The following is a 576,716-nucleotide window of genomic DNA, read 5'->3' as shown; positions in this document are numbered from 1 at the left end:
GAAGTCTGATCCCCTGCTATCCTCCTATACTGACTTTGTAGCTACATTCAGGCGCATCTTCGACGAGCCAGGCCGGATAACATCTGCTTCATCTGAGATTCTCCGTTTACGCCAGGGAACACGTACTGTGGGACAGTATCTTATACAGTTTAAAATCCTGGCATCCGAACTGGCATGGAACGACGAGGCCCTGTATGCTGCATTCTGGCATGGCTTATCAGAACGCATCAAGGATGAGTTAGCTACCAGAGACTTGCCCTCTAAGTTGGATGAGCTAATTTCTCTTTGCACGAAGGTTGATCTACGTTTCAGAGAGAGAGCAACCGAGCGAGGAAGATCATCTACTCCTAAATCTTCTGCTCCTCCTCCTCGTCAACCATCTCCATCCAAGGATGAGCCTATGCAAATTAGTCGTTCCCGTCTATCTCCCGCTGAGCGCCGAAGACGTCTCTCTGAGTCTCTATGTCTCTACTGTGCAGCTCCGTCGCACACTATCAATGTCTGTCCCAAACGTCCGGGAAACTCCAGATCCTAGCTCGCCAAGGAGAGGGCCGGCTAGGAGTAATGATCTCCTCTCCATCTCCTCATGACTGTAACCTCCCAGTGTCGCTCCAAATTGCTCAACGTTACAGGAACGTCATTGCCCTCCTTGATTCCGGAGCAGCTGGGAATTTCATAACCGAAGCTTATGTTAAACGGTGGTCCCTACCCACCGAGAGACTGTCCTCGTCCATCTCTTTGACTGCCGTGGATGGCAGCAAGATTTTTGACGCAGTCATTTCCTTAAGGACTCTTCCAGTTCGTCTGAGAGTGGGAGTTCTTCATTCTGAGTATATTTCTTTTTTAGTGATTCCAAGAGCCACACATCCAGTGGTTTTAGGCCTTCCATGGCTCCGTCTCCACAACCCATCAATTGACTGGACGACTACGCAAATACTGGCATGGGGTCCCTCCTGTGCTGAGACTTGTTTAGCCAAAGTTCTTCCTGTTTGTTCTTCCTTCCCCAGGTCATCTGATGTTCCGCCTCCTCCATATCAAGACTTCACGGACGTGTTCAGTAAAGCCTCTGCTGATATCCTTCCTCCTCATAGAGAATGGGACTGCCCAATCGACCTCATTCCAGGGAAGGTTCCACCGCGAGGCCGAACTTATCCGTTGTCTCTGCCTGAGACACACTCCATGGAAGAGTACATCAAAGAGAACCTGGCAAAGGGTTTCATCCGACCATCTTCTTCTCCAGCCGGCGCAGGCTTCTTCTTCGTTAAGAAGAAAGACGGTGGTCTGCGTCCGTGCATCGACTACAGAGGTCTGAACGACATTACCGTCAAGAACCGATACCCTTTACCCCTGATTACCGAGCTCTTTGATAGAGTTAGTGGTGCAACTATTTTCACAAAGCTGGACTTGAGGGGTGCCTACAATCTCATCCGAATCCGTGAGGGTGACCAGTGGAAGACCGCCTTTAACACCCGTGACGGACATTATGAGTACCTCGTCATGCCCTTCGGATTGAGTAACGCTCCAGCAGTCTTCCAGCACTTCGTGAATGAGATTTTCAGGGACATCTTGTACCGCCATGTCGTGGTTTATCTAGACAACATCCTCATCTTTGCTAATAATCTCGAAGATCATCGTTTCTGGGTAAAAGAGGTTCTTTCCCGTCTCCGTGTCAATCACCTCTATTGTAAATTGGAGAAGTGTGTGTTTGAAGTTAAAACCATTCCGTTTTTAGGTTACATTGTGTCCGGTTCCGGACTAGAGATGGATCCTGAGAAACTCCAAGCAATCCAGAATTGGCCTATACCCTTAAGCCTCAAAGGGGTCCAGAGGTTCTTAGGGTTCGCCAATTATTATAGAAAATTTATACGAGACTTTTCCACCATCGTGGCGCCTATAACCGCATTAACCAAGAAAGGTGCTAATCCGTCCAAGTGGTCCGAGGAAGCTACACAGGCCTTTCACCTTCTGAAGCAACGGTTCATCTCTGCACCAGTTCTGAAACAGCCCGACACCGACTCTCCTTTTATCTTAGAGGTAGATGCCTCCTCCGTTGGAGTAGGAGCAGTGTTATCCCAGAGGGCCAAAGATGGACATCTACATCCTTGCAGTTTCTTCTCCCGGAAGTTCTCCCCAGCTGAGCGCAACTATGCCATTGGCGATCAGGAGTTGCTAGCCATCAAGCTCGCTCTGGAGGAGTGGAGATACCTGTTGGAGGGAGCTTCCCACTCAATCACCATACTTACCGACCACAAAAATCTTTTATATCTCAAAGGCGCACAATGTCTGAATCCTCGTCAGGCCAGATGGGCACTTTTCTTCTCTAGGTTTGACTTTAAACTCCAGTTCTGTCCGGGTTCTCAGAATCGTAAGGCCGATGCCCTTTCCCGCTCATGGGAGCAAGAAAATGAGTCCGAGTCTGCAGACAAGCATCCTATTATTAATCCGTTGGCATTCTCCACGGTAGGGATGGACTCTACGCCTCCACCAGGGAAAAGTTTTGTTAAGCCAGTTCTAAGGAAGAAGCTCATGCATTGGGCCCATGCTTCCCGTTTTGCTGGACATACAGGCATTCAGAAAACCCTTGAATTTATTTCTAGGTCCTACTGGTGGCCAACTCTGAAGAAGGACGTTATGGAATTTATTGCCTCCTGCCCAAAGTGTGCCCAACACAAAGTCTCCCGCCAGTCGCCTGCGGGGCAACTGGTTCCATTATCTGTTCCCCGTCGACCTTGGACCCATTTGTCGATGGACTTTGTTTCCGATCTACCTATCTGCAACAAGTTTAATACCATCTGGGTGGTAGTTGACCGGTTCACCAAGATGGCACATTTCATCCCTCTCACCGGTCTTCCGTCAGCTTCCAAGTTGGCTCAAGTGTTTATACAAGAGATCTTCCGACTTCACGGTCTTCCTGAAGAGATCATCTCGGATCGTGGAGTACAATTTGTAGCCAAATTTTGGCGAAGTTTGTGTCAAGCCCTCCAAGTCAAGTTAAAGTTTTCCACGGCTTACCATCCTCAGACCAATGGTCAAACCGAGAGGGTGAATCAGGACTTGGAGGCCTTCCTCCGTATATATGTGTCTTCCTCTCAAGATGACTGGGTTCAACTCCTTCCTTGGGCCGAGTTCAGCCACAACAATCAATACCATTCCTCATCTTCTTCTACACCATTCTTCATTAATTATGGATTCCACCCTAAAGTCCCAGAATTCCAACCGCTTCCCGCAACTTCTGTTCCAGCAGTGGATGTCACCTTGCGTCAGTTTTCAAATAACTGGAGGAACGTCCGCGCAGCCCTGCTTAAAGCCTCATTCAGGTATAAGAAGTTTGCCGATAGGAAGCGTAGAGCGGTTCCTGCTCTCAAGGTGGGTGATCGTGTGTGGCTGTCCACGAAGAATTTGAGGTTGAGAGTTCCCAGCATGAAATTTGCACCTCGCTACATCGGACCCTTCAAGATTGAACAAGTCATCAATCCTGTTGCCTACAGGTTACAGTTACCATCCTTCTTGAAAATACCCAGGACATTTCATGTTTCTTTGTTGAAACCGCTGATCCTGAATCGGTTTCATTCCGCACTTCCTCCAGCTCCCAAAGTTCAGACTCAACGGGGAGTCGAGTACGAGGTGGCCAAGATTTTGGACTCACGTTTCCGTTACGGTCAGTTACAATACCTCATTGACTGGAAGGGCTATGGTCCTGAAGAACGCTCTTGGACCAATGCCTCAGACGTCCATGCTCCTGCCTTGGTCCGAAATTTCCACGCAAAGTTTCCATTAAAGCCTAAGAAGTGTCCTGGGGCCACTCCTAAAGGGGGGGGTGCTGTCACGATCCGGGTATCTGGACGCCATTACTTACCCTTCAGATGCCTCCTAAGGCTGGCTCAGCGTTCCAGGACCGGATCCCGCTGTTCCTGAGTTTCCACATGCAGAATGTCAGAGTGGTGATTTCATCAGCCGCGGCCTCCGCTGTGCCCGCGTGGTTAAATGTGCGCTTGTCAGTCTGGCGTCTCCTGTCTCCTGTGGCCGGCGTCGCCATTACTGTTTCAATTCTCAAATGGATTACAAACCAAACTTCCCTCCAAGTGTCTGCATGGGCGCAGCCATCTTGGATTTTGTCATCTGATTATTTCCACCAATCTGCTGTCTGTATTGTTGATTTGCATAATTGCCTAGCCAACCCCTTCCTTGCTGCAGGTATAAGTATGCTGTGCCTGAGCAAGGAAGGCGTCAGTGCTTTGGTTGTCTAACCTAGTTCCAGTTTGTCTCTCTCCTGTGGTTGTCTTCCAGGTTCCAGCTCCTGTCTCCAGACTTCTGCTATAGAGACCCGCACCAGCATTCCATCTGCGGTGTAGCCTGACTCTCCAATCCATTCTGGACTCACCTGTTTCCAGCTACAACAATCACCTGCTTCCAGCCCAGCTTCCAGCAGTGTACAGCTTCTCTTAAAGGGCCGGTGTCCTTTCTGCAGTTTACCACTCTCCACCGGTATTATTATTTCACCGCTCTCAAACAATCACCTGCTTCCAGCCCAGCTTCCAGCAGTGTATAGCTTCTCTTAAAGGGCCGGTGTCCTTTTCTGCAGTTTACCACTCTCCACCGGTATTATTATTTCACCGCTCTCAAACTCCAAACTTCATTATTATTTCATCGCTCTCAAGTTCGTTTATTATTTAACTGGTTCCAGCCAGTATTCACTCCGTACCAACAACAGTCTGGTTCCAGCCAGTATCCACAGCAGCCGTTTTACCTTCAGCAGCCCAGCCGTTCCTGGAACATCAGCTGGTACGATCCTGGGTTCTCTCCATTGCTACAGTCAGGCCTGGTAAGGACTTTCCAACTAGAAGATTATAAGAACTGTCTCACACTACCAGTGCCTGTGGCCCTTGCCACCCTGTAGTACCCAGGAATTGTATTTATCCTCTGTTGACTTTTATGTTTCCTTTTACTGCTGCTGTGTTACGGAGTTTGTCATAATAAACATCATTGACTTTTATCCTGGTTGTCGTGGTCACGCCTTCGGGCAGTTATTCTACATGTTACTTACATGTCTAGGGGTCTGATACAACCTCCCAGGTTCCGTTACATCTCAGCCCCTACAACTGAGGCTGCCTCCCGTCAGCTCAGGCCCTCAGTTGTGACAGAGGGTTAGTGTTCAGCTGTGGGAGGTTAGGGTTAGGCACTAGGGGAAAAGTTAGAATTAGGCTGCGGGATGGGAAGTTAGGGTTAGGCACTAAGGGAAGGGTAGGGTTCAGCTGTGGAAGGGAAGTGTTAGGGTTAGGCACCAGGGGGAGGGTTAGGGTTCAGCTGTTGGAGGGAAGTGTTATGGTTAGGCACCAGGGGAAGGGTTAGGGTTCAGCTGTGGGAGGGAAGTGTTAGGGTTAGGCCCTAGTGGAAGGGTTAGGGTTCAGTTGTGGGAGGGAAGTGTTAGGGTTAGGCACTAGTGGAAGAGTTAGGGTTCAGCTGTGGGAGGGAAGTGTTAGGATTAGGCACTAGTGGAAGGGTTAGGGTTCAGCTGTGGGAGGGAAGTGTTAGGGTTAGGCACTAGTGGAAGGGTTAGGGTTCAGCTGTGGGAGGGAAGTGTTAGGGTTAGGCACTAGTGGAAGGGTTAGGGTTCAGCTGTGGGAGGGAAGTGTTAGGGTTAGGCACTAGTGGAAGGGTTAGGGTTCAGCTGTGGGAGGGAAGTGTTAGGGTTAGGCACTAGTGGAAGGGTTAGGGTTCAGCTGTGGGGGGGAAGTGTTAGGGTTAGGCACCAGGGGAAGGGTTAGGGTTCAGCTGTGGGAGGGAAGTGTTAGTGTTAGGCACCAGGGGGAGGGTTAGGGTTCAGCTGTGGGAGGGAAGTGTTAGGGTTAGGCACCAGGGGAAGGGTTAGGGTTCAGCTGTGGGAGGGAAGTGTTAGGGTTAGGCACTAGTGGAAGGGTTAGGGTTCAGCTGTGGGAGGGAAGTGTTAGTGTTAGGCACCAGGGGAAGGGTTAGGGTTCAGCTGTGGGAGGGAAGTGTTAGGGTTAGGCACCAGGGGAAGGGTTAGGGTTCAGCTGTGGGAGGGAAGAGTTAGGGTTAGGTACCAGGGGAAGGGTTAGGGTTCAGCTGTGGGAGGGAAGTGTTAGGGTTAGGCACCAGGGGAAGGGTTAGGGTTCAGCTGTGGGAGGGAAGTGTTAGGGTTAGGCACCAGGGGAAGGGTTAGGGTTCAGCTGTGGGAGGGAAGTGTTAGTGTTAGGCACCAGGGGAAGGGTTAGGGTTCAGCTGTGGGAGGGAAGTGTTAGGGTTAGGCACTAGGGAGAGAATTAGGATTAGGCTGTGGCAGTGGAGGGTTAGACACCAGGGGAAGAGTTAGGGTTAGGCTGCAGGAAGGGGTGGTTAGGGGAGGTTAGGGTTAGGCACTAGGAGAAGAGTTAGGGGTTAGCGATACTCACTGCTGTTACCACTACATTAACACATGGAAGTCACCGTCACCATCAGACTGCCACATCCAAAAGACACCATTAGGGTTAGGGCTAACTCCGCTACTGTCAGACCTTCCAAACCAGGTAAATAACCTGATCATGTTGACATTTCATCTGTGTCATACCAAGGACTGCCAAGAGGGTCCCTGATCTGATGCCACCCCACTTTCCAGCAGCAGTATCCTTTCTCCCAGTACACAAGACTGTGAGCTCGGCTGCAGTGGGACCATGGAGACTGCCACCCCATCTTTTTAAGTGTGCAGCACTGCAAAGTTTTTTTTTAAATGTTTTAAGGGGGCATGGCCACATCTCTTGCAATTAGGACACTGCCCCACAAAAATGCTGGCGCTCTGGACAGCTCTCTACAGCCCTGGTCATCCCAAACCCCCTGGATTTACCAGCATTCCTCTATAAAAAGTACAATTGTGACACTTTACATTTTTAATACTACACTATGGAGAGTCCTATATATTTTCTTGACCTTGTTTTCATATATAGTTTTAATTAAATGGTATTAAAATGCAATGCAATCAAAATTTTGCTGGAGTAACTACTAGTACTGCTGTGCTGTTGTCTTTAGTGTGCATATCTCTATTATTAACGGACATTCACTTAGTATAAATCACATTAAAGAAGACACAGCATCATTAAAGCATATTAAACCTTAGCACATCCTGGCTGCTAGCTGCAATATATATAGCATCTTAGCTGTGTTTAGTGAATCGGTGCTTCTGTGAGCTACAGGAGTGACATGGAAATACCATATTAGTTTCTTCCACTGGTTTTATACCCTCATTACTTTCATGAATGTTGTATCTGTGTCTTTTCTGTATAATAAATCAGTAAGAGCTTCTTACATTTTTAACTGAAGCTTTTACTCTAAGCATGAAAGTAAATTGTGATAACACAATGCAAAATGAGAGAGCTCGATGTAGAATCCAAATATAGTGAAGGATTTTTGATTTTATGCAAACTGTCAGGTTTTGGCAAGAAATGTATTTTGACATTTGAGGAAAATGACTGAATTACACAATATCTTTTAGCAATTTCATTGATGCATATGCATAGTTTGAAAATTAGTTGTTGCACTTTTGAGGTTTGTGCACTTACCATTCTATTTATTTACTTTACGTTTAAGCATAAAATATGTATATATCAATGACTACAATTCTATCTATCTATCTATCTATCTATCTATCTATCTATCTATCTATCTATCTATCTATCTATCTATCCATTCATCCATCCAAATACCCATCCAGCGGCACACACAGGGGGTTTAGGAGTATCTTCTACCCCCGCCCCCCCCCTTCCCCGTCTGACCACAATCGGAGCCCCACCCCTTCATGATGTAATGCCGGGATTCAGGATGTCTTTTTTTTTTTGTTCCACCCACTCCTGTACACCTGCAAATCGAGGCATAGGATCTAATAATTCAAATGACCAAGCCTCACTCCATACAAGAGCTTCTGCATTGTATCTGAAGGTGTGATGTGTATATATATATATATATATATATATATAGATATATATATACACACACACAATATAGATAGATACAGTGGCGTCACAGGGTGGGTGCGGGGGGTGCGGCCCGCACCCGGGTGTCATCCGCTGAGGGTGACACCAAAGTGCCGGCTCCTGCTCAGTGAAAGGAGCCGGGTGCTGCATTGTAACATTACGAGCAGCAACCCGGCTCCTGTCACCATGTAGGAGCTGGCACTGCAGACACGCCAGTCTCCGGGGGCAGGCCACAGCTCCCGGACCTCAGGAGTGACGAAAATGCGGGACGGGGCGATTAGCCACGCTCCCTCCCATGAAGCCACGCCCCCTCCACGGGTCGCCTCGCAAAGCCACACCCTCTACTGCACCTGGTTTAAAAGAGGTCAGTGACGCCTCTGCATAGATAGATAGATAGATAGATAGATACATACATACATACATACATAGAAGTTGACGGAAGATAAAAACCACTTGGCCCATCTAGTCTGTCCCTTTTTTTAACCCTATTTGAGGCTTATTTCTTTGTAAGGCTATTCATACTGTATGCCTATCCCAAGCATGTTTAATTTCCTCTACTGTCTTAGCTTCTACCACCTCTGATGGAAGGCTATTCCACTTGTCCACTATCCTTTCTGTGAAGTAATTCTTCCTTAAACTTCCACTGAACCTGCCTCCCTCCAGTTTCAGTACATGTCCTCGTGTTCTGATACTTCTTTTCCTTTGAAGAATGTTTCTTTCCTGGACCTTGTTTAAATCCCTTGGTATATTTGAAAGCTTCTATCATGTCCCCCCTTTTCCCTTCTCCAGGGCCGAAACTAGGATTTTTGTCACCCGGGGCAAGGTAGTCATTTGACACCCCCCCCCCCCCCCCCCGCAAAAAAAGCTAATATATTTTACAATAAATAAATGAAAATAATAAAATAAAAAATAAAAAAAAAATGAATAAAAATATTATATATATATATATATATATATATATATATATCTTTCAGAACTTTTTTACCTGAAAAACTGCCTTTTCTAACATAAATTTCATATCCAGGAAAAAGTGTCCCCATTTTACACAGTACGCTGGCAAGTGTCCCCATTTTACACATTGCGGCAGGCACAGGTCCCCATTTTACACATTGCGGCAGGCACAGGTCCCCATTTTACACAGTACGCTGGCAAGTGTCCCCATTTTACACATAGCGGCAGGCACAGGTCCCCATTTTACACAGTACGCTGGCAAGTGTCCCCATTTTACACATTGCGGCAGGCACAGGTCCCCATTTTACACAGTACGCTGGCAAGTGTCCCCATTTTACACATAGCGGAAGGCACAGGTCCCCATTTTACACAGTACGCTGGCAAGTGTCCCCATTTTACACATTGCTGCAGGCACAGGTCCCCATTTTACACAGTACGCTGGCAAGTGTCCCCATTTTACACATTGCGGCAGGCACAGGTCCCCATTTTACACAGTACGCTGGCAAGTGTCCCCATTTTACACATAGCGGCAGGCACAGGTCCCCATTTTACACAGTACGCTGGCAAGTGTCCCCATTTTACACATAGCGGCAGGCACAGGTCCCCATTTTACACATAGCGGCAGGCTCAGGTCCCCATTTTACACATAGCGGCAGGCACAGGTCCCCATTTTACACATAGCGGCAGGCACAGGTCCCCATTTTACACATAGCGGCAGGCACAGGTCCCCATTTTACACATTGCGGCAGGTGGTGGAGGGAGAGAGAGAGAGAGGAAGGGAGAGGGGCTGACTTACATTTGAAGCGGTTCTCGACGCTCTTCAGCCGCCTCTCCCTCCTCGTCTGCGCGGCTCCGGGCTCCCCCTTCTCCCTCCTCCGGCGGGGTTTCGTGGAATGACGCGTTTGCGCCGTGACGTCACGACGCAATCGCGTCATTCCACGAAACCCCGCCCCCCGAGCTGGGCACTCGGGAGAAGGGGGTTTAAAAGTAAGTGCCGCGGCGGGTGTTAGGGGGTCTCGGCGCCCCCTCCAATCTGGCGCCCAGGTCGCCTGCCCCCCTAGCCCCCCCCCCTAGTTTCGGCCCTGCCTTCTCTGTTCCAAACTATACCTGTTAAGATCTTTTAGCCTTTCCAGGTAAGTTTTGTGCTGTAGGCCATGCACCATAGATATCATATAGAACCCCACTCAGTACAAATCCTGTGCACTATCTATCTATCTATCTATCTATCTATCTATCTATCTATCTGTCTGTCTGTCTATCTGGGTGTGGATCATTAGCTCGACAGTGTCTAGGTCGACAATGTTTAGGTGAACCACTATAGGTCGACAGTCACTAGGTCGACAGGGATGGAAGGTCGACAGGTCAAAAGGTCGACATGAGTTGTTGTTGTTTTGTGTAGTTTTCTTCATAGAGTGCCCGGGAACACCAATTAGTGCACAGTGTCCCCTTGCATGGCTCGCGAGCTTCGGGCAAGGTGCCTCGCTCTGCTACCACTTCGCTCGGCACAAATTACAGGTACAGCCGTAGTCCACGTGGATCGTTAAGTATGAAAAAGTCGAAAAAAAGAAAAAAATTTGAAAAACTCATGTCGACCTTTTGACCTGTCAACCTAGCACATGTCGACCTAGAAACCCTGTCGACCTTCCAACCCTGTCGACCTAGTGACTGTCGACCTATAGTGGATCTCAAGAAGATTGACAGGAAGAAGGCGTTTATGGGTGACTGTCAACTGGCCGTTTTCTGGGAGTGGTTGGAAAAACGCAGGCGTGTCCAAGCGTTTGCAGGGCAGGTGTCTGACGTCAATTCCGGGACCGGACAGGCTGAAGTGGTCGCAGCGGCTGAGTAAGTTCAGACCTACTCAGAAACTGCACAAACTGTTTTTGTACTGCTCGGCTGCACAAGCATTCGCACACTTGCACAGCTAAAATACACTCCCCTGTGGGCGGCGACTATGTGTTTGCACGGCTGCAAAAAGTAGCTAGCGAGCAATCAACTCGGAATGACCCCCTATGTGCCTTGCTGTTGAGTTTGTTTGGATGCTCTGGTAACCTGATGAAACGCATAGGAAATCTCTTGTGCTTGATGACTTTAACACTGATCGGGCAGTAGACACATTCATGTTCCCTACATCAAAAAGTATCAATAGCTGTAGTCCTGACTCTAGGGAAAAGCAAGGATGAATAGAAGGTAGACTCCCAGTGTGTGAACAGACTCACCAGCGAGGCACATGGCGTGATAGAACAGGAAAATACAGTGCCGGACTGGGACATTATGGGCCCACTGGAGGAATGTACAGTAGAGGTTGGAGCCCATGTTTAGGGGTGTGGCCAGTCTCAACCACTACAGAGGCTTGGTAAACCATTTAGAGAGTGCATTGTCTGGGCCCCTTATAATTATATATAGTAAATATTGCTAGTGCATGCATGATAATATACCAAATTAACAGAAATGCACTATGGAGAATACACTATAGTCCTGTACTGTATAAGGTAACATATGTATATAATTCAAATGCAATGCAATGTCTGGAACCTGATCCCTAGAGGACGAGGTGGGGCCCATAGGGGGTTGCCCCTGTCCCCCTGTGGGCCAGTCCACCCTGCCTGTAAATTTAGATATGCATTTGCCATTTAAAAAAAGACAGTCTAAAAAGAACAAAGGAATAACACAGGGAAATTAGTTTTGGTTAGCATTTTCCATTCATAATTTTATATATGTGCCACAGCGTTTTAACTAAAGATGTGTGCCGGACCATTTTTGCTGGATTTGGAATGGCTCTGATTCATCGTCCAGCTTTGGATTTGGTTTTGCCAAACTGTCGCGACTGGTTTTGGATAATTTTTTTAGATTGACAAAAAAGTTAAAATCACTTAATTTGTTTTTGTTTTTTTGTTCCTAGAGTATTATCAACCAGTGTGGGGTACAATGTGGGTTGGATACAGTGCAGGTTGGATAATTTGTGGGTTGGATACAGTGTGGGTCGGATAAGGTGCGGGATATATTACTGGTTGGAAACAGTTAGATACAGTGCAGAATACACTGCAGGTCACATACAGTGTGGCATACACTGCGGGTTAGATACAGTGTGGAATACACTGTAGGCCGCATACAGTGTGGGTTGGATACTGTGTGGGTCGGATACAGTTCTGGTCGAATACAGTGCTGGATACATTACTGGTGGGATACAGTACAGGATACAGTGCTGGATACATTGCTGGCTGGATACAGTACGGATCGGATACAGTGTGTGATACAGTGCAGGTCGGATACATTGCTGGTTGGATACAGTGCGGGTTGTATACAGTATGGGTTGGATACAATGCAGGCTACAGTGGAGAGAGGATATACCAATAGTGCACTTACTGTGACAGAAGATACCAGTGGTGTCCTCAGTGCGGGAGTGTCAGCAGTGCAGGGATGCTGGCAGAGTCCTTGGTAGTGTCGGCACTGCTGGGGTGCTGGCGGTGTTGGCAGTGACGGTGGTGTCCTCAATGCAGGGGTGCCGGCAGTGTCTTCGGTGCTGAGTTGCTGGCGGAGTCTGTATTGCTTGCTGTGTCCTCAGTGTTGGGGTACCAGGGGTGTCCTCGCTGCAGGGGGTGCCAACAGTGTCTGCAGTGCTGTCGGTGTCCTCAGTGCGGGGTTGCTGGTGGTGTCGGTATCCTCAATGCGGGGTGCCTGCAGTGTCGGCAATGTGGGAGTGCCAGCGGTGTCCTCAGTGTGGGTGTGTCGGCAGTGTTGGGGTGCCGGCTGAGTCAGCAGTGCAGGGGTGCCGGTTGTGTCGACGGTGCAGTAGTACCGGCAATGTCCTCAGTGTGGGGGTGCCAGCAGTGTAGGAGTGTCAGCAGTGTCCTCAGTGCGGGATTACCAGTGGCATCCCAAGTGTGGGTATGTCGGTGGTGCGAGGTTGCAGGCAGTGTGGTGGTGTCGGCAGTGCAGACGGCAGCATCATTAGTGCAGTGGGGACTGTCATTTTGCCCCATTGTAGTCTAAAGGAACACGTTAATTGGCTAAGAGCCATGACAGATGGCTCTCTCAGCCAATAAGCATTCAGCCCATTGATTTGTATAGGATTTTGAAATTGGTGTCCTAGCCAAAACCACAAGATACGACAGCTCAAATAGGGATTCGAGGCAGCCGGGCAGCTCCGGCTCAATTGCCTCGGATACCAGAAGTTAAGAGCGGTTCGGATTTCTTAAAATTCAAACCGCTCAGCTCTAGTTAACTACATATTTTGAGGGTAGTTTGACCAGAAAATGTAATGACGTTTGAGTATGAAGACAAATTAAGGGAGAGATTTATCAAAGCTTGGAGAGAGGTAAAGTACTATCCAATCCTACCCTTTATGTTACAGGCTGTTTTTGAGAAATTACAGTCATAAGCTAATTCTTTGGTACCTTATCCCTCTCCACTTTATCTCTCCAATGCTTAGTCAGGGCCGAAACTAGGGGGGGGCTAGGGGGTCACGTGCCCCGGGTGCTGGGCTGTAGGGGGCGCTAATGAGCCCAGTTCGTCTGTATGAATACTAGCTTCCGCTTGCTCCCCGACAGCTACTGACCTGCTGTAGGGAGCCAGCAGCACTAGACACGGCTCTCTGTGCTTCCGGGATGCGGGCGCAGGCACATCGCGCGTGTGACGTCATGACGTCGCACGCGCACGTGCATGTGGCGTGACGCGCGCACCCGGCTAGAGAGAGCACGGAGCTGGAGGCGGGAGTCTCTGGCGCCGGCGGCCGCGGCTAAAATAGCAAATCCTGGCTGCATGGTATGCGCACAAAGGTAAGTGCTGCGGGCGGCTACCTGCACTGTTGGCTGCAGAGTACAAAGCACTGGGGACTTAGTTAATACACTGACTGGCTCACTGACATGTAAAAAAAAATTTAAACCAGTATCCCACATTAATATATATATATATATATATATATATATATATGTGTGTGTGTGTATATATATATATTTATATATGTAAAAAAGAGATAGTGTAGCGCCACTTGTGAGGTTATAATCTCAGTAAAATCTATACGATTGTATTTAAAAACTTCAGTTATAAAAGCTTTTAAGCCCACGTAACCTTAGAAATGGTGTCAGCCCACCCCTAAAAATACAAAACTGGTATGGTAATGTTAAAAGGTATAAAACTGGGGGGATAGGGGTACTGGCGACGAGTGTGGCTAAAAAGTATGTTTTTAAAGCTTAAAATTAGGAGCCAAAAAATGTTTTTTTTAAATTTATAAAAAAAATTAATATATATGAGAGTAAAAACAGTTTCCAAGAATGGTTAAAAAAACAAGCATAAAAAACTTTTTGTCCATAAATAAGCAATAAAAATACACTTAAACGGATAGGAATTCAAAAAACTTAGCTTGTAAATAGTGGGTGGTCAGTATAGGTCCAACGCGTTTCGTCTCAACAGACTGTTGTAAAAGGGCCCTAGGCTGATAGCGGAGGGTCCGCTCTTTCCAGGGGTACCAGATTTTTGAAAATCGGCCCTGGGGAACCAGAGATATCCGACTTCAAATCAATGGTCCCCATCCAAACCTGTTAATTGCTCTTCCCAGCCAGATATCTTGGGTTCTGTCTGACTTAGAGTTTTTCTGATGGGTATACTCCAAAAGCTGGGACTCTCCCCTTTCAGTACAACTGGCAGCTTGTGTCTACTATGCCCAGAACCAGAGATATCAGCCTTCAAGCAGCTGGTCCCTGCTCCAGCTCCACACGCCTAATATGCAGTTTTATATTTTTGTTGGTGGATTACTCTGGCTCCTGAAGTCTGATCCCCAAGTCCCCAGTACCTCCTGAAAGATGGGACTCTCTAAAGCTAAGTAATCTATTTCCAGGAACTGGAGATATCTGCAGTAAAGCAAGCTGCCCTGACCCCCGGGAAATGATGACTATTAAGCCCATTCCACTATCCACCCCTCCCCTGTGTATTAAACACCCCCTACCACCCTGGAAGTCATGTACCAGGGCCCCTTCATTCAGCACAATGTCCCCTTCTACAGTTTAGTGTTCTCCCTCTTGCCCCATTTGTGCAGTAAAGGAGTAATTAGCAGAAATTATTTCTCCAGGTCCTACATGCTGAGCGAAAGATAGAACCCCAATACCCCCCCCCCCCCCCCCCCGCGGAACATCAAAGCTGCCGCTGATAGCACCCCCCCACCCCTACCGCTGATGGGTGGTTAGGGGCCCCAGTGCATTGCTGTGCCCAGGGGCCTACACTGCTGTTAAGACAGCTCTGCACTGGGCATGTACTAAATGTGAATGCCTTGGTGCCATGGTGTAGAACAGCAATCAGCGATCTCCATTCCGCAGACTTTTGATTGATAGATGACACATATCCATATGTATATCACACTGCAGTCTTAAGGAATTTTTAAAGTTAATGTTCACTTACCGCAACTGTTTTGAAATGAGCTCATGGATAATATCCGCTTTAATGTCAGATCCACGTCTGTGTGACACATAATAAGACAGAGGTACTAGCTTTGCTAAATTCATGTACTAAACACATTTCTTGGGAAAGGAAGTTTACTTTTAAAGATTACAGCTACTGCCATTGGGACATACTGTCAGCGGCATATGAAAACAGTGCAACCACTGAATGTAGAGGGAAGCCCATAGTTGTGAAACACATCTCTCCAAGCATAATGCCATCTGGTCACGTTCTTTTGGCCTCCAGCTCCCAACTGTCTATTGTAAAATGAAAGCCTGAGCTAGTGTCACCTGTTGTACAGAACTTTAGGCAGCAGAACAAGGGACGGTACGACTCTTTCATGTCTGTTTAGCTTGACTCTAGCTAGTTCTGCTCAAATCTATTTTCAAGAGAGATCAAACACTTGCTGAGAACATAGGTCCCCAAACTTCTGAGATTAAAGCTCTCCCATCGGCCCATGGATATATCCCTCATTTCAAACCTTCAAAATTAATTCCATTGCAACACAGCTTGATACCTACCAGTCATGACATATTTGATTATATATTATTCTGCAAATACCTCAAAGACATAAGGAGAGAATTGGGACTAGTTTATGTCAGTTCTTTAAAAGTACAAGCAACATAGAAAGTTTGGACTGTTTCTTGTAGTATTCTAAGGCTTCGTTGTAACATTTAATTGGTCAGACAACTAACTTAGGGCCTAATTCAGAGATTCCCATAAACCTGATGTTTACGTCCATCTAAGATTGTTTTTAGATCTGTGCATGTGCAGATCCGGGCTGCATGTCGCTTGCAGTGCCCAAAATGCTGCAGCGTGATTGACATGCTGCTGACCTTTGGCGATGGGGCGGTGACAGGCAACAACATGTGCATACCCTCCAACACAACCCATTCCATTAGGTACAAAATGCTCTGTTCCTGGACTTCCTTTCCAGAGGCGGGTCCAGAGGAGGGGCTGCATCTTAGTCCAAAATTCAGATAGGGTAGCTACACCAACTACCACCCCAAACTGCCAAACATTGCCTGCCGGGACTTATTGGCAGTTGGTGTGGCTCCCCTATTTGAATTTGGACTGTGTTGCAGCCTCACTTCTGCAACCGCCACTGGCATGGAAATCCAGGAACAGAGCATTTTGTACATAATGGAATGGGTCGTGTTGGAGGGTATGCATTCGGTATGCAGTAGGCATCAGCTGAACCTAATTGACCAGCATTTGCATAGCTTTTCATCTCATAGAGAACATTGATTAGTAAAATATTAATAGTGGGTGTCATAACCAACTGCCTTGAGACAGGAGCTAGTAAATTGACTGTAATCACCAGTTGTCCAGAGCCAGGAATGGGTGCTGCGACTGATATGGCCAACAGACTGGATCCTGTATCTAAGACAGTACCTGTGATCAATAGCTTCCCAGATCCAAGTACTCGCTCCATCTTTCATCAACTGGCTGAAGCCAGGAACTAGCAAAGTGACTGTAATTGCCAACTGCCCAGAGCCAGGAATGGGTGATATGATTGTATTTTGGATATGTTCCTTAGATGTATGTAACATGATTTTGAGACAGATTGAATGTGGGGAACAAAGGACAGTTCAGAGCCAAGAATGACTAATAGGCAGCGAGCTTGTGGGGTAGGGTTGATTGTTGAGTTATCAACAGTGATAGAGATATGAGGTTGGTAACTATTATTGGCCAGTGGAAATATAATTAATTCTGTGTTGGAAATAATAAGTTTGAGGTGGTGAGAGGACATCCAAGAGGAAATGTCAGAAAGGCATTCAGTGACACGGCCCAATACAGATGGTGACAAATCTGGAAAGGATAGGTAGATTTGGGTATCATCCTCATACAGATAATACTGAAATCCGAAAGACCTGATTAGTTTTCCAACAGATGTGTTATAGAATGAGAAAAGCAGAGATGATGTAAGACTGAGCCTTGCAGTACTCCAACTGATAGAGGTAGCAAAGAGGAAGTGGATTCAGAGAAACAAGCACTGAAAGAGTGATTAGATAGGTAGGTTGAGAACCCAGAGAGGGTTGTTGCCTTGGAGACCTAGGGATTGTACTGTGATCAATAGCTTCCCAGATCCAGGTACTAGCTCAATCTCTCATCAACTGGCTGAAGCCAGGAATTAGCACAGTGCATGTAATCACCATATTTCTAAAGCCTGCCTACCAGCCTGCAGTTTATAAACTGTACCCTGAGAACACACCTGTTCATCAAAGTCTATCAACACTGCTCACATTGTTATCTCTCAACCTTCTGCCCTCCTGCCTCATTTCTTCACAGTTCACCTTCCAGTCGTTCCATGTCTTCCAATTTTTCTCTGGTGCATAGTGGGACGCTTACGTGCTCCCAAAATTAGTGGATGTGGACCTGCAACAAGAAGACATAGCCTTCAGGGAATGTCGTGCCTATGATCCACCCCCCATAATAGAAGGTGGTGCTCCCCCAGTGGTTTCAGCTTGCACATGTGCTGATGTCCCAGTGACTTGCCAATGGTACATCTGGGGGAATAAAGATTCCTTATTGCAGCTAATAGTGGCGATAAGGAATCTTTTTATTTTCAAGTGCTGACTGCAAATGATAATAAATAGAGCCCTGAGGAGGAGTTTTATCAAAGCTCAGAGAGAGATAAAATTGTGAGAGATAAAGTACCAGGCAGTCAGCTTCTGCCTTACATTTACAGGCTGTGTTTGAAAAATGACAGGAGCAGATTGGTTGGTACTTTATCTCTCACAATTTTATCTCTCTAAGCTCTGAGAAATACCCCCCTTAAAAGTTTTATTATAATAATTAGAGCATTTTCTTAAAAACCAACTTCTGCTTTCCTTTCTTTCGTCATATAAGACACAGCAGCAGAGCTGTAGCTTATTGAACAGACTTTGACTCTTCAGCTGAAGGGGTCTTCAAAGGAGGTTTCTGCACTTGGACAGTAGTCAGCAGTGATTGCAGCAAGTCGCTATGAAATGAGTGGAGAGAGATCTTTTCTAGTTCAGAAGCCCCCTCTGTCTTTCTTTCTTAGGGCCCCTCTGACAGCTGGAGCCCGGTGGCAAATGTCTACGTTGTGCCTGGTAGTTACGCCACTGGCTGGTGCCATGCTCCAAAAGCTGCTGGGCCTGCTCCCTATTCCTGTCTCCTGTGAATGGATGACTCGCACATGCGCTTGTCATCTATTCACCAGAGTAGCAGATGAGAAGGGGCTTCCTAGCATCCCATATAAACAGAGGTTGCGGCCGCTCTGTGCACGATGAGGCTTTTGTATGTTGGCTAGCATAGAACACAAACCCCTTCAATGCAAACTGGTTTCTTTCAGTAGATAATTTTTTTCCAAAGATTTTTGAGTGTCACTAATCAGTCACAGCAATACAAATTACTACAAATGTATCTACATGTCTTACAGTAGTATGGCACTGTGTGTGATTGAGTTTGGACACACCCGTCCCAAATCTAAATCTCTCTGCACGTTACATCTGCTCCACCTACTGTGTGTGCAACATTGCAACATGGTTTTGCCCAGGTGCATAGTTACTTGCTCTTTCTAACTTTGGGCCCAATTCAGACCTGATCAGTGTTGTGTGAAATCGCACAGCGGCTGATTATCGAATTATTGTGCAGGCGTATGTACCTCAATGTGCAGGTGCAACGCCAAACAGCGACAGGATGGTTGGAAAATTTCGATCACAAGGAGTTTGCAAGGTGATTGACAGGAAGAGGACATTTGTGGGTAGTAACGGCCCGTTTTCTGGGAGTGTCATGAAAAACACAGGCGTTCCCAAATGTTTTCTGGGAGGGTGTGTGACATCAGCTCCGGCCCCGATCAACCTGTTTCTAGCGCACTGTAGGAGTAAGTCCTGGACTACGCACATTTTGCACAGTATGGAAAAATCATTTGATGGTGAGTGAGTTGCAAATGGATTTGCAGATGTTCGCTGCCTGGCAAAGTTTTTGCACAGCGTACACATGCATTCGCACACTTGTACGGGGCGGGTTCAGGGGCAAACGCAGGATTTAGTAAGGGGGGTTTCCACGTGTAGTGTGTGCATATATATATATATATATATATAAATATATATTAAGTTGCCCGGAGCCTTCCGCTGTAAATTTAAAGTAGTTTGCAATGAAGATGGCACTCAAGGTCATACAAGAAACGTGATATTAAATGTTTCTACGTTTTGGTTTTATTAAAAAACTATCTTCAGGAATCCAAAAAATAAAAAGGTTTTACTTTAAATGTGAATGTAGCATTTAAAATTACGTTTCTTGTATGACTGTGAGTGCCGCTGCCATTGCAATCTACTATATACCGTATATACTCGAGTATAAGTCGACCCGAATATAAGCCGAGGCACCTAATTCTACCACAAAAACCTGGGAAAACTTATTGACTCGAGTATAAGCCTAGGGTGGGAAATGCAGCTCTAGCCGTACACAGCCCTCAGTGCCAGATATGCCCTCATACTGCCAGATATGCCCTCATACTGCCAGATATGCCCCCACAGTGCCAGATATGCCCCCACACTGCCAGATATGCCCCCACACTGCCAGATATGCCCCCACACTGCCAGATATGCCCCCCACACTGCCAGATATGCCCCCACACTGCCAGATATGCCCCACAGTGCCTGATGTGCCAGATATGCCCTCATGCTGCCACATATGTCCCTCATGCTGCCACATATGACCCTCATGCTGCCACATATGCCCCTCATGCTGCCACATATGCCCCTCATGCTGCCACATATGCCCCTCATGCTGCCACATATGCCCCTCATGCTGCCAGATATGCCCCCTCATGCTGCCAGATACGCCCCCTCATGCTGCCAGATACGTCCCCTCATGCTGCCAGATATGTCCCCTCATGATGCCACATATGCCCCCTCATGCTGCCAGATATGCCCCCTCATGCTGCCAGATATGCCCCCTCATGCTGCCAGATATGTCCCCTCATGCTGCCAGATATGTCCCCTCATGCTGCCAGATATGTCCCCTCATGATGCCACATATGCCCCCTCATGCTGCCAGATATGTCCCCTCATGCTGCCAGATACGTCCCCTCATGCTGCCACATATACCCCCTCATGCTGCCAGATATGCTCCCTCCCCAAGTGCCAGGTATGCCCCACAGTGTTGTTACTTACCCCTCCGTCGATCCCGCGCTGTCTTCTGGAGGGACACGAAGCGCACAGCACGCGCCTCTCCTGTGTCCCTCCTGCATCTTCGGCGGCCGCGGCAGGTCTATTAAAGGAAGTGCCGGTTCGTGATCAGAGGTCACGAACGGGTACTTCCTGTAATAGAACCGCCGCTGCTGCCGTCGGAGATGCAGGAGGGACACAGGAGAGCCGCGCGCTGTGCGCTTCGTGTCCCTCCTTCACACTGCTCTGCCTCTGCCTGTCACTGACTCGAGTATAAGCCGAGGTGGCTTTTTCAGCACAAAAAAAAGTGCTGAAAAAGTCGGCTTATACTCGAGTATATACGGTATATATATATATATATATATATATATACACACTGCTCAAAAAAATAAAGAGAACACTAAAATAACACATCCTAGATCTGAATGAATGAAATATTCTTATTAAATACTTTGTTCTTTACATAGTTGAATGTGTTGACAACAAAATCACACAAAAATTATCAATGGAAATCAAATTTATTAACCCATGGAGGTCTGGATTTGGAGTCACACTCAAAATTAAAGTGGAAAAACACACTACAGGCTGATCCAACTTTGATGTAATGTCCTTAAAACAAGTCAAAATGAGGTTCAGTAGTGTGTGTGGCCTCCACGTGCCTGTATGACCTCCCTACAACGCCTGGGAATGCTCCTGATGAGGTGGCGGATGGTCTCCTGAGGGATCTCCTCCCAGACCTGGACTAAAGCATCCGCCAACTCCTGGACAGTCTGTGGTGCAACGTGGCGTTGGTGGATGGAGCGAGACATGATATCCCAGATGTGCTCAATTGGATTCAGGTCTGGGGAACGGACGGGCCAGTCCATAGCATCAATGCCTTCTTCTTGCAGGAACTGCTGACACACTCCAGCCCCATGAGGTCTAGCATTGTCTTGCATTAGGAGGAACCCAGGGCAAACCACACCAGCATATGGTCTCAAAAGGGGTCTGAGGATCTCATCTCGGTACCTAACGGCAGTCAGGCTACCTCTGGTGAGCACATGGAGGGCTGTGCGGCCCCCCAAAGAAATGCCACCCCACACCATTACTGACTTACTGCCAAACCGGTCATGCTGGAGGATGTTGCAGGTAGCAGAACGTTCTCCTTGGCGTCTCCACATGTGCTCAGTGAGAACCTGCTTTCATCTGTGAAGAGCACAGGGCACCAGTGGCGAATTTGCCAATCTTGGTGTTCTCTGGCAAATGCAAAACGTCCTGCACGGTGTTGGGCTGTAAGCACAACCCCCACCTGTGGACGTCGGGCCCTCATACCACCCTCATGGAGTCTGTTTCTGATCGTTTGAGTAGACACATGCACATTTGTGGCTTGCTGGAGGTCATTTTGCAGGGCTCTGGCAGTGCTCCTCCTGTTCCTCCTTGCACAAAGGCGGAGGTAGCGGTCCTGCTGCTGGGTTGTTGCCCTCCTACGGCCTCCTCCACGTCTCCTGATGTACTGGCCTGTCTCCTGGTAGCGCCTCCATGCTCTGGACACTACGCTGACAGACACAGCAAACCTTCTTGCCACAGCTCGCATTGATGTGCCATCCTGGATGAGCTGCACTACCTGAGCCACTTGTGTGGGTTGTAGACTCCGTCTCATGCTACCACTAGAATGAAAGCACCACCAGCTTTCAAAAGTGACCAAAACATCAGCCAGAAAGCATAGGAGCTGAGAAGTGGTCTGTGGTCACCACCTGCAGAACAACTCCTTTATTGGGGGTATCTTGCTAATTGCCTATAATTTCCACCTGTTGTCTATTCCATTTGCACAACAGCATGTGAAATTGATTGCCAATCAGTGTTGCTTCCTAAGTGGACAGTTTGATTTCACAGAAGTGTGATTGACTTGGAGTTACATTGTGTTGTTTAAGTGTTCCCTTTATTTTTTTGAGCAATATATATATATATATATATATATATATATATATATATATATATTTACTGAGTATATATACTTACATAGAGCACACATATTAATTTATACATACAAGCACACATACATACACCCATACATACACACAAACACACACACACACACACACACACACACACACACACACTTCATATACAGCACATACAGTACTGTATATGTTATACATACCAGGGGCTGGGACTAGGAGGTGGGAGAAGATGGACGGCAGTGTGTGTGAGGACGGAGGGAGCTGCTGTGGCTAAGCATGTACAGCCAGTAGCTCCCCCCCGGACACTCACGGTTCTCTGCTCTATGCTGCTGCAGCAGCTACAGTAAGCGGTCGCGATCGCGCCTTTTACTGAGACAGAGACACTGCTATCTCCGTCTCAAAAATAAAAAAATTCTCATCAGTGGGGGTTTCCAGGTACTCGGAAACCCCACCCTGCGTGCGCCACTGAGGTTTTCACTCTCCCTGGGCGGTGACTATCTGATCGCAGCCCTCTACGAATTTGAGGCACAGCTATCAGGTCTGAATTAGGTCCATTATTCCCAAATCAGAATCAGGCACAGTGTACTTAAGAGCTGGAACGTTCTCATCCAAATTATTTGCTGTTCAGGGTCAGATTTCCTCCGAATGCAGTGACAATAGGTGGTCAAGTCCGGGTGTAGATCATTAGATCTGCACTAAAAAGGTCTACAGTCAATATGTCGAACACTAATGGGTGACATGCTTGAGGTGGACAGAGTCAAAAGGTCGATATGGTATATGTAGACATTAGAAAAGGTCAGAAGGGTCAAAAGGTTGACATAGAAATGAACGACACAAAAACGATCAACACAATTTTTTGTGGGGGCATTTTTGTCACTTTTCTGCCACAAAAACCCCCCAGTAGTATACCACGTCCCCTTGCTTGCCATGCTTCAGGTAAGGTGCCGCACTCTGCTACCGCTGCACTCAGCACAGGTTACTACTCCCAATCGGTATCCGTTCGCATGGTCGACCATGTTATGGTCGACAGTCATTAGGTCGACCACTATTGGCCGACATTGGCATGGTCGACATGGACACATGGTCGACGCATGAAAATGGTCGACACATGAAAAGGTCGACATGCATTTTTTTTACTTTTTTTCCCTTTTGGGGAACTTTTCCATACTTTACGATCCACGTGGACTACGATTGGAACGGTAATCTGTGCCGAGCGAAGGCACCATGCCCGAAGCATGGCGAGCGAAGCGAGCCATGCGAGGGGACGCGGTGCACTAATTGGGGTTCCCAGTCACTTTACGCAAAAAACAACACCCAAAAAAGTTAAAAAACTCATGTTGACCTTTTCATGTGTCGACCATTTTCATGTGTCGACCATGTGTCCATGTCGACCATGTCAATGTCGACCAATAGTGGTCGACCTAATGACTGTCAACCATAACATGGTCGACCATTCATACCGGAACCCTCCCAATCATAGTCCACGTGGATTGTAAAGTATGAAAGCGTTGAAAAACAAAACTTGTGTCGACCATATGTGTGTCGACCATTGTCATGTCAACCTTTTGAACTGTCTACCTTGTACATGTCAACCTTTTGGCCATGTCGACCTTTTGATCCTGTGGACCTAATGCATGACAACCATTAGTGGTCGAACTTTTGACTGTAGACCTTTTTAATGTAGCTCTATAGATCGGATACCGTCAAGTCCTAATCTCTGAACCGTGTTTTTTTCAATATTCTAAGCTCTGCTTCCCACTGACACCCCGGTGACTTTGCTGAAAGTCTCTGTCACTCTGTAATAGGAATGGTTATCGGACATCAATCATGGTTAGAAACCATTGCTGGCAGATGGTTTTACCAGTGGTGGATTTCCCACTCGTCACATATTTTATACTATAGGGATAGGAGGCAGATTATATTCTATACTATGGGGGTATATTACATTCTGTATTATGGGGGTCACATTATATACCATGGGGAAGAGTCACATTACATTCTATACAATGGGGGCAAGCACATTATATCGTATACTGTGGAGAAGAGGGATATAGTATGGATATTTATTTATTTTATTTATTAACCGTTTCTTATATAGCGCAGCATATTCTGTTGCGCTTTACAATTAGAACAACAGTAATAGAACAAAACTGGGTAAAAACAGACAGACATAGAGGTAGGAAGGCCCTGCTCGCAAGCTTACAATCTATAGGATGGGGAGGGGGTAAAAACTATTTTGTGTGGCCAATAGCTTGTGCCCAAGGGCTGCCAGTCCCCTAATTCCACCTCTGGGTTTTACCATCAATGCAGAGATTCACAAGGTTTCAATGGACTTGCAGACAAAGCGGTCTATTCATAAAGCAGAGAAAAGGCCTGTTTAACACAAAACAGGGCTTTTCTCTGCTTCCTGCTACTCAAGGAGCAGGTAACTGTGGAGATGTCCCTGACTTCTCCAGCGGCACCCCAGCTCCGCGGCTGAATCGCATCACCATACTTTAGTGCGATTCATGAAGGAGCGAAAAGCTCTGTTTTCTGCTTCTCCATTGAGTTCAGGTTCCCCATCTCAGGCTTCAAAGCTCAATGACTTCCTTCTCTGTCAGGCACTCAATGGTAGCTCCACCCCTTGACCTCCTAGGAGCCACTATGCCCTGCCGAGAGCACAGAGTTCGGCACATGCGTAAACGGGACGCACCATCTTCAATGATGGGAGCACTGGACAAAACTGCATCGCTGGACCCCTGAATTCCACAGTGCATCGTCGGAGAGGTGGGTATACATTAATAGCTACTTATCTAAGCTATGCATTGCATCTAACCGATTCGATGTATAGCGATAAGTAACAATTCAGTTTACACGTTGTACATGAATAGACCCCAAAGTGCTGCAGCTGCGGCACAGGGCTACAAGGCTGTCAGCTGGCTGCACTGCCCACAGCTCCAGGTTACACACACATACAGCTGTCAGTCAGCAGACCAGCCCCGCCCCAGCTCACATAAAGCAGTGAGTGCGCCTTCCAGGATGGATGGCCCGCCTTGTCCTCTTTCCTTTGGTGGCCTCCATTGATCTCTCTGGTTAACTTGACAGGCTCAGCGGTCAGTCAACAACCAAGCCTCACCCCTGGTTCATATAGTTTGATGGTATGTATATGCACCTCATCTGCGCAGGTGCTAACCGGAGACCAGACTGATGGCCATCCACCTGTAAAGGTTTTCTGCACAGACTACTTCACTCAGCCCTGATGTATACACCTCACATGGCCACCACGCAAGCCAACTGGGCTGGTGGACAGGATGCCATCTTCCACCCTGACCCAGTGTTTGGCGAGCCATGGCTGCCTACCCCCAAAGTGTTCTGTGCTATAATATGTGAAACCCACTGGCTGCCTGATAGGAGAGATTGAGCTGAGCAGCAGGGGCTAACAAAAAATGGCTGCCCCTATATTAGGCTTCTACAAGATGACCACCACTGACCAATAGGGAGACAGTTTTTCTTTCCCAGGAACCCAAGGGGCAGGATAAGAGAAAAAAGGGGCAGGTCTTATTAGAGAAGTTGGGATTCCTGCATTCCTCAGTTAGATTGCAGCTGCTGTTAATGACAGTAAATGGAGAGGGATGTTTCATCCTGCTGGGTTCACTCTCAGCAGCTTCTGCACACAGCTGGGCCAGGCTACCAGCAGTATAGGCTGCCACCTGCTCTTAGCAGCCCATGAGGAGTAAAGAGGTCCACTGGCAGCAGGTAAGATTCAGCAATGGGCACACCATGGTATTGTGCGGCACACCACCATACCAACTGCTTGGGAGTCCAGTGGCTGGTGGGCTGTGACTCCTACTGAAATGTCCCCCTCTGAGGCCTTCACTATATACCACTATCTAGGTCAGGCATTCCCAACCTCGGTCCTCAAGTCACTCTAAAGGGCCCCATACACTAGAACGATATGTCTGAGGCTGAAGTCGGGGCGATTTCCCTTTTACTCTCTCGGGAGCTTCCTGGGAGTGGTTCCATACGATTCCATACGATTTGGCACACATTGCATGCGATATATATCGTATGCGATCCCAGCCATGCCTGCGGGAACCGACATATGACGAGTGTAGCACTAACGATCTAGGGGAGCCGATCCGACCCTCATGGGAACGCACATCGGATCGGATCAGAAACACATCCAAATGCCCGATTTCACCGATATATCGGCCTGAATGCCCTAAATTGGCTGAATCGGGCATTATCGTTCTAGTGTATGTGGCCCTTAACAGTGCAGGTTTTAGTGATATCCAGCCTTCAGCACAGATGGTTAAATCAAAATAACTGAGGTACTAATTAAGTCACCTGTGCTTAAGCATGGATATTACTAAAACCTGGGCTCTCAGTGTGCCCTGCGGACTGAGGTTGGGAATGCATGATTTTTTAGAGATAGGCCCGTACAACATGGCATTCAACAAACAAAGCATGCAACGGCATGATCAACAACAGTCACAGACTGACTGAACTCAACGCAACATGAGCGTAACTAAAACCAAACTGCAGATACATCCTGCACTGGGACGGGCGCCCAGCATCCTCTACGGACTAAGAGAAAAGGATTTACCGGTAGGTATTAAAATCCTATTTTCTCATACATCCTAGAGGATGCTGGGGATGCTTCTGAACCATGGGGTTTATACCAAAGCTCTAGAACGGGCGGGAGAGTGCGGATGACTCTGCAGCACCGATTGACCAAACAAGAGGTCCTCCTCAGCCAGGGTATCAAACTTGTAAAACTTTGCAAAGGTGTTTGAACCCGACCAAGTAGCAGCTCGGCAAAGCTGTAATACCGAGACTTCCCGGGCAGCCGCCCAAGAAGAGCCCACCTTTCTGGTAGAATGGGTTTTCACCGATTTCGGTAACGGCAATCCTTGCGTAGAATAAGCCTGTTGAATCGTATTACAGATCCAGCGTGCAATAGTCTGCTTGGAAGAAGGAGCCCCAATCTTATTGGGAGCCCAGAGGACAAACAGAGACTCAGTTTTCCTAATCTGCGCCATTCTGGCGACATAGATTTTCAAAGCTCTAACCACATAGAGAGATTTCGATTCCGCCAAGGCCACTGGCACCACAATAGGCTGGTTTACGTGAAATGATGAAACCACTTTTGGCAGAAATTGTTGACGAGTTCTCAACTCTGCTCTATCAGCATGGAAAATCAAATAGGGGCTTTTGTGAGACAAAGCCGCCAACTCAGACACTCGCCTTGCAGACGCCAAGGCCAACAACATGACCACTTTTGAACTCAACCTTGCGCAAAGGTTCAAACCAATGCGATTGCAAGAATTGCAACACCACATTAAGAGCCCACGGTGCCACAGGAGTCACAAATGGAGGTTATATGTGCAGCATGCCTTTTACGAAGGTCTGAACTTCTGGAAGAGAAGCCAATTCTTTCTGAAAAAAGATTGACAAGGCCGAAATCTATACTTTAATAGAGCCTAACTTTAGGCCCGCATCCACACCTGCTTGTAGGAAATGGAGCAAACGCCCCAGGTGCAAGTCTTCCGTAGGAACCTTCTTGGATTCACACTAAGACACATATTTTCTCCAAATACGGTGGTAATGCTTTGCCGTTACTTCTTTTCTAGCCTGAAGAAGTGTGGGAATGATTTCACTGGGAATACCCTTTCGGGCTAGGATTTGGCGTTCAACTGCCACACCGTCAAGCGCAGCTGCGGTAAGTCCTGATACACGCACGGCCCCTGTTGTAACAGGTCCTCCCGAAGAGGAAGAGGCCAGGGATCTTCCATGAGCAACTCCTGAAGATCTGGATACCAGGCCCTTTTTGTCCAATCCGGAACAATGAGGATCGCCTGAACCCCTGTTCTTCTTATAATTTTTATCACCTTTGGAATGAGTGGAAGTGGAGGGAACACATATACCGACGGAAACATCCATGGTGTCACTAGGACGTCCACCGCTATCGCTTGAGGGTCCCTTGACCTGGAACAATATCTCTGAAGTTTCTTGTTGAGGCGGTACGCCATCATGTCTACTTGAGGAACTCCCCAACGACTTGTCACTTCTGCAAAGACCTCTTGATGAAGACCCCACTCTCCTGGATGGAGATCGTGTCTGCTGAGGAAGTCTGCTTCCCAGTTGTCCACCCCTGGAATGAAGACTGCTGACAGAGCGCTGGCATGTCTTTCCGCCAAGTGAAGAATCTTCGTGGCCTCGGCCATTGCCGCTCTGCTCCTCGTTTCGCCCTGGCGGTTTATGTACGCCACCGCTGTCACGTTGTCTGACTGAATCAAGACAGGCAGACCGCAAAGAAGATGTTCTGCTTGCAGTATGCCTTTGTAAATGGCCCTTAATTCCAGAATGTTTATGTGTAGACAAGCTTCCTGGTTTGACCACTTTCCCTGAAAGTTTCTTCCCTGTGACTGCTCCCCAGCCTCGGAGGATTGCATCTGTGGTCACCAGGATCCAATCCTGAATCCCGAACCTGCGTCCCTCCAGAAGGTGAGAACTGTGCAGCCACCACAAAAGGAAGATTCTGAACCTGGGAGATAGAATTATTTTCCAGTGCATGTCCAGGTGAGACCCGGACCACTGGTCCAACAGGTTTTACTGAAACACCCTAGCATGGAACCTGTCATATGGAAGGGCCTCGTAGGCCACCACCATCTTCCCCAGCAACCGAGTGCATTGAAGAACTGACACCTTTGCTAGTTTCAGAATCTGTTTTACCATGTTCTGTATTTCCAGAGCTTTTTCCACTGGAAGAAAAACGCTCTGCAATTCTGTATCCAGAATCATACCCAGGAACGACAGCCGTGTCGTCGGATCCAACTGTGATTTGGGCAAATTTAGGAGCCAACCATATTGTTGCAGAATCGTCAGTGAAAGGGCAACATTCTTCAGCAATTGCTCCTTGGACCTCGCCTTTATGAGGAGATCGTCCAAGTACAGGATAATTGTGATTCCCTGCTTGCGCAGGAGAACCATAATTTCCGCCATTACTTTGGTGAAAATCCTCTGAGCCGTGGACAGACCAAACGGCAACGTCTGAAATTGGTAATGACAATCCTGCACAGCAAATCTCAGGTAAGCCTGATGTGGAGGATATATGGGGACATGCAAGTAGGCATCTTTTATGTTGACCGACACCATAAAATCCCCCTCTTCCAGACTGGAGATCACTGCTCGGAGAGATTCCATCTTGAATTTGAATCTTATTAGAAAAAAATTGAGGGATTTTAGGCTCAGAATCGGCCTGACTGAGCCATCCGGCTTCGGGACCACGAACAGGCTCGAATAAAAGCCTTCACCCTGTTGTGACGGGGGCACTGTGACAATTACTTGATTTTGACACAACATTAGTATTGCAGCTGGCAAGGCCGATTTGAAAAATCAGTGAGGGGGCACGTCTTGAAACTCTAACCTGTATACTTGGGTTACTATTTCTATTTTCCAAGGATCCAGGTCCGAGTGCACCTAGACCTGACTGAACAGTTGGAGATGTGCCCAAACCGGTGCGGACTCCCGCAGAGGAGCCCCAGCGTCATGCTGTGGATTTGGTAGAAGCCGGAGAGGACTTCTGCTTTTGAGAACTTGCCACAGCCTGTGATCTTTTTCCCCATCCTCTCCCCCTCGCAGCAAGGAAGCAGGACCCAAGTCCTTTTTTGAATTTATTGGGCCGAAAGTACTGCATCTGATAGTGAGGCGATTTCTTCTGTTGTGCAGGAACATAAGGCAAAAATGAAGACTTACCCGCGGTAGCCATAGACACCAGGTCAGTGAGGCCGTCACCAAACAAGACCCTACCGTTAAACGGTAGAGACTCCATCACCTTCTTAGAGTCAGCGCCAGCATTCCATTGATGAATCCACAATGCTCTCCTTGCTGAGACAGCCATGGCATTGGCCCTTGATCCCAAAAGGCCAATATTCCTTACAGCTTCTTTTAAATATGCTGCAGCGTCCCTGATGTGACCCAGAGTCAAAAGCACACTATCCCTGTCTAGGGTATCTACCTCAGATGACAAGTTATTTGCCCACTTTTCAATAGCGCTACTCACCCATGCCGAAGCAACGGCAGGCCTGAGTAGTGACCCTGTAGTGACATAAATGGATTTTAGGGTGTTTTCCTGCTTACGATCTGCAGGATCCTTTAGGGCTGCCATGTCAGGGCACGGAAGCGCCACCTTTTTGGATAGACGCTATAAAGCTTTGTCTACCGTGGGGATTGACTCCCACCTTTCCCTGTCCCCAGAGGGGAACGGATATGCCACTGGAATTCTTTTGGGAACCTGTATCTTCTTATCAGGATTTTCCCAAGCCTTTTCAAAAAGTGCGTTCAGTTCATGAGAGGGAGGAAACGTTACCTCAGGCTTCTTTCCTTTAAACATACAGACCCTCGTATCAGGAACCGCAGGGTCCTCCGTGATATGTAATACGTCTTTTATCACCACAATCATGTACTGAATACTCTTAGTCAGTTTTGGATGTAATCTGGCATCACTATAGTCGACACTGGAATCAGAGTCCGTGTCTGTATCACTATCTGTATCTGCTATCTGGGTAAATGCACGTTTCTGTGACCCCCGAAGGGGTCTGGGCTTGTGACAAAGTATCCTCCATGGATTTCCTCCATGTCTGGTTCTTAGACTCAGATTTATCAAATCTCTTAGTAAACCTAGTCACATTTGCGTTTAAAACACTCAACATATGCACCCAATCATTCGTCGGCGGTGCCGACACGGTCACTCTCACAGTATTTTCTGTCCCCACTCCAGCCTCTTCCTGGGAAGAGCATTCGACCTAAGACATGTCGACACACATGTAAAGACACCCACAACCACACTGGGGATATAGGAGACAGACCCACAACAAAGCCTGTAAGAGAGACACAGAGGGAGCTCTGCCAGCTCACACCCAGCGCCTATCCCGGTACTGAAGCAAGTAAAAAGATTGCCCAGACCTGTTAGCGCTTTCTATATATATAATTTAGCACCAAATCACTTGTGCCCCCCCCCCCGTTTTGCACCCTGTTACTTGTACAGCAGTGTGGAGGTCAGGGCCAGCGTCTCTGCAGCTCCTGTGAAGAGAAAATGGCACTGGTCAGAGCTGTGTGGGCTAAGCCCCGCCCACTACATGGCTTGTTTCAGTCCCGCTCAAATTTATCTTTATACTGGCGGGGGTCCCTTAACTAGTGCCTAGGCACTGTTATCACTTATGCCAGTGGCGTTTGTGGTGTTCATGCTGCCCAGGGCGCCCTGCAGTGCCGGGTCACGTGTGGGAGCATGGCGCGCAGCGCGGCCGCTGCGCGATACCTCAAACGCATCTTCTGCCGCCACTGAAGTCTTCTGATCTTCTCATACTCACCCGGCTTCTGTCTTCTGGCTTTGTGAGGGGTGTGATGGCGCGGCTCCGGGAACAAGCAGCTAGGCATACCAAGTTATCGAACCCTCTGGAGCTAATGGTGTCCAGTAGCCTAAGAAACAGAGCCCTTGAACTCAGAGGAAGTAGGTCTGCCCCTCACTCCCACGATGCAGGGAGCCTGTTGCCAGCAGGTCTCCCTGAAAATAATAAACCTAATAAAAGTATTTTTCTGAGAAACTCTGGAGAGCTCTTCAGTGTGTGTCCAGTCTCACTGGGCACAGAATCTAACTGGAGTCTGGAGGAGGGGAATAGAGGGAGGAGCCAGTTCACACCCATTCAAAGTCTTATAGTGTGCACATGTCTCCTGTGGATCCCGTCTATATCCCCCCCCCTCCATGGTTCTTGAAGCATCCCCAGCATGCTCTAGGACGTATGAGAAATATATGCCTTCTAAATACTTACCTGACATCTTATTTTTATTTTTATTTTTCTTATAAAAATGATGCAGCAATAACTATTTATATATGGAGTGCAATATATATATTTTATTTATATACCAGGGGCCCCAGTGGCGTAACATGTGAGTGGTGAGCCCAGGTGCAAAAATGTAATTTGAGCCCCTCCTCCTCCAGCCCAACCCAAGTTCACAATATGCAATATAGCAGTGGATAACAGTGAGAGGCAGGTGGGGGCAGAAGGTGACAAGTTCCCAATATGCAATACGGCAGTGGATGACAGGGAGAGGCAGGTGGGGGCAGAGGGTGACAAGGTGACAGCAGAAATCAGGGGAGGCATAGGGTGACAGACAGGGGCGGATTGGGAACAAAAAGCGGCCCTGGAAAAATTTGTACTAGTGGCCCCACATGGGCAGCACCAGAGGTGTAAGGTCTAGCCATGGGCCATGGCAGCAGCACCCTCCCCCCAAGACTTTCCAGATAGTGGGCATGTCCAGCATCAAGGGGGAAGTTAAAAAAAAAAAGTAAATTAAATATTATGAGCACATTATATGATACACCTTCAGAATTTAGGAAACTATATCATTCTTTAGAAAGATATATTTTCTTGCTTATTACACCAACCGTATCCCAATCACTATTCACTCAATCTTATATGTCAGCCAAGCAGGCAGACAGAGCATACACTAGATCATCTGCAATCACAGGCTAAGTGGCAAAGTAATTTTCATATATGCAAATTATTTTGCATCTTATTAATTATGTCTTTAAAAAGGACCACATGTCCTTAAACAAAACAGGCCCCGCGGGTGCGTCGGCCCACCGGGAATCTTCCCTGTGAACTCTATGGCCAATCCGCCTCTGGTGACAGAGGGAGGTAGGGGTACAGGGGAGTGTGGTGTGGAGAACAGGGGACATGCACCTAATGCTTTTAATGTTACTCACATCATCATTTTATTATATCACTGTTTATTTTTTCCCCTTGTACAATGTGTTTGTACATTTTTATATTGAATTGGTTGTGTTATAAATAATTAGTGATGTGCACCGGACATTTTTCGGATTTTGTGTTTTGGTTTTGGATTCGGTTCCGCGGCCGTGTTTTGGATTCGGACGTGTTTTGGCAAAACCTCCCTGAAATTTTTTTGTCAGATTCGGGTGTGTTTTGGATTCGTTTTCTTTTTACAAAAAACCCTCAAAAACAGCTTAAATCATAGAATTTGGGGGTCATTTTGATCCCATAGTATTATTAACCTCAATAACCATAATTTCCACTCATTTCCAGTCTATTCTGAACACCTCACACCTCACAATATTATTTTTAGTCCTAAAATTTGCACCGAGGTCGCTGGATGATTAAGCTAAGCGACCCAAGTGGCCGACACAAACACCTGGCCCATCTAGGAGTGGCACTGCAGTGTCAGACAGGATGGCAGATTTAAAAAATAGTCCCCAAACAGCACATGATGTAAAGAAAAAAAGAGGTGCACCAAGGTCGCTGGATGGCTAAGCTAAGCGACCCAAGTGGCCGACACAAACACCTGGCCCATCTAGGAGTGGCACTGCAGTGTCAGACAGGATGGCCGATTTAAAAAATAGTCCCCAAACAGCACATGATGCAAAGAAAAAAAGAGGTGCACCGAGGTCGCTGGATGGCTAAGCTAAGCGACCCAAGTGGCCGACTTAAACACCTGGCCCATCTAGGAGTGGCACTGCAGTGTCAGACAGGATTGCACTTCAAAAAATTGTCCCTAAACAGCACATGATGCAAAGAAAAAAAGAGGTGAACCAAGGTCGCTGGATGACTAAGCTAAGCGACCCAAGTGGCCGACACAAACACCTGGCCCATCTAGGAGTGGCACTGCAGTGTCAGACAGGATGGCCGATTTAAAAAATAGTCCCCAAACAGCACATGATGCAAAGAAATAAAGAGGTGCACCAAGGTCGCTGGATGGCTAAGCTAAGCAACCCAAGTGGCCGACACAAACACCTAGGAGTGGCACTGCAGTTTTCTAGCGAGAGGATGAGTGCTTCCATCCTCATGTGAATCTGAACCACTAGCCATGAACATAGGCCAGGGCCTCAGCCGTTCCTTGCCACTCCGTGTCGTAAATGGCATATTGGCAAGTTTACGCTTCTCATCAGATGCTTTTAATTTAGATTTTTGGGTCATTTTACTGAACTATTGTAGTATACTTGACGACACAGAGGTAGAGCAATGGACTACTGTACCGTACTGCTATATATATACTGGTGGTCAGCAAAATTCTGCACTGTCCTCCTACTATATAATACTGCGCACAACTAAAATGCACCACAGGTATGGATGGATAATATACTTGATGACACAGATGTAGGTAGAGCAGTGGCCTACTGTACCGTACTGCTATATATTATATACTGGTGGTCAGCAAAATTCTGCACTGTCCTCCTACTATATATACTGCGCACAACTAAAATGCACCACAGGTATGGATGGATAGTATACTTGATGACACAGAGGTAGGTAGAGCAGTGGCCTACTGTACCGTACTGCTATATATTATATACTGGTGGTCAGCAAAATTCTGCACTGTCCTCCTACTATACTGCGCACAACTAAAATGCACCACAGGTATTGAAGGATAGTATACTTGACGACACAGAGGTAGGTAGAGCAGTGGACTACTGTACCGTACTGCTATATATTATATACTGGTGGTCAGCAAAATTCTGCACTGTCCTCCTACTATATATACTGCGCACAACTAAAATGCACCACAGGTATGGATGGATAGTATACTTGACGACACAGAGGTAGGTAGAGCAGTGGACTACTGTAACGTACTGCTATATAATACTGGTGGTCACTGGTCAGCAAAATTCTGCACTGTCCTCCTACTATATACTACAATGCAGCACAGATATGGAGCATTTTTCAGGCAGAGAACGTAGATATTTTCAGCACACTGAGCACAGATATTTGCAAGCACACTGAGCACAGATATTTGCAGCACACTGAGCACAGATATTTGCAGCACACTGAGCACAGATATTTGCAGCACACTGAACACAGAAACTGAGAGAACGCTGCACGTCCTCTCCCTATCATCTCCAATGCACGAGTGAAAATGGCGGCGACGCGCGGCTCCTTATATAGAATATGAATCTCACGAGAATCCGACAGCGGATGATGACGTTCGGGCGCGCTTGGGTTAATCGAGCAAGGCGGGAGGATCCGAGTCTGTCTCAGAACCGTGTAAAATGGGTGAAGTTCGGGGGGGGGTTCGGATTCCGAGGAACCGAACCCGCTCATCACTAGTTTTAATGTGTTTTTTTTCTGTATGACACTACAGACACCAACCAGCCTTTTAGATTGTAAGCTCATTTAGGGTCCCATTTATCCAGATCGCATATGCAATGCAATCTGGGTGCGACATTAGTGCCCAGGATCGCATTGCAATATGCGATCACTTTGACTGAATGTATGACCCACCCCCATTTTTGCCATCCCGCCTCTGCAATGCCGAGTCACCACCCGCGAACGTCTCTGCCTGTCAATCAGTTCGAATTACTGAGATGTGATCGCATCTGTTTGTATGCGCAGGGCAGGCCCTGAGTGTGCGCACTGGGCCTAAAACAGGGAGAATGCGATCGCATCTCAGTAGCGTCTGCTACTGAATTAGGCCCAAAGTCATGTTGTTTTTGCAATCCAAACCAAATACAAAACCTGAAATTTAATTTAAAATCCAAATTCCGAACCGGGTTTTGGTTCGGTTCAGATATCTGGAGAACCGAACCGCACATCTCTAGTCCTGAGGAGTACTTATCTGTTTCACAGAACACGACGAGAGTGGGCTCAGCCAGTACAAACGCTATAGGAGCTGTCCAAAATGATTGATGGATGAAGGGTGAACTTATTTTATATTTAACCATATTTACGCAAGTAACTTAAGTAGACCTGTCACCTGACGGGTCTACTTTTGTTAAGTGCAAGTTATTTTAAGCATGCAGCAGAAAAGCATTTCTTTCCTAATCACAAATGTGCTTGCTGAGAAGGGGGCATGTGGCAAATATCACTCTAAGGAGTAGATGTATTAAGCCTTGGAGTGTGATAAAGTGGATAGAAATAAAGTACCAACCAATCAGCTCCTGTTTTTTCAAACACAGTCAGCAACAAGGTAGTTAGGAGCTGGATGGTACTTTATCTCTTTCTACTTTATCACTCTCCAAGGCTTAGTACATCTGCCAGTTAGTTTAATAACAGCATACTCATAATAGCATCATTACCCACAGGGCCACAACAAGGCATGTGCAACCGGGCCGCTGGCTAGTGCACAAGCCCTGAGGGCACACCACCACATTGAAAGGTGCATCAACCTGCTCACCTGACGCTTGTGAGATATCATGAAGGCACCATGGTTGGGAGTAATGTGCCAGCGGAAGGGCCCCTTTGAGTGATAAAACCCTGCTCAACTATCGGCATCCTGTTCCATAGTCAGCCCCACTGCTTCTCAGAGGCGTAACTAGGGTTTTCGGAGCCCAGGGCAAGATGAAGAGTGGCGCCCCCCCCAACAAAAAAAAACACACACACAAAAAGAAGTATGGGCGCGTGCTGTAAAATGGGCGTGGCCACTGAAAATGGGGCGTGCCAACATGACTAATGGGGTGTGCCAACATGACTAATGGGGCGTGCCTGTGTCGCCTTTCAGCACACTATCACCTACCCCTTGTGTCGTCTCTCAGCACACCTTCATTCAATTTTTGCACAGTACACAAGCAGAGTCCCCTTTTTGCACAGTGCCAGATACACAATTGCCCCACAGTGCCAGATACACAGTGCCCCACAGTGCCAGATACACAGTGCCCCACAGTGTCAGATCCACATTGACAGATACAGCGCCCCACAGTGCCAGATACAATGCCCCACAGTGCCAGATACAATGCCCCACAGTGCCAGATGCATGCCCCACAGTGCCAGATACAATGCCCCACAGTGCCAGATACACAGTGCCCCACAGTGCCAGATACACAGTGCCCCACAGTGCCAGATACACAGTGCCCCACAGTGTCAGACCTACAGTGCCAGATACAATGCCCCACAGCGCCAGATACAATGCCCCACAGTGCCAGTTACAATGCCCAACAGTACCAGATACATGCCCCACAGAGTACCAGATACATGCCCCACAGTGTCAGATACAATGCCCCACAGTGCCAGTTACAATGCCCCACAGTGCAAGATACATGCCCCACAGTGCCAGATACAATGCCCCACAGTGCCAGATACATGCCCCACAGTGCCAGTTACAATGCCCCACAGTGCAAGATACATGCCCCACAGTGCCAGTTACAATGCCCCACAGTGCAAGATACATGCCCCACAGTGCCAGATACAATGCCCCACAGTGCCAGTTACATGCCCCACAGTGCCAGTTACAATGCCCCACAGTGCAAGATACATGCCCCACAGTGCCATATACAATGCCCCACAGTGCCAGTTACATGCCCCACAGTGCCAGTTACAATGCCTCACAGTGCCAGATACAAGACTCCCCCCCCCCCCGCCGCTTACTTCAGTCAGGATCCCGACGGCCCGTCAGTCACCGCTGCCCTCTGCTATGTGAGGGGAGGAGAGCGCAGCGACTCTCCTGCCCCTCAACGCTCCAGGTCTCCGGCAGCGGCTATCTTAAATGTGGCGCCGGTTCATTAGCCAATCAGAGCTCGCGGACCGGCAGCCAATCAGGAGCCGGTCCGCAAGCTCTGATTGGCTAACGCCGCCGGAGACCGGACAGACACACAGCGCCGCTGGCAGCGCGGCAGTGAGCACATTGAGGGGCAGGAGAGACGCTGCGCTCTCCTCCCCTCACATTGCAGTGGGACGGGGAGGGTGGGCATGATGCCCTGGCCGGCGGTGGCGCCCCCCTCTGCTGGGTCTGCCAAGGCGCCCAGGGCATGTGCCCCACTCGCCCTACCTTAGTTACGCCTCTGCTGCTTCTCATTGGTATAGAGAATATGCAGCCAGGGGACAGCATTGGCCATTACTCCCATGCTGACCAGGCTGTTTAGCATGCACGCCAAACTGATTATCGTACTGAATATACTGATTAGCATGCTAATCGTGCAAGCAATGTATTCAGACGCAAAGGGATGGGGACGGCGGTTGCTGAGACAAATTCCCAAATTAAGGAGCAATTGTAGATGTGGTATGTCGACAGCGACCACGTCGATTTTCATAATTTCCGACACCAGCATGCTGACCTTTGTGATGTTGACATAGTTCAAATGTCAACATCTGAAAAATGTTGACAGAATGTCGGCATATGACATGTTAACATTGTCAAAATGCTGACATTAGCCTTACGGTTAGTGTTTGGTTTAGGGACTAGAGTTAGCATTGATTTACCGAAAACCACAGTGTCTATCTTCTCAGAGGCAGAACTCTGGGAGGCAACGGAGTCATCTGCCGCCGGGCTCCTGCTCTGAAGGGGCCACCTCTCCTCCCATTCTGTGACACCAGTGAATTAAGTTAATTGATAGCTGCCGCTATCTTTTCAGTGGCTGACTTCCTCACTGGTCCCTGCAACTTACAAATCACACCCTCTCTATTATACACATTTTACAAGTGTCACACCCAGGATTAGAAACCACGACCTATTACACTGGAAGCAGACGCCTTACTGATGAAGCTGTTTGCGCCTGTATAGGAAATATGAGAACTTTAACTATATGAAGATACTTCTCTGACAATTACTCGTAACTTCATATAGTTAGCATTCTCATGCTTCCTCTACAGGAGCAAATAACTCCATCAGTAAAGTGTCTGCTGTTACACACACACACACACACACACGCACACACACTTATCTTAATATAGGAAATAGGGGGGCACCAATATTTATCTTGCCTCCGGGCAACTGGGACGAACTTACGCCACTGTATCTTCTCACCATGTCGGCATGATGAATGTCGGCCTAGTCTATATTGAATCCCAGGTGTAATTATATTTTTGTTGTGTGTCTCAAATTATCCATTTTGACTTACAGTACTTTATAATTTATTATGGGCATCATTTTTCAATGCCGTCAGTTTACAGTAGAGATGAGCGGGTTCGGTTCCTCGGAATCCGAACCCCCCCGAACTTCACCCATTTTACACGGGTCCGAGGCATACTCGGATTCTCCCGTATGGCTCGGTTAACCCGAGCACGCCCGAACGTCATCATCCCGCTGTCGGATTCTCGCGAGATTCGGATTCTATATAAGGAGCCGCGCGTCGCCGCCATTTTTCACTCGTGCATTGGAAATGATAGTGAGAGGACGTGGCTGGCGTCCTCCCACTTTGTTTCAGGGGGCTGCATATCTTTATTCTGGGGACCAGCAGTATTATAGGAGGAGTACAGTGCAGAGTTTTGCTGACCAGTGACCACCAGTATTATACGTTGTCTGCCTGAAAAACGCTCCATATCTGTGCTCAGTGTGCTGCATATATCTGTGCTCACACTGCTTTATTGTGGGGACTGGGGACCAGCAGTATTATATAGGAGGATTACAGTGCAGAGTTTTGCTGACCAGTGACCACCAGTATACGTTGTCTGCCTGAAAAACGCTCCATATCTGTGCTCAGTGTGCTGCATATATCTGTGCTCACACTGCTTTATTGTGGGGACTGGGGACCAGCAGTATTATATAGGAGGAGTACAGTGCAGAGTTTTGCTGACCAGTGACCACCAGTATTATACGTTGTCTGCCTGAAAAACGCTCCATATCTGTGCTCAGTGTGCTGCATATATCTGTGCTCACACTGCTTTATTGTGGGGGCTGGGGACCAGCAGTATTATATAGGAGGAGTACAGTGCAGAGTTTTGCTGGCCAGTGATCACCAGTATTATACGTTCTCTGCCTGAAAAACGCTCCATATCTGTGCTCACACTGCTTTATTGTGGGGACTGGGGACCAGCAGTATTATATAGGAGGAGTACAGTGCAGAGTTTTGCTGACCAGTGACCACCAGTATTATACGTTCTCTGCCTGAAAAACGCTCCATATCTGTGCTCAGTGTGCTGCATATATCTGTGCTCACACTGCTTTATTGTGGGGGCTGGGGACCAGCAGTATTATATAGGAGGAGTACAGTGCAGAGTTTTGCTGACCAGTGATCACCAGTATTATACGTTCTTTGCCTGAAAAACGCTCCATATCTGTGCTGCATTGTAGTATATAGTAGGAGTACAGTGCATCATTTTGCTGACCACCAGTATATAATATATAGCAGTACGGTATAGAAGGCCACTGCTCTACTTACCTCTGTGTCGTCAAGTATACTATCCATCCATACCTGTGGTGCATTTCAGTTTTGCACAATTTGCTGACCACCAGTATATAATATATAGCAGTACGGTACAGTAGGCCACTGCTGTACCTACCTCTGTGTCGTCAAGTATGCTATCCATCCATACCTGTGGTGCATTTCAGTTTTGCACAATTTGCTGACCACCAGTATATAATATATAGCAGTACGGTACAGTAGGACACTGCTCTGAGGCGTCACCGGGTGTGGTGACACCCCGGTGCGCGCCCCTGATCTCCTGCCGCGATCGCGGCAAAAAGGGGGCGTGGTCTTGCACTTAGGGGGCGTGGGATCCCGGAATCGTCACTCTGGGGGCGTGCCCAGCATCTCCGGAGATGCTGGGCTTCCCCCAGAGCCAGTCTCCGTCCACTGTCGGCTCCTCTTCTGTGACAGGAGCCGGGTGCTGTAGGAGATTTTCTCACTGCAGCACCTGGTTCCTGTCAGTGCGGAGGAGCTGACATTTGGTGTCACCCTCCTCCAGGCATCACACCCGGGTGCGGGCCGCACCCCCCGCACCCGCCTTGTGACGCCACTGCCACTGCTCTACCTACCTTTGTGTCTTCAAGTATACTATCCATCCATACCTGTGGTGCATTTCAGTTTTGCACAGTTTGATGACCACCAGTATATACTATATAGCAGTACGGTACAGTAGGCCACTGCTCTACCTACCTCTGTGTCGTCAAGTATACTATCCATCCATACCTGTGGTGCATTTCAGTTTTGCACAGTTTGCTGACCACCAGTATATAATATATAGCAGTACGGTACAGTAGGCCACTGCTCTACCTACCTCTGTGTCGTCAAGTATACTATCCATCCATACCTGTGGTGCATTTAAGTTTTGCACAGTTTGCTGACCACCAGTATATAATATATAGCATTACGGTACAGTAGGCCACTGCTCTACCTACCTCTGTGTCGTCAAGTATACTATCCATCCATACCTGTGGTGCATTTCAGTTGTGCGCAGTATATATAGTAGTAGGCCATTGCTATTGATACTGGCATATAATTCCACACATTAAAAAATGGAGAACAAAAATGTGGAGGGTAAAATAGGGAAAGAGCAAGATCCACTTCCACCTCGTGCTGAAGCTGCTGCCACTAGTCATGGCCGAGATGATGAAATGCCATCAACGTCATCTGCCAAGGCCGATGCCCAATGTCATAGTAGAGAGCATGTAAAATCCAAAAAACAAAAGTTCAGTAAAATGACCCAAAAATCAAAATTAAAAGCGTCTGAGGAGAAGCGTAAACTTGCCAATGTGCCATTTACGACACGAAGTGGCAAGGAACGACTGAGGCCCTGGCCTATGTTCATGGCTAGTGGTTCAGCTTAACATGAGGATGGAAGCTCTCATCCTCTCGCTAGAAAACTGCAGTGCCACTCCTAGATGGGCCAGGTGTTTGTGTCGGCCACTTGGGTCGCTTAGCTTAGTCACACAGCTACCTCATTGCGCCTCTTTTTTTCTTTGCTTCATGTGCTGTTTGGGGACTATTTTTTTGAAGTGCCATCCTGCCTGACACTGCAGTGCCACTCCTAGATGGGCCAGGTGTTTGTGTCGGCCACTTGTGTCGCTTAGCTTAGCCATCCAGCGACCCTGGTGCACCTCTTTTTTTCTTTGCTTCATGTGCTGTTTGGGGACTATTTTTTAAATCTGCCATCCTGTCTGACACTGCAGTGCCACTCCTAGATGGGCCAGGTGTTTGTGTCGGCCACTTGGGTCGCTTAGCTTAGTCACACAGCTACCTCATTGCGCCTCTTTTTTTCTTTGCATCATGTGCTGTTTGGGGAATATTTTTTTGAAGTGCCATCATGTCTGACACTGCAGTGCCACTCCTAGATGGGCCACGTGTTTATGTCGGCCACTTGGGTCGCTTAGCTTAGTCATCCAGCGACCTCGGTGCAAATTTTAGGACTAAAAATAATATTGTGAGGTGTGAGGTGTTCAGAATAGACTGAAAATGAGTGGAAATTATGGTTATTGAGGTTAATAATACTATGGGATCAAAATGACCCCCAAATTCTATGATTTAAGCTTTTTTTGAGGGTTTTTTTAAAAAAAATACCCGAATCCAAAACACACCCGAATCCGGCAAAAAAATTTCAGGGAGGTTTAGCCAAAACGCGTCCGAATCCAAAACACGGCCGCTGAACCGAATCCAAAACCAAAACACAAAACCCGAAAAATTTCCGGTGCACATCACTAGTTTACAGGGGTTGGATATGAAATCCCAGCAGTCGGGAGCCTGATGCTGAGAATGCCAACGGCTTCCAGGTAAGTATTTTACCCCTAGCCCTGACGGTCTCTTCCCTCAACCTAACCCTGACTGCCTCCTCCTTCAGCCTAACCCTGACTGTCTCCTCCCTCAGCCTAACCCTGACTGTCTCCTACTTCAGCCTAACCCTGACGGTCTCCTCCTTCAGCCTAACCCTGACGGTCTCCTCCCTCAGCCTAACCCTGATGGTGTCCTCCCTCAGCCTAACCCTGACTGTCTCCTACTTCAGCCTAACCCTGTCTCTTCCTTCAGCCTAACCCTGACTGTCTCTTCCTTCAGCCTAACCCTGACTGTCTCTTCCTTCAGCCTAACCCAGACGGTCTCCTCCCTCAGCCTAACCCTGACTGTCTCCTTCAGCCTAACCCTGACTGTCTCCTCCTTCAGCCTAACCCTGACTGTTTCCTCCCTCAGCCTAACCCTGACTGTCTCCTCCTTCAGCCTAACCCTGACTGTCTCCTCCTTTAGCCTCACCCTGACTGTCTCCTGCCTCATCCTAACCCTGACGGTCTCCTCCCTCAGCCTAACCCTGACTGTCTCCTCCTTCAGCCTAACCCTGACGGTCTCCTCCCTCAGCCTAACCCTGACGGTCTCCTCCCTCAGCTTAACCCTGACTGTCTCTTCCTTCAGGCTAACCCTGACTGTCTCTTCCTTCAGCCTAACCCTGACTGTCTCTTCCTTCAGCCTAACCCTGACTGTCTCTTCCTTCAGCCTAACCGTGACGGTCTCCTCCCTCAGCCTAACCCTGACGGTCTCCTCCCTCAGCCTAACCCTGACGGTCTCCTCCCTCAGCCTAACCCTGACGGTCTCCTCCCTCAGCTTAACCCTGACTGTCTCTTCCTTCAGGCTAACCCTGACTGTCTCTTCCTTCAGCCTAACCCTGACTGTCTCTTCCTTCAGCCTAACCCTGACTGTCTCTTCCTTCAGCCTAACCGTGACTGTCTCCTCCCTCAGCCTAACCCTGACGGTCTCCTCCCTCAGCCTAACCCTGACGGTCTCCTCCCTCAGCCTAACCCTGACGGTCTCCTCCCTCAGCCTAACCCTGACGGTCTCCTCCCTCAGCCTAACCCTGACTGTCTCCTCCCTCAGCCTAACCCTGACGGTCTCCTCCCTCAGCCTAACCCTGACGGTCTCCTCCCTCAGCCTAACAATAACTGCCTCTTAATCCCTAGTGCCTAACCCAAACCCTCATACTCAGCTCATATGTCAGCATTCTCAGCAAGCAGATTCCAGTGTCTGGATCCTGACCATCGGGATCCTGACCGCATTCCGTTTGCAGTTGGCATAAACTTCATTTTAGAACAATGGGAGTGCGGTGACCTATCCCAACTGATTGGTTGTACAGAAGACAGATGTACAAAGTATGCACCTATAAATTTACTCTAAACGCAGCACTGTGTAAAGGAAACTGACACCAAAAACTTTACCAACTTCTCCAGACAGTTACATCGTAACCTCTTCATGCGTAGCAGAACATCCCCATGGGTAAGAGGACATTTCATACTGCTCGTATACCTCTCTTCATGACCCTTTACAATCTAACATCAAAATACCACAGACCTTTTTTTTTATTTCTGAACGAGTGTTTTGTTACGGTTAATGAATTACTTTTCATATCCGCTAAGATAAATAGAACATAAGAGAGAGACAGAAGCACACAGGGGACCTTTGGCAGTGTAGCACAGCCTGCTGCCTCATTACAGAACTAGCAGTCTACAGGAGGCCTGACATTAAAAGGTACATCACGTCCCCAAACGGCCTCCTCTAACTGAGATGATTGTAGCTTCCTTCTAAAAGTGATGGTTAGGGAGAGGGAAAAGCAAAACTGAATGTGGGCTGAATATTTCATGTAAATGCAAGCAGCCACTTACTGGTTGTTCCTCTCTGATTGATGCTGAAGATTCTCTAACGTCTCAGCAATGAAGAGCTTTCACTGCACTCCTAGTCAATGATTGTATGAAGAGATGTGGCTATTAGAAGAATATAGCTGTGTTTAGCTGGAGAGCTCTTGATTACCACTGATGTTAAACTAAACCATGAGAGCGGGGGCACAAAGGGGTTCTTCTGAGGAGGGTGAAATTCAAAGCCAAAGAGAGCGATTGGTATTTACTCCATGCAGATGGAAGTTGTTACATAACTTATTGTCGCCAGAAGGCACCTTTAACGTAAAGGGGGGGTATTTATTTATTACAGCTTGTAGAGAGATACAGTAGTACCAACCAATCAAATCCTAACTGTCATTGTCAAACACAGCCTGTAAAATGTAAGGCAGAAGTTTATTGGCTTCTTTCGAGAGATCTATATCCCAGGAACAACCTCTCTTCCATCAATAAAAAGTATTTTAACCCATGTGTATTCATTTTACTCATTTTCTGATGACATGAAACCTATGTCAGTATAAGAAGTGTGGGTGCTGTTAGCACAATGATGTAGGAGCAGATACACGGTTTATTAATATTTTGAAAGAATGGGACAATAATTATCACTGAGCATTTCATATTAAAAGCACCAGTTGCCATAGATGTGCAAGCTGTTAGGTTACATACAGATAGGGCATATTGCTCATTGTAGGACTGGTTATGTCACTAATTGAAAAGTTAAATATCGGCACTCATTTCTTACTGGAAATATTGGCAGTCCATGGTGTAATGCTGGCATTGTATAGTGCTACTCCAAAACAAACACACTACACCTCTACATCACTACATACTACCTAGAGCAAATGTTCCAAGATGCTTTTATGCACATTGAGGCTTCTTTACTCATTGGATTGTAGGAGTGTATGCTTACAGGTAGGGATGGGTGTTGGGTTAACCCTGAGGGCATGAAACCAAGCAGTAAACCTACATGCTGCCCATGCAGAAGCACATACATCTTGAGATAGGGCGCCATTGGGGAGGGGGCTATGAAAGGGGGTTAATTAGTATGGGGACCACCCAGTCCAGGGGCTCGGGATAAATATTACCAGCGCCCTGACTGCTACTGCCATTTGCTGACTCGACTAGCTTTGTTGTGACATTGTGGGTTGTGTACATGCCGGACACCATCCAGGAGGTACATATGTGTCCTCTTACATCTTTGCGCTGTACGCTACAAGTCGCGTTACACATAACACATGAGTGCTGTGCGACTTGGTAGTGCCGAGTGTGTCTTTTTAGCGTGGGGGGGGGGTTTCACGAAAATGCGTCTTAGACGCAAAGTAATGTGCGTCCTATTAATTACTTTGCGTCTAAGATGCATCTTCATGGAAAACACGCAAAAAAGAGGCTCAGCGTTACTGAGTCCCGTCACGGCATGGCGTGACCTCAAGGGCTGTATAGCGTGACCGCAGCAAGGATGTAAGAGGACACATCTGTACACAGGAGCATGAGGGGGTCATATTAGAATACAGCCCTGTGTGGAAGCACCTTCTGCAGAGGTCCCCTGGCAGGGTCTGGCTATGCTCCTAAGCTCGGACACACCCTCTCTTTAGACTGGGCACAACCGACCCCTTGGTGGCCCTGTAAGTGTGTTAGATCCTCCATGCCAGTGGTTGCCAACTTATAAGCTAAAACATCCCTGAATAAGACTTATGTAATCAGGGCTGTAAGTAGGTGTGGGCAAGTACTCTGTTATTCAGCTGTACCATCATGTCTAACATCGGTGAAACTGAAATATATATGTGTGTGTGTGTGTGTGTGTGTGTGTGTGTGTGTGTGTGTGTGTATAATGTATATATATATATATACACACAATTGCGTACCGGCACTCAAGAAGTCCACCCAAGGACCTTACTTGCTCTGGTGCCCTCCACAGAAGACAAGCTCCTCATGTAGACAAGAAGACGAGGCAGCACTCAGAGACGGTGTAAATAGGTATAATGTGTATTCACAGCAAATGTCAATGTTTCGGGTCCTGAAGACGGGGAGTTGGTTCCTGAAACGTTGACCTTTGCTGTGAATTCACATTATACCTGTTTACACCGTCTCTGAGTGCCGCCTCGTCTTCTTGTCTATATATATATTTATATATTTATTCAAAACTTCTCATGTATTATGTTCCACAGACAAAAATTTAGTAGGAGTGCCAAATATTGGGTGAAGGATAATTAAAAGATGAGGGGAGTGAATTTGTAATGGGCTCAGCAATTTCTGGTGGCAGCCCTTTGTCAGCCCATTTTTTAAAAATAGCTCACGTAGCAAACAGGAAAGAGCACACAGGACAGCACAAGTGGTGCAGATCAATTGTCTTGCATGGATATTGTATGGAAATTGGCACTCCAGGGACAGGGCAATACATGGGCACAGTTGGTAGCTGTTACCTCTTTTATATAGTATGTGACTTGTGCTTAGGTTTACAGTGTCTTAACGCAGAGGTTCCCAAACTCTGCCATTACAGTCCAGGTTTTAAGGAAATCCATGCTTGAGCCCAGAGGGTTCAATCAAATTGATTGAGGTACTAATTAAGTCACCTGTGCTCATGCATGGATATCCTTAAAACATAGACTGTAATAGCGGAGTTTGGGAACTTCTGTCTAAACATATTGACAACAGTCCCTCATTGTGCACAGTCAAATAATTCTTGCAGACTCATTGGGCAAGATTCAATTCTTCTTTACGCAGGCAGCCACTAGATGGCACCGAATGGAGAAATTCAAATGTAGCTCCATTCGGGCGCGACCAGCTGCCGACGTCTACATTTTAGCTCAAACCCGCTTGGTTCGGCTAAACCCGACACAAATAGGCACAATAGGGGGCATCAAATGAATATCGCCCCCTGTGATCTCCCTTCACTTTAGATGGGAGATCGTTGGTGACAACATTTGAATTCCCCCCCATAGGCTGTGTACACACCACTCAAGTTGACAGCGAACCTTGATATTGCGCCAACAGAGAGGTTGATCCAGGTAAACGTATACACTGAACGATGGCCACTCAATGTATTGGTCTCACATCACAGGAAGGCAGGAATTAGAATTTCTTCCTCCAGCTGTGATGTCAGTCCCTGTAGCAGGTGTATGGCCAGTCGGCGGACCGCCTGTACACAAAGCCAGAGGCGCCGATATACCTGAAGATATGTCTGTCATCTGCTGTACTGCACAGCTGACGCTATACTGTATGTCTGTGAATAACATCGTTCACAGACATATCGTTTACCTACACCTGCTGACCCGCTAGCGATATATTGTCCATTGGCCGATATATCGCCTGGTGCGTACCCAGCATTGCTGTACCTTCAGAAAGACCCATTCTACCTTGAGGCAATGGTCTACTGCTGTTTTCAATTACTCGCACAAATTTTTTTTTACATTTGTAATAACCTGGTCAGAATTAGACAAAACATGAATTTAATTGATACAAAATAACATCTAAGGATATTGCAATTGGCATATAAGTATAGAAGTGCAGAATACAGAAGCAGGCCACTGTATCACTGGAAAGCGTCTTGTGTCAGATGGTATGCAGCATAGACATTGGTACTTCTGTCTCATTACTTGTTCGGACTGTGTATAAACCCATAATCCTGGAAGACATTAATTCTCCAGTTCTAAAATAAATTTCTTTATAATTATTGAAGTTATTTTGTACGCGGGGTGGATGAAGTCGCTCATGTTGTACAGATCATGAACCGTTTCTCCCTAAGCTTATGTATAAGGACACACTATGTACCTATGTATCAGGCCTAATATTTCTCATGGTGAACGGAGAGAGATACGAGAGAATCGCTGAGGTTTTTATCTCTGCTGTATAGATCAATTTTCAAATACGGTATTCACTGACTGAGTACAGAACCAATTTTATCTGCTGCATTGATGTGTGAACTTTATCAAAGGGGAGAACATTTCTTTTCTCTGCTGCCTGGTCTTCAGTGGTGATCATTTAGGCGTGATCCTGTAAATATACATATTTAGAGCTCTTTAAACCATGCTTTTCAGGCGACCTTGAAGTGGCAGCAGTTGATTCTTCCAGGATATTTAACAGCAAAGTGTGTCTTGGTAATGATTGGTGGGTGGGAGATGCCAATCATGGAAGAAGAAATGATCGGCCCGATGCGCCATTTAATAGCACAGATCTTTAATGGTGCAGCACCTAGCATTCCATTCCCAGTCTCTGACATCCAGGCTTTAACCCTTCTGTTGCATAAGGATGTTGGCAGCTGAAGATATCAGTATTCTGAAATTCCTTCAGGTCAGCAAGGGGTAAAATGGGAATAAGAAAGGAAAACAGCAAAATCTATTGCATATATTATTATGCAGCCTGTCTAACCCTGAATCAGAAGTGGGACTCTGTCTGCCTTTATCTATATGGCCCATCACAAAGGGGAGGATTATAGAAGCTTGTAATGTTGGAAATCTGTATAATGTCATTATTATATATTATATACTATTAGATATGATGTCAAATGTAATGTGTTCTCAAATAGGTGGTTCTTATTGGTGTATTCCATCTTTAAATACTATATTTAATGAATTTTTACCTACAAAATGGCCATGCTTTTGTTTTATTATTGTAACCCAGGAAATATCTTTTATTTGGAGCTTATGTAAATCCCAATTGCGGCTCTCATAGTGGGGCAGATGTATTAAGCCTGGAGGAGGCATAAGGAAGTGATAAACCAGTGATAAATGCAAGGTGATAACGCACCAGCCAATCAGCTCCTAACTGTTAATTTACATATTGGAGCTGATTGGCTGGTGCATTATCACCTTGCATTTATCATTGGTTTATCACTGCCTTATGCCTTCTCCAGGTTAATACATCTGCTTCAGTGTACCTAGCATGTGGCATGTAGCATGTGGAGAGCAGTCTGCAGTTGCAACAGAACTCTGGGCTTCATTTCCAGGTGAAAGCCGGTTACCGCTACCCAAAAATATACAGTATAATGCAGGCTGCAAAGTAGGATTCTTACCAGAGTATTTTGGATTACACATAACTTAAGATACAGGCGCTTTAAAGCACTGTGGCCACATCAAGATCTGCTCAAAAAACGTGCCACGAAAGATCACTTTAAGCATATTTTTATGCGACTACTGAATACTAAGTACACAGGCCAGCATCACTGACTTGATGATGATGATGATTGAAAGTAATTTAAAGATGTAAATAATGGAAAGAAACCCCCCACCAAAAATGATCCAAACACTTGCTAGTTACAACTAATGTGGAGGACAAAGCAGCACAAGGATAATCTATGCTGGGATGGCCCCGCAGAGACCCGCAGCATGATGTCTCCCTATAATACTGCGGAACAGTCCTAGTCTAATCAGCATGTGTATGAATTACTTATAGGATCGTAATGGCAGAACAAACACAGCTCCCCTGCATGCCCACCGAGAGAAAACCATCACCATGCTGATACAACTGGGACACCTCCAGTGTCGGGCTGGGGAATGAAGGGCCTAGCGGGGGAATGCAGTGGAAGGGGCCCTTGTTTAGGGGTGTGGCTATTCTCCAAAGGGGTAATGACCATCCCCCCACAAAGGTTTGGATAATATTAAAGAGTGCATAGGCTGGGCCCCTTGCTAAATATATAGATTGTAAATACTGCTAGTGCACCATGATAATGTACAAGATTAATAACACCAATGCACTGCAGAAAATACACCGTAGTCGTATGCAGTATAAGGTAACATATGTATATGTAATACCTCCACATATATATATAAAAAAAAATATTTACACAAGTGATCCCTGGTTAAATTGTACCCCATGTACAGCCCATAGAACAATACAGTCTGAACTATAAGTGACCCTGCCAGCCCTGTCAGGGAGGTTTTGGCGCCACTAGACTTGTTCTGTTCCCTTTCTGCCCAGCAACAACTAAACCCGGGAAACTGGACCCTAGTTGATTGGGTCCACGGGTCGCAAGGCATAATGGCCTGGGGGAGGGCTGTTGCTGAGGCCCAGGGAGCCAGTGATCAACCAGGACAGAGGAGCACCCGTTGCCGATAAGCATGTATAAGGAGGGCCGCAGCACGGGAGGAGGAGTCACTGTGGGGAAGAGAAGAAGTCCACCTGGACAGCTTACCGGATCAGAGAACTGAGGACCCTTGGAGCCTGGGGATCAGTTGCCCAGCTGTGTGCCCTGCTACCTGGCCGTCTGGAAGTGGAGCCATCTGCGGTGCAGGAACGTAGAAGTGGAGCTGTCTGCGATGCTGCCAGAAGGAGCGGAGGACGGGTGCTGAAGACTGGAGCCCCACTGGAGAGTAGCAGCCGCCACCGAGGACCATCATGACAAGAGCCTGTGGTGAGCGCAGAGCGCAGCCAAGGACGAGAAGAAGACCGGAGAGGGAGGATGCAGTCACCACCATGGACACCCCGCCCACCTGGAAGGAAGACCTCCTGAGGACCCTTTGGGATGTCCAAGGACGGTGTGTCTGGAGACCGGAAAAGACCCCAGCAGATCCCGGTGAAAGGGTGCATCCCTGGTGCAGTGCCCAGCATCCCGGGTGGCGCTGAAGACCCAGGAGCTGGTCGGAGGTGGCAGAAGAGCCGCAACAAGACACATTTTAACCCTACCTCTGCAACACTCTACCTAACTGGAGTGAAGAATTAAGGGGGTAGGCTCCCCTCTCCCGAGGGCCCCAACATTATAGGTTAGAAAGGGGGTAGGCTCTCCTCACCCTGATGCCCCACCATTTTAGGTTAAAAAAGGGGTAGACTCCCTTCTCCCTGTTGTCTCACAGTATAGAATAGGGGGTTAGCTTGTTGGTGCACCCCTGCATGAACATAAACGAGGTTAGGCACCCCTCCATACTGCACCCCTGCATAGTCGATAGAAAAAAAGGGTAGGCATCCTGCTTACAACATTACACAGATGTGTTTTCTAAGGGTGATGGAGAATATTTAATGCAAATGTATTTTGTCCACTGCTTATGTGGTTATGCTGAAGTGAATCTCCTGCTGTTGGACATTTGTTGATGAAAATGTATGCTATGCAATGTTAATGTGATTAATAGTGACTGAGAGTCTAAACGCCAAAGCCAGCCTGCTTCATTACTTCACCTGTTTGCTTCTCAACTGCTAATGCTGGTTACCTGTGATGTGTTATATAACCAAAGCCAGCCTGCTCACCTGTCTTAATATATCGCTTATCTGCTTACAAATTGTAACTGTTCTAGGGATGAAACTGTATGTATGACTTTGTTGTTTTGATAACCGCAACCATATTCTGTCACTAAGACAATACAATTGTGTTATACTGTTTTAACGTGTCGGCCCGTGTCTGCTTAATAAGGGGAAGAAATACGCTTGCCTATTTGTCACATTGTGCTTGCAGCTGTAGTGAACCTGAAGGAAGTCGGTGGCAACGAAGACTCAAGCACACCTCTGTACCTGGGTAGTACATATAATTCAAGTGTACAGGCTGGAACCTGATCCCTAGAGGAGAAGGTGGGCCGCCAGGTACTAGGGCCCACTGGGGGTTTCCTCTGTACCCCTGTGGGCCAGTCCAACCCTGGGCTCTTCTCAAAATCCCTGATGCCCATTTGAAGTATAGTTAATGTAAGGCCTGGCAGTTACTACCTGCTTAAGGGCTGTTAACTCCACTACCGCAAGACAGTTTCACTTCCTCAAGGCTCTCTCAATGTAAGCTACCTTAGGTCACAATTACACTAGCCATCTTACCACACCTTCTATATAAGCCACCTTATGGGCCCCATTGCATCAGCCACCTTAGGGAATCTTCCACCCAAGCTATCTTATAACCATCTAGTCACAGCCACCAGAGGGCACCTTCCACTTTGTGTGTTTTGTGGGGGCATAGCATATTTTCCACTAATTTATTCTTTCTGTATGCTCCACTCCTTACCATGACTCACCTACTGCTTGCCCCTTTCCATTGCTCTCTCCTACCATTCATGTCTTAGACCAGATGGGGTCTTACATACAATAATGGCCCCCATACATCACAGATGTACTGGGGCAATGTCCTAGTCTCCCGATGGCCAAATCGGAGAATTGGGAATATTAAGTATGTAAAAAAAACAAAAAACCTGTTGTCCAGTTGGCAGATCGCAGTGGCTGATGTATGGGGCCCTTAACTCCTAAAGCTGATAGGAGTTCTGTCTCCAATTCTCATCATCATGTAATCACTTAGCCCCCAGAATATGTTGCTGCACCAACCCTGCATGAGTAAGATCTATAATCTCTCTAATTTTCCACCAGGCAAATCTGACATTCTTTACAAATAGCTAAATCTGGAAGCAAGTCTGTTTTGGATACCAGTAATGATAATAGGTGCAATGCCTTTCCCCTATTCTGTGTGTCACACCACATCAGACCAGCATTTCTGGCATTAAATGCCAGTCATGTAAGTGATGATTTACTAAAGAAAGTGCCATCCTCTTGGCAAACATATGTCCTAAATACTAAATAAGTAAACCTAAGCACTCCTGATCCCTGGTGTAGTCACCTGTCCCACCCAACTTGTCAATCCTCCCATACTGTGCTATACAGCGTATGCTACCCATGTACTGCCTAGCAGCTATTTTCCTATTGCAGATTTTATTTCCCATCTGTGAAACAAACCCCCAGTACTTGTTACCGTGATCGCCTACCTTTGGCACCAGCATATGGAACGTCTCCATCTGGAAATGATGAGATAGGGCATAACCTACCCTGTTACCCACCCCTTGCATAAAAATAATTATCACACTAACACCAACTGTCTCAGTAAATTAGTGAGCTTGGGTGTTGATAACTATAAGTTAACAATAAATAAAACCAAAACATTATTGTTGTTGTGAAACCTGAGTCAGCCCAGCAGAAAATTTATTTGAGCCAATAAGTCACTGATATAACAGATGACTTATCTACAATAACAACAAAACACTACCTACCAGAGTACTGAGCTCATTAAGCCAAGACCAAATTATACTGTTTAGCAGGTTTAGCTAGCAGGATACCTTGTCACAATATACTTTCTCCTTAAGTCATCTTATATGAGTCAACTGTACTTACTTATACTGGAAAACATAAGGAACTACATTAGAAGATGGTAGAAACCGATTAGATATACAATGTGTTGGGTTTATAATTAATAGGTCAGGTATACCAGTGAATTAATAAAAGCTCTGTATATTGTAGGCCCCGGGGCAAAAGTTTGTAAGCGCACCTATGCACCACCCAATGATCAAAAATGTATATAACACATGTAACCAGTGGCGCCGAGAGAGGGGGGGAGAGGGTACAAATTACCTGGTCCCAGGTCTGATGGAGGGGCCCAGGTCCCCCACCCCCTTACCTGGAAGCAGCAGATGCAGCTTCTTTTCTGGGCTGCAGTGGGGCCAAGTGCTTAAAATACAAATAAAAAAATCTATATTTTTTTTCTAAGGGTGCATGGCCACGCCTCCTGTGATTAGGCCATGCCCACTGAAAAGTACCCAGGCCCAGCGTGGCTCTCTACTGCCCTGGCAGGGAGGCATGCCATGCTCCTGTGAGTGGGTGTTTCTCATGTTCTAGAAACGCCACCAAAGGGATGTGGCCATGCCCCAAGCATGCCGTGGTCACACGCCCTCTGGGGGGGGGGGGGGTAGCATGGGGGCCCAGAAAGTTGTTGTACCGTGGCCCAGGATTACTCTTGGCAGCCCTGCATGTAACTGATAGGGAAGTTGGTCCTCTCTCAGCTGCACTCCTATGATAGCTACGCCCAGGGCAGATGTCATAGGGATATCAGGGAAGATCCCCGGTGGGCTGATCTACATGTGGGGCACTTGTAGCTAGGCACTACCACTTAGTCAGGATATGAGGCTACCCATCATATAATAGCTAGGGCTTATATAGACTAGACTGGGTGTAGTCTTCTCCCAAGATATGTTTCTGTATAACACATACAGTATTGTAGCCTATATGGTGACAAGTAGGTCTGGCTAAGCAGTGGTTTCAGTGCACATTAATGTCTGATGCACAGTATAGGAAATCAGTCACAAGTAAGAATTTAAGCCTTACTGTCACAATGCTTTGCCTGAAAGAGTTTCTAAATATAATGGTGTCTTGCTAGTCCCATTTAGCTGCCTAGCGGTCAGCAGGACCATGTCAGTTTAATTGCTTAGACCGGGTACACACTAGGACGACCGGCAATCATGCTGATGGTGGGGCGATGGTCGGAGAGGATCACCGACACATCCCGGACAGACAGAGTACATAGGCCAAGTTATATCCCTTTTCCACTTACAACCTGGGAAAATGCCGGGTCTCAGCCTGACCCTGGTAAAAAGCAGGGTCAGGGACCTGGCACGAAGTCCCGGGTAGTCTGCTTTTACACTGACCAAAATCCCAGGTTGATGCGCATTCACCGCCAATAACCCAGGATATTGAAGTCAGAGGGCAAAGGAGTACATGGTATAGGAATGCAAGTAATACCCCTTTCACACTGCCTCAGGTGCCCTTCCGCGCTGTCTGCAACCCGCAATATTGCCAGGTTGGTGACATCAGCAGTGACTCGGCGGGGGCGGCGCTTGGAGATCACATGATCTCCAAGCGCTGCCTGTACACACACACACACACACTGAACGGGAAATGGGTCACATCCTGGCTCCTGTTCATAGAAACTTAGAATTTGACGGCAGATAAGAACCACTTGGCCCATCTAGTCTGCCCCCTTTTTTTACAATATTTTTATCTCAAACCTTATTTGACCCTTATTTCTTTGTAAGGATATCCTTATGTCTATCCCATGCATGTTTAAATTGCTCTACTGTCTTAGCCTCTACCACCTCTGATAGGAGGCCATTCAACTTGTCTACTACCCTTTTTGTGAAGTAATTTTTCCTCAAATTTCCACTGAACCTCCCCCCTCCAGTCTCAGTGCATGTCCTCGTGTCCTATTGCTTCTCCTCATTTGGAGAATGTTTCCCTCCTGGACCTTGTTAAAACCGTTGATATATTTGTACGTTTCTATCATGTCCCCCCTTTCCCTTCTCTGCTCCAAACTATATATATTGAGATTTAGCCATAAGGTTTGTGATGTAGGCCATGCACCATTTTAGTTGCCCTTCTTTGTACAGTCTCTAATGTATTAATATCCTTTTGAAGCTATGGCCTCGAGAATTGAACACAGTATTCTAGATGAGGCCGCACCAGTGACCTATACAGTGGCATTATTACGTCTTTCTTTCTGCTGCTGATTCCTCTCCCAATGCAGCCAAGCATCTGACTTGCCGTCGTCATTGCTTTGTTACATTGCTTACCTGCCTTTAAGTTCACACCGCACAGCGAGCTGGGTTGAATACGAGTTCTCACCTGCATTTCTGCAATTATTCTGCTCTGATTCCCTTACAGTCTCCACTCCTACTTCCACTCAACCTATTTACCTACTTAACACTATGTCAAGGCTTTCTTATACTCCCCACATCACTCAGTGTCTACCTAATAATGTATCCTTATCCTTCCACCCGAGTCTCCTACACCTCCTCCTCTGTCTTCCCTCCATCCCTGTTTCCTTCCCCCTCCTTTCCTGTTACCCCACTTTCATTTACCTCTGCCCCATGGCCCTGCTACCCCACAACTCAGCCCTGCTCCCTCTCTCCCTTCCCTGTCACCTCCCCATACCCCCATCCACATCACACTGACCTCCCTCTCTGCCCACCTCCTGCAGTTTCCCCTCCATCTCAGCACCCGTACCATCACTACTCTCTCATCATCCCTGCCCTCAAAGTTAATCTCACCTCATCGCTACAGCAACCCTGATAATCTCATTCACATCTCTCCCACAAACTCATACCCCCTATCCTGTGCCCTCTGGAATGCCAGATCTGTTTGTAACAAACTGGTCCCCACTCATGACCTTTTCATTTCCAACTCCCTACACCTTCTAGCCATTACTGAAACTTGGATTACGCCCTCTGACACTACTTCTCCTGCTGCTCTCTCTGTTGGGGGCCTCACATTCACACACACACCCCGACATGGGGGTCGCCATGGGGGTGGTGTTGGGGTCCTTTTACCTTCTTATTACTGCTACCAACTCATACCACCAGAACCGTCCCTTACATTCTCTTCATTTGAGATCCATGCCATACGCCTCTTCCAACCAGTCCATCTTAGAGTAGCTGTCATTTACCTCCCCCCTGGCACTGCTTCCAAATTCATCGACAACTTTGCTTCCTGGCTTCCTCACTTCTGACATTCCCTCCATTATCCTAGGTGATTTCAACATCCCTATTGACATCCCCACACAATCCCCTGCCTCTAAACTCATTAACCTCACCTCTTCACTTGGTCTCTCCCAGTGGACCTCCTCACCCTCCCATCTTAACGGGAGCTCACTGGATCTGGTCTTCACTCACCGCTGTGATATTTCTGATTTTTCCAACTCCCCATTTCCCCTCTCTGACCATCACCTGCTCTCCTTTAACCTATCTCTCTCAACTTCCCCATCTCTACCTCCTAAGGCTACCATCACTAAGTGTAACATTGAAGCTATTGACACCACATTCCTTTCCTCCCTGTTTGATTCACTTCTCTCTCCTATTCTCTCTCTCTCATGCCCTGAACAAGCCACTTCCACATACAATGCATCCCTTACTTCTGCTCTTGACTCTGTTGCTCCACCAACCACTATTCACCCTCGCAAATTAACACCTCAACCCTGGCACACCAAATGCACCAGATATCTGCAAAAATTCTCACGTACTGCTGAGCGACACTGGAGGAAATCACGCTCCAAGGCAGACTTCCTCCATTTCAAACTTATGCTCTCATCCTTCAGTGCTGCCCTTTCTCTTGCTAAACAGTCATACTTCAAGAACCTCATCTCCTTCCAGTCTTCCAACCCCCGGCGCCTCTTTGCCACTCTCAACTCACTCCGCTGCCCACCTCCACCTCGTCTCCCTTCCTCACTCTCTGCTCTTGACTTTGCCACTTACTTCACATTCAAAATTTACTCCATACGTCAGGACATCACACCACACCAACCCATCAGTAACCAGCTTTCTCCCATCCCTTACCAACCCTCCCCATCCCTCGCACCTACTCTGACATCTTTCTCCCATGCATCTGGAGAGGAAGTCATGGCCCTCATTCGTTCCTGTCCCCTCACCACCTCCCCACTTGACCCTATCCCCTCCCGCCTCCTCCGCTACCTCTCTCCTTCTGCTTGTTCCCATCTTTCCCACCTTCTCAATCTATCCCTCTCATCAGGCACTGTCCCCTCTGCCTTCAAGCATGCACTCATCTCTCCTATTCTTAAAAAACCTACACTTAATCCAAACACTCTCTCCAACTACCGACCCATCTCTCTCCTCCCTTTTGCCTCCAAACTCCTTGAGCGTATTGTCTACAACCGCCTTACTTCCTTTCTTTCCTCACACTCACTGCTTGACCCATTCCAGTCTGGCTTCCGTCCTCTCCACTCCACTGAAACTGCCCTTACAAAAGTATGCAATAACCTCCATGCTGCTAAATCTAAGGGACACTACTCTATACTTATTCTACTTGATCTCTCTGCTGCTTTTGACACTGTGGACCATCCTCTCCTACTGCAAATTCTTCACTCCATTGGTCTGCGTGACACTGCCCTCTTTTGGCTGTCCTCCTACCTTTCTGACCGTTCTTTCTCTGTCTCCTCTCATGACTCCACCTCCCCCTCACTTCCACTAACTGTAGGGGTACCCCAAGGTTCTGTCCTTGATCCTCTTCTCTTCTCTCTATACGTCCTCACTAGGTAAGCTCATTAGTTCTTTTGGTTTCCAATATCATCTCTATGCTGATGACACCCAAATCTATCTTTCCTCTCCAGACCTCTCCCCTGCTCTCCTCACTCGTATCTCCATCTGTCTCTCTGCTACCTCTTCCTGGATGTCCCAGTGCTTTCTTAAACTTAACATGTCTACGACCGAGCTGATCATCTTCCCTCCCTCCCGCATAACCTCACCTCCTACAATCTCATTATCTATTGATGGCACTACTATCTCCTCTAGCCCCCAAGTGCGCTGTCTTGGAGTAATCCTTGACTCCTCCCTCTCCTTCAAACCACACATTCAGCACCTCTCACAAACCTGCCATTTTCATCTAAAAAATATTTCCAAGATCAGACCCTTTCTGACCCAGGATGCTACTAAGACTCTTATCCACTCACTGGTCATCTCCAGACTGGACTACTGTAATCTGCTCCTGACTGGCATTCCTGACAAATACCTCTCTCCACTCCAATCTATCCTCAATGCTGCTGCCCGGCTCATTTTCCTCACCAAACGCACTACGCCCACCTCTACTCTTCACTTCCCTTTCAGAATCCATTTCAAGCTTCTCACACTCACTTACAAAGCCCTCACCCACTCCTCTCCCATCTACATCTCTGACCTTATCTCCCTTTACACTCCCACCCGTCCTCTTCGCTCTGCTAATGCATGCCGACTCTCCTGCCTACGGATTACTTCCTCCCACTCCTACCTCCAAGATTTTTCATGTGCTGCACCACTTCTTTGGAATTCCCTACCTCTCCCCCTCAGACTCTCCACCTCTCTACAAAACTTCAAACGGGCTCTCAAGACCCACTTCTTCACCAAACCCAGCCAAATCTCATCCTAACCCTCTGTTCTACGCTCTCTATGTACCCCATCTGTGTCACCCCTGTCTGTTTACCCCTCCCCTTTAGAATGTAAGCTCTCACGAGCAGGGACCTCTTCCCTCATGTGCTTATCCTTTCTTACTTTAATAATCTTCAACTGCACCAAATCCATCAGTCTTCTGCCACCTGATACTTATTCCAGTGTCATCTGCTGATGTAACTATGTTTATTTACCCTGTACTCGTCCTATACTGTCATCAACTGTAAGTTGCTGTTTTCCTGTTTGATTATTTGTTTATGTACTCTGTAATTGGGCGCTGCGGAACCCTTGTGGCGCCATATAAATAAAGGATAATAATAATAATAATAATAATAATAAACCTCACACACTACTTTAGGTAGCTATCTAATGTACATGTCTTATAAAAGGGATATAGAGCTTGCAATCTACAAATACCTGCAGCTTTCTTGCCTTCCTCAAATCCCAGCTGTTCTCTCCAATTCACGGTATTCCAGGTGGAGGTTTCACTCAATATTAACAGCAATTTGTTTTGTTTTTAATGTATAATTCATCAATTACATGTCAGACATCAAACACATCAGCTCTTCTGTTGTCTAATACAAAAAATGCATGAAATTTACCTCTGGTGGATATAATACAGGATATTGTCTTACATAATAAATAGAATTAAGTGAAATAATGGCAACCAGTACAGCATGCAAAGTGAAATGGGATGTTCAGTGCAAAGGATATAAATCTGAATTATATCAACTGCATATTAAATGTAATAAAAAACAAATCATGAATACGAAAACAGCGGCATGTCTGAGTGTATTTATGGAGATGGATATAAGAAACACAAATATATAAATAAATATATAATAAAAAGCATGTATGCGAATGCATGCTTAGATTTATGTTCTCGAATATATATGTACAGATTTATTTATTGTATATAAAACTCATTTTTTTGCATGGTTAATAAATCTGTGGGTGACCTCCATCAAATCATTGTCCCTTGGTGTACTTGTAGATGAGGGCCACCGAGGATCTTGTCCGTATCACCGGCTAAGCTAAGTTGCACACAATTAGACAGCTTTATATAAAGTCAAAGAAAATAATTCCTCACTTGGAGTTTTTCCTTAAATGTGGTCATTGGCCATTACAAAGATCAAAAAAGAGAAGCGGACTAGTAACATTCACAATTACTTATGTAAAAGTGTAAGGAGCTCATCAGAACTGAGGATATGTGAAAAATGTGAATGGGGTGAAATCTGGTATTTTGCTGGCTGTATAGTATTGATATGGATTTCTTGACTGTTTAAGAGAATCTATTGCATCGAGACAACACAATTGCATAATGACAAATTTGCATTGGTGGAACTAACAACATACAGAATATCCTTGTATTTTATTTATCCTACAGTTTTGATTGCTCCGTGTCCAACCAGACACCTACTGATGGCCACTTTATTGGATTACATATTTATGGAGCAGGTAATAGGGCTCCACAATTCCAGGGTATGGGAGAACCCCAAAGCCAGCAGTAGCATTTATTATCCTGGTTTCAGGACACACGTTATACATCCATAGACATTTACTACATGTAATAAGGAGGCAGAAACTGTGTGTGTGAAGGTGGAGAGTTGTTATGAGTAATAATTTAGAACACATTTAGAATACAAATAAAATGCTAAAAAAAAAAAAAATGACCCCCCCCCCCCCCCTCCTACAATTTGCTTTTTAAAGATTTTTTTTTATTGAATGATTTCAGTCACAACAAGCCGTCAGCAATATACAAAAGTAAATAAAATGTTCTGGATTAATCTGCTGTTATAAACAATTACCTACAGTATACCAGTGCTTCCCAAACTTTTTGAATCACGGTGCTCTAGAGTATCAGAATTTATTTCACTCCACCTCTAGGCCAAAAGTTTCTTATTGAGAAATTCAGAAAAAAATATTTTTAAAACATATTAAATTAACTAAATTGTGTTTATATGTCATCCTTAGGTTCAGTTATATTAAATGGACAGAATTGACGTCTGTTTGTCCACTTAGGTTATGATTATAAGCCACGGCATCCAGTTTATAAGCCACGGCATCCAGTTATGATTATAATCCACGGCATCCAGTTTGGAAACCAGTTTGGAAACCATACGATTGACAAACTATAATTAACATGAAATGATACAAATTACCTAGGATTTTATTTAGTTTATCTGCTACATATTACCTGTTTATTGGCTTGTTTTTAAGCTATGTATCTTGGCTGGATAGGGTGTTATATAAAAGGTTAATATCATTTATGTTGACACCTGCAAAATGACAAAGGAGCTTATTCAGAAATGAACGCAGATCGCTGTATACGCGGCAAGATCTGTGAACGGCCACCGTTGTCAATCACATTGCAGATGCATCCTTCTAGAATGCGGGCGCAATTTTTGAGTCTCCGCAGGTGCAATGCGCTGCTGCATGTGCGCAGTTTGCCGACATAGGAGTCATAAGACTTTATTCAAACCCAAAGCTATGCAATTCAGCACGATCTTATGTCGGAGGAATGCTGGTTCTCGCGCCTTAAACATAGTGTTTAGTTGCGAGAGCCCGCACTTTCCGACGCAGTGCCTGGCACCATGCTGTTTCTGCTGCGCTAAGGCCAGAAAACAGCATTGCGCAAGTAGTTTTGTCGGTTTTCTGCTCGCACCCCTCTGGTCGAGCATAACATTACCCTAAATTGAATAGCTCCTGGAGTTCCTTCTCGGCACTATCGAGCATAACTTTATGCTAAATTGAATAGCTCCGGTAGTTCCTTCTTGGTGCTATTAATTTCACGCTGAATTGAATCAAGCCCATAATGTCACTATTTCCACTAAGGTTATGATAAGGGTTACCATAATGAAGAGACTTATGTAAAAAAAGACATCTGCAGTTTAACAATGTCAAGATCACCTCATGCTGAATGTTGACACAGTTAATGTCAACTTGGACATGTCGACACATTCAACATCGATGTTACAACTATGGTGATTTTCTCATGTCGATTTAAATAGTGTTGACATTGTCAATACCAACATATCATACACCTTTTTAGAAAACTGGCAGATCTGGCCACATGTCACAATTTGCATTTCAGTTGTTTTGCCCTCACCTAATGCATGGATATGACACTGCCGCCTATTGCGGATGATCATTTGACCTCTGATTTCCATGCTAATGTCAGTCAGTTCATCTGGCTTGGTCCATGAAGCTCCTTCCAGACATGCCATAACGATCTCTGTCTCATTTTACAGCCATGTTAACTAACAATAATTATAGGCAACCATGGAAGCCCAGCAAATGTATACATGACCCTGAATATAGTGGTTCCGGTATGAATGGTCGACCATGTTATGGTCGACAGTCATTAGTTCAACCACTATTGATCAACATTGACATGGTCGACATTGACACATGGTCGACACATGAAAATGGTCGACACATGAAAGGTCGACATATGAAAAGGTCGACATGAGGTTTTTAACTTTTTTGGGTGTCGTTTTTTGCGTAAAGTGACTGGGAACCCCAATTAGTGCATCGCGTCCCCTCGCATGGCTCGCTTCGCTCGCCATGCTTCGGGCATGGTGCCTTCGCTCCGCTACCGCTTCGCTTGGCACACTTTACCGTTCCATGTGGATCGTAAAGTATGGAAAAGTTCCCCAAAAGAAAAAAAACTCATGTCGACCTTTTCATGTGTCGACCAATTTCACGTGTCGACCATGTGTCCATGTCGACCATGTCAATGTCGACCAATAGTGGTCGAACTAATGACTGTCGACCATAACATGGTCGACCATGTGAACGGATACCGAATATAGTACATGTATAAGCTTGAATCATGCATGAGCCCCCACATACCTGGTGTCCTACCCAAACCAAATATACTAAGAAATCAAAGAGAATCTGCACTCTTGGAAGACTAAGGGGTCTATTTACTAAGCCTTGGATGAAGATAAAGTGGACGTTGATAAATGACCAGCCAATCAGCTCCTAACTGCCATGTCACAGACTGGGTTTGAAAAATGACAGTTAGGAGCTGATGGGCTGGTACTTTATCTCCGTCCACTTTATCTCCATCCAAGGCTTAGTAAATAGACCCTTATGGCGTTTACAGACCAGTGTTCATGGACCTGATAGATTTTGACAGTAAAAGTACCGAAATAGGGATCACTGGGGCAGATGTATTAACCTGGAGAAGGCATAAGGAAGTGATAAACCAGTGATATGTGCAAGGTGATAAAGGCACCAGCCAATCAGCTCCTAACTGTTCATTTACATATTGGAGCTGATTGGCTGGTTCATTTATCACCTTGCACACATCACTGGTTTATCACTTCCTTATGCCTTCTCCAGGTTAATACATCTGCCCCAGTGATCCCTATTTTATCAAATATATTCATTGTACACTGTTGAAAAACAATAGTTATGGTAAATTTGGATGCACTGCGCCCATGATTGATTATCTATTTGTAACATCAGCAGCAGTTGTCATATATGAATTAACGAAAATACAAGGTCCTGGGGTGTTAAATGATGCACTACATTCCTGTTTAGAGCACATCATTGGGTCTCCTGAAAAAATCCAAGGAGTCTTAATGAAATGCAATTTTATCTTGTTTGTTTTAATTATTAAGCATATCTGTATATGTAAATGTACTGTAAGTATAGTAGTATATTCTGTTAAATATCCTCTTGTCATCTGTAAAAAGAAGGCAGACTTGAATATTGCAAAGTTTTAGGCTGCGGAAGAGGAGGCTGCTTGCTGGCCAGTGCAGAACAGAGACACACTTACATTCAGTTAGTGGGGCCTAATTTTATTCTAATAGAGGCTGTATAATGGAGCGGTGACTAATAGAGACGCGGATGGAGGGGAGGGAGTGGGTGAGTGAGTGGGGAGACACAGGCAGGGCTAATGTGAATAAAAAATTCAGCTGTCACATCCTCACTTTTCTAATTCAGTAGTCTAAATAATTTATTTGACACTTTAGCACAAAATGACCTTTCTCTGGGAAAAAAAAAAGGGAAAAAAAATTGCAGTTTTAAACTTTTAGCAACTGCTACCCACCAGGATGATTGCTACAGAAATCCTGCATTTTGCCCTAATGTCAAGGTTAATTTTGCAGCTTACTAAAATAGTTTTAAGCATATTTTTCACTGCTTTTAAAACTTCATACATTTAAATTCACATACAAGACAAAGTATCTCAGCATGTTAGATGGCAGGCTAAGTAGCTGTAGATTTTCTCTCCACAATTTGGTAAATCTAGCAAAATCTCAGAAATGTGCTTGCATTCTATTTGTAAAATAAAAGGTAAAAAAATGTACAAAAACAAACATGACACATTTTAATACACCCGAGATGCAGTAACTTATATATGGTTTACTGGTCCACCAATACCTCTTTCAGACTAGCAAAAATTTCCCGGGTTATTGCTTGTGAACGCGCCTCAACCTGGGATTTTGCTCAGTCCAAAAGAAATATCCGAGCGTCCTGGCATTTCATCCCAGGTTGCGACCTGGGTTGAAGCCAGAATTGACCTGGGATGCAAGGCGACCCTGCAGCCGTTCTCTGCATAGCAGGAGGCGGTGCTTAGAGATGATCATCTCCAAGCACCGCCTCCTGTAGCGTTAGTGGTGACGTCAACAACCTGGCAATATGCCGGGTCGGGCCGCAAGTCTGAAAGGAGTCTCATCCGGGAAGCACCCGTGTACAAATTCGGGCCGCAAGTCTGAAAGGGATATTAGTAGGTGCAGTGGACGTTAGTTCTGTCTGTGTACATAAACTGACAGGACCTCCGCACATGATTATGAGAAACATTCTGATTTATGTTAATCTGTCTTTAGACAAAATGGCAAAGAAACAAAATAATACACTGCCAGCGAGAAAAGTAGGGCTATATAGATGGTCACTATCAGGGCTACCATCAGAAATCTCAGGGCCTGGGACTAACAAAGTAAGCAGCCCCACACACACACACACACACACACACATTTTATTATTCTTTGGCTGGTCTATATATATATATATATATATATATATATATATTAGTGATGAGCGGGTTCGGTTCCTCGGGATCCGAACCCCCCCGAACTTCACCCATTTTACACGGTTCCGAGGCAGCCTCGGATCTTTCCTCCTTGCTCGGTTAACCCGAGCGCGCCCGAACGTCATCATCCTGCTGTCGTATTCTCGCGAGATTCGTATTCTATATAAGGAGCCGCGCATCGCCGCCATTTTCACTTGTGCTTTGGAGATGATAGCGAGAGGACGTGGCTGCGTTCTCTCAGTTTCTGTGTTCAGTGTGCTGCAAATATCTGTGCTTAGTGTGCAGAAAATATCTGTGCTCAGTGTGCTGAAAATATCTACGTTCTCTGCCTGAAAAATGCTCCATATCTGTGCTGCATTGTAGTATATAGTAGGAGGACAGTGCAGAATTTTGCTGTGACCACCAGTATATATATATATATATATATATATATATATATATATAGCAGTACGGTACAGTAGTCCATAGCTCTACCTCTGTGTCGTCAAGTATACTATGCATCCATACCTGTGCTGCATTTTAGTTGTGCGCAGTATAAAGTAGGAGGACAGTGCAGAATTTTTCTGACCACCAGTATATATATAGCAGTACGGTACAGTAGTCCACTGATCTACCTCTGTGTCGTCAAGTATACTATCCATCCATACCTGTGCTACATTTTAGTTGTGCGCAGTATATAATAGGACAGCGCAGAATTTTGTTGACCACCAGTATATATATAGCAGTACGGTACAGTAGTCCACTGCTCTACCTCTGTGTCGTCAAGTATACTATGCATCCATACCTGTGCTGCATTTTAGTTGTGCGCAGTATATAGTAGGAGGACAGTGCAGAATTTTGCTGACCACCAGTATATATATAGCAGTACGGTACAGTAGTCCACTGCTCTACCTCTGTGTCGTCAAGTATACTATGCATCCATACCTGTGCTGCATTTTAGTTGTGCGCAGTATATAGTAGGAGGACAGTGCAGAATTTTGCTGACCACCAGTATATATATAGCAGTATGGTACAGTAGTCCACTGCTCTACCTCTGTGTCATCAAGTATACTATGCATCCATACCTGTGCTGCATTTTAGTTGTGCGCAGTATATAGTAGGAGGACACTGCAGAATTTTTCTGACCACCAGTATATATATAGCAGTACGGTACAGTAGTCCACTGCTCTACCTCTGTGTCATCAAGTATACTATGCATCCATACCTGTGCTGCATTTTAGTTGTGCGCAGTATATAGTAGGAGGACAGTGCAGAATTTTGCTGACCACCAGTATATATATAGCAGTACGGTACAGTAGTCCACTGCTCTACCTCTGTGTCGTCAAGTATACTATGCATCCATACCTGTGCTGCATTTTAGTTGTGCGCAGTATATAGTAGGAGGACAGTGCAGAATTTTGCTGACCACCAATATATATATAGCAGTACGGTACAGTAGTCCACTGCTCTACCTCTGTGTCGTCAAGTATACTATGCATCCATACCTGTGCTGCATTTTAGTTGTGCGCAGTATATAGTAGGACAGTGCAGAATTTTGCTGACCACCAGTATATATATAGCAGTACGGTACAGTAGTCCACTGCTCTACCTCTGTGTCGTCAAGTATACTATGCATCCATACCTGTGCTGCATTTTAGTTGTGCGCAGTATATAGTAGGAGGACAGTGCAGAATTTTGCTGACCACCAGTATATATATATAGCAGTACGGTACAATAGTCCACTGCTCTACCTCTGTGCCGTCAAGTATACTATGCATCCATACCTGTGCTGCATTTTAGTTGTGCGCAGTATAAAGTAGGAGGACAGTGCAGAATTTTGCTGACCACCAGAATATATATAGCAGTACGGTACAGTAGTCCACTGCTCTAACTCTGTGTCATCAAGTATACTATGCATCCATACCTGTGCTGCATTTTAGTTGTGCGCAGTATATAGTAGGAGGACAGTGCAGAATTTTGCTGACCACCAGTATATATATAGCAGTACGGTACAGTAGTCCACTGCTCTACCTCTGTGTCGTCAAGTATACTATGCATCCATACCTGTGCTGCATTTTAGTTGTGCGCAGTATATAGTAGGAGGACAGTGCAGAATTTTGCTGACCACCAGTATATATATAGCAGTACGGTACAGTAGTCCACTGCTCTACCTCTGTGTCGTCAAGTATACTATGCATCCATACCTGTGCTGCATTTTAGTTGTGCGCAGTATATAGTAGGAGGACAGTGCAGAATTTTGCTGACCACTGGTATATATATAGCAGTACGGTACAGTAGTCCACTGCTCTACCTCTGTGTCGTCAAGTATACTACAAAAGTTCAGTAAAATGACCCAAAAATCAAAATTAAAAGCGTCTGATGAGAAGCGTAAACTTGCCAATATGCCATTTACGACACGGAGTGGCAAGGAATGGCTGAGGCCCTGGCCTATGTCCATGGCTAGTGGTTCAGATTCACATGAGGATGGAAGCACTCATCCTCTCGCTAGAAAACTGCAGTGCCACTCCTAGACGGGCCAGGTGTTTGTGTCGGCCACTTGGGTCGCTTAGCTTAGCCATCCAGCGACCTTGTTTCACCTCTTTTTTTCTTTGCATCATGTGCTGTTTGGGGACTATTTTTTAAATCTGCCATCCTGTCTGACACTGCAGTGCCACTCCTAGATGGGCCAGGTGTTTGTGTCGGCCACTTGGGTCGCTTAGCTTAGTCACACAGCTACCTCATTGCACCTCTTTTTTTCTTTGCATCATGTGCTGTTTGGGGACTATTTTTTAAATCGGCCATCCTGTCTGACACTGCAGTGCCACTCCTAGATGGGCCAGGTGTTTGTGTCGGCCACTTGGGTCACTTAGCTTAACCATCCAGCGACCTTGGTGCACCTTTTTTTCTTTGCATCATGTGCTGTTTGGGGACTATTTTTTAAATCTGCCATCCTGTCTCACACTGCAGTGCCACTCGTAGATGGGCCAGGTGTTTGTGTCGGCCACTTGGGTCGCTTAGCTTAGTCACACAGCTACCTCATTGCACCTCTTTTTTTCTTTGCATCATGTGCTGTTTGGGGACTATTTTTTAAATCTGCCATCCAGTCTGTCACTGCAGTGCCACTACTAGATGGGCCAGGTGTTTGTGTCGGCCACTTGGGTCGTTTAGCTTAGTCACACAGCGACCTCATTGCACCTCTTTTTTTCTTTGCATCATGTGCTGTTTGGGGACTATTTTTTAAATCTGCCATCCTGTCTGACACTGCAGTGCCACTCCTAGATGGGCCAGGTGTTTGTGTCGGCCACTTGGGTCGCTTAGCTTAGCCATCCAGTGACCTCGGTGCAAATTTTAAGACTAAAAATAATATTGTGTGGTGTGAGGTGTTCAGAATAGACTGGAAATGAGTGGAAATTATGGTTATTGAGGTTAATAATACTATGGGATCAAAATGACCCCCAAATTCTATGATTTAAGCTGTTTTTGAGGGGTTTTTGTAAAAAAAACACTTGAATCCAAAACACATCCGAATCCGACAAAAAAATTTCAGGGAGGTTTTGCCAAAACGCGTCCGAATCCAAAACACGGCCGCGGAACCGAATCCAAAACCAAAACCCGAAAAATTTCCGGTGTACATCACTTATATATATATAATTATTATTTTTTTGCCACTATACATATCACACACACTTTCCACGTACGTACGTACGTACGTACGTACGTACGTACGTACGTACGTACGTACAAACATGCTTAATATTCTGCATACATACTATAAATATCATACAATACAAACATACATACATACATAAGCAGACATACCCAGGGATGTAAAGAGGAGACTGGTCTGATGGCCACGGTAATGTAAAAAGCCGATGGAGCTCAGTCCCATGCGCAGCGAGCTCAGCTGATGAAAACTCCCTGCAGTAGCACGATTAGCTGTGATCGCGATCGCGGTTTGTGTTGAGACGGAGACAAAGCTGTCTCCGTCTCTAAAAAAAACTATTTGGCCCGTCAGGGGGGGGTTTCTGGGTAACCAGAAACCCTCCCCTGAGTGCGCTATTGCTAGAGCACGGTATTCCACTGTGCTACTCCATCCCTTTGTGATGTCACATGTTGTTGGAGCGCCGCGGACCTGCAGGAATGATTTACAGAAGGCCAATGTACAGGGAAGACTTGTTTTTAAGAAGTCCTCCCTGCTCATAGGCCCAACTGTTTTTGCACAGCCTAGTGCAGCTCTCCAGGTATTGATGGTAGGAGCAAGGGGCGGACCCCCCACTCTGTCCGGGCACAAGACTCCATGGGCACATATGTCCATAGGCGTGCGCAGCACATGTTATTAGGGGGTGCACCGTCGGAATGGTGTGCATAGCACCGCCTTTTGGGTATGTCTAGCACCATCTATTAACGGTCAACACAATATAAATATCCACCCTTGTACCAATCCTAATAATGCACATACATTGTCAGATGTTGTGGTGTGCACCAAACAAACACCCCTGATGGCACTCACTGCAATTACACTGCTCCTCCTCAGCCTGGTCTGGCTCCCCCCTCTCTTTCCGTGTGACGGGTGGGCGTGCGAGCAGCATGACATCATCACGTCACATCACGCTGTTTTTGTACATGGAAGTGGAGCCGGAAATTTGAAAGCCGGTGTCAGTGGCACCCTTGATTAACCCAGGCATCTGGTCAGTAATGCAGTCCTGACAGGGTGCAGCGCAGAGGGGACAGTGATCAGCCTGCTTGGCAATCGCTGCATCAGGCATGTGAGATTGGGGTGCCAGACATTAGGGGGTGCCTGTGCGCACCAGGCACCCCTCCTGCGCACGCCTATGCATATGTCATAGTGACACTTGTGATGGTATTTTAGTAAACATCCTGATCGTTTTTCTTATGGAGCATTTCACTGGAAAATAACTAATAGGAAGGTAGTTTCAGCACTTCCTGGTCATTTTTTTCCGGCTTCCTGAGCCTGTCCCTTATAACCAGAGAACTTGGAATTCATAGTAGAGATGTGCACTTGAAATTTTTCGGGTTTTGTGTTTTGGTTTTGGGTTCGGTTCCGCGGCCGTGTTTTGGGTTCGACCGCTTTTTGGCAAAACCTCATCGAATTTTTTTTGTCGGATTCGGGTGTGTTTTGGATTCGGGTGTTTTTTTCAAAAAACACTAAAAAACAGCTTAAATCATAGAATTTGGGGGTCATTTTGATCCCAAAGTATTATTAACCTCAAAAACCATAATTTCCACTCATTTTCAGTCTATTCTGAATACCTCACACCTCACAATATTATTTTTAGTCCTAAAATTTGCACCGAGGTCGCTGGATGACTAAGCTAAGCGACCCTAGTGGCCGACACAAACACCTGGCCCATCTAGGAGTGGCACTGCAGTGTCACGCAGGATGGCCCTTCCAAAAAACACTCCCCAAACAGCACATGACGCAAAGAAGAAAAAAAGAGGCGCAATGAGGTAGCTGTGTGAGTAAGCTAAGCGACCCTAGTGGCCGACACAAACACCTGGCCCATCTAGGAGTGGCACTGCAGTGTCACGCAGGATGGCCCTTCCAAAAAACACTCCCCAAACAGCACATGACGCAAAGAAGAAAAAAAGAGGCGCAATGAGGTAGCTGTGTGAGTAAGATAAGCGACCCTAGTGGCCGACACAAACACCTGGCCCATCTAGGAGTGGCACTGCAGTGTCACGCAGGATGGCCCTTCCAAAAAACACTCCCCAAACAGCACATGACGCAAAGAAGAAAAAAAGAGGCGCAATGAGGTAGCTGTGTGAGTAAGCTAAGCGACCCTAGTGGCCGACACAAACACCTGGCCCATCTAGGAGTGGCACTGCAGTGTCACGCAGGATGGCCCTTCCAAAAAACACTCCCCAAACAGCACATGACGCAAAGAAGAAAAAAAGAGGCGCAATGAGGTAGCTGTGTGAGTAAGATAAGCGACCCTAGTGGCCGACACAAACACCTGGCCCATCTAGGAGTGGCACTGCAGTGTCACGCAGGATGGCCCTTCCAAAAAACACTCCCCAAACAGCACATGACGCAAATAAAAATGAAAGAAAAAAGAGGTGCAAGATGGAATTGTCCTTGGGCCCTCCCACCCACCCTTATGTTGTATAAACAGGACATGCACACTTTAACCAACCCATGATTTCAGTGACAGGGTCTGCCACACGACTGTGACTGAAATGACGGGTTGGTTTGGACCCCCACCGAAAAAGAAGCAATTAATCTCTCCTTGCACAAACTGGCTCTACAGAGGCAAGATGTCCACCTCATCATCATCCTCCGATATATCACCGTGTACATCCCGCTCCTCACAGATTATCAATTCGTCCCCACTGGAATCCACCATCTCAGCTCCCTGTGTGCTTTGTGGAGGCAATTGCTGCTGGTCAATGTCTCCACGGAGGAATTGATTATAATTCATTTTAATGAACATCATCTTCTCCACATTTTCTGGAAGTAACCTCGTACGCCGATTGCTGACAAGGTGAGCGGCGGCACTAAACACTCTTTCGGAGTACACACTTGTGGGAGGGCAACTTAGGTAGAATAAAATAAGAATTTACTTACCGATAATTCTATTTCTCGGAGTCCGTAGTGGATGCTGGGGTTCCTGAAAGGACCATGGGGAATAGCGGCTCCGCAGGAGACAGGGCACAAAAGTAAAGCTTTTACAGGTCAGGTGGTGTGTACTGGCTCCTCCCCCTATGACCCTCCTCCAGACTCCAGTTAGGTACTGTGCCCGGACGAGCGTACACAATAAGGGAGGATTTTGAATCCCGGGTAAGACTCATACCAGCCACACCAATCACACCGTACAACTTGTGATCTAAACCCAGTTAACAGTATGATAACAGAGGAGCCTCTGAAAGATGGCTTCCTAAACAATAACCCGAATTAGTTAACAATAACTATGTACAAGTATTGCAGATAATCCGCACTTGGGATGGGCGCCCAGCATCCACTACGGACTCCGAGAAATAGAATTATCGGTAAGTAAATTCTTATTTTCTCTATCGTCCTAAGTGGATGCTGGGGTTCCTGAAAGGACCATGGGGATTATACCAAAGCTCCCAAACGGGCGGGAGAGTGCGGATGACTCTGCAGCACCGAATGAGAGAACTCCAGGTCCTCCTTTGCCAGGGTATCAAATTTGTAAAAATTTACAAACGTGTTCTCCCCTGACCACGTAGCTGCTCGGCAGAGTTGTAATGCCGAGACCCCTCAGGCAGCCGCCCAAGATGAGCCCACCTTCCTTGCGGAATGGGCCTTAACAGATTTAGGCTGTGGCAGGCCTGCCACAGAATGTACAAGTTGAATTTTGTTACAAATCCAACGAGCAATCGACTGCTTAGAAGCAGGTGCACCCAACTTGTTGGGTGCATACAGTATAAACAGCGAGTCAGATTTTCTGACTCCAGCCGTCCTTTAAATGTATATTTTTAAGGCTCTGACAACGTCCAACAACTTGGAGTCCTTCAAGTCGTCTGTAGCCGCAGGCACTACAATAGGCTGGTTCAGGTGAAACGCTGATACCACCTTAGGGAGAAAATGCGGACGCGTCCGCAGCTCTGCCCTATGTCGAATGGAAAATTAAATAAGGGCTTTTATAAGACAAAGCCGCCAGTTCAGATACTCTCCCGGCCGAAGCCAGGGCCAGTAACATAGTCACTTTCCATGTGAGATATTTCAAATCCACATTCTTTAGTGGTTCAAACCAATTGGATTTGAGGAAATCTAAAACTACATTTAGATCCCACGGTGCCACCTTAGGCACCACAGGAGGCTGTATATGCAGTACTCCTTTGATAAAAATCTGGACCTCAGGGACTGAGGCCAATTCTTTTTGGAAGAATATTGATAGGGCCGAAATTTGAACCTTAATAGATCCCAATTTGAGACCCATAGACAATCCTGATTGCAGGAAATGTAGGAAAACGACCCAGTTGAAATTCCTCCATCGGAGCACTCCGCTGCTCGCACCACGCAACATATTTTCGCCAAATACGGCGATAATGCTTCGCGGTGACTTCCTTCCTTGCCTTTATCAAGGTAGGAATGACTTCTTCTGGAATGCCTTTTCCTTTTAGGATCTGGCATTCAAACGCCATGCCTTCAAACGCAGCCGCGGTAAGTCTTGAAAAAGACAAGGACCCTGCTGAAGCAGGTCCCTTCTCAGAAGTAGAGGCCACGGATCGTCCGTGACCATCTCTTGAAGTTCCGGGTACCAAGTCCTTCTTGGCCAATCCGGAGCCACTAGTCTTACTCCTCTTTGCCGTATAATCCTCAATACCTTTGGTATGAGAGGCAGAGGAGGAAACACATATACCGACTGGTACACCCAAGGTGTTACCAGCGCGTCCACAGCTATTGCCTGCGGATCTCTTGACCTGGCGCAATACCTGTCCAGTGTTTTGTTGAGGCGAGACGCCATCATGTCCACCATTGGTTTTACCCAACGGTTTAATAGCATGTGGAAAACTTCTGGATGAAGTCCCCACTCTCCCGGGTGAAGGTCGTGTCTGCTGAGGAAGTCTGCTTCCCAGTTGTCCACGCCCGGGATGAATACTGCTGACAGTGCTATCACGTGATTCTCCGCCCAGCGAAGGATCCTGGCAGCTTCTGCCATTGCCCTCCTGCTTCTTGTGCCGCCCTGTCTGTTTACATGGGCGACTGCCGTGATGTTGTCCGACTGGATCAACACCGGTCTTCCTTGAAGCAGAGGTTCCGCCTGGCTTAGAGCATTGTAGATTGCTCTTAGTTCCAGAATGCTTATGTGAAGAGACTTTTTCAGGCTCGACCACACTCCCTGGAAATTTCTTCCCTGTGTGACTGCTCCCCAGCCTCTCAGGCTGGCATCCGTGGTCACCAGGATCCAATCCTGCATGCCGAATCTGCGGCCCTCCAATAGATGAGCCTCCTGCAACCACCACAGAAGGGATACCCTTGTCCTCGGCGACAGGGTTATCCGCAGGTGCATCTGAAGATGCGACCCTGACCATTTGTCCAACAGATCCCTTTGCATGGAATCTGCCGAAAGGGATTGCTTCGTAAGAAGCTACCATTTTTTCCCAGGACTCTTGTGCATTGATGTACAGACACCTTTCCTGGTTTTAGGAGGTTCCTGACCAGGTCAGATAACTCCTTGGCTTTTTCTTCGGGAAGAAAAACCTTTTTCTGAACTGTGTCCAGAATCATCCCCAGGAACAGCAGACGAGTTGTCGGCATTAATTGGGATTTTGGAATATTCAGAATCCATCCGTGCTGCTTTAGCACCTCTTGAGATAGTGCTAAACCCATCTCTAGCTGTTCTCTGGACCTTGCCCTTATTAGGAGATCGTCCAAGTATGGGATAATTAATACGCCTTTTCTTCGAAGAAGAAATATTATCTCGGCCATTACCTTTGTAAAGACCCGAGGTGCCGTGGACAAACCAAACGGCAGCGTCTGAAACTGATAGTGACAGTTTTGTACAACGAACCTGAGGTACCCCTGGTGTGAGGGGTAATTGGAACGTGGAGATACGCATCCTTGATGTCCAAGGATACCATAAAGTCCCCTTCTTCCAGGTTCGCTATCACTGCTCTGAGTGACTCCATCTTGAACTTGAACTTCTTTATGTACAGGTTCAAGGACTTCAGATTTAGAATAGGCCTTACCGAGCCATCCGGCTTCGGTACCACAAATAGAGTGGAATAATACCCCTTCCCTTGTTGTAGAAGAGGTACCTTGACTATCACCTGCTGAGAATACAGCTTGTGAATGGCTTCCAAAACCGTCTCCCTTTCTGAGGGGGACGTTGGTAAAGCAGACTTCAGGAAACGGCGAGGTGGCTCTGTCTCTAATTTCAACCTGTACCCCTGAGATATTATCTGCAGGATCCAGGGATTTACCTGCGAGTGAGCCCACTGCGCGCTGTAATTCTTGAGACGACCGCCTACCGCCCCCGAGTCCGCTTGCGAAGCCCCAGCGTCATGCTGAGGCTTTTGTAGAAGCCGGGGAGGGCTTCTGTTCCTGGGAAGGAGCTGCCTGTTGCTGTCTCTTCCCTCGTCCTCTGCCTCGTGGCAGATATGAGTAGCCCTTTGCTCTCTTATTTTTAAAGGAACGAAAGGGCTGCGGTTGAAAGGTCGGTGCCTTTTTCTGTTGGGGAGTGACTTGAGGTAGAAAGGTGGATTTCCCGGCCGTAGCCGTGGCCACCAAATCCGATAGACCGACCTCAAATAACTCCTCTACGCATCGCCTGTCCACTGTCGTGTCCATAAAGCTCTTCTGGCCGAAATGGACATAGCACTTACCCGTGATGCCAGTGTGCAGATATCTCTCTGTGCATCACGCATATAAAGAAATGCATCCTTTATTTGTTCTAACGACAGTAAAATATTGTCCCTGTCCAGGGTATCAATATTTTCGATCAGGGACTCTGACCAAACTACCCCAGCACTGCACATCCAGGCAGTCGCAATAGCTGGTCGTAGTATAACACCTGCATGTGTGTATATACCTTTTTGGATATTTTCCATCCTCCTATCTGATGGATCTTTAAGTGCGTCCATCTCAGGAGAGGGTAACGCCACTTGTTTTGATAAGCGTGTTAGCGCTTTGTCCACCCTAGGAGGTGTTTCCCAGCGCTCCCTAACCTCTGGCGGGAAAGGGTATAAAGCCAATAACTTCTTTGAAATTAGCAGTTTTTTATCGGGGCACCCCACGCTTCATCACACACGTCATTTAATTCTTCTGATTCGGTAAAAACTACTGGTAGTTTTTTTCACACCCCACATAATACCCTGTTTAGTGGTACCTGTAGTATCAGCTAAATGTAACATCTCCTTTATTGCCAAAATCATATAACGTGTGGCCCTACTGGAAAATACGGTTGATTCGTCACCTTCACCACCGGAATCAGTGCCTGTGTCTGGGTCTGTGTCGACCGACTGAGGCAAGGGGCGTTTTACAGCCCCTGACGGTGTTTGAGGCGCCTGGACAGGCACTAATTGAGTGTCCGGCCGCCTCATGTCGGCAAACGACTGCTTAAGCGAGTTGACGCTATCCCGTAATTCCACAAATAAAGGCATCCATTCTGGTGTCGACCCCCTAGGAGGTGACATCCTCATATTTGGCAATTGCTCCGCCTCCACACCAATAACGTCCTCATACATGTCGACACACACGTACCGACACACAGCAGACACACAGGGATTGCTCTATACGAAGACAGGACCCACTAGCCCTTTGGGGAGACAGAGGGAGAGTCTGCCAGCACACACCAAAAAGCGCTATATATGACAGGGATAGCCTTATGATTAAGTGCTCCCTTATAGCTGCTTTTATATTAATATATTGCCATTTATTCTGCCCCCCCTCTCTGTTATACCCTGTTTCTGTAGTGCAGTGCAGGGGAGAGACCTGGGAGCCTTCCTGACCAGCGGAGCTGTGACAGAAAATGGCGCCGTGTGCTGAGGAGATAGGCCCCGCCCCTTTTTCGGCGGGCTCGTCTCCCGCTATTTAGTACATTTAGGCAGGGGTAAATATCTCCATATAGCCTCTGGGGCTATATGTGAGGTATTTTTAGCCTTTTTAAAGGTTTTCATTTGCCTCCCAGGGCGCCCCCCCCCCAGCGCCCTGCACCCTCAGTGACTGCCGTGTGAAGTGTGCTGAGAGGAAAATGGCGCACAGCTGCAGTGCTGTGCGCTACCTTAAGAAGACTGCAGGAGTCTTCAGCCGCCGATTCTGGACCTCTTCTTGCTTCAGCATCTGTGAGGGGGCCGGCGGCGTGGCTCCGGTGACCATCCAGGCTGTACCTGTGATCGTCCCTCTGGAGCTTCATGTCCAGTAGCCAAGAAGCCAATCCATCCTGCACGCAGGTGAGTTCACTTCTTCTCCCCTCTGTCCCTCGTTGCAGTGATCCTGTTGCCAGCAGGAATCACTGTAAAATAAAAACCTAAGCTAAACTCTCTAAGCAGCTCTTTATGAGAGCCACCTAGAATTGCACCCTTCTCGGCCGGGCACAAAAATCTAACTGGAGTCTGGAGGAGGGTCATAGGGGGAGGAGCCAGTACACACCACCTGACCTGTAAAAGCTTTACTTTTGTGCCCTGTCTCCTGCGGAGCCGCTATTCCCCATGGTCCTTTCAGGAACCCCAGCATCCACTTAGGACGATAGAGAAAGCCAGTTTGTGCAAGGACCTCCAAATTGCCTCTTTTTCCTGCCAGTATAAGTACGGACTGTCTGACGTGCCTACTTGGATGCGGTCACTCATATAATCCTCCACCATTCTTTCAATGGTGACAGAATCATATGCAGTGACAGTAGACGACATGTCCGTAATCGTTGTCAGGTCCTTCAGTCCGGACCAGATGTCAGCATCAGCAGTCGCTCCAGACTGCCCTGCATCACCGCCAGCGGGTGGGCTCGGAATTCTGAGCCTTTTCCTCGCACCCCCAGTTGCGGGAGAATGTGAAGGAGGAGATGTTGACAGGTCGCGTTCCGCTTGACTTGACAATTTTGTCACCAGCAGGTCTTTGAACCCCAGCAGACTTGTGTCTGCCGGAAAGAGAGATCCAAGGTAGGTTTTAAATCTAGGATCGAGCACGGTGGCCAAAATGTAGTGCTCTGATTTCAACAGATTGACCACCCGTGAATCCTTGTTAAGCGAATTAAGGGCTCCATCCACAAGTCCCACATGCCTAGCGGAATCGCTCCCTTTTAGCTCCTCCTTCAATGCCTCCAGCTTCTTCTGCAAAAGCCTGATGAGGGGAATGACCTGACTCAGGCTGGCAGTGTCTGAACTGACTTCACGTGTGGCAAGTTCAAAAGGTTGCAGAACCTTGCACAACGTTGAAATCATTCTCCACTGCGCTTGAGACAGGTACATTCCACCTCCTATATCGTGCTCAATTGTATAGGCTTGAATGGCCTTTTGCTGCTCCTCCAACCTCTGAAGCATATACAGGGTTGAATTCCACCTCGTTACCACTTCTTGCTTCAGATGATGGCAGGGCAGGTTTAGGCGTTTTTGGTGGTGCTCCAGTCTTCTGTACGTGGTGCCTGTACGCCGAAAGTGTCCCGCAATTCTTCTGGCCACCGACAGCATCTCTTGCACGCCCCTGTCGTTTTTTAAAAAATTCTGCACCACCAAATTCAAGGTATGTGCAAAACATGGGACATGCTGGAATTTGCCCATATTTAATGCACACACAATATTGCTGGCGTTGTCCGATGCCACAAATCCACAGGAGAGTCCAATTTGGGTAAGCCATTCCGCGATGATCTTCCTCAGTTGCCGTAAGAGGTTTTCAGCTGTGTGCGTATTCTGGAAACCGGTGATACAAAGCGTAGCCTGCCTAGGAAAGAGTTGGCGTTTGCGAGATGCTGCTACTGGTGCCGCCGCTGCTGTTCTTGCGGCGGGAGTCCATACATCTACCCAGTGGGCTGTCACAGTCATATAGTCCTGACCCTGCCCTGCTCCACTTGTCCAAATGTCCGTGGTTAAGTGGACATTGGGTACAACTGCATTTTTTAGGACACTGGTGAGTCTTTTTCTGACGTCCGTGTACATTCTCGGTATCGCCTGCCTAGAGAAGTGGAACCTAGATGGTATTTGGTAACGGGGGCACACTACCTCAAGAAATTGTCTAGTTCCCTGTGAACTAACGGCGGATACCGGACGCACGTCTAACACCAACATAGTTGTCAAGGCCTCAGTTATCGGCTTTGCAACAGGATGACTGCTGTAATATTTCATCTTCCTCGCAAAGGACTGTTGGACAGTCAATTGCTTGGTGGAAGTAGTAAAAGTGGGCTTACGACTTCCCCTCTGGGATGACCATCGACTCCCAGCAGCAACAACAGCAGCGCCAGCAGCAGTAGGCGTTACACGCAAGGATACATCGGAGGAATCCCAGGCAGGAGAGGACTCATCAGAATTGCCAGTGACATGGCCTGCAGGACTATTGGCATTCCTGGGGAAGGAGGAAATTGACACTGAGGGAGTTGGTGGGGTGGTTTGCGTGAGCTTGGTTACAAGAGGAAGGGATTTACTGGTCAGTGGACTGCTTCCGCTGTCGCCCAAAGTTTTTGAACTTGTCACTGACTTATTATGAATGCGCTGCAGGTGACGTATAAGGGAGGATGTTCCGAGGTGGTTAACGTCCTTACCCCTACTTATTACAGCTTGACAAAGGCAACACACGGCTTGACAAATGTTGTCCGCATTTCTGTTGAAATACTTCTACACCGAAGAGCTGATTTTTTTGGTATTTTCACCAGGTATGTCAACGGCCCTATTCCTCCCACGGACAACAGGTGTCTCCCCGGGTGCCTGACTTAAACAAACCACCTCACCATCAGAATCCTCCTTGTCAATTTCCTCCCCAGCGCCAGCAACACCCATATCCTCCTCATCCTGGTGTACTTCAACACTGACATCTTCAATCTGACTATCAGGAACTGGACTGCGGGTGCTCCTTCCAGCACTTGCAGGGAGCGTGCAAATGGTGGAAGGCGCATGCTCTTCACGTCCAGTGTTGGGAAGGTCAGGCATCGCAACCGACACAATTGGACTCTCCTTGTGGATTTGGGATTTGGAAGAACACACAGTTCTTTGCGGTGCTTTTGCCAGCTTGAGTCTTTTCATTTTTCTAGCGAGAGGCTGAGTGCTTCCATCCTCATGTGAAGCTGAACCACTAGCCATGAACATAGGCCAGGGCCTCAGCCGTTCCTTGCCACTCAGTGTGGTAAATGGCATATTGGCAAGTTTACGCTTCTCCTCCGACAATTTTATTTTAGATTTTGGAGTCCTTTTTTTACTGATATTTGGTGTTTTGGATTTTACATGCTCTGTACTATGACATTGGGCATCGGCCTTGGCAGACGACGTTGCTGGCATTTCATCGTCTCGGCCATGACTAGTGGCAGCAGCTTCAGCACGAGGTGGAAGTGGATCTTGATCTTTCCCTAATTTTGGAACCTCAACATTTTTGTTCTCCATATTTTAATAGGCACAACTAAAAGGCACCTCAGGTAAACAATGGAGATGGATGGATACTAGTATACTTATGGATGGACCAGCGACTGCCGACACAGAGGTAGCTACAGCCGTGGACTACCGTACTGTGTCTGCTGCTAATATAGACTGGATGATAATGAGATGAAATTAATATATATATATATATAATATCACTAGTACTGCAGCCGGACAGGTATATATATTTATTATGTAATGACTGATGACGGACCTGCTGGACACTGTCAGCTCAGCAGCACCGCAGACTGCTACAGTAAGCTACTATAGTAGTATGTATCAAGAAGAAAGAGAAAAAAAAAACCACGGGTAGGTGGTATACAATTATGGATGGACCAGCGACTGCCGACACAGAGGTAGCTACAGCCGTGGACTACCGTACTGTGTCTGCTGCTAATATAGACTGGATGATAATGAGATGAAATTAATATATATATATATATATATATAATATCACTAGTACTGCAGCCGGACAGGTATATATATTTATTATGTAATGACTGATGACGGACCTGCTGGACACTGTCAGCTCAGCAGCACCGCAGACTGCTACAGTAAGCTACTATAGTAGTATGTATCAAGAAGAAAGAGAAAAAAAAAAAACACGGGTAGGTGGTATACAATTATGGATGGACCAGCGACTGCCGACACAGAGGTAGCTACAGCCGTGGACTACCGTACTGTGTCTGCTGCTAATATAGACTGGATGATAATGAGATGAAATTAATATATATATATATATATATATCACTAGTACTGCAGCCGGACAGGTATATATATTTATTATGTAATGACTGATGACGGACCTGCTGGACACTGTCAGCTCAGCAGCACCGCAGACTGCTACAGTAAGCTACTATAGTAGTATGTATCAAGAAGAAAGAGAAAAAAAAACCACGGGTAGGTGGTATACAATTATGGATGGACCAGCGACTGCCGACACAGAGGTAGCTACAGCCGTGGACTACCGTACTGTGTCTGCTGCTAATATAGACTGGATGATAATGAGATGAAATTAATATATATATATATATATATATATATATAATATCACTAGTACTGCAGCCGGACAGGTATATATATTTATTATGTAATGACTGATGACGGACCTGCTGGACACTGTCAGCTCAGCAGCACCGCAGACTGCTACAGTAAGCTACTATAGTAGTATGTATCAAGAAGAAAGAGAAAAAAAAACCACGGGTAGGTGGTATACAATTATGGATGGACCAGCGACTGCCGACACAGAGGTAGCTACAGCCGTGGACTACCGTACTGTGTCTGCTGCTAATATAGACTGGATGATAATGAGATGAAATTAATATATATATATATATATATATATATATATAATATCACTAGTACTGCAGCCGGACAGGTATATATATTTATTATGTAATGACTGATGACGGACCTGCTGGACACTGTCAGCTCAGCAGCACCGCAGACTGCTACAGTAAGCTACTATAGTAGTATGTATCAAGAAGAAAAGAAAAAAAAACACGGGTAGGTGGTATACATATACAATTATATATATATTATATACAATTATATATATATATATATATATATTAAACTGGTGGTGATTAATTAAACTGGTGGTCAGGTCACTGGTCACACTATCAGCAACTTGCAAGTAGTACTCCTAAGCAGACAATCACAATATATACTGGTGGTCAGTGTGGTCACAATGGCAGTGTGGCACTCTGGCAGCAGAGTGCCAGCAAAAGTGTGCACTGTACGTTAATATGTACTCCTGCTCTCAGACTCTAGCTGCTCCCCACTGTCTCCCCCACAAGTCAGATATACAGTCACACTATCACTTCAGCAAGTAGTAGTACTCCTCCTAATGCTCCCCAAAATTACTAAAGTAAATAATACTGTGTCTCTCTTTACTCTAGTAGTCTCACTCTCTATAAACGGAGAGGACGCCAGCCACGTCCTCTCCCTATCAATCTCAATGCACGTGTGAAAATGGCGGCGACGCGCGGCTCCTTATATAGAATCCGAGTCTCGCGATAGAATCCGAGCCTCGCGAGAATCCGACAGCGGGATGATGACGTTCGGGCGCGCTCGGGTTAACCGAGCAAGGCGGGAAGATCCGAGTCGCTCGGACCCGTGTAAAAAAAACTGAAGTTCGGGCGGGTTCGGTTTCCGAGGAACCGAACCCGCCCATCTCTAATTCATAGTATGTTAGAGCTCCATTATTTTTAGAGAAAGTTACTACATGCTGTACTGAGCAAATACACTAAGCTAAGAAAACTATTACACACCTTAATGAGCTGTGCTGTCTGTTATTATTTTCTTTTACTTTCTCAGAGCTGTCCCAAAAATGATTACGTTTCAATGAGAGCTGTATCAAACCTTCCAGAGAGATAGTGGACAAGTTGACCATAGCAACAATATATTGGTTGAGATGGGCAACTTCTCAACTTTATACCTCTCAAAAGTTTGATACATCTCCCGCTTTATCTTTTAGCGTATCTTCCAACTGTACTGATTATATCGGGGCAGTCTCGTTTTTTTTTCCAGGCACTGTCCTGCTGTCCCACGGTGGAGGGGTGGGGTTTGACAGTTGGGAGGCCCCTCTGTCACTCACTGCTCTGCTTGGTGAATGGTCTACTCATGGGAGAGAGGGACTCGGGGCATGTCCATCAGCTCACAGAGCGCTGGGCATGCCTCACTGTGACAAAAATGAGAGGCGTGACTCACGATCGCAGTATTTGCCATGAGGCGTCGCCCTCTAACCATTAGGAGACTCTCCCTAATTTCAGCCGCACACCTGCGGCGCACACAGGTGCCCCTCTTCTGTGGCGTCAGAAGTTGGGAGATATGTTTTAGGCATAATGAGCTACATATACTCTGGGCCACAGAGAGCACCGCCAGGCTAAGCTACTGTAGGAGGTATGGCCTAATCAAGGGCGAGAGATAATCATGGGGTTGTCACTATGTCCCCTACAAAAAAACAAATCTATCCCCAAAAACATAATTGCGCTAAGCAGATCTTGGGGGGAACCTCCAACAAGCCCAGGTAATAAGTTCCTTCCCAGCCCTCTCTGTGCCATGGCATGTACTAAAATCATGCCTCCCAACTTTTGTTAGTAAATATCCGGGACCCTCACGCGTGACCTATGACGGGACGTGGCCTCGGTGGGAGGGGGCATGGCTTCAGCCGGCACAGGTCCATTTTCTGCCATTTTGGGGGCATGCCCAGAGCTCCCCGAGCAGCTGTGCAGCCCCCTGCTCACCTCCCCGCACTGAATAGATGCTGTGAGCATGTGTGCGGCATCTATTCAGAGATCACTCACTGATTTGCATAGTAGCACAGCAGGTGATCCCCAACTGCCCCCAGGGACAGTGTCCGAATAGCGGGACTGTCCCGCTGTATTCGGGACAGTTGGGAGGTATGCTAAAATTCCACTTACACTGGAAAAAATACAATTTCTGCTTGGCCTGTTATGGTGGTGAAGCAGAAAGTAGTTGCCATGCTGCTTACTAAGAAGTGTTGTGCTGAAGAGGGTAAAAGAAAGGTCACCCCCTCAGCGATTTCAGCAGAGACACATAGGGCCTCCTGAATGGTGCCTCCACAGTTGTGGTATGTATAGGCTTCAGGAGACTCACCTATGTCTCTCATGCTGTATGGGGATTTTTCTATTGGTACAATCTTTATTAAACGGACAAACCGACAGATCTCACTTCCTTTTCCCTCTTTTCGGGTGAGGAGAAGCATATATCGCTCTAGCTGGTGAAATTGGTGCTGGAGAAGATGCACAGTGGTTAGCAGGGGTTAAAGTGGGGGGAGAACGAGGTGGAACTGAGTTCCACCACCTGTAATGGTAGGGGGAACTAGTTCCACCTCTTCCATTACCCTGCACAGTAATTCCAACAGAAAAGCCCGCCCCATCACCTACATCAATAGATGATGCGGGCAGCGCTGTTACTGATGAGCTGCAGCCTCCCCCTTCCTAAGGTCCTGGTGACTCCATTGTACTCCTCCATCTACAACCCACCTCTCCTGGTACTCACCCACGCTGTGTCTGTTGTTTAGCATTCATCCCCTCCTCAGGTTCCAGTGGCTTCCTTTTCCGGCACAGTGTATGTGATGCTGTCACCGCTGATGAAGTGAAGAAGAGCCATGAAGAGGAGCAGTCTCTGTCTATCTTGAAGACAAGATGAGAGTGGGCTGGAGGGACAAGTAAGGTGGGGAAGCTGCTGAAGGGATACAGGGCATGGAGCTGCTGGAGGGACACAAACAGTGAACTGCTGGAGTGACAGAGATGTGTGAAAGGAGCACTACTATTGTGGGCATTATATGTAAGGGGCACTACTACTGTGGGCATTAGAATATAACTGGCACTACTACTTTGGGCATTTTGTAAATAAGCGGCACTACTGCGTTCATTATGTGTAAGGGGCACTACAGCTGTGGACATTATGTCTAAGGGGCACTACTACTGTGGGATTGTGTATAAGGCTCACTACTGTGTGGCATAACGTGTATAGAGGGCACCATTGTATAGCACAATGTGAATAATGGTCACTACTGAGTGATGTAACCTGAATAAGGGGCATTACTATGTGGTGTATATGAATCAGGGGCACTACGTGCGGTAATTAGAATGTGCTACTGTGTGGTGTCATTTAAAATGGGGGTACTATTGCGTGACCACGCTGCTTCTTTGTGAGATCAATGTTCCTTTATAAAGTTTGGGAAGTAGGGCACTAATTTATAGTTTGCAGTTAGTGGTGGGGCTGAAGACACTAACACTGGCACTGACTCCGCTAAATATGAGGAGAGGGGGGTTAAATGAGTTCCACCACCCCTCCAGGACCACTTTAAGCCCTGGTGGTAAGTGACATTTACTATGGTATTACTATGGTATTTACTATAGTACATTGGGGCAGTTGGCGTGTGCTGGCCTAGGAAATCCTGTTCCCTGTACTTGAACCTTAGTTTTAGGGAGCCACCAGATGAGGTCACCTGGTCGAAGTTGGTGGGCCCATATGTTTGGCCAAAATTATGCTAAACACCTCAAATTTACTCTTTTGTATTGCAGAGTTCATTATAGCTTTTCTGATTAGCAGGGCTTAGTATTTAGAGTGTGTGTCTGCATTTCTCTTGTTTTCTGTGTGAAACTACAAGTCTCAGCATTGTAGCACCTCTCATTATGTTTAGAAAGAAGGACCCTCACCATGACTTCTAGCTATCACCAACTCTTCAGAAATATTCTACAATAGATAGCTTGATATTTAAATCTCAATACTAGTGCACAGTTTCATGATGCCTATCTTGTGTTTTCTCTTACAGATGACTCCGGCCGTTAAAAGGGTTAATTGAGATTGACCAGCAGATTGCTAATTATTTCTGTATTTTGCTCAGACTAAATGCTGCCCCTTGCCTTTATCCACGACCTCAGCAGAAAAGGGGTGGAATCTCATCCTAAAATGTACACTGTCCACATAGCAACAAATCCCCGGGTGAAAGGGAGCCACATTATATTTCTGTTCCTCTTGTTAATCAGCCAGGAAATCCACTCTTTCATTGACAAAAACGTCAGATGGAAGACAGCAAGATTGGCAAGAGAAAGAGGGAAATCTACTGTGGGTTGATACGCACTGTCATCTAGAATTTGGGTGAAGAGAGGCTTTCTTTCCCCCCTTTTACTTTCATTATGAGTAAAGGAAGACGGAGAGGTGAAAATTTGCCATTTTTTCCCAGTCTTATAATTGAAGCAGCTTTTTCCGCTATTGTTTCAGTTGCTTAGAAATGTGAAATATTCATGTTAACATCACAGCTTTGTTTTTTATATCCTGAAAATAAAGTGGCTTCAGAGCTCCAAAACAGAGGAGGGGGCAATTCCTCATAAAGGTGGAACCCATCAGAGAGGATTAATAGAATGCTGATGAACTGACCACATTCCCATAACGTGGTGAGAAGCCGCTTTGAATTTCCCCCCTATTATTCACCTCCTGATAACAAAAAAAAAAGACTCTCTATATTTAATGCAGGTTCAGCCCTGGGACACTTAATAGGATTAGGAATAATTTCTACAAATTTCCAAAAACACAGATCACATGGGAGGACTTAGAATCTGCTGATCATTTCTCCGTAGCAGGGAGATCAAAGGGCGGTAGTCAAGATACCAGAACTCTAATTTGACCCCAGCCTAGCTTTTATTTTAATGAAAGGGTTAAGCTTCTCTAAGGTCACGAAAAAGGAGCAAATAGTGTGACTAAAGGCAGCTTTGGGATCTATGGGGAAGACAAAGAAGGATCTACGTATGGTAATGATCATTTACATAGAAAAAATGCGCAGTTACAATTTAACTTTTTCACCTCCAAAGACTACAGTATACTTTTACTTTTCATCTGTTTTATGGTCTATAGTTAAGGTAAATCACAAAAATATTTTCAATTTTTTTCTAAAATAAAACATTTATAAAGTACACAAATATATACAGTAAACATTTCCATATGTTTTCAGAAGACTCGATATTAATAAAAAGAACAATGAGTCTTTCCGTGCGTCACTTTCTATTGTTGCTATTGCTATTTATGAAGGTTTTTTTTTTAGTTGATTGGAACTTTTTACCAGATTGATAGCTCTCACCAAGCACTTCTTTTAATATAACTAACCCCTAGAATTAACTTTGCACATCTATCACAATAATGTATATAATGGAAAGTAGTAAGTGTTTATGTTTTGTTATTGTAATGGACTCTAAAAGAATTAAGCTTCATGCTAAGACCCATAAATTCTACCTTAATGCCATAATGTCAGCTGCTGACATGGATTGGCGTTTCTAAATGTCAATCAGGATCTATCATCTTCTCCGCACACTAGCACATGTGTATTGGTAAAGGAGACACCACAAACGATACCACTGTGTGTGATGTTTATGTTCTATACAGTTGTTTACTGTTACTGCATATTTTTACATTGGTGAATATCTTTTTCTACCAATTCACAGAGAATCATCCTAATTTATATAATTATACCTACTGTATATCTTTTCCGTGCACAGGGACAGCAAGGTACTTTATCCAGGTCCAATTTACCTAATGTTATTGTAATCCCTATAATCCAGCCAATACTCCTTGTCTGTGGGGATTCTAACACCTATCCCAGCAAGAGAAGAGAGAAATCTTTTCCCCATGACTATATGCATGACTGGCCAGAGTTAGACGATGCTTACGTTAGTTTGTTATATCCAAGTGGTATATACTTTCATATCATTCACTTCTATTCTTCCAAACTTTATACTCCCTAATTCCAGACCTAGAAAGAATTGTTGCTTTTTATGCTGGCTTTTTATGAACTAATTTCATATTTTCCACGACTGATTTCCCTGCACACATGTTTATCATTTCTTGGAATCTTCTCAATGATTTAATGTTGCTCAACACCTATTCTAAAGATGCTAAAAACATATAAGGAAGTAGGATTCAATAGATTTCCACAGAATTTTAATTAAATTATTAGTTACAATCAGGGATGGCTGTGGCTGTGTAGCGCCGGCGCGTCACTATGTGCACTCGCCTGACAAGGGTGTGTGGCCACAGCTCAAAGGGGCGTGTCACAAGTCAGGGGGGGCCTGGCCTTACAGCATGCCCCCATCTATCTGTATACCTGCCACAGGTGGGAGGGAGAGAGGGCGGGCAAAACAGGTGGCGGAGCATAGAGAGCCGGTAGGCTGCGCTGCTCATCCAGCCCTATTCTCTGTGTGGCCAGACTGGCCCATTCAGCCATCTGCTTTTCTGGCATTTGCCAGAAGTTCCAGATGTCCAGTCCGGCCCTGGTTACAATCAAAACAATGTACTACAATCACACAGGTATTGGGTATGATTTGTCAATGTCGATAGTCATGATGGCGACACGTTAGAATGTTGACATATCCATGGGGGCCCAGCGGTCACTTACCTTCTCCTGGCAGTTGCAGGGGCCTCTTCTAGGTCCTCTTGCTCATGTGACTGCCACTCCCGAGTCCCCGGGTCACACCTCCAAACCTCAGGCGTGTCAGGAAGTGTTTTCTCACTATCCCTAACTGTAATCCCTACCTTTTAACCCTAACCTTCCCTCTAGTGCCTAACACTAACTCCCCCCCCATATCCTAACCCAACCCTCCTGCTTGCAGCCAAACCCTAACGTCAACGTTCTGACAATATCGACAGTTCACCTGTTGATATAACTGTTAAAATTGTTGTGTCGACATAATTGTCAGTATTGTTACTGTCCACCTTTTGACTACAACCCCAAATACACTGGCTACTCATCATCAAAGAGAAAGTACTGTAGTTGTATTCTGGATATAAGGGAAGATCCACAAACGTACAGCATGCGTATTCATTTCATTTGTCCGATTTACTATTCTCTCTGTACGGAATACTGCAGTGAAAGTTTGTGATCTTTAAGATGGCCACAGACATCTTTTCACATTTTAGAAAAAACAATTGGCCTTACATACAAGTGGATATATTTTCATTTCCCTGCAAACATTGTGATTTAAATTTTATAAACATTTATATTTTATATAAAATGATCATATTAACAATGTATGATCACATCAGAGAATCTAGAATTAAAATACGCGCTTCAAAGAAATTCTATTCAGCAATTTCAGATTAGAACTTTCTACCACTTCCAAACGTATTATTGATCATTCATACATTTACATCTGATTGTATGCAATCCATTGTCAAACACACGTCTTTAGTTTCTTAAAAAATTATTAGAATATGAAAAGGGTAAAATGTTTTAAACATGATGATCCAACATGCAACGGGGCTTATGTAGTAACAACGTGCCAAAATGCATATATACAGTAACCCTTAGCAACCATCCGGAAATAGTTATGATCCTGTGCAGGTTAGACAATTAAAGCATATTTCACCCAGATCTGCATGGTCATCATACAGTGTTCTATATGTGACTAGTTTGCAACAAGTCATCATCAGTCATGCATATGCCCTGTAACAGGTACAAAAGATACACCTCAAAGGGGGTTAAGGTTAGTCTGGGGTGGGATGGTACGGGGGATGGGGGAGGTTAGGGATGGAAGAAGGGTTAGGGTAAGGCACCACCGGGGGAAGCCATAGGCAAATGCAGGGGGGGGTTCTGGTTGCCTGGAAACCCCCCTCCTCTTGGTAAGTGGCTCAAATTAAAACAATAGCAATGGTATATAATATGAAGGAAGCTGACAGGAAGAAGAGACAGGAGCCTTTCCATGAGATGGGAGAATGTGTGCCTAGAAAGTGCACTTCTGTCTACTACTGGTTCTATTATGTTTGTTTGTTTGTTTGTTTGTTTGTTTATTTATTTAGTTTGGCATGTTTAACCTTTTCCTGACCACTTATCTTATTTATATTGTTTAAATATGTTTGATATATATACTATAGACAATCTATAGCGTTAAATATTAATACTGTATTCCATACAGTATCAAATGTATAAAAAGTACCAATGTTCAGGGTCATTACTAGGTTCTTCTACCGCTCCCCCAGACTCCTGCACTTGCTCCGCAGAGTGGGAGATTATGGATTGCATTTGGAAACCCCCCTCTAGAAATCCTGTGTTTGCCACTGGAAGCATAGGTTTAGGCACTAATGGGGAGAGTTAGGGTTAGTCTTCAGGAAGGGGGGGTTAGATGTAGGCACCACCAGGGGGAGCTTAGGGTTAGGCTGTGGGAAGGGTGGGTTAGAAGGTAGGGGACAGAGGGGAACATACTTACCTCTCCCCTGTTGGGATTTTAAACATTGGGATGCCGGCGTCGGTATTGCGACTGCCGGCATCCCATCCGCCAGTCACACATATCGAACCTGTATGAAAACTCCCAATCTACTACTCTGGTTGTAAGGAGCAATGTGTTCATAATATGTCACAATTGGAAACTGCGCGTTTGCATGCATTCGCTTTCTGGGCATGCGCAGTGCTACTCCAGCTGGCATAGTGCTTACCTAGCTCCAGGGCCATCTTAACGTATAGGCACACTGGGCAGATGCCTGGATCCCACATTTCTAAGGACCTCCAAATAGGGGCCGGAGGTGGTCACACAATAAGGGTGGTGAGGCAGCATTCCCTACATTCCTCCCTGCCTGCAGCCAGACAGTGAATGGCTGTCAGCATGCTGATTGGTGGATGGCTGGAACTATCCACCAATCAGAGTGATGATGCCATTTACTGTATAGAAGCATGTGGAGAGATGGCGCAGCAGGGACGTTATCATTTTCTTTTTATTGGTTCCTGTTAATGGGTGGGTATGAGGCCCCAGTGCTTTGCTTTACCCAGGGTCTTCAATGCTGTTAAGACCGCCCTGCTTAGCTCCTAAATATTACTGTTTAAATAGGCATGAGTTCTCATTACTTGTGTGCACAAGGCCTTAGATTCTACTCTTCATGATCTTTTTTTTTGCGTAAGCCAAGGTAAAAGGAGATTGTAGCAGAGCTCATACAATGAGCAATTGTCTATCACTATACTATATACACTATTGCAACAGTCGCACTAAAACCACCCTTCCTGGCTCTTCAGTTTCCGTGCGACTCAGTCGTTTTTACTTAACGAGACTGCACTGATTAATTCGATATGCAAATGAGTCTAAATCTGTATATAAAGTGGAACGTTGCAATTGCCGGAGCTTTTTCTCATGCCCAGTTCTGTTGTGGTTTTGTACAGTGTGAGGTTAAAGTCGTAGCCTGGCATCTCTGGTACAGACTGAGTGGTGTTTTGCTGCATCTGGGGTGAAAATAAGATGCAACTTTAAAGAAAAAGTCGCTATGCTACACCGCTCGGCGCGTCTTGCGCTATATTGCGTATTGCAGCTTGGTGTATGAGAATCGACCTGTACTGTACAAATGGCAATAACAGTGACCCACGCTACTACTTCATTAATGCAAGTACACCTACACACCTACTGTACACTTTTAAAATCGATTTGCAGGTACGAACGAGGACTGTTGGATATTATGGAAAATTTGCATAATGGTAATGCCACAACAAAGTCCAAGTTAAGAGCACCTCCTTCTTTAATCTCAATGTTTTCATATTTATCCTAAATTATGATTCAGTTTGGCCCTGTTTATAGATTCAATCAGTCATGAAAGTTTTGACAAATGTCTGCTTAAGCTGTTTATTTCATTGATTATAATTTGCCTAGAAATGCACTTTTTCTGGAAGGTTCAGAAATACACCCCACTAGAAGAACAGGAATGAGGTTGGGTTTCCAGCACCCTTGATAATTCAAATCCTCACAGACTGTGCCTCCTAAACCTACATCAGCCCATTAAAATAATCCTATCCCCAAATGAAATCTTGTTTTTACAGTACAGTTATGTTCACCGCTACTTGTACTCAAGCAAGGAATGTCTGTGGTGAATTTCCAATTCCAGAGTGTAAACGGCTGCACACCAAGCGGCAACATGTTGGTTGCAAAGTGTACACACTAATCCAAAAGAAATGCTTTTGCGCAAAAGTACGTCATGTCACATAAAGGACCATTCGCACTGTGATATTGGACTTTTGCATATTCCAAAATAACTCCAAAAATAAGTGTTAAGTTATGTGGATGTGATTTGTGAATGAAATAATACCAAGACATCTCTATTCTCCTTAAAGAAGCAAACCTTGTGTTACCTGACTCATGTATTTTACAAACACCTGGAGGAATCAGAAGGCAATGAAAAAAAAATCTATGAACAAAAATATGGAGGAAGTATTATAATAATTAGTAGATGGTGTAATGCAGCATTTTATTCAGAGAATTCTTCTGATGGCATTTATCAATGCACAAAAGAATATTTTCTCCCTCTGTGAGACATTGGCAACTCCTTGTGGTATCTGGATGATATCGTAGCACTGTCTAGTTAGATAGTTTATAGGTTGACACCATATGGTTGACACGCATTAGGTCAACAGGAACAAAAGCTCGACAGATAAAAGGTCAACAGTTACAAAAAATCGACAGGTTCAAAAAGTTGACATGACTGGTCAATACACAAATGGTCAACACGTTTTTTCTAAAGGGCAGTGCACACTAGAGAGATGTGTGCTGAGCGATCTGTCACAGACCGCTCAGCACACATCTCTCCCCCCGCTCAGCACAGAGCGATGTGTGCTTTGTCAAGCTGTAATAAGTAGGGGTAAGGACGTTAACCACCTCGGAACATCCTCCCTTATACGTCATCTGGAGCGCATTCATCAGAAGTCATTGACAAGTTAAAAAACTTTAGGTGACAGCGGAAGCAGTCCACTGACAACTAAATCCCTTCCTCTTGTAACCAAGCTCCTGCAAACCACACCACCAACTCCCTCAGTGTCAATTTCCTCCTTACACAGGAAAGCCAATAGTCCTGCAGGCCATGTCACTGTCAAGTCTGACGAGTCCTCTCCTGCCTGGGATTCCTCCGATGCATCCTTGAGTGTAACGCCTACTGCTGCTGGCGCTGCTGTTGTTGCTGCTGGGAGTCAATCGTCATCCCAGAGGGGAAGTCGGAAGACCACTTGTACTACTTCCAGTAAGCAATTGACTGTCCAACAGTCCTTTGCGAGGAAGATGAAATATCACAGCAGTCATCCTGCTGCAAAGCGGATAACTCAGGCCTTGGCAGCCTGGGCGGCGAGAAACGTGTTTCCGGTATCCACCGTTAATTCACAGGCAACTACAGACTTGATTGAGGTACTGTGTCCCCGGTACAAAATACCATCTAGGTTCCATTTCTCTAGGCAGGTGATACCGAAAATGTACACAGACCTCAGAAAAAGAGTCACCAGTGTCCTAAAAAATGCAGTTGTACCCAATGTCCACTTAACCACGTGGACAAGTGGAGCAGGGCAGACGCAGGATTATATGACTGTGACAGCCCACTGGGTAGATGTATTGCCTCCCGCAGCAAGAACAGCAGTGGCGGCACCAGTAGCAGCATCTCGCAAATGCCAGCTCGTTCCTAGGCAGGCTACGCTTTGTATCACCGCTTTCCATAAGAGGCACACAGCTGACAACCTCTTACGGAAACTGAGGAACATCATCGCAGAATGGCTTACCCCAATTGGACTCTCCTGAGGATTTGTGACATCGGACAACGCCAGCAATATTGTGCGTGCATTACATCTGGGCAAATTCCAGCACGTCCCATGTTTTGCACATACATTGAATTTGGGGCTGCAGAATTATTTAAAAAACGACAGGGGCGTGCAAGAGATGCTGTCGGTGGCCAAAGAATTGCGGGCCACTTTCGGCATTCAGCCACCGCGTGCCGAAGACTGGAGCACTAGCAAACAGTCCTGAATCTGCCCTGCCATCATCTGAAGCAAGAGGTGGTAACGAGGTGGAATTCAACCCTCTATATGCTTCAGAGGATGGAGGAGCAGCAAAAGGCCATTCAAGCCTATACATCTGCCTACGATATAGACAAAGGAGGGGGAATGCACCTGACTCAAGCGCAGTGGAGAATGATTTCAACGTTGTGCAAGGTTCTGCAACCCTTTGAACTTGCCACACGTGAAGTCAGATCAGACACTGCCAGCCTGAGTCAGGTCATTCCCCTCATCAGGCTTTTGCAGAAGAAGCTGAAGACATTGAAGGAGGAGCTAAAACAGAGCAATTCCGCTAGGCATGTTGGACTTGTGGATGGAGCCCTTAATTCGCTTAACCAGGATTCACGGGTGGTCAATCTGTTGAAATCAGAGCACTACATTTTGGCCACCGTGCTCGATCCTAGATTTAAAACCTACGTTGGATCTCTCTTTCCGGCAGACACAAGTCTGCAGAGGTTCAAAGACCTGCTGGTGAGAAAATTGTCAAGTCAAGCGGAACGTGACCCGTCAACAGCTCCTCCTTCACATTCTCCCGCAACTGGGGGTGCGAGGAAAAGGCTAAGAATTCCGAGCCCACCCTCTGGCGGTGATGCAGGGCAGTCTGGAGCGAGTGCTGACATCTGGTCCGGACTGAAGGACCTGCCAACGATTACTGACATGTCGTCTACTGCCACTGCATATGATTCTGTCACCATTGAAAGAATGGTGGAGGATTATATGAGTGACCGCATCCAAGTAGGCACGTCAGACAGTCCGTACGTATACTGGCAGGAAAAAGAGGCAATTTGGAGGCCCTTGCACAAACTGGCTTTATTTTACCTAAGTTGCCCCCCCTCCAGTGTGTACTCCGAAAGAGTGTTTAGTGCAGCCGCTCACCTTGTCAGCAATCGGCGTACGAGGTTACTTCCAGAAAATGTGGAGAAGATGATGTTCATCAAAATGAATTATAATCAATTCCTCCGTGGAGACATTCACCAGCAATTGCCTCCAGAAAGTACACAGGTAGCTGAGATGGTGGATTCCAGTGGGGACGAATTAATAATCTGTGAGGAGGGGGATGTACACAATGAAAGGGGTGAGGAATCGGACGATGAGGAGGAGGTGGACATCTTGCCTCTGTAGAGCCAGTTTGTGCAAGGAGAGATTGATTGCTTCTTTTTTGGTGGGGGCCCAAACCAACCAGTCATTTCAGTCACAGTTGTGTGGCAGACCCTGTCGCTGAAATGATGGGTTTGTTAAAGTGTGCATGTCCTGTTTATACAACATAAGGGTGGGAGGGCCCAAGGACAATTCCATCTTGCACCTATTTTTTCTTTCATTTTTCTTTGCATCATGTGCTGTTTGGGGACTATTTTTTTGAAGTGCCATCCTGCCTGACACTGCAGTGCCACTCCTAGATGGGCCAGGTGTTTGTGTCGGCCACTTGGGTCGCTTAGCTTAGTCATCCAGCGTCCTCGGTGCAAAATTTAGGACTAAAAATAATATTGTGAGGTGTGAGGTGTTCAGAATAGACTGAAAATGAGTGGAAATTATGGTTATTGAGGTTAATAATACTATGGGATCAAAATGACCCCCAAATTCCATGATTTAAGCTGTTTTTGAGGGGTTATTGTAAAAAAAACACCTGAATCCAAAACACACCCGAATCCGACAAAAAAATTTCAGGGAGGTTTTGCCAAAACGCGTCCGAATCCAAAACACGGCCGCGGAACCGAATCCAAAACCAAAACACAAAAAAATTTCGGTGCACATCACTGCTGCCTGTGCTGTGTCCACCACCGGAGAAGAGGAAAGGAGCAGCGTCAGGGCAGGACCCAGAGGAGGAGGAGGGAGGGGGACTGGAGCCGCAGCAGCACTATTTACTTGGTAGCTGCGCCACTGCAGCAGTCCCTCTCCTTCCGCATTGGCTGGCCGGCGCTGCTGTGATTGCTGGTATGCGCTTCCCTCATCCCAGAATTCACAGCGGCGACGGGCAGCCAATGCGGAAGCAGAGGGACAGCTGCAGTGGCGCCTCTTCCAATTACATTGCACTGCTGTGGCTCCAGTCCCTCTCCCTCCTCCTTCTCCCCTGCCCGGGATCTGCCAGCACCGAGGAGCCTGACTGCCTGAGCCAGCGGAGAGAGATTGTAAGTATCTATCTATCTATCTATCTATCTGTCTGTCTATCTATCTATCTCTTTCTATCTATCTCTCTAACTATCTATTATGTCTGCCGTATTGTGTAAAAAGGGGGACGCTGTCTGCCGTAATGTGTAAAAAGGGGTACGCTGTCTGCTGTAATGTGTAAAAATGGGGACGCTGTCTGCCGTAATATGTAAAAAGGGGATGCTGTCTGCCGTAATGTGTAAAAAGGGGGACACTGTCTGTCGTAATGTGTAACAAGGGGGACGCTGTCTGCCGTAATGTGTAAAAAGGGGGATGTTGTCTGCCGTAATGTGCAAAAAGGGGACGCTGTCTGCCGTATGTTACGATCCTGATGCTCAGGACAGGGGAGATCTTATGTAGTGAGTCCTGAGCACCAAGACGGAATGCTGGGATTGGGAAATGGGAAGGAAATAGCCCCTAGCACCCTACCTCCGTTGTCTTACCCGTGTTATCAATTCATGCCTGAACGACTATGGTTTCTTGGGCCCATGGCAGCCGCGTTTGAAGGGCGGATTAGGTCTGCCCAACTCCGATGCCCCCTCAGGTCTTAAAGAGAGACAAGGCGTGAACTGAGACAGGGTAATAACAATGGGACCTCTAACTGAAACAACCACGCTAGGGGCTATAAACTACCTAAAAAACTAAACGTATGTGCGGCACGCCGCCAAAGGGAAAAGAACTACAAAGAAACCACTGTCCACTCCCCTACATGGCACCGCCGAGTTCCGGGGAGGACAGTGAAAGCGGAAACCTCCGCAAATGCACCAATTCACAGTACAGTAAACACTAAGCGGCATAGGCCGCAACACGCGGCAGAAGCCGCTACTCACGAAACCGGGCGAGAACCCCAGATGACAAACAGGTTCGCAAGGACAAGAAGGATTCCCAGGAACGGCTTCGGACCTCCAAAGTACCAAAGGGCAGGGAGCAAGATCCACCAAACACGGCTGACAGGAACAGAGTTCTGCAAGGCAGGAACAGCATACAAGAAGCTATCACCGGCGGGGCTGCAGTGTGCTGGCTCACATAAAAAGGCCCTGCTGGCCAATAACAGGAGGGCCAGCAGGACCAGCCCCCAGACCCTAATTACTAGTTGCCGTGCAGCTGCCCTGCTGCACGAGCAACCTAATTAACTATTCTTAGCAACGGGGAACGCGGTCCACCTGTGGCGTCCCCGTTGCTATGCACCCGGCGGCCCTGCACGCACGGCGTCCTGTATTGCCAGGGACCCGGCGGCTATCGTGCGCACGGCGTCCTGGCGTTGCTAGGCGCCGTGCGGGGAACAGGGAAGGAGAGAGGCGCGGCGTCCGTGACCGCTGCTCAGTCAGGGCATGGCCGAAGACCGCCGCGCCTAACAGAACCCCCCCCCTTGAGGAGGGGTTAAAGAACCCCTAGAGCCAGGTTTCTGAGGAAACTCCTCAAAGAAAATCCTCTTCAGCTTGGGAGCATGTAAATCTTTATCCAACACCCAAGATCTTTCTTCAGGGCCCTAACCTTTCCAGTAGACCAAAAAATAGAGCCGACCCCGAGAAAGCTTAGAATCTAAAACCTTCTCCACCAAGAACTCTTGTTGCCCCTGAACATCCACCGGAGACCTACCCTGGGAAGTCCTCCGAGGAAATCTCCTGGAAGAAAAATACTGTTTCAAAAGAGAACAGTGAAAAGTATTGCCAATTTTGAGAGATCTCGGCAAGCGTAGCCGAAAAGCAACTGGGTTGACCTTCTTAATGATAAGGAATGGTCCAATAAATTTGGGTCCCAATCTAGACGAAGGTTGTCGGAGCTTGATGTTGCGAGTTGACAACCATACCTTATCTCCCACCTTAAAAGTGCAAGGACGTCGGAGCCTATAAGAAAATTTATTTTCTCGGAAGGCAACTTTTCTCAAGGCAAGGTGCACCTTTCTCCAAATTGTTCTGAGATGGGAGGTTAAGGTCAACGAGGAGACTGGAGAATGAGGGGAAAAAAAGAGTTGGCTCTAGGATGAAAGCCAAAGACTGAAAAGAATGGGGACTCCTTGGTGGAAGAATGACAAGAGTTATTATAAGCAAATTCGGCTAACGGAAGAAATTCAGACCAATCATTCTGGAGTTTGGCCGAATACAACCGTAAATACTGTTTTAATGACTGGTTAACTCGTTCGGTTTGTCCGTTAGATTGTGGATGGTACCCAGATAAAAGAGAGTTTCGGTTTGTCCGTTAGATTGTGGATGGTACCCAGATAAAAGAGAGTTTCATATTTAATGAGGCACAAAAACGTTTCCAAAAACGAGCAATGAATTGCGGACCCCGATCAGAGACAATATCCCTGGGCAACCCATGGAGCCTGAACACATGACGGAGAAACAAGACTGCCAACCCTTGAGCAGAGGGTAATCGGGGAAGAGCAATGAAATGAGCCATCTTACTAAAACGATCTACTACCACCCAAATGACTCGAAATCCGGCTGAAAGAGGAAGGTCCACCACGAAATCCATGGATATATGTGACTATGGCCTGAGAGGAACGGCTAAAGGTACGGGTTGCCCGATCGGCAATGAACGAGGAACCTTATGCCGTGCACAAACCTGACAGGAATGGACAAATTCCCTTACATCTTTAGAAAGACTAGGCCACCACACCGAGCGAGAGACTAACTCCAAGGTCTTAGTGATACCTGGATGACCAGAGACTTTGTTGTCATGAAAGTCAGCTAAAACAATGCCTCTCAGAAATTCAGGGACAAAGAGACGATCAGCAGGAGTCGGTTTAGGAGCCTGCTGTTGAAGCTGGACTAACTGAGTAAATAAATCCTGTGTGAGGCCTGCCCGGATGACCGATGATGGAACTATGGGGGTAGTAGCAGGATGGTTATTGTGAACCGGAAGAAAACAACGTGACAGGGCATCAGCTTTAGTATTTTTGGAACTGGGCCTGAAGGTGATAATAAACCTGAAACGAGTAAAAAACAATGCCCAACGTGCCTGCCGAGCATTAAGCCGTTTAGCTGACTCAATATACTGCAGGTTCTTATGGTCAGTAAACACTGTAATAGTATGCCTAGCTCGCTCCAGCCAATGCCTCCACTCCTCGAAAGCCCATTTAACTGCCAGCAATTCTCGATTACCAACGTCATAGTTGGATTCTGCGGAGGAGAATTTCCTGGACATGAAGGCACAAGGGTGTAATTCCTGAGACTCCGGATCTTCCTGAGATAGGATAGCCCCCACTCCAACCTCTGAGGCATCTACCTCGACTATAAAGGGGAGCTCCAGGTTAGGGTGCCTGAGAACAGGAGCCGAGACAAAGGCCTGCTTTAAGGCCCGAAAGGCAGACTCGGCTGCAGGCGACCAATTGGAAGGGTCCGCTCCTTTTTTAGTCAATGCTACTATAGGAGCGACCAAATCAGAAAAGGTATGAATGAACCGCCTATAATAGTTTGCAAACCCTAAAAAGCGCTGAATTGCTTTTAAATTTGTGGGTTGCGCCCAATTAAGGATGGCCTGGAGTTTTTTCGGTTCCATGAAAAATCCCTGGGGAGAAATAATATACCCCAAGAAGGACACTTCCGTGATGTGAAAATCACATTTCTCTAGTTTTGCGTATAAATGATTCTCCCGTAGTTTTTGAAGAACCAGATGTACATGGGTAATATGTTGTTCCATAGACTCAGAATAAATCAAAATTTCGTCTAAATAAACGACAACGAACTTTCCAAGAAAGTCACGAAGAACATCATTGATGAGGTCTTGAAATACCGCAGGAGCATTTGACAGCCCAAAGGGCATCACCAGGTATTCATAGTGACCCGACTGTGTGCTGAAAGCCGTCTTCCACTCATCCCCAGATCTTATTCGGATGAGATTGTAAGCTCCTCTAAGATCGATTTTTGAGAAGATAACGGCAGAGCGTAACTGATCAAAAAGTACTGAAATCAAAGGCAAAGGGTAGGTGTTTTTAACAGAAATTTTATTCAGAGCCCGAAAATCAATACATGGTCTGAGCGACCCATCTTTTTTCTCAACAAAAAAGAATCCTGCACTCAAAGGAGATTTCGAAGGCCTAATGAAGCCTTTTTTCAGGCTTTCCTGGATATAATTATCCATAGCCGTGGTTTCTGGCCCGGAGAGAGCATATAATCTCCCCTTAGGTAAAGTGGCCCCGGGAACTAAATCTATAGCGCAGTCATAGGACCGATGGGGAGGCAGAACGTCCGCATTACCCTTGGAGAACACATCAGCAAAATCCTGATATTCCAGAGGAATAAATTCTGGGGTAACTGCCGCAACCCGGACAGGATGGGAAATACACTTCTTAACACAAAAAGGACCCCATTGGGAAATCTCCCCAGACCGCCAATCTATGGTGGGATTATGAAAGGCAAGCCAGGGGTGACCCAAAACTACTGGAACTGCCGGACAATGTGTAAGGTAAAATTCTATTTCTTCTGAATGTAGGGCCCCCACTGTCAGCAATACTGGAGGTGTGCGGTGAGTAATAACCCCATTGGAAAGTGGACCCCCATCCAAGCCGTGCATGGTGATACGTCTATCTAAGGGTATCAGTGGAACGCCTAAAGCCTTAGCCCAAGCTAAATCCATAAAATTTCCTGCAGCTCCACTGTCGACGAAGGCAGACACCAACGAACTGAGGCTGCCAAAGGAAATATTTACCGGAACTAATAGAGAATTATTAGAGGAGATTAACTGCAGACCCAAGTAAACCCCCTCACAATTCACTTGGTCAGAGCGTTTCCCGGCTTGTTCGGGCAGTTACGTGCGATATGTCCCTTAACACCACAATACAAACAAAGACCAGAACTTAACCTTCTGGTTCTTTCCTCTGGGGACAGCCGGGAGAGACCCATTTGTATGGGCTCCTCGACGTCCTCAGGAAAAGTATGTACACATGGATTAGGCCTAAAAGTTGTTCCTCTTTCAGCCCTCCGCTCTCGGAGACGACGATCAATTTTAATAGCGAGCTCCATGAGTTTGTCTAGAGTCTCAGGAGCGGGGTACTGAAGGAGACTGTCTTTAATCACTTCCGACAGTCCGAGGCGAAACTGACTGCGCAGGGCCGGGTCATTCCAGCCACAGTCGTTCGACCAACGGCGAAATTCGGTACAATACACCTCTGCTGGATGTTTGCCTTGCTTAAGGGCACGCAGGTGACTCTCAGCTGATGCTTCTCTATCTGGGTCGTCATATAAGAGGCCTAAGGATTTAAAAAAGGCGTCTACTGATAACAAAGCAGCATCATCCGTTCTTAGCCCAAACGCCCAGGTCTGTGGATCACCCTGAAGTAGAGACATCACAATCCCGACCCGCTGAGACTCAGTACCAGAGGAACGGGGCCTTAAACGAAAATAAAGCTTACAAGCTTCCTTAAAATTAAAAAAAATCCTTTCGGTTACCCGAAAAACGGTCAGGTAAATGCATCTTTGGTTCTGGAACCATACTCGGGGAGGCTCGCAAAAGATCTTCCTGCGATCTCACCCGAAGAGTAAGGTCCTGAACCATCTGAGTTAATTCCTGTATTTGGTTAACCAAAAGCTGACTGGGGTTTGGCCCTAAACCTGCCGGATTCATGAGGCCGAATTTGTAGGCCCACCAATACAACGGAAAAAATTAAACCCCTTTTTTTTTTTATGTGGGCCGGTGATAATGTTACGATCCTGATGCTCAGGACAGGGGAGATCTTATGTAGTGAGTCCTGAGCACCAAGACGGAATGCTGGGATTGGGAAATGGGAAGGAAATAGCCCCTAGCACCCTACCTCCGTTGTCTTACCCGTGTTATCAATTCACGCCTGAACGACTATGGTTTCTTGGGCCCATGGCAGCCGCGTTTTAAGGGCGGATTAGGTCTGCCCAACTCTGATGCCCCCTCAGGTCTTAAAGAGAGACAAGGCGTGAACTGAGACAGGGTAATAACAAGGGGACCTCTAACTGAAACAACCATGCTAGGGGCTATAAACTACCTAAAAAACTAAACGTATGTGCGGCACGCCGCCAAAGGGAAAAGAACTACAAAGAAACCACTGTCCACTCCCCTACACGGCACCGCCGAGTTCCGGGGAGGACAGTGAAAGCGGAAACCTCCGCAAATGCACCAATTCACAGTAAAGTAAACACTAAGCGGCATAGGCCGCAACACGCGGCAGAAGCCGCTACTCACGAAACCGGGCAAGAACCCCAGATGACAAACAGGTTCGCAAGGACAAGAAGGATTCCCAGGACCGGCTTCGGACCTCCAAAGTACCAAAGGGCAGGGAGCAAGATCCACCAAACACGGCTGACAGGAACAGAGTTCTGCAAGGCAGGAACAGCATACAAGAAGCTATCACCGGCGGGGCTGCAGTGTGCTGGCTCACATAAAAAGGCCCTGCTGGCCAATAACAGGAGGGCCAGCAGGACCAGCCCCCAGACCCTAATTACTAGTTGCCGTGCAGCTGCCCTGCTGCACGAGCAACCTAATTAACTATTCTTAGCAACAGGGAACGCGGTCCACCTGTGGCGTCTCCGTTGCTATGCACCCGGCGGCCCTGCGCGCACGGCGTCCTGCGTTGCCAGGGACCCAGCGGCTATCGTGCGCATGGCGTCCTGGCGTTGCTAGGCGCCGTGCGGGGGACAGGGAAGGAGAGAGGCGCGGCGGCCGTGACCGCTGCTCAGTCAGGGCACGGCCGAAGACCGCCGCGCCTAACACCGTAATGTGTAAAAAGCGGGACACTGTCTGCCGTAATGTGTAAAAAGGGGACGCTGTCTGCCGTAATATGTAAAAAGGGGACGCTGTCTGCCGTAATGTGTAAAAAGGGGACGCTGTCTGCCATAACATGTAAAAAGGGGATGCTGTCTGCCGTAATGTATAAAAAGGGGGACGCTGTCTGCTGTAATGTATAAAAAGGGGGGCGCTGTCTGCCGTATTGTGTAAAAAGGGGGACTGTCTGCCATAATGTGTAAAAGGGGCCCTTCCTGGTGTAGTGGCGCTACTGTATGGAGTAATTTGAATAATGGAGACTGCTGTGCACCGTAGTATGAGTTGGTATTATGTTGTGGCCACACCCCTTCCCCATGAGCCACGCCCCTAACTTTTTTGTGCGCGCCGTAGGTGCACACTGCCCGTATTTTACATAAGGGGGGCGCCAATGCCGTTTCTTGCATACAGCGCTAAAATACCTAGCACTGACACAGGGCCGCGCATCGCTATCGCTGTGGGGCATACACACGGAGAGATCCATTCTTAAAATCTAGTCAGACTGCTTAGATTTTAAGAACGGATCTCTCTGTGTGTACCCCCCTTAAGATTTAAATATGTTTTCCCAACATTTGGCTAATCAACTATCCATGTGGACTACAAATGGGAATAGTACCTGTCGACTTAATGCATGTTGACCATATGGTGTCGACCTTTTGACTGTTGATCTAGACAGTGTGGATCTTCTATGCCACACCCCTCCTTGCTGGAGTTTAATTTTGTCTTTTGTAACATCACAATGAATTTAGAAAAGATTAAACCTCATGGAATTCTCACTTGCTATACAATGCTTAATGAAATTAGAAACATTATATATTTGAAAAAAGTACAATGCACATTCCAACAAATAATTACAACCCACCAGATTTGCCTCGGTCATAGTCTCATGAATGGAGAGTACATTGAAACTGGATGGCTCATAGTAAGTGACGGAACAGCAGATTATACCAATAAAGTTTACATGAGTCTCAAGTTAATCATTATTGAGCTAAATTTAACAGATAGTGGACAATGCAGCATAGCAATTGGAGCAACAATTGAATCGCTCTGTCGGATGGAAATTAGTTGAGGCGCCCTAATAAAATAATTGAATTGCCCCCTTAATATGGTTGACTGCTGTAGTTCTACATCTAAAGTACATCTAAGTAAAATATACTCCAATATCGTGGAACTGTGTCACTGATATAATGGAACGAACTTTGCAGTAATCCACAGACTCGTTATCTTTCAGCAGAGTTGTATTACCACTGAATAGGCCAGGTAGATTTGTAACAGTAGTTACTAGCATTAAACAATTTTAAGTCCCCTACTTCAGCGCAATTTTTTTCTCTACTACTAATACCTAATTTTTGTATTAATATAAAGATAACGACTGAACTTCCAAACCAGCTAAAGATGACTGTGATATTTAGTTTGAAGGTAGAACACATTATCTTGCCTCTTTATTTTGATTTGTCTGATTGTTAGCTGGATATTTTTAATGGATTGTTCTACCATGGCTCATCTAAGGGATGGGTTCCTGTGGAGGGGGTAAGGTTTGTGGAAGATGAGGGCCCAATTATTTCTACCTACTTTTCTCTGATGTTGCGCTGGGTGTGTTCCAATATATTCTAGGGAGTAAATTTACTATTTTTTTTAGAACTGGTGATGTTGCTCATAGCAACCAATCAGATTCTACTTAACATTTATCTAGCTGCTTCTAGAAGATAATAGAATCTGATTAATTGCTAAGGGCAACATCATCAGTTCTAAAAAAAACAACCCTCCTACCATAGTAAATTTACCCCTAGATGTTGAAAAGTGATTACTGTATTAGTTACCTTAATAGGGAATGTAGTGTTCTGTAATTTTGAGTATGTTGACATACCTCAAGAAGATCTGTGACTAATAGATAATTTGGTTCAAGAAGACTTCCAGGTTCTCTGCTCCATCAGAACCCTTATTTCTGCACTGCAGTTTCCTGAATACCCAGATTCTGGACCATTCATAACTGAGATTTTTGGGCTGCTGTCGTATATATTTCTGACTCATTTGATTGACATGTCCTGTTTGCTTTACCTGTGGAAAGTCCAGACCATTGATAACTGAGATCTTTGGGCTGCTGTCGTATCTATTTCTGACTCATTGGATTAACATGTCCTGTTTGCTTTACCTGTGGATAGTCCAGACTTTGAATTCAGTTAGACCATTGACACTGACCTGCTTTTCCATTCTAAATATTGGGAGGATCAGTCCATCTCTCCTGCTAAATGTTCTTTTCGTTATTAAGACATCCTTGCCAGATGTTCTGTCTGTTATTCAGACATCCTTGCCAGATGTTATGTCTTTTGTGGCTTAGAAGACAAAACCTCAATAAGCTTCTGGGTATGCCTGCATATGGATTCTATCGGGAGAATTATTTTTTTTTTTTATCGTGGATGAAGCTCCTGTCATGCTATTCAATTGTTTGTGCCCAGTCTATTTGACTGCGAAATGCTCATTAAGTAAAGGGTGCCTAGTAACTCGTTCTCAACGGCACAAGCAATTGAATATTGCACAACACTTTAGACGGGAGCTGCAGGCGCAAGAAAAGATTTGAATCCCCCTATGAACCATAGGAGACACTATTACTCTTCTTGGTGTATCTGGAGGAGCTAAGGCAGTGTTTACCAGCTCCAGTCGTCAGAGATCCCTCACAGTGCATGTTTTACAGATCTCATAGGTAGAGTACAGGTGCATTATTACTGGCTGACATATTTTAAAAGATCCACAGTTGGTGCTAATTAGTTCCATTGTAAAACTGAGATCTGTACAAAATGCACTAAGAGTCCCTGAAGACTGGAGCTGGGAAACACTGACCTAAAGAGTAATGCTGTGTTATTGAAATTGACAATGGTGGGCATCAGGGACGGACTGGGGTCCGAATTCAGCCCTGGCACGTGCGTGCACGCGCACCTTCGTGCCAGGGGTCGCGCACGCTGTGCACGGGGGAGCGTGGGCACTTAAGTCAGGGGCGTGCCGCAAGTCAGGGGGGCGTGGACTCGTGGCATGCCCCCGTTTCCATGGAGATGGGTGGAGGCAGGGGCATGCTGCGAGTCATGGGGGCGGGAGGGGAGTCGGGGGAGCGGCCAGAGCAGAGAGACCAAGAGGCTGCGCGCAGCCTTCCCGGCTCTCTGCCTTACAGGACCGGCCCACCAGCCCTTCTGGCATTTGCCAGATGGGCAGTCCGGCCTTGGTGGGCATATATTTGTGATCCGAACCTGGTGGACTCCTCTTTGTGACTGTAGTAGGAATCCCTAATCCAAGACCTCCTTAATGGCCTGAAGTCACTACTGCATGGAACTCAGTTACTTATTTGGAGATTCTGTGGTGTTTTTATACCAGACCTGCGGCTTTACCCAACCTCTAAAGCATAGGTCTGCAAACTCGGTCCTCATTACCCCACACAGTGCATGTTTTGCAGGTCTCCTCACAGAATCACAAGTGAAATAATTAACTCCACCTGCGGACCTTTTAAAATGTGTCTGTGAGTAATTAATACACCTGTGCACCTGGCTGGGTTACCTGCAAAACATGCACTGTGTGGGGTAATGAGGACCGAGTTTGCAGACCTATGCTCTAAAGGGTATCACTGGCCTATGCCCCCTGACTGAGAGTTACAGTACAGACCACTGATCCACTCTTTGAGCCAAACTACTTGACGTGTCTCATTTTCCATCAATGCCATCTTATCAGCTTCCGGATAATGGTCAATTGACACCACTTGCCTTATCTTCTGCTTCTTCCATCATGCCACATGACATATATCCAAACCTGCTTGTTACTCCAATCTCTGCTTCACATCAACCAACTTTTTCTTCAGTTCTGTTATTGCAGCTCCATACACTGACTCTGATTTACATCTGCACCAGGCTCATGATTCTCACCTGATTCAGTGCCTGACTTGCTTTTTCCTTCCTTCAGTTTCATCAGTGCCACTTACAGGAACAGCAGACATACTTCCATTCCAGAGCAAATAGAGACAGCCTGATTCACACCCTGCTCCAGATTCATATGGCCTCCTCTAATTAGGTCTTAATTTACCATTTGCTCCAATGCCATTTGACCCAGCCTCTCACTTGTCTCCTTTCTGAAGTCTTGAAAAACAAAATTTGAAAACATCTGAAGGCTACTTTGAAGGTTGGAGTCTGCTGCTATCTACTGGTCTGAGTTTGGGTGGGGTCTGGGACTGAGGGTCGACAGCACAAAGGTCGACACACCTTAGGTCGACGCCAATTGGTCGACACACCTTAGGTCGACATGGACAAAAGGTCGACAGGGACAAGGTCGACATGGAAAAAGGTCGACATGAGTTTTTAATGTTTTTTTGGTGTCGTTTTCTTCGTAGAGTGACCGGGAACCCCAATTAGTGCACCGCGTCCCCTCGCATGGTGCCTTCGCTCCGCTACTGCTTCGCTCGGCACACTTTACCGTTCCAATCGTAGTCCACGTGGATCGTTAAGTATGAAAAGGTTCAAAAAAAGAAAAAATCGTGAAAAACTCATGTCGACCTTTTTCCATGTCGACCTTGTTCCTGTCGACCTAAGGTGTGTCGACCAATTGGCGTCAACCTAAGGTGTGTCGACCTTTGTGCTGTCGACCTGGAGTCCGGATACCGTTTGGGTGTGGTATACAAGTTAGACATTTAAAAGATAGACAGCCATTAGGTAGACACCATATGGTTGACAGTCAAAGGTCGACAGTCAAAAGTCTGACAGAGTCAAAAGTCCGACAGTCAAAAGTTCAACATGGTCTAAAGGTCAACACAATTTTTTTGGGGGGGGTTATTCTGTTTTGGGTTTTTTTAAATCCCCAAATTGTTGAAATTTGTTTCCTCGTGAAGAGCTTGCATGTTAGCAGGGGGGGGGGGGGGGACCAGTGTGTGGGGTGTACTTGCCCTGAGCTGAGCATCCCCCCGCATGCTAGTGAAGTGAGTTGTAGTTTTGCAAATTTCCGCTGAATCATCCCTGTTTGTGTGCAGAGATTATCTTGCCAGGTATACATCTGTGTTCTCATGTACAGTATGCTTCAGTGCCGTAACTAGGCATTTTAGCGCTGTGTGCAAGAAACGACAGTGGCGCCCCCCCATGTTAAATAGGGGCAGTGCGCGCCGCAGGCGCGCAAAAAGAATATAGGGGCGTGGCTTCACGGGGAAGGGGCGTGGCCACAAAATAATAGCAATTCATAGTACGGTGCACAGTAGTCTACATTATTCAAATTACGCTGCACAGTAGCGCCACTACACCAGGTAGAGCCCCTTTTATACATTACAGCAGACAGTGTCCCCCTTTTTACACATTACGGCAGCCAGTCCCCCTTTTAACACATTGCGGCAGCCAGTCTCCCTTTTTACACATTGCGGCAGCCAGGACCCCTTCTTACACATTGCAGCAGCCAGGCCCCCTTTTTACACATTGCGGCAGCCAGGACCCCTTTTTACACATTGCAGCAGCCAGGCCCCCTTTTTACACATTGCAGCAGCCAGGCCCCCTTTTTACACATTGCAGCAGCCAGGCCCCCTTTTTACACATTGCGGCAGCCAGTCCCCCTAGTTTTTACACATTGCAGCAGCCATGCCCCCTTTTTACACATTGCGGCAGCCAGTCCCCCTTTTTACACATTGCAGCAGCCAGGACCCCTTTTTACACTTTGCGGCAGCCAGTCCCATTTTTTACACATTGCGGCAGCCAGTCCCATTTTTTACACATTGCGGCAGCCAGTCCCATTTTACACATTGCAGCAGCCAGTCCCATTTTTTACACTTTGCGGCAGCCAGTCCCATTTTACACATTGCGGCAGCCAGTCCCATTTTACACATTGCGGCAGCCAGTCCCATTTTTTACACTTTGCGGCTGCCAGTCCAGTTTTTTACACTTTGCGGCAGCCAGTCCCATTTTTTACACTTTGTGGCAGCCAGTCCCATTTTTTACACATTGCGGCAGCCAGTCCCATTTTTTACACATTGCGGCAGCCAGTCCCATTTTACACATTACGGCAGCCAGTCCCATTTTTTACACATTGCGGCAGCCAGTCCCATTTTACACATTGCGGCAGGCGGTGTCCAGAGAGAGAGAGAGAGAGAGAGAGAGAGGGATATACTTACCTTCTCCCCGCTGACAGTCACGGGCTCCTCGTGCCGCTCCCTCGGTGCACGCAGTGAGGTGAGAAGAAGGAGGAGGGAGGGGGAGCAGGGAGCCGCAGCAGCGCTATGTTATTGGTAGTAAGCGCCGCTGCAGCATCCCCCTCTCCTTCCATATTGGCTGCCCGGCAGCCAATACGGAAGGAGAGGGGGATGCTGCAGCGGCGCTTACTACCAATAACATAGCGCTGCTGCGGCTCCCTGCTCCCCTCCCTCCTCCTTCTCCGCTGCCCGGCGCAGATGTCTTCTATCCTCACAGCGCGGCGCACGGCGCAGAGACTTCAGAGGCGGCATGTAATGAGTCAATTTGACTCATTACATGCCGCTGGCCGTTGCGCCCTCAGGGCAACTGCGCTGTGTGCCAAGCCCACTTGGCACACACGTAGTTACGGCTCTGGTATGCTTACTTTGTGTTACTGAGACTTTTCTGTAGTGCTCCAATGGTCCATATATTTGCCATTTGCTCAGATGGTTAGGCCTTGTAATCTGCAGATATTTTGTGCGTTGGGTTACAAAGGTAATATATGTCTACTTGCACATTTGGGTATCACCTTTTCAAGTGGAATTTTACACTGAATAGGCACACATGCCGTAAAATACGTGTAAATTGTGTAAAAGATGGTACGCAGACTATATTAGCATTCTATCAGCTTTTATTTACATAATTAGCCATGCACAATGGGGGTCATTCCGAATTGTTCGCTCGTGGACGATTTTCGTTATGCTGCGATTTGTTGCTAACTGCGCATGCGCATGGTACGCAGAGCGCATGCGCTAAGTTATTTTACACAAAACTTTGGTGATTTGCTGGTGTTCGAACGACGATTTTCAGTCGCACTGCTGATCGGTGAATGATTGAAAGGAAAGGGGCGTTTCTGGGTGGTAACTGAGCGTTTTCCGGGAGTGTGCTAAAAAACACACAGGCGTGTCAGGGAAAAACGCGAGAGTGTCTGGAGAAACGTGGAAGTGGCTGGCCGAACGCAGGGCGTGTTTGTGACGTCAAACCAATAACTAAACGGACTGAGCTGATCGCAATCTAGGAGTAGGTCTGGAGCTACTCAGAAACTGCAAAGAATTATTTAGTAGCAATTCTGCTAATCTTTCGTTCGCTATTCTGCTATGCTAAGATACACTCACAGAGGGTGGCGGCCTAGCGTGTGCCATGCTGCTAAAAGCAGCTAGCGAGCTAACAACTCGGAATGAGGGCCAGTAGCACTTTTATTAAGATGCACATATGATCTGCTTCCTACACGAGAGATCAGAGCCGGCCATAGGCATAGGCAAACTAGGCAATTGCCTAGGGCATTTGATATGCCTAGGGGCATCAGCAGCTTCTGCTGATTAAAATGATGTGCGGCATGCCTATATTCTGTATGTAGCATTTCATATGCAGATACAGCCACAGTCTCTCACAGTATATAGGCAAACTAGGCAATTGCCTAGGGCATTTGATATGCCTAGGGGCATCAGCAGCTTCTGCTGATTAAAATGATATGCAGCATGCCTATATTCTGTGTGTAGCATTTCATATGCAGATACAGCCACAGTCTCACACAGTATATAGGCATGCTGCATATCATTTTAATCAGCGGAAGCTGCTTGTGCATCCTAGCCACATAGCAATGCAAATAAGATGCATTTTCATAAAAAAAGGTGCCCGACGTTAGCATTGAGGCAAGATTTATGAGGACACATCTGTATCCAAGCAGAGGCAGAGGTCACAGTGTTAGTTGCAGTGTGAGTGCTGTGTGCATGTGAGTGGGTTGGTTGTGCAGTAGTGTTCGGAATATGTGTAAGGAGCATTATGTGTGTCATGTAAAAATGCATTAATAATGTGCAACATATGTGTAGGGGGCACTATGTGTGTCATTATGTGTATAAGGGCATTAATAATGTGCGGCATATATGTAACAGGGTACTACTGTATGTGTGTCATTATGTGTATAGGGGCACTAATAATGTGGAGCAAATGTGTAGGGGGCACTATGTGTGTCATTATGTGTATAAGGCCATTAATAATGTACGGCATATGTGTAAGGGACATTATGTGTAAAAGGGCATTAATAAAGGTTGACATAATGTGTAAGGCGCATTATGTTTATAAGGACATTAATAATTTGTCTCATATGTGTAAGGTGCATTACTGTGTGGAATTATGTGTATAAATGCATTACTAATGTGTGGCATTTTGTGTATAAGGTGCTCTACTATGTGGCGTTGCATATAGAAAGGGCACTACTGTGTCATCTAATGTGAATAAAGAACAATTGGGTGTGGTGTAATGTGAATAAGGAGCAATTCAGTGTGATGTAATGTGAATAAGGGGCTCTACTGTGAGGAGTAACGTTTAAGGTAAAGTGATACTACTGTGGGATGTAATATGAATTATAAACACTATCACATGATCAAATGTGAATAAAGTTGCAGTACAGTGTGGCGTAATTGGAATTGGGGTTACTATTGTGTGGCCATGCCTCTTGCCAGCAAAAACACACCCCTTTTTGGGCCAAATGTGCGAACTGTTCCTATTTAAAATATAGGGGGTACAAACACCAAAATAAGGATTGCTATGGGTGAGGGGTGATGGTGCTGGGAAAGAGGTGCAAGGTCAGAGGCGGAACCAGTGCTGGTGCTAGGGGGCACCAGCTAAAATCTTGCCTAGGGCATCATATTGGTTAGGGCCGGCTCTGCGAGAGATGATTCTGTTGAATCACTTCATGTATAAGGGTTTCCTTATTCATGGCTGATTCAGCTTTAGTTTTGATGTTCTGTCTGGTATACAGTAAGAATAAGATTTATTTATTTATTTACTTCTTTTTTTTCTAAAGTTGATTAAATAGACAAAATTATGGGAAAAACTTATGTTTTCATCATTCTGTATTGTATGACACAATCAGCACAAAGCCATTCATTTACTTAAAAATGTATTTGTTTGTAATAACTTTTAAACTTAATTCACTGATAAATGGTGCACTGGATCTAATAGTTCTCCTCCTATTGGATACGCTTTATATAGATCAAACAGTGAAGACATCCCTCAGTTCCTTGGGACCAGAGACGAATTTAGACCTCATTGAATTTACACACCAATTTGGGGCCCCCCTTCCTCAAACAGTCTATAACACTACATTTTTGTCGCCCCCCCCCTCACACTACTGAAACCCCAAACCTGTCACTGGTGGATGTTGGTGTCTGAGTTCTATTACTTAAAACAGTAAAGGCGCTGGCAGGCACCTCACCTCCAATACCCCCATCCACCCACCGACACCCCCTCACACACACTGATTGTGAAGGCGGATGTTGGTGCCTGAGGCAAGCTCTATTGCTCCAAACTGTAAAGGCAGCACTGGCAGGCACCTCACCTCCCATATGTCCCGCTCGCCATCACAATCGCCACCCCCAACCCCCCCCCCCTTCAGACTTGACACCCCCCCCCCCTGATTATGGAGCTCTATTGTTCCAAACTGCAAAGGCAGCACTGGCAGACACCTCACCTCCCATATGTCCCGCTCGCCATCATTGGTGTCTGAGGCAAACTCATTTGATCCAAACTGTAAAGGCAGCAATAGCAGGCACCTCTCCTTCCATATGTTCCCCCTGCACCCGCTATCAGGTGCAATGGGGGATGCTGCTCTATGGCTGACTGTATGTGGCCACAGCTCACTCCCCTGCCCGTAGTTGCAGACTTTGAGCTGTAGGTGGCTGTGTGTTACTAGCGGCAATTTCACCATTCTGTGCTCTGAGAACTGGTATTTTATTCACTTGACATATTGGTAGAACTTATTCATCATTAGCAGGGGCCAAATGTAATAGAGTGAGAGTTTCAAAAAGTGTGAGATTTGGTAAGGTTTTGCAGGTTTTTTTTTTTAAAGTGGCAATCATTTACACAGCAAGATCAACCTGGTTTTGCAGTGTAAATGATTGCCACTTTAAAAAAAAAAACTTACCAAATCTCTCACTTTTTGAATCTCTCACTTTTTGAAGACTCCCATGTGTCCGGAAGAGCCACAGCACTTTTCAGTGCAGGGTTTGTTGCCCCTGTTATGGTAGAAATCAGTCCAGGCTGTCTGCTCACTTTAACCGGTTAAATACTTAAAAAGGAGGGTATGCTGACTGAGTTCTAATTTTTTATTTTTTACATTTTATCAGTTCAGCGTTCCCATTTATTTCAGTAGGGTTTTTGTAGTGCATCTAATGGAAACGCCACATAATTCTAGAAATTAATATTTAGTAGATTCCTCCTGAAGGATCTAAACCATAAACTACTGATTCTTGTACCAAACTCCATGTTTATGGATTCCTTGGCTTTTCATCACAAGTGTTGCCTGCATCTACGTATATTAGTCAATGTTAATATTTGCCCGCCCCACTTTGTGTCCTCTACGCATACACCAGTGTGCAGAACTCGTTCTTACATGCCTTCTAGTGCAATTTTCTCACCTATAGAATGATGCATAATCCTTAGAATGATGTAGTGTCTGCAGTGGACACTTTCCTGCAAAACATGTTTACAGAGAAAGGGGTTAACCTTAAAGGACAACGTTACAGAAATGCAGGGTACTGTAGCTATGTTTAAGATAAAGAACATGATTAGTGCTGTTGTACCTGGCAGAAGGGTATTTTGCAGGCCCCACTACAGCACATAAATAAGCCATTAGTCAACACACACAATTCCTGGCAACAAAAAGGTATTTACTTAAGTGCAATAAACGCTTTAGAAAAATAGTGGTTTTCAGCGCTGCCACCTTTTGCATTGCTGCTATCGGAATTACCAGCTCTTGCGGGGAACAAGTGTAATCTAGAACTTAGAAGTCCTGCAGTTTAAAGGAAATGATTGAACTATGCATTAGTAGCAATGGCATACCACTTCTGCTTTAACCATGTAATTTCTGCAAAAAGGTGTTACTTTATCTGACAGCAAGGTATTGTTGGCAAGTGCGGCAAGCAATGGGTTAAGGATAAAAGCGTCGAAACTCAGCATTTTACCCAGAACAAAATGCCTGTCAGAGATTAAGGAGAATATGGAGCTCTTAGCCTAATAGTGTACATTTCAGAACGTAATAGTGCAGGCAGAAAGCAGAAGGTATATATTCTGAATTACAGCACTTCCAAGGTGTTTTTAGGCATTTTAATTTTTGTTGCATTTGTGTCTAGTTCTTGTGCCAAGCTTGTTATGTGATTTGTGTGTGTGTGTATATATATATATATATATATAAAACAAAAAATCAACCCTAATATCTTGCGCTATACCTCTAGTCTCAAACCAACAAGAAATACCCTCTGTCAGATAAGGTATTAAAAGTAGATTACAAATAGAAATGGATTCTCGTGGGAGCCAATATGCCTTTTGTATGACAATAATTAAAAGTTTTTATTGTACAGAAACAAACGATATTTATCCTAAGCGTTCGTTATTGACACAACCTTCTAAAAATTCATATAAAACAATATTACAATCTTATACATAAATTACAGTTGGATGTGAGGATTTTACAGCCAGGTGATCACAGTCAGAACTCGAAATGGATGTATCTCCAACCAGATGTTTGTGATAAGGACTTTGTTAACCAGACGTTGCAAAACCCTATATATATATATATATATCAAAGCTTATAGCACGGCACTCCCTGAGTCCTCAGCTGGGGTTGAAACAAGATGAAAATGGCCGGTGCCTTCCAGTGGTTACAGCAGACGCTGTGTCCAATAATAGATCCGTCAGATCCTGACGAAAATGTTTTACTAAACATTGAAACGTTGATATCAGACTTGCGTCTGCCTCTTTATTTTATGCCGTGAGTGCCGCCGTTATTCCGGATCTATATATATATATATATATATATATATATATAATTTAAAAAAAGATTTACATTTTTTTTAATCATATATTGAAACATATTTTTAAATGTAATGACCCTAAAATATTTTTCCATGGCCACCAGTCAAAAATATTTGTTTTTTTGAAGAATATGCTGAATTAGATGAGTGACAGTTTAGCACAACAGGCTTTCATGTCCTTGCTGACTCTTAATTATTACCACGCTTTCAGTGGAATATACAAATGTAGCAAACTATAATGTGACAACAGGCACAATTGAGCACCATTCATAAGGCGCATCAGGTGCATGTTCATGCTTGGTTCTGTTTCACTAACATTGGAGATCACCAATTGTCCCATTATATCCATCTTCTGTAGATGACATTAATTCTACTCTGGTAGCCAGCTCAGAGTATACATTTGTATACAGGGCCAGGCTTGGACTGGCCCACGTGGGTACAGGGGAAACCACCAGTAGGCCCCACTGCCTGGGGGCCCACCTCCTGCTCTAAGGATCAGGTTCCAGACTGTGCACTTGAATTATACATTATACATTATACATATGTTAACTTATACTGGACTGTAGTGTATTTTCTAGAGTGCATTGCTGATACGTTATCTGGTACATTATAATGCATGCAGCAGCTGAATTTACTGTATATATTTATGAAAGGGCCCAGACGTTGCACTCTCTAATCATTGGTCAAACCAATGAGGTGGCAGGCCACACCCCCTCTGCAGACTGGCCACACCTGAAACATGGGCCCCTACCACTGCATTCCCCCGGTGGGCCCTACATGCCCCAGTCCGACACTGTGCAGAGCTATGACTGTGCAGGACTATTGAGCATTAACAGAAAGTTTATGTTCCTTAATTATTAAATGTAGTTACCACAAAATATCCAGTCTTATTAACTAGGCAAAAGTAACATTTACTGTGTTACTTGTAAAAACAGTAATATGGAAGGCTGCTCAATAAAGCTAGGCTATAGGTCTACCCCCTCAGTTCAGTTCCCACAAACATTTACAGTAACTGACCACACACATGCAGATCTGGTCAGTACCTTTGTCTCGGACAATACTGTCTCAATGTGGTATTAAGCATAGCACCCAAAATAATGGCCCATCTAGCTATTTGCTTGAGGAGGGACATTGGTTACAGTTCAAGGGGAAAGAGCCCCTATGCGATCTGGCTTGTGAGCAAATTGGTCCCTGTTATTTGTGTAATGCTAATAAAGTATATTATTGTTAAAAAAATATATTTGCTGAAAATTTTTGGGTTCATACAGTATGTCCATGGTCTACTGTTATTTCTATTTCTGTCAATAATAGTCAAATAGGGATGCACTCACCAGGCTTCTCAATAATCAAGGGGATTTATTCATATTACAGCCTTTAATCTAACATCAACATTTCGGCCCTGCTTGGATCTTTCTCAAGTTGATCTTGAAAAAGGCCCAAGCAAGGACCAAAACATTGAGATTGACTTAATAGCTGTAATATGAATAAATCACACTGATTATTGAGGTCTGGTGAGTACATATATATATATATATATATATATATATAGATAGATAGATAGATAGATAGATAGATAGATAGATAGATAGATACACACACAGTATATACACACAGTGTCAACATTTTAGGCAGGCATGGAAAAAATTCTGCAAAGTTAAGGGCCCTACACATTTGGCGATCCGCCGCTGAGCTGCCTGACGGATACGGCCAAAGGGCGACCCGGAGGCGGGGGGGGCAGTGACGGGGGGAGTGAAGTTTCTTCACTCCCCCCGTCACCCGGCTCTATAGAAGTGCAGGCAAATATGGATGAGATCGTCCATATTGGCCTGCATGCACAGCCGATGGGGCACCAGCGATGCACGAGCACAGGGCCGCGCATCGTTCATCGCTTGTGCCTCCACACTGCACGATATGAACGTTATCTCGTTCATTAATGAATGAGATCGTTCATATCTTGCAGTCAGATCGCCCAGTGTGTAGGGCCTATAAGAATGCTTTCACAAATAGAAGTGTTCAGTAGCGTCACAAGAGGGGTGCGGGTGGTGCGGCCCTTACCCGGGTTCCACCCACCGAGGGGTGACACCAAAATGCCGGCTCCTGCTTAGTGACAGGAGCCGGCTGCTGCACTATAACATTATGTGCAGCACTCGGCACTTGTTACTTTGTAGGAGCTGGCAGTGCAGCCATAGCACTTCCAAACCCCCGGTGTCACTGGAGTTAGTGACGGCTCTGGAAGTGTTAATAGTTTTTTTTTATCAATTAATGCACCCTTATTGGTTTGGTAATCCATGCTTTGGTTCTTGACCAATTAAGAATTGATATTCTAAATTATCTGAATAATTGCTGTGAAATTTTGGTAATCATACATAACCCATACAGATCAGATGCCTTAGGCAAATAAAGGAGCGCTGTTTGTAAAGGCTATTCAATAGTGAATTGTTACCAGTGGAAGGATGAGGGGCAAGCTTCCCTGTAACTTGTATCTCTAGAATTCAGGGGAATCTTAAGGGTCCAAGTGACAGATTTGTGTTAAGATGATGAACCAATTTATTTATTGTCATTAACGAACAATATCTGTATTAAGGATATCATTTTCACAAAATGTATTATCCAGGGCACTTTAAGAGAGGATGGTGGCCGTGTGCATTCTCTGTGCGAGTCCCCTCGCCGAGTCTACTGGAACATAGCGCCCAATCTCTACTGCACACAGGGAAAATGGAGCCACTCCATTTTGGGGGTGTTTTCTGCTGCAGCCCTGGCACATGACTCCTGAGAGGTAAGTAGGTAAACCTGGGTGCAGGGTGTTTAGTGTGGGCCCCCCTGAACCCAGGGTCCAGTGTACATTATACACAGTGCACCCATTATACCCATATTATTGGGCAGTACGGATGGTGTAATGATTAGCATTACTGCCTCACAGCACTGAGGTCAAGGGTCCAATTCCCACCATGGCCCTAACTGTGTGGAGTTTGTATATTCTCCCCGTACTTGCGTGGGATTCCTCCGGGTGCTCCGGTTTCCTCCCACAATCCAAAAATATACTGGTAGGTTAATTGGCTCCCAACAAAATTAACCCTAGCGTGAATGTGTCTGTGTGTACATGTGATAGGGAATATAGGGGCAGATGTATTAACCTGGAGGAAGTGATAAACCAGTGATATGTGCAAGGTGATACACACACCAGCCAATCACCTCCTAACTGTTAATTTACATATTGGAGCTGATTGGCTGGTGTGTTTATCACCTTGCACATATCACTGGTTTATCACTTCCTTATGCCTTTTCCAGGTTAATACATCTGCCCCTCTGATTGTAAGCTCCACTGGGGCAGGGACTGATGTGAATGGCCAATTCTCTGTAAAGCGCTGCGGAATATGTGTGCGCTATATAAATAACTGGTAGTAATAATAATAATAATAATAATAATACCAAACGGCATTTTTTTGCTATAGAAATATGTTTGTAATATTTTTTTCTAATAATCATATATATTGTTTATGCTGTAGTGAAATATTCACATAACCATCTACCAACCCCAAATAGATTGATGTGTACTTGGCGGGAGAGGTGAATGAGATTAGTAGTCTCCCAGAATAGCAGAATATGAGCAAGGTGCAATGTTGGTATCCTCTCTGGCCACTGAGCTCTCAGCATCCTCTCACTCTTATTGTTTTAGTGCGAAATCATTTCCTCAGGAAATAATTAGAGCTGCTCCACTTATTGCGTTAATAGATTAGTATGTACTCCCAATGATTCCCTCTATTTTGCTTTATTGCTAATGATTTTTAAATATGAGTCTTATGTGCTTTAAAGGCTTAGTGCCCCTTTCCAACATTTGACTGACTATCAATGGGGACAGCACTCAGCCATTTAACACCACGCTCACTATTAATTAAAGGTCACTAATAAATCTCAATGACTGCTATATAAGCATAGTGTTTGCAAGAGGAAAGCAAAACTATATAGTGTGTCTAAGCCCAATGAATCTTACATTTGCTCTCGCTGACAAAGTGATAATACAATATAAGTGCAATGCTTTGGTAGTATTTTCAATACCTATGCTTTAGAGCTACTATTACATTACTGGATAATTATTCTAATTTATGATGAATTGAAAAGCCATCCTGAAATGCTGTTTGATACAGAATGTGTCCTTGTCACCTAAAACATTGTATTGCCAATTACATATGAAATGATATTATATAGTTGTTAAATCAATTAGGTGCTCTCCTGCTGTCTTATATATAGCTGTACATTTGGAGTATTGATGCATTCTTTTGAAAATGGTATGTACTTGATTTTGAGGTTACTATATGTTTTTGTAAATACACATTATATTTATAGATAATTTCCTTTTAAGCTAAGTATTTTATGTAATGTTTTACAGGTTCACATTCTCCAATTCAGTCGACTATACAGTAGCATGAAAAGGTAGATTTTAGGAGTACTCATCTATGAATGATACGGTAAGTGAGCAGCGGTATAAAGTCTAACAACCATCTCTATCCATGAATTAGGGGAGGGATTCCAATCAGGGTGATATTGATTGACAGTGGATGTTACAAACCAGTCATTCAGACAGATAAAGGATCAATAAACTTGGTTAATGTTATCAACCCGTACATTTCCCTCAAGCAGATCAGCTTAATGTATGGGTCAGATCTTACAGCGTATTATGAGTAAATAATGGGTAAAGAGATAATATTATATGTAATATTTTGCTGTCATTGGAGCAATATTGCTCCCGCACTTATAATATATAAATTAAATGATACGTGTTGCCTAGTAATTGTGAAAAGTCATATTTGTCTACTTTAGACCAGGAATAAAAATTATTAGAATTGATCCTATTTTATTCTCAAACAAGCTCAAGTCTACATTATCGGTGAAAGCCCACATTCATTTTGATGATAGGAATTTTTCTTGTTACCAGCCATGGTGCTCGGAAAGGTTGCCAATATGCCTACATTCATCCATACCAAAAATGCCAAGGCTCTCCCTACACCCTGGAAAACATCATGAACATAAACCAGATATGGATATTTGAACTGTCTATAAGCTCTCATGCTTGTTCTATCCTTGAGAATAACAAATAATAACAGTCTTGTTTGTGCATTATTCCATCAACTCCGACTCTGTCTGGCTCTGGAAAACAATATTCCAATGCTGAGATATCACGATTAGTAACATTTTAAAAGCCTGGATATAACATATATATTATAAAAGTAAATTCAAATGAATTTCTGCATATTCAAGGGAGAAATCAGACAAACACGAATACAATTCAAGCTTCACAGTTATTGTTGAATTACCAGCATATTGTCACATGGCATTATACCCAAAATAATGTGTCATCCACAAATACTGTACAGCAAATAATACTGTTTGGATGATATAGGAAAATAAGATATTCTCAGATCACCACTGTTTATTAACTAATTGCTCTAGGATGATTTACTCAGCTTGGCAGATCAATGTATGCACCTAACAGCCAATCAGAATTGAAAGTTAATATAAAATGCACACAGTTAATACAGGGAAAAAAAAATACATTTTTAAAAATGTCTCATGTGATTGGCTGTAGGATGCTGGCACAAAAACATCAAACTAGTTGTTAACCGAGATATACGTTAGCAAGTAGATAAGATCTATTACATCTAACCATTTGTTTTTTTAAAGTGTCCATGTTCTAATGAGTCCACCATGTTAATTCCACGCTAGGCTTCTCCCGCCATTGTTTTGACTCTAGCCTTGCAACCAGAAGGCTGACAAATACACTGTTATTTTATAATTAGGATTTTCGGTTTTAATTAACCTGTGTAATAATCCTCATTAAATGACTTCAAAGAATGCTGTGACAATCGGAACACAACTTAACTCCTTCATCTGCCACCCAGAGGTGATGTACCACTGACGGATGTACCGACTGCTGTCCCCGTCATTGCTGTCTATGCTGAGTCTGAAATTGTAACCATATTAGTCCACCTGTGACCAGGATTTACACACAGACATATTAGCACATCTGCTGCCACTTATACATATTATCTAGTGCCAGACTCAGCTGCCTTATTCTCCATCTGCATAAGAAACTGTTTTACAAAGTCAAATTATATATAAATATACATAAGTTGTTTAAAATAAATACACATATATATATATATATATATATATATATATCTATCAAGAACCGCTCCTTAACATTTCATTAGTTTTAAATTAAATAATTTTGCAGCTCATCTCTGACGATGTGTAAATATTTGCAAATTAGCAAGAGGTAAGACAGGCAAAAAAAATTCCTTAATTACCACTTTCAAAGCAGTGTATTGATTTCAGCTGCAGATTTCAAGTAGGACTGAATAGCCCCTAATGAAGTGAATTGTTTAATGCAAGGTGCTATTCTGCAAAGGAAGACAGTTTCCTGCTTTTCATTAATAGCAATTCAACCCAAGTGCTTGAAAGCTGTCTGTATTATAAATAAAATACAGCTACGGTGATAATACACTGTAACCGCTTCCCTAAACTAAATTATGTCCACTTGTATTGTCAGATCATTCCATTAAGCGATGCCACAGTTTAATCTAAGGGACATATCATGTGGATTATTATCTGAATGATGAAGAATAATACCCAGATGAGATTTCTCACTTTTATTTAAAAGACAATATTTGGTGATTTATGTCAGGATTGGGCAGGTCATACACACTTACAAACACAGAGATATTTTAATTATCTATTTATTTAAAACAACATATTTTTTTCGACCATTGACATTTATTATTTAATTATTTCAGTTGTAGAGTAACCCCCAATGATCTCCCATGAAGTCATGTAAAGGATATGTGCTTCGAATGCATACAAATCTATTGTTCTAATAAAAAATATAATCACAGATTAAAAGAAACCTTGTATTATAATCCTATAAGACTTTTAGTCCTTGAATAAATATAGTGGGCTCAAGTTTAGTTTGAGGAGGATTTCCTGGCAATAATAAATAATCAGAAAATTGGATTTTATTTATTTCTGTTTTTACAATTGTTGCAAAAAAAAAAAAAAAAAGGACAATCCCTGCAACCCGTTGTATATCTGTGATCCTTGGCGCAATAGATGTATAACTTCGCTTTTCTGACAAATCCTGGTTAAGTAAAAGTAAAGGGGAGTGTTCCAGTTGTTTTGGTAATATTTATATTCAGACAGGCAGATACATAACTGGAAATCTTCATTGATTTTCCAATTGTTTCCTTTATTTTTCATTTGGTGTCTGAAGATGACCCATTCTGCACCAGCTGGGAATACATTACCCTGGAGGGTGACAATCAGACAATGGTGGCAGGTTAAGGGCACCAACAACAATTTGCCAGTGTGTGCTAAATAAATAATAATAAGGCTGTATTTCACGCAGAGAATTTCGGACAAGTATTTTTTTTTATGATCAGAGATTAGCGCTCATCCAGAACAAGCAAACAATTTGTTTTCGGCTGAGAAGTGCACAGGAATAAACCGTACCTGCCTTCAGTGGAATTTAGCATTCGGCACTAAGCACAAGGTTTTTCCCTGTGGAAAAAAGCTTGACCAGGGTATTCTCATTTACAAAGAGGCAGGTTAAACAGTTAAACGCTAGCAAATCCTTCATAGCCCTGTGGGAAATTCCACTTTAATCCTGAACTTATAGGAGGACAATCAAAAGCCAAAAGCCTGGGTAACAAATCTGATCCGTGGTTACAAGTATGTTCTCCTGGGATGGCAGGAGATGCTCCCTGCACAAGCCCAAGAAGGATAAATACCTTAATGATGAGACAGATAGTGGATGCAGAAGCAGAGCCTGGCTACAGACATTCGCTTCCAATTTAACGTTGCATCATAAAAAGGCAATTGTGCTGGAACTGAGGGTGAGCCAGTCCTGATTACTGAAACTTGAAGTGTGGCTTTAAGGAATGATTAATGACAACAATGTCAGAGTTAAAACAGTGGCACAATGAGAGTTATCTCTAATCCACCTGCTTGCAGACTGTGATTGTAAAACCAGGATGCAAACAGACCCCTCAATCCCCTTCCCCCGCACAACCTGATAACGAAAAAAGGAAAAAAAGCTGTAATACAGGGGCAGGGAATTCATGATACAAAGGTGCAGAGCTGCAGATAGGTGTTAATGTCATGGGTAAGAAGGTGTGTATGCGAGAGACAGATATTAAAACGTGCTGTATATTGCCTTGTCCAGCGATAGCATATATTTCTGTTTCATCTACGAGAGCGCTACTATGTGACACCAAGTTTCAGAAGAACCTTTTAACATTTCTTCTTACGTTTTCTGTAATGAGGTTTCCTGTAGCGATATCTGCTTATATTTCTCAGGCTTTTTAACTGGTTTTAAAAACATCAATACCTCTGGCACAAGAATGCTTCTTACAGGCCTTATTCCTGAAGTGCCTAATGTGTTATTCCTTGAGGCTACAAGTTAGACACATAAAGGCACTATTTTCTAGTACACGGCTGGAGGGGGCAGTATAATCCCTATTGTTGTCATAAACTCGACAAGAAACCCCATCTACTAATTATAAATATTTAAGAAATATGGCTGGAACGCTGTGAGAGAAATAAATGTCTTTTCTACAGCATTTCTTTATTTAAAGCTGAATTATTTACTACAGTTTATATTCATTTCCCTTTGGTTGGAAAATGTAGCGTCCTTTTCTGCTTCAAACACCAGCTTTTATTATTATATATTATTATTGTGTTTATTGCTTGTGCACTGTAGAAAATAATATTTGCAGAGGTGCTTAATTGTCTTGAGTTTTCCCCTAAATGGATCTTGAAGAAGCCGCCAGGCATCATTTAACCGACGGGGTCCCTTCCTAAACCTGTTTAACTACAGACAAAAGATATCTGTGGTGTGAAGCTTCCAGTACTGTATGTAAGAAACACAAATCTGTCGCTGACCTCCATAGAAGCTATGGAGAGAGTATTGCTATAGTCTTTTCCATCAGAAATATATTTAATACATACCTTTATCCCTATAATGCTTTAACGTTGTGCAATAGCCTATCTACATCCCCGAATTGAGTACAATGTGTGAATATAATATATTGATACTGGAAAACTTGTGGGTTTTGAAGCGTATTTTGTAAGTCTCAGGATATTAAACAAAACCTCTCTTATGTTGCGCATTGTTTGCCCTGAAGAAATGACAATACTGCCACACTGAGGATTATCTATGCTATGACACTTTGTGTGTCTGTTTATTCTAGTCTGTCCATTAATATTGTATTACAAGGTCGTTTGTAATAATTGGCATATACTTAGATTTTCAAATAACTAATACATTACATCAACGTACTAATAATGTCTTAAGTCGTCATTTCCAAAATGTGTTCAGCTAAGCAGTGTAATATATAGTGCTTTCCGGATGAGCACTGCCTTAGGCACTGAGAATATGCCTAAATTAGTGATATTGCACATTCTACTTATAACTTAATTTTTCAGAGAAAAGTAGGGAATATGGAAGACATACACAGTAGCGGGGGGGGGGGGGGGGAAGAAAGGTAGATGGAAGTTAAACATTAATATAAAATCTTATTTTATTCACTGACCGTAAATTGTGTTGCCCTTGGCATGCCACTGATATGCCTTTATGGTAAATATAGCCCTGCAGCCTAGCCAGTATTTATAATTCATTATAATGTATTAATTGTCCAGACAGACAACAATAATGACAGTATACAAAGTAAAACAAGTGCTTGGAAACTAAAGTTAGAGTAGATGCAGCTTGTTATTATCTTAGGTCTTGTTGTCTAGAGAATTTCCAACTAGCCAAGGAGGCAGCTTGTAGTTCCGCAGTACAAATAGGGTAAACATGGTGTATGTCAAGCCAATGCCTCGGGACCAACATTGAAATATGTTCACAAACAGTATATACTGTAACTCAACAAAGTGTAAAAAAATAAAAATAAATCACTTGTATTCACTAAAATATAGGAGACATGTCAAACCAATATACTACATGTTATATCAGTATTATCATAGATATATCATTTATTCATTTATTTACTCTGCATACATATTTAGGTATATTTCTTAGTGTGTTTTACATATTCATTACTTCTAGTTTATTCTCTTGTGGAGTTTGGCATTGCATAGGTTAACAATAAATTAATCAGATAGAAATTGATGAGGGATAGTGATAAACTCACAAGCATATGAAAGCCAGGCTGCATCAGCCTCTGGCGATATCTAATCCCCATCTATTAGTTCGTTGGACTTATATATATATATATAGAGAGAGAGAGAGATAGAGATAGAGATAGATAGATAGATAGATAGATAGATAGATAGATAGATAGATAGATAGATAGATAGATAGATAGATAGATAGATATAGAGGTACATACTGTATATAATTTTTTTTCTCTCTCTTTTTTTTTTTTTTTTTTTAAGACCAAAGCTGAGAGAGTTTCAGCTTTGTAAATAGCGCAGAGATGACGTGCTGTCAGAGTTATGTATGAATGATATGAGATATATAAATAATGCGGCATTCATGAAGTCTCTGGTTTGCTAATTACCAAGATTCTCTGTGCAAGCACAGCCCTGAAAGGCTGAGGATAAGAAAGATGCTTTTATACCTGTCTGTCACACCAGGAATCTCAGCTGTAGACTGTCACTAAACTCCTCATGTCAAAGTCTGCAGGAGAGAAAAGCAGGAAGGTTGGTGAGGGGTTTTTTCTATTTGCTTTTTTTTTCTTCTTTTTTTAAATAAAAAAACCAGGGAGACGCATTTTAATGAAAGCCTCTGCATGTGAAACGTTTGAATTGACATGGAGATATGACCAGACCCAGAGCTGAAAGCAGACACAAGATTTTACTTGTAATTACAAACTGGAAGCGGCAAATCTCATTCACCCTCTTTTTTTGCTATGAAACCAACAGCCTTCAGGGGTTAACCAGTACTTTCTATATGGATGGTGCCTGGCTATTCTGCTGCAACTTTTTAATGAAGGGAATGGAAGACAGGTATAAACCATTGTACATGCGTATAGTTGCTTCCCTGCCAGCGAAGTGCTGAAGGAACACGCTAATTGCTTATTCTGGCTAGTTGTGTGTACACTGCCTTTATTTATCTCTATAGCACAAACATACCTGTATGTATAGAGACTTTACACTGCGTCACATTGGTCCCTGCCACAACAGAGCTTACAATCTAAAACATACATTAGGGCCAGTTCAGTCAGAAGCTAATTACTGTTCCTTTGTGTTCATGTATTATGGGATGAAATACTTGTCATCCCTGATCATATTCAACAACCCGCTTACACTTGCGAATAATCCATATGGGGTAACCGACTCATATACTTTTTACAATAATAAATTAGGGAGTATAACAAATTAGTTTACATAAATCCCATTGACATCAAAAATGTCAACAGTATAATAAATAAATAAATATATATATATATATATATATATATATATACACATAATACACACACACACATAGATTACTATAGGCACAGAGTTGTACTGTGTGTGTGTGTGTGTGTGTGTGTGTGTGTGTGTGTGTGTGTGTGTGTGTGTGTGTGTGTATATATATATATATATATATATATATATATATATATACAGGTTGAGTATCCCTTATCCAAAATGCTTGGGACCAAAGGTAATTTGGATATCGGATTTTTCCGTATTTTGGAATAATTGCATACCATAATGAGATATCATGGTGATGGGACCTAAGTCTAAGCACAGAATGCATTTATGTTACATATACACCTTATACACACAGCCTGAAGGTCATTTTAGCCAATATTTTTTTATAACTTTGTGCATTGAACAAAGTGTGTGTACATTCACACAATTCATTTATGTTTCATATACACCTTATACACACAGCCTGAAGGTCATTTAATGCAATATTTTTATAACTTTGTGTATTAAGCAAAGTTTGTGTACATTGAGCCATCAAAAAACAAAGGTTTCAATATCTCACTCTCACTCAAGAAAGTCCGTATTTTGGAATACCCCGTATTTCGGAATATTTGGATATGGGATACACAGGTTGAGTATCCCATATCCAAATATTCCGAAATACGGAATATTCCGAAATACGGACTATTTTGAGTGAGATAGTGAAACCTTTGTTTTTTGATGGCTCAATGTACATAAACTTTGTTTAATACACAAAGTTATTAAAAATATTGTATTAAATGACTTTCAGGCTGTGTGTATAAGGTGTATATGAAACATAAATGAATTGTGTGAATGTAGACACACTTTATTTAATGCACAAAGTTATAAAAAATATTGGCTAAAATTACCCTCAGGCTGTGTGTATAAGGTGTATATGATACATAAATGCATTCTGTGCTTAGATTTAGGTCCTATCACCATGATATCTCATTATGGTATGCAATTATTCCAAAATACGGAAAAATCCCATATCCAAAATACCTCTGGTCCCAAGCATTTTGGATAAGGGATACTCAACCTGTATTTATCTTGATAACATAAAAAAAATTAATTTCTAGTAACATTTACATATTTCAGTAGCATTGTAGTTTCTTGAAAATGCCTAAATTGTAATTACTTTGCTAATGTAAGTGTTTGAATTAATTTTTGCAGCACTCACAAAATGCAGGAGTGGATTAATTTATCTTTTGCATTGGTGTTCTCACCTGTAAAGTGCATATGTACATCCATCATTTGTTCCCTAAGATGGTTGCTGACGTTGGTGGAAAGGGACACTGCCTGAAGAAACTGAATGATCAGTTTATGTGGTATATGTGTTTTCTTATTTTGGTCAACATTATATGGAAAAGTTGTTTCATTGTGAACTTATAGATCACTAAGGTCCTCTCCCAGCTTTCATTTTGGATAAAGATTGTATTATAAAATGTGTTCATTTCACAATTATTTTGTTACATGTATTAACACGATTTTCTGTTGTTGTTTTTTTTGTTTATTTTTTTAAGACAATTTGAAGAGCCATTAATCAAGTGGAAACTCTTACAAGGATATATTTTATCTTCTAATTGTAGTCTTTCAGAAGTCTTGTTTAACTTAATACAAGAAATTAAATATATGTTGTGGAAATTATATTTTGTCCTGAGGGTCCTTCTACTTTACAAATAATTAAAATTTAAGTTGTGTAGTCTTAACTCTAAAGTCTTAACCTTAAATGTACCAGGTTGGTCAGTACTTACAGCTAGGCTGAAGAGCTTGCCATTTATACAAATTAAACTTCCTTGAGATGCATAACTGTCCAAACAAATACAAACTCCCCCATGTCTTATCTGTACAAACAGAATACATACAGTATATTCTACAAGGTTGAAAACTTTTTTTGTGTACCAAAACATCTTTTCCACTTCTTGTTGGCAAAGTATATACAGTGTAATACAAGGGAAAATTAATATTTTAAAGAAATGTTAATACAGGAACTCTAGGGTAGTTCAGTAAACATATAAGAAGGTAATATGATGATTAGACAAGGAGGGATACCACTTTCTACTTAGCCAAAACCAGTGTGGTCTTATCACACAAATCCAGGCCTTTATTCCTATGAATGGCATCAGCACAGTTGAGATCCCATTGAGTAGACAGCTGAGATTCCATTGTATGGATCAGTATAAACCTAACTATGAAATTGCAGTTGTACTGGCCCTATAGTCACCATACAGACAGTAGTATGAAAGGTTACCCCAAACAAGGAGGTGCTTAGAACTACAAAGAAACTTTTTTAGATAGTTACATAGTTTGTGAGGTTGAAAAAAGACAATCCGTCCATCGAGTTCAACCTATTTGTGTTCTCCTACTCTGTTTTATTTTCAGGAGTAATTTTATCTGTTGATAAAGTCGCCATTGTGTTGTATTTCCTAATTTTATTATAACTAGGGTACGTGATCTATCCACCATAACCCTGTACATCCTTATCCATTAGGAATTTATTTAGGCCATTCTTAAAAGAATTGAACGAGTCTGCCATTACTACTTTCTCAGGCAGGGAATTCCAAACTCGTATTGTCCTTACTGTGAAAAAACCTTTCCGCCTCTGTGTGCGGCATCTCCTCTCCTCTAACCTAAGTGGGTGTCCACGTGTTTTCTGTGCTGGTCTTAACAAAAACAGACCCCCCGAAAGCTCTGTGTATTGTCCCCTTAAATATTTATAAATGTTGATCATGTCCCCTCTTAATCTCCTCTTTTCTAGTTGTGAACATGGCAAGCCTTGAAAGTCTTTCCTGGCATTCCAGCATCTTCATCCCCTTAATTAGTTTGGTCGCCCGCCTCTGAACCTTTTCTAGTTCCAGGATATTCTTTTTGTAGTAGGGTGCCCAAAATTGCGCGCAGTATTCCAGATGTGGCCTCACTATGGCTTTATATAATGGGAGTATAACACTCTCATCCCTTGCATCAATTCCCATCTTTATGCATGCTAATACCTTGTTTGCCTTTTTTGCAGCTATCCTACATTGCTAAGTTTGTTATCTATATGAACACCTAAATCTTTTTCCAGTACGGAGTTCCCTAAAATCACCCCATTAAGTATGTAGGTGTTATTTTTGTTCTTGCTACCAAGGTGCATTACCTTACACTTGTCTGTATTAAACCTCATTCTCCATTTTGCTGCCCATGATTCCAGTTTAAATAAATCGTTCTGGAGAGACTCAGCATCTCCCTCCAAATTTATAACCTTACATAGTTTGGTATCAACTGCAAAAATTGACACCATGCTCTCTAGACCTTCCGCTAGGTCAGGCATTCCCAACCACGGTCCTCAAGGCACACTAACAATGCAGGTTTTAGTGATATCCAGGCTTCAGCACAGGTGACTTAATTAGTACCTCAGTTATTTTGATTTAACCATCTGTGCTGCAGCCTGGATATCACTAAAACCTGCACTGTTAGTGTGCCTTGAGGACCATGGTTGGGAATACCTGCGCTAGATCGTTAATGAAAATGTTGAACAATAGCAGTCCGAGAACAGACCCTTGTGGCACACCACTTAGAACGTCAGTCTAATTTGAAAAAGTTCCATTTACCACAACGTGCTGTTCCCTATTATCTAACCAGTTACTAACCCACGTTCATATTGTGCTCTCTAGCACTAGTTCATGTAACTTATAGATAAGTCTCATGTGTGGCACTGTGTCGAAAGCTTTAGCAAAGTCTAAAAAGATTACATCCACCGCCTTACCCTGATCAAGGTTCGCACTAACTGATTCATAAAAGCCTAGTAAGTTTGTTTGACATGATCTATCCTTCACAAATCCATGTTGGTTCCTAATAATCATCTTTTTGGCTTCTAGGATCTTCTGTACACTATCCCTCAGAATGCTTTCTAGGACTTTCCCCACTATAGATGTAAGACTAACTGGTCTATAATTGCCTGGTTCAGCTTTACTTCCCTTTTTGAAGATTGGCACTACTTCCGCTATACGCCAGTCTTTGGGAACTATGCCTGATGTAAGTGAATCATTGAAGATTAAAAATAGAGGTCTTGCTAATTCGGAGTGTAGCTCCATGAGAACCCTTGGATGAATACCGTCTGGACCAGGTGACTTATTAATCTTAATTTTTTTCAATTGGTCACAGACTTCCTCCTCACTTAAATAAGCACTAAGCAGTGGAACATTGGCCCTCATTCCGAGTTGATCGGTCGCAAGGCGAATTTAGCAGAGTTACACACGCTAAGCCGCCGCCTACTGGGAGTGAATCTTAGCTTCTTAAAATTGCGACCGATGTATTCGCAATAATGCGATTACTAACTACTTAGCAGTTTCAGAGTAGCTCCAGACTTACTCTGCCTGTGCGATCAGTTCAGTGCTTGTCGTTCCTGGTTGACGTCACAAACACACCCAGCGTTCGCCCAGGCACTCCCACCGTTTCTCCGGCCACTCCTGCGTTTTTTCCGGAAACGGTAGCGTTTTCAGCCACACGCCCCTGAAACGCCGTGTTTCCGCCCAGTAACACCCATTTCCTGTCAATCACATTACGATCGCCGGAGCGAAGAAAAAGCCGTGAGTAAAATTACTTTCTTCATAGTAAAGTTACTTGGCGCAGTCGCAGTGCGAACATTGCGCATGCGTACTAAGCGGATTTTCACTGCGATGCGATGAAAAATACCGAGCGAACAACTCGGAATGAGGGCCATTGTCCTTATTTGGGTTGAGTGTTAGTTCATTCATCTGGTCCTCTATTGTAAATACTGATGAGAAAAACTTGTTTCATGTATCCGCTATGTTGTTATCATTTTTTATTAAGTTTCCCAGTTTGTCCTTTAAAGGGCCTATACTCTCCTTCTTTAATCTTTTGCTGTTGATATATTTAAATAATTTTTTGGAGTTTGATTTACTTTACTTTGCTACTAGCTTTTCAGTTTCTACTTTAGCCGTTCTTTTTTCTTTTTTGCATATCTTGTTGCAAACCTTATAGTAGTCGAATGACTCCGCCTTCCCGTCAGATTTGTATTTTCTGAATGCTCGCATTTTTCTGCCCAGTAATTCCTTAACATTTTTATTAACCCACATGAGTTTGGAGTTTTTAGTCCTTTGTTTGCTGCCCATGGGAATAAATTTACGAGTAATCTCATCGAGCATTGATTTTAATGCCTCCCATTTCTCCGTAGATGGCAGTTTCATTCGTCCATTCCTCTTCTCATTTACACTGCCATCAGGAAAGAGGCATCAGCAAAGGCAAGGCTATAGTAAATAACTAAAGAAAAATATGGGTGCATAAAATTAGCTGGATTGTTGCCATGATAGTAGTGTATACAGTGAAAAACATATACAGTGCATCCAGAAAGTATTCACAGCGCTTCACTTTTTCCACATTTTGTTATGTTACAGTCTTAATTCAAAATGGAATACATTTATTTTTTCCCTCAAAATTCTGCACACAATTCACCATAATGACAACATGAAAAAAAACATTCTTGAGATTTTTGCAAATTTAATAAAAATAAAAAACTAAGAAATCACATTTACATAAGTATTCACAACCTTTGCTCAATACTTTGTTGATGCACCTTTGGCAGCAATTACAGCCTCAAGTCTTTTTGAATATGATGCCACAAGCTTGGCACACCTATCTTTGGCCAGTTTCACCCATTCCTCTTTGCAGCACCTCTCAAGCTCCTTCAGGTTGGATGGGAAGCGTCGGTGCACAGCCATTTTCAGATCTCTCCTGAGCTGTTCAATCGGATTCAAGTCTGGGCTCTGGCTGGGCCACTCAAGGACATTCACAGAGTTGCCCTGAAACCATTCCTTTGATATCTTGGCTGTGTGCTTAGAGTCGTCCTGCAAGATGAACAGTCGCCCCAGTCTCAGGTCAAGAGCGCTCTGAAGCAGGTTTTCATCCAGGATGTCTCTGTACATTGTTGCATTCATCTTTCCCTCTGTCCTGACTAGCCTCCCAGTTCCTGCCGCTGAAAAACATCCCCACAGCATGATGCTGCCACCACCATGCTTTACTGTAGGGATGGTATTGGCCTGGTGATGAGCAGTGCCTGGTTTCCTCCAAACATGATGCCTGGCATTCACGCCAAAGAGTTCAATCTTTGTCTCATCAGACCAGAGAATTTTGTTTTTCATGGTCTGAGAGTCCTTCGGGTGCATTTTGGAAAACTCCAGGCAGGCTGCTATGTGCTTTTTTTTACTAAGGAGTAGCTTCCGTCTGGCCACTCTACCATACAGGCCTGATTGGTAGATTGCTGCAGTGATGGTTGTACTTCTGGAAGGTTCTCCTCTCTCCACAGAGGAATGCTGTAGCTCTGACAGAGTGGCCATTGAGTTCATGGTCACCTCCCTGACTTGGGCCCTTCTCCCCCGATAGCTCAGTTTAGACGGCCAGCCAACTCTAGGAAGAGCCCTGGTGGTTCCAAACTTCTTTCATTTATGGATGATGGAGGCCACTGTGCTCATTGGGACCTTCGAAACAGTAGATATTTCTGCAGCAGGGTTCCACAGGGAATACATCGGGGTGTAGAGATGGATCTTGGTCCGGTCACCAACAGGTTAAAGCTTTAGCTGCCCCAGGATGCATTGGGGCCTCCTCTATAACCCGCCTCCAGGCACTGTGAGCTCTTTTTCGGGTTGATGCCTGAGCAGGTTAGTCAACAGGGGGGCTGCGCTGGGCAGCCCTGAAAAAAAGCTTTCTTAGAAGACTTCAAGCGCAGCAGCACTGTTATATGTCAGAGTGACATTCAGCGATGCGGCTCCATCACATCCCAAGCGGTGTCACATACTCCCGCGGCTCAGTTCCCGGGTACTTGCGGCGGAGATGCTCCGGCTCTAGGCATACGGACGTAGACGCTCTCCTGGTTCGTGTGGCAGCTACGGGGAGAGGTAGTTCTGTTTGCAGTCTGGGGAGACGGACTGCGACGCTGGCGTGGACACTGTTGCGCACAGGGACCCCACTATATCTGCCAGGGCATAGGAGTACAGGTCGGGTGTACTAACACCCAGTTTAATAGGACTCCGTAGGACCAGGCGGGGAGGATCAGCATAGGGGAGCCGGCGGTTGACTTGTAGCCCCTCCCCAGTCGAGGGCGCCATCTCTAAGCAGATTTTCCCACCCTGGAGCTGCTTTCCACTCTCGCCCACTGAGAGGCTGGGCGCCATATCAGGTATAGCTGCAGCTGGTCTCCGGGACTGCAGGGCAAGGTCTCCCTTGTAAAGCTACCTGTCTACAGCGCTGTGTTTTTACAAACACTTAAGTATTCTACATGCCTTTAAGCGTTATTTAAGAACAGGTGTACCTGTTACAGAATATATTGTACGAGTATTCTGATATATACCTCCGGTCTAGGACCGCGCTGTGTTTATATATATATATATATATATATATATATATACACACACACACTGACATACTATTGTATACTAGTCCAGTGCAGTTTTATTGTCATAACTAATAATTATCTGCAGTGTCCCTGTGACTGTGTGTGCCTGTATCTGTTGTGTGGATTTCACTTTTAGTGTTTCCCAGATATATCTATCACTATATTCTGTACCCTAAGGGACTTGATGCGTCAGGGTCAATTATATAGTGCATCATAGTATTTACCGATTACACATATTATACTGTGTACTCAGTCACCTAATACCGGATTTATTCACAGGTGTTGTGTACTGGGTACTCAGTCACATACTAAAGAATTTATTCGCAGGTATTGCACTCTGTCTGGCATTATTGTACTTATATGCTCTATTGTTGCATTTACTGAAATGTCTAACAAAAAGGGCAGTAACTCCAGGGACGCTCCCACATCATGCAGGGCATGCACCAAGGATTTACTTGAGGGGGAAGTGTTATATGATCGTCTGTGTAATGTGTGCCGTACATCTCCCAGTCAGTCCGCAGCTCCTGCAACCAATCAGGAGCCACCCTGGGCTAAGTTCTCAACCCTGTTGGGTACTCTGGTGGACCGCCTTATGCCTACTATGGGATCACCTGTGCCACTACAGCCAAAAATTGTCCCTATGGTTAATCCGCCTGGTGGATAATTTATGGTGGATAATTTGTCTAACCAGTTGCAGCAATTAAACCAATCTTTGGTTAGACATAAATCTGCTATAGGTCACACTCGTGTCCCTGGGTCATTTAAGTATCTGCTACCTCCTCACAATCCACGCATCTCTCAGCAGTTTTTTCTGATGAGGATGGGGAACTAACTGTCCTGTCAGACACTGAATCAGATGCTTCTGATGAGGAATCTTCTTTACAGGTTGATGTCCCTGACTTGGGGGTTGCTATTAGACAGATCCTCCAAATCTCTGATGATGAGGAGGATTCCACTACGGTGTCTAAGAAACCTGACAAGTTTAAACGTCAGAAGGTAGCTAAAACTCTATTACCACATTCTGATCATTTAGTGGACATACACCGAGAACCCTGGTCTGAGCCAGGCTCATTTCCGTCACCAGGAAATCAGGATCCTACTGTATCTGGACAACTTGCTGATCCTGGCAAACTTCCACGATGTCCTTCTCAGTCAACTACAATTGACAGTAATCTTCCTTCAAGCCCACAGGTGGCTCATCAATTGGAAGAAGTCCACGCTGGTCCCAGCTCAGAGCACGGTGCACCTGTGGGCACTGGTGGACACGCACAGTCAACGGCTGTTTCTGTCTCCAGAGAAGGTCCTGAAGCTTCAGGACATGATAAGATGCTTCCTTTGTCGTCCCAGAGTGTCGATACACTCGGTGATGCAAGTATTTGGTCTGATGGTGTCGGCATTCGACACGGTAGAGTACGCTCAATTTCATTTCCGCCCTCTACAGTGGTTAATCCTTTCCAAATGGGACTGCCTACCTCATCGGATCAGGTCTCATATGATCACTTTGACTCCGGAGGTTAGTCTGTCGATGACCTGGTGGCTTCAGGACTAGCAATTAAGCAGGGGCTGTCCCTTCTGGATCCACGACTGGATCATGCTGACAATGGACGCCAGTCTGAGGGGATGGGCTTGGTGTTGGAGCAACACTCTTTTCAGGGTTGGTGGACCAAGGAGGAATCACTCCTCCCGATAAACATTCTGGAGTTGCGAGCAATGTTCAGTGCATTGTCTCTTGCCCTGCCCCTAGTACAGAACAGGCCTGTTAAAGTACAGTTAGACAACGCCACCACGGTGGCATACATTAACCATCAAGGTGGTACTAGAAGCCGTGGAGTGGAGTCTTCATCCGGAAGTCTATCAACTCCTAGTGGACACGTGGGGCCTACCAGATGTAGACCTGATGGCATCTCGACACAATCACAAAGTTCTGATCTTCAGGTAAAGGACCAGGGATCCTCAAGCAGCGTTTGTGGATGCACTAGCCTTTCCATGGAACTTTCGGCTGCCTTATGTGTTCCCTCCAGTGTCACTCCTGTCCAGGGTATTGCGGAAGTTCAAGCAAGAAGGAGGAATACTACTTCTAGTCGCTCCAGCGTGGCCCAGACGACATTGGTTCTCAGACCTGCAGGGTCTATCGATAGAGCGTCCTCTTCTACTTCCTCAATGACCAGACCTCCTCGACAGGGCCCTTGTCTCTACCCAGACCTGGCCAGGCTGGCTTTGATGGCATGGCTCTTGAAGCTTCACTGCTAAGGGCAAAAGGATTTTCTGAGGCGGTCATCCAAACTATGTTGAAGGCCCGTAAACCAGCATCTGCCGGATCTATTACAGAGTCTGGAATTCTTATTTCACCTGGTGTGCTGATAAGAACTATAGGATGTTCACATATTCAAGTAATCCAGAATCCTGGCTTTCCTGCAACAAGGCCTGGACTTAGGCCTTCGTCTGGCCTCCCTCAAGGTTCACATATCTGCCTTGTCGGTGTGGTTTCAGAGAAAAATTGCATCTATACTTGACGTCTATATTCACTCAGGGTGTATTGTGGATTCAACCTCCCTATGTCCCTCCTGTGGCTCCATGGGATTTGTCTGTTGTCATGAATGCCCTGCAGGAGTCTCCATTTGAACCTCTTTAGTCAGTGGACCTTAAATGGCTTATGTCTAAGGTCCTGTTCTTACTGGCTATTGCCTCTGCCAGCAGGGTGTCGGACCTAGGCGCTTTTTCCTGTTGTCCACCCTTTCTGATATTTCATTGTGACCGAGCAGTTCTTCGAACTTGCCCGGGTTATTTGCCTAAGGTGGTGTCATCATTTCACCTTAATCAAGATATTCCAGCCTTCATCTCTTGTGAATTGTCCTCCAAAGAACGGTCTTTGGAGGTGGTACGGGCTCTCTGCATATACTATATGTGGAGAGAACTGCCTCTGTTAGGAGGTCAGATACCCTTTTTGTACTGTTTGGTTTCCACAAACGTGGCTGGCCTGCGAATAAGCAAACCTTGGCCAGATGGATTAGAATGGTGATTGCACAAGCTTATGCAGAGGCTGGTCTTCCAGCTCCTGCTGCTATTACAGCCCATTCTACTCGGTCTGTTTGACCTTCTTGGGCCCGCCGGGGTGCGCCCAAAGGACAATTGTGCTAGGCAGCTACGTGGTCCTCTGAACACGTTCATTAGGTTTTATGCCTTTGATACTTCCACCTCCCAGGATGCTTCCTTTGGATGCCAGGTTCTCATACCCGCTAAGGTGCATCCCCTCCCTTGAGGAACTGCTTTAGGACATCCCCGATGTATTCCCTGTGGAACATTTATGGTAGACTTACCATTGTTAAATCTCTTTCTGCGAGGTACACTGGGTTCCACAGGGCGCCCACCCTGACGCACTAGCTTCTATGGGTTTGTATGTCATTAGCCGCTGGTCCTTTCTCCTGTCATGAGAATGTGGTTCTATGTGACTAATATCTGCCTTATCTTTTACCTGCTCTTGCATTGGACTAGTTAACAAAACTGAGCTCACAGTGCCTGGAGGCAGGGTTATAGAGGAGGCCCCAATGCATCCTGGGACAGCTAAAGCTTTAACATGTTGGTGCCTGGATCAAGATCCATCTCTACACCCCGATGTATTCCCTGTGGAACCCAGTGTACCTCGCAGAAAGAGATTTAACAATGGTAAGTCTACCATAAATCTCCTTTTTTCTGTACCATTCCCCAGATTTGTGCCTCGAGACAATCCTGTCTCGAAGGTCTACAGACAATTCCTTTGACTTCATGATTGGTTTGTGCTCAGACATGCACTGTCAAGTGTGGGACCTTATATAGACAGGTGCGTGCCTTTCCAAATCATGTCCAATCAACTGAATTTACCACAGGTGGACTCCAATTAAGCTGTAGGAACATCTCAAGGATGATCAGTGGAAACAGGATGCACCTGAGCTAAATTTTGAGCTTCATGGCAAAGACTGTGAATACTTATGTACATGTGATTTCTTAGTGTTTTATTTTTAATACATTTGCAAAAATCTCAAAACTCTTCATGTTGTCATTATGTCATTATTGTGTGTAGAATTTTGAGGGAAAAAATTAATTTATTTCATTTTGGAATAAGGCTGAAACATAACAAGATGTGGAAAAAGTAAAGTGCTGTGAAAACTTTCCGGGTGCACTGTAAATGTTACTACTTAATTAAGATAGTGTATTTTTTTTCTACTAATATACTGTTTCTTGGAAAACATTTTATATATATGTTAGGGGTGTGCACCAGCCAATTTTCGTGTTTTGTGTTTTGGATATGGATCTTTCTTCGTGTTTTGGACCCTTGCGGGTTTTGGTTTTGGATCTGTATTTTTTTGGAAAAAAGCATAAAAACAGCTAAAATTACAGAATGTGGGATTTTTTTTGTTCCTATGCTATTATTAACCTCAGTAACATTCGTTTCCAGTCTATTCTGAACACCTCACAATATTGTTTTTAGGCCAAAAGGTTGCACTGAGGTAGCTGGATGATTATGCTAAGCAACACAAGTGGGCGGTACAAACACGTGGCCCATCTAGGAGTGGCACTGCAGTGGCAGACAGGATGGCAGTTTGAAAAACTAAGCCATAAAGTTCATAATGCAAAGAAGAAAAAGAGGTGCAAGATGGAATTGTCCTCCCACCCACCCACCCTTATGTTGTATAAACAGGACACGCACAACAACAAACCAATTAATTTCAGCGCCAGGGTCTACCACACGACTGTGGCTGAATATTTGGTTCATTTGGACCCCCACAAAACAAGCTGGCAATGCTCCAAAGAGCGTATAATTCAAAGAAAAGAGGTAAAAGCTGGAATTGTCATTGGGCCCTCCCACCCTCATGTTGTATAAACAGGACACACACACTTTAACAAACCAATCATTTCAGCGCCAGGGTCTGTCACACGACTGTGGCTGAAATGATTTTTTCGTTTGGGTGCCCACAAAACAAGCTGGCAATTAATCTGTCCCTGCACAAACTGGCTCTACGGAGGCAAGATGTCGTCCTCATCCTCATCAACCGATTCCTCACCCCTTCAGTATTGTGTACATTCTCATCCTCACAGAGTATTAATTCGTCCCCACTGGAATCTACCACCACATGTCCCTCTGTACTTTCTGGAGGCTGGTCTTCCCGGAAGAATTGATCATTCATTTTGATGAACACCATCTTCTCCACATTGTGTGGAAGTAACCTCTTACGCTTATCGCTAACAAGGTTACCGGCTGCACTAAAAACTCTTTCAGAGTACACACTGGAGGGGGGGCAACTTAGGTAAAATAGAGCCAGTTTGTACAGGGGCCTCCAAATTGCCTCTTTTTCCTGACAGTACAGGTACGGACTGTCTGACATGTCTACTTGGATGCTGTCACCGATGTAATCCTCCACCATTCTTTCAATGGTGACAGCATCATATTCAGTGACAGTAGACATGTCAGAAATTGTTGGCAGGTCCTTCAGTCCGGACCAGATGTCCAAAGTTGGTCCTGCCTGCCCTGCATCATCGCCAGCGGGTTGGTTAGGAATCGGATATCTAAGTTGCTTCCTGGCAGCCCCAGTTGCGGGAGAAAATGAAGAAGGCGCTGTTGCCGTGTCACGTTCCGCTTCAGCTGACAGTGTTTTCACCAGCAGGTCTTTGCACCTCTGCGGGCTTGTGTCCGCTGGAAAAAGAGATACCACGTAGGCTTTAAACCTAGGATTGAGCACGGTTGCCAAAAATTAGTGCTCTGATTTCAACAGATTGATCACCCTCGGATCCTGGCAAAGCGAATGAAGGCTTCATCCACAAGTCCCACAAACTGAGTGGAATCGCTCTGTCTTAGCTCCTCCTTCACTTTCTCCAGCTGTTTAGGCAAAAGCCTGATGAGGGGAATGACCTGACTCAAGCTGGCAGTGCCTGAACTGACTTCACATGTGGCAAGTTCGAAGGGTTGGAGAACCTTGCATAACACGGAAATCAATCTCCACTGCACTTGAGTCAGGTGCATACCCCCTCCTTTGCCTATGTCATAGGTGGATGTCTAGGCTTGAATGGCCTTTTGCTGCTCCTCCATCCTCTGAAGCATATAGAGGGTTGAGTTCCACTGCGTTACAACCTCTTGCTTCAGGTGATGGAAGGGCAGGTTCAAGAGCCTTTGCTGGCGCTCCAGTCTTCGGCATGCAGTCACTGAATGGCGAAAGTGTCCCAACATTTTTCGGGCCACCGAAAGCGTCTCCTGCACGGCCCTGCCGTTTCTCAAAAAATGCTGCACACCAAATTTATTGTGTGAGCAAATCATGGGACATGCTGGAATTTGCCCTGATTTAATGCCCGCACAATATTGATGGCGTTGTCTGATATCGCAAATCCCCAGGAGAGTCTAAGTGAGGTAAGCAATTGGGCGCTGATTTTCATCAGTTTCTCTAAGTGGTTGTCGGCGGTGTGCCTCTTACTGAAACCAATGATACACAGCATAACCTGCCTTCGAACGAGCTGGCGTTTCTAAGATGCTGCTACTGGTGCCGCTGCTGTTGTTGCTGCGCAAGGCGATACATCTACCCAGTGGGCTGTCACAGTCATATAGTCCTTAGTCTGCCCTGTTCCACTTGTCCACATGGTTAAGTCGACAGTGGGTACAACCGCATTGTTTAGGACACTAAGGACACTTTTCTGACGTCTCTGTACATATTCGGTATTGCCTGCCTAGTGTAGTGGAATCTAGAGAGGATTTGGTACCGGGAACACACTACCTCTATCAATTGTCTCAATCCCACTGCCCTAATGGAAGATACCGGACGCACATCTAACACCAACATAGCTGTCAAGGCCTCAGTTATCCGCTTTGCAACAGGATGGCTGCTGTCGTACTTCATCCTCCTTGCAAAGGACTGTTGGACGGTCAATTGCTTAGTGAAAGAAGTAGTGGTGTTCCAACTTCATCTCCGGGATGATGAACGACTCCCAGCAGCAACAGCAGCAGCGGCAGCAGTAGGCTCAGAAATGCATGATTCTCCGAAGGAATTCCGAATAGGAGGTGAGTCAGTCATTCCAGTGACATGGCCTGCAAGACTACTTCCGATCCTGATTGAGGAGGAAATTGATGAGGAGGGAGTTGCTGGTGTGGTTTGCAGGCGCTTGGATACAACAGGACAAAGGGATTTAGGTGTCCCTGGACTGCTTACGGTCTTAGCCACAGTTTCTGACCTCGACAGTGACTTTTTATGAACGCGCTGCAGGTGACGTATAGGGGAGGATGTTTCTACAGTAGGTGGTTAACGTCCTTACCCCTACTTATTACACCTTTACATAAGGTACATATGGCAAGACAGTAGTTGTCCGTGTTTGGATAGAAATAATTCCAGACCGAAGAAGTGGATTTTTTTGTCTTCTGCCCAGACATGATGATGGGCTGTATTTATCCTACGGACAACAACTGTCTCCCCCAGTGCCTGATTTAAACAAACCACATCACCATCAGAATCTACCTCGTCGACTTCCTCCTCCGCACCAGCTACACCCATATCCTCATCCTGGTGTACTTCAACAGTGACATCTTCAATTTGAATAACAGAAACTGGACTGTGGGTGCTCCTTCCAGCATTTGCAGAGGGCGTGCAAATGGTGGAAGGAGCCACCTCTTACCGTCCAGTGGTGGGATGGTCAGGCATCACAACCGCCAACACATTTGGACTCTCCTTGGGCTTGGGGATTTGTGATACCATCTTAGAACGCAGTTCTTTGCTGTGCTTTTGCCAGCTTAACTCTTTTCATTTTTCTAGCGGGAGGATGTCATGTGAAGCTGAACCTCTAGTCATGAACATAGGTCAGGGCCTCAGCCGTTCCTTGCCACTCCGTGTTGTAAATGGCATATTAGCAAGTTTACGTTTCTCCTCAGACGATTTAAATTTATTGTTTTGGATCATTTTACTGAACTTTGGCTTTTTGTATTTTACATGCCCTCTACTATGACATTGGGCATTGGCCTTGGCAGACGACGTTGATGGCATTTCATCGTCAATGTTATGACTAGTGGCAGCAGCTTTGGCACTAGGAGGAAATGGTTCTTTAACTTTCCCTATTTTATCCTCCAAATTTTTGTTCTCCATTATTTTTATGGAGTTATATAAAACAATGGGGGTAATTCTGAGTTGATCGCAGCAGGAATTTTGTTAGCAGTTGGGCAAAACCATGTGCACTGCAGGGGAGGCAGATATAACATGTGCAGAGAGAGTTAGATTTGGGTGTGGTGTGTTCAATCTGCAATCTAAATTGCAGTGTAAAAATAAAGCAGTCAGTATTTACCCTGCACAGAAACAAAATAACCCACCAAAATCTAAATCTCTCTGCACATGTTATATCTGCCTCCCCTGCAGTGCACATGGTTTTGCCCAACTGCTAACAAAGTTCCTGCTGCAATCAACTCAGAATTACCCCCAATATGCGGCACAGGAGAGCGTACCCCTAAACCACACACACATGGCAAAGCCTGTATAAAATTTTTGGATAATAACCCTTTTATTTGGAATTATTATAATAATATGCAGCATAGGAGAGCGAACCCCTATACCACGCAGGGCAAACCCTGTAAAAATTATTTGGATTAAATATTAATAACCCCTTTATTTGGAGTAAATAACATACAGCACAGGACAGCACCACTGGACTTATACAGCTGTACTGCTGGACTTATTCGGCTGTACTGCTGGACTGGACTTATACAGCAGCACCACTGGACTTATGGCAGCACAGGACACCACAACTGGACTGATGCAGCACAAGACACCACCACTGGACTGATGCAGCACAAGACACCACCACTGGACTGATGCAGCACAAGACACCACCACTGGACTGATGCAGCACAAGACAGCACCACTGAACTGGAGTTATACAGCAGCACCACTGGACTTATGGCAGCCCAGGACACCACCACTGTGACTGGACTGATGCAGCACAAGAAACCATCACTGGACTGATGCAGCACAAGACAGCACCACTGGAATGATACAAAAGAGCAGGTCACCACCCTCCACGCGCCACGCCACTTTCCCGCACAGACACTGAGGAGACACATTCTCTCGCTACACTCTCCAGGAGTGAAGTGAAGCTGGCGGGGCGGGAGGCGTGAAATATACAAAGTCCGGATCTCGCGAGAATCCGACACCAGGATGATGACGTTTTGCCTCGTTCTGGGAACCGAGTCTGGCAGGAAACCTGAGCCGGATTCGGTTCCCGACTCGGATCGGGGGTGTTCTGTGGGGCTCATCCCTAATAGATATATAGATATCTATCATATGTCTTAAAATCATATATGTCTTAAATGCTCTTAGAGTAATTGGTCTTAGCTGAATGTATGGCCGTGATGCACAGTGGTGCAGAGAGGAGGGGAAGCGGTACTAATTGTCTGAGCCTGATGATTGGGTTGGGGGCCACTGCAACCTTATCCTCCACCCCATCCCCTCTTACCTGGCAGCAGCAGCTGTCCTCAGCCCAGCACACGCTGCTGTCTATGGAGCTGCAGTGTGTCCAGGAAGACTGTTACTACTGAGCAGCAGCAGTCTCCTCTGCCTGTGCAAGTAGTGATCACACAGGGACCAGCACGGAGCTCCACAATGGCACTTAAAGTACTGTTTTTTCTGTATTTTTTCTAATTGGATTGACCGTGCTTCCTGCATATAGGCCACACCCCCAGAAAAGTACCTAGACCTGGCCAGGCTCTCTACATCCCTGGTGATGCAGTCCATTGACTAAATTCCGTAACTGGCTCACGTGGTGCTCTTAGAAAGGCAGTGTGCAGTAACGGCATGTCAATGGAAATGCACGCTATGAGGAGTTGTCAGGAAGTGTAAACATGCCGGTTTCCAGGCGTATCTTAAACAACAAACACAGGGCTGTTGCGGTGTGCCTGGATAACGATGACAGGCATCAAACCAAGCATACAGATATGGTGCCATTGTGCACCCCATCCAGGAGCATGTCAGGTGGGGGACGTAATCAGTGCAATTGCTACTCCTCCTCCACCCCCCCCCGCCGCACAATCAGAGGAGGCCGCTGCTGCTGCTTTGCTGGCAGCAGCCTCCCCACACTCATTGCGGCCCTGGGGTCACATAAAAGGGAGCTGATGTGTGTATGTGTTGGGGGGAAGGGGGAGTGAGTGGTGGACCCGGGCTCCCCCGAGTCCCCCCATCAGTCCTGGGTAATTAGTACCCACTCACCCTCCTCGGCGCCACAGTGGGGGAGCAATTAATACCAACTTGTGTTCAGCGCTGTGTAAAAGCCCCCGGGATTGCTTATTACCTATATAATATTTGTACACTTTATTTATTATTTATTACCAGTTATTTATATAACGCACACATATTCCGCAGCGCTTTACAGAGAATGTTTGCCCATTCACATCAGTCCCTGCCCCAGTGGAGCTTACAATCTATATTCCCTATCACATGTACACACACATTCACGCCAGGGTTAATTTTAGTTGGGAGCCAATTAACCTACCAGTATATTTTTGGAATGTGGGAGGAAACCGGAGTACCCGGAGGAAACCCACGCAAGTACGGGGAGAATATACAAACTCCACACAGTTAGGGCCATGGTGGGAATCGAACCCATGACCTCAGTGCTGTGATAATGTTATCTACATTATTTTATGAGAGCATATAAATGTCTCATCTCAAACGCACCTGCATAGCCCAAATGATGCCATTCTAACTGTGCCCTTCCTAAGAGGATGTTTCAAATTGGACTTATTTGCCGGGATGAAAAAAATCTCTGGTTATTCAGTTTTGCAGTGATGCCATCTTCACATCTTGAAGTAGTACAGTAACATCTCACCCGTTAGAAAGAAATCAAATTTTTGCATTTTGAAACAGTGTAAGACACATTACTACAGCGTACAGCTACAGTACTTCACATTTATCAAGGAACCCCCTGATCCATGTAGCTCCCCCCATCAGGAGAATAAAGAAATGGTACCCTCATAGGAGCTGTCATCTTGGCATGCTAAGTTATGCATTTACCCATGAAAGTTGGTGTAATGGCACAGAATAATAGCTCATTACAAAAGAAAGAAAAAAAACTGAGGGTTGTGGACGTACAATTTTTTCTGGTTCATTAATAAAACTTAATGTGTCTGATGACACATACTGTACACACAAATACATGTATAGATGCCTACAGTATGATAACAAGTATTTGTAAGTGTAATTTATTTAATGTTTGACACAAATGATTGGGTTGGTATGAAAACATGACTATAGCTTCTCAGTACTGTTCCATCAGAGACAGAAATGCAACTAAACAACTGGAAAATCCTATAGAAAAGAAGGCTAAGGTTGCTACTCACCTCTGTTATGTGCGCCGGTGGCCACTAGAGGCCGCCACACTGACCAAATGACTCACAGCTAAAAATGAAAGTGATACTGTAGGGAGATGTTACAGACTCCTCCTACCCTGCTGCTCCTAATATTAATAATGCTGATTTCACTGTTTCACATTTGCTGCATACGGAGAGAGGAGACTGGGGAGAGACAGAGTATGGGTAGGGGCAGATAGGGATTGGGGGAGAAAGAGAGAGGTTGAAAGGATTGGGGCAGATAGGGACTGGGGAGAGAGTAGAGTGGTAGGGGTAGATAGGGACAGTAGAGAGAGAGTCAAGCTCTTTGGAGCTGCCAACGGCCACTGGAGGGCAACCGATGAAGTTCTGTCCAGAACACAGACAAGGATACACCCCCCCCCCCATGTACACTTGACCCCCCAACATATACTGCCCCTATATACACAGCACACCCATCCTCTTCCATATTCTACACCCCTCACCCTATACTGCCTTTATATATACACTGCACCCCAAACCCCTCCATATAGTGCCCCCTATATACAGGGCACCCCCTCCCCTATACTGCTCCCACCATATACCGCATACTCTGCACCCCATTGTCCATATACTATGCTGCAACGCCAGGTTTCTTGCCATCCCGGGACTAAGCAACAAGAAGCAGTAGTAACCAGGAAACGGATGCAGGAACCACCAGACTGTCCCGCAGTGCTCAGAGCGGAGGCACTGGGACACGTGTGCCCACTTACCAGCGGAGTGAGAAGGTGAATCAGTCTGGCAGGAAGGAGTGAAACCCTGTGTGGGGTGAGCTGTGCGGTGACCGGGAGGAGAAAGGGTCGATCCTGGAGCTGCAGATGATGTAAGTAAGGAGGAGGCAGATAACCGGCTCAGCTGCTTTATATACACTGAGCGCGGGTGGAGGGGCAGGGTCCTGTGCTCGGCCTTCCCACACCGAGCTTTGTATACAAAAAATGTTGGAAGTTGATATATTGTGCGTATACATATATGAATAGTTTCCACGGTTATCAATGGTCCAATTGTTTTGTTCAGGACAAAAAAACCTCAAACCACAATTATTCTTTGATGAAAGTGATGTATATGGGCCTGATTTAGAGGTGGATGCTGATGCATCTGCAAGAGTGGTTGCCATGGGATAACATACAAATGCTAATGTCAGCCCTCCTCCCCTTGTGCACCAGTGTGTGACGGACAGTACAAATGCTAAAAATGCCCATTTTCATTGTCCATGGACAGAGCAAGTGCAGGGTCAGACTGGCCCACAGGGGAACAGGGGAAACCACTAGTGGGCCCCACTGCCTGTGGGCCCTCCTCCTACTTTGGGGATCAGGTTCCAAACTGTATCCAGGTACACTTGAGTTATGCATTATACATATGTTGCATTGCACTTCACAAGAATATGGTTTATTATATATTTATCAAGGGCCACAGAATATGTACTCTGTAATGGTTAGCCAAACCTCTGTGGTGGCTGGCCACGCCCCAGTGGAGCCTGGCCACACCCTTAAGTAAGGGCCCCTACAACAGCATTCCCCCGGTGGGCCCTTCATGCCCCAGTCCGACACTGAGCAAGTGTGTCGGGGGTTCTGAGGACTCCACGATTGGCGCTGCATTGTTAGACCCATCTACATTTGTGACCCTATGGGCTGCTCAGTGGTTTCAGCTCAAATTCGCCTAAGCATGACCTCTGTGGCTGTGGATCTGCGTTTGGGAATGCAGCCGTTTTTCATTGACACGCCTGTGACACTCTCATAACAAGTCTATGAGACAGCTTTTTCATTATTTCTGTCTTCATTAAAAAAATAGGATTTTAATACCTACCGGTAAATCCTTTTCTCTTAGTCCATAGAGGATGCTGGGGATGCTTCAAGAACCATGGGGGGGGTATAGACGGGATCCGCAAGAGACATGGGCACACTATAAGACTTTGAATGGGTGTGAACTGGCTCCTCCCTCTATGCCCCTCCTCCAGACTCCAGTTATAGGAACTGTGCCCAGGGAGACGGACATTTCGAGGAAAGAATTTATTTAATTATTTTAAACTAAGGTGAGATACATACCAGCTCACACCTCCAACACGCCGAACAACATGGCATTCAACAAACAAAGCATGCAACGGCATGACCCACAACAGTCACAGACTGACTGAACTCGCAACATGAGCGTAACTAAAACCAAACTGCAGATACAGCTTGCACTGGAACGGGCGCCCAGCATCCTCTACGGACTAAGAGAAAAGGATTTACCGGTAGGTATTAAAATCCTATTTTCTCATACGTTTTAGAGGATGCTGGGGATGCTTCAAGAACCATGGGATTTATACCACAGCTCTAGAACGGGCGGGAGAGTGCGGATGACTCTGCAGCACCGATTGACCAAACAAGAGGTCCTCCTCAGCCAGGGTATCAAACTTGTAAAACTTTGCAAAGGTGTTTGAACCCGACCAAGTAGCAGCTCGGCAAAGCTGTAATGCCGAGACTCCCCGGGCAGCCGCCCAAGAAGAGCCCACCTTTCTGGTAGAATGGGTTTTCACCGATTTCGGTAACGGCAATCCTTGCGTAGAATGAGCCTGTTGAATCGTATTACAGATCCAGCGCGCAATAGTCTGCTTGGAAGAAGGAGCCCCAATCTTATTGGGAGCCCAGAGGACAAACAGAGACTCAGTTTTCCTAATCTGCGCCATTCTGGCGACATAGATTTTCAAAGCTCTAACCACATAGAGAGATTTCGATTCCGCCAAGGCCACTGGCACCACAATAGGCTGGTTTACGTGAAATGATGAAACCACTTTTGGCAGAAATTGTTGACGAGTTCTCAACTCCGCTCTATCAGCATGGAAAATCAAATAGGGGCTTTTGTGAGACAAAGGCGCCAACTCAGACACTCGCCTTGCAGACGCCAAGGCCAACAACATGACCATTTTCCAAGTAAGGAATTTTAACTCAACCTTGCGCAAAGGTTCAAACCAATGCGATTGCAAGAATTGCAACACCACATTAAGAGCCCATGGTGCCACAGGAGGCACAAATGGAGGTTGTATGTGCAGCATGCCTTTTACGAAGGTCTGAACTTCTGGAAGAGAAGACAATTTTTTCTAAAAAAAAGATCGACAAGGTCGAAATCTATACTTTAATAGAGCCTATCTTTAGGCCCGCATCCACACCTGCTTGTAGGAAATGGAGCAAACGCCCCAGGTGAAATTCTTCCATAGAAGCCTTCTTGGATTCACACTAAGACACATATTTTCTCCAAATACGGTGGTAATGCTTCGCCGTTACTTCTTTTCTAGCCTGAAGAAGTGTGGGAATGATTTCACTGGGAATACCCTTTCGGGCTAGAATTTGGAGTTCAACTGCCACGCCGTCAAGCGCAGCTGCGGTAAGTCCTGATACACGCACGGCCCCTGTTGTAATAGGTTCTCCTGAAGAGGAAGAGGCCAGGGATCTTCCATGAGCAACTCCTGAAGATCTGGATACCAGGCCCTTTTTGTCCAATCCGGAACAATGAGGATCGCCTGAACCCCTGTTCTTCTTATAATTTTTATCACCTTTGGAATGAGTGGAAGTGGAGGGAACACATATATCGACGGAAACACCCACGGTGTCACTAGGGCGTCCACCGCTATCGTTTGAGGGTCCCTTGACCTGGAACAATATCTCTGAAGTTTCTTGTTGAGGCGGGATACCATCATGTCTACTTGAGGAACTCCCCAACGACTTGTCACTTCTGCAAAGACCTCTTGATGAAGACCCCACTCTCCTGGATGGAGATCGTGTCTGCTGAGGAAGTCTGCTTCCCAGATGTACACTCCTGGAATGAAGACTGCTGACAGAGCGCTGGCATGTCTTTCCGCCCAGTGAAGAATCTTCGTGGCCTCGGCCATTGCCGCTCTGCTCCTCATTTCGCCCTGGCGGTTTATGTACGCCACCGCTGTCATGTTGTCTGACTGAATCAAGACAGGCAGACCTCGAAGAAGATGTTCTGCTTGCAGTATGCCATTGTAAATGACCCTTAATTCCAGAATGTTTATGTGTAGACAAGCTTCCTGGTTTGACCACTTTCCCTGAAAGTTTCTTCCCTGTGACTGCTCCCCAGCCTCGGAGGCTTGCATCTGTGGTCACCAGGATCCAATCCTGAATCCCGAACCGGCGTCTCTCCAGAAGGTGAGAACTGTGCAGCCACCACAAAAGGGAGATTCTGAACCTGGGAGATAGAATTATTTTCCAGTGCATGTCCAGGTGAGACCCGGACCACTGGTCCAACAGGTTTCACTGAAACACCCTAGCATGGAACCTGCCATATGGAAGGGCCTCGTAGGCCGCCACCATCTTCCCCAGCAACCGAGTGCATTGAAGAACTGACACCTTTGCTGGTTTCAGAATCTGTTTTACCATGTTCTGTATTTCCAGAGCTTTTTCCACTGGAAGAAAAACGCTCTGCAATTCTGTATCCAGAATCATACCCAGGAACGACAGCCGTGTCGTCGGATCCAACTGTGATTTGGGCAAATTTAGGAGCCAACCATATTGTTGCAGAATCGTCAGTGAAAGGGCAACATTCTTCAGAAATTGCTCCTTGGACCTCGCCTTTATGAGGAGATCGTCCAAGTACAGGATAATTGTGATTCCCTGCTTGCGTAGGAGAACCATAATTTCCGCCATTACTTTGGTGAAAATCCTCGGAGCCGTGGACAGACCAAACGGCAACGTCTGAAATTGGTAATGACAATCCTGCACAGCAAATCTCAGGTAAGCCTGATGTGGAGGATATATGGGGACATGCAAGTAGGCATCTTTTATGTCGACCGACACCATAAAATCCCCCTCTTCCAGACTGGAGATCACTGCTCAGAGAGATTCCATCTTGAATTTGAATATTTTTAGAAAGAAATTGAGGGATTTTAAGTTCAGAATCGGCCTGACTGAGCCATCCGGCTTCGGGACCACGAACAGGCTCGAATAAAAGCCTTCACCCTGTTGTGACGGGGGCACTGTGACAATTACTTGATTTTGACACAACATTAGTATCGCAGCTGGCAAGGCCGATTTGAAAAATCGGTGAGGGGGCACGTCTTGAAACTGTAACCTGTATACTTGGGTTACTATTTCTATTATCCAAGGATCCACGTCCGAGTGCACCTAGAGCTGACTGAAGAGTTGGAGATGTGCCCAAACCGGTGCGGACTCCCGCAGAGGAGCCCCAGCGTCATGCTGTGGATTTGGCAGAAGCCAGAGAGGACTTCTGCTTTTGGGAACTTGCCACAGCCTGTGATCTTTTTCCCCATCCTCTTCCACTCGCAGCAAGGAAGCAGGACCCAAGTCCTTTTTTGAATTTATTGGGCCGAAAGGACTGCATCTGATAGTGAGGCGATTTCTTCTGTTGTGCAGGAACATAAGGCAAAAATGAAGACTTACCCGCGGTAGCCGTAGACACCAGGTCAGTGAGGCCGTCACCAAACAAGACCCTATCGTTAAACAGTAGAGACTCCATCGCCTTCTTAGAGTCAGCGTCAGCATTCCATTGATGAATCCACAATGCTCTCCTCGCTGAGACTGCCATGGCATTGGCCCTTGATCCCAAAAGGCCAATATCCTTTACAGCTTCTTTTAAATATGCTGCAGCGTCCCTGATGTGACTCAGAGTCAAAAGCACACTATCCCTGTCTAGGGTATCTACCTCAGATGACAAGTTATCTGCCCACTTTTCAATAGCGCTACTCATCCATGCCGAAGCAACGGCAGGCCTGAGTAGTGACATAAATGGATTGTAGGGTATTTTCCTGCTTACGATCCGCAGGATCTTTTAGGGCTGCCATGTCAGGGGACGGAAGCGCCACCTTTTTGGATTGACGCGATAAAGCTTTGTCTACCGTGGGGATTGACTCCCACCTTTCCCTGTCCCCAGAGGGGAACGGATATGCCACTGGAATTCTTTTGGGAACCTGTATCTTCTTGTCAGGATTTTCCCAAGCCTTTTCAAAAAGTGCGTTCAGTTCATGAGAGGGAGGAAACGTTACCTCAGGCTTCTTTCCTTTAAACATACAGACCCTCGTCTTAGGTAGCGCAGGGTCCTCCGTGATATGTAATACGTCTTTTATCACCACAATCATGTACTGAATACTCTTAGTCAGTTTTGGATGTAATCTGGCATCACTATAGTCGACACTGAGGAATCAGAGTCCGTGTCGGTATCTGTATCTGCTATCTGGGTAAATGCATGTTTCTGTGACCCCGAAGGGGTCTGGGCTTGTGACAAAGCATCCTCCATGGATTTCCTCCATGTCTGGTTCTTAAGGTGTGTAGACATGGTGAGATCTTTTCTTCCGATTCTGACTATATAGTCAGAATCGGAAGAAAAGATAGTGCAGATCGCAAGGTGACAGTCACCTTGCGATCCCGATCCGATGCGCGGCCCGGCGTGGTCGGCGTCGGCAGAAAAAATAGACTGTGCAGGCAAGTCAATCTTGACTATCTCTATAGAAGAGATAGTCAAGATTGACACTTAGCCAAAATCGCACAGTACCAGGATCGCAAGCACACTCATTATGTGCTTGCGATACTGGCTAAGTGCCGACCCGGCCCCCCGTCGCACAGTGAGAATCGGTTAAGTCCGAATCTCACCGTGTGTACACACCCTTAGACTCAGATTTATCAACTCTGTCAACCTAGTCACATTTGCGTTTAAAACACTCAACATATTCACCCAATCATTCGTCGGCGGTGGCGACACGGTCACTCTCACAATATTTTCTGACCCCACTCCAGCCTCTTCCTGGGAAGAGCATTCAGCCTAAGACATGTCGACACACATGTACCGACACCCACAACCACACTGGGGATATAGGAGACAGACCCACAACAGAGCCTGTAAGAGAGACACAGAGGGAGCTCTGCCAGCTCACACCCAGCGCCTATCCCGGTACTGAAGCAAGTAAAAAGATTGCCCAGACCTGTTAGCCCTTTCTATACATATAATTTAGCACCAAATCACTTGTCCCCCCCCCCCGTTTTGCACCCTGTTACTTGTACAGCAGTGTGGAGGTCAAGGCCAGCGTCTCTGTAGCTCCTGTGAAGAGAAAATGGCACTGGTCAGAGCTGTGTGGGCTAAGCCCCGCCCACTACATGGCGCGTTTCAGTCCCGCTTAAATTTATCTTTATACTGGCGGGGGTACCTTAACTAGTGCCTAGGCACTGTTATCACTTATGCCAGTGGCGTTTGTGGTGTTCATGCTGCCCAGGGCGCTACCCCTGCGCCCTGCAGTGCCGAGTTATGTGTGGGAGCATGGCGCGCAGCGCGGCCGCTGCGCGATACCTCAAACGCATCTTCTGCCGCCACTGAAGTCTTCTGATCTTCTCATACTCATCCGGCTTCTGTCTTCTGGCTTTGTGAGGGGGGTGACGGCTCTGGGAACAAGCAGCTAGGCTTGAACTCAGAAGAAGTAGGTCTGCCCCTCACTCCCACGATGCAGGGAGCCTGTTGCCAGCAGGTCTCCCTGAAAATAATAAACCTAATAAAAGTCTTTTTCTGAGAAACTCTGGAGAGCTCCTCAGTGTGTGTCCAGTCTCACTGGGCACAGAATCTAACTAGAGTCTGAAGGAGGGGCATAGAGGGAGGAGCCGGTTCACACCCATTCAAAGTCTTATAGTGTGCACATGTCTCCTGTGGATCCCGTCTATATTCCCCCCCCCCCCCCCCCTCCATGGTTCTTGAATCATCCCCAGCATCCTCTAGGACGTATGAGAAATATATGCCTTCTAAATACTTACCTGACATCATTTTTTTCTTATAAAAATGCAGCAATAACTATTCATATATGGAGTGCAATATATATATTTTATTTATATACCAGAGGGCCCAGTGGCGTAACATGTGAGTGGTGAGCCCAGGTGCAAAAATGTAATTTGGGCCCCTCCTCCTCCAGCCCAACCCAAGTTTACAATATGCAATACAGCAGTGGATGACAGTGAGAGGCAGGTGGGGGCAGAGGGTGACAAGTTCCCAATATGCAATACGGCAGTGGATGACAGTGAGAGGCAGAGGGTGACAAGTTCACAATATGCAATACGGCAGTGGATGACAGGGAGAGGCAGATGAGGGCAGAGGGTGACAAGGTGACAGCAGAAATCAGGGGAGGCATAGGGAGGTAGGGGTACAGGGGAGTGTGGTGTGGAGAACAGGGGACATGCACCTGGGTGCACTGGCGTGCGCAGCACATTTTATTAGGGGGTGCACCGTTGTAGGGGTGTGTCTAGCACCGCCTTTTGGGCGTGTCTAGCACCATCTATTGATGGTCAACGCATATAAAATATCCCCCTTTGTACCAATCCTAATAAAGCAGATACATTGTCAGTGGCTGGCGTTGGCATAGCATAGAAGGAGAGAGGTGGGCATGTGGCGGGTGGGCATGCGAGCAGCATGACGTAATAACGTCACATCACACTGTTTTTGTACATGGAGGTGGCTGTGAATTTTAAAGCCGGTGTCAGTGGCACCCTTGATTAACCCAGGCGTCCGGTCGGTAATGCAGTCCTGACAGGGTGCAGCGCAGAGGGGACAGTAATCAGCCTGCTCGGCGATCGCTGCATCAGGCATGCGAGATCGGTGTGCCAGACATTAGGGGGTGCATGTGCGCACCAGGCATACCCCCTGCGCACACCTATGCCTGGGTGGGAGCAAGAACACAGAAGCCTCTGCTCTGGGCCCCAGCCCCTTATGCTTTCCTCAGTTTGGCACTCGGTCAGGCAGATGGTACCAGTTACACCAGTTGTGAGATGCCTTTAAATCACCGACAGCAGTGAATCAGAAATTTTTTTACAGCTGTCTGTTAATTAGAGGCAGTAAGTGGCTGTGATCATCAGCGCTGATAGGTGGCAGGATTCCTTTATCAGTCTGGCACACACAAGGCAAGGGACAGGTCCCCCAGGCAAGGGGGCCCATCCTGTTCTCTGCACTGTGCATTCATCTGACATTTCTCATAGTGGCAGTGGCGGAACTAGCGAGCGGTGGGCCCAGGTGCGACAAAATGCTTTGCCCCCCCCCCCCCGTCCATCCCATCCAAGTCCACCCCCTCACCCCTGGAGAGGATCTGGTGAGGGGGACCTGCTCAGGGCCAGAGCAATGGATACCTAGCAACAGTGCCGTAACTAGACATTTTAGCACTGTGTGCAAGAAACGGCATCGGAGCCCCACCCCTGCATGCAAAACAGGGGCAGTGCGCGCCGTAGGCGCGCGCAAAAATACATAGTGGCATGGCTTCGAGGGGAAGGGGTGTGGCCACAAAATAATACCAATTCATAAAACGGTGCACAGTAGTCTCCATTATTCAAATTACGCCGCACAGTAGCACCACTACACCAGGTAGAGACCCTTTTACACCTTACGGCGGACAGATTCCTCTTTTTACACATTACGGCAGACAGCGTCCCCTTTTTACACATTACGGCAGACAGCGTCCCCTTTTTACACATAACGGCAGCCAGCGTGCCCTTGTTACACATAGCGGCAGACAGCGTACACTTTTTACACATAGCGGCAGACAGCGTACACTTTTTACACATAACGGCAGACAGCGTCCCCCTTTTTACACATTACGGCAGACAGCGTCCCCTTTTTACACATTACGGCAGACAGCGTGTCCTTGTTACACATTACGGCAGGCAGATTCCCCCTTTTTACACATTGCGTCAGGCAGATTCCCCCTTTTTACACATTGCGGCAGGCAGATTCCCCATTTTTACACATTGCGGCAGGCAATAGAAAGAAAGAAAGAAAGAAAGAAAGAAAGAAAGAAAGAAAGAAAGAAAGGATTATACTTACCCTCTCCGCTGGCTCAGGCTCCTCGGTGCAGCTTCTGACGATTCCCGGGCAGGAGAGAAGGAGGAGGAGGGAGGTGGAGGAGGAAGCCGCAGCAGCGCTGTGTTATTGGTGGAGGCGCTGCTGCTGCTGCCCCTCTGCTTCACTATAGGCTGTTCTCGGAAGACAGCCTATAGTGAAGCAGAGAGGCAGCAGCAGCAGCGCCTCCACCAGTAACAAAGTGCTGCTGCGGCTCCCTCCTCCACCTCTCTCCTCCTCCTTACCCCCGTGCCGCTGCGCTCCTCTACTCTCCAGGTGGCTGTGTGCTGCGGGCAGCGGTTGCCCACAGCACACAGCGGCATGTAATAAGTCAGTTTGACTCATTACATGCTTTGGGCCCCTGGACAGAGGCGGGCACCAGTGCAACGCACTGGTTGCACTGTCGGTAGTTCCGCCTCTGCATAGTGGTCTCTGTGGGGATGGGGGCAGGGGATAACTCATTGTAGGGATGGCCATTGACCATCGATTGTTTGTGGCCGATGTAGAATACTTTTGCTATTGATGGGGGAGAACCAAACGGTTTCCCTCCATCGATGGCATTGCATAACCAAATATTTTTTCTCTTACGTCCTAGGGGATACTGGGAATCCAGTTAGTACCATGGGGTATTGACAGGTCCACTTGGAGCCATGGGCACTATAGAAGTTTGATAACGTGTGCTGGCTCCTCCCTCTATGCCCCCCCTAACAAACTCAGTTTAGAAAATGTGCCCAACGGAGTCGGTCAAATCTCTGGAAGATCACGAAGAGTTTTCTGCATTTATTTTAACAGTTTGTTATTTTCAGACAGAACTGGATGGCACCAGCCTTCCTACTTCGTGGAACTTAGGGGGGTGGGGGACGGCCCAACCCCACTAAGGGTTAATGGTCCCTTTCCCCGCTGACAGGGCGCTAGCTCCTGAGGGAACTATTCGCAAGGCCAACCACGGCGAGCGTACATTCCCGCAGCACGCCACCACCCCTAACAGAGCCAGAAGACAGAAGAGTGGTGAGTACTAAGCCGGCATCCCGGTTAGCGGATCGCCAGTTATTATGGCGTCATCAGGATACAGAGACGCACGGCTTCTAACGGAGCAGACTGAGGGCCTAATTCAGACCTGATCACTGCTGATCAGGCCTGGACTGCGCAAGCGCCAGCGCCGAAGTGTGGCGGTGCATACCAGATGGCCATCTCAGCCCTGCGATCGCCTCTGCCTGATTGATAGGCAGAGGCGGTCGCTGGGCAGGAGGCGGTAGGCCGGTTGCTTTTTAGGGGCGTGGTCCGGGCAACGCAGGCGTTCCCGGACCGTGCGCGCGGGGGGGGGCCACGGTGGCTGCGTGACGTCACACGCAGCCACTGTGACCCGAAGAGCGATGAGTACCTCCCTGCCAGCGCACAGGAGCTGCGCTGGTAGGGAGCTACTCTTCAAGTACGAAAGCATTGCTGCTGTGTGATGCTCTTGTACTTGTGCGGTGGGGTAAGGCCTGACAGGCGGAGCGGACTAGCCCTGCTAAAATTTAGCACATCTACAATCAGGTCTGAATTAGGCCCTGAGTCTCCAGACTTAGTACACAGTTTGTGTAACACAGTACCCAGACTGGCATTGCAGCTTAAAAGGGGACTTACTCCATTTTATGCACTAAGACACAATAAAGCCAGTATAAAGAAGAGCAGCGGGAAGATCGCGCGCCATTGAAGGGGTGGGGCTTCACTATGAGCGGATCCAGCAGCTCACAGACACCATTTTACCCTACTGCAGCTAACACAGACGCTGACTGCAGGGACGCGCAGCTCCTTCGGAGAGCCTCCAGATTACCTCAGTGGTACCAGGGGTCTTAGCAGGGGGGAGCTTTATACTTGTGTACTAAATCCCTAATCTAGGTACTTAGTCTGCGACCCGGCTAAACTTGGCTTTAGCGATAAGGGTGCAGAGTGTGCTGGTTCTATCCTCTCTCTGTGTCTCTCAGGAAGGGCTCTTCGTGGATTAATTGTGCTTTTAACCTTTTCCTGTGTGTGTGCTGTTACTACTGCAGTATGTTAGGCAAAGAGTGTGTATCTACAGAGGGTTCACTAGGGTGTACTCACTGTAGTATTCCTTCTTAGGCTAATGGGTGATTTTCACCATCTCTACTAAATTATCTCGTAATGAGAAGGAGATTCTACTTATGTTATCTATATTCTTGTTTGTGAATGTGGCCTCAAATATGTGGGACGCACAACAAGAAAATTAAAAGTCGTTCCTTGAACATCGCAGAACATTACTAAGAGGCTTGAGTCACATAGTGCCTCTCAGTACTTTCATACTACCCACAATGGCAATCCTCAAAACCTTAGAATTATTGAGGTGGAACATATCCCACTGACAAGTAGAGGGGGTGATAGATATAAGAAACTCTGCCAACAAGAAGCCTATTGGATGTTTAAGATGGGTACAATTTACCCGGGAGGCCTAAATGAGGCTGTTGAACTGAATACTATAATTTAATAAATTATTTTCTTGATGCCATATCCTTCTTCCCTTCCTCTTCCCCTTTTTTTTTCTTTCTACATATTAATTTAGAATTGTAAGATAATCGCCCTAGTTAAAGAATATCTGTTTATGATTATTGAATATACTGCTAATATCTGATCTAGATTCACATTTAATATAGAGTATTGTTACCATCACAATGTACTGCATTTATTATGTGTTTCTATGTTGTTCTATAATGCTGGCCATATAGATCTTCTATCCTTTTCCCTATTTAATATAGGAAGTACTATATATTTCCCTAATGTGATTCTCTTGGTTAAAGTATGGTCTTATTTTGAACTCCCAAACCAATCTTATGTATCACCGCAGTTAGATGCGGTTAGGTGATCCTCCTTTTTACTTATTATACATTGACCACACAGTGCTGGGCCCAGGCAACCGGAGTCCTGGCAGTGAGGGCGGAAGCGCTACGGTAACACCGCCCCCAGCTCTCCTATTCTTAGATGACTGCTGATGGCGGAAGTGACGCTGCATTGAGGGCGGAAGTGATCTCCCCGGCGGCTCCCCCTCGATACAATGAAGAACACTGTTGGAGTCCCGATCACATGATGTGACGAAGGTCACGTGATCGGGTCCCCCGGCATCCTTGCACTATTGGTGGATGTGGTCTGAGCTCCAGCCGCGTGGAATGATGGCGGTCACGTGACCGGGTCTCTGGACACATACCATCCATATGAAAAACCATGTGTCTCCCCAAATCCTGTCCCCATCCAATGAGAGTATATATAGAAGTGTTTCTATTAGAGATGAGCGAGTTCGGTTTCTCTGAATCCGAACCCGCACGAACTTCATGTTTTTTTCACGGGTCCGAGCAGACTCGGATCCTCCCGCCTTGCTCGGTTAACCCGAGCGCGCCCGAACGTCATCATGACGCTGTCGGATTCTCGCGAGACTCGGATTCTATATAAGGAGCCGCGCGTCGCCGCCATTTTCACACGTGCATTGAGATTGATAGGGAGAGGACGTGGCTGGCGTCCTCTCCATTTAGATTAGGGTTGAGAGAGAGAGAGAGAGATTGACCTGAGGCTGTGATACTGTAGAAGAGAGTGCAGAGTTTAGTGACTGACGACCACAGTGACCACCAGACAGTGCAGTTGTTTGTTTTATTTAATATATCCGTTCTCTGCCTGAAAAAAACGATACACACAGTGACTCAGTCACATACCATATCTGTGTGCACTGCTCAGCCCAGTGTGCTGCATCAATGTATATATATATCTGACTGTGCTCAGCTCACACAGCTTATAATTGTGGGGGAGACTGGGGAGCACTGCAGTGCCAGTTATAGGTTATAGCAGGAGCCAGGAGTACATAATATTATATTAAAATTAAACAGTGCACACTTTTGCTGCAGGAGTGCCACTGCCAGTGTGACTAGTGACCAGTGACCTGACCACCAGTATATATAATATTAGTAGTATACTATCTCTTTATCAACCAGTCTATATTAGCAGCAGACACAGTACAGTGCGGTAGTTCACGGCTGTGGCTACCTCTGTGTCGGCACTCGGCAGCCCGTCCATAATTGTATATACCACCTAACCGTGGTTTTTTTTTCTTTCTTTATAGTCATACTAGTTACGAGTATACTATCTCTTTATCAACCAGTCTATATTAGCAGCAGACACAGTACAGTGCGGTAGTTCACGGCTGTGGCTACCTCTGTGTCGGCACTCGGCAGCCCGTCCATAATTGTATATACCACCTAACCGTGGTTTTTTTTTCTTTCTTTATACATACATACTAGTTACGAGTATACTATCTCTTTATCAACCAGTCTATATTAGCAGCAGACACAGTACAGTGCGGTAGTTCACGGCTGTGGCTACCTCTGTGTCGGCACTCGGCAGCCCGTCCATAATTGTATATACCACCTAACCGTGGTTTTTTTTTCTTTCTTTATACATACATACTAGTTACGAGTATACTATCTCTTTATCAACCAGTCTATATATTAGCAGCAGACACAGTACAGTGCGGTAGTTCACGGCTGTGGCTACCTCTGTGTCGGCACTCGGCAGCCCGTCCATAATTGTATATACCACCTAACCGTGGTTTTTTTTTCTTTCTTTATACATACATACTAGTTACGAGTATACTATCTCTTTATCAACCAGTCTATATATTAGCAGCAGACACAGTACAGTGCGGTAGTTCACGGCTGTGGCTACCTCTGTGTCGGCACTCGGCAGCCCGTCCATAATTGTATATACCACCTAACCGTGGTTTTTTTTTTCTTTCTTTATACATACATACTAGTTACGAGTATACTATCTCTTTATCAACCAGTCTATATTAGCAGCAGACACAGTACAGTGCGGTAGTTCACGGCTGTGGCTACCTCTGTGTCGGCACTCGGCAGCCCGTCCATAATTGTATATACCACCTAACCGTGGTTTTTTTTTCTTTCTTTATACATACATACTAGTTACGAGTATACTATCTCTTTATCAACCAGTCTATATATTAGCAGCAGACACAGTACAGTGCGGTAGTTCACGGCTGTGGCTACCTCTGTGTCGGCACTCGGCAGCCCGTCCATAATTGTATATACCACCTAACCGTGGTTTTTTTTTCTTTCTTTATAGTCATACTAGTTACGAGTATACTATCTCTTTATCAACCAGTCTATATTAGCAGCAGACACAGTACAGAGCGGTAGTTCACGGCTGTGGCTACCTCTGTGTCGGCACTCGGCAGCCCGTCCATAATTGTATATACCACCTAACCGTGGTTTTTTTTTCTTTCTTTATACATACATACTAGTTACGAGTATACTATCTCTTTATCAACCAGTCTATATATTAGCAGCGGACACAGTACAGTGCGGTAGTTCACGGCTGTGGCTACCTCTGTGTCGGCACTCGGCAGCCCGTCCATAATTGTATATACCACCTAACCGTGGTTTTTTTTTCTTTCTTTATAGTCATACTAGTTACGAGTATACTATCTCTTTATCAACCAGTCTATATTAGCAGCAGACACAGTACAGTGCGGTAGTTCACGGCTGTGGCTACCTCTGTGTCGGCACTCGGCAGCCCGTCCATAATTGTATATACCACCTAACCGTGGTTTTTTTTTCTTTCTTTATACATACATACTAGTTACGAGTATACTATCTCTTTATCAACCAGTCTATATTAGCAGCAGACACAGTACAGTGCGGTAGTTCACGGCTGTGGCTACCTCTGTGTCGGCACTCGGCAGCCCGTCCATAATTGTATATACCACCTAACCGTGGTTTTTTTTTCTTTCTTTATACATACATACTAGTTACGAGTATACTATCTCTTTATCAACCAGTCTATATATTAGCAGCAGACACAGTACAGTGCGGTAGTTCACGGCTGTGGCTACCTCTGTGTCGGCACTCGGCAGCCCGTCCATAATTGTATATACCACCTAACCGTGGTTTTTTTTTCTTTCTTTATACATACATACTAGTTACGAGTATACTATCTCTTTATCAACCAGTCTATATATTAGCAGCAGACACAGTACAGTGCGGTAGTTCACGGCTGTGGCTACCTCTGTGTCGGCACTCGGCAGCCCGTCCATAATTGTATATACCACCTAACCGTGGTTTTTTTTCTTTCTTTATACATACATACTAGTTACGAGTATACTATCTCTTTATCAACCAGTCTATATATTAGCAGCAGACACAGTACAGTGCGGTAGTTCACGGCTGTGGCTACCTCTGTGTCGGCACTCGGCAGCCCGTCCATAATTGTATATACCACCTAACCGTGGTTTTTTTTTCTTTCTTTATACATACATACTAGTTACGAGTATACTATCTCTTTATCAACCAGTCTATATATTAGCAGCAGACACAGTACAGTGCGGTAGTTCACGGCTGTGGCTACCTCTGTGTCGGCACTCGGCAGCCCGTCCATAATTGTATACTAGTATCCAATCCATCCATCTCCATTGTTTACCTGAGGTGCCTTTTAGTTGTGCCTATTAAAATATGGAGAACAAAAATGTTGAGGTTCCAAAATTAGGGAAAGATCAAGATCCACTTCCACCTCGTGCTGAAGCTGCTGCCACTAGTCATGGCCGAGACGATGAAATGCCAGCAACGTCGTCTGCCAAGGCCGATGCCCAATGTCATAGTACAGAGCATGTCAAATCCAAAACACCAAATATCAGTAAAAAAAGGACTCCAAAACCTAAAATAAAATTGTCGGAGGAGAAGCGTAAACTTGCCAATATGCCATTTACCACACGGAGTGGCAAGGAACGGCTGAGGCCCTGGCCTATGTTCATGGCTAGTGGTTCAGCTTCACATGAGGATGGAAGCACTCAGCCTCTCGCTAGAAAAATGAAAAGACTAAAGCTGGCAAAAGCAGTAGCACCGCAAAGAACTGTGCGTTCTTCGAAATCCCAAATCCACAAGGAGAGTCCGACTCCAATTGTGTCGGTTGCGATGCCTGACCTTCCCAACACTGGACGTGAAGAGCATGCGCCTTCCACCATTTGCACGCCCCCTGCAAGTGATGGAAGGAGCACCCGCAGTCCAGTTCCTGATAGTCAGATTGAAGATGTCAGTGTTGAAGTACACCAGGATGAGGAGGATATGGGTGTTGCTGGCGCTGGGGAGGAAATTGACCAGGAGGATTCTGATGGTGAGGTGGTTTGTTTAAGTCAGGCACCCGGGGAGACACCTGTTGTCCGTGGTAGGAATATGGCCGTTGACATGCCTGGTGAAAATACCAAAAAAAATCAGCTCTTCGGTGTGGAAGTATTTCACCAGAAATGCGGACAACAGGTGTCAAGCCGTGTGTTCCCTTTGTCAAGCTGTAATAAGTAGGGGTAAGGACGTTAACCACCTCGGAACATCCTCCCTTATACGTCACCTGCAGCGCATTCATAATAAGTCAGTGACAAGTTCAAAAACTTGGGCCGACAGCGGAAGCAGTCCACTGACCAGTAAATCCCTTCCTCTTGTAACCAAGCTCACGCAAACCACCCCACCAACTCCCTCAGTGTCAATTTCCTCCTTCCCCAGGAATGCCAATAGTCCTGCAGGCCATGTCACTGGCAATTCTGACGATTCCTCTCCTGCCTGGGATTCCTCCGATGCATCCTTGCGTGTAACGCCTACTGCTGCTGGCGCTGCTGTTGTTGCTGCTGGGAGTCGATGGTCATCCCAGAGGGGAAGTCGTAAGACCACTTTTACTACTTCCACCAAGCAATTGACTGTCCAACAGTCCTTTGCGAGGAAGATGAAATATCACAGCAGTCATCCTACTGCAAAGCGGATAACTGAGGCCTTGACATCCTGGGTGGTGAGAAACGTGGTTCCGGTATCCATCATTACTGCAGAGCCAACTAGAGACTTGTTGGAGGTACTGTGTCCCCGGTACCAAATACCATCTAGGTTCCATTTCTCTAGGCAGGCGATACCGAAAATGTACACAGACCTCAGAAAAAGAGTCACCAGTGTCCTAAAAAATGCAGCTGTACCCAATGTCCACTTAACCACGGACATGTGGACAAGTGGAGCAGGGCAGGGTCAGGACTATATGACTGTGACAGCCCACTGGGTAGATGTATGGACTCCCGCCGCAAGAACAGCAGCGGCGGCACCAGTAGCAGCATCTCGCAAACGCCAACTCTTTCCTAGGCAGGCTACGCTTTGTATCACCGGTTTCCAGAATACGCACACAGCTGAAAACCTCTTACGGCAACTGAGGAAGATCATCGCGGAATGGCTTACCCCAATTGGACTCTCCTGTGGATTTGTGGCATCGGACAACGCCAGCAATATTGTGTGTGCATTAAATCTGGGCCAATTCCAGCACGTCCCATGTTTTGCACATACCTTGAATTTGGTGGTGCAGAATTTTTAAAAAAACGACAGGGGCGTGCAAGAGATGCTGTCGGTGGCCAGAAGAATTGCGGGACACTTTCGGCGTACAGGCACCACGTACAGAAAACTGGAGCACCACCAAAAACTACTGAACCTGCCCTGCCATCATCTGAAGCAAGAAGTGGTAACGAGGTGGAATTCAACCCTGTATATGCTTCAGAGGTTGGAGGAGCAGCAAAAGGCCATTCAAGCCTATACAATTGAGCACGATATAGGAGGTGGGATGCACCTGTCTCAAGCGCAGTGGAGAATGATTTCAACGTTGTGCAAGGTTCTGATGCCCTTTGAACTTGCCACACGTGAAGTCAGTTCAGACACTGCCAGCCTGAGTCAGGTCATTCCCCTCATCAGGCTTTTGCAGAAGAAGCTGGAGACATTGAAGGAGGAGCTAACACGGAGCGATTCCGCTAGGCATGTGGGACTTGTGGATGGAGCCCTTAATTCGCTTAGCAAGGATTCACGGGTGGTCAATCTGTTGAAATCAGAGCACTACATTTTGGCCACCGTGCTCGATCCTAGATTTAAAGCCTACCTTGGATCTCTCTTTCCGGCAGACACAAGTCTGCTGGGGTTCAAACACCTGCTGGTGAGTAAATTGTCAAGTCAAGCGGAACGCGACCTGTCAACAACATCTCCTCCTTCACATTCTCCCGCAACTGGGGGTGCGAGGAAAAGGCTCAGAATTCCGAGCCCACCCGCTGGCGGTGATGCAGGGCAGTCTGGAGCGACTGCTGATGCTGACATCTGGTCCGGACTGAAGGACCTGACAACGATTACGGACATGTCGTCTACTGTCACTGCATATGATTCTCTCCCCATTGAAAGAATGGTGGAGGATTATATGAGTGACCGCATCCAAGTAGGCACGTCACACAGTCCGTACTTATACTGGCAGGAAAAAGAGGCAATTTGGAGGCCCTTGCACAAACTGGCTTTATTCTACCTAAGTTGCCCTCCCACAAGTGTGTACTCCGAAAGAGTGTTTAGTGCCGCCGCTCACCTTGTCAGCAATCGGCGTACGAGGTTACATCCAGAAAATGTGGAGAAGATGATGTTCATTAAAATGAATTATAATCAATTCCTCCGTGGAGACATTGACCAGCAGCAATTGCCTCCACAAAGTACACAGGGAGCTGAGATGGTGGATTCCAGTGGGGACGAATTGATAATCTGTGAGGAGGGGGATGTACACGGTGATATATCGGAGGATGATGATGAGGTGGACATCTTGCCTCTGTAGAGCCAGTTTGTGCAAGGAGAGATTAATTGCTTCTTTTTTGGTGGGGGTCCAAACCAACCCGTCATATCAGTCACAGTCGTGTGGCAGACCCTGTCACTGAAATGATGGGTTGGTTAAAGTGTGCATGTCCTGTTTATACAACATAAGGGTGGGTGGGAGGGCCCAAGGACAATTCCATCTTGCACCTCTTTTTTCTTTTCTTTTTCTTTGCGTCATGTGCTGTTTGGGGAGGGTTTTTTGGAAGGGACATCCTGCGTGACACTGCAGTGCCACTCCTAGATGGGCCCGGTGTTTGTGTCGGCCACTAGGGTCGCTTATCTTACTCACACAGCTACCTCATTGCGCCTCTTTTTTTCTTTGCGTCATGTGCTGTTTGGGGAGGGTTTTTTGGAAGGGACATCCTGCGTGACACTGCAGTGCCACTCCTAGATGGGCCCGGTGTTTGTGTCGGCCACTAGGGTCGCTTATCTTACTCACACAGCTACCTCATTGCGCCTCTTTTTTTCTTTGCGTCATGTGCTGTTTGGGGAGGGTTTTTTGGAAGGGACATCCTGCGTGACACTGCAGTGCCACTCCTAGATGGGCCCGGTGTTTGTGTCGGCCACTAGGGTCGCTTATCTTACTCACACAGCTACCTCATTGCGCCTCTTTTTTTCTTTGCGTCATGTGCTGTTTGGGGAGGGTTTTTTGGAAGGGACATCCTGCGTGACACTGCAGTGCCACTCCTAGATGGGCCCGGTGTTTGTGTCGGCCACTAGGGTCGCTAATCTTACTCACACAGCTACCTCATTGCGCCTCTTTTTTTCTTTGCGTAATGTGCTGTTTGGGGAGGGTTTTTTGGAAGGGACATCCTGCGTGACACTGCAGTGCCACTCCTAGATGGGCCCGGTGTTTGTGTCGGCCACTAGGGTCGCTAATCTTACTCACACAGCTACCTCATTGCACCTCTTTTTTTCTTTGCGTCATGTGCTGTTTGGGGAGGGTTTTTTGGAAGGGCCATCCTGCGTGACACTGCAGTGCCACTCCTAGATGGGCCCGGTGTTTGTGTCGGCCACTAGGGTCGCTTATCTTACTCACACAGCGACCTCGGTGCAAATTTTAGGACTAAAAATAATATTGTGAGGTGTGAGGTATTCAGAATAGACTGAAAATGAGTGGAAATTATGGTTTTTGAGGTTAATAATACTTTGGGATCAAAATGACCGCCAAATTCTATGATTTAAGCTGTTTTTTAGTTTTTTTGGAAAAAAACACCCAAATCCAAAACACACCCGAATCCGACAAAAAAAATTCGGTGAGGTTTTGCCAAAACGCGGTCGAACCCAAAACACGGCCGCGGAACCGAACCCAAAACCAAAACACAAAACCCGAAAAATTTCCGGCGCTCATCTCTAGTTTCTATATCAACATGAGCCACAACAAACTCCCTGATTGGCTGCTAACTTACTCATACTTCCTGGTTCCTCCAGCTGTTGTAATCTGATATATTTTATACATTTACACACTGTGATTAAAAATGCAATTATGTCCACACCTTTCCCATCACAAGAGAAGTAGGTCTGTCTTCTACATAAACATATTTGTTTATTTGTCTATTGTCTGGTAATTATGCAACACCAGTTCCAGGTGGTAATTAGCCACCATATTGAAATGGGTATATAAACTCCACATGCTCTATTCATGGATACCTTTGAAAAAGCTGCTACCTTAGTGCAGTGAAACGCGTCAGGTTACAGGGACCCATGCCAGCAATCTTCATCTGAAAGTCCGGACCATCCCCTATTGCAATCCAGAACAATATCCATTTGGAGGACTTTATATATAAGCTGAATTGATGAACTTTGTCCACCGCACTGCATGAGGAGCTAACCATCTACTATCTTGGAGCAACATACCCTCTAGCGGTAAAGTTACATTACTGGACACTTGCATACCTCCTATAAATCTGTTTATGCTGGACTTATCTACTACTGGGGGGGAAAAAAATTTGGAACGGACTTCCTTATCCATTAATATCTCCACTTCAGGCATATTGGGTAACCCTGGTTTTATCCACTGTACTATGTGTACCTTTTAACGTTTTATTACTGGTGCATGCTATTTATGGTGTATATATTTCTATACTCTAGTGCATTTATTTTTAACATTAAATTTTGAATTACCAGATATCATTGTTGTCATATGTAACAGTTTAGCGCAGCCTCATTCTGCTTTTTGCAATACTTAAGACAGTCTATGACTGAGTTTATTCAAAAGGACTCAGTACTCATACCAGCGTCTCCGTCCTCTACCATTTGTCCGCAAAAGCGTACTTTGGTTCATATACTCCTGCATTATGACTCTGATAACACAGAAATGGAGGAAGGTGAGGTGGACATAGAGGTAGGGGAGGGTACTCTGTCGCAAGGTGTTGAGGCTCTCATAGACTCTATAAAGGAAGTCCTAAATATTCCTGATAAGGTGACAGAGGTGAGTGAGAAATCTTTCTTTAATGTGAAGAAAAAATCCTCAGCCATTTTCCTGTGTCCAAGGTACTAAATACCCTGTTTGAAGAACCGTGGGTTAATACAGATAAGAAATTTAAAATTCCTAGCCGGTTATTGTCAGCTTTTCCTTTTCCTCCTGAGGATAGGAAAAAATGGGAAAATCCACAGATACTGGATGCGTCAGTCTCCAGGCTCTCATGTAAAATAGTATTATCTGTTCCTGGTGCAGCCTCCCTAAAGGATGCAGCTGATCGTAAGATTGAGACTTCACTCAAATCTTTGTATACAGCTGCTGGGGTGACCCAGAGACCCACTATAGCAGGCCTGGCCAACCTGTGGCTCTCCAGCTGTTGTAAAACTACAAGTCCCATCATGCTTTGCCACAGTTTTGCTATTAAGGCATGCTAAAACCATGGCAGGGCATGCTGGGATGTGTAGTTTCACAACATCTGGAGAGCCACAGGTTGGCCAGGCCTGCACTATAGCATGTGGGTGGATTACGCGAGCCATTGCTAAATGGTCTGATAATTTAATTAAGGGGTTAGACATCTTACCTCAAGAGGAAATTGTTTTACTCCAACACATACAAGACTCTGCAAACTTTATGGTGGAAGCTATTAAGGAGATAATTGCTTAATGCACGTACCACTGCTATGGCAGTGTCGGGAGCAGGGGATTGTGGCTACGTCAGTGGACTGGTGACGTGGACTCCAAAAAAGGTGTGGAGGGCCTGCCTTTCACAGTTGAGGCCTTATTTGGCAATGAACTCGACAAGTGGATTTCACGAGCTACTGCGGGTAAATCCACCTATCTGCCTTCTGCAGCTCCGCCAGCTAGGAAGGCCTACTCAGGACCCAATTTACAGTCCTTTCGGACTGCAAAGTTTTGGGGCAAGGCCAGAGGTTCTTCTACCGCCGCCAGAGGTGCTAGAAATAAACCACGCAAACCAGTGGCTGCTGGTTCACAGGAACAGAGCTCCGGCTCTGCCTCCTCAAAGATCTCCGCATGACGGTGGAGCGCAATGCCTGGGAGACAGGCAGGTGGGAGCCCGGCTAAAATTCTTCAGTCACACCTGGAAAAAATCTTGCCAGGATTCCTGGGTCATAGACCTTATATCCCAGGGCTACAGACTGGAGTTCCAGGATCTCCCACCTCACAGATTCTTTAAATCGGGCTTACCAGTTTCACAAGAGGCAAGAATAACCTTACAAGACGCCATTCAAAAACTGTTACAGACCCAGGTCATTGTTTCAGTTCCACCTCATTTACAAAACAAGGGTTACTGTACTTTTCCAGCTTGTTTGTAGTACCGAATCCAGATGGTTCGGTAAGACCGATTATGAACCTCAAATCATTGAACCCATACTTACGAGTGTTCAAGTTCTAGATGGAGTCTCTGAGAGCTGTGATCTCAGGTCTGGAAGACAGGGAATTCCTAGTGTCTCTGGATATCAAGGATGCGTACCTTCATATTCCTATCTGGGCGCTTCATCAGGCTTATCTACGGTTTGCACTGCAGGACTATCACTATCAGTTCCAGGCCCTGCCATTTGGTCTCTCCATGGCACCAAGGGTGTTCACCAAAGTGATGGCAGAGATGATGATGATCCGTTCACTCCTTGTTTGCGGAGTAGTAATTCCTTATCTGGATGATCTTCTGATAAAGGCTGCGTCCAGGGAGCAGTTGTTGGAGAACACTGGTCCAACAACCAGATTACTCTTGGATCATGGGTGGATTCTGAACCTACCAAAATCTCACCTAGAACCAACGTAGAAGCTTCATTTCCTGGGAATGATACTGGACACAGCGTCTCAGAGAGTGTTCCTTCCCTTGGAAAAGGCAATGGTAATCCAGTCGATGGTTTGGGCCGTCTTGAAGCTGACCTGAATCTCAATACATCTGTGCATCCGCCTTCTGGGGAAAATGGCTTCTTACAAAGCAATTCAGTATGGAAGGTTTCATACAAGGACCTTCCAGCTGGATCTGTTGGACAAACAGTCGGATCGCATCTTCACATGCATCAGAGGATTTGTTTTTTGCCAAAAGCCAGAATCTCCCTCCTGTGGTGGCTACAAACTTCTCACCTAGTGATGGGTCGAAGGTTCGGGATTCAGAATTGGATTCTTCTAACCACAGACGCAAGCCTCAGAGGTTGGGGTGCAGATTCAAGTAAGATGGTCAAGTCAGGAAATCGTTCTTCCAATAAACATCATGGAACTCAGGGCCATCTACAATGCTCCTTTGCAGGCCTCATCTCTCCTTCAGAATCAGGCAATTTAAGTTCAGTCAGACAATGTGACGGCAGTGACGTACATAAACCGACAGTGAGGAACAAAAAGCAGGGCTGCAATGTCAGAGGTGTCAAGAATTCTCCTCTGGGCGGAAAAACACACTGGCATTGTCGGCGATCTTCATTCTGGGAGTAGACAGCTAGGAAGCAGATTTCCTCAGCAGACACGACCTGCACCCGGGGGAATGGGGCCTCCACCCGGAGGTGTTCCAGTGGCTGACGCATTGGTGGGGTTATCCACAAATCGACATGATGGCCTCTCGACTCAACAAGAAGCTCAAGCGGTATTGTTCCAGGTCGAGGGACCCACAAGCTGTAGCGGTCGACACCCTGACAACTCCATGGGTCTGCCGGCTGGTGTACTTGTTTCCTCCCATTCCACTGATCCCAAGAATTCCCAAAAGAATAGAAAGGGAAAGAGTTCAAGCAATTCTCATTGCTCCAAACTGGCCGCGAAGGGCCTGGTATGCGGATCTTCTTGAGATGCTAAGCGAAGATCCGTGGCCTCTGTCTCTTCAAGAGGATCTTCTGCAAAAGACTTACCACTTTTATCTTTGACCACATGGAAGTTGAACGGCTGATTCTAGTCAGGAGAGGGATTCCTGACAAGGTCATCCCGACTATGATCCAAGCCAGGAATGGGGTAATGTCAAAACATTACCATCGTAACTCGAAGAAATATGTCTCTAAGTGTGAGAGCAGACAATATTCTACGGTGAAATTTCATCTGGGACATTTCCTGCTTTTTATGCAGTCGGGAGTTGATGTGGCCCTACCCCTAGGCTCCATAAAAGTTCAGATTTCGGCCTTGTCTATTTTCTTTCAGAAACAATTGGCTTATCTCTCTGAGGTCCAGAAGTTCTTGAAAGGTGTTCTTAATATCCAACCTCCCTTTGTGCCTCCCACGGCACCTTGGGATCTCAATTTGGTTCTGTAATTCCTCCAATCGGACTGGTTTGAACCATTACAGGAGGTAGATGTAAAGTATCTTACGTGGAAGACCGTCACGCTGTTGGCCTTGGCAAGGCACGTGTCGGAGCTGGGGGCGTTGTCTCACAAGAGCCCCTACTTGATTTTCCATGAGGACAGAGCTGAACTGAGGACTCGTCAGCAATTCCTTCCTAAGGTGGTGTCTGCGTTTCATATCAACCAGCCTATTGTGGTTCTAGTTGTTACTGGCGCCTCTGCTACTTCAAAGTCTTTGGACGTTGTAAGAGCTTTGAAGGTATAAGTGAAGCGAACTGCTCGTCACAGGAAATTGGACTTGCTGTTTGTTCTTTATGATGCCAATAAGATTGGGTGTCCTGCTTCAAAGTAGTCAATTGCACGCTGGATCAGGCTCACTATCCAGCATGCTTATTCCATGGCAGGTTTGCCAATTCCGAAATCTGTACAGGCCCACTCTACTAGGCCAGTGGGTTCCTCTTGGGCGGCTGCCCAAGGTGTCTCGGCATTACAGCTCTGCCGAGCAGCTACTTGGTCGGGTTCGAACAATTTTTACAAATTCGAGACCTTGGCCTCTGAAGACCTTCAGTTTGGTCAATATGTTCTGCAGGAACCTCAGCACTCTCCCACCTGGTTTGGGAGCTTTATTTCTTCCCTATGGTACTAACTGGATTCCCAGTATCCCCTAGGATGTAAGAGAAAATAGGATTTTAATTACCTACCGCTAAATCCTTTTCTCGTAGTCCGTAGGGTATACTGGGCGCTCGCCCGGTGCTTTGTTTTTCCTGCACGGTTGCTTGTTTAAGTACTGTTGTTTGGTTCAGCTGTTGCTGTTCTTGTTTTCAAGTTTGGTTAGAATGGCTTTCCTATTGTTCTGATTGTGCTGGTTCGAAATCTCACCACTTTATTTCCTTAGTATGACCGTCTCCTCGGGCAGATTCCTAGACTGAGTCTGGTAGGAGGGGCATAGAGGGAGGAGCCAACACACTTTATCAAACTTCTATAGTGGCCATGGCTCCAAGTGGACCCGTCTATACCTCATGGTACTAACTGGATTCCCAGTAACCCCTACGGACTACAAGAAAAAAAATTATCGGCAGGCAATTAAAATCCTATTTTTTTTATTTTTAACTAGGTGCCGGGACATAGCTACATACATAGCATAGCTCTGCCCCCCGGCATCTTCAAAGCCCCGCCCCATGTTCTGATTGGCTCATGGGCCAGTCGGTAAAAGATATGGGATGACCATTGGTTGTGAAAACCATCAATGGTCATCCATTACATAGTTAGCAGCCATCGATGGTTACTTTCCATATCGCCATCAATACCAACCATCGATAGTTACCACACTGATGGCCATCCCTAACTCATTGCTGGTCTGGGCAGCAGTGGGCCTCCATAGTCCCCAGGTACCCCGGTGCAATGCACCTGCTGCACCAATGGTAGTACCGCCTCTGAGGGGGGCGGGGGCCAATACTTGTAGTGCCATATCCATGGGTATGAGCCTCACTGTCAGTGCCCAATCATTTTTGATCACCCTCAGGATAATCAGACTGATGCTGAGTCTGATCCTTTAGCAAACTGAAGAGAAGGGGGATTTTTTTTTTTTTTACATGTTCTGACAGCAAAAATAGCTGCTATTCCACCTATCTGAGCCATTTCTAAAAGATTCTTTTTTTGGGGGGAGGGGGGAGGGTCCTCTGGCATTTTAAGGGATTAATTTACTAAAATGGGAGTTCTATTTAAGATGGGATGTTGCCCATAGCAACCAATCAGATTCTACTTCTCATTTATCTAGCACCTTCTAGAAGTAAAACCTGGAATCTGATTGGTTGCTATGGGCAACATCTCATCTTAAATAGAACTCCCATCTTAGTAAATTTACCCCTCAGTGTCATTTTGCACCAACAGCTTTATAAATCACATAACTTGCATACTTGCTATTTAAAAACAAATTCAGGATGGTGGTTTCCAATTATGTGGTTTGCAAATCTCCCCCTTTGTTTAAGTAAACACTCTGGGGACATCCTACCCTTCGCGACAGCTCTGGCCACACCACCATCCTAAAGGCTCTGTTGTTAAGTATGGAGAGAGCACTAGTGCACTTTGATTTGCAGAGCAGTGTCAAAAAAAAAAAAAAAAAAAAAAAGATTTAAAAAATGAAATGAGATAGAGAGGTGTAGAGGGCAGGGCCGTCTTTCCGTATGGGCTCAATGGGCTCTTGCCCAAGGGCCCCAGGAGTTTAAGGGCCCTAGGCTGATGGCTGAGGGTCCCCTCTTTCCATGGGTACCAGATTTTTTAAAATCGGCCTTGGGGAACCGGAGATATCTAACGTGAAAGCAGTGGTTCCCATCCGAGCCTGTTAATTGCTCTTCCCAGCCAGATATCTCAGGTTCTGTCTGACTTAGAGTTTTTCTGAGGGTATAATCCAAAAACTGGGACTCTCCCCTTTTGCTGGACGCTGGCAGCTTGTCTCTACTGTGCCCAGAACCAGAGATATCAGCCTTCCAGCAGCTGGTCCCTGCTCCAGCTCCACGCGCCTAGTATACAGTTTTATATATTCATTGGAGGATTGCTCTGGCTCCTGAAATCTGATCCCCAAGTACCCAAAACCTTCTGAAAGGTGGGAATCTCTAGTTTTTTATCCCATTTAAAACAAAGAAATATATTTTCAGGAGCTTGAGATATCTGCAGTCAAGCAAGCTGCCCTCCCACCAGAAAATGATGAATATTAGGCCCACTCCACTATCCATCCCTCCCCTGTGTATTAAACACCCCCTACCACCCTGGAAGTCATGTACCGGGGCCCCTTCATTCATCCCAATGCCCCTTTCTACAGTTTAGTGTTCTCCCTCCCGCCCCATCTGTGCAGTAAAGGAGCAATTAGCAGAAATTACTGCTCCAGGTCCTACATGCTGAGCGGAAGATAGAACACCCCCTACCACCCACGGGACATCAAAGCTGCCACTGATAGCACCCCTCACCCCTACCGCTGGAGGATGGGTAGGGGGCCCAATGCATTGCTGTGCCCAGGGGCCTACACTGCCGTTAAGACGGCCCTGGTAGAGGGCACATATTCAAGAAGAGCCATTTACACTCAGAGCTGGTAGCATTTGGGTCTCATCGATTCTTTTAGTTGGGCCCGTTTTTGCACATCCATGTGTGATATCTCCTGTAATAATTGATCTGGTAAAATAAATGTGAATTATTTAAGCGGATAATTCTTTGAGCATTAATTTCAGGGAAAAGAAGATTGATAAATAGCCCCCATAGGCAAAACTGTAGTTTGCTGTTGCATAGATCTTCCAGGACAGTAGGCATGGACCTTGAAGTGCACAGTACTGACCACCAAGACGCACAAACACATTTTGCAGTGTGCGTTAAGTATACTTTGTAAATAACTTAAGTTGTAAAAAATACACTGGCAGATTTTCCAATGTGTAATTGTATTTGCATACACTTATATAGTTGCTAATAAAAATACCATAAACAATGGTGGTTTGTGTCAATCGGTGTGTAAAATAATAAACTGGTTGTATATTCCTACACTTAGATAGATAACATCATTGATGACTAGTACAGAAGACAATTGTGCTTTGCAGTACTAGTTTTCAGAAAAATATGTGTGTGTGTGTGTGTGTGTGTGTGTGTGTGTGTGTGTGTGTGTGTGTGTGTGTGTAAACTTTCCTCTAAGAAAATGCAGGAAGTACAAGGGACTTTACAGCACTTTTAAACAGTTATTGTCACGATCCGGGTATCTGGACGCCATTTCTTACCTATCAGATGCCTTCTAAGGCTGGCTCAGCGCTCCAGGACCGGATCCCATCTGTCATCCTGATGTGCACATTCCCGCATCCTCTCCTGTCTCTCTGGACGCAGTCACAGTAACGCCTTATACATCTGGCATGGCGTCTCCCGCGGCCTCCGCCGCCGTCCCTGAGCTTCTGCATTCAGAGTGGCGATTACGTCAGCCGCGGCCTCCGCTGTGTCCGCGTGGTCGGATGTGCATCTGTCAGCCTGACGTCTCCTGTCTCCGGTGGCCGGCGCCGCCATTACTGTATTACAGACCACATGGATTACAATCCAAACTCCCCTCCAAGTGTCTGCATGGGCGCAGCCATCTTGGATTCTGTCAGCTGATCTTTCCTACCAATCCGTTGTCAGTATTATTAATTTGCATAATTGCCTAGCCAATGCCTTCCTTGCTGCAGGTATAAATAGGTTGTGCCTGAGCAAGGAAGGCGTCAGTGCTTTGGTTGTCAAACCTAGTTCCAGTTTGTCTCTTTACTGTGATTGTCTTCCAGGTTCCAGCTCCTGTCTCCAGACTTCTGCTATAGAGACCAGCACCAGCATTCCATCTGCGGTGTAGCCTGACTCTCCGATCCATTCTGGACTCACCTGTTTCCAGCTACAACATCACCTGCTTCCAGCTCAGCTTCCAGCAGTGTACAGCTTCTCTTAAAGGGCCGGTGTCCTTTCTGCAGTTTACCACTCTCCATCGGTATTATTATTTCTCCGCTCTCAAATTCTACATTTCATCTATATTGCATCGCTCTCAAGCTTTATTTATTATTTAACTGGTTCCAGCCAGTATCCACTCCGTGCCAACACCTGTCTGGTTCTAACCAGTACCCACAGCAGCATTTTATCTACAGCAGTCCAGCTTTCCCTGGAACACCAGCTGGTACGACCCTGGGCTTTCCTCATTGCTACAGTTGAGCCTGGTAAGGACTTTCCAACTTGCAGATAATAAGAACTGTCTCATACCACCAGAGCTCTGTGGCCCCTGCCACCCTGTAGTACCCAGGAACTGTATTATTATTTCTCTGCTGATTTTTATGTTACTTTTTACTGCTACTGTGATGCATGGAGTTTGTCATAAATAAATATCATTGACTTTTACTCAAGTTGTCGTGGTCACGCCTTCGGGCGGTTTCTCTTCATGTTACTTACATGTCCAGGGGTCTGATACAACCTCCCAGGTTCCGGTACATCTCAGCCCCTACAACTGAGGCTGCCTTCCGTCAGCTCAGGCCCTCAGTTGTGACAGTAAGCACTGACCTAATGAATCCAGCCGGAGACCAGGATCAAGCGGCCAGGCCGATGCAAGAACTGGCAGCCCGACTAGAACATCAGGAGGCTGCACAGGGCCACATCATCCGCTGTCTCCAGGATCTCTCTATTCGGCTGGATGGGATTCAGACAACTCTCCGTGGATCAGGCGCATCTGGGGCGTCAACCACAGTGACTCCAACTATAACCCCACCCACCTTACCCGTTTCTGCTCCACGTCTTCATCTTCCAACGCCAGCAAAATTTGACGGATCTCCAAGATTCTGCAGGGGATTTCTCAACCAGTGTGAGATTCAGTTTGAGCTACAACCTGGCAATTTTCCCAGTGACCGTACAAAAATTGCCTACATCATCTCACTTCTCAGTGGCTCAGCCCTTGACTGGGCATCACCGTTATGGGAGAGGTCCGACACCCTGCTATCTTCTTACACTGCATTCGTGTCAACATTCAGGCGCATCTTCGACGAGCCAGGCCGGGTAACTTCAGCTTCGTCTGAGATTCTCCGTTTACGCCAGGGATCACATACTGTAGGACAATATCTTATACAGTTCCAGATCCTGGCATCTGAACTGGCATGGAACGACGAGGCCCTGTATGCTGCATTCTGGCATGGTTTATCCGAGCGTATTAAAGATGAGTTAGCTACCAGAGACTTAGCCTCCAAGTTAGATGAGCTAATCTCACTTTGTACAAAAGTTGACTTACGTTTCAGAGAGAGAGCAACTGAGCGTGGAAGATCATCTGCTCCAAAATCTTCTGCTCCTCCTCCTCGCCAACTGTCACCAACTAAAGATGAACCCATGCAAATTGGCCGTTCCCGTTTAACTCCTGCTGAGCGCCGAAGACGTCTCTCTGAGTCTCTCTGTCTGTATTGTGCAGCTCCGTCTCACACTATTAATGCCTGTCCCAAACGCCCGGGAAAACTCCAAATCCTAGCTCGCCAAGGAGAGGGCCGGCTAGGAGTAATGATCTCCTCTCCATCTCCCCAAGATTGTAATCTCCCAGGCTTCAAGTTGCACAACGTTATCAGAACGTCATTGCCCTCCTGGATTCCGGAGCAGCTGGGAACTTTATTACCGAAGCCTATGTTAAACGGTGGTCCCTACCCACCGAGAGACTTCCTTCCTCCTTTTCCTTAACTGCCGTGGATGGCAGTAAAATTTTTGATACAGTTATTGCTCTAAGGACTCTACCAGTTCGTCTGAGAGTGGGAGTTCTTCACAATCCTACAATTGATTGGACGACTACGCAAATTCTGGCATGGGGTCCCTCCTGTGCTGAGACATGTTTGTTTAAAGTGTTGCCTGTCTGTTCTTCCTCCCCCAGGTCGTCTGATGTTCCACCTCCTCCATATCAAGATTTCACGGATGTGTTCAGTAAAGCTTCTGCTGATATCCTTCCTCCTCATAGAGAATGGGACTGCCCGATTGATCTCGTTCCAGGGAAGGTTCCACCTCGAGGCCGAACTTATCCGTTGTCTCTGCCTGAGACGCATTCTATGGAGGAATACATTAAAGAGAACCTAGCAAAGGGGTTCATTCGACCTTCTTCTTCTCCAGCCGGCGCAGGCTTCTTTTTTGTGAAAAAGAAAGATGGTGGTCTGCGGCCGTGCATCGACTACAGAGGTTTGAACGACATTACCATTAAGAACCGCTATCCTTTACCCCTGATTACTGAGCTCTTTGACAGAGTTAGCGGAGCTACCATCTTTACAAAGCTGGACCTGAGAGGTGCATACAATCTCATCCGGATCCGTGAGGGTGACGAGTGGAAGACCGCATTTAACACCCGTGACGGACATTATGAGTACCTCGTCATGCCCTTCGGATTGAGCAATGCTCCAGCTGTCTTCCAGCATTTCGTCAATGAAATTTTCAGAGACATTCTATACCGTCATGTCGTGGTCTATCTAGATGATATCCTCATTTTTGCCAACAATTTAGAGGAACATCGTTTTTGGGTAAAGGAGGTTCTGTCCCGTCTCCGTGTCAATCATCTCTATTGCAAATTAGAGAAATGCGTCTTTGAAGTCAAGTCCATTCCGTTTCTAGGGTACATTGTGTCCGGTTCCGGACTAGAGATGGATCCTGAGAAACTGCAAGCAATCCAGAATTGGCCGGTACCCTTAACCCTCAAAGGGGTCCAGAGGTTCTTAGGGTTCGCCAATTATTACCGAAAGTTTATACGAGACTTTTCCACCATTGTGGCGCCTATTACTGCTTTCACCAAGAAGGGTGCTAACCCGTCCAAGTGGTCTGAAGAAGCCATGCAAGCTTTTCATCTTTTAAAACAGAGGTTCATCTCTGCGCCTGTCCTGAAACAGCCTGACATCGACTCTCCTTTCACCCTAGAGGTGGATGCCTCCTCCGTTGGAGTAGGAGCGGTGTTATCTCAGAGGGCTAAAGATGGCCATTTACATCCTTGCAGTTTCTTCTCACGGAAGTTCTCCCCAGCGGAGCGCAACTATGCCATTGCGACCAGGAGTTGCTAGCCATCAAGCTCGCTCTAGAGGAGTGGAGATATCTGTTGGAGGGAGCTTCTCATTCAATCACCATCCTTACAGACCACAAGAACCTTCTATATCTGAAAGGCGCACAATGTCTCAACCCTCGTCAGGCCAGATGGGCACTTTTCTTTTCCAGGTTCGACTTTAAACTCCAGTTCTGTCCGGGCTCTCAGAATCGCAAGGCCGATGCCCTTTTCCGCTCATGGGAGCAAGAAAATGAGTCAGAGTCTTCAGACAAGCATCCTATTATAAATCCGTTGGCATTCTCCACGGTAGGGATGGACTCTACGCCCCCATCAGGGAAAAGTTTTGTGAAGCCGACACTAAGGAAGAAGCTCATGCATTGGGCCCATGCTTCCCGCTTTGCCGGACATACAGGTATCCAAAAAACCCTTGAGTTTATCTCTAGGTCCTATTGGTGGCCAACTCTGAAAAAGGACGTTTTGGAGTTTATTGCATCTTGCCCAAAGTGTGCTCAACATAAAGTATCCCGCCAGTCGCCTGCGGGGCAACTGGTTCCACTATCTGTTCCCCGTCGACCATGGACCCATTTGTCGATGGATTTTATTACAGATTTGCCCATGTGCAACAAGTTTAATACCATCTGGGTGGTAGTTGACCGGTTCACCAAGATGGCACACTTCATTCCTCTCACCGGTCTTCCGTCAGCTTCCAAGTTGGCTAAAATATTCATACAAGAGATCTTCCGACTCCACGGTCTTCCTGAAGAAATCATCTCAGATCGAGGAGTTCAATTCACAGCCAAATTCTGGCGAAGTTTATGTCAAGTCCTCCAAGTCAAGCTAAAGTTTTCCACGGCTTACCATCCTCAGACCAATGGTCAAACTGAGAGGGTGAATCAGGACTTGGAGGCCTTCCTCCGCATCTATGTGTCCTCCTCTCAAGATGACTGGGTTCAATTACTTCCCTGGGCCGAGTTCTGTCATAACAACCAGTATCATTCTTCATCTTCTTCAACACCATTCTTCACCAACTTTGGATTCCACCCTAAAGTCCCTGAGTTCCAACCGCTTCCAGCAACTTCTGTTCCCGCAGTGGATATCACCTTGCATCAGTTTGCCAATATCTGGAAAAGCGTACGATCAGCTCTGCTCAAGGCATCGTTCAGGTACAAGAAGTTTGCGGATAAGAAGCGTCGAGCAGTTCCTGCTCTCAAGGTGGGTGATCGGGTATGGTTATCCACGAAGAATTTGAGGTTAAGAGTTCCCAGTATGAAGTTTGCACCTCGCTACATCGGTCCTTTTAAAATTGATCAAGTCATCAATCCTGTTGCTTACAGACTCCAGTTGCCTCCCTTCTTAAAAATACCCAGGACATTCCATGTTTCCCTGTTGAAACCGCTAATCTTGAATCGGTTTCATTCCTCACTTCCTCCAACTCCGAAAGTCCAAACTCAACGAGGCGTTGAGTATGAAGTAGCCAAGATCCTGGACTCACGTCACCGTTACGGTCAACTTCAGTATCTTATTGACTGGAAGGGTTATGGCCCTGAGGAACGTTCTTGGACCAATGCTTCTGATGTCCATGCTCCTGCCTTGGTCCGGAGATTCCATTCCAAGTTTCCTCAAAAGCCAAAGAAGTGTCCTGGGGCCACTCCTAAAGGGGGGGGTGCTGTCACGATCCGGGTATCTGGACGCCATTTCTTACCTATCAGATGCCTTCTAAGGCTGGCTCAGCGCTCCAGGACCGGATCCCATCTGTCATCCTGATGTGCACATTCCCGCATCCTCTCCTGTCTCTCTGGACGCAGTCACAGTAACGCCTTATACATCTGGCATGGCGTCTCCCGCGGCCTCCGCCGCCGTCCCTGAGCTTCTGCATTCAGAGTGGCGATTACGTCAGCCGCGGCCTCCGCTGTGTCCGCGTGGTCGGATGTGCATCTGTCAGCCTGACGTCTCCTGTCTCCGGTGGCCGGCGCCGCCATTACTGTTTTCCAGACCACATGGATTACAATCCAAACTTCCCTCCAAGTGTCTGCATGGGCGCAGCCATCTTGGATTCTGTCAGCTGATCTTTCCTACCAATCCGTTGTCAGTATTATTAATTTGCATAATTGCCTAGCCAATGCCTTCCTTGCTGCAGGTATAAATAGGTTGTGCCTGAGCAAGGAAGGCGTCAGTGCTTTGGTTGTCAAACCTAGTTCCAGTTTGTCTCTTTACTGTGATTGTCTTCCAGGTTCCAGCTCCTGTCTCCAGACTTCTGCTATAGAGACCAGCACCAGCATTCCATCTGCGGTGTAGCCTGACTCTCCGATCCATTCTGGACTCACCTGTTTCCAGCTACAACATCACCTGCTTCCAGCTCAGCTTCCAGCAGTGTACAGCTTCTCTTAAAGGGCCGGTGTCCTTTCTGCAGTTTACCACTCTCCATCGGTATTATTATTTCTCCGCTCTCAAATTCTACATTTCATCTATATTGCATCGCTCTCAAGCTTTATTTATTATTTAACTGGTTCCAGCCAGTATCCACTCCGTGCCAACACCTGTCTGGTTCTAACCAGTACCCACAGCAGCATTTTATCTACAGCAGTCCAGCTTTCCCTGGAACACCAGCTGGTACGACCCTGGGCTTTCCTCATTGCTACAGTTGAGCCTGGTAAGGACTTTCCAACTTGCAGATAATAAGAACTGTCTCATACCACCAGAGCTCTGTGGCCCCTGCCACCCTGTAGTACCCAGGAACTGTATTATTATTTCTCTGCTGATTTTTATGTTACTTTTTACTGCTACTGTGATGCATGGAGTTTGTCATAAATAAATATCATTGACTTTTACTCAAGTTGTCGTGGTCACGCCTTCGGGCGGTTTCTCTTCATGTTACTTACATGTCCAGGGGTCTGATACAACCTCCCAGGTTCCGGTACATCTCAGCCCCTACAACTGAGGCTGCCTTCCGTCAGCTCAGGCCCTCAGTTGTGACAGTTATAGACATGTGACATTTGTTGATGCTACCTGATTGGTACATTCTATGCATTGTGATTGCCCTGAGTCTCCCATGGAAGTCAACTAATGGCCACATTTTGGTGAATCGTTCATTTTTAATGAATGACAATAATTACAAAATTTGATTTTAGAGAATGTGTGAAATTCACATGTATTTCAGAATCCACCAAATCACTTCACCCATTTCCAGTAGCAATGTCCATAAGATTATGTAGTAAGGAAAAAGATTTTAAATGCTCTGACTGCCATCATGTGGCAAACCTGGGCACTACAGTAATACAAGTAGATGTTTTGTGATTTTTAGGGGCATAGTTATTAAAGACTATTAGCAGGATATCTGGTGTTTTCAGAGGCTACCCATAAATTGTAAGGGTCCCCAGGATTTAAGGAGGGTCCGCAGAAGATGTCTCTGACTGCTGCTAACTTGTGGGGTTTAGCAATCTCCAAAACGCTACCTGTAAATCCAGTAAGGCCATAGTAGCCTATAAGCTACTCTATTGCCAGTTTTATACTGTCCTCTGCACATACGCCAACAGACGTCAGCTCATGCGCAGTAGCGTAGCAGGGGTCCAAAGCAGGAAGTAAAGTGATCACACATGACATCACTGTACTTGTTACTGAATGCCGAGACGCTCTGTTCCAGGGACTCAGTCAAAATACATTTAGGCGAATAAAGATGCTTAGTTGCTATGAATTCGAGGGCAGATCGCAAATATTAATAATTATGCACCTTTATTGGTTAAACGTGCAGAGCAACAATGCTAGCATTCTAGACTACTTAGATTTCTTCATCAAATGTAAGAATAAACAGAGATGTGCATTTGTTCATAATATAATAATTGTTTAAGGACTGTCCCAAGTCAGATTAGCGCAGTGGGAGCTTGTCTGACTTGGGACAGACTTGCGCACTGCACTGAAGTGAATACTCATTGTCTAAAAAGTATGTTTCATTTTGTATTAAAGAAGGCAATCACTGAAGTAAAAAAAACAAAACTTTGTGTCTAGTTTTTTTAACATTTCAGATGCTCCGAGCCACTTGGGTACTTATGTACATTTTATGGCCTTTTAATTAGAGATGAGCGGGTTCGGTTCCCAGAGAACCGAACCGTACCGAACTTAAAAATTTGAGTCCGGTTCCGAGTCAGGCTCGGGTTTTCCCGCCTGACTCGGAAACAAGAATGAGGCAAAACGTCATCATCCCGCTGTCGGATTCTCGCGGGGTTTGGATTCCATATAAGGAGCCGTGCGTCGCGGCCATTTTCACTCCAGTCTCGGAGAGTGTAGTGAGAGGACATGTCTCCGTCCTCAGTGTCTGTGTGGGGGTGGGAAAGTGGGGTGGCGAGTCTAGTGCTGTGTTGTGCTGCTCAGTCCAGTCCAGTGTAGTCAGTGTATTGTGCTGCATCAGTCCAGCCAGTCACAGTATTGGTGTCCTCTGCTGCTATATGTCCCCAGTGCTGCTGGCTGCTGTATAAGTCCCTTGCATTTTTGCTGTGTTGTCTTGCATCAGACCAGGGGTAGTGTCTTGTGCAGAATCAGTCCAGTGACCAGTCACAGTGGTGGTGTCCTCTGCTGCCATATATCCAGTGTAGCTGTATAAATCCCTTTCAGTGGTGCTGTGTTGTCCTGCATTAGACCAGGGGAAGTGTCTTGTGCAGCATCAGCCCAGTGACCAGTCACAGTGGTGGTGTCCTCTGCTGCCATATATCCAGTGTTACTGCCGTATAATTCCCGTGAGACTGGCGTATAATTCCTGTGATATTGCCGTATAATTCCCGTGATACTGGCATATAATTCCAGTGATATTGCCGTATAATTCCCGTGATACTGGCGTGTAATTCCTGTGATATTGCTGTATAATTCTCGGAATACTGATTTATAATTCCTATGATATTTCCGTATAATTCCTGTGATATTGCCGTATAATTCTCGGAATACTGGCGTATAATTCCTGTGATACTGCCATATAATTCCCGTGATACTGGCGTATAATTCCTATGATACTGCCATATAATTACTGTGATACTGGCGTATAATTCCTGTGACGTTGCCGTATAATTCTCAGAATACTGCCATATAATTCCTGTGATACTGCCATATAATTCCCTTGATACTGGCATATAATTCCTGTGACATTGCCATATAATTCCTGTGATATTGCCATATAATTATCGGAATTCTTGCATATAATTCCCGTGATACTGGCGTATAATTCCTGTGATATTGCCGTATAATTCCTGTGATATTGCCGTATAATTCTTGGAATACTGGCATATAATTCCTTTGATATTGCCATATAATTCCCGTGATACTGGCGTATAATTCCTGTGATACTGCCATAAAATTCCTGTGATACTGTTAGGGTCTCCTGCCCTGTGCTGCCACGTCGTCATGGCAACCGGGAGACAAGTGCTAGCGGAGTGACCTGAGCGCAGCTGATACTCCGGTTCGGGTCTTTTGCTGTGCAGTGGTTATAGGCTCTGTGCATGGCAGGGGATCCGGTGCTGGTTTTTGTGCTCACAGTCTGTGAGGTCTGAGTGGGGCGTGGACAGCACCTGCTTTATAAGGCCTCTTCTCAGGGTAAGCAGATGCTGCTGAATCTTTGTTGGTTAGTCAGTTTCTGAAAGTTAGCCAGTACTGTGTAGCTTTGTATTTGTTTGTTGCTTACTGCAAATAGGCCTGGGGATTTGGTATTACACTCTGCCAATCCAGACCTAGCAGTAAGACTGGAGTCAGTCGTTTAGCTTGCTGGGGTTCTGTTACTACTCTGTGAACTTAGCAAGTTTGCGGCTGTATTCTAAGACTTGCCTGTCTAATCCTGTCTCACTGTGCTAGGTGTCAGGGGTCAGTTTAGTGGCAGTAAGCTGAACCTGTGCACTGCAAGTGAGAATTAGGATTGTGGAGACTCTCGTTGTGTCTATCATTCCATCTCTGACCAAGGAGTTTACTGCCACACCCGTTGGTAACCCTTTAGGGTTTTGCTGTTGCCCTTAGCAACAGCATTTCGGGTTCTCTACGTATTAAAACACAACATCTTGCTTTTTCCATCTGAGCAAATCTAATACAAGGGAGATACCCAGTTCCTTAGCCTCTGGGCTTCTCTGTTCACTTTGTGTGTATTTTGTTAACCTATCACCTTCTGTGTACGTTATGTCATATTCCCCAGTCTGTCTGTAAGTCCATTTGTTTTGCATAACAGTTCAAACACCAGTACATTCCTGCAGGCACTGGTGTGCATAACATATTCAGCAGCCTAATACTCCTGTTGAAATTTTGTGGGAATATGGAGCATACCCCTCAAAATACGTTGCAACAGGTGGTCGATCAGGTGCAGGTCCTGACTCGACAATTTAATGATTTGTCCATTAAAATGCACACCTCCCAGGCTGCTGGCGGAGCTCCCGCAGCAGCAGCACCTGCAGGGGTTAAGGAGCCGAAAGTAAATCTCCCGGATCGTTTTTCTGGAGATCGCTCGCAGTTCTTTTGTTTCAAGGAGAGCTGCAAGCTATACTTCCGGCTTAGGCCTCAGTCTTCTGGGTCGGAGATTCAGCGGGTGGGCATAGTGATTTCCTTGCTACAAGGAGACCCACAGGTCTGGGCATATGGGTTGCAGCCTGACTGTCCGTCGCTTAAAAGTGTTGATGCTTTTTTTACGGCACTGGGCATGTTGTATGATGACCCTGACAAGACGGCCTCAGCCGAGGCTCAGATTTCGATCCTTAAGCAAGGGCGAAGGCCAGTTGAGGTTTACTGTACGGAGTTTCGGAGGTTGGCCCATGATACCCAGTGGAATGACCCAGCCCTGAGACACCAGTACCGAAGAGGTCTTTCTAACCAGATAAAGGACCAACTGGTACAATATCCCTTGCCTGATAGCTTGGATCAGCTCATGCAGTTATCCATCCGGGTGGATAGACGGCTGAGAGAGCGTAGGCTTGAAAGGGAGACTGAGATTTCCTTCCTTCCCAAGGGAACCTCAGACTCTGAGGAATTTTCAGAGGAGCCTATGCAGATTGGGGCTACCCGCCTCTCCTCGCGTGAGAAGACGCGGAGGAGACAGCAGGGGTTGTGTTTGTACTGTGGGAATAAAGGTCATGTGGTAGTATCATGCCCAGAAAAGCCGGAAAACTTCAGGGCCTGAGGGTGATGGGAAATATCCTGTCAGGCCAGAAGTCAGAATTTCCCAAGAAGACTTTTATCATTCCGGTGACCTTGAAGATCCTCGGTCAAACTGTCAAGACTGAGGCATTTGTGGACAGTGGGGCCGACGGGGTTTTTATGGACCGCCAATTCGCCCTGAAACACTCTGTTCCCTTAGTACCCTTGGCATCGGAAATTGAGATTTGTGGGTTAAACGGGGAACCATTATCCCAAGGTAAAATTACCTCTTGCACTAGCCAGATTTCTTTGTTTATTGGAGCCACACACTCTGAAAAATTGTCCTTTTATGTGACTGTCTGTACTTTTGCCCCATTGGTGTTGGGGTTACCCTGGTTAAGGGCCCACAATCCTCAATTTGACTGGGTCTCTGGGGAGATTCTTAGTTGGGGTACTGATTGTTTCAGGAGTTGCTTGAGCCTTCCAGTCAGGCTCTCGCAGCTAAGTTTGCCAGGATTGCCAGGGTGTTATGCAGATTTTGCGGACGTGTTCTCCAAAAAAGTTGCAGAGGTACTACCTCCCCATCGCCCCTATGACTGTGCCATTGATTTGTTGCCAAATGCTAAGCTTCCCAAGAGCAGGTTGTACTCCCTGTCACGTCCTGAGACTCAGGCTATGGCAGAGTACATTCAGGAGAACTTGGCTAAGGGATTTATCAGACCTTCACAGTCTCCAGTTGGGTCGGGGTTCTTCTTCGTGGGTAAAAAGGACGGTTCGTTGCGACCCTGCATCGACTTCAGGGAATTGAACCGTATCACGATTAAAAACTCATACCCACTGCCTCTCATTTCGGTCTTGTTTGACCAGCTTCGTACTGCCACCATTTTTTCTAAGATTGACCTACGCGGTGCGTACAATCTAATCCGAATAAGAGAGGGGGATGAATGGAAGACTGCCTTTAATACCCACTCAGGGCATTATGAATATTTGGTGATGCCTTTTGGGCTCTGTAATGCCCCGGCAGTCTTCCAGGATTTCATGAATGATGTGCTCAGGGAATATTTGGATAGATTCTTAGTTGTATACTTAGATGACATCCTAATCTTCTCCCATTCCCTGGAGGAACATCGGAAGCATGTACGCTTAGTCCTCCAGAAACTCAGAGACCACCGGCTTGGGGCGAAGCTGGAGAAGTGCGAATTTGAAGTTCAGCAAATCGCATTTCTAGGATATATTATCTCCCCAGAAGGTTTCCAAATGGAGGGTTCCAAGGTACAGGCAGTCCTGGATTGGGTGCAGCCCACTAGTTTGAAGGCGCTTCAGCGTTTCCTGGGCTTTGCGAATTTTTATAGACGACTTATCGCTGGATTTTCGTCTATAGTGGCGCCCTTGGTGGCACTCACTAAGAAAGGGGCGGATGTTGCTCACTGGTCTTGTGAGGCTAAAGCGGCTTTTGCCCGTCTCAAAAGGGCATTTGTTTCGGCCAAGGTGCTGCGACACCCAGATCCAGAGCGTCCTTTTGTGGTGGAGGTGGATGCCTCTGAGATGGGTATTGGGGCAGTGCTTTCTCAGATGGGAGTGTCTGATAATCGCCTTCATCCCTGTGCTTACTTTTCCCGTAAATTTTCGCCTGCCGAGATGAATTATGATGTGGGTAACCGGGAATTGTTGGCTATTAAGGATGCACTCGAGGAGTGGAGACACTGGCTTGAGGGGGCTAAGTTTGTGGTCTCAATTCTCACTGACCATAAGAATCTGGCATATTTAGAGTCAGCGAAGCGTCTCAATGCCAGGCAGGCACGATGGGCTTTGTTTTTTGCTCGCTTTAATTTTTTGATAACATATCGCCCTGGGTCAAAAAACATCAAGGCTGATGCGCTCTCGCGGAGTTTTGCTCCAATCCAGGAGACCACCGAGGAGCCGTTGCCCATTGTTTCCCCATCATGTATTAAAGTGGGCATTACCCAGGACCTCTTATCATTAGTCCTTAGAGCACAGGAGCAGGCTCCTCCAGACCTTCCAGTAGGTCTTTTGTTTGTGCCTCCTAGGTTAAGACAGCGAGTGTTCCTGGAATTCCATGCCAAGAAGTCTGCAGGTCACCCGGGTATTGCCAGAACTCGGGAGTTGCTATCTAGGGTGGTGTGGTGGCCCTCGGTGGCTAAGGATGTGGATCAGTGGGTTCGGGCATGTGACATCTGTGCCCGAAATAAGACTCCTAGAGGGGTTCCGGTTGGCCCATTACATCCAATCTCTATACCATCTAAGCCATGGACCCACAATTCAATGGATTTTGTGGTGGACTTGCCCAAATCCTCGGGGATGACAGCCATCTGGGTTGTCGTTGACAGGTTTTCGAAGATGGCGCACTTCGTTCCACTGGTTGGGCTGCCATCGGCCAGACGCCTGTCTGAATTATTTATGCTGCATGTTGTGCGTCTCCACGGGTTGCCACTTGATGTGGTCTCTGACCGCGGATCCCAGTTTGTGGCCAAATTCTGGAGGGCATTTTGTTCCGATCTCCAGATTTCTGTCAGCTTGTCGTCGGGCTACCATCCGCAGTCTAATGGGCAGACTGAAAGGGTGAACCAGTCCTTGGAGCAGTTCCTCAGGTGTTATGTCTCCAAGTGTCAGACTGACTGGGTTGCTCATCTGTCCATGGCGGAGTTTGCCTATAACAACGCGGCTCACTCTGCTACAGGGATCTCTCCATTCCTTTGTGTGTATGGGCATCATCCTAAGGCCAATTCTTTTGACCCCCTGGACTCCACGCCTGGTGGTTCCTCTGTGGTTTCGGTCCTTAGAGGTATTTGGCGGAAAGTGAAGAAAGCCCTTGTGTCTGTGTCATTAGTGACCAAAAGGGTTTTTGATAAGCGGAAAAGACCCTGCAGCTTCAAATTAGGAGACTTCGTCTGGTTGTCTACCAAGAATTTGAAGTTGAGACAGCCATCTCATAAGTTAGGCCCCCGGTTCATCGGCCCTTATAAGATCACCAGGGTTATCAATCCGGTGGCATTTCAGTTAGATCTGCCCCGTTCTTTGGGTATCAATAAAACCTTTCATTGTTCCCTTTTAAAACGGGCGATTAGTAATCCTTCTTTCAGTGGAAGACCTTCCCCTCTTCTGATACGTGGCCAGAGGGAGTTTGTTGTTGAAAGGATTCTTGACTCCAAGGTGGTTCGGGGTCGGCTGTCATTTTTGGTGCACTGGAAGGGGTATGGCCCGGAGGAGCGGTCGTGGGTGCGCAGTTGTGATCTTCATGCCCCCAGACTGATACGCTCTTTCTTCTCGCAGTTCCCCGATAAACCCGGTGGTAGGGGTTCTTTGACCCCTCGTCAGAGGGGGGGTACTGTTAGGGTCTCCTGCCCTGTGCTGCCACGTCGTCATGGCAACCGGGAGACAAGTGCTAGCGGAGTGACCTGAGCGCAGCTGATACTCCGGTTCGGGTCTTTTGCTGTGCAGTGGTTATAGGCTCTGTGCATGGCAGGGGATCCGGTGCTGGTTTTTGTGCTCACAGTCTGTGAGGTCTGAGTGGGGCGTGGACAGCACCTGCTTTATAAGGCCTCTTCTCAGGGTAAGCAGATGCTGCTGAATCTTTGTTGGTTAGTCAGTTTCTGAAAGTTAGCCAGTACTGTGTAGCTTTGTATTTGTTTGTTGCTTACTGCAAATAGGCCTGGGGATTTGGTATTACACTCTGCCAATCCAGACCTAGCAGTAAGACTGGAGTCAGTCGTTTAGCTTGCTGGGGTTCTGTTACTACTCTGTGAACTTAGCAAGTTTGCGGCTGTATTCTAAGACTTGCCTGTCTAATCCTGTCTCACTGTGCTAGGTGTCAGGGGTCAGTTTAGTGGCAGTAAGCTGAACCTGTGCACTGCAAGTGAGAATTAGGATTGTGGAGACTCTCCTTGTGTCTATCATTCCATCTCTGACCAAGGAGTTTACTGCCACACCCGTTGGTAACCCTTTAGGGTTTTGCTGTTGCCCTTAGCAACAGCATTTCGGGTTCTCTACGTATTAAAACACAACATCTTGCTTTTTCCATCTGAGCAGTTCTAATACAAGGGAGATACCCAGTTCCTTAGCCTCTGGGCTTCTCTGTTCACTTTGTGTGTATTTTGTTAACCTATCACCTTCTGTGTACGTTATGTCATATTCCCCAGTCTGTCTGTAAGTCCATTTGTTTTGCATAACAGTTCAAACACCAGTACATTCCTGCAGGCACTGGTGTGCATAACAGATACTGGCGTATAATTCCTGTGACGTTGCTGTATAATTCTCAGAATACTGGCGTATAATTCCTGTGATACTGCCATATAATTCCCGTGATACTGGCGTATAATTCTCAGAATACTGGCGTATAATTCCTGTGATACTGCCATATAATTCCCGTGATACTGGCGTATAATTCCTGTGATACTGCCATATAATTCCCGTGATACTGGCGTATAATTCTCAGAATACTGGCGTATAATTCCTGTGATACTGCCATATAATTCCCGTGCTACTGCCGTATAGTTCCAGTTATCCTGCCGTATAATTCCATATAAATCCATATAATTCGGTATAAATCCAGTCCAGTGGTGCTGCCATATAAGTTCAGTGGTGCTGTCCTGTGCTGTATATTATTTACTCCAAATAAAGAAGTTATTAATATTTAATCCAAATAATTTTTAGTGTTTGCCCTGTGAGGTGTAGGGGTACGCTCGCTTGTGCCGCATATTGTGTTATATAACTCCAGAAAAATAATGGAGAACAAAAATTTGGAGGATAAAATAGGGAAAGATCAAGAACCATTTCCCCCTAGTGCTGAAGCTGCTGCCACTAGCCATGACATAGACGATGAAATGCCATCAACGTCGTCTGCCAAGGCCGATGCCCATTGTGATAGTAGAGGGCATGTAAAATACAAAAAGCCAAAGTTCAGTAAAAAGACCCAAAAAAAGAAATTTAAATGGTCTGAGGAGAAACGTAAACTTGCCAATATGCCATTTACGACACGGAGTGGCAAGGAACGGCTGAGGCCCTGACCTACAGTATGTTCGTGACTAGTGGTTCAGCTTCACATGACGATGGAAGCCCTCATAACTGATGCCTTGACACTTATGTTGGTGTGTTAGACATGCGTCCGGTATCCGCCATTAGTGCAGTGGGATTTAGACAATTGATGGAGGTATTGTGTCCCCGGTACCAAATCCCATTTAGATTCCACTTCACTATGCAGGCGATAGCGAGATTTTGCCATTGGGCCTAGATGGGCCAATTGTTTGTGTCGCTTGGCTTAGTCATACAACTACCTCATTGCAATTCTTTTTCTTCTTTGCATGATGTGCTGTTTGGGGCCTTTTTTTTTATATCTGCCTTCCTGTCTGACACTGCAGTGCCACTCCTAGATGGGCCAGGTGTTTGTGTTGTCCACTTGTGTCGTTTAGCTTAGTCATCCAGTAACCTCGGCACAACCTTTTGGCCTAAAAACAATATTGTGAGGTGTTCAGAATAGACTGGAAATTAGTGGAAATGATTGTTATTGAGGTTAATAATACAGTAGGAGCAAAATTACCCCCAAATTCTGTGATTTTAGCTGTTTTAATGTTTTTTTTCCAAAAATCATCCAGATCCAAAACCAAAACACGAAAGGGTGGTTTTGACAAAACCAAGCCAAAACCAAAACACAAAAGTGGAATTAGAACCAAACACAAAACACGAAAAGTGCCAGCCGCACATCTCTACTTTTAATCATACTTGCCTACTCTCCAGAAAATCCGGAAGAATGGGCAAGTCTCCCAGAGCCACTCACTGTCTGAGTGAAGTGGGCGGTACAGGCAGCCGATGGTGCAATTCGCTTTTAATCATGTCACTGTGGCCCCACCCCCACTTTACAATGCCAGTATTATCTAGCGAGAGCAGGGCCCGGATGATGTAATTGCATCACCATGGCCCCAACAACCTCCTACTTCTGCTGCACCACGCCCACTGCAGTGACGACCAGGCTGCCCCCACTCGGAGGGGCAAACCAAAGGTTGACAAGCAGTACAGATAGTGTAATGGTTAGCATTACCGCCTCACAGAATTGAGTTCATGGGTTCGTTTTCCACCAAGGCCCTACCTGTGTGGAGTTTGTATATTCTCCCCGTACTTGCGTGGGTGCTCTGGTTTCATGACACAATCTTCTTCCAATAAAAAATTTTTGGCTTTCAATAAAAATTAGCCCAAGTGTGTAAGTGTGTGTATGTACATGGGCAGCCTAGATGGGCCAAGTGGTTCTTATCTGCCATCAAAGTCTATAAAAGTCTAATTCTAAAAAAGGTCGCCAGTCAGTAGATTGACCAGTAATACTCGACATGCATTAGGTCGACATTGTCATTAGGTTGACATGTAAAATGTCGACAGTGCTTATGGTTGACAGGTACAAAAGGTTGATAGCTTCAATGGTTGACACAACTTTTTGAGGATTCTTGCATTTCTTTTTCTTTCAACTTTATCATACTCAGAGGCGTAGCTAGGGTTTTTGGAGCCCAGGGCAAGATGAAAAATGCCCCCCCCCCCCCCCCCCCCCCCCCAAAAAAAAACCCCACCAAAAGTAGCATGGGCTACCTCCAGAAGGGGTGTGGCCACTGAAAATGGCCCACAGTGCCAGTTACATTGCCCCACAGTGCCAGATACAATGTCCCACAGTGCCGGATACATGCCCCACAGTGCCAGATACATTGCCCCACAGTGCCAGATACATTGCCCCACAGTGCCAGATACAATGCCCCACAGTGCCAGTTACATTGCCCCACAGTGCCTGTTACATTGCCCCACAGTGCCAGTTACATTGCCCACAGTGCCAGATACATTGCCCCACAGTGCCAGATACATTGCCCCACAGTGCCAGATACAATGCTCCACAGTGTCGGTTACATGCCCCACAGTGCCGGTTACATTGCCCCACAGTGCCAGTTACATGCCCCACAGTGCCAGTTACATTGCCCCACAGTGCCAGATACAATGCCCCACAGTACCAGTTACATGCCCCACAGTGCCAGTTACATGCCCCACAGTGCCAGATACAATGCCCCACAGTGCCAGTTACATTGCCCCACAGTGCCAGTTACATGCCCCACAGTGCCAGTTACATTGCCCCACAGTGCCAGATACAATGCCCCACAGTGCCAGATACAATGCCCCACAGTGCCAGTTACATTCCCCACAGTGCCAAATACAATGCCCCACAGTGCCAGTTACATTGCCCCACAGTGCCAGTTACATGCCCCACAGTGCCAGATACAATGCCCCACAGTGCCAGTTACATGCCCCACAGTGCCAGTTACAATGCCCCACAGTGCCAGTTACATTGCCCCACAGTGCCAGTTACATGCCCCACAGTGCCAGTTACATTGCCCCACAGTGCCAGTTACATGCCTCACAGTGCCAGATACATTGCCCCACAGTGCCAGATACATGCCCCACAGTGCCAGATACATTGCCCCACAGTGCCAGATACATTGCCCCACAGTGCCAGATACAATGCCCCACAGTGCCAGTTACATGCCCCACAGTGCCAGATACATGCCCCATAGTGCCAGTTACATTGCCCCACAGTGCCAGTTACATGCCCCACAGTGCCAAATACAATGCCCCACAGTGCCAGTTACATGCCCCACAGTGCCAGATACATTGCCCCACAGTGCCAGATACATGCCCCACAGTGCCAGATACATTGCCCCACTGTGCCAGATACATTGCCCCACAGTGCCAGATACATTGCCCCACAGTGCCAGATACATGCCCCACAGTGCCAGTTACATTGCCCCACATACACCACACTAGCCCCAGACACACACACACACCACACTAGCCCCAGACACACACAGTAAATTACACACACACACACACACACACACACACACACACACACACAGTTTAGCCTGCCCTGCTATCCTCCTGCACCTCCCTCCGAGGCCACACGCGCACCTCCAAAGTCGCGCACACCCGTACCTCCTCCCACAGTGCCAGATACAATGCCCCACAGTGCCGGATACATGCCCCACAGTGCCAGATACATTGCCCCACAGTGCCAGATACAATTCCCCACAGTGCCAGTTACATTGCCCCACAGTGCCAGTTACATTGCCCCACAGTGCCAGATACATTGCCCCACAGTGCCAGATACATTTCCCCACAGTGCCAGATACAATGCCCCACAGTGTCGGTTACATGCCCCACAGTGCCGGTTACATTGCCCCACAGTGCCAGTTACATGCCCCACAGTGCCAGTTACATTGCCCCACAGTGCCAGATACATGCCCCACAGTGCCAGTTACATGCCCCACAGTGCCAGATACAATGCCCCACAATGCCCCACAGTGCCAGTTACATGCCCCACAGTGCCAGATACATGCCCCACAGTGCCAGATACATTGCCCCACTGTGCCAGATACATTGCCCCACAGTGCCAGATACATTGCCCCACAGTGCCAGATACATTGCCCCACAGTGCCAGTTACATTGCCCCACATACACCACGCTAGCCCCAGACACACACACACCACACTAGCCCCAGACACACACAGTAAATTACACACACACACACACACACACACACACAGTTTAGCCTGCCCTGCTATCCTCCTGCACCTCCCTCCGAGGCCACACGCGCACCTCCAAAGTCGCGCACGCGCGTACCTCCTCCCACAGTGCCAGATACAATGCCCCACAGTGCCGGATACATGCCCCACACTGCCAGATACATTGCCCCACAGTGCCAGATACAATTCCCCACAGTGCCAGTTACATTGCCCCACAGTGCCAGTTACATTGCCCCACAGTGCCAGATACATTGCCCCACAGTGCCAGATACATTGCCCCACAGTGCCAGATACAATGCCCCACAGTGTCGGTTACATGCCCCACAGTGCCGGTTACATTGCCCCACAGTGCCAGTTACATGCCCCACAGTGCCAGTTACATTGCCCCACAGTGCCAGATACATGCCCCACAGTGCCAGTTACATGCCCCACAGTGCCAGATACAATGCCCCACAATGCCCCACAGTGCCAGATACATGACCCACAGTGCCAGTTACATGCCCCACAGTGCCAGATACATTGCCCCACAGTGCCAGTTACATGCCCCACAGTGCCAGTTACATGCCCCACAGTGCCAGATACATTGCCCCACAGTGCCAGATACATGCCCCACAGTGCCAGATACATGCCCCACAGTGCCAGTTACATTGCCCAACAGTGCCAGATACATGCCCCACAGTGCCAGTTACATTGCCCCAGTGCCAGATACATCCCCCACAGTGCCAGTTACATGCCCCACAGTGCCAGATACAATGCCCCACAATGCCCCACAGTGCCAGATACATGCCCCACAGTGCCAGATACATGCCCCACAGTGCCAGTTACATTGCCCAACAGTGCCAGATACATGCCCCACAGTGCCAGTTACATTGCCCCAGTGCCAGATACATCCCCCACAGTGCCAGTTACAATGCCCCACAGTGCCAGTACTTTTTCATGTTTACCTGCAGCGTTGAGGAGAAAGAGAGGGGACAGGCAGCAGTGTACACTGCTAGAGCCCGCCCTCACTCTCTGAAAGCACTCGCGGCTCCCCGTTCTGCTCCCACATGTGCTTCATGTGGTGACCTTTCTTCCTTTTGCATTTGCGCCGCGGTCGCGTACGCGCAATGTAGATTTTGCGGAGGGGGGGGACGAGGCTCCTGGCTGCCGCTGCCTGTACTGTGTGACAGGCACAGCAGCCGGGGAGACAGGGAGAGCGCCGCGGGTAGCGCCGGCGGATTCCCTGTCGCATGGGGTGAGCGGGCCGTGCAGGTGCCGGTGGCGCCCCCCTCTGCTGGGGCTGCCACGGCGCCCAGGGCACGTGCCCTGCTCGCCCTGTGCTAGATACACCTCTGGCGGTACGTAATGTGTTAGGTGTGTTTACCTTGAGATCCGCTTCGGTTACTTCACTCTGGTGCAGAGAGGTGAGAATTGTGGGAACACTTGAAGACACACTGAGTCTGGTCTCGTCTCTAAGGAATGAGTTTTTATTAGAGGGTCGTCAGAAGTTCATGATATACGTATAAAGTATGCAGTAAATTAGCAAAGAGCATTACCCTGTGTAAGTGACTATGGCAAATCACAATATAATACAGGATAACTTTTACCAAGGCAATATACAAATCTGATACTCACTGTTGCAATCAACAATTACTAAACAGCATGCACTGACTATATCTCTGCTTTCCTAAGCATGTGCGCCACATGACAATGCGCTTTTCATCTCATTAGCATTTGCGACCATAATGGACCATAACACATTCAGGGCTAGATGCATCATCGCTTGGAAAGTGATAAAATGGAGAGTGAGAAAGTACCAGCCAATCAGCTCCTAACTACCATGTCACAGGCTGTGTTTGAAAAATGTCAGTTAGGAGCTGATTGGCTGGTACTTTTTAACTCTCCATTTTATCACTTTCCAAGCGATGATGCATCTAGCCCTCAATATCATAAATGCATCAAAACACATCAATAATACGCATCAGCAATATTATAACATTCAGTAAATCAAACCACATACATGGATATGTGTCGGGTACCCGTTATGAAACTAGCGTCCTCACGTGCGGTGGGGTGAGGCAGGTGAGGCAGAGCCTTTCCTGTCACACTAACGTTTGTGCCAGAGTTTTTACTGTATAAAGTATATGAAAAATACAAAGAATGTGTTTGAAATATCTTCTTTGCATTATTCTAATCATTTTTATAGCCACAACTGTGGAGTAAAAAGTCAATGGCAGGTGAGGCAGTGCCTCACCTGTGTATCTTTTCATTATATCTCTAATCAAAACTCACAAAATTTTCAGGAGTGTATACTGCTGCACCTGTGTATAATGCCCACATGTACCCTTTGGCTCATATATTGCATGTAAATATGGCTCTGGTGCTAGCCAGTTCCTCCTGAGCAATTTAGCTCACGGCACGTCCCAGCGTCCTGCAAAAGTGTTCCTCCTCTAGCTGTGCACAGGGTTTTTGGCAAAGGGTCACTACATGCAGGGCCGGTGCTAGGGTGTTCGGCGCCCCCCTGCAAACTATAAAATTGCGCCCTCCCATATTCCGTTGGCGTGCGCTGGGAAAAGGGGTGTGGTCTCACAACTAAGGGGCATGGCCACACAATAGTACCCCCATTTAAAATTACGCCACAATGTAGCACAATCTTATTAATCTTATACGTAATGCCCCACCCGTAGTAGTAGCGTCCTTATATGTAATGCACCCCAGTAGTAGTAGCATCCTTATACATAATGCACTCACAGTAGTAGTAGCATCCTTATACATAATGCCCCCCAGTAGTAGTAGCATCCTTATACGTAGTGCCCCCCCAGTAGTAGTAGCATCCTTATACGTAATGCCCCCCCAGTAGTAGTAGCATCCTTATACATAATGCACCCAGAGTAGTAGTAGCATCCTTATACGTAGTGCACCCCCAGTAGTAGACGCGTCCTTATATACGTAATGCCCCCCCCAGTAGTAGAAGCGTCCTTATACGTAGTGCACCCCCAGCAGTAGACGCGTCCTTATATACGTAATGCCCCCCCAGTAGTAGAAGCGTCCTTATACGTAGTGCACCCCCAGTAGAAGCGTCCTTGTACGTAATTCCCCCCTAGTAGTAGTAGCGTCCTTATACGTAATGCCCCCCCCCCCCCCCCACAGTACTAGTAGCGTCCTTATACGTAATGGCCCCCCCAGTAGTAGCATCTTTACATGTAATGCCCCCCCCCCCTGTAGTAGTAGCGTCCTTATGCATAATGCCCCCCCAGTAGTAGCATCCTTATACGTAATGCCCCTCTAGTAGTGGTAGCATTGTTATACGTAATGCCCCCCGAGTAATAGTAGCGTCCTTATATATAATGCCCCCAAGTAGTAGTAGCGTTCTTATACGTAATGCTCCCCCCAGCAGTAGTAGCGTCCTTATACGTAGTGCACCCCCAGTAGTAAAAGCGTCCTTATACGTAATTCCCCATAATAGTAGTATCGTCCATATACGTAATGCCCCACAGTAGTAGTAGCGTCCTTATACATAATGCACCCCCAGTAGAAGCCTCCTTATATGCAATTCTCCCGTAGTACTAGTAGCGTCCTTATAAGTAATGCCCCCCCCAGCAGTAGTAGCGTTGTTACGCATAATGCCCCCCCTGTAGTAGCGTCCTTATACGTAATGCACCCTCCCAGTAGTAGTAGCGTCCTTGCATGTAATGGCCTCCCCCAGTAGTAGCGTCATTATACGTAATGCCCCCCCAGTACTAGCGTCCATAAAGTGCGCGTATGCAGACATACCTCACACACACAATTCACACATATATACACACACATACACACCCACCCACCATATGCACACACACACACACACACACACACACACACACACACACACACACACACACACACACCACTTACCTAAGCCAGTCTCCCTCAGCCTGGTCAGTGTAGCTCCGCCCCTTCTGTCCCGTTTAGCCCCGCCCCTTTCGGTCCGTTTAGCTCCGCCCCCTTCTGTCCCGTACTCAGCCGCTGTCACACGGGGAGGGGAGGCAGGAGGTTTTTGATTCTGCAGGTGCTGCTGCCAGTGACTGTCATACAGTGACAGACACAGCAGCAGCAGCAGCAGGGGGGACAGGACGGCGCAGCAGTGAAGGGATTCAGAGCAGGGAAAGCGCCTCTCTGTCCCAGCGCCTCCCTGCACTGCATCCCTTCGCTGAGCGGGTAGCGCCGGGCCTGACTACATGAGCAATTAAAGTTAGGCGGTGTCACTCTGCAATGGCAAAGGGGAAATAGCAGGAATGTTCCTTTTCCGGGAATATGCAAATAAGGAGAAGTGGCAGAATAGCATGAAGTAACACGCTGTACAATGGACCCTTGGATAGCAACGTAAATGTGGGTGTATAAATGCGCAATGTATATTGTCTCCCACTATGGGCAAAGACGGGAGGACTCCGTTAAATAAAGAGGATAAGTTATACCGGCTAATGGCGTTCCCTTAAATGTACCAAGGTACGGGGCATATCGGTTACTCACGGCTGAAGAATGCTGTCTTCCACTTACGCCCGGTCTCGATCTGGCATACTTCGGCGGTCACTGAGCAGTTGCCCGGACCTCTGCTGCACTGTGGTCCACAGGGCTACTCTCTTCGGACACCTGAGCAGTTGGCTGGACCTCCGCTTTGCTGTGAGTCACGTGGCTGCTCTCTTCTTCATGAGGCTGTGACTTTCACTGCAACTGTGTCTTTAAGTGCAATAATGTCTTTAAGGCAGACAGCATTCTTAATACAGGGCTGGTTCCCTATGCAGGATTACTTCTCTGCTAGCATGCAGGCTGGCTCTTGCAGAACTGTGTTTTAACTGTAGGCTATGTGTGCTATGCGGCTGCTGGGCTCTTCCCTCTGGGTTACAGGGCTGATGCTGGTACTGGGCTCACAGATGCTGTAACACATATACGGGCATACTTACCTACTTTGCTGCCTCCTCCTCCGGCAGGAGGCAGCGTTGTAGGTGCATAGGGGCGTGGCCGGCAGTAGGACGGGTGGTTCGGGGGCGTGGCCGGCAGCAGGATGGGCGGTCCAGGGGCGTTGCATCAGGGTCGCGTCATCGTGACTCCACCCCCCGCTGTGCTGTGCCGAGAAACGAGGCGCTGCATAGTGGGGGGCGGAGCTACGATGCCGCGATTCAGCGCGAATCGCGTCATCGTACCCCCTCGGGCCGCCCACTTGTTCTCTGCTGCGGGCGGCTGAGGGGGAAAGCGGGAGGCTTGCCCACCTTTCCGGGGGGCCGGGAGGGTCACCCGATTTTCGGGAGCCTCCCGGCCATTCCGGGAGGGTAGGCAAGTATGATATTGGGGATAACTGCTTCACAAAATGGGACCTCCCTTGGCTGCCATGAACTCTCTTCCCTGCAGGGCTTCCCTTGTTATATCAGCCTGTGCTGCTGAACTCTATTAGCTGTTTCACAGGGCGGGATGTACTAAGCAAAAAATGCGGTAAACCCCCTGTTTACCGCATTTTCCTGATGTACTAAGTCCCGTCCGGCAGGTCAGCGCCGCAGCGGGGTTCGCCAGCTTTAGCTTTAGTCCATAGAAGCCTATGGGCTTCTCTCCGCGGCGCTGTGTGAGGGATCCGATCGGATCCCTCCCAGCATGCCTTGCGGCCACCCCCGTCACCCCACGCATGCGCAGACTGACTCCTGGGGCCGAATCCCGGAAGTCAGGCTGCCGCTGTGCATCGCGGAGGACAGCTCTTATCGGAAGAGCTGTCCTCCGCAATGCTGATCGCATATGTTAGTACATATGCGATCAGCATCGTGGCGCAGGGAGGCGATGTACATTAGTACATCCCGCCCACAGTGAGGTTTTCTCATGCTGCTGCTGCAGTCTCACTCTTTCCCCTGGTATTCCTCTCTGGTGGCTGTGGGGGCTAGTAATATGGCCGCTCACCTCTTAGTACCAGTTGCTCTTTTCTCCTCACAGTGTCCCACTTGCACACACTTCAGCACACTTTTTCCTACCCAAGCAGGAGCTCCTCTCCTCCCCCTGTCCTGTCTAGGGCAAGGTTCCATTCTCTCCCTGCAGGCAGCCAATCAGGTAGGAGACCACAGGCTACCTGGATACATTGTTTCAGATGTGGGCTGCATTACCCCTCTGTTAAACTCTTTAGCTGTGGCCTGCAGATCTGTCTCAATATCAAAGGGCAGGCTGGGATCTGTAGTGCCACAGGTCTATTCTGCATGCCTCTATATTTACACAGGGGCATGCTGGCACTTGTGGTGCCACAATCCACTTTCAGGGTGCCACGGAATAGTTTGTAGATTAGCACTGCAGCTTGGTTCCCTTTTCACCTTTTGAGACTATTTATTAATGCATACCTCCCAACTGTCCCGTTTTTTGGGGACTGTCCCGCTGTCCCACCCGCGGGCCGCAGTGTCCCGTGGGGGGGGGGGGCAGTTGGGAGTCTCTGTGTCTCGCTGCCCTGTGTCTCGCTGCCCTGCCCTGGGCAGCGGTGAATAGACGCTGTGCGCATGCGCACAGCGTCTATTCACTGGATTCAGAGGGAGAGGGGGCATGCCAGCGGCTCACAGAGCGCTGGGCATGCCCCCTCAGTGACGAAAACGGGGGCGTGAAGCCACGCCCCCTTTTCTTAGGCCACGTCCCTTTTCGGGAGCGCCAGTGATTGGATTTATTGCAGCCTAAACCTGATACTCACTACTAAAGCTCCACTCACAAGTTATTTGCAAAGTGCAAAATTGCCCCTCTAGCACAGTACCTTTGGACCCATTGTGTGATTAGATTTCCAATTTATGGAGCAAGATTATTTACATGGGTGGTGGAAAGAACTCATTTTTAGGCACATTTAATGCCTTTCAGAGATTTGCCCGCTATTTCCAGTTGGGTCAGAAACCCACCCACTGCGTCACATTGTACTTTAATAGATAAAAACAATTTCACACAACACTGCTGTTAATAAACTCTGTTCCTATAACCCCTCAATCTCTCGATTAGTATAAGCCTTATATCCATCCTTGCCTACTTTGATGTTATCCTCTCCGGGGGAGGAGATGCAGGTGGGCGGGGCTGTCAATAAAGCCCCTTCCTTGCGGGAAAATTGCTGCAATTGGTTTACATTTGTATAGGGGCGTGCCCAAAATTAGACAGTTTCATAAAAGCATGTCACTAGGCCCCCATCCCCTGCTCGAGGAGCCCCAGGATTCCCTATATTTAACTCCCCATTCTGCCTACTTCACTAGGAAGCGGGAAGGATGTGGAAGGGGCGCCCACTCTTCCGGAGCTGCTGAGGACTACCCATTGGCGTTTCTATAATGGGTGCAATGGGTGCGGTGCACACGGGCCCCTGGGTCCAGGGGGGCCCAGACCTCACCCATAGCATCCATTTTAACACTTACCTTTCCGGAGTCCAGCGCCGGGACCTGCAATCGCGGTGAAAATCGCCGCCAAAATGGGCGCCGCGCATGTGCGGTAGCCAAATTGGTCTCCGGATCATGGTAGGCGCCATGTTTCCGGAGACCTGCGCATGCGCAGTAGACTCCGGCACAATGCCGGAGTCTACAGCACCGTACAGAGGAGGGGGCCTACCCGGAGGTGCACACGGGCCCCCGCCTCGGTAGAAACGCCCCTGGGACTACCACAAAAATGGTGTGTCTCCTGCAGGATTCGGGAGTGTAGGCAAGTATGCTGATATCATATTTTCCTACTTTTGATAAAGATTTTCAGGGAGATTGTGAAAGAATCACCTATGAGTGCGGTGGGAAAGTGTACATGCATTATTGCTCAGTAAGATCTACTTGTTGAGGAAAAGACACTGATACGTTCCAGGGCTTGTTCATGTATTGTGTTCTACTCACATGTGGTTCCATATAACTAGTCACAAGGATCTTTGGGGCAGATGTATTAACCTGGAGAAGGCATAAGGAAGTGATAAACCAGTGATATGTGCAAGGTGATACATGCACCAGCCAATCAGCTCCAATATGTAAATTAACAGTTAGGATCTGATTGGCTGGTGTCTTTATCACCTTGCACATATCACTGGTTTATCACTTCCTTATGCCTTCTCCAGGTTAATACATCTGCCCCATTTGAAGATGCATTTTGCCATGGGAATGTTCCTTATTACCAGTGCAGGGAAATGGCACTGGTGATATTACTTCAATGGTTATATTTATGATGTATTTTTTTTCTGAGTATATAACCGCTACACAAAGGGGGTCATTCCGAGTTGATCACTAGCTACATTCATGCGCTGTGCAGCGATAAGACAAAAAAACGGCACTTCTGCGCATGCGTATGTGGCGCAATGCGTACGCGGGATGTGCTATTACAACGAACGATGTAGTTTCACACAAGGTCTAGCGAAGCATTTCAGTCGCACTGCTGGCCGCAGAGTGATTGACATGAAGTGGGCGTTTGTGGGTGTCAACTGACCGTTTTCAGGGAGTGTTCGGAAAAACGCAGGCGTGCCAGAAAAAACGCAGGCATGGCTGGGCGAACGCATGGCGTGTTCGTGACGTCAAAACAGGAACTGAATAGTCTGAAGTGATCACAAGCGCTGAGTAGGTCTGAAGCTACTCTGAAGCTGCACAAAATTATTTTGTAGCCGCTCTGCGATCCTTTCGTTCGCACTTCTGCTAAGCTAAAATACACTCCCAGTGGGAGGCGGCATAGCGTTTGCACGGCTGCTAAAAACTGCTAGCGAGCGATCAACTCGGAATGACCACCAATGTGAGTAAGGTTTAATCAGAAAGATTGCTAGATTGTATAATGAGTCAAGGAGATTGCTGCTATTTCTGGCGAGTATGCATTATATGAGGTAAAACCAAACGCTGTTTAGTAAATAAGCTAAACGTTTATTTGACTGCAAGTGGCGACACTAATGAAATACATCTACATTAACAAGGTAAAGTTTTGACCATAATGTATCTCACCAGGGAAGCTCCATATTATGTGACTGACCAATGAATCAGGGGGTATCCGGACTCCAGGACGACACCAATTAGGTCGACACCACTTACAGTTGGTCGACACCAATTTGTCGACACACCTTATGTCGACACCAAAAATAGGTCGACATGAACATAATGTCGACATGGAAAAAGATCAACATGAGTTTTTAAAATAAAATTTCCTTTTTAGAACTTTTTCATGCTTTACGATGCACGTGGACTACGATTGGGAATAGTAACCTGTGCCGAGTGCAGCGGTAGCAGAACGAGGCACCTTGCCCGAAGCACTGCGAGCAAAGCGAGCCATGAGAGGGGACACGGTGCACTAATTGTGGTTCCCGGTCACATTACGAAGAAAACAACACCTGGGGACACGGTGCACTAATTGTGGTTCCCGGTCACATTACGAAGAAAACAACACCAAAAAAACATTGAAAAACTCATGTCGACCTTTTTCCATGTTGACCTTGTTCATGTCAACCTTTTGTCCATGTCGAACTATTTATGGTGTCGACCTAAGGTGTGTCGACCAATTGGTGTCGACATAATTGGTGTCGAACTTGAGTCCCAGACCTGAGTCAGGCTACCCATAAGAATTATTTGGCCTCAGACAACTTTTGATTATGGGGCCCCCTTTCCGAGAGACGAGTGAAAATGTTATATATCACAAACTAATTAATAAAAAAAAGTTTAAAACAATTGTATTATGTTTTGGAGCACTGTGCACATGCACCAATTGTGTAGCGGATGCAGATGCACAGAGTATTATTGGCAAAGTGAGTCACCAGAAGTGAGCGTTTGGGTACCTTTGGTGGGACAGCATAGGGTTGCTCTGAGGTCAGATAATGCAACTAATCAGGGCCCTAACTAGGTGTGTGCCAGTGGTGCGTTGCACGCTTTGCATCTGCACTGTGGGCACATCCGCTGGCACACACATGTGACATAGGGCCGTGCTACACAAGTATTGCAGTACCCACAAGCCTTGTTAGCATGTCACATAGATTGGTAGCCAGGCTCTGTAGCTTGTCTGCTGCACGTTCAGTTTCTGCTTGTCTGCCCCGCTGTGGCACTCCGTCAGCGTGTTCCCCCACTGAGGTGCCGGGCTACTGCATCGTGAAGAGTGGGGCTCTCCCGCTGTGATGCTCTGAGCTCTCCCCTTTCTTTGTGATGCTCTGAGCTCTCCCTGCAAGGTAATTAGTAATCCCAGGATTCTTAGGTTCTAGAACTTCTAACCTACTCTAATCCTTTCCCATTGCACTCAAAATTTCAGTTTCCTTTTATGTTTTATGTACCAGGGAGTAACACACATAGGGGTCTATTTACTAATCCTTGGATGGAGATAAAGTCACTGGAGATAAAGTATCAGCCAATCGGCTCCTAACTGTCAATTTTCAAACACAGTCTGTGGCATGGAAGTTAGGAGCAGAGAATGTTCTAGTTGGAAATCTCACAGCATAGTGATAATAGGGCTCTTCAATCGCTCAATCAGCGGCTTCCTCAGACATAAAAACTTAGAAGACATAAGATCTAACAATAAGTTTTTATGTCTGAGGAAGCCGCTGATTGAGTGATTGAAAGTGGGGAAACGCGTTACATTACGGCCCCTACAGTGTCTGGACTACTGACAGAGAGCCGACCTGCATGTGCAGGAAATCATCTCTGCCCTTCGTTTCTATCTGGATGCCCAAGCCAGAGCTGTGCTTAAATGATTCAACCAGCAGCCAGGAGCATCCTAATAAGGAGAGGTATATGTGTAGTACCTATGGACACTGCAAGATAAAGAGCCCTATTATCACTGTGCTGTGCGATTTCCAGCTAGAACATTCTCTCTGTGCATAGAGTTATAAAACTGCAGCGCTGTAGTTGCAAGTGAACCATCATAATCAGCATTAAAGTGATTAATATTGGCTGCTATATGGACAAATCCTTGAATTAGCATCCTAGGGAGTGGTGTTATATACAAAAGCTCATACTATATAGCATTTTATATGTTGTGGGTTTTTAATATGTTTTCTGTCCAGTCGACCGTGGAGTATATGATATTAATATTTTAATAAATAGAATTTTTGTTTTTTAATACTTTACAAGCGCATGTGTCATTGAGTTCTAGCATCACTCTGTGTGATTTAATTTCTGATTTGGATGTATTGAACCTACTGTCCACCATGGTGGCACTGTCACATATGTTTGTGTGTGTGGTCAGACTCATAAGGCAGGATGTACTAAAGGTAAAATGCAATTAAACACCCCATTTTCAGGGGTTTTATCGCATTTTCATATGTACTATCACCCGACCTCCGCGTTTTTCGCCCATGAGGGTATCGCCATCTCTGGATGATGATACCCTATATAAGCCTACGGGCTTCTTTTTGCCGGCCGCTTCAACCCACCGCATCCGCCACCCCCTGCCTCAGATGCCTCCCCCGTGGCATACCTTCCTCCAGGAAGCCTGGACCCAGAAAGTAATCTCCTCCTCCCCCTAGCAACGCAGCCGAAGGTCCTTCCGGCTGCAGGGGGGAGGAGGAGGTGCCGGGGACACCCTGCTGCCTGCTTCCCAGCAGAGGAGCAGGTGAATAGCCCAGGGAGGTGACGGAGACCCCCCGCACACATATGCGATCAACATCACTGCGATAGGCGGCGAGGGCGGCGATGTATGTTTATACATCCCGTCCATAGTGTACTGTGCTTTTACTTGCTTGTTGCTTACTACTTGTGTGTTTGAAGGCTTTCCACCCTTGCATGCTCTATGTCACCTGTCTAGCGCATGGCCGCCACCGGGTAGCTGAAGCAATTCGGGAGCAGACTTCTGAAGTCAACAAGATAATTTCTTCAGTGAAGATGATTTTTGTGAAAGCACAGAGTCGAGTTGTTATATTCAGGGAGAAGCTCCCAACAACACCTCTCCCTCCACAACCTGCGGTGACACGATGGGGGACCTGCAGAGCTGTCTTAACAGCAGTGTAGGCCCCTGGGCACAGCAATGCACTGGGGCCCTTACCCACCCATCAGCGGTAGGGGTGGGGGGTGCTATCAGCGGCAGCTTTGATGTCCCGCGGGCGGTAGGGGGGTTCTATCTTTCGCTCAGCATGTAGGACCTGGAGAAATAATTTCTGCTAATTACTCCTTTACTGCACAAATGGGGCAGGAGGGAGAACACTAAACTGTAGGGGACATTGTGCTGAATGAAGGGGCTAAGGTACATGACTTCCAGGGTGGTAGGGGGTATTTAAAACATAGGGGAGGGGTGGATAGTGTAGTGGGCTTAATATTCATCATTTTCCGGGGGTCAGGGCAGCTTGCTTTACTGCAGATATTTCCAGTTCCTGGAAATAGACTTCTTAGCTTTAATGGGATTAAAAAAACTAGAGAGTCCCACCTTTCACGAGGTACTGGGGACTTGGGGAACAGACTTTAGGAGCCAGAGCAATCCACCAACAAAAATATAAAACTGCATATTAAGCGTGTGGAGCTGAAGCAGGGACCAGCTGCTTGAAGGCTGATATCTCTGGTTCTGGGCATAGTAAAGACCAGTGTCCACTGAAAGGGGAGAGTTCCAGCTTTTGGAATATACCCTCAGAAAAACTCTAAGTCAGACAGAACCCAAGATATCTGCCTGGGAAGAACAATTAACAGGCTTGGATGGGGACCAGTCCTTTCAAGTCGGATATCTCCGGTTCCCCAGGGCCGATTTTCAAAAATCTGGTACCCCTGGAAAGAGGGGACCCTCAGCTATCAGCCTGGGGCCTTTTTATTCCTGGGGCCCTTGGGCAAGAGCCCATTGAGCCCATACGAAAAGACGGCCCTGGATAAGATAGACCTGTCATAGACTTTTTACTCCAGAGTTTTGACTATGAAAATGATTAGAATAATACAAAGAAATTATTTCTAACATATTCTTTGTATTTTTCAGATACTTTATACAGTTAAAACTCTGGTGCAAACGTTAGTATGACAGGAAAGAATCTGCCTCACACCACCGCACGTCACTGTGTTCTAACATGGGGTTTTAAATGAGTAGTTTTCATATATAGCACTGCCTTTCACAGATACAGATGTGTCCTTGTATATCTATGCGGCATAGCGTATTAAAGCAGGAGCGTGTGCACGCATGCTCCCTGTAGCAGCTCAGGACAACAAGTGGGGGGGGGGGGGGGGCAGAAAAGGTTTTGGGCAGCGGTGCTCCTGCTACCCATTCATAGAGGGAACCGGCGCAGATTACACAGCAGGGGTAGCGGGAGCACGAGATAACATAATGATATGTTGCGTGGTTTTGCTTTATTTCATACAACTTATACATTCCTAAACTGAAATTCTTAAAACATATAAAATCCTAAAACATGGATTGAAAAAACCTAATTTCAGTTTTTTAGAGCCTAAAAAAGATTTTTTTTAGATTTTAGATTTTTTTTCATTTTTTTAGATCCTAAAAATCCTGGGCCCAGTAATTAGACACAGACACACCCACCCTCCCTCCCTCCCTCCCTCCCTCTGTCTGTCTCTCTCTCTCTCTCTCTCTCTCTCTCTCTCTATCATTCACACTCTCTCTCTCTCTCTCTCTCTGTACCTGATGCAGTGTGTCTAAAAGGGCTAAAAGGGCTACCTGGTGCAAATTTGCTAAGTGGCTATACATGGTGCAATGTGTACAAGTAGCACTACTGTGTGATGTAGTGTGGCCATGCCCAGTGTCGGACTAGGGCATGTAGGGCCCACCGGGGGAATGCAGTGGTAGAGGCCCATGTCAGGGGTGTGGCCAGTCCGCAGAGGAGGTGTGGCCTGCTATCTCATTGGTCTGACTAACCATTAGAGAGTACAACGTCTGGGCCCCTTCATAAATATATACAGTAAATTCAGCTGCTGCATGATAATGTACTAGATTAATAACAGAAATGCACTGTAGAAAATACACCATAGTCCAGTATAAGGTAACATATGTATAATTCAAGTGCACAGTCTGGAACCTGATCCTTAGAGCAAGAGGTGGGCCCCCATGTGGGCCAGTCCAAGCCTGGCCATGCCCCTAAATTTTTGATGCGCGCCTTCATAGTGCACTCTCCCTGTTTTGAGTATGGGGGAGTGTGATGTTAGTGTATTAGAAGGCTTAATATTTGTAGACACTACCTTACTAATCTGTGTAAGCCTGAATCTTCAGTGATGGTCCCTGGGATCAGGGGGATGCTGGGAAGTGGGTGGTCCAGTGTGCAGTGTGTCGGGAGTTGGTGATGGAATAAACAGCACAGCAGTGAACTCACATGTCTCTGTGTCCTGATGACTGGATTTACAAACAAATGAACAAAACATGGTGTCAGAAGTAGTTTAACTTGGACTGCTAGTGCTCTCAGAGTGTGAAAGAATCCTGCAGCACTCTGTAAAGCTGTGATAGTGTCTGCAAAGCCTGCCATGTGCTCCTCTCTTCAAACAGTGAGTAACCATGGATAAACTGGCTCCTCCAACCGGCATGCTGATGTCTGGTAACTTGTCTGAAAACTGGAAAAGATTTAAGCAAAGGTTTAATATATATCTTGCTGCATGTGGAGCTGATACAGAGGCTCACAAAACGAAGGCATCCATTTTCCTCCATGTGATAGGAGAGGATGTGCTGGACATTTATAATAGTTTTCAGTTTGATGAGGGGCAGAATATGGTGCTATCTTCTATAATGCAAAAGTTTGAAGATTACTTTGTGCCAAGGAAAAATGTGACATATGATAGACATGTTTTTCACATGTGATCAGAAGTCTGGAGATGGATTTGATCAGTATGTTACAGAGCTGCAATCACTCAGTAAAACCTGTGAGTTGGGTGTAGTATGGTATGCCGGCGCTCGGGCTCCCGGCGACCAGCATACCGGTGCTGGGAGCCCGACCGCCGGCATACCGACAGCGTGGCAAGCGCAAATGAGCCCCTTGCGGGCTCGCTGTGCTACGGGCACGGTGGCGCGCTACGCGCGCCACACTATTTTATTCTCCCTCCAGGGGGGTCGTGGACCCCCACGAGGGAGAATAGTTGTCGGTATGCCGGGTGTCGGGATTCCGGCGCCGGTATACTGTGCGCCGGGATCCCGACATTCGGCATACAGAAGACCACCCCTGTGAGTTTGGTGATTTAAAGGATTCACTGATTAGAGATCGTATTGTCTGTGGAATACCTGATAATGGACTCAGAGAGAGATTGCTGAAAGAGCAAGACCTAACACTAGACAAGGCAGTGACTATGTGCAGATCTGCAGAAATAACTAGATTTCAAGCCAAAACGTTACACAAGGAAGTTGATGCTGCTGTCCATGTAGTGCAGAACACAGAGCCAAGCAAACCTCCATTCTCAAGAATGAAGCAGTCTAAGCCACCGTCTAATAAGGAAATGTGTAGTTGATGTGGAAATGCTCACAATCATAAAATGTGCCCGGCTTATGGTAAAACCTGCATGAAATGTGGTAGACTTAATCACTTTGCCAAATGCTGTAAAATGAAAAGTAAAACAACCACAGTGCATGCTGTTAAACAAACAGAGGAATTCTTTGTGGATTGCATTGAACTTTGCAGTGCAGATAAGAAGAATGGATTGTCCCTTTAACTGTGAACGAGATTGTCATTCCCTTTAAGCTTGATACTGGCGCGCAGGTGAATTTAATATCGTTTCAAGACTATAAGACTTTTAGAGTAAAACCTAAAATTCATCCAGCCAAAGTGAAAGTTACAGGGTACACTGGGGAGGAAATTCCTGTGAAAGGTACATGCTTAGTGACACTGAAATATAAGGGACAACAGTTTAAAACATCTCTACTCATGATTTTTGAACATATTCCAGGTGTTGACATTAGGTGTAGACATTATTGTCTGGGGATCTACAAAGGAACAACATGATTCTAGATTGAGACAAGTAATGTAACTTGTCAAGAAAGTGAATCTAAAGCTAAACAAGGACAAATGTGAATTTGGTGTGAATACACTTACCTTTATGGGCGACGTGGTCTCGGATGAAGGTGTAAAACCAGACCCAAGGAAAATATCAGCCATAGTGAACATGGAACGTCCTAACAACAAAGACGATGTCAGAAGATTCCTAGGAATGATTACTTACTTAGGAAAGTTTATTTCTCAACTCTCTGAACGAACAGCCTCTCTTAGATGATTGTTGGAAAAAGATAACGAGTGGATGTGGTCACATGAACAAGAAGAAAGTTGGCAAAACTTGAAACAGATCATTACAGAGCAACCAGTGCTAAAATTCTTTGATCCGGCGAAAAGAATAAGAATTTCAGCAGATGCTTCACAATTTGGCCTAGGCTCAGTGCTGTTACAAGAACATGAGGATACATGGCAACAATTAATCTATGCATCAGGAGCACTGACAAGGGCTGAAACAAGGTATGCTCAGATAGAAAAAGAACTTCTAGCGATCACATATGCATGTGAGCGATTTCATCAGTTTGTGTATGGTCACACATTTCCAGTGGAAACTGACCACAAGCCATTGGTAGCTATCATGACTAAATCATTACATGACTGTCCCATGAGAATTCAACGAATGCTTATCAGACTACAGAAATATGATGTACACTTGCTGTACTGTCCCAGCAAATACATGTACATTGCTGATACACTTTCCCGTTCTGTGGACAAAAGTGAAGGTTCCAAAAGTCTGATGGATGAAGAGATAGAAGCCTATGTTAATTTGATCGTAGCTTCTCTACCAGTGTCTCTTGCAAGACGAGAACAGATTAGGAAAGAAACTGAGACAGATGACACAATGAAAGTGTTGAAAGATATCATTCTGAAAGGTTGGCCAGCAGAAAAACATGCATGCCCGCTGCCTATCCATGATTATTGGATGTACCGCAGTGACCTTACAGTTGTCGATGGTATTATTTACAAAGGCAATAGGTTTTTCATACCTGCACGACTAAGAAAAACTATGCTGTGCAAGATACATGAAGGCCACTTAGGAGAAGAAAAATGTAAGCGGAGAGCGCGTGAAGTTATGTATTGGCCAAGAATGAACCAAGACATAGCACAGACTACAGCTACATGTGAATTATGTCTTACGTATAGATCAAAACAAGTCGAGCCACTGAGTCCTCACACAGTGCCAGAGAGACCGTACTAGAAAGTTGGCACAGATTTGTTTGATTGTAATGTGAAAATGTACATTGTTGTGACTGATTATTACTCTAACTACCCTGAGGTGAAGACACTACATACAACTACTAGTAAAGCCGTAATCAATTGCATGAAGTCAATCTTTGCAAGGCATGGTGTTCCTATGGAAGTGTTCAGTGACAATGGTCCTCAGTTTTCCAGTGCTGAATTCAGACAATTTGCTGATGAGTGGGAATTTGTCCATACTACGTCAAGTCCCCACTATCCACGCTCAAATGGGTTGGTGGAAAGTGCAGTAAAAACTGTAAAGAGTCTCATGAAAAAAGCTCAAGAAGGTAAAGAAGATTTCTACAAAAGTCTTTTAATCTACCGTAGTACACCTTTACAGTATGGACTTTCTACTGCACAAATGCTGATGAGAAGGAGGATTAGAGCAAATCTCCCGATACATGATGAACTGCTTAATACACATAACTCAGCGTTGGTCAGACTGAGTAAAAAACGTCAACAGGCGAAACAGAAACTGTTCCATGACAGGCGAGCAAAAAGCTTATCTGATCTAAAATCGGTTGACCAAGTCCGTCTCAGAGATCACGAGAAAGGTATTTGGGTGCAGAAAGATATTGTGCAAGCACAAGTAGCACCAAGATCTTATACTACACGTACAGAGCATGGAACGGAAGTAAGAAGAAATCAGGTGGATTTAAGATCTCAACCTAACCATAATGAAGACAACATGACGGAAGAATACCCTTCATCTGACATGTATGATGATCCTCATAATGGTGAACAAACCACGATTCTAGAAAGGTCCAACATGGTAGATGAAACACAGACTGTGTATGAAAGACCCAAAAGGGAAATACGCAGACCTGAGAGACTCATTGAAACGTGTTAGATGCTGTTCTTAATATGACGTTGTTAATTGTTGCATTGAAGCGTACAGGGCTTATCTTTAAAGAAAAGAGGATGTGATGTTAGTGTATTAGAATGCTTAATATTTGTAGACACTCCCTTACTAATCTGTGTAAACCTGAATCTTCAGTGATGGTCCCTGGGACCAGGGGGATGCTGGGAAGTGGGTGGTCCAGTGTGCAGTGTGTCGGGAGTTGGTGATGGAATAAACAGCACAGCAGTGAACTCACATGTCTCTGTGTCCTGATGACTGGATTTACAAACATGAACAAAACAGGGAGGGTCACCAATTCCCTTTCTGGCCTAGGGCACCATAATATCTAGTTACGGCTCTGCGATCAGTGTTCCCATTTTTGTTCATAAGCGGCGGCAGTCCCTGTGCACAAGATGATGGCTGTGTCATTAGCATAAACGAGCCACAGAGTAAATTCCCAGTGGAGGTAGAGGCAAAAGCAAAGAGAGAAATACAGCAATAAGACAGGAACCATTACAGTTTGCCAGACCGTTATCCCGAGTCACACACAACCGAAGGAGAGACATCCAGTGACAAGAGAGCTAAAAGTCTATAAAATACCACTGACAGTAAAGGCCCGTACACACTGGTCGATGTATCGGCCGTTCTCTTGAACGGCCGATACATCGCGGGACCGTCGGCCAGTGTGTACGGGCGATACGTCTGTGAACTCCGTCGTTCACAGACGTATCGCGTCGGCCGCGCAGCACAGCCGACAGCCAATATATCTAACGATATATTGGCCCGTCGCTGTGTGTGTACGGGGCGGTCGTCCGACCGCCCGTACACATGCTGCGGCGGCCGGCGGTGATTGACAGGTGCACTGGGCGGGCGCGAGCGCCCGCCCAGTTCATGACGTCAGTCCCCCGACGGATCGGGCTGTGTGTATGCACAGCACACTGCCCGATCCGTACATAGATATATCTGCAGATCAATTGATCTGCAGATATATCTAATAGTGTGTACCCACCTTAAACTACTCCAGGGGAGTTCCCTTGCTGTTGCAGCATTCTATTATCACTATATACCTATAACCTCCCCTATTGTATAGGACAATATTCCTATCCTGAATCTGCACTATATGGTCAATTATAGAGCACATAAAGATAATATTTTAAAGGCCACTAATATCATTTTAAAAGCACTGCAATGTTTTATTAATGTGGAAAGAAACTTCCTACTTTTTGGTGTATCCAATTGCCTTTGATGCATTTTCGGTAAACATGGCTAGATATCGCGATTTATGACCGATGGTCATTATTACTGGCTCCAATTAGAGGCAAAATTAACGGCCGAAAATGGACCCGTGATCACACAAAAACACATGGGATCGTGGGATACCTTCTAGATTCCATGTGTTATTGCGAACTCCGGCAGCTTCTTATAGATGATTATGCCCTGATAAGTGCAGGTATTGGGGCATAAGGACGCCGGCATCAGGGCTAAGTGGATAGCCCCCGGCGCACCTATTAGCAGTGGTACACAACTTTTTCCCTGGAATATATACTTACCTACCTAGCCATGAGCATATCACACGTTGCGGAATAAACACTCCTTTATTTATATTCTGCTCTGTGATTATATATATATATATATATATATATATATACACATATATATATATATACTGTATATATATATATATATATATATATATATATACACACTGTAGTTGTAAACAATGGGATGCTCCAATAGGGAGAGTTAGTCCAAAATATAGAATTAATTTTTATTTAGGAACTCACCAATAAAAGCAGGCTGTTTTAATAAAGTTCCTTAAAGTGCAAAAAAGACATGTCTTATTTGCACTTTAAGGAACTTTATTAAAACAGCCTGCTTTTATTGGTGAGTGCCTAAATGGAATATTTTTATTCTAAAAATTAATTTTATATATATATATATATATATATATATATATATATAATCTGTTTGGGGGAATTCTTGCCTCTCTGCCAGGGAGAGGTACAGTAAAGGACTCGTGCTAAAAAAAAATTACTGCAATGGGGGAGGAGGAGAGACTTGTCATTATTTTTAAAGCTGCTCTGTGCCACCTATCTATCTATCTAGTCTGTGCAAAAATCTTGTGGATGGACTGGACAACTACTGCTTGGACATAAAAAGGTACATGAAACACCAAGAATATAAGAACATGTAATCTGCAGTAAGTCTCTACGCCACTAAGCACTAATATATTTGTACAGACAAAGATAGAAATGCAGATGAAAAATGAATTGGAGCATGAACAAGAATTTAGAGGTAAACCTTTAAAATCAAGCAACAGCTCTTTCAGCACAGCTATCAGTGTCCGAAATACATCACATCCTCCTGACAGTGGCATTTTGTACCCTAAAGCAAAGTGTTATGAGAATGTGCAACATGTCAAAACCTGTACCTCAAAATGTACATCAATCAACACTTAGTGGACAGCTCATATTTCTGTTATGTGCATTAGACAATTGCAACTATTAGTAATGCTAGAGGGATATGGAATCTATACATCAAAGGACTCAATAGAGTCCAGAATTGCAAAGTTTTGTTCTATGACAAAATGTCTTGTCCTGAGTCTCAGAGCTGAAAAGTTTACGACTAATGAAGGGACGTTACATACTACTGAAAGCATAGAAGACAATTAGAAAATAAATACAATTTCTAGAGAATAAAAATTATGTAGAAGTTGTACAAGTGTCTTCTTTTTTTCTGTTGTTTCTTTAAAATTCATTCAGAATAAGCAATATATATCGGGGAATTCAATTCCGGGTGAAGGGTACAAATCAAATTGCTGTTGCCATGACATTTAAGAGCCAGCAACAGCACCCCATCTCGCACCCTTTGCCCGGCCGGCTGAATGCCAAATTTGTGCAAAAAGGCAGCAAACACTGCTGTGAGATTGGGCTGCTATTAGTTTCTAGGCTGCAGACTGTTCATATATCCATATTAATAGAGTACTGGAGTGTTACATTATTGTGTATATTATCCTGAATATATAGACTCAATCAAGACAGTCTTGTGCATCTAATGAACAAGCTAAATATCAGCTCCATACCAGTATCATTGTCAACTGCACTAGAATGTATGTCTTTCACCAGGCAAGTTTTATTAGCAGGGATGCAGGCTATTTGGAGTTGTTCATAGTATACCTCTCAAGTGCGCACTTAGAGGAGGGACCAGTTGGCCAGAAAAACCCTGGAGTACAGTGGTCCTAGGGCACTCTATGATCCCATGGGTTCCAGCCACTTTAATGCATCCTACCTGTGTGCAAGCACATGCATACCCCTTCACACTATCTCCCCTGCTGACGCATATCTCATGGCAGACACACATGACATGTCATGAATGCCACTCCATGTATGCAGACAATACGAGAGACAGACAGAAGAGTCTGCTTCTACAAAATACAGCTCTCTACAAATGTAGTAAATCCCAATCCGGGATCGGTATTGGTGGGATCCTGAGATTCTGGCCCAAAAATGCCGGGACTTGAATTCCGTGATTAGAACCTCCAATCCCGGGTTTCACAGGATTAAGTTGCGCATGCGCAGTTTTGCCGGGCAGCACTGAGCGCTATAGCAGCGGGGTATTTAAAGCTTATGCGGGCAGCCATGGACACACATTTCAAACGTAGAACTGGCCACCAGCCAATCGGAGCTGGTGGACCGGCAGCCAATCAGGGAAGCGGCCGCAGCATCGGCTCCTTGTTGGCTGCCGGATGGCCAGTTCTGACTGGCTGGCAGCCAGCCCTACATTTGAAATGCCGCCGGCGCAGTCAATGTGTGCCCATGGCTGCCCGCCTAATAGTATGTATTGCTCCCTACACCCACTCTCCTTCACTGCTCCCTACATCCTCCCGTGCTGCTCCCTACATTCTCCATGCTCTCTACACTAATCCTTACTGCAGTCCCGGGAATCCTGGGATTGAGCGTTTTTCGGGATTAAAAAAAAAATGGCCTGGGATTGGCCTCCCTAGTAGTAAGTATAGGAGGAGGGAAGCTCTTAATGTAATGTATAGTAAGAAAAGGGTCAGCTAGGGCGAGCTAAATTTATCTGTGGGTTGATGGTGAGAGCTGTTTAATTTAGTGATCATGGTGGGTCCCATTAATTTAATGTTGGTTGATGAGACCTTTCATTTAATACTGGGGAGGTTTGAGGGCTACTTACTGGATATAGTTTTGAGTTTTGGAGAGAACGAGAGAATGATGGCTATTTATTAAATATGAACACTAATTAATGTCGGTATTACAGTAGTTGTGGGAAATAGGTCTATTTATTAAATGTAAATGTTATTCATTAATTATCATGTAACAAAATCAAAAAGTAAAATAACAGCACAGCAATATGGTACTAATTAGAAGATGTCCAGCAGTGCCATCAGCTCCGAACCGGCAGAAACCAGTGGGATCCAGGTACACCCATCTACTGTTCAGAGAAGTCTATCCAGAAGTGGTCTTCTTGGAAGAATTGTGGCCTAAGAGCCATACCTGCGATGTGTAAACAAGCCCAAGCGACTCAACTAAGGACGAAACATAGGAACTGAGGGTGCTGAAAAATGGCAGCAGGTGCTCTGGACTGATGAGTCAAAGGGGGATATCCTATTAGGCCCAGTAAAACATCGGTTGCGAAAAACATATGTTTTTTCGATTTTCCTGATGTTTCACATATTTTTTTTACAGGCTGTCCAGATTGGTCGCCTGTAAAAAAAAATGCCCTTTCTCCGGAAAACACTCAGGTTCAGTGAAACCTGTGTGTTGTTGGTAGAAACAGCGCAGTTTTTGCACGGAAACAGGCTGTTTCTGGGGATGTAGTCTCGCCTGCCTCAGAATCCCTGATGAGTGGGACAACCTGCAGCGTCCCATGCCTGCTGCAGCAGGTTGGGACTGCAGGCACACGGAAGCTGTCCTCAGTGCGGTGACCCCCGGCGAAGAAGCCGGGGCAACACCGTGACCGCATCCCCCCTCTCCTCCGCCCGTGGCAATGGTCACATGACGGGGTAGCGGCCATGTGACCGGGGGAGCAGGAGGAGCAGCGCTGCACCGGGCGCTGTCAGGAGCCGGCACCCGGTGCAGCTTCAGGTAACCCCTAAATAAGCCACCACTCGTGGCTAATTGGATATCCCCCAAAATGTGAAATATTTGGCTGTAACAGAAGGCAATTTGTTCACCAAAGGGCTAGAGAGCGATATGATAATGAGTGTATTCAGGCAACAGTGGAGGATGTTGGAGGTTCCTTGCAAGTTTGGGGCTGCATTTCAGCAAATGAAGTTGTGGATTTGGATAGGATTAATGGTGAGAAATACAGGCAGGTACTTATCCACCGTGCAACACCATCAGGCAGGGCTGTTTCTAGCAAATTTGACTCCCAGTGCGAACACCAAAAAATGCGTGAGAGAAAAAGAATTGTGTGCGCCCACCCTGGGGAAAGAGGCGGGGTCAAGTATAAAATGGGCATGGCCTTGCTGAATTGGGCGTGGTTTTGTAGAAAAATAGTACCTTACACCATATTATGCCCCAAACAGTAATGCCCCTAGCTCCATATTATGCCCAGAACAGTAATGCCCCAGCACTAAATTATGTCCCACACAGTAATGCCCCTTGTACCCTATTAAGCCCCACACAGCAATGCCCCTTGCCCTATATTAAGGCCCACACATTATTGCCCTTTGCACCTTTTTATGTCCCACACATAATAACACACTAAGTTGGTGGTGCAGGGTCAAGAAAGAGTTAAATATAGGCACTCATTTTTCCCAGCATACAGAAAAAGAAAAAAAGACAGCACTCACGTTTTGATGAAAAAAAGAGGATCTTCAAAGCCCATGAATAAAACCACTGTGCTGTGGTTGAAACAGCTGTCGGGCTGCAGCTGGCAAATGGACTTCTATGGATCTGCAAGAATAAAAAGAACCTCTCTTTTCATTAAAACGTGAGTGCTGTTTTTTACTTTTTCTGTGTGCTGTAATAAGTGAGTGCATATCTATCTATATATATATGGGTGTAGTATGGTATGCCGGCGGCCAGCATACCGGCGCCAGGATCCCAACCACCGGCATACTGACAGCTGGGCGAGCGCGAATAAGCCCCTTGCGGGCTCGCTGCATTGCCACGCCACGCTGCAGGCATGGTGGCGCGCTACGCGCACCACGTATTTATTCTCCCTCCAGGGGGGTCGTGGGTCCCCAAGAGGGAGAATAGTTGTTGGTATGCCGGGTGTCAGGATTCCAGCACTGGTATACTGAGCGGCAGGATCCCAACAGCCGGCATACTAAATACCATCCTATATATATATATATATATAACAGAACCCATGTTGCATGTTGTAGCGGGGGCAAGTCCCAATACACCTGGAGCCGCTGAATTGCTGGACTATATATATATATATATATATATATATATATGAGATGTGCGGCGGGCACTTTTCGTGTTTTAGTTTTGTATCTGCCAAGACCACCCTTTCAGGTTTTGGTTTTGGATCTGGATGATTTTTGAAAAAACACAAAAACAGCTAAAATCACAGAATTGGGGGGTAATTTTGATTCTACGGCATTTTTAACCTCAATGACATTCCTTTCCACTTATTTCCAGTCTATTCTGAATACCTCACACCTCACAATATTGTTTTTAGGCCAAAAGGTTGAACTGAGGTAGCTGGATGACTTTGCTAAGCGACACAAGTGTGCGGCACAAATACCTGACCCATCTAGGAGTGGCACGCACTGGATGAATGTCAAAAGTGGCCAACAATTTTTCGGACCACCGACAGCATCTCCTGCAGGCCCCTGTCATTTTTCAAGAAATTCTGCACCACCAAATTAATTGCATGTGCAAAATATGGGACGTGCTGGAATTTTCCCAGATCTAATGAACGCACAATATTGGTGGACTTATACAGCAGTACTCCTGAACTTATACGTAAGTACCCCTGGACTTATACAGCTGCACCACTGGACTGGACTTATACGGCAGTATCCCTGAACTTATACGGCTGCACCACTGGACTGGACTTATACGGCAGTACCCCATGACTCAGACAGCAGTACCCCTGAACTTATACGGCAGTACCCCTGAACTTATACGGCTGCACCACTGGACGGGACTTATACGGCAATACCCCTGGACTTATACGACAGTGCCCCTAAACTTATACGGCAGTACCACTGGACTTATACGTCTGCACCACTGGACTGGACTTATACAGCAGTAGCACTGGACTTATATAGCAGTACCCCTGGACTTATATGGCAGTACCCCTGGACTTATACGGCAGTACCCCTGAACTTATATGGTTGCACCACTGGACTGGACTTGTATGGCAGTACCCCTGGACTTATACAGCAGTACCCCTGGACTTATACTGCAGTACCCCATGACTTATATAGCAGTACCCCTGAATTTATATGGCTGCACCACTGGACTTATGCAGCAGTACCCCTGGACTTATACGGCAGTACCCTTGGACTTATACGGCAGTACCACTGGACTTATACTGCAGTACCCCATGACTTATATAGCAGTAACCCTTACTTATACGGCTGCACCACTGGACTGGACTTATACGGCAGTACCCCTGGACTTATACAGCAGTATCCCTGGACTTATATAGCAGTACCACTGGACTTATATGGCAGTACCCCTGGACTTTTATGGCAGTACACCTGGACTTATACGGCTGCACCACTGGACTGGACTTGTATGGCAGTACCCCTGGACTTATACGGCAGTACCCCTGGACTTATATGGCAGTACCCTTGGACTTATACGGCAGTACCCCTGGACTTATACGGCAGTACCCCTGGACTTATACGGCAGTACCCCTGGACTTATACGGCAGTATCCCTGGACTTATATGGCAGCACCACTGGACTGGACTTATACGGCAGTACCCCTGGACTTATACGGCAGTACTCCTGGACTTATACGGCTGCACCACTGGACTGGACTTATATGGCAGTACCACTGGACTTATATGGCAGTCAGTAGCGGATCTTGCCACGGGCAAGCAGGACTTTTGACCGAGGCGCCACCTTCCGGAGGGCGCCGCACCATGGCAAGATCCGCCACTGTGCCCCCCGCAGTGCCCCCCACAGTGCCCCTGCTGCGAAGGGGACCAGACGCAATGCGTCTATTTTCCCTTTGTGGAGAGGACCTTAGCTGTGCGGTGCGCGATGATGTCATCACGCACCGCACAGCATTGTGGCACAGACGCTAGGGGTCATAATTGACCTCTAGTGTCTATGCTGTGCTATGGGAGAGACGTCATGACTGACGTCTCTCCCATAGATCCGAGGAAAGGAGAGGAGAAGAGCGGCGCCAGCGGAGGTCTGCAGCGGTCTGGAATCAGGAGCGAGGATTGTAAGTACACATTTTTCTTTTTTTTCCTTTCAGCAAGGCTTCAAGGGGGAAAAATGGGGCGTAATTGACCACGCCCCCATATGAAGCCACGCCCTTATATTTTTGCCCGGCGCCACAAGGGCAAGAACCGGCCCTGACGGCAGTACCACTGGACTTATATGGCAGTAGCCCTGAACTTATACAGCTGCACCACTGGACTGGACTTATACGGCAGTACCCCTGGACTTATACGGCAATGCCCCTAAACTTATACGGCAGTACCACTGGACTTATACGTCTGCACCACTGGACTGGACTTATACAGCAGTAGCACTGGACTTATATAGCAGTACCCCTGGACTTATATGGCAGTACCCCTGGACTTATACGTCTGCACCACTGGACTGGACTTATACAGCAGTAGCACTGGACTTATATAGCAGTACCACTGGACTTATATGACAGTACCCCTGGACTTATACGGCAGTACCCCTGAACTTATACGGCTGCACCACTGGACTGGACTTGTATGGCAGTACCCCTGGACTAATACAGCAGTACCCCTGGACTTATACGGAAGTACCCCATGACTTATATAGCAGTACCCCTGAATTTATATGGCTGCACCACTAGACTTATGCAGCAGTGCACCTGGACTTATACGGCAATGCCCCTAGACTTTTACGGCAGTACCCCTGAACTTATACGGCTGCACCACTGGACTGGACTTGTATGGCAGTACCCCTGGACTAATACAGCAGTACCCCTGGACTTATACGGAAGTACTCCATGACTTATATAGCAGTACCCCTCAATTTATATGGCTGCACCACTAGACTTATGCAGCAGTGCACCTGGACTTATACGGCAATGCCCCTAAACTTATACGGCAGTACCACTGGACTTATACGTCTGCACCACTGGACTGGACTTATACAGCAGTAGCACTGGACTTATATAGCAATACCCCTGGACTTATATGGCAGTACCCCTGGACTTATACGTCTGCACCACTGGACTGGACTTATACAGCAGTAGCACTGGACTTATATAGCAGTACCACTGGACTTATATGACAGTACCCCTGGACTTATACGGCAGTACCCCTGAACTTATACGGCTGCACCACTGGACTGGACTTGTATGGCAGTACCCCTGGACTAATACAGCAGTACCCCTGGACTTATACGGCTGCACCACTGGACTGGACTTGTATGGCAGTACCCCTGGACTTATACGGCAGTACCCCTGGACTTATACGGCAGTACCCCTGGACTTATACGGCAGTACCCTTGGACTTATACGGCAGTACCCCTGGACTTATACGGCAGTGCCCCTGGACTTATACGGCAGTACCCCTGGACTTATACGGCAGTACTCCTGGACTTATACGGCTGCACCACTGGACTGGACTTATATGGCAGTACCACTGGACTTATATGGCAGTCAGTAGCGGATCTTGCCACGGGCAAGCAGGACTTTTGACCGAGGCGCCGCCATCCGGAGGGCGCCGCACCATGGCAAGATCCGCCACTGTGCCCCCCGCAGTGCCCCCCACAGTGCCCCTGCTGCGAAGGGGACCAGACGCAATGCGTCTATTTTCCCTTTGTGGAGAGGACCTTAGCTGTGCGGTGCGCGATGATGTCATCACGCACCGCACAGCATTGTGGCACGTGTGTCATAATTGACCTCTAGTGTCTATGCTGTGCTATGGGAGAGACGTCATGACTGACGTCTCTCCCATAGATCCGAGGAAAGGAGAGGAGAAGAGCGGCGCCAGCGGAGGTCTGCAGCGGTCTGGAATCAGGAGCGAGGATTGTAAGTACACATTTTTCTTTTTTTTCCTTTCAGCAAGGCTTCAAGGGGGAAAAATGGGGCGTAACTGACCACGCCCCCATATGAAGCCACGCCCTTATATTTTTGCCCGGCGCCACAAGGGCAAGAACCGGCCCTGACGGCAGTACCACTGGACTTATATGGCAGTAGCCCTGAACTTATACAGCTGCACCACTGGACTGGACTTATACGGCAGTACCCCTGGACTTATACGGCAATGCCCCTAAACTTATACGGCAGTACCACTGGACTTATACGTCTGCATTTTCACTGGACTGGACTTATACAGCAGTAGCACTGGACTTATATAGCAGTACCCCTGGACTTATACGTCTGCACCACTGGACTGGACTTATACAGCAGTAGCACTGGACTTATATAGCAGTACCACTGGACTTATATGACAGTACCCCTGGACTTATACGGCAGTACCCCTGAACTTATACGGCTGCACCACTGGACTGGACTTGTATGGCAGTACCCCTGGACTAATACAGCAGTACCCCTGGACTTATACGGAAGTACCCCATGACTTATATAGCAGTACCCCTGAATTTATATGGCTGCACCACTAGACTTATGCAGCAGTGCACCTGGACTTATACGGCAATGCCCCTAAACTTATACGGCAGTACCACTGGACTTATACGTCTGCACCACTGGACTGGACTTATACAGCAGTAGCACTGGACTTATATAGCAGTACCCCTGGACTTATATGGCAGTACCCCTGGACTTATACGTCTGCACCACTGGACTGGACTTATACAGCAGTAGCACTGGACTTATATAGCAGTACCACTGGACTTATATGACAGTACCCCTGGACTTATACGACAGTACCCCTGAACTTATACGGCTGCACCACTGGACTGGACTTGTATGGCAGTACCCCTGGACTAATACAGCAGTACCCCTGGACTTATACGGAAGTACCCCATGACTTATATAGCAGTACCCCTGAATTTATATGGCTGCACCACTAGACTTATGCAGCAGTACACCTGGACTTATACGGCAGTACCCTTGGACTTATACGGCAGAACCACTGGACTTATACGGCAGTACCCCATGACTTATATAGCAGTACCCCTGAACTTATATGGCTGCACCACTGGACTGGACTTATACGGCAGTACCACTGAACTTATACAGCTGCACCACTGGACTGGACTTATATGGCAGTACCACTGGACTTCTGCGGCAGTACTCCTGGACTTATATGACAGCACCCCTGAACTTATATGGCTGCACCACTGGACTGGATTTATACGGCAGTACCCCTGGACTTATACAGCAGTACCCCTGGACTTATATGGCAGTACCACTGGACTTATATGGCAGTACCCCTGGACTTATACGGCAGTACCCCTGGACTTATATGGCAGTACCCCTGGACTTATACAGCAGTACCCCTGGACTTATATAGCAGTACCACTGGACTTATATGGCAGTACCCCTGGACTTATATGGCAGTACCCCTGGACTTATATGGCAGTACCCCTGGACTTATACGGCAGTACCCCTGGACTTATACGGCAGTACCCCTGAACTTATACGGCTGCACCACTGGACTGGACTTGTATGGCAGTACCCCTGGACTAATACAGCAGTACCCCTGGACTTATACGGAAGTACCCCATGACTTATATAGCAGTACCCCTGAATTTATATGGCTGCACCACTAGACTTATGCAGCAGTACACCTGGACTTATACGGCAATGCCCCTAAACTTATACGGCAGTACCACTGGACTTATACGTCTGCACCACTGGACTGGACTTATACAGCAGTAGCACTGGACTTATATAGCAGTACCCCTGGACTTATATGGCAGTACCCCTGGACTTATACGGCAGTACCCCTGGACTTATACGGCAGTACCCCTGGACTTATACGGCAGTACCCCTGGACTTATACGGCAGTACCCCTGGACTTATAGGGCAGTACCACTGGACTTATACGGCAGTATCCCTGGACTTATATGGCAGCACCACTGGACTGGACTTATACGGCAGTACCCCTGGACTTATACGGCTGCACCACTGGACTGGACTTATATGGCAGTACCACTGGACTTATATGGCAGTCAGTAGCGGATCTTGCCACGGGCAAGCAGGACTTTTGACCGAGGCGCCGCCTTCCGGAGGGCGCCGCACCATGGCAAGATCCGCCACTGTGCCCCCCGCAGTGCCCCCCACAGTGCCCCCGCTGCGAAGGGGACCAGACGCAATGCGTCTATTTTCCCTTTGTGGAGAGGACCTTAGCTGTGCAGTGCGCGATGATGTCATCACGCACCGCACAGCATTGTGGCACAGACGCTAGGGGTCATAATTGACCTCTAGTGTCGTTGCTGTGCTATGGGAGAGACGTCATGACTGACGTCTCTCCCATAGATCCGAGGAAAGGAGAGGAGAAGAGCGGCGCCAGCGGAGGTCTGCAGCGGTCTGGAATCAGGAGCGAGGATTGTAAGTACACATTTTTCTTTTTTTTCCTTTCAGCAAGGCTTCAAGGGGGGAAAATGGGGCGTAACTGACCACGCCCCCATATGAAGCCACGCCCTTATATTTTTGCCCGGCGCCACAAGAGCAAGAACCGGCCCTGACGGCAGTACCACTGGACTTATATGGCAGTAGCCCTGAACTTATACAGCTGCACCACTGGACTGGACTTATACGGCAGTACCCCTGGACTTATACGGCAATGGCCCTAAACTTATACGGCAGTACCACTGGACTTATATGTCTGCACCACTGGACTGGACTTATACAGCAGTAGCACTGGACTTATATAGCAGTACCCCTGGACTTATGTGGCAGTACCCCTGGACTTATACGTCTGCACCACTGGACTGGACTTATACAGCAGTAGCACTGGACTTATATAGCAGTACCACTGGACTTATATGACAGTACCCCTGGACTTATACGGCAGTACCCCTGAACTTATACGGCTGCACCACTGGACTGGACTTGTATGGCAGTACCCCTGGACTAATACAGCAGTACCCCTGGACTTATACGGAAGTAAACCATGACTTATATAGCAGTACCCCTGAATTTATATGGCTGCACCACTAGACTTATGCAGCAGTGCACCTGGACTTATACGGCAATGCCACTAAACTTATACGGCAGTACCACTGGACTTATACGTCTGCACCACTGGACTGGACTTATACAGCAGTAGCACTGGACTTATATAGCAGTACCCCTGGACTTATATGGCAGTACCCCTGGACTTATACGTCTGCACCACTGGACTGGACTTATACAGCAGTAGCACTGGACTTATATAGCAGTACCACTGGACTTATATGACAGTACCCCTGGACTTATACGGCAGTACCCCTGAACTTATACGGCTGCACCACTGGACTGGACTTATATGACAGTACCCCTGGACTTATACGGAAGTACCCCATGACTTATATAGCAGTACCCCTGAATTTATATGGCTGCACCACTAGACTTATGCAGCAGTACACCTGGACTTATATGGCAGTACCCTTGGACTTATACGGCAGAACCACTGGACTTATACGGCAGTACCCCATGACTTATATAGCAGTACCCCTGAACTTATATGGCTGCACCACTGGACTGGACTTATACGGCAGTACCACTGAACTTATACAGCTGCACCACTGGACTGGACTTATATGGCAGTACCCCTGTACTTATATGGCAGTACCACTGGACTTCTGCGGCAGTACTCCTGGACTTATATGACAGCACCCCTGAACTTATATGGCTGCACCACTGGACTGGATTTATACGACAGTACCCCTGGACTTATACAGCAGTACCCCTGGACTTATATAGCAGTACCACTGGACTTATATAGCAGTACCACTGGACTTATATGGCAGAACCCCTGAACTTATACGGCTGCACCACTGGACTGGACTTGTATGGCAGTACCCCTGGACTTATATGGCAGTACCCCTGGACTTATATGGCAGTACCCCTGGACTTATACGGCAGTACCCCTGAACTTATACGGCTGCACCACTGGACTGGACTTGTATGGCAGTACCCCTGGACTAATACAGCAGTACCCCTGGACTTATACGGAAGTACCCCATGACTTATATAGCAGTACCCCTGAATTTATATGGCTGCACCACTAGACTTATGCAGCAGTACACCTGGACTTATACGGCAATGCCCCTAAACTTATACGGCAGTACCACTTGACTTATACGTCTGCACCACTGGACTGGACTTATATAGCAGTAGCGCTGGACTTATATAGCAGTACCCCTGGACTTATATGGCAGTACCCCTGGACTTATACGTCTGCACCACTGGACTGGACTTATACAGCAGTAGCACTGGACTTATATAGCAGTACCCCTGGACTTATATGGCAGTACCCCTGGACTTATACGTCTGCACCACTGGACTGGACTTATACAGCAGTAGCACTGGACTTATATAGCAGTACCACTGGACTTATATGACAGTACCCCTGGACTTATACGGCAGTACCCCTGAACTTATACGGCTGCACCACTGGACTAGACTTGTATGGCAGTACCCCTGGACTAATACAGCAGTACCCCTGGACTTATACGGAAGTACCCCATGACTTATATAGCAGTACCCCTGAATTTATATGGCTGCACCACTAGACTTATGCAGCAGTACACCTGGACTTATACGGCAGTACCCTTGGACTTATACGGCAGAACCACTGGACTTATACGGCAGTACCCCATGACTTATATAGCAGTACCCCTGAACTTATATGGCTGCACCACTGGACTGGACTTATACGGCAGTACCACTGAACTTATACAGCTGCACCACTGGACTGGACTTATATGGCAGTATCCCTGGACTTATATGGCAGTACCACTGGACTTCTGCGGCAGTACTCCTGGACTTATATGACAGCACCCCTGAACTTATATGGCTGCACCACTGGACTGGATTTATACGGCAGTACCCCTGGACTTATACAGCAGTACCCCTGGACTTATATAGCAGTACCACTGGACATATATAGCAGTACCACTGGACTTATATGGCAGTACCCCTGGACTTATATGGCAGTACCCCTGGACTTATATGGCAGTACCCCTGGACTTATACGGCTGCACCACTGGACTGGACTTGTATGGCAGTACCCCTGGACTTATACGGCAGTACCACTGGACTTATACAGCAGTACCCCTGGACTTATATGGCAGTACCCCTGGACTTATATGGCAGTACCCCTGGACTTATATGGCAGTACCCCTGGACTTATATGGCAGTACCCCTGGACTTATACGGCTGCATTACTGGACTGGACTTGTATGGCAGTACCCCTGGACTTATACGGCAGTACCACTGGACTTATACGGCAGTACCCCATGACTTATATAGCAGTACCCCTGAACTTATACAGCTGCACCACTGGACTGGACTTATATGGCAGTATCCCTGGACTTATATGGCAGTACCACTGGACTTCTGCGGCAGTACTCCTGGACTTATATGACAGCACCCCTGAACTTATATGGCTGCACCACTGGACTGGATTTATACGGCAGTACCCCTGGACTTATACAGCAGTACCCCTGGACTTATATAGCAGTACCACTGGACATATATAGCAGTACCACTGGACTTATATGGCAGTACCCCTGGACTTATATGGCAGTACCCCTGGACTTATATGGCAGTACCCCTGGACTTATACGGCTGCACCACTGGACTGGACTTGTATGGCAGTACCCCTGGACTTATACGGCAGTACCACTGGACTTATACAGCAGTACCCCTGGACTTATATGGCAGTACCCCTGGACTTATATGGCAGTACCCCTGGACTTATATGGCAGTACCCCTGGACTTATATGGCAGTACCCCTGGACTTATACGGCTGCATTACTGGACTGGACTTGTATGGCAGTACCCCTGGACTTATACGGCAGTACCACTGGACTTATACGGCAGTACCCCATGACTTATATAGCAGTACCCCTGAATTTATATGGCTGCACCACTGGACTGGACTTATACAGCAGTACCCCTGGACTTATACAGCAGTACCCCTGGACTTATACGGCAGTACCCCTGGACTTATACGGCAGTACCCTTGGACTTATACGGCTGTACCACTGGACTTATACGGCAGTACCACTGGACTTATACGGCAGTATCCCTGGACTTATATGGCTGCACCACTGGACTGGACTTATACGGCAGTACCCCTGGACTTATATGGCAGTACTCCTGGACTTATATGGCAGTACCACTGGACTTATATGGCAGTAGCCCTGAACTTATACAACCGCACCACTGGACTGGACTTATACGGCAGTACCCCTGAACTTATACGACAGTACCACTGGACTTATACGGCAGTACCACTGAACTTATACGGCTGCACCACTGGACTGGACTTATATGGCAGTACCCCATGACTTATACGACAGTACCACTGGACTTATATGACAGTACCCCTGGACTTATATGGCAGTACCCATGGATTTATATAGCAGTACCTCTGAACTTATATGGCTGCACCACTGGACTGGACTTATACGGCAGTACCACTGAACTTAAACGGCTGCACCACTGGACCTGACTTATATGGCAGTACCCCTGGACTTATATGGCAGTACCACTGGACTTATACGGCAGTACTCCTGGACTTATATGACAGCACCCCTGAACTTATATGGCTGCACCACTGGACTGGACTTATACGGCAGTACCCCTGGACTTATACAGCAGTACCCCTGGACATATATAGCAGTACCACTGGACTTATATGGCAGTACCCCTGGACTTATATGGCAGACCCCCTGAACTTATACGGCTGCACCACTGGACTGGACTTGTATGGCAGTACCCCTGGACTTATATGGCAGTACCCCTGGACTTATACGGCTGCACCACTGGACTGGACTTGTATGGCAGTACCCCTGGACTTATACGGCAGTACCCAACATGGACAGTTTATGTCCAAATATCACAGGAAAAAGCAGATACCCAGGGGCTTTAGGGTCAATAATATCACCACATTAGGTAGAAATAACCCTGTTTTTCACAGCTGCTGGTGTAGAGTTTTTAACAAATGTTCACTTGATTTGATGCTTCTGGTTGTTGAGAAAGTTGGTTCCAAACTACATAAGGTTAAAACACAAATAGATGCCTTTACTATCCTACACTTGGCGATCATTAGGAATGATAAAACCTGCAATCTGATTGAAAAACTAATAGCACAGATTGACTCCTACAAAAAGTAGCTTAAAGCCTTCAAACGCAACAAATTGTCCACTGTTGCCTCCGATTATCAAAATCTCACAGTTTATAGGTGGCTGTTAGGAGATTCCAGACAAAATAGACCCCAGAGACCATACAGGCAACGTCGACAAGGGCGGGGACAATTCCATACAGTCAACACTGGCTCCTTGGCCTCCGCCTCTGATACTGACTATTCTGACACCCGGCCACCCCAAAGTTCTTTTTTATGCCAGTCAACTACCGCAGATTTACCCCCGTCTGCAGGTCACGCAGACCGCGCCCAAGGAAGGGGAGACACATGGCGAAGGTGTCAAAACAAAACACAGACCTAGTCTTTAATCTGTCCAGTAGACAGCTTGATGAGGCCTCTATTAAACTATTTATCTAGGGGACTCTCTTTTGTCCCCACTTGTCTACATAAACTGTTTAACAATGCTGTAAACATGTACAAGTTTGTCCGTAAACTTAGATTACGAGAACACTTTGCTACTGACGTTGGTACTACGACAGCATCTTCCCGCAAGCCATCCACATTTGACCCAACTTCCTCCAACCCAAGCATCAAAACCTTTGTCCGCTTAGTCAAGCACGATATCAACTCAGCCATACCCAACAAACGCTTTGACAATCTGAAAGGCAGGCACTGACTACTTTGAAACAAGACACTAACATTGTCATCAGACCCGCTGATAAAGGGGGTGCAATCGTGGTACAGAATTGGTCAGACTACCATGATGAGATTCTTAGACAACTCTCAGATGACATGACCTGCACTTGTCAAAACACTAACCCCATCCCAAACTTTAAAACCCTAGTTGATCATGTGCTGTAAAAGGGCTTCAGATCCACCTGGATAGATAAGAACACCCTTGATTTTCTCACTGTGGAATACCCAGTTTGCCCCATCATATACACCCATCCCAGGATTTACAAACCCTCTCTCACCCACCTGGCAGGCCGATTATTTCGGTAAGGAACTCATTGTTACAACCGCTAGCAATATATGTTGATTACTTCCTACATCCCATAGTACACCAGAGTGATAGCTACATACGGGACATGTCTGATTTTTTTACAAAAACTCTCTCATCTCCACCTGACAATGGACAATTCCCTGTTAGCCACTATGGACGTTGGCTCCCTTTACACCATAATTCCTCATGAACAAGGTTTGCAAGCATTTGAAAGAGCACTAAACCGACAACCACCCAGTGGTCCACCCATTGGATTTATACTTATATATATTTTTAAATATAGACTCTGATATTGAATTTCAGCCGGCGCCAGTACATTTTTCTTTATCTATATATCTATAATTTTAAGGGAACTGACCTTCCCTGTACAGGCTGCCGTTGACAGCGCACTCTATTTGTATATCTATTTATGGATTTATACTTGAGTTGGCAAGACTTGTCCTGAAATATAACCACTTTGAATACTAGGAGAAGTACTATATACAACACTCAGGGACATCGATGGGGTAAAATTTGGCACCCGCATATGCAAACATTTTTATGACGGCTTACGAACAGGTGCATACTGTCAGCATCCAGAGTCTTAGTTCCAGTTCTGGTCCCTGCAGCCTTCCTGTTAGGTGGCTGCAGCAGATAGGAGCTGCGGCAGCAAGGCCCTCCAGTGCGGCTGCCTTGCATCTGGAGGCCGGGGTCCGGGTACTGGGGAGCATGGCAGCTGGAGGTGTCAGTTTCCAAGTGTCCTGTTGCTGGAGTGTGGTGTCTGTGGAGGCTGAGGCCTGAGGTAGTGGCTGTGTGCTGGTTCCACATGTGTCCTCTGCGTTCTTCAGCATCATTTACAACTCACAAGTCATCTCTTCATTCCGTGTTCTTCAGCAGCGTTTACAAATCATGAACATTTCTCTTACGTCCTAGAGGATGCTGGGGTTCCATTTAGTACCATGTGGTATAGATGGGTCCACTAAGAGCCATGGGCACATTAAGAGTTTAATAGTGTGGGAAACTGTGCCCGGATGAGCTCCTAGTGTCACGATCCGGGTATCTGGACGCCATTTCTTACCCATCAGATGCCTCCTAAGGCTGGCTCAGCGCTCCAGGACCGGATCCCATCTGTTATCCTAATGTTCACATTCCTGCATCCTCTCCTGTCTCTCTGAGACGCTGTCACAGTAACGCCTTATTACATCTGGCATGGCGTCTCCCGCGGCCTCCGCCGCCGTCCCTGAGCTTCTGCATGCAGAGTGTCAGAGTGGCGATTACGTCAGCCGCGGCCTCCGCTGTGTCCGCGTGGTTGGATGTGCACTTGTCAGCCTGGCGTCTCCTGTCTCCAGTGGCCGGCGCCGCCATTACTGTTTTCATTACCACATGGATTACAAACCAAACTTCCCTCCAAGTGTCTGCATGGGCGCAGCCATCTTGGATTCTGTCAGCTGATCATTTCCTCCAATCTGTTGTCAGTATTGTTAATCTGCATAATTGCCTAGCCAATCCCTTCCTTGCTGCAGGTATAAATACACTGTGCCTGAGCAAGGAAGGCGTCAGTGCTTTGGTTGTCAAACCTAGTTCCTGTTTGTCTCTCTCCTGTGATTGTCTTCCAGGTTCCAGCTCCTGTCTCAAGACTTCCACCATAGAGACCCGCACCAGCATTCCACCTGCGGTGTAGCCTGACTCTCCAATCCATTGTGGATTCATCTGTTTCCAGCTACAACATTACCTGCTTCCAGCTCAGCTTTCAGCAGAGTACAGCTTCCCTTAAAGGGCCGGTGTCCTTTCTACACTTTACCACTCTCCACCGGTATTATTATTTCTCCGCTCTCAAGTTCTACATTTCAGTTCATATTTCATCGCTCCCAAGTTCATCTATTATTTAACTGGTTCCAGCCAGTATCCACTCCGTGCTAACAACAGTCTGGTTCCAGCCAGTATCCACAGCAGCTGTTTTACCTTCAGCAACCCAGCTTTTCCTGGAACACCAGCTGGCACAATCCTGGGTTATCTCCATTGCTACAGTCGGGCCTGGTAAGGACTTTCCATCTAGAAGATCATAAGAACTATCTCACACTACCAGTGCCCTGTGGCTCCTGCCATCCTGTAGTACCCAGGAACTGTATTTATTATTTGCTGACTTTTACGTTTTCTTTTACTGCTGCTGTGTTGCGGAGTTGTCATAATAAACATCATTGACTTTTATCCAAGTTGTCGTGGTCACGCCTTCGGGCAGTTATTATTCATGTTACTTACATGTCCAGGGGTCTGATACAACCTCCCAGGTTCCGGTACATCTCAGCCCCTACAACTGAGGCTGCCTCCCGTCAGCTCAGGCCCTCAGTTGTGACAGTAAGCACTGACCTAATGAATCCAGCCGGAGACCAGGATCAAGCGGCCAGGCCGATGCAAGAACTGGCAGCCCGACTAGAACATCAGGAGGCTGCACAGGGCCACATCATCCGCTGTCTCCAGGATCTCTCTACTCGGCTGGATGGGATTCAGACAACTCTCCGTGGATCAGGCGCATCTGGTGCGTCAACCACAGTGACTCCAGCTATAACCCCACCCACCTTACCCATTTCTGCTCCACGTCTTCATCTTCCAACGCCAGCAAAATTTGACGGATCTCCAAGATTCTGCAGGGGATTTCTCAACCAGTGTGAGATTCAGTTTGAGCTACAACCTGGCAATTTTCCCAGTGACCGTACAAAAATTGCCTACATTATCTCTCTTCTCAGTGGCTCCGCCCTTGACTGGGCATCACCATTATGGGAGAGGTCCGACACCCTGCTATCTTCTTACACTGCATTCGTGTCAACATTCAGGCGCATCTTCGACGAGCCAGGCCGGGTAACCTCAGCTTCATCCGAGATTCTCCGTTTACGCCAGGGGTCACGTACTGTAGGACAATATCTGATACAGTTCCAGATCCTGGCATCCGAACTGGCATGGAACGACGAGGCCCTGTATGCTGCATTCTGGCATGGCTTATCTGAGCTTATTAAAGATGAGTTAGCTACCAGAGACTTACCTTCTAAGTTAGATGAGCTAATCTCACTCTGCACGAAAGTTGATTTACGTTTCAGAGAGAGAGCAACTGAGCGTGGAAGATCATCTGCTCCAAAATCTTCTGCTCCTCCTCCTCGTCAACTGTCACCATCTAAAGATGAGCCCATGCAAATTGGCCGTTCCCGTTTAACTCCTGCTGAGCGCCGAAGACGCCTCTCTGAGTCTCTTTGTCTTTACTGTGCAGCTCCGTCTCACACCATCAATGCCTGTCCCGAACGTCCGGGAAAACTCCAAACCCTAGCTCGCCCAGGAGAGGGCCGGCTAGGAGTAATGATCTCCTCTCCATCTCCTCATGATTGTAATCTCCCAGTCTCGCTTCAAGTTGCTCAACGTTATCGGAACGTCATTGCCCTCCTTGATTCCGGAGCAGCTGGGAACTTTATTACTGAAGCCTATGTTAAACGGTGGTCCCTACCCACCGAGAGACTTCCTTCCTCCTTTTCCTTAACTGCCGTGGATGGCAGTAACATTTTTGATACTGTTATTGCTCTAAGGACTCTACCAGTTCGTCTGAGAGTGGGAGTTCTTCATTCCGAACTTATTTCACTTTTAGTGATTCCAAGAGCCACACATCCTGTGGTCCTGGGCCTTCCATGGCTCCGTCTTCACAATCCTACAATTGATTGGACGACTACGCAAATCCTGGCATGGGGTTCCTCCTGTGCAGAGACATGTTTGTTTAAAGTATTGCCTGTCTGTTCTTCCTCCCCCAGGTCGTCTGATGTTCCACCTCCTCCATATCAAGATTTCACGGATGTGTTCAGTAAAGCTTCTGCTGATATCCTTCCTCCTCATAGAGAATGGGACTGCCCGATTGATCTCGTTCCAGGGAAGGTTCCACCTCGAGGCCGAACTTATCCGTTGTCTCTGCCTGAGACGCATTCTATGGAGGAATACATTAAAGAGAACCTAGCAAAGGGGTTCATTCGACCTTCTTCTTCCCCAGCCGGCGCAGGCTTCTTTTTTGTAAAAAAGAAAGATGGTGGTCTGCGGCCGTGCATCGACTACAGAGGTTTGAACGACATTACCATCAAGAACCGTTATCCTTTACCCCTGATTACTGAGCTCTTTGACAGAGTTAGCGGAGCTACCATCTTTACAAAGCTGGACTTGCGAGGTGCATACAATCTCATCCGGATCCGTGAGGGTGACGAGTGGAAGACCGCCTTTAACACCCGTGACGGACATTATGAGTACCTCGTCATGCCCTTCGGATTGAGCAATGCTCCAGCTGTCTTCCAGCATTTTGTCAATGAGATCTTCAGAGACATTCTATACCGTCATGTCGTGGTCTATCTAGACGATATCCTCATTTTTGCCAACGATTTAGAGGAACATCGTTTTTGGGTTAAAGAGGTTCTGTCCCGTCTCCGTGTCAATCATCTCTATTGCAAATTAGAAAAATGCGTCTTTGAAGTCAAGTCCATTCCGTTTCTAGGGTACATTGTGTCCGGTTCCGGACTAGAGATGGATCCTGAGAAACTACAAGCAATTCAGAATTGGCCGGTACCCTTAACCCTCAAAGGGGTCCAGAGGTTCTTAGGGTTCGCCAATTATTACCGAAAGTTTATACGAGACTTTTCCACCATTGTGGCGCCTATTACTGCTTTCACCAAGAAGGGTGCTAACCCGTCCAAGTGGTCTGAAGAAGCCATGCAAGCTTTTCATCTTTTAAAACAGAGGTTCATCTCTGCGCCTGTCCTGAAACAGCCTGACATCGACTCTCCTTTCATCCTAGAGGTGGATGCCTCCTCCGTTGGAGTAGGAGCGGTGTTATCTCAGAGGGCTAAAGATGGCCATTTACATCCTTGCAGTTTCTTCTCCCGGAAGTTCTCCCCAGCTGAGCGCAACTATGCCATTGGCGACCAGGAGTTGCTAGCCATCAAGCTCGCTCTAGAAGAGTGGAGGTATCTGTTGGAGGGAGCTTCTCATTTAATCACCATACTTACAGACCACAAGAACCTTTTATACCTGAAGGGCGCACAATGTCTTAACCCTCGTCAGGCCAGATGGGCACTTTTCTTTTCCAGGTTCGACTTTAAACTCCAGTTCTGTCCGGGCTCTCAGAATCGCAAGGCCGATGCCCTTTCCCGCTCATGGGAGCAAGAAAATGAGTCAGAGTCTTCAGACAAGCATCCTATTATAAATCCGTTGGCATTCTCCACGGTAGGGATGGACTCTACGCCCCCATCAGGGAAAAGTTTTGTGAAGCCGATGCTAAGGAAGAAGCTCATGCATTGGGCCCATGCTTCCCGTTTTGCCGGACATACAGGTATCCAAAAAACCCTGGAGTTTATCTCTAGGTCCTATTGGTGGCCAACTCTGAAAAAAGACGTCTTGGAGTTTATTGCATCTTGCCCAAAGTGTGCCCAACATAAAGTATCCCGCCAGTCGCCTGCGGGGCAACTGGTTCCACTATCCGTTCCCCGTCGACCATGGACCCACTTGTCGATGGATTTCATTACAGACTTACCCATGTGCAACAAGTTCAATACCATCTGGGTGGTAGTTGACCGGTTCACCAAGATGGCACACTTCATTCCTCTCACCGGTCTTCCGTCAGCTTCCAAGTTGGCTCAAGTATTCATACAAGAGATCTTCCGACTCCACGGTCTTCCTGAAGAAATTATCTCAGATCGAGGAGTTCAATTCACAGCCAAATTCTGGCGAAGTTTATGTCAAGTCCTCCAAGTCAAGCTAAAGTTTTCCACGGCTTACCATCCTCAGACCAATGGTCAAACCGAGAGGGTGAATCAGGACTTGGAGGCCTTCCTCCGCATCTATGTGTCCTCCTCTCAAGATGACTGGGTTCAATTACTTCCCTGGGCCGAGTTCTGTCATAACAACCAGTATCATTCTTCATCTGCTTCAACACCATTCTTCACTAACTTTGGATTCCACCCTAAAGTCCCTGAGTTCCAACCGCTTCCAGCAACTTCTGTTCCCGCAGTGGATATCACCTTGCATCAGTTTGCCAATATCTGGAAGAGCGTACGATCAGCTCTGCTCAAGGCATCGTTCAGGTACAAGAAGTTTGCGGATAAGAAGCGTCGAGCAGTTCCTGCTGTCAAGGTGGGTGATCGGGTATGGTTATCCACGAAGAATTTGAGGTTAAGAGTTCCCAGTATGAAGTTTGCACCTCGCTATATCGGTCCTTTCAAGATTGAACAAGTCATCAATCCTGTTGCTTACAGACTCCAGTTGCCTCCCTTCTTAAAAATACCCAGGACATTCCATGTTTCCCTGTTGAAACCGCTGATCTTGAATCGGTTTCATTCCTCACTCCAACTCCGAAAGTCCAAACTCAACGAGGCGTTGAGTATGAAGTGGCCAAGATCCTGGACTCACGTCACCGTTACGGTCAACTACAGTATCTTATTGACTGGAAGGGTTACGGCCCTGAGGAACGTTCATGGACCAATGCTTCTGATGTCCATGCTCCTGCCTTGGTCCGGAGATTCCATTCCAAGTTTCCTCAAAAGCCAAAGAAGTGTCCTGGGGCCACTCCTAAAGGGGGGGGTGCTGTCACGATCCGGGTATCTGGACGCCATTTCTTACCCATCAGATGCCTCCTAAGGCTGGCTCAGCGCTCCAGGACCGGATCCCATCTGTTATCCTAATGTTCACATTCCTGCATCCTCTCCTGTCTCTCTGAGACGCTGTCACAGTAACGCCTTATTACATCTGGCATGGCGTCTCCCGCGGCCTCCGCCGCCGTCCCTGAGCTTCTGCATGCAGAGTGTCAGAGTGGCGATTACGTCATCCGCGGCCTCCGCTGTGTCCGCGTGGTTGGATGTGCACTTGTCAGCCTGGCGTCTCCTGTCTCCAGTGGCCGGCGCCGCCATTACTGTTTTCATTACCACATGGATTACAAACCAAACTTCCCTCCAAGTGTCTGCATGGGCGCAGCCATCTTGGATTCTGTCAGCTGATCATTTCCTCCAATCTGTTGTCAGTATTGTTAATCTGCATAATTGCCTAGCCAATCCCTTCCTTGCTGCAGGTATAAATACACTGTGCCTGAGCAAGGAAGGCGTCAGTGCTTTGGTTGTCAAACCTAGTTCCTGTTTGTCTCTCTCCTGTGATTGTCTTCCAGGTTCCAGCTCCTGTCTCAAGACTTCCACCATAGAGACCCGCACCAGCATTCCACCTGCGGTGTAGCCTGACTCTCCAATCCATTGTGGATTCATCTGTTTCCAGCTACAACATTACCTGCTTCCAGCTCAGCTTTCAGCAGAGTACAGCTTCCCTTAAAGGGCCGGTGTCCTTTCTACACTTTACCACTCTCCACCGGTATTATTATTTCTCCGCTCTCAAGTTCTACATTTCAGTTCATATTTCATCGCTCCCAAGTTCATCTATTATTTAACTGGTTCCAGCCAGTATCCACTCCGTGCTAACAACAGTCTGGTTCCAGCCAGTATCCACAGCAGCTGTTTTACCTTCAGCAACCCAGCTTTTCCTGGAACACCAGCTGGCACAATCCTGGGTTATCTCCATTGCTACAGTCGGGCCTGGTAAGGACTTTCCATCTAGAAGATCATAAGAACTATCTCACACTACCAGTGCCCTGTGGCTCCTGCCATCCTGTAGTACCCAGGAACTGTATTTATTATTTGCTGACTTTTACGTTTTCTTTTACTGCTGCTGTGTTGCGGAGTTGTCATAATAAACATCATTGACTTTTATCCAAGTTGTCGTGGTCACGCCTTCGGGCAGTTATTATTCATGTTACTTACATGTCCAGGGGTCTGATACAACCTCCCAGGTTCCGGTACATCTCAGCCCCTACAACTGAGGCTGCCTCCCGTCAGCTCAGGCCCTCAGTTGTGACACCTAGGAGTTTTCTTAGTTTTGTTGTTTTCTAGAGTAAATTAGGTTTCAGGAAGGCTTCTGGCAACAGCCTTCCTGCTTCGTGGGACTTAGGGGGGGGAGTAGGAACCAACTCTTGAAGTTAATGGTTCTCTATCTCCGCTGAAAGGACACTGAGCTCCTGAGGGTGCGGATCGCAAGCCCATGAGGCGACCACTCACTCCCGCAGCACGGCCCCCACCCCCTAACAGAGCCAGAAGAAGGAAGAGTGGTGAGTACTGCACCGGCGGCCCGGTTATCGGGTCACCGGCAGGAATGGCGGCACAAGGGTGGGAGCGCTCCGGGAAGGCTCAGCAGCACACAGTGTAGGTGCTTTGAGGGGCGTCCTGAGCCAGCGCTAATCCCACTGTTAGCGACAAAATCCTCAGGCCAGTATAATACAATTTGTGCGGGAAGCCGCGCGCCATTACAGGGGGTGGGGCTTCTCCTCAGAGCGGATCCAGCACTCACCAGCACCATTTTCTCCCTGCAGATCATACAGACAGAGACGCTGCCCTCCACATAACTCCAGCATACCTTTGCGGTACCAGGGTGTTATAGACAGGGGGGAGTGTGATTATAGTACTGATTACCTTATTAAGATTAATTAGTCAGCGCTGGGCTTTTATCATAATAACTGCCTACTGGGGCACTGTGTGGCTGGCTCCTTATACTCTGTGACTCTCTGAAGGTACTCTGGGGGAACTGTGTATGACATTTTCCTGTGCATGTGTGTAATGACCTTAAGTGTGTACAGCTCATGTTACTATATCTAAGGACTCTGTGTCCTGTGCTGCAGAGTGGTTCTCGCCTCCTGAGGAGTCTATTCCATGTACTCAGGACTGCAATATACTTTCTCAGCCTTCCGAATCTGAACCTGCATGAGTGGATTCTTTAAATGGAATGATATCCCAGATTTCTTCCAGGATGTTACATAATGAGAAAGAGACGCAGTTTTTGAGGAAATCTGTGGAGGGTTTACAATATTCGACCCCCACTACTTCATCAAAAGACCCATCTACATACCCTCAAATGCGTACACTTGCCCAGATAATGCAAGCGGACACTGATACCGACTCTGATACAGGGGACAGTGATGGGGATATGCACAGGGGGGATGCATCCCTTGCTAAGGGGTGCAACTAATGATTGAAGCAATTAGGGCTGTTTTGCACATTACTGAAAAAGTACCTGAGCAGGAAGAGGAATCTTATTTCTCTTACATCCTAGAGGATGCTGGGGACTCCGTAAGGACCATGGGGATAGACGGGCTCCGCAGGAGACAATGGGCACTAAAAAGAACTTTAGGTATGGGTGTGCACTGGCTCCTCCCTCTATGCCCCTCCTCCAGACCTCAGTTTGATACTGTGCGCAGAGGAGACTGGGTGCATTACAGGAAGCTCTCCTGAGTTTCCTGAAAGAAAGTCATTTTGTTAGGTTTTTTATTTTCAGGGAGCCTGCTGGCAACAGACTCCCTGTATCGAGGGACTGAGGGGAGAGAAGCAGACCTACTTTAATGCTAGGCTCTGCTTCTTAGGCTACTGAACACCATTAGCTCCAGAGGGAGTCGGGACGCAGGTCTCACCCTCGCCGTTCGTCCCGGAGCCGCGCCGCCGTCCTCCTCACAGAGCCGGAAGGTAGAAGCCGGGTGAGTATGAGAAGAAAGAAAACTTCAGAGGCGGCAGAAGACTTCGGATCGTCACTGAGGTAACGCGCAGCGGTAACGCTGCGCGCCATTGCTCCCACACAACACACACACGGCAGGCACTGTAAGGGTGCAGGGCGCTGAGGGGGCGCCCTGGTCAGCAATTTAAACCTCCGATCTGGCTAAAATGCATATATACAGGCTCTGCACTGTATGTGGAGATCCCCCGCGAGTTTTTTAAAAGATTTCAGCGGGACCGAAGCCCGCCGCTGAGGGGGCGGAGCTTGATCCTCAGCACTCACCAGCGCCATTTTCTCCACAGCACACCGCTGAGAGGAAGCTCCCCGGACTCTCCCCTGCTGAACACGGTGAAAGAGGGTTTGAAAGAAGGGGGGAGCACATAATTTGGCGCAGTGTTATATAATAGCGCTATCTGGGTAAAAATATTGTTTTTTCCCTGGGTCATTGGCGCTGGGTGTGTGCTGGCATACTCTCTCTCTGTCTCTCCAAAGGGCCTTGTGAGGGAACGGTCTTCAGATAAGAGAATTCCCTGAGTGTGTGGTGTGTCGGTACGCGTGTGTCGGCATGTCTGAGGTAGAAGGCTCTCCTAGGGAGGAGGTGGAGCAAATGAGTGTGGTGTCTCCGTCGGCAACACCGACACCTGACTGGTTGGATATGTGGAATGTTTTACGTGCTAATGTGAATTTATTGCACAAAAAGTTGGACAAAGCTGAGTCCAGGGAGTGTACAGGGAGTCAAGCCCTGCCTGCCACTATGTCGCAGGGACCTTCTGGGTCTCAAAAGCGCCCACTATCCCAAATAGTAGACACTAATACCGACACGGATTCTGACTCCAGTGTCGACTACGATGATGCAAAGTTACAGCCAAAATTGGCTAAAAGTATTCAATATATGATTATTGCAATAAAGGATGTACTGCATATCACTGATGACCCCTCTGTCCCTGACACGAGGGTGCGCATGTATAAGGAAAAGAAACCTGAGGTAACCTTTCCCCCATCTCATGAACTGCACAAGTTATTTGAAAAGGCTTGAGAATCTCCAGACAAGAAACTGCAGATTCCCAAAAGGATTCCTATAGCGTATCCTTTCCCGACTAAGGACAGGATACGGTGGGAATCCTCCCCAAGGGTGGACAAAGCGTTGACACGCTTATCCAAAAAGGTAGCGCTGCCATCCCAAGATACGGCAACCCTCAGGGATCCTGCTGATCGCAAGCAGGAGACTACCTTGAAGTCCATTTACACACATTCTGGTACCTTACTCAGACCGGCGATGGCGTCGGCTTGGGTTTGTAGCACTGTAGCAGCATGGACAGATACCTTATCGGCGGAAATTGATACCCTGGATAAGGATACCATTTTATTGACCCTGGGTCATATTAAAGATGCTGTCTTATATATGAGAGATGCTCAAAGAGACATTGGCCTACTGGGTTCTAGGGTCAACGCTATGGCGATTTCTGCTAGACGAGTCCTATGGACCAGACAATGGACGGGTGATGCCGACTCAAAGAGGCATATGGAAGTTTTACCTTACAAGGGTGAGGAATTGTTTGGGGAAGGTCTCTCGGACCTAGTTTCCACAGCCACGGCAGGTAAATCTACTTTTTTGCCTTATGTTTCCTCACAGCCTAAGAAAGCGCCACATTATCAGATGCAGTCCTTTCGGTCACATAGAAACAAGAGAGTACGGGGATCGTCATTTCTTGCAAGAGGTAAGGGCAGGGGGAAAAAGCTGCTAACCACAGCTAGTTCCCAGGAGCAGAAGTCCTCCCCGGTCTCTACAAAATCCACCGCATGACGCTGGGGCTCCGCTGAGGGAGTCCGCCCCAGTGGGGGCACGTCTTCGACTTTTCAGCCACATCTGGGTTCATTCACAGGTGGATCCCTGGGCAATAGAAATTGTTTCCCAGGGTTACAAGCTGGAATTCGAAGAGGTGCCTCCTCGCCGGTTTTTCAAATCGGCCTACCAGCTTCTCCCCCAGAGAGGGAGATAGTTTTAAATGCAATTCAAAAATTGTGTCTTCAACAAGTGGTGGTCAAAGTTCCCCTGCTTCAACAAGGGATGGGGTATTACTCAACCCTGTTTGTAGTCCCAAAACCGGACGGTTCGGTCAGACCCATTTTAAATTTTAAATCCTTAAACCTATACTTAAAAAGGTTCAAGTTCAAGATGGAATCGCTCAGAGCGGTCATCGCCAGCCTGGAAGGGGGGGACTTTATGGTGTCCCTGGACATAAAGGATGCATACCTTCATGTTCCCATACAGTATATCCACCTCATCAGGCATACCTGAGATTTGCGGTACAGGATTGTCATTACCAATTTCAGACGTTGCCGTTTGGGCTTTCCACGGCCCCGAGGATTTTCACCAAGGTAATGGCGGAAATGATGGTGCTCCTGCGCAAGCAGGGTGTCACAATTATTCCGTACTTGGACGATCTCCTGATAAAAGCGAGGTCACGAGAGCAGTTGTTGAACAGCGTATCACTTTCACTGAAGGTGTTACAACAACACGGCTGGATTCTCAATATCCCGAAGTCACAGTTGGTCCCTACGACTCGTTTGACCTTCTTAGGCATGATTCTGGATACGGACCAAAAAAGGGTTTATCTTCCGATAGAAAAGGCCCAGGAACTCATGACTCTGGTCAGGGACCTATTGAAGCAAAAAAGGGCGTCAGTGCATCACTGCACTCGAGTCCTGGGAAAGATGGTGGCATCTTATGAGGCCATTCCCTTCGGCAGGTTCCATTCGAGGACTTTCCAATGGGACCTACTAGACAAGTGGTCCGGGTCACATCTACAGATTCATCAGATGATCACCCTGTCCCCCAGGGCAAGGGTATCTCTCCTGTGGTGGCTGCAGAGTGCTCACCTTCTAGAGGGTCGCAGGTTCGGCATTCAGGACTGGATTCTGGTAACCACGGACGCGAGCCTCCGAGGTTGGGGAGCAGTCACACAGGGAAGAAACTTCCAAGGTCTCTGGTCAAGCCAGGAGGCTTGTCTTCACATCAACATCCTGGAATTGAGGGCCATATACAACGCCCTTCGTCAAGCGGAGAATTTGCTTTGCGACCTACCAGTTCTGATTCAGTCAGACAACATCACCGCAGTGGCTCATGTAAACCGCCAAGGCGGAACAAAGAGCAGAGTGGCAATGGCGGAAGCCACCAGGATTCTTCGTTGGGCGGAAAATTATGTAAGCGCACTGACTGCAGTGTTCATTCCGGGAGTAGACAACTGGGAAGCAGACTTCCTCAGCAGACACGATCTACATCCAGGAGAGTGGAGACTTCATCAGGAAGTCTTCGCACAGATTGCAAGTCAGTGGAGCCTGCCCCAGATAGACATGATGGCGTCCCGCCTCAACAAGAAACTACAGAGGTATTGCGCCAGGTCAAGAGACCCTCAGGCGGTGGCAGTGGACGCCCTGGTGACACCGTGGGTGTTCCAGTCGGTCTATGTGTTTCCTCCTCTTCCTCTCATCCCCAAGGTATTGAGAATCATAAGAAGAAGAGGAGTACAGACAATTCTCATTGTTCCAGATTGGCCGCGAAGGGCCTGGTATCCGGATCTGCAGGAAATGCTCACAGAAGATCCGTGGCCTCTTCCTCTAAGACAGGACCTGTTGCCACAGGGGCCCTGTCTGTTCCAAGACTTACCGCGGCTGCGTTTGACGGCATGGCGGTTGAACGCCGGATCCTAGCGGAAAAGGGCATTCCGGATGAGGTCATTCCTTCTCTGATAAAGGCTAGGAAGGACGTGACAGCTAAACATTATCACCGTATATGGCGGAAGTATGTTTCTTGGTGTGAGTCCAGGAATGCTCCTCCAGAAGAATTCCATCTGGGCCGTTTCCTTCACTTCCTACAGACTGGAGTGAATTTGGGCCTAAAATTAGGCTCCATTAAGGTTCAGATTTCGGCCCTATCCATCTTTCAGAAGGAATTGGCTTCTCTCCCAGAAGTACAGACTTTTGTGAAAGGAGTGCTGCATATTCAGCCTCCTTTTCTACCTCCAGTGGCACCTTGGGACCTTAACGTGGTATTACAGTTCCTTAAGTCTCACTGGTTTGAACCACATAAAATGGTGGAATTAAAATATCTCACTTGGAAAGTGGTCATGTTGTTAGCCTTGGCATCGGCTAGGCGAGTGTCGGAGTTGGCGGCTTTGTCTCACAAAAGCCCCTATCTGGTTTTCCATGTGGATAGAGCAGAATTGCGGACTCGTCCTCAATTCTTGCCCAAGGTGGTTTCATCTTTTCATATGAACCAACCTATTGTGGTGCCTGTGGCTACGTGAGACTTGGAGGATTCAGAGTTCCTTGATGTGGTCAGGGCTTTGAAAATTTACGTGGCCAGAACAGCTCGGGTCAGAAAAACAGAGGCACTGTTTGTCCTGTATGCAGCCGACAAGGTTGGCGCTCCTGCTTCGAAGCAAACTATTGCTCGCTGGATCTGTAACACGATTCAGCAGGCTCATTCTACGGCTGGATTGCCGTTACCAAAATCGGTAAAGGCCCATTCCACTAGGAAGGTGGGCTCTTCTTGGGCGGCTGCCCGAGGGGTCTCGGCATTACAGCTGTGCCGAGCTGCTACTTTGCAAACACCTTTGCAAAGTTCTACAAGTTTGATACCCTGGCTGAGGAGGACCTCATGTTTGCTCAATCAGTGCTGCAGAGTCATCCGCACTCTCCCGCCCGTTTGGGAGCTTTGGTATAATCCCCATGGTCCTTACGGAGTCCCCAGCATCCTCTAGGACGTAAGAGAAAATAAGATTTTAAACCTACCGGTAAATCTTTTTCTCCTAGTCCGTAGAGGATGCTGGGCGCCCGTCCCAGTGCGGACTACATCTGCAAGACTTGTATATAGTTTTTGCTTACATAAGGGTTATGTAACAGTTTTGGTCAGTCTCGGACTGATGCTGTGTTGTTTCATACTGTTAACTGGTTCGTATATCCCAGGCTATACGGTGTGGATGGTGTGGGCTGGTATGAATCTTGTCCTTAGATTAACAAAAATCCTTTCCTCGTACTGTCCGTCTCCTCTGGGCACAGTTTCTCTAACTGAGGTCTAGAGGAGGGGCATAGAGGGAGCAGTCAGTGCACACCCATACCTAAAGTTCTTTTTTAGTGCCCATGTCTCCTGCGGAGCCCGTCTATCCCCGTGGTCCTTACGGAGTCCCCAGCATCCTCTACGGACTAGGAGAAAAAGATTTACCGGTAGGTTTAAAATCTTATTTTTACTGTACATAAGAAATCCTCAATTACCTTCCCTGCTTCTAAGGAGTTAAATTCCTTGTTTGAGAAATTCTGGGAAATTACAGATTCCTAAAAAAATTCTCATTGCTTTTCCTTTCCCGAAAGAGGACAGAAAAAAAGTGAGAAAATCTGCCTATAGTAGACACTTCTGTATCTAGGTTGTCAAAAAAGGTGGTTTTACCTGTCCCTGGTTCAACCGCTTTAAAAGAGCCGGCTGACCGCAAGATTGAGACTATGCTCAAATCACTATACACCGTTACTGGCGTAGCTTTAAGGCCCACTATTGCTTGTGCATGGATTTCTAAAGCCATAGTAAAGTGGTCAGGCACATTAGTAGAGGACTTAGATACTATGGCTAGGAGTGACATTGAATTGTTTTTGCATCACATACAGGATTCGGCAGGTTTCATGGTTGAGGCCATGAAGGACCTTGGCATGCTGAATGCAAGGGCTACTTCCATGGCAGTCTCAGCATGACTAACAAAGTTAAAAGATCCAAACCCCCTTCCACTTTCTTTAGAGGAGGTCGGTGAAAATCCAGAATATCTGCACCAACAGGTTCTCAGGAACAGAAACCAGGTTCTGCTTCCTCAAAGTCTTCAGCATGACGGTGGACCTTCCAGCCTGAAGTTAGGGCAGGTGGGAGCGAGACTAAAAGGTTTCAGTCACATCTGGGTGTCATCATGCCTAGACCCCAGGGTAAAAGATATTGTTGCCCAGGGGTACAGACTGGAGTTTCAAGTGCTCCCACCTCACAGATTTTTCAAATCAGGCTTACCAGCTTCGCTGACAGAAAGTGCTATCCTACAGGAAACCATTCAAAAATGGTTCAAACAAATGTCATTGTTCCAGTTCCACCTCACCTACAACACAAGGGTTATTACTCAAACCTGTTTGTGGTGCCGAAACCGGACGGTTCCGTAAGGCCGATATTAAACCTAAAGTCATTGAATCCCTACTTGAGGGAATTCAAATTGAACATGGGGGGTAATTCCAAGTTGATCGCAGCAGGAATTTAGTTAGCAGTTGGGCAAAACCATGTGCACTGCAGGGGAGGCAGATATAACATGTGCAGAAAGAGTTAAATTTGGGTGGGTTATTTTGTTTCTGTGCAGGGTAAATACTGGCTGCTCTAATTTTACACTGCAAATTAGATTGCAGATTGAACACACCACACCCAAATCTAACTCTCTCTGCACATGTTATATCTGCCTCCCCTGCAGTGCACATGGTTTTGCCCAATTGCTATCAAAAATCCTGCTGCGATCAACTTGGAATTACCCCCATGGAGTCTCTGAGAGCAGTGATCTCAGGTCTGGAGAAGGGAGAATTCCTGGTGTCCCTGGATATCAAGGATTCGTACCATTACATTCCGATCTGGCCGCCTCACCAGGCTTATCTAAGATTTGCACTGCTGGACTGTCACTATCAGTTCCAGGCACTGCCATTTGGCCTCTCCACAGCACCGAGGGTGTTCACCAAGGTCATGGCGGAAATGATGCTACTCCTCCGCAAGCAGGGAGTGTACATAATTCCATATCTGGATGAGCTACTGATAAAAGCATCTTCCAGGGAGAAACTGTTACAGAACATTGCTCTCTCACCTCGACTACTCCAGGATCATGGGTGGATAACGAACCTTCCGAAGTCACATTTGGAGCCGACAAGGAGACTGCCCTTCCTGGGGATGATACTCGACACAGAAGTGCAGAGGGTGTTTCTACCGGTGGAGAAAGCGTTGGTAATCCAATCAATGGTATGGGATGTCCTGAAGCCAGCCCGGGTATTGGTTCATCAGTGCATTCGCCTTCTGGGGAAGATGGTAACCTCCTACGAGGCCCTACAGTACGGAAGATTCCATGCACGGTCCTTCCAGCTGGATCTCCTGGACAAATGGTCAGGATCACATCTTCACATGCACCAGCGGATACGCCTGTTGCCGAAAGCCAGAATTTCACTCCTCTGGTGGCTGCAAACTTCTCACCTTGTCGAGGGCTGCAGGTTCGGGATTCAGAATTGGATCCTTCTAACCATGGATGCAAGTCTCAGAGGTTGGGGAGCAGTCACCCAAGGGGAAAATGTCCAAGAAAAGTGGTCAAGTCTGGAGTCCATCCTTCCGATAAACATTCTGGAACTAAGGGCCATATACAACGGGCTTCTACAAGCAGCACATCTTCTCCAAGAACAGGCCATTCAGGTTCAGTAGGACAATGTCACAGCAGGGTCCTACATAAACCGACAGGGCGGAACGAAGAGCAGAGCGGTAATGTCAGAGGTAACAAGAATCCTCCTCTGGGCAGAAAAGCACGCGGTGGCTCTGTCAACAATCTTCATTCCGCGAGTGAACAACTGGGAAGCGGACTTCCTCAGCAGACACGATCTCCATCCAGGAGAATGGGGCCTCCACCCGGAGGTGTTCGCAGAGGTGACAAGCCGATGGGGTGTACCTCAGATAGACATGATGGCCTCTCGCCTCAACAAGAAACTTCGAAGGTACTGTTCCAGGTCAAGAGACCCACAAGCAGTGGCGGTGGACGCACTCATCACTCCGTGAGTGTTCCAATCAGTGTATGTGTTGCATCCACTTCCACTCATCCCAAGGATCCTCAAACTAATAAAAAGAACAAGAGTTCAGGCGATCCTCATTGCTCCGGACTGGCCAAGAAGGGCTTGGTACGTGGATCTTCTGGAATTACTGCTGTAGGATCTGAGGGATCTTCCTCTTCGCGAGGACCTTCTTCAACAGGGGCCGTTCACTTATCAAGACTTACCATGGCTACGTTTGATGGCATGGAGGTTGAACGCCAGATCTTAGCTCGGAAGGGCATTCTGAAAAAGGTAATTTCATTCCTACCCTGATCCAGGCTACGAAGGGAGTACCGTCTAAAGATTACCATTGGATTTGGAAAATGTATGTGTCTTGGTGTGAATCCAAGAAATTTCCTACGATGGAGTTTCAACTGGGACGTTTTCTCCTCTTTCTGCAAGCAGGTGTGGATGTGGGCCTTCGCTTGGGCTCTATAAAGGTCCAGATTTCAGCCTTGTCCATTTTCTTCCAGAAACAATTGGCTGCTCTCCCTGAGGTTCAAACATTCTTGAAAAGGGTTCTGCACATCCAACCACCCTTTGTGCCTCCTATGGCACCTTGGGATCTTAATGTGGTGCTGCAGTTCCTGCAATCGGGAAGGTTCGAGCCTTTACAGGAGGTGGACATCAAGTTTCTTACTTGGAAGGCCGTCACACTGTTGGCATCTGCTAGACGTATGTCCGAATTGGGGGCATTGTCCTGCAAGAGCTCCTACTTGATTTTCCACGATTATAGAGCTGAACTCAGAACACATCAGCAATTTCTTTCAAAGGTTGTGTCAGCTTTTCATATCAACCAACCTATTGTGGTGCCAGTGGCTACTGACTCCTCAATTACCTCAAAGTCCTTGGATATGGTGAGGGCTTTGAAGATTTATGTGAAGGGAACTTCTCTTCACAGGAAGTCGGACGCTCTGTTTGTCCTTTATGATCCCAACAAGGTTGGGTGTCCTGCTTCTAAGCAGACGATTTCTCGCTGGATCAGGTTTACTATCCAACTTGCTTATTCTATGGCAGGCTTGTCGTGTCCAAAATCGGTTAAGGCCCACTCTAATCTTAAAATGGGTTCCTATTGGGCGGCTGCTCGGTGTGTCTCGGCTTTGCAGCTTTGCCGAGCAGCTACTTGGTCAGGGTCGAACACGTTTGCTAGGTTCTACAAGTTCGATACTTTGGCCTCTGAGGACCTAAAGTTTGGTCAATCTGTTCTGCAAGAACCTCAGCACTCTCCCTCCCATACTGGGAGCTTTGGTACATCCCCATGGTACAAAATGGAACCCCAGCATCCAACTAGGACATAAGAGAAAATAGGATTTTAATTACCTACCGGTAAATCCTTTTCTCGTAGTCAGTAGAGGATGCTGTGCGCCCATCCAGTGCTTCGTATTCCTGCATTGTTACTTGGTTAAGTATTGTTGGTTCAGTCGTTGCTGAATCGTTTCAAGTTGGTTAGCTTGGCTTTCCTTTTGTTATGTGTGAGCTGGTGTGAATCTCACCACTATCTGTGTATTTCCTTCTCTCGAAGTATGTCCGTCTCCTCGGGCACAGTTTCTAAACTAGAGTCTGGTAGGAGGGGCATAGAGGGAGGAGCCAGCCCACACTATTCAACTCTTGAAGTGCCCATGGCTCCTAGTGGACCCGTCTATACCCCATGATACTAAATGGAACCCCAGCATCCTCTACGGCATAGGTCTGCAAACTCAGTCCTCATTACCCCACACAGTGCATGTTTTGCAGGTCTCCTCACAGAATCACAAGTGAAATAATTAACTCCACCTGTGGACCTTTTAAAATGTGTCTGTGAGAAATGGATACACCTGTGCACCTGCTGGGTTACCTGCAAAACATGCACTGTGTGGGGTAATGAGGACCGAGTTTGCAGACCTATGCTCTACGGACTACGAGAAAAGGATTTACCGGTAGGTAATTAAAATCCTACTGTATTTTCGTCTTTCAGAGTTCACTCAGACTAACATACCTCCCAACATGACCCTCTCCAGGAGGGACAGAATGCTCTGATCCTGGACTTCCCTCTTAATCTATGATTGCTATCACCTGTAGTGAAACACCTTTCTTATCCATTAACCTGTTCACCACAGGTGCCAGTAATCATACATTAAGAGAAAAGTCCAGAAGCAGAGCATTGTGTCCCTCCTGGAAAGGGTCATGTTGGGAGGTATGGACTAATCTCCTAGTCGTTGTATATGATTGAAGTTTCAGTAAAGCTGAATTAACCTCTCAGTGTATCGTTCTCATTCATTGTCCTCATTGCCTACCCTCCTGCATTTTCGGGCCTAAATCCATGAGTAGGAACTACATTCAGCCATCCCATTGCCTTCCTTTGCCGACAACTGCTCCCTCAGTCCATTATCAGTCATCAGATCCCCAACTCAAGCCAAGCGTGACAGTGAGCACTGGCCCGATGGATCCGACGAGTGATCATTCTTCTGGGGGTGACGCAGCCTCTGACAACCTGTCACGTTTAAATAAGCAGGAAACCACGCAAACTCAAATCGTGCAGTTTATGCAAATTATGTCGTCTCGGCTCGACTCTCTCCATGCAGTCTTATCCGTACCTCAAGTGCCAGCTCCCGTTCCTGCCACTCCAGTTCTTGCAGCTCCCGTGCCAGTTCCACTCCCACGGTTGCAATTACCTTCACCTAGTAAGTTTGACTGTACTCCAAAGCAATGCCGCGGTTTTCTCAACCAATGCGAGATTCAGTTTGAGTTAGTCGGTGAATTTCCCAACCGCCCGGTCTAGGATCACTTATATTATTTCTCTGCTGACAGGTCAGGCGTTGGAATAAGCATCCCCTCTGTGGGAGAGAGCTGATCCCATTCTTTCAAATTACTCTGAATTTGTATCAACTTTCCGAAAGATTTTCGACGAACCGGGCAGGACTTCTTCAGCTTCTTTGGAGATTCTGTGTTTGCGACAGGGAACTCGAACCGTCAGTCAATACGTTATCCAGTTTTATACCCTCTCTTCCAAACTTGGTTGGAATGACGAGGCTCTCATAGCAGTTTTCTGGACTGGTCTTTCAGACAGAATTAAGGACAATCTGTTATGAACCACAAGCAGTGGTTCATTCCTGTTTTGCTTTCTGTTCATGAATTTTATGTTATAGTTCTGTTTGCATGCCAGGATTTCTCTTGTACTTGTTAAGAAGACTCTTGTTGGCTGCCGGTGGTGAGTCTGTGTAACTGCAGAATGTTTTCTATGTGTTAAGCCTCACCTGTCAGATATTTGGTCATTATGTGGTGAGTATGTGTACTGCAGTCTGGCGCTTGTCTGTGTAACCTCAGCTGCCAGTATTTTGGCCATTACCTTGTGCCTGGCTTGAAGCCATCCTGATTGGGGCGTGCTTTCCTTATTACCCAGCTAGCCCTGCAGTCCAGCGACGGTAATAGAAGTTTGTTGGTACCTGTATGTTCCAGCTCTTGGTTAGCTTCCTGCAAGCTTGTTCCTGGTCCCTGTTAGCAGCTTCCAGTGGAGCCTGTCTTCCTGCCTCTGGTGTGTTCCTGCATCCAGCTTGTGTACTCCAGTGTCCTGTGTCCAGTTTCCAGAGTACGGTCTGAGGGATTGTTTCCTGCTGTCATCCGAGTTTGTCTTCCAGTGTGGAGTGGTCTGTTGTCCGAAGCCTTGGTGTTCCGGTCGTTTCCTGTGCGCACCTTCCATGTTGTCGTGAGCCGCACCTTATGGCTGAATCCGTATTATTCTAATGATCTTGCTGTTGTGTTTTCTGTGGAGGTTCCGCCACTGTTCTTGCCGAACTACGACGGATTCGTATTTGGCATTTGGGCAGCGTTACTTTTTTTACGGTTTTTCTTAGCGGCCATGCCGCACATAAGTTAATTATTTTCTGTGGTTTCCCCTCTCGCTTTTGTGTCTGTCTTAGTTAGTTTTCCCCTTGTTCTCTCTCTGTCTCGGTTAACGCCTTGTCACCAACTAAGACCAGGGGGCATCGGAGTTTGGGCAGACCTAATTCGCCCGTTCAAATGCGGCTGCCGTGGGCCAAAGAAACCATAGTCTCGCAGGCATTAACCGACCACTAGGGAAGGACAACGGAGTCAGGGTTTTCGTTAGATATTGCTGCGTACCCCAGTTCTGTCGCAGCTTCACGCATCTGTACTTGGAACTCTTCTGCTGCCACCCTTTATCCTGGGTTCCAAGTACAGAGAACATAACAGTATCACTGGCCATACAACAAAAAACAAAACTAAACAGAGTAGTTTTCTTTTTTGGCAGAATCCAGTCCAGCCTTGTTTTGTCTAGTTCAGAATCCAGTCCAGCCTTGTCTAGTCCAGTCTTGTCTGTCTAGACTGAAATCCTCCTGTGCCAACTATGCAAGCTCTGCAGGCATCTCTCTCAGCCCTGAACTCTGCTTTCAGTGCCTTGAAACCGAAGCGGCTGGAAGTTTTGCAGCAATCCTTAAAGCAACTGCAAAACCTTCTGACCAAAATTTTGCTTAACCTGCCCGAATTTGTTGAGAGTTCATCTATCTCTAAAGAGACTCTTGCTCACAATATTGTGACAAAAGAATCCTCAGATTTGGTTGGAGAGAAAAGGTTTAAAAGTTTCCTGCGGCCCAGGCTCTTGGAGGAGGAGCATCAGCGTCACAGAAACTTGAATTTATGCCTATATTGTGGGGGTTTAGGCCACTATCTGCAGCCCTGTGAGTTGTGCAAGCCAAAATGTGGTGACAAGTCCTGCCCTCTGGCCAAGTTGAGTCAGGATTCAAGACCTACTCCTGTGTCTACTGTGGCAGAGGTACTTGTCAGGAAACCCACACTAAAAAGCACTCTGTCCTATAATTGGGGTCCTTGGGCTAGGGAGCCCCATTATAGATTCAGGAATCAAAAGAGAATGTTTCTCTCATCTTTTGACTTTCCTGTTGAATCAGAGTTGCAAACCCCAGTAGTGTAATATCAGGGTCGTGAAGCGCGGTGCCCAATGCTCAGGGTCTAGGAGCGGTGCCCGATGCTCAGGACCTAGAATGGGTGCCTGATGCTCAGGGTCCTGGAGCGGTGCCCAATGCTCAGGGTCTAGGAGCGGTGCCTGATGCTCAGGGTATAGGAGCGGTGCCCGATGCTCAGGGTCTAGGAGCGGTGCCCGCTGCCCAGGGTCCAGGAGCGGTGCCCGATGCTCAGGGTCCTGGAGCGGTGCCCGATGCTCAGGGTCCTGGAGCGGTGCCCGATGCTCAGGGTCCTGGAGCGGTGCCCGATGCTCAGGGTCCAAGAGGGGCATCGGATGTAATGGTTCAGGTGTCAATCCCAGAAGAGGTCTCAGAAGCTGTTACCCCAGGTAGGGACTTGAAAGGTGCAACCCCAGAAAGGGTATCTAAAGCCATAGCACCAGAAGGGAACTCAAGAAGCACAACCCCAGAAGGGATCTTTGAAGCAATATCCCCAGGTGGGGTCTCGAGAGGCACAGCCCCAGGAGGAGTTCTAGAGGTCGCTTCCCCAGGAAAGGACTCAAGAGGCATAGCTTTAGTGAAGGTTCTGAAGGTCATAGCTTCAGCAAAAGTCCCGGAGGCCATAACCCCAGGAGAAGTCTCGATAATTATTGACCCAGAGAGGGAGTCCGATGGTCCGGTCCCAGTGAGGGAGTCCGATGGTCTGGTCCCAGAGAGGGAATCCGATGGTCTGGTCCCAGAGAGGGAGTCGGATGGTCCGGTACCAGAGAGTGAGTCCGATGGTCCAGTCCCAGAGAGGGAGTCCGATGGTCTGGTCCCAGAGAGGGAGTCCGATGGTCCAGTCTCTGTGAGAAAGTCCGACGTTCCGGTCTCTGTGAGAAAGTCCAACATTCCGGTCCCAGCGAGAGAGTCCGACGATCCGGTCCCAGCGAGAGAGTCCGACAATCTGGTTCCAGTGAGAGAGTCCGACGATCCAGTCCCAGCGAGAGAGTCGAAGGCCACTGCCCCAGAGGAAGTTCCGTCACAGTGACATGCGGTGGGGTGAGGCAGAGCCTTTCCTGTCATACGTACGCTTGTACCAGAGTTTTGACTGTATAAAGTATATGAAAAATACGAAGAATATGTTTGAAATATCTTCTTTGCATTATTCTAATAATTTTTATAGACAAATCTCTGGAGTAAAAAGTCTATGGCAGGGGAGTCAGTGCCTCACCTGCTTATCTTTTCTGCACATCTCTGATCAAAACTCACCAAATTTCCAGGAGTTTATACTTTTGCACCTGTATATAATGCCCAGATGCACCCTTTGGCTCATATTTTATGTGTAAATCTGGTTCTGGTGCTAACTAGTGCCTCCTTAGCTTTTTAGCTCACCGCACATCCCTGTGTTCCAAAGGCCACTGCCCCAGAGGGGGTTCCGAAGGCCACTACCCCAGAGGGGGTTCCGAAGGCCACTGCCCCAGGGGGGGTTCCGAAGGCCCCTGCCCCAGGGGGGGTTCCGAAGGCCCCTGCCCCAGAGGGGTTCCCATAGGCCACTGCCCCAGAGGGGTTCCTGAAGGCCACTGCCCCAAAGAGGCCAGCCTCGAGTAAGGTCGGTAGTGACCTGTTCCCAGCAATGCACTCCAGTCAGCCAGATGGGAATGAAGCGGATCCTGACGCTTTTTATGATATTTCTACATCTATAGTCTTTAATGGGGACTTAGCCCAATATCTTGCGCTCACCAAACACTATGTTACCATTATGCTGTCTAGACCATCTTTGGGCATCACTTCGGAGAACTTTGTGCTCTATCTTATTTACTCCTTTAGAGGAGAGCCTTTTGAATGGGCGTCCAACTTAATTAAAACCGAAGATCCCATTCTTCAGGATGCCCGGGCATTCAGTGATGCTGTCATTAAAAAATATGGTCCCAAAGAGATTAGTTCAGGTTCCTCTAAGTCACCTGTCTTATCTGCTGAGAGTTCACCGAATATTATAAAATTGGCACAAAAATCTCAGCCTATTGTATTGACTGTGGGATGTGCTTTTCTGTCGTCTTCTTCTTGCAGTACTTCTGAAAGTTCAGCCCCCAAGGTTAGAAAACCAATCTCGGGATTGAACTCAGCCTTGCTGGAATGTACCATCAGTTCAGACAATGTTTGGGGAATTACCTTGGTCAGACCTCAAGAACCATGTTAAAAGAAGAAAAATAAATAATTGCTGACTCTTGCCTTGTTGTTTATTAAAAAATATTTGTCTTGTGTCCAGTGGCCACCATCAAGGGGGGGGGGGGGGCACTGTTACAAGCTGTTGCCACAGCTTATTTCTGTTTTCTTGCCATTGTCTGTTCATACCAGTGTGTCAGGTTTTTTTTTTTTTATCCCTTGTTTTGAGTACCTGGATTTTGGGGTCCTTTGACCCCTCCTCAAGGGGAAAGGGGGGGGGGGGGTACTGTTATGAGCCACGGTAGTGGCTCATTCCTGTTTTGCATTTTGGTTATGTCAACAGCCACCTGCACTCAAGGACAATTTACCCTGAAGGTGATGCAGAATAATTCCAAAAATGAGACAATCGAAGAACAACTCAAGGAGATGACACTCCATTTCCACGAATAAGGTTACAACATGAAAACTATCCAGCAATGTTTCCGGAAGGCTAGAATAAAATTTCACTCCTTGACATCTTGTCCAAATCCACCCGCGGGACCAGATCGTATGGTATTCATTACCACAGTAAAGTTAGCGCCTCACTCCGTAAAAACTGGCCAATCATTGCCACTGACGCACAACCCAAGTTGAAAAAAGTCATCCACCTATGATGGCTTACCGTAAAGCTCCTAACCTTAAACAACTCCTGCTTAGACCTATGCGGTGGAGCAAGTATGCGGGTACGCTCGGGTATGGAGTACCTGCCACACACTTTGCCATTGCCACAATTATAATGTGCCACAAAGCAACAAGACCATAGTGCTTGGCAGTATGACTGCTCCTCCCACTTTGTCAGGGTTACTGGGAGTGCGACAGTGGCTGTATTTTCCTGTTATAAGGGAGGCATTACTATATATTATACCCTTTGAAGAAGTCATATGTGACGAAACGCGTTGGGTTCCCTGTACTGACCCCCTGCCTACTTTTTAAGCTAAGTCTTATCTCCTACCTTATATTTATATTTATTCCTATATATTTTTATACTTTTTTAACTGTTGAAAATTTGTACTTTCATCTATTAAGTTTTATATCTTAATAAATTTGAATATTTTTATATATTTATTTTTTGGCTGATAAATTTAAGGATTTTTTAATATACATTTTTTAAACAACACAAGTCGCCGGTACCCCTATCTCCCACTTCTTCCACAATTTTTAGCACTGCTTCACCAGCGTTGCATATTTAGGGGGTGGCAGACACCTTTAAAAAAGGTTATGTGTGTTTTCTAAATGATTTTAAAGCTTTTCTCTTTTTAAAAAATATTTTAAAAATATTTTAACGTAGTTTTGGAATCTATCCCACAAGTGGCGCTGTATATATATATTTTTTTCAACATTACTATATATTGTTATAAATTGGGGGCATTACTATATATTTCTATTATACTGGAGGTATTACTATATATTTCTATTATACTGGAGGCATTACTATAGATTTTTAGCCTTGCCTCCAGAATCCCCCAAAAAAGGGGCTGTGTCATGTGGCCATGCTGCTAGTGTCATGGTGCCACTCCCACTAGCAGCATGTGTCCACGCCCCATCACAACACATGACCACGCCCATTTTTCATCACTCAGTACCCATAAGAAAATATTTCTACTTGCACCTCTGGACCTATGGCTAGTCCCAGCAGGACTAGTACTACTACTTGGTTAAATGAGCGAAAACCTGGTTGTTTCAAATGTACTGGATGTGTCACTTGTAGAAGCATGTTGACAGGCCCTACTTTTTCACATCCACATTCTAGGTGGCCCAATATTATTAGTTTCAAACTACACTGCACCATGGACCATGTAATCTATATATTGACTTGTCCCTGTGGTCTCTAGTACGTGGGTATGACAACGAGGCGATTCCGAGACCGGATGGCGAATCACCGGACTTCTATACATCAGGCGTTAGAATCTGGGACAGCGGAACAACCTCTTCCATGGCGCATTTATAACTCATCGACATTAAGTCTCCAACTTGCACTGTAAACTTATTGACTGGATCCCCCACCCGCGGTGGTGATCGAGCTCTTCTACTGCGCAAGAAGGAAAGCTATTGGATTTATCGACAAGATACAATCCACCCCCCAGGGGCATGAATGAGCACAATCCATTATCTATTTTTCTTAAGTAGTGGCATCTCAGAACTACCAAATGGAATATTCCTTCTGTTTGATTACTATGATATATACTGTTTATTCTGCACTGCAATATTTTCACTTCATTCATCCCCCTTATTGTACTTTACCCTTTATCTGCATTTTCCTGACACTTGGTGCCTATATTTAGTTACACTGGCACGAGTCCAGAAAAACAGTACTATACTGTAGGTTGATCTCTCTGGCTATTCAATACATTCTTTCTTTTTTCAACCTTATGTCTTGGTACTTCCTGTGAGTCCACACACCTTACCTGCATCTGATTGACTTAATATGGGTGTCATTAGTCCCCTCTATTTAATATTTATGCCCTTCTAGGCAGCCATATGCACTGTACTCTCTTACTCTGGTTGATATATCTCATACCTTCCAACTGTCCGGATTTTTGCGGGACAGTCCCGTTTTTCTCTTACGTCCTAGAGAACACTGGGGTCCGTTTAGTACCATGGAGTATAGACGGTCCACTAGGAGCCAAGGGCACTTTAAGAATTTGATAGTGTGGGCTGGCTCCTCCCTCTATGCCCCTCCTACCAGACTCAGTTTAAAAAATGTGCCCAGAGGAGCCGGTCACGCTGAAGGAAGCTCCTGAATAGTTTTCTGCATTTATTTTCTATGTTTGTTATTTTCAGGCAGGGCTGGATGGCACCTGCTTCGTGGGACTTAGGAGGGGGGACGGCCCAACCTCTTGAAGGTTTAATGGTCCAGTTCCCCGCTGACAGGACACTGAGCTCCTGAGGGAACTATTTGCAAGACCCACCACGGCAAGCGTACATTCCCGCAACACACCGCCACCCCTAACAGAGCCAGAAGAATGAAGAGTCGTGAGTACTGAGCCAGCGTCCTGGCTAGCGGGGCGCCGACCATTATGGCGGCATGAGGGTATGGATGCACACGGCTTCTACATGGGGCGGAATGCGTACACTGTACACAGTACCCATACTGGCACAACAGCCTTAAAACAGTTTTCTCCATTTTAAGCACAAGATTCCTCAGCCAGTATAAAAAATCGGGTAGACCGCGCGCCATTGAAGGGGCGGGACTTCACTATGTGAGGATCCATCAGCTCACCAGCGCCATTTTCCCTCTGCAGTGGACATAGACGCTGACAGGGACGCGCAGATCCTCCAGTGTGACTCCAAATTACCTCAGCGGTACCAGGGGGTCATAGCAAGGGGGTAGCAACTATTAGTGTACTAAGTCCCCTATAAGGGTACTTAGTCTGCGACTGGCTAAGCTTGGCATTAGCGATAAGGGCGTGGTGGGGGCTGGCTCCAAACAACTCTGTGTCTCCCTGAAGGGCTCATTGTGGGTTAAATATGCTTAAATATGCTCCTATAGAGGCTATCACAGATGTTCTGCATATTCCTGATAAGGTGTCAGAGGAGTGTGAGGAATCTTATTTTAATGTAAAAAAGAAGTCCTCAGTTACTTTTGCTGTTTCAAAGGAATTGAATACCCTGTTTGAAGAACCATGGGTTAATCCTTACAAGAAGTTTCAGATCCCTAAAAGGTTACCCTCATCTTTTACTTTTCCTCTGGAGGATAGGAAAACATGGGAAAATCCACCGATAGTGGACGCATCAGTCTCTAGGCTGTCACGTAAAATTGTATTGCCTGTTCCTGGTGTAGCCTCCCTGAAAGACACGGCTGATCGTAAAATTGAGACTACACTCAAATCATTGTACACAGCTGCTGGAGTGGCCGAAAGACCCACTATTGCATGTGCGTGGATCACTAAAGCTATTGTTAAATGGTCAGGTAACCTAATTGAGGGGTTAGATTCCTTATCTAGGGGGGATGTTGTCTTACTCCTGCAGCATATACGGGACTCTGCGAACTTTATGGTGGAAGCCATAAAGGAAATAGGCGTGCTTAACGCACGCACCACCGCTATGGCAATGTCGACACGCATGGGGCTTGTGGCTATGCCAGTGGACTGCTGACGCGGACTCCAGGAAAGGCGTGGAAGGCCTACCATTCACAGGAGAGGCCTTGTTTGGAGATGAATTAGACAAATCGTTCTCCACAGCTACTGCGGGTAAGTCTACGTATCTTCCTTCCGCAGTCCCCCCTACCAAGAAGACTTAGTCAGCTTCTAAGTTACAGTCCTTTCGGACGGCCAAGTTCAAGGGCAAATCCAGAGGTGCTTCTACATCCTCCAGCGATGCAAGAGGTAAACCACACAAACCAGCAACAGCAGGTGCTCAGGAACAGAGCTCAGGCTCGGCTTCCTCAAAGACTTCAGCATGACAGTGGACCGCAATGCCTGGAAGGCTGTCAGGTGGGAGCCGGACTACAATTCTTCAGTCAGATCTGGTCAAATTCGTGCCAGGATCCCTGGTTCATAGATCTTATTTCCCAGGGCTACAGACTGGAGTTCCAAAAGCACCCACCTCACAGATTCTTCAAATCAGGCTTGCCAGTTTCACAAGAGGCAAGTATAACTTTACAGCATGCCATCCAAAAACTGGTACAGACTCAGGTCATCTACTAAACAAGGGGTCTATTCCAACTTGTTCATAGTACCAAAGCCGGATTATTCGATAAGACCAATTCTGAACTTCAAGTCTTTGAACCTGTACTTACTTGTGTTCAAATTCAAGATGGAGTCTCTGAGAGCAGTGATCTCAGGTCTGGAGGAGGGGGAATTCCTAGTGTCTCTGGATATCAAGGATGCGCACCTTCATATTCCGATCTGGCCGCCTCATCAGGCTTATCTCAGGTTTGCACTACAGGACTGTCACTACCAGTTCCAGGCCCTGCCATTTGGTCTCTCCACGGCACCGAGGGTGTTCACCAAGGTGATGGCAGAGATGATGTTTCTACTCCGCAAGCAGGGATTGAACATAATTCCGTACCTGGACGATCCCCTGATAAAAGCGCCGTCCAGGGAAAGGTTGCTGGACAGGATTGCTCTCTTAACTCTCCTCCAGGATCACGGGTGTATTCTGAACCTTCCAAAATCTCACCTAGAGCCAACACGGAGGCTCCCATTTCTGGGAATGATACTGGACACGGAGTCATAAAAGGTGTTCCTTCCTTTGGAAAAGGCATTAGTAATCCAGTCGATGGTTCGGGATGTCCTGAAGCCAGCCCGGGTGTCGTGCATCTGTGCATTCGCCTTCTGGGGAAAATGGTGGCTTCTTACGAGGCACTTCAATACGGAAGGTTTCACGCAAGACCCTTCCAGCTCGATCTGTTGGACAAATGGTCCGGATCGCATCTTCACATGCACCAGAGGATCCATCTGTCGCCAAAGGCCAGGATCTCCCTTCTATGGTGGCTACAGTCTTCTCACCTCGTCGCAGGACAGAGGTTTGGAATTCAGAACTGGATTCTGTTAACCACAGACGCAAGCCTCAGAGGTTGGGGAGCAGTCACAGTTTCAGGGAAGATGGTCAAGTCAGGAAATCATCCTTCCAATCAACATTCTGGAACTCAGGGCCATATATAATGCCCTTCTGCAGGCCTCACATCTTCTTCAAGATCGGGCAGTTCAGGTCCAGTTGGACAATGTGATGGCAGTAACATACATAGACCTACAGGGCAGAACGAAAAGCAGAGCAGCAATGTCAGAGGTGTCAAGAATTCTCCTCTGGGCAGAAAGAAATGCTGTGGCGTTGTCAGTGGTCTTTATTCTGGGAGTAGACAACTGGGAAGCAGACTTCCTCAGCAGACATGACCTGCACCCAGGGGAGTGGGGCCTTCACCCGGAAGTGTTCAGGTGCTTGACAAGTCGATAGGGATACCCACAGATCGACATGATGGCCTCTCGTCTCAACAAGAAGCTCAGGCGGTATTGTTCCAGGTCGAGACACCCACAGGCGGTGGCGATAAACGCCCTGACAACTCCATGGGTCTATCAGATGGTGTACGTGTTTCCTCCACTTCCTCTGATCCCAAGAATTCTAAAACGAATAAAAAAGAGAAAAGGTTCAAGCAATACTCATTGCTCCAGACTGGCCAAGAAGGGCCTGGTACGCGGATCTTCTCGAGATGCTCCTAGAAGATCCGTGGCCTCTACCTCTTCGCGAGGATCTTCTGCAACAGGGCCTGTTCATCTATCAGGATTTACCGTGGCTATGTTTGACGGCATGGAAGTTGAACGGCTGATTCTGGCCAGGAGAGGGATCCCTAACAAGGTTATCCCGACTATGATCCAAGCCAGGAAGGGGGTAACGTCTAAGGGTGTGTACACATGGTAAGATCCTTGCTATGCCCGATTTTCACTTGCGATTTCCCCTGAACTCCCCGGAGCCCAGCACCACCAATTTTGAATAACTTTTCTTGAGATATGGACTATGTGTGCTTACGAATTTGGCTATTGTGAGATGTCATTGACATGTGAGATGAACTAGATAGTACACCGATCTAGCAAGGATTGACTTGCCTGCACAGTCTATCTTTTCTTGCGATGCCGACCTGGCGGGACCGCGCATCGGGATCGAATCGGGATCGCAAGGTGACTTTCACCTTGCAATCTGCACTAACTTTTCTTGCGATTTTGACTATATAGTCAAAATCGAAAGAAAATATTTCACCGTGTGTACACACCCTAAGCATTAGCATCATATTTGGAAGAAATATGTCTCTTGGTGTGAGAGCAGAAATTATTCTGCAGTGGAATTTAATCTGGGACGTTTCCTGCTTTTTCTGCAGGCAGGCATGGATGTGGGCCTGCATCTGGGCTTCATAAACGTCCAGATTTCGGCCTTGTCCATTTTCTTTCAGAAACATTTGGCTTCTCTCCCTGAGGTCCAGATGTTCTTGATAGGTGTTCTGCACATCCAATCTCCCTTTGTGCCTCCTACGGCACCTTGGGATCTCAATGCGGTGCTGCAGTTCCTCCAATCGGACTGGTTTGAGCCTTTACAGGAGGTGAACGTAAAATATCTTACCTGGAAAACCATCACACTGTTGGCCTTGGCTTCAGCAAGACGTGTGTCGGAGCTGGGGGCTTTGTCTCACAAAAGTCCCTATTTAATTTTCCATGAGGACAGAGCTGAACTCAGAACTCGTCAGCAATTTCTTCCTAAAGTGGTGTCCGCATTTCACATCAACCAATCTATTGTGGTTCCGGTTGTCACCGACACCTCTGCTACTTCAAAGTATTTGGATGTTGTGAGGGCTTTGAAGGTGTATGTGAACAGAACAGCCTGTCACAGAAAGACAGACTCACTGTCTGTTCTTTATGATCCCAATAAGATTGAGTGTTCTGCTTCAAAGCAGACAATTGCACACTGGATCAGACTTACTATCCAGAATGCTTATTCCACGGCAAGTTTGCCATGTCCAAAATCTGTACAGGCCCACTCTACTAGGTCGGTGGGTTCTTCCTGGGTGGCTGCCCGGGGTGTCTTGGCTTTACAGCTCTGCCGAGCAGCTACTTGGTCAGGTTCAAACACGTTTGCTAACTTCTACAAGTTCGATAATTTGGCCTCTGAGGACCTTCAGTTTGGTCAATCAGTTCTGCAGGAACCTCAGCACTCTCCCACCCGGTTTGGGAGCTTCAGTGCATCCCCATGGTACTAAATGGACCCCAGTATCCTCTAGGACGTAAGAGAAAATAGGATTTTAATTACCTACCAGTAAATCCTTTTCTCGTAGTCCGTAGAGGATACTGGGCGCCCGCCCAGTGCTTCGTTCTTCCTGCACTGTTACTTGGTTAAGTAATGTTGGTTCAGCCGTAACTGTTCCTGTTTCAAGTTTGGTTAGCTTGGCTTTCCTCTTGTTGTGTGTGTGCTGGTTCGGAATCTCACCACTATTCTTATCTATCCTTTTCTTGAAGTATGTCCGTCTCCTCGGGCACAGTTTCCTAGACTGAGTCTGGTAGGAAGGGCATAGAGGGAGGAGCCAGCCCATACTATCAAATTCTTAAAGTGCCCATGGCTCCTAGTGGACCCGTTTATACCCCATGGTACTAATTGGACCCCAGTATCCTCTACGGACTGTGAGAAAAGGATTTACCGGTAGGCAATTAAAATCCTATTTTTTGGGACTGTCCCGCTGTCCCACCCGCAGTGTCCCATGGGGGGCAGTTAGGAGGCTTCTGCACTCGCTCCATGGTGAATAGCCACTGTCAAGTGCACAGCGTCTATTCAGTGAAGAGAGGGACTGGGGGCATGCCAGCAGCTCACAGAGCGCTGGTCATGCCCCCTTTAGTGGCGGTAAAAGGGGGCATGACTCATGATCGCGGCACTGCTGCGTGGTCAATGTCATGCCTCCTTTTATTTAGGTCACGTCCCCTTTTCAGGAGCGGGCACGCTGGGCGCCATGAGTCCCGCTTCTCGTCGCTTAAATGTTGGGAGTTATGATGTATCCAAATACAGAAACAAACAGAGGGGGCGCTCTCCTTGATGTTTAACAAACATACTTCGCTTCAAATCAGCACAGCATATGCACCAAGCACATCCTACATTAATCCAGCAGCACTGCTGGCTATGCCTAACTGCCTCCTTTTGTAATTTGTACCCACCAATAGTCAAAAAATGAGCACCAAACAGTCCACTTTTACGCTCCAGCCGGAACGCATATTATATCACTTCCTTTACATACCCAAACTGCCAGCACTAATATATAAATATATATATATATATATATATATATTAGAGATGAGCGCCGGAAATTTTTCGGGTTTTGTGTTTTGGTTTTGGGTTCGGTTCCGCGGCCGTGTTTTGGGTTCGACCGCGTTTTGGCAAAACCTCACCGAATTTTTTTTGTCGGATTCGGGTGTGTTTTGGATTCGGGTGTTTTTTTTTTAAAAACACTAAAAAACAGCTTAAATCATAGAATTTGGGGGTCATTTTGATCCCAAAGTATTATTAACCTCAAAAACCATAATTTACACTCATTTTCAGTCTATTCTGAATACCTCACACCTCACAATATTATTTTTAGTCCTAAAATTTGCACCTAGGTCGCTGGATGACTAAGCTAAGCGACCCTAGTGGCCGACACAAACACCGGGCCCATCTAGGAGTGGCACTGCAGTGTCACGCAGGATGTCCCTTCCAAAAAACCCTCCCCAAACAGCACATGACGCAAAGAAAAAAAGAGGCGCAATGAGGTAGCTGTGTGAGTAAGATAAGCGACCCTAGTGGCCGACACAAACACCGGGCCCATCTAGGAGTGTCACTGCAGTGTCACGCAGGATGTCCCTTCCAAAAAACCCTCCCCAAACAGCACATGACGCAAAGAAAAAAAGAGGCGCAATGAGGTAGCTGTGTGAGTAAGATAAGTGACCCTAGTGGCCGACACAAACACCGGGCCCATCTAGGAGTGTCACTGCAGTGTCACGCAGGATGTCCCTTCCAAAAAACCCTCCCCAAACAGCACATGACGCAAAGAAAAAAAGAGGCGCAATGAGGTAGCTGTGTGAGTAAGATAAGCGACCCTAGTGGCCGACACAAACACCGGGCCCATCTAGGAGTGGCACTGCAGTGTCACGCAGGATGTCCCTTCCAAAAAACCCTCCCCAAACAGCACATGACGCAAAGAAAAAAAGAGGCGCAATGAGGTAGCTGTGTGAGTAAGATAAGCGACCCTAGTGGCCGACACAAACACCGGGCCCATCTAGGAGTGTCACTGCAGTGTCACGCAGGATGTCCCTTCCAAAAAACCCTCCCCAAACAGCACGACGCAAAGAAAAAAAGAGGCGCAATGAGGTAGCTGTGTGAGTAAGATAAGCGACCCTAGTTTAGTTTTGGATTTGACATGCTCTGTACTATGACATTGGGCATCGGCCTTGGCAGACAACGTTGCTGGCATTTCATCGTCTCGGCCATGACTAGTGGCAGCAGCTTCAGCACGAGGTGGAAGTGGATCTTGATCTTTCCCTAATTTTGGAACCTCAACATTTTTGTTCTCCATATTTTAATAGGCACAACTAAAAGGCACCTCAGGTAAACAATGGAGATGGATGGATACTAGTATACAATTATGGATGGACTGCCGAGTGCCGACACAGAGGTAGCTACAGCCGTGGACTACCGTACTGTACTGTGTCTGCTGCTAATATAGACTGGATGATAATGAGATGTAGTATGTATAAAGAAGAAAGAAAAAAAAAACCACGGGTAGGTGGTATACAATTATGGATGGACTGCCGAGTGCCGACACAGAGGTAGCTACAGCCGTGAACTACCGTACTGTGTCTGCTGCTAATATAGACTGGTTGATAATGAGATGTAGTATGTATAAAGAAGAAAGAAAAAAAAAACCACGGGTAGGTGGTATACAATTATGGATGGACTGCCGAGTGCCGACACAGAGGTAGCTACAGCCGTGGACTACCGTACTGTACTGTGTCTGCTGCTAATATAGACTGGATGATAATGAAATGTAGTATGTATAAAGAAGAAAGAAAAAAAAAACCACGGGTAGGTGGTATACAATTATGGATGGACTGCCGAGTGCCGACACAGAGGTAGCTACAGCCGTGGACTACCGTACTGTACTGTGTCTGCTGCTAATATAGACTGGATGATAATGAGATGTAGTATGTATGTATAAAGAAGAAAGAAAAAAAAAAACACGGGTAGGTGGTATACAATTATGGATGGACTGCCGAGTGCCGACACAGAGGTAGCTACAGCCTTGAACTACCGTACTGTGTCTGCTGCTAATATAGACTGGTTGATAATGAGATGTAGTATGTATAAAGAAGAAAGAAAAAGAAAAACACGGGTAGGTGGTATACAATTATGGATGGACTGCCGAGTGCCGACACAGAGGTAGCTACAGCCGTGGACTACCGTACTGTACTGTGTCTGCTGCTAATATAGACTGGATGATAATGAGATGTAGTATGTATAAAGAAGAAAGAAAAAAAAAACCACGGATAGGTGGTATACAATTATGGATGGACTGCCGAGTGCCGACACAGAGGTAGCTACAGCCGTGAACTACCGTACTGTGTCTGCTGCTAGTAGACTGGATGATAAATAATGATATAAAAAATATATATATATCACTACTGCAGCCGGACAGGTATATATTATATAATGACGGACCTGCTGGAGTGGACACTGTCTGTCAGCAGAATGAGTTTTTTAATTTTTATAGAATAAAAAAACACCACACAAGTCACACGACGAGTGTACTTTTTCAGGCAGACATTCAATCACAATATACTATACTGGTGGTCAGTGTGGTCAGGTCACTGGTCACAGTGGTCAGTGGTCAGTCACACTGGCAGTGGCACTCTGGCAGCAAAAGTGTGCACTGTTTAATATGTACTCCTGGCTCCTGCTATAACCTATAACTGCTCCCCAGTCTCCCCCACAATTAAGCTGTGTGAGCACAGTCAGATATTATACATAGATGATGCAGCACACTGGGCTGAGCACAGATATGGTATGTGAGTGTGACTGAGTCACTGTGTATCGTTTTTTTCAGGCAGAGAACAAGAACAGAACGGATTATTAAATAATAATACATTATAAAACTGCACTGGTGGTCAGGTCACTGGTCATCAGTCACTAGTATAACTCCTCCTAAGCTCCAGTAAGTAAATGAAGTGTCTCACTCTCACTCTCCTATCTATTTTAATTTCTAAACGGAGAGGACGCCAGCCACGTCCTCTCCCTATCAATCTCAATGCACGTGTGAAAATGGTCGCGATGCGCGGCTCCTTATATAGAATCCGAGTCTCGCGATAGAATCTGAGCCTCGCGAGAATCCGACAGCGTGATGATGACGTTCGGGCGCGCTCGGGTTAACCGAGCAAGGCGGGAAGATCCGAGTCGCTCGGACCCGTGTAAAAAAACATGAAGTTCGGGCGGGTTCGGATTCAGAGAAACCGAACCCGCTCATCTCTAATATATATATATATATATCGATAGAGAGAGAGAGAGTATAACATCATGGCTATAAATATGTGTATTGTTCATGAGACTATGGGGGTCATTCCGAGTTGATCGCTCGCTAGCAGTTTTTAGCAGCCATGCAAACGCATTGTTGCCACCCACCGGGGAGTGTATTTTCGCTTTGCTGAAGTGCGAACGCTTGTGCAGCAGAGCGCCTGCAAAATCTTTTTGTGCAAAACAAGACCAGGCCTGTAGTTACTCTTCGTGTGCGTTGATTCTAACGACGGAGGGACGGCTTTTGATGTCACACACCCGCCCAGCGAACGCCCAGCCACGCCTGTGTTTTTTCAGCCACGCCTGCGTTTTTCCAAACACTCCCTGAAAACGGTCAGCTGCCACCCAGAAACGCCCACTTCATGTCAATCTTCCTGCGTTCGGCCGTGCGACAAGAATGTTCGTTAGACTCTGTGCAAACCCACTATGCTCATTGTACCTGTACGACGCGCCTGAGCATTGCGGTGCATACGCATGCGCAGAAATGCCGATTTTTAGCCTGATCGCGAACAACGACAGCTAGCGATCAACTCGAAATGACCCCCAATACCCCTTCGTTAGCATGTCACAACGAGATTATATTCATACATCGCAGCTCCCACCATGCAATACATGTGGGTAGACAGCTTCATATCTCCGTGGTGTGCTCCAACACAGGATACACCTCCGGCTGCTGGAACGCAAGTGCCGTAGCCAGAAGTGCACATGATGCGGTCAAAGGGCGCTCCAGTCACTAATGCTATCCAGGGAAGCAGAATTTACCAACTGGTTCCATATACAATAAACATTGTTACACTACATGGGTCATTCAGGAAAACTACCAGCAAGGAATGGGGAAACATACCTTAACTCTGCTGGATATCAACAAAACCCAAAAAATGATGATCAATCATGGCAATACATAAGAGGTAGAAAAAGAGCCAGAACTGCATAATGAACATATCATTAGTATAGAATTAAGCTAAAACACATCATACACTGATCAAATAAAACAACCAGAGAGTGTATTGGTTAAGAAAAATAACACACAAAAAAACATTAAATGGATTGGATTAAATAAGTCCGTAAGGTGCCATGGTTCCAAGCCTATAGATCCACCTAGCCTTGAGTTTTCTGAAAATTAAAGCACGATCATCACCACGCTTGGGACCCCATCAATTATCCTGCATTTGAGTGATGCCACTTGGTGCCCCGCTTCTAAGAAGTGTTGGCTTATCTGTAACACCCAATAAAAAGGCCTGATGTATTGAATTTCTGCGGTTCGCACGTAGTCATTCCTACATAAGCCAATCCACAAGGGCATAATAACATATACACCACATGGTCCAATCAGCAGTGGAATTTATATCGGATTTGGACAGATTTACCATTTTGTAGATGTGGAAAAGTACTTCCTGTGATCATTGAACGACAAGTCACACAACCTGTGCATTTAACGCATCCTGGTTTTTGCGTGCTCAGCCAGGTGTTGATACTAGTGATGAGCGCCTGAAATTTTTCGGGTTTTGTGTTTTGGTTTTGGGTTCGGTTCCGCGGCCGTGTTTTGGGTTCGACCGCGTTTTGGCAAAACCTCACCGAATTTTTTTGTCGGATTCGGGTGTGTTTTGGATTCGGGTGTTTTTTTCAAAAAACCCTAAAAAACAGCTTAAATCATAGAATTTGGGGGTCATTTTGATCCCATATTATTATTAACCTCAAAAACCATAATTTCCACTCATTTTCAGTCTATTCTGAATACCTCACACCTCACAATATTATTTTTAGTCCTAAAATTTGCACCGAGGTCGCTGGATGGCTAAGCTCAGCGACCCTAGTGGCCGACACAAACACCTGGCCCATCTAGGAGTGGCACTGCAGTGTCACGTAGGATGGCCCTTCCAAAAAACACTCCCCAAACAGCACATGACGCAAAGAAAAAAAGAGGCGCAATGAGGTAGCTGTGTGAGTAAGATAAGCGACCCTAGTGGCCGACACAAACACCGGGCCCATCTAGGAGTGGCACTGCAGTATCACGCAGGATGGCCCTTCCAAAAAACCCTCCCCAAACAGCACATGACGCAAAGAAAAAAAGAGGCGCAATGAGGCAGCTGTGTGAGTAAGATTAGCGACCCTAGTGGCCGACACAAACACCGGGCCCATTTAGGAGTGGCACTGCAGTGTCACGCAGGATGTCCCTTCCAAAAAACCCTCCCCAAACAGCACATGACGCAAAGAAAAAAAGAGGCGCAATGAGGTAGCTGTGTGAGTAAGATTAGCGACCCTAGTGGCCGACACAAACACCGGGCCCATCTAGGAGTGGCACTGCAGTGTCACGCAGGATGTCCCTTCCAAAAAACCCTCCCCAAACAGCACATGACGCAAAGAAAAAAAGAGGCGCAATGAGGTAGCTGTGTGAGTAAGATTAGCGACCGTAGTGGCCGACACAAACACCGGGCCCATTTAGGAGTGGCACAGCAGTGTCACGCAGGATGTCCCTTCCAAAAAACCCTCCCCAAACAGCACATGACGCAAAGAAAAAAAGAGGCGCAATGAGGTAGCTGTGTGAGTAAGATTAGCGACCCTAGTGGCCGACACAAACACCGGGCCCATCTAGGAGTGGCACTGCAGTGTCACGCAGGATGGCCCTTCCAAAAAACCCTCCCCAAACAGCACATGACGCAAAGAAAAAAAGAGGCGCAATGAGGTAGCTGACTGTGTGAGTAAGATAAGCGACCCTAGTGGCCGACACAAACACCGGGCCCATTTAGGAGTGGCACTGCAGTGTCACGCAGGATGTCCCTTCCAAAAAACCCTCCCCAAACAGCACATGACGCAAAGAAAAATAAAAGAAAAAAGAGGTGCAAGATGGAATTGTCCTTGGGCCCTCCCACCCACCCTTATGTTGTATAAACAAAACAGGACATGCACACTTTAACCAACCCATCATTTCAGTGACAGGGTCTGCCACACGACTGTGACTGATATGACGGGTTGGTTTGGACCCCCCCCAAAAAAGAAGCAATTAATCTCTCCTTGCACAAACTGGCTCTACAGAGGCAAGATGTCCACCTCATCATCATCCTCCGATATATCACCGTGTACATCCCCCTCCTCACAGATTATCAATTCGTCCCCACTGGAATCCACCATCTCAGCTCCCTGTGTACTTTGTGGAGGCAATTGCTGCTGGTCAATGTCTCCGCGGAGGAATTGATTATAATTCATTTTAATGAACATCATCTTCTCCACATTTTCTGGATGTAACCTCGTACGCCGATTGCTGACAAGGTGAGCGGCGGCACTAAACACTCTTTCGGAGTACACACTTGTGGGAGGGCAACTTAGGTAGAATAAAGCCAGTTTGTGCAAGGGCCTCCAAATTGCCTCTTTTTCCTGCCAGTATAAGTATGGACTGTGTGACGTGCCTACTTGGATGCGGTCACTCATATAATCCTCCACCATTCTTTCAATGGTGAGAGAATCATATGCAGTGACAGTAGACGACATGTCCGTAATCGTTGTCAGGTCCTTCAGTCCGGACCAGATGTCAGCATCAGCAGTCGCTCCAGACTGCCCTGCATCACCGCCAGCGGGTGGGCTCGGAATTCTGAGCCTTTTCCTCGCACCCCCAGTTGCGGGAGAATGTGAAGGAGGAGATGTTGACAGGTCGCGTTCCGCTTGACTTGACAATTTTCTCACCAGCAGGTCTTTCAACCCCAGCAGACTTGTGTCTGCCGGAAAGAGAGATCCAAGGTAGGCTTTAAATCTAGGATCGAGCATGGTGGCCAAAATGTAGTGCTCTGATTTCAACAGATTGACCACCCGTGAATCCTTGTTAAGCGAATTAAGGGCTCCATCCACAAGTCCCACATGCCTAGCGGAATCGCTCCGTGTTAGCTCCTCCTTCAATGTCTCCAGCTTCTTCTGCAAAAGCCTGATGAGGGGAATGACCTGACTCAGGCTGGCAGTGTCTGAACTGACTTCACGTGTGGCAAGTTCAAAGGGCATCAGAACCTTGCACAACGTTGAAATCATTCTCCACTGCGCTTGAGACAGGTGCATTCCACCTCCTATATCGTGCTCAATTGTATAGGCTTGAATGGCCTTTTGCTGCTCCTCCAACCTCTGAAGCATATAGAGGGTTGAATTCCACCTCGTTACCACTTCTTGCTTCAGATGATGGCAGGGCAGGTTCAGTAGTTTTTGGTGGTGCTCCAGTCTTCTGTACGTGGTGCCTGTACGCCGAAAGTGTCCCGCAATTCTTCTGGCCACCGACAGCATCTCTTGCACGCCCCTGTCGTTTTTTAAATAATTCTGCACCACCAAATTCAAGGTATGTGCAAAACATGGGACGTGCTGGAATTTGCCCATATTTAATGCACACACAATATTGCTGGCGTTGTCCGATGCCACAAATCCACAGGAGAGTCCAATTGGGGTAAGCCATTCCGCGATGATCTTCCTCAGTTGCCGTAAGAGGTTTTCAGCTGTGTGCGTATTCTGGAAAGCGGTGATACAAAGCGTAGCCTGCCTAGGAAAGAGTTGGCGTTTGCGAGATGCTGCTACTGGTGCCGCCGCTGCTGTTCTTGCGGCGGGAGTCCATACATCTACCCAGTGGGCTGTCACAGTCATATAGTCCTGACCCTGCCCTGCTCCACTTGTCCACATGTCCGTGGTTAAGTGGACATTGGGTACAGCTGCATTTTTTAGGACACTGGTGACTCTTTTTCTGAGGTCTGTGTACATTTTCGGTATCGCCTGCCTAGAGAAATGGAACCTAGATGGTATTTGGTACCGGGGACACAGTACCTCCAACAAGTCTCTAGTTGGCTCTGCAGTAATGATGGATACCGGAACCACGTTTCTCACCACCCAGGATGCCAAGGCCTCAGTTATCCGCTTTGCAGTAGGATGACTGCTGTGATATTTCATCTTCCTCGCAAAGGACTGTTGGACAGTCAATTGCTTGGTGGAAGTAGTAAAAGTGGTCTTACGACTTCCCCTCTGGGATGACCATCGACTCCCAGCAGCAACAACAGCAGCGCCAGCAGCAGTAGGCGTTACACGCAAGGATGCATCGGAGGAATCCCAAGCAGGAGAGGAATCATCAGAATTGCCAGTGACATGGCCTGCAGGACTATTGGCATTCCTGGGGAAGGAGGAAATTGACACTGAGGGAGTTGGTGGGGTGGTTTGCGTGAGCTTGGTTACAAGAGGAAGGGATTTACTGGTCAGTGGACTGCTTCCGCTGTCACCCAAAGTTTTTGAACTTGTCACTGACTTATTATGAATGCGCTGCAGGTGACGTATAAGGGAGGATGTTCCGAGGTGGTTAACGTCCTTACCCCTACTTATTACAGCTTGACAAAGGGAACACATGGCTTGACACCTGTTGTCCGCATTTCTGTTGAAATACCTCCACACCGAAGAGCTGATTTTTTTGGTATTTTCACCAGGCATGTCAACGGCCATATTCCTCCCACGGACAACAGGTGTCTCCCCGGGTGCCTGACTTAAACAAACCACCTCACCATCAGAATCCTCCTGGTCAATTTCCTCCCCAGCGCCAGCAACACCCATATCCTCCTCATCCTGGTGTACTTCAACACTGACATCTTCAATCTGACTATCAGGAACTGGACTGCGGGTGCTCCTTCCAGCACTTGCAGGGGGCGTGCAAATGGTGGAAGGCGCATGCTCTTCACGTCCAGTGTTGGGAAGGTCAGGCATCGCAACCGACACAATTGGACTCTCCTTGTGGATTTGGGATTTCGAAGAACGCACAGTTCTTTGCGGTGCTACTGCTTTTGCCAGCTTGAGTCTTTTCATTTTTCTAGCGAGAGGCTGAGTGCCTCCATCCTCATGTGAAGCTGAACCACTAGCCATGAACATAGGCCAGGGCCTCAGCCGTTCCTTGCCACTCCGTGTGGTAAATGGCATATTGGCAAGTTTACGCTTCTCCTCCGACAATTTTATTTTAGGTTTTGGAGTCCTTTTTTTACTGATATTTGGTGTTTTGGATTTGACATGCTCTGTACTATGACATTGGGCATCGGCCTTGGCAGACGACGTTGCTGGCATTTCATCGTCTCGGCCATGACTAGTGGCAGCAGCTTCAGCACGAGGTGGAAGTGGATCTTGATCTTTCCCTAATTTTGGAACCTCAACATTTTTGTTCTCCATATTTTAATAGGCACAACTAAAAGGCACCTCAGGTAAACAATGGAGATGGATGGATACTAGTATACAATTATGGACGGACTGCCGAGTGCCGACACAGAGGTAGCTACAGCCGTGGACTACCGTACTGTACTGTGTCTGCTGCTAATATAGACTGGTTGATAAAGAGATGTAGTAGTATGTATGTATAAAGAAGAAAGAAAAAAAAACCACGGGTAGGTGGTATACAATTATGGACGGACTGCCGAGTGCCGACACAGAGGTAGCTACAGCCGTGAACTACCGTACTGTACTGTGTCTGCTGCTAATATAGACTGGTTGATAAAGAGATGTAGTAGTATGTATGTATAAAGAAGAAAGAAAAAAAAACCACGGTTAGGTGGTATACAATTATGGACGGACTGCCGAGTGCCGACACAGAGGTAGCTACAGCCGTGGACTACCGTACTGTACTGTGTCTGCTGCTAATATAGACTGGTTGATAAAGAGATGTAGTAGTATGTATGTATAAAGAAGAAAGGAAAAAAACCTCGGGTAGGTGGTATACAATTATGGACGGACTGCCGAGTGCCGACACAGAGGTAGCTACAGCCGTGAACTACCGTACTGTACTGTGTCTGCTGCTAATATAGACTGGTTGATAAAGAGATGTAGTAGTATGTATGTATAAAGAAGAAAGAAAAAAAAACCACGGGTAGGTGGTATACAATTATGGACGGACTGCCGAGTGCCGACACAGGTAGCTACAGCCGTGGACTACCGTACTGTACTGTGTCTGCTGCTAATATAGACTGGTTGATAAAGAGATGTAGTAGTATGTATGTATAAAGAAGAAAGAAAAAAAAACCACGGGTAGGTGGTATACAATTATGGATGGACTGCCGAGTGCCGACACAGAGGTAGCTACAGCCGTGAACTACCGTACTGTGTCTGCTGCGACTGGATGATAAATAATGATATAAAAAATATATATATATCACTACTGCAGCCGGACAGGTATATATTATATAATGACGGACCTGCTGGACACTGTCTGTCAGCAGAATGAGTTTTTTATAGAATAAAAAAAAAAACACCACACAAGTGAAGTCACACGACGAGTGTTTAACTTTTTCAGGCAATCACAATATAGTATACTACTAACTATACTGGTGGTCAGTGTGGTCAGGTCACTGGTCAGTCACACTGGCAGTGGCACTCCTGCAGCAAAAGTGTGCACTGTTTAATTTTAATATAATATGTACTCCTGGCTCCTGCTATAACCTATAACTGGCACTGCAGTGCTCCCCAGTCTCCCCCACAATTATAAGCTGTGTGAGCTGAGCACAGTCAGATATATATACATAGATGATGCAGCACACTGGGCTGAGCAGTGCACACAGATATGGTATGTGACTGAGTCACTGTGTGTATCGTTTTTTTCAGGCAGAGAACGGATATATTAAATAAAACTGCACTGTCTGGTGGTCACTGTGGTCAGTCACTAGTAAACTCTGCACTCTCTACACTTCTACAGTACTCCTAAGCTCCAGTAAATCAGGTCAATCTCTCTCTCTCTCTCTCTCTTCTAATCTAAATGGAGAGGACGCCAGCCACGTCCTCTCCCTATCAATCTCAATGCACGTGTGAAAATGGCGGCGACGCGCGGCTCCTTATATAGAATCCGAGTCTCGCGAGAATCCGACAGCGTCATGATGACGTTCGGGCGCGCTCGGGTTAACCGAGCAAGGCGGGAGGATCCGAGTCTGCTCGGACCCGTGAAAAAAACCATGAAGTTCGGGCGGGTTCGGATTCAGAGAAACCGAACCCGCTCATCTCTAGTTGATACTGGTGGTAGAATGGCGAGTAGGGTGCATAAGCAATTGCTTTAGATTGCATCCGCGTCTGAATGCCATCAGTGGATTATTCAACGTCTGACAGAACCTTGTTTATGATTGCAACAGCGGCCAATGTCTCCTGACGTGACGTTAGAGGCTTTATCATCAAATTGTGTGACAAAGATCATATGGTTCTTCATTTTGGATTGTTTAGACACAAGCCTGGTACGTGCCTAACTGCCTATATACATATATATTTTCCTACTTTAGGGATCTATTCACTAAGCCTAAGCAATTGATAAAGTGGAGAGGGGTAAAGTGCCAACCAATTAGCTACTAACTGGCATGTTACGAGCTGTGTTTGACAAATGACAGTTAGCAGGTGATTGGTTGGTACAGTATCCATACCTCCCAACTGTCCATTGTTCTGCTGTACCACCCGCGGATTGCAGTGTCCTGTGGCAGGGAAGAGGGGGGAGTTGGGGGAGCACACAGCGGGTTAGCAGCCAGAGAATAGCTGCCGTGTGCATGGAAACAGCATCAATTAAGAGTGTACTTGCCTACCTGACCCTCTCCATGAGGAAGAAAATGCTCTGTTCCTGGACTTTCCTGGTAATGTATGATTGCCATAACCTGTGGTGAAACGCCTTTCTTATTAATTTACTAGCTCACCACAGGTGATGGCAATCATACATTACCAGGAAAGTCCAGGAACAGAGCATTTTCTCCTTCATGGAGAGGGTCAGGTAGGCAAGTATGGTGTAGGGAGATTCTGGGGCATGCCCCCTCAGTTGCGAGGCCCTTTTCTTGAGGCCCCACCCTCTTTTTGGATGCGCACAGCAAAGTTGGGAGGTATGCTTTATCTCTCTACAAGGTTTAGTAAATAGACCCTTTAGTAAATAGACATTTCCAGTCTACTAACTCTTTGAGGTCTCATCTTGTGTGCTCTACCCTTATACACAAACTAAATGCTGGGAAAATTATATTTGTTTTGAGAGATTTCAGTGAAGGTATTTAGACTAGGTGTTTGGGTATTTTCTAGACATGTCTTACTAAACCCCAAATACTTTTACTACTGAGATTCTGGCAATAAACACATACGTTTTTTTCTCTTGTGAATGTACTGAATGGTCTTCAGATTGGAATATGCCAAAGGACAAGGATCAGTGTTCCACAATCCTTCTTAATCTTTTCACTGCATTTGATACTGTACAGTACAGACCGTGGGATATTAATAGATAACCAAAAATAATTGAATGAACTATGGTACCCTCCTAGACTAATATATCTTTAGGACCATAATTCCCTGTAGCAGTGCCGTTTCTGTATGGTATACTCATGAACTTGCTTCTTCTGTGGCGCAACAAGGGTGGGTCAAGAAGGGCATCTGCCCTGTGCACCATTGTGTGTATATTAGATTGTGCATACCTCCCAACATATCGTATTCCAGGAGGGACAATTGGGACTTTCCTCTTAATATATTACCCCTTTCACACCGCCAATGCCGGATCCCACTCGGAAATTGGAAACTGGTCCTTCCTGGGTGGGGTTCGGCATTGGAGCTTAAGTGCTGGCTTCCCAACCCGGCAATATGCCGGGTGGGTTGCCATACCGGTCCGGGAACATGTTCACGCTGTCACTGACCTGGTATTCAACCCGGGAATAACACTGCTTTATTCCCGAGTTGAATTGCCAGGTCAGGCGACCCGGGAATTCGACCATGGACTTTCACACCGCACACCGACCCGTGTAGACCCAGCAATATGCCGGGCCGATACTGGGTTATTTGTGCGATTTGAAAGGGGTATATGATTGGCGTCACCTGTGTGGAACCATCTAATTGATAAGAAAGGGATTTCAACACAGGTGATTGCAATTATAAATTAAGAGGGTAGTCCAGGTAGAAAGCATTTTGTCCCTCCTGGAATGGGTCATGTTGAGAGGTATAAATTGTGTATATTAAATTTAAACCATTGGTGTATTTTAGATTTAACTAATAGTTTTATAATGCCGACATATTGTATATAGCCAACTAATTAAGAGACAACTAATTTATAAAGATAATAGGTTACACAGGACCCAGACACCCTGGCGGGGAGGAAAAGAAGCTGAGATCCCTGGGTCACTTACAGCTCTTCCTCCTATTAAATCTCCTCTGGTCAGGAAGCTCCAACAGTAGCTAATGAAACCTGTTACTCCTGTGTCTCTGCCTGTACTGCACACTGTCCTGCTTGGGTTCTGACATCCTGGTTCTGCTGCTGCACAAGAAGGAGAGCTAGTAATGTCAGTGTGCTTTGGCTGGGGGGCCCACTGAAAGAGGGGGCCTGGGTTACAGTATCCCCTGTGCACCCCCTTAATCTGGCTATGGCAGTAGGTGACAGGGTGAGGATGACTGGCAGTTGGTGACAGGGAGAGAGTGACTGGCAGTGGGTGACGGAGAATGTGACAGAAGGATGCAGAGGGTGACACTAGGAAGAGGGCGACACGGAATGGGTGATGGAGAGAGGCAGTGGGTCAGTAATATATTACAATGCATTTACCTGAGCCCAGAACTGCAGTGCGACTCTTCCTTGGGTTTTACGCCGGGAACGAGCATGACATTGTGACATCAGATCCCCGACAGCCTCAGTGGAGGAGCAACAGGGGGAGGAGCTAGGGGCGCATACTGGCCCTTCCTCTCCCTCCGGCTGAACTGTCACCACACACTCAGACAGCAGCTCAGCCTCAGCAGCAGAGATGCTTACTGTAGCCTGGGGACTGGCAGCATGAAGCAGGGACTGGCTAGTGGGCGGTGGCATATGAGTTTGTGTGATGTAGGCCCCTATGACACATATTTAAAAGGGAAGGGAAAGGGCCACACTTTAAATAAAAGTTGTCATTTTTTTGTACAAAAAAAAAAAAAGACTGTCATTGTCATGCAGTGATATATGACACACACACACGGAACCCACAGATCACTGCCTCACTCACTTTTTCAGATGCCTCTCTTTGGCCGGATCTCTGTGCTCAATGAATCGGGGGCTGGAGAGAGCGGAGTTTGTTTGTTAGTATGTCCCTGTCCCTCTATGCCACCAATAATGCACTAACTTTAGATTAGTGTCCCACAGTGAATGGGTGTTTTATAAATCACTTTGCTATATCCTGGATGCCTGTAATTCTGTGCATATACAGCTATTGGCATATAATGGACCTGTAGAGGAGTCTGATGGCATATAAGAGGCACTTGGAGGGATCTGATTACATACTGTATACGGGGTATATGGAGGGATGTGATGACATATAAGGGGAACAGAGGAGGACACTAATGGCATATAATGGGCATCTAGGGGAGTCTGGTGGCATATCAGGGGCATATGAAGAGGTAAGTTATGATAGTACCAAGAAAACACATTTTTATCCCCATAGCATACCTCACAATCACCCTGATTTCAGCGGCACAGTCCTGCTTTAAGTGCACTGTTGCGCTGTCCCATGCACGGGCCAGAGGTTGGGGCAGCACTCTGTCACTGCTTCATTGAAGCGGTGACAGGGTGCTGGGAAAGGCTGCCTGAGTGTTGAGCTCACCCCCAGCATAACATGAAATGGGGGCGTGACACATGGTCATGCCCCAAAAGTCCCAAATCTGGGGACATAGCCTAGTGGACATGAGGGCATGCTCGCCCAAGGATAGCAGCAGTGACATCACCTCCAACCAGATCTGGACCAGGCTCATTGTCTTTTGCCAGTGTAACAGACTGAAAAAGCAGAAAGCTATTTCTCTTTTTAAGCAGCCTTAGGTCTCAGCTGGCAGGAATGTTAAAAAAGCACCTAAAATTAATTTCACGCAATGAAAATCCCTAAAGCTTCAGGGGGCTAGGCGGTCCTCAGACCCCTGGCCATGTGCATCAAATTTCCTTTCCACAACAAATTTCCTTTCCTTTCCCTTTCCGGGAGAGAGCAGCCAGGTCGGATCAGCAGGGGGTGGGGACGGGTAGCGATGCGGAGAGGGGGCGGATCAGAGGCGGGACGGGGGCATGGCAGAGGCGGGACGGTGGCATGGCAGAGGCGGGGTGGGGGTGTGGCTGAGGTATTGTGTCACTTAAGCCACGCCCCCACCACATAATGACGCTATTACAGGTATTATACTGTAGGGGGCGTGGCTATGATGACGCGATTCAACAAGAATCGCGTCATCGACTGCCCGGACCGCCCACTTTACTCACTAAGCGGGCAGCCGGGCAGTGGTGAGCGCAGGAATTGGGAGACTTGCCTGCTTTTCCGGGGGGCCGGGAGGGTCACCCGATTTTCGGGAGCCTCCCGGCCATTCCGGGAGAGTAGACAAGTATGCATTGAGTATGTGCATATGATATTCATAGCTGTCATATTCATGTTTACCTCGTTCTCATGCTTCTCTTGTTTTATGTTTCCCACGTACTGTATGTTTAGTTTTATTTATTCTGGGCGCTATTTACCCCAGTTCCGCCCCTGCTTCGGAGGACCCCTTAAATGGTTTGTGTGTTTTTAATTGGGACTTAATGGCCTCTCTTCCTACCGTGTATCCAAGATTTTTATAGACTTTGGCATGTAAGAAGTGAACCACTTTGCCCATCTAGTCTGCCCTGAACACATCAGGGGCGTTTAAAGAGAGGAGGAGGCCCATGTTCAGCCTCCTCTGTCGGGCCCCCTCCTCTCTGCCCGGAGCGCCATAGAGTCTGAGCGCTAGAGGGCTCAGACTCTACTGTGCATGCGCCGATCTCCGGGAAAATGGCGCGGTGGCCATTTTCCCTGAGATCTCTCTACTGCGCATGCGCAGAACGCCGTGAAAATGGCCGCTGGGCCATTTTCACTGTGTTCTAGCGCCACTGCGGATGCCGGCGCTGGACTTCAGAGGGGTAAGTATTTTACAAATGGGTGCAGTGTGTGCGGTGGGGCCCCCTCTGGACTCAGGGGCTCGTGTGCACCGCACACACTGCACCCATTATAGAAACGCCAGTGGAACACATGTACATTCACACACTCGGGTTATTTTTTTATTTTAATTTTTGGTCAGGAGCTAATTAACCTACAGTGCATCCGGAAAGTATTCACAGCGCTTCACTTTTTCCACATGTGATTTCTTAGCTTTTTATTTTTATTAAATTTGCAAAAATCTCAAAAAAAACTTTTTCACATTGTCATTATGGGCTATTGTGTGTAGAATTTTCAGGACAAAAATTAATTTATTTCATTTTGGAATAAGGCTGTAACATAACAAAATGTGGAAAAAGTGAAGCGCTGTGAATACTTTCCGGATGCACTGTATCAGTATATATTTGGCTTGTGGGAGGAAACCGGAGTATCCGGAGCAAACCCACACTAGCACGTGGAGAATATATAAACTCCACACAGTTAGTGCCACGGCTATTAGGCTTCTGCTTAGTGGGTCAATTAAAAACACAGAAAATCGCGAGGTGTAGCATTGACGATGTTACCCCATAGGCGTTTCTATAATGGATGCAGTGTGTGTGGTGCACACAGGCCCCTAGGTCAGGGGGAGGGGGAACACACTGCACCCATTTAGTATACGTACCCCTCTGGAGTGCCGCCATTTCTGGGTGATTTGCGCATGCGCACTGAAATTGTCCCCGGGAACAAGGCGCGGGTGCCATGTTTTTGGAGACCTGCGCATGTGCAGTAGACTCTGGCATTATTCCAGAGTCTATATGCTGCCGGAGAGGAGGGGTCTGCACCGGAGGCTGCACACGGGTCCCCTCCTCTCTTAAAACGCCCTGTGTTACCCCCATTGTGCAGTGGTGGTCATTCCGAGTTGTTCGCTCGTTGCCGATTTTCGCTATGCGGCGATTTGCTGATAAATGCGCATGCGCATGGCACGCAGCACGCGTGCGCTTAGTTATTTAACTAAAAACTTAGCAGTTTTGCTGTTGTTCGTGCGGCGCTTTTCAGTCGCACTGCTGATCGGTGAGTGATTGACAGGAAAGGGGCATTTCTGGGAGGTAACTGAGCGTTTTCCGGGAGTGTGCTAAATAACGCAGGCGTGCCAGGTAAAAACGCGGGAGTGGCTAGAGAAACGGGGGAGTGGCTGGCCGAACGCAGGGCGTGTTTGTGACGTCAAACCAGGAACTAAACGGACTGAGCTGATCGCAATCTAGGAGTAGGTCTGGAGTTACTCAGAAACTGCAAGAAATTATTTAGTAGCAGTTCTGCTAATCTTTCGTTCGCTATTCTGCTAAGCTAAGATACACTCCCAGAGGGCGGCGGCCTAGCGTGTGCAATGCTGCTAAAAGCAGCTAGCGAGCGAACAACTCGGAATGACCACCAGTATTGTAATATGGCAGATAAACCAATGGCGTTAGCATAAATGTGTGACTGAGGTAGCTGGAGCCAAAGCAGCTCCTATGTCACCTTATTTTCATGAAGTAAGTACAAATTGTAATAGAGAACCAAATGAGCAGTCTTTTAGGTAATTAGAAAAAAGAAAGGTACAAAATAATAATAAAGAATTCCCCTAAGAAGACATTGGGCTTTTCTGTGGGGCGAAATCTTCCTTTTACTGACCATGCACATTTCAGTCAAAATCCAAAAGGTCACCTGTTTTTGTATTGTGTGGCTAAATCTGAGCCAGTACATTTTTTGAGTAAAAAATAAACCTATTTATCTCTGTCACCAAGAAAATATTTCTTTAAACCACCTGACCACACCCATCTAAATCTGATTAGGTTCATCCTGAGTGTTCCGTTCTTTAATGAATCTGTTCAATCTGTCATTGGCCCACATGATATCATCAGATGGACTTAGTGGTCTTTAGCAGACATTGCTAAAATCATTTTTATTTTTAGATTCCAGCATGTTTTATAGTATTCTTTACATATTGTACATAGCAGGTCAGAACAGATTAGAAAGAAGTTCCAGACCTTACCGTCATGTTCCTATGTCCCCAAGAACATGAAACATAAAGAACAGTGTATTCACCTATGAAGAAAAAATGCATGGCCCGAGAAACGTAATCAGTATTTACAGATCATTAAAACAATTCTACAAAGTTTGCAACTTGTCAGATTTGGGTCCTTAATCAATTTTAAATTAAATACCAGGGCATTTATTAAGTAAATTATTTTATAAGCAGTAGCTATGCAAGTAGTCAGATACGTTTAATTTCTGAATTAAGCAAGTACAAAAATAATTACCAAAAAAACAGTCTTTAACTTGAAACACATAAGAATTTTGCAATCCTATTTGCCGAAAAATTATATATATATATATATATATTGTAACACTGTAAGGGTACAAGGTGCCGTTTCCTGGGATAAATGGCAGCATGCAGCAGCTGAGGAACCACACAAGTCCAGTTTCCGGTACAACTGGCACCAGCCAGTTTTATTATACAGAAAATAAAACAAACAGCAAAAGAAAATACCTTGCCTGTCCGGCACTAACTAAACACAAGATGTTACTAACTATCACTAAACAAAAACACAGAGTTCTCCAGTAAATACTGTATAGCTCACTTGTATCATGAAGCGTGTTTCTCTCACAGAGATCCTGCAGTCTTCCCAGGCAGTCTGCACACCCTAATCAGGCCAGCAGCTCTATAACACTCTTACACAGCTGAAAGCCTGATTAGCCTTCTGTGAGGCCAAAGACCCGAACTGGGCCCAATGTCTGGAACTTGCCCCATCTCTCTTTCAGGGCCCTTACCCAGCTTTTCCAACAAACTGAAAAGGTTCTAACACAACAAAACATATTCCTAGAAGTTTTCATTTTTCTAATACATGTAAGACAAGAACCTGGGACAAACATACCTGCCCTCAAACACTATCCCAGTGATCTTGTCACAATATATATATATATATATATATATATAATTTTTCGGCAAATAGGATTGCAAAATTGTGTATGTATATGTATATATATATATATATATATATTATGTCTTGCTGAATGCTTCTGACCCCACTCTTCCCCTGGTATCTCCTACCCTCTGTTGCGCTACATGTCATGGCCTTCTTTTAGCGCTGAGTCCATACTATGCACCATTCCCAACGTAAGCCTCATGCTCTGCCACCAGCAGCAGGCCTTCCTGATCGGCTCCTCTTTTGCTCCCATCCTTGCCCATTAGTTTGATAGCCCACAACTATGTCAACACTCCATGCCATATAATCCTTTCCCACTAATGTAGATGCCTGTCGTTCTGCTGGCGGTTGGGTTTGTGGCCCTATGTTAAGCCTCCTCCCACCCTCCAGGCAAGTATACCTTGTAACTCATTGGCAGTACTACCAGTCACCCCTGAGGACTATGTGCCCCACTCTTGCCCTGCTTCAGGGGGAGTGTGTATTAAGTTAGTTCTCAATTTAGATTTATATAAATGTATGTGATATTATCATGTCACGTAAATGTACGATCTAAAGTGAGTGCTATTATCATGTAGTATACTGTAGGTCCACCAAAGCAGATACGCCTTGGTATGGCTGGTGGCTTAGCATGTGTTTGCAAATATATGTGACAGAGACCTCTGCATTGCTTCTGATTGAGCGACTGATACATTTTTGTGGACTGGATGGCACAGTCCTAAACTGATTCAAATAATTTCTCACAGGCAGGTCACAGAGAGTAGCGTCTGGATTATACTCATCACCACCAGTGCCATTGCCATGTGCTCTCCCACAAGGTTCTATAGTATCACCTATGCTTTTTGCAGTATACATGCTCCCGCTGGGTGAAATAATCAGGCGCCATGGGCTAGTCTACCACTGCTATGCAGATGACACACAACTGTACTTGTCCTTTGCTCCGGGCACTGATAACCCAATAGCAACCCTAAATGGCTGTCTAGCTGAACTCCAGGAGTGGATGAGTGCTAGTTGGCTGCGACTGAACCCAGATAAAACAGAGGTCCGCAACATCAAAGGACAAGACTGCAGCATAGCCAACCAACTGGACTTACACTCGGGGATTCAGAATTACAAACCACTGATTGTGTGCGGAATCTTGGCATTGTCCTGGATGGTGGCTTGACACTTAAACATCAGATATCAGCCACAATCAAATCCTCATTCTTTCACCTGAGGAACATAGCCAGAATCAAGTACTTAATTCCCTCAGATGATCTGCCAAAAGTCATCCATGCTTTTGTATCATCTAGATTAGACTACTGTAATGCCCTCTACCTTGGTCTCCCAGCAAAAGAATTGCACCGCTTACAGCTGATGCAAAACACAGCTGCCAGGCTGTTAACCGACCAGCCCCGTTCTAGCCACATAACACCCATACTCTACTCCCTTCACTGGCTGCCTGTAAGATGGCAAATCATCTTCAAGATTGGTTTACTGAGTTTCAAAGCACTACATGACCAGGGCCCAAGGTACCTGAAGCAGCTACTGACCCCATACTGCCCCACTCGATTACTGCGATCTGTAGATGAAGGACTTTTAGCAGTACCTAGAATCTCCCGTAATTCATCTGGGGGTCGAGCTTTTAGTCATGCGGCTCCGACTCTCTGGAACTCACTTCCCCGCACAGTGCGAGAGGCCCCAACTATAGAATCCTTCAAAAGTAGACTCAAGACTTTCCTTTTTACTCAAGCATTCCCATAATTGTCCCTTTAGTATCTTCATGCTTCTGTATTTTATGAAAAGCTGTTCTATACTTTATTATTTTCTGAGTCCTATTGGAGAAAGAGCGCTATATAAATAAAATTATTATTATTATTATTATTATTATTATGTAATATGTAAATTTCCTTTGCTGATCCTTTCCAATGTGCCGGGGGAATCTGGGTTTTTTCTTGTCTAGATTAGCCCCTTCCTTCCATGCACCTATGATGGTCCATTAAATTGACTGAGCGACTGCTACTCTGGGTATCACTATTCTGAAGGCAGGTATGGGATCGGTAGTTGGAGGATATGCTGATGCTTGTAGTGCAATGTTAAATGATCCTGGGATGCCTTCAGGTGATATATGTATGTGCTATTATCATGTATTGCAAGAAAATACATAAATGCATGACCCAAAGTGGGTGCTATTATCATGTAGCATAGGACCACCAATGCGATGCCTTGGCATGGATGGTGGCTTACCATTGTTGGGAGATCAACGCTCTGCACTGTCTCTGTCACTCTGTACATAACCAGCAGGCACTAGGGCCTGCTGCAGCTCACACAGGAGGTCCATCAGGGAAAATGCGCTACTGCACATGCACAGCCATACCGAGGGTCTCTCTCCTCAGGCATCCTCCTTGCATGGAGACAGCCCCAGAGTACCGGATATTGCTACAGCCACAAGTGCTGCCACCGCCACTTAAGTGTACAAACACCCCACTAGTCCCACAGCAAGTACAGAGCCTATTGGTGCAAACTGCACCAGGCACATTACAATGCCCAGAAACCTCTGCTTGCTACAGGCAAGGACAGCATTGGGTGCTGGGTGACCAAGTACAGATGTGTCCTCATACTGCTAGCGTCTATATGGCCTGTGATGCTCCAAGAGGAGTAGTTTTCTTTAAATGTGGCATCTTATTTGCTTCAGAGGTGCAGCATTCACCACTCACAGTGTACTAGAGATGCTGGGCAGGAATTAGTTTTAAACATGTACAAAGTCCCAGATGAAGCACAACGGACATGGTGCAAGAATAAGCCACGGCCGCTGCACACAGCACTTCATACCAGTGGCGTAAGTTTGTTGCAGTTGCCCGGAGGCAAGATAAATATTGGTGCCCCCCTCTAAATTTAGATAAATATATGTGTGTGTATATATATATACACACACATATATATCTCTCTCTCTCCATATATATATATATATATATATATATGGAGAGAGAGAGTTCTGTAATAAAATGTATATATACATTTAATTGTCTCTTATTTTAAATCACACATTTCTTAGCAGTCATACCCAGGATTAGAACCCATGACATGTTACACTGACGGCAGACACCTTACTTGTAGAGCTATTTGCTCCTGCGTGGGAAGACTGAGAATTCAATCTATATGAAATTACTTGTAATTGTCAGAGAACTAACTTCATATAGTTAGAATTCTCAAATTTCCTACACAGGAGCATATGGGGTATATGCAATTAGCGGCGAATCGCTGCAAATTATCGCCGTTTTTAAATTCTACACAATTCGACCGTCCAATTTCGGCAAGTGGTTGCCGAAATTCACCATATTCAATGGAAAACGGATTCGACAGTCCCGCGGGCGAAAAACGGCCGATTTGACAGATTTTGCCGCGATTTAAAAAAAACGGGAAAAACCCCAAAAAAAATGGCGTGGGGTCCCCCCTCCAAAGCATAACCAGCCTCGGGCTCTTCGAGCTGGTCCTGGTTCTAAAAATCCTGGGGGAAATTGGACAGGGGATCCCCCGTATTTTTAAAACCAGAACCGGGCTCTGCGCCTGGTGCTGGTGCAAAAAAAACAGGGGACAAAAAGAGTAGGGGTCCCCCGTATTTTTTACACCAGCATCGGGCTCCACTAGCTGGACAGATAATGCCACAGCCGGGGGTCACTTTTATACAGTGCCTTGCGGCCGTGGCATTAAATATCCAACTAGTCACCCCTGGCCGGAGTACCCTGGGGGAGTAAGGACCCCTTCAATCAAGGGGTCCCCCCCCAGCCACCCAAGGGCCAGGGGTGAAGCCCGAGGCTGTCCCCCCCCATCCAAGGGCTGCGGATGGGGGGCTGATAGCCTTGTCAAAATTGAAAGAATATTGTTTTTTCCAGTAGTACTACAAGTCCCAGCAAGCCTCCCCGCAAGCTGGTATTTGGAGAACCACAAGTACCAGCATGCGGGAGAAAAACGGGCCCGCTAGTACCTGTAGTACTACAGGAAAAAAATACCCAAATAAAAACAGGAGACACAAACCGTGACAAGTACAACTTTATTACACACTGCCGACACACACATACTTACCTATGTTGACACGCCGACTGCCACGTCTCGACTCCGACGATCCGGGGTACCTGTGAAAAAACAAAACACTCACCTGATCCAGTGTCCAGAGATAAATCCACGTCCAGAGATAAAATCCTCGTACTTGGCAAAAAAAAAACACGAACACCCGACCACCGGACTGAAAGGGGTCCCATGTTGACACATGAGACCCCTTTCCCTGAATGCCGGGACCCCACGTGACTGCTGTCACTGAGGTCCCTTCAGCCAATCAGGAAGTGCCACGTCGTAGCGCTCACCTGATTGGCTGTGCGCGTCTGAGCTCAGACAGCGCATCGCACAGCTTCCTCCATTACTTTCAATGGTGGGAACTTTGCCGTCAGCAGCAGGGTTACCCGCGGTCAGCGGCTGACCGCGGGTGACCCCACCACTAACCGCAAAGTTCCCACCATTTAATATAATGGAGAGGCTTTGCGATGCGCTGTCTGAGCTCAGACGCGCACAGAGCCAATCAGCAGAGTGCAAGGACGTTGCACTCGCTGATTGGCTGAAGAGACACTTCTGTGACAGCTGTCACGGGGGTGTCTGCATTCGTGGAAAGGGGTCTCATGTGTCAACATGGGACCCCTTTCAGTCCGCTGGTCGGGTGTTCGTTTTGTTGTTTTGACAAGTACGAGGATTTATCTCTGGACCCTGGATCAGGTGAGTATAATTATCTTTTATTTTCAGGTACCCGTGGATTCTACTTGGAGAAGAGGACCGACTGCTTCGTGTCAACATAGGTAAGTATGTGTGTGTCGGCAGGTGTGCAATAAAGTTTTACTATCAAGGTGTGTGTCTCCTGTTTTTATTTGGGTATTTTTTCCCCAGTAGTACTACAGGTACCAGCGGGCCCGTTTTTCTTCCGCATGCTGGTACTTGTGGTTCTCCAAGTACCAGCTTGCGGGGGAGGCTTGCTGGGACTTGTAGTACTACTGGGAAAAACAATATTCATGTCATTTTCTCAAAGCTATCAGCCCCCCATCCGCAGCCCTTGGATGGGGGGGACAGCCTCGGGCTTCACCCCTGGCCCTTGGGTGGCTGGGGGGGGACCCCTTGATTGAAGGGGTCCCCACTCCCCCAGGGTACCCCGGCCAGGGGTGACTAGTTGGATATTTAATGCCACGGCAGCAGGGCACTGTATAAAAGTGACCCCCGGCTGTGGCATTATCTGTCCAGCTAGTGGAGCCCGATGCTGGTGTATAAAATACGGGGGACCCCTACTCTTTTTGTCCCCCGTATTTTTTGCACCAGGCGCAGAGCCCGGTGCTGGTTTTAAAAATACGGGGGATCCCCTGTCCATTTTCCCCCCGGATTTTTAGAACCAGGACCGGCTCGAAGAGCCCGAGGCTGGTTATGCTTTGGAGGGGGGACCCCACGCCATTTTTTTCTGGGATTTTACCATTCCATCTAAAAAAAAAATATATATATTATTTTTAAAAATATATAAAAAATACTTGTGCCTCCAAAAAAGACAAACCAAGTACCTAATCCCTTCTAATATAAATAGATATGCTATTACCAAGAAAAAAAACCACACAAAAAAACTTGTTTTAAATTTTTTTTATTAGTTTCACCTACCAAAGTGTGGCGGATTGAAAATGATGAATTTACTGTCTAAAAGCACTGTTGTCGAATTTCCAAACTTCAATTGAATATACTTTTGTCGAATTGCAGCACTTGTATCATTGCAGAAAAGTCGAATTTGACAAAAGTCGAATTTCAAAAAGTCGAATTTTGAAAGTCCGTTTTTTTTTGACGGAAAGTACTGAATTGCATTGTCGATTTTTTTTTTTTGGCGAAAAAGTCCAGAAATTCGACAATTTCGGGAATTCGACCGCAATTGCATATACCTGTATAGCTTCATCAGTAAGGTGTCTGCTTCCAGTGTAATAGGTTGTGGGTTCTAATCCTGGGTATGACACTTCTAAAATGTATATCTATAATAAAATGGGTGTGACTTGTAAGGTGCAGGGAATAGTAAGGAAGTCGGCCACGGAAGATATAGTGGCGGCTGTCAATTAACTAAATTGAATGGTTTCACAGAATAAGAAAGGTGCCCGCCTTCAGAGCAGGAGCCCAGCAGCAGATGACTCCGTTGCCTCCCAGAGTTACGCCTCTGCTTCATACACAGATTCAGATTTAGCACACACAGATGTACAAAGCTTGTATATCAAATTGATCAGTGCAGTCTTGGAAAGTAGTTTTGTCGCTACTAATTGTTTTATTTATGCGAATAAGATTGCATATTTTTAGCGAGAAAGGAGCTCAGTATGGCCACATCGTCCAGGACTTGGTGTGCCGAGAGAGGCTATTTGCAGCAACTTGTGCAACAATGTATGAGGACACATCTGTGTTGCCTTTTCCGAAGGGAACATTTTTTGCATTTAATAGCTCACAGTGCATCAGGGGCTCAACCTGACACTTTCACCACTTCTGTACAATCTGTGGTGCTGGAAACCCTGCCAGGGATCACTCCAGATATGGGAATGTTAGCTGGTGCTCAAGTTCTACATTTTAAGTGTCCTGAGAAGAAGTTTGGATAGGCAAACAGCACTGGAGAAGTGGTTGGATTGGTACCCATACCAGGAAGCCACTGAGCTTTGATCTTGTGCTGTTTTTCATTTGCTGATCTGGGTAGTAGTGTAGGTTGACTCCTGTCATAATCTGAAGTCTGCATGGTATTTTTAGGTGGTGGTGCATCTAAACATGGAAGCGGAGGTGCATGTAGGGAATATTGGGGCAGATGTATTAACCTGGAGAAGGCATAAGGAAGTGATAAACCAGTGACATGTGCAAGGTGATATAGGCACCAGCCAATCAGCTCCCATATGTAAATTAACAGTTAGGAGCTGATTGGCTGGTGCCTTTATCACCTTGCACATATAACTGGTTTATCACTTCCTTATGCCTTCTCCAGGTTAATACATCTGCCCCATTGTACTAGGGTAAAAGATCAATATGATTGCTGGGTGTTGCATTTGCCTAATGCTAAGGTTTTGCAACCGGCTTCTGCTGCTTAACTTTGCATCAACCACTTAACTCATGTTTTCTGTATAAAGCTGGAGAGGCCATCATAAAATTTGGTAATCTAAGGAGATTAGGAACAATTTCTTAGTGTGCTTGTCTATTTGCAGGAGTTGGCCTTCTGCTCTAGTCCACAGAATTCATATGCAGCTGTTCACCAATGAGTCAGGTTCAGTTGGTTTTGGGGCTTACCTGAATGGGGAATGGGGCACTGAGCCTTGGTTCCAAGCTTGACATGAGTAAGGGTTTATCGCAAATCTACTGCCCTTGAAACTTTTTTTGAATGTTGCAGCAGTCAAATGTTAGGCTTTGTAACCAAGGACATTTTGTTATGGTGTGGCAATTTGGACACAGAGCAAGCCATTAATAATTTGAGGGTGACTTCTCCCACGGCTTTGCAGTTTCTATGGCATTTGGTCCTTCCATGTCTCAACATCAACTTTGGCTTTTAGCTTAAACATGTGCCAGGATTTGATAATTGCACTGCTGATGGTTGGATTGCATGGATTGCGACATTCTGAACAGGTTGAGGCCACTTCTGCCAGGTTCTCCATTGTGTCTATACAGGCCCTTAGGCATTGTAAACCATTGGCATATAAATCCTACACCCGTAGTTTAGCATTGTGTTGAGCTCCCTGCATTTCCAGGGTTAAGTAACCCAGGATGTATTTGTCTCACCGCCATTGAGGTGGGTTCCTGGGGGGTTTTGCCAAATTTTCCCTCCAAAGGAGTGGCAGATTGGTTGGTGTTTCACTTGGGTGGCAATAACCTGGGTAAGGGAAAATTAATTGACCTAATTTATTCATGGCAGGGCTGGTGCGATCCATCATCCATTGATCCACCATAATGAGGTACAGTAATTATGGATCTTTTGTTTGGGCAGCTGTTTTCCTTTTTGTGGTTAGTGGTTTGAAAGTTGCATGTATGGTGGGCTGCATTTTCTTTCAAACATGGCTGTTGTCAAGATAGTATTGTTCTTCACTAGCCACAGGTGACACAAGAAGTGATTGTGGAGCACTTACCTTTGCAGCAAAGCGAGTTGTCACTGCCCATGGGGGGACCTGAGATGCCTTGAGGACCCAGTACCATGCCAGTTAAGGGGAGGTGGGTTCTCCTCAACTCAATTTGCTACATCCACACCCATTTACTACTTATTGTATTGGCTGGAACAGTACTTTCTCACCCACATTGCTTCTTATTATATTCAATTAAAAAAAGATGTGACTGTTTTACTGCCAATCATGTCCTTCCTTTATTTTAGTTAAGTTGTTTTCTGGGAGATTTATGGGTTGTTTATTTTGCTTAGTTCAATCACTAGGTGACTTAAGATAATGAAGGGCTGAGTAAGCCTAATGGCACTTATATCCCAGATGCTGGCAGAGGTTTGGCCTAGACTGGGTATCTGTTAAATGAGTTATATAAGTACTGAATTGATGGACAAGCTGCAAGGGATGGATATTCTATTAGATAAGAGGAGGTGAAATTACTGTTAGAATAAATAGACTAGCTTTGAGAGGTTTATCTTTTTTTGCAGTTTTAAGCTTTCACCCACCCTCAACATTAATTGTCTAGTGCTAGAGGTTTTTAAAATGTGTCAAATGACTGATTTATGCATTTAAAAAAAAAGTAAATAAATTATTTGAAAAAATAAATTTTGTTTAATTACTAACGAAGTAAAGTAAAAATGCAAATGATTTTGGGGTTAATTTTTCCTAAAATACAATTATTTTCCATTGAAATAAATACTTTAATTAAATCTGAGGTGCATAAAAAACAAAAATGTTGATTTTGGGGTAATTTTAGGCAAAAAAAAAGTAATGTGAGTTTGGAATTGAATTACAAATGCTATCCCAATGCGAGTTCATCATGAGAATGGCTTGAGGCACCCAACTGCACCCAACTGGATTGACAACTCAGTTTTTTATTTTAGTTGAGTATGATTCTGGGAGATTTATATGTGGCTTATTATGCTATGACCAATTAGCCACACAAAAAATGTTGGACATGAAAAATAGGGGGGGGGGTATCTTTTTTTTAATTGACAATTATTTTTCAGGTTATCCAATTAGCCTTTGTTTTTTCCGGATGAAAATTATTTGTTTTTCGTTCGAAAACACATAGGGTTTGCGAAAAGTGTTTGTTTTTGTGGATGCGATCATAGAAAAAAGGCTGCTTATCATGGAGCCCTTACAAGTGCCAGCATTGGGGCTAACTGGATAGCCCCAGGAGAGGTAGTTAGCTGCGATCATTTACCACAGCTAATTGGATACCGCCCTAAGTTACTTATTAAACTATCTAGAATAGTGATCACTGATCAGTATGCCACCTTATCACATTATTTCAAATCATGTTTGTCCTGAGTTGAGATGTCATAAGTGACATCTTATCCTACTGGTGAGTTTAAAAATATAATGACCTGGTCCATCTGATTTATCAGAACGAAATTAATGATTTGGATGTTACTGCATGGTCACGTTCAAATAAACCAATAATGTTATACGTTCTTCTTCTAACTTTGTGAAGAGTTTTTTTAAATAATTTGCCCCAAAATCACCTTTCTTTACTTTTTTTTTATTTATTTGCTTTTTTTATAATTTTTTAATTAAAAAAAAGTTAAAAAGCAAATAAAATAAAAAAAGTAAAAAAAAAGGTGATGCACTTTAATCAGCTATACGTGTGGCAAAATCTGGACAGCAAAATGTATACATGACTTTTGAAATGCGTAAAACCTGTGTACACTGAATATACGTTCATGCTTCAATAATGAAAACTTTAAAAAAAAAAAAGGTTATAACCAACCACCATTCCAGGGGCTACGTACTGTAGATGACCCATAAGTATTTGTATAAATATCATATTAGTTAATACAGTGTGTAATGTGCCACACAGTGTTTATTTCCAGTGTAGCCTACACTTGTATTTTGTGTGGGAGCTGTTGGCATACATACAAACCCAGGGCCATAGATCATCTTAATCCATCTTTGGCAACCAGGCATGGCAATTACCACCCGCCATTCATAGCTTTGCAGTTGCCATCAGTTGGTGCTTAAAACAGCTATAAACAAATGTTCCAAATATTCACTTGGCTTCCTCTGTGACCTTTGCTTGACATGCCTAGAATTCTATGTACGTGTATCTATATTAGAGTATGTACCAAAGTGTCCCTAGAAATTACTGTTGGAATAATTACTAATTATACCAACCCTCTAGTATTTTTATTTTAAGCTTTCATGCTGAATAAAACCTTGGGTGCTATTTTTATGTACTCAATCATCTGATATTGTAGACTTGTACGATAATTTAGTGAAAGTAAACGTATTCCACGTTATCAATTGAAATTGCTTAAAAGAAAATAGACTTTACAAGCTTGGTAGGCTCCGATGTTCTTTTCAGTGCACAGCTCAAAAACTTTTTAACAGCTCAAGGATGCAGAACTGGGTAATCAAGAGATTAAAGATATTTGCACTGCCAAGATAAATCACCACTGACATTTGTTATGGAAAACGTCCAGATCAGCAGATCTCGCTGAACAACCTTGTGCAAATATAGTAGCTGTAGCCTGTGCCAGGCAGAAAGGCTCAGGCCAGACGGCTGAGAAATTAACCTGTGTTTGCTGGACTGAGAAGAGATGAGCGAACCAACACTGCTGTTTAGGAAAGGCTTTATTGTGACAGTTAAGCAGTTAATGAGGCCAATTTCTCAGAATAACAAAAATCTGGACTGCTAAAGTATGCAGGCTGCTAATTATAATGTATTTACAAATCTCAGCTCCAAATGCAGAACTGGAGACTCCAATACTTGTTCTTTCTCTTTCTCTACCTCATTATCTCATTGAATACGCTGGTATGATATGTTTCAGCCCTTTTACTCTGTTTTACTCACTCTTTCCATTACAAGCTCTTTCTTATTCTGCTTAATTTTTGCCTATTTATTTTACTGTCACGCTTCCTTTCACTGCTTCTGATGTTTTCCTATACTTGGTCTTTTCCAAGATGCGTGTCACTATGCATTCTGGGAAGGTTCTAAAAAAAATTCTTGTAGGAGTGATATATGTATAGCGCTTCTATTAAGATGTTCATATGACTCACATAACTCCTGCTGTGACTCAAGACAGAGCCTTCACAGTGTTACTGGCTTCCATCTTCCTTGTAGAGCTGAGCGTGCTTCCTTGCATGGGCTGAATTCTGTTGCAAGAGAAATATTGATTTCTTGGGGATAAATTTGTACAATGATTTTTGCTACACACTATAACCAGGCCCAATGTGTGGAAGAATCTTGGGCTCCAGTGCAACCATTTCATGAGGACCCACCTCTTTGTGGTATGTGTGCAACTTCAACAAAAGCTTACACATACCGTCTCAGATGGCATCGTGTTCGGGCAGATGGGGCTACAGCCCTCAGCCACATATATAGATACTGTAATACAGAACAGTAGGTACTTGAATCAATAGTATGCTGTGAAACTAAGATTAGAAATGTAAATCCCGGGAACATGTGTATGTGTATATATATATATATATATATATATATGTTGGAGATGAGCGGGTTCGGTTCTCAGAGAGCCAAACCCCCCCGAACTTCACCACCCGAGCCCGGATCCGAGTCAGGCTCGGGTTTTCCCGCCTGACTCGGAAAAGCAGAACGAGGCAAAACGTCATCATTCCGCTGTCGGATTCTCGCGGGGTTTGGACTCCATATAAGGAGCCGCGCGTCGCCGCCATTTTCACTCCGGTATTGGAAAGTGTAGAGAGAGGACGTGTCTCCGTCCTCAGTGTCCTGCATCAGTCCAGTGGGGGTTTCTTGTGCTGCATCAGTCCAGTCACAGTGGTGGTGTCCTCTGCTGCCATATGTTCAGTGCTGCTGTATAAGTCCAGTCCAGTGGTGCTGTGTTGTGCTGCATCAGTCCAGTGTCGGTGTGTTGTGCTGCATCAGTCCAGTCACAGTGGTGGTGTCCTCTGCTGCCATATATCCAGTGCTGCTGTATAAGTCCAGTCCAATGGTGCTGTGTTGTGCTGCATCAGTTCAATGGTGGTGTATTGTGCTGCATCAGTTCAGTCACAGTGGTGGTGTCCTCTGCTGCCTTATGTCCAGTGCTGCTGTATAAGTCCAGTCCATTGCAGTGGTGCTGTGTTGTCTTGCATCAGTCCAGTGGTGGTGTCCCTGTGCTGCTGTATATGTCCAGTGATACTGCCGTATATGTCCAGTGGTACAGCCGTATAAATCCAGTGATCCTGCCGTATAATTCCAGTGGTACTGGTGTATAAGTCCAGTCCAGTGATACTGCCGTTAATGTCCAGTGGTACTGTCGTATAAATCCAGTGGTACTGCCATATAATTCCAGTGATCCCGCCGTATATGTCCAGTGGTACTGGCGTGTAAATCCAGTGATTCTGCCATATAATTCCAGTGGTACTGGCATATAAATCCAGTCCAGTGATACTGCCGTATATGTCCAGTGGTACTGCCATATAAATCCAGTGGTACTGCCGTATAATTCCAGTGATCCTGCTGTATAATTCCAGTGGTACTGGTGTATAATTCCAGTGATCCTGCCATATAATTCCAGTGGTACTGGCATATAAATCTAGTCCAGTGATACTGCCGTATATGTCCAGTGGTACTGCCATATAAATCCAGTGGTACTGCCGTATAATTCCAGTGATCCTGCTGTATAATTCCAGTGGTACTGGTGTATAATTCCAGTGATCCTGCCGTATAATTCCAGTGATCCTGCCGTATAATTTCAGTAGTACTAGTGTATAAATCCAGTCCAGTGGTACTGCCGTACAATTCCAGTGATCCTGCCATATAATTTCAGTGGTACTAGTGTATAAATCCAGTCCAGTGATACTGCCGTATATGTCTAATGGTACTGCCATATAAATCCAGTGGTACTGCCGTATAATTCCAGTGATCCTGTCGTATAATTCCAGTGATCCTATTGTATAATTTCAGTGGTACTGGCGTATAAGTCCAGTGATCCTGCCGTATAATTCCAGTGGTACTGACATATAAATCCAGTGAGCCTGCCGTATAATTCCAGTGATCCTTCCGTATAATTCCAGTGGTACTGGCATATCAATGCAGTGATCCTGCCGTATAATTCCAGTGGTACTGGCGTATAAATCCAGTGATCCTTCCATATAATTCCAGTGATCCTGCCGTATAATTCCAATGATCCTGCCGTTTAATTCCAGTGATCCTGCCGTATAATTCCAGTGGTACTGTCATATAATTCCAGTGTTTGGACAATTCACAAAATGCAGATATGCGCACCCCGGGGTAGTACGGGATAAATGTTCGAGTATTAGTTTAGTATGTAAATCGTTCGATATTCAAATATTCAAATATTCAGATCCTTCCCTTTAGATCAGAACAGAGTTCCTCTTCGTTCCCTTCTGCTGCTCCTGACACTGCAGTTGTCTGACTGGTCCCAGGAGATAGCACTCAGTTCTGAACAGGAACTGAGTGCTATTTCCTGGGACCAGTCAGACAACTGCAGTGTCAGGAGCAGCAGAAGGGAACGAAGAGGAACTCTGTTCTGATCTAAAGGGAAGGATCTGAATATTTGAATATTTGAATATCGAACGTTTTACATACAAAACTAATACTCAAACAATTATCCCGTACTACCCCGGGGTGCGCATATCTGCATTTTGTGAATTGTCCAAACGTTTCTTTGGAAGTGGGGGTGACCACTTCAGCGGAAGGTGCAGCACTGCTGATTTGGAGCGCTGGTTTGAAAACTTTTCTTTAATATAATTCCAGTGATCCTGCTGTATAATTCTAGTGGTACTGGCGTATAACACCAGTCCACTGATACTGCCGTATATGTCCAGTGTTACTGCCATATAAATCCAGTGCTGCTGCCATATAATTCCAGTGATCCTGCCGTATAATTCCAGTGGTACTGGCATATAAATCCAGTGATCCTGCCATATAAATCCAATGGTGCTGCCATATAATTCCAGTGATCCTGCCGTATAATTTCAGTGGTACTGGTGTATAAATCCAGTGATCCTGCCGTATAATTCCGGTGATCCTGCCATATAATTCCAGTGGTACTGTGGTATAAGTCCAGTGATCCTACCGTGTAATTCCAGTGATCCTGCCGTATGAATCCAGTGGTACTGGTGTATAATGCCAGTGATCCTGCCATATAATTCCATTGATCCTGCCGTATAATTCCAGTTATCCTGCCATATAATTCCAGTAATACTGCCGTATACGTCCAGTGGTATTGCCATATAATTCCAGTGATACTGCCGCATATATATATATATATATATTTTGTAAATGAGTAAATGAGTGCGCTTGTCTAATTTATGCGTAGTACCTTACTGTAAAAATGCAATCTACAGTCAAAAAATAAATTGGTCAAATGACCAGTCCAATAAATTAGTTCTTCCAAATAAGTTCAAGGTTTGGTTAGCAAACAGTCCACACTCTCCCCGTTTTATCGGGTGGCTGCTCAGTTCTTCAAAAAGTGCCACTAGGTATGCGTAGCCCAAAAGAGAATCTGCAAATAGAGGAAGAAACAGCAGAGCGCCTATAGTGTAGTATCCTTTAAAACAGTTTCTGTCACACGCACGAATAATATTGCGTACCGGATTACGGCTTGACACAATGCCTGTCGATCCCCTGGTCTTTTAGTCCAAGTCTCTGTCGGAATCTAGATAGAGTCAGGAAACAGGGAATCGCTATATAGCGTAGTAATTACTCAGTAAGTAGGGTTAAATTTTGCATATCACATAAGATTACATGCGTACCAGATAAAGTAATAACTTGTGCATATCAGTATTGGTACTTGTATCCTGGTCCTCATCAGAGGGAGGTGGTCATAGGGTAGCCTGGTCCTCGAGACCCCAAACTGGAAAATACGAACAGTTTGGGGTCTCGAGGACCAGGCTACCCTATGATCACCTCCCTCTGATGAGGACCAGGATACAAGTACCAATACTGATATGCACAAGTTATTACTTTATCTGGTACGCATGTAATCTTATGTGATATGCAAAATTTAACCCTACTTACTGAGTAATAACTACGCTATATAGCGATTCCCTGTTTCCTGACTCTATCTAGATTCCGACAGAGACTTGGACTAAAAGACCAGGGGATCGACAGGCATTGTGTCAAGCCGTAATCCGGTACGCAATATTATTCGTGCGTGTGACAGAAACTGTTTTAAAGGATACTACACTATAGGCGCTCTGCTGTTTCTTCCTCTATTTGCAGATATATATATATATATATATATATATATATATTTACCCTGTTGCAAAGCAGATTACTGAGGCCAAGACAACTATGCTGGTGTTAGACGTGCATCCGGTATCCGCCAATAGTGCAATGGGACTGCAGTGCCAACCCTAGATGGGCCAGGTGTTTGTGCCGCACACTTGTGTCGCTTAGCTTAGTCATACAGCTACCTCATTGCCCACTTTTACTTCTTGGCATGATGTGCTGTTTGGGTACTATTTTTTTTAAGTGCCATCCTGTCTGACACTGCAATGCCACTCCAAGATAAGCCAATTATTTGTGTCACTTAGCTTAGTTATACAGCTACCTCATTGCACCTCTTTTTCATCTTTGCATGATGTGCTGTTTGGGGCCTTTTTTTATATCTGCTCTCCTGTCTGACACTGCAGTGCCACTGCTAGATGGGCCAATTGTTTGTGTCATTTATCTTAGTCATACAGCTACCTCATTGCACCTCTTTTATATCTTTGCATGATGTGCTGTTTGGGGCCTTTTTTTATATCTGCCCTCCTGTCTGCCACTGCAGTGCCACTCCTAGATGGGCCAGGTGTTTGTGCCGCACACTTGTGTCTCTTAGCTTAGTCATACAGCAACCTTGGTGAATCATGTGCTGTTTGGGGCATGGTTTTTTAAAGTGCCATCCTGTCTGACACTGCCATATAAGTCCAGGGGTACTGCTGTATTAGTCATGGGGTACTGCCGTATAAGTCCACCAATTGCAGAATTTATGAAAAATGACAGGGGCATGCAGGAGATGCTGTCAGTGGACCGAAAAATTGCGGGCCACTTTCGACATTCAGCCACTGCATGCCACTACTAGATGGTGCAGGTGGTACTGTCGCTTAGCTTAGTCATAAAGCAACCTCGGTGCACTTCTTTTTCTTCTTTGCATCATGTGCTGTTTGGGGAGTAGTTTTTTAAAGTGCCATTTTGTTTGACACTGCAGTGCCACTCCTAGATGGGCCAGGTGCTTGTGCCGCACACTTGTGTCGCTTAGCTTAGTCATACAGCAACCTTGGTGCACCTCTTTTTCTTCTTTGCATCATGTGCTGTTTGGGGCCTAGTTTTTTAAAGCGCCATCTTGTCTGGCACTGCAGTGCCACTCCTAGATGGGCCAATTGTTTGTGTCGCTTAGCTTAGTCATACATCTACCTCATTGCACCTCTTTTTAATTTTTGCATGATATGCTGTTTGGGGCCTTTTTTTTATATCTGCCCTCCTGTCTGACACTGCAGTGCCACTCCTAGATGGGCCAGGTGTTTGTGCGCCGCACACTTGTGTCGCTTAGCTTAGTCATACAGCAACCTCGGCGCACCTCTTTTTCTTCTTTGCATCATGTGCTGTTTGGAGACTAGTTTTTTTAAGTGCCATCCTGTCTGCAACTGCAGTGCCACTCCTAGATGGGCCAGGTATTTGTGATGCACACTTGTGTCGCTTAGCTTAGTCATACAGCCACCTTGGTGCAACATTTTGGCCTAAAAACAATATTGTGAGGTGTGAGGTGTACAGAATAGACTGGAAATGAGTGGAAATGAATGTTATTGAGGTTAATTATACCGTAGGGTCAAAATTACCCCAAATTTCTGTGATTTTAGCCGTTTTTATGGGGTTTTTTTTTTTCAAAAATCATCCAGATCCTAAACCAAAACCAGAACACGAAAGTGTGGTTTTGGCAAAACCAATCCAAAACCAAAACACTAGTGTGGAATTAGAATCAAAACCAAAACACAAAACACGAAAAGTGCCCACCGCACATCTCTAATATATAAGCAGAAAACCCAGCACTCTTCATGTAGGTTAAAGGTAAAACTACCCCAGTGCATTCCTAGGGTCGGAAACCCAAATACCAGCAGCAGTGAAAGAGGCGGCACTAAAAAAGTGTTTCCAATGTTTCAAGACTCAGCCCCTTATGTATATACTATAGCCATAATATCATTAAAACGTTGGGTTATCTTCGAGTCTCTGTGTGTTTAATAGTGCCGTGAGTTCTGCCCCACTGCTTTATATTTATATACTTTTTGAGATTTTTTTTATGAGACTGAAGGTTGTATTGATGTTCACTAATGCTGTTTGTAGTATATGGTGGTGCTAATGCTGTCTGTACTATATGATTCTCACTAATACTATCTGCAGTATATGGTGGTGCTAATGCTGTCTGTAGTATATGACGGTGCTAATGCTGTCTGTACTATATGATTCTCACTAATGCTGTCTGTAGTATATGGCGGTGCTAATGCTGTCTGTACTATATGATTCTCACTAATACTATCTGTAGTATATGGTGGTGCTAATGCTGTCTGTAGTATATGATGCTCACTAGTACTGTGTCTGTAGCATATGGTGGTGCTAATGCTGTCTGTACTATATGATTCTCACTAATGCTGTCTGTAGTATATGGTGGTGCTAATGCTGTCTGTACTATATGATTCTCACTAATGCTGTCTGTAGTATATGGCGGTGCTAATGCTGTCTGTACTATATGATTCTCACTAATACTATCTGTAGTATATGGTGGTGCTAATGCTGTCTGTAGTATATGATGCTCACTAATACTGTCTGTAGTATATGGTGGTGCTAATGCTGTCTGTAGTATATGATGCTCACTAATACAGTCTGTAGTATATGGTGATGCTAATGCTGTCTGTATTATATGATTCTCACTAATGCTGTCTGTAGTATATGGCGATGCTAATGCTGTCTGTAGTATATGATGCTCACTAATACTGTCTGTAGTATATGGTGATGCTAATGCTATCTGTACTATATGATTCTCACTAATACTATCTGTAGTATATGGTGGTGCTAATGCTGTCTGTAGTATATGATGCTCACTAATGCTGTCTGTAGTATATGGTGATGCTAATGCTGTCTGTAGTATATGATTCTCACTAATGCTGTCTGTAGTATATGGTGGTGCTAATGCTGTCTGTAGTATATGATGCTCACTAATACTGTCTGTAGTATATGGAGGTGCTAATGCTGTCTGTAGTATATGATGCTCACTAATACTGTCTGTAGTATATGGTGATGCTAATACTGTCTGTAGTATATGATTCTCACTAATACTGTTTGTAGTATATGGTGGTGCTAATGCTGTCTGTAGTATATGATGCTCACTAATACTGTCTGTAGTATATGGCGGTGCTAATGCTGTCTGTAGTATATGATGCTCACTAATACTGTCTGTAGTATATGGCGGTGCTAATGCTGTCTGTAGTATATGGCGGTGCTAATGCTGTCTGTATTATATGATGCTCACTAATACTGTCTGTAGTATATGGTGGTGCTAATGCTGTCTGTACCATATGATGCTCACTAATGCTATCTGTAGTATATGATGCTCACTAATGCTGTCTGTAGTATATGTAGATAACTAATGCTGTGTTGTAGTATAGTGCGGTCGCTAATGCTGTCTTGTAGTATATGGTCCACTCCTTACTAATATTGTCTATAGTATATGCGCATGCTTTCTATAGTATATGGCAGTGCTAATTCTGTCTGTAGTATACTGTGCTCACTAATGCTGTGTACAGTATATGGGGGATCATCAATGCTGTGTGTAGTATTTGTAGGTCACTAATGTTGTGTACATTGTGGACACTGAGTGATATTGTCTCTATTGTATGGTTGCATATAGCTAAAGGGTGATTACCATCTACTGGTATAAGAGGGCACCAGGTGACAGAAAGGCTAGCTTCACCACTGGGGAGGAGGAGGTGAGGCCCCTTCCACTCTCCATCCATCATATCTCAGAGTTCCTGACTGTTCTTCTTTGCCTTCATCTTACCACCAGCATTGGGGATCTGACATCGCGATCTTGTGATCGTCACCAGCACAAAAACCCAGGGAAAGGAGGAGCTGCCCTAAATGTGCTGCAGTTCTGGCGTGGGACCAGGTGAGTAAAGGCTCTTCGGTATCTCTGCCCACCCCTCTCACACTTCTGCTGTGCCATCTGACCCAATCCCTGCATACACAACACACACTCCACACAGGGTATTAGTATTATTCTGATTTTATTGAAGACTATTTTGCATTGTACATAAATATAATACTAATACCCTGTGTCCTGTGAGGCCACGCCCCCTTGCCCACAAGGCCACATCCCTTTTTTTGGCAATGTGCCTTAGTTGCGTGCAAAGATTCTATAATTCGGGGTTGGGGGCCCAAAGCATATTGTTGCACCTGGGCCCACCACTCACTAGTTCCGACACTGCCTCTCGGCATATGTGTTATCCCAAATTAGAATGGCGGTGTACAAGTATGAAGTACAAAGTGTAGAAATACTGAAATACATACAGAAGAGATACAGGTAGGAGACTGTAGGATACTTCATCAAATATAAATATTTCTGTAAATTGATCTTTTCATAGAAATATGGCAGCATGCAATGAATAACTTACACATTTTTTTTTAGTAAATTATATTGATATCAAAACAAATGTAAGACAGCATTATATAACAGCCTATCTGTATGACTGTCTATCGACAGCAGCAACAGCTTCAAAATATGTGTAAAATAAAGAAACTAATGTATTAAAAGGTGGGGGAAAAAACTTCTTTAATCTTGTGATACTTAATTATGTGACATAAACAATGGACCTTCAGCATCAGTCGCAGTTCCTGCAATCTTAGCAGAAACCGCAACTGGAAAAATCTCAGCTGGGGGTCGTCCAACGTAGAGCAAGGCCGCCCAGTATGAGAAGGTCTGCCGTTTTCGGGGGTTTTACCACATTTTCAAATGTACTAAGACCCGGCCGCCGGGTTTCACCGCCCAGGGTATCGCCATCTATGAGCTTATGAGCTTCTTATAGCCGGCCGCCGCAACCTGCCGCCTCCGCCGCCCCCCGCCGCAGATGCCTCCCCCCCGACACACCTTCCTTTAGGAAGCCTGGACCCGACAGGTAAACTCCTCCTCCCCCTAGCAACGCAGCCGGAAGTCTTTTCGGCTGCAGGGGGAGGAGGAGGCGCCGAGTACAGCCTGCTGCTGCTTCCTGGCGTGGGGGGACTGTGGAGAGCCCGGGGAGGTAACACACTGTAGCACACTGCCTCACAGGTATCACGGGGGGCCTCCATCACTGCATTGCGATGTTGATCACATGTGTTAGTACATATGCGATCAACATCGCTGCGATGGACGGCGAGGGGCGGCGATGTATGTTAATACATCCTGCCCTAAGTCCCCAATCTGGGTACTTAGTCTGCGACCCAGCTAAGCTTGGCATTAGCAGTAAGGGCGCTGTGTGCTGGCTCCATACTATCTCTGTGTCTCCCTGGAGGGGCTCTTTGTGGTTTAATTGTGCATTTAACGTGTGTGTGTGTGTGTGTGTGTGTGTGTGTGTGTGTGTGTGTGTGTGTGTGTGTGTGCTGTCACAGACAAAGAGTGTGTTTCATGAGGCACAGTGTTCCTCTTCTCCAGGGGGTTCACTACAGTGTACTCAGTGCAATGTACCCTCCCAGGCTAGCGGGGCAGAGCCAGCTTGGCTGGACTAGTGGAATGATTTTCAATATTTCTACTAAATTGTCCCGCAATGAGAAAGAGACGCAATACTTAAGACAATCAATGACTGAGTTTATGAAAAGAGACTCAGTACCCAAACCAGCGTCTCAGTCCCCTGCCATTTGTCCGCAAAAACGTCCTTTGGCCCATATCCTGCAGTCTGACTCTGATGATGAAGGGTCAGACATGGAGGAGGGGGAGGTGGACCTAGAGGTAGGGGAGGCTACTCTGTCACAGGAAATAGAGTCTCTCATAGAAGCTATCAGAGAAGTTCTGCATATCCCTGATAAGGTAACAGAGGAGACTGAAGAATCTTATTTTAATATAAAGAAGAAATCCTCAGCCACTTTTCCTGTGTCAACGGAACTAAATACCCTGTTTGAACAACCGTGGGTTAATCCTGATAGGACATTTCAAATCCCTGAAAGGTTGATATCATCTTTTCCTTTTCCTCCTGAGGATAGGAAAAAATGGGAAAATCCACCGAAAGTGGATACATCAGTATCTAGGCTGTCACGGAAAATTGTATTGCCTGTCCAGGGTCCAGCCTCCCTAAAAGACACGGCTGATTGTAGAATTGAGACTACACTCAAATCTTTGTATACAGCTGCTGGAGTGGCCCAGAGACCCACTATAGCATGAGGGTGGATTACTAAGGCCATCGCCAAGTGGTTGGGTAACCTACTTGAGAGGTTAGATACCTTGCCTCAGGGGGAGATTATTTATCTCCTGCAACATATACAGGACTCTGCTAATTTTATGGTGGAAGCCATAAAAGAAATAGGCTTGCTTAATGCACGCACCACTGCTATGGCAGTGTCAGCATGCAGAGGCTTATGGCTACACCAGTGGACTGAAGACGCGGGCTCCTGGAAAGGCGTGGAAGGCCTACCCTTCACAGGAGAGGCCTTATTTGGAGATGAACTAGACAAATGGATCCCCAAATCTACTGCAGGTAAGTCCATGTATCTTCCTTCTGCATCTCCCTCAGCCAGGAAGGCCTACTCAGGACGTAATCTACAGTCCTTTCGGACTGCCAAGTTTAAGGGCAAAACCAGAGGTTCTTCTACAGCCACTAGAGGCGCTAGAGGTAAACCACGCAAACCAGCAACTGCCGGTTCACAGGAACAGAGCTCAAGCTCTGCTTCCTCAAAGCCTTCAGCGTCATGCGTGGACCGCGATGCCTGGAAGACTGGCAGGTGGGAGCCCGACTAAAATTTTTCAGTCACATCTGGACAGTTTCATGCCAGGATCCCTGGGTCGTAGATCTTATTTCCCAGGGCTACAGACTTCAGTTTCAGGAGCACCCACCTCACAGATTCTTCAAATCAGGCTTACCAGTTTCACAAGAGGCAAGAATAACCTTACAGGACGCCATTCAAACTGGTACAGACTCAGGTCATTGTTCCAGTTCCACCTCATCTGCAAAACAAGGGATATTGAGGCTAATTCAGACCTGATCGCTCGCTAGCTGTTTTTTGCAGTCCTGCATTTGCATAGTCACCGCCTAACGGGGAGTGTATTTATGTTGTGCAAGTGTGTGATCGCATGTGCAGCCGAGCGGTACCAAAAAACTTTGTGCAGTCTCTGAGTTGCCTAGGACTTACTCACCCGCTGCAATCACTTCAGCCTGTCCGGGTCCGGAATTGACGTCAGACACCCGCCCTGCAAACGCTTGGATATGCCTGCATTTTTACAACCACTCCCTGAAAATGGTCAGTTGCCACCCACAAACGCCTTCTTCCTGTCACTCTCCTAGCGATTGGCTGTTCGAATGGATTCTTCGTAAAACCCATCGCACAGCAACGATCTGCTTTGTACCTGTGTGGCGCGCCTGCGCATTGTGGTGCATGCGCATGTGCAGTTCTGACGTGATCGCAGCACTGAAAAAAACACTAGCGAGCGATCAGGTCTGAATTACCCCCATTATTCCAACTTGTTTGTAGTAAGCCTCATCAGGCTGATCTTCGGTTTGCACTGCAGGACTGCCACTACGAGTTCCAGGCCCTGCCATTTGGTCTCTCCACAGCATCGAGAGTGCTCACCAAGGTGATGGCAGAGATGATGTTTCTACTCCGCAAACATGGAGTGAACATAATTCCGTACCTGGATGATCTTCTGATAAAGGCACTGTCCAGGGAGCGGTTGTTGGGCAGCATTGGCCTCTCAACCAGACTACTCCTGGATCACGGGTGGATTCGGAACTTACCAAAATCTTACCTGGAACCGACACAGAGGCTTCCTTTCCCGGGAATGAAACTGGACAGAGTCTCAGAGAGTGTTCCTTCCCTTGGAGAAGGCTATGGTAATCCAGTAGATGGTTCAGGCTGTCCTGAAGCCAACCCGGTTCTCGTGCATCTGTGCATTCGCCTTCTGGGGAAAATGGTGGCCTCTTAAGAGGCGCTTCAGTACGGAAGGTTTCATGCGAGACCCTTCCAACTGGATCTGTTGGAAAAATGGTCCAGATCGCATCTTCACATGCACCAGAGGATCTGTCTGTCACCAAGAGCCAGAATCTCCCTTCTGTGATGGCTACAGACTTCTCACCTCGTCGATAGTCGGAGGTTTGGGATTCAGAATTGGATTCTGCTAACCACAGATGCAAGCCTCAGAGGTTGGGGAGCAGTTACCCAGGGGGTGCAGTTTTAAGGAAGATGATCAAGTCGGGAAGTCATCCTTCCAATAAACGTCCTGGAACTCAGGGCAATCTATATTGCCCTTCTGCAGGCCTCATCTCTACTTCAGAATCAGGCCATTCAGGTCCAGTCTAACAATGTAACGGCAGTAACGTACATAAACCGACAGGGCGGAACAAAAAGCAGAGCAGCAATGTCAGAGGTGTCAAGAATTCTCCTCTGGGCAGAAAAACACGCCATGGCGTTGCCAGCGGTCTTCATTCCGGGAGTAGACAACTTTGAAGCAGACTTCTTCAGCAGTCATGACCTCCACCCAGGGGAGTGGGGCCTCCACCCAGAGGTGTTCCGGTGGTTGACATGTCAGTGGGGATATCCACAGATCGACATGTTGGCCTCTCTACTCAACAAGAAGCTCAAGCAGTACTGTTCCAGGTTGAGGGACCCAAAAGCAGTGGCGGTAAACGCCCTGACAACTCCGTGGGTCTACCAGCTGGTATACGTGTTTCCTCCACTTCCTCTGATCCCAAGAATTCTAAAGAGACTAAAAAAGGAAAAGGTTCAAGCAATCCTCATTGCTCCGGACTGGCCTCGAAGGGCCTGGTATGCGGATCTTCTCGAGATGCTGATCAAAGATCCGTGGCCTCTACCTCTTCGCGAAGATCTTCTGCAACAGGGCCTGTTCGTCTATCAAGACTTACCGCAGCTACGTTTAACGGCATGGAAGTTGAACGGCTGATTCTAGCCAGGAGAGGGATTCCTGACAAGGTCATCCCGACTATGATCCAAGCCAGGAAGGGGGTAACGTCTAAACATTACCACCGTATATGGAGGAAGTATGTCTCTTGGTGTGAGAGCAGACAATTATTCTGTGGTGAAATTTCATCTGGGACGTCTCCTGCTTTTACTGCAGTCGGGAGTGAATGTGGGTCTACGCCTAGGTTCCATTAAAGTCCAGATTTCGGCCTTGTCTATTTACTTTCAGAAACAATTGGCTTCTCTCCCTGAGGTCCAGACGTTCTTGAAAGGTGTTCTGCACATCCAGCCTCCCTTTGTGCCTCCCACGGCACCTTCGGATCTCAATTTGGTGCTGCAGTTCCTCCAATCGGACTGACTGGTTTGAACCGTTACAGGAGGTTGACGTAAAGTACCTTACATGGAAAACCGTCACACTATTGGCCTTGGCTTCAGCAAGACGTGTGTCGGAGCTAGGGGCGTTGTCTCACAAGAGCCCCTACCTAATTTTCCATGAGGACAGAGCTGAACTCAGAACTCATGAGCAATTTCTTCCTAAGGTGGTGTCCGCGTTTCACATCAACCAACCTATTGTGGTTTCGGCTGTTACGGACACCTCTGGTACTTCAAAGTCTATGGATGTTGTGAGGGCTTTGAAGGTGTATGTGAAGAGAACAGCTCGTCACAGGAAATCCGACTCGCTGTTCGTTCTCTATGATCCCAATAAAATTGGGTGTCCTGCTTCAAAGCAGTTTATTGCACGCTGGATCAGGCTCACTATTCAGCATGCTTATTCCACGGCGGGATTGCCGGTTCCAAAATCTGTACAGGCCCACTCTACTAGGTCGGTGGGTTTCTCTTGGGCGGCTGCCCGGGGTGTCTCAGCTTTACAGTTCTGCTGAGCAGCTACTTGGTCAGGTTCAAACACATTTGCAAAGTTTTACAAGTTCGATACTTTGACCAAACTGAAGGTCCTTGGTGGCCAATGAGTTCTACAGGAACCTCTGCACTCTCCCAACCGGTTTGGGAGCTTTGGTACATCCCCATGGTACTAAATGGATTCCCAGTATCCCCAAGGACGTAAGAGAAATAGAATTTTAATTACCTACCGGTAAATCTTTTTCTCATAGTCCGTAGGGGATGCTGGGCGCCCGCCCGGTGCTTCGTTCTTCCTGCACTGTTACTTAGTTAAGTATTCTGGTTGGTTCAGCTGTTGCTGATCATGTTTCAAGTTTGGTTAGCTTGGCTTTCCTATTGTTCTGTGTATGCTGGTTCATAATCTCACCACTTTCCTTATCTATCCTTTTCTCAAAGTATGTTCGTCTCCTCGGGCACGGTTTCTTAGACTGAGTCTGGTAGGAGGGGCATAGAGGGAGGAGCCAGCGTACACTATCAAATTCTTAAAGTGCCCAAAGCTCCTAGTGGACCCGTCTATACCCCATGGTACTAAATGGATTCCCAGTATCCCCTTTGGACTACGAGAAAAGGATTTACCGGTAGGTAATTAAAATCCTATTTTCCGCATGATTTTTGTGTCAATCTATCTTTCACGATATGCATTAAAACATTTATGCGATAAGTATTACAAATATTCTAAATAAAAATTTCCAAATGTAAAAATATTGACAAATCACAGTTGTTATCAAAAACTGAAATCTTTTCAAATGCATCAAGCACCGAATGGCCAAATTTTATGAAAATGCATCCGGAAAACTTATGTTTTCTAATTTCTTCCCTAAATCTCTGTGTTGTTCCCAGGGATGTCACTGGGGTCAGTGACAACTGGTGCGCTGAACATCCCCACCACAGGCGTCAAAGTTGCGCACACCTGAGAAGGAGGCGTGGCATCATGGGAAGATACTGGGCTGCCGCACGGAGGCTCGTCTGACTGCACTGCTGGCTCCTCAGTGACAGGACCCAGGCACTGCATTTAATGTCACAGTGCAGCACCCACCTCCTGTCAATGAGGAGGAGCCGTCATTTTGATGTCGTCTCTTGGAATAGGACATCCGAGTGCAGTCCACATCTCTGGTTGCTCATCTCCCAGCACAGGAATCTTGGTGGCACCATTTTAACATGATCCCCTGATTTCATCTGTCATATGTTATTTGCCATATCCTGGTCTGCAAAGTTGTTTAAAATTTTAGTTTTTGCATTATTAGCAATATTATTTTAATTATTATTTATGCATATTTATTATTTTATTAGCAGTTTCTTATATAGCACATTAAATTATGTTGCGCTTTACAATTGGACACAATGATAAACCAAAACTGGGTAATAACAAACAGTCATAGGCGTATATTCAATTTCTGTCGGATTTGATCCGACTGTCGGAAACCGGGGCCTTTCCGACAAAGTTTGTCAGATTCCGACTGTCGGATTGAATCCGACTATTCAAAACCCCGGTTTCCGACAGCAAATTTGTTGGAACGGTTCCTTTCTGACTGTCGGATTGCTGTAATGAGTAGTAAATGGCAATCTGACAGCTTTCCGACAGAACTCTGGGGATAATTCCAAGTTGATCGCAGCAGGATTTTTTATAGCAATTGGGCAAAACCATGTGCACTGCAGGGGAGGTAGATATAACGTGCAGAAAGAGTTAGATTTGGGTGGGTTATTGTATTTCTGTGCAGGGTAAATACTGGCTGCTTTATTTTTACACTGCAAATTAGATTGCAGATTGAACACACCCCACCCAAATCTAACTCTCTCTGCATATGTTATATCTGCCACCCCTGCAGTGCACATGGTTTTGCCCAATTGCTAAAAAAAATCCTGCTGCGATCAACTTGGAATTACCCCCTCTATTCAATAGAAGACTGTCGGAAACCTTTTAGTGGTTTTTTTAGTTGTATTCCGACAGTTTGCTTCTGACTATGTTTTTAGGTGGAAACTTAGAAAAAAAAAATTGGGGGGGGAGGGGGGATCTTTTGTGCTCCTCATGCATATATATGTATATGTTGATTATGTAATATTTTACAATTATTTTTAAAGAGCCACTTAATTTTTTTTTATATTTTTTTTTTTACACTTGTGGGGGGGGGGGGTTTACCAATGTTTTTGACTCTGATCTCTCCTTTGTTCCCCACATTCAATCTGTCTCAAAATCATGTTACATGCATCTAAAAAACATATCCAAAATACGACCATACCTTACACAAGACACTGCTAAAACTCTAATCCATGCTCTCATTATCTCCCGTATTGATTATTGCAATAGTCTCTTAACTGGTCTTCCCAAAACGAGACTCTCACCACTACAATACATTCTGAATGCAGCTGCGAGGCTAATCTTCCTCGCTAGACGTTCATCGTCTGCAGATCCACTCTGTCAGTCCCTCCATTGGTTACCTGCATACTACCGTATTCAATATAAAATACTTTTACTCACACACAAGGCTATTAACCAAACTACACCAACGTACATCACTTTGCTTATCTCAAAATATCTCCCAACCTGACCTCTTCGCTCTTCACAAGATCTGCGTCTCTCATCCACACTCATTACTCTCTCCCACTCACGATTGCAGGACTTTCATCGGGCTGCACCCACTCTGCGGAATGCCCTACCACGTACAATAAGACTCTCCTCAAGTCTCCAAACCTTCAAGCGTTCTCTGAAAACTCACCTCTTCAGGCAAGTGTATCAAATTCCAGAACCGCCCACATAACTTTCATAAACCTACCTATCAAATTACATCCACTCTGCACAGTCCACACATATCCTCACATGTCTTCTCGTCCTTCCTCTCGACCCCGGTTCATCATTGCTGTATGACCATATCATACAGCCCACCAAGAACCTTTGCAATCTGGTGGACAACTATGCAATAGATAGCACCTGTCCTTGTGTATCCACACAATGTCCCCCAAAATTCGGTACATATCCTAAAAGGGGGTGTGGCCACGGGTAAAGGGGTGTGTGGCCATGCCCCTTTTCCTATACTTTCAATGGAAGTTTAGAGAGCCAAAAATCGGTATAGACCATAAAAAAGGTACTGTACCTGCAAAAAAGGTACAGTTGGAGAGTATGTACATGATGCAATGCCCCCTAACTGCATAATACAATTCAAGTCCAAAGTACATCACATGAACCACTCCCCCAGCCATACATTACATGCTGCACACAAACATCATAAAAACAAACCACCACAAATGACCTCAGAAAAGCACCCATGCAGTACACATGCACCCACATGCAATGCCATACACACATATCCCACAGTGGGTACTTACCTAAATGTGCAGAAACCAGTACCAAAATGACCCAGGCTTGCCTACCTGCGGGAGGCTTCAGATATTTTTAATAAGCCTCCCGCTGCCCCACAAACATTGCCAGGCCTCCCGATTTTTGAGAGTTACTACCTGCAATTCCGGACTGCGCTTGCTTGAGTCCGGAAATGTGGGGGGCGGGGCATGCACGGGAAAGGTGTCAGCTGGTCACCGCGGGGTTGTGGGTAGCGGTGGCCATCCTGTGCATACAGTAAGAGAGCCGGGGTGGTCTGAGCGGCAGCAGTGTCGGGAAATAATGAGCAGAACAGCTTCCTGACCAGGCAGCCAGGGCTCTGCATCGCTGTGGCTGGCCCCGTCCCTCACACTCACAGTGGGTTGCAAGTATCAGCCCAGCTTTCCTCTGCCTGCTTCCTGCATGTGGCTGCACTGAGCTGCCTCCCCCCACCTCACTGTCCTGGGCTGACTCCCTGCTCTTCCCAGGAGGTAGCATCAAACCAGGTAGGTGCTGTGTCTACTGGGGGTTAGCTTTGGGGTGGGGGGGTGGGGGGGGTGGAGTTGGCTTGGTTGTGTATAATGTATTTTGCTACTGGGTATAATATATGGGGGGCTGTGTAAAATGTAGTGTAATGTGCTACTTGATGTAAGATGGGGGGCTGTGTATATGTAATGGGGTATTGGGTGTAAGATGGGAGGGCAGTGTATAATGTAATATGATAGTGGGTGTAATATGGGGAGAGGGGTGTAAAATGTAATGTGTAACTGGGTGTAATATGTGGGGTTGTGTAAAATGTAATGTGGTACTGGGTGTATTATAGGGGAGGGGGAATATAATGTAGTGTAATGTGCTACTGGGTGTAATATGGGGGAGGTGGGCTGTGTAAAATTTTATGGGTGTAATTTGGGGGGACTGTGTATAATGTTATATATGCTGTGTGTACTGGATGAAATATGGGGAAGGGGGGATGTATATAATGTCCTGTATTATGGTGCTGTGTGCTGGGCTGTAGCCTGGGGTGGGGCAGACGATGCCTTGCACACTGCACACGTTTCATGCCGATGCACCGTCTCTACTTACCCCTATCGTCCGGCTCTGTCTGCATAGTTGTTGACAGTTGCAGCGCTGCCTGCAGTGTATATTAGTGTCAATCCCCATGCGCTGAGGGGGCAGCTGGAGTCATGGAGCGGTGGGTCCCAGAGCTGCTCACAGAGGACGGTGAGACATGGAGCTGCGGGTTTCCATTGGTGTAAGTGACACAAATACACTCAAACAAGCACACACACACACTCTCAGGTGTAGGGGCTCTACCTGGCGTAATGTGTATAAGGGGTTACCTGGTGTTATATGTGTTAGGGGCTCTACCTGGCTTAATGTGCATAAGGGTCTCTACCTATCGTAATGTGTGTAAGGGTCTCTACCTGGCGTAATGTGTATAAGGGTCTCTACCGAACGTAATGTGTATAAGGGACTCTACCTGGCGTAATGTGTATAAGGTTCTCTACCTGGCGTAATGTGTATAATGGGTACTACTGTGTGTTGTATGTGACAAATGTACACTACTGTGCAGGGTAATGTACTGTGAATTCTGTGGCCATGCCACTTCCCCATAAAGTCATGCCCCTATATCAGGGATGGGGAACCTTTGGCCCTCCAGCTGTTGTTGAACTACACAGCATGCCTCGCTACAGTTTTGCTATTTGGCCATGCTAATACTGTTGCAGGGCATGCTGGGATGTGTAGTTCAACAACAGCTGGAGGGCAGAAGGTTCCCCATCCCTGCCCTATATATTTAATGTCATGCGCGCCCTGTCCCTATTTTAAATATACGGGGGAAGGGGGGGAGACACCAATTAATTTTAGAATGTATAATATAATATATTATGGTGCTGTGTGTACTGGGTGTAATATGTGTGTGTGTATGTTGAGAGGCAGGTGTAATTTACCCAGGCTCACAGCTCTCCCCTAAATACCCCTAGCAATCAGTGATGTCATAACTACACCCATTTTTGGGTGGGATAGGCGGAAATGGGTGGGGTTATGACATCACTGATTGCTAGGGGTATTCAGGGGAGAGCTGTGAGCCTGGATAAATTACACCTACCTCTCTGTGAAATTTGGTCTTGAGGAAGGTCACGTTTAGTGACCAAAACGTCGACCACTATTATGACTTCCGTTGTGAGTAATAAACTGCTGGTGTCCATGTCGCAAAGTCCCTGGTTTGTATGTATGCATATATATATATATATATATATATATACAGGTTGAGTATCCCTTTTCCAAAATGCTTGGGACCAGAAGTATTTTGGATATCAGACTTTTCCGTATTTTGGAATAATTGCATAGCATAATGAGATATCATGGCGATGGGACCTAAGTCTAAGCACAGAATGCATTTATGTTTTATCTTATACACACAGCCTGAAGGTAATTTTAGCCAATATTTTTAATAACCTTGTGCATTAAACAAAGTTTGATTACATACACACAAATCATTTATGTTTCATATACACCTTATACACACAGCCTGAAGGTCATTTAATACAATATTTTATTAACTTTGTGTATTAAACAAAGTTTGTGTATATTGAGCCATCAGAAAACAAAGGTTTCACTATCTCAGTCTCACTCAAAAAATTCTGTATTTCGGAATATTCCGTATATCGGAATATTTAGATATGGGATACTCAACCTGTATATGTATATGTTAATATACTGTATATATATCTATATATATCTATATATATATATATATATGTGTATGTATGTATGTATATAAATATATATATATACTAGCTGATTCATCGCGCCCTACGGGCGCTCTTCACACCGTCGTAAGAGGCTACGCCCCCGTAATCTCTTCTGAAAATTGACGGTGTAGAATAGTAGTTGTATATTTTGTATTGGTGGAATGGGAATTTTGTTCGTGGGTAAATGTAGTATGCCAAAAGGGAATGTGATGATGAATGGGGTGCAGGGTCTTGTGAGTAGGTGAACAGAGGTTATTGAGGCTTATGGTGAGGGGCACAGGATGTATGTGATGTCACAACTGAGGGCCTGAGCTGACGGGAGGCAGCCTCAGTTGTAGGGGCTGAGATGTACCGGAACCTGGGAGGTTGTATCAGACCCCTGGACATGTAAGTAACATGAAGAAGAACCGCCCGAAGGCGTTGACCACGACAACTTGAATAAAAGTCAATGATGTTTATTTATGACAAACTCCATGCATCACAGTAGCAGTAAAGAAACATAAAATCAGCAGAGAAATAATACAGTTCCTGGGTGCTACAGGGTGGCAGGGACCACAGAGCTCTGGTAGTATGAGACAGTTCTTATTATCTGCGAGTTGGAAAGTCCTTACCAGGCCTGACTGTAGCAATGAAGAAAGCCCAGGATCGTACCAGCTGGTGTTCCAGGGAAAGCTGGACTGCTGTAAATAAAATAGCTGCTGTGGGTTCTGGTTGGAACCAGACAGATGTTGGCACGGAGTGGATACTGGCTGGAACCAGTTAAATAATAAATGAAGCTTGAGAGCGATGCAATATGAATGAAATGTAGAGTTTGAGAGCAGAGAAATAATAATACCGGTGGAGAGTGGTAAACTGTAGAAAGGACACCGGCCCTTTAAGAGAAGCTGTACTCTGCTGGAAGCTGGGCTGGAAGCAGGTAATGTTGTAGCTGGAAACAGATGAATCCACAATGGATCGGAGAGTCAGGCTACACCGCAGGTGGAATGCTGGTGCGGGTCTCTATGATGGAAGTCTTGAGACAGGAGCTGGAACCTGGAAGACAATCACAGGAGAGAGACAAACAGGAACTAGGTTTGACAACCAAAGCACTGACGCCTTCCTTGCTCAGGCACAGTGTATTTATACCTGCAGCAAGGAAGGGATTGGCTAGGTAATTATGCAGATTATCAATACTGAGAACAGATTGGTGGAAATGATCAGCTGACAGAATCCAAGATGGCTGCGCCCATGCAGACACTTGGAGGGAAGTTTGGTTTGTAATCCATGTGGTAATGAAAACAGTAATGGCGGCGCCGGCCACCGGAGACAGGAGGCGCCAAGCTGACAGGTGCACATCCAACCACGCGGACACAGCGGAGGCCGCGGCTGACGTAATCGCCACTCAGACACTCTGCATGCAGAAGCTCAGGGACGGCGGCGGAGGCCGCGGGAGACGCCATGCCAGGTGTAATATGGCGTTTACTGTGACAGCGTCTCAGAGTGACAGGAGAGGATACAGGAATGTAAACATCAGGATAACAGATGGGATCCGGTCCTGGAGCGCTGAGCCAGCCTTAGGAGGCATCTGATGGGTAAGAAATGGCGTCCAGATACCCGGATCGTGACAGCACACCCCCCTTTAGGAGTGGCCCCAGGACACTTCTTTGGCTTTTGAGGAAACTTGGAATGGAATCTCCGGACCAAGGCAGGAGCATGGACATCAGAAGCATTGGTCCATGAACGTTCCTCAGGGCCATAACCCTTCCAGTCAATAAGATATTGTAGTTGACCATAACGGTGACGTGAGTCCAGGATCTTGGCTACTTCATACTCAACGCCTCGTTGAGTTTGGACTTTCGGAGTTGGAGGAAGTGAGGAATGAAACCGATTCAAGATCAGCGGTTTCAACAGGGAAACATGGAATGTCCTGGGTATTTTTAAGAAGGGAGGCAACTGAAGTCTGTAAGCAACAGGATTGATGACTTGTTCAATCTTGAAAGGACCGATATAGCGAGGTGCAAACTTCATACTGGAAACTCTTAACCTCAAATTCTTCGTGGATAACCATACCCGATCACCCACCTTGAGAGCAGGAACTGCTCGACGCTTCTTATCCGCAAACTTCTTGTACCTGAACGATGCCTTGAGCAGAGCTGATCGTACGCTCTTCCAGATATTGGCAAACTGGTGCAAGGTGATATCCACTGCGGGAACAGAAGTTGCTGGAAGCGGTTGGAACTCAGGGACTTTAGGGTGGAATCCAAAGTTAGTGAAGAATGGTGTTGAAGCAGATGAAGAATGATACTGGTTGTTATGACAGAACTCGGCCCAGGGAAGTAATTGAACCCAGTCATCTTGAGAGGAGGACACATAGATGCGGAGGAAGGCCTCCAAGTCCTGATTCACCCTCTCGGTTTGACCTTTGGTCTGAGGATGGTAAGCCGTGGAAAACTTTAGCTTGACTTGGAGGACTTGACATATACTTCGCCAGAATTTGGCTGTGAATTGAACTCCTCCATCTGAGATAATTTCTTCAGGAAGACCGTGGAGTCGGAAGATCTCTTGTATGAATACTTGAGCCAACTTGGAAGCTGACGGAAGACCGGTGAGAGGAATGAAGTGTGCCATCTTGGTGAACCGGTCAACTACCACCCAGATGGTATTGAACTTGTTGCACATGGGTAAATCTGTAATAAAATCCATCGACAAATGGGTCCAAGGTCGACGGGGAACAGATAGTGGAACCAGTTGCCCCGCAGGCGACTGGCGGGATACCTTATGTTGAGCACACTTTGGGCAAGATGCAATAAACTCCAAGACGTCCTTTTTCAGAGTTGGCCACCAATAGGACCTAGAGATAAACTCCAGGGTTTTTTGGATACCTGTATGTCCGGCAAAACGGGAAGCATGGGCCCAATGCATGAGCTTCTTCCTTAGCATCGGTTTCACAAAACTTTTCCCTGATGGGGGCGTAGAGTCCATCCCTACCGTGGAGAATGCCAACGGATTTATAATAGGATGCTTGTCTGAAGACTCTGACTCATTTTCTTGCTCCCATGAGCGGGAAAGGGCATCGGCCTTGCAATTCTGAGAGCCCGGACAGAACTGGAGTTTAAAGTCGAACCTGGAAAAGAAAAGTGCCCATCTGGCCTGATGAGGGTTGAGACATTGTGCGCCTTTCAGATATAAAAGGGTCTTGTGGTCTGTAAGTATGGTGATTGAATGAGAAGCTCCCTCCAACAGATACCTCCACTCTTCTAGAGCGAGCTTGATGGCTAGCAACTCCTGGTCGCCAATGGCATAGTTGCGCTCAGCTGGGGAGAACTTCCGGGAGAAGAAACTGCAAGGGTGTAAATGGCCATCTTTAGCCCTCTGAGATAACCCCGCTCCTACTCCAACGGAGGAGGCATCCACCTCTAAGATGAAAGGAGAGTCGATGTCAGGCTGTTTCAGAACAGGCGCAGAGATGAACCTTTGTTTTAAAAGATGAAATGCTTGCATGGCTTCTTCAGACCACTTGGACGGGTTAGCACCCTTCTTAGTGAAAGCAGTAATAGGCGCCACAATGGTGGAAAAGTCTCGTATAAACTTTCGGTAATAGTTGGCGAACCCTAAGAACCTCTGGACCCCTTTGAGGGTTAAGGGTACCGGCCAATTTTGGATTGCTTGTAGTTTCTCAGGATCCATCTCTAGTCCGGAACCGGACACAATGTACCCTAGAAACGGAATGGACTTGACTTCAAAGACGCATTTCTCTAATTTGCAATAGAGATGATTGACACGGAGACGGGACAGAACCTCTTTAACCCAAAAACGATGTTCCTCTAAATCGTTGGCAAAAATGAGGATATCGTCTAGATAGACCACGACATGACGGTATAGAATGTCTCTGAAGATCTCATTGACAAAATGCTGGAAGACAGCTGGAGCATTGCTCAATCCGAAGGGCATGACGAGGTACTCATAATGTCCGTCACGGGTGTTAAAGGCGGTCTTCCACTCGTCACCCTCACGGATCCGGGTGAGATTGTATGCACCTCTCAAGTCCAGCTTTGTAAAGATGGTAGCTCCGCTAACTCTGTCAAAGAGCTCAGTAATCAGGGGTAAAGGATAACGGTTCTTGATGGTAATGTCGTTCAAACCTCTGTAGTCGATGCACGGCCGCAGACCACCATCTTTCTTTTTTACAAAAAAGAAGCCTGCGCCGGCTGGGGAAGAAGAAGGTCGAATGAACCCCTTTGCTAGGTTCTCTTTAATGTATTCCTCCATAGAATGCGTCTCAGGCAGAGACAACGGATAAGTTCGGCCTCGAGGTGGAACCTTCCCTGGAACGAGATCAATCGGGCAGTCCCATTCTCTATGAGGAGGAAGGATATCAGCAGAAGCTTTACTGAACACATCCGTGAAATCTTGATATGGAGGAGGTGGAACATCAGACGACCTGGGGGAGGAAGAACAGACAGGCAATACTTTAAACAAACATGTCTCAGCACAGGAGGAACCCCATGCCAGGATTTGCGTAGTCGTCCAATCAATTGTAGGATTGTGAAGACGGAGCCATGGAAGGCCCAGGACCACAGGATGTGTGGCTCTAGGAATCACTTAAAAAGAAATTAGTTCGGAATGAAGAACTCCCACTCTCAGACGAACTGGTAGAGTCCTTAAAGAAATAACTGCATCAAAAATTTTGCTGCCATCCACGGCAGTTAAAGAAATGGACGAAGGAAGTCTCTCGGTGGGTAGGGACCACCGTTTAACATAGGCTTCGGTAATAAAGTTCCCAGCTGCTCCGGAATCAAGGAGGGCAATGACGTTCCAATAACGTTGAGCAACTTGAAGCGAGACTGGGAGATTACAATCTTGAGGAGATGGAGAGGAGATCATTACTCCTAGCCGGCCCTCTCCTTGGCGAGCTAGGATTTGGAGTTTCCCGGACGTTTGGGACAGGCATTAATGGTGTGAGACGGAGCTGCACAATAAAGACAGAGAGACTCGGAGAGACGTCTTCGGCGCTCAGCAGGAGTTAAACGGAAACGGCCAATTTGCATGGGCTCATCTTTAGTTGGTGACAGTTGGCGAGGAGGAGGAGCAGAAGATTTTGGAGCAGATGATCTTCCACGCTCAGTTGCTCTCTCTCTGAAACGTAAATCAACTTTCGTGCAGAGTGAGATTAGCTCATCTAACTTAGAGGGTAAGTCTCTGGTAGCTAACTCATCTTTAATACGCTCAGATAAGCCATGCCAGAATGCAGCATACAGGGCCTCGTCGTTCCATGCCAGTTCGGATGCCAGGATCTGGAACTGTATCAGATATTGTCCTACAGTACGTGACCCCTGGCGTAAACGGAGAATCTCGGATGAAGCTGAGGTTACCCGGCCTGGCTCGTCGAAGATGCGCCTGAATGTTGACACGAATGCAGTGTAAGAAGATAGCAGGGTGTCGGACCTCTCCCATAACGGTGATGCCCAATCAAGGGCTGAGCCACTGAGAAGAGAAATAATGTAGGCAATTTTTGTACGGTCATTGGGAAAATTGCCAGGTTGTAGCTCAAACTGAATCTCACACTGGTTGAGAAATCCCCTGCAGAATCTTGGAGATCCGTCAAATTTTGCTGGCGTTGGAAGATGAAGACGTGGAGCAGAAATGGGTAAGGTGGGTGGGGTTGTAGCTGGAGTCACTGTGGTTGACGCACCAGACGCGCCTGATCCACGGAGAGTTGTCTGAATCCCATCCAGCCGAGTAGAGAGATCCTGGAGACAGCGGATGATGTGGCCCTGTGCAGCCTCCTGATGTTCTAGCCGGGCTGCCAGTTCTTGCATCGGCCTGGCCGCTTGATCCTGGTCTCCGGCTGGATTCATTAGGTCAGTACTTACTGTCACAACTGAGGGCCTGAGCTGACGGGAGGCAGCCTCAGTTGTAGGGGCTGAGATGTACCGGAACCTGGGAGGTTGTATCAGACCCCTGGACATGTAAGTAACATGAAGAAGAACCGCCCGAAGGCGTGACCACGACAACTTGAATAAAAGTCAATGATGTTTATTTATGACAAACTCCATGCATCACAGTAGCAGTAAAGAAACATAAAATCAGCAGAGAAATAATACAGTTCCTGGGTACTACAGGGTGGCAGGGACCACAGAGCTCTGGTAGTATGAGACAGTTCTTATTATCTGCGAGTTGGAAAGTCCTTACCAGGCCTGACTGTAGCAATGAAGAAAGCCCAGGATCGTACCAGCTGGTGTTCCAGGGAAAGCTGGACTGCTGTAAATAAAATAGCTGCTGTGGGTTCTGGTTGGAACCAGACAGATGTTGGCACGGAGTGGATACTGGCTGGAACCAGTTAAATAATAAATGAAGCTTGAGAGCGATGCAATATGAATGAAATGTAGAGTTTGAGAGCGGAGAAATAATAATACCGGTGGAGAGTGGTAAACTGTAGAAAGGACACCGGCCCTTTAAGAGAAGCTGTACTCTGCTGGAAGCTGGGCTGGAAGCAGGTAATGTTGTAGCTGGAAACAGATGAATCCACAATGGATCGGAGAGTCAGGCTACACCGCAGGTGGAATGCTGGTGCGGGTCTCTATGATGGAAGTCTTGAGACAGGAGCTGGAACCTGGAAGACAATCACAGGAGAGAGACAAACAGGAACTAGGTTTGACAACCAAAGCACTGACGCCTTCCTTGCTCAGGCACAGTGTATTTATACCTGCAGCAAGGAAGGGATTGGCTAGGCAATTATGCAGATTATCAATACTGAGAACAGATTGGTGGAAATGATCAGCTGACAGAATCCAAGATGGCTGCGCCCATGCAGACACTTGGAGGGAAGTTTGGTTTGTAATCCATGTGGTATGAAAACAGTAATGGCGGCGCCGGCCACCGGAGACAGGAGGCGCCAAGCTGACAGGTGCACATCCAACCACGCGGACACAGCGGAGGCCACGGCTGACGTAATCGCCACTCAGACACTCTGCATGCAGAAGCTCAGGGACGGCGGCGGAGGCCGCGGGAGACGCCATGCCAGGTGTAATATGGTGTTTACTGTGACAGCGTCTCAGAGTGACAGGAGAGGATACAGGAATGTAAACATCAGGATAACAGATGGGATCCGGTCCTGGAGCGCTGAGCCAGCCTTAGGAGGCATCTGATGGGTAAGAAATGGCGTCCAGATACCCGGATCGTGACATGTGATAGTTTGTATAGGGTTTTTATGTGGAGTCTGGAGCCTGTTGAAGGGAGAGTGGTGGGTGGAGTGGTGGTTGTGAGCGGTAATTGGTGTGGGCTGTGGATGATGAGGCTGGATTGTGGATGGGTGCCGTTGGGTGTGTATGCTTGGGGCTAGCAGTGATGGATGGCGTAGGGAACAGGAGACTAAGGATTTGGAGGAGTAGTGGGTGTGGGGTCCAAGGGGATGGTGGAGGGTGTTGTAAGGTGTCATGGGTGGTTGAGTGACACATGGCCACTGTGGGTGGATATTGGGGGTGAGGTGTGTGTAGGGGAGGGGGTAAGTGGATGTGGAAAGCTGTGTAGAAGTGTGTGGGGTGTTGGCGGGGTGGTGTATTAGTGTTAGATGGGTGGTAGGTATGGTGTAGATTTGTGGGGGGGGGGGGTTTCTAGTGCGGTGCAATGAGGGTTGGCCAGGTGGCTGTGTTGTTGTGTGTGGGGAAGAGTCTGGTGCAGGTGTGTAGCGATGCAGTAGTTGTGTTATGATGTAGGGATTGACAGCTTTTGGGGGTGGATGGTGTTGAAGATGGTGCGTGTGGAGGATGTTTGGTTGTAAAAGTGGCCTGTGGCTGGGTTCTTGGTTTGCAGGTGTGTAAAATGTGGTCTGAACATGGTTCCTACTGGTGGAGGGTTGACTGAGGGGCCTTTGGAAATGGGGTAGGGGAATGTAAGTGGTGTGTGTTGACTGCAAAATGTGTGGTGGAAGGTAGGTTGACAGAGGGTGCAGCGTATGGCAGAGGTGGTAGGTGCTGGAAGGTGGGAGATGGGCAGGGCCATGGGTTGTATGTATTATTGTTTGCTTGGTGTTGTGATGGATTGGGTAGGGTGGTGAAGGTGTTGTGGATGGTGGAGTGCAGTTTGGCAGGGGTAGGGGGATTGTGCTAGGTGAGGGAAAGATGGTGTGGGTGGTGGATGTCCGTCTGTAGACAGGGGTGTGGATGTTGTCCATTGTGTGTATATGTTGTGCCCTAGGGGTGAGTGGTCATGGCTGGTTGAGGTTTACCTGTGTTGTGTGTTATTTTTGGGGAGGGTATTGTGAGGTGTGCTGTGGTGGAGTTTTTGGGTGATTGGTGTGTGGAGGTGGTGAAAGTTTTGTTGAAAATGGAGTGGTGGAGGGGTGGTGTATTTGTGAAAGGTGTTTGCTAGGTATGGGGCAACTGTGTTTGGGTGGTGGGCTTGTGAGGTGGTGTTGGAGAGGCAGGTGCATTGTTGTTGCCGGTGTGGTTTATTGAGGTGGAGTTGTGTTAACGTGTGGCTGTGGGACTGCAATGTAGGTTGTGACAGCTTGTGGGGAGAGATGGTGGTGAAGGTTGTGCGTGTGGTGTCCGTGTGGTTATAGAAGGGGAAATGTGGATGGGGTTGTTATTGTAGAGGTGCAGTGTAAAATGGCCTATGTACCTGTTGTCAGTGGTGGTGGGTGTCCTGTGTGGAGGATGAGAATGTTTGAGACAGAATGGAGGTAGTGTGTGTGTGTGTGTGTGTGTGTGTGTGTGTGTGTGTGTGTGTGTGTGTGTGTGTGTGTGTAAGTTTTGGTGTATGGTGGGGTTTAGATGGGGGTGTTGGGTATGGTCGAGGGGGTGCATAGGTGCTGTAGTTGGGTAAAGTTAGGTGGATTAGGGCTACGGACATAGTTATGTGAGCTATTTAGTGATGTGTTGTGATAGGGTTTGTTGAGGTTGACGAAAGTGGTGTTGTTTTGGTAGTGGTGGTAGGGAGGGTTAAGTGGATTGTTTGGAGTGGGGATGTAATTGTGTGGGTAGTGGTTATTGGGAAGCGTTGCGGAAGGTGGATGGGTAATGTATAGTTGGTGTGGGCTTGGGGGGAGGGATGGGTGAGCAGGCAGGAGGTGTTAAAGTTGTAGGAGTTGTGGCTGTGTGGGCCAGGGGGATAGGTGACTGTGTGTGAAGGTGGCATTGGGGTGTGGTTTAACATGGGTTATGTGGGTGGATGATGGGCGTTTGGGTTGTATGTATTATTGTTTGGTTGCTGATGTGATGGATTGGGTCGGGTGGTGAAGGTGGTGTGGATGGTGGAGTGGTGTTTGGCAGGGGTAGGGTGAGGGCAAGATGGTGTGGGTCGTGGATATCCAGGTGTGGTCAGGGTTGTGGATGGTGTCCGGTGTCTGTATATGTTGTGTCCTAGGGGTGAGTGATCATGGATGGGTGAGGTTTACATGTGTTCTGTGTTATTTTGGGGTAGGGTATTGTGAGGTTTGGTGTGGGCAGTGGTGGTGTTTTTGTGTGAGTGGAGTGTGGCGATTGGTAAAGTTGTGTTGTGGAAAATGGGTTGGTGGAGGGGTGGTGTACTTGTGAAAGGTATGTGTTAGGTATGGGGGTAGTGTGTTTGGGTTGTGGGCTTGCGAGGTGCTGTGGGTGTTGGAGAGGCAGAGGCATTGTTGTTGCGGGTGTGGTTTAGTGAGGTGGAGTTGTGTTAACGTGTGGCTGTGGGAGTGCGATGTAGGTTGTGACAGCTTGTGGGGAGGGATGGTGGTGAAGGTTGTGTTTGGGGTGTGTTTGTGGTTATAGAAGGGGACATGTGGATGGGTTTGCTATTGTAGAGGTGTAGTGTAAAATGGCCTATGTAGGTGTGTAGTCAGTGGTGGCGTTTGTCCTGTGTGGAGGCTGTGAATGTTTGAAACTGAAGGGAGTTTGTGTGTGTGTGTGTGTGTGTGTGTGTGTGTGTGTGTGTGTGTGTGTGTGTGTGTGTGTGTGTGTGTTTTTGGAGTATGGTGGGGTTTAAATGGAGTTTTTGTGTATGGTAGAGGGGGTGCATAGGTGCTGTACTTGTGTAAATGTAGGTGGATTAGGGGTAGGGGCATAGTAGGTATGAGTTGTGTTTTGTGGTGTCTTGTGATCGGGATTGTGCAGGGTGAGGAAAGTTGTGTGGTTTTTGGAGTGGTGGTAGGAAAGGTTAGGTGGATTATTAGAAGTGGGGCTGTAATTATGTGGGTAGTGTATGTGGTTGCTTGTAGGGTAGACGGGTAGTGTTGTGGGGTAACTGTTGTTGTGATGGTTTGACCTAATGCGTGTTTAGGCTCAGAGTGTGTACATGGTGGGTGTTGTATTTATTGCATGCTGCATTGTGGAGCGGGGTGAAGGAACAGTGTTTGGTGGTTGTTTTTTTTGGAAGGGGTACATAGATTGTGCAGGGTGTAGAGAAAATGGTGTGGTTGATGGCAGGGCCGGTGCTAGGGTGTTCGGCGCCCCCCTGCAAACTATAAATTTGCGCCCTCCAATATTCCTTTAGCGCGCACCAGGAAAAGGGTTGTGATCTCACAAGTAAGGGGCATGGCCACACAGTAGTACCCCCATTTAAAATTACGCCACAATGTAGTACAATCTTATTAATCTTATACGTAATGCCCCACCCGTAGTAGTAGCGTCCTTATATGTAATGCACCCCAGTAATAGTAGCATCCTTATACAAAATGCCACCCAGTAGTAGTAGCGTCCTTATACGTAGTGCACCCCCAGTAGTAGTAGCGTTCTTATACGTAATGCCCCCAGTAGTAGTAGCGTCCTTATACGTAATGCCCCCCACAGTAGTAGAGGCGTCCTTATACGTAGTGCACCCCCAGTAGTAGTAGCGTCCTTATACGTAATGCCCCCCAATAGTAGTAACGTTCTTATACGTAATGCCCCCCACAGTAGTAGTAGCGTCCTTATACGTAATGCCCCGCCAGTAGTAGTAGCGTCCTTATACGTAGTGCACCCCTGTAGTAATAGCGTCCTTATATGTAATGCCCCTCCCAGTACTAGTAGCGTTCTTATACGTAATGCCCCCCACAGTAGTAGTAGCGTCCTTATACGTAATGCCCCGCCAGTAGTAGTAGCGTCCTTATACGTAATGCCCCCCACAGTAGTAGTAGCGTCCTTATACGTAATGCCCCGCCAGTAGTAGTAGCGTCCTTATACGTAATGCCCCGCCAGTAGTAGTAGCGTCCTTATACGTAATGCCCCCCACAGTAGTAGTAGCGTCCTTATACGTAATGCCCCGCCAGTAGTAGTAGCGTCCTTATACGTAGTGCACCCCTGTAGTAATAGCGTCCTTATATGTAATGCCCCTCCCAGTAGTAGTAGCGTTCTTATACGTAATGCCCCCCACAGTAGTAGTAGCGTCCTTATATGTAGTGCACCCCCAGTAGTAGTAGCGTCCTTATACGTAGTGCACCCCTGTAGTAATAGCGTCCTTATATGTAATGCCCCTCCCAGTAGTAGCGTTCTTATACGTAATGCCCCCCACAGTAGTAGTAGCGTCCTTATACGTAGTGCACCCCCAGTAGTAGTAGCGTCCTTATACGTAGTGCACCCCTGTAGTAATAGCGTCCTTATATGTAATGCCCCTCCCAGTAGTAGTAGCGTTCTTATACGTAATGCCCCCCACAGTAGTAGTAGCGTCCTTATACGTAATGCCCCCCAATAGTAGTAGCGTTCTTATACGTAATGCCCCCCACAGTAGTAGTAGCGTCCTTATACGTAATGCCCCGCCAGTAGTAGTAGCGTCCTTATACGTAATGCCCCCCACAGTAGTAGTAGCGTCCTTATACGTAATGCCCCCCAGTAGTAGTAGCGTTCTTATACGGAATGCCCCCCACAGTAGTAGTAGCGTCCTTATACGTAATGCCCCCCAGTAGTAGTAGCGTTCTTATACGTAATGCCCCCCACAGTAGTAGTAGCGTCCTTATACGTAATGCCCCGCCAGTAGTAGTAGCGTCCTTATACGTAATGCCCCCCACAGTAGTAGTAGCGTCCTTATACGTAATGCCCCGCCAGTAGTAGTAGCGTCCTTATACGTAATGCCCCCCAGTAGTAGTAGCGTTCTTATACGGAATGCCCCCCACAGTAGTAGTAGCGTCCTTATACGTAATGCCCCCCAGTAGTAGTAGCGTTCTTATACGGAATGCCCCCCACAGTAGTAGTAGCGTCCTTATACGTAATGCCCCCCAGTAGTAGTAGCGTTCTTATACGTAATGCCCCCCACAGTAGTAGTAGCGTCCTTATACGTAATGCCCCGCCAGTAGTAGTAGCGTCCTTATACGTAATGCCCCCCAGTAGTAGTAGCGTTCTTATACGGAATGCCCCCCACAGTAGTAGTAGCGTCCTTATACGTAATGCCCCCCAGTAGTAGTAGCGTTCTTATACGGAATGCCCCCCATAGTAGTAGTAGCGTCCTTATACGTAATGCCCCCCAGTAGTAGTAGCGTTCTTATACGTAATGCCCCCCACAGTAGTAGTAGCGTCCTTATACGTAATGCCCCGCCAGTAGTAGTAGCGTCCTTATACGTAGTGCACCCCTGTAGTAATAGCGTCCTTATATGTAGTGCACCCCCAGTAGTAGTAGCGTCCTTATACGTAGTGCACCCCTGTAGTAATAGCGTCCTTATATGTAATGCCCCTCCCAGTAGTAGTAGCGTTCTTATACGTAATGCCCCCCACAGTAGTAGTAGCGTCCTTATACGTAGTGCACCCCCAGTAGTAGTAGCGTCCTTATACGTAGTGCACCCCTGTAGTAATAGCGTCCTTATATGTAATGCCCCTCCCAGTAGTAGTAGCGTTCTTATACGTAATGCCCCCCACAGTAGTAGTAGCGTCCTTATACGTAATGCCCCCCAATAGTAGTAGCGTTCTTATACGTAATGCCCCCCACAGTAGTAGTAGCGTCCTTATACGTAATGCCCCGCCAGTAGTAGTAGCGTCCTTATACGTAATGCCCCCCACAGTAGTAGTAGCGTCCTTATACGTAATGCCCCCCAGTAGTAGTAGCGTTCTTATACGGAATGCCCCCCACAGTAGTAGTAGCGTCCTTATACGTAATGCCCCCCAGTAGTAGTAGCGTTCTTATACGTAATGCCCCCCACAGTAGTAGTAGCGTCCTTATACGTAATGCCCCGCCAGTAGTAGTAGCGTCCTTATACGTAATGCCCCCCACAGTAGTAGTAGCGTCCTTATACGTAATGCCCCGCCAGTAGTAGTAGCGTCCTTATACGTAATGCCCCCCAGTAGTAGTAGCGTTCTTATACGGAATGCCCCCCACAGTAGTAGTAGCGTCCTTATACGTAATGCCCCCCAGTAGTAGTAGCGTTCTTATACGGAATGCCCCCCACAGTAGTAGTAGCGTCCTTATACGTAATGCCCCCCAGTAGTAGTAGCGTTCTTATACGTAATGCCCCCCACAGTAGTAGTAGCGTCCTTATACGTAATGCCCCGCCAGTAGTAGTAGCGTCCTTATACGTAATGCCCCCCAGTAGTAGTAGCGTTCTTATACGGAATGCCCCCCACAGTAGTAGTAGCGTCCTTATACGTAATGCCCCCCAGTAGTAGTAGCGTTCTTATACGGAATGCCCCCCATAGTAGTAGTAGCGTCCTTATACGTAATGCCCCCCAGTAGTAGTAGCGTTCTTATACGTAATGCCCCCCACAGTAGTAGTAGCGTCCTTATACGTAATGCCCCGCCAGTAGTAGTAGCGTCCTTATACGTAGTGCACCCCTGTAGTAATAGCGTCCTTATATGTAATGCCCCTCCCAGTAGTAGTAGCGTTCTTACATGTAATGCCCCCCCAGTAGTAGCGTCCATAAAGCGCGCGCACAGACATACCTCACACACACACACACACACACACAATTCACACATATATACACACATACACACTTCAAGTTCTCTCTCACCCTCCACTTACCTAAGCCAGTCTCCCTCTGTACAGCAGCCTGGTCCGTGTAGCTCCGCCCCCTTCCGGCCCGTGTAGCTCCGCCCCCTTGTGTCCCGTACTCGGCGCTGTCACAGGTGAGGGGAGGGGAAGGGAGAGAGGAAGCTTTTCATGCTGCAGGTGCCCGCTGCCAGTGCCTGTCATACAGTGACAGACACAGCACTGGCAGCAGCAGCAGCAGCAGTGGGGACAGGACGGCGCAGCAGGGAAGGAATGCAGAGCAGGGGGAGCGCCTCTCCGTCCCAGCGCCTCCCTGCACTGCATCCCTTCGCTGAGCGGGTAGCGCCGGGCCTGGTTGATGGGTGACCAGAGTGTAGCTGGACGGTGGATGTGGTCTGGCCAGTGTATGAGTTGGCTTAAAGGTGAGGGGTGGGTGAGGTGTTAGGAGGTGTAGTAGTTGGTGGAGTTGTACGTGTGGGCTGTAGTGTGAGTTTGTTGGAACGTGGCATGGCTGTGGGTTTTCTGCATAGGGTGCTTTGTGTAGGGTATTGAGGTGTGTGGATGGGAGGTTGGGGGGGGAGCTGCAATTGGCATGTTGGTGCTTGTAGGTGAGACGGGTACTGTTGTGGGCCAATTGTTGTTGTGATGGTTTGACAGAATCCATGGGCTGTGTAGAGAGGGAGGTGGGTGTGTGATAGGGGTAGGGTGGTGTTGGGCTGGATTGTGGCGGGTGTGGAAGGGAATGTGGGTGGAGAAGTGTTATTTTGGAGGGTAGATGCTAGAATCAAGTGGGCTAAGGGACCTTTTCCATTTGGGGGAGGAGTTACGACACAAGGGGGAGGAGCTACGCCAGCGGGATAGTTCCTCTACTGTCCACGCCACCAACTATTACCTTTAGTAATTAGGTGGTGAGCGAAGCGGAGCGAGCCACCGTGCCCGAAGCGTGGCGAGCGAAGCGAGCCCGCGAGGGTACTTTTCGGGTACCCTGTTCGCCCGTAGCTCCTCCCCCTGGCGACGTAGCTCCTCCCCTCAAAACGTCACAAGGTCCCTTCAGCCCCTCCGATATAGAACCAACCTATTTTGGAGGGGTACGTGGTTGTGTGTGTGGGTTAATAAAAAGTGGTGTGTACTGATGTTCGGTGGTTGTATAATAGCGTGGGGGTGGGTAGCTGCCTTTATATGTATTGGTCTAGGGTGAGGGATGGGGGTGGTGACAGGACGTGCAGTGTGTGATGGAGTTGTGGTTGTGGGTGTTAGGGGGATGGAGTTGGAGGTGTGCATGGGTGGAGTGTGTCGCCATGTGATGGATGGGTGGATGGTGGTGGGTTTTGTAGGGGTTCGTGTGTGTGCATAGAAGGGGGGGGGCAGTTGTTGAATTTAGAGTGTTTTTTGGTTGTGGGGGGGGAGAGCTGAATGTGTGGTGTATTTGTGGTGGGTGGTTGGCAGGTATGGGGTTACGGTGGGTGTGGGATGGGCTTAGGGTGTGTGGGGTGTGTAGGAGAGGTGTTTGGGTGGGTGTGAGTGTTGGTGTAAGGTGTGTGTGTGCTTTGTGTATGTTATCGTGGTGTGAGGGTAATGGCGGCAGGTGTGAAAGTTGGTGGGTGGTGGTGTTGTAGAGATAGGGAAGGTGTTTTGTCTGTAGTTGGAGGGGGGTGTAGGGTGCGTGCGTGTTGTTAGGAGTGTGCAGGCAGAGAGAGAGAGTGTGTGTGTGTGTGTGTAAGGTAGGAGGAGGCCATGGTATATGTGGCTCTATGAGGCAGCACTTGTCTCCCCCCCCCCACCTTGACATGAGTGCCCTGTGAGTGGAGTTTTGGGAAAAAGGGAGGCATGCACATGTATGCACATCGGGGGATGGGTGATAGGGGCGGCCGGGCATCTCTTACTGTGTGTGTGCCTAGTTGTTGGCTGGGTGGGGGTGCAGGTGTGTGGTGCTGGGAGGGGAGTGAATTGGTGTATGTGGAGCTGGAGGCAGGAGTGGGGAGAGACGTGTCGCCGGTAAAGAGAGAGGTGCGGCGTAAGCTTGCATAACTACATCCAAGTCAAGTATAACTCACTTTGACACAGACTCCGTTGTGCTGATGGCGTCCCTTGGTATTGTGGACCGGGGGCGGGTGGATGAGAGAGGTGGTGCGGTGGTTGTGTGGAGGTCGGGAGCAGTCTGTGCGTCCATGGTGCGCACGGCGTGTTTCCGTTAGAGTGTGTAGGCTGCGCGGCTGCAAGGCGAGAGATGGATTGTGCGGAGGGTGGCTTAGCGGCGGTGCGGGCTGCGGCTGTCTGGCCGTGCGTGGTGTGGACGGTGTGTCCCGTTGGTGGTGGTGGGTTTGTGTGGCTGACGGGAGGGGGTGGTGTTGCCTGCGGCTGTCTGGGCGGCCGTGGTGCGGACAGCGGGGCCCGTGCAGCGTGTCTGGATGTGGGAGGTGTTGCTGGGGTTGTGCGGGTGGGCTCAGTGCTGTGGGCTTAGGTTTCCCAGTGTTTGTGCTGGTCCGTTATGCAGACGTGGGGTCCGGGGTTGGCAGGGGCGTCAGTGACTGCAATTTGGAGCTGGTGCAGGGGTTTTGTGGAGGGTGGGTTTGGGGGTGTGGGGGAATCAAGGGAGGGCTCCATGGTGTGGTGGGTCCGTTCCTTGGTGGCTTCTGTGTGGGGATGGTGGGTGGATTCAATGGCTGCTGCTCCCGTTCTGCTAAGTGGTGTGGTGGGACTGTCAGGAGCTGCTAACTCCACCCAGCGTTAGAAAGCCAGGCACAGAGTCACAGGGCTAATATATAGGAGATATATATATGAAAAAAATTGTGTGGGTGATAACTGGCGCTACTCCTTCCCGTATATGTCCAGTGGTACTGCCATATAATTTCAGTGATACTGCCGTATATGTCCAGTGGCACTGCCGCATAAATCCAGTGGTGCACTGCCGTATAAATCCAGTGGCACTGCTGTATTAATCCAGTCCAGTGAAACTGCTGTATATTCCAGTGGTACTGCCTTATAAAGCCAGTGATACTGCCGTATATGTCCAGTGGTACTGCTGTATAAATCCAGTGGTACTGGCGTATAAATCCAGTCCAGTGATACTGCCATATAAATCCAGTGATACTGCCATATATGTCCAGTGGTACTGCCATATAATTCCAGTGATGCTGCCGTATATATATACCCTGTTGCAAAGCGGATTACTGAGGCCATAACAACTATACTGGTGTTAGACGTGCATCCGGTGTCTGCCATTAGTGCAGTGATGGAGGTAGTGTGTCCCCGCTACCAAATCCCGTCTAGATTCCACTTCACTAGGCAAGCGATTCCTGGACTGTACAGGGACATTAAGAAAAGTGTCCTCAGTGTCTTCAAAAATGCGGTTGTACCCAGTGTCCACTTAACCACAGGCATGTGGACAAGTGGAGCAGGCAAACTAAGGACTACATGACTGTGACAGCCCACTGGATAAATGTATTGCCCTCCGCAGCAACAACAGCAGTGGCACCAGCAGCAGCATCTCACAAATGCCAACTCATTACTAGGCAGGCTACGCTGTGTATCATCGGTTTCAGTATGAGGCACACTGCTGAGAACCTCTTACGGAAACTGAGGGACAGCATCGTACAATGGCTTACCCCACTTAGACTCTCCTGGGGATTTGTGACATCTGACAATGCCACCAATATTGTGCATGCATTACAAGTGGGCAAATTCCAGCACGTCCCATGTTTTGCACATACAATTCATTTGGTGGTGCAGAATTTTTTGAAAAATGACAGGGGCGTGCAGGAGATGCTGACGGTGGCCTGTAAAATTGCAGGCCACTTTCGACCTTCAGCGACTGCGTGCCGAAGATTGGAGCGCCAGGAAGCACTCCTGAACCTGGTCTGCCATCACCTGATGCAAGAGGTAATAACAAGGTGGAATTCAACCCTCTCTATGCTTCAGAGGATGAAGGAGCAGCAAAAGGCCATTCAAGCCTATACATCCACCTACGATATAGGCAAAGGAGGGGGAATGCACCTGACTCAAGTGCAGTGGAAAATGATTTCCGTCTTGTGCAAGGTTCTCCAACCCTTCAAACTTGCCACACGTGAAGTTAGTTCAGACACTGCCAGCTTGAGTCAGGTCATTCCCCTCATCAGGTTTTTGCAGAAGCAGCTGGAAAAATTGAAGGAGGAGCTAAGACGGAGCGATTCCACTAAGTATGTGGGACTTGTGGATGGAGCCCTTCATCCACTTTGCCAGGATTCAAGGGTGGTCAATCTGTTGAAATCAGATCACTACATTTTGGCCACCGATCCTATTTTTAAAGCCTACGTTGGATCTCTGTTTCCGGCAGACACAAGTCTGCAGAGGTGCAAATACCTGCTGGTGAGAAAATTGTCAACTCAAGCGGAACATGACCCGTCAACAGCTCCTCCTTCATTTTCTCCCGCAACTGGGGCTGCGAGGAAAATAATAAAACTTCCTACCCCACCCGCTGGCTGTAATGCAGGGCAGTGAGAAGCAAGTGTTGACATCTGGTCCGGACTGAAGGAGCTGCCAACAATTACTAACATGACTACTGTCACTGCATATGATGCTGTCACCGTTGAAAGAATGATGGAGGATTATATCGGTGACAGCATCCAAGTAGGCATGTCAGACTGTCCACATACATCTTTGCTATATCCTGCCATGTATGGCACAGTTTTGCATGCCATAGACCCAGAGATTTAGCCATGCCTTGTGATTTTTCTTAATTTGCTTCTTTAATATGTTACTTTATATATAATCTATTATGGCAAACAAATTTTTTTAAATCGATCCACTCGCTACTGGTGAAAAACAGTTTAGCCGTGTTTTGCATGTTGTGCCAAATTGAGCAAAATAGCAAAGATGTAAGTGGACACATCTCTATACTGGCAGGAAAAAGAGGCAATTTGTAGGCCCTTGCACAAACTGGCTTTATTTTACCTAAGTTGCCCCCCCTCGCGTGTGTACTCCAAAAGAGTGTTTAGTGCAGCCGGTAACCTTGTCAGCGATCGGTGTAGGAGGTTACTTCCACAAAATGTGGAGAAGATGATGTTCATCAAAATGAATTATAAATTCCTCCAGGAAGACCTTTACCAGCAATTGCCTCCAGAAAGTACACAGGGACCTGTGATGGTGGATTCCAGTGGGGACGTATTAACACTGTAAGGGGTGAGGAATCGGAGGATGAGGACGACATCTTGCCTCGGTAGAGCCAGTTTGTGCAAGGAGAGATTAATTGCTTCTTTTTTTGTGGGGGCCAAAACAAACCAATCATTTCAGCCACAGTCGTGTGACAGACCCTATCGCTGAAATGATTGGTTTGTTGAAGTGTACATGTCCTGTTTATACAACAAAAGGGTGGGTGTGAGGGCCCAAGGACAATTCCATCTTGCACCTCTTTTTTTCTTTGCATTATGTGCTCTTTGGGGCCTAGTTTTTTTAAGTTCCATCCTGTGTGCCATTGCAGTGCCACTCCTAGATGGGCCAGGTGTTTGTGCCGCACACTTGTGTCGCTTAGCTTAGCCATCCAGCTACCTAATTGCACCTCTTTTTCTTCTTTACATCATGTGCTGTTTGGTGACTATTTTTTAAATCTGCCATCCTGTCTGCCACTGCAGTACCACACCTAGATGGGCCAGGTGTTTGTGCCGCACACTTGTGTCGCTTAGCTTAGCCATCAAGCTACCTATTTGCACCTCTTTTTCTTCTTTACATCATGTGCTGTTTGGGGCCTATTTTTTAAATCTGCCATCCTGTCTGCCACTGCAGTGCCACTCCTAGATGGGCCAAGTGTTTGTGCGCCCACTTGTGTCGCTTAGCTTAGTTATCCAGCTACCTCGGTGCAACCTTTTGGCCTAAAAATAATACTGTGAGGTGTTCAGAATAGACTGCAAATGAGTGGAAATTAATGTTATTGAGGTTAATAATACAGTAAGAACAACAACAAAAAATTCTGTAATTTTCATTGTTTTTATGTTTTTTTCTAAAAAAAAAATCCAGACCCAACACCAAAACAAAAACTCGAAAGGGTGGTTTTGGCAAAATCAATCCAGGTCCAAAACACGAACGGAGATCCAAAACCAAAACACAAAACCCGAAAAGTGTCCGCCGCACATCTCTAGTCTTTTAAGTTTACATTGTAATGTGTAGTTCTTTCTCATCCTGACCACAAGAGGGCGCCATATCTTAAGATATTTTAGCTATATTTCTTCAAGTGTTCTTAAGTGTTAAAAATAGAACCGAAGTAAAAGCCTTCTCAAAATCAAAACATGTTAGCAGAAACACGCAAGGCACGTATTAAATAGAGTGTTGGAATACCCTTACATAGTGAGCTTCTGCTTCTTATTGCAGAAAAATCTGTTTCATATAGCGCATATAAACAACAACAAAAAAGGGTTTATTTTCATGGTATCATCTCATACTTGGGCTTCCCTATGTATGGGTAGGTGGAAGAGTGGAGGGAAGGGGTGAGCAAGCGTTTAAAGTACAATAAGGGTGTGTTTGTGTAATTAAATGGAGGCTGACCTGCATGGACCTGGATATTCGCCTGTCAGGAGGCACATCACTATACTTGCCGGGCACAGTGAGATCACAAGTACAGGGAGATGTGGCACAGCCAAGTAGATCTGTTCCCCCGATACGCAATGCTGTGATTACTGGTGTTGTAAAGAGAACACTGTGGGGCTACAATTTTATGTTTCAGTGTGAATTCCAGCATTAAACTGGCCAGACCTCCAGCTTCACTCAAGTGGCCTATGGGAGACTTGCTCACCGCGATGTGGGAGTGTGCTGATGTTCTGGGAGAGTAGGTAAGTAAGCATATTATTTGTGGGTGCCTTAAAAACTTGTGTAAGTGTACACTGATTACGATGACAGTCCGCACCTCCAGCTACTGGCTTCTGATTGGGCCTTCTTCATTGTTTGCACCTATGTTATAGGGTTTAGCAGTCGTGTGTCACCTTGTTTATTTTGCTGTTTTATATAAACAAAGAAAAATGACTCGGGCCCTACTACTCAGCCAGTTGTGTTACGTATATTGTTTTCTTTCTCCCTGAGCAATAGCCATTGTGTGTTTAGCTATCTGAGGCTTATCACGTTTATATTTCAATGTTAACGTCTCTAGATTCTGATTAAATTGTGACTGTGTGTAGTGTCTGTACAGAAATTTCTGCTGTCACTAAAGCGTTACTCTGTCTTTCAATTTTCCCACGAATTAGAAATGTCATTTTTGTTTCCAATAACATCAACTTTAATTTTGTATTGTGGCTTTGCACGTGCCTATAAGGTGGGCTTAGCACAGCTATTTGTTCTCTACCTTCCTTTTTCCAGAAAATAAAAATATATCACTTCGTCCAGACACTCCTCCGTTTCTCCAGCCACTCCCGCGTTTTTCCCAGAAACGGTAGCGTTTTTTCCCACACGCCCATAAAACGGCCTGTTTCCGCCCAGAAACACCCACTTCCTGTCAATCACATTACGATCACCAGAACGAAGAAAAAGTCGTGAGTAAAATTCCTAACTGCATAGCAAATTTACTTGGCGCAGTCGCAGTGCGAACATTGCGCATGCGCACTAAGCGGAAAATCGCTGCGATGCGAAGAAATTTACCGAGCGAACAACTCGGAATGACCCCCATGGATTTAAGGACTTCAAAAGGGTGGACTTTGTAGCACATTCCCAACAAGTATATCTAATCTGAAGCAGGCTGCAAGAAATATCAAAATAAATGAAGTGCTCATAAGTGATAGTTTTGTGAGGAGGAAAACAAACCCCTATTTATACTATTAAACCCCTATTTATATATCTAATAAGCAGATGGAACTGTCTACTTGTTTATGTGGATGATTCTGCTCCCGGTACTGATGGGATTGAAAGGGTGTGCTAGTGAGTTAGCTCAGATTTCCACATATATTTTTAATTTGTCTTTAGCAACTTCTACAGTCCCAGAATGTTTTAATTCCACTGTAGTCCTTACTGTTCCTAACAGTTCGGAAGTCAGTAGTCTGAATGACTTCCATCCAATTGCTCTGACCCCTCCTATAATGAAGTGTTTTGAGAGGATTGTATTGACGCATATAAAAGGTAAATTGCCTGCTGGATTTGATAATCATCAATTTGCTTACAGGAAAAATAGGCAGACGGAGAATGCTTTGTTATCTGTGATTCATTCCTCCTCCCGTAGGGGCCTATTTATCACCATCCGCATCCAAGGATGCGGATGTGTAGTGATAAAATCGGGCGAATCCGCACTGCGATAACTGATTACATCGCACGGATGTATCAATTATTGCATGCAGGGACAGAGCTTGCAAGCAAGCCCTGTCTCTGCGATGCCTGTCCGCAACATCATCAGGGTATTTTTCGGTAAAAATACCCCAATGTCCTGCTGCGCATGCACCGCCGACATTGCTGCTGCCATCTGGTCGACAAACCCCCGTTGCGACTACCGCCCCCCCCCCCTCCACGCCGCGGGCCTTCTCGCACGGTAAATATACTCACCAGGCTAGGGAATCAGTCATTGCTGCTCCCGCAGGGCAGAGTAGGTCTGAGTTGGTACCGTTAACTATTCATAACTTGGTGGTAGAAAGAGTTAAAGATTTGAAACTCTTGGGCACTGTTTTCTCAGAGGATCTGACTTGGGGCCTAATTCAGCATAGATCGCTAATTAGAGAATTCGCAAATGAATCGATTATCGAACGCATGTGCATGCCTAACGTTTGCATGCTCGTGGAGTAATAGCGACAGAAAATGTGTACAGATCGTAATTGCAATGTAGCAGCTGTTTCACTGACAGGAAGCCGGCATTTCTGGGTGGCCTGCCCGGGCGTTTTTTGGGGAGAGTCTCTGACGTCAGCGTAGACCACTTCCAGCCCGTCTCAGTCGCAGATTAGTGGTAGCCTCAGACTTACTTACATTTGCTCAGATGGCAAAGACTCTTCGATGCTCTGTAATTTGCGTTTGCATCTGCGAGTGTGTAACGATCTGCGATGCATTCGCAAATTTGCAGGGGGCGTTTTTTTCTCAGATTAACGATCCATGCGGAATTAGGCCCTTGGACTGCTAATATAGTATCTATTGTGAGGAAGGCCCAACAGCGCCTATTATTCCTTAGGAAATTGTATGCTGTAAATGTATCCAAGGTAAATTTGGTTAGGTTTTATCGCTATGTTATTGAAAGCATGTTGTTGTACTGTATTACAGTTTGGTACGGTAACAGAACCAAGGGTGATCGTAAGCTCTTGGAACATGTTGCATGTACAGCTGTGGGTATTATTGGCAGTGAGTCACTGTCAATTGAAGATATTTACAATGAAAACTGTTGTCTTAAAGTAAATAGCATTGGGGGTGATTCCGAGTTGTTCGCTCGCAAGCTGCTTTTAGCAGCATTGCACACGCTAAGCCGCCGCCTACTGGGAGTGAATCTTAGCTTATCAAAATTGCGAACGAAAGGTTCTCAAAATTGCGAATAGAAATTTCTTTGCAGTTTCTGAGTAGCTCGAGACTTACTATTCCAGTGCGATCAGTTCAGTCAGTTTCGTTCCTGGTTTGACGTCACAAACACACCCAGCGTTCGCCCAGACACTCCCCCATTTCTCCAGCCACTCCCGCGTTTTTCCCAGAAACGGTAGCGTTTTTTCACACACTCTCATAAAACGGCCAGTTTCCGCCCAGAAACACCCACTTCCTGTCAATCACATTACGATCACCAGAACGAAGAAAAAACCTTGTAATGCCGTGAGTAAAATTCCTAACTGCATAGCAAATTTACTTGGCGCAGTCGCAGTGCGAACATTGCGCATGCGCAATTAGCGAAAAGCGCTGTGATGCGAAGAAAATTACCGAGCGAACAACTCTGAATGACCCCCATTGTACACGATTGTAATCAGCCTAACCAGTGCATCTTCTCTCTCCTTCCAACTAAAAGACTATTCAGGTGTATCAAAGCTAGAACATCTTGATTCAAGAATAGCTTTTTCCCATCTGTCACTTTTAATTTGAATTGGTGATTTGTTACCTATATGGATGACCTGGATTTAAATTTCGCTGTGCTTTTTTTACAATGACAATAAAAAAATATCTATCTATCTATCTATCTATAGCTATTCTGTTGAGCGAGAAGAGGCTGAAATTGAAATGCTACAATCACTACACCAGGATTTTGAGACAAAACCCTTCAGAAACATAGCACATTACCTGGTGGTCTTGTGGTCTCTTGCCTTCTCCAGGTGGCAGCATGCTCTTCTGGGGATGAGTTCCAGTGCAGGCGTCTGAGGATCAAAATTCAGGTAAGCATTGCTACCCCCTGCAGTCTAAGCTTAATTCCCCTGCAGCCTAACCCTCCTGGTGGTGCCTAACCCTAACCGTCGTCAGCCTCAGGATGGGGACATTTCAGATGTTGACATTGTGAACCTGTGACAGTTAGAGGATGTCAACCTGCTGCTTGTCGATTGTTTGGAACATGGCGGCAGTCTAACGTCAACAGTGTGGTGTCAACACCGTATGAACATTGATATGGTTACTGTCGACCTATCGACTGGATACCTTGAGAGACAAAAAGTGGCAAAATGCACCCTGCCCTAATCACAGCACCCCGCTAAAATAACCTGACCGCTGCCGTCCCCACCTGTGGACCATAGTGTCCCGCAGATGGGAAAAGTTGTTGTTTAAAATGGCTGAATAGATGCCAGAAGCATGCGCATGCCATCTATTTACTTACGGTAACGGGAGCCAGCACCGCACCCCCCCAAGAGTGACGAATTAGGGACATGTCACAAAGAAACACCCCCTCCCCAACTGACCAAGCCCCCTTTTCAGGAGTGCGTTCAGCAAATGTGCGCACAGGGAAGCCCTCCCACACCTTAGCACCCAACCCCCGGTATGCCGGGAACACTACTGTTGGAACCCTATGCATTTTGACCTGGGGACATCTGAGCCAGACTTTATTAATGTATCATACCTTATTCTTAATTTTCTTTATATATCCTTATTTAGGTGATCAACTTTTTCTTTGCTCCGTTCTAGGTGTATCAAGAAGACGCCTATCAAGATTTCTGTTTTGTTATTTGCAGCTTTAGAATGCATGCTGCAGTAAGTATGCATTGGTGTGGCACATGGGTGTAATTAGATAAGCACAGTTATAAGAAAAGTACATAAGTAGGAAAAAAACACAATGGTCGCTGTGAACGCCGTAAATTTTTGTGAGAAAAGTTGAAAGTGTCTAGGCAGATTTGGAAATATTCCATTCACTTGAATGGGGGTTAACAGGAGGGAACACAAGTTGGATCTTCACACGTGGTTCCATGTTAATCAGTTAATTTTCAATGGAAAGTTATGTGCACGGAAAGCAATTAAATTAAAAGCTTTTACTTGACAAAAACAGAACATCCACAAAACATACCACTCATTCCCTTATAACCATGAACTATGTATTAATAAAGCTGAGAGCATACAAGCCCGAGCCACATGGACCAAGGAAACACAGAGCATTAAATAATCAAAGTGTATTGGTAGCCTTGTAATTTCACTTGTCCTACTATGTACAAGTATAGTAGAGTTGGTAGGAGGCAGGCATAGGAGACATTAACCTTGAGGGCAAGGAGGTCTAGGATGCATCTCTTCCACCAATATTACACAACAAGCAGCCATTCTTATAATGCAGATGATCTATTGTCTCCCTGTATGACCACATGGCATACTTAATCAACACTGGGCCGATTCAGAGATCTACACTAATACTGCCACCGTTGTGCCTTTGTGCGCAGAATACTGTGCCAAAATATGCAAATGTCGCAGCTGGTGGGTTTTGTATTAAGACGCTCCCTGGCAGCTTTGCAAATCCAAGCGACTGCATACAAGATTCAGCATCCGATGCAGATCAGTCGATTATTGGCCTTTGGAGTAACCCTGTGGCTACTCAGAATGGCCAACGGAACTAAGACATTGGCACCAGTGCACAGAAGGACGCAGATGCTGCCCCAACACGCCACTTAAAAACTGTCCCTAACTGCCAATCGTTCTTCACCCAAATCCTCTCTAAGTGACATGACAGAGGCATCGGGACGCATGCACTGTGTGATTCAGACGTATGAGCTCAAGCATCTAACACAATATGACTTTTTAATACATTTAAATCACTTGTGAACCCTCTCTCACTTAACCCACCAGCCACTATCAAGGCGCAAGATCTTACTTCCTACTTCAAGGACAAGATGAATAAGATCCAAGATGAAATGGTATGCTCTTCGTTAGTCAGTGACCTGCTCACTTTTATACCTGAACCCTCTGGCATTATCTCTTTATTTGATCCCACAAATGAAGGTGAAGTGTCAACACTCTTCTCATCCTGCTACTCTACTACCTCAACTTTTGAGCCTATACCCTCACAGGTAAGTAAATTTCTGTCTCCTGTGCTCAATCCAACTTTAACTAACATCTGTAATCTCTCTCTCTCTCTCTCTCTCTCTCTCTCTCTCTCTCTCTCTCTCTCTCTCTCTCTCTCTCCTGGTATCTATCCTTCACTGTTCAAGCATGAAGTGATTACTCCTATTCTGAAAAAAACTAAATTCTGACCCTAACTCTCTGTCAAACTACCGTCCCATCTCTCAGCTCCCATGCCTCTTCAAGCTACATGAGAGACTTGCCTACACTCGCCTCACACACTTTCTTAATTCACACAAGTTATTGGATTCTCTTCAGTCAGACTTTTGTTGCCAACACTCCACAGAGACAGCACTAACTAAAGTAGTGAATGATCTAGTCACTGAGAAGTCCAAAGGCCATTACTCACTTCTTATTCTTCTAGATCTCTCTGTTGCTTTTGACACTGTTGTCCATTCTCTTCTCATACAAACGCTACAATCCCTAGGAATTCAAGACACAGCCCTCTCTTGGTTCCTATCCTCCCTATCTAATCGCTTCTAATCCCTTCAGTGTTTGCTTCTCTGAATCCACCTCCTCTTTGCTACCTCTTTCAGTTGGAGTACAACAAGGCTCGGTCTTAGGTCCTCTGCTTTTCTCTATCTATACCTCATCTCTTGGTAAACTTATCAGCTCTTTTGGATTTCAGTATCATTTGTACGCAGATGATACTCAAATCTATCTATCCTCCCCAGATTTGTCACCATCTGTATTGGTTCGTGACACTGAATGCCTTTCTGCCATTTCATCTTTGATGTCATCTTGCCACCTCAAACTTAATATTTCCAAAACAGAGTTAATTATACTTCCACCGCCCAATAGTAGTTACCAACCTGATATGTCTATCACTCTTGAGAACTCAAATATCAATCCTACCCCACAAGCTCGCTGCCTAGGTGCATTAGTTTACTCAGAACTGTCTTTTGTTCCCCACATTCAATTTGTCTCAAAATCATGTTCCATGCAGCTAAAAAAAAACTCTCCAAAATATGACCATATCTTACAAGACACTGCAAAACCTCTAATCCATGCTCTCTTTATCTCCCACATTGATTATTGCAATAGTCTTCTTATTAGTCTTACCAAGAAGATATTCTCACCACTACAATCCATTCTGAATGCAGCTGCGAGGCTAATCTTCCTCACCAGACGTTTATCGGCTGCAGATCCACTCTGTCAGTCCCCCCATTGGTTACCTGTATTCTACCGTATTTTATACAAAACACTTTTACTCAACACAAGGCCATTAATCAAACTACACCAATGCACATCTCTTCGCTTTTCTCAAAATATCTCCCAACCTCTCCGCTTTTTACTAGAGATGAGCGGGTTCGGTTCCTCTGAATCCGAACCCGCCCGAACTTCATGTTTTTTTTCACGGGTCCGAGCGACTCGGATCTTCCCGCCTTGCTCGGTTAACCTGAGCGCGCCCGAACGTCATCATCCCGCTGTCGGATTCTCGCGAGGCTCGGATTCTATCGCGAGACTCGGATTCTATATAAGGAGCCGCGCGTCGCCGCCATTTTCACACGTGCATTGAGAGTCATAGGGAGAGGACGTGGCTGGCGTCCTCTCCGTTTAGAGAAAAGAGAGACACAGTAGAGACGAGAGAGACACAGTAGTAGTAATTTTGGGGAGCATTATTAGGAGGAGTACTACTATACTACTATACTACTTGCTGAAGTGATATAGATTAGATAGTGTGACTGTAAGTGTATTGTATTATCTGACTTGTGGGGGAGACACTGACAGTGGGGAGCAGTTAGAGTCTGAGAGCAGGACTCAGGAGTACATATAACGTACAGTGCACACTTTTGCTGCTAGAGTCAGTGCCACACTGCCATTGTTGTGACCACACTGACCACCAGTATAATAATATATTTTGTGATTGTCTGCTTAGGACTCGGAGTACTAGTTGCAAGTTGCAACGTGAGTGACCTGACCACCAGTTTAATAATCAATCACCACCAGTTTAATATATATATATATAATTGTATATAATATATATATATATATATATATATATATATATATATATAATATTGTATACCACCTACCCGTGTTTTTTTTTTTTTTTCATTCTTCTTTATACATACTACTATAGTAGCTTACTGTAGCAGTCTGCGGTGCTGCTGACCTGACAGTGTCCAGCAGGTCCGTCATCAGTCATTACATAATAAATATATATAGTACCTGTCCGGCTGCAGTACTAGTGATATTATATTGATTTCATCTCATTATCAATAATTTATCATCCAGTCTAGACTCTATATTAGCAGCAGACACAGTACGTTAGTCCACGGCTGTAGCTACCTCTGTGTCGGCACTCGGCAGTCCATCCATAATTGTATACCACCTACCCGTGGTTTTTTTTTTTTTCTTTCTTCTTTGTACATACTACTATAGTATAGTAGCTTACTGTAGCAGTCTGCGGTGCTGCTAAGCTGACAGTGTCCAGCAGGTCCGTCATCAGTCATCATTACCTAATAAATATATTATCTACCTGTCCGGCTGCAGTACTAGTGATATTATATATACATACATATATATATTGATTTCATCTCATTATCAATCATCCAGTCTATATTAGCAGCAGACACAGTACGTTAGTCCACGGCTGTAGCTACCTCTGTGTCGGCACTCGGCAGTCCATCCATAATTGTATACCACCTACCCGTGGTTTTTTTTTTTTCTTTCTTCTTTGTACATACTACTATAGTATAGTAGCTCACTGTAGCAGTCTGCGGTGCTGCTGAGCTGACAGTGTCCAGCAGGTCCGTCATCAGTCATCATTACCTAATAAATATATTATCTACCTGTCCGGCTGCAGTACTAGTGATATTATATATACATACATATATATATTGATTTCATCTCATTATCAATCATCCAGTCTATATTAGCAGCAGACACAGTACGTTAGTCCACGGCTGTAGCTACCTCTGTGTCGGCACTCGGCAGTCCATCCATAATTTTATACCACCTACCCGTGTTTTTTTTTTTTTTTTTTCTTCTTTGTACATACTACTATAGTATAGTAGCTTACTGTAGCAGTCTGCGGTGCTGCTGAGCTGACAGTGTCCAGCAGGTCCGTCATCAGTCATCATTACCTAATAAATATATTATCTACCTGTCCGGCTGCAGTACTAGTGATATTATATATACATACATATATATATTGATTTCATCTCATTATCAATCATCCAGTCTATATTAGCAGCAGACACAGTACAATAGTCCACGGCTGTAGCTACCTCTGTGTCGGCACTCGGCAGTCCATCCATAATTGTATACCACCTACCCGTGGTTTTTTTTTTTTCTTTCTTCTTTGTACATACTACTATAGTATAGTAGCTTACTGTAGCAGTCTGCGGTGCTGCTGAGCTGACAGTGTCCAGCAGGTCCGTCATCAGTCATCATTACCTAATAAATATATTATCTACCTGTCCGGCTGCAGTACTAGTGATATTATATATACATACATATATATATTGATTTCATCTCATTATCAATCATCCAGTCTATATTAGCAGCAGACACAGTACGGTAGTCCACGGCTGTAGCTACCTCTGTGTCGGCACTCGGCAGTCCATCCATAAGTATACTAGTATCCATCCATCTCCATTGTTTACCTGAGGTGCCTTTTAGTTGTGCCTATTAAAATATGGAGAACAAAAATGTTGAGGTTCCAAAATTAGGGAAAGATCAAGATCCACTTCCACCTCGTGCTGAAGCTGCTGCCACTAGTCATGGCCGAGACGATGAAATGCCAGCAACGTCGTCTGCCAAGGCCGATGCCCAATGTCATAGTACAGAGCATGTCAAATCCAAAACACCAAATATCAGTAAAAAAAGGACTCCAAAACCTAAAATAAAATTGTCGGAGGAGAAGCGTAAACTTGCCAATATGCCATTTACCACACGGAGTGGCAAGGAACAGCTGAGGCCCTGGCCTATGTTCATGGCTAGTGGTTCAGCTTCACATGAGGATGGAAGCACTCAGCCTCTCGCTAGAAAACTGAAAAGACTCAAGCTGGCAAAAGCACCGCAAAGAACTGTGCGTTCTTCGAAATCCCAAATCCACAAGGAGAGTCCAATTGTGTCGGTTGCGATGCCTGACCTTCCCAACACTGGACGTGAAGAGCATGCGCCTTCCACCATTTGCACGCCCCCTGCAAGTGCTGGAAGGAGCACCCGCAGTCCAGTTCCTGATAGTCAGATTGAAGATGTCAGTGTTGAAGTACACCAGGATGAGGAGGATATGGGTGTTGCTGGCGCTGGGGAGGAAATTGTCCAGGAGGATTCTGATGGTGAGGTGGTTTGTTTAAGTCAGGCACCCGGGGAGACACCTGTTGTCCGTGGGAGGAATATGGCCGTTGACATGCCTGGTGAAAATACCAAAAAAATCAGCTCTTCAGTGTGGAGGTATTTCAACAGAAATGCGGACAACAGGTGTCAAGCCGTGTGTTGCCTTTGTCAAGCTGTAATAAGTAGGGGTAAGGACGTTAACCACCTCGGAACATCCTCCCTTATACGTCACCTGCAGCGCATTCATAATAAGTCAGTGATAAGTTCAAAAACTTTGGGTGACAGCGGAAGCAGTCCACTGACCAGTAAATCCCTTCCTCTTGTAACCAAGCTCACGCAAACCACCCCACCAACTCCCTCAGTGTCAATTTCCTCCTTCCCCAGGAATGCCAATAGTCCTGCAGGCCATGTCACTGGCAATTCTGACGAGTCCTCTCCTGCCTGGGATTCCTCCGAACCATCCTTGCGTGTAACGCCTACTGCTGCTGGCGCTGCTGTTGTTGCTGCTGGGAGTCGATGGTCATCCCAGAGGGGAAGTCGGAAGACCACTTGTACTACTTCCAGTAAGCAATTGACTGTCCAACAGTCCTTTGCGAGGAAGATGAAATATCACAGCAGTCATCCTGCTGCAAAGCGGATAACTGAGGCCTTGACAACTATGTTGGTGTTAGACGTGCGTCCGGTATCCGCCGTTAGTTCACAGGGAACTAGACAATTTATTGAGGTAGTGTGCCCCCGTTACCAAATACCATCTAGGTTCCACTTCTCTAGGCAGGCGATACCGAAAATGTACACAGACCTCAGAAAAGGACTCACCAGTGTCCTAAAAAATGCAGCTGTACCCAATGTCCACTTAACCACGGACATGTGGACAAGTGGAGCAGGGCAGGGTCAGGACTATATGACTGTGACAGCACACTGGGTAGATGTATGGACTCCCGATGCAAGAACAGCAGCGGCGGCACCAGTAGCAGCATCTCGCAAACGCCAACTCTTTCCTAGGCAGGCTACGCTTTGTATCACCGCTTTCCAGAATACGCACACAGCTGAAAACCTCTTACGGCAACTGAGGAAGATCATCGCGGAATGGCTTACCCCAATTGGACTCTCCTGTGGATTTGTGGCATCGGACAACGCCAGCAATATTGTGTGTGCATTAAATATGGGCAAATTCCAGCACGTCCCATGTTTTGCACATACCTTGAATTTGGTGGTGCAGAATTATTTAAAAAACGACAGGGGCGTGCAAGAGATGCTGTCGGTGGCCAGAAGAATTGCGGGACACTTTCGGCGTACAGGCACCACGTACAGAAGACTGCAGCACCACCAAAAACTACTGAACCTGCCCTGCCATCATCTGAAGCAAGAAGTGGTAACGAGGTGGAATTCAACCCTCTATATGCTTCAGAGGTTGGAGGAGCAGCAAAAGGCCATTCAAGCCTATACAATTGAGCACGATATAGGAGGTGGAATGCACCTGTCTCAAGTGCAGTGGAGAATGATTTCAACGTTGTGCAAGGTTCTGATGCCCTTTGAACTTGCCACACGTGAAGTCAGTTCAGACACTGCCAGCCTGAGTCAGGTCATTCCCCTCATCAGGCTTTTGCAGAAGAAGCTGGAGACATTGAAGGAGGAGCTAACACGGAGCGATTCCGCTAGGCATGTGGGACTTGTGGATGGAGCCCTTAATTCGCTTAACAAGGATTCACGGGTGGTCAATCTGTTGAAATCAGAGCACTACATTTTGGCCACCGTGCTCGATCCTAGATTTAAAGCCTACCTTGGATCTCTCTTTCCGGCAGACACAAGTCTGCTGGGGTTGAAAGACCTGCTGGTGAGAAAATTGTCAAGTCAAGCGGAACGCGACCTGTCAACATCTCCTCCTTCACATTCTCCCGCAACTGGGGGTGCGAGGAAAAGGCTCAGAATTCCGAGCCCACCCGCTGGCGGTGATGCAGGGCAGTCTGGAGCGACTGCTGATGCTGACATCTGGTCCGGACTGAAGGACCTGACAACGATTACGGACATGTCGTCTACTGTCACTGCATATGATTCTCTCACCATTGAAAGAATGGTGGAGGATTATATGAGTGACCGCATCCAAGTAGGCACGTCACACAGTCCGTACTTCTACTGGCAGGAAAAGGAGGCAATTTGGAGGCCCTTGCACAAACTGGCTTTATTCTACCTAAGTTGCCCTCCCACAAGTGTGTACTCCGAAAGAGTGTTTAGTGCCGCCGCTCACCTTGTCAGCAATCGGCGTACGAGGTTACATCCAGAAAATGTGGAGAAGATGATGTTCATTAAAATGAATTATAATCAATTCCTCCGTGGAGACATTGACCAGCAGCAATTGCCTCCACAAAGTACACAGGGAGCTGAGATGGTGGATTCCAGTGGGGACGAATTGATAATCTGTGAGGAGGGGGATGTACACGGTGATATATCGGAGGATGATGATGAGGTGGACATCTTGCCTCTGTAGAGCCAGTTTGTGCAAGGAGAGATTAATTGCTTCTTTTTTGGTGGGGGTCCAAACCAACCCGTCATTTCAGTCACAGTCGTGTGGCAGACCCTGTCACTGAAATGATGGGTTGGTTAAAGTGTGCATGTCCTGTTTATACAACATAAGGGTGGGAGCGAGGGCCCAAGGACAATTCCATCTTGCACCTCTTTTTTCTTTAATTTTTCTTTGCATCATGTGCTGTTTGTGGAATGTTTTTTGGAAGGGCCATCCTGCGTGACACTGCAGTGCCACTCCTAGATGGGCCCGGTGTTTGTGTCGGCCACTAGGGTCGCTTATCTTACTCACACAGCTACCTCATTGCGCCTCTTTTTTTCTTTGCGTCATGTGCTGTTTGGGGAGGGTTTTTTGGAAGGGCCATCCTGCGTGACACTGCAGTGCCACTCCTAGATGGGCCCGGTGTTTGTGTCGGCCACTAGGGTCGCTTATCTTACTCACACAGCTACCTCATTGCGCCTCTTTTTTTCTTTGCGTCATGTGCTGTTTGGGGAGGGTTTTTTGGAAGGGCCATCCTGCGTGACACTGCAGTGCCACTCCTAGATGGGCCCGGTGTTTGTGTCGGCCACTAGGGTCGCTTATCTTACTCACACAGCTACCTCATTGCGCCTCTTTTTTTCTTTGCGTCATGTGCTGTTTGGGGAGGGTTTTTTGGAAGGGCCATCCTGCGTGACACTGCAGTGCCACTCCTAGATGGGCCCGGTGTTTGTGTCGGCCACTAGGGTCGCTTATCTTACTCACACAGCTACCTCATTGCGCCTCTTTTTTTCTTTGCGTCATGTGCTGTTTGGGGAGGGTTTTTTGGAAGGGCCATCCTGCGTGACACTGCAGTGCCACTCCTAGATGGGCCCGGTGTTTGTGTCGGCCACTAGGGTCGCTTATCTTACTCACACAGCTACCTCATTGCGCCTCTTTTTTTCTTTGCGTCATGTGCTGTTTGGGGAGGGTTTTTTGGAAGGGACATCCTGCGTGACACTGCAGTGCCACTCCTAGATGGGCCCGGTGTTTGTGTCGGCCACTAGGGTCGCTTATCTTACTCACACAGCTACCTCATTGCGCCTCTTTTTTTCTTTGCGTCATGTGCTGTTTGGGGAGGGTTTTTTGGAAGGGACATCCTGCGTGACACTGCAGTGCCACTCCTAGATGGGCCCGGTGTTTGTGTCGGCCACTAGGGTCGCTTATCTTACTCACACAGCTACCTCATTGCGCCTCTTTTTTTCTTTGCGTCATGTGCTGTTTGGGGAGGGTTTTTTAGAAGGGACATCCTGCGTGACACTGCAGTGCCACTCCTAGATGGGCCCGGTGTTTGTGTCGGCCACTAGGGTCGCTTATCTTACTCACACAGCTACCTCATTGCGCCTCTTTTTTTCTTTACGTCATGTGCTGTTTGGGGAGGGTTTTTTGGAAGGGACATCCTGCGTGACACTGCAGTGCCACTCCTAGATGGGCCCGGTGTTTGTGTCGGCCACTAGGGTCGCTTAGCTTAGTCATCCAGCGACCTAGGTGCAAATTTTAGGACTAAAAATAATATTGTGAGGTGTGAGGTATTCAGAATAGACTGAAAATGAGTGTAAATTATGGTTTTTGAGGTTAATAATACTTTGGGATCAAAATGACCCCCAAATTCTATGATTTAAGCTGTTTTTTAGTGTTTTTTTAAAAAAACACCCGAATCCAAAACACACCCGAATCCGACCAAAAAAATTCGGTGAGGTTTTGCCAAAACGCGGTCGAACCCAAAACACGGCCGCGGAACCGAACCCAAAACCAAAACACAAAACCCGAAAAATTTCCGGCGCTCATCTCTACTTTTTACAAGATATACGTCTCTCATCCATACTCATTACTTGCTCCCATGCACTATTGCAGGACTTTCTTCAGGCTGCATCTACTCTGTACAATGCCTACCACGCACAATAAGACTCTTCCCTAGTCTCCAAACCTTCCCTGAAAACTCACCTCTTCAGGCTAGCTTATCACATTCCAGATCCACTCACTCAACCTTCATAAGCTTTCCTATCCAATTATGTCCCCACTGTACAGTCCACACATGAGTTGGGTATGTTTTACAGGCGGGCGGGATCCTGTCCTTCGGCATTCCTGATCCCGGCTGCAGAATGCCAGCGGGGGGGAGGGGGGGTGGCGTAAATAAGCCACAGGTTCTATTCCCACTCTATGGGTGTCGTGCATGCCGACTGTTGGGATTGTCAGTCACATAACTACATCCCTCCACACATATCCTCTGCATATTTTTTCTTTCTGCACTTTCCCTTTCTTCTGACCCTGGTTCATCATTGCTGTGATGTGATACCATGCAGCCCACCTAGAACCATACTTGCCTACGCTCCCTCATTCTGCAGGAGACTCCCTGAAATAGAAACAATCTCCCTGACTCCGTGAATAGTCCAGCAAACTCCCTGATTGCACCTTAACCCCATTATGCAGCTGTTACAATACATTCTTAGGGGGAGGGGGAATCACAGGTACATGCATTCAAATGGCATCAATGCCATTTCCCTGCATTGGTTATAAGACACAATGATCCCTATGGCTACATGCATTTTAAATAAAGTTTCTCATGGCCACTTACAGTATATGGAACCACAATACACGAACAAATTCTGCAAAATATAAGAGTCTTTTCTTCAACAAGTAGATCTTACTAACTTTGGGGCTTATTTACATTTGGATGCAAGTCACTTTTATGACACGCCTCTCAGATGTAGCCGTACACGTCCGCGCTGATAGGTGTTACTTTCACATCTCCCTGAAATGCTTTTTCAAAAGTAGGCAAGTATGCCTAGAACCTTTGCAATCTGGTGGACAGCTAGGCAATTGGTAGCACCTATTCTTGTGTATCAGTGCCTATTTCCCTATAGATTGTAAGCTTGCGAGCAAGGCCTCCTTATCATTGTGTCCAATTGTAAAGCGCAACAGAATTTGCTGCTCTATGTAAGAAACTGTTAATAAATAAATAATTAATGAGCAGTAATGAAACTGTGTAAAAGCGCACATATCTGAGGCAGGCCCTTATCTTTTAACAGACCAAAATCTGTTAAAAATGAAATTCTTTACTTTATTATTAAAAAATCATAGGTAGTATAACTAGATTGGCCACAGAAATATTGCACTTATCTCATTTAGCCAGGAGAGGGTACTGTAGACTACAGTTTGTTTCCAAGAGGCTAAGGGCGTACTCAGGCATGCATGTTTTCTAATCCGCGCTTGCAAGAAACATCACAGACATAAATAACAATAAAATACCAGAGTCAGCAGAAATCCCCATGATTCTGTTTCCCACATTATTTGTGATATTGGGCCAAAAGTTTTTTTTTAGGTGAATCTATTCACCAATCCTTTTTGTAATGTAGTTATTTATTTTAGACTTTTATATAACTTCTTGTCCATATGTTACATTTTAAATGATAATTTGTAAAATCCCACTGATAAGAAAAAAATCCAATATATATGATTCAACTTCCCGTTAAGTGTTTTGCACATTAATTCTGACTTATTGTTTTGCTAATATGCAACCAATGTTTTCAATAATAAAAAAAGAAAAGAAAAAAAAGTGACTTTTATGCACCGAGTAGTCCTTTGTTGTAAAGATAGCTACAGACAATTTTTCTGCCAGTGTAATTAGAGCCTGATATCAGCAGCACACGCCAAGCGATTTTTAATTTACTGATTTCCTGCCATGCCAAACTGAATTTGCATATGTCCGCCCCCAAATCGAGCGTGCCCACATGCTGCACAATATTGCATACTTGCCGACTTTAAGGCTGTTCTCTCCGGGAGAAAGAAGCCAAGTCAGCTCAGCAGGGGGGCGGGCAATGACGTGCGTGAAGAGGGGGGCGGGCCAGAGGCGGAACGGGCGCATGGTGGAGGCGGGATGGGGGCGTGGCTGCGGGATCGCGTAATGTAAGCCACACACCCCACCCGCTGTGTAATGCCGCTATTACCGGCATTATACAGCAGGGTGTGTGGCTATGATGATGCGATTCAACAAGAATCGCGTAATCGCCTGCCCGGACCGCCCACTTTACTCGCTAAGTGGGCGGCCAGGCATGGGGGACCCCTGAAATCGGGAGACTTGCCTGCTCTTACGGGGGGCCGCACTGTGGGGCATGTATCTGGCACTGTGGGGCATTGTATCTGGCACTGTGGGGCAATGTAACTGGCACTGTGGGGCATGTATCCGGCACTGTGGGGCATTGTATCTGGCACTGTGGGGCAATGTAACTGGCACTGTGGGCCATTTTTAGTGGCCACACCCCTTCTGGTGCGTGGCGACACCCCTTCTGGTGTGTGGCCAAGCCCATTTTTTCGCCGCGCACGCCTGCGGCGCACGTACATGCTTCTTTTCCTGTGTTTTTTTTTTTGGGGGGGGGGCGCCATTTTCCATCTTGCCCTGGGCTCCGAAAACCCTAGCTACGCCTCTGGACAGGATTATCTTTCTGTGTATGTGTAGGTGTGACCCCGACCACTTGTCCTACAGGTCCCACTGGAATACTCTGGCATGGAACCTGCCAAACTGTATGGCCTCCTAGGCCGCCACCATCTTCCCCAACAACTGAATGCACTGATGGATCGACACACTTGATGGTATCAATATCTGTTTTACCATTTTTCCAGAGCCTTTTCCAGCTGAAGAAATACTCTCTGAACTTCTGTGTCCAGAATCATTCCGAAGAAAGACAACCTTGTCATCGGTTCCAACTGTGACTTTGGGTAATTTATGATCCACCCGTGTTGTTGGAGTATAGACAGGGAGAGGGATATGTTTTGTAATAACTGCTCCCTGGATCTCGCCTTTATCAGGAGGTCGTCCAGATAAGGGATTATATTGACTCCTTTCTGACGAAGGACCATCATCTCCGCCATCACCTTGGTGAATACCCTCAGCGCCGTGGAGAGACCGAAAGGTAACGTCTGGAATTGGTAATGGCAATCCTGAATCGCGAATCTCAGATAAGCCTGGTGAGGAGGATAAATATGCAGGTAAGCATCCTTTATGTCCACCGACACTAAGTAGTCCCCCTCCTCCAGACTGGCAATCACCGCCCGAAGTGATTCCATCTTGAACTTGAACCTTTTCTGGAAGAAATTCAGATCTTTTAGATTTAGGATCGGTCTGACCGAGCTGTCCGGCTTTGGAACAACAAAGAGGCTTGAATAAAAACCCCGCCCTTGTTGTAACAACGGTACCAGGACTATAACCTGGTCTTGACATAATTTTTGGATTGACGCTGTTACTGCTTCTCTCTCTGGCGGAGAAGCTGGCAAGGTCGATTTGAAAATGGGGGAACGTCTTGAAACTCTAGTTTGTATCCCTGGGATACTATTTGCAACACCCAGGGATCCAGGCCAGAGAGAATCCAATCCTGGCTGAAGAGTTTGAGACGTGCCCCCACCCGAGCGGCCTCCCGCAAGGGAGTTCCAGCGTCATGCTGGGGATTTGGCAGAATTAGGGGTAGACTTCTGCTCTTGGGAACCTGGAGCCGGTGTGGGCTTCTTTCCCCTTCCCCTACCTGCAAAGAAGGGGGAACCTCTCGCCTCTTTGTATTTATTGGGCCGAAAGGACTGCATTTGCGGGTGATAGGTCTTTTTTGCCGGTGCAGGCACAGAGGGCAAAAATGTTGACTTACCTGCGGTAGCCGCCGAGACTAACGCATCCAGGCCATCGCCAAATAAGGCCTCACCTTTATATGGGAGAGCCTCCATGTTTCTTTTCTTTTGGAATCTGCATCCGCGTTCCACTGGCGAATCCATAACGCCCGCCTAGCCGATACTGCCATGGTAGCGGCCTGTGAACTCAAGAGTCCAATATCTTTCATCGCTTCTAGCATGTATGCGGCAGTGTCTTTGATATTCCCTAACTTAAGGAGTATCTCATCTTTATCAATCGTGTCAATTTCATTTTTCAATAGCGCGACTCACCCATGCGTAGGCAATAGTGGGCCTGAGCAGCGTACCATTGGCAACATAAATGGATTTCAATGTAGTTTCCATTTTGCGGTCTGCCGGCTCTTTAAGAGAAGCCGTGCCAGGAGCAGGGAGAATTACCTTCTTTGTCAACCTGGAAAGTGCACTGTCTAACACAGGGGATGACTCCCATTTTTTCCTGTCTTCAACCGGGAAAGGATAAGCTATGTGAATCCTTTTGGGAATACGACATTTTTTATCAGGATTCACCCACATCCCTTCAAACAGAGCATTTAGTTCGTGTGAAGGAGGGAACGTTACTTTGGATTTCTTTTCCTTACATAAATAAGCTTTCTCCTGAGGTAGAGGAGTGCTTTTCTGTAACCTCCAACGCGTCCCTTATAGCCATTATCATATATTGTATACTTTTTGTCAATTTATGATCTATCTCTCTGGATTCACTATTGTCGACACAAGAATCAGAATCCGTGTCGGTATCAGTGTTTACAACATTTGCAAATGGTCTCTTATGTGACCCAGAGGGGCCGCCCGCATAAGGAATAACAGCATCCTGAAAAATCACATCTTCCACAGATTTTCTCCAGCATGCAGCCTTAGATTCAAACTTATCCAATCTACGGTTAATCAGATGCATATTGTCACGTAGCTTTCACCCATGCAGGCTCTTGGTGTGCCAGTAGCGCCACCACATTACAAATCTGTGTCCCTAAAATGGCTTCCTCCGGGGAGGAACTCCCTGCCTCAGACATGCCTCACACGTGTACACCACACTCACAGACACACTGGGACTTATTTTGGGGACAGACCCACAGTAAAATCTGTCAGAGGGACACAGGATAGGAGCAGCCAGTTCACAAAGCCAGCGCCAGTATTGCCTGTGAACACAGTATGTCCACAGCCCAAAAGTGCTTTTAAATAGTAATATACACTATCAAATGCACCACAATCGCTTTGTGCCCCCCCTTTATAGCACCCTGTACTTGTCAGAAGTGGAGGAGAGGACCAGCGTGTTCTCTGCAGCCTGAGGAGAGAGAGAAAATGGTGCTGAGTAGTGTGCTGGCTGCCTGAGGAAGAAGCTCCGCCCCCACAATGGCGCGACCTTACACTCAGAATATTGACTTATTATTTATACTGGCAGGGGTAGGGGTGTGCCAGCGGCCTCTTTTGCCCCCTTTTAGCCAGTTTTGAGGTATTTTTCTTGCTGCCCAGGGCGCCCCCCTCCCCCCCCCCCCCCCGCGCCCTGCACCCTGAAGTGCCAGTGTGTGTGGGCAGCAATGGCGCGCTGCGCTCCCGCCAGCCGCGCCGCACCTCAGCTGTCACTTACTTGATTGAAGATCATTCTTCTCATACTCACCTGTCTTCTGACTTCTCGCTCTGTGAGGGGGGTGACGGCGTGCTGTGGGAGTGAGCATCTAGACACGGCTAGCGTTCAGTTCCCTTCAGGAGCTAATGGTGTCCTGTCAGCCAGAAGCAGAGCCATGAAACTCTGAGGAAGTTGGTTCTGCTTCTGCCCCCTCAGTCCCAAGAAGCAGGGAGTCTGATGCCAGCAGATCTCCCTGAAAATAAAAAACCTAACATAAGTCTTTTCAGAGAAACTCGGTAGAGCTCCTCAGAGTGCATCCAGTCGACCTGGGCACATTTCTAAAACTGAGGTCTGGAGGAGGGGCATAGAGAGAGGAGCCAGTTCACACCCAATGAAAAGTCTTTAGAGTGCCCATGTCTCCTGCGGATCCCGTCTATACCCCATGGTCTTGATGTCGTCCCCAGCATCCTCTAGGACGTATGAGAAAAATTACTAATCCTCAACCAATAGGGAGAATGTGACCAGTGACACTGGAGGGAATCAGGAGAAATCGGATAATGGTGATTATGAATAAGATGTCACTTATCTCTGCTCTGAAATGTATGTATTAAAAAGAGAGTCACTCACCTTTCACTCACTCTGACCAATCTCTGTCCTGTCTGTATGGCAGCAGTAGGCTGATGCAATACGTAATAGCTAATGGGAGGTCACATGCTCACTGTGAGCAAACCGGGCATGTGTGCGTCATCTGGAGGCAGCGGTGGTGGGACATATAGTAAATGTCCATCGCGCTTTACCAGCATAACTGGCTATTATGGAGGTGTGATTATTGAAGCCAAAGGCATCGCTGAAAATACATCTTTGATTTTTCCTTAGAGTGCCTTTTTATACATTTTGGAGAAGCAGTAATAAGTAATAACCCTTTTTTAATGAAAAACAATGGAAAAAAAGGGGGGCTATCATTGCTGATACATTCGCCCCAGTATCTCAGAGGTTAAATATCAGAAGTTTGCATCAGTTATCCTTGCTGCCTTGATTTGGGAAGTGATATTAACCACCAATCAGGTGAGCTAATAATAGCAGTAGTAACTATGGGCAAGATGCAGAGTTGAACATACACCATGTGCAGAGTCAGGGCCGCCATCATGTACACTTGTCCCGGGCTCGACCACTCTAACAGAGAGTGGAGAGCCTGGGCTGCTCAAACAGCCAGCCGTCGCTAATCCCGGCAGCCGCCGCCTGTGGTACTGCCTGCGGCTGCGGCCGCCTCTGGTGGGACTGCCACTCTCCTGCTGCTGGGGCTGTGATCGGCGAACCGCAGGCTGCTCCCCTCCGCCCGCCGCCGCCGATCCTAAAAGCAAGCTGCAGTTTAATAAAGTTATTGTATTAGGGTGCGGCCGCACCAGTGAAGAGAGAGAAGAGGAGTCGCCGGACTGAAGAGCTCAGGACAGGAGGCGCAGACAGAGTGGGAGAGAGGACGGATTTTCAAAGGGTAATTATGTAATGTATCGTGTGTGTTTGTGTAATTGTTGTTGTTACTCTGAGAAGGGGGTCTGGGGCTGGCTGAGTGGCTGTCATGTCATCAATAATCAGGCTTGCCTACCTTCCCGCATTTAGCGGGAGGCTCCCGGTTTTTGCCTGAGCACCCCGCTGCCCCTCAAATAGAACTGCAGCTCTCCGAATTTCCACTGCACTACCCAATAATACGCTGCTGTGTCATACCAAGGGTATTACAAAAACACGAATTAACGATGATTATGGATCACCAATAATGCATATAGAAAATGATGTTCCTAACACAAGAGGAAACACTTATCTTAAATGTATGTATGTAAACGCTAGAAGCCTCACAGGGAAAAAGGGAGAACTAGAAGTCCTTGCCGCAAGCAAACAGTATGATATTTTAGGTATTACTGAAACTTGGTGGGACAAAACTCATGATTGGACAGTTAATCTGGAGGGTTACACGCTGTTCAGGAAAGACAGAATTAACAAACGGGGTGGAGGGGTATGTTTTTATGTAAAGCCTTTTTTAAAACCAGACATAAAGGATAACATTCACGATCGGACTGTAAAAACTGTGGAGACTTTTTGGGTAGAAATTGCATGTGGGGGAAAGGGAACTAAAAAGCTAATAGGTATATGCTACAAGCCGCCTGATATTAATGTGTCTGATGAGGAATTGTTACTGAAGCAAATCGAAAAAGAGGCAGGATTAGGAGACGTAATAGTGTTGGGCGATTTTAACTAGAGGTAATAAGTTTTTAAACACACTAAATGATCACTACATACTTCAATTGATCGAGGAACCAACTAGGTACAATGCAATCTTAGACTTGGTACTAACAAACAATGGGAAATTGATATTGAATATTACAATAGGGGAGCCCATGGGTAACAGCGACCACAATATGGTCACATTCAATATCAGTTTTTACAAACAGCCCTATATAGGCTCTACTAAAACTTTAGCAAAGCCAATTTTGCCATGATGAAGAAAGCTTTAAGGGGTATTGACTGTGATTTTTTGTTTCAAGGTAAGAATACCCAGAGAAATGGGATGTATTATAAACGTTACTCGCTAGTTATACTCGGAAATTAATTCCCATGGGCAGCAAACGTAGGAGTAATAATTCCAAACCAATGTGGCTTAACAATAACATTAAGGAACTAATGGCCAAAAAGGAGAGCATTCAAAAAGTATAAATCAGACGGAAAGGCGGAGTCATTCCAGTACTATAAGGATTGTAACCAAATATGCAAAAAAGAAATCCGAACGTTTAAAATAGAAATTGAAAAGATAACAGCAAAGGAAAGTGAATCTAACCCCAAAAAGTTTTTTAAATACATAATCAGCAAAAGATTAAAGAAAAGACAACATTGACATAGCGAAAGAATTAAACGAGTTATTCTTATCAGCATTCGCAAGAGAGGATCAGATGGCGGGATTGACGTATAATCTCAGCAATGAGAATGTCCCACTGCTTAGTGCTTATTTAAGTGAGGAAGTAGTCTGTGACCGATTAAAAAAAATAATAATAATAAATAAATCACCTGGTCCTGATGGAATTCACCCAAGAGTTCTCATGGAGCTAGACTCTGAAATAGCAAGACCCCTATATTTGATTTTCATTGACTCACTTACATCAGGAATAGGGCCTAATTCAAAGTTGATCGCAGCATCAAATTTGTTAGCAGTTGGGCAAAACTATGGCCCTCATTCCGAGTTGATCGCTCGCTAGCTGCTTTTAGCAGCAGTACAAACGCTAACCCTCTGGGAGTGTATCTTAGCTTAGCAGAAGTGCGTACGAAAGGATCGCAGAACAGGGTTGTTTTTCTCAAGCAGTTTCAGAGTACCTGCAGACCTACTCCTTCCTTGCGATCACTTCAGTCTGTTTAGTTCCTGTTTTGACATCACAAACACGCCCTGCGTTTTTGCCTGACATGCCTGCGTTTTTTAGCACACTCCCGGAAAATGGCCAGTTACCACCCAGAAACACCCACTTCCTGTCAATCATTCAACGATCAACAGTGCGACTGAAAAGCGTCGCTAGACCTTGTGTGAAACTGCATAGTTTTGTGTGAAAGTACGTCACGCATGCGCACTGCGGCCAGTACGCATGCGCAGAAATGCCGATTTTTAGCCTGATCGCTGCGCTGCGAACAACTGCAGCTAGCGATCAACTCGGAATGACCCCCTATGTGCACTGCAGGGGGTGCAGATATAACATGTGCAGAGAGAGTTAGATTTGGGTGGGTTGTGTTCAAACTGAAATCTAAATTGCAGTGTAAAAATAAAGCAGCCATTATTTACCCTGCACAGAAACAAAATAACCTACCCAAATCTAACTCTCTCTGCAAATGTTATATCTACCACACCTGCAGTGCACATGGGGGGTCATTCCGACCTGATCGCTTGCTAGCAACTTTTTGCAGCGCTGCGATCAGATAATCGCCGCCTATGGGGAAGTGTATTTTAGCTTTGCAAGTGTGCGAACGCTTTTGCAGCTGACGGCACAAAAAAGTTTTTTGCAGTTTCTGAGTAGCTCTGGACTTACTCAGCCACTGCGATCACTTCAGTCTTTTTGGTCCTGGAATTGACGTCAGACTACCGCCCTGCAAACGCTGAGACACGCCTGTGCCGCATTCAGAGGGTCTGCGCACACGCGGCCTCCATAAGGCGTGTGCGCAACCCTTCAGCATGCGATCTAATGGTCATTGAGAAGCGACGGGCGTCCGTGGGCGGTGATGCGGTGTTGGGGGGGAGAAGATCGGGAAACGCAGGTGTGTCATGGCCATTTTCAGGGCCGGCCTATAACATCGCCTGCATTTCCTACATGTGGAAACATGGCGGTTGTGCCCCTGCCTACACAGCCAGGCTGCACAGGCACGGGTCAACCTCTATTCGATACAATCACATTTCATTTATTACATCGCGGGTTGGCGCTACACATGCTGGGCAGCCTTGTCCTGTGCTGGACGGCCTCCAGCATGTGAGTATATGGTCGCAGATTTTGCTGCGAGAGCAAAGTCTGCAACAAACTCTGAAAAGCCCCTTCAGTTCTGCCCCATTCCGGCCCACTTTAACACCTGATGCAGGGGCTGTAATGCTTCAGAACTTGTAGCATTTTTTATATTAGAGAGTTGGGCAAAATCCAGTCCAAATCCAATTGAAACTCCTGTCATAAATGTGGCTAAGAGGAGGACAATGTAGGATAAAATGATTAATAGGGGCCTACAGTATATTGGAGCTGAGGTGATAAGATTGGTAAAAGATCAGGGGCTGGGATATGGGGTATCAAGGGTTGAAAACAAATGAAAAGGATTATCAACTTTTGAGGAAAAACAGGCTGGTGAGCAGCATTATCATTAATGCAAAAGACATAACAAGGTCTTTGTAATTACACCCCTTAACAAAAGAATCCTAAAAGACAAATCAGTCAGATCCAAGGAAAATTCTGGGAACAATTGTCAACCTGTTACTACTTATGCAATTGAAGGGTAATTGAAACCAGTTGGAGGAGAGGACGCTCAGCTTTTCCACTGACTAGATCTTGCGATCATAGAGAATATTTATACTCTTTTTTTTTGTTTTTTTAAAAACGTTTTGTCAGTATAGTCAACACATTGACTACAACAGATAAACGATAAGGACTTTGGGCGTGATTCAGTGGTAGACAGAATGGTGATGTTTGTGCAGTTGGTCAATGTTTTTTCTAGAGATGAGCGCCGGAAATTTTTCGGGTTTTGTGTTTTGGTTTTGGGTTCGGTTCCGCGGCCGTGTTTTGGGTTCGACCGCGTTTTGGCAAAACCTAACCGAATTTTTTTTGTCGGATTCGGGTGTGTTTTGAATTCGGGTGTTTTTTTCCAAAAAACCTAAAAAACAGCTTAAATCATAGAATTTGGGGGTCATTTTGATCCCAAAGTATTATTAACCTCAAAAACCATCATTTCCACTCATTTTCAGTCTATTCTGAATACCTCACACCTCACAATATTATTTTTAGTCCTAAAATTTGCACCGAGGTCGCTGGATGACTAATCTAAGCGACCCTAGTGGCCGACACAAACACCTGGCCCATCTAGGAGTGGCACTGCAGTGTCACGCAGGATGTCCTTTCCAAAAAACCCTCCCCAAACAGCACATGACGCAAAGAAAAAAAGAGGCGCAATGAGGTAGCTGTGTGAGTAAGATAAGCGACCCTAGTGGCCGACACAAACACCGGGCCCATCTAGGAGTGGCACTGCAGTGTCACGCAGGATGTCCCTTCCAAAAAACCCTCCCCAAACAGCACATGACGCAAAGAAAAAAAGAGGCGCAATGAGGTAGCTGTGTGAGTAAGATAAGCGACCCTAGTGGCCGACACAAACACCGGGCCCATCTAGGAGTGGCACTGCAGTGTCACGCAGGATGTCCCTTCCAAAAAACCCTCCCCAAACAGCACATGACGCAAAGAAAAAAAGAGGCGCAATGAGGTAGCTGTGTGAGTAAGATAAGCGACCCTAGTGGCCGACACAAACACCGGGCCCATCTAGGAGTGGCACTGCAGTGTCACGCAGGATGTCCCTTCCAAAAAACCCTCCCCAAACAGCACATGACGCAAAGAAAAAAAAGAGGCGCAATGAGGTAGCTGTGTGAGTAAGATAAGCGACCCTAGTGGCCGACACAAACACCGGGCCCATCTAGGAGTGGCACTGCAGTGTCACGCAGGATGTCCCTTCCAAAAAACCCTCCCCAAACAGCACATGATGCAAAGAAAAAAAGAGGCGCAATGAGGTAGCTGTGTGAGTAAGATAAGCGACCCTAGTGGCCGACACAAACACCGGGCCCATCTAGGAGTGGCACTGCAGTGTCACGCAGGATGTCCCTTCCAAAAAACCCTCCCCAAACAGCACATGACGCAAAGAAAAAAAGAGGCGCAATGAGGTAGCTGTGTGAGTAAGATAAGCGACCCTAGTGGCCGACACAAACACCGGGCCCATCTAGGAGTGGCACTGCAGTGTCACGCAGGATGGCCCTTCCAAAAAACACTCCCCAAACAGCACATGACGCAAAGAAAAAAAGAGGCGCAATGAGGTAGCTGTGTGAGTAAGATAAGCGACCCTAGTGGCCGACACAAACACCGGGCCCATCTAGGAGTGGCACTGCAGTGTCACGCAGGATGTCCCTTCCAAAAAACCCTCCCCAAACAGCACATGACGCAAAGAAAAAAAGAGGCGCAATGAGGTAGCTGTGTGAGTAAGATAAGCGACCCTAGTGGCCGACACAAACACCGGGCCCATCTAGGAGTGGCACTGCAGTGTCACGCAGGATGGCCCTTCCAAAAAACCCTCCCCAAACAGCACATGACGCAAAGAAAAAAAGAGGCGCAATGAGGTAGCTGTGTGAGTAAGATAAGCGACCCTAGTGGCCGACACAAACACCGGGCCCATCTAGGAGTGGCACTGCAGTGTCACGCAGGATGGCCCTTCCAAAAAACACTCCCCAAACAGCACATGACGCAAAGAAAAATTAAAGAAAAAAGAGGTGCAAGATGGAATTGTCCTTGGGCCCTCCCACCCACCCTTATGTTGTATAAACAGGACATGCACACTTTATCCAACCCATCATTTTCAGTGACAGGGTCTGCCACACGACTGTGACTGATATGACGGGTTGGTTTGGACCCCCACCAAAAAAGAAGCAATTAATCTCTCCTTGCACAAACTGGCTCTACAGAGGCAAGATGTCCACCTCATCATCATCCTCCGATATATCACCGTGTACATCCCCCTCCTCACAGATTATCAATTCGTCCCCACTGGAATCCACCATCTCAGCTCCCTGTGTACTTTGTGGAGGCAATTGCTGCTGGTCAATGTCTCCGCGGAGGAATTGATTATAATTCATTTTAATGAACATCATCTTCTCCACATTTTCTGGATGTAACCTCGTACGCCGATTGCTGACAAGGTGAGCGGCGGCACTAAACACTCTTTCGGAGTACACACTTGTGGGAGGGCAACTTAGGTAGAATAAAGCCAGTTTGTGCAAGGGCCTCCAAATTGCCTCTTTTTCTTGCCAGTATAAGTACGGACTGTGTGACGTGCCTACTTGGATGCGGTCACTCATATAATCCTCCACCATTCTTTCAATGTTGAGAGAATCATATGCAGTGACAGTAGACGACATGTCCGTAATCGTTGTCAGGTCCTTCAGTCCGGACCAGATGTCAGCATCAGCAGTCGCTCCAGACTGCCCTGCATCACCGCCAGCGGGTGGGCTCGGAATTCTGAGCCTTTTCCTCGCACCCCCAGTTGCGGGAGAATGTGAAGGAGGAGATGTTGACAGGTCGCGTTCCGCTTGACTTGACAATTTTCTCACCAGCAGGTCTTTCAACCCCAGCAGACTTGTGTCTGCCGGAAAGAGAGATCCAAGGTAGGCTTTAAATCTAGGATCGAGCACGGTGGCCAAAATGTAGTGCTCTGATTTCAACAGATTGACCACCCGTGAATCCTTGTTAAGCGAATTAAGGGCTCCATCCACAAGTCCCACATGCCTAGCGGAATCGCTCCGTGTTAGCTCCTCCTTCAATGTCTCCAGCTTCTTCTGCAAAAGCCTGATGAGGGGAATGACCTGACTCAGGCTGGCAGTGTCTGAACTGACTTCACGTGTGGCAAGTTCAAAGGGCATCAGAACCTTGCACAACGTTGAAATCATTCTCCACTGCGCTTGAGACAGGTGCATTCCACCTCCTATATCGTGCTCAATTGTATAGGCTTGAATGGCCTTTTGCTGCTCCTCCAACCTCTGAAGCATATAGAGGGTTGAATTCCACCTCGTTACCACTTCTTGCTTCAGATGATGGCAGGGCAGGTTCAGTAGTTTTTGGTGGTGCTCCAGTCTTCTGTACGTGGTGCCTGTACGCCGAAAGTGTCCCGCAATTCTTCTGGCCACCGACAGCATCTCTTGCACGCCCCTGTCGTTTTTTAAAAAATTCTGCACCACCAAATTCAAGGTATGTGCAAAACATGGGACGTGCTGGAATTTGCCCATATTTAATGCACACACAATATTGCTGGCGTTGTCCGATGCCACAAATCCACAGGAGAGTCCAATTGGGGTAAGCCATTCCGCGATGATCTTCCTCAGTTGCCGTAAGAGGTTTTCAGCTGTGTGCGTATTCTGGAAAGCGGTGATACAAAGCGTAGCCTGCCTAGGAAAGAGTTGGCGTTTGCGAGATGCTGCTACTGGTGCCGCCGCTGCTGTTCTTGCATCGGGAGTCCATACATCTACCCAGTGTGCTGTCACAGTCATATAGTCCTGACCCTGCCCTGCTCCACTTGTCCACATGTCCGTGGTTAAGTGGACATTGGGTACAACTGCATTTTTTAGGACACTGGTGAGTCTTTTTCTGACGTCCGTGTACATTCTCGGTATCGCCTGCCTAGAGAAGTGGAACCTAGATGGTATTTGGTAACGGGGGCACACTGCCTCAATAAATTGTCTAGTTCCCTGTGAACTAACGGCGGATACCGGACGCACGTCTAACACCAACATAGTTGTCAAGGCCTCTGTTATCCGCTTTGCAGCAGGATGACTGCTGTGATATTTCATCTTCCTCGCAAAGGACTGTTGAACAGTCAATTGCTTACTGGAAGTAGTACAAGTGGGCTTACGACTTCCCCTCTGGGATGACCATCGACTCCCAGCAGCAACAACAGCAGCGCCAGCAGCAGTAGGCGTTACACGCAAGGATGCATCGGAGGAATCCCAGGCAGGAGAGGACTCGTCAGAATTGCCAGTGACATGGCCTGCAGGACTATTGGCATTCCTGGGGAAGGAGGAAATTGACACTGAGGGAGTTGGTGGGGTGGTTTGCGTGAGCTTGGTTACAAGAGGAAGGGATTTACTGGTCAGTGGACTGCTTCCGCTGTCGCCCAAAGTTTTTGAACTTGTCACTGACTTATTATGAATGCGCTGCAGGTGACGTATAAGGGAGGATGTTCCAAGGTGGTTAACGTCCTTGCCCCTACTTATTACAGCTTGACAAAGGCAACACACGGCTTGACACCTGTTGTCCGCATTTCTGTTGAAATACTTCCACACCGAAGAGCTGATTTTTTTGGTATTTTCACCAGGCATGTCAGTGGCCATATTCCTCCCACGGACAACAGGTGTCTCCCCGGGTGCCTGACTTAAACAAACCACCTCACCATCAGAATCCTCCTGGTCAATTTCCTCCCCAGCGCCAGCAACACCCATATCCTCCTCATCCTGGTGTACTTCAACACTGACATCTTCAATCTGACTATCAGGAACTGGACTGCGGGTGCTCCTTCCAGCACCTGCAGGGGGCGTGCAAATGGTGGAAGGCGCATGCTCTTCACGTCCAGTGTTGGGAAGGTCAGGCATCGCAACCGACACAATTGGACTCTCCTTGTGGATTTGGGATTTCAAAGAACGCACAGTTCTTTGCGGTGCTTTTGCCAGCTTGAGTCTTTTCAGTTTTCTAGCGAGAGGCTGAGTGCTTCCATCCTCATGTGAAGCTGAACCACTAGCCATGAACATAGGCCAGGGCCTCAGCCGTTCCTTGCCACTCCGTGTGGTAAATGGCATATTGGCAAGTTTACGCTTCTCCTCCGACAATTTTATTTTAGGTTTTGGAGTCCTTTTTTTACTGATATTTGGTGTTTTGGATTTGACATGCTCTGTACTATGACATTGGGCATCGGCCTTGGCAGACGAAGTTGCTGGCATTTCATCGTCTCGGCCATGACTAGTGGCAGCAGCTTCAGCACGAGGTGGAAGTGGATCTTGATCTTTCCCTAATTTTGGAACCTCAACATTTTTGTTCTCCATATTTTAATAGGCACAACTAAAAGGCACCTCAGGTAAACAATGGAGATGGATGGATACTAGTATACAATTATGGATGGACTGCCGAGTGCCGACACAGAGGTAGCTACAGCCGTGAACTACCGTACTGTGTCTGCTGCTAATATAGACTGGTTGATAATGAGATGTAGTATGTATAAAGAAGAAAGAAAAAAAAAACCACGGGTAGGTGGTATACAATTATGGATGGACTGCCGAGTGCCGACACAGAGATAGCTACAGCCGTGGACTACCGTACTGTACTGTGTCTGCTGCTAATATAGACTGGATGATAATGAGATGTAGTATGTATAAAGAAGAAAGAAAAAAAAAACACGGGTAGGTGGTATACAATTATGGATGGACTGCCGAGTGCCAACACAGAGAGAGCTACAGCCGTGGACTACCGTACTGTACTGTGTCTGCTGCTAATATAGACTGGATGATAATGAGATGTAGTATGTATAAAGAAGAAAGAAAAAAAAAACCACGGGTAGGTGGTATACAATTATGGATGGACTGCCGAGTGCCGACACAGAGGTAGCTACAGCCGTGGACTACCGTACTGTACTGTGTCTGCTGCTAATATAGACTGGTTGATAATGAGATGTAGTATGTATAAAGAAGAAAGAAAAAAAAAACCATGGGTAGGTGGTATACAATTATGGATGGACTGCCGAGTGCCGACACAGAGGTAGCTACAGCCGTGAACTACCATACTGTGTCTGCTGCTAATATAGACTGGTTGATAATGAGATGTAGTATGTATAAAGAAGAAAGAAAAAAAAAACCACGGGTAGGTGGTATACAATTATGGATGGACTGCCGAGTGCCGACACAGAGGTAGCTACAGCCGTGGACTACCGTACTGTACTGTGTCTGCTGCTAATATAGACTGGTTGATAATGAGATGTAGTATGTATAAAGAAGAAAGAAAAAAAAACCACGGGTAGGTGGTATACAATTATGGATGGACTGCCGAGTGCCGACACAGAGGTAGCTACAGCCGTGAACTACCGTACTGTGTCTGCTGCTAATATAGACTGGTTGATAATGAGATGTAGTATGTATAAAGAAGAAAGAAAAAAAAACCACGGGTAGGTGGTATACAATTATGGATGGACTGCCGAGTGCCGACACAGAGGTAGCTACAGCCATGGACTACCGTACTGTGTCTGCTGCTAATATAGACTGGTTGATAATGAGATGTAGTATGTATAAAGAAGAAAGAAAAAAAAAAACCACGGGTAGGTGGTATACAATTATGGATGGACTGCCGAGTGCCGACACAGAGGTAGCTACAGCCGTGGACTACCGTACTGTACTGTGTCTGCTGCTAATATAGACTGGTTGATAATGAGATGTAGTATGTATAAAGAAGAAAGAAAAAAAAAACCACGGGTAGGTGGTATACAATTATGGATGGACTGCCGAGTGCCGACACAGAGGTAGCTACAGCCATGGACTACCGTACTGTGTCTGCTGCTAATATAGACTGGTTGATAATGAGATGTAGTATGTATAAAGAAGAAAGAAAAAAAAAACCACGGGTAGGTGGTATACAATTATGGATGGACTGCCGAGTGCCGACACAGAGGTAGCTACAGCCGTGAACTACCGTACTGTACTGTGTCTGCTGCTAATATAGACTGGTTGATAATGAGATGTAGTATGTATAAAGAAGAAAGAAAAAAAAACCACGGGTAGGTGGTATACAATTATGGATGGACTGCCGAGTGCCGACACAGAGGTAGCTACAGCCGTGAACTACCGTACTGTACTGTGTCTGCTGCTAATATAGACTGGTTTATAATGAGATGTAGTATGTATAAAGAAGAAAGAAAAAAAAAACCACGGGTAGGTGGTATACAATTATGGATGGACTGCCGAGTGCCGACACAGAGGTAGCTACAGCCGTGAACTACCGTACTGTGTCTGCTGCTAATATAGACTGGTTGATAATGAGATGTAGTATGTATAAAGAAGAAAGAAAAAAAAAACCACGGGTAGGTGGTATACAATTATGGATGGACTGCCGAGTGCCGACACAGAGGTAGCTACAGCCGTGGACTACCGTACTGTGTCTGCTGCTAATATAGACTGGTTGATAATGAGATGTAGTATGTATAAAGAAGAAAAAAAAAAAACCACGGGTAGGTGGTATACAATTATGGATGGACTGCCGAGTGCCGACACAGAGGTAGCTACAGCCGTGGACTACCGTACTGTGTCTGCTGCTAATATAGACTGGTTGATAATGAGATGTAGTATGTATAAAGAAGAAAGAAAAATAAAACCACGGGTAGGTGGTATACAATTATGGATGGACTGCCGAGTGCCGACACAGAGATAGCTACAGCCGTGGACTACCGTACTGTACTGTGTCTGCTGCTAATATAGACTGGATGATAATGAGATGTAGTATGTATAAAGAAGAAAGAAAAAAAAAACCACGGGTAGGTGGTATACAATTATGGATGGACTGCCGAGTGCCGACACAGAGGTAGCTACAGCCGTGAACTACCGTACTGTGTCTGCTGCTAGTATAGACTGGATGATAAATAATGATATAAAAAATATATATATATCACTACTGCAGCCGGACAGGTATATATTATATAATGACGGACCTGCTGGACACTGTCTGTCAGCAGAATGAGTTTTTTATAGAATAAAAAAACACCACACAAGTCACACGACGAGTGTTTAACTTTTTCAGGCAGACAATCACAATATACTGGTGGTCAGTGTGGTCAGGTCACTGGTCAGTCACACTGGCAGTGGCACTCTGGCAGCAAAAGTGTGCACTGTTTAATATGTACTCCTGGCTCCTGCTATAACCTATAACTGCTCCCCAGTCTCCCCCACAATTAAGCTGTGTGAGCACAGTCAGATATTATACATAGATGATGCAGCACACTGGGCTGAGCACAGATATGGTATGTGACTGAGTCACTGTGTATCGTTTTTTTCAGGCAGAGAACGGATTATATTAAATAATAATAAAACTGCACTGGTGGTCTCACTGGTCAGTCACTAGTATAACTAACTAACTAACTACTATCAGCAAAATTCTGCACTCTCTGAGTACTCCTCCTAAGCTCCAGTAAATGAAGTGTCTCACTCTCACTCTCCTATCTATTTCTAAACGGAGAGGACGCCAGCCACGTCCTCTCCCTATCAATCTCAATGCACGTGTGAAAATGGCGGCGATGCGCGGCTCCTTATATAGAATCCGAGTCTCGCGATAGAATCCGAGCCTCGCGAGAATCCGACAGCGTGATGATGACATTCGGGCGCGCTCGGGTTAACCGAGCAAGGCGGGAAGATCCGAGTCGCTCGGACCCGTGTAAAAAAACCTGAAGTTCGGGCGGGTTCGGATTCCGAGGAACCGAACCCGCTCATCTCTACTTTTTTCTACTGCACATGCATCAGAGTCACACTGAATACATGGCTATTGTAACGGTGGCCTGTGTTTGGGGTAGTTTGGTGTGTGCTCCATCTGACCGGCGTTCTTGTGTGTTTGCATAATGGGAGCTGCCATGTTGGAGACCATCAGATGACTGCCAGTATCCAGTGGTCAGCCAGAGGGTATTCCTGGGCCAATCGGTGCACGTTTATGCCTATAAAGCCAGTACAGCCCAGAGGGGAATCACCTGTGCAACAAGTCACTACTCCTGAAAGCTGCTTGTTACTGTGTTCCCTGCTGCTGTTATTAATTCTGCCTTGGTGCCTTAAAGGAACCCTTGTAAGCATTGTGCTCTTCTAGAGCTTGGTTGTCCTCCAGCTCTCCTAGCCTATATTGTGGACTCTGTTGTTATCCCTGCTGACGGCGTCTGATTTGAAGACATCCTGTATAGCTGGAACTGCTCTGCGTCCCAGCACATCCAGTTTAGCTGCAATTGCTCTGCAACCCAGCATATCCTGTATAGCTGGAACTGCTTCGTATTCCAGCACATCTTGTGCAGCAGCAACTGCTCCACATACCAGTATATTCTGTATAGATGGAACTGCTCCACATCTCAGCTCATCCTATATAGCTGGTACTGCTCCACATTCCAGCACATCTTATGTAACTGGTCCTGTTCTGCAATCCAGCACATCCAGTGAAGCTGGTACGGCTCTACTTCCCAGCAACAAGTACAACATCCCAATTCTTACACAGTGTTTCTAGTGTTTAACAGCGCCGTAACTAGGTGTGTGCAGAAGGGGCATTGCCCACAGCGCACACCTAGTTAGAAGCGCATATTTCCCCCAGAGCCGGCTGTCAGAAAAGGGCCCCCGCCACCCGCTGGAGATCGGATATCTAACTCGATCTGATCCACGGCAGTGAAATGCGCTGCACTGCCCTTCCCTCCCCACTGACAGCCCGGCCCTGCCGTCATGCTCTTTGCAGCCGCTGGCGCTGCAGAGCATCTTGAGTGACGTCTCATCCTCCCAATGGGAGGAAGTCGTGCTCCAGCCTGCGGCTCAGTGACTGGCTGAGCACGCAGGCTGGAAGGAGGAATTCCCTGGCAACGTGTGGACTGGAGTCTGTGCTGGACGGTGCTCTGTGAGTAGTGATTGTCTGTATGTATGTATGTATATATATATGTGTGTGTGTGTGTGTGTGTGTGTGTGTGTATAGTATGTATGTATATATATATATATATATATATATATAGTATGTGTGTGTGTATATATATATATATAATGTGTTTATACGTGTGTGTGTGTGTGTGTGTGTGTGTGTGTGTGTGTGTGTGTATAAAAAAGGGGACGCTGTCTGCCGTAATGTGTAAAAGGGGATGCTGTCTGCCGTAATGTGTAAGAAAGGGGACTCTGTCTGCCGTAATGTGTAAAAAAGGGGGACTGTCTGCCGTAATGTATAAAAAGGGGATGATGTCTGCCGTAATGTGTAAAAAAGGGGGACGCTGTCTGCCGTAATGTGTAAAAGGTGGATGCTGTCTGCTGTAATGTGTAAAAAAGGGGACGCTGTCTGCCGTAATGTGTAAAAGGTGGACGCTGTCTGCTGTAATGTGTAAAAAAGGAGACGCTGTCTGCCGTAATGTGTAAAAAAGGGGACGCTGTCTGCCGTAATGTGTAAAAAAGGGGATGCTCTCTGCCGTAATGTGTAAAAAAGGGGACTCTGTCTGCTGTAATGTGTAAAAAAGGGGACGCTGTCTGCCGTAATGTGTAAAAAAGGGGACGCTGCCTGCCGTAATGTGTAAAAAGGGGACGCTGTCTGCCGTAGTGTGTAAAAGGTGGACGCTGTCTGCCGTAATGTGTAAAAAAGGGACGCTGTCTGCCGTAATGTGTAAACAAGGGGACGCTCTCTGCCATAATGTGTAAAAAAGGGGACTCTATCTGCCGTAATGTGTAAAAAAGGGGACGCTGTCTGCTGTAATGTGTAAAAAGGGGAATCTGTCCGCCGTAAGGTGTAAAAGTGCCTCTACCTGGTGTAGCGGAGTTACTGTGCAGCGTATTTGAATAATGGAGTCTACTGTGCACCGTTATATGAATTGGTATTATTTTGTGGCCACACCCCTTCCCCACGAAGCCATGCCCCTATATTTTTGGCGCGCACTGCCCCTGTTTTTGCTTGGGGGGGCGTCGATGCCGTTTCTTGCACACAGCGCTAAAATGTCTAGTTACGGCACTGGTGTTTAATGCTTACCTGATCTCATCAGCAATCAGCATCTTTATTCTATAGTCACCTTCTGTTTGTGATGTCAGGTTTACAGCATCTTCTAGTACATACTCCCCTACTACAGTGTGTACAGGAGAAGGAACTACATACGCCATCCTCATCTCATTTCATCTACTAGTAAATCCTCCATTACTTCTCCCACCTCGTCAGTGACAAAAACTCATCAAGATCTGACAATAATGAGAGCATAGATTTGAGTTTTTGCCGTGTCTCGTGTAAGATATGGGTGTATTTTTTATATGTTTCTGTGATGTATGTAACATGATTTTCAGACAGAATTAATGTGGGGAATAAAGGACAGTTCAGATTTAAGAATGACACCTAGGCAGCGAGCTTGTGTGGTTAGGTTGATTGTTAAGTTGTCAACAGTGATAGAGATATCAGGTTAGTAACTATACTGGCCGGTGGAAATATAATTAATTCTGTTTTGGAATTATTAAGTTTGAGGTGGCGAGATGACATCCAAAATGAAATGGCAAAAAGGCATTTAGTGACGTGGACCAAAAAAGATGGTGACAAATCAGGGGAGGATAGGTACAGTAGATATGACGTCCAAAAGAGCTGATTAGTTTACCAAGAGATGTGGGGGGTCATTCCGACCTGTTTGCACGCAGAGGTTCTTCGCTGCGGTGCGAATGGGTCGGAACTGCGCATGCATTGCGCACGTGCGTCGTTGCCCGGTGACAATGCTAAATTCCTTTGTCGTATAAACAACCCTTTATGAAGTCTAAGAACACTGTACGCTGTTTACTTAAGAAGTACCGTATGGGTACGCTGGTTGCGTAACGATCGCTCAGCCGTAGGCGAGTCGCTCACGCGTCACGTTCGCTCACGGCCCAGAGATCACAGGACAGCACGTTGTTGGCTATGACTAGAGTACTGATTCGCTATGGCGTAGCGGACGCTCGAGACCACGAGGAGATCACCAGCGGCGCAGACGCTCACAACGCTATACCTTTATGTCTAAACCTTATCAATGAAATACACAGAATACCTTAATGTGAATACAGGGTGTAAGTGCAACCTTGTGTAACCTGACTAACTACAAAGCTGCTTGAGCGTCACCGACGCTCAAGTGAACACTTAAAACTATAGACAATACACAGATACTGGTTTAGGGTCCAAAGCCTATTAACTGTATTATATCTAATATACTTGTAAAAGGGAATAACAGTACAAATGATACACTACAATATAACAGATACTTCCTAACCAAAATAGCTACACTAGAAATACAATACAATACCAATCTAATACAATACAATACAATACTAGTCAAAGGGGAGATATGGGAGAAAAGAGAAGGGAGAGAGAGAGAGAGATATGTGAGAAATGGCTCACAGTAAGACAACATGATTGCAGAGAAGCTTACACATGTGAGGAACAATCGCTGCGCAGTTAGTCAATGCTGATGAAATACTTGGGCTTACTCATACTGGCTGTCCCTATATCATGGGACAGAAGCTAGACTCCATTTTGGGAAACCTCCACTTGATTCTAAAGACCACACCACATGGCTGAAAGGGGGAGGGGAAGACATCCAGCAGCAGCCATTTTAGATTTGCAGGTCCAAACACATGGCACTCTCTACTACACCACAATCACATAGCAGGAGACACAAGACTCCATGTTATTCCAAAATGTCCAAGCCTCAAAACAATGCATATGTTCTGATTTTACAATTCCAAACCATCTAAATCACCTTTCACAATGTAATCCAACTTCCTAGAACCATCTCATAATTTCACATCCCAAACAACTTCAGTATCTCAATAACCAGAGCATATTCATCACAAGACCAGATCACAATGTAATTAACACAAACGTAACTGCATGGTGGTATTTATGATTAACAGGATATATAGTATAACTAACCAGCACAATCTATTTTAAATCTCCATAGGCAAACAAATACCACAAATACTATGCTACAGATGGTATACTGTTCCAATTCATCACAGACTTCACAGAGTATCCACAAACACCCAACAATCACACAACCAAGTTACAATATCCTATTTAAACCAGAAAGCAATCTGTCTGTTTCCTTATCTAGCCATGTGAAGTTCAATACTTAGCCTTTAGTTTGGAGAATGTCCTGGGGATTTAGCTGCCATGCTGCTGGGTGCCAGGTAGCTGTGTGTGTGTGTGTGTGTGTGTGTGTGTGTGTGTGTGTGTGTGTGTGTGAGTGTAGCTACATTACATCTGTTCTCTGAGGCCACACCTGACCACTACCTTCCTGTTTGACCAGTACCTGGGGGAGGGGTCTTTCTTTCTCCTTTGTATTGAGTCACTATTCTCTTTGTATATGCTAATCAGGTTCAGCCCTGAAAACTTAGTAAAAGGTTGTCTTGAGCATCCATTGTTCTAACAATATGATCTTAGCTTTTATACATATAATCATATCTATCTGCTGCAATGTCCCACAACTTCACAACCAGCATCAAACTAACCCACACATCATTCTGCTTGCTTCAATACCAAACATGATGGGCACATCTGGTTCTGTTCAAATGATACGTATTCATGACATCAATTCATCAGCCAATTCTAAATCTCCATGATGTCTGGTGCTTGACATTATTATAACCATGTACTGTATGAAACAAGCGCCGAATCCATCTCAGTGCCATGTCCGAGCAAATGCGTGTGTTTCCATATATTGCTGTGCTCGCTGCGCATATTTGCAAGTATAGCGACTTATATGTGTGCAGTTTATATGGTCTCTCTATGTAATATTTTTGACTTTGACAGTCCACCCTTTGGCAGTCACCAATAACTGCCACTTCCTAAAACATTTCAAAAAGAGAAAAATATATGTCAGGGGTTAATACATTTCCATGGTTGGGTAAGGGAGGAGAGAGGAGAAGGTGTGAAGAGGGTATGACCTAGTGAGATAGCAGAAGCATGTGTGTATGAATCCATGTTTGGGGGGTCATGTATCATCGTGCCGTACGTGTTGTACATCAAGCTTCGAGGTATTGCGAAGTATACATTTGAATTCCTTCTTATCCCGTACTAAGGGTCTGTGGATGGGCTGTCAAACTTTACCGAGCTCATTTCGGCTGTGGTTGTAACAAAATGGGGGAGCACATTTTAGTTGATGATACATGAATGGGGGAGGTATGTGGTTGCTGATATCTGTGCCTGTATTCCCTATCGACTATGTGTGTCATTACCTGAGGGTTGTAGAGATGAAGATAAAGAACACTTATGGAAAATGCAATGATATTCTATGTCAGGGAAATGTACATCTGTTGTTGAAGTTTTGTTCGGTATCTGTTGAGAGTCGTCTTCTTTGCGCTGTATTGCTCTTTGGGCATGAGCAAATAGCTTTGTCAGTGCCATCAGATTTACAAAAAATGTTGGGCTAGCGTGAGTTTAAAATACTAGGGAAACTGGGGATCCATGGCAAAGTTCATCAAGTGTCCATATCATAGGTCGTCAAAACTTCATCTTTGGTTCTTGTCTGTTGTCTGTATAGCGTCTCGTTAACTTCCTCGTCCAAGGGGTCTTTGTATCTTGGAGAAAAGCAGAAAAACAGGTGAAAGAAATGGACCGTATAATCGCATTTTCATCACATCATGGTTTCTATCATTGGGTCATATACCAAATCCAGGTTAATTACAGTTTCCTCGCTCCTCAAACTCATCACTCTTGTACTTTGTTTGCACTTCATTAAAGCCTGCCCGCATCTAAATATCAATCCAATCGATATAACGACACCCAAGATACATAGTAGAAACTTTCCAACATCCATTATGACTCCTTGAGCCCAGTCTCCTAAACCGGAGAACCAATTTCGCGGGTTCAACCATGACACCCAACCAGTCAGCTCATTACCTACAGCAGCAAGGGTGAGATTGTGTTTTCGGCGAAATTCCCACTTCAATTGGAGAATGTCGTCCATCTTTTGGTCTATGACCTCTACCGGATCCTCGGTGCTATTTGTGATATACGTGCAACACTTTATGCCGTACTGTGTTGCCAATGTAACACAATATCCGCCTGTTACTGCTGTAAGATAATTAAGAACCATCCTATGCTGAACTAGTTCTGTTTTGTACGCTTGAAGTTCTCTTCCAGTGTATCTGAACGTGTCATCATACATTTCAGTGATATTATCTAACAAATTGGCGAGTGCGGAAATGTATCTATAATTCATCACTCCTCGAGCGGTGCGAGTGAAATCTAACGCTACCAGAACCTGAATCCCGGTGGATTCATGGATAAGATCAGAGGCCGGATGCTCTAACCTTTCTGACAGTTGTCTTTTAACTCGGTGCTCGTAATGAGTGTGAGTATAAGGAGCTTGGGCACCACGGTGTATGTCCTTCATTTTGTCATGTGTAACAGTCATCACTTCAGGCAATACTTTTCCAATATAACACAATCCTTCAGAGTTTGGGGCAAGCCACTTGTACGCCTTTCTCCCGCATATGAAATATGCGTCATCGGGGAGAACATATGGGACGGAGAAGGACATTACCATATTACACACCTTCCAGGTGAATTCTCCTGACCCTAATTCTTCCATCTGCTTAATGCACGTATCGGTTTGTACGATATGTGCACAGTATCCTGGTGATACTTCTCCAACTCTAGTAATCCTATTTCCTAAGGTATATCGATACCGGAAAGATTTTCCTCTACTGGCTATGTGGCGTACAAGCTCTGTATCTGTAGGCATTCTATCTGCTCTGTGTGAAAAGGTCATGGTAAGGTTGCTCCATGACACTTCCCAATTTCCCGGCTTACGGGGATTGGAGATATTAAAACATAAGAGGGACCTATCCACATGGTATTGGTGGAGCTTCAAACTAGGAGGGCTGGAGATGTTAAACCTCCGGTCCACCGGTCTCCCACCACTTAGCTCAAGTACCTCCCCTAACGTTAAAGGAAATGGTACTAGCCCTGATTTGCTATGACCCTGAGGTACTTGAGAGCATACCCAACAATCTGTTTTGTTTAACACATTACCCACTAAAGAGTGATAGTCACTCAATGGATGCCGGTCCATATGGATATTAAAACTGGATTGGCATTTCTTTATGCATCCATCTTCAATCAAATTGTCACAGAGCCTACAGATACAGTTTTCTTCAGTTAACAATCCATCACAATTTCTTCTATCGGATCGTTTTCTGATACTCGCCTTTGCTTGTTGGTTTGGTTGATCTTGGAAAACTACGCCTCCATCATCATAATCGGAACCCATTCCAGAACCTCTCTCGACCTCCATGGTACTCTCGCCGGAACAGACTGCTCTGGTCAACATCATGGCCAACAGAAAAATCCGGATCGCAGTCTCTTGGGGCAAGTCCATCTTACAGGAGGAGAAAAGAAGAAATTTGTAAAGGGGGTATAAGAAAACAGTTTGAGGGGGAGAGAACTTGTTACGATAATAAGTTCTCTCGTCTTGTTGTTCTTCTTGTTCTGCTGTCCTCTCAAAGGTGCTGTCTCTCAGTCTTCCAAACGAACATTCTGGTGATGCAATATTCCTTCCCAACCGACGATCTTTCTGTAAGGAGCAAAAATCTGGCATTACCATTGGTCCAACTGAGGGGTGACATAGCATCTTTAAACCATGGAAACATGAGTGGGAAGAGAGAGACAACAAAAAAAACAAAAGAGATAGAGAACAATTCATGTGCATATATACATTACATAACTCGACAATAACCATCAATAAGAAAAGAGAAACAAAGCGTTTTTAAACATTGTCAACATTAAGAAAACATTGTTAGCATTAGAAAAACATTGTCAGATTATCAGGCTGTCATAGCTACGTGTCTAATGGTCTCCTTGAGCAGTCCCTCCCCACCAGCACCTGCATTACTCCACTGTCTGTATCTGGCCAGAAATACATTGTGGCGGAGGTCATGCTGGGGTTTGGTAGACTTCTGCAAGGACCAAGTGGATATGCAATGTTTGAATTCTTACCAATAATCGTCAGAGATGGGGATAGAGAGAGAGAGAAAAAAAACATTTCACAGATACATTTACAACGTTTCACCTGGTCATTCCGGTGTCTTCAGTGAATGACCTCCCACTTTATTAACCGTTACCTCAGGCTTACCATCAGTCGTATGATCACCTTTCTTGACTACCTATCATGGATGTGGCTCAAAATTCTTCCTATGTGATCCCTGCTTGTAATTTGGTGTGTCATATTCATGCTCATTTTCATGTCTAGGGGGTCTAACTTTATGTGGGTTATTACAGTTACTGGCATAATGCCCTTCTCTTCTACAATGATAACAAACCCTGGGCTTCCTCCAAGTGTCAGTGAAATGGGGTCTTGGCTGATTTGATGCCTCCTCAAACGTTTGGATGCTCATCACCCTCAACCGCTTTCCCTGTACCTACCTGATTCCTTGTATACCATGATTATGTCGTTGTCTAGGGGGTTCATATACCTTCTGTGAATCTTTGATCATACACTTAGATCTTTCCTAGGATCTGGGTAATCAGACATGATTGATCTCAATTCTGTCCGGGACCAGGGATGGCGCATTGCACTGTCCTTGACGGGAATGGTTCCCTGATCGTCAGTCTTCCCATTGGGGACTGTGATCACCCTGACAGGACTAAACTCAATTACATCACCTTGTTTTGGTCTTACAATATGGGGTACATTTGTTAGTGCGTGATATAAAACATTGTACGTACCTGTGGACACGACCTCACCTGACCCTCCGTTAGGGGGTTTGATTATTGCCTTTACCAATTTGGTCGCGTCCACCTGGATGTCTTGTAGGATGGCTGCTGGAAGAGGTGCCGACATCGTTCTGGGCTCACTTTCTTGCTGGTAATCCTGAGGGAAGTTTAACATGGGGTGCGACTTGCACAGGTTAATATTTGTAATTTTTACACTTTTGTTTTCGTAAACATTATTACATTTTACACTTTCATTCTTAATACAGTTACTAAGTGCATTTTTATCGTACAACATTGTGCCATTTCTCTGCAACCATAATCCTCTTCAATGCCATGTCTCTCCTCTCAAGATAAGAGTCAGAAAAGTCAATTGAATCTCTTTGTAATTCACCTTCCTGTTGCCATAACTGCAAATAATCATAATGTTTACTTCGTCTCTTTGTTGGTTCAATGAGACATATCCTCCTCCTTAAATTTTGTAACACTTCTGGACTGAAGCTACCTATTTTTGGGAATTTCTCCCTGTCTTGTACAGTCATTCTCTCCCATTCATCACATAAAGCTTCTGTGTGACTTCCATATTTCTCACACATTATGTACCTGGCCGATCCTACTGGACGGTCTTCTGAATCAACCCGAACCGAGGTTGATCGCCCCCTACCTGAACAATTGGCCCCCATAATCTGTAGGTGTTGCTTACTACTCCTGTGATCTTTATATCACGGTCTTCAGCGAACCCTTACAGCAAACCAAATTATTCACAATAGGCCGGCGGTGGCGGTTTACCGAGTACCCCACTCACTCGCCCACCTCGACCAATACGACCTGATCACACCGATATGGTGCTGGCGTACTCGATACAGGGCCCCTATGGAACCTTCTGTTTACTGGAACATATGAGGGTTACCCGCAGGACACTTACTCTTTCCAGTAAAGGTGGGGTTGTTAGATAGTTCCTGAGTGACCAGCGAACTTCCCTTCCAAAAATAAAAAATTACACAAATCACGTCAGAATGTACAAATAGCGTTTGTGACCACTTTACTCTAATGGTATTAGGTCAGATTAATAACTACTGCACACAATTACGTGCGGTACAATCGTTCAGTACATAAGCACTACTTGTCATGTACTGAAAGATCAATGGAATCGAAAATTTCGGCTGCGAATTCCTTCAGCATGAGCTTGTATGGCCTATATGGGTTCTGCACCAACACCCCAGGCGTTGTGCCTCTTGTACCTTTATAGCGGACCTCTTTGTCTATTTTACCTGTTACCTTATGACCTCCTGGTCTGTTACCTTATGACCTCCTGGTCTGTTACCTTATGGTCCGCTATACTCTAATGCTCAAATATTTATTTAACCAGGGATGCCTCCCTAGCCACCGTATATGTCACTTACACGTATGTCCCTTGACGAGTACCCGACTTTCCTTTTTGGTTCAACCTCTAAGTTATATAAACTTATGTGATAAAAACACACTCACTCAACACATGTACACTTTGTTTCTATATCTATTTCTGCGCAGAAATTTTCTTCAGCCCAGCTGTGTTACCAATTAGGAGCAGGATCTGTTAAACTAAATTTCAGATTTTTCCAAAAATAGATTTGCGTTATTTACCGCCTTTGCGTTATTTCAACTTATCGTGACTTGAGCTACGTGGGCGTAACCGGACGCTCCGTTGCATAATGTACGCTGCGTGCGTCTGCCTTTGGATTGCGTACGCTCTGTCCTTGTAAGCACACTTGTACACAGACCAAGTACGTTCACAGTAACACACTACACGTTTATCAATGTGAATGATCTTTAAGTGTAATCATTCACTATACACCACCCAAATCTCCCTTGTATTCTTAGGCGAGACTGTGTGCGTGCTTTACAAATTACCCCTTAAATGTATTACTTTTACACTTTAACTACCGAGTAGCAACAAATCTTTCTTAGCACGTTATCAATGCAAATGGCAAACAGGAAGGTGAGATGTGAAACTTACACAGATGAAAATGCAATTCTAAATTTAATCTAATAACATACATTGATGTAAGCACACGCATATAGATATTACATATAAGTACCAATCACTATTACTTATGATTGACTATGATATAGATTAAATAAATGCATAAAAAAAAACTCATTAAATGATGATTTCTTTTTGACAGTGGATGGCTGATTGTTTCCTGAGTCAACTGAAAACCAGCCGCTCAGAGAAAAAAAAAAAATTTGACCTTCCCAAAATGGCCGCTGCTCCTCCCCCTTCCACCTCCATGAGGGTCACACAAAATGGTGGACAGACCATGCGGCCTCTTGTCACAAAGAAAGTCATCATTCAAAACTCCTAAAGTTATTCTAGGCCTGAGTGTGTAGTTGGCACCAAATTGAAATAAAAACCAGATTTTCAAAGACAATAGCGTACTGTTCTTACCTCCGGTCCCGGATTCCCTCAGCACCCTTTACTAAGCGAAACAGACGCTTATCCAATCAGCACTGCAAGGAATATGATCCCGCCCTTTGCTGATGGATAATGTCTGCTGATATTACCTAGCAGAGATATGTGAAGGACAGGACGAGTCCCCCAATTGACAATGCTAAATTCCTTTGTCGTATAAACAACCCTTTATGAAGTCTAAGAACACTGTACGCTGTTTACTTAAGAAGTACCGTATGGGTACGCTGGTTGCGTAACGATCGCTCAGCCGTAGGCGAGACGCTCACGCGTCACGTTCGCTCACGGCCCAGAGATCACAGGACAGCACGTTGTTGGCTATGACTAGAGTACTGATTCGCTATGGCGTAGCGGACGCTCGAGACCACGAGGAGATCACCAGCGGCGCAGACGCTCACAACGCTATACCTTTATGTCTAAACCTTATCAATGAAATACACAGAATACCTTAATGTGAATACATGGTGTAAGTGCAACCTTGTGTAACCTGACTAACTACAAAGCTGCTTGAGCGTCACCGACGCTCAAGTGAACACTTAAAACTATAGACAATACACAGATACTGGTTTAGGGTCCAAAGCCTATTAACTGTATTATATCTAATATACTTGTAAAAGGGAATAACAGTACAAATGATACACTACAATATAACAGATACTTCCTAACCAAAATAGCTACACTAGAAATACAATACAATACCAATCTAATACAATACAATACAATACTAGTCAAAGGGGAGATATGGGAGAAAAGAGAAGGGAGAGAGAGAGAGAGAGATATGTGAGAAATGGCTCACAGTAAGACAACATGATTGCAGAGAAGCTTACACATGTGAGGAACAATCGCTGCGCAGTTAGTCAATGCTGATGAAATACTTGGGCTTACTCATACTGGCTGTCCCTATATCATGGGACAGAAGCTAGACTCCATTTTGGGAAACCTCCACTTGATTCTAAAGACCACACCACATGGCTGAAAGGGGGAGGGGAAGACATCCAGCAGCAGCCATTTTAGATTTGCAGGTCCAAACACATGGCACTCTCTACTACACCACAATCACATAGCAGGAGACACAAGACTCCATGTTATTCCAAAATGTCCAAGCCTCAAAACAATGCATATGTTCTGATTTTACAATTCCAAACCATCTAAATCCCCTTTCACAATGTAATCCAACTTCCTAGAACCATCTCATAATTTCACATCCCAAACAACTTCAGTATCTCAATAACCAGAGCATATTCATCACAAGACCAGATCACAATGTAATTAACACAAACGTAACTGCATGGTGGTATTTATGATTAACAGGATATATAGTATAACTAACCAGCACAATCTATTTTAAATCTCCATAGGCAAACAAATACCACAAATACTATGCTACAGATGGTATACTGTTCCAATTCATCACAGACTTCACAGAGTATCCACAAACACCCAACAATCACACAACCAAGTTACAATATCCTATTTAAACCAGAAAGCAATCTGTCTGTTTCCTTATCTAGCCATGTGAAGTTCAATACTTAGCCTTTAGTTTGGAGGATGTCCTGGGGATTTAGCCGCCATGCTGCTGGGTGCCAGGTAGCTGTGTGTGTGTGTGTGAGTGTAGCTACATTACATCTGTTCTCTGAGGCCACACCTGACCACTACCTTCCTGTTTGACCAGTACCTGGGGGAGGGGTCTTTCTTTCTCCTTTGTATTGAGTCACTATTCTCTTTGTATATGCTAATCAGGTTCAGCCCTGAAAACTTAGTAAAAGGTTGTCTTGAGCATCCATTGTTCTAACAATATGATCTTAGCTTTTATACATATAATCATATCTATCTGCTGCAATGTCCCACAACTTCACAACCAGCATCAAACTAACCCACACATCATTCTGCTTGCTTCAATACCAAACATGATGGGCACATCTGGTTCTGTTCAAATGATACGTATTCATGACATCAATTCATCAGCCAATTCTAAATCTCCATGATGTCTGGTGCTTGACATTATTATAACCATGTACTGTATGAAACAAGCGCCGAATCCATCTCAGTGCCATGTCCGAGCAAATGCGTGTGTTTCCATATATTGCTGTGCTCGCTGCGCATATTTGCAAGTATAGCGACTTATATGTGTGCAGTTTATATGGTCTCTCTATGTAATATTTTTGACTTTGACACCGGCAACCGCAACGATGTGCACAGCGGGAAAAAAAAGATGCAGCACCGATCGCATGAAGATTGACAGCAGAGAGGCGTTCCGGGGCGGATACTCACCGTTGGATGCTGTTTTCAACGCAGGCGTGTCCAAGCAAACGGGGCGGATGTCTGACGTCAAAGCTGGGAGGAACTTCGCTGGATCCATCGCACAGGGTAAGTAGCTCCAGCCTTACTCCTAGGTTGCTGAAAGCTTTTTTGGCTTAGCAGAGCTGCACAAGTGAACGCAGCCCTGCTAAGCTAAAATACACTCCCCCATAGGTGGGGATTGGTTGATTGCACCAGCAGCAAAAAGTTGCTGGCTGCGATAAACTCGGAATCACCCCCGTGGTATAGATTGAGAAAAGCAGAGCAACAGTGATGGAAATATACCAGAGCGGGAGAAATTACAGATTACAGTTAAATTTGGGACAGGTAGCCTAGAAACCGTCCTCTCTAACCCACACCATGACTACTGTAGCAATTGTATATAATACAATTTTACTAGAGCTGTATGTTTTAAAGATCTCAGTATTACAAATAAAACAATTAGCAACACCAATTGATCATTTAAAATGTGTCAGTCAGTAATTACTACGCCAAAAGTCTGATGATAGCGGCATGAGGCGATGTAAGAATTCTGTCTACTATCACACTCATTTCATGTCACCTAAATATTCAACTCACAAAAATTTAGGGTGGAATTCAGTTAGCCACAGTAATTTACAGCAGCTAATTGTTTCCAAGGGGCTAATTCAATTAGCCACGACCGTCCCGCAGCATCATTGATTTTTTTTTTCACTGCCCTCAATTAGATATGCCCCTTTGTTTAAGAGCAATTTTCATATATTCTTATTATGCCAACAGAATGCACGGAAGTTTCTGATTTTCACAGTTGTAAATATAAAAGAGTGTTAAAATTGCAATCCAAATTTTGATCCGATTGCCCATTTGGTCGTTATCGTTCCTGCAACGCAAGCCACACATTGGTAATGATGTCATTATGTCAAGACCCTTTTCATCCCCTTTGAGGAGGTTTATTATAATTCTAATTAAGTCGTTTTCCTATTTCCCACCTGAAGAATACCTATGTTAAATTTCGTCTTCCTAACATATCGGGAAGTAAGAGAATTAGTGATGAGTGAGTGAGTGAGTGAGTGAGTGAGTGAGTGAGTGAGTTAGTGAGGGCATAAAGGACAATACATAAAGGACATTTATATATATAGATGTACTATGTATGTTCTTTGTAGTCTCCTACATGGCTTGATGGATCTGCACCAAACTATATACCCTTTATTATACAACTTAAAATACTGGCAGGGTTTAAACTAAAAGAAAATCCACCCCTTTCGACGCCAGGGCCATATATATATATATATATATATATATATATATATATATATATATATATATATATAAAAGAGATGTGCGGCGGGCACCTTTCGTGTTTTGGTTTTGGATCTGGATCCTCGCTCGTGTTTTGGATCTGGAATGGTCCTGCCAAAACCACCCTTTTCGTGTTTTGGTTTTGGTTTCGGATCTGGATGATTTTTGAAAAGAAAAAAACACAAAAACAGCTAAAATTTTGGGGGTAATTTTGATCCTACGATATTATTAACCTCAATAACATTAATTTCCACTAATTTTCAGTCTATTCTGAACACCTTATAATATTGGTTTTAGGCCAAAAGGTTGCACCGAGGTCGCTGGATGACTAAGCTAAGCGACACAAGTGGGCGGCACAAACACCTGGCCCATCTAGGAGTGGCACTGCAGTGGCAGACAGGATGGCACTATTCAAAAACTAGTCCCCAAACAGCACATGATGCAAAGAAGAAAAAGAGGTGCACCGAGGTTGCTGTATGACTAATCCAAACGACACAAGTGTGCGGCACAAACACCTGGCCCATCTAGGAGTGGCACTGCAGTTGCAGACAAGATGGCACTATTCAAAAACTAGTCCCCAAACACCACATGATGCAAAGAAGAAAAAGAGGTGCACGAGGTTGCTGTATGACTAATCCAAATGACACAAGTGTGCGGCACAAACACCTGGACCATCTAGGAGTGGCACTGCAGTGTCAGACAGGATGGCACGTAAAAAAACTAGTCCCCAAACAGCACATGATGCAAAGAAGAAAAAGAGGTGCACCGATGTTGCTGTATAACTAAGCTAAGCGACACAAGTGCGAGGCACAAACACCTGGCCTATGTAGGAGTGGCACTGCAGTGTCAGATAGGATGGCACTTTAAAAAACTAGTCCCCAAACAGCACATGATGCAAAGAAGAAAAAGAGGTGTACTGTGGTTGCTAAGCGACACAAGTGTGCAGCACAAACACCTGGCCCATCTAGGAGTGGCATGCAGTGGCTGAATGTCGAAAGTGGCCCGCAATTTTTCAGGCCACTGACAGCATCTCCTGCACGCCTCTGTAATTTCTCAAAAAATTCTGCACCACCAAATTAATTGTATGTGCAAAACATGGGACGTGCTGGAATTTGCCCAGATGTAATACACGCACAATATTGGTGGCATAGGAGAGTGTACCACTAAACCACACACAAAACGCAAAGCCTGTAAAAATAATTTGGATAATAATAACCCTTTTATTTGGATGGAGTTATATAACAATATGCAGCACAGAAGAGCGTACCCCTAAACCACACACACACGGCAAAGCCTGTAATAATAATTTGGATAATAATAACAACCCTTTTATTTAGACGGAGTTATATAACAATATGCAGCACAGAAGAGCGTACCCATAAACCACACAGGGCAAACCCTGTAAAAATTATTTGGATTAAATATTAATAACCCCTTTATTTGGAGTAAATAATATACAGCACCATTGGACTTATACAGCAGTACCCCTGAACTTATACGGCTGCACCACTGGACTGGACTTATACGGCAGTACCACTGGACTTATACGGCAGTACCACTGGACTTATACGGCCGTACCCCTGAACTTATACGGCAGTACCACTGGACTTATACGGCAGTACCACTAGACTTATATGGCAGTACCACTGGAATTATACGGCTACACCACAGGACTTATACGGCAGTACCACTGGACTTATATGGCAGTACCACTAGACTTATATGGCAGTACCACTGGAATTATACGGCTGCACCACTGGACTGGACTTATACGGCAGTACTCCTGGACTTATACGGCAGCAGCACTGAACTTATGGCAGCACAGGACACCACCACTGGACTTATGGCAGCACAGGACACCACCACTGCACTGGACTTATACAGCAGCAGCACTGGACTTATGGCAGCACAGGACACCACCACTGGACTTATGGCAGCACAGGACACCACCACTGGACTGTTGCAGCACAACACAGCACCACTGCACTGGACTTATACAGCAGCAGCACTGGACTTATGGCAGCACAGGACACCACCACTGGACTGATGCAGCACAACACAGCACCACTGCACTGGACTCATACAGTAGCACTGGACTAATGGCAGCACAGGACACACCACTGTGACTGGACTGATGCAGCACAAGACACCACCACTGGACTGATGCAGCACAAGACAGAACTGGAATGACACACCAGAGCAGGTTGCCACAACACTTTCCCGCATAAACAGACACTGTGGAGACACGTTCTCTCGCTACACTCTCCAGGACTGGAGTGAAAATGGCGGCGACGCGCGGCTCCTTATATGAAACCCAAAACCCGTGAGAATCCGACAGCGGGACGATGACGTTTTGCCTCGTTCTGGTTTCCGAGTCTGGCGGGAAGTCCCGAGCCAGACTCGGATCCGGGCTCGGGATGTGAAGTTCGGGGAGGTTCGGTTCTCATAGAACCGAACCCGATCATCCCTAATATATATATATATATATATAGAGAGAGAGAGAGAGAGAGAGAGATGTAGTCGGCGGCACTCTAAGGACTTGATCAGGTGAATAAACGAGACCACCCCATTTAAACAAGCTTAACGTTTCGGTCTTTATTGACCGTCTTCAGAAGCAACAATGAACAGAGTAAAACACATCTTACCTTAAATAACAGAATCAAATCACCACAAGTGCAGGTGCTCACGGAGCTCCGTGTAGCTACATCTGGTTACGTCATCAACTGCGGACCACGAAGTCCCGTCTCTGGCGCATACCGGCTTGCGTGCTCCCATCACCATGGAAACTTCAACATAAACAAAAGTGGCAGCTCATTTAAAACATCTTTCACAGTTTTGATACATAAACAGTACTTAATACCAATATATCCGCAACGATCCATAGTCAAACCGTACTAATGCCTGACTCATATCTAGAAAGACTTTAATAAAAATCTCCTATAAAAAACAAGAAAGGGACAAAGTCTCGTTAAGCCCATATGGAGACACTGTCCTAAGGCGGTGTATCCAACGAGCCACCTTTTGTAAGAGCTGTTTAGCTCTATCACCCCCCGCTTTGTGAACTAAAATTCTATATCTCAATGTTGATAAATTGTGCCCGCACTGCTTGAAATGTTTTGCATTGCAACGGGTTGATCTATTGCCTTCCCCTCCAATGCTTGTTTTATGGCGCTCCTATGTTGTGTCATCCGCTTTTTAAATTGGCAAGTTGTCTTGCCTATATAATATAAATCACAAGGACAACGTATATAATAAACATAAAAGCGTTGCTACAGGTCAAAACCTGTTTAATCATGATCCTCTGGCCCGTATGTGGATGCATAAAATGATCACCCACTTCCAGATATACACATGTGGCGCAGCCCGTGCACTTATAGTTACCAGGCTTGCGCACAAGAAATGAGCTAGAACTATGTTTCTCTGATTGTAAATTAGCAATGTCCGTATGTACCACCCTATCTCTGATGTTACTCCCTCATTTAAAACACGGCAAAAGAGATCGAGTGGATAATGAAGGCAAACCTGTGTCTGCTGTAATGACCGGCCAAACTCTTTTGGCTGTAGCCATTATTTGTTTACTTGCTGGTGTATATTTGGATACGTAAATCATTGCACTAACATTTTTATAAAATTTTTCTTTTCGGTTAACTACTACTTTCGGCTGTTTTAAAGCTCGCTGTTTAGCATCTTGTAGTAATTTATTAGAATAACCCCTCTCCAAAAAAATTTTTAGCATTTCATCCATCTGCTTCTTCTCATCCTCCAAATTACTGCAGATGCGGTGCACCCGTAGAAGTTGGGAATATGGTAAACCATATTTCAGGGGGGTAGGGTGATAACTCGATGCATGTAACAGACTGTTTACATCAGTAGGTTTGTTATAGATTGAAGTAGAAAGTTTACCTGCAGTCAATGTAATTCTCACATCAAGGAAATGTATGGTTTCAGGTTGAATGTTAAAAGTAAATTTAATATCTTCATCCAAGCTATTAGCCTGATCCATCATAAGAATGAAATCTTCCCGTGTGCCAGTCCAGAGGATGAACACGTCATCAATATAGCATGTGTATAACGCCATGTGTGACCCATTCGTCTCTTTATCAAAAAATAGGTTATGCTGCACACCGAACATAAAAGCATTTGCATATGCCAGTGCGGAGCAAGAACCCATGGCACAGCCCTGTGCTTGGAGAAAAAATTAATAATTAAAAAGAAAATAATTCCTATGCAAGGTGAGAAAAATCAACGTAAGAAAAAATTCTAACTCAGGACCTGTGTAATGCTGGTTATTCTCAATGAGAGTTTTAACAGCTTCAATACCCCGATGGTGCGGGATGCTGGTGTATAGGCTGATAACATCAGCCGTACACAACCAGCATTGTCCAGTCACCTCACCAATCCCATTCAGCTTTTCCAAAAAAGAAGTTGTATCTTTAATATATGTATTCTGCTGTTGTATCACCGGTTGCAAGAAATGATCTATGTATTGTGAAACTTTTTAGTACAGGGAATCACGGGCTGATATTATTGGTCTGCCCGGATAGTGCAAGCGATCTTTATGCAACTTCGGGATAGTGTAAAAAATTGGAACCCGAGGACTATCGATTACTAATGCTGTCATTGTCGTCTTAGAAATAATACCTCCCTGCACAGCCTCTCCCAACACTTCTGATAATTCCTTAGCATATTTAGGAGTAGGGACCACAGATAATCTAACATAAACAGTGGTGACTTCTAATTGCCTGTATGCCTCTGCTTTATAATCTGATAAATTCTGTATGACAATCCCACCCCCCTTGTCGGCAGGGCGGATTGTTATATCAGTGTAACCCGATAAATCATTAAGGGCTTTAAACTCTTGTTTAGACAAATTAGATTTGATTTTGATAGAACTACCACATTCATCTATACATTTAGACACAGTCCTTGTATACGATCTAATAGCCGGATTAATCGAGCAGGGATCAAAAGTCGATTTAGACTTCACAGGACAATCTTTACCAGGAACATAACTCTTCTCCTTATTAGCAAAGAATTCTTTTAGTCGGAGCTGTCTATTAAATCGACTGAGATCCACCTTACTTTCAAAGATATCGTGTTTATTCGTGGGCACAAAGTTGAGACCTCGAGATAAAACACTGGTCTCCAGTTCTGAAATCTGTCTTGATGATAAGTTGTAAACTACTTCTTGCTTTTTGAACTCTTTCCTCCTTTCCCTTTGGCATTGCCTGCCACGTCGGGTTTTTTTACTTCGGGGCCCTCCTTCTGGGCTCTCGTTTTTACACCTAAAGGGAGCTTGGAAGCTTTAGAATTCTTGGAAGTAGAGGGCTGATCCACCTCGCTGTTTGAGGCCCCACTACTGGAATCAACCTCCAACGGAAAACGTCTGTTCCTATTATAGGTTCTCGACCTATAAATATTTCGTTTAGAAGTAGAATTATTGGTCCAAAAATAGACCCTGTTTTCCTCATAATCCTTGGATACCGTAACATATTTTTTGGTCTTAAATCTGATGAGGTCAGTCTTGTATTTTTCTACTTGCGTGGTTAATTTACTCAACCAATCACAACTTGTATCTGTAGTTAATTCATTGAGACATGCCGTCTCCAGATCTTTAATCTTATTGCGAACCACTTCCAATTCGCGCGCCGCCTCTTCTACCACTAATAGGATCAAGTCAAAAGATCCCTTGTTCAAAACTGCAGCCCATTTTCTGCAAAATTCAGGGTTATGGCGCCCTATAGTGGGGGTGTTCTTTATTCAGAACCCCGAGGAAGCATTTTGTCCCGATAGTAGTCGGAAAGCGATACTCCATGGAGATAAAAGTCAGTTTCACGGTTCTTAAGTCGCAAAAGAGCAGTAAACTGTTGTTCCAGTGTCTCTTTAGTGTGGGTAGAAGACATCTCATCCTTAAACAGGATTCTTTCCACATTCACATCAGATAATGACAACAAATCACCTTGCGGCAATGTCACCTGCCGAAAGCCACCTACCTCCTCTCGCACTGTCTCCATTCTCCAGCGTGAAGCAGACAAACAGAAGAGGAAAAAAATCACCAAATCTTGTTGTCTTTAAATCAATGATGGTAATCTAACCTTACGGTAAACGGGTGCCCTAGTGCAATATTAGCATCAAAGCCATTTGTTATATACACACAAAAGATCCTCGGCACTCCGTAATGGTTACTGGTGCAGCATGCCCGATGCCCTCCAAAGCCAGGAAGCAATATAGAGATGTAGTCGGCGGCACTCTAAGGACTTGATCAGGTGAATAAACGAGACCACCCGTTTAAACAAGCTTAACGTTTCGGTCTTTATTGACCGTCTTCAGAAGCAACAATGAACAGAGTAAAACACATCTTACCTTAAATAACAGAATCAAATCACCACAAGTGCAGGTGCTCATGGAGCTCCGTGTAGCTACATCCGGTTACGTCATCAACTGCGGACCACGAAGTCCCGTCTCTGGCGCATACCGGCTTGCGTGCTCCCATCACCATGGAAACTTCAACATAAACAAAAGTGGCAGCTCATTTAAAACATCATTCACAGTTTTGATACATAAACAGTACTTAATACCAATATATCCGCAACGATCCATAGTCAAACCGTACTAATACCTGACTCCTATCTAGAAAGACTTTAATAAAAATCTCCTATAAAAAACAAGAAAGGGACAGTCTCGTTAAGCCATGTGGAGACACCGTCCTAAGGCGGTGTATCCAACGAGCCTCCTTTTGTAAGAGCTGTTTAGCTCTATCACCTCCCCGCTACAGAACCAATCCTTCCTGTCCCTCCCCTTTCTTTCCCCTCCCCCCCTCTTTTCTCTCCCACTCACTTCTTTTCTTTCCCCCTTTCCCCCTGTTTCTTTTTCCTCGCAGTCCTTCCTACCTTCCCTACCACCCTCCCCCTTTCCCCCTCCTCTCTTTTTCCTGCTCTCTCTTTTCCCTTCTGCCCCCTACCTCCCCATCTCTGGTTCTGTTCTCCCTTTTTTTCTCTCTCTTTTTTTCTCTCTTTTTTCTCTCTCTTTTTCTCTTTTAAATTTTTAACATAGACCCAGGGACAATTACCTTTAAGCAGCCAGGTAGCACTCAGTAATATAATATCAAATATATGCATAGTAATATAAAAATAAAGAAATGATTATATAGATATATACCATCCCATGTAAATTAGGATTAGTGTAGGATGTATACTGTAACTCAGTTTAGAGAAAGTAACTTTTTGCACCTGATTTGTACAATTATGTATATGCAATGTCACTGCACTTTATTCACTTTCTTGTCTCTGCAGAGCCCGGCGCGCAAGCGCATTGGGAAACGGCGTCGGTTGCCATGGTGATCGACCCGGGACCCAATCGATATGTCATAGCCACGGAACGCCGCAAGTGGACGGGCGATACATGCAACGGGGAGTCCATGAGACGCCGAAAGTCCCCCTGCACCAGGTGGTGCTGAAGGCGCGGGTGAAGCTCCTCTTCGCTTATTGGTGGCACTAGCTTTATAAGGTAAGATGTCCTTTATTTGCACTATGGGGGTAATTCCAAGTTGATCGCAGCAGGTAAATTTTTAGCAGTTGGGCAAAACCATGTGCACTGCAGGGGGGGCAGATATAACATTTGCAGAGAGAGTCAGATTTGGGTGGGTTATTTTGTTTCTGTGCAGGGTAAATACTGGCTGCTTTATTTTTATACTGCAATTTAGATTGCAGATTGAACTCACCACACCCAAATCTAACTCTCTCTGCACATGTTATATCTGCCCCACCTGCAGTGCACATGGTTTTGCCCAACTGCTACCAAAATTCCTGCTGCGATCAACTTGGAATTACCCCCTATACTCACCTTGACAAAGGGTCTACGGGCCCCGAAACGTTGGCTTTGTGTTAAGGGCCCTCATTCCGAGTTGTTCGCTCGCAAGCTGCTTTTATCAGCATTGCACATGCTAAGCCGCCGCCTACTGGGAGTGAATCTTAGCTTAGCAAAATTGCGAACGAAAGATTCTCAAAATTGCGATTAGAAATTTCTAAGCAGTTTCTGAGTAGCTCGACACTTACTCTGCTACTGCGATCAGTTCAGTCAGTTTCGTTCCTGGTTTGACGTCACAAACACACCCAGCGTTCGCCCAGGCACTCCTCCGTTTCTCCAGCCACTCCCACATTTTTCCCAGAAACGGCAGTGTTTTTTCACACACTCCCATAAAACGGCCAGTTTCCGCCCAGAAACACCCACTTCCTGTCAATCACATTACGATCACCAGAACGAAGAAAAAACCTCGTAATGCCGTGAGTAAAATACCAAACTTCTTAGCAAATTTACTTGGCGCAGTCGCAGTGCGAACATTGCACATGCGCAATTAGCGGAAAATCGCTGCGATGCGAAGAAAATTACCGAGCGAACAACTCGGAATGAGGGCCAATGTTTTAATACACAATTTGATGATTTCACGAGTGTAAGACCTGGAGTGACGCCGTTTCTTTCTGACCGTCTGCATACACCAATATGGAGGGCACCCAGGCAAGTTGAAGTTTCAGGACCAGGAGTGCCGGGCATTACTGCTACTATATATATATATATATATATATATATATATATATGTATAGTCCACATATGTATAGCACACTACCAAGTAGCCATCCAAATAGAGACCAGCACACCATGAGTTTTCAAATGCTTCAGTATCCAAAAGTTCTCACAAAAGATTCATTGAGAGCAGCAAGTATGAAATTATTCCATCCAAATATGCTTTAAAAGTTAAAGCATGTTACTTATCATGCCAAACTTCAGGAGGTACTGGTGAAGCGTCTGGCCCAACAGCTGTTTCGGTGCGTGATCACCTTCCTCAAAGGCTCCACAATCTCTAACACTCAAACTGCTCCTATAAGTAGCCAGGGTGCCCGTCATCACTTCCAGGATCATCTACACCTGTATTGCCTCTCTCACCCTCCTCGTCACATCACCCTTACAAATGCACCGCTGATTGTGAAGGTGGAACGCACGCCGGCCGCTGCTGGAACGCACTTCCGGTTCCGGTCAGCACGGCGGCTCAGCGGTCCGTATAATGCTAATGCGATAGAGCGTGGAACACAAATCAGCTGCCGCTGGAACACACTACCGGTTCCGGTATGTGCGGCAGCTGAGTGGTCCGTGCACTATACTACAAATGGTGATATTTGTGTTCCGGGATACAGAGTACAATAATAGGTGAGACACCCGCCTCTTAAAGGCACAACAACACCTTAACTCTTATAGCCCCGTACATATTAAACTACCTATTTATTCAATCTAAAAGGTCAAAAAGGACTTCAATTTAATGTTTACAAAAAACAGGGAGTTGGTTCCACGATATGGTTCCAAATTATACTCCCATATGTAACAGTCCATTTTCTCTACTGCATATGTATTATTCCTACCATGCAAGTAACTAGTAGGGGGGTACTGACTTATAGGGGTTAAAGTGAGGCTACCAAGTGAAAGGGGTGGTCTTCTGTATGCCGAATGTCGGGATACCGGCGCACAGTATACCGGCGCCGGAATCCCGACACCCGGCATACCGACAACTATTATCCCTCGTGGGGGTCCGCGACCCCCCTGGAGGGAGAATAAAATAGTGTGGCGCGCGTAGCGTGCCACCGTGCCCGCAGCATGACGAGCGCAGCGAGCCCGCAAGGGGCTCCTTTGCGCTCGCCACGCTGTCGGTATGCCGGCAGTCGGGCTCCCGGCGCCGGTATGCTGGTCGCCGGGAGCCCGAGCGCCGGCATACTGTACGACACCCAGTGAAAGATATCGTAAGAGCCTGACATGCGCCTCATGGCTCACATAATACATCATGTATCAAATATGAAAAAAGATTTAAGAAAATGATCATAAAAAGACAAAAGCCTCTCCTAGTATTTGTTACACTATCATATATAACCCTCCTCCTGTCAGATGTAATTAGACTATTGTCCATCAATGTATCAGAATGAATATATATCATGTGTCTTTTGCCTGTTAGTCTAACTATTACAAAAAGACATTCAATTTCAATTCTTCATTTAAACCTCCAGGAAAAACTGAGTCAAATTTATATATCAGTTCACATTCGCGTTGCAGTAATAACGTATGGCGATCTCCTCCCCTCCGTAAAGGTTTAATCTGATCCAGGGGCATAAAGTTAAAGTCCCTCAAGGTACAGTATGTCCTGCTTCAGAAAAATGTTTTGCTACTGGTGGTGTGCTCTGGTCAATTTTGGTCATAGCTTTTTTGATTGAAGAACGATGCATTCCAATCCTTTCCTTTAACATCCTAATTGTCTTGCCGATATATATTAATTGGCATGTGCAAACAATAAGATAAACAACATATTTGCTGTCACATGTCATACGTTGTCTCAATGAGTGTCTTATTCCCGTTTTTGGATGTACAAAGGCTTCACCAGTGATTAAATGATGACAGTTCACACATCCACCGCACTGATATGCCCCATTTTTAAGTTACAGCCAATTGCTTTTATTACTTGTTGGACTAATATCAGAAAATGTCAATTGATCCTTCAAGTTGCTGTTCCTCTTGTAGACAAATAAAGGTTTATTTTGACAAAATCTGCCCATAATTGGGTCAGTTTCCAGTATGTGCCAATGTTTCAAAACAGAGTCTCTCAGTAACCTTGAGGAAATGGAAAAAAGAACTAGGAAAACTAAGCCTATTCATGTCCTTATCCTTGTTATCACTAACCAGTGTAGTCTCACGATCCAGTGTCAGGCATTTCTGAATTGCTTCATCCACCTCACATCTGTCATAACCTCGTTGGATAAAGTCGTCTCCCATTATTTTTAAGAGCTTCTTTCAAATAAGAGGCATTTGAGGTCATTCTGACCACCCGTAACAATTGGGAAAAGGGTAAACCCTGCTTCAGAGGTTTAGGATGAAAGCTTTCAGCCAACAACACTGTATTCCTGTCCATGGTTTTTTTGTATATAGATGTTTCAAAAATACCTTTAGTAATTGAAATAGACACATCCAAAAAATCAATCTTTAGAGGACTACTAACAAAGGTTAATCTAATGGTGCTTGCAAGACTATTTAATTATGTCATGAAGTCATTGAGGCTATCTCCATCACCTATCCAAATCATAAAAATATCATTTATAAAATGAGTGTAAAATGCTATATTAGATGAATATCTAGCATTATTCAAAATATTAGTTTTTTTCATATTCATGCATGAATAAATTAGCATATGTGGGGCCATATTTGACCCCATTGCGGTCCCGCGTAATTGAAGATAGAACGAATTTTCAAATAAGAAATCATTTTTATGCAGGATAATGCTAATCAACAATAAAAAAAATTCTACAGTCGGACCATTATAGTGTGGACTATTTGTGATAGATTTTTTGATCGCCTCAATGCCTTCTTCATGTTCTATATTTGTATACAAGCTGACAATATCACATGTCACTAAAAGATAACCAGAGGGAAGGTTACCAAAATTCCTGAGTTTTGTCAAAAAATCTGTAGTATATTTTAAAACATATAATGCTAATGCGGTAGAGCGTGGAACGCAAATTAGCTGCCGCTGGAACGCACTTCCAGTTCCGGTATGTGTGGCAGCTGAGTGGTCCGTGCACTATACTTCAAATGGTCATATTTGTGTTATATAAAACACGAATTGGTCTGTTTGTTTGTTTGTTTATTTGTTTGTCTGACCGGTTATGCATTCGGACCACCCTGCACAGATTGGGATGAAACCGTGAGGTAGTCCAATTTGATCCTGCCCAGGTTTTAGGGGGATTAGGGTCCCATTCGGGTCTCATGGCGGAATGCGCTGGAAAGAACTTTGACCCAGGGAGCCTGTTGTGGGCCTTCTACTAGATGGATTTAGAAGAAAACTTTACAAAGTGGTAACATTGAATCCCAGAAAACCGTAAAGGTAGATGGGGTCTGATGGACCTCATGGCAGAATGTGTCAGGCAGAACTGTGACCCAGGGAGCATGTTCTGGCTCCTCTACTTTATGGATTTGGAAAAAAACATCACAGAGTGGTAACATTGGATCCCAGAAGACATACTAGGGGGTTGGTGTTGCAGTCAGACCTCCCGTTGGTGTACGCTCGGCAGAACTTTGACACAGGGAGCCTGTTCTGGGCCTTCTAGTGGATGGATTTGGATAAAAACTTTAATGAACTGTAATAACTGACAGAAATTATTATAATTCAATGACGTGAAATAACTGACTGAATTAACCATAAATCAATTAACTAAAATAACTGACAGAAATGGAGGTGGGAAGACAAAAAATGTTGTGTACCCAAAAGCTTTGGAATAGCAACATTGTTAACAGAAGGAAAACTCTAAACCCATCTCGCAATGAAAAAGTGAGTATACAACTGACCAAAAGAAAAGCTGGCGATCAGGGCTACTGGCGACATCCTAAAAAACAAAAACGACACCTCATGGGTGTGTTGGAAGACCTACTAAGCTACTAATTATTTTTAATATGTTGACAGTTACATCCAACGCATTGATAACTTAATAACTGGAAACTTTAAACCCAGGCAACGCCGGATACTTCAGCTAGTATTATAATAAACCAAATGGTGCTCATATTTCGTCAGATGCAATTAAGCTAAATTGCGTCCATAAAAAATTATACAATTTATGTACCATGCATATGTATGTTAAGATGCCTGTGACTGCATATTACGTAAAATGTGTTTTTTTGTCATTTGCACAGTGTAAGAGAAACTGGAGGCAGATTCAGTTAGTCCTGGAAGCCACCCAAACAGCTTACAGTAGCTTCCCTGTTACGGAAGGCCAATTCAGCTTGCAATCGATGGAGGTGTAATTTATCTGTACTTAATATCGTATCCTATGCTAGCGGTGTAGGATTTCAGTTTATTACGGTGAGGTTTTCCCGTGGTCTGCCCACCACAGTCAGCGCTGCACTAGCTGACCAGGGAACCGGTTCCGGTCCATTTATGCCGGGACAATGTCTAGAAGCACCCGGATCTTTACACCTGCTACCTGCATTGCAGGTGATTGCAGGTGCGAGTACAGAGAACCAGGTGCCTCTAAACATTGTCCCGGCATAAATGGACCGGAAGCGGTTCCCCGGTCAGCCAGTCCATGGTATAAACAGAATTAGGAATCTGCTGATTTCTCAAATGAAATGGAGTTCTGTAAGGAAAAACTCATTAGTCAATGAGGGTCAGTGCCTGATTTACCATTAGGCTGCAACTGGAGATTAAAATAGAGAAATGTAGTGCTGAGGGGAAATATCTGCGGTTCTCAAAGGGCCTGTCAGATGGCCATGCTGATGGCACCATTTACCGTACTGCTAAAAACTTTATCTACTTTATGCTGCAGCGCCATCTGGGTCAGCTATAGGGCTACATGCGATCATTTTGCATGTCTCAGTATCACTGACCTGGTTTGAGGAGGTTGTGGACTCGGGGTTTCTTCCGATGACCGGGAAGTGGAACCGCAACTGGGCCGCAGCAGAGATGGCCGGATGTAAGTCTTCCTCATGCAGGATCTGATCGGCGGACAGGAGGCACGTGCGGACGCTGAAGGTCTCCTGAAAGAGAGAACTTGACAGGTGCTGGTAAATCACGGAGGTGCTTGGAGGCACGGAGGTGCTTGGAGGCACGGATGTGCTGGAGGCACGGAGGTGCTGGAGGCACGGAGGTGCTTGGGGGCACGGAGGTGCTTGGAGGCACGGAGATGCTTGGAGGCATGGAGGTGCTTGGAGGCACGGATGTGCTGGAGGCACGGAGGTGCTTGGAGGCACGGAGGTGCTTGGAGGCACGAATGTGCTGGAGGCACGGAGGTGCTGGAGGCACGAAAGTGCTTGGAGGCACGGAGGTGCTTGAGGCACGGAGGTGCTTGGAGGCACGAATGTGCTGGAGGCACGGAGGTGCTTGGAGGCACGGATGTGCTGGAGGCACGGAGGTGCTTGGAGGCACGGAGGTGCTTGGAGGCACAGAGTTGCTTGGAGGCACGAAGGTGCTGAAGGCACGGAGGTGCTTGGAGGCACGGAGGTGCTTGGAGGCACGGAGCACTGGAGATCACAGGTACAGTTGAACGATGATACTCAGGCGCCGGAGCACTGCCCGGCGTCTGAATTTAAACTTCCCGCCAGGGCCTGATTGGAGGACGGGCCGATGACGTCACCCGCAGCTCCCGAGGATGTCGGACGTGGAGGCCTGCTAGACGGAGCGCCGGACGCCGGGACCCGCCAGCGAGGACGGCCGCACGGAGACCCAGCGCGCCCGGAGAGGTAAGTATGAAGACCGCGGCGCCGTGACAGTACCCCCTCCTCTAGGAGTGGCCTCTGGACACTTTCCCGGCTTCGTAGGATGTCTACCATGGAAGATCCGGACTAGTCGAGGAGCCGAGACCTCAGAAGCCTTTATCCAACTTCTCTCCTCAGGACCATATCCTTTCCATTCCACCAGATATTGCAGATTCTTGTGAAGGTAATGCGAGTCTAGAATATTTTTTATCTCGAAGTCTGTTCCTGTTTCAGTCTCCACTGAGGTGGGGCTAGAGGTCTTTGAATGGAAATGATTAAGGACGAGAGGACGAAGAAGAGAAACATGGAAGGCGTTCGGTATACGTAGGTGCGAAGGTAAACCCAGCTTGCAGACCACAGGATTCAGGACTTGTAGCACAGGGTAAGGACCGATGAATCTTGGAGCAAACTTCATGGTGGGCACCTTCAACCGGAGATTACGTGTTGACAGCCATACCCTGTCGCCAACCTTGTATTGTGGAGCGGCTCGCCGTTTCTTATCCGCAAAGAACTTGTACCGGACTGAAACCTTCTTAAGATTAGCATGAACCTTACTCCAAATTTGTCTGAAGTGTAGTAGAGTGGACGTTACGGCTGGAACCTCTTCCATCGGAAGGCTTAGTAATTCTGGAACACTTGGATGGAACCCATAGTTGATGAAAAATGGAGATTCACCAGTGGAAGAATGAAACGAATGATTATGGGCAAACTCTGCCCAAGGTAACAACTCCACCCAGTTGTCCTGTGAAGGGGAGAGATAAAGACGGAGGAAAGTCTCTAGATCTTGATTGACTCGTTCCGTTTGTCCATTCGTTTGGGGATGATAAGCGGAGGAAAACTTAAGTTTAATCTGTAGAGTCGAACAGAGGGCTTTCCAAAACCTTGCGGTGAACTGTATCCCACGATCAGAGACTATTTCCTGTGGCAACCCATGCAACCGAAAATGTTCTTGGATGAACAGTAGAGCTAGTTTCGGGGCTGTTGGTAGACCAGTCAAAGGAACGAAGTGTGCCATCTTCGAAAACCGGTCGACGATTACCCAAACGGTGTTGCAACCCTTGGAATGGGGCAAGTCAGTGATGAAGTCCATGGAAATATGAGTCCAGGGTTTCATAGGAATGGACAGAGGACGAAGCAACCCAGCAGGAGGTAAACAGGGAGATTTATGCTGTGTACACTGGGGACAGGAATTAACGTAATCCTGTACATCCTTCCTCATGGAGTCCCACCAGTAAGATCTTTGCAGAAACTTGTACATCTTCTGGGCGCCGGGATGACCGGAGAATTTGGAGATATGGGCCCACTGAAGTATCCTCGACCGGAATTTGACCGGTACGGACATTCTTCCAGGAAGAGGACCTGGAGTAGTCGAGGCAGCAGAGACAGAAATTGGATTTAGAATTAAACTCCGTTCAAAGGAATCCTCATCATCTGTGGGAGTTTGTGAACGGGACAGTGCATCCGCTTTGGTATTGAAAGTCCCGGCTCGGTATTTGATAATGAAAGAAAATCGAGTGAAGAAGAGTGCCCATCTAGCTTGGCGAGGATTCAAGCACTGTGCGGTTTTGATATACAACAAATTTTTGTGATCAGTGTAAATGGTAGTCACATGTTTGACCCCCTAAAAGAGATATCTCCACTCTTCCAAGGCAGATTTAATCGCTAAGAGTTCCTGGTCTCCAATAGTGTAATTCCGTTCAGCTGGAGAGAATTTACGAGAGTGAAAGCCGCACGGATGTAATTTCTTATCTGAGGCATACTGAGAGAGAACGGCCCCAACTCCGATCGAGGATGCGTCGACTTCTAGGAAGAAAGGTTCCTCGAAATTTGGTTGTTGGAGTACTGGAGCGGACATAAAAGCTGATTTCTAGTGGGAAAAGGCCTCTATGGCTTCGGGAGGCCACAACCCCGGGTTGGTACCCTTTCTCGTTAGGGCGGTAATGGGTGCAACAATGGTGGAGAAATATATGTAATGGATAACCCGCGCTTTAGAAATAATGTGAAGCTGCTCCTTTAAAAAATGGTAACAATAAAACGGAGTGAAAGGAGCGCTTAAGATGTATGAAAAATAAAATAAATAAATTTAAAATAAGGGAAAAAGAAAATAATAATAAAATTAAAATGAAAAAGAATTTTTTTTGCAAACACCTGTGAAAAGAAAAAATGGTTAGTGAGAAATGTTTACAGCACTTTCGTGCTAATGTGAGTAGTCCTGTGTGGGAGTCCTTTTTATAAATGCCGGCACTTTGGTCCGTACTGCGGCTGCAGTTGGGACGTCTAGCTAACTATCCCTATTGCTGCCTACCTTTCAGTCACGTCCAGACTGTAATTCTTTCTTGCGGATCGCGTCCTGCCGGCTGGTCCCAATGCTGGTACACGCGCTCCCGTCTTTACACCTGTTCGGCGCAGGTGGGATGACGTCAGGGCTTCACTCACAGATTGTTTTCCAACGCGTTTCGGACTTGCTGGTCCTTAATCCTGGCTGGTATCCCGGTGATACCTCTGGGTTGGATCAAATGAAATAAAGACCAATTAAACAATAAAGCTATATAAAGAGAACCTTTTGGGAAGTGTCTCTATCAGCCAGGATTAAGGACCAGCAAGTCCGAAACGCGTTGGAAAACAATCTGTGAGTGAAGCCCTGACGTCATCCGCAAGAAAGAATTACAGTCTGGACGTGACTGAAAGGTAGGCAGCAATAGGGATAGTTAGCTAGACGTCCCAACTGCAGCCGCAGTATGGACCAAAGTGCCGGCATTTATAAAAAGGACTCCCACACAGGACTACTCACATTAGCACGAAAGTGCTGTAAACATTTCTCACTAACCATTTTTTCTTTTCACAGGTGTTTGCAAAAAAAATTCTTTTTCATTTTAATTTTATTATTATTTTCTTTTTCCCTTATTTTTTTTTTTTTTTTTTTTTTTCATACATCTTAAGCGCTCCTTTCACTCCGTTTTAATGGTGGAGAAACCTCTAATGAACTTTCTATAATAGTTCGCAAAACCCAGGAACCTTTGTATTGCTTTCAAGGAGAGTGGCTGTGCCCAGTCCCGAATGGCAGAGAGTTTCTCCGGATCCATGCGAAGCTCCTTCCCCGAGATAATATAACCGAGGAACGGTATTGATGTTACTTCAAAGGTACACTTGGACATCTTGGCATAGAGATGATTCTCACGTAGACGGCGGAGTACCTCTTTGACTTGTAATCTGTGTTCAGCAAGGTCTTTTGAAAAAAATCAGGATGTCATCCAAATACACCACGACACTTAGATATAACATGTCTCGGAATATTTCGTTGACGAATCCCTGGAAGACAGCAGGAGCATTGCTAAGAACGAACGGCATCACCAGGTACTCATAATGCCCATCCCGGGTATTGAAGGCGATCTTCCATTCATCTCCCTCTCTGATGCGTATAAGGTTATAGGCCCCCCTCAAATCGAGCTTGGAAAAAACATGAGCACCACGAACTCTATCAAATAACTCTGTGATTAGAGGCAAGGGGTATTTATTTTTGATGGTAATATCATTTAAGCCGCGGTAGTCAATACATGGTCTTAACCCTCCGTCCTTTTTTCACGAAGAAAAAGTCAGCTCCAGCCGGGGAAGTAGAGGGGCGGATGAATCCCTTGTGAAGATTGGTTTTGATATAGTCAGACATAGCCTGTGTCTCTGGGAGGGACAGAGGATAAATGCGACCCCGAGGCGGCATTTTTCCAGGGATAAGGTCAATGGGGCAGTCCCAAGCTCTATGGGGTGGTAACTGGTCGGCTGCTTGTTCCGAAAACACGTCTCTAAATTCTTGGTATGCCTCTGGAATAGGTTCCTCCTCCGCCTTAGAAGAAACACGAAGCGGACAAACAGGGGTGAGACAGTTAACGTGACAAAAAGAACCCCGAGACCGAATCTGTGCGGTCTTCCAATCGATATGGGGATTGTGACTTTTGAGCCAAGGTATTCCGAGAACCAGATCGTGATGCATTTCCGGGATCACCAGGAACTCCAAGTATTCTTGATGTAGAGCCCCGACCTGTAGTTTAACTGGAACCGTGCGTTCTGTTATGATACCCTTGGATATCCTAGTACCATTGATGGCTGTCAAGGAAATAGGCCGTTCGATGGACCGTACTTCCAAATTCAGGCTTTGAACACAGAGGGAAGAAACGAAATTCCCCGCAGCTCCAGAGTCCAACAGGGCTTCAAAAGACTTTGAAGTGGCCTTGGTGATTAACGTTACAGGAAGCAAACAGTCCGAAGTGGGAGAAGATTTGGTCGTAACCCCCAACTTGACTCCTCCGGAACAAGCTAGGCCTTCTCGTTTCCCGGACGGGATTTGCAGGACTTGCTGAAGTGACCCGCAGCTCCGCAGTACAGGCAGAGCTTACCCTCATGACGACGTTGCCGTTCCTCCGGGGACAATCGGGATCGGTTAATCTGCATGAGTCCGTCTGGACTTGGACCCACCGCTTGCCTTGCAGGAGGAAGCCGGAACCTAGAACGATCCGATCGACTACGTTCTCCTCCACGTTCCTGCATCCGGAGATCTACCTTGACACAGAGGGAGATCAATTCCTCTAAAGAATCCGGAAGCTCTCGAGTGACCAACTCGTCCTTCAGGCGATCAGAAAGACCGTTCCAGAAAGCAGCTCTCAGAGCCTCATTATTCCAACGAAGTTCAGAGGCAATGGTTTGGAAATGAACCACATACTGACCCACGGATCGGGAGCCTTGACGGATGCGGAGTAAGTCAGAAGAGGCCGAGGTCATCCTGCCGGGCTCGTCAAAAATTCATCGAAAAAACGTGATGAATTCGGAGTAATTGGAAACCAGTGAATCAGAACGTTCCCATAATGGAGACACCCAGTCCAAGGCAGATCCTTCCAGCAGAGAAATAATATATGCTACCTTGGACCGGTCTGTAGCAAAGTTGTGAGCTAGTAGCTCGAAATGTACCTCGCATTGGTTTAAGAAACCACGACAATTCTTAGGATTCCCATTGTAACGGGATGGCGTAGGCAGCTGAAGGCGCGGAGTGGCACCGGCCGATGGTTGGACATTGCTGGAGGTGGCAAGTGGTGCAGCTACCGGAACTGGTGCCGGAATTACTGAGGCTAGAGACGCCTGAATCTGATCCAGACGTCCGGACAACTCCTGGAGGTACTGCATCACCTGACCTTGTGCCGCTTCCTGACTTTGTACACGGGAAGCCAGGTCCTGGATGGCACTTGTCTGTGTTCCGATTCCCCGGGTCCATGTGGCCTGAGTATACTATCACTGACCTGGTTTGAGGAAGTTGTGGACTCGGGGTTTCTTCCGATGACCGGGAAGTGGAACCGCAACTGGGCCGCAGCAGAGATGGCCGGATGTAAGTCTTCCTCATGCAGGATCTGATCGGCGGACAAGAGGCACGTGCGGACGCTGAAGGTCTCCTGAAAGAGAGAACTTGACAGGTGCTGGTAAATCACGGAGGTGCTTGGAGGCACGGAGGTGCTTGGAGGCACGAATGTGCTGGAGGCACGGAGGTGCTGAGGCACGGAGGTGCTTGGAGGCACGGAGGTGCTTGGAGGCACGAATGTGCTGGAGGCACGGAGGTGCTTGGAGGCACGGATGTGCTGGAGGCACGGAGGTGCTTGGAGGCACGGAGGTGCTTGGAGGCACGGAGGTGCTTGGAGGCACGAATGTGCTGGAGGCACGGAGGTGCTTGGAGGCACGGATGTGCTGGAGGCACGGAGGTGATTGGAGGCACGGAGGTGCTTGTAGGCACGGAGGTGCTGGAGGCACGGAGGTGCTTGGAGGCACGGAGGTGCTTGGAGGCACGGAGGTGCTTGGAGGCACGGAGGTGCTGAGGCACGGAGGTGCTTGGGGGCACGGAGGTGCTTGGAGGCACGGAGGTGCTTGGAGGCACGAATGTGCTGGAGGCACGGAGGTGCTTGGAGGCACGGATGTGCTGGAGGCACGGAGGTGCTTGGAGGCACGGAGGTGCTTGGAGGCACGGAGGTGCTTGGAGGCACGAATGTGCTGGAGGCACGGAGGTGCTTGGAGGCACGGATGTGCTGGAGGCACGGAGGTGATTGGAGGCACGGAGGTGCTTGTAGGCACGGAGGTGCTGGAGGCACGGAGGTGCTTGGAGGCACGGAGGTGCTTGGAGGCACGGAGGTGCTTGGTGGCACGGAGGTGCTGGAGGCACGGAGGTGCTTGGAGGCACGGAGGTGCTGGAGGCACAGAGGTGCTTGGAGGCACGGAGCACTGGAGATCACAGGTACAGTTGAACGATGATACTCAGGCGCCGGAGCACTGCCCGGCGTCTGAATTTAAACTTCCCGCCAGGGCCTGATTGGAGGACGGGCCGATGACGTCACCCGCAACTCCCGAGGATGTCGGACGTGAAGGCCTGCTAGACGGAGCGCCGGACGCCGGGACCCGCCAGCGAGGACGGCCGCACGGAGACCCAGCGCGCCCGGAGAGGTAAGTATGAAGACCGCGGCGCCGTGACCGACGCCGGAATCCTGACCGCCACAATCCCGACATATTCTCCTTCCGTGGGTGTCCACGACACCCATAGAGGGAGAATATAATAGTGTGCCGAGCGTAGCGAGCGAAGCGAGCCTGCAAGGGGCTGCGTTCCGCTCCCCACCCCTGTCGGGATTGTGCGGTCGGGATTCCGGCGTCGGGATTTCGTCCGCCGGGATCCCATCCAGCGGGATTACGTACTGATCCCGTTTGGTCTGTGTGAGATTAGCACCATTATTAAGGTTCTGCTTCCCCTAATTCATCCACTCTGTATTAAACTCCACCACTTCAGTTTAAACTCTGCCCATTTTGGGGTCCACAAATTAGAGCATACTGTAGTTGTCTACCCTCCCTCATCCTGTAGGAGACTCCGTGAAATAGCGGTAATCTCCCTTAGTGGTCCATCTATCTCCCTGATTGCACCTTACCCCCATTATGCAGCTGTTACTGGGGAGGGAAAAAATACATCAGAGATACATACATTCACATGGGCTCATCAGTGCCATTTCCCTGCATTGGTTATAAAGCACAATAATCCCTATGGCTACATGTATTTTAAAGGTTTCTCATGGCCACTTACAGCATTTGGAACCTCTTGTAAAACACAATACACTAACAAATCCTGAAACATATCAGTGTCTTTTCTTCATCAAGTAGATCTTACTAACTTTGCGGCTCATTTACATTTGGATGTAAGTCATGTTTATGACATGCCCCTCAAATGTAGCCGTACATGTCTGCACTGATAGGTGTTAAGCGGTCCATACACCTACAGATTTATTGTTAAATCTGGCTGGTTAGAATGAAAATCTGGTAATGGATGAGGGCAAATGGCAATTGACCATTTGCTCCCAAACACTGGAATGCAGACGAAAATGGTCAATTAGACAAATTTGTTAAATCCACGTCCATTTTTGTCAGTTTTACGGTATTTAGGAGCAAATGAACACCTGTCATTTGCGCTCATCCATTACCAGGTTTTCATTCCAACCGTCCAGATCGGACAATAAATCTTTAGGTGTATGGGCAGCATTACTTTCACAATCTCCCTGAAATGCTTTTTCAAAAGTAGGCAAGTATGAATTAGGGACAGTAGTGAGGTATCTAGATTTACTAGTTGGAGAACACATACTACCTGCTACTATAGCCGAGCGTATTAATGTATTCTGGGTCTAATTCAGAAGTGGTTGGAGAGGGCATCGCAGCTGTTTACTTGGAAGCAGCAGCGACGCATAGATATGGTAATGCAGCAGGAGGGGTCAGGTATAAGTAGATGCCTCCTGCATGCACGTGTGATCCAGTACTTCATCCAAGGACACAGCATGGATCACCTGTGACACCATATGCCGACTGTGTGACCCATGGCCACCACAGCTCCTACCCAGAGGTCAGGAAATCTCTGTCTTCCGACGGAGAACCTGGCCTCAGCACTCCCACAAAACAGAGGCAACACAGATCACTGCCCCCACGCATCACCGCCCCCAAGTGGCTGCAGACTGTCAATCACTTGATGTCTACAGCCGTTCTGCTTCCGATGACGCAGGACCTGTGCTGCACATGCACAGTACGGGTCCTGCACCCGCACAAAGTACCGAACATTGGGTCAGCAACGTCGGGATCTGAATCAGGCTCAATGTGCCCAGCTGAGACTACTGTGTTATGCCTGGGCTCAGTTACACTTACTTCCACAGGAAGAGAACCTTTTTTGTTATTGGTTATACTGTCCGATAGGCCAGTGGTAAAAGGTCAACAATGCGCAGAGGAATGTTACATATGCTATTGATACATACAGTATAGAATAAATAATAGTGCCTAGACTTAACAAAAATAGCAATCCAAAGAGAAAAATAAGTCATGGCTGTGCCTCCTAATTATAGTGCAATATCTCTACCATTGTCGAATACCCTAATTTGGGAGGCAATCAATTTACCGGTTGTCGGGATCTTGGTGGTCAGAATACCAATGCCGGAATCCTGACCACTGACAATGCCGACAGCTGGAATACCGGCGCACAGGGGCTATTCCCACTCGTGGGTGTCCACGACGACACCCATAGAGTGAGAATAGATCCTGTGGCGAGTGCAGCGAGCTGCCGAGCCTGCTGCATGGCGATCGAATCGCGCCTGCAAGGGGACTCGTAGCGCTTGTCCCCGCTGCAGGCATTCTGGCAGGTGGGATGCCCCTATCGGGATAACAACAGCCAGCCAGTGGCGGAACTACCGGCAGTGCAAGCAGTGCCTTGCACTGGGACCCACCGCTATCAAGGGGCCCAAAGCCAGCGGCGTTTAAACTCTTCAGTGGCATGCCTGGAAAATTTCCGGGGTCAGCTGCGCTGTGCAGACTGGCAATCCCAGAAATTTTCCAGGCATGCCAGTGCTCTCCCTCTCCCCTCCCTCCTCCTTACTCCACTCGGCCGGCCCGGTGGATGACGAGATCACGTCATGACGCGATCGCGTCATTCCAGAAAACTCTGCCAGCCGAACGGAGTACAGGAGAGGAAGGAGGAGGGAAGGGGAGAGGATTATAGTGCTGGCGGGCTAGGGCCCACCAGCAGATGCTAGGGATGGCCATCGGTGGGTTATCCATCGATGGTCACCATCAATGGATAACATTGATGGTCAGTAGCCATCCCTAGCTACCCATAGGCAACGAGCATTCCCTAGGCAACGAGCATTCCCTGTGGTAACGAGCATGGATCCCAGAGCATAAAACCCCTGGGAAAAAGCATGACACAACATGTACAACCCCTGGCAATGCGCATGAACCCCTGGCAACGCGCATGTAAAAATATCTAAACTGGCACTGTGGGGGCATATCTAGCACTGTGGGGGCATTTCTGGCACTATGAGGACATATCTGGCACCATGGGGGGCATGTGTATCTGGCAATGTGGGGGCATATCTGGCAACGTGGGGGAATATGTGTATCTGGCACTCTGGGGGCATATCTAGCACTGTGGGGGTATGTGTATTTGGCAATGTGGGGGCATATCTGGCACCGTGGGGGAATATGTGTATCTGGCACTCTGGGGGCATATCTAGTACTGTGGGGGCATGTGTATTTGGCAATGTGGGGGCATATCTGGCACCGTGGGGGAATATGTGTATCTGGCATTGTGGGGGCATGTGTATTTGGCATTGTGGGGGCATATCTGGCACTATGATGGCATATCTGGCACCGTGGGGGAATATGTGTATCTGGCACTGTGGAGGCATGTGTATCTGGCAATGTGGGGGCATATCTGGCACTGCAGGGGCATATGTGTATGTGGCACCATGGGGGCATATCTGGCACTGTGGGGGCATATATGTATCTGGCACTGTGCGGGCATATCTGGCACTGTGGGGGCATATGTGTATCTGGCACTGCACTATTTAGGTCATAAGTGTACTACGCCCACTGGCGTGTGCAGCACATTTTATTAGGGGGTGCACCGTGGAAGGGGTGTGTCTAGCACCGCCTTTTGGGCGTGTCTAGCACCATCTATTGATGGTCAACGCATATAAAATATCCACCTTTGTACCAATCCTAATAAAGCAGATACATTGTCAGATGTTGTGGTGTGCACCAAACAAGCACCCCTGATGGCACTCATGCAATTACACTGCTCCTCCTCAGCCTGGTCTGGCTCCCCCTCTCTTTCCCCTGCAAGCTGTAGCAGCTTACTTACAAGTCAGTCACTCACTGACACTGACAGTCACAGACTAGTTACTGCTGCTGCTGGAAAAACAAGTGACCTGTCAATGCTGCTGCCGGCCGTCTGCCAGTATTGAATTTGTCTTCCTAAGAGGAACGCTGGCTGCATGCTGCTCCTCATCAGTGGCTGGCGTTGGCATAGCATAGAAGGAGAGAGGTGGGCGTGTGACGGATGGGCGTGCGAGCAGCATGACGTAATCACATCACATCACACTGTTTTTGTACATGGAGGTGGAGCTGGGAATTTGAAAGCCGGCGGCAGTGGCACCCTTGATTAACCCAGGCGTCCGGCCAGTAATGCAGTCCTGCAGGGTGCAGCGCAGAGGGGACGGTAATCAGCCTGCTCGGCAATCGCTGCATCAGGCATGTGAGATCGGGGTGCCAGACATTAGGGGGTGCCCGGCACCCCCCCTGCGCACACCTATGGCTACGCCCCCATTTTCATTGGCCACGTCCAATGTGGCATGCATGTTTTGCGATGCGCGGGTAAGTACAACTAACAATTTTTTTCTACTTGCACCACTGTGTATATGTATATATATATATATATATATATATATATATATATATACTCCTCATACTGATCCGGCACTCTCCTCTCCCACTGGGTCCTGGCTCCGGTGCCCTCCTCAGGGAATAGGTACCCTTCTATAATCTCCTCAAACAGGCGGCACTCAGAGGCTGTATAAATGGTGAAAACGTCCAGTGCTTTATTTCAACATTTCGGGGGTCAAGCCCCCGTCTTCAGGAAAACACACTACAACAGTGACAATACATGATGTGACAACCTTTAAATAACTCACCCCTCCCCGGAGGCTGGCGTTTCTTGGAGGGGTGAGTTATTTAAAGGTTGTCACATGTACTGTCACTGTTGTAGTGTATTTTCCTGAAGACGGGGGCTTGACCCCCGAAACGTTGAAATAAAGCACTGGACGTTTTCACCATTTATACAGCCTCTGAGTGCCGCCTGTTTGAGGAGGTTATATATATATATATATATATATATATAATACGGGAGCATGCAAAGGATCCCTAATTTGGACTTGGGGGGGAGGGTGGTGGACTTGGACGGAATGAGAGGTGGGCCCAAAGCATTTTGTTGCACCTGGGCCCACCGCTCGCTAGTTCCGCCACTGCAGCCAGCATCCCGTTCACCGTGAATACATGTATTCCCCTAATGTACAGTCCGTAGAGCAATAACTTTGTTGCAGACATTATTAATAGCTACGCAGTGATGAAAGTTGGCATTCGCAGGTCACAGAAATAGATGTGGATCCCACACATGGTCCCTGGGATATTCCTGGCTGGCAGACATGAATGAGTAACAGATCAATAGAGCCACACCTACAGTAGTTGTTTCTGATCCAGTTTTTATATATGACAGAAGTGGTCCCTGCCTAGCTGTACCCCAACAACTAGGTAAATAGCTCTTCTGGCAGTCACTCACTGCAGTAAATAGTAGTCCTCTGTGGTTGTGCGTAACCCCTTCACTGCCCCAGCAAGCACTGCCCATCAGAGGGTTCTGTGTGTGGCACTGACTGGCATCCAATCCCTACAACCATAATTGGTCATTTCCTCACTTCCTATTCTGGAAGCTGGAAGCGATCTATGTAATTATAATGCTGCTTTTGGTAAAAAAAAAAAAAAAAAAATTAAATAAATATGGATGTTGCAACAGTGTGGGATAAGCTGGAAATGCTGTAGGGTTTGAGATAATAACAAGCTGTCTTCCCAATGTGCTTGTTGGAATATAATCCTGCAGTTTCTAAAAGTGACTGTACACTTTGCCTACCGGCTGCCTGAATGCGTTGTTCTACACAGTGTATTCTTATTTAGACACGCCAAGGTTACATATTGCCTGCAGACATGGACTGGAAGTTACAGCTCACATATATAGAGGTCACGATTTTTTTTTTTTGTACATAGCATATTAATGGTGTTATTCATTATTAAACAATAATATACAGACTATATACTGCTAGCCATAGTGGTTACTACTACAAACAGGCAAGTAAAGAAATGATTTAATAATGTGTACCAAATGTTATTACCGCGCGCTTACTTGCACAGTGTACAAAAGGCAAAGACCAGGTACTAGAGTTCTCAGGTTTCTTGGTCACTGAAATCATTATTTCACTGAAACAAAGCAGTATGATCTTTGACCCTCAGGTTAGCAATGAATACATTCTGATTTACAGACCATAGGCCTGGTCTCTCTCCTCCTCCTCATATTGCTGCAATCTCTGCCAATCTTTCTCATTCCTCTTACACCCAGAGCCAACAGGAGAAGGCCTCTAAAAGTGGGAGAGCCAAGGAAGGAAAATTCCTTTCTTCCTGGGTTATTATCAATGGCCCCTATTCTTTTCCCTCATTCTTTGCAGCAATGATAGATCCTGACAAATAAAGACTATAACTGTGCAAACACAGGGAGCTACTGGGGGAGGGAAGAGAACGGAGAATTTGCTTCCTATCTGCTAGCGTTCATCTGAGGTTTCAGAAACAAACAAAAAAAGTGTTTGTGGGGGGAAATGGATTTTCGGGAAGCGGTTGTTAGCTCAGAAGCTGGCACTTCCACACTCAGACATGCCTGCTGAGGCAGCAGGATGGCACAGCCACAGAACAATGACCTTATTGAGCGGCCTTTCTCTAGCAGAGAGGAAAGGGAGCACTAGTCCTGCTCCAGCAGGGTGAGACTGCAAGGCAGCAGGATTCACTGACCCCAGCGATTCGGCAGATGGGCCCCACATTTCAGGATAATTCAACCTCCAGCACACAAGGAACCCATTACTTTTCTAAGCGAGTATGTTAACCCCCACGGTGCTTGGGGGCCTGGCGTAGAATTATACAGTTTCCAGATGAGTAGTAACGGCTGTATTTTAAGACATACAATTAGCAGAGGAGCAGTAAAAACAACCCGGACCCATGATAGCATGTTCAAAAGTATTTTTATCTTAAACATTCAAAGAGAAATGAGAAATTATTTTTTGGGGGGGGAATTTCGTCTACGAGAAAAAAAATTGCCGTATACATTCGCACAATAAACTAATTTCATTGGATTTATTATGTCTTTAAATAGTACACCTACAGTTTTTATTTGTCTGGTAATGTTGAAGGGAAGATGCTATAAACGAAAAGCTTTTTAATATTACTTTCTCGGAAAGGTTTTTCTCGCCATTTATTTGCAATTAAATAGACAAACATAATTTCCTGGTATATCATTTGTTGGCGAGTCTTCAAATGGAAACCATCATGAAAAGAGTATGGGGGAAATGTATCAAATCTTGGCTCAGCTCCTGACAATTTTCAAACACAGCCTGTGAAACATGGCAGAAGCTGACAGGCTGGTACTTTATCTATCTTGACTTTCTCTCTATAAGGTTTGATACATGTCCCCGTCTATCTGAACAAAACAGATATATGGCACAGTGAATTATATATAGCTGTAAGACCCTGTTCAGAAGGTACCCCTGATGTCAAATAATGGGTTTGGCCATTGTTAGTGATAACATAAACCCTACCAGGCTGGAATTTCATAGGTTCTGTCCAAAATGGGAGAATTTTCCACCATGTGTGAGTTATATTGTCTATTGAATTAATTAATACCAGCCCTTTTAATATTATCCAAGCTTTACTTAATCTGAAAGTTATTGTGTAGTTGTTTAAAAGACCTCAATTTATGAAGTTACAGAGTATAATGGGGCAGATTTATTAAGCCTGGGGATGTGATAAAGTGGAAGGTGATAACACACCAGACAATCAGCTCCTAACATCTATGTTACAGGCTTGGTTTGAAAAATGGCAGTTAGGAGCTGACTGGCTGGTGCTTTATCACTTTCCACTTATCACTTCACCAGGCTTAATAAATCTGCCCCAATGTTTTTAAGGCTCTCTCATACACCAAGCTAGGGTTTTTAGGATGTGTAGGGGCAGATGTATTAACATGGAGAAGGCATAAGGAAATGATAAACCAGTGAGATGTGCAAGGTGATAAAGGCACCAGCCAATCAGCTCCAATATGTAAATGAACAGTTAGGATCTGATTGGCTGGTGCCTTTATCACCTTGCACATATCACTGTTTATCACTTCCTTATGCCTTCTCCAGGTTAATATATCTGCCCCATAGACTGATGCCTTCTATATTAATTTCTGAGAATAGGCCTCTAGAAAATAAGAATTTACTTACCGATAATTCTATTTCTCGGAGTCCGTAGTGGATGCTGGGGTTCCTGAAAGGACCATGGGGAATAGCGGCTCCGCAGGAGACAGGGCACAAAAAAGTAAAGCTTTACTAGGTCAGGTGGTGTGCACTGGCTCCTCCCCCTATGACCCTCCTCCAGACTCCAGTTAGGTACTGTGCCCGGACGAGCATACACAATAAGGGAGGCATTTTGAATCCCGGGTAAGACTCATACCAGCCACACCAATCACACCGTACAACTTGTGATCTAAACCCAGTTAACAGTATGACAACAGAAAGGGCCTCTTAAAGATGGCTCCTTAACAATAACCCGAATTAGTTAACAATAACTATGTACAAGTATTGCAGATAATCCGCACTTGGGATGGGCGCCCAGCATCCACTACGGACTCCGAGAAATAGAATTATCGGTAAGTAAATTCTTATTTTCTCTATCGTCCTAAGTGGATGCTGGGGTTCCTGAAAGGACCATGGGGATTATACCAAAGCTCCCAAACGGGCGGGAGAGTGCGGATGACTCTGCAGCACCGAATGAGAGAACTCCAGGTCCTCCTTTGCCAGGGTATCAAATTTGTAAAATTTTACAAACGTGTTCTCCCCCGACCACGTAGCTGCTCGGCAGAGTTGTAATGCCGAGACCCCTCGGGCAGCCGCCCAAGATGAGCCCACCTTCCTTGTGGAGTGGGCTTTTACAGTTTTAGGCTGTGGCAGGCCTGCCACAGAATGTGCAAGTTGAATTGTGTTACAAATCCAACGAGCAATCGACTGCTTAGAAGCAGGTGCGCCCAACTTGTTGGGTGCATACAATATAAACAGCGAGTCAGATTTTCTGACTCCAGCCGTCCTTGCAATGTATATTTTTAAGGCTCTGACAACGTCCAACAACTTGGAGTCCTCCAAGTCGCTAGTGGCCGCAGGCACCACAATAGGTTGGTTCAGATGAAATGCTGATACCACTTTAGGGAGAAAATGCGGACGAGTCCGCAGTTCTGCCCTATCCGAATGGAAGATTAGATAAGGACTTTTATAAGATAAAGCCGCCAATTCAGATACTCTCCTGGCAGAGGCCAGGGCTAGTAACATAGTCACTTTCAATGTGAGATATTTCAAATCCACCTTTTTCAATGGTTCAAACCAATGGGATTTGAGGAAATCTAAAACTACATTTAGATCCCACGGTGCCACCGGAGGCACCACAGGAGGCTGTATATGCAGTACTCCCTTGACAAAAGTCTGGACCTCAGGGACAGAGGCCAATTCTTTTTGGAAGAATATTGACAGGGCCGAAATTTGAACCTTAATGGATCCCAATTTGAGACCCATAGATAATCCTGATTGCAGGAAATGTAGGAAACGACCCAGTTGGAATTCCTCCGTCGGAACCCTCCGATCCTCGCACCACGCTACATATTTTCGCCAAATGCGGTGATAATGTTTCACGGTGACTTCCTTCCGTGCCTTAATCAAGGTAGGAATGACTTCTTCTGGAATGCCTTTCCCTTTTAGGATCTGGCGTTCAACCGCCATGCCGTCAAACGCAGCCGCGGTAAGTCTTGAAAAAGACAGGGACCCTGCTGTAGCAGGTCCCTTCTCAGAGGTAGAGGCCACGGTTCGTCCGTGAGCATCTCTTGAAGTTCCGGATACCAAGTCCTTCTCGGCCAATCCGGAACCACTAGTATTGTTCTTACTCTTCTTTGCCGTATGATCTTCAATACCTTTGGTATGAGCGGCAGAGGAGGAAACACATACACTGACTGGTACACCCAAGGAGTTACCAGTGCGTCCACAGCTATTGCCTGTGGATCTCTTGACCTGGCGCAATATTTGTCCAGTTTCTTGTTGAGGCGAGACGCCATCATGTCTACAATTGGTCTTTCCCAACGGTCTATTAACATGTTGAAGACTTCTGGATGTAGACCCCACTCTCCCGGATGAAGATCGTGTCTGCTGAGGAAGTCTGCTTCCCAGTTGTCCACGCCCGGGATGAACACTGCTGACAGTGCTATCACGTGATTCTCCGCCCAGCGAAGAATCTTGGCAGCTTCTGCCATTGCACTCCTGCTTCTTGTGCCGCCCTGCCTGTTTACATGGGCGACCGCCGTGATGTTGTCCGACTGAATCAACACCGGCTTTCCTTGCAGGAGAAGTTCCGCCTGGCTTAGAGCATTGTAGATTGCTCTTAGTTCCAGAATGTTTATGTGAAGAGACTTTTCCAGACTCGTCCATACTCCCTGGAAGTTTCTTCCTTGTGTGACTGCTCCCCAGCCTCTCAGGCTGGCGTCCGTGGTCACCAGGATCCAATCCTGAATGCCGAATCTGCGGCCTTCTAATAGGTGAGCCTTCTGCAACCACCACAGAAGTGACACCCTTGTCTTTGGTGACAGGGTTATTCGCAGGTGCATCTGCAGATGCGACCCTGACCATTTGTCCAACAGATCCCTTTGGAATATTCTTGCATGGAATCTGCCGAATGGAATTGCTTCGTAAGAAGCCACCATTTTTCCCAGGACTCTTGTGCATTGATGTACAGACACTTTTCCTGGTTTTAGGAGGTTCCTGACCAGATCGGATAACTCCTTGGCTTTTTCCTCTGGAAGGAAAACCTTTTTCTGAACCGTGTCCAGAATCATTCCTAGGAACAGCAGACGAGTTGTCGGGATTAAATGGGATTTTGGAATATTCAGAATCCACCCGTGTTGTCTTAGCACCTCTTGAGATAGTGCTAAAGCTGTCTCCAGCTGTTCTCTGGACCTTGCCCTTATTAGGAGATCGTCCAAGTATGGGATAACTAATACGCCTTTTCTTCGAAGAAGAATCATCATCTCGGCCATTACCTTGGTAAAGACCCGAGGCGCCGTGGACAATCCGAACGGCAGCGTCTGAAACTGATAGTGACAGTTTTGAACAATGAACCTGAGGTACCCCTGGTGTGCGGGGTAAATCGGAACGTGTAGATACGCATCCTTGATGTCCAAGGATACCATAAAGTCCCCTTCTTCCAGGTTCGCTATCACTGCTCTGAGTGACTCCATCTTGAACTTGAACTTTTTTATGTAGAGGTTCAAGGACTTCAGATTTAGAATAGGCCTTACCGAGCCATCCGGCTTCGGTACCACAAATAGAGTGGAATAATACCCCTTTCCTTGTTGTAATAGGGGTACTTTGACTATCACCTGCTGAGCGTACAGCTTGTGAATGGCTTCCAACACCCTCTCCCTTTCGGAAGAGACGGTTGGTAAGGCAGACTTCAGGAAACGATGAGGAGGATCCGTCTCTAATTCCAACCTGTACCCCTGAGATATTATCTGCAGGATCCAGGGGTCTACCTGCGAGTGAGCCCACTGCGCGCTGTAATTTTTGAGACGGCCCCCCACTGTCCCCGAGTCCGCTTGAGAGGCCCCAGCGTCATGCTGAGGTTTTTGCAGGAGCCGGGGAGGGCTTCTGTTCCTGGGAAGGAGCTGCCTGTTGGTGTCTCTTCCCTCTTCCTCTGCCTCGTGGCAGGTACGACAAGCCCTTTGCTCTCTTATTTTTGTAGGAGCGAAAAGGCTGCGGTTGAAAGGTCGGTGCCTTTCTCTGTTGGGGAGTGACTTGAGGTAAAAAAGTGGATTTCCCGGCAGTAGCCGTGGCCACCAAGTCTGATAGACCAACTCCAAATAACTCCTCCCCTTTATACGGCAAAACCTCCATGTGACGTTTTGAATCCGCATCGCCTGTCCACTGTCGTGTCCATAAGGCTCTTCTGGCTGAAATGGACATAGCACTCACCCGAGATGCCAGTGTGCAAATATCCCTCTGTGCATCACGCATATAGATAAATGCATCCTTTATTTGTTCTAACGACAGTAAAACATTGTCCCTATCTAGGGTATCAATATTTTCAATCAGGGATTCTGACCAAACTACTCCAGCACTGCACATCCAGGCAGTTGCTATAGCTGGTCGTAGTATAACACCTGCATGTGTGTATATATTCTTTTGAATAACTTCCATCTTTCTATCTGATGGATCCTTAAGTGCGGCCGTCTCAGGAGAGGGTAACGCCACTTGTTTGGATAAGCGTGTGAGCGCCTTGTCCACCTTAGGGGGTGTTTCCCAGCGCGCCCTAACCTCTGGCGGGAAAGGGTATAATGCCAATAACTTTTTTGAAATTATCAACTTTTTATCAGGAGCAACCCACGCTTCATCACACACGTCATTTAATTCTTCTGATTCAGGAAAAACTGTTTGTAGTTTTTTCACACCATACATAATACCCTGTTTTACGGTATCTGTAGTATCAGCTAAATGTAACGTCTCCTTCATTGCCAAAATCATATAACGTGTGGCCCTACTGGAAAATACGTTTGAATTTCTACCGTCGTCACTGGAATCAGTGCCCGTGTCTGGGTCTGTGTCGACCGACTGAGGCAAAGGGCGTTTTACAGCCCCTGACGGTGTTTGAGGCGCCTGGACAGGCATTAATTGATTGTCCGGCCGCCTCATGTCCTCAACTGACTGTTTAAGGGAAGATAAACCATCACGTAATTCCACAAATAAAGGCATCCATTCTGGTGTCGACCCCCTGGGGGGTGACATCTGCATATTTGGCAATTGCTCCGCCTCCACACCAATATCGTCCTCATACATGTCGACACCACGTACCGACACACACCGCAAACTCACAGGGAATGCTCTAATGAAGACAGGACCCACTAGCCCTTTTGGGGAGACAGAGGGAGAGTCTGCCAGCACACACCACAAAGCGCTATATATACAAGGGATATCCTTATATTAAGTGCTCCCTTATAGCTGCTTTAATATATATATATATAGCCATTAATGTGCCCCCCCTCTCTGTTTTACCCTGTTTCTGTAGTGCAGTGCAGGGGAGAGACCTGGGAGCCGTTCTGACCAGCGGAGCTGTGACAGAAAATGGCGCCGTGTGCTGAGGAGATAGGCCCCGCCCCTTTTTCGGCGGGTTCTTCTCCCGCTATTTTTCCAGTCAGGCAGGGGTTAAATATCTCCATATAGCCCCTATGGGCTATATGTGAGGTATTTTTAGCCTTGTATAAGGTTTATATTTGCCTCTCAGAGCGCCCCCCCCCAGCGCTCTGCACCCTCAGTGACTGCCCAGTGAAGTGTGCTGAGAGGAAAATGGCGCACAGCTGCAGTGCTGTGCGCTACCTTATGAAGACTGAGGAGTCTTCAGCCGCCGGTTTCCGGACCTCTTCACGCTTCAGCATCTGCAAGGGGGTCGGCGGCGCGGCTCCGGGACCGGACTCCACGGCTGGGCCTGTGTTCGATCCCTCTGGAGCTAATGGTGTCCAGTAGCCAAGCAGCAAATCCACTCTGCATGCAGGTGAGTTTACTACTTTCCCCCTAAGTCCCACGTTGCAGTGATCCTGTTGCCAGCAGGACTCACTGTAAAGAAAAAAAACCTAAACTAAACTTTCTCTAAGCAGCTCTTTAGGAGAGCCACCTAGATTGCACCCTTCTCGTTCGGGCACAAAATCTAACTGGAGTCTGGAGGAGGGTCATAGGGGGAGGAGCCAGTGCACACCACCTGACCTAGTAAAGCTTTACTTTTTTGTGCCCTGTCTCCTGCGGAGCCGCTATTCCCCATGGTCCTTTCAGGAACCCCAGCATCCACTTAGGACGATAGAGAAATGGCAATTCCATATATATGGTCTTTTGTCTCTCTAGGTTGTATTCCACAGCACATTTCACCAGCATTTGCTGTCAAAAGACAGAGAAACCATAAGACTTTTCACACATCTTTACAAACTTAGGGGTCTATTTACTAAGCCTTGAATGGAGATAAAGTTCACAGGGATAAAGTACCAGCCAATCAGCTCCTAACTGCCATGTCACAAGCTGTGTTTAAAAAATGACAGGAGTTGGTTGGCTGGTATCTCCATCCACTTTATCTCAATCCAAAGTTAAGTAAATAGACCCCATATTGCACTGTATCAAAGCCAACATCTGCTAACTGCCACATGTTGGTGCCAGAGAACGCTGCTCCCATTCAGTGGAGGCTTCTTCAATGGTGTGTTCACGTTTCTTGACAGCAGGTAAGTATTCCCTCCACAGCAGTACTGAACACATTATACTGCCAGCAGCCATAATTGTGTACTCCAAGTGTTGTTAGTGGACTCTGATCTGTACCAGTTCCCAGCTTACATACCATTTGTGGTTCTTGCTTAAATACCCTGACCTTGTGTAGTTTGGCCACTTTTTATCTTCCAAATTTGTACTTAGTTTTCTCCACCTCATTACCACCCCAACTTGTCCTAACAATTTCTACAGTGACTCATGTTCTACACCACCTACCGCCATCCAGTCACACCTGGGTCACAACCTGTGTGTCACTTTGAGCTTAGTCCAATTTCCCATGCAGAGGTCCCTAGTGCAGACCGGTGGCATGTTAGACTCACCACCTCTGTTCCCCTCTGGTACTAATCCTGGCTTGTCAGTAAGGATCTTTATATTTTCCAGTGTAGCACGGACGGTTAATGGAGTCTGCAGGATATGCGTGTGGTATAGAAGATGTACACTGTCTGCAATGTAAGGTCAACTGGTCGGCATGACATGACCATGACCAACTTAAAGTACTAGGTCTCTGCCATAGCCCTCTCCATCTAAGGCATATATTCAATTGAGGTCGGATCCGACAAAGCACTATTCAATGAACGGCCAAATCCGAGAGGATTTAGCTGTTCTCGACAATGTCATTCCGACATTTTTTAAAGTCGGAATGACATTTTTGAAAACTACATTTTCGGAAACGGGGCCAAAAACTGTTGAATTTAGCCACGTTTCCGACAGAAGCACGCGGATTGGCGGCTATTACGCCAATCCACGTGCTTTCCAACAAGTCGGAATTAGGGGTCCATTGAATAGGTCGGAACCCCTGCCGACCTAAAATAGTTGGAAGCTGTCATCTTTCCGACAAGACATCAGTTTTCAACTTCAATTGAATATACCCCTATATCACTCACGGCCGCGTCATATCTTTCTCAATGCCCCTCTATATATGTCTCATTGCACTCTTTAAAACTCTTACTGACCCTCCATAGCTCTCATTGCCCCTTCCATAGCTCTCTCATTGCCCCCTTCACATACTTGCCTACTCTCCACATGTTGCAGGGAGAATTATGATTTCTCAGGTAGTCCTCCACAACCCGGAACTGTTAGCAGATCTCCCACATCCCGCCCGCTTCCTAGTGAATATGGTAGGATGGGGAGATTATACATGGCATATTGGCATTGTCTGGAGGGGGCTTGGATAAATAAAGCGGATTCACATCATTTACAGTGACGCAACAATCAAGTCCCGCCCTCCAAAGTGGTAAGCTGCATCTCCTCTCCGGGCAATCCATATCTCTCAATGTCCCCTCCATGGGGGTCATGTAATAGCTTCCAATTTCATGGAACAGGCGGGATTTTAGTGGGATTCTTGCTAAATGTAAAGCTTTAATCAGTTATAAATCAGAACATGACAATTTAGATTTAGCGTTGATCTCGCTGAAATCCTGTCTGTTACATGAAATCAGAAGCCATTACATAAACCCCCCCATAGTTCTCTCATTAGGGCAGATGTACTAATATTGGTTGCCATAGGCAAATTCTCCACAGGCTCACTTCTCCACTCTTTCACTGCTTCATGAATAGACCCCAAAGTACCAACCAACCAGCTCCTAACTGCCATGTTACAGGAGGTATTTGAAAGATGTCAGGAGCTGACTGGTTGACACTTTAGCTCTCTCGCTAGAGGCCCATACACACTAGCCGATTTTGAGCTCAAAGTAGCTCACTTTTGGCTTTTTGAGCTACTTTGAGCTCAAACTCGACCAGTGTGTATGGCCGGGCGATGAGCGGTGAGTGCTGATGCTTGTTCCCGCATCATCACTGGCCGCCGCCGCCCGTCAGGCTGTCTGAACAGCCGAGTGAAGCACTTTCCACAGTCTCCTACTGTGGAAAGTGGTCCCCCCCCCTCCCCCCCCCCCCCCCCCCTGTGAACATCCCTGGGCACAGGGAAAATCGCTCAGTGTGTATCCACTGAGCTATTTTCCTGCCAGCGATGTTCACATCATCGCTTTGCATACACGTTGGGCAAAAACGCCCAGTGTGTGTGCACCTTGAGTCTTAGTACATCTGCCCTATTGCCTCTTCACATCCTCTGAAAACCATACCTTTAGTTGTCAGGTTTCTGCTACCGCACCCACTCAGCTGTGCTCTCCTGTGACACTCCCCGTCAGACAGGAAGTGAACATAGATACTTCCTCTTTGAGCATTGAGTTGTGTGACTGAATGACTGACTCCTCAGATCACTGTCTGAGGAGTCAGATTAGTTGATAACTTTCTGTTTCCCATGTTGGTATCCCTGCTAACGATCCCATCAACTACAGGACCTGGGGCTCAAGTCCTGCCAGCCGACCTGCCCCTAGTTTTGCTTCCGAGAAAAATATTTCTTCACCAATGAAGAACAGTACACAAATCAAGCCATCCGAACCACTCCCCATAGACTCCCCATTTACACCTCCATACGGTCACTTCCCGTCTATCACTTTTCCATGAAATCCTCATTGCAAGCAAGATCACAGCTGCACCATCGCACATATGCATTGCAATCGCAACACATGCGCTGTCTGCCGACAGTCGCCCCGTTCCGTGATAATAGTCCATTGCGTATGGGGTAGATAAACTATCTGTCGGTTTTTCAAAGCCACCAATGATCAATGGCTTTGACCGATGTATTTCAGACGGCACTAGTAATTAATGCTAAATCAGGATTGTTTAACACAGATTACAGTTGCCACTAGCAACTTTGAAAACTGACAGATAGCAAATCTACCCCATCCTTTGCTGCTGGTTTCCCTGTCATTTTTTTTTATTTTTTAAATGGAATTCATCAGAACTCAGTCAAAAAAATGATCAACGTCCAATTAGAAAAATCAGCGCAGCTTACTGCAAATGAAACATAAACAGATGGGGTGATTACTATGCCCCCACTGAAAATGTTTATATTACAGGTATGTTTTTCTAAGCATGTTTAAAGGTAAGAGTTCTCAAGCAGCTGCAATTCATGCATACTATGTTCATGCCGGGTTCATACAACCCCCATTGTTTGTTCCTATATGCATTCATGGAATTTTTCTTTGAAAGCAAGTTATCTGGACTCATTGACTCTCATTGGGATCCATATGTACTTCATTAGTCTAACTCAAGTATTCGCTCAGCTAGTTAGTATTTGAAGTCTTAATGTGTTTACATTTTTGTAACTTTATTTTAATTCATGCTGAATTGTGTGCATCAAACCGACAGTGAGAAAAACAGCACATTATTAAAGTGTTCATGTATTAAATATCCTGTATAATAGAAGGCTTATGCTGTTCCTCATCTCTATGGTGGGAATTCAAGTGTTTTGCGTGCCGGCGACCACTAGGTGGTGGCCGTCGGAGCGATTCCATTGTTTGAGCGCACACAGCCGACATTGCTGTTATGTTGTTCGGTCATTTTGACGGACTGGTAACTAGTGGGGGTAGAAAATGGCAAAACATGAAATGTAAATTGCATACGTTTTGTACTACTTTGGTTATAACTGTATCACACCGTCCATGATATGTTGAAATGAATCACATTTTAGAACTGTTCACGTGACCAGTGCACTGTGGGGGTCATTCCGAGTTGATCGCTCGCTAGCAACTTTTTGCAGCGCTGCGATCAGGTTAAATCTTGTCAAAACTGCGCATGCGTATGCACCGCAATGTGCAGGCGCGTCTTACGGGTACAAAGAGGATCAGTGGTGGGCGATGGATTTAGCGAAGAATCCATTCGCACAGCCGATCGCAAGGTGATTGACAGAAAGAGGGCGTTTATGGGTGTCAACTGACTGTTTTCTGGGAGTGTTTGTAAAAACGCAGGTGTGTCCAAGCGTTTGCAGGGCGGGTGTCTGACGTCAATTCCGGGACCAAAAAGACTGAAGTGATCGCAGCGGCTGAGTAAGTCCAGAGCTACTCAGAAACTGCCAAAAACTTTTTTGTGCCGTCAGCTGCAAAAGCGTTCGCACACTTGCAAAGCTAAAATACACTCCCCCATAGGCGCCGACTATCTGATCGCAGCGCTGCAAAAAGTTGCTAGCGAGCGATCAACTCGGAATGACCCCCTGTGATAGCAAGATAACCAGGAAGAATTACAACAGAACACTTTGTACCCAGCTGGTTTTGATGGTGAGTGTGCACTTTTAGACATGGCAGTGCAAGGGTTATCGCTGCTGAAGTCACAGCCCTTCATAATTAGCCTTCTTATTTAATGACATTCTACTACAAATGTAACTCATTTCCTCTTCCTTAAACTTGACACCAGCCTCTAGCAGAGCTATTCAGACACACTGGGCCATTGTAAACAGCTAGATATAGAGTCTAGAAACAAGTGGACACCGCATTCTAATTTACTCAATTTAATTGAGCACATTGTCATTTCACGTGTAAAATAAAATGTAACTAAATGTGAAGTTTCTGCAGAATGAGTGGTAAACATACATTTTGCTTTGGATGTGAATAACTCTTTCAGAACACACACATACAGTAGGATAAATATAAATATAGATATATATGTTTAGTCCCCATCCTTTTGTTATCTTTTGTTATCAGGTAGCATCGTTTGGAGCCTGTAATTAATTCTAGCGCTTCTACTGGAAGTTAATATGAACTTTTATGTACAACTGTTAGGTTGCACAAACTCCCCTTCTAGTTAACTGCATTTTGGGGCGTCATTCCGAGTTGATCGCTCGCTAGCAGTTTTTAGCAGCCGTGCAAACGCTAAGCCGCCGCCCACTGGGAGTGTATTTTAGCTTAGCAGAAGTGCGAACGGTTGTATCGCAGAGCGCCTGCAAACATTTTTTGTGTAGTTTCAGAGTAGCTCAAAACCTACTCAGCGCTTGCGATCACTTCAGACTATTCAGTTCCGGGTTTGACGTCACACACCCGCCCAGTGTTCGCCCAGCCACGCCTGCGTTTTCCCTGGCACGCCTGCATTTTTCCGAACACTCCCTGAAAACGGTCAGTTGCCACCCGGAAAAGCCCACTTCATGTCAATCACTCTGCGGCAACCAGTGCGACTGAAATGCATAGCTAGACCCTGTGCAAAACTGCATCGTTCGTTGTGCCCATACGTCGCGCGTGCGCATTGCGTCGCATACGCATGCGCAGAACAGCCGTTTTTTAGCCTGATCGCTGCGCTGTGAACAAATGCAGCTAGCGATCAACTCGGAATGACCACCTTTAATTGATGAATGTAGTGTGTGGTATATTGCAAAGTTGTCTGATTGTTACACGTCAGATGATACTGGCATCCGATCCTGCAGTGTTGAGCGACATATCCTACACATCATCTGATGTGTACCCGTAATTGCGCGCTGCTGGCCACCGACATTTGGGTCGTTACATCTGTTGTTCTGCACATCAGATGTGACGAGCCGACAGCATGCTCCTGGATGCGGCCACTGAATGAAATATTGCGTGCTATATCGTTGTGCGTGCACGGGCGGCCAATGTATTGTTACATCGATCGTCCCATTACCCACGATCAAGGTCGTTGTGATGTGTACCCGGCCTTAAATTGGCCGCCTTACACATTGAGATTATCTGTTCAACCATCCAACTAGTTGGCAGGAAAATCTGGTAATATATGGGAGCAACTGGCAATAGACCATTTGTTCACAAAAACGCTGGAAAACGGACAATAATGGTTATTGTATGGATGCTGCCTGTTAGATTGCACACTCGCCACAGATTGTGTGATCTGTTTCCAGAATGCCGAATCTGTTCACACAAGCATTCTCTGTCAGTGAGCTAAAGCCCTATCCCGCGCATGTGCAATGGCCAACATCTTTCTTGGGTGTTGTGATCCACAAGGTCATCTGCATTTACACTTGGATTCCAACTCAAGGAGGGGAATTCAGTTGGGAGCGAGATTTAGAGTGGTAAAAAAACATTGTGTACCACTCACCCAATTTTGGATTACCACAGGTATGCCCGCTCCCAATATCCGCGGTAGTCAATTTTAAAAAAATGGTTGCAAGGCGCGTGATCGATGAAAAAAAAGATACTCACCTGCCTGGTGCTCTCCACGGCTTCCGGTGGTCTCCCCTTTATATTCCCACTTGGGAGGGGGCTGCTGGGTGGATCCGTGGGTGCTGGGAGGCACAAGGGCTCTTGGGAGATGTGGTTCTTTCAGTGGCCGACTCTGGTGGGGGGGAGGGGTTTGGTAGGGGTCACTTACACACACTCACAGACACACACGGTTTCCAACGCTGGAGGAGGAGACACCACTTCGGAAGGTAAGTAATCACAGACTAAGTAAGCTAACTGAAAACTTCCAACTTCGGGGGTGGGGGGATGTGCCACTGGGGTGCCATAGCAAGTCCCGGTGATTTTTCATAAATTTTAATGATTTTCGGAAAAATCATACTTGCTCTGGAGGTGTGTGAAAAAAGACGCAGTAAATTTCTAAATAAATCATGGCATCTTATTTAACTCCTTCAATAGAATAGCAAAACCCAGCAGCTGCGGGAAAACCCCTACACCGCAAGGTTTTTTAAATGTCCCACCCTCGATTGAATTCCCCTGAATCTATGTGTGCCTGGCATGCTTGCTTTGCTGTTATAAGTGCATGTGTCAGCTTCAGCACATGTGGATAACTGAGTTTCTGCATGTTCATCATTTCTCAGCCAGTTCCCTAAATTTTAACAGAGTAATTTACAGTGTAAAGAGGATTCCCACTATCTTATAGTGCTGTCATTATGCTACAGAACTGCATTCTGATGAACATGAGGTTTGATAATAATTGACAGTAGTTTTGTTTCATGTATATATGTACTGTATGCTTGAAATTAATGTATTGTGTCGGACTGGGGCATGGAGGGCCCATCGTGGTGATAATGCTGATTTGATTACCTTATAACCTTCACTATATATGGGTAAGAGACTCAGTACACAATTGGCGTATGGGGTACCGTAAGGGTACACACTTAGCGTAGCATACGCTCGGCCGTGATCGAGACGCACATGCGACACGCTCGCTCACAGCTTAATGCGTGGTGTCGAGCACGCTATAGGCGGTCGACTACCGTAATGCTACGCTACCAGCGTAGCGGACGCTCGAGACCACGAGGAGATCACGAGCGGCGCAGACGCTCACAGGATGACAATCAGTAAACCTCGAATGTAACACACAGAAAGGATACTCTTATGCTGTAAACCTTGTACTGAAATACTGCAGCGATATAACGCTGCTTAACCTTGTTAATCCTAAAGCTGTTTGAGCGATCGAGACGCTCCTATTACCCTCTGCAATGTAATGAACACACGATACCGTGCTAAGGTTCCAACACCTTTACTAACAATATTTAACTAAGTAAAAGGGAAAAGAAAACAGTGAACAGTTCATACACTACAGGCTAACATTAAAATCTAACAGAATAACTAAACAGAAATATACACAATAGCGAACGATCGCAAACACTAATACAACAAATAAGAATGAATGACTAACATTTAAACGGGTAACAAAGTGGCCACAGAGTAACATACCATACGGGGAACACTCGCAAGCGCAACCGGAATCCAGTCCTCCAATTATCAGAGATAAATGTTGAAGAGAGAGAGTACTGGCCGGTCTGGGGACAGTGACCCTTATATACACAACATACAGTGTACTACAAAGGGCCCTACAATCTTATTGTTCATTGGACACAGGAATGTCTCTCTGCACTGTAACAAAAGGTCATAGGTGGATTTGAACAGGTGGGCTGTGGCTATTACAAACTGCTCAGGTGGGAGGGAATCGCCGGATTCCCGCCGCATGGATAATGAACTGCAAATATATGAAATGTCCAGAATCTACTAATGGCCATAACTATACGCAGGTGCGATTAATCTTTACCTAACCAACACCGGATTGTTGCTATTAAAATACTCTTCGGTTAGGTACCAGACACCACTGTTCAACCTTAGACAGACCCTTTGTATCATGAAAAGAGGGATTCCTATGTCCATGAACAAATCACATTAAACAAACTTACAGTTATCACTAAGGGGAACATTATCTATAAAACATACTATTTGGTTTTATTATTTAACGATTGAGTCGCCCGCTAGACGCACACAAACTCTACCGTAAATGCACATACCATGCGCTCAAGCGCACGCCCGTAGGGGCGCCGTCACGCAACTGCGAGTAGCCGCACGCACGGGAGAGAATGTGCACGTGCAGCAGGCACGCGCATGGGGTGGATATATGGCAACGTGTAGCATGATATTTTTCTGACTTTGACAGTGGGAATGCAGTGATAGGGGCCCATACTTAAGGGTGTGGCCAGCCTACAAAGGGGGTGTGGCCAGCCTCCACAGAGGCTTAAAATACACAATAGTCTAGTGCAGTGTAATGCAACATATCTACCATGTATAATACAAGTACACAGTCTGAAACCTGATCTCTAGAAGAAGGAGTGGGCACTCGAGCAGTGGGGCCCACCGGTGGTTTCCCTGGTACCCCTGTGGGCCAGTCCGACCCTGTGTATGTATATAGTAATAATCAATTTATGTAGTTGGTTTTGCTGTTTAAATCTTCCTGGCTTGTGTAACAGCATACTGTTCCATGGCCACAGACTTCTTAGTGAAGGCAAGAGTGTAAGCCATGCGGTTATTAGATGACCATTGTCCAGTTGTGCAAGTAGAAATGTTTTCGTAGTGGTATTGATAGTAAAAATGGGCATGGTCACGTGCCATGAGGGGGCGTGGTCACAAAAAACTAGATGAGTGGCTACATGACAATAGGGGCATAGCCACATTATGCAACACACAGTAATGCCCCTTACACATTATGCCAAACACCGTAATGCCCATTATACATTATACCACACACCGTAATGCCCATTACACATTATGCCACACATTGTAATGCTTATTACACATTATGCCACACACTGTATTGCTTATTACACATTATGCCAAACACTGTAATGCTTATTACACATTATGCCACACACCATATTGCTTATTACACACTATGCCAAACACTGTAATGCCTATTAGACATTATACCACACACCATATTGCTTATTACACATTATGCCAAACATCGTAATGCTTATTACACATTATGCCACACACCGTAATGCTTATTACACATTATGCCAAACACCGTAATGCCCATTATACATTATACCACACACCGTAATGCCCACTACACATTATGCCACACACTGTAATGCCCACTACACATTATGCCACACACTGTAATGCTTATTACACATTATGCCACACACTGTATTGCTTATTACACATTATGCTAAACACTGTAATGCCTATTAGACATTATACCACACACCATATTGCTTATTACACATTATGCCAAACATCGTAATGCTTATTACACATTATGCCACACACCGTAATGCTTATTACACATTATGCCACACACCGTATTGCTTATTACACATTATGCCAAACATTGTAATGCTTATTACACATTATGCCACACACCGTATTGCTTATTACACATTATGCCAAACATTGTAATGCTTATTACACATTATGCCACACACCGTAATGCTTATTACACATTATGCCAAACATCGTAATTCTTATTACACATTATGCCGCACACCGTAATGCTTATTGCACATTATGCCACACACCGTAATGCCCATTACACATTACGCCAGACACCGTAACACCCATTACACATTATGCCACACACGGTAATGCCCATTAAACATTATGCCACACACTGTAATGCCTTACATATTATACCACACACCGTAATGCCTATTACATATATGTCACTGACACCATTTTATGTCCCACACATAAAAATGCCCCTTATAAATTATGCCCCAGCTGTGGGCTGGTGGTACTGAGTACCACCACTATATTTCTTAATGGTACTCCGTACCACCCCGTACCACCCTACTTTCAGCACTGCCATTGTCGCAGTTGGTTGTGCTTCTAGCGCAGGATCCTCCATTTCAGCTTTACAAAATTGACTTTTTCACACTTAATTTCCTTAGTAAGATATCCGCAATGTGTTTTTCATGCTTGATCTGTCCAGTAGTAACATGCAATTTGGCCCACCTCAGCAAATGTATATGGTATGTTCAAATGACCACAGGGCTGGATGCATATGGCATCACAGTATATTGAACTGCACAGTGCAGTAAAGGTGACAATACCCTTCGGCTTTGTCTATGATATAGGAAAGACTTTGGAAATGTCATATCATCATATTATTGAAGGCAGGTTAGTTTTGACAATTAAGATGGCCCTTATGCAATTGTTACTTTGAATCCCCCTGTGTACCCACAGTATACCTGGGTGCTGTTGGTGTCATAATTCCGGCAGTGTCTTTTAAAATATGGAGCTGTGCATAAGATAGCAAAGATTCAGTACGGTAAAGTACAATTTTCTGTAGATTTGCTTGAAAAATGGCAGCGCCTGCTAAGGGGGAGATTTACCAAACCTTCTGAACAGAATAAGTCAAGGTGTTGACCAGGGTTGGGTACGAAATGTTGGCTGTCGGGAAGTCGTGGTCAGGAGACCGACAGGGGTTGGTAAGTGGTCTAACACCCTAACCCCCTACCCTACTCTAACCCTCCCTTTAAGGTGCCTTAGTCTAACCCCTCCACCCTTCCCGCAGCCTAACCCACCCAGGTGGGGCCTAAACCTAACCCCCTCTCCCCATACCCTAAACCTAATCATCTTCCCCACACAGCCTAACCCTAACTTCCCCAGGTGATGCCTAAACCCCCCCTCCCCACACCCTAAACCTAACCCCCCCCCCCCTCCCGCACACAAACCCTAAGTCTCCCACAGAGGACAAGTGGGCGTTCCGAGGAGTACACGATGACACAATTTGCACTGTATCGCGTCATCGTAGCCCCATTCAGCTATATAATCCCTGTTTTCTTGGCACTGTATAGTGTGGGGCGGTGCCACAATTACCTGATCGCGCATCACACTCCATGAACAACACACTTTCCCGCTGGCCACGTCTCCAGTGTGCCAACCAGGCTGCCCCCTCCCGGAGTAGGGGGCAGCAAAGTAGGAATGTTTGATGTAAAATCTGGTTGGTTGCTATGGGCAACGCCTCCATTTGTTGTCTTTAGAAGATTTGATCCATTTTCCCCTATGGGATCGAGTTACCGCTACAATGCCATTGAAACAACAGCAATGGCACCTCATTGTGCGGCCCAATCTTGCTCTGGGCTCTGAGCCCTGTGAGACTGTAAATAATAAGCAGTAAGTCTATAGCGTAAAGCCGTACTTACAGGAACACCATGGTTCCTTGAATTTGCCCCTAAGTGCCTGTTCTGGGCACAGGGTGCCCCTTTCACTCTGGGGTCTGCATAATATACTCTGCACCATTAAACATATGCCACTGATTTAACAGGTTTTACATTTAAGCGGGGTCTCAGGATTGTACAGCTTTTGTCAAGGTATGCTTCCATTATAGGGATCATGAGCTGTGTAAAAGTAGGGGGTTTCAGCGTTTGGAGATAACGTATCCATGAGGTTTTGTAAACAAAATGTTTTTAGGAAGAGAGTGAATACAGAACCTCACTTACTTCTAATGCTCTGCTGGTGTAGTTATAGAGTGCTATAAAATCATAGAGGAAAGTGGCTACACCCCATTAACTGTAGAAATAAAGGGGGAGATGTACTAAGCCATGTAAGTGAAAAATTTCACGGACATAAAGTACCAGCCAATCAGCTCCTAACTGTCATTCTTCAAACAGCCTGTAACATGACAGTTAGGAGCTAGTGGGTTGGTACTTTATCTCTGTGAAATTAATCACTTTTCAAGGCTTAGTACATCTAGACCAAAGACTGTTCACTACCCTTTGTCATCTCATGTACTAAGAGCCCAATTCAGACCTGATTGCTGCTGTGTGTTTTCGCACAGCAGCCGATTATCCTTTGACTGCACGTGTGTATGCACCGCAATGCTCATTGCCAAACAGCAACAGGCTGGTGCAAAAATTTCGATCACACAGCCATTCGCAAGCTGATTGACATGAAGAGGACATTTGTAGGTGGTAACTGGCCGTTTTCTGGGAGTGTCAGGAAAAACGCAGGCGTTCCCAAGCGTTTTCAGGGAGGGTGTGTGACGTCAGCTCCGGACCCGATCAGCCGTTTCTTTTCGCACTGTAGGAGTAGGTCCTGGGCTGCACACTCACTGCACGCAGTGGTAAAAACATTCAATGGTGAGTTGCGAACGGATTTGCAGCTGTCCTCTGAGGGACATTTTGGCACGGCATACACATGCGATCGCACACTTGCACGGGCGAATATACACTCCCCTTAGGCGGCGACTATCTGATCGTAAGACAACAAAATTAGCAGCACAGCAATCAGGTCTGAATCGGCCCCTAAAGTCTGTAAAGTATTGCATATCAACCTTGCCATGTACTCTCATCTGTCTAGCAATCAGAATCTAAATATGTGCCCCATTACACAAAGTATCCTTTCATATAATCTTTGCTGCATCCCTTTACCCCTTTTTACCCATTTGCCCCTCAGAATAAATGTTAATATCTTATGACTGTATGCAGGGCCGGCTCCAGGCCTACTAGCACCCTGAGCGAGAAAATGTAAAAGTGCCCCCCCCCCCCATGCGCGCGCCGAAGGCGCGCGCGCGTTCTTGGAAAAGTGGGTGTGGCCTCCTGGGAAAAGTGGGCGTGGTCTCGTCCCCCAGCAGTGCCAGCTACACATGACATGCCCTCCAGCAGTGCCAGCTACACGTGCTAGTGTTCACTTTTTAGGGCAGGTTGCTGATCACAGGGAGGGCACATTTTTAAGTTAGGTGGGCAAAATGATGTACATACTGTAATGCTTGTTGTTCCCATTTCCACACGCTAAAGCATGGACAGTGCGCGCCTTCGGCGCGCAGCAAAAATTTAGGGGAGTTACTTCGTGGGGAAGGTGCGTAGCCACATTATAGTGGCAATTCACATTACACCACACAGTAGTGCAGCTAATACACATTGCACCAGGTAGAACCTCCTATAAGAGCACGTTAGACACATTGCGCCAGGTAGAGCACTGAGACACACTGCCCAGCCACAGACGCCTAGCGGGAACACTACATGATATGCCCCCCAGCAGTGCCAGCTACACATGATATGCCCCCCAGCAGTGCCAGCTACACGTGACATGCCCCCCAGCAGTGCCAGCTACATAAATGGCCACACAGTTCCAGATGGATAAATGCCCCCACAGCGCAGATATGCCCCCACAGTGCCACATACATTAATGCCCTCCCAGTGCAAGATATGCCCCCACAGTGCAAGAAATGCCCCCACAGTGCAAGAAATGCCCCCACAGTGCCAGATACATAAATGCCCCCACGGTGCCAGATACATAAATGCCCCCACGGTGCCAGATACATAAATGCCCCCACGGTGCCAGATACATAAATGCCCCCACGGTGCCAGATACATAAATGTCCCCACGGTGCCTGATACATAAATGCCCCCACGGTGCATGATACATAAATGCCCCCACAGAGCCAGATAAATGCCCCCACAGAGCCAGATAAATGCCCCCACAGTGCCAGAAATGCCCCCACAGTGCCAGATATGTCCCCACAGTGCCAGATATGTCCCCACAGTGCCAGATATGCCCCCACAGTGCCAGATATGTCCCCACAGTGCCTGATATGCCCCCACAGTGCCAGATATGCCCCCACAGTGCCAGAAATGCCCTCACAGTGCCAGATAAATGCCCCCACAGAGCCAGATAAATGCCCCCACAGTGCCAGAAATGCCCCCACAGTGCCAGAAATGCCCCCACAGTGCCAGATATGTCCCCACAGTGCCAGATATGCCCCCACAGTGCCAGATATGTCCCCACAGTGCCTGATATGCCCCCACAGGGCCAGATATGTCCCCACAGTGCCTGATATGCCCCCACAGTGCCAAATATGCCCCCACAGAGCCAGATATGCAATGCCCCCACAGTGCCAGAAATGCCCCCACAGTGCCAGAAATGCCCCCCACAGAGCCAGAAATGCCCCCACAGTGCCAGAAATGCCCCCACATAACCAAAAATGCCCCCTGTGTGCCAGAAATGCCCCCACAGTGCGGATCTCCCCCCCCCCCCCCCCAAAATACCTGCGGCGCTGGGGAGGAGTACTGCTGTCCGCCTGTGTGGGAGCGCTGGCGGGCGGGCGGGAGGCCGGGCGAGTGAGCCTGAACCTGGGTCCGGGCGGGCGGCCACTTGTGCAGGCGGGCTATGCGCGGCGCCGGCGTCTGACGTTAGACACCGGCGCCGCGCAGCGCGCATACACAGCGCGACCGCCAAATGCTGCAGCAGCACACACACAGGGCCGGCTCCAGCATCGAATATGGCGGCGCCAGCGCGTGGCACCCATTAAGGGTGGCGCCCTGCGCGGCCGCTCTATTCGAACATGCCTAGAGCCGGCCCTGACTGTATGGCCTGCATGTGGTATGGTCAAATACCCCCACCATAGTGATTTCCTGATTACTTCTCATAGACTTCCTTCCTCCCATTTTTCCATTCTTTAGGTGGGATATTAAAGTTAACAGATTGTACAGTTACTTTTACAGTATGCCATGATGTGATTGAGAATTGTAATGTAAAGATGATGATAGTAATAATAAGTTGCCCATAACTTTATTGTGACACACTTAAACCTATATACTTAAACTAGCTTAGCACTTAGAAATAACCACACGGACACCAACTGCTAGATTTAAAAGGTCAACAGGCATTTATTGTTTGAAGACCTAAATTTAACTATGTATTGGAGGATGGCAAATAAAGGCGCTACCAACTCACCAGGACTAGTCAACTAGAATAATGCCAAATAACCTAGGAGGGGACTTACCACTGCCTCCTAACAACATAAACCGCATTGTGTAGGACTCACCACCCTTTACTCTAGCAGAGCAATGGACAAAACCGCACGGGAACGTCCGTAGTCCACCCGCAGGGGGAGGACACACTTGCCGTCTTACCAAAAGGGGGTGTCCCACAATGACCAGTTATGCAAGCTTTTGACCGCTGGCTGGAAGCGACTTTCCGCCACAACAAGGTTTACCTAAACCGCAGACGCCATCCAAACAAAAGAAAACCAAAAAACCCTAAACTAACCATTCAGTTAAAAATGCTCTCCAAAAACACACTAATGCCTGCCGGGGAAAGGTGAACACCATCTTCCCTATAAAACTGGCAGTTACGAAGGACCAGCAAAGGATGCCGAACTACCAAACCACCCATGGCCTTCACATACACAGACACCGCAGAATTCACCTTCTTACGAGCCTTTTCTATGGCAGAGAAGCGAACAGCACCCCGCCAGTGAAAACGGGGTACAATATCTGACCACACCACTCTCACCTGAGGCCAAGAGGCTCGCAAAGCCACCAAATCCATCTTGACACTTAGGATGAGGTAGATGCCCTTAACTCGACCCATGTCATTCCTGCCAAGGTGAATGACGATCTAGTCGGGTCGGCCCCACCTTCGTTCGTGATGGATAAGATTTCAAAGAAAACCAACCCAACGCAAACCTCTCACACCTAACTATCGGACTACCCTGTGACCAAAAAAGTCAGCCGTTTGTCCCGCCATAGGATGCCTCCGCCCAAAAAATGTAAGAATGGCCAACTAGTCAAATCTGTTCCAAAGTATCCAATGCAGCTGAAAAAGAAAAACCCTAACATCAACAACAATTCAAACTTAGACAATAATACAACAACAGAAATTAACCCAAGTGAAGGAGAAAACTCAAAAAACCTCCCGTGGACCGTGAATGTGCCAATTGTAATTCAGCCCCCTCTGAGGAAAATTTAAAAATTCACTTCACACCCTCAATTTCTGAATGCTAGCCATTCAAAAACTGACGGGTGAACGTTTTTGGGTTAGCACAACAGGCGCAACGAAATGCTATCAACATATAAAACACTTGCAAACCTCGTAATTCCAACGGCCAGGCTCCTACATAGCCGCTGCTGGAAGACCCGAAGCCGCAGCCAGAGCAGCCGTCCCTATCCGCAAGGATAGGTCCCACTCTCCGCAGCACTGAAAACTAAAGGCAACAGGTATAGCTGCCAACCCATTACAAATGCAAGGCCCCCATGGTGGGAAACCGCAATCCTATGCAATAAAATAAAAAACAAGAAAGCAAAAAGCTTCTTGCAAGGGCAGAAGCCATTTCGGCCTCGAAACTAGACCCACTACACAAGCGCACAGCTAATCAACAAAATGTACCACCAACTTACCCCGGAAACGACTCAATGATCTGCCGCAGGAAGGGCGGGCATGGCAAACCAAACATCGCCGCCTCAGGAACAAGCTCCCGAAATCTCGCAAAATCAAAACGGGAAAGAGTTCGCTATCCTATTGTCTGCTCCCGGGACATGTTTAGCCGTGAAATGAATATTGTGCTTCAGGCATTTGAGCACCAAATGCCGCAACAAGCGCAAGGCTTGGGGAGAGGAGGAGCGCTGGTTATTAACCGCATGCACGACCCCTAAGTTATCACAGCAAAAAACAATGCTCCGGTCGGACAAACTAGAGGACCAAAATTCCACCACCACAATTAACGGGAACAGTTCCAGAAGGAGCAAGTTCTTGGTAAAACCGCACAAAACCCATGACACAGGCCAAGGAGCAGCACACCACTCATTCGTAAAAAAGGCACCAAAACCACCAGCAGCAACCGTAAAAAGTAGTAGGAAACTATTAAAACAACGCTCGGCCGGCCATAACACCTCCCGATTGAAAGAGACCAGGAAAGTAGACCAGATCCGCAAATCATCCCTGATCTCACGAGACAGGTATACGGTATGATGGGGCTTAGATACACCAGCTGTGGACCTCTCAAGCTTACAGCAAAAAACCTGTCCTATAGGGATGATCCTGCATGCAAAGTTGAAAGAACCAAGCAACGATTGGACCTGTTTGAGTCTGACCCTATGTCTGCTGAGACACTCATCTATAACGCCCAGGAGTTTATGAACTTTACCGGCTGGTAGCCGGCAACAACTGGCCGCCGTATCGATTTCGATCCCCAAGTAACTCAGACAACAGGTGGGACCCTCAGTCTTTTCCGGGGCCACGGGGACCCCAAGTAGACCTAACAAATGCTGCGCGAGGCCTAAAACAGTACCGCAAACTGAACTATCCCCTGGGCCTACAAAGAGAAAATCATCTAAGTAATGAACAACCCCCCGGGTGACCGGAGGCCAACTGTATACACCAATGTAAGAAAGAGCTGAATTTCTCAAAGTAGGCACAAGAGACAGAACAGCCCACAGGCAAGCACCTATCCATGTAGAAACCTCTCCCTAAACGGAAACCCAGAAACCACAGGGAATCGGGATGAATCGGAAGGAGAAACGCGGATTCATTGTCCTGTTTGGCCATCAGCGCCCCAGGGCCAGCGTCCTTAACTATCTGAAGGGCCTTGTCAAAAGATTGGTACCGAACGCGACAGGCTTCCATCGGGATAACGTCATTGACTGAACTCCCAGTACGGATGGTAAAAGTGCTGAATGAGGCGGAACTGACCCGGGGCCTTTTTGGGAACCACTCCCAAGGGCGAAACACACAGACCAGGCAACGGAGGGGAAGGGAAAGGGCCGCACATGCACCCCAATTGCACCTCAGACTCAACCTTCTGGGAGACCACCTGGGGTAAATCATGCGCAGATCTCAAATTGCGGCGGGCGACATCGATAATGGAATAGGAAATGGGTAGTCTAAAACCAAAACCGTCCAACAAAAACCGACCGGAAACTGCATCCGGATAAGAACCCACTCACTTAACTAATTCGCCAACCTTAATGGAAGAAAACGCCTTACTTGCCACCTCCGGAAACATCGGCAGCCTCGGAGGGTCTGGCACCTGCAGCAGATGTGCAGTCTTTGGCCGGGTTCCTATCCCCCCCCCCCCCCCGCACACGTTACAGGAGTGGCGAAAACGACAACCGCTACCACGGGCGCACTTGCCATCATTATAGTCAAAACACTTGCCCTTAGCTGCAGTGGCCGCACCTGGGTGGACACATGGCGGGGGCTTACTGTGCTGGGTGACCTCAAGCCACACTTCAACGTCCTTCAAACCCATGGGCAAGGTCGGGTTACCGTCCTGATTCCAACTGAACATCTCATCGACGGAACGTCTCTTCTGAGCATAACCCTTGGAGGTTAAGTATATCTCATGGACTAGGAACAAATATTTGATCACATTATGATATTCGTCTGGTCTAGTATTGGCGTAGCAAGCCAAAAAGACCAAGAAACCCCGGAGCCACTGATAAAAATTATGATAAGCATTCTCACCTATGCTCCCAACCTTCTTTGCCTTATCAAACGCCTTCCTCATGTCATCCGTAAGGTGAACATGTCAACATATTTGCCCTTCCTAATCTTGTCTCTCATTCTTTTACGCAAACCCCTAGTAACTCCCGTGTTTGCTCAATGGACCATTTCCGTAAACAAAGGAGGGTCAGCCGGAACGGTACCGTCCCTCCCTTTGGCTTTCTTATCCTTGTTGTTTATGCAATGCGCAATGAGCCTAGACAATTTGCGCGGGAGCGTGGGGAATCCGGAAGACCCAGTATAGGAAGAAGAACTCAAAGAAGAACTGGCAGAAGAGGAATAAGTAACAACAAGCTCACTGGTTCCTGAAGGACCTCTGACGCCTTCGGCCACGGTAGCGGTACCGGGCAACTCCTCTTCAGGGACCCTGGATCCCCCAGCTTCACCCGTTCCAGACAGCCCGCTCCTCCGCGTCAACGACCTCACTCTCACGGCACTGGAAACAAGATCAGCTGCAAGCTTGGAGGAAACAGCAGGAGGTGAACCACCACTCACATCATCAACACCTAAAGGGGAGACAGAAGAAGGGGGTGGGGGGGACAATCCCGTCTGACGCAGGGGGGGGCAGGAGGCATGGGGGGCAAGTGGGAAGGGAAAGCTGGGAAGGAGGCGATGGCGCTGTTATGATTCTCGTACTCCAGACCAGAGGAGATCTTTATGGCAGAGGTCTGAGTACTGGAAGGATATGCTGGTACGGGAGCAGGAAAGCCTAGTAACCCCTGGCGCCCTAACTCCGTTGTCTCGCCCGTGTTATCAGAAATCCCCTGCGAGACTATGGTTGCTTGAGCCCATGGCAGCCGCGTTCGAAGGGCGGATTATGTCTGCCCAACCCCGATGCCCCCTCAGGTCTTAATGGGAGACAAAGGGAAATCCGAGACAGGGTGATAACAAGGGGCCCTCTGACTAAGCAACCAGGCCAGGGGTTACAAGCTATCTAACTTAAACCAAAAGTATGTGCGGACAAACCGCCAGGGAAAAGGACAACCAAAGATCCACTGATCCGTTACTCCTATCCAGCACCGCTGGATACCAGAGTGGATTTGTGGGAGCGGAATCCTCCGCAAAAGCTCCAGAACACAATAAACTAAATAATAAATAGTAGCGGTCAAGCCGCAACACACGGCTACGCCGCGACTCACGAACACCACAGGATGTTAAAGGTGCTCGGTCGGACTCCAGGAATAGATGACAAATTCCGAGTACTGGATCACTGAGGACAGGAACAACCGGGTTGAGCAGGACTGGAAACTCTCTGTAACTGACACAGCAAACAGGAAGCTATCACCGGCGTCTGTGAGAAGTCCTGAGAGTGCTTAAATTTGGGAGCCCTCCAATCATGATTCAGACAGGGTAATCACATAATGATGCCGTGCAGCTGCATGCTGCACGGCCAGAATACACAAGCACTGATTAATTAAGACCCAGCAACGGGGAACGCGGTCTGACCGTGGCGTCCCCGTTGCTAGGGTCTGAGCGGCTCCGTGCGCCCGGCGTCTAGCGTTGCTAGGGAGCCGGCGGCTGTCTGCCTGCGGCGTCCCTAGTTGCTAGGCGCCGGGCCGCACTGACGGGCGGACCCTCGGCGCCTAACAGTACCCCCCCCTTGAGGAGGGGTCAAGGAACCCCTAAGGCCAGGTTTCTGAGGAAATTCTCGAAAAAATGCCCTTTTGAGCCTCGGGGCATGGAGATCCTCATCCAGGACCCAAGACCTTTCTTCTGGACCATAACCTCTCCAATGTACCAAAAAATAAAGCCGACCCCGGGACAACTTGGAATCGAGAACCTTCTCCACTAAGAACTCCTGCTGACCCTGTACATCTATTGGTGATTTCCCCTGAGAGATCTTGCGAGGAAATCTACTGGACGAAACATATGGTTTTAACAAGGAGCAATGGAAGGTATTTCCGATCCGTAAAGTTTTTGGTAAACGTAACCGGAAAGCCACTGGATTGACTTTTTTGATAATAGGAAATGGTCCAATAAATTTAGGACCCAATCTGGCTGAGGTTTGTCGAAGTTTAATGTTGCGAGTCGACAACCATACCCTATCTCCAACTTTAAAAGTGCACGGCCGCCGGAGCCTGTCAGAAAATTTTTTCTCCCGAAATGCCGCTTTTCTGAGAGCCAGGTGCACTTTTCTCCAAATGAGTTTGAGATGAGAGGTCAAGGTCAGTGAGGAGACAGAGGAATGTTGAAAAAAGGAATTAGCTCTGGGGTGAAAACCAAAAACTGTAAAAAATGGAGATACATTGGTGGAGGAATGACAGGCATTGTTGTAAGCAAACTCTGCAAACGGAAGAAACTCAGACCAGTCATTTTGGAGTTTGGCCGAGTACAAACGCAAATATTGTTTTAATGATTGATTAACTCGCTCAGTCTGCCCGTTGGATTGGGGATGGTAGCCAGACGTTAAAGATAATTTCATCTTTAATGAGGCACAAAAAGACTTCCAAAATTGTGCAATGAATTGTGGACCCCGATCAGAAACAATATCAGTGGGTAACCCATGGAGTCTGAAAACATGGCGGAGGAACAAGACTGCCAATCCCTGGGCAGATGGCAATCGGGGAAGAGCAATGAAATGGGCCATTTTGATAAAACGGTCCACTACCACCCATATGACTCGGCATCCGGCTGACAGAGGGAGGTCCACCACAAAATCCATGGAAATATGAGACCATGGCCTAAGAGGAACATTCAAGGGCATAAGTTGACCGATAGGCAAGGAACGGGGAACCTTATGCTGTGCACAGACCTGACAAGAAAAAACAAACTCCTTAATGTCTTTGGAAAGACCAGGCCACCATACCGAGCGGGAAACTAATTCAAAAGTTTTAGCGATCCCCGGATGCCCGGCAACCTTGCTATCATGAAACTCCGTCAAAACCGTTGCTCTCAAAAACTCGGGGACAAAAAGACGACCAGCAGGAGTATTTCCAGGAGCTTGATGTTGAAGCTGCTTTAACTGGGTAAATAAATCTTGTGTGAGACCTGCCCGAATGACTGAAGACGGAAGTATGGGAGTAACAGGACTGTTGTCTTGAACTGGAAGAAAACTGCGTGACAGGGCATCTGCCTTGGTATTCTTGGAACCTGGCCTGAAGGTGATAATGAACTTGAAACAAGTAAAAAATAAAGCCCAACGAGCTTGCCGGGCATTCAGCCGTTTAGCTGATTCAATGTATTGAAGATTTTTGTGATCAGTCAAAACTGAAATGGTATGAGTGGCTCCTTCAAGCCAATGCCTCCACTCCTCAAAAGCCCATTTAATAGCCAGTAATTCCCGGTTACCAACATCGTAGTTGGATTCAGCAGATGAGAATTTCCTGGACATAAAGGCACAAGGATGTAATTCCAGGGAATCCGGATCCTTCTGAGATAGGATAGCCCCTACTCCAACCTCCGAGGCATCAACCTCAACAATGAAAGGCAATTCTGGGTTGGGATGTCTGAGGACCGGGGCTGAGACAAAGGCTTGTTTCAAGGCCTGAAAAGATAACTCCGCTTCACGTGACCAGTTGGTAGGATCTGCTCCCTTTTTAGTCAGTGCCACAATGGGAGCAACTAGGTCAGAGAAAGAGTGAATAAATCTTCTATAGTAATTCGCAAACCCTAAAAAGCGCTGAATTGCTTTTAAATTGGTGGGTTGCGCCCAACTAAGGATGGCTTGGAGCTTCTTTGGTTCCATACAGAATCCCCGAGGGGAAATAATGTACCCTAAAAAGGATACCTCCGTGACATGAAATTCACACTTCTCCAGCTTGGCATATAGGTGATTTTCACGTAATTTTTTTAGAACCTGACGCACCTGGGTAACATGTTGTTCAATAGAGTCAGAATATATCAAAATATCGTCTAAGTAGACTACAACGAATCTTCCAAGAAATTCACGGAGCACATCGTTAATGAGATCCTGGAAAACTGCCGGAGCGTTGGACAGGCCGAATGGCATAACCAGATACTCATAGTGGCCTGATTGAGTACTGAATGCCGTTTTCCACTCATCCCCTGACTTGATTCTGATGAGGTTATATGCTCCTCTCAGGTCAATCTTAGAAAAAATCACAGCCGAACGTAGCTGATCAAAGAGGACAGAAATCAGCGGCAAAGGGTAAGTATTCTTTACTGAGATTTTATTCAAGGCTCTAAAGTCAATGCAAGGTCTGAGTGATCCATCCTTCTTCTCCACGAAGAAGAAGCCTGCACTTAAAGGGGATTTAGATGGCCTGATAAATCCTTTCCCTAGGCTTTCTTTAACATACTCATTCATGGCCACAGTTTCAGGTCCGGACAATGCATATAACCTTCCCTTAGGCAAAGTGGCACCAGGAATTAACTCGATAGCACAATCATAAGGCCTATGGGGAGGCAGAATATCCGCATTGCCCTTGGAAAATACATCAACAAAATCCTGGTATTCCACAGGAATGGGTGCGGGAATGACAGCAGCTATTCTGATGGGAAGCGTAATACATTCCTTATTACAGATGGTACCCCATTGTAAGATCTCCCCCGACTGCCAATCAATGATGGGATTATGAAAGGCCAGCCAAGGGTGACCCAGAACCACAGGAACTGCTGGGCAATGGGTAAGGAAAAACTCAATCTTTTCAGAATGCAGAGCTCCTACCGAAAGTAGAACAGGAGGTGTACAGAGAGAAATAACCCCATTGGACAAGGGACTCCCATCTAAACCATGCATGGTGATACACCTACCCAAGGCTAATTGAGGAATACCTAAGGCCTTAGCCCATGTTAAATCCATAAAGTTCCCTGCAGCTCCACTGTCCACAAAAGCCGAGACCGAGGAACAGAGGCTGCCAAAGGAAACTTTAGCTGGAACCAACAGTGAATTATTTGAGGAGATAAGCTGCAGACCAAAGTGAACCCCCTCACAACTCACTTGGTCGAGGCGTTTCCCGACTTGTTCGGACAACAACGGGCAAAATGTCCCTTACCCCCACAGTATAAACAAAGACCAGAATTTTGCCTTCTGGTTCTTTCTTCAGGAGACAGTTTGGAGAGGCCTATCTGCATGGGCTCCTCTATGTCCACAGGAATGGAAAAAACACAAGGAGAAGACCCGACAGATGCTCCTTTTTCAGCCCTCCGCTCTCTGAGACGACGATCAATCTTAATAGAGAGCTCCATGAGTTTATCGAGAGTCTCAGGAGCGGGATACTGAAGGAGACTGTCTTTTATAGACTCGGATAAGCCGAGGCGAAACTGACTGCGCAGGGCTGGGTCATTCCATCCACCGTCGTTCGACCAACGGCGAAACTCCGTACAATAAATCTCTGCGGGATTCCTACCCTGTCTGAGAGCACGCAACTGACTCTCGGCGGATGCCTCTCTATCAGGGTCGTCATACAATAGCCCTAAAGACCCCAGAAAGGCGTCTACAGACAATAAAGCCGGATCGTCTGTCTTTAAGCCAAAAGCCCAGGTCTGAGGATCCCCCTGTAGCAAAGAAATAATAATTCCTACCCGCTGAGATTCCGTACCTGAGGAGACTGGTCTTAAACGAAAATACAGTTTACAAGACTCTTTAAAATTAAAAAACTGCTTTCTATCCCCAGAAAAACGGTCAGGCAGATGCATTTTTGGTTCAGGAATGACCCTCGGGGAAGTCCGTAACAGATCTTCCTGTGACCTCACCCGAAGGGACAGATCTTGAACCATCTGAGTAAGCTCTTGAATCTGGCTAACTAAAAGCTGGCCAGGATTTGGCCCAACACCGGAGGGATTCATGAGGCTGACAAATCTCCCAACAGAATAAGGGAAAAAATTAACTCCTGTTTTAATTTTAAATTTTAGTTGGGCCGGTGATAATGTTACTCCTATCCAGCACCGCTGGATACCAGAGTGGATTTGTGGGAGCGGAATCCTCCGCAAAAGCTCCAGAACACAATAAACTAAATAATAAATAGTAGCGGTCAAGCCGCAACACACGGCTACGCCGCGACTCACGAACACCACAGGATGTTAAAGGTGCTCGGTCGGACTCCAGGAATAGATGACAAATTCCGAGTACTGGATCACTGAGGACAGGAACAACCGGGTTGAGCAGGACTGGAAACTCTCTGTAACTGACACAGCAAACAGGAAGCTATCACCGGCGTCTGTGAGAAGTCCTGAGAGTGCTTAAATTTGGGAGCCCTCCAATCATGATTCAGACAGGGTAATCACATAATGATGCCGTGCAGCTGCATGCTGCACGGCCAGAATACACAAGCACTGATTAATTAAGACCCAGCAACGGGGAACGCGGTCTGACCGTGGCGTCCCCGTTGCTAGGGTCTGAGCGGCTCCGTGCGCCCGGCGTCTAGCGTTGCTAGGGAGCCGGCGGCTGTCTGCCTGCGGCGTCCCTAGTTGCTAGGCGCCGGGCCGCACTGACGGGCGGACCCTCGGCGCCTAACAGGCGCGACTGCAGGAGCCCCACTCATGAAGCCGATGGACGGACCGGAGGCGGGCGGTCAGGGTGGCTGGGCAACAAAACCCAGGGGCAGGGAATAAGGAACAAAATATAGAAGCAAGATAGTGTATAGCAGCGCTGGTTGTTTTGTATAAATAATTTACCCTTAAAAAAGGGTTAATTAATCCAGCACGGTAAGTGATAATTAAAATATAGTGAATTTAGTAAACACAGTCACTCTAAAACACAGATAATGTGAAAACAATGCTAATTAGCAAGGCAAATTCAGAAAATGTGACACATTTATTTGGCTCCTTGGTAATGGCAAGATCATACCCTGGCTAGGACTTCCTCTGGAATAGGATCCACAATTGGTATTGGAGGTGATTGGTAGATACCGGTAGAGTCCTTACTTCGTCCTCAGTTCCGCACCGCAATGTGCAGTAGTGTAATGGATAGGGATTGCTCTGGTTCCTCCGTAAATGGCAATAGGTCCAGAGAAAGATGTAGTCCAGTTGGTACAGGGTTAGATCAAAAGAATGGGAGCCCAAATAGTGGTGTAGAAATTCTCCAGTATTGTGTCAATAGTATCCTCTGGGCTCCACGCGTTTCACTGGTGCAGACAACCCAGCTTCTTCAGGAGCATGTGAATGCCAATACAGAGTCTGCTGAAGAGAAGCGTGGGCAAATCCCCCAGGGTAAGACCCTGGAAAAGGAGGGGGGGGCGACATGGGCGTCATTGTGGCAGACCACTAGGGCAGTACTCCCTGCGAAGAAGATACCAACGCAGGGAAATAAGGGGAAAACACGGGGGCCCTAGACAGAGGCAAACTGGGTGAAATGGCAGTACTCATGATAGGGATATGCTGGGCTCCAGACCAAGCCCCAGACGCTGCCGTAACTGAAAGTAAACATGGAGGAACTGTGTGGGAGACATTGCCCAGCACTGTAAAAGTGGCGGACAGAGCACTATGACTCGAAACTACATGTAACATCCCGGGCTGGCCAGCAGATGGTGCACTAACCCCATGTGACAAGCCCCCGGAAGCAGGCAGCATGATCTGGGAAACCGGGAATGCACCCGTATTAACCCATAAGAACTGCTGGGCAGGGAAATGGGAGTACGCAAATGCAATGGGGGCTGTAACTGTAGAGCCAGAATGGGAGAGCAGCATGCCGGACACACCACCAGCAGCAAGTGGCAGCCCAGCAACTGCATCCGGTGCCACAGCCGGAACCACGGAGGGGAAGGAAATTAACCCCCCCAGGGAGGGGAGGTGACCACCCGGACACGAGGACGCCGATAGCCTGAAGCGGTAAGGGGGCAAGCGGCCTCAGCCAGGCAGCGTGGGGGGTGGGGGTGGGGGGGCAGACCAACGCTGGGGGGAGGCATGGCAGCAGAAAGGAGAAAGAGGGGAGAAAGCCAGTACAGAGGGAAAAAACAGGTAGGGACAAGGGAGAGAGCGGGAACAAAGGGAAGGCAAAGGAGGAACAAAACAGGCTACACAATATGCACAGAAGTGACACTGTATACTCAGCTGCTTCCCAAGTAGCAAAGAGAAAGATGGCCCCCAGTACCTGTATATAAGTACTATACACTCCGCCTACAACCTCCCTAATAGGCAGACAAGAGCACCTGACCCAATATGACATCACTAAGGCTAGCACTGCCCTGTCTTTAACAATTAGTCACAAAAACCAGGGCGCTTATGTGGCTTCAAGCTTAAGCAGCCCTCAGCCTGCTTAATAATAATAATACTCTTAGAAGTATTTATTGTTCTATGAACAAAGGTGTTGGTACTTGGAATTACAGGTGCGGGTACTCAGAAATAAAAGTGCCGGTCATAAATTAAAGTGGTACAGAGTTGTGTGAGGGAAAGTTGTGTCAGGAAGAGCTATGTGAGGGAAAGCTGTGTCAGGAAGAGCCGTGTGAGGGAAAGCTATGTCAGGAAGAGCCGTGTGAGGGATAGTATGAGACTGGGGAGAGCTGTGTGAGATGTAAACTGTGTAAGGGGAGAGCTGTGTACAAGCGGCACTACTACTGTGGACATTGTGTATAAAGCGCACTACTGTATGTCGTAACGTTTATAAGGGGTACTACTGTATGGAGTGTATAAGGGGCAGTACTTTGTGGTTTTATGTGAATAAGGGGTACTACTGTTTTGTGTAATATCTTACCTCAACGCTACAGCAACCCTGATAATCTCATTCACATTTCTCCCACAAACTCCTACCCCCTATCCTGTGCCCTCTGGAATGCCAGATCTGTTTGCAACAAATTGGCCCCAACTCATGACCTTTTCAACTCCCTGCATCTCCTAGCCATTACTGAAACCTGGATTACCCCCTCTGACACTACTTCTCCTGCTGCTCTTTCTGCTGGGGGTCTCACATTCTCACACACACACCTACCCTCTAGCTACACATACCAACTTATACCTCCAGAACTGCCCCTTACATTCTCTACATTTGAGGTTCATGCGATAAGCCTCTACCAACTTACTAATCTTCGAGTTGCTGTCATTTACCCCCTCCCCCCCCCCCCCCCATCCTGGCATTTCCTCCAAATTCCTCAACAAGTTTGCTTCCTGGCTACCTCACTTCCTCTCTTCTGACATTCCCTCAATTATCCTAGGTGATTTCAACATCCCTATCGATAACCCCACAAAATCACCTGCCTCTAAACTAGAGATGAGCGGGTTCGGTTTCTCTGAATCCGAACCCGCCCGAACTTCATGGTTTTTTTCACGGGTCCGAGCAGACTCGGATCCTCCCGCCTTGCTCGGTTAACCCGAGCGCGCCCGAACGTCATCATGACGCTGTCGGATTCTCGCGAGACTCAGATTCTATATAAGGAGCCGCGCGTCGCCGCCATTTTCACACGTGCATTGAGATTGATAGGGAGAGGACGTGGCTGGCGTCCTCTCCATTTAGGTTATAAGAGAGAGAGATTTACTGGAGCTTAGGACTAGGAGGAGTACTGTAGAAGTGTAGAGAGTGCAGAGAGTTTACTAGTGAGTGACCACCAGACAGTGCAGTTTATTTAATATATCCGTTCTCTGCCTGAAAAAAGCGATACACACAGTGACTCAGTCACATACCATATCTGTGTGCACTGCTCAGGCTCAGCCCAGTGTGCTGCATCATCTATATATATTATATATCTGTCTGACTGCTCAGCTCACACAGCTTATAATTGTGGGGGAGACTGGGGAGCACTGCAGTGCCAGTTATAGGTTATAGCAGGAGCCAGGAGTACATAATATTATATAGTGAGTGACCACCAGACAGTGCAGTTTATTTAATATATCCGTTCTCTGCCTGAAAAAAGCGATACACACAGTGACTCAGTCACATACCATATCTGTGTGCACTGCTCAGGCTCAGCCCAGTGTGCTGCATCATCTATATATATTATATATCTGTCTGACTGCTCAGCTCACACAGCTTATAATTGTGGGGGAGACTGGGGAGCACTGCAGTGCCAGTTATAGGTTATAGCAGGAGCCAGGAGTACATAATATTATATTAAAATTAAACAGTGCACACTTTTGCTGCAGGAGTGCCACTGCCAGTGTGACTGACCAGTGACCTGACCACACTGACCACCAGTATAGTTAGTAGTATACTTATATTGTGATTGCCTGAAAAAGTTAAACACTCGTCGTGTGACTTCACTTGTGTGTTGTTGTTTTTTTTATTCTATAAAAATAAAACTCATTCTGCTGACAGACAGTGTCCAGCAGGTCCGTCATTATATAATATATAATATATACCTGTCCGGCTGCAGTAGTGATATATATATATTTTTTATATCATTTATCATCCAGTCGCAACAGACACAGTACGGTAGTTCACGGCTGTGGCTACCTCTGTGTCTGCACTCGGCAGGCAGTCCGTCCATAATTGTATACCACCTAACCGTGGTTTTTTTTTCTTCTTTATACATACATACTACTACGACATATCTTTATCAACCAGTCTATATTAGCAGCAGACACAGTACAGTACGGTAGTTCACGGCTGTGGCTACCTCTGTGTCTGCACTCGGCAGGCAGTCCGTCCATAATTGTATACCACCTAACCGTGGTTTTTTTTTCTTTCTTCTTTATACATACATAGTTACATAGACATCTCTTTATCAACCAGTCTATATTAGCAGCAGACACAGTACAGTACGGTAGTTCACGGCTGTGGCTACCTCTGTGTCTGCACTCGGCAGGCAGTCCGTCCATAATTGTATACCACCTAACCGTGGTTTTTTTTTCTTTCTTCTTTATACATACATAGTTACATAGACATCTCTTTATCAACCAGTCTATATTAGCAGCAGACACAGTACAGTACGGTAGTTCACGGCTGTGGCTACCTCTGTGTCTGCACTCGGCAGGCAGTCCGTCCATAATTGTATACCACCTAACCGTGGTTTTTTTTTTCTTTCTTCTTTATACATACATAGTTACATAGACATCTCTTTATCAACCAGTCTATATTAGCAGCAGACACAGTACAGTACGGTAGTTCACGGCTGTGGCTACCTCTGTGTCTGCACTCGGCAGGCAGTCCGTCCATAATTGTATACCACCTAACCGTGGTTTTTTTTTCTTTCTTCTTTATACATACATAGTTACATAGACATCTCTTTATCAACCAGTCTATATTAGCAGCAGACACAGTACAGTACGGTAGTTCACGGCTGTGGCTACCTCTGTGTCTGCACTCGGCAGGCAGTCCGTCCATAATTGTATACCACCTAACCGTGTTTTTTTTTTCTTTCTTCTTTATACATACATACTACTACGACATCTCTTTATCAACCAGTCTATATTATTAGCAGCAGACAGTACAGTACGGTAGTTCACGGCTGTGGCTACCTCTGTGTCTGCACTCGGCAGGCAGTCCGTCCATAATTGTATACCACCTAACCGTGGTTTTTTTTTCTTTCTTCTTTATACATACATAGTTACATAGACATCTCTTTATCAACCAGTCTATATTAGCAGCAGACACAGTACAGTACGGTAGTTCACGGCTGTGGCTACCTCTGTGTCTGCACTCGGCAGGCAGTCCATAATTGTATACTAGTATCCATCTCCATTGTTTACCTGAGGTGCCTTTTAGTTGTGCCTATTAAAATATGGAGAACAAAAATGTTGAGGTTCCAAAATTAGGGAAAGATCAAGATCCACTTCCACCTCGTGCTGAAGCTGCTGCCACTAGTCATGGCCGAGACGATGAAATGCCAGCAACGTCGTCTGCCAAGGCCGATGCCCAATGTCATAGTACAGAGCATGTCAAATCCAAAACACCAAATATCAGAAAAAAAAGGACTCCAAAACCTAAAATAAAATTGTCGGAGGAGAAGCGTAAACTTGCCAATATGCCATTTACGACACGGAGTGGCAAGGAACGGCTGAGGCCCTGGCCTATGTTCATGGCTAGTGGTTCAGCTTCACATGAGGATGGAAGCACTCAGCCTCTCGCTAGAAAAATGAAAAGACTCAAGCTGGCAAAAGCAGCACAGCAAAGAACTGTGCATTCTTCGAAATCCCAAATCCACAAGGAGAGTCCAATTGTGTCGGTTGCGATGCCTGACCTTCCCAACACTGGACGTGAAGAGCATGCGCCTTCCACCATTTGCACGCCCCCTGCAAGTGCTGGAAGGAGCACCCGCAGTCCAGTTCCTGATAGTCAGATTGAAGATGTCAGTGTTGAAGTACACCAGGATGAGGAGGATATGGGTGTTGCTGGCGCTGGGGAGGAAATTGACCAGGAGGATTCTGATGGTGAGGTGGTTTGTTTAAGTCAGGCACCCGGGGAGACACCTGTTGTCCGTGGGAGGAATATGGCCGTTGACATGCCAGGTGAAAATACCAAAAAAATCAGCTCTTCGGTGTGGAAGTATTTCAACAGAAATGCGGACAACAGGTGTCAAGCCGTGTGTTCCCTTTGTCAAGCTGTAATAAGTAGGGGTAAGGACGTTAACCACCTCGGAACATCCTCCCTTATACGTCACCTGCAGCGCATTCATAATAAGTCAGTGACAAGTTCAAAAACTTTGGGTGACAGCGGAAGCAGTCCACTGACCAGTAAATCCCTTCCTCTTGTAACCAAGCTCACGCAAACCACCCCACCAACTCCCTCAGTGTCAATTTCCTCCTTCCCCAGGAATGCCAATAGTCCTGCAGGCCATGTCACTGGCAATTCTGACGATTCCTCTCCTGCCTGGGATTCCTCCGATGCATCCTTGCGTGTAACGCCTACTGCTGCTGGCGCTGCTGTTGTTGCTGCTGGGAGTCGATGGTCATCCCAGAGGGGAAGTCGTAAGCCCACTTGTACTACTTCCAGTAAGCAATTGACTGTTCAACAGTCCTTTGCGAGGAAGATGAAATATCACAGCAGTCATCCTGCTGCAAAGCGGATAACTGAGGCCTTGACAACTATGTTGGTGTTAGACGTGCGTCCGGTATCCGCCGTTAGTTCACAGGGAACTAGACAATTTATTGAGGCAGTGTGCCCCCGTTACCAAATACCATCTAGGTTCCACTTCTCTAGGCAGGCGATACCGAGAATGTACACGGACGTCAGAAAAAGACTCACCAGTGTCCTAAAAAATGCAGTTGTACCCAATGTCCACTTAACCACGGACATGTGGACAAGTGGAGCAGGGCAGGGTCAGGACTATATGACTGTGACAGCCCACTGGGTAGATGTATGGACTCCCGCCGCAAGAACAGCAGCGGCGGCACCAGTAGCAGCATCTCGCAAACGCCAACTCTTTCCTAGGCAGGCTACGCTTTGTATCACCGCTTTCCAGAATACGCACACAGCTGAAAACCTCTTACGGCAACTGAGGAAGATCATCGCGGAATGGCTTACCCCAATTGGACTCTCCTGTGGATTTGTGGCATCGGACAACGCCAGCAATATTGTGTGTGCATTAAATATGGGCAAATTCCAGCACGTCCCATGTTTTGCACATACCTTGAATTTGGTGGTGCAGAATTTTTTAAAAAACGACAGGGGCGTGCAAGAGATGCTGTCGGTGGCCAGAAGAATTGCGGGACACTTTCGGCGTACAGGCACCACGTACAGAAGACTGGAGCACCACCAAAAACTACTGAACCTGCCCTGCCATCATCTGAAGCAAGAAGTGGTAACGAGGTGGAATTCAACCCTCTATATGCTTCAGAGGTTGGAGGAGCAGCAAAAGGCCATTCAAGCCTATACAATTGAGCACGATATAGGAGGTGGAATGCACCTGTCTCAAGCGCAGTGGAGAATGATTTCAACGTTGTGCAAGGTTCTGATGCCCTTTGAACTTGCCACACGTGAAGTCAGTTCAGACACTGCCAGCCTGAGTCAGGTCATTCCCCTCATCAGGCTTTTGCAGAAGAAGCTGGAGACATTGAAGGAGGAGCTAACACGGAGCGATTCCGCTAGGCATGTGGGACTTGTGGATGGAGCCCTTAATTCGCTTAACAAGGATTCACGGGTGGTCAATCTGTTGAAATCAGAGCACTACATTTTGGCCACCGTGCTCGATCCTAGATTTAAAGCCTACCTTGGATCTCTCTTTCCGGCAGACACAAGTCTGCTGGGGTTGAAAGACCTGCTGGTGACAAAATTGTCAAGTCAAGCGGAACGCGACCTGTCAACATCTCCTCCTTCACATTCTCCCGCAACTGGGGGTGCGAGGAAAAGGCTCAGAATTCCGAGCCCACCCGCTGGCGGTGATGCAGGGCAGTCTGGAGCGACTGCTGATGCTGACATCTGGTCCGGACTGAAGGACCTGACAACGATTACGGACATGTCGTCTACTGTCACTGCATATGATTCTCTCAACATTGATAGAATGGTGGAGGATTATATGAGTGACCGCATCCAAGTAGGCACGTCACACAGTCCGTACTTATACTGGCAGGAAAAAGAGGCAATTTGGAGGCCCTTGCACAAACTGGCTTTATTCTACCTAAGTTGCCCTCCCACAAGTGTGTACTCCGAAAGAGTGTTTAGTGCCGCCGCTCACCTTGTCAGCAATCGGCGTACGAGGTTACATCCAGAAAATGTGGAGAAGATGATGTTCATTAAAATGAATTATAATCAATTCCTCCGCGGAGACATTGACCAGCAGCAATTGCCTCCACAAAGTACACAGGGAGCTGAGATGGTGGATTCCAGTGGGGACGAATTGATAATCTGTGAGGAGGGGGATGTACACGGTGATATATCGGAGGGTGATGATGAGGTGGACATCTTGCCTCTGTAGAGCCAGTTTGTGCAAGGAGAGATTAATTGCTTCTTTTTTGGGGGGGGTCCAAACCAACCCGTCATATCAGTCACAGTCGTGTGGCAGACCCTGTCACTGAAATGATGGGTTGGTTAAAGTGTGCATGTCCTGTTTTGTTTATACAACATAAGGGTGGGTGGGAGGGCCCAAGGACAATTCCATCTTGCACCTCTTTTTTCTTTTCTTTTTCTTTGCATCATGTGCTGATTGGGGAGGGTTTTTTGGAAGGGACATCCTGCGTGACACTGCAGTGCCACTCCTAAATGGGCCCGGTGTTTGTGTCGGCCACTAGGGTCGCTAATCTTACTCACACAGTCAGCTACCTCATTGCGCCTCTTTTTTTCTTTGCATCATGTGCTGTTTGGGGAGGGTTTTTTGGAAGGGACATCCTGCGTGACACTGCAGTGCCACTCCTAGATGGGCCCGGTGTTTGTGTCGGCCACTAGGGTCGCTAATCTTACTCACACAGCTACCTCATTGCGCCTCTTTTTTTCTTTGCGTCATGTGCTGTTTGGGGAGGGTTTTTTGGAAGGGCCATCCTGCGTGACACTGCAGTGCCACTCCTAGATGGGCCCGGTGTTTGTGTCGGCCACTAGGGTCGCTAATCTTACTCACACAGCTACCTCATTGCGCCTCTTTTTTTCTTTGCGTCATGTGCTGTTTGGGGAGGGTTTTTTGGAAGGGACATCCTGCGTGACACTGCAGTGCCACTCCTAGATGGGCCCGGTGTTTGTGTCGGCCACTAGGGTCGCTAATCTTACTCACACAGCTACCTCATTGCGCCTCTTTTTTTCTTTGCGTCATGTGCTGTTTGGGGAGGGTTTTTTGGAAGGGCCATCCTGCGTGACACTGCAGTGCCACTCCTAGATGGGCCCGGTGTTTGTGTCGGCCACTAGGGTCGCTAATCTTACTCACACAGCTACCTCATTGCGCCTCTTTTTTTCTTTGCGTCATGTGCTGTTTGGGGAGGGTTTTTTGGAAGGGACATCCTGCGTGACACTGCAGTGCCACTCCTAGATGGGCCCGGTGTTTGTGTCGGCCACTAGGGTCGCTTATCTTACTCACACAGCGACCTCGGTGCAAATTTTAGGACTAAAAATAATATTGTGAGGTGTGAGGTATTCAGAATAGACTGAAAATGAGTGTAAATTATGGTTTTTGAGGTTAATAATACTTTGGGATCAAAATGACCCCCAAATTCTATGATTTAAGCTGTTTTTTAGTGTTTTTTGAAAAAAACACCCGAATCCAAAACACACCCGAATCCGACAAAAAAAATTCGGTGAGGTTTTGCCAAAACGCGTTCGAACCCAAAACACGGCCGCGGAACCGAACCCAAAACACAAAACCCGAAAAATTTCAGGCGCTCATCTCTACAGTCTAAACTCCTTAACCTCACCTCTTCACTTGGGCTCTCCCAGTGGACCTCTCCACCCTCCCATGTGAACAGGAGCTCACTGGATCTGGTTTTTACTCACCGTAGCGATATTTCTGATTTCTACAACTCCCCTTTTCCCCTCTCTGACCACCACCTGCTCTCTTTCAACTTATCTATCTCCGCCTCCCCATCTCTCCCTCCTAAGGCTACCATCACTAAGCGTAACATTGAGGCTATTTGCACCTCATCCCTACCCTCCCTGTTCGACTCACTTCTCTCTCCTATTCTCTCTCTCATGCCCTGAACAAGCCACATCCCTATTCAATGCATCTCTTACTTCTGCTCTTGACTCTGTTGCTCCACCTACCACTATTCACCCTCACAGATCAACACCTGAACCCTGGCACACCAAATTAACTAGATATCTTTAAAAATTCTCACGTACTGCCGAGTGACAGTGGGGGAATCACGCTCTAAGGCAGACTTCCTCCATTTCAAATATATGCTCTCATCCTTCAGTGCTGCCCTTTCCCTCGCTAAACAATCATACTTCATAATTCTCATCTCTACTGGCGCCTCTTTGCCACTGTCAACTCCCTCCTCTGCCCACCACCACCTCCTCTTCCATCCTCATTATCTGCTCTTAACTTTGCCACTTATTTTACATCCAAGAGTGACTCCATACGTCAGGACATCACATCCCACCATACCAGCAACCAGCCACCACCCATCCCTTGCCACCCCTCCCCTTTCCTCTCACCAACTCTGACATCTTTCTGCCATGTATCTGGTGAGGAAGTCATGACCCTCATCCTTTCCTCCCCCCACCATCTCCCCACTTGACCCTATCCCCTCCCACCTCCTCCGCTACCTCTCTCCTTCTGCCTGTTCCCATCTTGCCCACCTTCTTAATCTCTCCCTCTCATTAGGCACTGTCCCCTCTGCCTTCAAGCATGCTCTTGTCTCCCATATTCTTAAAAAACCTACCCTTGATCCAAACACTCTCTCCATCTATCGACCCATCTCTCAGCTCCCTTTTGCCTCCAAGCTTCTTGAGCGCATTGTCCATAACCACATCACTGCCTTTCTTTCCTCCCACTCACTGCTTTACCCATTCCAGTCTGGTTTCCACTCTCTCCACTCCACTGAAACTGCCCTCACAAAAGTCTGCAATGACCTCCATACAGACAAATCTAAGGGCCACTTCTCTCTACTTATTCTTCTTGACCTCTCTGCTGCTTTTGACACTGTGGATCACCCTCTCCTTCAGAAAATACTTCACTCTATTGGTCTGCGTGACAAAGCCCTCTCCTGGATGTCCTCCTACATCTCTGATCATTCCTTCTCTGTCTCCTCTCATGACGCTACCTCACCCCCACTTCCACTAACTGTTGGTGTCCCCCAAGGTTCTGTTCTTGATCCTCTCCTTTTATCTCTCTATATGTCCTCTTTAGGTGACCTCATTAGTTCTTTTAACTTCCAATTTCACCTCTATGCTGATGGCAGTCAAATTTGCCTTTCTTCCCCTGATCTCTAACCGGCTCTTCTCACTCGTACCTCTAACTGTCTCTCTGATATCTCTTCTTGGATGTCCCAGTGCTTTCTTAAACTCAACATGTCCAAGACTGAGTTGATCATCTTCCCACCCTCCCGCACAACCTCACCTCCCACAAACTCATTATCCATTGATGGCACGACTATATCCCCTAGTCCCCAAGTAAGCTGTCTTTGCGCAATCCTTGACTCCTCCTTCTCCTTCAAACACATTTAGCACCAGGGCCATCTTTTCATATGGGCTCAATGGGCTCAATGGGCACTTGCCCAAGGGCCCCAGGTGTATAAGGGCCCCAGACTGATAGCTGTAGGTCCCCACTTTCCAGAGGTACCAGATTTTTGAAAATCAGCCCTGGGGAACCGGAGATATCCAACTTCAAAGCAGTGGTCCCCATCCAAGCCTGTTAATTGCTCTTCCAAGCCAGATATCTCGGGTTCTGTCTGACTTAGAGTTTTTATAAGGGTATTGTCCAAAAGTTGGGACTCTCCCCTTTTGGTGGACACTGGCAGCTTGTCTCTACTATGTCCAGAACCAGAGATATCAGCCTTCAAGCTGGTGGTCCCTGCTCCAGCTCCACACTTTATTTTATACTTTTGTTGGTGGATTGCTCTGGCTCCTGAACTATTGATTCCCAAGTCCCCAGAACCTCCTGAAAGGTGGAACTCTCTAGTTCTTTATCGCATTCAAAGCTAAGAAATCTATTACAGGTTGAGTATCCCTTATCCAAAATGCTTAGGACCAGAAGTATTTTGGATATCGGATTTTTCCGTATTTTGGAATAATTGCATACCATAATGAGATATCATGGTGATGGAACCTAAGTCTAAGCACAGAATGCATTTATGTTTCATATACATCTTATACACACAGCCTGGAGGTCATTTAATACAATATTTTTAATAACTTTGTGCATTAAACAAAGTGTGTGTACATTCACACAAATCATTTACGTTTCATATACACCTTATACACATAGCCTAAAGGTAATTTAATACAATATTTTTAATAACTTGTGTATTAAACAAAGTCAGTGTGCATTGAGCCATCAGAAAACAAAGGTTTCATTATCTCACTCTCACTCAAAAAATTCCGTATTTTGGAATATTCCGTATTTCGGGATATTTTGATATGGGATACTCAACCTGTACCAGGCACTGGAGATATCTGCAGTCAAGTAAGCTGCCCTCCCACCAGAAAATTATGAATATTAAGCCCACTCCACTATCCACCCCATCCCTATGTATTAAACACCCCCTACCACCCTGGAAGTCATGTACCAGGGCCCCTTCATTCAGCCCAATGCCCCCTTCTACGGTTTAGTGTTCTCCCTCCCACTCCATCTGTGCAGTAAAGGAGTAATTAGCAGAAATGAGTCCTACATGCAAGGAAGATAGAACACCCCCTACCGCCCACGAGACATCAAAGCTGCCGCTGATAGCACCCCCTAACCTTACTGCTGGAGAATGGGTAGGGGGCCCAGTGCATTGTTGTGCCCAGGGGCCTACACTGCTGTTAAGATGGCCCTGTTTAGCACCTCTCACAAACCTGTCATTTTCAGCTAAAAAATATTTCCAGGATCAGACCCTTTCTCTCCCAGGATGCCACCAAGACCTTTATCCACTCACTGATCATTTCCAGGCTGGATTAGTGTAATCTCCTCCTAACTGGCCTTCCTGATAATGATCTCTCTCCACTCCAATCTATCCTCAATGCTGCAGCCCGGATAGTCTTCCTCACCAAACACACTATGTCCACCTCCCCTCTCCTACAAGCACTTCACTGGCTTCCCTTTCAGAATCCAATTCAAACTTCTCACACTCACTAACAAAGCACTCACCCACTCCTCTTCCATTTACATCTCTGACATTATCTACCTTTACTCTCCCACCCGTCCTCTTCGCTCTACTAATGCACGCTGACTCTCCTGTCTTCTGATTACTTCCTCCCACTCCTATCTCCAAGATTTTTCATGTGCTGCTCCCTTACTCTGGAATTTTCTACCTCTCTCCCTCAGACTCTCCACCTTCAATCAGGCTCTTAAGACCCACTTCTTTGCCAAACTCAGCCAAATCACATCCTAACCCTCTGTCCCACGCTCGGTCTACCCCACCTGTGTCACCCCTGTCTGTCTGCCCCTCGCCTTTAGAATGCAAGCTCTCGTGAGTAGGGCCCTCTTCCCTCATGTGCTTATCTTTTTCTGACTTTACTAATCCCCAACTGCCCAAATCCTGCAGTTTTCGGTCACCTTGATACTTATGTCAGTGCCGTCTACTGGTGTAGTTATGCCTAGTTACCCTGTACTTGTCCTATATTTTCTTCAACTGTAAGTCACTGTTTTCCTATTTTGATTATGTGCATATATAGTACTCTGTAATTGTGTGCTACGGAACCCTTGTGGCTCCATATAAATACAGAAAAATAATAATAATAATAATAATAATAATAATAATAATAATTAGAGTCTTTATGTGTGGTGTAATGAGAATAAGATTGTGCTACTGTATGGCATATTTTGAATTAGTACTGTTGTGTGGCCACACCCCTTATGAGACCACATCCCTTTTTTGTACTGCACACTGTTACTTTAGAAAGTATGGGTGGTGGGGCAGAAATTTATAGTTTGCATGGGGTGCCGAACACCCTAGCTCTGGCCATGGCTCCACCTAGTGGGAGGGGGAGAATGAGTGCCACCACCTCTCCAGGACCACTTTAAGCTCTGGTACTTAGAAATAACGGTGCTGGTACTTGTAAATAAAGCTCAGAAATAAAAGTGCCATTACTTGGAAATAAAGGTGTCTCAACTCGGGTATAAAGGTGCTGGTACTCGGAAATAAAGGTGCCGGTACTCGGAAATATAAGTGCTGGTACTCGGATATATAGGTGTGGTACACACCTACAGTTAGAAGACGGAGACTCAACCGTTTTCTCAAGCATTTCATTAATACCACTTTAGTTAAAAAACAAACAAACAACACAAACGCTTAGATTTATCCTACACTATTAATACTTAAGTTTTTTTTGTATCTTATTTTAAATGCAAACTTAGAGCACTTTGTGTCTGATTCTGAGTCACATGCCGCAGCGTCTGTTGGCGATCGCCCATCTGTGACTTCATGCAAATATTGCTACAAACTCCTTCCCTAGTGTACATCTGTGAGTTCAAATATGCAAGGACTGAGAAGCCCACTGCCAGCATCCGTGCACACGGTAATGCTGATTGGTGCATCTTTATACACCAACATTGATCACACCATTGGAACTTGCACCAGCCCTCTGTCCAAGTATGGCCTCCTATGGCTGTGCATCTGTGAACACAGCAGCTTGCATTGACATACCACAACACTCCCATAAACACGCCCACTGAACGGACCACCTCTCAGTTACAACCCAGGAACACCCATCACCATGGGGCTTCTGACCCTGTCCATACACTTGGTTTACTACTAGTCATTTGCCCCAGCCTATATTTGGTGTAAAAGATACATTTGGGAACCAGCATGTTCACGCTTCTATAAACCTTTGCATGGCTCACACTGGCTTTGATGCTTCCGACTGAAAATTTCCTCTGTGAGAACTCCCCATTACAGCCCAGTAACACCTCTTCAGTTGTAAGTGTGCTTGCGAATGAAATGCACCTGACTCTCTCACACTTGCACACTCTGTAGAACGTGCACTGCGAAAACTCATAGGGTACACTCTGCCATCATAGTACATCCAACCATACCTGACACCCTTTACTGTCTCTGGGAGAAGCCCAGAGGGTAGATGTGGCTGATATCTGATTATCTGCAAGGGGCAGGGCCTAATGGTGAGAGAAGCATGGCCCGTCTATGAAGAAGCCAAAGTGATGTGGTTCTATGGACCCATGAGTCCTCCTCGTCCTGCCCATTTCACAAGAAAGTGGGTCGGATGCAAGAGGACCACCCACTCTTCCGGGGTTCCAGGGGACTCCCCATAAATTCTGGAGTCTCACAGACATACCAGTAGAGTAGGTATGGATGCATTCAACTCAATAACTGCCCATGTGACTCTACACAAAACTCTGTAGTTCATAATCCAATCATAACAATGAATGTAGTTCATAATAAAATCCTGGCAAGTATGAGTCAGGTGCATTTCAGTCGCAAGCACACTTACAACTGAAGAGGTGTTACTGGGCTGTAATGGGGAGTTCTCACAGATCTCTGTGCATAGGAAATGTACCATGTGGCACTGTCTGCCAATCACAGATATCACAATATTCCAGATTTTCTCAGCAGCACCCCCTCCCCCCCCCCAAAAAAAAAACCCTCCCCCAATTCACTATGCGTCCTCCAAACAATCTGTGACTGCAATGGTGTTTCCTGCATAATAATCCACAACCTTTAATAATCTTTTAACTGCTTATGGGTATAAAAATGTAGTTACCTGGAGAAGGGGGGAAAGTTTCTTTACTTAAATTCTTTTAAAATTACGTCTTTATTGTTTCTTTTTATATGCTTGTACATTTTGTAAATAACTGCAATTATGTGTTGTCTCTTTCCTCTAATGTACTAAAGATGGGGCAACTTTGTATCTTTTTGTTGGAATATGTGTGTACAACTGGCAGTGGTATGGCAAAGTGATGGTACACACCAGCGGATGCCCTGAGTCAGTGAACAGCCCATCTTCAGTAATGAATTCTGTGACCTCTTCGCTCTAGGACACTGATTGCTATGAGATTTGTTCCCTTTTTTAGTACATAAAGCGCATCTTGGATTTATGTGACTTTAGTTTTAGTGTCAACTCTCAAGTAGGCTGTGATTCAGTAGCGGGTCTTGCCACGGGCAAGCAGGACTTTTGCCCGGGGCGCCACCTCCTGGAGGGCGCAGGGCGCCATCCGGAGGGCGCCGCACCAGGGCACGATCCGCTGCTGCTGTGCCCCCCGCTGCCCCCAGCTGCTGCTGACCGCTGTGAAGGGAAACTAGACGCGTACGCGTCTAGTTTCCCTTCGTGGACAGGTCCTTTACTGTGCGGTGCACGATGACGTCGTCGCGCACCGCACAGCAAAGGTCCTCTCCACGAAGGGAACTAGACGCTACGCGTCTAGTTTCCCTTCGTGGAGAGGACCTTTGCTGTGCGGTGCGCGATGACGTTATCGCGCACCGCACATCATTTCAGTCTGTACAGGGAGCGTAAATGACCACGCCCCCTGTACGAAGCCACGTCCCCTATTGCCGCCCGGGGCGCACAGAGCCCCAGAACCGGCCCTGCTGTGATTGTTCCAATTTTCATAGCTGTAAGTACTTAATTTCTTTGTTATAGGATCATATTTGGCTAATGTGGTGAACGTTCATCTTCATTGCAGCTGAAATGACTGTTAGCACCTGAATTAATATACCAACAATTTTTCCTGCACTATCTGTAACAATCAGTGCTGACTCATCTTCAGTGTTGTACTTCTAAAGGGCCCTGCACACTGGCAGATCTCACTGCACGATATGAACGTTCTCGTTCATTAATGAATGAGAACTCGTTCATATCGTGCAGTGTGTAGGCACCAATGATTAACGATGCGCGGCCCCGCACTCGTTAATTGTTGGTGCCCCGTCGCTTATGCATGCAGGCCAATAAGGACGAGATTGTCCATATTAGCATGCATTGCTATGGAACCGGGTGACGGGGGGAGTGAAGAAACTTCACTCCCCCGTCACTTTCCCCGCTGCCGGGTCGCCCGTCTTCCGTATCGGCGGTCGTGAAACTCGGCGGCGGGTCGCCCAGTCTGTAGGGCCCTTTAGTCTGCATAACAGTTACATTTAAATGCTTTGTGACCTAATTTGTTACATATAACACTTGTACTTGAATTTTCTGCCTGCAGTGCTGTCCACATATTTTTTGCTGACACTTTCCCATGTATGATAGAGTATACATGTAGTTTAATACTCAAACCAATTGTACCCGTGGCTGTCTCTGCATCATCTGGGTTTGGACTGACACCAGGACCTACTGTAACATTCCACATTCTACCTTACATGCTCTAGTTTCATTTCCATAGCAAACTTCCATTGGCGTTTCTATAATGGGTGCAATGGGTGCGGTGCACATGGGCCCCTGGGTCCAGGGGGGGGCCCACACCGCACCCACCGCACCCATTTTAATACTTACCTTTACGGAATCCAGCGTTGGGAGCTGTGATCGTGGCGGAAATCACAGCCAAAATGGACGCCGCGCATGTGCGGTAGCCAAATTGGTCTCCGGATCATGGTGGGCGCCATGTTTCCGGAGACCTGCGCATGCGCAGTAGACTCCGGCACCATGCTGGAGTCTACAGCGCTCTGCAGAGGAGGGGGCTCACCCGGAGGTGCACATGGGCCCCCTCCTCTGTAGAAACGCCCCTGCAAACTTCCATGTGGTCTAATTCTCTGCACATTTTACTTTGATAAACCCCAGTATTGGTGTAGTTCCTGTGTGCATACTTCTTACTGACATGATTATGCTTAGCTCCTGTGCTGACATACTGCACTGGAAACACGCTGTGCTTTGCACGCGTCTAAGATGGTGTCTGTGTGCTGCTGGGTATTCTAGAAGCTTGAGGTCTGTGTTACTGTAGCTTGTGTGCCTGGGCCCATAACCTACTGGACAATGTTGTACAACTGGCTGTGGTATGGCAGAACGATGGTACACACCAGCAAATGCCCTGAGTCAGTGAACAGCCCAATACTTAACCAGCAGGGTGGTTTAGTCAGCAGTACTGTGATTTATGCAGCTGTACTCACAGTCATACATACACAGACTCTCAGATTGGAGTGGAGCATACAGGTCACCAGCTAGTGACTGGGTGTGGGTAGCGATGCATAATGCAAGCAGTACCAGCGTTGATAGCAGGATGGATCTAGCTGTAAATGCAGGGTCTCTCTGGAGCTAAGTGGAACATGTCTGTTTCCCATTGTGGCACTTTAACACAGTGACAAGATGGTGTCACACATGCACAGAAGGTGGCCATCTTGGTTAGTAATTGAAGCCTCCCTAAAGATGCAATACGTAGTAAATGCTGTAGTACTTTCCGGCTTCCACATTTTAAACATATAGGATTATATTTATAAAGCTGCTGCATTGCTAACCTCCACTTCTCGGTGGGTTGGAGTTGAAATTTGAAGTGGCATTCACATACATTAGAAAGCATGCTGGGTTTTACACTGACTGCGAGTGCCGTTTTACATTTTCAGCTGCAACCTTTTGGGAAGGGACAGTTTCCAAAAGCTGCTGCTGCATAAATATAACCTATAACTACAATGCAGGTTGTCTTTTTCATCATTTCACAATAACCTACAACCTCACGCAATAGCTTGTAGCCACTTCTAGTTTATACTAAATTTAGTGATACAAATCGATGGGAAAAATGCAGTCTACTTTTCACTAATGTAACACTTTAATTGCTACTTTTCACTAATGTGACGCCTTGGGATAATTGGCCTGTTTTGACCTGGGGGGTCCCTTGCCCTGGGCTGTAGCCTTAGAATGTTAGGGACCCGTCTGATGATGAGGTCACCTGGACTCAGTGGGCGGGCCCGTATTTTATTTATACTAAGCACCTCATTTTTGCTCTATGTTAAATTGCAGAGTTTATAATAATAATAATAATAATAATAATAATAATAATAATTATTATTATTATTATTATTATTATTATTATTATTATTATTATTATTATGATTAGCAGTGCTTAGGGAGTGCACCTGCAATTTCTCTTCAGTTGATAAAAGCCACCAAGTATAACCCTGCTTTTAGGAATGTTGAATCTTTGATGGTGACAAGAGCGAAGCTACCACAGATGCAGGGAGTGCAGCTGCTATGAGGCCCAGAGCTAAGAGGGGTCCACTTTCCCTGTCACAATTATATGTGTTATATACACTTTTATCCATTGGTTGTTACCCAGGGGCCCTTAAAGACTTTTGTCTTGGGGCCTGCAATATATTTAGGTATGTGCAGGCTTGGACTGGCCCACAGGGGAAACCACCGGTGGGCCCTACTGCGGGGGGGCCCACCTCCTGCTCTAAGGATCAGGTTCCAGACTGTGCACTTGAATTATACATTATACATATGTTACCTTATACTGGACTATGGTGTATTTTCTACAGTGCATTGCTGTTATTAATCTGGTACATTATCATGTATGCAGCAGCTGAATTTACTGTATATATTTATGAAGGGGGCCCAGACGTTGCACTCTCTAATGTTTAGTCAGACCAATGAGGTGGCAGGCCACACCCCCTCTGCAGACTGACCACACCACTAAACATTGGCCCCTACCACTGCATTTCCCCAGTGGGCCCTTCATACCCCAATCCGACACTGGGTATGTGTCTGGAGCTGCTTATTGTAATGTGGTTTAAAATTAACTGGAGGGCATTATAATGTTACATAATATGAACTGGGGCACTGATATGGCACAATATGAAAAGGAGGCACTATAGTACGGCATAATATAAACTGGGGAACTGTAATGTGACATAATACGAACTGGGCACACTGTATATCATAATGTGAATTTAGGGCACTCCGTGGCATGTGTACTGTACTGACAGCCCTACAACGTGACATATGAACTAGGTTACTACTATGGGGCATTACATTAACTAAGGCACTATTATTGGGCATAAACTTAACACCTGCTGTGGACAGGTGTCTCTCTAGATGCTTTGGGACAGGGGCCCCTTCAAAAGGCTGCTATGGGGCCCATAACATTCTGGTTATGCTCCTGGGTGGTACCCATAGGAGCCAGCTCTGTGGATGTTTGAGCTCCCCATTATTGTGCTCCCACTATCCATGTCTATATGTGCCATTTCTCAGTCATATGGGAGCCAATTATTTTCAAAATGGACCCTTTAAGAGTGAATGAGAAGAACTGGCAAGTCAATAATGCAAATCGCCAGAGCAAACCATATATTGGTACAAATCTGTGTGGATAAGAATACGACAAGGTAGGAATCAGGAGAACACTGTATCTTACGCTTATCTTTGGTTCATAAATTAACCACAGGGGAATATTTACTAAAGGACAATTTTCATAAATTACTATAGATGAAAATCAAAGTATAAGAAAAGAAATCGATGTTGTGCTTTCAGGGGCTGAAACAAACATATGCTAACATTTAAAAATGAATATCAATTGTCTATTAGTAATGTGTGTTAAGCCCCTGAAACACAACAATGATGCATACTTCCCAACATGACCCTCTCCAGGAGGGACAGAATGCTCTGTTCCTGGACTTCCCCCTTAATCTATGATTGCCCTCAACTGTGCTGAATCACCTTTCTTATCAATTAACCTGTTCAAAACAGGTGCCAGCAATTATAAATTAAGAGGAAAGTCCAGAAGCAGAGCATTCTCTTCCTCCTTGAGAAGGTCATGTTGGGAGGTATGATGAAGTACAGTAGGTTGCTTTCCATCTATTTAAAATTGATGAAAATCGACCTTAAGTAAATATCCCCCTTACTGTCCACGTTACCATTCTTGTAGTAGAATTGCCTCTGCAGCACAAGTGCCATTGACAGAATCTCACTCCCAGATTCTCCTGGGGCAATTTATGAGAAAGAGAACACCGCTTGTGGAGAACATCCAGAACCAATATTGAACTTTAACTTGAATTCTAGAGCACTAGGAAGCATTGTAATGACACCAAACATCTACGCTCTGTCACGCTCTGCGTAAGTTGGGGTTCCGACAACCGAGTTTTGGCTGAAGGGACAGCTGCCTGTGAGGAGAGTAAACGAGGTGGCTGAATGTAGTTCCTTCTCATGGAGTGGAAGCCTAACTAAGTGTTAACGTTGGCCGGAGGGCGTAATGAAAAGGAGGACTTCGTAGGAAGATAAGTGTAGTTTAATGAATAATCAGGCTGTACACGAATATTGGAGCAATTGAAGAAACTGGAAGAATTAGAGTCTATGATTAAATGACTTGAAGAGTGAAGCTGAAGAACTCCGGTAAAGAAGAACTGAAGACTGTGTTTTATGATTAGAAGACGAGGCTGAAGAACTTGTACTTTGAAGAAATGAGGACTGTGGTTTGTGATTGAAAGACGAGGCTGAAGAACTTGGACTTTGAAGAAATGAGGACTGTGGTTTGTGATTGAAAGACAAGGCTGAAGAACTTGGACTTTGAAGTAATGAGGACTATGGTTTGTGATTGAAAGACAAGGCTGAAGAACTTGGACTTTGAAGAAATGAGGACTGTGGTTTGTGATTTAAAGACGAGGCTGAAGAACTTGGACTTTGAAGAAATGAGGACTGTGGTTTGTGATTGAAAGACAAGGCTGAAGAACTTGGACTTTGAAGTAATGAGGACTATGGTTTGTGATTGAAAGACAAGGCTGAAGAACTTGGACTTTGAAGAAATGAGGACTGTGGTTCGTGATTGAAAGATGAGGCTGAAGAACTTGGACTTTGAAGAAATGAGGACTGTGGTTTGTGATTGAAAGATGAGGCTGAAGAACTTGGACTTTGAAGAAATGAAGACATCTGCGGGAACCGCCGTTAGCACCTGGAGCTCCTCTACGACCTGGGACCCTGTGAGCGCTTCCACAAGTGGCAACGGACTTAGCAGGACTGCAGCAGCGTTTAGGTAACCGATGGATGAGAGCAACCAGGACCAGGGAACCAGAAGTAACCTGGGAGCACAGAGCTGGAGAACCTTTCACAAGGAGGTAACATGAAGCACTCGCACTCTCCCTCTGAGCCAGCCCCCTTTTGTAAGAGGATAACACGCAGGATTGGCTGGACACAGATTGGGAACATCATTAGTAATACTCTGGTCTCCAACATGGCTGCCCCCAGCACAGAAGACATACTTAGCTGTTAGCACACAGCTTTAGCCAGCTTCTATCTCTGACACACTATACTGTGTCACCAGTAGTGGACCTTACCGCAGCGATCCCCGCTGCAGCGCCCGGCTCTCCAGACCCTGGCCCTTGGCACCCGCACATCCGTCCAGAAGGACCCGCCGCCAGCAGCTCCCTGCCGCCGCAGCCACACCAACCAGCGGGATGGTAACCCGCGGGAGCACCCGCCGGAGGTAAGGCTCCGGAGCCTGACACGCTCCATAGGCTTTCAGTTTCAATATGCAATTAGGCCAGGGATGTTAACATTTGTTATCTGCTTTAAGCACGATATATCCCTGTTTTTCCTACAATGTATATGACCTTTTCTGTTCTCATGGTTTATCGGAACAGGGACTGTTGCAAAGATGAAAATAATAAAACCATATTTGCCATATCCCCAACAGAAAATTTCCCTGCTCTTCTACAAAATGGGGAAGTTCTCCTAGTCAGTGCTGTTCTGACAATACACGCTGTGACTTATCTGTACATGATTTCCCCGCCACGATTGATTCCTCTTTTTCCAAGCCACAATTGGGCTGTCTGCTTCCTTGCACGACAGGCTTCCCCTTTCTAATCTATGACAGGGGTCCTAATGGTGTCTTGATGTTCTTCCCTTGTTCAGAATGTGTATATATGTATATAAAAAAATACAACTACTATATAAAAAAACATGAAAGAAAAATGCAAACAATGTTTAAAAGAAAACTAAGTAAATTAAATAACACTAGTACAGTATGTAGAATGTTTTGCCTTGGTGTTCAATTTGAAAGATGCACACAATCTAGATTTTTTTTGCTGTTCTGAAAGTCATTAAGAGCAAACAATTGCTTGACAATTTTATGGTGATTACAGGATAAAGTGGGAAATTTATAAAATCTTGAAAAGAGATAAATTGGAGAGAGATAAAGTACCAGTCCATCTGCTTCTGACATTTTTGTCAAACAGCCTGTAAAATGTCATGAGCTGGTTGGTTATTACTTTATCTCTCTCCGAGCTTTGATAAATCTCCCCCAAAGTACTATTGTTGAAGACTTTTCAATATTTTCAATATACTAACAGGAAGCAATTAAGTATTGAATAATTGTTTTGCCCATAATTTACAGCCTTATGCTAATGTAATGTCTGATACATACTTAAAATCTGGAATTGCCGTCATAAATGGTACCAAAAACTGGCGTATAGCAGAGGTAGTGTTAATATTTAAAAAGGGCATTAAACTCCATCCTGGTAACTATAAACCAGTTAGTCTGACATCAATTGTGGGGAAACTTTTGGAAAGTATACTAAGGGATAGCATACAGGAGAACTTCCAAGCTATTAATAAGAACCAGCATGGTTTTGTGAGTAATAGGCCATGTCAAACTAATTTGATTAGCTTCTATGAGAAAGTAAGCGACAATCTTGACCTGGGTAACGCAGTAGATGTGGGCTATCTGGATTTTACAAAAGCTTTCAACACTATGCCTCACAGGAGTCTGATTTTCACATTAAGGCAGCTTGGTATAGGCAACACTATTTGTACATGGGTGGGTAATTGGCTTGATAACAGGGAACAGCGAGTGGTGATTAATGGGATGTTTTCTACCTGGACTAAAGTAATAAAGTGCTGGGGCCACTATTGTTTAACATATTTATAAATGATCTAGGAGGACTAGATGCACATTTTGCAGATGATACTAAAATATGTAGGGTAATTAAGTCAGTTGTGGATGTGGAGTCTCTTAAAAGCGATTTATTTAAACTGGAAGTTTGGGCAACAAAATGGAGTATGAGTTTTAATGTGGAAAAATGTGCGGTTATGCAGTTTGGGAATAAGAATAAACACGTAATTTACCAATTCAATGGGGAAAATATAGGGGAAACGGTATTAGAAAAGGATTTGGGGGTGCTCATTGATAGATTTAGCAGCAGTACCCAATATCAAAGTGCAGCAACAAAGGAAAATAAGGTGTTAACATGCATTAAATGGGGAATTGAGACAAGGGATGAGAATGTAATGCTGCCACTGTATAAATCATTGGTGCGACTGCATCTTGAGTATTGAGTACAGTTCTGGGCACCACACTATAAAAGAGACATGTTAGAACTTGAAAAGGTTCAGAGCTCCCAAATTGATTAAGGGGTTGGAGACACTGGACTATGAGGAGAGGCTATCTAGGTTAGATACAGTATGTTTACACTAGAAATGAGACGACTAAGAGGAGATATGATTAATATTTACAAATATATAAAGGGGCAATGGGTCTAATTCAGATCTGATCACAGCAGCAAATTTGTTAGCAGTTGGGCAAACCCATGTGCACTGCAGGGGGACAGATATAACATGTGCAGAGAGAGTTAGATTTGGGTGGGGTGTGTTCAAACTGAAATCTAAATTGCAGTGTAAAAATAAAGCAGAAACTCTGCACAGAAACGAAATAAACCACACAAATCTAACGCTTTCACACAGCAGCCGATCAGGTCTGAACTCCGCCGGCACCGCAGTGCGCCGGCGCATGCCAGACAGCCTTGCGATCGCCTCTGCCTGATTGACAGACAGAGGTGGGAGGGGGTGGGCCGCCGGAATTTGGCCGCCGTTTTATGGGCACTGTGCGGGGGCTGGCCTCGGTGGCTGTATGATGTCACATGCAGCCGCTGTGACCCAAGGGATGAGTAGCTCCCTGCCAGCGTGCAGGAGCTGCGCTGGTAGGGAACTACTCATCAAGTACAAAAGCATCGCCGCTGTGCGATGCTTTTGTACTTGTGCGGCAGGGCAGAGCCAGACATGCGGGGCGGACTAGCCCTGTGCCTGGCGTCCCCCCGCACTGATCATAGCCGTGCAAAATTTAGCACGGATACGATCAAATCTGAATTAGGCCCTTGATTTTGCCCAACTGCTAAAAAAATTGCTGCTGCGATCATAACTAAATTACCCCCAATATGTGGCGCTATCAGGTGATTTTTTATTAAGAGACCTCTACACAAAATGCACAGAAACCTACGAATGCTTGAGGAGAGGAAATTTCGTACTCAGCGCAGGAAGGGATTCTTCGCTGTAAGGGCAATACGAATATGGAATTCACTGCCAGAGAAGGTTGTAATGGCGGACTCGATCAATGCGTTTAAAAATGGGTTAGATACGGTCCATCCGTTTAGTTTATTATTGGTATCGGGTGGGGGGTGTCAGTGCTCTGCCTTGATACTTCCTCCCCCGAATCTTAGGGATTAAAGTTATTTTCAAACATAGTGGGTCAATACCCTCTTTTGATATATTGCATTTGTATCCCGCCAACGAGCTCTTTCTTTTTTATTTAGAGCTCAAACTTGGCAGCCGAGTATCCTGCCTACTGGATCATACTACGCCTGCCTTTCTCTTTTTTGTTTCTCTTTCTCCTGTTCTCCTCCTCTCTTAGATCCCGGTTACGGTACATCTGTAAATTGACATCCCTGTATCCACAGATAGATAGATTCATTTATCTAATATTGTTCGAATACAGAATTATACACTTCTATTTTTCTCTTTTTATTTCTCCTCTCTGTCTCTCTCGCCCATATTAGCAGAGTCCGGGACCCTAGGGATTTCCAACGAATTACTCCCTCTTTTGCTTCAATCATGCCGCTAACATGCCTGTCCATTTATGTCAAGGGACTGAACACTCCCCAGAAGCGCTCTCATCTCCACAGATCTCTTAAAACATTGAAAGGTGACGTGATTTTCTTATAAGAGACACACTTGAAATCGGACTCCCATCCCTCCCTGACATCTAAACAATTTCCCATGGCCTGGTACTCTAATCATACAGCTAAAAGACATGGGGTGGCCATCCTAATAAGGGGTTCCGTCCCTTTCCAATTCCTAGACTGTAAACGCGACAATGAAGGTCGTTACGTAATGGTGAGAGGAAAAATTGGACACGAGGAGGTTACCTTGGCTAATCTGTATTCTCCAAACACTGCCCAATCCAAATTCTTTCGCAAGTTTTTTCACGACCTTTACTCATATAGACGAGGTAAGACACTTGTCGGTGGTGATTTCAATATGGCTCTCACGGTCATGGACAGATCCGGCCCCTTACGTAGTAGTCAAACCCCGAACTCCTCCGTATTACGCAGGTGCATGGCCGAGGCTGGTTTGTTCGACGTATGGCGTTTCCTTAATCCGACCACCAGGGACTATACTTTTTATTCAAATCCGCATGATGTGTACTCTCGCATCGATATGTTCTTGAGTTGCGCACCTCTCTCCCGAACCGCTCGCTTTTCCTCGATAATCCCACTTACCTGGACTGACCACGCAGCTTTAACTGCGAAGTTTGACATTTTTGATATCCCTGACGGTAGACCGACATGGAGACTTAACGAGACGTTACTGAAGATCCCTAAGTTTCAGGACTTAATTAAAACTCAGCTTCAGGAATATTTTGCGGTTAATGTGGAAGGCGACTGCAATATAGCTACTATATGGGAAGCCCATAAGGCGGTAATCAGGGGATCCATTATCCAATTTGTATCCCGTCGTAAGAGAAATCGAGAAAACCAAATTGCTCTGTTAACGGACAACATTGCAACATTGGATCAGGAGCACAAACGCACAAGCTCTAAAAAAAACCCTAGCCGAACTTTCTAAAGCACGTGATGACCTACAATCTCTTTTGGCGGAGAATATTGAGCGCTCGCTTCGCTGGGCTAACCAATCGTTTTACGACAAAAGTAACAAAGCACATACTTTATTGGCTAATCACTTACGTGCTAAAAAGGCTAACCAATGCATCCATACTATTAGACAACCCTCAGGTAACATTACCTACGACCCCAAAAAAATTAATGGTATCTTTTTTGACTATTATAGGACGCTCTATAACCTTGACCCCCCGTCCGACCCTTTAGCACAAGCCGATCAGACACAACAATATCTAGACTCATGCGCTCTTCCTCGTCTAGACGAGGAAACTAACTCTACTCTCAATGCTGATATTTCTGCTGAGGAAATTGAAGCTGCACTGAAAACCCAGAAACCTTCTAAAGCACCTGGCCCGGATGGTTATCCGATGGTGTACTATAAAACCTTCGCCCCTCAACTCATTCCTCATATGGTCTCCCTGTTTAATAAAATATTACAGGGCACGCCTTTTCACACGGACTCCACGACGTCCCGCATTATTGTAATCCCGAAGCCCGGAAAGGATCCCTCGCATTGCTCAAATTACAGACCCATATCTTTGATAAACACCGATCTCAAACTTTTTGCCAAAATACTGGCATCTCGCTTGAACGCTGTGTTGCCATCATTAATAGACCCTGATCAAGTGGGATTTGTTCCTGGCCGCCAGGCCTCGGACAACACCAGACGTACTATTAATTTGATTCATCAAATAAACTCGACGAAAACACCAGCGATTGCTTTGGCACTAGACGCCGAAAAGGCATTTGATCGCATTTCTTGGCCCTTTTTGTTTTCTACCCTATCTACGTTTGGCCTCCATGGTCATTTCATCACTGCAATTGCGGCCCTCTACTCCAACCCCTCATCTACGGTTCTGACCAATGGATTGAGCTCACCTCGATTTAGTTTGAAGAATGGTACTCGTCAGTGCTGCCCTCTTTCGCCTCTACTTTTTGCTTTATGCATTGAACCTCTTGCGGCACGTATTAGACTTAACAACGACATTGGGGGGATTACAGTGGGGCAGAGCTCATACAAAATATCTTTGTTTGCGGACGACGTGCTCTTGACTCTTTCTAACCCTTTGATTTCTCTTCCTAATCTACAGAAAGAATTACTCATGTATGGCTCCCTCTCTGGTTACAAAATAAACCACACCAAATCTGAGGCCCTCACATTTAATGTTCCATCCCATGCCTATTTGATTTTAACCTCCTCTTTCCCTTTTCTTTGGAGACCCTCGGCTATCAAATACCTTGGCATATTTATCACTAAATCCTACACCACCCTATACCAGGCTAATTATGTTCCTATGATTAAAACTCTCACTCAAGACCTAGATAAATGGGACCGACTATTCATTTCGTGGATTGGACGGATCAACGCCCTGAAAATGAATTTCCTTCCCCGTATTCTTTACCTATTCCAGACGATTCCGATAATGGTGCCCCGAGTGACTTTGGCTTCCTTGCAATCATTGTGCAACAAATTTATTTGGGCTCACCGTAAATCTCGACTAAGACGAACACTGTTGACTAAGAGTGCTACCTCAGGCGGCTTGGGATACCCTAACCTTCAGGCTTATTTTAACGCCTGTCACCTTAACCACATAGTGTCCTGGCATTCCCCCCAAGGGAGCAGAAAATGGGTCGATATTGAGAATTCAGTATATCAGGGTATCCCCCTCGACTCTCTTCTATGGCTCCCCAGGTCCTACAGGCCAGCCTCGGCCTACTCAGTTCCCACGATTAAATTCACCCTTGGACTGTGGGACAAACTTCGCAGCGCCCACAGTCTATCTTCATACCCCTCACCTTTAACACCCATTTGGGGTCACCCCGTCTTCCCCCCAGGCTGCGAGCGTAAAACAGCTGCCCCATGGCAATCTCAGGGAGTCACGAGATTTATCCATGTTAAAGGCCACTCAGCACCGACCTCTTTTGGAGATTTTCAAGAGCGCCTTGGTATTCCATCCTCGTATCATTACTGTTACATCCAAATTATTAGCTTTCTCAAATCCCATCTTAAAAATACCCCTTTGAAACCACCCACCTCCTTTGAACATATGTGTTTACTTTCAATTGGCAAAAAGGGGAATATCTCAACAATATATAATTCTATTTTGACTCCAGATCCTCCTGCCCGTGAACCCCATGAACTAGCCTGGGAATCAGATCTCTCCCATCCGTTGGAAGATGATCAATGGGAGGAAATCAGATTGCGCATCGCTAAAGCTTCTATTAGTGTGGCACTTAGGGAAACATGTTATAAGGTCTATACCAGGTGGTATTTAGTTCCCTCCAGACTTCATTCCATTTACCCCACGACATCAAATCTTTGTTGGAGACTCTGTGGAGAGGAAGGCACCTTCTTTCATATATGGTGGACTTGCCCCTCTATACGCCCCTTTTGGAACATGGTTGGAGCACTTATTGCTCAAACCTGCGGACACAATCTGGTTCTTTCCCCTGAAACTGCTTTACTTCATGCCCCCATACCGTCACTTCCCAAAACCCAAGACAAGCTTACCATGCAACTCTGCATGGCGGCTAAATCTCTGATCGCTAAATGTTGGAAAGACCATAAACCACCCTCTAAGGCTTTACTGATGTCCAAGATTAACTATATAGCCAGTATGGAATACATTACAAGCCTGAGGAATAACACTGTGGCCCAGTACCACAACATTTGGTCTCCTTGGTACCTCGCACGATCTTTATTGATGCCCGGACTCTGCTGATGCGGCTAATTCCTCTAACACTTTAGTTATCTCCCCCTCTGTTGTTAATACAGTGGCCTGTTCCCAACCTCTTGCTTCCTTATATGTAAGCTTCTCAACGCTCCCCCTCTATTAATATATATTTTCTTGCCTCTTCTCTCCTTTCCTCTTCTTTCTCTATATTGCTTTAACTCTTCACGGGATTGTACTCTGTATTGGTATAGTCTCTATACTATATCTGAAAAATCAAATGAGAATGATCATGTACACGTATGGATATACACAGGGCGCATACTGCTAATACTTAATGGCCTATATTATCATAGAACTGTCTCTACTGTTCTGACTTGGCATGTAAACTTTTTGTATTCATGTTCAATATCCCTAACCTGTACAATTTTGTTACTGTTAATGTCCTGGTTACTGATCACTCTCAATAAAAATTCTAACTTTAAAAAAAAAAATGGGTTAGATAAATTTGTAACAGAAAAAGATTTCCGAGGATATAGCCTTTAACCAGAAGAGAATAGAGAATATAATAATAATAATAATAATAATTGTATTTATATAGCGCTCTTTCTCCCATAGGACTCAAGGCGCTTAACAGATACATAGCATAATATAGCACAGAAAATAATGAAGTACAGAACAGATTTTCATAAAATACAGAAGCATGGAGATACTAAAGGGACATTTATGGGAATGCTTGAGTAAAAAGAAAAGTCTTGAGTCTACTTTTAAAGGATTCTATAGTTGGGGCCTCTCGCACTGTGCGGGGAAGTGAGTTCCATAGAGTCGGAGCCGCATGACTAAAAGCTCGACCCCTAGATGAATTACGGTAGATTCTAGGTACTGCTAAAAGTCCTTCATCTACAGATTGCAGTAATCGAGTGGGGCAGTATGGGGTCAGTCGCTGCTTCAGGCACCTTGGTCCCTGGTCATGTAGTGCTTTGAAGCTCAGTAAGCCAATGTTGAAGATGATTCGCCATCTTACAGGCAGCCTGTGACGGGAGTAGAGTATGGGTGTTATGTGGCTAGAACGGGGCTGGTCGGTTAACAGCCTGGCAGCTGTGTTCTGCACCAGCTGTAAGCGGTGTAATTCTTTTGCTGGGAGACCAAGGTAGAGGGCATTACAGTAGTCTAATCGAGATGATACAAATGCATGTATGACTTTTGGCAGATCATATGAGGGAATTAAGTGCTTGAATCTGGCTATGTTCCTCAGGTGAAAGAATGAGGATTTGATTGTGGCTGATATCTGATGTTTAAGTGTCAATCCAGGACAACGCCAAGATTCCGCACACGATCAGTGGTTTGTAATTCTGAATCCCCGAGTGTAAGTTCAGTTGGTTGGCTATGCTGCAATGCTGCAGTCTTGTCCTTGGATGTTGCGGTCCTATCATAAGGACCTCTGTTTTATCCGGGTTCAGTCGCAGCCAACTGGCACTCATCCACTCCTGGAGTTCAGCTAGACAGCCATTTAGGGTTGCTATTGGGTTATAATGATAATATTCAGGTTGAACTCGATGGACTACTGGTCTTCTTTCAAGTTCACCAACTATGTAACTATGTAAAAAATATAAACTTTTATTTTTTATGTAGCATTCATATGTTACTCTTAAATGAGGAGCCCAAGTAACTTTGGATATGTATTATGAAAAACACTCAGGTGTATAATGAAGCTGAATAAAAATATGCAATTACATGTGTATATACTAAGATACATCACGCTTGGCAACAGTAGCACATGCGACAGGTTTATGCCCAATGAAGCATGCAGTAGGTCATACTTGTTTACTCTCTCGCATGTGCTGGGGACTCACAATTTTTCAGGCAGTCCCTCACAACCACAGTAGAGTGGCCAGATCTTCCACATACCGTCCGCTTTGTAGTGAAGCTGGCAGGACGAGGAGATTTTATGAGAGGGTGCGGAGCTTAATGACACAAATTTATGTTATTTAGCCCCACCCTTCTTCGCGAACCCACAAATCGCGTGATTTTGGGGTGGTGGGGGGCTAGTGACTGACAGCCCAGCCCCACCCCTGGAGGTGTAAGCAGCATCTCCTCTCTGGGCTTCTCCTGGAGAAGAGACTTTAAAGGTAGGGAAGTATGCGCTAGATACAAGCCAGGAGTAACACAAACATAAAGATATGGGCCCTCATTCAGCTTCAATTGCAAAACTGCAACTAGCTTCCCAGCACAGAACACGGCCGCCCAGCATGCAAATACCCAGCAGGGATGCGATCGCAATGTAATTGCGATCACATCGCTGATTTGTGGAACCCCCGCTTCCTCAGCCAGGCTGCAAAGTCAGGTGAAAAGTATTTTTTTGTTGTGTCGCAGCAGCTGCGTGTGACGCCGTCGCCCCGAACCTGCCCACATTTTTGACGAAACGCCCGTCCAATGCCAAGCCGACGTTCTTGCAATGCTGCGTCCAGTTCCGGATTAAGGGAGGTCCCAGGGGGTAAGTTTTAGGGGGCCCCGCCGGAGCAGCTCTATCCCAGCTCTGAAACTGTTGTCTCCCTTCTCCTGCCTCCACCAACAGTAACAACGGAGGCTAGAGATTACAGAATCAGTCCACACACTGCTGCCGAGAGGGGATGGAACAGGTACTAATTACCCGGGTCCGCTGCTGACCCCTCCATCCCCAACCCCCACTTCCTGCCAGCAGCAGCAGTATTGTGCTCCAGCCTGCAGCAGTCTTTTCTACCTGTGCGGGTGGAGTCATCACACTGATCATGCCCTCCTCTGGATTTGGGTGCAAAATCTGCCAAAATATTTAGGTTCCGTAATTTGCATAAGGTGGCATGGCCATGCCTCCCTTGATTAGGCAACACCCCTGAGCCTGTACCCAGGCAGCCGGTACAGCAATGTGGTAGTTGCTGGCAAAAGGGTGTGGGCCCCCCCTGACTTAAGTGCCCTGAGGCCCCCAAAGGCATAATCCGGCCCTGGCTGCATCACCGCCCTGCAAACTGATCTGCTGGTGTGGAAAATGTAACTTTAGCTAATGACACTGTCAAATCATGGGGATTATTCAGTATAGGATGTAACTGAGATGCGATCGCATCTCCCTGCCCGCGCAGAGTGGACCCTGCGCGTGTGCACTACGGGGGCCGACGAGGAGATGCGATCGCATCTCAATTCCGTCCTATACTGAATACCCCCCCAAGATTTGACAGTGTCATTAGCTAAAGTTACATTTTCTACACAATATAATGCTGTAATGTGGTGTCTGAACTGTGTTATTAATAAAGTTGCATTTACTATGTGAAATACTATCAATTACACACAGGAATTAAAAATGAAAGTACAAAATGAATTAAATTAAATGCAAACACATGTTGCCTTCCTATTTAAAATTGGAATATATTCTTAACTGCAACAGGCTAAATGCAAATATCAGTTATGTAATATGAATATATCACAACTTCATAAAACATAGCAGCCAGTGATTGAAGATGTCAGTGTATTACTAATCAGCACTAAGGGGGTTATTGAGAGTCCTTAGCAGTTTTTGGTAAATTAGTAAATTTTGCAGATCATATCACATGCTAAGGGCAACCCAGCACAGGGCAAGGCCACCCAGCACGTATCACGCTGCCCCGCGATGCGATCGCAATTCAATTGTGATGGTATCGCAGGAATCAATTAGAGGACAACCTCCTGCATACGTAGCCGTGCTGCGTATGCAGGTGCACCGCCACCATGTGTCCAATCACAGGAAATGCAGGCGTCATCGGGCCACCCCGAAAATGGCCATGACATGCCCGCCCAACACCGCATCACCGCCCCCGAATGCCTGCCGCCTGTCCCTCATTTTGCAATCGCATCCTTCTAGAATGCAACTGCATAATGTGGCTGCAGCGCATGCGCAAATGGCCATTTACGATTTTCTCAAGACTGCGTCCCTCTCAGAATAGCCCCCTAAATCTGTATCCACACTCCATTGTATCCACACTCACATTGACAATACAGATTTTGTTCATGCAGCAATTTACCAATCAAAAGGAGCCCTGGCAAAAAAACATTAAACTCTGCTAGGGTTTTCTCTCCATCACCGGCAGGCTAATAATGCTGGCAAAGGGTCACAGTGAAATGTGCACAAAGTTTTTCACCCCTACATAAAGCCTCCAACACCATAGGCAGAGCCGGCCCTAGGCATAGGCAAAATAGGCAATTGCCTAGGGCATCTGGTGTGCCTAGGGGCACAAGCAGATTCTGCTGATTAAAATGATATGCGGCATGCCTATATTCTGTGTGTAGCATTTCATATGCAGATACAGCCACAGTCGCACACAGTATTTAGGCATGCCACATATCATTTTAATCAGCAGAAGCTGCTTCTGCATCCTAGCCACATAGGAATGCAAATAATATGCATTTTCATAAAAAAAAATAGGCACCCGACATTAGCAGAGCTGCCAGTTGACTCATGTCAGGAACTATATGTGTCATTATGTGTATAAGGGCATTAATAATGTGTAATATATGTTTAAGGGCACTATGTGTGTCATGTGTATAAGGGCACTAATAATGTGCGGCATATGTTTAAGGGACATTATGTGTGTCATTATGTGTATAAGGGCATTAACAATGTGCGGCATATGTGTAAGGGAAATTATGTGTATAAGGGCATTAATAAGGGTTGGCATAATGTGTAAGGTGCATTATGTTTATAAGGACATTAATAATGTGTGTCATATGTGTAAGGGGCATTACTGTGTGGTATTATGTGTATAAATGCATTACCAATGTGTGGCATTATGTGTATAAGGTGCTCTACTATGTGTAGTAACGTATAGAAAGGGCACTACTGTGTGGTCTAATGTGAATAATGAGCAATATGGTGTGCTGTAATGTGACTAAGGAGCAATATGGTGTGGTGTAATGAGAATAAAGAGCAATATCGTGTGGTGTAATGTGAATAAGGGACACTATTGTATGATAAATTGTGAATAAAGTTGCACTACTGTGAGGCATAATTTGAATTGGGGGTACTATTGTGTGGCCATGCCCCTTGCCAGCAAATACACATACCTTTTTGGGCTGTGTGTCAGGAATCGACTCACCATAGCCACATCTGTCCGTCGGTGCGGACTCCGTCCGGGGTCCCTACGTTCTGCTGTCGTCCGCTCCTCTGCCGCCAGACATCATCCTGGGCCTAGGAACGCTCCTGTAACAGCGGGCGTGTGAGCACGCCGCGTTCCCGCTGGGCCGCGGCATGGGCGCCGCCATGACAGTCTCCATAGGTCAGAGTACGGCGGCCAATCCGGAGCTTGGCCGCACCTCCTTTTCCCACTCCAACCAATGTCTGCACACCAGGGGGTATATCAGGAGCTGCAGGGTGAGCCTGTGGTTGTCCTGAACTTTGTGTCACTCCTGCGACCCATGTGCCTGGATCCTCCGTGTTCCTGGTTACCTTCCTGTTTCTCCGTGTTCCTGGTTACCTTGCTACATCTCCGTGGAACTACAAGCATCAGCAACCCCTGCATCTGTATTTGGCTCCACACCTAACTACAACCGCAGTGTGCTTCAGCCTCTGCAGTAGAGACTCTCTCCAGGTGCATTCCATCACCTCACCTGTGAAGCAGCTTGCTAGCTGCCTGTGCTTAACGAACTGCTCTGTGAACTTCCACCTGAGTCTCCTGCATCTGCTACCAGGTTTGCTACACATTTATTACCATCTCTGCTGGCTCCACGTTTTAAACCATTCTGGTTCTCACACCAGTGAACTTATCCATCATTACCATTTCCTCCATAGACTCTCAGCTTCCAAGCTGCACCATTTCCATTGCATACTTTTTATTGTTTATTCCTGCACGTTATTCTGCTGCCTTATTGTGTGAACTTTTATGTTAATAAAACACCATTGCGCTGATGCGCAGAAACCCAATCCAGCCTCCTCACTTCTTCCATCCTACCTCCACTGACCCACTAGCGCCCCCTCCGGGGACACAAGTAAAACCGAACCTGACAGTAAGTTCAGGACCGATGGACTCGGACGGTGGTCAGAGTGTGGGGTCAGGGGCCTTACAAAATCTGGTCTCCCGCTTGGATGGTCAAGGGGCTGTGCAGCAGCAGATGTTCCAGTTTCTGCAAGGGATGTCCTCCCGGATTGATACACTACAGCAAACCCTGCCTAGTGTACTTGCTACTCCAGTTCCAGTTACCCCAGCACCTGCAAGTGCTGTGAGTTCTTCTACGCCGGCTGCATCAGCTCCAGTGTCACGCTTGCACCTGCCCGTGCCTAGCAAATATGATGGCAGTCCGAAGTTATGTCGCGGGTTCCTTAACCAATGTGAAATCCAGTTTGAATTATTATCACACAATTTCCCCACGTCAAGATCCAAGGTTGCCTACATTATCTCACTGCTCTCTGGTTCTGCTTTGAGTTGGGTGTCTCCTCTGTGGGAACGTGCTGACCCTCTGATGAACAACTACGCTGAATTTGTGTCAACCTTCAGACGTATCTTTGACGAGCCAGGTCGTGCAACATCAGCCTCGGCAGACCTTATTCAGCTTCGTCAAGGTACCCGGAGTATTAGACAATATGTCATCCAGTTCCAGACGTTAGCCGCAGAGATTCAGTGGAATAATCAAGCCCTGGTAGCAGCCTTCTGGCATGGACTTTCAGATCGGATCAAGGATGAACTGGCAACCCGCGATGTCCCTGAGCAATTGCCTGAACTGATTTCTCTATGCATCAAGTTGGACTCTCGCATCCGCGAACGCAACAGTGAGCGTGCTCGTAGTGAGCCGCGCAAGTCAAGAATGGTACCTTCAGTACAATTTCAGCCTCCACCTTCTGATGAGCCTATGCAAATCAATAGGTCCCGTCTAACTCCTGAGGAGCGGTCAAGAAGACTCCGTGAGAGATTGTGTCTTTATTGTGCGGCTGCAGGTCACCAGATCAATTCTTGTACAGTGCGTTCGGGAAACGCCAGATCCTGACTTGTAAAGGAGGAGTCAAGTTGAGATCTTCTAGACAAGCTCCTTCAAACCAAGACCTCATTCTTCCTGTGACTTTAGAGACTACAGATGGTCTTCAGTCTGCATCTGCGTTAGTGGACTGTGGAGCCGCAGGAAACTTCATCACTCAAGCTGCGGTAGATAAGTTTCGTTTGCCTATCTGCGAACTCTCATATCCAGTCTACATCACTGCAGTAGATGGTAGCCGAATCTCCAAGGGGAATATCTCTCACCAAACCAGACCAGTGGTTCTGGGAGTCGGGTTCCTGCATTCTGAAGTAATAAAGTTTTTAGTTATTCCTCAGGCAACCCAGGAGATCGTGTTGGGAATGCCCTGGCTCCAACTACATAATCCGCAGATTGATTGGTCTACGTTACAACTCACTTCCTGGGGTTCGCATTGTCGCCAGTCCTGCTTAGCCCAAGTTTGTCCTATCAAGTCTTCTGAAGTCAAAACCCAGTCAAATCTTCCTGCGGCTTACCAAGATTTCTCTGACGTCTTGAGTGAAAAGGCCGCTGATGTTCTGCCGCCCCATAGAGAGTGGGATTGCCCCATTGACCTCATTCCCGGCAAGAAACCACCAAGGGGGCGTACCTATCCGTTATCCGTTCCTGAAACTGAGGCGATGAGCGACTACATCAGGGAGAACTTACAGAAAGGATTTATCCGTCCCTCATCTTCACCCGCTGGTGCGGGCTTCTTCTTTGTTAAAAAAAAGGATGGAGGATTACGTCCATGCATTGACTACCAGGGTCTCAATGACATTACCATCAAAAACAGTTATCCATTACCACTCATCACTGAATTGTTTGATAGAGTTAAGGGAGCCCGCATCTTCACCAAGTTAGATCTCCGCGGTGCCTACAACCTCATCAGAATCCGTAGTGGTGACGAATGGAAGACAGCGTTTAATACTCGAGATGGTCATTACGAGTACCTGGTAATGCCATTCGGGTTGAGCAATGCCCCAGCAGTGTTCCAGCACTTTGTTAATGAAATCTTCTCTGACGTTCTGTACAAATACCTCGTAGTTTACCTGGATGATATCCTCATCTTCTCCCAAGATCTCTCTTCTCATCGTCTGCAAGTCCGTGAGGTCCTCCGACGTCTTCGTGAGAACCGTCTCTACGGCAAATTATCCAAGTGTACCTTCGAAGTTCCCTCCATACCCTTCCTGGGGTATATAATTTCCGGATCGGATCTCCAGATGGACCCGACAAAGTTGGAAGCCATTGCCAATTGGTCCATTCCAAGTAGTCTCAAGTCTATTCAGCGATTCCTGGGATTCGCCAATTATTATAGGAAGTTTATCCGAGGATTTTCAACTCTCATCGCTCCTATTACCAACTTAACTCGGAAAGGGGCAGATCATTCCAACTGGTCAGAAGAAGCTTTAGCGGCATTTCAAAAGATCAAGCTGGCCTTTATGTCTGCTCCAGTTCTGTCTCAACCGGATGTAAACAAGCCATTCGAGTTGGAGGTGGATGCCTCCACAGTAGGAGTTGGAGCTGTTCTCTCCCAGAAGGGAACTGATGGGAAGATTTACCCTTGTGGATTTTATTCTCGTAAATTCCTCCCTGCAGAAGCTAACTATTCCATTGGAGATCAAGAACTACTAGCGATCAAGCTGGCCCTTGAGGAATGGAGGTATCTCCTGGAAGGGGCCAAATTTCCGTTCAACATCTATACGGATCATAAAAATCTGCTTTATTTGAAGGCAGCCCAGTGCCTCAATCCTCGCCAGTCCCGGTGGGCTATGTTCTTCTCTCGTTTTAACTTTAAGCTTCATTTCCGCCCAGGTTCTCAGAATATCAAGGCAGACGCTTTATCCCGATCTATGGAGTCCGAAGAGGAGACGTCCGACTCGGTTCCGCATTCCATCCTGAGTCCAGTAGTATTTGCTTCGTCTCAAGTTTCTTCTGCTCCACCTCCTGGTAAGACTTTTGTTTCCCCAGAACTCCGTTCCAAGTTGCTGTCTTGGGCTCATCAGTCCAAATTCACTGGGCATCCTGGTGTCCTGAAAACTTTCAAGTTCCTCTCTGAGACATACTGGTGGCCGAAGATGAAAGTTGACATCAAAGATTTCGTGGCATCCTGCCCGAAGTGTGCGCAGCACAAGACTCCTCGACAATCTCCAGCAGGTCAGTTACAACCATTATCTGTTCCCAGCCGTCCCTGGTCACACTTGTCCATGGATTTCATCTCTGACCTTCCCTCTTCTCAAGGATTCAATACCATCTGGGTTGTGGTTGACAGGTTTACCAAAATGGCCCATTTTGTACCACTCCAGGGTCTTCCTTCCGCACCAAAGCTTGCCCAAATCTTCCTATGGGAGATTTTCCGCTTACATGGACTACCCACTGAAATTATATCTGACCGTGGAGTTCAGTTTGTGGCAAGATTTTGGAGAGCCCTTTGTTCTGCCATGCAAGTCAACCTCAAGTTTTCGTCAGCCTACCACCCTCAGACGAATGGGCAGACGGAGAGGGTAAACCAAGAGTTAGAAACCTTTTTAAGACTTTATGTTTCGTCTTCTCAAGATGACTGGTTGGACCTGCTCCCATGGGCTGAATTTGCCCACAATTTCCGCTACCATACTGCTACAGAAACAACTCCGTTCTTTGCTGTATATGGACAACATCCCCGTGTTCCAGATTTTCAAGAACTTCCTCACATTGATGTTCCTGCTGCCACTGCTGTCTTGAGTCAGTTCTCTTCAACCTGGAGGAAGATTCATGCTTCTCTCAAGAAGGCTTCTAGCCGGTATAAGTTCTTTGCTGACCGCAAAAGACGTGCAGTTCCTAGCCTGAAACCTGGTGACTGTTACGATTCCTGTACTCCAGACTGGAGAAGATCTTATGGCAGAGATCTGAGTACAGGAATGAAATACAGGTTGTGGGAGCTGGAGAGCCTAGTAACCCCTGGTGCCCTAACTCCGTTGTCTCGCCCGTGTTATCAGAAATCCCCTGCGAGACTATGGTTGCTTGAGCCCATGGCAGCCGCGTTCGAAGGGCGGATTATGTCTGCCCAACCCCGATGCCCCCGCAGGTCTTAATGGGAGACAAGGGGAAGTCCGAGACAGGGAGATAACAAGGGGCCCTCTGACTAAGCAACCAAGCCAGGGGTTACAAGCTAACTTAACTAAATCAAAAGGTATGTGCGGACTAGCCGCCAGGGAAAAGGACAACCAAGGATCCACGGATCCGACACTCCTATCCGGCACCGCTGGACACCAGAGTGGATCTTGTGGAAGCGGAATCCTCCGCAAAGCACCAGAACTCAACATAAACACAATAATAAATAGTAGCGGACAAGCCGCAACACACGGCTGCGCCGCGACTCACGAACACCACCAGATGTTAAAGGTGCTCGGTCAGACTCCAGGAACAGATGGTAACTTCCGAGTACTGGATAACTGAGAACAGGAACAAACGAACAGACCGGGACTGGGAACTCTCTCTGCAGCAGAATCAGGCAAACAGGAAGCTATCACCGGCGTCTGTGAGGAGTCCTGGGAGTGCTTTTAACAGAGAGTCTTCCAATCAGCTGTTTGGAGGCTGATTGGATTAAATGCCATGCAGCTGACAAGCTGCATGGCCAGGGAAACAGATGAGTGATAATTACAACATGCCGTGCAGCTGCATGCTACACAGCCAGGAAACCAGTGATGATATAAACTTAGACCCAGCAACGGGGAACACGATCCGACAGTGGCGTCCCCGTTGCTAGGCGCCGGCCGCACTGACGAGCGGACCCTCGGCGCCTAACAGTACCCCCCCCCTTGAGGAGGGGTCAAGGAACCCCTAAATCCGGGTTTCTGAGGAAATTCTTGAAAAAATGCCCTTTTGAGCCTTGGGGCATGAAGGTCCTCATCTAGGACCCACGACCTTTCCTCAGGACCATAACCTCTCCAATGCACCAAAAAATAAAGCCGACCCCGGGACAGCTTGGAATCGAGAACCTTCTCAACCACGAACTCCTGCTGACCCTGTACATTAACTGGTGATCTCCCCTGAGGTTTTTTACGAGGAAATCTGCTAGATGAAACATATGGTTTGAGCAAAGAGCAATGGAAGGTATTTCCGATTCGTAACGTTTTTGGTAGCTGTAACCGGAAAGCAACTGGATTGACTTTTTTGATAATGAGAAATGGTCCAATAAATCTAGGACCCAATCTGGCTGAGGTTTGTCGAAGTTTGATATTGCGAGTCGACAGCCACACCCTGTCTCCTACTCTAAAAGCGCACGGCCGTCGGAACCTGTCCGAAAAATCTTTTTCCTTGAAAGCTGCTTTTCTGAGAGCTATGTGCACTTTTTTCCAAATAAGTTTAAGATGAGAGGTCAGGGCCAGAGAGGAGACAGAGGAATGTTGGAAAAATGAATTAGCTCTGGGGTGGAAACCAAAAACTGCAAAAAATGGAGACACATTGGTAGAGGAATGACAGGCATTATTATAAGCAAACTCTGCCAATGGAAGAAACTCAGACCAGTCATTTTGGAGTTTGGCCGAGTACAAACGCAAATATTGTTTTAAGGATTGGTTCACTCGCTCAGTCTGTCCATTTGATTGTGGATGATAACCGGAGGTTAATGATAATTTCATTTTTAACGAAGCACAAAAAGACTTCCAAAACTGTGCAATGAATTGTGGACCCCTGTCAGAAACAATATCAGTGGGTAACCCATGGAGTCTGAAAACATGACGGAGGAACAAAACTGCCAATCCCTGGGCAGATGGCAATCGGGGAAGACCAATAAAATGAGCCATCTTACTAAAACGGTCCACTACCACCCATATGACTGTGCATCCAGCTGACAGAGGGAGATCCACCACAAAATCCATGGAGATATGCGACCATGGTCTAAGAGGAACATTCAATGGCATAAGTTGACCAATAGGCAAAGAACGGGGAACTTTATGCTGTGCACAGACCTGACACGAAAAAACAAACTCTTTAATGTCTTTAGAAAGACCAGGCCACCACACTGCGCGGGATACCAATTCAAAAGTTTTAGCGACTCCCAGATGCCCTGCAACTTTGCTATCATGAAATTCCTCCAAAACAGTTGCTCTCAAAAACTCAGGAACAAAAAGACGACCAGCAGGAGTATTTCCCGGAGCTTGATGTTGAAGCAGCTTCAATTGAGAAAAAACATCCTGTGTGAGACCTGCCTGAATGACTGAAGGCGGAAGTATGAGAGTAACAGGACTGTTGTCTTGAGCTGGAAGAAAACTGCGTGAGAGGGCATCTGCCTTGGTATTCTTGGAACCAGGTCTGAAGGTGATAATGAATTTGAAACGAGTGAAAAATAAAGCCCAACGAGCCTGTCGGGCATTCAGTCGCTTAGCTGATTCAATGTATTGAAGATTTTTGTGATCTGTCAAAACAGAAATGGTATGGGTCGCTCCTTCAAGCCAATGTCTCCACTCCTCAAAAGCCCATTTAATAGCCAGCAACTCCCGATTACCAACATCGTAGTTGGATTCAGCAGATGAGAATTTCCTGGACATTAAGGCACAAGGATGTAACTCAAGGGAATCTGGATCCTTCTGAGAAAGGATAGCCCCTACACCAACCTCCGAGGCATCTACCTCAACGATGAAAGGCAATTCTGGGTTGGGATGTCTAAGGACAGGGGCTGAGACAAAGGCTTGTTTCAAGGCCTGAAAAGATACTTTAGCTTCACATGACCAATTGGTAGGATCTGCTCCCTTCTTAGTGAGTGCCACAATGGGAGCAACTATGTCAGAGAAAGAGTGAATAAACCTTCTGTAGTAGTTCGCAAACCCTAAAAAGCGCTGAATTGCTTTTAAGTTGGTGGGTTGCGCCCAACTCAGGATGGCTTGGAGCTTCTTAGGTTCCATTCGGAATCCCCGAGGGGAAATAATGTACCCTAAAAAGGATACCTCCGTGACGTGAAATTCACACTTCTCCGGTTTGGCATACAAGTGATTTTCACGTAATTTCTTAAGTACCTGACGCACCTGGGTAACATGTTGTTCTATAGAGTCAGAAAAAATCAAAATGTCGTCTAAATAGACCACAACGAATCTTCCCAGAAACTCACGGAGCACATCATTAATGAGATCCTGAAAGACTGCCGGAGCGTTAGATAGGCCGAAAGGCATGACCAGATACTCATAGTGACCTGATTGAGTACTGAATGCCGTTTTCCACTCATCCCCCGATCTGATTCTAATGAGATTATATGCTCCTCTCAGGTCAATCTTGGAAAAAATAACAGCCGAACGTAGCTGATCAAAGAGGACAGAGATCAGAGGCAGAGGGTAAGTATTCTTTACTGAGATTTTATTCAGGGCTCGAAAGTCAATGCAGGGTCTGAGGGAACCATCCTTCTTCTCTACGAAGAAAAAACCTGCACTTAAAGGGGATTTAGATGGCCTGATAAACCCTTTCTCAAGACTTTCTTTCACATACTCATTCATGGCCACAGTTTCAGGACCAGACAATGCATATAACCTTCCTTTAGGCAACGTGGCACCAGGAATTAACTCAATGGTACAATCATAAGGCCTATGGGGAGGCAAAATATCCGCATTGCCCTTGGAAAACACATCCAAAAAATCTTGGTACTCTCCAGGAATATGTGCGGGCCTGGCAGCAGCTACTCGGATAGGAAGTGTAATACATTCTTTATCACAGATGGTACTCCATTGTAGAATCTCCCCAGACTGCCAATCTATGATGGGATTATGAAAGGCCAGCCAAGGGTGACCCAGAACCACAGGAACTGCTGGACAATGGGTAAGAAAAAACTCAATCTTTTCAGAATGTAGAGCTCCCACCGAGAGCAAAACAGGAGGTGTACATAGAGAAATAACCCCATTGGATAAGGGACTCCCATCTAAACCATGCATGGTGATACACCTACTTAAGGTTAACTGAGGAATACCTAAGGCCTTGGCCCATGTTAAGTCCATAAAGTTTCCTGCAGCTCCACTGTCCACAAAAGCAGAGACCGAGGAACAGAGGCTGTCATAAGAAACTTTAGCAGGAACCAATAGTGAATTATTTGAGGAGATGAGCTGTAGACCAAAGTGAACCCCCTCACTATTCACTTGGTCAGGAAGTTTCCCGACTTGTTTGGGCAACTACGGGCAAAATGTCCCCTACCTCCGCAGTACAAACACAGACCAGAATTTTGCCTCCTGGTTCTTTCTTCCGGAGACAATTTGGAGAGACCAATCTGCATAGGCTCCTCCATGTCTATCGGAACGGAAGAAACACAGGGAAAAGAAACTACAGATGCCCCTTTCTCAGTCCTCCGCTCTCTGAGCCGACGATCTATTTTAATAGAGAGCTCCATGAGTTTATCAAGGTTCTCAGGAGCGGGATACTGAAGGAGGCTGTCTTTTATAGATTCAGATAAGCCGAGGCGAAACTGACTGCGCAGGGCAGGATCATTCCAGCCACAGTCGTTCGACCAACGGCGAAACTCCGTACAATAATTCTCTGCAGGATTCCTACCCTGTCTTAGAGCACGCAACTGACTTTCTGCGGATGCCTCTCTATCAGGGTCGTCATACAATAGCCCTAAAGATTTCAAAAAAGCGTCTACAGACGATAAGGCCGGATCGTCTGTCTTTAAACCAAAAGCCCAGGTCTGAGGATCCCCCTGAAGCAGAGAAATTATAATTCCAACCCGCTGAGCCTCCGTACCTGAGGAAACTGGTCTTAAACGAAAATACAGTTTACAAGACTCTTTAAAATTAAAAAACTGTTTTCTATCCCCAGAAAAACGGTCAGGCAGATGCATTTTTGGTTCAGGGATGACCCTCGGGGAAGTCCGTAACAGATCTTCCTGTGAGCTCACCCGGAGGGACAGATCCTGAACCATCTGGGTAAGTTCCTGAATCTGACTAACCAAAAACTGGCCAGGATTTGGCCCAACACCGGTGGGATTCATGAGGCCGACAAAATTCTCCCTACTGGATAAGTGAAAAAATTAACTCCTGTAGAAATTTTTTCTTTTGTCTGGCCGGTGATAATGTTACGATTCCTGTACTCCAGACTGGAGAAGATCTTATGGCAGAGATCTGAGTACAGGAATGAAATACAGGTTGTGGGAGCTGGAGAGCCTAGTAACCCCTGGTGCCCTAACTCCGTTGTCTCGCCCGTGTTATCAGAAATCCCCTGCGAGACTATGGTTGCTTGAGCCCATGGCAGCCGCGTTCGAAGGGCGGATTATGTCTGCCCAACCCCGATGCCCCCGCAGGTCTTAATGGGAGACAAGGGGAAGTCCGAGACAGGGAGATAACAAGGGGCCCTCTGACTAAGCAACCAAGCCAGGGGTTACAAGCTAACTTAACTAAATCAAAAGGTATGTGCGGACTAGCCGCCAGGGAAAAGGACAACCAAGGATCCACGGATCCGACACTCCTATCCGGCACCGCTGGACACCAGAGTGGATCTTGTGGAAGCGGAATCCTCCGCAAAGCACCAGAACTCAACATAAACACAATAATAAATAGTAGCGGACAAGCCGCAACACACGGCTGCGCCGCGACTCACGAACACCACCAGATGTTAAAGGTGCTCGGTCAGACTCCAGGAACAGATGGTAACTTCCGAGTACTGGATAACTGAGAACAGGAACAAACGAACAGACCGGGACTGGGAACTCTCTCTGCAGCAGAATCAGGCAAACAGGAAGCTATCACCGGCGTCTGTGAGGAGTCCTGGGAGTGCTTTTAACAGAGAGTCTTCCAATCAGCTGTTTGGAGGCTGATTGGATTAAATGCCATGCAGCTGACAAGCTGCATGGCCAGGGAAACAGATGAGTGATAATTACAACATGCCGTGCAGCTGCATGCTACACAGCCAGGAAACCAGTGATGATATAAACTTAGACCCAGCAACGGGGAACACGATCCGACAGTGGCGTCCCCGTTGCTAGGCGCCGGCCGCACTGACGAGCGGACCCTCGGCGCCTAACAGTGACAAGGTTTGGCTTTCCACCCGGAACCTCCGTCTTAGAGTCCCGTCGATGAAATTTGCACCACGTTTCATCGGTCCCTTTTCCATCGAAAGAGTCATCAGTCCTGTGGCCTACAAGCTCAAGTTACCACCTTCTCTACGAATACCTAATGCCTTTCATGTCTCTCTCCTCAGACCGTTAGTCCTGAATCGCTTCCAAAGAGCTCTTCCAGTCGGCCCCAAAGTGCGAACTCAGCGGGGCGTGGAGTTCGAGATAGAGAAGATTCTGGATTCCCGTTGCCGGTACGGTCGTCTACAATACCTTATCGACTGGTCCGGTTATGGTCCTGAGGAGAGAAGTTGGGTGAATTCGTCAGATGTCCATGCTCCAAGGTTGGTCCGTGTCTTCCACAGAACTCATCCTTCCAAGCCACGTGGGTGTTCAGTGCCCACCCATAAAGGAGGGGGTACTGTCAGGAATCGACTCACCATAGCCACATCTGTCCTTCGGTGCGGACTCCGTCCGGGGTCCCTACGTTCTGCTGTCGTCCGCTCCTCTGCCGCCAGACATCATCCTGGGCCTAGGAACGCTCCTGTAACAGCGGGCGTGTGAGCACGCCGCGTTCCCGCTGGGCCGCGGCATGGGCGCCGCCATGACAGTCTCCATCGGTCAGAGTACGGCGGCCAATCCGGAGCTTGGCCGCACCTCCTTTTCCCACTCCAACCAATGTCTGCACACCAGGGGGTATATCAGGAGCTGCAGGGTGAGCCTGTGGTTGTCCTGAACTTTGTGTCACTCCTGCGACCCATGTGCCTGGATCCTCCGTGTTCCTGGTTACCTTCCTGTTTCTCTGTGTTCCTGGTTACCTTGCTACATCTCCGTGGAACTACAAGCATCAGCAACCCCTGCATCTGTATTTGGCTCCACACCTAACTACAACCGCAGTGTGCTTCAGCCTCTGCAGTAGAGACTCTCTCCAGGTGCATTCCATCACCTCACCTGTGAAGCAGCTTGCTAGCTGCCTGTGCTTAACGAACTGCTCTGTGAACTTCCACCTGAGTCTCCTGCATCTGCTACCAGGTTTGCTACACATTTATTACCATCTCTGCTGGCTCCACGTTTTAAACCATTCTGGTTCTCACACCAGTGAACTTATCCATCATTACCATTTCCTCCATAGACTCTCAGCTTCCAAGCTGCACCATTTCCATTGCATACTTTTTATTGTTTATTCCTGCACGTTATTCTGCTGCCTTATTGTGTGAACTTTTATGTTAATAAAACACCATTGCGCTGATGCGCAGAAACCCAATCCAGCCTCCTCACTTCTTCCATCCTACCTCCACTGACCCACTAGCGCCCCCTCCGGGGACACAAGTAAAACCGAACCTGACACTGTGCGCTGAATGTGCACACTGTTCTTATTTAAATTACAGGGGGTAGGAAAACAAAAAAAAGAACTGCTATGGGTAGGTGGTGATGGTGCTGGGAAAGGGGTGCAAGGTCAGAGGCGGAACTAATGGTGGTGCTAGGGGGCACCAGCTAAAATCTTGCCTAGGGCATCATATTGGTTAGGGCCGGCTCTGACCATAGAGGTCTATAGTGAAAGGAGTTAAAAGAACTAAATTGGTTATATATGGATAAATTAAGAATTGCCCAGAAACAGGGCTTTTCTCAACTTAATTGAAAGACCCATTATATTCTATTGATGCACAATCAACCAATCCAAAGTGCCTGATGATGACTGACATCATCACAAGTGCATATTTTGCACCAGGTTCCTAGAACTTACAAGAGATATGCCTCTGGTAGCAGCAGCAGCAGCAGCATATGCTTCTTTGTCCAGATCTATCTAGTGTTACAAATCGGACTCTTAGCCTCACTTACTGCACTTAGAGGTGCCACATTACTGTACTCTGCATGTCTACTGTACCTCAGTAGCAGTGGTGCAAGTATAAAAAAAATTCTTAGTGGTACTGTGTGTGCCAAAAAATGGGTGTGGTCACATGCCACATGGGGTGTGGCCAATAAAAATAGGGGTTTGATACACATATGAGGGGCCAGATACACATATGACCCCAATAGGGCAGTGCCAGATACACATATGCCCCCAATAGTGCCAGATACACATATGCCCCCAGTAGTGCATATGACCCCACAGTGCCAGATACAAATATGCCCTCAGTTTCAAATACACATATGCCCCCACAGTGCTAGATACAAATATGCCCCCACAATGCCAGATACACATATGCCCCCAATAGTGGAGTGCTAAATACACATATGCCCCAATAGTGCCAGATACACATATGCTCTCAGTAGTGCAGTGCCAAATACACATATGCCCCCACAGTGCCAAATATGCCCCTGCAGTGCCAGATACACATATGATCCCCACAGTGCCAGATATGCTCCCACAGTGCCAGATAAAAACATTCCCCCACAGTGCCAGAAACAGATATGCCCCCACAGTGCCAGATACACATATGCTTTCAGTGACAAATATGCCCCACAGTGCCAGATACACATATGCCCCCAGTGCCAAATATGCCCCCAGATATGCCCCTACAGTGCCAGATACACATATGTCCCCACAGTGCCAGATACACATATGCCCCCCAGCGCCAGATATGCCCCACAGTGCCAGATACACATATGCCCCCAGTGCCAGATATGCCCCCATAATGCCAGATATGCCCCCACAGTGCCAGATACACATATGCCCCAACAGTGCCAAATATGCCCCTGCAGTGCCAGATACACATATGATCCCCACAGTGTCAGATATGCTCCCACAGTGCCAGATAAAAACATTCCCCCACAGTGCCAGAAACAGATATGCCCCACACAGTGCCAGATACACATATGCCTTCAGTGACAAATATGCCCCCACAGTGCCAGATACACATATGCCCCCAGTGCCAAATATGCCCCATAGTGCCAGATATGCCCCTACAGTGCCAAATACACATATGCCCCCCCAGTGCCAGATATGCCCCACAGTGCCAGATACACATATGCCCCCAGTGCCAGATATGCCCCCATAATGCCAGATATGCCCCCACAGTGCCAGATACACATATGCCCCCAAAGTGCCAGATCCATATATACCTCAACAGTACCAGATACACATATGCCCCCAGTGCCAGATATGCTCCCATAGTGCCAGATATGCCCCTACAGGGCCAGATACACATATGCCCCCAGTGCCTGATATGGCCCCACAGTGCCTGATATAGCCCCACAGTGCCTGATATGCCCCCACAGTGCCAGATATACCCCCACAGTGCCAGATACACATGCACCCAGTACCAGATATGCCCCCCCAGTGCCAAATACACATATGCCCCCACAGTGCCAGATAGACATATGCCTCCAGTGCCAGATATGCCCCCATAGTGCCAGGTATGCCCCTACAGTGCCAGATACACATATGCCCCCAGTGCCAGATATGCTCCCATAGTGTCAGATATGCCCCCACAGTGCCAGATACACATATGCCCCCAGTGCCAGATATGACCCCACAGTGCCAGATACACATATGCCCCCAGTGCCAGATATGACCCCACAGTGCCAGATACACATATGCCCCAGTGCCAGATATGCCCCCATAGTGCCAGATATGCACCCACAGTGCCAGATACACATATGCCCCCAGTGCCAGATATGCACCCATAGTGCCAGGTACACATGCTTCCTCCCCTCCCCATCCCTGCTCACCGCTGCTGTGCTGTCTTTGATGCCAGGAAGGAGAGGGCAGCGCGCACCTCTTCTGTGTCCCTCAGTAATCATCTGGCCTACTCTCCACCGCCTCATTTCAGAGACACGCCGCCGCCAGAGAGTAGACGATTACTGAGGGACACAGGATAGGCGTGTGCTGCCCTCTACTTCATGCCATCAAAGACAGCACAGCAGTGGCTGCAAACTTGGCAGTCAGCTGTTGGTACTGCGTACCGGCTGACAATTTCTTACTGGTACGCAATACCGCCCCCATACCGCCATACTTGCTGCACTGCTCAGCAGTATCCTGGCATATAATGTAAACAAACTGGCTGGCTGCATGGAAGCGGCTAACTTGGATTTCCCCATGTAAGTTCTTATTCTAATCTCAGTGCAGCAGCATTACTCACATGACACAGGAAGCCTATGGGCTTCCATTGGAGCCTATTTAAACCTTCTATTGAATACAACACATTGCCAGAGCAAAGTCTTCCTTGTGAGATAGTTCCTGGTTTCCAGGCTTGTCATTCATGTGCTGTTCCTGTGACTTATTGCTGTACTCTTGTTTCAGGGTTGCTACAGCTGCCACCTGTTGCCAGTACCCTACACTGCGATGTACTACAAATCTGCCGGCTCATGCAGTTTCATGCTCAGTCTCAGAAAGTTCATCAGCCATCTTCACCTATACTCGCAGATTTTCACAGCAGTCCTCTGCATTCCTGTCTTCTTCACTTGCACCCAGGGCCGGTTCTAGACCTTGTGGCGCCCAGGGCGAAAGTTTCCTTAAGACCCCCCCCTCCCCCCCCCCCCGACGGTGAAACAGGATTAGTACGCGCCGCAGGCTTGCGTAAAAAAATGGCTTCATAGGAAAGGGGCGTGGTCAGTTTTGCTCCCTGTAGTTTGGCCCCCTGTAGAGTTGTGCACCCTGTAGAGCTGTGCCCACAGTAGCTGTTGTGCCCCCTGTAGCTGTTGTGCCCACTGCAGCTGTTGTGCCCCCTTGCATAGCTGCTCTTTTTTTTCGCTCCATGAGCAGCCAGTTCATCAAGTCTCCCACTTTCACACACACTCCTACTTCAGCTGGTCCCAAGATGGATCTCAAACCTTCAAGGCTTGTGACTACTAGTTTCCATTTGCGTTAACCCGAACGTACTTGACTCTATGCATGCCCGCCCGATCCCACCTCCAGAGAGTACAAAATGTAGAGAGTACAAAATGTAAGATGTAGCCAAGTTGAAATACGTACACAAGCATAACACTTTGTGTGCATGCAAAGTACATCAAATTCTACATGAACCCCCATTCTGTTCTACTTACTGTATGTAATGATTCACTAACAATGTGACCATATTATTACTTTAGCTGTATGTGCTGGTAATGTTGGATAACAGATACTCAAATAGTTTCAAAATCACATTACTGCTATAAATTTACATTCTGCAATATTATTTGCTTTTACAGATTAAAAAAGTCCTTGTGAAATAGTTTCTACCACAAATTTTAAGTAAAGCAATATGATTATATTATATTCCTGCAGAGCAATGTATATAAAACAGGCAAAAGTACTGTGAAAAGTTAGACTACCGTATAAATTCTACAGACAATTCTTTAGAGAAAAAAAAAGAGGAGAACTTTTGTGCAGTCAATTCAACAACAAAAAGTTTCAGTGGCGGTGATTGTGCTATGCTAGGCTATTACCTTTCCTGTAAAGTGAAATCTTCTGAGGTTTGCTGTATGCTGCTTTAGCCTAGCTCTACATAGGTAAATATATAAAAATAACTTCACATCACAATGAGAGCAGAACCCAGCAAAGCATTGCTGCTACTGACCAGTTCCAACTGGACTGAGATTTATATCATTGCCACTTAAGCAATCCCAGCCTTAAGGTTTCTTCCAAAAACAAAGCATGTAGTTGTTTGAACGCATGTGGTTGTATGCTTGGGTGATTATAAAGCCAAACAGATGGGACTCTTGCTTTGAAATGTCCTCGGAAGGTGGACACTGCATGTTTCCCAAACTGGAAGCAATGTGTAACCCTCTAACCATGTGCCACACAAGAAGGGCTCACATGGCTTGTACATAATGATTTGCATTTTTCCAAAAAAAAGTTACTTTGAAGGCAGCCATAATAAAATACAAATTTTGTGGGGTTGTTTTAGTAAGTAGTGCCAGTCCTAATTATACAAGTTTATTTTCTGGATGCAAGAACAAAATGTTGCCTTAAGTAATGTGCTGACAAGATGGGTTCTAGGTGGAGGAAGAATTTTGGGAGCAGAGATGGCCACCTTTAACACTGATTTAATATAGGCCCTCATTCCGAGTTGTTCGCTCGCAAGCTGCTTTTAGCAGCATTGCACACGCTAAGTCGCCGCCTACTGGGAGTGAATCTTAGCTTAGCAAATTTGCGAACGAAAGATTCTCAAAATTGCGAATAGAAATTTCTAAGCAGTTTCTGAGTAGCTCGACGCTTACTCTGCCACTGCGATCAGTTCAGTCAGTTTCGTTCCTGGTTTGACGTCACAAACACACCCAGCGTTCGCCCAGACACTCCCCCGTTTCTCCAGTCACTCCCGCATTTTTTTTCCAGAAACGGCAGCGTTTTTTCACACACTCCCATAAAACGACCAGTTTCCGCCCAGAAACACCCACTTCCTGTCAATGACACTCCGATCACCAGAACGAAGAAAAAACCTCGTAATGCCGTGAGTAAAATACCAAACTTCTTAGCAAATTTACTTGGCGCAGCCGCAGTGCGAACATTGCGCATGCGCAGTTTGCGGAAAATTGCTGCGATGCGATGAAAAAGAACGAGCGAACAACTCGGAATGAGGGCCATAGTCTCATACTTCTCCAGAATGCAGTCAGCTTTGGACATCTCCACCAGATATGTTAGAAGGACGCTAATACAGCATATACTCTCCAATATTTCTCGGAGGGGCATGGGTAAATCTTATGCAACTTCAGGTAACAATGATACAATAGTTTATGTGTTCTCCATCATTTTAACAAAGCAGCTTTTTCCTCTTCTTTTTCTTTGTATAACTCAACTTGTCTCTGGTAGCACCCCCGAACGTCCAGTAATTAGTACCTAATCAAACTGACGGACATTTATCGGGGTTCTCTCTCTTTTTTCTTCAAATAGCAATTATTTAGAATTAGTAGCTGGTGCAGAACATATCCCCCTCCCCTATTTCCCTACATACAGTGGCGTAACTAGAAATTTTTCTCCCCCAAGCCAAAAAATTTTTGGCGCCCCCCCCCCCCCCCCCGCTGCATAACTGGGAGCAAGAAAGGGACAAATATGCGCGCGCCGAAGGCGCGCGCTGCAAAAAAAGGGGCGTGGTTTTGTTGGAATGGGCGTGGTTTCTCGTAAAGGGGCGTGGTATTGCAGGAAAAGACTACCTTATACCCCAGTTTTGCAACCTGCACGCCCAGACGTTAGCCACCACAGGAAAGAAAAATAATCCTGATTCATGCCCCTTACATTATTTGTCATTTTTCCTCCTTATAGTAATGCCCAGTATACATTATGCCACATACTGCAATGGCCCTTAGACATTATGCCGCACACAACAATGCACATGACACAATATGCACACACTGTAATGCCCCCGACACATTATGCCACACACCGTAATGCCCCCGACACATTATGACAGGAATCGCAATGCCCGTTATACATTATGCTACACACTGCAATGCCCCTGATACATTATAGCACATACAATGCCTGTGACACATTATGACACACACCGCAATGACCTTGAGACATTATACCACAATGCCCGTGATATAGTATACCATACACCGTAATGCCTGTGACACATACCGCAATGCCCTGCCCGTTATACCCTATGCCACACACCGCAATGCCCGTTATGTATTATGCCACACTGCAATGACCCTGAGACATTATACCACATACCACAATGCCCGTGATATAGTATACCACACACCGTAATGCCTGACACATTATGACACACACCGCAATGTCCGTGATACATTATGCCACACACTGCAATGACCCTGAGACATTATACCACATATCACAATGCCCGCGATATAGTATACCATACACCGTAATGCCTGTGACACATTATGACACACACCACAATGTCCGTGATACATTATGCCACACACCGTAATGCCCATTACACATTAAGTCCTACAGTAAGGCTTCTAATTACTTTTCAATTACCTTCTCGTTGTCAGGGGTTTCATGCACTGGGTGTCATGCTCGTTGCCAGGTGTTTCATGCACTGGGTGTCATGCTCGTTGTCAGGTGTTTCATGCACTGGGTGTCATGCTCGTTGCTAGGAGGTAGTCCTTGTTGCTAGGGCTGTGCTCCCAGTGCCACATATGTCCCCAGTGCCAGATATTTCCCCACGGTGCCAGGTACTCACATGCCCCCGGTGCCAAATATAGCCCCCCCCCCCATGTGCCAGGTACACATATACCCCCCCAGTGCCAGATATGCCCCCAGTGCCAGATATTCCCCCCCAGTGCCACATATGCCCCCAGTGCCAGATATTCCCCCCATGCCAGATATGCCGCCAGTGCCATATATTCCCCCCCAGTGCCACATATGCCCCCAGTGCCAGATATTCCCCCAGTGCCAGATATGCCGCCAGTGCCATATATTCCCCCCGAGTGCCATATATCCCCAGTGACAGATATTCCCCCCCAGTGCCAGATATTCTCCCCCAGTGCCATATAAGCCCCAGGGCCAGATATTCCCTCCCAGTGCCAGATATCCCCCCCCCCCCCAGTGCCACATATCCACCCCGTGCCAGATATCCCCCCCCCAGTGCCATATATGCCCCAGTGCCAGATATCCCCCCCAGTGCCAGACATCCCCCCCCCCCCAGTGCGATATGCCCTAGTGCCAGATATCCCCCCCCCCCCCAGTGCCATATATGCCCCAGTGCCAGATATCCCCCCCCCCCCTTCCCCAGTGCCAGATATGCCCTAGTGCCAGATATCCCCCGCCCCCCCCCCACAGTGTCATATATGCCCCAGTGCCGGATATCCCCCCTAGTGCCTGACATCCCCCCCCCAATGGCCATATATTCCCCGGTGCCAGACACCCTCTCCTCTCTCCCCCCCCGTGACAGATATGCCGCAGTGCAGCCGCCGCTTGTTGGAGAACTTGGAGGGACACGGCGGGCGCAGCGTGTGCCTCTCCTGTGTCCCTCCTGAGTCCTGCATCATCTCCGGCGGCCGCGGGTCTGATAGGGGGAAGTGCCGTCCGTGAGCTCTAATTGGCTCACGGACGGCACTTCCCCCTATTAGACCCGCGGGCCGCCGGAGATGATGCAGGGCTCAGGAGGGACACAGGATAGGCACACGCTGCGCCCGCCGTGTCCCTCCAATAAAGCAGACTGACATGCGGACGTTCGTCCGCATGTCAGTCTGCTGTAATCAGTGGCGCCCCCGCAGCCCCTCGCCCCCAAGCCACCGCGAGGACTGCGGGGGCAGTAGTTACGCCACTGCCTACATATAACAAAGCAGCTAGCTATGTTTTCACTTATTATATTCCTCCTCATCCAAGACACCTGCCAGTTTTCCTTGTCCATGAGGGGTGTTTTTACCAGGTGACCAGTGTTCATTTCAGAGTACATTGTGCAAATTAGACCTTTCAGAGATACGGATTTTTTAATATTACGGACGCTGTCTGCCGTAATGTTAAAAAAGGGGGACGCTGTCTGCCGTAATGTGTAAAAAAGGGGACGCTGTCTGCCGTAATGTGTAAAAAATGGGACGCTGTCAAATTGACTCATTACATGCCGCCTCTGAAGTCTGCGCCGTGCGCCGCCGCCGCACTGGGGAGGAGAGCTGCAGCGCCGGGCAGCGGAGAAGGAGGAGGAGGGAGAGGGACTGGAGCCGCAGCAGCACTATTTCATTGGTAGTAAGCCCCTGCTGCAGCAGCCCCCTCTCCTTCCGTATTGGCTGCCCGGCGCTGCTGTGGATGCTGGGATGCGGTTCCTCCATCCCAGGATCCACAGCAGCGCCGGGCAGCAAATACGGAAGGAGAGGGGACAGCTGCAGTGGCGCTCACTACCAATGAAATAGCGCTGCTGCGGCTCCAGTCCCCCTCCCTCCTCCTCCTTCTCACCTGCCTGCACCGAGGGAGCTGCACGAGCTGCAATGTGTAAAAAGGGGGCCTGGCTGACGCAATGTGTAAAAAGTGGGATGGCTGCCGCAATGTGTATAAAGGGGGACGCTGTCTGCCGTAATGTGTAAAAAATGGGACGCTGTCTGCCGTAATGTGTAAAAAATGGGACGCTGTCTGCCGTAATGTGTAAAAAGGGGACGCTGTCTGCCGTAATGTGTAAAAAGAGGGACTGTCTGCCGTAATGTGTAAAAAGGGGGACTGTCTGCTGTAATGTGTAAAAAGGGGGACTGTCTGCTGTAATGTGTAAAAAGGGGGACGCTGTCTGCTGTAATGTATAAAAGGGGCTCTACCTGGTGTAGTGGCGCTACTGTGCAGCGTAATTTGAATAATGGAGACTACTGTGCACTTTCTCTATACTGTGCACCTTAGTATGAATTGCTATTATTTTGTGGACACGCCCCTTCCCCGTGAAGCCACGCCCCTATATATTTTTCACGCACCTACGGCGCGCACTTCCCCTATCTTACATGGGGGCGCCAATGTCGTTTCTTGCACACAGCGCTCTAATGCCTAGTTACGGCACTGGCTGTATCTGTCCTGGCCTTCTGCAGCACTCCTGATTTCCTGTTTTTTTCATTTTCTGGACTACATGGTAGCACTTATGGTGGATGCAGTCAGGTGACTGATCCATCCACTCATATTCTGAATACTGTGCTCACATGACCTCTACATCCAATCTCAGCCTGAAGTGGCCTATTTAAGTCTGCACTTGTAACTGTCACGTTGGAACAACTTACTTCACAGTGTATGTGCTCTCTGACCCCTGGTCACGCTGGCCCATTTAGCTGTGGACGGATTCGTGGCTCATTCAGCAAAGTACTGATGTTCTGTACTTTGCACATCGCAAATGCAGTATGGGTCTGCTACATCAGTGGAGATTTTCTTTCCTCTAGATAGGACTTGCGATAGTGTTGGAGATGATCCGATACTTCAATGCAGTTCAGATCAGTAATTCAGCAGTGTCAGGAACCGGGACTTAGTGTCTCATGCCTTACTGGTGGGCCCTTCATACTGCCTCCTGCTGCACTAGCTCTGGTACCCCTGAACTTTGCTCCTGCCCCCCCATTGTCACGGATGCTGCCGTGTTGCTGTGGATCAGCTGATCGCAAGTCCTCCAACCACAAGCATCGTTTAGGAACATGACTCTGCTGTCCAATGGATAACCAGCAAGGGGGGGGAAAGGGCTAGACAGAGCTCTAGCAAATCGCCCAGAACAACATCGCTATCTCAGTTACGTTCAGGCTCAGGCTGCAGTGTTCATTCTATGTTCCTGTTGTCCTGTTCATTACCAGAGTTCCAAGGTACTAGCAGTACAACCAGCACTGTATTCCAGCCCAGAGTATTTCATCTGCACTGAGACTCCAGCAGCATTACCAGCACTGTGATTCAGCTCCAAGTATTTCACTTGCACTAAGTATCTACCAGCATTGCCAGCACTGTGTTTCCAGCACTAAGTACTTGCACATGTATTGTGATTCCAGCAGCATTGCTAGCTAAGTGTTTAGTACTTGCACATGTACTGCATACTTGACAACCATCCCGGAATGGCTGAAAACCGTGTGGCCCTCACGGCCCCCCTGGAAAGATGGGCAAGTCTCCCGCTTTCCCTGCCAGCCCCTCTGCATCACCCCTCGGCCGCGCACAGCAGAGAACAAGTGGGAGATCCGATGATGCGATTCACGCTGAATTGTATCATTGTAGCTCCGCCCCCACTATACAATGCCTATTTTCTTGGCACTGTATAGCGGGGGGCGGAGCCACGATGATGCAATCATGATACCACGTGCCTGGACTGCCCACTTCCCTGCCAGCCATTCCCCCAAAATGACCCACCCTGCCTCCTGGCTATGCCCCAGGACAGCCCATCTTGCTGCTGACCACGCCCCCATGCACCTACAATGATGCCTCCTCCCAGAGGAGGGGGCAACAAAGTAGATAAGTACGATGTACTGTGATTACAGGAACTACGTTTTCTCTTCAGTGTGTTCTAGAGTGTGTTGCTACTCCAGTCCCAGAACAATCCACCCAGTGTTTACCTGTGTGTACTGCGGTTCAATTTTATCAGCTTCAAGTTCCAGGCTGACTCCAGTTTCGGTTGTCTCTCCGGTTCCAGTCCGGTTCAAGTTAAACAGTTTCCAAGTTCTGACTCCAGTTCCAGTTGTCTCTCCAGCTCCAGTCTGGTTCAAGTTAGACAGTTTCCAAGCAGACTCCAATTCCAGTTGCCTCACCGGTTCCAGTCTGGTTCAAGTTAGACAGTTTCCAAGCAGACTCCAATTCCAGTTGCCTCACCGGTTCCAGTCTGGTTCAAGTTAGTCCTTTCTCATAACTGCAGACTTTGTTATATCTTCTATGCAGACTTTGGTCGCATCTAGACTATTCAATTCAATTGCAGTATGTCTTCCATGTAAATCTTCAATAAATATTTCTAAAGATATTGGCCCTCATTCCGAGTTGATCGCTCTCTAGCTACTTTTAGCAGCCATGCAAATGCATAGTCGCCGCCCACAGGGGAGTGTATTTTAGCATAGCAGGAGTGCGAACACCTGTGCAGCAGAGCGGCTGCAAACACATTTTGTGCAGAACAAGACCAGCCCTGTAGTTACTTATCCTGTGCGATGATTGCTGCGACGAATGACACAGTAATGACGTCAGATACCCGCCAAGCAAACACCCGGCCACGCCTGCGTTTTTCCACACACTCCCAGAAAATGGTCAGTTGCCACCCAGAAACTCCCATTTCCTGTCGATCTCCCTGCGTTCACCAGTGTGACTGAAAGCGTCTCTAGAACCTGTGCAAAACCACGATGCTCTTTGTACCCGTACGCCGTGCATGCGCATTGCGGTGCATACGCATGCGCAGTTTTGCCATTTTTTTAAATGATCGCCAGAAAGCGAACAACGGCAGCTAGCGATCAACTCGGAATGATGGCCATTATCTTCTCTCTATGTCCCTCATGCGCAAGACTTACCTACATCCACCAAGTTTCCTGCACCGTGTGCCTACCACAGAATCACACATACACACAAACTTCAGTTCACAAAATACCAGAGTTCTGACAAGCAGGAGGCGTGACACCTCCTGCTGCATTACCTTAATAGAGCTATTGCTGCTGCTTCTATGTCAGCAGCAGTGTTATTCCCTACAAGCACACCTGAATGAGGGCCTATGTGTGGTTACCCGTATGAAGCATCTGTGTTACCAGCCTGTGCCAGTGTTATCATCCTGAATACAGTACGTCTGCAGCCTGCATGTATTCCGCTCTTCTGTTATCAGAATGAGTCGGCGCTCCTGTTAATTACTTGAACCCAGTGTTCAGGACCCCCATCGTGAGGGACTGCAGGGACTGGAATCCTGGGCCCGGACAGAGGGGGGGGGGCACCACTGCAGCTGTGCATGAGGGTATAAAAACTGTATGAAACTGTCCTCAATAAAATGTCCGCCACCATGGTGGAGACAAAACAATCAAGCTTCGGCTGCTGGTGAGAAAATTATAGATGACTGTGACGCTGCCCTAGTGCCCTGATCGTGGAAGCCGTCATCTTCCTGCTCTTCCTTGGCACCTCCTGGCTGGGCACATCAGCTATAACAATGGGAAGCATAGTAATGAGCAACTCTCTGCACCGGGGCAGCTGTGGCTGCCCACACACTAATGCTACACCCAGGGATGCAAGACACAGGTTAGTGGTACAAGGAGCAAACACTTAGTTTGTTACTATTTATGGTCATTTTTATTTATTTTATTTTTTTAATCTTGTTTATGCACCAATTGATGCCACACCACCACTGTAGCGCCACCTACATTATCTACAGCTCTGTCTCCCCAGGGGGGCCCTGCCTATTTTGTCAGTTCTAGGCCCCCGCAGTTTATGATGGCAGCCCTGTCAGTGTTTCTGTCATCTACCTGAGACCAGCACTTCTGTTATCCACCTGTGTCCACTACCACCAAGGTTGTAATTCTCCAGAATACTCCTTAATCCGATTCTGAACAGCTTGGAACTAATGAGACGGTGAATTATCCTGCTGAAATATTCCATCATTGTGAGGTTACAAGAAGTCCATGAATTGCTGCAAATGGTCACCAAGTACCTCATTGTAGCAGTTACTTGTCAATTACATGTTCAGGTGGACGGGCAAACCTAACCCATCCAACTTGACTACAACCCACACCATTATGGAAACACCAGCAGCCTACACAGTACCTTGTTGACAACTGGGGTCCATGGCCTTATGGGGTCTGCACTACACCCAAACCCTACTATCAGCCACAAACAATTGGAACCGTGACACATCGGACCACGCCACATGTTGTCCATTTTCCAGGTGAAGTGCTGTGCCCAGTGTCTTAGTGTTAACAGGGGAACTTTGGTGGGTCTTCAGCTCTCATATCCCATGGAATATAAAGAAAGCTGCACTTACCTGCTGGATATGCATCTGGTACCTCCTGCATTTAATGTGGATGTGATGTGAACCAGTGCCGCTTGTCTGTTACCACAGACAATTCTGACCAGACGCTGCTGGTTACTATCACTAAGCATCCATGGTCGACCACTGTGCTGTCAACGATGGGTGGTAATGCCTTCCATGAGGTATTTCTGGTACACATATATCACTGTAGATTGAGGAAGGTTGAATGTCCGCACAACTTTGGAAAAGGCATGTCCCATCTGTCGGGCACCCACTGTCATGCCCCAACTCCTCCTCTCCCCCCCCCCTCCCCCCAAAGTCACGATCCAAGCCCGGTTCCGAGCCCAGCTTGGAACTTCCCGCCAGACTCGGAAACTAGAATGAGGCAAAACGTCATCATCCCGCTGTCAGATTCTCGCGGGTTTTGGATTCCATATAAACAGCCGTGCGTCGCAACTATTTTCACTCCGGACTTGGAAAGTGAGGGATACAGAGCTCTGTCTCTCTGTGGGTGGTGGCATCGGGTGGTGTCAGTGTGTGCTCTGTAGGGGTACTGCTCTTGTCACTGTCGTGTACCTGTGCTGTTAGGGGTGCTGTCCTGGCTGTCAGTGTCACTGGTGTTTCATGTGCTGTTAGGGGTGCTGCAACTATACATGGGTGTTGTTGCTGTCCTGACTGTCACAGTGTTGTACAGGGAAAAGGGGCACTATCCTCCTGTATGCTGTAAAAAACCATGGTTGCTGTTGTTAAAATAAAAGCACACTGGTCCTGTACGCTGTGAAAATACAGGGGTGCTGGTTCAATCTTGTATGCTGTGAAAATTCAGGGGTGCTTCTGTTGGTAAAATAAAAGCACACTGGTCCTGTATGCTGTAAAAATTGAGAGGTGCAGTTGTTAAAATAAAAGCACACTGGTCCTGTATGCTGTAAAAATACAGGGGTGTTGGCCCAGTCTTGTATGCTGTAAAAATTCAGGAGTGCTTCTGTTAAAATAAAAGCACACTGGCACTGTATGCTGTAAAAATACAGGGGTGCTGGCCCAGTCTTGAATACTGTAAAAATTCAGGGGTGCTTCTGTTGGTAAAATAAAAGCACACTGGTCCTGTATGCTGTAAAATTCAGGTGCAGTTGTTAAAATGAAAGCACACTGGTCCTGTATGCTGTAAAAATTCAGGGGTGCTGCTTTTAAAATATTAAACTGGCCTTGTATGCTGTAAAATTCAGGGGTGCAATTATTAAAATAAAAGCACATCGGTCCTGTATGCTGTGAAAATTCAGGGGTGCTGCTGTTAAAATATTACACTGGCCCTGTATGCTGTAAAAATTCAGGGGTGCAGTTGTTAAAATAAAAGCACACTGGTCCTGTATGCTGTGAAAATACAGGGGTGCTGCTGTTAAAATATTACACTGGCCCTGTATGCTGTAAAACTCAGGGGTGCAGTTGTTAAAATAAAAGCACACTGGCCCTGTATACTGTAAAAATACAGGGGTGCTGGCCCAGTCTTGAATGCTGTAAAAATAAGATTTTAAACCAACCGGTAAATCTTTTTCTCCTAGTCCGTAGAGGATGCTGGGGACTCCGTAAGGACCATGGGGTATAGACGGGCTCCGCAGGAGACATGGGCACTATAAAGAACTTTTAGTATCGGTGTGCACTGGCTCCTCCCTCTATGCCCCTCCTCCAGACCTCAGTTAGAGAACTGTGCCCAGAGGAGATGGACAATATGAGGAAAGGATTTTGTTAATCTAAGGGCAAGATTTATACCAGCCCACACCAATCATACCATATAACCTGGAATATATGCAACCAGTTAACAGTATGAACAAAAAACAGTATCAGTCAAAGACCGATTCTAACTGTAACATAACCCTTATAAAAGCAACAACTATATACAAGTCTTGCAGATGTAGTCCGCACTGGGACGGGCGCCCAGCATCCTCTACGGACTAGGAGAAAAAGATTTACCGGTAGGTTTAAAATCTTATTTTCTCTTACATCCTAGAGGATGCTGGGGACTCCGTAAGGACCATGGGGTTTATACCAAAGCTCCCAACCGGGCGGGAGAGTGCGGATGACTCTGCAGCACCGACTGAGCAAACGCAAGGTCCTCATCAGCCAGGGTATCAAACTTGTAGAATTTTGCAAAAGTGTTTGAACCCGACCAAGTAGCTGCTCGGCAAAGCTGTAATGCCGAGACGCCTCGGGCAGCCGCCCAAGAAGAACCCACCTTCCTAGTGGAATGGGCCTTTACTGAATTTGGTAACGGCAATCCAGCCGTAGAATGAGCCTGCTGAATCGTGTTACAGATCCAGCGAGCAATAGTCTGCTTAGAAGCAGGAGCTCCAACCTTGTTGGCCACATACAGGACAAACAGAGCCTCTGTTTTCCTAACCCTAGCCGTCCTGGCTACATAAATCTTTAAGGCTCTGACTATATCCAGGGACTTGGAGTCCTCACAGTCCCCCGTAGCCACAGGCACCACAATAGGTTGGTTCACATGAAATGAAGAAACCACCTTAGGCAAAAATTGAGGACGTGTCCTCAATTCTGCTTTATCCACATGGAAAATAAAATAGGGGCTCTTGTGGGACAAGGCCGCCAATTCGGACACCCTCCTTGCAGATGCCAAGGCCAATAACATGACCACCTTCCACATGAGAAATTTTAATTCCACTGTTTGAAGAGGTTCAAACCAGTGAGATTTCAGGAAACTTAACACCACGTTAAGGTCCCACGGTGCCACTGGGGGCACAAAGGGGGGCTGGATGTGCAGCACTCCCTTCACAAACGTCTGGACTTCTGGGAGAGAAGCCAATTCCCTCTGGAAGAATATAGATAGGGCCGATATCTGTACCTTAATGGAGCCTAACTTCAGGACCATATCCACTCCTGTCTGTAGAAAGTGGAGTAACCGACCCAGATGGAATTCTTCCGTAGGAGCCTTCTTGGCTTCACACCAAGATACATACTTCCTCCAGATACGGTGATAGTGCTTTGCCGTCACCTCCTTCCTAGCCTTTATCAGAGTAGGGATGACTTCCTCTGGAATACCTTTCCCAGCTAGGATGCAGTGTTCAACCGCCATGCCGTCAAACGTAACCGCGGTAAGTCCTGGAACACACATGGCCCCTGCTGTAACAGGTCCTCCCTGAGAGGAAGAGGCCACGGATCTTCTGTGAGCATTTCCTGAAGATCTGAGTACCAGGCCCTTCGAGGCTAATTTGGAACAATTAGTATTGTCTGCACTCTTCTTTGTCTTATGATTCTCAATATTTTTGAGATGAGAGGAAGAGGAGGAAACACATAGACCGACTGAAACACCCACGGTGTCACTAGGGCGTCTACTGCTACTGCCTGAGGGTCCCGTGACCTGGCACAATACCGCCGAAGCTTCTTGTTGAGGCGCGACGCCATCATGTCTATTTGAGGAATTCCCCAACGACTTGTTATCTCTGCAAAAACTTCTTGATGAAGTCCCCACTCTCCCGGATGGAGATCGTGTCTGCTGAGGAAGTCTGCTTCCCAGTTGTCCACTCCCGGAATGAAGACACGTGACAGAGCGCTTACGTGATTTTCTGCCCAGCGAAGAATCCTGGTGGCTTCCACCATCGCCACTCTGCTCCTTGTCCTGCCTTGGCGGTTTACATGAGCCACGGCTGTGACGTTGTCTGATTGAATCAGAACCGGTAGGGCGCGAAGAAGATTCTCCGCTTGTCGTAGGCCATTGTATATGGCCCTCAATTCCAGTATGTTGATGTGTAGACAAGCCTCCTGGCTTGACCATAGTCCCTGAAAATTTCTTCCTTGTGTGACTGCTCCCCACCCTTGGAGGCTCGCGTCTGTGGTCACCAGAACCCAGTCCTGAATGCCGAACCTGCGACCCTCTAGAAGGTGAGCACTCTGCAGCCACCACAGGAGAGACACCCTGGCCCTGGGGGACAGGGATATTTTCTGATGTATTTGTAGATGGGACCTGGACCACTTGTCCAGAAGGTCCCACTGAAAAGTCCTCGCATGAAACCTGCCGAAGGGGATGGCCTCGTAGGCTGCCACCATTTTTCCCAGAACACGAGTGCATTGATGAACAGACACTCTTTTTGGTTTTAGCAGTTCTCTGACCATGTTCTGGAGATCCTGGGCTTTTTTCAATGGGAGAAAAACCCTCTTTTGCTCCGTGTCCAGAATCATGCCTAGGAATGATAGCCAAGTCGTTGGAACCAATTGTGACTTTGGCAGATTGAGAATCCAACCGTGCTTTTGCAGCACTTTCAGAGAGAGCGACACGCTCTTCAGCAATTGGTCTCTCGATCTCGCCTTTATCAGGAGATCGTCCAGGTATGGGATAATTGTGACTCCCTGCTTGCGCAGGAGCACCATCATCTCCGCCAATACCTTGGTGAAAATCCTCGGGGCCGTGGAAAGCCCAAATGGCAACGTCTGAAACTGGTAATGACAGTCCTGTACAGCGAATCTCAGGTACTCCTGATGAGGGGGGTAAATGGGGACATGAAGGTATGCATACTTTATGTCTAGTGACACCATCAAATCCCCCCCTTCCAGGCTGGATATTACAGCGCGGAGCGATTCCATCTTGAATTTGAACTTTTTCAAGTATAGGTTTAGGGATTTTAGATTTAAAATGGGTCTGACCGAACCATCCGGCTTCGGGACCACAAACAGGGTTGAATAATACCCTTTTCACTGTTGGACCAGGGGAACCTTGACCACCACTTGCTGTTTACACAGCTTTTGAATTGCAGCTAACACCACTTCCCTCTCCGGGGGTGAAGCTGGCAAGGCCGACTTTAAAAATCGGCGAGGGGGCACCTCTTCGAATTCCAGCTTGTAGCCTTGGGAGACAATTTCCATTGCCCAAGGATCCACGTCTGAAAGAATCCAGATCTGGCTGAAAACTCGAAGGCGTGCCCCCACTGGTGCGGACTCCCTTAGGGGAGCCCCAGCGTCATGCGGTGGATTTTGTAGAAGCCGGGGAGGACTTCTGCTCCTGGGAACTAGCCGAAGCAGGTGTTCTCTTTCCTCTACCCTTACCTCTGGCAAGGAAGGAGGAGCCCCAACCTCTTCTGGACTTATGCGACCGAAAGGACTGCATCTGATACTGTGGAGTTTTCTTTTGCTGTTGGGGAACAAAAGGTAAAAAGGTAGATTTACCCGCGGTAGCTGTGGCAACCAGGTCCGCGAGCCCCTCCCCAAACAACACTTCACCCTTGTAAGGTAAAACCTCCATATGCTTCTTTGAGTCTGCATCACCCGTCCATTGGCGGGTCCATAGAGCTCGTCTCGCAGAAATAGCCATGGCATTGGCTCTGGAACCCAGCAGCTCAACGTCTCTTTGAGCGTCCCTCATATATAAGACTGCGTCTTTAATGTGGGCTAAGGTTAATAAAATGGTATCCCTGTCTAGGGTACCAAGGCCAGCTGACAAGGTATCTGTCCATGCTGCAACCGCGCTACATACCCATGCCGATGCTATTGCCGGTCTGAGCAAAGCACCTGTATGCGCATAAATAGACTTTAAAGTAGTCTCCTGTCTGCGATCAGCAGGATCCTTGAGGGCAGCCGTGTCCGGAGACGGTAGTGCCACCTTCTTAGACAGGCGTGTTAAAGCCTTGTCCACCCTGGGAGAGGATTCCCAACGTACCCTGTCCTGTGCAGGGAAAGGATACGCCATAAGAACCCTTTTGGGAATCTGCAGTTTTTTATCTGGAGTTTCCCAAGCTTTTTCAAATAACTCGTTAAGCTCATGAGATGGGGGGAAGGTTACCTCAGGTTTCTTTTCCTTATACATGCGCACCCTCGTGTCAGGGACAGAGGGGTCATCTGTGATATGCAAAACATCTTTTATTGCAATAATCATACACTGAATACTTTGTGCCACCCTTGGGTGCAATTTAGCATCATCGTAGTCGACACTAGAATCAGAATCCGTGTCGGTATCAGTGTCTACTATTGGGGATAGGGGACGTTTTTGAGACCCAGAAGGGCCCTGTGGCCCAGTCCAATCCGTGGATTGACTCCCTGATTTCTCCCTGGACTCTGCTTTGTCCAGTCTCTTATGTAATGAGGCCACATTTGCATTTAACATATGCCACAGGTCCATCCAATCATGAGTCGGCGTTGCCGACGGAGACACAGCCATCTGCTCCACCTCCTCCTTGGACGAGCCTTCCGCTTCAGACATGCCGACACACACGTACCGACACCCCCACACACACAGGGATATATCTATAAGGGGACAATTCCCCCACAAGGCCCTTTGGAGAGACAGAGAGAGAGTATTCCAGCACACACCCAGCGACAACTGACACTGGAATAAAACCAGATAGCGTTTTATATATATATCTCAATGAAATACACTCACTGCGCCAATAATTGTGCCCCCCCCCCCTCTTTTCCAGCCCTCTTTCACTGAGTTCAGCAGGGGAGAGTCAGGGGAGCCAGCTTCTCTGCAGCTTCTGTGGAGAAAATGGCGCTGTTAGTGCTGAGGGATCAAGCTCCGCCCCCTCCAGCAGCGGGCTTCGGTCCCGCTTCAATTTTCAAAAAATGGTGGGGGATCTCTGCATTTACTGCCCGGCAGCCAGTCTGGAGGTTTATTGCTGCCCAGGGTGCCCCCCCTCAGTGAAGATCTGAAGTCTTCTGCCGCCTTGAAGTCTTCTTTTCTTCTTATACTCACCTGGCTTCTATCTTCCGGCTCTGCGAGGAGGACGGCGGCGCGGCTCTGGGACGAACGGCGGGCTGAGACCTGCGTTCCGACTCCCTCTGGAGCTAATGGTGTCCAGTAGCCTAAGAAGCAGAGCCTATCATTTAAGTAGGTCTGCTTCTCTCTCCTCAGTCCCACGTTGCAGGGAGACAGCAGTGTTCCCTGAAAATAAAAAACCTAACAAAATTCTTTTTCAGAGAAGCTCTGGAGAGCTCCTCTGTAATGCACCCTATCTCCTCTGGGCACAAAATCTAACTGAGGTCTGGAGGAGGGGCATAGAGGGAGGAGCCAGTGCACACCCATACTAAAAGTTCTTTATAGTGCCCATGTCTCCTGCAGAGCCCATCTATACCCCATGGTCCTTACGGAGTCCCCAGCATCCTCTAGGACATAAGAGAAAATTCAGGGGTGCTTCTGTTGGTAAAATGAAAGCACATTGGTCCTGTAAGCTGTAAAAATTCAGGGGTGCTGCTGTTAAAATATTACACTGGCCCTGTATGCTGTAAAAATTCAGGGGTGCAGTTGTTAAAATAAAAGCACTATGAGAACGAGAAAAAGTTTCCAGCGCTTCACTTTGTATAAACCCAATAAGGACTTTTGTTATAGACAGATTTTTATAAATATATTCTTTTTATTGTTAACACAAATTATAAACACTTTGGCAGATAAAAGATAGTATTAAAAAATGTTTTTTCCACTTGTGATCACAAGAATGTATTTACTTATAAAAGTGCAAATTTTCACAGATATGGACAATACACATACACAAACAAACATTAAGACACATATATTTGTGGTAACTGTTTCTAAAAAATTAAGAAGGATAAACAATACATAGACACTTTAAAAAGAAATCAACTTTTAAAATACAACACTAACAAGAAAGAAGAAACAGAAAAACAAAAACAGAACATAAATTTCATAACAGAATATTCTAGACAGAGCAAATCTCTAGAAATCATCTTGAAAAAGCACTGGCACATTCTCCAAACTGATGAAGATTTAAAGGACATAATACCAAAAAAACCGAGGATTATCTACAGAAGACCCCCAACAATAAAAACAAGTCTGGTAAGAAGCTACATGACGAATTCAAATAAAGAAAGGAATTCTGGGACATGGTTGAATGATAACGCAAGAGGTTTCTACCATTGCAGAGCATGCGCAGCTTGCAAAAAAATAAACAACAAATCCAATAAAGCAATAACAACAATTACGGCCTATTCAAATAAAAAGGTTTATAAGATCAGAGAGAAAATTACATGTCATACAAAAGGGGTAGTCTATTTATTATTCTGCCCATGTGGACTACAATATATAGGGAAAACATCAAGAAAATTAACCACAAGGATAAACGAACATCTATGCAACATTAAAAACAAAAAAGAAGACCATAGTGTCCCGGCGCATTTTTTAAAATACCATGGAGGAGACCCTACATAAGTACAATTTGTAGGATTGAAACAGGTCAAACGACCATGGAGAGGAGGAAATGTAGAAGACCTGCTATTAAAAGAAGAAACCAAACTTATCTATGAATTGGGCACCCTAAACCCAAATGGACTCAACATAGATTTTGAACTGAAACCTTTTCTCAAGGACTGAGACAATCCTCTAAAGATATAAAACGTCATCTAATAAAAACAAGAATAAATTGTAATCACCACCAACATATTAATTTTACATATATATCTATCACTTTTATATATGTATTTATTATTCATTATATTTTAAATAATTAATTTTTTATTCAAAAAAAAATTTTTATTCATAATTTTTTAATCACAATTTTCCATTCAAAAAAATGTATTCATACTTTTTTGTTTATCCATAAAAAATAAATAAAATATATTGTATTCATAAATTTTTGTGGTTATAATAAATAACTATACAAATGCACAGGTCACTTTAGTATATTTTTAAAACATATATGAAGTAATTAATAAAGAACAAGATCGATATCGGCGGTATACTTATGTTATTTGTAAGTCTAAATGTTATCATGTCTTTGTCAAATTAAATTCATTGTGGTAACTGTACTAGTAGATTATTATCATAATTGATTGAATCACTCACATTGAATTGATATAATTCTAACAAAATAACTACTCATGGAATACTTGGCTACACTGCTAAATATCAAAGACATTGATTATAACGAATTAACTATTCCTGGAATACCTTGCTGAACTGTTAAACAGCAAAGGCAATGATGAAATTAAGCAGGAGATTCATTCCATCAAGGAATAATTTATTCAATGGACAACAAACGCACATTGAGGAAATAAAGCAATTATCCAAGACGGCAATGTCAATTAAGGACGGACCGCATCTAAGATAAAAAGCAGCCCGCAATACAATCGACCATCTCGACTATCCTGACGAAGCCTGGACAGGCGAAACGCGTAGATCGTAGAGAGCACGGACCATCGCTGAGCCCGCAAGTCCTCACCGAACACCGGACACCGTAAACGGGGAGCCCAGGACTAAGGAGGAGGACGACGCGGTAAGCGAACGTCTAAGTCTGCCGGCAGACTAAAATCATTTGTAATTGCGGAGCAGCAAGTAAAACTTTGATCTGTCATTTGACTAATGCGGGACACATCATCTGAACCCGCACATCAATAGACTGCTACTTTGTATGATATAAAACCAAACCAACAAAAAGTGACATTTGAAAAGAGGAAACATTCCACAATACAGGGGAGTAGAGTAAACCACTACAAAGTGTATCAACTCCCTCTGAATTAGAAACAGTTACCACAAATATATGTGTCTTAATGTTTGTTTATGTATGTGTATTGTCCATATCTGTGAAAATTTGCACTTTTATAAGTAAATACATTCTTGTGATCACAAGTGGAAAAAACATTTTTTAATACTATCTTTTATCTGCCAAAGTGTTTATAATTTGTGTTAACAATAAAAAGAATATATTTATAAAAATCTGTCTATAACAAAAGTCCTTATTGGGTTTATACAAAGTGAAGCGCTGGAAACTTTTTCTCGTTCTCATAGTGCATATATCGTTTTGGGGAAGGAGTACCCCTGACAATCCCATATTTCCAATAGCAGCTACTTTGTATCCAATATATAGAAAGAGTTGAGCGCAGCTTGCCACCATCCAAACTTTGCTGTCCTCGTTAAAATAAAAGCACACTGGTCCTGTATGCTGTGAAAATACAGGGTTGCTGCTGTTAAAATATTACACTGGCCCTGTATGCTGTGAAAATGCAGGGGTGCTGCTGATAATATATTACACTGGCCCTGTATGCTGTAAAAATTCAGGGGTCCAGTTGTTAACATAAAAGCACACTGGTCCTGTATGCTGTGAAAATACAGTGGTGCTGCTGTTAAAATATTACACTAGCCCTGTATGCTGTAAAAATTCAGGGGTGCAGGTGTTAAATTAAAAGCACACTGGTCCTGTACACTGTGAAAATACAGGGATGCTACTGTTAAAATATTACACTGGCCCTGTATGCTGTAAAAATTCAGGGGTGCAGTTGTTAAAATAAAAGCACACTGGTCCTGTATGCCTTGAAAATACAGGGGCGCTGGCTCAGTCTTGTATGCTGTAAAAATTCAGGGGTGCTGCTGTTAAAATAAAATCACACTGGTCCTGTATGCTGTAAAAACTCAGGAGTGTTGCTGTTAAAATATTACACTGGCCCTGTATGCTGTAAAAATGCAGGGGTGCTGCTGTTAAAATAAAAGCACACTGGTCCTGTATGCTATAAAATTACAGGGGTGCTGCCGTTAAAATATTACACTGGCCCTGTATGCTGTAAAAATTCAGGGGTGCTGTTGTTAAAATAAAAGCACACTGGTACTGTATGCTGTGAAAATACAGGAGTGCTGGCCCAGTCTTGTATGCTGTAAAAATTCAGAGGTGCTGCTGTTGTTAAAATAAAAGCACACTGCTCCTGTATGCTGTAACAATTCAGGGGTACTGCTGTTAAAATATAACACTGGCTCTGTATGCTGTAAAAATTCAGGGCTGCTGTTAAAATAAAAGTACACTGGCCCTGTATGCTGTAAAAATACAGAGGTGCTGCTGTTAAAATAAAAGTACACTGGCCCTGTATGCTGTAAAATACAGGGGTGCAGTGAAAATAAATGTACACTGTCCTTGTCTTGTATGCTGTAAAACTACAGGGTTGTTGTGAAAATACAGGAGTGCTGGCACTGTCCGCAGTTGCGATGTCTAGGCCTGACCTTCACAACACTGTATGGAAACATGAGGCTCCTACCACCACTTGCACACCCTCTGCAAGTGCTGGGAGGTGCACCACCAGTCCAGTTGCTGATATTGAGATTGAGGATGTCACTGTAGAAGTACACCAGGATGAGGAGGATATGAGTGTAGCTGGCGCTGCAGAAGAAATTGACGATGAGGATTCTGATGGTGATGTGGTTTGTTTGAATAAGGCACCAGTGGAGACAGTTGTTGGCCATGGGATGAAAAAGCCCATTGTCATGACTGGGCAAAATACCAAAAAAGCCACCTCTTCGGTGTGGAATTATTTCTCCACAAATCTGGACAACAGGTGTTAAGCCATCTGCAGCCTTTGTCAATCCATAATATGTAGGGGTAAGGACGTTAACCACCTAGGAACATACTCCCTTATACGTCAGCTGCAGCGAATACATCATAAGTCATTGTCAAGTTCAGAAACTTTTCATAATAGCATAAGCAGTCCACTGACACCTATATGATGTGGTTTTGTTTGAATATTATTTTTCTGTGAGGATGAGGATGTAAACACTGAAGGGGGGGATCTGAGGATGAGGACGACATCTTGCCTCTGTAGAGCTATTTTGTGCAAGGAGAGATTAATTGCTTTTGTTTGGTAGGGACCCAAACAAACCAATCATTTCAGACCCTGTCGCTGAAATGATTGGTTGGTTAAAGTGTGCATGTCCTGTTTATAAAACATAAGAGTGGGTGGGAGGGCCCAAGGACAATTCCATCTTGCACGTCTTTTATTTCATTCCAGGGGTGCTGCCCTATATGGGGTGCTGCCCCTCTGCCCTATCAGTCCAGATGAGCTGCCCCACTGCCGTTTAAGTCCAAGGGTGCTGTTGCCTGTCTGCTGTGTAATTCTGAAGGGGTGCTGCCTATGCTGTATAAATCCAGGGGTGCTGCCGTATAATTCCAGGGGTGCTGCTGTACTTGATCTTAGGTTTAAATGAAATCCTAGAGCAGATATGAAACAAGCTTCAACATCACAAACAGAGTTGTGAAAACATAGCCGCAAAGGTGAAAATGGAAATTGCTATTTTGATTAAGTGTTTTTTAATAAAGTGCGGAGAGACCACATTTGTGGCCAAAGTCAGTTTGACTCAGAAGAGACTGAATCATAATCCAGCGCAACTGCCGGAGAGGTAAAAGTGAGATTTTCTGCCGGAGCATTAGAGAGAGGTTCTTCAATTATTTCATGTTAGGGACTCACTCAAATGAATGGCTCTAATTAGTCAACCTTCATTTTGATTTATTATTGATGTTCCACATTTTGGGATTATTTATTTAGAAGATGTGCATTTGTTCAACAGGGTTCATTCCTAAGGGCTGCGAAGGGTTATCGCAAGACCTTGCGGTGTTAGAAGAACAGTTTCAGTGATCTTGCATTTGTCACGTCTAGCAAAGTTTGAGGATCCGGCAGCTGAGACTTGCCCGAGGAGGTAGATGGCTATGGGTGAACAAGATGAGGGGGTTGGATATAGTTCCTTCACATGGGACACGGAACAATGAAGAACGTAGGTGGGGTTGAAAGTCAAAGAATAGTATTTATTATGTACAGGGCTGAGGTAAAGAACCGTGGCTGGAGCACGTTGGTTAAAGAACGTAGTTGCGGATAAAGCACTGTAGGTTGTGGCTTGGAAGACAAGGCTGTGAATAATGAGCTGCGGAACTGTGGATGGTGGTTAAAAGACGTGGCTGGAGGTAAGAACTGTGGACTGTGATTTGAAAGACGAGACTGTAGGTAATGAACTGTGGAACTGTGGATGGTAGTTGAAGACGTGGCTGGAGACAAGGACTGTGGACTGTGGTTTGGAGGATGAGGCTGAAGATAACAATCTGCAGATTGTGGTCGGTGGTACAAAGACGTGGCTGGTGAAGTAGATCTGTGGAGTGTGGCTTGAAAGACGAGGCAGAAGACCCGGGGCCGACTGTGCCCAAAGGGTCTTACTGGACCGGGTTTTCCAGGAGCGCTTCCACAGGCAGTAGCAGGTTAGGAACGGCAGGACTACAGCAGCAATAGAGAACCGACCAAGCAGGAGCAGGAGTAACCAGAATACGACGAGGATCCTGGGAGCACAGGCTAAAGCACCTGCTACAGGGTTGTAACTTGAAGCACTGGCGTCCCTGTCCTAAACCAGCCCCCTTTTATAGGGAGAGCTTCCCCTGGATTGGCTGGAAGAAACAGGAAACAGGAACTATGCTTAAAACTTGGTCTCCAACATGGCGGCGCCCAGTAATGCAGACCTTTCTGCAAAGCCACATTGCTCACTGCCTCTGGTCTAGCAACGGCTCAGCAAGAGCGACCCACTGTAGCGGCGTCCTGCCGCCACAAGCGGAACCCCTCTCCGCCGCCACTGCTGCCCACGGACCCGGCGCAGCAGCCCACCTCCGCCGCTGCCTGCACACCGCCAGAGAAGCCAGCCCTGCGGCCCCAGCGTACCAGTAAGACTCCGGACGCTGACAGCATTACATCAGCTTTCCATTGCATTGCAGCACTAGATGGGCAAGGCGATCTTGTGAGGCACAGTTACTGAATAAGGCCCAGTATCATGGTGGGTTACAGCCAGGAAGATGTCCGGCTCGCCAGGCTGAGGCATGCTGTGGGCACAGAGGTTAGCATTGCTTCCTCCCACAGTCCTACTTATATTATGAAATGATTTTCGACTGTAGAGTGGTAAGCTCCACACCAAGCAGGGGCTCAATAACAAAAAATTCACTGCACGGTCCTGATTAGTACTGTACCGAACCCACCCGAACTCAACTTGCCTCATCCGGGGCTGCTGTGGGGGCTCAGGAGGGGTTGCTAAAACATCTAAGGGGCTGCTTTATTTAAAAATGAAATATGCAAAAAATAAACAAGACACACAGGTATGCTCACATGCGTGTAACTGGGACACACAGGTATGCTCACATGCGTGTAACTGGGAGCTGTGAAAAATGAAAATAAGGCATCTGTCACAAAATATGTAAATAAATAATAAAAATGCAATTACAAAATGGAAAAAAAGAAACCCAGGAGATTTTCACAAAATAAGTCTCCAGACTCCGTGGAGGGGAAAATATCACCAGTTTATTTGCATCCCACCATTAAATCTGAGATTATCTTAATCCCTGAAAATGGAGAAGGGGGTACAATTTTGGAGGCTTTGGCCCCTAGTTTTTCAGTTTGTCCAGTAATGTGGTAATTATATATTTGCTTGGTTGAAGTCCTTTCTGTTCCACCCCAATATAGGAGTGGAGGTGAAAGCCTGTGTGTTGCTCCTGATTGCGTGTGCCTCTCTAAATTTTAATCGCCTTCTTGACACAGGCCCTCATTCCGAGTTGTTCGCTCGCTAGCTGCTTTTAGCAGCATTGCACACGCTAGGCCGCCGCCCTCTGGGAGTGTATCTTAGCATAGCAGAATAGCGAACGAAAGATTAGCAGAACTGCTAATAAATAATTCTTTGCAGTTTCTGAGTAGCTCCAGACCTACTCACAGATTGCGATCAGCTCAGTCCGTTTAGTTCCTGGTTTGACGTCACAAACACGCCCTGCGTTCAGCCAGCCACTCCCCCGTTTCTCCAGACACTCCCGCGTTTTTCCCTGACACGCCTGCGTTTTTTAGCACACTCCCGGAAAACGCTCAGTTACCACCCAGAAACGCCCCTTTCCTGTCAATCACTCACCGATCAGCAGAGCGACTGAAAAGCGCAGCAGAATCCACAGCAAATCTACTAAGTTTTTAGTTAAATAACTAAGCGCATGCGCCCTGCGTGCCTTGCACATGCGCATTTTGCAACAAATCACAGCATAGCGACAGTCTGATGCTGTTTTGGCGGTGGCGTCAGTCACCGTTTGGGAAAATGGAGGCGTGTCACTGTCGTTTAAGGGGAGGGAAGAGTCCACGGATCTCCGTCTTTGGAAGATTTCCTGGCCTCCATAACAGGTGACTTGCGTGGCACCATTGGTGCTGTAAGCCACCCGATGGTGACTGCGTGACCTGATGCTGGCGCAGGTTGGATCACTACTGCAGCAGGAGGCATCTTCTTGTAATAGACTCCTCCTGCTGCATCACCATACAGAGCGACCACTGTTACTTCAAAGGAAGCAGCAGCGAAAGCTACTCCAACCACATCTGAATAACCCCTACTCTGAAAGGCAATAAAAACAATAGTTGTCTCCTTTATTTCTCAGTCATTCACAAAATATGTTATTATTGACCCTTAATATGTATTAGATATTTTTAACGGGTGTGGTATGGAAGGTAGACAGTAACTAGGTCGACAGTGTCTAGGTCGACCACTATTGGTCGACAGTAACTAGGTCGACAGGGTTTCTAGGTTGACAGGTCAAAAGATCAACATGAGTTTTTAAGGGGGGGGGGGGGGGTTTGTGTCGTTGTCTTCGTAGAGTGACCCGGAACCCCAGTTAGTGCACCGTGTCCCCTTGCATGGCTCGCTTCACTCGCCATGCTTCAAGCAAGGTGCCTCGCTGCACTCGGCACGGGTTACCATTCCCAATTGTAGTCCACGTGGATCGTTAAGTATGAAAAAGTTCAAAAAAAGCAAAAAGATATGAAAAACTCATGTCGACCTTTTGACCTGTCGACCTAGTTACTGTCGACCTAGAGACCCTGTCGATAGGTCGACAGTAACTAGGTTGACAGTAACTAGTGTTGACCTAGTTACTGTCGACCAGTAGTGGTCGACCTAGATAGTGTCGACCTAGTTACTGTCGACCTAGAGACCGGATCCCCTTCCTAACACAAACAAGTTTCTATTTAAGCGGAATACCCTAATGTGTACCAGTGACGTGTGGTGGGGTGAGGCAGATGAAGCAGTGCTTTTTCTGTCATACTAACATTTAGGGGTATATTTACTAAAGTGCAGGTTTTTAGAAGTGGAGATGTTGCCCATAGCGACCAATCAGATTCTAGCTATTATCTCTAGAACAGGCATTCCCAACCTCGGTCCTCAAAGGTCACTAGCAGGGCACATTTTAGTGACATCTAGGCTTCAGCACAGATGGTTAAATCAAATTTACTGAGGTACTAATTAAGAGGTCTATTTACTAAGACTTGGACGGAGATAAAGAACCAGCTAATCAGCTCCTAACTGTCATTTTTCAAACCTAGTCTGTGACATGGCAGTTAGGAGCCGATTGGCTGGTACTTTATCTCCATCCACTTTATCTCCATCCAAGGCTTAGTAAATAGACCCCTAAGTCACCTGTGCTCAAGCAGCCGAGTGACCTTCAGGTTACTCACAATGGCCTGTGTTTCACATCGCTGGGACCGGGAAGTCTGCATTGGGAGAAGCAGACACTGGCCTAGACATACCTTATAAAAGGGGCAGTCACGTCCGCATTTCCAAAAACATTCTCAGTCGATCCCTCCGCTCTGCCCCCAGATGATGAAGAACACGATCTGCACATGCACAGTTTAGTAAACATCGGAGATGTACATAAATCATTGGTTTGCATACATCTCAGAATGAACCACTATGGCCCTCATTCCGAGTTGTTCGCTCGTTATTTTTCTTCGCATCGGTGCGATTTTCCGCTAATTGCGCATGCGCAATGTTCGCACTGCGGCTGCGTCAAGTAAATTTGCTAAGAAGTTTGGTATTTTACTCACGGCATTACGAGGTTTTTCCTTCGTTCTGGTGATCGGAGTGTGATTGACAGGAAGTGGGTGTTTCTGGGCGGAAACTGACCGTTTTATGGGTGTGTGTGAAAAAACTAGTGATGTGCACCGGACATTTTTCGGGATTTGTGTTTTGGTTTTGGATTCGGTTCCGCGGCCGTGTTTTGGATTCGGACGCGTTTTGGCAAAACCTCACCGAAAATTTTTTGTCGGATTCGGGTGTGTTTTGGATTCGGGTGTTTTTTTCAAAAAACCCTAAAAAACAGCTTCAATCATAGAATTTGGGGCTTATTTTGATCCCATAGTATTATTAACCTCAATAACCATAATTTCCACTCATTTCCAGTCTATTCTGAACACCTCACAATATTATTTTTAGTCCTAAAATTTGCACCGAGGTCGCTGGATGGCTAAGCTAAGCGACACAAGTGGCCGACACAAACACCTGGCCCATCTAGGAGTGGCACTGCAGTGTCAGGCAGGATGGCACTTCAAAAAAATAGTCCCCAAACAGCACATGATGCAAAGAAAAAAAGAGGCGCACCAAGGTCGCTGTGTGACTAAGCTAAGCGACACAAGTGGCCGACACAAACACCTGGCCCATCTAGGAGTGGCACTGTAGTGTCAGGCAGGATGGCACTTCAAAAAAATTGTCCCCAAACAGCACATGATGCAAAGAAAAAAAGAGGCGCACCAAGGTCGCTGTGTGACTAAGCTAAGCGACACAAGTGGCCGACACAAACACCTGGCCCATCTAGGAGTGGCACTGCAGAGTCAGGCAGGATGGCACTTCAAAAAAATAGTCCCCAAACAGCACATGATGCAAAGAAAAAAAGAGGCGCACCAAGGTCGCTGTGTGACTAAGCTAAGCGACACAAGTGGCCGACACAAACACCTGGCCCATCTAGGAGTGGCACTGCAGTGTCAGGCAGGATGGCACTTCAAAAAAATTGTCCCCAAACAGCACATGATGCAAAGAAAAAAAGAGGCGCACCAAGGTCGCTGTGTGACTAAGCTAGTATACTTGACGACACAGAGGTAGGTAGAGCAGTGGCCTACTGTACCGTAATGCTATATATTATATACTGGTGGTCAGCAAACTGTGCAAAACTGAAATGCACCACAGGTATGGATGGATAGTATACTTGACGACACAGAGGTAGGTACAGCAGTGGCCTTCCGTACTGTACTGCTATATATACTGGTGGTCACTGTGTCAGCAAACTGCACAACTAAAATGCACCACAGGTATAGAATGTAGATGGATAGTATACTTGACGACACAGAGGTAGGTACAGCAGTGGCCTTCCGTACCGTACTGCTATATATACTTGTGGTCACTGTGTCAGCAAACTGCAAAACTAAAATGCACCACAGGTATAGAATGTAGATGGATAGTATACTTGACGACACAGAGGTAGGTACAGCAGTGGCCTTCCGTACCGTACTGCTATATATACTGGTGGTCACTGTGTCAGCAAACTGCAAAACTGAAATGCACCACAGGTATAGAATGTAGATGGATAGTATACTTGACGACACAGAGGTAGGTACAGCAGTGGCCTTCCGTACCGTACTGCTATATATACTGGTGGTCACTGTGTCAGCAAACTGCAAAACTAAAATGCACCACAGGTATAGAATCTAGATGGATAGTATACTTGACGACACAGAGGTAGGTACAGCAGTGGCCTACTGTACCGTAATGCTATATATTATATACTGGTGGTCACTGGTCAGCAAAACTCTGCACTGTACTCCTCCTATATAATATTATACTGGTGGTCCCCAGTCCTCACAATAAAGCAGCACACTGAGCACAGATATGGAGTGTTTTTCAGGCAGACAACGTATACTGGTGGTGGTCACTGTCAGCAAAACTCTGCACTGTACTCCTGCTATGCTGCTCCCCAGTCCCCACAATTAAGCAGTGTGAGCACAGATATATGCAGCACACTGAGCACAGATAAGGAGCGTTTTTTTCAGGCAGAGAACGGATAAAACTGGTGGTAAAACTCTGCACTGTACTCCTCCTATATTATTATAAAGCTGCTCCCCAGTCCCCACAATGATATAAGCAAGCACAAATATTTGCATCAACTCAACAATGAATAAACGGAGAGGACGCCAGCCACGTCCTCTCCCTAACATTTCCAATGCACGAGTGAAAATGGCGGCGACGCGCAGCTGCTTATATAGAATCCGAATCTCGCGAGAATCCGGGTTAACCGAGCCATACGGGAGAATCCGAGTATGCCTCGGCCCCGTGTAAAAAATGGGTGAAGTTCAGGGAGGTTGGGTTTCCGAGAAACCGAACCCGCTCATCACTAGAAAAAATGCTGCCGTTTCTGGGAAAAACGCGGGAGTGGCTGGAGAAATGGGGGAGTGTCTGGGCGAACGATGGGTGTGTTTGTGACGTCAAACGAGGAACGACAAGCACTGAACTGATCGCACTGGAAGAGTAAGTCTCGAGCTACTCAGAAACTGCAAAGAAAAATCTTTTCGCAATATTGCGAATACTTCGTTCGCAATTCTGCTAAGCTAAGATTCACTCCCAGAGGGCGGCGGCTTAGCGTGTGCACTGCTGCAAAAAGCAGCTAGCGAGCGAACAACTCGGAATGAGGGCCCATGTGTGCTGAATGAGAGTATATCTTTCTATCCCTAACATACATATTACATGGTGCACATCCCTGGAAGAAGTTATTGTATTATTTCACATAATTAATATATACAGACAAAAGGAAGCTTACTTAAGGTCTGTGCGAATGTATGCCAACCTTGTTAAATTTTGCCGGATCCCATAAAAATTTAAATCTCTTCATACCCCTTAAATACCTCTTAGACTTCCCCACTTGTCCCTTTTACGCATTCAGATCCCTCTACATGCCCCTTTATAAGGAGCTGTCCATGAATAATGTCCCCTGGCTAGTCATATTGTCCTAGAACGGTTAGCACAGATTCAAACAATTATTTTCCTCACACATCGGGGACATTCTGACCCGATCGCACACTGCAGTTTTTCGCAGCGGTGCGATCGGGTCAGAAGTGTGCATGCGCCGGCGCCGCAGTGCGCCATCGCATGCCCGCCCGTCGCTGCACTACGATTGCTTCTGCCTGATTGACAGGCAGAGGCGGTCGATGGGCGGGGGGGGCGAAACGGTGGTGTTTGGCTGCCGTTTCGTGGGCGCGGTCCGGCCAACACAGGCGTGGCCGGACCGTGCGGGGAGTGGCCTGCAGCGGCTGCATGACGTCACATGCAGCCACTGCGGGCCGGGGAGCAAAGAGTAGCTCCCGGCCAGCACGCTAAAGCTGCGCTGGTCGGGAGCTACTCTTGAAGTGCAAAGGCATCGCCGCTGTGTGATGCCTTTGCACTTCTGCGGGGGGGGGGGGGAGGCACTGACATGCGGGGGGGCTAGCCCTGTGCACGGCGTCCCCCCACATGTCTGAGTTCATGATCGTAGCTGTGCTAAAGTTAGCACAGCTACGATCAACTCGGAATGACCCCCCATAGAGAGCACCCATATTGAAGTTCACCTTTGTAGAAGAAATTAACTCACCAACTGATCTGTCTTAGCGCAGAGGACAGACCAATCATTTATTTGTCAGCACATCTTTAAAAGTAGGATGGGAAATCATATAAATGATTTTAAATATACATATTGTATAATGGCATTGGGTATGGTATGCCAGCGTCCGGGATCCCGGCAGTTAGCATACCGACACTGGTATCCCAGCCGCCAGAATGCCGGCAGGGGAGAGAGCGCAATAAAGCTCCTTGCGGGCTCGGTGGTGCTGCGCTCGCCACAGGTTCTATTCCCACTCTATGGGTGTCATGGACTGCAATTTAGGTTTCAGTTTTAATATACCCTGCCCAAATCTAACTCTCTCTGCACATGTTACATTTGCCCCACCTGCAGTGCACATGGTTTTGCCCATTAGAGGAAGATTTTGCTTTTGCGATCAACCTTGAATTAGGCCCAGTGTTTGCAAATTGATAGTATATCTATATTTTTTGTCCCAGGACAGGTGATCTAGAGGCAGGTGTTTGAGCACCGATGCCATTTCTCACCCAGTATGCTAAACTATCTAGCCACAGCTCTGGTGAATAATAGGCTGCATTGTCATATCACTGCAGAAACACAGGAAGGGGGGGGGGGGGGGGTATCAGTTTCCAAATGCTTGCATAAGGATGTCTATTTATGTATCACATGAGTACTTGTACTGCCACCAGTGTCGGACTGGGGCATGAAGGGCCCACCGGGGCAATGCACAATGCAGTGGTAGGGGCCCATGTTTAGGGGTGTGGTCATTATCCAGAGGGTGTGTGGCCACGGAGGCTTGGCTAATCATTAGAGAGTGCATGGTCTGGGCCCCTTGATAAGTATATATATAGCAAATACTGCTAGTACATGCATGATAATGTACCAGATTAATAAAAGCAATGCAATGTACACAACACACCACAGGCCTGTGCCGTATAACGGGGGTAATTCCAAGTTGATCGCAGCAGGAATTTAGTTAGCAATTGGGCAAAACCATGTGCACTGCAGGGGAGGCAGATTTAACATCTGCAGAGAGAGTTAGATTTGGGTGGGGTGTGTTCAATCTGCAATCTAAATTGCAGTGTAAAAATAAAGCAGCCAGTATTTACCATGCACAGAAACAAAATAACCCACCCAAATCTAACTCTCTCTGTACATGTTAAATCTGCCTCCCCTGCAGTACACATGGTTTTGCCCAATTGCTAACTAAATTCCTGCTGCGATCAACTTGGAATTACCCCCAATGTGTACTGTATTATTCAAGTGCACAGTCCGGAACCTGATCCCTAGAGGAGGAGGTGGGGCCCACCGGTGGTTTCCCCTGTACCCCTGTGGGCCAGTCCAACCCTGACTGCCACAATACCAGTGACAGAAAAGGCCTGGAGGTGAGAATGACTTAAAAATAGCACATAGCCCCTCCCACACTGAGGTTCTCACTACCTATTGCACCCACCTGATGCACCCGCTCCTATCTTTTGAGCATTATCATAGCAGCATTTATTACTCCAACTCCAAGCAGGACGGCTTTTTAAACAAGTAGCTGGGAGGCAATCACAAGACCGCCTGCCGGGATAATGCTGACGCCGGAATCCCAATAGGCGTTGAAATGCCGTCGCCGGAATACCGGCACCACAGGCTTTTTTTCCTCTATGGGTGCCCACGACATCCATAGAGGGAGAATATAACCTGTGGTGAGCGCAGCGTGGCGAGCACAGAGAGCCCGCAAGGGGCTTTCTAGCGTTCGCTCCACTGCCGCCATACTGGTGGCCGGGATCACACTGTTGGTAAAACATATGTATTCCAAGTAGCTGCCTCCTCTTCTTGTCTACTGTGTTCTCATGAGTTTAGCTGAATAGGAACTCACTGTTACATTGTAAAAGAAATCACGTATGAGATTATAATGATGCCAGCAATGAGAATTCACGCATCATGACATATTTATTGTTCATGGGGGTGGTTTATAAAAATAAAATATGAACTAACTTAGTGATAAAATTGTAGACATACTCTCATCCCCTTCCCCACCACCACCACCTCCCGCTACTCCGACAATGCCTAAAAAGTGTTATCTGCATATGGTTCATATTTACAATATTTTATTCCCTTCTGTTCTTGAGCCTGTTCATTTTATACATTTTGTTGTTTCAGTGATGTAACACTGGCCCTCATTCCGAGTTGATCGCTCGCTAGCTGCTTTTAGCAGCAGTGCAAACGCTAGGCCGCCGCCCTCTGGGAGTGTATCTTAGCTTAGCAGAAGTGCGACCGAAAGGTTAGCAGAACTGCTGGTAAAAATTTTCATGCAGTTTCTGAGCAGCTCCAAACCTACTCCTACCTTGCGATCACTTCAGTCTATTTAGTTCCTGCTTTGACGTTACAAACACACCCTGCGTTCGGCCAGCCACTCCCCCGTTTCCCCAGGCATGCCTGCGTTTTTTACCTGTCACGCCTGCATTTTTTAGCACACTCCCGGAAAACGGTCAGTTACCACCCAGAAACACCCACTTCCTGTCAATCACTCACCAATCAACAGAGCGACAGAAAAGCGTCGCCCGACCTTGTGTTGTAAAACAGCATAGATTTGTGTGAAAGTACTTGGCGCGTGCATACCGCGGCCCGTACGCATGCGCAGAAGTGCCGATTTTATTTTGCCTGATCGCTGCGCTGCGAACAAAGGCAGCTAGCGATCAACTCAGAATGAGGGCCACTATCTTTTGGATTGTGGGAGGAAATTGGAGTACCCAGAGGAAACCCACACAAGCATCGGGAGAATATAGAAACTCCACACAGTTAGGGCCATGGTGGGAATTGAACCCATGACCTCAGTGCTAATGATAACCGTTACACCCTCTGTGCTGCCCCCTGACATTTGTTTGTTTTCCTATTTTTTTGTTTTGTTTTATTTACTTTGCAACTGTATCGGTCTGCTCCCCTGCCCTGTGATGTTTTTTATTTTTTTATTTTTTTTTATCTATTTGAAACTATAAATAAAGTTATAAAAAAAATGTAAATATGTTGTTGACAAATTTTAAAACATTAATAGACCATTAGATTTTGAAGAAAACGATGTGGCCCACTGTGCAGTGGAAAGTGGGTTCTGCCACGGCCTGTTAGAAAGCAGGGTTGTGTGACACAATATTAGGCTGTACAATTCCTACTTTCACAACAGTAAAAAACATTCCTACTCTCCTGGAATGTCCGTCAGACTCCCAAATTTCAGGGAGCCCCCATGGACTAGTTTAAGAGCAGGCCACCGACCTGCATCCCCCCTTCCTAGTGCAATGTGCAGGACGGGAGGGAGGATTATGTGATTCTTGCTAAATTGCATCACCATGGACCCACTCCCTCTGTACAGTTCATAGATTTGCTACACTTATTAGATGGAAGCTAGTCATTGATGATGAGATTTGTAACGCCGATTGGCTCTGGTTACTTGCATTTCAACTCTTCCAACTCCAAAGGGGAAACTACATTAACATTAAATATGGTAAAAGGTAAAATTAAAAAAACTTTTCTCTTGGTGGCCAACATCAGCGTACTGCATCTGCACGGTTGCTGAAGGAAAGTAATGATTTCAGAACACTCCCATAAGTGGGCCCCTGCATAAATATTAATTAAACTCCCAAAACGGCTTTCTCCGTGTTTTGTAGGTGATGGGCCATTTTTAAGTTACATATTAAGAGCAACTTGGGATAAAATTTAGAAGTCGCAGAAGAACTGTACTTGATAGTTTATTTGCTCGCCATGCTGCAATCCATTAGTATGATCAGGCATTTAATACAAGTGCAGCCTTCATCACCAAGACATTGGAGGAGGTCCAGGTTGGCCCGTGCGCTCAGAAGTTATTTATTGGGTTCTTGTTGAGTGAGTTTCCCGCAAGCAGGTCCCATAATCACTCTGCAGAGGTAGAGCCCGAATCTACAGCAGAGACCAGCAATGATCTTGGCAGTACTGTATCTATGGTGTGATTTCCTGCAAGCTGCTCATTTATTTCAGAGGAAATTGAGATTTATAAAGGCTTCCCAAAATGTAAAAGTGATTATCCCTTTTGGGACATCTCAGGGAAGGGTACATTTTGCTGTTTAAAATGATCACAGAGTTCCAGCTGCATGCGCAATTTAACACTGAACTGATACATCTGAAAGGCAAAATTCATTTATTACTGAAATAAATACTGCTGACCCTAGAGAGAGATATTTGTGCTTGTTATTCAGTTACAGAAGCGATGTTTTGGATCTATTGTGATCCTTTATCGAGCTACATTATACCTGTACACGTCTAGCTTGTGAAAGGATCACACTACATGCGAAATTTTAATTCTGCAACTTTATAAATTTTTATGTTTATTGCAATCTCCTGGAGTGCCGTCTATGCCGTGGATTATGTTCACTTTTTATTCTGACACCTGGAGTTGACATTTTTGGGAGGTGACATTTTTTTCACCGTGTTTATACATCATACAAAAAGTTAAAAATGCCACAAATATTATCTCCCTGCCAAAGTGCTAAATAAATGATTATACATGTAATATTGGGATGCAGGCAGGATCCGGGCAATCAGATTAACGACACCGGAAATCCCGACACTATTCGGAATGCCGGCACCGGCATACCAAATAGGTAAACATCCTGGTGTCGGAAACTAGGGAATTATTATGAGGCATAAAATGAACAACTACTGCAGAGAGGTGTCTCTCAAGAAGCACTGGCATATGGGCCCCTTCAGAATGTTGCTATGGGGCCCACAAGGTTCTGGCTACTCCCCTGTCCTGAACATCAGTTACCCGTATCACACCTAGCCCATACATAACAATCTAGGCCCATAACAAATCCACTAGCCATAACAAATAAACAAAATAGGTTTAAAGTGTTTCTTTGCCATGGTACCCTTCTAATATTTGTTCATGTAAATAGTAGGCATGTGTAAAACTTTTTTGTTAATTTTTATTCTTTTTTTGGATGTCACAGTGATTTTTTCATCCAAATCTTTGAGGCAGTGCTTTAAATAGAAGAGTTTCTCCTGTACTGTACTCTCATCACTTGAACTTTCTGGGGGTTTTATGTTTTTCTCCCCTTCCACACTGTTGTCGGAAAGTTCTATTATGTCTATGTGGGCAGAAGACAAAAATATGTTGAGCTAAAACATTTTTTACCCTTCCACCCACACTTGACTAGCCCTATGTGCTCACCATGGACACTGCTGGATATGGATATCACTTGATGTCCCTCTGATGTATCCCTCTTGTGATGAATATCATCTAGAGATGGCAAGATAAGGGATATATATTCACCAATAGAGACAGACTGGGTTTGCCATGTAAATGATTGGCACTTTAAAAAAAAAAAGAACTCTCACAAAATCTCTCACTTTCAGATTCTCACACCCTATTTTATTCCCCCATCATCCATCAGCAAAGATCAGACAGCTTATTGACAACAATATCAAAACTTGTTTGTACTCACTTTTCTTTATTATTCCACAAATTTTCTTTAACTTAGGCTTACTTTATGTTTCAAAATGGACCATCTTTTTTGGAGTTGTTACTTGCTGCGTTTTTTGCTCGATTTTCTGTAACTTGTTGATGCATGATAAGGTCTTTTCTGTAGTTTGTTCTTGGATAACTTTTCCGTAAACAATCGTAGTCCTGTTGATCCAGAATTTCGACCATGAGGTCTACCTCAGCAGATGACATGGCTGTGGCGCTTTTAATTTTTCTATCTTGTTTTCCTCCATCCCCCATACCGCTATTTGCAAGCCACCCCCCCTTCCATGTTTTCTTGAGCCTCTCCCTACAGCATGGCTTCTTGCTGTCCATCTTGCTGTTATGCAACATCTTTGACATGCATGGAGCCTTGTTTCAATTGGTATGGACCAATCACATTGCTTTGTAGGACATAGTCAATGAAGAATCTCCATTCGGCATTAGCAGGACATTCGTTCCATCCAGCGAATAATAGATTCATAATACACAGTTTTTTCTCTCAGTGAGTATGAACATACTGGGGCATATCCGCATATGTAATAGGGCCCGAATTTGCCAGAGGTGCTAGATGCCGGCTGATCTCTGCAAGGCAAAACTATGCCTTGTAAACGATTGCCGCTTTTAAAAAAACATCCGAGATCAGCCGTCATCCTGCACCTCCGGCAAACTTGGACCCTATTACATATGCCCCACTGTATTCAACTTTTATAATGATTCCTCCAATGTGCTGACTGGTTGATTTATATAGTGTGCTTGACAACATAGTTTGCTCTTTATCATGGTAGATAGTGTCCATATAAATATATATATATATATATATATATATATATATATGCGTATGTATATTTTGTATGCAATAAATGAAGTAAACAGCGTGTTGCATATAGAATTGTGTATTCTATGTATTCTAAAAGATATAGATCTGGTGCACTAGGTTCAGTTTAGTTTTAAAAAGTCTCCTTATCGGTTTTGGGATAGGTATATTTAGTAGAGATGAGCGCCTGAAATTTTTCGGGTTTTGTGTTTTGGTTTTGGGTTCGGTTCCGCGGCCGTGTTTTGGGTTCGAACGCGTTTTGGCAAAACCGCACCGAATTTTTTTTGTCGGATTCGGGTGTGTTTTGGATTCGGGTGTTTTTTTCAAAAAACACTAAAAAACAGCTTAAATCATAGAATTTGGGGGTCATTTTGATCCCAAAGTATTATTAACCTCAAAAACCATAATTTACACTCATTTTCAGTCTATTCTGAATACCTCACACCTCACAATATTATTTTTAGTCCTAAAATTTGCACCGAGGTCGCTGTGTGAGTAAGATAAGCGACCCTAGTGGCCGACACAAACACCGGGCCCATCTAGGAGTGGCACTGCAGTGTCACGCAGGATGTCCCTTCCAAAAAACCCTCCCCAAACAGCACATGACGCAAAGAAAAAAAGAGGCGCAATGAGGTAGCTGTGTGAGTAAGATTAGCGACCCTAGTGGCCGACACAAACACCGGGCCCATCTAGGAGTGGCACTGCAGTGTCACGCAGGATGGCCCTTCCAAAAAACCCTCCCCAAACAGCACATGACGCAAAGAAAAAAAGAGGCGCAATGAGGTAGCTGTGTGAGTAAGATTAGCGACCCTAGTGGCCGACACAAACACCGGGCCCATCTAGGAGTGGCACTGCAGTGTCACGCAGGATGGCCCTTCCAAAAAAACCTCCCCAAACAGCACATGACGCAAAGAAAAAAAGAGGCGCAATGAGGTAGCTGTGTGAGTAAGATTAGCGACCCTAGTGGCCGACACAAACACCGGGCCCATCTAGGAGTGGCACTGCAGTGTCACGCAGGATGTCCCTTCCAAAAAACCCTCCCCAAACAGCACATGACGCAAAGAAAAAAAGAGGCGCAATGAGGTAGCTGTGTGAGTAAGATTAGCGACCCTAGTGGCCGACACAAACACCGGGCCCATCTAGGAGTGGCACTGCAGTGTCACGCAGGATGTCCCTTCCAAAAAACCCTCCCCAAACAGCACATGACGCAAAGAAAAAAAGAGGCGCAATGAGGTAGCTGACTGTGTGAGTAAGATTAGCGACCCTAGTGGCCGACACAAACACCGGGCCCATCTAGGAGTGGCACTGCAGTGTCACGCAGGATGTCCCTTCCAAAAAACCCTCCCCAAACAGCACATGACGCAAAGAAAAAAAGAGGCGCAATGAGGTAGCTGACTGTGTGAGTAAGATTAGCGACCCTAGTGGCCGACACAAACACCGGGCCCATCTAGGAGTGGCACTGCAGTGTCACGCAGGATGTCCCTTCCAAAAAACCCTCCCCAATCAGCACATGATGCAAAGAAAAAGAAAAGAAAAAAGAGGTGCAAGATGGAATTGTCCTTGGGCCCTCCCACCCACCCTTATGTTGTGTAAACAAAACAGGACATGCACACTTTAACCAACCCATCATTTCAGTGACAGGGTCTGCCACACGACTGTGACTGATATGACGGGTTGGTTTGGACCCCCCCCAAAAAAGAAGCAATTAATCTCTCCTTGCACAAACTGGCTCTACAGAGGCAAGATGTCCACCTCATCTTCACCCTCCGATATATCACCGTGTACATCCCCCTCCTCACAGATTATCAATTCGTCCCCACTGGAATCCACCATCTCAGCTCCCTGTGTACTTTGTGGAGGCAATTGCTGCTGGTCAATGTCTCCGCGGAGGAATTGATTATAATTCATTTTAATGAACATCATCTTCTCCACATTTTCTGGATGTAACCTCGTACGCCGATTGCTGACAAGGTGAGCGGCGGCACTAAACACTCTTTCGGAGTACACACTTGTGGGAGGGCAACTTAGGTAGAATAAAGCCAGTTTGTGCAAGGGCCTCCAAATTGCCTCTTTTTCCTGCCAGTATAAGTACGGACTGTGTGACGTGCCTACTTGGATGCGGTCACTCATATAATCCTCCACCATTCTATCAATGTTGAGAGAATCATATGCAGTGACAGTAGACGACATGTCCGTAATCGTTGTCAGGTCCTTCAGTCCGGACCAGATGTCAGCATCAGCAGTCGCTCCAGACTGCCCTGCATCACCGCCAGCGGGTGGGCTCGGAATTCTGAGCCTTTTCCTCGCACCCCCAGTTGCGGGAGAATGTGAAGGAGGAGATGTTGACAGGTCGCGTTCCGCTTGACTTGACAATTTTGTCACCAGCAGGTCTTTCAACCCCAGCAGACCTGTGTCTGCCGGAAAGAGAGATCCAAGGTAGGCTTTAAATCTAGGATCGAGCACGGTGGCCAAAATGTAGTGCTCTGATTTCAACAGATTGACCACCCGTGAATCCTTGTTAAGCGAATTAAGGGCTGCATCCACAAGTCCCACATGCCTAGCGGAATCGCTCCCTTTTAGCTCCTCCTTCAATGCCTCCAGCTTCTTCTGCAAAAGCCTGATGAGGGGAATGACCTGACTCAGGCTGGCAGTGTCTGAACTGACTTCACGTGTGGCAAGTTCAAAGGGCATCAGAACCTTGCACAACGTTGAAATCATTCTCCACTGCACTTGAGACAGGTGCATTCCACCTACTATATCGTGCTCAATTGTATAGGCTTGAATGGCCTTTTGCTGCTCCTCCAACCTCTGAAGCATATAGAGGGTTGAATTCCACCTCGTTACCACTTCTTGCTTCAGATGATGGCAGGGCAGGTTCAGTAGTTTTTGGTGGTGCTCCAGTCTTCTGTACGTGGTGCCTGTACGCCGAAAGTGTCCCGCAATTTTTCTGGCCACCGACAGCATCTCTTGCACGCCCCTGTCGTTTTTTAAAAAATTCTGCACCACCAAATTCAAGGTATGTGCAAAACATGGGACGTGCTGGAATTTGCCCATATTTAATGCACACACAATATTGCTGGCGTTGTCCGATGCCACAAATCCACAGGAGAGTCCAATTGGGGTAAGCCATTCCGCGATGATCTTCCTCAGTTGCCGTAAGAGGTTTTCAGCTGTGTGCGTATTCTGGAAAGCGGTGATACAAAGCGTAGCCTGCCTAGGAAAGAGTTGGCGTTTGCGAGATGCTGCTACTGGTGCCGCCGCTGCTGTTCTTGCGGCGGGAGTCCATACATCTACCCAGTGGGCTGTCACAGTCATATAGTCCTGACCCTGCCCTGCTCCACTTGTCCACATGTCCGTGGTTAAGTGGACATTGGGTACAACTGCATTTTTTAGGACACTGGTGAGTCTTTTTCTGACGTCCGTGTACATTCTCGGTATCGCCTGCCTAGAGAAGTGGAACCTAGATGGTATTTGGTAACGGGGGCACACTGCCTCAATAAATTGTCTAGTTCCCTGTGAACTAACGGCGGATACCGGACGCACGTCTAACACCAACATAGTTGTCAAGGACTCAGTTATCCGCTTTGCAGTAGGATGACTGCTGTGATATTTCATCTTCCTCGCAAAGGACTGTTGAACAGTCAATTGCTTACTGGAAGTAGTACAAGTGGGCTTACGACTTCCCCTCTGGGATGACCATCGACTCCCAGCGGCAACAACAGCAGCGCCAGCAGCAGTAGGCGTTACACGCAAGGATGCATCGGAGGAATCCCAGGCAGGAGAGGACTCGTCAGAATTGCCAGTGACATGGCCTGCAGGACTATTGGCATTCCTGGGGAAGGAGGAAATTGACACTGAGGGAGTTGGTGGGGTGGTTTGCGTGAGCTTGGTTACAAGAGGAAGGGATTTACTGGTCAGTGGACTGCTTCCGCTGTCACCCAAAGTTTTTGAACTTGTCACTGACTTATTATGAATGCGCTGCAGGTGACGTATAAGGGAGGATGTTCCGAGGTGGTTAACGTCCTTACCCCTACTTATTACAGCTTGACAAAGGGAACACACGGCTTGACACCTGTTGTCCGCATTTCTGGTGAAATACCTCCACACCGAAGAGCTGATTTTTTTGGTATTTTCACCTGGCATGTCAACGGCCATATTCCTCCCACGGACAACAGGTGTCTCCCCGGGTGCCTGACTTAAACAAACCACCTCACCATCAGAATCCTCCTGGTCAATTTCCTCCCCAGCGCCAGCAACACCCATATCCTCCTCATCCTGGTGTACTTCAACACTGACATCTTCAATCTGACTATCAGGAACTGGACTGCGGGTGCTCCTTCCATCACTTGCAGGGGGCGTGCAAATGGTGGAAGGCGCATGCTCTTCACGTCCAGTGTTGGGAAGGTCAGGCATCGCAACCGACACAATTGGACTCTCCTTGTGGATTTGGGATTTCAAAGAACGCACAGTTCTTTGCGGTGCTTTTGCCAGCTTGAGTCTTTTCAGTTTTCTAGCGAGAGGCTGAGTGCTTCCATCCTCATGTGAAGCTGAACCACTAGCCATGAACATAGGCCAGGGCCTCAGCCGTTCCTTGCCACTCCGTGTGGTAAATGGCATATTGGCAAGTTTACGCTTCTCCTCCGACAATTTTATTTTAGGTTTTGGAGTCCTTTTTTTACTGATATTTGGTGTTTTGGTTTTGACATGCTCTGTACTATGCCATTGGGCATCGGCCTTGGCAGACGACGTTGCTGGCATTTCATCGTCTCGGCCATGACTAGTGGCAGCAGCTTCAGCACGAGGTGGAAGTGGATCTTGATCTTTCCCTAATTTTGGAACCTCAACATTTTTGTTCTCCATATTTTAATAGGCACAACTAAAAGGCACCTCAGGTAAACAATGGAGATGGATGGATTGGATACTAGTATACAATTATGGACGGGCTGCCGAGTGCCGACACAGAGGTAGCCACAGCCGTGAACTACCGCACTGTACTGTGTCTGCTGCTAATATATAGACTGGTTGATAAAGAGATAGTATACTCGTAACTAGTATGTATGTATAAAGAAAGAAAAAAAAACCACGGTTAGGTGGTATATACAATTATGGACGGGCTGCCGAGTGCCGACACAGAGGTAGCCACAGCCGTGAACTACCGCACTGTACTGTGTCTGCTGCTAATATATAGACTGGTTGATAAAGAGATAGTATACTCGTAACTAGTATGTATGTATAAAGAAAGAAAAAAAAACCACGGTTAGGTGGTATATACAATTATGGACGGGCTGCCGAGTGCCGACACAGAGGTAGCCACAGCCGTGAACTACCGCACTGTACTGTGTCTGCTGCTAATATATAGACTGGTTGATAAAGAGATAGTATACTCGTAACTAGTATGTATGTATAAAGAAAGAAAAAAAAACCACGGTTAGGTGGTATATACAATTATGGACGGGCTGCCGAGTGCCGACACAGAGGTAGCCACAGCCGTGAACTACCGCACTGTACTGTGTCTGCTGCTAATATATAGACTGGTTGATAAAGAGATAGTATACTCGTAACTAGTATGTATGTATAAAGAAAGAAAAAAAAACCACGGTTAGGTGGTATATACAATTATGGACGGGCTGCCGAGTGCCGACACAGAGGTAGCCACAGCCGTGAACTACCGCACTGTACTGTGTCTGCTGCTAATATAGACTGGTTGATAAAGAGATAGTATACTCGTAACTAGTATGTATGTATGTATAAAGAAAGAAAAAAAAACCACGGTTAGGTGGTATATACAATTATGGACGGGCTGCCGAGTGCCGACACAGAGGTAGCCACAGCCGTGAACTACCGCACTGTACTGTGTCTGCTGCTAATATATAGACTGGTTGATAAAGAGATAGTATACTCGTAACTAGTATGTATGTATAAAGAAAGAAAAAAAAACCACGGTTAGGTGGTATATACAATTATGGACGGGCTGCCGAGTGCCGACACAGAGGTAGCCACAGCCGTGAACTACCGCACTGTACTGTGTCTGCTGCTAATATAGACTGGTTGATAAAGAGATAGTATACTCGTAACTAGTATGTATGTATAAAGAAAGAAAAAAAAACCACGGTTAGGTGGTATATACAATTATGGACGGGCTGCCGAGTGCCGACACAGAGGTAGCCACAGCCGTGAACTACCGCACTGTACTGTGTCTGCTGCTAATATATAGACTGGTTGATAAAGAGATAGTATACTCGTAACTAGTATGTATGTATAAAGAAAGAAAAAAAAACCACGGTTAGGTGGTATATACAATTATGGACGGGCTGCCGAGTGCCGACACAGAGGTAGCCACAGCCGTGAACTACCGCACTGTACTGTGTCTGCTGCTAATATATAGACTGGTTGATAAAGAGATAGTATACTCGTAACTAGTATGTATGTATAAAGAAAGAAAAAAAAACCACGGTTAGGTGGTATATACAATTATGGACGGGCTGCCGAGTGCCGACACAGAGGTAGCCACAGCCGTGAACTACCGCACTGTACTGTGTCTGCTGCTAATATATAGACTGGTTGATAAAGAGATAGTATACTCGTAACTAGTATGTATGTATAAAGAAAGAAAAAAAAACCACGGTTAGGTGGTATATACAATTATGGACGGGCTGCCGAGTGCCGACACAGAGGTAGCCACAGCCGTGAACTACCGCACTGTACTGTGTCTGCTGCTAATATATAGACTGGTTGATAAAGAGATAGTATACTCGTAACTAGTATGTATGTATAAAGAAAGAAAAAAAAACCACGGTTAGGTGGTATATACAATTATGGACGGGCTGCCGAGTGCCGACACAGAGGTAGCCACAGCCGTGAACTACCGCACTGTACTGTGTCTGCTGCTAATATAGACTGGTTGATAAAGAGATAGTATACTACTAATATTATATATACTGGTGGTCAGGTCACTGGTCACTAGTCACACTGGCAGTGGCACTCCTGCAGCAAAAGTGTGCACTGTTTAATTTTAATATAATATTATGTACTCCTGGCTCCTGCTATAACCTATAACTGGCACTGCAGTAGTGCTCCCCAGTCTCCCCCACAACTATAAGCTGTGTGAGCTGAGCAGTCAGACAGATATATAATATATATAGATGATGCAGCACACTGGCCTGAGCCTGAGCAGTGCACACAGATATGGTATGTGACTGAGTCACTGTGTGCTGTGTATCGCTTTTTTCAGGCAGAGAACGGATTATAAATAAAACTGGTGGTCACTGGTCACTATCAGCAAAACTCTGCACTGTACACTACTGAGTACTCCTAATGCTCCCCAAAATTAGTAAATCAAGTGTCTCTCTAATCTATTCTAAACGGAGAGGACGCCAGCCACGTCCTCTCCCTATCAATCTCAATGCACGTGTGAAAATGGCGGCGACGCGCGGCTCCTTATATAGAATCCGAGTCTCGCGATAGAATCCGAGCCTCGCGAGAATCCGACAGCGTCATGATGACGTTCGGGCGCGCTCGGGTTAACCGAGCAAGGCGGGAAGATCCGAGTCGCTCGGACCCGTGAAAAAAAACATGAAGTTCTGGCGGGTTCGGATTCAGAGAAACCGAACCCGCTCATCTCTAATATTTAGTCCACATATACAGTCATCTTTTTTTTATATTGGACATATTAGCAATCTATTAAGGACTATACAACGTTAGTTTTATATAAATTGTTCAGTCATGTGCTTCTTGGTTACTTACTGTTTATTTTTAAAGAATACTTTTTTCTTTTCTTTATCAACAGATTTTTTTTTAAAATAACACAGAAAAATGTTAAACTCATGAAGTTTATTGAGGTCTACAGTAGAGATGAGCGCCGGAAATTTTTCGGGTTTTGTGTTTTGGTTTTGGGTTCGGTTCCGCGGCCGTGTTTTGGGTTCGACCGCGTTTTGGCAAAACCTCACCGAATTTTTTTTGTCGGATTCGGGTGTGTTTTGGATTCGGGTGTTTTTTTTAAAAAACACTAAAAAACAGCTTAAATCATAGAATTTGGGGGTCATTTTGATCCCAAAGTATTATTAACCTCAAAAACCATAATTTACACTCATTTTCAGTCTATTCTGAATACCTCACACCTCACAATATTATTTTTAGTCCTAAAATTTGCACCTAGGTCGCTGGATGACTAAGCTAAGCGACCCTAGTGGCCGACACAAACACCGGGCCCATCTAGGAGTGTCACTGCAGTGTCACGCAGGATGTCCCTTTCAAAAAACCCTCCCCAAACAGCACATGACGCAAAGAAAAAAAGAGGCGCAATGAGGTAGCTGTGTGAGTAAGATAAGCGACCCTAGTGGCCGACACAAACACCGGGCCCATCTAGGAGTGTCACTGCAGTGTCACGCAGGATGTCCCTTCCAAAAAACCCTCCCCAAACAGCACATGACGCAAAGAAAAAAAGAGGCGCAATGAGGTAGCTGTGTGAGTAAGATAAGCGACCCTAGTGGCCGACACAAACACCGGGCCCATCTAGGAGTGGCACTGCAGTGTCACGCAGGATGTCCCTTCCAAAAAACCCTCCCCAAACAGCACATGACGCAAAGAAAAAAAGAGGCGCAATGAGGTAGCTGTGTGAGTAAGATAAGCGACCCTAGTGGCCGACACAAACACCGGGCCCATCTAGGAGTGGCACTGCAGTGTCACGCAGGATGTCCCTTCCAAAAAACCCTCCCCAAACAGCACATGACGCAAAGAAAAATTAAAGAAAAAAGAGGTGCAAGATGGAATTGTCCTTGGGCCCTCCCACCCACCCTTATGTTGTATAAACAGGGCATGCACACTTTAACCAACCCATCATTTCAGTGACAGGGTCTGCCACACGACTGTGACTGAAATGACGGGTTGGTTTGGACCCCCACCAAAAAAGAAGCAATTAATCTCTCCTTGCACAAACTGGCTCTACAGAGGCAAGATGTCCACCTCATCATCATCCTCCGATATATCACCGTGTACATCCCCCTCCTCACAGATTATCAATTCGTCCCCACTGGAATCCACCATCTCAGCTCCCTGTGTACTTTGTGGAGGCAATTGCTGCTGGTCAATGTCTCCACGGAGGAATTGATTATAATTCATTTTAATGAACATCATCTTCTCCACATTTTCTGGATGTAACCTCGTACGCCGATTGCTGACAAGGTGAGCGGCGGCACTAAACACTCTTTCGGAGTACACACTTGTGGGAGGGCAACTTAGGTAGAATAAAGCCAGTTTGTGCAAGGGCCTCCAAATTGCCTCTTTTTCCTGCCAGTATAAGTACGGACTGTGTGACGTGCCTACTTGGATGCGGTCACTCATATAATCCTCCACCATTCTTTCAATGGTGAGAGAATCATATGCAGTGACAGTAGACGACATGTCCGTAATCGTTGTCAGGTCCTTCAGTCCGGACCAGATGTCAGCATCAGCAGTCGCTCCAGACTGCCCTGCATCACCGCCAGCGGGTGGGCTCGGAATTCTGAGCCTTTTCCTCGCACCCCCAGTTGCGGGAGAATGTGAAGGAGGAGATGTTGACAGGTCGCGTTCCGCTTGACTTGACAATTTTCTCACCAGCAGGTCTTTCAACCCCAGCAGACTTGTGTCTGCCGGAAAGAGAGATCCAAGGTAGGCTTTAAATCTAGGATCGAGCACGGTGGCCAAAATGTAGTGCTCTGATTTCAACAGATTGACCACCCGTGAATCCTTGTTAAGCGAATTAAGGGCTTCATCCACAAGTCCCACATGCCTAGCGGAATCGCTCCGTGTTAGCTCCTCCTTCAATGTCTCCAGCTTCTTCTGCAAAAGCCTGATGAGGGGAATGACCTGACTCAGGCTGGCAGTGTCTGAACTGACTTCACGTGTGGCAAGTTCAAAGGGCATCAGAACCTTGCACAACGTTGAAATCATTCTCCACTGCACTTGAGACAGGTGCATTCCACCTCCTATATCGTGCTCAATTGTATAGGCTTGAATGGCCTTTTGTTGCTCCTCCAACCTCTGAAGCATATAGAGGGTTGAATTCCACCTCGTTACCACTTCTTGCTTCAGATGATGGCAGGGCAGGTTCAGTAGTTTTTGGTGGTGCTCCAGTCTTCTGTACGTGGTGCCTGTACGCCGAAAGTGTCCCGCAATTCTTCTGGCCACCGACAGCATCTCTTGCACGCCCCTGTCGTTTTTTTAAAAATTCTGCACCACCAAATTCAAGGTATGTGCAAAACATGGGACGTGCTGGAATTTGCCCATATTTAATGCACACACAATATTGCTGGCGTTGTCCGATGCCACAAATCCACAGGAGAGTCCAATTGGGGTAAGCCATTCCGCGATGATCTTCCTCAGTTGCCGTAAGAGGTTTTCAGCTGTGTGCGTATTCTGGAAACCGGTGATACAAAGCGTAGCCTGCCTAGGAAAGAGTTGGCGTTTGCGAGATGCTGCTACTGGTGCCGCCGCTGCTGTTCTTGCGGCGGGAGTCCATACATCTACCCAGTGGGCTGTCACAGTCATATAGTCCTGACCCTGCCCTGCTCCACTTGTCCACATGTCCGTGGTTAAGTGGACATTGGGTACAACTGCATTTTTTAGGACACTGGTGAGTCTTTTTCTGACGTCCGTGTACATTCTCGGTATCGCCTGCCTAGAGAAGTGGAACCTAGATGGTATTTGGTAACGGGGGCACACTGCCTCAATAAATTGTCTAGTTCCCTGTGAACTAACGGCGGATACCGGACGCACGTCTAACACCAACATAGTTGTCAAGGCCTCAGTTATCCGCTTTGCAGCAGGATGACTGCTGTGATATTTCATCTTCCTCGCAAAGGACTGTTGGACAGTCAATTGCTTACTGGAAGTAGTACAAGTGGGCTTACGACTTCCCCTCTGGGATGACCATCGACTCCCAGCAGCAACAACAGCAGCGCCAGCAGCAGTAGGCGTTACACGCAAGGATGCATCGGAGGAATCCCAGGCAGGAGAGGAATCGTCAGAATTGCCAGTGACATGGCCTGCAGGACTATTGGCATTCCTGGGGAAGGAGGAAATTGACACTGAGGGAGTTGGTGGGGTGGTTTGCGTGAGCTTGGTTACAAGAGGAAGGGATTTACTGGTCAGTGGACTGCTTCTGCTGTCGCCCAAAGTTTTTGAACTTGTCACTGACTTATTATGAATGCGCTGCAGGTGACGTATAAGGGAGGATGTTCCGAGGTGGTTAACGTCCTTACCCCTACTTATTGCAGCTTGACAAAGGCAACACACGGCTTGACACCTGTTGTCCGCTTTTCTGTTGAAATACCTCCACACTGAAGAGCTGATTTTTTTGGTATTTTCACCAGGCATGTCAGTGGCCATATTACTCCCACGGACAACAGGTGTCTCCCCGGGTGCCTGACTTAAACAAACCACCTCACCATCAGAATCCTCCTGGTCAATTTCCTCCCCAGCGCCAGCAACACCCATATCCTCCTCATCCTGGTGTACTTCAACACTGACATCTTCAATCTGACTATCAGGAACTGGACTGCGGGTGCTCCTTCCAGCACTTGCAGGGGGCGTGCAAATGGTGGAAGGCGCATGCTCTTCACGTCCAGTGTTGGGAAGGTCAGGCATCGCAACCGACACAATTGGACTCTCCTTGTGGATTTGGGATTTCGAAGAACGCACAGTTCTTTGCGGTGCTTTTGCCAGCTTGAGTCTTTTCAGTTTTCTAGCGAGAGGCTGAGTGCTTCCATCCTCATGTGAAGCTGAACCACTAGCCATGAACATAGGCCAGGGCCTCAGCCGTTCCTTGCCACTCCGTGTGGTAAATGGCATATTGGCAAGTTTACGCTTCTCCTCCGACAATTTTATTTTAGGTTTTGGAGTCCTTTTTTTACTGATATTTGGTGTTTTGGATTTGACATGCTCTGTACTATGACATTGGGCATCGGCCTTGGCAGACGACGTTGCTGGCATTTCATCGTCTCGGCCATGACTAGTGGCAGCAGCTTCAGCACGAGGTGGAAGTGGATCTTGATCTTTCCCTAATTTTGGAACCTCAACATTTTTGTTCTCCATATTTTAATAGGCACAACTAAAAGGCACCTCAGGTAAACAATGGAGATGGATGGATACTAGTATACTTATGGATGGACTGCCGAGTGCCGACACAGAGGTAGCTACAGCCGTGGACTACCGTACTGTACTGTGTCTGCTGCTAATATAGACTGGATGATAATGAGATGTAGTATGTATAAAGAAGAAAGAAAAAAAAAACCACGGGTAGGTGGTATACAATTATGGATGGACTGCCGAGTGCCGACACAGAGGTAGCTACAGCCGTGGACTACCGTACTGTACTGTGTCTGCTGCTAATATAGACTGGATGATAATGAGATGTAGTATGTATGTATAAAGAAGAAAGAAAAAAAAACCACGGGTAGGTGGTATACAATTATGGATGGACTGCCGAGTGCCGACACAGAGGTAGCTACAGCCGTGAACTACCGTACTGTGTCTGCTGCTAATATAGACTGGTTGATAATGAGATGTAGTATGTATAAAGAAGAAAGAAAAAAAAACCACGGGTAGGTGGTATACAATTATGGATGGACTGCCGAGTGCCGACACAGAGGTAGCTACAGCCGTGGACTACCGTACTGTACTGTGTCTGCTGCTAATATAGACTGGATGATAATGAGATGTAGTATGTATGTATAAAGAAGAAAGAAAAAAAAACCACGGGTAGGTGGTATACAATTATGGATGGACTGCCGAGTGCCGACACAGAGGTAGCTACAGCCGTGAACTACCGTACTGTGTCTGCTGCTAATATAGACTGGTTGATAATGAGATGTAGTATGTATAAAGAATAAAGAAAAAAAAACACGGGTAGGTGGTATACAATTATGGATGGACTGCCGAGTGCCGACACAGAGGTAGCTACAGCCGTGGACTACCGTACTGTACTGTGTCTGCTGCTAATATAGACTGGATGATAATGAGATGTAGTAAGTATAAAGAAGAAAGAAAAAAAAACCACGGGTAGGTGGTATACAATTATGGATGGACTGCCGAGTGCCGACACAGAGGAAGCTACAGCCGTGGACTACCGTACTGTACTGTGTCTGCTGCTAATATAGACTGGATGATAATGAGATGTAGTATGTATGTATAAAGAAGAAAGAAAAAAAACCACGGGTAGGTGGTATACAATTATGGATGGACTGCCGAGTGCCGACACAGAGGTAGCTACAGCCGTGAACTACCGTACTGTGTCTGCTGCTAATATAGACTGGATGATAATGAGATGTAGTATGTATAAAGAAGAAAGAAAAAAAAACCACGGGTAGGTGGTATACAATTATGGATGGACTGCCGAGTGCCGACACAGAGGTAGCTACAGCCGTGGACTACCGTACTGTACTGTGTCTGCTGCTAATATAGACTGGAGGATAATGAGATGTAGTATGTATAAAGAAGAAAGAAAAAAAAAACCACGGGTAGGTGGTATACAATTATGGATGGACTGCCGAGTGCCGACACAGAGGTAGCTACAGCCGTGGACTACCGTACTGTACTGTGTCTGCTGCTAATATAGACTGGATGATAATGAGATGTAGTATGTATGTATAAAGAAGAAAGAAAAAAAAACCACGGGTAGGTGGTATACAATTATGGATGGACTGCCGAGTGCCGACACAGAGGTAGCTACAGCCGTGAACTACCGTACTGTGTCTGCTGCTAATATAGACTGGTTGATAATGAGATGTAGTATGTATAAAGAAGAAAGAAAAAAAAACCACGGGTAGGTGGTATACAATTATGGATGGACTGCCGAGTGCCGACACAGAGGTAGCTACAGCCGTGGACTACCGTACTGTACTGTGTCTGCTGCTAATATAGACTGGATGATAATGAGATGTAGTATGTATGTATAAAGAAGAAAGAAAAAAAAAACCACGGGTAGGTGGTATACAATTATGGATGGACTGCCGAGTGCCGACACAGAGGTAGCTACAGCCGTGAACTACCGTACTGTGTCTGCTGCTAATATAGACTGGTTGATAATGAGATGTAGTATGTATAAAGAATAAAGAAAAAAAAACACGGGTAGGTGGTATACAATTATGGATGGACTGCCGAGTGCCGACACAGAGGTAGCTACAGCCGTGGACTACCGTACTGTACTGTGTCTGCTGCTAATATAGACTGGATGATAATGAGATGTAGTATGTATAAAGAAGAAAGAAAAAAAAACCACGGGTAGGTGGTATACAATTATGGATGGACTGCCGAGTGCCGACACAGAGGTAGCTACAGCCGTGGACTACCGTACTGTACTGTGTCTGCTGCTAATATAGACTGGATGATAATGAGATGTAGTATGTATGTATAAAGAAGAAAGAAAAAAAAAACCACGGGTAGGTGGTATACAATTATGGATGGACTGCCGAGTGCCGACACAGAGGTAGCTACAGCCGTGAACTACCGTACTGTGTCTGCTGCTAATATAGACTGGATGATAATGAGATGTAGTATGTATAAAGAAGTAAGAAAAAAAAAAACACGGGTAGGTGGTATGCAATTATGGATGGACTGCCGAGTGCCGACACAGAGGTAGCTACAGCCGTGGACTACCGTACTGTACTGTGTCTGCTGCTAATATAGACTGGATGATAATGAGATGTAGTATGTATAAAGAAGAAAGAAAAAAAAACCACGGGTAGGTGGTATACAATTATGGATGGACTGCCGAGTGCCGACACAGAGGTAGCTACAGCCGTGGACTACCGTACTGTACTGTGTCTGCTGCTAATATAGACTGGATGATAATGAGATGTAGTATGTATAAAGAAGAAAGAAAAAAAAAACCACGGGTAGGTGGTATACAATTATGGATGGACTGCCGAGTGCCGACACAGAGGTAGCTACAGCCGTGGACTACCGTACTGTACTGTGTCTGCTGCTAATATAGACTGGATGATAATGAGATGTAGTATGTATAAAGAAGAAAGAAAGAAAAAACACGGGTAGGTGGTATACAATTATGGATGGACTGCCGAGTGCCGACACAGAGGTAGCTACAGCCGTGGACTACCGTACTGTACTGTGTCTGCTGCTAATATAGACTGGTTGATAATGAGATGTAGTATGTATAAAGAAGAAAGAAAAAAAAACCACGGGTAGGTGGTATACAATTATGGATGGACTGCCGAGTGCCGAGTGCCGACACAGAGGTAGCTACAGCCGTGGACTACCGTACTGTACTGTGTCTGCTGCTAATATAGACTGGATGATAATGAGATGTAGTATGTATAAAGAAGAAAGAAAAAAAAAACCACGGGTAGGTGGTATACAATTATGGATGGACTGCCGAGTGCCGACACAGAGGTAGCTACAGCCGTGGACTACCGTACTGTACTGTGTCTGCTGCTAATATAGACTGGATGATAATGAGATGTAGTATGTATGTATAAAGAAGAAAGAAAAAAAAAACCACGGGTAGGTGGTATACAATTATGGATGGACTGCCGAGTGCCGACACAGAGGTAGCTACAGCCGTGAACTACCGTACTGTGTCTGCTGCTAATATAGACTGGTTGATAATGAGATGTAGTATGTATAAAGAAGAAAGAAAAAAAAAACACGGGTAGGTGGTATACAATTATGGATGGACTGCCGAGTGCCGACACAGAGGTAGCTACAGCCGTGGACTACCGTACTGTACTGTGTCTGCTGCTAATATAGACTGGATGATAATGAGATGTAGTATGTATAAAGAAGAAAGAAAAAAAAAAACCACGGGTAGGTGGTATACAATTATGGATGGACTGCCGAGTGCCGACACAGAGGTAGCTACAGCCGTGAACTACCGTACTGTGTCTGCTGCTAGTAGACTGGATGATAAATAATGATATAAAAAATATATATATATCACTACTGCAGCCGGACAGGTATATATTATATAATGACGGACCTGCTGGAGTGGACACTGTCTGTCAGCAGAATGAGTTTTTTAATTTTTATAGAATAAAAAAACACCACACAAGTCACACGACGAGTGTACTTTTTCAGGCAGACATTCAATCACAATATACTATACTGGTGGTCAGTGTGGTCAGGTCACTGGTCACAGTGGTCAGTGGTCAGTCACACTGGCAGTGGCACTCTGGCAGCAAAAGTGTGCACTGTTTAATATGTACTCCTGGCTCCTGCTATAACCTATAACTGCTCCCCAGTCTCCCCCACAATTAAGCTGTGTGAGCACAGTCAGATATTATACATAGATGATGCAGCACACTGGGCTGAGCACAGATATGGTATGTGAGTGTGACTGAGTCACTGTGTATCGTTTTTTTCAGGCAGAGAACAAGAACAGAACGGATTATTAAATAATAATAAATTATAAAACTGCACTGGTGGTCAGGTCACTGGTCATCAGTCACTAGTATAACTCCTCCTAAGCTCCAGTAAGTAAATGAAGTGTCTCACTCTCACTCTCCTATCTATTTTAATTTCTAAACGGAGAGGACGCCAGCCACGTCCTCTCCCTATCAATCTCAATGCACGTGTGAAAATGGCCGCGACGCGCGGCTCCTTATATAGAATCCGAGTCTCGCGATAGAATCCGAGCCTCGCGAGAATCCGACAGCGTGATGATGACGTTCGGGCGCGCTCGGGTTAACCGAGCAAGGCGGGAAGATCCGAGTCGCTCGGACCCGTGTAAAAAAACATGAAGTTCGGGCGGGTTCGGATTCAGAGAAACCGAACCCGCTCATCTCTAGTCTACAGATCCCAGGAATACCTCTCGAATTAAAAGTCCCAGTGCCTAACCTTACCCCCGTTCCCCCTTCCTCCCCCCGGCACCTAATCTTAACTATTACCCCGTTACTTACCTTCAGTCGATATTTGTTAAGAAGTCGCAAGCACTCTTCCCTGGTCATTTTAGCCCATACACTGGAATTTCTGCATAGATTGTTTTCCACTGTAGTAAACCCTATTGCCTCCATGGTAAAAGCTGTGGCGTGTGCTATATGTGACTTACGGCATAGATAGTTGTGCAGGACACGACATGCTATAACCACTTTGTCTATTTTGTCTAATCGCAAATTACTGGCAACTCGGAATGACCCCCATGGTCTTTTCCAATGCAACACTCTCCCTTTTTTTCCAATGACCACAAAGATAAATTCATATATAGAATTGGCAATGGCCATTAAAACAAGCCTTTATAATTGTAGAAAAAGGAACCACTATTAGCTGGTGGCATAACACAGATGTATTTGCTGTCTCCACAATTGGGAAAATTCCATTGTTCTTCAAATTCTTTTGCAATAGCCTGCCACTCTTTTACAGTATTAGGGAACTGAAAGATAAAAAGAAATATGTTGTTACAAAAATGTATTAATTTGTTTTTTGTTGAATCATTTTTGTTTTTATACAGCCTTATCTGCTCGTAGATGAGGATAGTTCAACAACACTAGAGCCGTCGCCAGAGCTTCTGTCACCTGTATTCTACTCCACCACCACCACCAGAACCAAGCAAGCCTCGCAGCTGCCTGAAGTAGGCCACAGGAGAGGACATAAAAGGCCACGTCTGGGTGGGGATATGTCTGAGCTTATTACTCGGCATATCCTTGAGTGAACCAATCGGTTAATGGCAATGGATGAGAATAAGCAGTACCACGTGGGCTGCACGGTAGCCAAAACGTTACGGCGCATGGATCCTGAACAAAAGCAGAGAAGATTATTGGGGATATTTTTTTTCCGGGACAGTTTGGTACCCTTAACGGACACACCTTGTTAACAAATGACAAATGATTATTCCTTGGTCCAGCAACTACAATTTTTTCTCCTCTTTTTTTTTTTTTATAGCTTGTGAATGTTGTCACCATGGCAGCAACAATACAAGCACAAGCCTTTCTTCTTTTCAAACTCATGATGGGGACTGAAATTAACAAATGTATTCGCACTAGAAGAGTAGAAAAGTGATGTGATGTCATTTCTCTGTTTAGGTTCTGTAATCAAGCCCTTTTCCTGCCCATTATGGTAATTCTGTTTACATTGGTGGTACAATCATTTTCTTTCAGTAGGGGGATTGAACAGCGCAAGTAAAATTGTATGGATGTGTACGCGCATATCGGCTATTTTTGGGGGACGTTCGGTCGGGAGTTTAGTCGAACGAACCATTGCATCTAAAGTCTGATTGTATAGGTGTGTACTGAGCTTTAGACTTAAACAATATTTTGTAGCTAAAAAAGACAATTTATTAAAAACAATATCCTATGACCTATGCAATAGTTAATATACCACAATATAACAAAAGAGGAGGAGGAGGAGTATGTCTTTATGTTAAACCATCACTTAAACCAGGGATGGGGAACCTTTGGCCCTCCAGCTGTTGTCGAACTACGTATACCAGCATGCCTTGCTACAATTTTGCTATATGGCCATGCTAAAACTGGTGCAAAGCATGCTGGAATGTGTAGTTCAACAACAGCTGGAGGACCGAAGGTTCCCCATCCTTGACTTAAACCATACCTAAAGGAGGTTATCTATGAGGTGACTGGCGATAATGTGGAGTCACTATGGGTAGAAATCTCAAGTGGGGAATTGATGCAAAAAAATTAGTCATAGGTACGTGCTACAAACAGACGGATATTAGCATACATGAGGAAGAACAACTATTGCAGCAAATCAAAACGGCTGCAGAATTGGGGGACATCCTTGTGATTGGGGATTTTAATTACCTGGATATAAACTGGAGTAACGATTCATGTGCTAAAGCGAGGGGCAGCAGGTTCTTAAATATGTTTAGGGATCACTACTTGTCTCAATTAGTCGAGGACCCAACTAGGGGTAAAACTACCCTGGATGTTGTAATTACTAATAATGTGGACATTATATCAAACACTAAAGTTGGGGAGACTTTGGGTAACAGTGATCACTATATGATCACATTCGACATCAGTTTCAGGAAACATAGCTACAGGGGTTCCACCAAAACTTTTGACTTTAGGAAGGCTAATTTCAGTATGCTTAGATGTGCACTTAACGACATAGAGTGGGAGGTTCTGTTTAATAACAAGAACACTTCGGAAATGTGGGATGTTTTAAAAGGTTTGCTGGATAGCAATATTCATAACTTTATTCCCAGGGGCAGTAAACGCAGGAGTATTAAACTCAAACCGATGTGGCTTAATAAGAAGGTTAAGGCAGAAATGGATAAAAAAAGCGGGCTTTCAAAGCATTTAAATCTAATGGAAAGGAGGAGTCTTTCAAGTATTACAAGGAGTGTAATAAGTAATGCAAAAAAGCAATAAGAGCAGCTAAAATGGAAAATGAAAAGCAAATCTAAAAGGTTAAAAAAGGAGAATATAGGTCCATTAAAAGATGAATTAGGAGAATTGATAAATGATGACGAAATAAAAGCGGAAATACTGAACAAATTCTTTTCATCAGTATTCACCAGTGAAGAACTGATGGTGGGAGTAGAGCATAACAATTGTGACAGTAATGATTCATGGTTAGACACTTGTTTAAGCGAAGAAGTAGTCTGGGAGAGACTAAGCAAAATTAAGATTAATAAATCACCTGGTCCTGATGGACTTCTCCCGAGGGTTCTTATGGAGCTTAGTTCACAACTAGCACGACCCCTATACTTGATTTTCAATAGTTCAATTAGATCAGGCATGGTACCGAAGGATTGGCGTATAGCTGAGGTAGTGCCATTATTTAAAAAGGGATCCAAAAATCTTCCGGGAAACTACACCCCAGTTAGTTTAACATCTATAGTGGGGAAAATATTGGAAGGAATTCTAAGGGACGTCATACAGGAGTACCTAAAGTCCGCTAGGATTATTAGCAAGAACCAGCATGGGTTTGTGAGGGACAGGTCATGTCAGACTAACTTAATTAGCTTCTACGAGGAAGTGAGCAATAATCTTGATCAAGGAAAAGCAGTGGATGTGGTCTTCCTAGATTTTGCAAAAGCCTTCGATACAGTTCCTCACAGGAGACTGATGATCAAATTAAAGGAGATTGGCCTAGGAAAAACTATTTGCACATGGATAAGCAGCTGGTTGGATAGCAGGGTACAGTGAGTAGTGGTCAACCGGAAGTCCTCAACCTGGTCCCCAGTAGTCAGTGGAATACCACAAGGGTCCGTACTTGGACCACTACTGTTCAACATATTTATCAATGACCTAGAAATAGGCCTGGAAAGCACAGTGTCAATCTCTGCAGATGATACTAAACTGTGTAAGGTAATTAATTCAGAATTGGATGTGGAGTCTTTGCAGAATGATCTATCTAAACTTGAACTCTGGGCATCTAAATGAAAAATGAGGTTCAATACAGGCAAATGCAAGGTTATGCATTTTGGGACTAAAAACAAACTTACATCCTACATATTAAATGGGGAACGCCTAGGGGAAACAGAGTTGGAAAAAGATTTGGGGGTATTCATTGATAATAGGCTTAATAACCGTACACAATGTCAAAACACAGTAAAGAAGGCAAGTAAGGTGCTAGCGTGCATAAAAAGGGGAATTGAGACAAGGGACTCGGATGTAATCATGCCGCTGTATAAGGCATTGGTACGTCTCAGTTTTGGGCACCAATGTAAAAAAAAGACATCAGTGAACTCGAAAGTGTTCAAAGGCGAGCTACTAAATTGATTAAAGGCCTAGAAGGACTGGACTATAAGGAAAAACTTACTAGGCTGAATATGTATATACTAGAAAAGAGGCGCCTAAGAGGATATATTATTAATATCTTCAAATATGTAAAGGGACATCACAAAGAGTTATCAGAGGAATTATTTATTAAAATAACACAGTTTAGGACACGTGGGCACACGCTGCGACTGGAGGAGAGAAAGTTCCGAACGCAACGGAGGAAAGGGTTCTTCACTGTTAGGGCAATCAGGATGTGGAATTCCCTGCCAGGAAAGGTGATAATGGCGGACTCTGTAATTGGATTTAAAAAAGGAATGGATACATTTCTGAATGAAAAAGCTATCCAAGGATACTTAAAATATCAACATGGTTAATCCGGGGGTAACATGAGTTATAGTAACTAACTAATCATAAAACATTATTCAGCGGGTATGAAGAATCATCACAACTTAAAACAGGTTGAACATGATGGGCAATTTGCCTCTATTTAACCTCAAATACTATGTTACTACAGTATGTTACTATGTTACATGAATTCATGTAATTTAAAAGGGAATGGTTTACCCGGGATACTGGGTCAGGACAAGTATCATGATACAGTGCAAGGAGTCCGTTCCAAATGATGCCCTTAAATGGAATTGAAGTTCAGTAGCAAGAGTCTCTTGTGAAAGTGGAGAGTCCAATTGTTCTTTCTAAACACCGTTAGAGGATTGTGAAGTATGTCCCATAAGTAGGTGGATACCTCATGCAATACGGTGTTTGAATGGTGCCTCTCTGAAACTCCTCTAGATGGCTGGCAATTGGCAAGGACTGGTTCGGATCCAAATGAAGATTGTCCTGCTCCAGTAGGTAACACCTGACGCGTTTCGCTGCATAGAGCTTGCAGCTTTTTCAAAGACCTACTTATGGGACATACTGCACAATCCTCTAACGGTGTTTAGAAAGAACAATTGGACTCTCCACTTTCACAAGAGACTCTTGCTACTGGACTTCAATTCCATTTAAGGGCATCATTTGGAACGGACTCCTTGCACTGTATCATGATACTTGTCCTGACCCAGTATCCCGGGTAAACCATTCCCTTTTAAATTACATGAATTCATGTGGTATATTAACTATTGCATAGGATATTGTTTTTAATAAATTGTCTTTTTGTAACTTTGACACATTTAGTGCAAGTAATTGTTCTTTCCTCTTGGAGCTCAGCCTCCCTCTCTTTTTTTGTTGTATTTCTGCTATATTGGGAGTGACTTCCCTCTAATAATTGGCTGCAGCTTAGCGAAGCACCTCATTTCACAGCGTCCGAATATCTCTGGGTTTATCCTTTCCCTGAATATTTTGAAGCTAACTGAAGCATTACCATCACCCTGTTATGATCCACGGTAGTGGCTCATTCTTGTTTTGCATTTTGGTTATGAATTTTATGTTATACTTCTGTTTCTGTTCCCCTTGGGTGTCATGGGGTGTCCGGAGTCCACCCTTAAGGAGAGGGTACTGTTATGAACCACAAGTAGTGGTTCATTCCTGTTTGCTTTCCATTTATGTATTTTGTACTATAGTTCTGTTTAGCTTCCTATGAGCTGTTCCTGCCCTGGTGTGTTCCTGTGATCCAGTAGCCCAGAGTCCTGAGTCCTGGTGTCCGAAGCCTGTTAAAGATATCTGTCCGGCTTTCCTGTTATGTGAGCCTGTGTCTGCAGCTTTGGGGGTTCTTGTCCGTCCGTCTGTATTCACACCGGTTTCGTGAGTCGTATCTGTCCGTTATATTTGCTTTGGATTTTCTGCAGAGGGTTCTGCATATGCTGTCATCGCCGGTACACAGTAGTATTGTGTCAGCGTGTGGACAGCATTTCATTTGTTGTAGTTTGTCCTGGCGGCTGTGCCGCACATACTGTTGTTTGAGTTCTGTAGTTGCCCCTAACTCGAGTTTCTGTTTAGTTAGAGGTTCCCCTTGTTATTGCCCCATCTCAATTTATGCCTTGTCTCCAACTAAGACCGGGGGCATTGGAGTTGGGCAGACATAATCCACCCTTCAAACGCGGCTGCCGTGGGCCCAAGCAAACATAGTCTCACAGGCGTAGACTGACCAAGCGGGTAGAACAACAGAGTCAGGGTTCTGTAGGGGTTTGCTGCTGGACTCAATTCCCAGCATTACGTTCCTGTACTTGGTGCTCATCCGCCCAGTTCCAGGAGTACCAAGTACAATGAACGTAACATTATCACCAGCCATACAACAAAAAAGAAACAAAGCTAAATAGCAGTTTTTTTGTTTTTTGTTCCAGTCCGGTGTTTAGAATCCAGTCCGGTGTTTAGAATTCAGCCCAGTCTTGTCTAGTTCAGAATCCAGCCTAGTCTTGTCTTGGCTTGTCTAGTTCAGAATCCAGCCCAGTCTTGTCTGTCTAGTTTGAAATCCTCCTATGCCTACTATGCAAGCCCTACAGGCGTCTCTCTCAGCCCTGAACTCTGCTTTCAGTGCTTTGAGACCTGAGCGGCTGGAAGTTTTGCAGCAATCCTTAAAGCAACTGCAAAACCTTCTGACCAAAATTTTGCTTATCTTGCCAGAAGTTGTTGAGAGTACATCTATCTCCAAAGAGACTCTTGCTCACAATATTGTGACAAGAGAATCCTCAGGTTTGGTTGGAGAGAAAAGGTTTTCTGCGGCCCAGGCTCTCAGAAGAGGAGCGTCTGCGTCACAGAAACTTAAATTTATGCCTATATTGTGGGAGTTTAGGCCACTATCTGCAGACCTGTGAGTTGCGCAAGCCAAAGTGTGGCGACAAGTCCAGCCCTCTGGCCAAGTTGAGTCAGGATTCAAGACCTACTCCTGTCTCTACTGTGGCAGAGGTACTTGTCACAAAACCCACACTAAAAAGCACTCTGTCCAATAATTGGGGTCCTTGGGCTAGGGAGCCCCATTATAGATTCAGAAACCAAAGGAGAATGTTTCTCTCCTCTCTTGACTTTCCTGTTGAATCAGAGTTGCAAACCCCAGTAGTGAAATCTCTGAGTCCTGAAGAGGTACCCGATGCCCAGGGTCCTGGAGCGGTGCCCAATGCCCAGGGTCCAGGAGCGGTGCCCGATGCTCTGGGTCCAGGAGCGGTGTCACGGGGACTGGGTTTTGTGAATCCGGAATTGTGGCGTGCGGTTTGGTATCGGTGACTTTAGGCAGGATTAGCCGAGCAGGTTGAATGAAAGTCTTTTCATAGAGCTTTAAAGGAGGTTCCACAGGTGCCCTAGCTGTTTACTTGTTAGAGCGGTTGCGTCGGCAGGAACTGTACGTCTGTGGACGAACATCTGGCAGAAACCCGGATAGGAAGACTGTAGACTGGGGTAACTGAGACTCGCTGAGAGGGATGGTGACTCGGAGAGGTCAGCATGCGAGGAGAAATAACCGGGTGTAGATCCAGCAATCCAGGTGAGAACTCAGGGAACAGGATGCTTTAGAAGCAATGCTGTGGAGCACAGGGAACTAGCACACACAAGGCTGTGTGAGAGACGTTGCACTGGCAATTTGCTTACCCAGAAATCCCTAGATTTATACCTGCAGACTGTTTCCCATTGGTTTTGCAAACCTTGCAGGTGACTGAGTGTTTTAGATTAGCTGACCCTTCCAAGGCGGCGACGCCCATCCCGGACCTCTGCAGCTGAAAGCTGCACAAATGTTTGCTGCTGCCTCTGAGACCTCTCCTCCCAGACATGCCTGCAAGTTGTGCCCCTCGCCAGCAGCCCGCACCCCCACCGGAGGGACCGCGCCAGAGCATCCGGACAGGTAAGTACCGCTGGTCCCGGAACCCGATCCGCCGGACCGTGACATTACCCCCCCCCCCCCCCCCCCCTTTTAGGGATGGCCACTGGACAGCCACCAGGTTTGCTGGGATTTTCTTCATGGAACTTGTGAAGTAAAGCGGGAGCATGAACATCCAAAGAATCCTCCCAGGAACGCTCCTCAGGACCGTAGCCCTTCCAATCCAGAAGATATTGTAGACGTCCATGTCTTACTCGGGAGTCAAGGATCTTCTTGATCTCGAATTCAATACCACGATCCGTGACAACCTTTGGAGAGCGAGGAAGGATCTTACAAAACTTGTTTAACACTAAAGGCTTCAAAAGAGAAACATGAAAGGCTGGGAAGACTTTCAGGTACGGGGGTAACTTAAGCCTATAAGTTACGGAATTGATGATTTGTTCAACTGGGAAGGGCCCAATGTAGCGAGGAGCGTACTTCATAGATGGAACACGTAACCTTAAATTGCGCGTAGAGAGCCAGACCTGATCTCCAACTGCCAATTTAGGTACCACCCTTCTCTTCTTATCAGCCCAGAACTTATAGCGAGCGGAGGCTTTTTGTAGATTTTGGTGAACTTTTCGCCAAACTCCGGAAAGTCTCTTGAGAGATTCCTGAACCGCAGGAAGATCTTGAGCTGGTAAAGCCAGGAACTGAGGAACTCAAGGATGGAAGCCATATACGGTATAGAAAGGGGCATGACCTGTAGAAGAGTGGTAGGAGTTGTTGTGAGCAAACTCTGCCCATGGTAGTAGTTCTAGCCAGTCGTCTTGAGAAGAAGAGACATGAATTCTGAGGAACATCTCCAAGTCTTGATTGACTCTCTCTGTACTTCCATTGGTTTGAGGATGATATGCCGTTGAGAATTTTAACTGTACCCGTAGGGCGGCACAGAGAGCCCTCCAGAATCTAGCCACGAACTGGACTCCCTGGTCAGAAACAATTTCGGTCGGAAGACCGTGGGACTTGAAGATCTCTGCAATGAAAAGCTGAGCTAACTCGGGTGCGGTGGGAAGACCCTTGGGAGGTACGAAACGAGCCATCTTAGAGAAGCGGTCTATGATTACCCAAATAGTAGTAAATCCTTTACAAGAGGGTAAATCCGTGATGAAGTCCATAGAAAGGTGGGTCCATGGCATCTTAGGAATAGTTAGGGGTATTAGCTCTCCCGCTAGCTGAAGACGAGGGATCTTATGCTGTGCACACTTGGTGCAGGAGGCGATATAAGAGGAAACATCATACTTCAGTGCAGGCCACCAATACGAGCGTTGGATAAGGTCGGTTGTCTTATGGACTCTAGCATGACCGGAAAACCGAGAGGTATGGGCCCAGGTCAGTAATTTCTTCCGAAGGTGAGGAGGTACGAACACTTTTCCCAATGGAGGCTGTAGTTTAGTGGAGGCGAAGTTCCGAGACTCCAATACAGGCTGAGGAGAAGGAGAGTCGTTGGAATCCTCAGAGGAGTAGGATCGGGAGAGAGCATCTGCCTTCTGGTTTTGAGAACCAGGTCGAAAGGTTAGGGTGAAATTAAATCTTGAGAAGAACATTGCCCATTGGGCTAGACGAGGATTCAAACACTGAATATTCCTGAGAAAGATTAAATTCTTGTGATCAGTGAAAATAGTAATAGGAAACTTAGCCCCTTCCAAGAGATACCGCCACTCTTCCAATGCTAACTTAACAGCCAGTAGTTCTTGCTCTCCTATCGTATAGTTCCTTTCTGCTGGTAAGAACTTCTTGGAAAAGAACCCGCAAGGATGAAGTTTGTTGTCATTCAGACGTTGGGAGAGAACTGCTCCCACAGCATCGGCCGAAGCATCTACTTCTAAAACAAAGGCTTTATTGACATCGGGTTGCCTCAACACTGGAGCTGTAGTAAAAGCCTGTTTTAATCGTTGGAAAGCTTCGTCTGCAGATGTTGACCATTCTCTGGGATTAGCCTCCTTTCGAGTGAGAGCGGTGATAGGTGCCACTATAGAGGAGAATCCTTTGATAAATCTCCGGTAGAAATTTGCAAAACCCAAAAAGCGTTGGATTGCTTTAAGGGTGGTGGGTTTGGACCAATTTAGAACCGCTTATACCTTGGCTGGATCCATCTCTAATCCTGAACCAGATATTATGTAGTCCAGGAAGGGCATGGAGGATTGTTCGAAAAGACATTTTTCCAATTTGCAGTACAAATGATGTTGGCGAAGCCTCCGCAGCACCTCTTGGACTTGAGAACGGTGATCTTTCAGGTTGGTCGAGAAAATTAGTATGTCATCTAAATAGACTACTACAGAACTATAGAGTAAATCACTGAAAATTTCATTTACAAAATTTTGGAAAACTGCTGGTGCGTTGCTAAGCCCGAAGGGCATGACTAAATACTCGAAGTGCCCATCACGAGTGTTGAACGCCGTTTTCCATTCGTCACCCGCTCTGATCCGGATCAGGTTGTATGCTCCCCTGAGGTCCAACTTGGTGAAGACAGAGGCACCCTTAACCCGGTCAAATAGCTCTGAGATCAAGGGCAACGGGTAACGATTTTTTATTGTTATGTCATTCAGACCCCGGTAGCCGATGCAGGGACGAAGACCACCATCCTTTTTTTGGACGAAAAAGAACCCCGCACCGGCTGGAGAAGTAGAAGGCTGAATAAATCCTCTAGCTAGATTTTCCTTGATGTATTGCGACATGGAGTCGGTCTCAGGGGCCAAGGGAGGATATATTCGCCCTCTAGGAGGAATCTTTCTCGGAATCAGGTCAATAGGGCAGTCCCAGGGTCTGTGGGGTGGTAAGACTTCTGCTGCCTGTTTGCTGAAGACATAAGAAAAGGAGGAATACTGAGACGGAATTTGTGGTAGGATCTCCAGTTGGCTCTTATTCACATGTTTAACACTGGTAAGACAAGTTTGAGCACACGACTCTCCCCAGGCCAAAATTTGCATATTCACCCAATCGATTCTTGGGTTGTGATTCTGGAGCCAAGGAAGTCCCAAAACAATTTCATGAGTAGCTATTGGAATGACTAAGAAATTAAGTAACTCCTTATGGAGAGCTCCTACACATAGCTGAAGGGGAAGAGTCTGGTGGGTAACTACTCCACTGCAGTTTCGACTTCCATCTACAGTGGAAAGGGCAATTGGTCGGGAAAGCTCAACTGTAGGAATCCGTAGTCGCTGTACCACATCTGCCGTGATAAAGTTTTCAGCAGCTCCCGAATCTAGGAGAGAGAAAAACCCTTTAGAACCCTGTGGCAGGCCGAAAGAAACCTCTAGGACAGGCTCAGAATGAGATGGAGACGATGTCACCACTCCTAACCTAATGTCTCCTCTTCTTGTTAGGAGCGCTAGTTTTCCGGACGCTGGGTGCAAGAGGCTACCAAATGTCCTGAACCTCCGCAGTATAGGCACAAGTTCTCCCTGCGCCTTCTCTGACGCTCCTCTGGCGAGAGACGAGCCCTATTGATCTGCATAGACTCATCCTGGGACGCTTCAGCTGACACATTCGAGGAAGAAGGCGGAGGAGGACGGAACCTTGGGCGCTCCCCACGATTCTTCTCTAACTGGCGCTCTCTAAAACGAAGGTCAGTCTTGGTACAAAGGGAAATCAAGTCGTCTAATTTGGGCGGAAGGTCCTGGGTAGCCAACTCGTCCTTGATTTTGTCAGACAGACCTTTCCAGAAGGCCGATACTAGTGCCTCCTCATTCCACCGTAATTCTGAAGCATAGGTCTGGAATTGTACTACATACTGTCCCACAGACCGGTCTCCCTGCCGGAGGCGCATTATCTCGATTGATGCCGACGTGGTTCTTCCGGGCTCAATGAAAATTTTTCGGAAGGTAGCGATGAATTCATCATATTTGTCAAGTAGAGAATCAGCTCTCTCCCACAGGGGTGACACCCAATCCAGGGCTGGACCGGCCAGGAGGGAGACGATATATGCTACCTTTGCCTTCTGTGATGGGAAGTTAAAGGGCTGTAAAGAGAAATTAATCTCACACTGGTTTAAGAACCCGCGGCACATCTTCGGGTTCCCGTCGAATTTGGTGGGCGTCGGTAGTCGCAGGGATGAAGGGGAAGCTACCATAGGAACTGGGGCGGTCGGCACTTGCTGAGTCTTCGGGCGTCGACCAGTGGCGACATGAGCAATGTCGGCTTGCATGGAATCCTGGCGGGTAGCCATCCCTTGAATAAATTGAGCTAATTGGCGCTGGGATTCCTCTAGACTCTCCAGACGAGCTGCTATGCCCTGCAGAAGATCCGTACCAGAACCATGAGCAGCCTCCGGATCCATATTGCCAGTGCAAACTGTCACGGGGACTGGTTTTTGTGAATCCGGAATTGTGGCGTGCGGTTTGGTATCGGTGACTTTAGGCAGGATTAGCCGAGCAGGTTGAATGAAAGTCTTTTCATAGAGCTTTAAAGGAGGTTCCACAGGTGCCCTAGCTGTTTACTTGTTAGAGTGGTTGCGTCGGCAGGACCTGTACGTCTGTGGACGAACGTCTAGCGGAAACACGGATAGGAAGACTGTAGACTGGGGTAACTGAGACTCGCTGAGAGGGATGGTGACTCGGAGAGGTCAGCATGCGAGGAGAAATAACCGGGTGTAGATCCAGCAATCCAGGTGAGAACTCAGGGAACAGGATGCTTTAGAAGCAATGCTGTGAAGCACAGGGAACTAGCACACACAAGGCTGTGTGAGAGACGTTGCACTGGCAATTTGCTTACCCAGAAATCCCTAGATTTATACCTGCAGACTGTTTCCCATTGGTTTTGCAAACCTTGCAGGTGACTGAGTGTTTTAGATTAGCTGACCCTTCCAAGGCGGCGACGCCCATCCCGGACCTCTGCAGCTGGAAGCTGCACAAATGTTTGCTGCTGCCTCTGAGACCTCTCCTCCCAGACATGCCTGCAAGTTGTGCCCCTCGCCAGCAGCCCGCACCCCCACCGGAGGGACCGCGCCAGAGCATCCGGACAGGTAAGTACCGCTGGTCCCGGAACCCGATCCGCCGGACCGTGACAAGCGGTGCCCGATGCTCTGGGTCCAGGAGCAGTGCCCGATGCTCTGGGTCCAGGAGCGGTGCCCGATGCTCTGGGTCCAGGAGCGGTGCCCGATGCTCTGGGTCGAAACGGGACATCGGATATAATAGCTCAGGTGTCAATCCCAGAAGGGGTCTCAAAGCTGTTACCCCAGGTGGGGACTTGAAAGGCGCAATCCTAGAATGGGTATCAAAAATCATGGCTCATGGAGGGAATTCGAGAAGCACAGCCTCCAGAGGGGTTCTAGAAGCCATTTCCTCTGGAGGGGTCTCTAATGGCTTAGCCCCAGTAGGGGTCACATAAGCCATAATCTCAGAGAGGGAGGCCAATGGTCCGGTCCCAGAGAGGGAGGCCGACGGTCCGGCGGGAGGCTGACGGTCCGGTCCCAGCAAGAGAATCCGAGGTGCTGGCCCCAGCGGGGTTCCCGAAGGCCAGTGCCCCAGCGGGGTTCCCGAAGGCCAGTGCCCCAGCGGGGTTCCCGAAGGCCACTGCCCCTGGTGGGGTTCAGAAAATCACTGCCCCTGGTGGGGTTCAGAAAATCACTGCCCCTGGTGGGGTTCAGAAAGTCACTGCCCCTGGTGGGGTTCAGAAAGTCACTGCCTTGAGGAAGGTCTGTAATGACTTGGTCACAGTGAAGCACTCCAGCCAGTCAGCACAAGAATCACAGCCTATTACCATTGCTGCTGGATGTGCTTTCCTGTCTTCTCCCCACAGGAATTCTCCTAAAGTTTCAGTACCTAGGGGAATGGAATCAGTCTATGGTCTGTTCTCAGATTCTGAAACTGATGAGATTTCTTATGTGCCTGGGCATTCTAGTAGGAAAGGGAAGAATCATCTGACTGCTCGACCTATATATTTTGAAGATTTTTTTGAGCCAGAGATGTCTTCCTTTCCTGGTGTCTTCAAGCAGGCACAGGGGAAAAAGTTGAAGATAAAGAAATATTGCTGACTCTTGCCTTGTTGTGTATATATAAAAAATATATATCATTTTTTCCCCTTGTCTTGTGACCAGTGGCCACCGTCAAGGGGGGGGGGGGGGGGGGGGGGCACTGTTAAAAGCTGTTCCCCCAGATTGTTTCTGTTTTCTTGCCTGTTAGACCAGTGTGTCAGGTTTTTTTTTTATGTATCCCTTGTTTTGGAAAACCTGAATTTTGGGGTCCGTTGACCCCTCCTCAAGGGGGGTGGGTACTGTTATGAGCCATGGTAGTGGCTCATTCCTGTTTTGCATTTTGGTTATGTATTTTATGTTATCTGTTTCTGTTCCCCTTGGGTGTCATGGGGTGTCCGGAGTCCACCCTTAAGGAGAGGCTACTGTTATGAACCACAAGTAGTGGTTCATTCCTGTTTGCTTTCCGTTTATGTATTTTGTACTATAGTTCTGTTCGCATGCCAGGATTTCCATTACACTGGTTTGGAAGACTCTTGTTGGCCGCCGGTGGTGAGTCTGTGTAATTGCAGCCTGTTTCTATGTGTTTAGTCTCACCTGTCAGATAGTTGGTCATTATGTGGTGGGTCTCTGTACTGCAATCTGGCTCTTGTCTGTTACTCTTACCTGCAGCTATTCTGGTCATTATCTTGTTCCTGGCTTCCAGCCATCCTGATTGGAGCGTGTTCCCTTATTACCTAGCTAGCTATGCAGTTCTGAGCTGGTGATAGACGTCCTGCTAAGATACCTGTATGTTCCTGAATAGAGTCTTGTCCAGTATTGCATCTGTGTCCAGGCCCTGTCTGATACCGGAATCCTGTGTACTTAGCTCTGGCAGAGTCGAGAGCTTCCTATGCTGTTCCTGCCCTGGTGTGTTCCTGTGATCCAGTAGCCCAGAGTCCTGGTGTCCGGAGCCTGTTAAAGATATCTGTCCGGCTTTCCTGTTATGTGAGCCTGTGTCTGCAGCTTTGGGGGTTCTTGTCCGTCCGTCTGTATTCACACCGGTTTCGTGAGTAGCGGCTTTGCCGCACCTTACAGCCTTGGCCGTATCTGTCCGTTATATTTGCTTTGGATTTTCTGCAGAGGGTTCTGCGTATGCTGTCATCGCCGGTACACAGTAGTATTGTGTCGGCATGTGGACAGCATTTCATTTGTTGTAGTTTGTCCTGGCGGCTGTGCCGCACATACTGTTGTTTGAGTTCTATAGTTGCCCCTAACTCGAGTTTCTGTTTAGTTAGAGGTTCCCCTTGTTATTGCCCCGTCTCAATTTATGCCTTGTCTCCAACTAAGACCGGGGGGCATCGGAGTTGGGCAGACATAATCCACCCTTTAAACGCGGCTGCCGTGGGCCCAAGCAAACATAGTCTCACAGGCGTAGACTGACCACGCGGGTGGAACAACGGAGTCAGGTTTCTGTAGGGGCTTGCTGCTGGACTCAATTCCCACTCCAGCATTACGTTCCTGTACTTGGGGCTCATCCGCCCAGTTCCAGGAGTACCAAGTACAGTGAACGTAACACACCCCAGATAAAAGAGAAGATAATACGTCAATGGCAGAAAACGCTTTCCTAGAGATATATACTGGAGAGTCCTGGAGAAGATATAAATATTTTGGCTGAAATTATTTTAAAAAGATTTATGCATCCAGTAATCTACAAAGGAATCTTGCTCCAAACATGGCCCCTTTGTTTAAATTGAGCAGTAATAGGATCAGTATCATTGGACATATAGTCTACAGAGAGAGGTGAAATCCAGACACCCACATACTGAAATTTCCAGGTCCATTAATGAAGAGAGATAGGAGGGAGTAAAGGAAGGAAGCCACATAGGGGAAAAATGTTAAATTAGGATCAATTAATCAAAAGGCAAGAAAATTCCCCCAAAACATTGACCACGTTAAGAAGAGTGCTGAGAGAGTTATTCACATCTGCTAAGAATAAAAGCATGTCATCATCATATAAGGCTATGGTATACACAACAGCGCCGTCTACCTGCAGGCCAAGATCTACCTGCAGGCTAAGATTACTGATAGTAGTTCTAACTAGACATGCCAATGGTTCAATGGCAAGGGCAAATAAGGCGGGAGGAACGGGGGCAACCCTGATGAGTGCCCCTACATAATGGAATTGAGCACCAACAAAGCAATTAACTGAAATTCTAGCAGCAGGAGAGGAGTATAGTAATTGAACCCATTTAATAAACCGAGGACCCATACCAAATAGACCTAAATCTTCCCAGAGATACACCAATTCACTGGTATTTTAATGCATCAACCTTATAGTATATGAATGAAAATATGAACAGATGTTGGCCATTGTAAAAATTAAAGGTGCTCTAAAGTAAGTGGAAATCAAGAAGTCAGGGACTGTGACTTTTTTGCTCATGTGCCTGTAGATGCTTTGAACATGTATTATACTATAATGCCTTGTTTCAGGGTCAAATCCTGAAATTTGCCATGTTTCCTTCCAAATGTGTATATGAGAGGGAGTATGATGAGTCTACCTGTTTAAGTGAGAGAGTCTGTATGAGTGAGAGGGAGTCTGTGTGTATGAGCAAAGATTTGTGAGTCTGCATGTATGAGCGAGGGTGTGTGTATGAGTGAGTGAGTTAGTGAGTCTGTGTGTATGAGTGAGGGTGTATGAGTCTGTGTTTATGAGCAAGAGAGTGAGTCTGCGTGTATGAACTATAGTGAGTGTGCATGTATGAGCGAGGATGTGTGAGTCTGTGCATGAGTGAGACAGTGACTCTGTGTGTATGAGTGAGGGTGTGTGAGTCTGTGTGCTGGGCTCCCATCAGAAATGATGGGGCCCAGGACTGACAAATTTGGAAGGGCCCCTCCCCCGTCCCATAGCTTCCCCAAAGCAGCTTACAAGAGGGGTCCCGGGGGGAAGCGATGAGGATCGCGGGAACAGACCAGCTGCCTGCGCACCGGCAGGGCAGGCAGCCACAGAGGCACACAGAGCTGCAGTTGTAATATTCTTTCTATTGAACCGGCCATGAGCTAATCGGAGCTCACGGACTGGCAGCCAATCAGGAGCTGGCAGCTCCTGATTGGCTGCCGGTCTTTGAGCTCTGATTAGCTCACAGCTGGCCTGTCCCCACGATTCTCATCGCTGCCCCCTGGGCCCCCTCTCAGTCAGGGCCCAGGACTGGATTCGGCCCAGGACTGGAGTCCCCACCGTCCCCCCTTGATGGCGGGCCTGTCTTTGTGTGTGAACGAGAAAGTGAGTCTGCATGTATTGGTTAGGGTGTGTGAGTCTGCATGTATGAGCAAGGGTGTGTGATTCTGTGAATGAGTGAGGGTATGTGAGTCTGTGTGTATGAGTGAGAGAGTGGGTGAGTGAGCCTGTGTATGAACAAAAGAGTGAGTCTGTGTGTATGAGCGAAGCAGTGTAAGGTGTAGATTCACTAAAGCCTCTAAAATGAAAAGTTGAGATGTTGCCCATAACAACCAATTACATTTTAGTTACTATTTCTCTATTGCATTGTAGAAAAGTTAGACAGAATCTGATTGGTTGCTCTGGGCAATACCTTCACTTGCATATTTTAGAAGCTTTAGTAAACCTACCCCTGTGTCTGTGTATGAGGGAGAGTATGAGTCTTTGTGACTGAGACTGTGTGACTCTGTGTATGACCGATGCCTGGATGGGGACACAGTCACACCTTTTTATCTCCCTAGGTGGCATCATGATGGGTGTAGCTATTGCTTCTGAAGCCCTAGGCTTTCACTAGCAATTGTCCACTCGCCTACCCTGGACAGCTATCCTCAGTGAACTGCTGCCATTAGCAATCTGTGTAAAAAAACAACAAATGTGAGATTAATAAAGATATATATATATATATATATATATATATATATATATATATAAAAAAAAAAGGATGATCCTTTGAAGGGGAGCTAGTCTGAAGCTTTGCTGGGCCCTGCTCCTATGTGACTTCCTGTACCAACCATGCTGGGATCATGTAAAAGGGAGAAATCACACACACTAAGCCAACATCTGATGTAACCAGGGTCGGACTGGCCCACAGGGGTACCAGGGAAACCACCGGTAGGCCCCTCAGCCTGAGGGCCCACTCCTTTATCTAGGGATTAGGTTTCAGACTGTGCACTTGTATTATACATGGTAGATATGTTGCATTACACTGCACTAGACTATTGTGTATTTCAAGCCTCTGTAGAAGCTGGCCACACCCCTAAGTATGGGCCCCTATCACTGCATTCCCCCGGTAGGCCCTTCATACCCCAGTCCGACAATGGATCTAACATTACTGATTTATAGGATAAAGTCATTGTGACTAAGCATTCACTGGGAATAAATGCACACTCGCCACCATTTAAAACTTGTATAATGAGTTGACTTGTCCTGTGATTTGATAACCCTCCCTGGGGGGGTGCCTAACCCTCCCTTCCCCACTGCCTAACCCCCCCCCCCCCCCCCCCCCCCGCTTGGTGCAAGGGCGTAGCTATGCCTTTGGGGGGCCCATAGCACAATTTCCACGAGGCCCCCAGCGCCCCCCCCCCCCCACTCCCCCGCAGCGCCATACTACTCTCAGGGGTCTATTTACTAAGCCTTGTGTGGAGATAAAGTCCCAGCCAATCGGCCCCTAACTGCCATGTCAATGGCTGTGTTTGAAAAATGGCAGCTAGGAGACGATTGGCTGGTGCTTTATCTCCAGCGACTTTATCTCCATCTAATGCTTAGTAAATAGACCCCTTAGTTCTAAATCTAAAGTGCTCTAAACCCCCTCCTTCCCCCAAGCAGAAACTACATCAGGCTCAACTCCCCCCCCCCCTCTCCCCTACTCAGTCAACTCCCTGCCTCAACCCCCTTCCCCCGACGGACAGAGAGCGGGTGGAGCCGGCGGGCGGACACTCACTCACCTTCAGTCCCCGTTCGCTGCTTTATGGGGGGTCATTCCGAGATGATCGTAGCTGTGCTAAATTTAGCACAGCTACGATCATTCACACTGACATGCGGGGGGACGCCCAGCACAGGGCTATCCCGCCCCACATGCCAGTGCCCCCCCCCTCCCCGCAGAAGTGCAAAGGCATCGCACATCGGCGATGCCTTTGCACTTCAAGAGTAGCTCCCGACCAGCGCAGCTTTAGAGTGCTGGCCGGGAACTACTCATCGCTCCCCGGCCCGCAGCGGCTGCGTGTGACACCCCCCGTTCGGTCCGACCATGCCTGCGTTGGCCGGACCGCGCCCACGAAACGGTGGCCTAATGCCGCCGTTCCGCACCCCCGGCCAGCGACCGCCTCTGCTTATCAGGCATGCGCAGTTCTGACCCGATTGCACCGCTGAGATAAACTGCAGCGTGTGATCGGGTCAGATTGACCCCCCATGTGCACTGCAGGCACATCTCTGCTCTCCCGAGCTTGCTCTGTCTCTCTCCTCACTGACACAGGGAGGAGGCATAGCAGTGGGCTGGGGATGTCCCTGCAGGCTCAGCCTCGCCTAGTCCCAGCAACAGTGAGGAGAGACGGAGCTGGCCAGGAACAGCAGATGTGCCTGTAGTACACTGCAAAGAAATAAAGAGCAGCTGGCAGCCAGGGGCTGGCTGGCAAATTTCAGCCTGGGGAGCAAACTGAAGCAAGAGGACCCGGCTTTTCCACCAGCACATTGCAATGTGGACTTGGTTTATCTAGTGTGGTTTAAATAACCAATGCAATATAAATATACTGTAGTGATAAACAAATACAATACCTACAAGTATCTGACAAAGCAAAAACTTAGATATTAAAAAGAGAATTACAGTGATTTCTTTACAATACAGGAAGCATTCTAGTGACTCATATACAATACAGGGGGGATTCTAGTAACTGACATACAATACAGGGGGAATTCTAGTGACTGATATACTGTACAATACAAGGGCAATTCTAGTGACCAATACACAGTACATGGACTATTCTAAAGACTGATATACAATACAGGAAGCATCCTAGTGACCGTCATACTATACAGAGAGCATACCAGTGATATAGAACAAGTAGTGGGATAAATTTAACAAGTCATGCCACTGGTGATGCTTTATATATATGTTTGTATATCTTTAATGGTTATATTTTCCCTGTCCTGTATTAGATCTTAGTTAAGAATGAAGTGTTATTTTCTCCAAACAGCACATCATTCCACCAACCACCCTGACTCCCCTCCACCAGACCCCAGTACTTGTGAAAGTCATTTCTCATAATTGAACTGTAGAGCAAACGCCTAATTTTGTAAGATACAAAGCATACATAGAAGGAGATCCGGTAAGGATCCCGCCGTTCGGGATACCAGCAGTTGGCATACCGCTGCCAGGAACCTGGTATGGATCGGAATGCCGGCGTTGGAATTCAGAATGTAAGTATGCCGGGACTGCTGAGAGGTAAGCCATGGGGGAGGGGAGGTTAGGTCAAGGCTACGGGGGGAGGGTCATGGTTAGGCTGCAGGTGGGGGGGGTTAGGCACCACTGGGGAGGGTTAGGGTTAGGCTGCAGGGGAGGGAGGGTTAGGCACCTCCGGGGAGGGTTGGGCTGCAGGGGGGAGAGAGTTAGGATCAGGCTGCGGGTAAGAAGGGTTAGGGAGGTTAGGGATTAGGAGAAGCATACTTACCTAGCTGGTGTCGGGATCCTGAGCGTCGGGATTTCTGACTGCCGGCATCCCAATACCATCCACCTGAAAGGTGTGGACTTGGCAGGTAAGTGTAAACATGCCGGAAATAGGTGCCTCTATCTGAGTTCAGGTAGCTTTCCTGGCTCTGGCAAGTCAGTTCTGACTAATTAGTATACCGAAGACACCAAAGCTCCACCTCTCATGGTCTGGCTTCTCATGGGAGCACTGCACGGGCTCCCACCGACTCCTATAATCTTAGTGTTGCAGCCCCCTCATTCCCATTTATATGCCTGAGGCCAATCATGCCCTTATATGAAAGGCAAGAGCCCCATAATGCCTTTATGCCGTATTCCAGAGCCCTCTCGTGCCACTTTGGTTCCGGTATGAAAGATAGATAGTGTCTAGTTAGACAGTCAATAGATAGACACCATATGTTAGACATACATTAGGTCGACAGGGTCAAAAGGTCAAAAGGTCAACATGAAAATGGTCGACATGAAAAAGGTAGACACCATGTTTTTTACATTTTGTGGTTTGTGTGGATAGTTTTGTCATCTGGGACCCCCAATTGTAGAAAGGCATACGCTCGCCACGCTTCGGGCACGGTGGCTCGCTGCGCTTGCCACAAGGTTTATAACCAACTTTGTGCCGACATGGATAGAGAAAGTATGAAATAGTCCAAAAACATGTTACATTAAAAAAAACATTTGTCTCCTTTTTTATGTCGACCTTTTGACCCTGTCGACCTTTTGACCTGATGACCGTTTGACCTGTCAACCTTTTTCATGTCGACCTTTTCACCCTGTCGACCTAATGTCTGTCTAACATATGGTGTCTATCTATTGACTGTCTAACTAGACACTGTCTATCTATCAAACGGATACAGCATACCAGATACATTATAAATGCTAATGGGCCCTACAAACTCGGCGATCCGCTGCCGAGCTACCCAACGGCGGATACGTGCGACCCGGCAGCGGGGAAAAGGTGACGGGGGGAGGGAAGTTCTTCACTCCCCCCGTCACCCGGGTCCATAGCAGTGCATGCTATATGGACGAGATTGTCCATATTTGCCTGCATGCATAAGCGACCCGGCACCAACGATTAACGAGCGCGGAGACGCGCATCGTTAATCGTTGGTGCCTACACACTGCACGATATGAACGAGTTCTCGTTCATTAATGAACAAGGTCGTTCATATCGTGCAGTGAGATCTGTAAGTGTGTGGGGCCAATAAGTTTTGTCACATACAATACACAAATATTGCATCCCAAGTGAGACAGCCCACCTACAGTACCACTGATGTTTCAATACACAACCAAACATTCAAATAAAAACAGTATAAGAGTAAAATAAAATAGATATTTCTCAGAAAAAAACAGAGACAACATAGAAACATGATTTTTGCATAAACATTTGAGCAGTAACAACAATAAATCAAATGCATATGAAATCCAGGAATTGAATTTTACACAGTTTACTGGGTCACAGATCCCAGATATATAACTATTCTGAGTTAGCTCTCTAGCTGCCTTGTAAACAGAACCAGCAGTAAATTATCTCTAGAGCGAGTACTCAGTCATGCTGCTGGTCCCTGACACTGAGCACCAAAGGGATCTCTTGCTCAGATGGCGAGGAGCTCCTCTCAAGCAGCTTTGCAAAAATGTGTGAGAGGATGGCTCCAGCCCGCGCACCCTCCCCTTTCTTCACGTGCAGCGCAGGGGCAACAAGGATGCGTAATACAGTGCCTGTGGTCCAGCCAAAGGGATCAACAGAGGTCCCTGGGAGAGAGACACGCGTTGCTTGGGTCCTCCTTAATCCAGCTCTACAGAATCTGCTGGGACCCCGCCGGCCAGTGTTGGCTGCTGCAGCCAGATGTTGGGTCAGCACTGGACCCTGCCTTCTCACGAAGACGGTATAGTGTGGGGCACTGGGGATTATGGATCACCCTGAATGGAGGAGGGTCTCAGCAGGCAGGGTGGATGGTGAGAGGACTTAAGCAGCCAGGAGACCTGACTACAGGCTGGTGAGGGCGGGACATGGAAGGGCGGAGGCGGAGCTGCAGTGGCCAGTGATACTCTGGTGATGTGACAAGTGTTGCAGGAAGGCAGGCAGAGGAACATTACAAATAAAAGCATACACAAGGCACCGACAGCCATAGCACTATCAATTTGTATCTGTCCGCCACTGCTGGCAGCACAAATAGGTGCAGGGGGAGAGCAGGGCCCTGGAGGCGTCCTGGGCCCCGTAGCAGCAGCACACCCTGCACCTATTGTGGCTTGGTGCCTAGCCCTAACCTCCCCTCTAAGGGCCTAATTCAGAGTTGATCGCAGCAGCAAATTTGTTAGCAGTTGGGCAAAACCATGTGCAGTGCAGGGGGGGGGGGGGGGATATAACATGTTCAAAGAGAGTTAGATTTTGGTGGGGTGTGTTCAAACTGAAATCTAAATTGCAGTGTAAAAATAAAGCAGCCAGTATTTACCCTGCACAGAAACGAAATAACCCACCCAAATCTAGCTCTCTCTGCACATGTTATATCTGCCACACCTGCAGTGCACATGGTTTTGCCCATCTGCTAACAAATTTGCTGTAGCGATCAACTCTGAATTACCCCCTAAGTGCCTAAACCTAACCCTCCCTTCCCGATACCGAACCCCAACCTTCCCGTCCTTACACCCTAACCCCCCTTCTCATGCCTAACCTCCACCCCCCACCTTCCCCCTGCCGGACATGATGAGTGCGTCCCAATGAGAGGATGATCAGGATTTCACTCATTTCAGGTGTCGGTATTTTGACGCCAGGACTCCCCCCCCCCCCCCCCCCCATCATCGGCATTCTGATGTCGGGATTGTGTCCACTATTTTGACCGCCGGGCTCCCGCATTAATCCATATAATTGTGCACAGTCGTACAAAAACATGCATGATATCACATTACAGAATGTGCACCGCATTTTTCCAGCTTTGCAAATGATCCTTCTTGTCTATTGTAAGATGTACGTTATACTACTACACAGGGTCGGACTGGCCCACAGGGGTACCAGGGAAACCACCGGTAGGTCCCACTGCCTGAGGTCCACTCCTTCCTCTAGGGATCAGGTTCCAGACTGTGCACTTGTGTTATACATAGTAGATAAGTTGCATTACACTGCACTAATCTATTGTGTATTTCAAGCCTCTGTGGAGGCTGGCCACACCCCCTTTGTAGGCTGGCCACACCCCTAAGTATGGGCCCCTATAACTGCATTCCCCCGGTGGGCCCTTCATGTCCCAGTCCGACACTGCTACTACAAATGTTTCCGTTGATATGTGATTTCAGTTGCTGTCCTATACAGAAGAACAGCTATGCCCAGGAGCGTGTCTATGGAAGAGTTTGGTGAAAATACTCCAAATGCTAGCTGCATTTGTTAACATATTAACATACCTCCCAACGTGACCCTCTCCAGGAGGGACACAATGCTCTGCTTCTGGACTTTTCCCTTTCTCTGTGATTGCCGGCACCTGTTTTGAACAGGTTAATGGATAAGAAAGGTGTTTCAGCACAGGTGATGGCACTCAGTAGCGGATCTTGCCACGGGCAAGCAGGCCTTTTGCCCGGGGCGCCGCCTTCCGGAGGGTGCAGGGCGCCATCCGGAGGGCGCCGCACCAGGGCAAGATCCGCTGCTGCTGTGTGCCCCCCGCTGCCGCTGGGAAGGGAAACTAGACGCGTACACGTCTAGTTTCCCTTCGTGGAGAGGTCCTTTACTGTGCGGTGCGTGATGACGTCATCGCGCACCGCACAGCAAAGGTCCTCTCCACAAAGGGAACTAGACGCTACGCGTCTAGTTTCCCTTCGTGGAGAGGACCTTTGCTGTGCAGTGCGCGATGACGTCATCGCGCACCGCACATCATTTCAGTCTGTACAGGGGGCGTAAATGACCACGCCCCCTGCACGAAGCCACGCCCCCTAATGCCGCCCGGGGCGCCAGAAGCCCCGGAACCGGCCCTGATGGCACTCACAAATTAAGATGGAAGTCCAGGAGCAGAGCATTCTGTCCCTCCTGGAAAGGGTCATGTTGGGAGGTATGTATTAAGGTTATCTGTCACAATGGAACAGTCGGTATTTTGTTTCACTTTATTATAGCATTCATTCACTTAAAAATGCTATCCATGTAGGTTGGTGAGGTTTTAAAGTTGAGTCTACACAGCAGTGGCATTTACTGCCGTGCAGGCAGATGCATCTACTGAAGACGTGTGGAGCACAGGAAGGGGTTATGCTGAAGTCTATTCCGCCTCCTCCATGGTTTCATTGGAAACCAGTGCTCGGTAATTCCTCCCACTCTTGCATTGCAAAGCATGAATGCAGACACTTCCCTCCCATTCTCTTCTCTCAAACAGGCTTTCTCCATTGCCTGCACATTCATCTCTGCTCTCAGTCATCCTTATATGCAGAAATGTCCACACTCAAACCTACAAATATCATTCAGCATAACACTGAGCACACTGTGTTTTTATGTTTCTAATTTTTCTTGCTTTATTTTACTTATTTGTTTATTTTTAGATATTTATTTATTTTGCTTTATTTGTTGAATGACAGTGTAAGGAAGTGATGCGACTCAGATTACCAGACAACATTACTATTATGTAAATTATATATTATGTATGTGTATGTATATATATATATATATATATATATATATATATATAGTGGGGTGTGTAGAAAATGAAATCTGAATTGCAATTTAGAAATTAAGCAGCCAGTAATTATCCTCCACACAAACAATACAACCCACCCAAATCTAATGGGCCCTACACACTGGCAGATAATACTGAAAGATATGAACGATCTCCTTCATTAATAAACGAGATACCGTTCATATCTTTCAGTGTGGAGGCACCAGCGATGAACGATGCGCGGCCCCGCGCTCGTTCATCGCTGGTGCCCCGTCGCTTGTGCATGCAGGCCAATATGGACGATCTCGTCCATCTTTGCCTGCACTGCTATGGAGCCGGGTGACGGGCGGAGTGAAGAAACTTCACTCACCCCCCCCCCCCGTCACTGCCCACCTGCCGCCGTGTCGCCCGTCGGCCATTTCCGCCGTCGGGCAGCTCGGCGGAGGATCGTTACATGTGTAGGGCCTATAACTCTCTCTGCACATGTTCCACCTGCAGTGTGGCATGGTCTTCCCCAATTGCTTACTTTCTTGCTTTGCTAACAAACCTGAATAACCACCATTGGGGGTCATTCCAGGTTGATCGCTCGCTAGCAACTTTTTGCAGCGCAGCGATAATCTCAACCACGGCTAAACTGCACATGCATATGCACCGCAATGCGCAGGCGCATTGTACGAGTACAAAGCGGTTCGTTGCTGAGCGATGGAGTTAACGAAGAATCCATTCGCACAGCCGAAAGCTAATTCAAATTATTTATGGTCAATGTAATAGGCAAAACCAGTGCTGGTGGCTGCCAGTCATAAAAAATGTGGAGGAACAGAAGCAAATCTTAGTCCTTCACCACACAACTGACCCTAAGGATGACCTATAAACACAATATTTTATTTAATATTTCTTTCTAAATATCTTAATAAGAAACGTTTGGCCTAGGGGTGCAGTGGAGAAAAAAAAATCTGATACTTTACTCTAGGGTGCCGTGATTCAAAAATATTTGGGAACCACTGATATAGTCATTCGGGGGAAAAAATTAATATAATCACCTGGATGATTTATATGGCCTACACAGTCATTGTATGTGTGCACGCACAATGGTGTGATAGAAGCATTCTGCTACACACATTAGGTATACTTTCACTGTATATCATTCACGGCATCATCCCAGGCCACCCACTTCACTGAGAGGGTGGTCTACTCTCTGGAAATGGTGATGAACTTTTGCTGGAGTCTGTCGGGCTGGGATCGCGTTGTCGGCTGCCTGGATCCCAGAGGTCAGCATACCGACCCCGACCGCAGAATGCCAGCGGGGAAGGGGGGGGGGAGCACAAATTGGGCTCGGTACTCGGTGGCTTGGGAATAGACCCTGTGGTTCGGATTCCGTCGGCCTGCATTTTGAGTGCTCGGATTCTGGCATCGGCATGGTGACCGCCGGGATCCCGAGCGCCGCTCACATGACCGCATTCCACCAGGCCTGCTCTTTTCTGGAAAGTAGGCGTCTGAGGAGTATACAAATATTAATCAGCATAAATACTGGAAGTGCTCAGTCACCCATAGAGCAGGCCCCCATATTTGGAGCCACAGGCCCCCTATCTGTTCTGGACCCAAACCGCCAGTATGATATATAATCCACCACTGTTCTTGCTCAAACAGTTTTGGCCCAGTATTTTTAGTTGTCATTTTACAAGAGAGCACTGTTTTAAAACTATGATGGGCTGTGTCAAACATGATCAGAATGTGAACCACAAATGATACAAAATACTTAACTGTGCAAATATGCTGGAGCATGAAGAGTTTATGGAGAAATATTTGGGGGCAAACAAGTTGTTTAAATTCTGCTCATACATTTTACTCTGCAGATCCCACTCTAATTTACCATGAATGTACATCATAGTGTTTATTATTATGAAATCATGGTAATCAACCAGACACTTGTTTTCATTGCTAATTTTTGACCAGTTGTTATGGGTTACGGCACATTTGTCCTTTGTTAGTAAATATGCAACCAATAATATTTAGAAATGTATTTTTAACTACAGTATATTAGCACGGTATCCGGACACTAGGTCGGCACACATTAGGCCGACACCTATTGGTCGACATTGAGTAGGTCGACACATGAAATCGGTCGACATGACCATTAGGTCGACCTGAACAAGATGGACATGGAAAAAGGTCGACATACGTTTTTCACCTTTTTCTTTTTCATTTTTTGAACTTTTTCATACTTTACGATCCACGTGGACTACAATTGGGAATGAGCCGTGCGAGGGGACACGGTGCACTTATTGGGGTTCCCCGTCACTTTATGAAGAAAACGACTCCAAAACCCCCCCATAAAAAACTCATGTCGACCTTTTTCAATGTCGACCTAATGGCCGTATCGACCCATTTCCTGTGTCGACCTAGTCACTGTCGCCCAATAAGTGTTGACCTAATGTGTGTCGACCTAGACACTGTCGACCCTGAGTCCCATAACCATTAGCACACAACAAGCACATTTTATTTCTGTAGGTCAATGTTATGGGAGAAGCAGTCCACAATTATTTTGGCTAATGAAACGGCAATCATGCTTGTTTGGTGAACTTCTGTCTGATGAAGAAGTGTCCCAAGAATTTGGTTAGTGTCATTCGGTTGGTGAAATACAGGGCTATCAAACTCAGAATACTAACGGCCTTTTATAAAAGTATAGAAGCGCGTCAAATAACATTCATACATATATAATATTATTTAGGTAAATAACATATATACTGTATTGGGACGTTACAGTAGTGCACTTTAACAAGCTATGAAAAAACAAACATTGGGGGTCATTCTGACCCGTTCGCACGCAGAGGTTTATCGCTGTGGTACGAACGGGTGCGGAATTTGCATGCGCGACGGCCGCAGTGCGTGACATTGCCCGGCGACAGGGGTCGCCGGGTTATGTCGCGGCTACCGATGGAAGCGGTCACAGAGCCGACCGCAAAGAAGATTGACGGGAAGAAGGCGTTCCAGGGCGGATCCGTTTGGAGCCGTTTTTGGGGAGTGGTGAGTAAAACGCAGGCGTGTCCAGGAGAACGGAGGGCGGAGGAGTGACGTCAAAGCCGGGCCCATCATTGCTAGATCCATCGCACGGGGTAAGTAGGTATAGGCCTAGTCTAGTTTTGCTTGAAATTGTTTTAGCTTAGCAGGGCTGCACAAGCGATCGCAACCCTGCTAAGCTAAAATACACTCCCCACAGGCGTGTACTAGTTGATCGCAGCAGCAGCAAAAAGTTGCTGGCTGCGATCAACTCGGAATGACCACCCTTATCAGAACTTGTATGTAGATGGCATTACCCCACTTACCACTATGAATCGGATGATGACTTTTACCCCACTTACCACTATGGAGGAGGAAGGCTGGAGCTGATTGTGATGCTCATCTCTGCTACAAATGGGCAGCTAAATGCCCTGATGTTGGGATTTACTGTATGTCAATATATTTCAATAAGAAATATACAAACAAAAATACTGTTCTTTGTAGGGAAATAAGCCCCCCACCATGATCACGTTAGGTGATGTGCATGATATCCGGGGGAAAGGGGGGGAGGGTGGCTGGACTTCACACCCTAGATCTAAACTTAATAGGTGCTACCATGCTGAGACTTGTAGTGTTACACAGGAAAAAAAAGAAAAAGTGCAGGTGCACACTCTGAACACTAAAAACTCTAGTAATCATAACAATTATAATAAACTCTGCAATTTAACATGGAATAAAATTGAGGTTCTTAGCCTCCTTTTTGGCCCAAAAATATGGGCCCATCTACCACGGTAGAGTCCAGGGGCGGATCCAGAAGAAAATGATAGGGGGGGGCACCATGGAAGGGGCAAGTACATTTGCGTGCGGCTTCGGTGCATGTGAAGTGGCGCTTCTTATACAATGCCCACAGTTGTAGCGCTCATTATGCAATGTCCATTGTACTGGTAGTGCCCCTTATATAGACCCCATAGTAGTGGTGCCCCTTATGCAATGCCCGTATTGCCCCAAGTAGTAATGTTGCCTGTAGTAATGCCCCCAGTCATTTGGCGCCCTAGTAGCTATGCCCCCAGTGGTAATGCCCCTGCAGTTATGACCCCAGTAGTTTACCCCCCCCCCTTTAGTTTAGCCTCCCAGTGGTAATGCCCCCAGTAGTTTGCCTGCTTGTAGTTTAGCCACCAGTAGTAATGCCCCCCTGTAGTTTGCCCCATTGTAGTTTAGCCCCTGTAGTTATGCCACCCTTGTAGTTTAGCCCCCAGTAGTAATGCCCCCAGTAGTTTGGCCCCTGTAGTTATCCCCCAGTAGTTTGGCCCCTGTAGTTATGCCCCCAGTAATAATGTCCCCGAGTAGTTTGCCCCCAGTAGATGCCCCCCCAGTAATAATGTCTCCCAGTAGTTTGCCCCCAGTAGATGCCCCAGTAATAATATCCTCCAGTAGTTTGCCCCCAGTAGTAATGCCCCCTAAGAGGTTGCCCCCAATAGATGACCCCCCAGTAGATGACCCCCAGTAAAAATGTCCCCCAGTAGCTGCCCCCAGTAGTAATGCCCCCAATAGATGACCCCCCAATAGTAATGCCCCCAGTAGATGCCCCCCAATAATAATGCTCCCAGTAGTTTGCCCCCAGTAGTAATGCCCCCCCAGTAGTAATGCCCCTTGTTGATGCCCCCCAGTAGTAATGCCCCCAGTAGATGCCCCCCCAGTAATAATGCCCCCAGTAGTAATGCCCCCCCACCCAGTAGTAATGTCCCTTGTTGATGCCCCCAGTAGTAATGCCCCTTGTTGATGCCCCCCAGTAGTAATGCCCCCAGTAGATGCTCCCCCAGTAATAATGCCCCCAGTAGTAATGCCCCCCACCCAGTAGTAATGTCCCTTGTTGATGCCCCCAGTAGTAATGCCCCCAGTAGATGCTCCCCCAGTAATAATGCCCCCAGTAGTAATGCCCCCTCCACCCAGTAGTAATGTCCCTTGTTGATGCCCCCAGTAGTAATGCCCCGTGTTGATGCCCCCCAGTAATAATGCCCCCAGTAGTAATGCCTTCCCACCCAGTAGTAATGTCCCTTGTTGATGCCCCAGTAGTAATGCCCCCAGTTGATGCCCCCAGTAGTAATGTACCCCCGTAGTTTGCCCCCAGTAGATGCCCCCGCTGCACTGAGGAAGAGAAAACACAACATACTTACCAAGCCCCGTTCCCGCTTCCAGACCTCTGCAGTCCTCCTCCTCTTGGCGTCCTCTCCTCAGCACTATGAGAGAGACGTCATGACTGACGTCTCTCCCATAGCGCACGCCGCACAGTGACAGCGCCGGAAGCCGGAGCTCAGTACTGAGCTCCGGCTGCCGCTGTGCAGGGAGACGGACGCCCGCTAGTAACACAATCTCAGCGGGCGCCCGTCATCTCCCTGTGCGGCGCAGGGACGACGACGACGGAGGGACGGGGGATGGAGGGACTGGGGACGGAGGCCACAAACGACAGGGGGGGCACGGGCCCGAGTGCCCCCCCCTCCTGGATCCGCCACTGGTAGAGTCTATGGTGGTCATTCCGAGATGATCGCAGCCAGCAACTTTTTGATGCTGGTGGAATCAACTAATCCACGCCTATGGGGGACTGTATTTTAGCTTAGCAGGGCTGCGTTCGCCCTTGCAGCCCTGCTAAGCTAAAACAGTTTTGTGCTGCTGAAGAGTAAGGCTGGTTCTACTTACCCTGTGCGACTGATCCAGCGACGTTTCTCCCGGCTTTGACGTCAGACATCCGCCCTCCGTTTGCCTGGACACACCTGCTTTCGGACGACCACTCCTCGAAAAACGGCATCCAACGGTGAGTATCCACCCCGGAACGCCTCTTCGCTGTCAATCTTCTTGCGATCAGTGCTGCATCTTCTTTTTTCGTTGTGTGCGCTGTTCCGCAGCGACATCCATCTCTGGGCAACGGCGCGCGTGTGCAATGCGCATGCGAAGTTCTGACCCGTTCGCACCGCAGCGAAGAACCACTGCCTGCGAACGGGTCGGAATGACCCCCTATATCCCCTTCAACGAAAAAACAAGGATGTAACATCAGGCGAGGGTGGAAGTTGTCTTATGCCTTTACAGCATTTTCATTATTTCTCCAATCTAGGGCTCAGATTTATCAAGCCTTGGAGAGTGATAAATGGCACGGTGATAAAGTACCAACCAATTAGCTCCTAACTGTCATTTTTCAAACACAGCCTGTAACATGGCAGTTAGGAGCTGGTTAGTTGGTACTTTATCACCGTGCAATTTATCACTCTCCATGTCTTGATAAATCTGTATCTATGTTTGTTGTAGGTTATTTTCTTATATTTAGGCTCCATTGTACGCTTGCCACACTTCACACTACGCTTTGCTCGCCACAAGTAACTAATAGATGGTGACGTTGACCCAGTGCATTATGGGAAAGGTCCTCTCCGTGAAGGGATCTAGGCGCTACCCACCAACCACGTTCAGGTGACCTCATCAGGTGGGATATGCGAGTCATATCACACTTATCTGCTGATGGTACACACTGCATTGAAGCGACATCACTGATTGGGACATATCTGCGCTGTGGGAGGTGGGTATGTGTCCATTTATTCCTTTAAACATCATAAATATTTTTTTATTCCAAACATTAATTCTTTTAAAACAACGGACATGCATTTATGATCTCTCTAACACAAATAACTTATGTAAAATACTAATTGCATAATCTCTGCCCTGCACACTCACTGTTTACTAGGAGGAATGGCCCTCAACCATCATTGGATGCAGTGGTGTCACTGGGGTTGGTGTCGCCCAATGACCGCTACATGTGTGCACAGTGGAAGTAGAGTGACCTAATGTCCATGATGCCACGCCCTTCTGGTGTATGATGTTTTGGGGGGTGTAGCAGGGTGTCACCCCCTTGGATGGTGTCACTCGGAGCAGTCCACACCCTCCTAGTGACTCCACTGGATGAAAGCAAACTATCTAATGACGATGCTCTTAGCAGTCAACGGCAGAGATCTGATGGTGGAAGTTCTAGTACTTTCTGCTTTGCGCATGCTTGGCCACGCCTCCTGTCATTATCATCTGCTTATGCCTTTTTCTAAACTATCTATGGAGTGACACCATCAACCATTGCCGGTCATTGCTTTCTATCCCTATTATTCCCTGAGACACTTTACAAAGTTATGTGCATTGAGTAGATGGGACGAGGCATATGATAACTGTAAATGCACCAACACAGCCCTCCCTGCTCAGTATCCACCTTGCTGCAAGCCAGGTTCCTTCTTGAAAAATAATCAGCTTTTCCGGAAGTCCAGGATGTCTTTCCCTAATTTATAAGTCTTCTGGACATTTTGGGAGGGTAGGCAGCTATGGCATGAATATATTAGAATACATTATGGTGACTATTTGCCAATCATAAATCCATAAATGCTCTGCATGGTTTCCATTTGATCAGTCTTGACATGGCGATTG

The 576,716-nt window shown here is 46.4% G+C and overlaps 3 long non-coding RNA genes across 4 annotated transcripts; 1 reads left to right on the top strand and 2 right to left on the bottom strand.

Moving 5' to 3' along the window:
* Positions 1 to 121,284: 121,284 nt before the first annotated feature.
* Positions 121,285 to 194,608, bottom strand: LOC134980466 (uncharacterized). The gene is made up of 3 exons (XR_010190402.1): positions 194,527 to 194,608; positions 125,204 to 125,262; positions 121,285 to 121,889 (listed from the first exon to the last, which is right to left on the bottom strand). It is a non-coding gene; the product is annotated as an uncharacterized LOC134980466 (long non-coding RNA).
* A 98,441-nt stretch (positions 194,609 to 293,049) lies between these two features.
* Positions 293,050 to 494,990, bottom strand: LOC134980984 (uncharacterized). The gene is made up of 4 exons (XR_010190496.1): positions 494,813 to 494,990; positions 388,449 to 388,589; positions 384,731 to 384,871; positions 293,050 to 293,104 (listed from the first exon to the last, which is right to left on the bottom strand). It is a non-coding gene; the product is annotated as an uncharacterized LOC134980984 (long non-coding RNA).
* Positions 333,119 to 546,010, top strand: LOC134980983 (uncharacterized). Of its 2 annotated transcripts, XR_010190495.1 has the most exons (7): positions 333,119 to 333,671; positions 336,963 to 337,148; positions 337,885 to 337,950; positions 339,028 to 339,095; positions 339,181 to 339,248; positions 389,378 to 389,591; positions 545,054 to 546,010. It is a non-coding gene; the product is annotated as an uncharacterized LOC134980983 (long non-coding RNA). The 2 variants fall into 2 exon arrangements; XR_010190494.1 differs by having other exon boundaries at positions 339,028 to 339,248.
* The last annotated feature ends 30,706 nt before the right edge of the window (positions 546,011 to 576,716 follow it).

Source organism: Pseudophryne corroboree, chromosome 12 (genome assembly GCF_028390025.1).
Source record: "Pseudophryne corroboree isolate aPseCor3 chromosome 12, aPseCor3.hap2, whole genome shotgun sequence".
NCBI classification, from domain to species: domain Eukaryota; kingdom Metazoa; phylum Chordata; class Amphibia; order Anura; family Myobatrachidae; genus Pseudophryne; species Pseudophryne corroboree.
Note: the sequence above shows the minus strand (reverse complement) of the source record. Positions and strands in the feature narration are given on the sequence as shown.